The sequence below is a fragment of the Elephas maximus genome, chromosome 4 (assembly GCF_024166365.1).
Source record: "Elephas maximus indicus isolate mEleMax1 chromosome 4, mEleMax1 primary haplotype, whole genome shotgun sequence".
In the NCBI taxonomy this organism is placed as follows: domain Eukaryota; kingdom Metazoa; phylum Chordata; class Mammalia; order Proboscidea; family Elephantidae; genus Elephas; species Elephas maximus.
The window spans coordinates 92267981-92844696 of NC_064822.1; the positions used below are offsets into that span (position 1 = coordinate 92267981).

General features: G+C 37.7%; 2 protein-coding genes, 1 long non-coding RNA gene and 1 pseudogene across 3 annotated transcripts; 2 read left to right on the forward strand and 2 right to left on the reverse strand.

Moving 5' to 3' along the window:
- Positions 1-26581: 26581 nt before the first annotated feature.
- LOC126076290 (uncharacterized) lies at positions 26582-335270 on the forward strand (annotated as a pseudogene).
- LOC126075305 (uncharacterized) lies at positions 273840-306079 on the reverse strand. The gene is made up of 4 exons (XR_007517154.1): positions 305828-306079; positions 290069-290226; positions 287175-287240; positions 273840-274003 (listed from the first exon to the last, which is right to left on the reverse strand). It is a non-coding gene; the product is annotated as an uncharacterized LOC126075305 (long non-coding RNA).
- Positions 306444-322263, forward strand: LOC126075302 (dol-P-Glc:Glc(2)Man(9)GlcNAc(2)-PP-Dol alpha-1,2-glucosyltransferase). The gene is made up of 3 exons (XM_049882812.1): positions 306444-306754; positions 308256-308453; positions 309983-322263. The coding sequence occupies exons 1-3, from the start codon at positions 306572-306574 to the stop codon at positions 311036-311038; spliced, it is 1437 nt and encodes a 478-aa protein (XP_049738769.1). The 5' UTR covers positions 306444-306571; the 3' UTR covers positions 311039-322263.
- A 69498-nt stretch (positions 335271-404768) lies between the features above and the next one.
- On the reverse strand, positions 404769-405297 carry LOC126075304 (60S ribosomal protein L23a-like). The gene has a single exon (XM_049882813.1). It carries the CDS (start codon positions 405288-405290, stop codon positions 404823-404825), a length of 468 nt encoding a protein of 155 aa, XP_049738770.1. The 5' UTR covers positions 405291-405297; the 3' UTR covers positions 404769-404822.
- Positions 405298-576716: the final 171419 nt, after the last annotated feature.

Sequence of the window (576716 nt, forward strand, 5' to 3'; positions counted from 1 at the left end):
GCTTTTCAATTCTGTTAAAATTTGATTTATGTATCTTGCAGCCCTGTCATTGGGTGCATAAATATTTAATATGGTTATGTCTTCCTGATCAATTGTCCCTTTTATCATTATATAGTGTCCTTTATCCTTTGTGGTGGATTTAAGTCTAAAGTCTATTTTGTCAGAAATTAATATTGCTACTCCTCTTCTTTTTTGCTTATTGTTTGCTTCATATACTTTTTTCCATCCTTTGAGTTTTAGTTTGTTTATGTCTCTAAGTCTAAGGTGTGTCTCTTGTAGGCAGCATATAGATGGATCGTGTTTCTTTATCCAGTCCGTGACTCTCTGTCTCTTTATTGGTGCATTTAGTCCATTTACATTCAGGGTAATTATAGATAAATAAGTTTTTAGTGCTGTCATTTTGATGCCTTTTTATGTGTTGTTGACAATTTCATTTTTCCACATACTTTTTTGTGCTGAGGCGTTTTTCTTAGTAAATTGTGAGATCCTCATTTTCATAGTGCTTGACTTTATGTTAGTTGAGTCGTTACGTTTTTCTTGGTTTTTATCTTGAGTTATAGAGTTGTTATACCTTTTTGTGGTTACCTTATTATTTACCCCTATTTTTCTAAGTAAAAACCTAACTTGTATTCTATATCGCCTTGTATCACTCTCCATATGGCAGTTCAATGCCTCCTGTATTTAGTCCCTCTTTTTGATTATTGTGATCTTTTACCTATTGACTTCCATGATTCCCTGTTATGCGTATATTTTTTTTAATTAATCTTAATTTGTTTGTTTTTGTGATTTCCCTATTTGAGTTGATATCAGGACGTTCTGTTTTGTGACCTTGTGTTGTGCTGATATCTGATATTATTGGTTCTCTGACCAAACAATATCCTTTATTATTTCTTGTAGCTTTGGTTTGGTTTTTGCAAATTCTCTAAACTTGTGTTTGTCTGTAAATATCTTAATTTCGCCTTCATATTTCAGAGAGAGTTTTGCTGGATATATGATCCTTGGCTGGCAGTTTTTCTCCTTCAGTGTTCTGTATATGTCGTCCCATTCCCTTCTTGCCTGCATGGTTTCTGCTGAGTAGTCAGAACATATTCTTATTGATTCTCCCTTGAAGGAAACCTTTCTTTTCTCCCTGGCTGCTTTTAAAATTTTCTGTTTATCTTTGGTTTTGGTGAGTTTGATGATAATATGTCTTGGTGTTTTTCTTTTTGTATCAATCTTAAATGGGGTTCGATGAGCATCTTGGATAGATATCCTTTCGTCTTTCATGATGTCAGGGAAGTTTTCTGTCAGGAGTTCTTCAACTATATTCTCTGTGTTTTCTGTCCCCTCTCCCTGTTCTGGGACTCCAATCACCCGCAGGTTATCCTTCTTGATAGAGTCCCACATAATTCTTAGGGTTTCTTCATTTTTTTTAATTCTTTTATCTGATTTTTTTTCAGCTATGTTGGTGTTGATTCCCTGGTCCTCCAGATGTCCCAGTCTACATTCTAATTGCTCGAGTCTGCTCCTCTGACTTCCTATTGCGTTGTCTAATTCTGTTATTTTATTGTTAATCTCTTGGATTTCTACATGCTGTCTCTCTATGGATTCTTGCAACTTATTAATTTTTCCAGTATGTTCTTGAATAATCTTTTTGAGTTCTTCAACAGTTTTATCAGTGTGTTCCTTGGCTTTTTCTGCAGTTATCCTAATTTCATTTGTGATATCATGAAGCATTCTGTAAATTAGTTTTTTATATTCTGTATCTGATAATTCCAAGATTGTATCTTCATTTGGGAAAGATTTTGATTCTTTTGTTTGGGGGATTGGAGAAGCTGTCATGGTCTGCTTCTTTAAGTGGTTTGATATGGATTGTTGTCTCCGGGCCATCACTGGGAAACTAGTTTTTCCAGAAAATCCGCTAAAAAAAAATCCAGTCAGATCCCTATCAGAGTTCTCCCTCTGGCTCAGGCTATTCAGATGTTAATGAAGCCGCCTGGGGAGGGTAGGGGAGGGAACAGAGAGATAGGAGAGTAGCACCTCAGAATATAGCCAGAGTTGCTTGTCTTGCTTGGAATGACTATTACATCTGAGATTCCCGTGGGGCGCGTCGCCTATGTGTGCTGGCTGTGTGGAGATTGCCCCCAGGGGGTCTGGCCCGCTGGAGTCACGGTCAGATCCTCTGCTTCCAGCCCCGCTCCCAGCGTCAAGGCTCCCCTACTGGGACGGTGCACTCTCGACTCCAAAATCAGTCGCTGCCTCCCGGGGACTTCTCATCCCTCCAGCTGCGTGGCCGTGCCATCCCTGAGAGCCAGTTGGGCCTCCTCCCGGGGTTAGTTCAGATGGGTGGAGCAGCTCCCCGTGCTTGTGCCGTGACCGAGTGTCCCGGCTGGGACGCTGTTCTCCCCACTCCAATACCAGTCGCTGCCTCCTGGGGACTTCTCCTACCGGCTGCGTCCCATGCGCCGCCCACGCGACCCGGCTGGTCCCCTTCCCCGGGTTAGTTCAGGGAGGTGGAGCAACTCTCCGTGTTTATGCCGTACCTGCGTCCATTCCAAATCCCTGCGGGATGGTTCCCCGGCTCGGACGCTGCTCTTTCTGCTCCAAGACCAGTCACTGCCTCCCGGGGACTTCTCCTACTGGCTGCGTCCCATGCCGCCCGTGGAACCGGCTGGTCCCCCTCCCGGGGTTAGTTCAGGGGGGTGGAGCAGCTCTCTGTGCTTGTGCCGCACCTGACTGGTACGCTGGCTCCAGGCTCTGGAAACAATCGCTGCTTCCCCGTATTAGTTCGTTCTCCGTCTCTAAATCTGTGTTTGTTGTTCAGGGTTCGTAGATTGTTATGTATGTGATCGATTCACTTGTTTTTCCGTGTCTTTGTTGTAAGAGGGATCCGAGGTAGCGTCTGCCTAGTCTGGCATCTTGGCTCCGCCCCTCTAAATCTATTCTTTATGGTCTCTAAATTCAAGTGGGATATAATCAAGGTCATACTTTGGCTCTTGTGGACATGTTTTAATTTTCTTCAGCTTCAACTTGAACTTGTATATGACCAATTGATGGTCTGTACCATAGTTGGCCCCTGGCCTTGTTCTTTTTTTTAATTTTGTTGTACTTTAGATGAAAGTTTCCAGCTCAAGTTAAGTTCTCATTCAAAATTTATACATATATTGTTTTGGGGACATGGCTTGGAATCCCCATAATGTGACAGCATGCTCCCCCTTTCACCATGTGGTGCAGGACACCCTCTAGTTCTTCTGGGCTCAGGCTGATTGAGGCTCTGGTTCATGTGGTCCTTTTGTCCTTTGGGCTACTATTTTCCTCACTTCTTTGGTTTTCTTCATTCTCTTTTGCTCTGGATAGGATGGGACCAATAGATGTATCTTAGATGACCCCTCACTAGCTTTTAAGACCCCAGACACTACTTACCAAAGTGGGTTGTAGGACATTTTCTTTATGAACTGTGTTATTATGCCAGTTGACCTAGATGTCCCCCAAGACTATGGTCCCCAGTCCCCAGCCTCAGCAATTCGGTCCCTCAAGGTGTTTGGATATGTCTGGGAAACTTCTACGCCTTTGTTTTGGTGAAGTTGTGCTGACTTTGCTTATATTGTGTGCTGTCTTTCCCTTCACCAAAGTTGACACTTGCCTACTATCTAATTAGTCATCCCCCCCCACCCTCATAACCATCAAAGAGTTTTTTTTTTTTTCCCCTGTAGGTAAACCTTCTCTTAAGTTCTTATAATAGTGGTCTCACACAATATTTCTCCTATTGTGACTGACTTAATTCACTCAGCATAATGCTCTCCAGATTCATCCAGGTAGTGAGATTTTTCACAGATTCATCATCGTTCTTTATCACTGTGTACTATTTCATTGTGTGTATTTACCATGGTTTGTTTATCTGTTGGTAGGAATCTAAGTTGTTTCTATCTTTTTGCTATTGTGAATAGTGTTGCAATGAACATGGGTGTGCCTATGTCTATTCATTTGATGGCTCTTATTTCTCTAGGGTATACTCCTAGGAGTGGGATTGCTGGATTGTAAGGTATTTCTATATCTAGCTTTTTAAGGAAGCTCCATATTGTTTTCCAAAGTAGTTGTACTATTTTACATTCCCATTCACGGTGCATAAGGGTTCCAATTTCCCCACAACCTCTCCAACATTTGTTATTTTCAATTTTTTTGATTAGTGCCCCTGTTGTCAGTTTGAGATGGTAGGTATCTCATTTTGTTTTGATTTGTATTTCTCTAATGGCTAATGATCAGAAGCATTTCCTCATGTGTCTCTTAGCTGCCTGAATGCCTTTTTTGGTGAAGTGTCTGTTCTTATCCTTTGCCCATTTGTTAATTGGATTATTTGTCTTTTTGTTATTGAGACATTGAAGTATTTTGTAGATTTTAGAGGTTAGGCCCTTGCTGAATATGTCGTAGGCATAAAATTTTCCCAGTTTTTAGGTTCTTTTTTATTCTTTTGGTGAAGTCTTTTGATGACTGTAAGTGTTTAATTTTTAGGAGCTCCCAGTTATTTAGTTTATCTTCTGGTGTTTGTCCATTTTCAATTATGGTTGTATAGTATTTGTGCCATATATTAGGGCCTGTAGGGTTGTCTGTATTTTTTCTTCTATGATCTCTATTGTTTTAGACTTTATATTTAGGTCTTTGGTCCGTTTTGAGTTAGTTTTTGTATGCAGTATGAGGTATAGATCTTGTTTCATTTTCTTACAGGTGGACATCCTATTATGCCAGTACCGTATGTTAAAGAGACTATCTTTTCCCCATTTAATGGACTTTGGCCCTTTGACAAATACCAGCTGCTCATAGAGAGATGGATTTACCTCTGGGTCCTCAATTCTGTTCCAGTGGTCTATGTGTCTGTTGTTGTACCAGTACCAGAATGTTTTGACTGCTGTGGCTTTACAATAGGTTCTAAGGTCAGGTAGTGCAAAGCCTCCTATTTTATTCTTTAATAATGCTTTCCTTATTTGGGGACTCTTCCCTTTCCATATAAAGTTGGTAATTTGTTTCTCCATCTTGTTAAAAAATGTTTTTGGAATTTAAATTGGGATTGCATTATATCTGTTGATTGATTTGAGTAGTACTGACATTTTCACAATGTTGAGTCTTCCTAGCCATAAGCATGGTATGTTTTTTCCACTTATGTAGGTCTCTTTTGGTTTCTTAAAGTAGTGTTTTGTTTTTGTATAGGTCTTTTATGTCCCTGGTTAGATTTATCGCTAATTATTTTATCTTCATGGGGGCTGTTATAAATGGTAATGGTTGGTGATTTCCTTCTCGAAGATGTCTTTGATGGTGTAGAGGAATCCAACTGATTTTTGTAAGTCAATCTTTTATCCTGCTACTGTGCTGTAATCTTCTGTTAGTTCCAGTAACTTTCTTGTGAAATCTTTGGGGTTTTGTTTGTAAGATCATATCACCTGTGAATAGGGATAATTTTACCTCTTCCTTACCAGTTTGGATGCCCTTTATTTCTTTTTCTTGTCTTATTGCTTTAGCTAGAACTTCTGGGACTATGTTGAGTAAGAGCGGTGATAAATGACATCCTTGTCTGATTCTCATTCTCAAATGGAATGCTTTCAGTCTCTCTCTCTCTGTTTAGAATGATGTTGGCTGTTGGCTTTGTATAAATGTCCTTTATTATGTCGAGGAATTTCTCTCTATACCTATTTGGTTAAGAGCTTTTATCAGGAACAGATGTTGGACATTGTCAAATGCCTTTTCTGTGTCAATTGATATGATCGTGTGATTCTTTTGTTTAATTTACGTGGTAGATTATGTTCATTGCTTTTCTAATATTGAACCATCCCTGCATACCTCGTATGAATCCTGCTTGGTCATAGCATATTATTTTTTTGAAATGCTGTTGAATTCTATTGGCTAGAATTTTGTTGAGAATTTTTACACGTATGTTCATGAGAGATATTAGTCTGTAGTTTTCTTTTTTTGTGGTATCTTTGCCTGGCTTTGGTATCAGTGTTATGTTGGCTTCAGAGAATTAATTTGGGAATATTCCTTCCTTTTTCTATGTTCTGAAATTGTGGTATTGGTGTTAGCTCTTCTCTGAAAGTTTGGTAGAATTCTCCAGTGAAACTGTCTGGGCCAAGGCTTTTTTTTTGTCGGTTGTCAGGTTTTTTTTTTAACCTCTTCTCGCTCTCTTTTTTTTTTTTTTATTGTTGTTATTGGTCAGTTTAGTTTTTCAACCTCAGTTTGTGCTAATTTATGTAGGTAATTGTGTTTCTAGAAATTTCCTCTAGGTTTTCAAATTTATTGGAGTACAATTTTTCATAGTATTCTGTTATGATCCTTTTTATTTCAGTTGGATCTGTTGTGATATCACCCATCTCATTTCTTATTTGGGTTATTTGCTTCCCCTCTTGTTTTTCTTTTGTCAGTTTGGCCAGTGGTTTGTTGATTTTGTTGATGTTTTCAAAGAACTGACTGTTTGTCTTGTTGGTTCTTTCTATTGTTTTTCTGTTCTCTATTTCATTTATTTCTGCTTTAATCTCTATTATTTCCTTTCTTCCGGTGCCTGACAGCTTTTTTGCCATTCTCTATTTGTTCAAGTTGTAAGGTTAATGTTTTGATTTTGGCCCTTTTTTCTTTTTAAATGTGTAGGTTTATTGTTGTAAATTGACCTCTAAGCATTGCTTTTGCTGTGTCCCAAAAGTTTTGGTAAGACGTGTTTTCATTCTCCTTTGTTTCTAGGAATTTTTTGCATTTCCTTTTTTATTTCTTCTATTACCCAGTAGTTTTTAAGCAAGATTTTGTTCAGTTTCCATGTAGGTGATTTTTTTTTCCTTGCTTTTTCTGTTACTTATTTCTACTTTTATGACATTATGATCAGAGAAGATGCTTTGCATTATTTCAGTGTTTTGGATTTTGTTAAGGGTTGTTCTGTGGTGTATAGTCTATTCTGGAGAATGTTCTGTGTACATTGGAAAAGAATGTGTATTTTGCTGTTGTTCAGTGTAGTGTTCTGTATATGTCTGTGAAGTCTTATTGGTTGATTGTGACATTTAGATCTTCTGTATCTTTGTTGAGTTTCTTTCTAGATGTTCTGTCCTTCACCAAAAGTGTTGTGTTGAAGTCTCCTACTGTTATTGTAGAAATGTCTATTTCTCTTTTCAGTGCTGTTAGAGTTTTGTTTATATATTTTGGAGTCCTGTCATGGAGTGTGTGTATATTTATTATGGTTATGTCCTCCTGGTGTATTGACCTTTTAATCATTTTATAGTGTCCTTCCTTAGCCTTTATTGTGGTGTTTGCTTTAAAGTCTGTTTTATTAGAGATTAGTATTTCCATTCCTGTTTTTTTTTTTTTTTTTGACTATTGTTTGCTTGATATATATATTTTTCCATCCTTTTAGTGTGTTTATGTCTTTGTGTCTGAGGTGTGTCTCTCTTGTAGAAAGCATATAAATGGATCCAGTTATTTATTTATAATCTGTTCTGCTACTCTTTGTCTCTTTACTGGAGCATTTAGGCCATTTTCATTCAGTGTAATAATTGATAGGTTTGAGTTTATTGTTGTCATATTGTTGTATTTGTGTGTGTGTGTGTTGTTGACAGTTTCTTTGTTCCACTTAATTTTCTGTGGAAAAAAATGAAGAAACTCTAAGAATTACATGGAATACTATCAAGAGGAAAAACCTACAACTGACCAGAGTGCCAGAACGGGGGGCGGGGAGGGGCAGATAATGGAAAACGTTGTGAGAATTGCTGGAGATTTGCTGGCAGAAAACTTCCTTAACATTGTGAAAGATGAGAAGATATTTATCCAAGAAGATCAATGAACTTCATACAGCATAAACCCCAAAAGACAAAGAAAGAATTCTGAGAGCAGATCTCAGAATTCTTTCTTTGTCTTTGGTTTTGGCAAGTTTGATTACGATGTGTTTTTGTGACTTCCTTTGTAGGTTTTTCCTCTTGATAGTATTCCATGTAATTCTTAGAGTTTCTTCATTTTTTTTAATTCTTTTTTTCTGATTTTTCATCAAACAAGTTGGTGTCAAGGGATTTATCTTCAATCTCACTAATTCTGACCTCCATTGTCTCCATTCTGCTCCTGTGACTTTCGGTTGGGTGATCTAATTCTGAAATTTTGTTGTTAATCTCTTGGATTTTTTTATGGTTTCTAGCAGCCTATTTATTCTGTCATTTTGTTCTTATATTGTTTTCACAAATTCTCCTATTGCTTTGTCTTTGTGATCCTTGGTTTGGCCTGTGTTTTCTCTGATGTCCTTCTTGATCTCATGGAGAGATCTGTATATTAGTCTTTTGAATTCTTTATTGGGTAGTTCCATTGCCTTGTTTTCTTCTAGAAGGTTTTCTGGTTCTTTATTTTGGTTGTTTGTTGGAGCCATCTTGTCCTGCTTCTTTATGTGATTTAATATTGACTGTTGTTTCTGAGACATCAAGACGTTATTGTAATTATTTATTTATTGTATGTTTGTTTACTGTGTCCTCAATTTTTGTTTTGATATATCCAAGTAGGCTGAGCATGTGTGCTACTTTGGTCATTATTCTGACCACGTTGATGCTCTCACCTCCTGTCTCCACGTGGGCAGAGCAGCTACTAGGTATGTGAGCCCTAGAGTCTCTTCACTGTTCTTTTGAGGCTGCCAAGGATGTAGGCAGTGTTTTTGGTGAGGTGATTATTCTGTCCTTCTGGTCACCTGGCTGTGGGTGCAGGGGGTGTTCTCCCTGGTCGTTGGGTTGTGTGTTGTGTGTGCTCAAGTGCTTGCCAGTTGATTGGGGTTCAGATGCCTGGGGCATTAGTTATAGAGTGTGTGATGCAGAGACTGTCACCTGCAATCCTTGGCAGACAGGGTTGCATTGGGGTTTTTGAAGCAGACACAGGTTTCTGTTCCTGGTTGCAGTGTGGGGAGAGGTGGGGGTCAAGGAGGGGTCTGTTGGCTTCCCTGGGTGCCTGGGTGGAGGGTATGCCCCTGTCCACTAGAGTGCATAGTGTGGGGAGAAGGTAGTGCATCTGGTCCTTGGGCACCCAGTGCTGTTGGCTGGAAAGATTGAGGGGGCACCACTGGTTCTCAGGCTCCCATTTTGGACAGCTGGATGGAGTGGGTGGTACTACCAACCCTTAGGCCCCTGGTGTGAGTTGCTGAGGCCCCTTCTTAGATGATGGGGTGGTGTCGAATGCCACAGATCTACAGCTCCCACTGGGCTGCTGCAGGTGAAAATGGGCTTCAGGTGGATGCCCTGCCTGTTTTGTCCTACTGAGGACATGCCGTGCCAAGTCAGCCAAGAAGGCACTGCTGCAGGTGATCAGTGGGGGAAAGGGTGCTGCAAGTCCATGAACCCCGTACGCCAGTGGCTGGGCTATGGGACAGGTGCCTAAGGCCAAGCCAAGAGCTACAGGCTTACTAGGCAGGTGAAGTCAAATGTCACAGTTCTGTAGCTCCCACTTGGCTGCTGTAGGTGACAGTGGGCTTCAGCTGGGAATTCTGCCTGCCTTATGCCAATGTGTAAGTGCTGTGCTGAGTCAGCCACAAAAGGACTGGTGTGAGTGATCGAAAGGGAGTGGAGGTTGCCACAGGCCTATGAACCTCCTGTACCATGGCTGGGTGAAGTGGTGGGCACCTCTGAATCGGGGCTGTGAGTTCCCAGCTTAGGAGGTGTGGTAATGTTGAATGCTGCCAGACTGGTACCAGAGTGGGGAGGGGGATGGGTGAGGGGGAGAATGTGCTTATCTTGTGGGGGGAAGTCTGTGGTAGATGTGGTGGGTTGGGAGCATCCACTTAACTTTAGCAGGTCTAGTGTCATTCTTGTTTGGTTCTGGAGGAGCATGCAGAGTTGATCCTACTTAACGGCACCAGATGGCGTGGGTTTTGGCTTGGGATGCTGCTGCTTGCCTCAGTATGTAAATGCTGTGCAGATTCATCTAGCAGGACGCTGGCAAACTGGCTATCTGTAATTCCCCGTTTCCTCTGTTTTTTAAATTCTCCTTCTACCTGTTGCTGAGTTCGATTCTTTAAATTTGTCTTTCATGCTTTGGGTTCCAAGATTGTCATACATACACCATTCACTCATTTTTTTGAGTCTTTTTTATAAGAGGGATGACACAAACCATCTGACTATTCTGCAGTCTTGGCCCCAATTCCCCTGGCATTGTTCTGACTGATGAGATATTGAGTGTCTCCATCGTCTCTTTCCACAAATGTAGTCAGTTTGATTCCTGTGTTCTACCCAGTGAAATCCACATGTATAGTCACCATTTATGTTGGTGAAAAAATGTATTTCCCATAAATAAGTTCTGGGTCTTGCAAAATTTTATCATGCAATCTCTGGTGTCATTTCTATCACCAAGGGCATATTTTCTGACTACCAATCCTTTCCAACTTTCCCATTCCTATCACCAGTAATTATGGATGCATTTTGATTTCATGTTTGATCAATTTCAGACTGTAGAAGTTGATAAAAATCTTCAATTTCTCCATCTTTGGCCTTAGTAGTTGGTATGTAAATTTGAATAATATTCGTATTAACTGGTTTTCCTTGTAGGTACATGGATATTATCCTATCATTGACAGTGTTGTACTTCAGAATAGATCTTGAAATGTTCTTTTTGGCGATGAAAGTGATGCCATTCCTTTTCAATTTGTCCTATCAGCATAGTGGACCATATGACTGTTTGATTTAAAAGGGGCAATACCAGTCCATTTCAGCTCACTAATAACTAGGATAACCATCTTCAAGTATTCCAGTTCATTTTTTACAATTTCCAGTTTTTCTAGATTCATGCTTCATATATTACACATTCCAATTATTAATGGATGTTTACAGCTGTTTCTTCTCATTTTGAGTCATGTCACATTATTAAATGAAGGTTTTTATAGCTTCACTCTATCAAAGACATTAAGGTCAACTCTAGCTTTGGAAGGCAGCTCTTCCCTAGTTGCACTTTGAGTGCCTGTCAATCTGAGGGGCTCATCTTTCAGTGCTATATCAGACAATGTTCCACTGCTGTCCATAAGGTTTTCAGTGGCCAATATTTTTAGAAGTAGATCTCCAGGTTCTTCTTCCTAGTCTGTTGTAGTTTGGAAGGTCTGCTCAAACCTGTCCACCGTGGGTGGGCCTGCTGTTATTTGAAATACTGGTGGCATAACTTGCAGCATCACAGCAACACACAAGCCACCATAGTATAGCAAATTGAGAGACAAGTGGTGGAGGTCAAGGAATAGCATTTCTTTTTCATAATAAAAAAAAAAGTGAGGCACAGGCAGGTTAACTACTTCATCCAAGCTTCACTCAACCTGGTAGAAACTGAAAATGCTGTTTTTCTAGACTAATCCTCACTCTAGTGTTCTGTCTCTTATGCTCTGTTGCTTCCAAATACAGATTTAGAAACAATGGTTCAGAATTAAACATGAAAAGATCGTGTTTAATTTCACATGCTTCCTGATATTTATTTGTATCAATTTAAACTTCTATTCTTTGATATTAAGTAATTCATAACAATTACAGAGTAATTATGGAACACCAGTTAGGCCTCAGGAGCTCCACAGATTGTAGGCATAGAGATGAGTAAAATATAATCCCCTTTCCACCACGATTCAGAGGAGTAATTAGAAGTGTAGATGGAGATTGCAGTGGGTGAATTGCAGACTGTGAAGTGCCTTGTGCACCGTATTAAGAATTTTAAATTTTATCCTTTAAGTAATTGAGAGTCATCAGAAATCTAAATAAGGAAGAAGACAACAAATTGAGATTTTTATTTCAAAATACAAATCTTCTAGATTTGTAGGGAATAGATTGAAGAAGGAAGAGACTGGTGACAAGGAGATGATAGGAAGCTACTGAGAAAATCAATTGCAGTTGAACAGCACCTGAACATTGGTAGTTGTGGTGGATGGGGACAAGGAGGACTATACGAGGAGATATTCCTTAGAAACAATTTTAGAGGTAGTGCCTGCAGGATTTGGTATTTTGTTTGATGTGCATTTGTGGTGAGAGGTACATTTTAACAAGCCTGTTGTTTTAATTTCTGTGGTTCTTTGCATTTTTTCTATGAACTTTTAAGGGTAGACAGAAAATAGCTTAATCTAGCCAGTGTTCTTCTGCTCTTCATCATCACATTTGTATTTAAGTTTGCCCATTTCCAAAGGACTTGTCTATGCGAATTGTATAAAAAGTGTTTTTTTTTTAACATTGAGTAAAGCAGAAATTGGTGTTAAAAGTGAAAAATAATGGTAGATTTGTCATTTGTCAACATACATATTGGCACCTTTTAGAGATAGTTTTTGGTTATTGCTTTCCCTGTGTCTCTTATACTGATCTACTTTAATAACTTGCTATTACTCTGGCATGAGGTCACAGACACTTCCTGCCTCCTAGATTTTAATCTCTATTAAATTATTTAATTTCAACATGAAATAAATTCCAAAGCTGCAATAAGTACTCATTTTACTATTGGCAGTAATGCTTTATACCATCATAATGACAGAAAGGTAAATTATTAAGGTGTTACGTCCTTGAACCTGTAAACTCAGTAAATAAGAGACATTGTATTTTACCCTCCGCAAAGATAAAACATGGATTACTAATCAAATATTCTTCTGATGAAATCATGGAATAACAATGGTTCTTAAAAAAGGTATAAATGTCCATGTATACCTTTCTTTATGGAACACAATTAATACATCTGAACATACCTACGTCTTAAAGAATCATCCAATATTAAAATATGGCCTCCCAGCTCTGTAAATTGAATGATTGCAAGGTTCAACAGTAACTAAAGAATGGGAGACACCTAAATAAAAAGGAGACTTGCTTTTCACAGATGTGCATGTAAAAAACAGATGTAGGCTGCAAATACCAGGGTAAATTTTAACTTTCAACTTGAAATGGCAAAAGAAAACACCATGAAAAACACTGCCTGGAAATGTAATTAAAGGAAACTTTCTAGGCCATTGAAAGAAATACATACCAGACAATTTATACCTAAACAGTAAGCATTTTACATACTTTTGGTCAAAATGTCATTTCGCCACTCCAATTTGATTGTGTACATAGCCACAAAATCATGACATTTCAAATATATTATTGGTCATATGTCTGTTTTTTCCTGAGGTGCAGAAACATCTGACTATTGGGTAGCTTGGTTAGCGAGCTGAGATATGGAAGCATGCCTGGGAAAATGGATGGTACTGTTCATCAGTTGCAAGCTTCTCCAAAATAATTGTGCCAATGTGTGTAGGGTCTAGCAATGACGATACATTCAGTTTTTGAAAAAAGATGCTAAAACTACTGTGGTATAAAAGAAGTACATGGAAATGGAAATATTTTAAATGGTATATAATAATTTTATCTTAGAATAGTTGTTGTTTGCTGCTCTTGAGATGGTTCCAACTTATAGTGACCCCATGTACCACAGAACAAAACGCTGCCTGGTCCTACATCATGCTCACAATCATTGTTATGCTTGAGCTCATTGTTGCAGCCACTGTGGCAATTCATCTTGATGAGGATCTTCCATTTCCACTGACCCTGTACTTTATCAAGCATGATGTCCTTTTCCAGGGACAGATCCCTCCTGACAACATGTCCAAAGTGTGTAAGATGCAGTCTCTCCCTGCTTGCTTCTAAGGAGCATTCTTCCAAGACAGATTTGTTTGTTCTTTTGGCAGTCCCTGGTATATTCAATATTCTTCATCAACACTGCATTTCAAAGGCGTCAATTCTTCTTTGGTCTTCCTTATTCATTGTCCAGCTTTCACATGCATATCATGTGATTGAAAATACCATGGCTTGGGTCAGGTGCTCCTTGGTCTTCAAGGTGACATCTTTGCTTTCCAACACTTTAAATAGGTCCTTTGCTGCAGATTTGCCTAATGCAATGTGTCATTTGATTTCTTGACTGCTGCTTTGATTTCTTGACTGCTGCTTGGTTGTGGATCCAAGTAAAATGAAATCCTTAACAACTTCAATCTTTTCTCCCTTTATCATGATGTCGCTCATTTGTCCAGTTGTGAGGATTTTTATTTTCTTTATATTGAGGCGTAATCCATACTGAAGGGTATGGTCTTTGATCTTCATCAGTAAGTGCTTCAAGTCCTTGTCATTTTCAGCATGCAAGCTTGTGCCTTCTGCATAACGCAGGTTGTTAATGCACCTTCATCCAATCCTGATGCCCCATTCTTCTTCATGTGGTCCAATTTCTCAGATTATTTGCTCAGCATATAGACTGAATAAATTTAGTGAAAGGATACAACCCTGATGCGCACTTTTCCTGACTTTAAACCACGCAGTAACCCTTTTTTTCTGTCTGAACAACTGCCTCTTGATCTATGCACAGGTTCCTCATGAGCACAATTAACTGCTCTAGAATTCCCATTCTGCGCAATGTTATCCATAGTTTGTTATGATCCACACAGTCAAATGCCTTTGCATAGTCAATAAAACACATCTAAACACCCTTCTGGTATTCTCTGCTTTTAGCCAGGATCCATCTGACATCAGCAACGATATATCCCTGGTTCCATGTCCTCTTCTGAACCCGGCCTGAATTTCTGTCAATACACTGCTGCAGCGGCTTTTGAATGATCTTCAGCAAAATTTTGCCTGCATGTGATATTAATGATATTGTTTCATAATTTCTGCATTGGGTTGGATCACCTTTCTTGGGAATAGGCATAAATGTAGATCTCTTCCAGTTGGTTGGCTGGGTAGTTTTCTTGCAAATTTCTTGGCATAGATGAGTGAACACTTCCAGCACTGCACCCATTTGTTGAAACATCTCACTTGGTATTCCATCAATTCCTGGAGGCTTGTTTTGTGCTTGTGCCTTCAGTGCAGCTTGGACCTCCTCCTTCAGTACCATCGGTTCCTGATCATATGCTACCTCCTGACATGGTAGAAAGTCGACCAATTCTTTTTGGTATAGTGACTCTGTGTATTCCTTCCATCTTCTTTTTTGATGCTTTCTGAGTCATTTAATATTTTCCTCATAGAATCCTTCAGTACAGCAACTCGAAGCTTGAATTTTTTATTCAGTTCTTTCAGCTTGAGAAATGCCGAGTGTGTTCTGCCCTTTTCGTTTTCTATCTCCAGCTCTTTCCACATGTCATTATAATACTTCACTTTGTCTTCTTGAGTCACCCTTTGAATTCTTCTGTTCAGTTCTTTTACTTCATCATTGTTTTTGCTTTAGCTACTTAATGTTCAAGAGTAAGCTTTAGAGTCTCTTCTGGCATCCATTTTAGTCTTCCCTTTCTTTCCTGTTTTTTTAATGACCTCTTGCTTTCTTCATGTATGATGTCCTTGATGTAATTCCACAACTCATCTGGTCTTCAGTCATTAGGGTTCAACACGTCAAATCTATTCTTGAGATGATCTCTAAATTCAGGTGGGATATACTCAAGGTCGTACTTTGACTCTTGTGGACTTGTTCTAATTTTCTTCAGCTTCAACTTTAATCTTAAAATTACATGTTTTAAAATTATTGCTTTCCATGTATATGGTTACAGGGAGCCTGAGAATCTAGTATAGGCTATGGACCTTCTCCATTGGAAAATGCATGAATGTACAACATTTTTTATACAGTTGCAGAGTGTCCATGGTTAAGAATTCTTGTCATTATCATTTGCCAAATGCCAATTGCATGAAAGACATATTTGGATCTAAAAGTATTTTCCAACAAAAATCTCTCTAATTTTTCTCATTATTGAGATATAAGGGCATTCCTATGATAACTTAATATGAAATTAATCAGTTATTTTCCTGTATTATTTGTGTTATTTAACAAGCGAAATATTTTTTCTTAAAAACAAAAAACGTGTGAGAATTGCTGTTAGACATGAAGAACTATCCTGAATACTGTGGAGAAGAGAATCTAGGTATGTATAAAATGCTAGCCATATATAATAATGTTCTATATATGAGTCGAAATCGACTCGATGGCACTGGGTCTGGATTTTATATACAATAATTTCTAATGTCCTTTTGATTAATTTTATTTACAGGCATCAAATGAAAGATAACAGATTGTGTTGAGAATTTTCTCCCTTGTGGTACTTTGAGATTAGTATGCCTTCTTTCAATGATACTTAATCACTTCAAGAACAGGACATCACAAGAGTTACGTTTTCAAAGAAGGTTATTAGATTTTCACCGTAGAAAATTAATTGCAGATATTTACTCAAAGATTACCATTATTTATAACTGGACCGATTTGCTATATAGAAATTGGTAAAATAAATTAATATATGTAGTTTTTTTTGATAAGAAGAGTAGCTAGGGCTACATACATATATTGTCATTGTAGTGTGCATCAACTCAATTCCGATTCATAGCGACCCTGTAGGAGAGTAGAGCTGCCTCACAGGATTTTAATTTTAATCTTTATGGGTGAAATCCTGGCAACATAGTGATTAAGACCTACAGCTGCTAACCAAAAAGATCGGCAGTTTGAATTCACCAGGCACCCCTTGGAAACCCTATGGAAACTGCAATGGGTAATCTTTATGGGAGAAGATTCCCCAGGTCTTTTCTCCTGCGGAGTCACTGGTGAGTTCAAACGGCCTACCTTTTTGTTAGCAGCCAAGGGCTTAACCATTGAACTACCAAGGCACCACACATATATGTATTATTTATGTATGTATACTATATACGTATAAGCAGAAAACCAAACCAGTTGCCGTAGCGTCGATTCCAACTCATAGCCACCCTATAGGACAGAGAACTGCCCCCTGAGGTTTTCTTTCAAAGAGCAGCTGGTGGATTTGACTGCCAACCTTTTGGTTAGCAGCCAAGCTCTTAATCTCTGCATATATATGTGTGTGTGTGTGTGTGTGTGTGTACGTGGTTGAAAGATGTGGCAGTCTGCTTCTGTAAAGATTACAGCCTTAGAAACCCTATGGGGCAGTTCTACTCTGTCTCATAAGGTCACTGTGAGTTTGGACTGACTTGACAGCAACAGGTTTATATGTGTGTGTGTGCATGTGTGTGTATATATGTATATGTATAAGTATATGTATATATACGTATACATACATACATATGTATATAAACATTTATGTAAAATTCCAAAAAATGGAATTGTGATGTCAAAGGGCATGCATATTTTAAGATTCTTGGTATATAGTTACACATGTACTTCCATAATGATTATGATCCACCTATTTATACTACTTTTACCAAGTCTGAGTATTATTCTTTTTAATTATTGCTATTTTTCTAGAGAAAAAATAAAATCTATTAATTTTAATTTACATGTTTAATATTAAATTTTTGTCTTTATTTTTAATAAGTTATTCATTCAGCTTGCTTTATGCATCTTATTAATTTCCTGTTTATTCAAGGATGCTATTGCATGTCAAATATGTGCCCATGTTTAAGCTAAGGATTTCATGGAGATCAAAAAGACATATTTCTTGCACTCATAGAACTTACAATTTCATGTGGGAAACCAGAAAATAGCTTTTGTATTGTGATAAGTGGTATAAAAGAATTATTCTAAGCCGTGATACAAAGATTGGACTTTATTCTAGACAGGCAGTTTAGCATACAGGGTTTTACAAATGGTTTAAACCATGAACCACGGTGACACGTTTACACAATTACAAACACACTCAAGCATGCACGCACACACACACACACAACACCAACACTTATAGTATGTCTCAGGAAGGAGAAGTTCACAGAGGAAAATCTAACAGAACAGCTTGGATAAGAAAATCACTGAAAGATCACATATTGGAAGCCCATGGAAGGGAAACAGCTGTTTCATGCACAGGGCATGATTGGCATGTGACATGATGCTGAGAGATCAAGTAAGATATGATTTGGAAGTATGCTTTGGACTTAGCAGTAAAAAAGTCTTCGGTGACCTGAGAAGAGCAGATATGTTGTAATTGTGGAGACATAGGTCTGTTAGCTTGCTGAGATGAGAAAACAGTGTGACTATTACAGTCATTCTCTTCTTCCTTTCCTTTCCCACTTCACGTGAGATTCGTGAGAAAGTAGAAGGAGATGAGTACGCAGAGCTTCAGATTAGCTGTAGATAAATGGGAGACAAGATGGAGAAAGAAGGATTATTGATTTTGAAATTTAAAATTTTATATCATATACACCTGGTTTTGTTTGTTATTTCTCTTGTACTTTGTATGCCCTAAGTCAAAGAACTTGCAGTCTTGGGCTTTTTCTTGACTCAGGAAAGTTTAATCCAATTTGCTTTTGATTATCATTTTTATGTAGGTTATGTAGGTGACAGGGAGCTACTGAAGTTTTTTTTTTAATAAGAGCAGCTGACTCAATATTATTTTAGAGTAGTTGTTTTTAAGAAACCATAGAAAGTGGATTGGCGGGATAATGTGGGTGGGGAAGAGGTGCTTGGATTTGGAGATAAATAATTAATACTTTGACTGAGATAACTAATGATTAGGATTTCTTTAGAGAACTGTCCTGTGTGTCTTGTGAAAGTCTTGCGGTGCACTTAAGTGATATGGTGGTTAGGCTTTCCTTGAGAAGATACTCATTGTATTTCTTTGTTTTTCTATTTTGACAAAGTAATTTTTGTAAACACTTACCTAATATGTAGAAGTATCATTTATGTTTGATACCATACATAGTTTATTTCATATATTAATAAAATTTTTTTAAGCCTACAAATATGCCCCAACACCGAAATTGGAATATTATGTGGGAATATTGTTGGGAGACATGGGGGGATTGCCTCCCCACATGTTCCACTCTCAGGTCCTGTGTTTATAGCTGTTATGTACATATGAAATTAAGTAAATATTCCAAGCCTTTTGAACTTTTCTCACTATTTTTTTTTTAACTCAATCACTTGGGAAGTATTTGTGAGAGATGAATACAAATTGCCATAAAAGCAGAACCAAGTATAATGATTCTGATAAAAAGCAGTATGCTTTTTTGGAAAATGTACGTTCTGTTAATATAAATAATAACTGATTTTCTGAAGGTTTTCAGATAGCCTCTGGTTCTTAACAAACGTTGAAACTATTTGGCATGTATTTCTTGGGATTAAATTGGATGAACTTCTCTGTGTTTTATCTGATAAACCAGAACTCACATTAGCATAACCTTACACATTTGCTGCCTTCACACACACACACAATCTTGAGATTTGTGTGCTTCCAAAATATCTAAACTGTAAACCCATCTGATGTGTCTTCAACTATTTATAAAAAGTACAAGGCACAGTCCAGCAGGCCAAAGTCAATACATTTCATTTCCTTTTCCTCTTCTTGTCTCCCATATAATCGCTGATAATAACATCATCTTCATGTGAGTTACATAAAACTTGATAGTATATAATTTTGTTATTCAATTACAGTTATATTTCAAAGCTTCTGACCAAGAATATTAAAGAGCTCACTTGTATAAGCTGAGGAAAAAAATGCATAAAATATGTTACTTTTTTTTTCCTTAAGAAATCTGGTAAGACAAAGAATTTCCAATATCTCTCTTCTGACTACAGACTCCCAGAAATATGCACTCACTCTGGCTCCTCTAAGTTTAAACAAAAAACAACATATGTAAAAATTCTAGAAGTCCTTGAAGATGTGGATTTTAGCACTATTTCTATAAATCTATACCACCAAGAAAAAATTGGATAACACTCCTGCAGTGATGGACAAAACCCAGAACAAACAAAACGAACTGGTAGCTATCAAGTCTGTTCTGACTCATGGCGACCTCATGTGTGCCAGAGTAGGCCTGCACTCAGCTGGACTTCCAGTGACTGTGATCCTTCAGAAGTAGATCACCAGGCCTTTCTTCAGAGGCACATCTGGATGGATTTGAACTGCCATTTTTTTTTTTTTACTAGCAAAGCACATAAATCTTTGTCGCACCCAGAGACTACTGATGGGTTAAAAACAAACAAAACCCGTTGCTGTCGAGTCGATTCTGACTCCTAGCGATCCTGTAGAACTGAGTAGAACTGCCCCATATGGTTTCCAAGGAGTGCCTGGTGGATTCCAACTGCCGACCTCTTGTTTAGCAGCTGTAGCTCCTAACCAGTACACCACCAGGCTACCTACTGATGGGTTAAAGGCCCTGGATAGTCTATGATAGAAAATCCTACTATACCCACACGAGCAGGTTTACCCCAACATCTGTATTCATCACTTTACTCCTAATTTTACAGTAGAAGGCAGTTCCGCAATAACTTTATGGATTTTGTTTTCAATTTTGTTACAATTTTATTGAGGTATAATCATATACAATAAACTGCACAGATTTAAATAATACAATCTGGTGGGTTTTGACATATGTATACTCCCTTGAAACTATCATAGCAATCAGATCACTTTTCCTTTGCTCTTTTGTGTCTGTTCCTGCTTCCATCCACTTTGAAGCTGTCACAATAATTTAGTTCGCAGTTATATGGAGTCTAATTTAAACCTTCCCATTTTTGCATGTTGTTGCTTAATACTTCTCTAACGTTTGTTTTGAAAACTTCCTGTATTAGTCAGCTTTCTTAGATTTAACAAGATATTTTCAATTTGCTTAAACCTTATTTCTTTCCCCATCATGCTTTTGTTCTTTTGGGTTTGGAGTACTTCTTGGGGAAGTACAATGCTTTAATGTACCTTAAGTAAAGTCATTTATTCCTTCATAGGATGTTTTTGTTTGCTTTACCGTTAGATAGCTTTTAAGATATGTTTGTCTTTGGCTTTGTTGTTCTGCAGTTATACACACACACACACATATATATATCACACACGCATATATATATCACACCCAGAGATACACACATATATGTCACATACACATATACTTTACACACACATATATATATAACACAAATACACATATATCACACACACACACACACACACAGGGGTGTGTGTGTATGTACAGTCAACCCTCCATATCCACAGATTCTGCATCCATGGATTCAACTAACTGCGCATGGAAAATGTTTGAAACAAACAAACAAATAAAAACCCAAAAGCAAAACTTGAATTTGCTGTGGGCCGAGCACTACGCTGAATCTATGTGAATGAAGTGATGCGTAGGCATACCACGCTATAGCCTTCTGGCATCTCACGGATCCCCAGTCTCTCTCCAGCACTTGTTATTTCAGCATTGTTTGCCTTGCATCTTACTTGTCCTCCACTTGTGCTGTGTGCATCCTTTGTTTCTGTGAAAAAATGGCTCCTAAAAAGCAATGAAGTGATGAAAGCAGTCCTTCAAAGGCTAAGTGTGAGGGGTTGAGGACACTGGGAGGAAGGACTTTAAAGCTAGTAAAGGATGGCTGGCTAGGTACGTAAAGCACTACAGTCTCAAGAACCTCAAAATCACGGGAGAATCAGTATCGGTTCGCGCTGAGACAGCATCACTGTGTGCAGAAGAGCTCAAGAAACTCATAGAAGAGCAAGGCTACCTTCCACAGCAAGTCTTCAATTATGCATAGCATTTACATTATATTAGATATTATAAGTAATCTAGAGATGATTTAAAACATACCAGAGAATGTGTGTAGGATATACGCAAATACTACGCATTTTATATAAGGCATATGAGCATCCGCAGATTTTGGTATCACCAGGTGACCTGGAACCAATCCCCCAAAGGTAGAGGGACAACTGTATGTATTTTTTGTTAGGTGCCATCCAGTCAGTTCCAACTCATAGCAATCCTATCTTATGTACAACAGAACAAAACAGTCCTGCACCATCTTCACAATGGTTGCTATGTTTGAGCCCATTGTTGTAGCCACTGTGTCAATCCAACTTGTTGAGGGTCTTCCTCCTTTTTGTTGACAGTCTACTTTACCAAGCGTGATGTCCTTCTCTAGGAACTGGTCTCTCCTAATAAAATGTCCAAAGTAAGTGAGATGAAGTCTCGCCATCCTTGCTTCTGAAGAGCATTATGATTGCACTTCTTCCAAAATTTGTTCAAGTGTATAAATGTATATATCAGGAACTGGAGTATTTTTTCAATATAAGTAAATATTAATTTTAACAATATGGAAAATAATGTCAACTGTCATCATTTTGAATTATATTTCTGAGTTATTAGATGCATCCACTCCTCACTTATTGACACGGTCAGGTTCTGAAGACTAGGTCACTGTAAAAAAATCAGTGTTATGGAAAGATGAAGGATGATTACATCAGATCACAAAATGGATGATGACTACATCATTACATAACTGCCAAATTATATTATTACATAACTGTCAAATTACATCATTACATAACTGCCAAACCACTGAGAATCATGGCTCAGCCAAGTTGACAGATAACCATTACAGCCAGCATTACTCTAGCCTTGCACCTCGGCATTCATCACTGTCAAAAATATGTCATTAATGTGCAAAATAGTTGCATAGTAGATTTTTTACTATTTTCATAAATGCAAAATGTTGGATAATGAGATAATAGATAAGTGAGGATTAGGTGTATTATTTTTTCTGAAACTTCTGTGAAAGACCTAATTTCATTTTCCATGTATTTTAAATTTCTGTATTTTCCACTTCTATCTCTTTGTACTACATTCACACAAGATCTTTATATTTACCTATCAATACACTAATTTTCTTTTCATACTCATGTTGAATCTATCATTAATTCTATTCTTTCAATAATTATATTTTAATTTCTAGAATTTTTATTTTGTTCTATTTCAAATCCACTTATTCTTTCTCATATAGCCCTTTTATTGACATGATTTTTCTTCCCTCCTTTACCCCTCTTAATACCTGCAAATGTAATACAAAATACTTAAGACGATATAAAATTATGAAGACTAATGCAATGAGGAACTGTTTACCCGTTATCCAGGTTAAGATATAAAACACTAAGCAGACTCCTGTGCACAACTCTTGATTGCAATTCTCACACAGAGATAATTAATATCTGTAATTTGATGATTCAAATTTTCTCATTCATTTCTTTATACCCTTCTTATGGAAATATTTACTTATTTTTGTTTGTAATTTTTTTTCACTTACTGTGTCTTTTTTTGTAAAGGTTTTTTTTTTTTTTTAATTGAACTTTAGATGAAGATTTACAGAACAAACTAGTTTCTCATCAGTTAGTACACACTTTATTGTATCACATTGGTTAACAACCCCATGACATGTCAACACTCTCCATTCTCAAACCTGGGTTCATTATTACCAGCTTTCCTGTTCCCTCCTGACTTCCAGCCCCTACTTCAGAGCTGGTACACTCCTTTAGTCTTGTTTTGTTCCATGGGCCTGTTCAGTCTTTGGCAGAAGGGTGAACCTCAGGAGTGGCCTCATTACTGAGCTGAAACGGTGTTTGGGAGCCATACTCTCAGGGTTTCTCCAGCTCTGTCTGGGACCTTCTATTGTGATTCCTGTCAGAGTGGTCAGTGGTGGTAGCCAGGGACCATCTAGTTGTACTGGACTCAGTCTGGTGGAGACCATGATAGATGTCCATTAGTCCTTTGGACTAATCTTTCCCTTGTGTCTTTAGTTTTCTTCATTCTTCCTTGCTCCTGAAGGGGTGAGACCAGTGGAGTATACTAGATGGCTGCTCACAGGCTTTTAAGACCCCAGATGCTACTCACCAAAGTAGAAAGTAGAACATTTTCTTTATAAATTCTGTTACGCCAATTGAACTAGATGTTCCCTGAGACCATGGTCCCCACAGCCTTCTCCCCAGCAATTCAGTCCCTCAGGGAGTTTGGATGTGTGTATGGAGCTACCATGGCCTTGTCTTGTACAGGTAGTGCTGGCATCACCAGTATTGTGTACTGTCTTACCCTTTACCAAAGTTACCACTTATCTTTTGTCTATTACATGTTTTTCCATCCCTGCCCCTTCCCTCTCTCATAACCATCAAATATTGTTTCTTTTTGCATGTAAAACTTTTCATGAGCTTTTACAGTAGTGGTCTTATGCAATATTTGTCCTTTTGTGATTAACTTGTTTCAGTCAGCATGATGTCCTCCAGATGCATCCATGTTATGAGATGCTTCACAGATTCATCATTGCTCTTTATCGTTGAGTTTATTGCTGTCATTTTGTAGTGCTTTTTTTTTGTGGTGCTAACGTTTTCTTTGTTCCTCTTACTCTCCTGTGCTGAGTTCCTTTTGTTTGTGGATTTCTTTTGTTTTCGTAGATTTTGTTTTTATTGAGACTTTGTTTTTTCTTCTTTCTTTTGATGAGTAGGTTTGTTAACTTTCTTTGTGGTTACCTTGAAATTTACCCTTATCTTCCTAGGTTTGAACCAGTCTATTATTACTTGGTATTGCCTTGCCTTCCTCTCCATCAGGAAGTTCTATACCTGTACCATTTATTCCCTCTTTTATTGTTCTGATGTTGTCATTTACAGATTAACCTATCTGGTTCCCTGTTGCAATTGTTTTGGTTTTGGATAGTCCTTGAGAGTTCATTTCCTAGGTTGGTATCTAGCTGGCACAATCTTGCATCCTTGTTTCAGGCTGTGGTCTGATGTTGTTGTCCTCAGACTGAAGGACTCCTTTTAATAATTCTTGTAAGTTTGGTTTGGTTTTTACGTATTCCCTTAATTTCTGTTTACCTGGAAATGTCCTAATTTCACTATCATATTTGAACAAAAGTTTTGCAGGATATATTATTCTTGGTTGGCAATTTTTTTCTTTCAAGGTTTTATATATGTCATTCCACTGCCTTCTTGCCTGCATGGTTTCTGCCAAATAATCAGAGCTTAGTCTTATTGTTTCTCCTCTATATGTGACTTTTTGTTTTTCTTGAGCTGCTCACAGGATTTTTTCTTTGTCTTTGGTTTTAGCGAGTGTGATTATGATATGCCTTGGTGTTTTTCTTTTGGGGTCTACCCTATACACGGTTTGTTGAGTTTCTTGGATGGTCAGCTTTTTATCATTTATGCTATTAGGGAAGTTTTCTGTCAGCAATGATCCTCTCTGTGTTTTCCGTTTTATCTCCCTGTTTTGGAGCTCGGACCACTCACAAATTTTTCCTTTTGATTGTATTCTACATAATTCTCAGTGTTTCTTCATTCTTTTCTCTGATTTTTCCTCAGAGTTGTATCTAAGTGTTCGTCTTCAATTTCGCTGATTCTGTCTTCCGTCATTTCAAACCTGCTCCTCAGCCCTTCTATGACACTATTTCTGAAATCTTGTTTATCTTTTGGATTTCTAATTGTTGTTTTTGTATGATTTCTAGTTATGAATTTATTTTGGCATTTTGTTCCTGTATTACTTTCCTGAATTGCTCCATTTTTGGTCTGTATTTTCCATAAATTTGACTGCCTTTTCAAAAAATTTGTCTGTATTTTCCTCATTTTTGCCAGCTTTTTGCTTCAACTCTTGGATTGCTCTGAATATTAAGAGATTTGAATTCCCTGTCAAGTAGTTCTAGTGCCTTTTCTTCTACTGGAAAGTCATCTGGTGTTTTATTTTGGATGACTACTGGACCGATCATGTCCTGTTTTTTTTTTTTTTTTAATATGTTTTGATATTATCTGCTGTCTTCGGGACATCCAGTAGTTATTTTCTTCATTTCTTGATTATAGCTTTGTTTCATTCTGCTTTTTTGTTTTATTTGGTTATGTCTTCACAGGCAGGCTGTGTGTTCTTTGTTGTTTGCTCATCTGTAGTCATGATACTTTTCACCTCCTTGCCCAATGGGCAGGGCCAATCATTCAGCTATGGTGCAGCAGGGCAGGTCCAGCTGAAAGGGAGGGGCTGGGATGGGTTGTTTGTGGTAGGTACTAGGGCCAACAGGGTGGGCCAGGAAGCAGTGCTGGGCAGGTTCCAGTAGGCTATGCCTGTGCTGTTTGGAGGTGTGATTTTCAATGCATGGCTCAAGTAGGCAGGAAAGAAGGGGGAGGTTGTGATGTGTGGAGTTAATAGGGGTAAGGGAAAGAGGAGAGGGAGGAGAGAAAGAAACAGGAGCCAAAAACAAACAAGCAAACAAAGAGAAAAAAAAGTGCTAAGGGAGCGTGCTGTTGGAGTGGAGAGATGAGAAACCAAGAAATGGAGAAAAGCAAAAAGGAAAAAGAGAGAAAGAAAGAAAAAAGGAAAAAGAAAAAAACTAGATAAAAATTTGGAATAGAAAAAAAGAAAAGCCCCCAGGAGTCCCAGAATCCCACTGATGGGGCTGCTAAGACCAGGGAAGTGGCTCCCAGGCTGTACAGTATAGCCTGGCTAAAGGGGGTATAGATGTCACACAGCACCAGGTATTCAAGAGACAAGAAAAGATAAGTGTAGAGAGACAAGAACTGAGAAATGAAGACAGACAGAAAGAGAAAAAGAAAAAAAAGAAGTGCCCCCAGGGTTCCCACTTACGTGGCTGCACAGATTGGGGGAGTGGCTCCTAAGCCATGCAGTTCAGCCTAGCTAGAGGGGGCTGCCAAGGTGCAAAAAGAAAACAAAGGAACAAAACAGAACAAAGCAAAGCAAGGGGAAGAAAAGCCCCAGGGGTCCCACCGGTGGGGTGTCACGGGCCTGGGGTGTGGTTTCCCAGTTGAATGTGGCTTCACAGCCTTTCAAGAAGAAGCAAAGATGACGCACGGAGCCAGGTGTTCCAGAGAAGGGAGGGGGAGGTGGTAGGAGTCACAGAAAAAACCAAAAGAGACGGAAAGAATCAGTACCAGCTCAGCGGCCTCGCTAGTGTGGGCAGGATGAATCCAGGCAGCCAGAGGCCAAAGCAGTTGCCTCCCAGCCAAGAGACTGTGGCTGATGGGAAGTAGAGGAGGCCAAAGGGTGGGGGTGGCTAGGAAAGTATACATCGCTTGCTTCGCGGGTCTTTCTCCTGCTGGGAACTTGGAGAAGCTGCTTTCCCATACTCCCTTTTCTCTGATCTCCAACGTGGGTGGAGCCAGGAAGCTCGGAGGTAGAGTAGCAGAGTGAGAATGGAGGGTGGGAAAGCGTGTATTACTGGTTACGGTGTGCGTTGTCTCCTGCTGGGAGTTCTGCCAAGCTGCTTTGCTGTGCTCCCTTTCTGCCAATCCCCAGCTGGGGTCAAAGATGGCAGATCCGTGCTGTGTTAGATGATGGGGCCCTCCGGACATATTTTCATCCTGTCGGTTTCTTATTCCATTTAGTGCTTGGCTGAATTCTCTCTCTCTTCATTTGGCACTTCAGGTCCCAGGAATGACGTTTGTCTGTGTTTTATTTAGTTTTTCAGGTCTTTGCTGTGGTGGGACAGCGTGGTGCTTCTGTCTCTGGTGCCATGTTGGACAGAAGGTCTTTTTGTAATTTTTTTAATGATAGAATTACACTATTAACTTCTGACATTTACATTTTTTCTTTTTTTTATTCAACATAACATTTCTCAGATGCAGGCATGTTGTTTGGCTTAGTTTCAGTTCATTAATTTTCACTTCTGGGTTGTATTCTAATCATGAATATGTATAATTAGCTTATCACTTTTTTTCTAATGAAAATTTAGGCAATGCTGTTATAAGCAATATGGTATATGTCACAATTTACATATGTGCAAAAAATTCTCAGGGTTTTTTACCTGAGTTTAATTACTACATTTTGCCAAAAGATTTACGAAGTATTTATGTTGACTTACAGTAAAACCAGAAGCGCAATAAATTTTCTGTTCCTCCACTTCATTGCCAACACTGGATATTGTAAGACTTAATTTTGCCCAAAAAAAAAAAAAAATAGGGGGCTTAAAATAATACTTCAGTTTGGTTTTAATTTGAAAATATCTTATTACTAATAAGTTTATTTTTTAATATGTTTATGGACTTCACATTTCTTCTTTATAACATTTTCTTTGGTTTTGTTGGGGTTTTGGCTTCCCTTATTGATTTATGTATTTAATTTTATATGGTGAATATTAATTTTTTGAAAGTTGTATTTGTTGTAAATTCTGACTCCCAGACCAGGGCTTATATTTTTCCATTTTATGATGTGTTTTTGCAGAATGGACTTGCTTAATTTTCATGTACTCGAAATTATCTTTTCCTTTATGCTGTGTGTTTTTCGTGTTATTTAATGAGCACTTTCTTTCCTTGAATTTATGAATATGAATATAGTTTCCTATGTGAAGTTCTAAACATTTCCTGGTTTTCTATTTTATATTCAGGTTGTTAAAGCACCTAAAATTGAGTTAATATAGTGTTCTATTTTTTTTAATCTTTTTTCTATGTGGATAACCAATTTTTAACTGTCACTTATTGAAAAGATAATTATTTGGCCACTGATCTATAATAACACATGTAGCATACAAGAACTGTTTATGCATATGTGGTTTTTCTAGGCAAAACACTCTTATATTACAGTGCACCAGAGCTGTCATAACTCTTATATTGCATATCGGGGAAATCAGCTCACTTACTTTTCTAAACTTTAATTTGCATAGCTCTCTTGCTCCTTTATAGTTGTAAACAACTTTTTACAAACAACTTAATTTTTCCAGTCTTTAGTTGAAGTTAAATGTAGAAAAGTATATAAAACATAAATGTGTATCTCAACAGATTATCACAAAATGAACATTTCTAAAACCGTATCTGAGGTCAAGGAATACACTATTTCTAGTACCTCCCAAGCTTCTCCTGCCATTATATCTCCATTTACTGTTGTTGTTGTTGTCGTTTGGTGTTGCCCAGTGGACAATAGAAGGAAGCACTGCCCAGTCCTGCACCATCCTCATAATCATCGCTAAGTTTCAGCGAGCGCATTGTTGCAGCCACTGTGTCAATCCATCTCGTTGAGGGTCTCCCTCTTTTTCATTGACCCTCTACTTTACCAAGCGTGATGTCCTTCTTCAGGGACTGGTTCCTCCTGATAAAATGTCCAAAGTACGTGAGAAGTCTCAACATCCTCACTTCCCAGGAGCACTCTGGTTGTGCTTTTTCCAAGACAGACTTGTTCGTTCTTCTGGCAATCTGTGGTATATCCAATATTCTTCAACAACACCGTAATTCAAAGGCATCAATTATTTTTTGGTATTCCTTATTCATTGCCCATCTTCGCATGTGTATGAGGCAATTGAAAATGCCATGACTTGGTTCAAGCACACCTTAGACCTCAAAGTGACATCTTTGCTTTAGAGCACTTTAAAGAGGTCTTTTGCAGCAGATTTGCCCAATTCAGTACATCGTTTGATTTCTTAAGTGCTGTTTCCATGGGCGTTGATTGTGTATCCTAGTAAAATGAAATCCTTGACAAATCCAATATTTTCTCTCTTTGTGATGATGTTTATTGGTCCAGTTGTGAAAACTTTTCTTTTCTTTATATTGAGGCATAAATGATACTGAAGGCTTAGTTTTTAATCTTCATCAGTGTTTCAAGTCCTCTTCACTTTCGGCAAGAAAGGGTGTGTCATCTGCATATGATAGGTTGTTAGTGAGTGTTCCTTCAATCCTGATGCTACATTCTTCTGCATATAGTCCAGCTTCTTGAATCATCTGCTTAGTATATAGGTTGAATAAGTTTGGTGACAGGATACAAACCTGACACATGCTTTTCCTGATTTTAAACCACACAGTATCTCCTTATTCTGTTCAAAGGACTACCTCTCGGCCTATGTACAAGTTCTGTATGAATATAATTAAGGGTTCTGGAAATCCCATTCTTCCCAGTGTTATCCATAATTTGTTATGATCCACATCGTCAAATGCATTTGCATAGTCAACAAAACACAGGTCAACATCTTCCTGGTATTCTCTGCTTTCAGCCAGGATCCATCTGACGACAGCAATAATATCCCTCATTCCATGTCCTCTTCTGAATCCTACTTGAATTTCTGGTAGTTTCTTGTTGATGTACTGCTGCAACCATTTTTGAATTACCTTCAGCAACACTTTACTTGCATGTGATATTAATTATATTGTTCAGTAATTTCCACATTCTGTTGGGTCACCTTTCTTTGGAATAGGCACAAATATGGATCTCTTGCAGTCATTTGACCAGGTAGCTATCTTACAAATTTCTTGGTGTAGAGGATTGATCACCTCCAGCACTGTGTCCATTTGTTGAAACATCTGAATAGGTATTCTGTCATTTCCTGGTACCTTGTTTTTCATCAATGCTTTCAGTGCAGCCTGTGCTTCTTCCTTCAATACCGTCAGTTCTTGATCATACACTACCTCCTGAAATGTTTGAGCATTGATCATTCCTTTTTGGTACAGTGACTCTGTGTATTCTTTCCATCTTCTTTTGGCACTTCCTGAGTCGTTCAATAATTTGCCCATAGCATCTTTCTGTATTGGAACTTGAGGCTTGAATTTTTTCTTCGGTTCTTTCAGTTTGAGAAATGCTGAGTGTGTTCTTCCCTTTTTGTTTTTCTAACTTCAGATTTTTGCACATTTAGTTATAATACTTTGTCTTCTTGACCTGCCTTTTGAAATCTTTTTAACTCTTTTACTTCATCATAAGCTTTACCTAGTCTACATTCAAGAGCAAGTTTCAGAGTCTCATCTAACCCCTATTTTATCTTTTCTTTCTTTCCTGTCTTTTTCTTTCTTCATGTATGATGCCTTTGATGTTACCCAACAACTCATCTGGTCTTCAGTTATTAGTGTTCAATACATCAAATCTATTCTTGAGATGGTCTCTAAATTCAGGTGGAATATACTCAAAGTTGTGCTTTGATTCTCGTGGACTAGTTTTAATATTCTTCAGCTTCAACTTGAACTTGCATATGAGCAACTGATGGTCTGTTCTCTAGTTGGCCCCTGCCCTTGTTGTGACTGATGATATAGAGCTTCTCTACCATCTCTGTCTTAGTTATCCAGTGCTGCTATAACAGAAATACCACAAGTGGATGACCTTAACAAACAGAAATTTATTCTCTCACGATTTAGGAGGCTAGAAGTCCAAATTCCTTGCACCAGCTCTGGGGGAAGACTTTCTCTTTCTGTCAGCTCTAGGGGAAGGTTCTTCTCATTGATCTTCCCCTAGATCTAGGGGTTTCTCAGCACAGGAACTCCATATCACAAAGGATGTGTTCCGCTCCTTGCTCTTCTTGTTTAGTGATAATGAGATGTCTCTCCTGTCAGGTCACTTCTTTCTTTTATATTTCAAAAGAGTTTGACTCAAGATACAACCTAATCCTGTAGGTTGAGTTCTGCCTCATTAACATAACTGCCTTTAATCCTCCCTCGTTGACATCATAGATGTTAGGATTTACAACACACAGGATAATCACATCAGATGACAAAATGGTGAACAATCACACAATACTGGGAATCATGGCCTAGCTACATTGACATATATTTGTGGGGGACACATTTCAATCGATAACAGTCTCTTTTCACAGATGTAGTCGATTTGATTCCTATGTATTCCATTCAGTGAGGCTCACATGGATAGTTAATGTGTATATTGTTGAAATGAAAAAAGGTATTTCCAATGACTAGATCATTGGTCTTGCAAAATTCTATCGTGCAATCTCTGGTGTTGTTTTTATCACCAAGGTCAAATTTTCCAACTACTGATCCTTTGTCTTTGTTTCCAACTTCACAATCCAATCACCGGTAATTATCAATGCATCTTGATTCCATGTGTGATAGATTTCAGACTGCGGAAGTTGGTTAAAGTCCTCAGTTTCTTTATCTTTGGCATTAGTGGTTGGTATGTCAATTTGAACAATAGTCATATTAACTAGACTTCCTTGTAGGAGTGTGGACATTATCCTATTACTGACAGTGTTGTACTTCAGGATGTTCTTTTTGAAAATGAATGGGATACTGTTCCTCTTCAATTTGTCATTCCTGGCATCATAGACTATATGATTGTCTGATTCAAAATGGCCAATACCAGTTTGTTTCAACTCTCTAATGCCCAGGATGCCTACTTTCAAGCATTCCATTTAATTTTTGACAACTTCCAGTTTTCCTAATTTCACACTTCATACAGTTTATGTTATTAATGAATGTTTACAGCTGTTTCTTCTCATTTCAAATTGTGCCATATCAGCAAATGAAGGTCCCAAAACCTTTACTCCATACATCATTTATGTCAACCCTACTTTGAGAAGGCAGCTCTTCCCCAGTCTCATTTTGATGCCTTCCAACCTGAGGAGCTCATCTTCCAGTAGTATATCAGACAATGTTCTGTTGCTTTCCACAGGGTTTTCATTGGCCAGTTATTTTAGAAGTAGATCATTTTGTCCTTCTTCCTAATCTGTCTTAGTCTGGAACCTGTCCACCATGGGTGACATTGCTGGTGTTTGAAATACCAGTGGCATAGCTTCCAGCATCACAGCAACATGCAAGCCACCACAGTATAACAAAGTGACAGGCAAGTGGTGGCTCCATTTTCTAGAAACCTAATATCTAAGCCTATAGTTTAGTTTTACTAGATGTTGAACTTTATATGAACAAAATCATACAGGACACATTCATTTGTATATAGTTTTTTCCTGTCAAAATTTGTTTACAGGTTTCATCTCTGTTGCTGCAAGTCACTGTCATTCATTTCCATTGCTATGTACAATTCCATTGTAAGAATAACCATAACTCAGTATATATTCTAGTGTTGGTGGACATGTATGTATATATTCTCTAGGCAGTTCTAAGAATGTGTATGTATATTATTTTAGACTTTCTACCTACATTTCATATGTAATCTTATACACACAGTGAGAGAAAGAAAAAGAGAGACACAGAGAATCTATAGCAAACCCTATGCTTAAAGGTGAAAATTTTACAAATTTCCTTTAAAGAGTAGAGAGAAATCAAGAATGTCTTCCATATCACGACTTAGATTCAACATTATCCTAGAGGCCAAGGCTAGTATATCAAAGCAAGGAAAATAACAAAAGACGTAAGATTTGGAAAAGATTTTATCTTAATAATTTTATTTCCTGAAACACCTTCATGAAAGGGAGTTGAAAGACTGATCTCTCAATCTCTGGAAAAAATTGAATAATTCCTGTATTGATTTTCAGCAACATTTGTATAGAGAAACTGTCATAAGTTCAAAGATTTCAACAGTAGGTTATGAATGGGGAAAAAAATATCTGTATGTTAAAATAGTTTCAATGGTTCTGTGTGTGTGTTTACCTCTATCGTGAATTCTTATACAATCGCACATTAAAAACTTATTACGTTTCATTTATGGTTTTTGCATTCTTTCATTTCTTTTTTATTTGAAAATGAGTCCGCTATTTGAACTGTATAGGTTGAAAGTGTTTGAAAGGGACTGAGCTGACAGTTCTTGTTCTTACATTGTTTTGTTATTTTTCTATAAACCTGTCAGGGACAAAATGAAATTTCTGCTTTCAATATGCTCAATTCAACTGTCAGCAGGGAAGTACAAGAAGACTTGGAATCTTTTCACTCTTTAAAAGGAAAAAGAGAGTTAAGGGAGTGAATTTAGATCATGTGTACACTTTTACAAACTGAATTCTTTGAGTAGGTAATTAATTACATAATTCTTTTCAGTAATTATGTGACAGAGACTGGACTTTGTTAGCAGCATTCACAGAGGTCTACAAGGGCTCACACCTAGTGGAGGAGTAGCATTTAAATAAATCCATCATTTATAAGGAGATTTCTGTTATAACAGTTTTGTAAGAAGGACATAACTTTGCGGGTAATGTAGTGTGAATCTGATAATCATTCACAGAAGGTTTCTAATATTTGAAAAATAAGAAATCAAACCAAAATTTGCCTTTCATAGTTTTATTTTCACAGAATGATTGAACCACTCAGTCTTTTTTTCTCCTGTAAAATCACTTTATTCTACAGTCTTGACCTTTCCTGTGTGAATTAATTTTTTTAACTCATTTTACTCAATATTTCAATATTCAGACTGTTGTTCACATTAAGAATGCAGCAATAAACATATTTATTTAATGTATTTGCTTTCTCACCCAAGTATATTAATAGAAAAAATTCCTAGGAGTGCAATCCAAAAACCAAACCCATTGCCATCGAGCTGGTTCTGACTCATAGGTCAAAATCTATGTACCCTTTCAATTTTGATATTGTAACTCAACAGATCATATTCCAATCCCCTCTAATTTGAGATGGCAGTAGCCTCTAGAGCTGAGCATAAAGTTTGTACTGAGTCCTTTCTTTCCACAGAATTCTTTTTTTTTTTTTTCTGCTTTCTTTCCCTCATTTAGCTTCCTCTCTGCTCTTTGGGGTCACCATTTGTATGTCTGGTCAGCCACTCTAATTTTAGTTCTACTAAAATAGAAAATATGTGGTAGCTGGGTGGAACAAATGGTTAAGCACCCAACTACTGGCCAAAAGGTTGGTGGTTTGAATCCACCCAGAGACACTTCAGAAGAAAGCCTGGCGATCTACTTCCAAAGAAAGTCACAGCTTTGAAAACCCTATGGAGCGATTCTACTCTATAACGCATGCGGTTGTCATGAGTCAGAACTGACTTGATGGCAACTAACAACAACAGAGAATATATGGGATGAGAAATGTCCCTTTTCCCATACTGATCCTATTCTCCTTTTTGAAGGTTTATGAGCTATTTTTCTACTTAAATTGTAACATAGGAGAGAGTATGGTTAATTTGATATTCTTAGTTATCCCTGAGTTTTTGTTTAAACAGTCTCTCAGTCCAAAGTTTCACCCACTATTCTACAAAAAAAAAAAAAAAAAAAAAACATTCATACTGTGATGATTGGGGTTGTGTGTCAACTTGGCTGTGCCATGATTCTCAGAGGACTGGCAGAAAAGATGTAGTTTGGCAGTTAAATAATGATGTAATCACCTCCATAATGAGATCTGATATGATGAAATCACTTCCATGATGGGATCTGTTATAAGCAAATCGGTTGAAGGGGCGTTTTCATGGGGGTGTGGCCTGCATCCAATATAGGTGGACTTTCTGGCAAAACAAAATTGCCTTTTGCTCACTCTGGATTCTGCAGCTGGCACCTGTTCATCTGACCTCCAGTTCTTGGGACTTGAGCTAGCAGCTTACCTGTCAAACTTGGGATTCCTCATCCTCCAAAACCTGTTAGCCAGTGGCCTACTGTCTGACTGACCAATTGGGGTCACCATCCCCTTCAGCTACATGAGTCAGGAGAAGCCTCCAGCCTGATCCATGGACTTGGGACTTCCCAGACTCTACAACTGCATGAGCCATTTCCTTGATATAAATCCCCATCTATACATATCTATATGCTTAACTGGTTTTCCTTGTTTAGAGAATCCAGCCTAAGACATTTGGTACTAAGAGTGGTTATAGAAAAACAAAATTATAAGGATGCATTTTCTAAATTGGTTCTCAAGGCTGGTTGGTCTTAAAGATGTTGATGACTCTGCTAACAGTAGTAAAGAGGGTACTGGTAATCTATGGCATGAGGTGGTGCAAAAATGTCACCACCAATAGATCAGTTGTTGGTGAGAGGTGAGGCTCTGAGTGATCATGTTTGATACCTTTCTATGATTTTGTCACAATGAGAAGTATAAAGAAGCTGGTCACTTGATCCTACTTTCATTAGAAAAGTGGTGAAAGAAATAGATGAGCTCAGGGCTTCAGAGTCAAAGCACAAGTGCCACATAAACAACCTCAAAGTTCACACTTGTGGCTTGAAAGAAAGCCTTATTTCTTGTAGTAACAGAGCTGATATTGCCAAAAACCAAACCCAGATTCTTATCATAACACTCACTGAATTACAATGTCAATTGAATTCTCAACATTGAATGGTGTCTGAAGTTAAATTGAGGGCATTGATTGGGAAGAAATTGGATCCTGAAACATGAGATGAGGAAATATGGGCAGATAATCAAGGTGCTGGGGACACTGAGCCCCTGAAATTCACTGAATCACTCCTGCCAACAGAACCAGGCCTCTCACTCTCATCTGAAGAGATTACTACATCTTTGTCTGCTAAACTGCCCTCTCCAGAAAAACCATTAGTCCCAAACCCCAATCTGATGAGATTAACCTGTGTCTGAGGACGCTTTATCTGAATCAGTCCCTGGGGAGCTGTCTGAGACATTGCCTGGGGTAGATGCCTTACAAGACATTGCTGAATGTTCTCAGAACATGCCCACCCTCCACTTTTGCTTCTAGACCTATAACCAAAAGGTGAAGTACAAAGTACAAAGTGTGACCCAGGAGGAGGTATGCTACACTTCAAAAGAATTGTTCCCTTGAGGAAGGACTCCACTATACTGCCAAAAATTGTTTGACTTTTCTAATATGTACAAAACAAGTGGAATGGCTGTTAAGAGTGTAGGATAATGATGCAAGGAACATAAAGATGGATCAGTCTGAGTTTATTGATATGGGTCCACAAAGCACAGATTCTTCATTCAATGTTTCAGTTCAAGGAGGTAGGGAAGGATCTAATAGTTTATTTGATTGGGTTGCTGAAGCATGAACTATGCAGTGGCCTACACTAAATCAAGTTGAAGTAACAGACTTGCCTTAGTATACTGTAGAAGAAGGTATCCAAAGGCTTAGGGAAATTGGCATGTTAGAGTGGATTTATTAGGTTAAACCTACAGACCCAAACATAGAGTGCCCAGAGGACACAGCTTTTACCACAGTGGCAAGGGAACAAATTTGTGAAGGGAGCCCCAGCATCCTTGAAAACTGCTGTGATTGCTATTTTATGTAAGTCAGATTTGACAGCAGGAACTGCCCTAACTGAATTAAGACACCAAACTGTGATGGGGCTGATTGGACCCCTTGGTAGTAGGGACCAAGTGGTAGCACTCAATCAACAAAGATAAAGTTGACGTGGTTACCGTAATGGACAGTGGAATCAAAGCAGTAGTCAGAATAATTCTGACTCATGTGGACTTATGGCATTGGCTACTTAGTCCTGGTGTCCCTAGGAATGAAATAGATAGAAAACCTACTATTTATTTGATCTGTACAAAGAGAAGAATTCTATGTCAAGTGAACAGCAGTCTAACTCGAATCACCAGAACAGAGAGTCATAGTCCCTTGATCAAATCCCAAAGTTGAGCCAGTTTCACCATCCACAACCCCTTGAATGAAGCGGAGCTCAGGTACCCTTAAGGGAGGACTCCACTACCCTGCCAAAAATTTATGTTGTTAATCTTTCTCCCAGCTTTCCCCAAAGGGATCTACAGCCTTTTATGAGAGTGACTGTTTACTGGGGAAAAGGAAATAATCATATATTTTGGGGATTACAGGATACCGATTCAGAGCTGACACTAATTCCAGGAGACCCAAAATGTCACTGTGGCCCACCAGTCAGAGTGGGGGTGTATGGAAGTCAGGTTGTAATGAAGTATTGGCTCAGGTTTGGCTCACAGTGGGTCCAGTGAGTCCCCAAACCCATCCTGTAGTGATATTCCCAGTTCCAGAATAAATAATTGGAATAGATATGCTAAGCAACTGGAAGAACCCCCACATTGGATCCCTGACAAGTGGAGTAAGGGCTGTTATGGTAGGAAAAACCAAGTGAAAGCCATTAGAACTACCCCTACCCAGGGAAATAGTAAACGAAAAGCAATACAGCATTCCTGGAGGGATTCAAGAGATTTCTGCCACCATCAATGACTTGAAGGATGTGTGGGTCATTATTCCCATCACATCCTCATTCACCTCACCTATGTGGCCTGTGCAAAAAACAGATGAATCTTGGAGAATGACAGTGGATTATCGAAAACTTAAGCAGATAGTGACTCCAATTGTAGCTGCTGTTTCAGACTCAGTTTCATTGCTTGAACAAATTAACACATCTCCTGGTACCTGGTATGCAGTTATTGACTTGGTTAATGCCTTTTTATCCACACTTGTTTTGAAGCATCATCAGAAGTAGTTTGCCTTCAGCTGGCAAGGCCAGCAATACACCTTCAGATGACTACCTCAGAAGTATATCAACTCTCAAGCCCTATGTCCTAATTTGCTCCACAGGGACCTTGATCCCTTTTTCCTCCCACAAGATGTCACACTGATCCGTTACATTGATGACAGTATGCTGATTGGACCTAGTAAGGAAGAAGTGTCAATGGCTCTGGACTTATTGGTAAAATATTTGCATGCTAAAAAAAAAAAAAAAAAAAATAGAGGGTGGGAAATTAGTCCCACAAAAATTCAGACACCTTCCATGTCAGTGAAATTTCTAGGGGTGTAGTGGTGTGGGGCATGTAGAGATATTCCTTCTCAAATGATGGAAAGTTATCTGGCCCCTCCCACAACTAAAATTCAGGCACAAGGACTGGTGGACTTCTTTGGATTCTGAAGGCAACATATCCTTCATTTGGGTGTGCTACTCCAGCCTACTCATCAGGTGACTCAAAAAGCTGCTAGTTTTGAGTGGGGTCTAGAATAAGAGAAGGCTCTACAACAGATTCAGGCTGCCGTGCAAGCCGCTCTGCCATTTGGGGTGTATGATTTGGCTGATCTAATGGTGCTTGAAGTGTCAATGGCAGATAGAGATGCTATTTGGAGTCTTTGTCAGGCCCCTATTGGTGAATCACAGTGCAGACTCAGGATTTTGTGGCAAAGCCCTACCAGCTTCTTCAGATAACTGCTCTCCTTGTGAGAAACAGCTTTTGGCTTGTTGCTGGGCCTTAGTAGAGACTGAAATCTTAATCATGGGCCACCAAGTCACTGTGCAGCCTGAGCTGCCCATCATGAACTGAATGTTGTTGTCTGACCCAAAAAGTCACAAAATTGGACATGCACAACAGCACTCTATCATAAAATGGAAATGGTATATACAAGATTGGGCCCAAGCAGGACCTGAAGGCACAAGTAAGTTGCATGAGGAAGTGGCCTAAATGCTCATGGTCTCCACTCCTGTCACATTATCTGCCCTCTCCAAGTCTGCACCTTTGGCCTCATGGGGATTTCCTTATGATTGTCTGAGGAAGAGAAAGCTCATGCCTGGTTTACAGATGGTTCTGTGTAATATGCAGGCACTACAACCCCTTTCTGGAACCTCTGAATGACAGTGATGAAGGGAAAGCCCCCAGTGGGTAGAGCTTGGAACAGTGCACCTGGTTTTCCATGTCTGCTGGAAGGAGAAATGGCCAGATGTGTGATTTTATGCTGATTCATGAGCTGTGGCCAAAGGTTTGGCTGGATGGTCAGGGACTTGGAAAGAACATGATTGGAAAATTGTAACATAGAGGTATGAGGAAGAGGTATGTGGCTAGAACTCACTGAATGGGCCAAAGAAGTGAAGATATTTTTGTCTCATGTGTATGCTCACCAAAGGGTGGCCTCAGCAGAAAAGGATTTTAACAATCAAGTGGATAGGATGATGTGTCCTTTGGAAATCAGTCATCCTCTTTCAGCAGCCACTCCTGTCATTGCCCAATGGGCTCCTGAACAAAGTGGCCATGGTGGCAGGGATGAGGGTTATGCATGGGCTCAGCAATATAGACTTCCACTTACAAAGGCTGACTTGGCTACAGCCACTGCTGAGTGCCCAGTCTGCCAGCAGCAGAGACCAACACTGAGTTCCCAATATGGCACCATTCCTCAAGGTGATCAGCCAGCAACCTGTTGGCAGGTTGATTACATTGGATCACTTCCATCATGGAAAAGGCAATATTTTGTTCGTAGGAATTAGACATGGTGGATACGAGTTTGTCTTTCCTTCACTCAATGCTTCTGCCAAAACTGTGACCTGTAGACTTACAGACTGCCTTATCCACTATCATGGTATGCCACACAGCTTTGCCCTGAATCAAAGGACTCATTTCACAGCAAATGAAGCACGGCAAAAGGCCCGTGCTTACGGAATTCACTGGTCTTACCATGTTACCCATCATCCTGAAGTGGCTGACTTGGTAGAACAATGGAATAGCCATCTAAAGACAGAATTATGGTACAAGCAAGGTGCCCCAGAGTTAGGGCAATGTTATCCAGGAAGCTGTATATGCTCTAAACCAGTGTCCAATATATGGTGCTATTTCTCCCATAGACGGGATTCATGGATTCAGGAATTAAGGGGTGGAAGTGGGAGTGGCACCACTCACTATTACCCCTAGTGACCCACTTGCAAGATTTTTGCTGCTTGTCCCCATCACTCTATGCTCTGCAGGTCTAGCAGTTTTAGTTCCACAGGGAGGAATTCTCCCACCAGGAGACATCACTGATTCCATTGAACTGGAAGTTAAGAATACCACTTGGTCACTCATGCCTCTGAATCAACAGGATCCTCATGCCTCTGAATCAACAGGCAAATAAAGGAGTTACTCTATTGACTGGTGTGATTAGTCCTGATTACCAAGAGGAAATCTGATTGACATTACATAATGGAGGTAAAGAAGAGTATGCCTGGAATACAGGAGATCCCTTAGGATATCAGAACTCTGGTGGCATAGTGGTTAATGTTCAGTTGCTAACAAAAGCTCAGCCGTTCGAATCCACCAGCTGCTCCTTGGAAACCCTATAGGCAGTTCTACCGTGTCCTATAGGGTCACTATCATTTGGAATCTACCTGAAGGCAATGGGTTTTGGTCTCTTAGGACATCTAGTAGTGCTACCATCCCCCATGATTAAAGCCAATGGAAACTGCAACAACCCAATTCCGACATGACTACTAATGGCTCAAATCCTTTAGTAATGAAGGTTTGGGTCACCCCACCAGGAAAAGAACTACAACCAGCTGAGGTGTTGCTGAGGATAAAGGGAATACGGAATGTGTGGTAGAAGAAGGTAGTTCTAAATACCAGCTATGACCACGTGATCAGTTGCAGAAATGAGGACTGTAATTGTTAGGAGTATTTCTTCTCTGTATGTGTGCATCAAATATTTTTGTTTTCTTCACTTATAAAATATAAGATGTAAACAGGGCTAGTGCATTTTTAGTTGTACACGTGTTAGTTGTATCATGTTAGGCACAAATATGACTTTATAATTGTCTTTAGAGATGTGTACTTCTGCCAAGTTGACAAGGTGTGGACTGTGATGGTTAAGACCATGATTCTCAGCGGTTTGGCAGTTATATAATTTGGCAGCTACGTAAAGATGTAATCACCTCCATAATGTGATTTGATATAATGCAATCTCCTGTAGGATGGGATCTGTTATGGGCAGCCAATTGGTTGAAGGGGAGTTTCTGTGCATATATGGCCTGCACCCAATATAGGTGGGCTTTCTGGCTAAGCTCATTGGCTTTTGCTTGCACTGGATCCTGCAGCTGACTCCTGTTCATCTGACCTCCAGTTCTCGGGACTTAAGCTAGCAGCTTACCTGCAGATCTTGATTTCACCAGCCCTTCAGCTACGTGAGTCAGGAGAAGCTTCCAGCCTGACCCAAGGACTTGGGACTTTCCAGCCTCTACAGCTTCATAAGCCATTTCATTGATGTACATATATATATACACATTTATGGAAACCCTGATGGAGTAGTAGTTAAGAACTACAGCTGCTAACCAAAAGGATGGCATTACAAATCCACCAGGTGCTCCTTGGAAACCCTACGGGGCGGCTCTACTCTGTCCTATAGGGTCGCTATGAGTCAGAATCAACTCCACGGCAATGGGATGTATATATTTTTTTTTTTATATATATATATATATATATATATATATATATATATATATATATATATATATATATATATATGCACTTTGCCGTAAGACACATACATACAAGATGAGATACATTTTCTCAGATCTATCTTCTTTCTCCTGCCTCATCATCAAGTCTGAATTATTCATTCTAGAGTATCATCTGTTGTGGTTAGGTGCCGTCCAGTCGGTCCTGATTCATAGCAACCCTATGCACAACAGAACGAAATGCTGCCCGGTCCTGAGCCATCCTTACAATTATTGTTATGCTTGAGCTCATTCTGCAGCCACTGTGTCAGTCCACCTCACTGAGGGCCTTCCTCTTTTCCACTGACCCTGTACTCTGCCAAGCATGATGTCCTTCTCCAGGGACTGATCCCTACTGACAACATGTCCAAAGTATGTAAGATGCAGTCTCGCCATCCTTGCTTCTAAGGAGCATTCTGGTTGCACTTCTTCTAAGACAGATTTGTTTGTTCTTTTGGCAGTCCAAGGTATATTCAATATTCTTCGCCAACACCACAATTCAAAGGCATCAGTTCTTCGGTCTTCCTTATTCATTGTCCAGATTTCACATGCATATGATGTGATTGAAAATACCATATAAGTCTGTGATCAGATATCTTCTATTCTAATTTTATAAATGATTTTGGATTCACTAAAGGGCTGCTGTGAGTGGGAACCGACTCAATGGCACTCAACAATATCAACAATGAGTAGAAATGCCTGGACAGTACAAAGATTTGGTGTTATCTTCTTGGCTATGATTTAAAGCTGTCATTAGAGACAGACACAAGAAACCATGTACTAAGACTTAGCAAAATTGATCTAAAATACAGTTTTGATTATTTTATTAATATTATTTTTACAGTAGCCAAATTTGATACTAGAAACGAATTCTTTCTTAAGGGATTGATATGCTTTCTTTAATACAATAAGAAAACTTGGTTTCCAAAAACCTTAAAGCTGGTTTGTGATCAAAACTGAAGCAGCTTTTGGAGGCGGGGCCAAGATGGTGGACTAGGTGGATGCTACCGCGGATCCCTCTTGCAACAAAGACTCGGAAAAACAAGTGAATCGATCACATACATAAAAATCTACGAACTCTGAACAACAAACACAGACTTAGAGACGGAGAACGAACAAATACGGGCAGACAGCGATCGTTTTCAGAACCAGGAGCCAGCATACCAGGCAGGTGACCTTCGGAGCCTGATCTGGAGCAGAGCCCAGGGGGGTAGACGGCACAGACAAGGGGCCCAGCCCTACCCCCCGAACTCATCCCGGGAGAGAGCCTAGCTGGTTGGCGCAGGCGGCGTAGTGGCGCAGCCGGTGGGAGAAGCACCCGGGAGGCAGTGACTGATCTTGGAGCGGGGAGAACAGCATCCCAGCCGGGGAGCTGTCCCGCTGGGAGTTTGGCGGGAAGCAGGCGTGGCACGAGCGTGGGAATCAGCTATATTTCCCTAAAGCGACCCCGGGGATGGGCCCAGCCATTCGTGTGGGTGACGCCCACCCAGTTCGCGCGAGCGGTGCGGTGCACTGGAGGGACAAGTCCCCGGGAGGCAGTGACTGGTCTCGGAGCGGGAAGAGCAGCGTCCCAGCCGGGGAGCCGTCCCGCCGGGATTTTGGTGGATGCGGGCGGAGCGTGAGCACGGGAATCAGCTCTATATTCTGAGGTGCTACACTCCTAGCTCTCTGATCCCTCCCCCACCCTCCCCAGGCGGCTCCATTAACATCCGAATACCCTGAGCCAGAGGGAGAATTCAGATAGGGATCTGACTGCATTTTTTTTAGCTGATTACCTGGAAAAACTAGTTTCCCAGTGATGGCTCGGAGACAGCAGTCCATATCAAACCACATAAAGAAACAGACCATGACAGCTTCTCCAACCCCCCAAACAAAAGAATCAAAATCTTTTCCAAATAAAGATACAATCCTGGAATTATCAGATACAGAATATAAAAAACTAATTTACAGAATGCTTCAAGACATCACAAATGAAATTAGGCTAACTACAGAAAAAGCCAAGGAACACACAGATAAAGCAGTTGAAGAACTCAAAAAGATTATTCAAGAACATAGTAGAAAAATTAATAAGTTGCAAGAATCCATAGAGGGACAGCATGTAGAAATCCAAAAGATTAACAATAAAATTACAGAATTAGGCAACGCAATAGGAAGTCAGAGGAGCAGACTCGAGCAATTAGAATGCAGACTGGGACATCTGGAGGACCAGGGAATCAACACCAACATAGCTGAAAAAAAATCAGATAAAAGAATTTAAAAAAATGAAGAAACCCTAAGAATCATGTGGGATTCTATCAAGAAGGATAACCTGCGGGTGATTGGAGTCCCAGAACAGGGAGGGGGGACAGAAAACACAGAGAAAATAGTTGAAGAGCTCCTGACACAAAACTTCCCTGACATCATGAAAGACGAAAGGATATCTATCCAAGATGCTCATCGAACCCCATTTAAGATTGATCCAAAAAGAAAAACACCAAGACATATTATCATCAAACTTGCCAAAAACAAAGACACACAAAAAATTTTAAAAGCAGCCAGGGAGAAAAGAAAGGTTTCCTTCAAGGGAGAATCAATAAGAATAAGTTCAGACTACTCAGCAGAAACCATGCAGGCAAGAAGGGAATGGGACGATGTATACAGAGCACTGAAGGAGAAAAACTGCCAACCAAGGATCATATATCCAGCAAAACTCTCTCTGAAATATGAAGGAGAAATTAAGATATTTACAGACAAACACAAGTTTAGAGAATTTGCAAAAACTAAACCAAGACTGCAAGAAATGCTAAAGGAGATTGTTCGGCCTGATGACCAATAATATTAGGTACCAGCACAATACAAGGTCACAAAACAGAACATCCTGATATCAATGCAACTCAAATAGGGAAAGCACAAAAACAAACAAATTAAGATTAATTCTAAAAAATAAATAAATAAAATAATACACATAACAGGGAATCATGGAAACCAATAGATAAATGATCACAATAATCAAAAAGAGGGACTAAATATAGGAGGCATTGAACTGCCAGATGGAGAGTGATACAAGGCGATATAGAACAATACAAGTTAGGTTTTTACTTAGAAAAATAGGGGTAAATAATAAGGTAACCACAAAAAGGAATATCAATTCCATAACTCAAGAAAAAAGCCAAGAAAAACGTAATGACTCAACTAACATAAAGTTAATCATTATGAAAATGAGGATCTCACAATCTACTAAGAAAAACGTCTCAGCACAAAAAAGTATGTGGAAAAATGAAATGGCCAACAACTCACATGAAAAGGCATCAAAATGACAGCACTAAAAACTTATTTATCTATAATTACGCTGAATGTAAATGGACTAAATGCACCAATAAAGAGACAGAGAGTCACAGACTGGATAAAGAAACACGATCCATCTATATGCTGCCTACAAGAGACACACCTTAGACTTAGAGACACAAACAAACTAAATCACAAAGGATGGAAAAAAATATATCAAGCAAATAATAAGCAAAAAAGAAGAGGAGTAGCAATATTAATTTCTGACAAAATAGACTTTAGACTTAAATCCGCCACAAAGGATAAAGAAGGACACTATATAATGATAAAAGGGACAATTGATCAGGAAGACATAACCATATTAAATATTTATGCACCCAATGACAGGGCTGCAAGATACATAAATCAAATTTTAACAGAATTGAAAAGTGAGATAGACACCTCCACATTTATAGTAGGAGACTTCAACACACCACTTTCGGAGAAGGACACGACATCCAGTAAGAAGCTCAACAGAGACACGGAAGACCTACTTACAACAATCAACCAACTTGACCTCATTGACTTATACAGAACTCTCCACCCAACTGCTGCAAAATATACTTTCTTTTCTAGTGCATATGGAACATTCTCTAGAATAGACCACATATTAGGTCATAAAACAAATCTTTGCAGAATCCAAAACATCGAAATATTACAAAGCATCTTCTCAGACCACAAGGCAATGAAACTAGAAATCAATAACAGAAAAACTAGGGAAAAGAAATCAAATACTTGGAAACTGAACAATACCCTCCTGAAAAAAGACTGGGTTATAGAAGACATCAAGGAGGGAACAAGGAAATTCTTAGAAAGCAACGAGAATGAAAATACTTCCTATCAAAACCTCTGGGACACAGCAAAAGCAGTGCTCAGAGGCCAATTTATATCGATAAATGCACACATACAAAAAGAAGAAAGAGCCAAAATCAGAGAACTGTCCCGACAACTTGAACAAATAGAAAGTGAGCAACAAAAGAACACATCAGGCACCAGAAGAAAACAAATAATAAAAATTAGAGCTGAACTAAATGAATTAAGAGAACAGAAAAACAATTGAAAGAATTAACAAAGCCAAAAGCTGGTTCTTTGAAAAAATTAACAAAATTGATAAACCATTGGCTAGACTGACTAAAGAAAAACAGGAAAGGAAACAAAGAACCCAAATAAGAAACGAGAAGGACCACATCACAACAGAGCCAACTGAAATTAAAAGAATCATATCAGATTATTACAAAAAATTGTACTCTAACAAATTTGAAAACCTAGAAGAAATGGATAAATTCTTGGAAAAATACTACCTACCTAAACTAACACATTCAGAAGTAGAACAACTAAACAGACCCATAACAAAAAAAGAGGTTGAAATGGTAATCAAAAAACTTCCAACAAAAAAAAGTCCTGGCCCAGACGGCTTCACTGCAGAGTTCTACCAAACTTTCAGAGAAGAGTTAACACCACTACTACTGAAGGTATTCCAAAGCATAAAAAATGACGGAATACTACCCAACTCATTCTATGAAGCCACCATCTCCCTGATACCAAAACCAGGTAAAGACATTACAAAAAAAGAAAATTATAGACCTATCTCCCTCATGAACACAGATGCAAAAATCCTCAACAAAATTCTAGCCAATAGAATCCAACAACACATCAAAAAAATAATTCACCCTGATCAAGTGGGATTTATACCAGGTATGCAAGGCTGGTTTAATATCAGAAAAACCATTAATGTAATCCATCACATACATAAAACAAAAGATAAAAACCACATGATCTTATCAATAGATGCAGAAAAGGCATCTGACAAAGTCCAACACCCATTTATGATAAAAACTCTTACCAAAATAGGAATTGAAGGAAAATTCCTCAACATAATAAAGCGCATCTATGCAAAGCCAACAGCCAATATCACTCTAAATGGAGAGAACCTGAAAGCATTTCCCTTGAGAACGGGAACCAGACAAGGATGCCCTTTATCACCGCTCTCATTCAACATTGTGCTAGAAGTCCTAGCCAGGGCAATTAGGCTAGACAAAGAAATAAAGGGTATCCAGATTGGCAAGGAGGAAGTAAAGCTATCACTATTTGCGGATGACATGATCGTGTACATGGAAAACCCTAAGGAATCCTCCAGAAAACTACTGAAACTAATAGAAGAGTTTGGAAGAGTCTCTGGTTATAAAATAAACATACAAAAATCACTTGGATTCCTCTACATCAACAAAAAGAACACCTAAGAGGAAATAACCAAATCAATACCATTCACAGTAGCCCCCAAGAAGATAAAATACTTAGGAATAAATCTTACCAAGGATGTAAAAGACCTATACAAAGAAAACTATAGAACTCTGCTACAAGAAATTCAAAAGGACATACTTAAGTGGAAAAACATACCCTGCTCATGGATAGGAAAACTTAACATAGTAAAAATGTCTATTCTACCAAAAGCCATCTATACGTATAACGCACTTCCAATCCAAATACCAATGCCATATTTTAAGGGGATAGAGAAACAAATCACTAATTTCATATGGAAGCGAAAGAACCCCCAGATAAGTAAAGCATTACTGAAAAAGAAGAAGAAAGTGGGAGGCCTCACTCTACCTGATTTCAGAACCTATTATAGAGCTACAGTAGTCAAAACAGCCTGGTACTGGTACAACAACAGGCACATAGACCAATGGAACAGAATTGAGAACCCAGATATAAATCCATCCATGTATGAGCAGCTGATATTTGACAAAGGCCCAGTGTCAGTCAATTGGGGAAATGAGTCTTTTTAACAAATGGTGCCGGCATAACTGGATATCCATTTGCAAAAAAATGAAACAGGACCCATACCTCACACCATGCACAAAAACTAACTCCAGGTGGATCAAAGACCTAAACATAAAGACTAAAACGATAAAGATCATCGAACAAAAAATAGGGACAACCCTAGGAGCCCTAATACAGGGCATAAACAGAATACAAAACATTACCAAAAATGACGAAGAGAAACCAGATAACTGGGAGCTCCTAAAAATCAAACACCTATGCTCATCTAAAGACTTCACCAAAAGAGTAAAAAGACAACCTACAGACTGGGAAAGAATATTCAGCTATGACATCTCAGACCAGCGCCTGATCTCTAAAATCTACATGATTACGTCAAAACTCAACCACAAAAAGACTAACAACCCAATCAAGAAGTGGGCAAAGGTTATGAACACACATTTCACTAAAGAAGATATTCAGGCAGCCAACAGACACATGAGAAAATGCTCCCGATCATTAGCCATTAGAGAAATGCAAATTAAAACTACAATGAAATTCCATCTCACACCAACTAGACTGGCATTAATCCAAAAAACACAAAATAATAAATGTTGGAGAGGCTGCGGTGAGACTGGAACTCTCATACACTGCTGGTGGGATTGTAAAATGGTACAACCACTTTGGAAATCCATCTGGCGTTATCTTAAACAGTTAGAAATAGAACTACCATACATCCCAGAAATCCCACTCCTCGGAATATACCCTAAAGATACAAGAGCCTTCACACAAACAGATACATGCACACCCATGTTTATTGCAGCTCTGTTTACAATAGCAAAAAGCTGGAAGCAACCAAGGTGTCCGTCAACGGATGAATGGGTAAACAAATTGTGGTATATTCACACAATGGAATACTACGCATCGATAAAGAACAGTGACGAATCTCTGAAACATTTCATAACATGGAGGAACCTGGAAGGCATTATGCTGAGCGAAATTAGTCAGAGGCAAAAGGACAAATATTGTATAAGACCACTATTATAAGATCTTGAGAAATAGAAAAAATGGAGAAGAACACATACTTTTGTGTTACAAAGGGGGGAGGGAGGGAAGGAGGGAGAGGGTTTTTTATTGATCAATCAGTAGATAAGAACTGCTTTGGGTGAAGGGAAAGACAACACTCAATACAAGGAAGGTCATTCTAATTGGACTGGACTAAAAGCAAAGAGGTTTCCGGGATAAAATGAAAGCTTCAAAGGTCAGCGGAGCAGGGGCTGGGGTCTGGGGAACTTGGTTTGAGGGGACTTCTAAGTCAATGGGCAAAACAATTCTACTATGAAAACATTCTGCATCCCACTTTGAAATGTGGCGTCTGGGGTCCTAAATGCCAACACGCGGCCATCTAAGATACATCAATTGGTCTCAACCCACCTGGAGCAAAGGCAAAGGAAGAACACCAAGGTCACACGATAACCAAGAACCCAAGAGACAGAAAGGGCCACATGAACCAGAGACCTACATTATCCTGAGACCAGAAGAACTAGTTGGTGCCCGGCCACAATCAATGTCTGCCCTGTCTGGGAGCACAACAGACAACTCCTGAGGGAGCAGGAGACCAATGGGATACAGACCCCAAATTCTCATAAAAAGACCATACTTAATGGTATGACTGCGACTAGAGGAATCCCGGAGACAATGCTCCCCAGACCTTCTGATGGCACAGGACAGGAACCATCCCTGAAGACAACTCATCAGGCATGAAAAGGACTGGTCTGGGGGGGGGAGAGAGATGCTGATGAAGAGTGAGCTAATTAAATCAGGTGGACACTGGAGAGTGTGTTGGCAACTCTTGACTGGAGGGGGGATGGGAAGATAGAGAAAGAGGGAAGACGGCAAAATTGGCACGAAACAAGAGACTAAAAGGGCTGACTCAATAGGGGGAGAGCAAGTGGGAGAAGGGAGTAAGATGTATGTAAACTTACATGTGACAGACTGATTGGAATGGTAAATGTTCACTTGAAGCTTAATAAAAATTAATTAAAAAAAAAAAAAAACTGAAGCAGCTTTTAATAGCCTACGTTCTCTATTAATTCTGTCTGGGCGTTTCCCTGAAAACCTGAACTAATATTGTCCAGACCATTTTCCAAAAAGGCTTATTATGTAGGATCAAGCTTAAAGGAGTGTTTTTCCAACTGAAGATAGTGACATACTGTTAGGTAATAAAATTAATTTAGTGAATCCAAAATCATTTATAAAATTAGAATAGATATCATAAGGTTTTAAATTTTTGTGTGTATGAATATACAAATATCGATGCATGCACACATATAAAGTCTGTACATATGTGTGTGTGTATGTGTACTGAGTCATGAAGTGAAATATATGTCTGTGAGTCATAGGCAAAAAAGTTTGAATATCACCGATTGAAAATGAGTAATGAATTTTCCCTTTCCATCTGATCAAATGATTTAGTCTGATTAATTGTGATTTGATACAATAACCAGAAAATATTGTGACTATATACAATAACCAAGAGATATTTGCTTGCCTGTTTGTAATATGATTTTAAAAAAGGTCCATATCTCTAGATTCTTTTCACTTGTGAGACTCCCAAGTTGAAACAAAGTAAATTTTCCTTTTATCTTGTTGAATTTTGAGTGTCTTACAAAGGGGCGTAAGTTATTTTAAAAGATACTACTTTTATGTTTTTTTTCTTTTATTTTATATTGCTATGCAAATACAATTGAAACAAACACTGATAATATTTATTAATAAGTGATTTAATAACTTTTTTATTGTGCTTTAGGTGAAAGTTTACAGCTCAAGTTAATTTCTCATTCAAAAATTTATACGCGCATTGTTTTGTGACTTTGGTTGCAATCCCCACAATGTGACTGCATGCTCCGCCTTTCCACCCTTTTTTCTCTGTCCCTGTTTGTCCAGTTGCTGTCCCTTCCTGCCTTCTCATCTTGCTTTTGCACAGGAGTTGCCTGTTTGGTCTCCCGTATTTGATTGAACTAAGAAGCACATTCCTTAGGTTTTTGTTTTGTTTTGTTTTTTTAGGCCTGTCTAATCTTTGTCTAAAAAGTGGGCTTTGGGAGTGGTTTCAGTTATGGGTTAGCAGAGTGTCTGGGGGCCATAGTTTTAGGGGTTCCGCCAGTCTCTGTCGGACCAGTAAGTCTGGACATTTTTGTGAATTTGAATTTTGTTCTACATTTTTCTCCTGCTCTGTCTCAGGCTCTCTGTTGTGATCCCTGTCAAAATGCTCATTGGTGGTAGCTATGCACCATCTGGTTCTTCTGGTCTCAGGCTAGTGGAGTCTTGGGCTCGTTTGATCCTTTAGTCCTTTGGGCTAATGTTTTCCTCGTGTCTTTGATTGTCTTCATTATCTTTTGCCGTAGATGGGATGAGACCAATAGGTGTATCTTCCATGGCCCCTTGCAAACTTTTAAGACTCTAGACACTATCACCAAAGTGGGGCGTGGAACATTTTTTTATGAACTATGTTATGCCAATTGAACTAGATGTCCCCTGAGACTGTGGTCCCTGGCTCCCAGCCTCCAGCCCCGGCTACTCAGTCCCTTATAGTGTTTGAATGTGTCTAGGAAACCTCTATGCTTGTGCTTTGGTCAAGTTGTGCTGAGTTCCTCTATATTGTGTGCTGTCTTTCCCTTCACCAAAGTTGAAACTTTTCTACTACCTAGTTAGTGATTTCCCTTCTCCCTCTTTCCCTACCCTCATAACCATCAAAGAATGCTATTTTCTGTGAAAATCTTTTCTTGAATTCTTATGATAGTGGTCTCATACAATATTTGTCCTTTTGTGACTGACTTATTTCACTCAGCATAGTGCCCTCCAGATTTATTCAGGTTGTGAGATGTTTCACAGATTTATCGTTGGTCTTTATTGTTACATAGTATTCTATTGTGTGTATGTACCATAATTTGCTTATCCATTTATCCGTTGATGGGCATTTAGGCTGTTTCTATTTGCTATTGTGAATAGTGCTGCAATGAACATGGGTGTACATGTATCTATATGAAGAAGAACAGGGCATAAGGATTCAAGAAAGATGCATTAACAACCTGTAATATGCAGGTGACACAACTTTGCTTGCTGAAAGTGAAGATGATTTGAAGCACTTGTTGATGAAGATCAAAGACCGCAGCCTTTAGTATGGATTCTACCTCAGTATAAAGAAAACAAATATCCTCTCAACTGGACCAATAAATAACATCATGATAAATGGAGAAAAGATTGATGTTGTCAAGAATTTCATTTTTCTTGGATTCACAATCAATGCCCATGGAAGCAGCAATCAAGAAATGGAACAACACATTGCATTGGGCAAATATGCTGCAAAAGATCTCTTTAAAGTGTTAAAAAGTTTGAGTATTAAGGTGCTCCTGACCTGAGCCATGGTGTTTTCAATTGCCTCATAGGCATGTGAAAGTTGGACAATGAATAAGGTGGACCAAAGAAGAATTGATGCCTTTGAATTACAGTGTTGGCAAAGAATATTGAATATACCATGAACTATCAGAAGAATGAGCAAATCTGTCTTGGAAGAAAAAGAGCCAGAAAGCTCCTTAGAAGCAAAGATGGTGAGACTTCATCTCACATACTTTGGACATGTTATCAGGAGGGACTAGTCCCTGGAGAAGGACATCATGCTAGGTAAAACAGAGGGTCAGCAAAAAAGAGGAAGACCCACAATGAGATGGATTGACACAGTGGCAGCCACAATGTGCTCAAACATAGCAAAGATTGTGAGGATGGTGCAGGACTAGGCATTGTTTTGTTCTGTGGCACATACTGTCACTGTGAGTCAGAATCGACTCAAAGGCACCTAACAACGACAAAGATCATATCATCTGCAAATAGGGATAGTTGTACCTCTTCCTTACCTTTTTCTTGCCTTACTGCTGTAGCCAGGACTTCCAAACACAGTGTTGAATAAGAGTGGTGATAAAGAGCATCCTTGTCTGGTTCCCATTCTCAAAGGGAATGAATGATTTCAGTTTCTCTCCATTTAGAATGTTGGCTGTTGGCTTTGTATAAATGCCTTTTATTATGTCAATTCTATTCCTGTTTTGCTGAAAGTTTATACCAGGAATAGATATTGGACTTTGTCAAATGCCTTTTCTTTGTTGATTGATATTCATATGGTTCTTTTCTTTTGTTTTATTTATGTGATGAATTACATTGATTGATTTTCTAATGTTGAATCATCCCTGCATACCTGGTATGAGTATCACTTGGTCATGGTATATTATTTTTTTAATATGCTATTGAATTTTTGTGTCTGTGTTCATGAGGGATATTGATCTGTAGTTTTCTTTTTTTGTGGTGCCTCTGCCTGGCTTTGGTATCAGGGTTATGCTGGCTTCATAGAATGAGTATTCCTTCCTTTTCTATGCACTGAAATAGTTTGGGTAGTCTTGGCATAGGTCTTCTCTCAAAAATTTTGGTAGAATTCTCCAGTGAAGCCATCTGGGCCAGGACTTTTTTTTTTCTTTATTGGGAGTTATTTGTTTTGCTTTGTTTTGTTTTTTATCTATTCTCTCTCTTTTCTTTTTTTGTTATTTGTTTATTTTTCTACTTCAGTTTGTGTGAGTTTTGGTAGGTAATGTGTTTCTAGAATTTTGTCTATTTCCTCTAGGTTTTCAAATTTATTGAAGTACAATTTTTCCTTTTTATTTTAATTGAATCTGTTGTGATATCACCCAACTCATTTCATATTTGGGTTATTTGCTTCCTCTCTTGTTTTTCTTTTGTCAATTTGGGCAATGGTTTCTTGATTTTATTGATGTTTTCAAAGAACCAACTTTTTGTCTTATTGATTCTATTGATTTTCTGTTCTCTATTTCATTATTTCTGCTCTAATGTTTATAATTTTCTTTCTTCTGGTCCCCGATGGCTTCTTTTGCTGCTCTGTCTCTAGTTGTTTGAGTTGTAGGTTTGATGTTTTGATTTTTGCTCTTCCTTCTTTTAGATGTGTGCATTTATTGCTATAAATTGACCTGTAAGCACTGTTTTTGCTGTGTCCCAAAGGTTTTGATAAGGTGTGCTTTCATTCTTATCTGTTTCTAGGAATTTTTCATTCCCTCTTTGATTTCTTCTATTACTCAGTATTTTTTTACTCAAGGCATTGTTCAGTTTCCATGTAATTGATTTTTTTTTCCCTCTCATTGATTTCTACTTTTATGACATAATGATCAGAGAAGATGCTTTGTATTATTCCAATGTTTTGGATTTTGTTAAGGTTTGCTTTGTGGCCTAAAATGTGGTCTATTCTGGAGAATGTTCCACGTGCATTGGAAAAGAATGTATACGTTGCTACTGTTCGGTGGAGTGTTCTGTATATGTCTGCGAGGTCAAGTTGGTTGATTGTGCCATTTAGATCTTCTGTATCTTTATTGAGTTTCTTTCTAGATGTTTTGTTTTTCACTGAAAGTAGCGTGTTGAAGTCTCTTACTGTTATTGTAGAACTGTCTATTTCTCTTTTCAATGCTGTTAGAGGTTTTTTTTTTTTTTTTTTTAATGTATTTTGGAGCCCTGGTATTAGGTGCCTATATATTTATTATGGTTGTGTCCTCCTGGTGTATTGACTCTATGCATTTTATAGTGTCCTTCCTTATCCTTTATCGTGGCATTTGCTGTAAAGTCCATTTTATCGGAGAATAATATTTCCATTCCTGCTCTTTTTTGACTATTGCTTGCTTGATATATATTTTTTGTCCATCCTTTAAATTTTAGTGTTTATGTCTTTGTGTCTGAGGTGTGTCGCTTATAGATAGAATATAGATGGATCTTTTGGGGTTTTTTTTGTTTTTTTTTTTGGTATATTCTGCCACTGTCTGTCTCCTTACTGGTGCATTTTAAGCCATTTTCATTCAGTGTAATTATTGATAGCTATGAGTTTTACTGCTGTATTTTTTTTTTTTTTTGCGTGTGTGTTGTCGATGGTTTCTTTGTTCTGTTTAATTTTCTGTGCTTAGTTCTTTTTGTTTACGTGTTTATTTTTCATCTCTTTCATTATTGTGGATTCAGTTTTTGCTGAGTCTTTATGTTTTTCTTCTTTTATATTTTGATGGGTAGGTTTGTTAGCTTCCTTTGTGGTTATCTTGAAATTTGCCTTTATTTTTCTAAGTTTAAACCTGTTTTTTATTTCTTGACATTGCCTTTACTTCCTCTGCATATGGAAGTTCTATGACTACACCATTTATTCCCTCTTTTTTATTTGATGTCATTGTTTATATATTGATTTTGCTGGTTCACTATTTTGTCTTTTAGCTTTTATTTTTTTGTGTGTGAATTCCCTATCTGAATTGGTAGCTTGTTGATCTGTCTCGTGTCCTTGTCTTGGATTTTTGTCTGATGTTGGTTTTCTAAGTGGAGAACTCCCTTCAGTATATCTTATAAAATTGTTCTGGTTTCTACAAATTCCCTTAATTTCTGTTCAGCTGGAAATGACCTAATCTCCCTGTCATATTCGAGAGACAATTTTGCGGAATATATAATTCTTGTCCGGCAATTTTTTCCTTCAAGTCTTTATATGTGTCATCCCATTGCCTTCTTGCCTGCATGGCTTCTGCTGAGTAATCTGAGCTTAGTCTTATTGGCTATCCTTTGTAGGTAACTTTTCATTTATCCCTAGCCACTCTCAGAATTCTTTGTCTTTGGTTTTGGCAAGTTTGAATATGATATGTCTTGATGGTTTTCTTTTGTAGGCTATCCTGTATGGAGTTCATCGAGCTTCTTGGATAGACATCTTTTTGTCTTTCATGATATTAGGGAACTTTTCTGCAAGCAAATCTTCAACGATTCTTTCTGTGTTTTCTATTATTCCCCTGTTCTGGTACTCCGATCATTAATAGGTTTTTCCTCTTGATAGTATCCCACATAATTCTTAGGCCTTCTTAATTTTTTCTTCATTCTTTTTTTCTGATTTTTCTTCAAACAAATCAATGTCAAGGGATTTATCTTTAAGCTCACTAATTCTGACTTCTGTTGTCTCAATTCTGCTCCTATGACCTTCTATTGAGTTGTTTAATTCTGAAATTTTATTGTTAATCTTTTGGGTTTCTAGTTGCCATTCCTGTATCATTTCTAGCAGCCTGTACATTCTGTTATTTTGTTCTTGTATTGTTTTCCTGAGTTCTTCTATTGCTTTGTCTGTGTGCTCCTTGGCTTGCTCTGTGTTTTGCCAGATCTCTTGAAGAACTCTGTATATTAGCCTTTTGAATTCTTATCAGGTAGTTCCATTGCCTTATCTTCCTCTGAAAGGTTTTCTGGTTCTTTATTTTGGTTGCTTGCTGGAGCCATCTTGTCTGCTTCTTTATGTGATTTGATATCGACCGTTGTTTCCGAGGCATCAATAAATTATATTTATTTATTATTGTATTTTTGTTTACTGTGCCCTGGATTTTTGTTTTGATCTGTCCAAGTAGTCTGGTCATGTGTGTTATTCTTTTCATAGATGTTGTTGAAGATCTCACCTCCTGTCTCCAGGTGGTCCATGGAGCTACTACGTGTGTGAGCCCAGAAATCTGTTCATTGTTCTTGTGGGGGTGTAGTTATTTGAGGCTCAGGTTCCCAAGCCTTCTGTCAATGAGTGTGTGGTGCAGAGGGTCTCACCTACAGTCCAAGTTTGACAGGGCTGTGTGAGGGTGTTTGAAGTAGGCACGGGTCTCTGGTTGCAGTGGGGGAGTTGTATATAGGGCCAGACAGGGGCCTGTGGGCTGTCCCCAGGTGCCTGGGTGGAGAGCATGCCCTTGTCCATTAGAATGAGTAGTGGGGGAAGTGGATAGCGCAGCAGTTCTTGGGCACCCAGCACCATTGGCTGAAGCGATTTGGAGGCACCACCAATTCTCAGGGACCTGCTTTGGGCAGCTATATGGACTGGGTGGTGCCGCCAGCCCTCAGGCCCCTGGTGCAAGTTGGTGAGGCCTTAGAGGTCAAGGCAGTGTCAAATGTCACAAATATACAACTCCCTTTTTGCTGCTGAAGGTGAAAATGGGCTTCAGGTGAATGCCCTGCCCAAGTGTTGTCTTAATGAGGGCTTGCAGTATTGGATAAGCCTACAAGGCACTGGAGTGTGAGCGAAGGGCGAGGGTGATGGATGCTGCAAGTTTGTGGACCCCCTACACCAGTGGCTGGGCGAAGGAGCTGCAGCCTCTGGACCCAACCATGAGATCCTGGCTTAAGGGGTGTGGTGTTTTGAATGCTGCAGGACTGGTGTCAGAGTGGGGAGGAGGGTTGGTAGACGGAAGGGATTGCTCGTCAGCTGTGGAGCTCTGGTGGGAGAGTGGCACACAATAGGTTGGGAGCTTGCATTTATCTTTTCCAGGTCTGGTGTTGTTCCTGTTTGGTTCTGGAGGTGTGTGCAGTCATTTGCCGCTGCTTGGCTGCACCAGGTGGAGTGGCTTGGGGTGTTGCTATTTGCCTCAGCCTGTAAGTGCTGTGCAGATTCAGCTAGCTGGGTGTCAGTGATCCTGGGATCCATAATTCCCCACATCTGCTGTTTTTGAATTGTCTGTTCTTCCACCTGCCACTGAGTTTGATTCTTTTTGTTTGTCTTTGATGATTAGGGTCCCTGCCCAGTAACCCCAGTGCCATCGAGTCGATTCCGACTCATAACGACCCTAGATTGTCATATATATCCTATTTACTTGTTTTTTCAAGTGTTCATTCTAAGAGGGGCAACAGGAAGCATCTGACCATCCCTCTAATTTGATAAGTTTGAAAGCAGAGCAATAGATGACTTTAACTCCAAGAAAACAAAAGACATATGTTTATTTAGATTTAATTTTCATGTAAACACACTCAAACTCCCTGTAAATTGTAGGCATTTCTAATCCATCTTGTATATTTGCCTTGCCAGCATTTTGTTACTGACTATACCCATTTAAAGGAGTCCTGGTGGTACAGCAGTTAAATTACTTGGCTGCTAACTGAAAGTCAGTAGTTTGAACCTACCAGCCATTTCGTGGGAAAAAGATGTGGCATCTGTTTCCATAGAGATTACAGCCTTGGGAATCCTATGGGACAGTTCTACTGTGTCCTATAGGGTCACTAGGAGTTGGAATCAACAGCAGTGGGTTTGGTTGATTTTGGTTAACACCCATTTAAAAAAAAGTACAATTTTCCTATAAGAACATTATTCTCTTTAAAGAGAAGTAGGCATTAGCATATTATAATCCTTAAACTCGTGGTATTTTATTGCACAACAAGACAAATGTACTTATTTTATGGTTGAGCGAACCCATTAATTAAAATTGTCTTATAAATCCTCAAACTCCTTCCTGCAGAAAACAAAGCATCTGTCTAACTCAGAAACAAGAAACCTGACTCTGAAATATGTATTGCTGTCTAGCTTATTCAATAAGATGAAATGGTTTTTCTCACCTATGGCCTTAATTTAAGTAATATGAATTAGACAAAGAATGTTAATATTTAAATTTTGACCTGAACTTGCTCATCCAATTTCAAACAGACTCTTTATGATAGTAATTACTTTTCAATGTGGGAATGAGGTATTTACTAGCCAAAATCATTTACAAGAAATAAATTACAACTTTGCAAAGAGAGCTCATGGCAAGGCTATTAATCAAGTGGAAACAAAGAATATAGAATCTCACAGAAATTTAACAACTGTGGTTTAGTATGTAAGTCTTAAGTTATAAGAAATACTTCTACCAAGTGTTAATTAGAAAGCAAAACTTTTAACTTCCAAACCCATATACAGAATCAGGTAAACCTGTGGAAGTGATTCTGCTAAAGTTTCACATGCAAGGTAGAAAATACCAGGACTTTGAATCGGTTTGTTCTAGTGCGAAGGCTTGCTGAAAATTAGCATTTTCATCCCAGATACACTGAATCAGAATATATGTTTTAACACGATTTCCAGATGATTCTTACATATAATAAATTTTTAGAACCACTGCTCTACTGGTGGTTCTCAGAGTTGGTCCCTAACCAGCAACATTAACGTCTTCTGGGAACTTGTTAGAAATGCAAGTTTTCAACAGGGGTTCAAACCAGACCAAACTGTTTCAAAGCCCTGGAAAATACTTGATGTGTGAGGTTTGGAGATGGGAACAAGTTAAATATTACAGAATTTTATACCTTGAAGGAAGAGTAAAAGTGTTAAGTAAAGTATTTCTCAACTTTGACTGAATATTATGTTCATATGGATAGAAAGGGAAAAAAAATTCACATGCCATGTTTGGGCTCCTAAAAGTCAATTTAATTGGTCTGAGTTAGGGCTGGGCCTCATCCTTTTAGTGTTAGTTTCTAAAGCTCTCCAGGTGATGCTACGAGCAGCGTGGATGGAACACTGGGTTGACATTTGTGTAAGACAGGAATTTCCAAACCTGTCAGCAGACTGGTGCCTGTGCAAGTTCCAGTTTCAGTTGTGCACCAAAAACAGAAAAATAAAGATGGCGGAACTAGTATTTTAATAAAGCTAATTTCATTCACATTTTGGGTATTATTCTTCCTTTTAGAAGACCTTGGTGATAGTGATATTTTTTGTTGTGTGCCATTGTGTACTTTCCACTTAGCAACTCTATAGGACAAAGGAAAAGTGCCCTATAGGCTATCACCAAGTCGTTTCTCCCATGGAGCCACTGGGTGGGTTCCAAACCTCTGATCTTTTGATTAGGAGCTGTGCCCTTAACCATTGCTCCACCAAGGCTCCTTTGGATGATAGTAGATAACATTTGTTGCTGCTGATTTGTTTGATGTTCATTTTTCCTTGTTGTGCAAAGTAAATCTTTCCAATTGCTCCCCCCACCTTTTTGGAAAAGTAAAAAAATTATGAAATTCAAAATTCTAGGACTCACTGCTCTTATTAAAAACCTTTATTTTATCTATGGCCAAACCGGCACCCAGAGGTAATAAGCACTCAGTTGTTGTTGCTGTTAGGCACCATCAAGTTGGTTCTGGCTCATAGCAATACTACATACAACAGAATGAAACACTGCCCGGTCCTGTGCCATCCTCACAACTCTTGTCATGCTCAAACCCATGGCTGCAGCCACTATCTCAAATCCATTGCATTAAGGATCTTCCTCTTCTCCACTGACCCTCTAATTTACCAACCATAATGTCCTTCTCCAGGGACTGGCCCCTCCTGATGACATATCCAAACTATGTGAGACGAAGTTTCGCCATCCTTGATTCTAAGGAGCATTCTGGCTCTACTTCCTTTTTTTAAGGCAAATCATCACTGTTTATTTTCAACATTTTCTTTTTTTTTTTTTTTTAATTGTACTTTAGGTGAAGGTATACAGAACAAACTAACTTCTCATTAAAAAGTTAGTACACATACAGTTAATTGGGGAAAAGATAGTCTTTTTAACAAATGGTGCTGGCATAACTGGATATCCATTTGCAAAAAAATGAAACAGGACCCATACCTCACACCATGCACAAAAACTAACTCCAAGTGGATCAAAGACCTAAACATAAAGACTAAAACGATAAAGATCATCGAACAAAAAATAGGGACAGCGTTAGGAGCCCTAATACAAGGCATAAACAGAATACAAAACATTACCAAAAATGACGAAGAGAAACCAGATAACTGGGAGCTCCTAAAAATCAAACACCTATGCTCATCTAAAGACTTCACCAAAAGAGTAAAAAGACCACCTAACAGACTGGGAAAGAATTCTCAGCTATGACATCTCCGACCAGCGCCTGATCTCTGAAATCTATATGATTCTGTCAAAACTCAACCACAAAAAGACAAACAACCCAATCAAGAAGTGGGCAAAGGATATGAACACACACTTCACTAAAGAAGATATTCAGGCAGCTAACAGATATATGAGAAAATGCTCTCGATCATTAGCCATTAGAGAAATGCAAATTAAAACTACGATGAGATTCCATCTCACTCCAGCAAGGCTGGCATTAATCCAAAAAACACAAAATAATAAATGTTGGAGAGGCTGCGGAGAGATCGTAACTCTTATACACTGCTGGTGGGAATGTACAATGGGACAACCACCTTGGAAATCTATCTGGCGTTATCTTAAACAGTTAGAACTAGAACTACCATACAACCCAGAAATCCCACTCCTCGGAATATACCCTAGAGAAATAAGAGCCTTCACACAAACAGATATATGCACACCCATGTTTATTGCAGCTCTGTTTACAATAGCAAAAAGCTGGAAGCAACCAAGGTGCCCATCAACAGATGAATGGTTAAATAAATTGTGGTATATTCACACAATGGAATACTACGCATCTATAAAGAACAGTGACGAATCTGTGAAACTTTTCATAACATGGAGGAATCTGGAAGGCATTATGCTGAGTGAAATTAGTCAGAGGCAAAAGAACAAATATTGTATAAGACCATTATTATAAGATCTTGAGAAATAACATAAACTGAGAAGAACACATGCTTTTGTGGTTACAAGGAGGGGAGGGAGGGAGGGTGGGAGAGGGTTTTTTAATGATTAATTAGTAGATAAGAACTGCTTTAGGTGAAGGGAAGGACAATACTCAATACATGGAAGGTCAGCTCAACTGGACTGGACTGGACCAAAAGCAAAGAAGTTTCCAGGATAAACTGAATGCTTCAAAGGTCAGTGGAGCAATGGCAGGGATTTGGGGACCATGGTTTAAGGGGACTTCTAAGTCAATTGGCAAAATAATTCTATTATGAAAACATTCTGCATCCCACTTTGAAATGTGGCGTCTGGCGTCTTAAATGCTAACAAGCGGCCAACTAAGATGCATCAATTGGTCTCAACCCACCTGGATCAAAGGAGAATGAAGAACACCAAGGTCACACGATAACTAAGAGCCCAAGAGACAGAAAGGGCCACATGAACCAGAGACCTACATCATCCTGAGACCAGAAGAACTAGTTGGTGCCCGGCCACAATCGATGACTGCCCTGACAGGGAGCACAACAGAGACCTCCTGAGGGAACAGGAGATAAGTGGGATGCAGACCCCAAATTCTCATAAAAAGACCATACTTAATGGTCTGAATGAAACTAGAGGAATCCCGGCCGTCATGGTCCCCAAACCTTCTGTTGGCACAGGACAGGAACCATTCCCGAAGACAACTCATCAGACATGAAAGGGACTGGACAGTAGGTAGGAGAGAGATGCTGATGAAGAGTGATCTAATTATATCAGGTGGACACTTGAGACTGTGTTGGCATCTCCTGTCTGGAGGGGGATGGGAGGATAGAGAGAGTTGGAAGCTGGCAAAATTGTCACGAAAAGAGAGACTGGAAGGGTTGACTCATTAGGGGGAGAGCAAGTGGGAGTACGGAGTAAGGTGTATATAAACTTAAATGTGACAGTCTGACTTGATTTGTAAACGTTCACTTGAAGCTCAATAAAAGTTAATAATGAAAAAATTAGTATACATATTGTTTTATGACACTGATTAACAACCCCATAATGTGTCAGCACTCTCCCTTCTCTACCTTTGGTTCCCTATTACCAGCTTTCCTGTCCCCTCCTACCTCCTAGTCTTTGCCCCTGGGCTGGTGTGCCCATTTAGTCTTGTTTTGTTTCATGGGCCTGTCTAATCTTTGGATGAAGTGTGAACGTCAGGAGTGACTTCATTACTGAGCTAAAAGTGTGTCCTGAGGTCATACTCTCAGGGCTTCTCAAGTCTCTCTCAGGCCAGTAAGTCTGGTTTTCTTTTTGTGAGTTAGAATTCTGTTCTACACTTTTCTCCAGCTCTGTCCAGGACCCTCTATTACGATCCCTGTCAGAGCAGTCAGTGGTGGTAGCTGGGCACCATCTAGTTGTGCTGGACTCAGTCTGGTACAGAATGGTAGTTGTGGTCCATTAGTCCTTTGGACTAATCTTTCCTGAGTCTTTAGTTTTCTTCACTCTCGCTTGCTCTTAAAGTGGTGAGACCAGTGGAGTATCTTACTGCACTCACAACCTTTTAGGGCCTCAGACAATACTCAACAAAGTAGAATGTAGAACATTTTGTTTATAAAATATATTATGCCTTTTGAGCGAAATGTTCCTTGAGATCATGGTCCCCACAGCCCTCAGTCTAGCAATTCGGTCCCTCAAGGAGGTCGGATCTGTCTGTTGAGCTTCCATGACCTTGCTTTGTACAAGTTGTACTGGCTTCCCCCAGTGTTGTGTACTGTGTTACCCTTCCCCAAAGTTACCCCTTATCTATTGTCTATTTAGTGTTTTTCCATGCTCACTCTCCCCTCCCCTTTTAACCATCAAAGATTGTTTCTTTTTGTGTGTAAGCCTTTTCATGACTTTTTATAGTAATGGTCTCATACAATACTTGTCTTTTTGTGATTGACTTATTTCACTCACCATAATGCCCTTCAGATTCATCCATGTTGTGAAATGCTTCACAGATTCATCATTGTTCTTTATCATTGCTTAGTACTCCGTGGTATGTATGTACCATGGTTTGTTTATCCATTCATCTGCTGATAGACGTCTAAGTTGTTTCCACCTTTTTGCAATTGTGAACAATGCTGCAGTGAACATGAGTGTGCATATGTCTATTTGTATGACGGCTCTTATTTCTCTAGGATATATTCCTAGGCATGGAATTGCTGGATCAGATAGTATTTATATTTCTAGCTTTCCAAGGAAGCACCATATCGTTTTCCAGGATTGTTGTGTCACTTTGCATTCTCAGCAACAGTGGATAAGAGTCTCAGTCTCCCTGCAGCCTCTCCAAAATTTGCTATTTTCTGTTTTTTTGATTCATGCCACTAAGGCCAGGTGAGATGGTATCTCATTATGGTTTTGATTTGCATTTCTCTAATGGCTAGTGATTGCAAGAGTTTTCTCATATGTCTGTTAGCCACTTGAATGTCTTCTTTGGAGAAGCATCTGTTCATTTCCTTTGCGCATTTTTAAATTGGGTTGTTTGTCTTTTTGTCGTAGAGCGTTGGATTTTCCTGTAGATTTTATAGATTAGACCTTTGTTGGATTTGTCATAGCCAAATTTTTTTTTCTCAGTCTGTAGGTTCTCTTTTTATTCTTTTGCTGAAGTATTTTGATATGCATAACTATTTAATTTTTAGAAGATCCCGGTTATCTAGCTTACCTTCTGGAGTTTGTATGTTGTTAGTTATGACTTGTATCATGTTAATGCCGTGTGTTAGGGCCTCTAGTATTGATGCTATTTTTTTCTTCTATGATCTTCATAGTTTTTGGTTTTGTATCTAAGTGTTTGATCCATTTTGAATTAGTTTTTGTGTATGGTGTGAGGTATGGGTCCTGTATCATTTTTTTTTTTTTTTTGGCAGATGGACATCCAGGTTTGCCAGCACCATTTGTTAAAAAGGCCCACTTCTTCCCATCTGATGTATTTTGGGTCCTTGTTGATTATCAGTTGACTGTAGGTGGAGAGATTTAAATCTGGGTTCTCAATTCTGTTCCATTGTTCAATGTATCTGTCATTGTACCAGTACCATGCTGTTTTGACTACTGTAGCTGTATAGCAAGTTCTGAGATCAGGTAGTGCGAGTCTTCTTACTTTATTCTTCTTCTTCAATAGTGCTTTGCTTATCCAGGTCCTCTTCCCTTTCAATAAAAGGTTAATGATTAGTTTTCCCATCTCTTTAAAGGATGTTGGTATTTGGATAGGGATTGCATTGTATTTGTAGATTATTTTGGGTAGAATTGTCATTTTCACAATGTTGAGTCTACCTATCCATGAGCAAGGTATAATTTTCCATTTATGTAGCTCTCTTGCAGTACTGTTTTGTAGTTTTCTTTGTATAGGTCTTTTACATCCCTGGTTAGATTTATTCCTAAGATTTTTTTTTTATGGGCTATTATAAATGTTATTGTTTTTCTGATTTCCCTTTCATCATTCTCTTTATCATTGTATGGGAATCCACCTGGTTTTTGCACGTTTATCTTATAACCTGTTATACTGCTGAATCTTTCTAGTAGTTGTCTCATGGAGTATTCTGGGTTTTTTATGCATAGTGTCATATCATCTGCAAATAAGGACAGTGTTACTTCTTCATTACCAATTTGAATGCCCCTTATTTCTTTTTCTTGCCTTGTTGCTGTAGCTTAGACTTCCAGCACAGTGTTAAGTAGGGGTGGTGATAAAGGGCATCCTTGTCTTGTTCCTGTTCTCAAGGGGGATGTTTCCAGCCTCTTACCATTAAGAATGATGTTGACCATTGGTTTTGTATAGATGCCCTTTATTACGTTGAGAAATTTACCTTTTATACCTATCTTATTGAGAATTTTTTTCAAGAATGAGTGTTGGACTTTGTCAAATGCCTATTCTGTGTTGATTGAGATGATCCCGTGAATTTTTTATTTTCTTTATGTGGTGGATTACGTTGAATGATTTTCTAATGTTGAACCATCCTTGCATACCTGGTATGAATCCTACTTGGTCATGATGTATTATGTTTTTGATATGATACTGAGTTCTATTGACTAGACTTTTGTTGAGAATTTTTGCATCTATATTCATGAGACCTATTGGTCTGTAATTTCCTTTTTTTTTTTTTTTTTGTGATGTCTTTGCCTGGTTTTGGTATCAGGATCATGCTGGCTTCATCGAATGAATTTGGAAATATTGCTTCCTTTTCTATGTTCTGAAATAGTTTGAGTAGTATTGGTGTAAGCTGGTCTCTGAATGTTTTGTAGAATTCTCCAGTGAAGCCATCTGGGGCAGAGCTTTTTTTTTGTTGGGAGTTCTTTAAATTACCTTTTCAATCTCTTCTCTTGTTATGAGTCTGTTCAGATTTTCAACACCATTTTGTGTTCATTTGTGTAGGTAGTGAGTTTCTAGAAGTTTGTCTATTTCCTCTAGGTTTTCAAATTTGTTGGAGTATAGTTTTTCATGATATTCTGCTAGGATCCTTTTATTTCAGTTGGGTCTCTTGTAATGCCCTCCATTTCATTCCTTATTTGGGTTATTTACGTCCTTTCCTGCTTTTCTTTTGTCAACTTGGCCAGTGGTTTGTCAATCTTTCCAAAGAACCAACTTTTGGTTTTGTTGATTCTTTGTATTTTTCTATTCTCTATTTCATTTATTTCTGCTCTGATCTTTATTATCTCCTTTCTTCTGGTGGCTGTGAGCTTCTTTTGCTATTCTCTATCTGTTCAAGTTGTGTAGCTAATGTTTTGATTTTGTCCCTTTCTTCTTTTTTGATGTTTGCTTCTATTGCTATAAATTGACTTCTGAGGGCTGCCATTGCTGTGTTCCAAAGGTTTTGGTGTGATATGTTTTCATTCTTGGTTGATTCTAGGAATTTTTTTATTCCATTTTTGATTCCTTTTATTACCCAATGGTTTTTAAGCAGGGTGTTATTCAGTTTCCATGTAATTGATTTTTTTCCCTTGCTCTTCCTGTTTTTAATTTCTACTTTGATGGCATTGTGAACAGAGAAGATACTTTGTATTATCTCAGAGTTTTGGATTTTTCGATGGTTGCTTTGTGGCCTAAGATGAAGAATATTCCTTGTGCATTGGAAAAGAATATGTACTTTGTAGCTGTTCTGAAGAATATTCCTTGTGCATTGGAAAAGAATATGTACTTTGCAGCTGTTGGGTGGAGTGTTCTGTATATGCCTATGTGTTCAAATCAGCTGATTATGGCCTTTAGATCTCCTGTATCTTTGTATAGTTTCTTTGTAGGTGTTCTGTCTTTTACCAAGAGCGGTGAGTTGAAGTCTCCTAATATTACTGTGGAACTGTCACTTTCTCTTTTCAGTGCTGTTAGAGTTTCTTTTATGTATTTTGGAGCCATGTCTTTGGGTGCGTAGATATTTATTATGATTATATCTTCATGATGGATCATCCCTTTAACCATTATATAATGCCCTTCTATGTCTTTTATGGTGGATTTTGTTTTAAAGTTTGTTTTATCTGAGATTAGTACTGCCAGTGCTGCTCTTTTCTGGTAGTTGTTTGCTTGATATATTTTTTTCCAACCTTTGATTTTTAATAAATTTATGTTTTTGTTTCTGAGGTGTGTCTCCTATAGACAGCATGTTGATGGATCCTGTTTTTTTTTTTTTTTTTTTTAATCCATTCTGCCACCCTCTGTCTCTTTGTAGTACATTTAGGCATTTATGTTGAGTGTACTTATGGATAGGTGTGAGTTTTTTGCTGTCATTTTGTAGAGCTTTTTTTTGTTTTTGTTTTTGTGGTGCTGATGTTTTCTCTGTTCCTCTTACTCTCCTGTGCTGAATTCCTTTTTTTGTGTGTGTGGATTTTTTTTTCCATTTCTTTTGTTTTTGTAGATTTTTTTTTTACTGAGATTTTATGTTTTTCTTTACTTTGATGAGTGGGTTTGTTAACTTTGGTTGTTTCTACCTTGAAATTTACCCTTATCTTCCTAGTTTTGAACCAATCTTTTATTACTTGATATTGTCTTGCCTTCCTCTCTGTTAGAAAGTTCTATACCTACACCATTTATTCACTGTTTTATTGTTCTGATGTTGTTGTCATTTACAAGTTAACCTCACTGGTTCCCTGTTGTAAATCTTTTAGTTTTGAATAGTCCTTGAAAGTTCATTTTCTAGGTTGGTATCTGGCTGGTGTGATCTTGCATCCTAGAGTTAGGCTGTGGTCTGATGTTGTTTGTTCTCAAGCTGAAGGACTCCCTTTAATAATTCTTTCTGCCTTAATTTCTGTTTATCTGAAAATGACCTAATTTCACCACCATATTTGAATGAAAGCTTTACAGAATATATTATTCTTGGTTGACAATTTTTTTCTTTCAAAGTTTTATATATGTCATCCCATTGCCTTCTTGCCAGCATGGTTTCCGCCAAGTAATCAGAGCTTAGTCTTACTGTTTCCCCTCTGTATGTGACTTTTCTTTTTTCTTGAGCTGCTTTCAAGATTCTTTCTTTGTCTTTGGTTTTAGCGAGTGTGATTCTGATATGTCTTGGTGATTTTCTTTTTGGGTCTATTCTATATGAGGTTTGATGAGCTTCTTAGATGGTCAGCTTTTCATCTTTTATGATATTAAGGAAGTTTTCTTTCCGTAATTCTTCAATGATCCTCTCTGAGCTTTCCATTTTCTTCCCCTGTTCTGGAACTCACAACACTTACAAATTTTTGCTTTTGATTGTATCCCACATCCTTTTCAAGTTTTCTTCATTTTTCTTTGTTCTGATTTTTCCTCAAAGTGGTGTACAAGTATTTGTCTTCAATTTCGCTAATCCTGTCTTCCATTGTTCCGACTCTGCTCCTCAAAACTTCTATGACACTGTCCAATTTTGTTGTTTATCTTTTGGATTTCTAACTGTTGTTTTTGTATGATTTCCAGTTGTGAATTTATTTTGACATTTTTTTCCTATTTTATTTCCCTGAATTATTCCATTGTTTTGTCTATATTTTCCATGAATTTGTCTGCCTTTTCCATGATTTTGTCTATTTTTTCCTTATTTTTGTTTGCTTTTTTTGCTTAACTCTTGAGTAGCTCTGAATATTAGAGATTTGAATTCCCTATCAGGTAGTTCCAGTACCTTTTCTTCTACTAGAAATTCATCTGGTGTTTTATTTTGGATGCCTACTGGAACCATCCTGTCCTGTTTTTAAATATGTTTTGATATTGTCTGCTGTCTTTGGGACATTCAGTTATTTTCTTCATTTCTTGATTGTAGATTTGTTTGGTTCACCCTGCTTTTTTGTTTTATTTGGTTATGTCTGAGCAGGCGGGCTGTGCATTCTTTGTTGTTTGCTTGTATGTGGGCATGATACTTTTCACCTCCTTGTCCAATGGGTAGGGCCAGTTGCTCAGCTATGATACAACAGGGTAGATCCAGCTGAAGGGGAGGGGCTGGGATGGGTTGTTTGTGGCATGTACTGGGGGCCACAAGGCAGACCAGCAGTCAGTGCAGGGCAGGTTCCCGTAGTCTCTGCCTATGCTGCTTGTGGGTGCGATGTTCAGTGCAGGGTTCAGATAGACAAGAGGGAGGGGTGAGATTTTGATGTGTGTAATTAAATTGGGTATGGGAGAGAAGAAAAAGAAGAGAGAGAAACAGGAGCCAGAAAAAAAAAAAAATGCTGAAGGAGCCTGCCATTTGAACAGAGAGAAAAGAAATCAAGAAGTGAAAAAAAAAAGGAAAAGAGAAAAAAATAAATAAATGAAAACTAAAAAAAAAAAAAGAAAAAGAAATGCCCCCAGGGTTCTCACTGGCAACCAGACAAGTAATTCCCAGACCTCAGGGCACAGCCTGCCTAGAAGGGTATGGCTGTACTTCTTCCAAGACAAATTTGTTCATTCTTCTGGCAGTCAATGATATATTCAATATTCTTCACCAGCACCATAATTCAAAGGCATCAGTTCTTCTTTGGCCTTCCTTATTCATTGTCCAACTTTTGCACACATGTGTGGCAAATGAAAATGGCTTGCGTTAGGCACACCTTAGTCTTTAAAGTGACATCTTTGCTTTTCAACACTTTAAAGAGGTCTTTTGCAGCAGATTTACCCAATGCAACATGTCATTTGATTTTCTGACTGCTGCTCCCATTGGCGTTGATTGTGGATCCAAGTAAAATGAAACCCTTGACAACATCAATCTTTTCTCCATTTATCATGATTTTGCTTATTGGTCCAGTTGTGAGGATTTCAATTTCTTTAGGTTGAGGTGCAATCCACACTGAAGACTATAGTGTTTGATCTTCATCCATAAGTGTTTTAAGTCCTCTTAACTTTCAGCAAGCAAGGTTTTGTCATCTGCATATCACAGGTTGTTAATGAGTCTTCCTCCATTCCTGATACCATGTGCTTCTTCATATAGCCCAGCTTCTCAGGTTATTTGCTCAGCACACAGTTTGAATAAGTATGGTGAAAGGACACAACCCTAATGCATACCTTTCCTGACTTTAAACCACATAGTATCCCCTTGTTCTGTTCAAATGACTGCCCGTTTGTCTATGTACAGGTTCCTCATGAGCACAATTAATTAACTTTTCTGGAATTCCCATTCTTCACAATGTTATCCATAATTTCTTAAGATCCACACAATAGAATGCCTTTCCTAGGCAATAAAACAGAGGTAAAGCACTCAGTAAGGACCATATATCCAGTTAGACCCAGAGACCTGCTTCCAGTTCTGACTTTTCTGCCAGCCATTTCAGGGTAGCCTTTCATGAGGATCACTTAATTTTTCCTAATGCTTAAGACTAATGATATGTTCCATAGAGTCTGTCTCTGTTTCACACAGTCTGTCTCTTTCTAGAGTTGAGTACAGATGCCAACTAGGCTATTAGCAAAGAGCTTATTCTGTTATTTCAGTTAAAGATCTACTCGGTTTTGACATAAAAGCAGGTTTGTCTGATTTTTGTATTTAGACGGACATAACCAATGAATTAAGTTAAGATAAAAAGAGAGAGGTGACCTAGGAGTCCACTGATGAGATCACTTATCTCTAACAGTAACATGGACTTTCCAATAAAATTGGAATGTCTTAGTATTGCTCTCAAGACTTTTCTCTCCATCATCTCTTATCTCTCTTTTGTGTTCCAAATGACTCCACTGCAGGTAGCTCCATACTCTGCCTGAGATGCCTTCACACAGCTTGTTCTTTCTGTCACTTTCCTTACGCTCCCCACTCTTCATCTTTTGTGTAAACTGTATTTGTCAGAGACTTATTTCTGATTAATTCCATGTCAGGAAGCGTGTTTTTTTTGACTAGTTAGTGTAAGATATCCCTTCTATGGGCTTATAAAGAAATTTCTAATATTCAGTAAAATGTATTGCAACTTAGCCATTTCCCATTCACACTAAAAATACCTTGAAGTCAAACCAAACCCAGTGTCGTCGAGTCAATTCCGACTCATAGTGACCCTATAGGACAGAGTAGAACTGCCCCATGAGTTTCCAAGAAGCGCCTGGCAGATTTGAACTGCTGACCCTTTGGTTAGCAGCTGTAGCACTTAACCACTATGCCACCAGAGTTTTAAGTCAAGGGCTGTCTATATCCCCAGTGTCTAACCAGTATGTTGCACATTTTCCCAGTTTCCATTTAGCAAATATTCCTTAACCAACTAATAGAAGCAGTGAAGAGCTTTTTATAACCTGGCCTTCCCTATATTCAGAAACAAAGTTTCTTAAAAGCTACCTATTTCACACCCATATTCTCTCCATCCTGTGCTGCCTCATTCTCTGGAATTGTTCCCACTTTCCTTCACTCTAAACGTCTAAATCTAACCCATTTATCAAGTTCGACTTTCTCCATCAAGTTATCTTTCAGACAGGTAACTTGTTATTGTTAGCCACCACTGAGTTGGTGCCTGACTCATGGCGACTCCATTCCCAATGGAAGGAAATACTGACCAGTCCTGCACCAGCCTTTGATTGGTTTCGGATCAGACCATTGTGATACATAGGGCTTTCTTTGGCTAGTTTTCTGAAGTAGATCAACAGACCTTTCTTTCTAGTCTGTCTTAGTCTGCAAGCTCCACTGAAACCTGTTTAGCATCATAGCAACATGCAAGCCTCCACTGACAGAAGGATGGTAGCTGCGCTTGATGTGCACTGACTGGTAATTGCCCTGGATTTCCTTCATGGAAGACAAGAATTCTACCACTGAACCACCACTGCCCTCACTCAAGACAGGCTACCCCTGTTAATCTCTCCTATCTCTTGACTCCAGCAACACAGAAGTCACCTTGATTCGTTGGTTATATAACACATAAAGCCTTTCTTTTAACATTTAGCTCTCCTGTGAATATTTTTTCCTTCTTCTTTAATTTGTCTGCTTTTTTTTTTTTTTTTGGATCATGTTCCGTAGTGAGAATTTGGTGAAAGCTGTGAATATGCACTGACATACAAGAGATTCATGGCTCCCTAAAGCCCACCCATGGACTCTCTGAGGTGGTCCAGGCTGAAGACCTGAACAAAATACAAGCTTCTTGAAGAATATATATTTTATTACTAGCCTAGTCCCTCAAAAGTCTTACATCTACTTTTGATGCATATATGTGGAAATTATTAAATGGCCCTTCTCTTTATTAGGTTGGCCACGATTATTATGTAATAGAAAGTGACCAGTGTTCCTTGTCATGAGAGAATTGATGCTATCGTCTCTAAATAACTCACCCATTTGTCTATTCTTTCATTGAACAAAGTTATCTTGAATGTCTACTACGTTCGCAGTCATCCTGTTAGGCAACAGGAATACTGAGAGATTAAGAGGGTATCTGCCTTTAAGGTGTTTCTCATGAAAAGATTGATATTGAAAAACTAGTTGTAATTATGATAACTGCCACCAAAAAGGTAGAAAGGAGGCAGAGAAAATCATGGGAGCATATCACAGTGGAATGAACTTGAAGTTTCTAACCAATAGAATCAGAAAATAAATCTCAAAAGGCAGATATTTACAAGGAAGTTGTCCTAGGGCGGTTTGTTTACACTCTGATTTGTTTAGTTAATTTAGCAGGTGTCCTCAGCAGTATTTCTGGCTTTGAATCTAATTATTCTGAGTATCTCATCATTTTCAGCATAATATTTTCAATTCTTTATTCATCGAGCAGCTAATGAGGTTTTGTTCCTCCATATTGTGAAAATTAAAGTATTCCAAATTGATTTCAGTAATAGTTAAGGTTGTTTTTGTGGTAAGCAACATAAATTGCCTTTGACTAACTTAAGCAAAAGTAACAAACAAAAAATAGGAGACATTTATTCAAATATTTTAGTAAATATTTACCTTGAAGAAATAGAAAAAGAATCCTTCAAGTCTAGGATGGAGTTAACAAAAGATCTTGCAGACAAATGCAAACATGAGCTGGTAGGCACAGGAACAGGGAGGGAGATAGGGATGCAGAAAGTTGGAAGTGAGGAGAAAAGACAGCTGGAAGCCTTTCATGCTGGGATGAGCGTATCTACTCAGTAACTTATCCTGCCTAGAGGAAAACGAAGCTGTGAGCTGCCTCAGGCAATTGTGTTTTAAATTATATTTAAAAATGTATTTCTATGTGGAAAATTTATTAGTAATTACTCCCTATAAGTTAACTTTCAAAACTGATGTTACATATAGTGAAAAACATATTTTCACAAAATAAGAAATAATTAAAACAACAGAAAAAGCTCTGCCTCAAGCTATGATTTTATAATGTCATTTATGCCTGGGGAGTATGAAGAACATTTACTGAATTTTCACACACACACACACACACACACACACACAATAGCTGGATTTCCTGACATCCCTTGAACAGTTGACTATAACCACATAAGCAAATTCTCTTGCCCCATTAATACTGTGCAGAGAAGTAGAGGATTTCTTTTGTCTAAGCCTAAAACAGAATACAGAAATTATGGAACAATATCATTAATATCATATGCAAGTAAAATTTTCTGAAGATCATTCAAAAACAGTTGCAGTAGTACATAGACAGAGAACTTTCAGAAAGTCAAGCTTCAGAAGAGGATGTGGAATAAGGAATATCATTGCTGATGTCAGCTGGATCTTGGCTGAAGTCAGAGAATATCAGAAAGATGTTTACCTGTGTTTTATTGACTACGCAAAGGCATTCAACTGTGTGGATCATAATAAATTATGAATAACACTGAGAAGAATGAGAACTCCAGAACACTTTATTGTGCTCGTAAGGAACTTATATATAGGCCAAGAAGTAGTTGTTTGAACAGAACAAGATTTGCATGGTTTAAAATCAGGAAAGGTGTGTATCAGGATTGTATCTGTATGCTGAGGAAGTAATCCAAAAATCTGGACTATATGAAGAAGAATGTAGCATCAGGATTGGAGGAAGACTCATTAACAACCTGTGATATGCAGATGACCCAACCTTGCTTGCTGAAAGTAGAAAGGACTTAAAGGATTTGCTGATGAAAATAAAAAACTACAGCCTTCAGTATGGATTGCACTTCAACATAAAAAAAAAAAAAAATCCTTACAACTGGTCCAATAAGCAACATCATAATAAATGGAGAAAAGATTGAAGCTGTCAAGGATTTTATTTTACTTGGATCCACAATCAATGTCCATGGAAACAGCAGTCAAGAAATCAAACGATGTATTGCAGTGGGCAAATCTGCTGCAAAAGACCTCTTTAAAATGTTCAAAAGCAAAGATGTCACTTTGAGGACTAAGGTGTGCTTAACCCAAGCCATGGTATTTTCAATCTCCTCATATGCACGGGAAAGCTGGACAATGAATAAGGAAGACCAAAAAAGAATTGATGCCTTTGAATTATGGTGTTGGTCAAGAATATTGAATATACTATCAAAAAAATGAACAAATCTGTCTTGGAAGAAGTACACCCAGAGTGTTCCTTGGTAGCGAGGATAGTGGGACTTGCCTCACATACTTTAGACATGTTATCAGGAGGGACCAGTACCTGGAGAAGGACATCATGGCTGGTAAGGTAGAGGGTCAGCAAAAAAGAGGAAGACCCTCAACAAAGTGGACTGACACAGTAGCTGCAACAATGGACTCAAGTATAGCAACAATTGTGATGATGGTGTAGGACCAGGCAGTTTTGTTCTGTTGTACATACAGTTGTTATGAATCAGAACTGAGTGGAAGGCAACTGACAACAACAAGCCTAAAATATTTTCCTTAAGGACAAAACAAATAAAATTCTATTTAGGCAAGGTGATAAGAAATTCCAGTCCTATATCCTTTTCTAATATTTCACCTCAAAAGAAAATAGAAAACGCAACTAAAGGTACCATTTTACTTTAATGCTTTAGAGGGATAGAGGTAAATAGTTACTTTACTTTTTTTGCTGATTTGCAGAACCAAAGCTATATATGAAAGCCATTTAAAATTCTATGTATAAAGCTGTTAAATGAATTAAAAAACAAAAGCTAAGTATAAAATGTGTTAATGAGAGTTGCTGCTTATAATTAAGGAAGTAACATAAGGAAGTGTTCTGTTTATTAACAAACGCTGATACGTTTATGGACTGTAAATGAAATAAACGCTGCAATTATTTACAATATGTTGATACAGAAATAGGCAGGTAGTTGAATGAAAGAGAATAGCATTAAGAAGCAAAGCCAACCTTATAATGGAATATAAGATAAAAAAGTATTAATTAAACAGGGAGCAGGATGGATTATGCAATATCAAAATACAGGAATATTAATTAGTTATTTGAAAAACAAAGAGTAAATTGTATTCTTTGCAGTATTTCTTACACTAAAATATATTTAGATGGATTGAAATTGAATCTGAGTAAAAGTATTACCACCGTTAGGCATTTTTTTCCCTCCCCTTACTGATTTGAAAGAGAAATTGTACCAGATTAGAACAAAACGATACTTGATCTTGGATTTATTTTGTATGCGTTAAGAGCAATCTGTATAACATTATGTGGTTTGAACCGATGATTTTAAATTGATGACTTTTTTTTAATCTGCCAAGGGGCAGGGAGCCATTCATAGCCTAAATTTTAATAATTTTCAGATTAAGCGAATGTAACAAAGAGGTGGCATATAATCCTCGAGATGGAACTTTCTCCCCTCTGTTTGAAATTACAACATAAAGAAAGTAAAATTGTCCCTTATTTTCTTAATTTCACGAAACTTCGGAACACCTCTCCAGCTTTTTCTTCTCTTCCTGTTTTAAAGTGAATCTAGAGGCAACAAAATGGAACATTTTCAACGTCCTGGGCCAACTGACAGCACCAATATCAACACCTATCCGCTCTTGTACTCAGCAAGTGTTCCCCAGATTTCCCTTTTGCTAAATAATTTTACAGAAGATATTTTCTTTTCGTTCTCTTGTACCTGGATCCTTCCTACGGCATTTCAAAATTCTCAGACTTCTCCTTTCTATAGACTAACCTTTTCACCTTTCTATATTCCCTTCTCTCTAAGAACTGCACTCCTCCCCCAACTCCTTCCTTGGCCCACTCCAGTCTCCTTAAAACTGCCATTATTTTAAAGTCTCATCTCTTGCTAAGGTCAGGCATGACATCAATGTCTCTAATTCAATGAATAATATTTTAGTCTTTATCTTATGACATTTCAGAAGGATTTAGCAGTGTTGGTCACTCTTTTCTTCTTGAGTTGCTATTTTCACTAGATCTCCATAATGATATTCTGTTTTCATTTCATTCCAACTTTTCTTGCTGTAATTTCTCAGTTCTTTTTCTTGACTTACCTATTTTAATCAGTCATTAAAAGTTGAAGTGCTTTAAGTGTTAGATAAACCACAATCTAAACCTTCTTCTTCGGGCATCTCTTGGCTTCAACTACCACATATATGCACTAGTTCTTAAACTTATACCTATACCCCAGATCTTTCTTAGTCTAAACCTCAGACTTGTCTGCTTTACTGCCTGTGTAGATATACCTACAATATTACTAACTGAAGTCACCAACTTCTAATGAAAATACTATCTTCTTCTTGAGAAAAAAAAAAAATAACACTGGCCTGGCACTTATACCTAAGCCATGCTATTCTCCTCTTGGACATAAACAATCTCATAGTACACTAACAATGAACAAGGTTACTCCAAGACCATAATAAAGTGTGACAAAACAAACCAGATGATAATTTTTTTCTAACCACAGACAAAGTGACTGTGTGACCCATAAAATGTCAACATTCGCATTTCCCAGCTAACGTAAATGACTGTTAACTTCTTTACCAATCACAACTTTAGCCTCATTCTACTGTGCTCTCTTTATATTTAAGATTTATTGAAATATGCAATCACAGAATTGTTCCCACTTTCTGAAAATACCCAATCTGAAGTGAACCCCCACTTTCTTGGGCCATCCTCAATAGGACCCAGCCAAAGCCAAGTCCTATCCTGATCCTTTCCTAACATCCTTTTCCTGAGAAATCCCCATTTCCCATCATGTGCATTTTCCTTGACTGCAATGAGTAACAAACCCAACTTGCTCAACTATAGATGTTTTTCTGGTGGTCTTTGGCTGGAGATCTTTAGCACTGACATTCCTAGCCCTGGTTACACAGTGCTTAAGAGCTCGGAAACCCCATAAGGCAATTCCATTCTGTCCTATATGGTCACTATGAGTCAGAATTGACTCGACAACAACTTTTTTTTTTTTTTATTTTAGAAATAGAACAAATTTTTGGTCACTTATGCAAGATAGAAATGTATCATTCATGACCATTCCTTTTCCATCATGCACATATCAAACCTATTAATAGCTTAATAGACAGACTTGGTTGAATCTCTACAGGATTTAGTTTCCTGATATCATGTACTCCATAGAATTTATCTCAATAATAAATAAATATATAAGTGTGCAAATAGATGTTTGATGTCTTGTTTTTGTTGTTGTTATGGTGTGCCACTGAGTAGATTCCAACTCATAGCAACCCTGTGATGCTTTACTCCTACTAAAATACAAGGCCATTGTGGGCAAGAACCATGTGGGCCTTATTCACTGCTGTATCACCAGTGCTCAGAATACCACCTTCCACATAGCAGAATTCTTATGCTGTGCTCTTTGGTTATCTATCTCCTTTGGTGCTTATTGGTTGAACTACACAAGGCTTTAATATAAAACCTGATAATTTGCTACTATTATCTTATTAATTATTGATGCTATATATCAGCCTTTTGTCTCAAATTAATGGTCAGATATGTAAAAGCAGGAACTGTATCTTCAGGCTCCTTCTTCACCCAAGAGTACTTACCAGTGCTAGGCCCAAAGCATACACACAAAAGGTATAAATTGTTTAGGTGATCGTTGAAGCTTATGTAACTATTGAAAATGATTCTGAAGCAATGATTTAATTAACCTAGAGTTATTTTCAACAACATAAATGATGACTATGCACGTGGGCCTCACCAAATGGAATACACAGGAATCAATTTGACTGCATCTTGAAAAAAGACAATGGAGAAGCTTAATATTATCAGTTAGAACAAGGCCAGGGGCCAACTGTGGAACAGACCATCAATTGCTCATATGCAAGTTCAAGCTGAAGCTGAAGAAAATTAGAGTAAGACCATGAGAGCCAAAGTACAACCTTGACTATATCCCACATAAATTTAAAAATGATCTCAAGAATAGGTTTGATGCATTGAATACTAATAAAAGACCAGATTAGTTGTGGAATGACATCAAGGGCATCATACATGAAGAAAGCCAAAGGTCATTAAAAAGACAGGAAAGAAAGAAAAGGCCAAAATGTATGTCAGAAGAGACTCTAAAACTTGCTCTTGAAATTAGAGTAGCTAAGGCGAATGGGAGAAATGATGAAGTACAAGAACTCAACAGAAGATTTCAAATGGCAGCTCAAGAAAACAAAGTGAAGTGTAATGAAATGTGCAAGGACCTGGAGTTATAAAACCAAATGGGAAGAACAAGCTTGGCATTTCTCAAGCTGAAAGAACTGAAGAAAAAAATAAAGCCTTAAGTTGCAATATTGAAGTATTCTACAGGGAAAATATTGAAAGACAGAGGAAGCATCAAAAGAAGATGGAAGGAATACACAGAGTCACCGTACCAAAAAAGAATTGGTCAATGTTCAACCATTTCAGGAGGTAGCATATGATCAGGAACCGAGGGTACTGAACTAAAAGGGATGGTGAAAAATAATGCTCCAGGAATTGATGGAGTACAAATTGATGAGATGTTTCAACAAACAGACACAGCGATGGAGGTGCTCACTCCTCTATCTCAAGAAATTTGGCTGACAGCAACCTGGCCAACCAACCGGAAGATATCCAAATGTGTGCCCATTCCAGAGAACAGTGATCCAACAGAATGCAGAAATTATTGGACAATATCATTAATATCACATGCAAGTAAAGTTTTTCTGAAGATCTTTCAAAAGTGGTTGCAGCAGTACATCAAGGAGAAACTGACCGAAATTCAAGTCAGATTCAGAAGAGGATGTGAAATGAAGGCTATTACTGCTGATGCCAGATGAATCTTGGCTGAAAGTAGAAAATACCAGAAAGATGTTTACCTGTGTTTTACTGACTATGCAAAGGCACTTGACTGTGTGAATCATAAATTATTGATAACATTTTAAAGAACGGGAATGCCAGAACACTTAATTATGCTCATGCAGAACCTGTATACACAGACCAAGAGGCAGTCGTTCAAACAGAACAAGGGGATACTGCGTAGTTTAAAGTCAGGAAAGGTGTGCATCAGGGTTGTATCCTTTCACCATATTTATTCAATCTGTATGCTGAACGTATAATCCAAGAAACTGTACTATATGAAGAAGAATGTGGCATCAGAAATGGACGAAGACTCTGCCATATGCAGATGACACAACCTTGCTTGCAGAAAGTTAAGAGAACTTGAAGCACTTACTGATGAAGATCAAACACTACAGCCTTCAGTATGGGCTACACTTCAACATAAAGAAAACAAAAATCTTTACAATTGGACCAATAAGCAACATCATGATAAATGGAGAAAAGATTGAAGTTGTCAAGGGTTTCATTTTACTTGGATCCACAGTCAAAGTTCATGGAAGCAGCAGTCAAGAAATCAAATAATATATTGCTTTGGGCAAATCTGCTACAAAAGACCTCTTTAAAGTGTTCAAAAGCAAAGACGTCACTTTGAGGACTAAGGTGCACCTGACTCATACTGTGGTATTTTTAATTGTCTCATATGCATGAAATGGTGCACAACGGGTAAGGAAGACTGAAAAAGAATTGATGCCTTTGAATTACCGTGTTGGCAAAGAAGAATGAACAAATCTGTCTTGGAAGAAGGACAGCCAGAATTCTCTTAAGAAGCAAGGGTGGCAAAATTTCGCTGCATGTACTTTGGACATGTCATCAGGAGGAATCAGTCCCTGGAGAGGGACATAATTCTTGGTAAAGTAGAAGGTCAACAGAAAAGAGGAAGACCCTCAGTGAGATGGCTTGACACAGTGTCTGCGATAATGGGCTCAAACATAGCAATGATTGTGCAGATGGTGCAAGACTGGGCAGTGTTTCTTTGTGTTGTACAAAGGGTCACTTTGAGTTCGGACAAAATTGCTGGCATCTAACAAGAGTTATTTAATTAGCATTGTAAGGAATCCTGGAGGCACTTCATAATGCTAAGGAAAACAAGTTCATTTTTGCTATATTTTTTTCTTTTTTTTTTTTTTTAGTATATAACAGTGTCATTTTGATGGAAACTATTCCTAAATTATACTAATAGACTGAATAGTCTGTATTTTCTAAGGATAACTCTTTCACAGCAACCAATTCTTATTTAGTTATTATGTTTTAAGTGAAAGTTTACAATTTGTCAGTCTCTTATACAAAAATTTACACACACCTTGCTATGTAACCCTTGCTGCTCTCTGCCTAATGTGACAGCACACTCCTCCTCTCCACCCTGTATTCCCCATGTCCATTCAACCAGCTCCTGTCTCCCCCACTGCCTTCTCACCTCACCTCCAAATAGGAGCTGTTCAGTTTCATGTGCCCACTTGAGCCAAGAAGCTCACTCCTCACCAGTATCATTTTCTGTCTTATAGTCCAGCCCAATCCCTGTCTGGAGAGTTAGGTTTGGAAATGATTGCAGTCTTGGGCTAACAGAGGGTCCGGGGCCCATGACCTCTGGAATCTCTCCCATCTCAGTCACACCATTAAGTCTGGTCTTTATAGGACAATTTGAGGTCTGCATTCTACTGTTCTCCTGCTCCATCAGGGATTCTCTGTTGTGTTCCCTGTCAGGGCAATCATTGGTGGTAGCCTGGCACAGCAACCAATTCTTACTATTAAGAAATTATTGCTTTCACTCCAAAGGCATCTTTTTGGATAGATTTGACCTTTGTGACCTGGTTCTATTTGGTTCAGAAATATTATGAGTATAGTTTAAAACTAATAAGCCTTAATCTTTATTACATAATTCAAATTTCCTCAAGTTTTTATATGACTCTTCTTTTCATTCCTGAATTCCTAGAATCTTCCCACAAATGCATATTTCTTTTTAGCTATCTAGCAAGAGTAGAAGATAAAAAAACACTTTACATCCCTCTGGGAAGGTTATTTCTCCATATTATCATGTTCTATTCATATTTTCCCTTGAACTTGAGACTGCTGTGTCTAACAGATAATGGTTGTCTCCTCTTAGATTTCCTACATAAGGACATCTGAAATGCAACCAGTATAACACTAAACTCATTGTTTTTTCCCAAATTCATTGCCCTTTCTCTTTTCTTTATCATAAAACATGTATTACTACTGTACATTTAGTTTTCTAATCTTAGGAATATTTAGGTACTCCCCATTAGTATATAATAATGCATATAAATTCCTGATTATTTTTCCTTTTCAATATCTTTCAAATCAACCTTCTCTAACGCTTTTGTCAATGCCCACAATCTCTTGCCTGGACTATTGCATAAGTCTCCTACCATGTCACTGTCTCTAATTTCATAGTACCACTAGAAGGACCTTTTCTTCACAGTCTATTTTCCAGCTACACTAGACTAATTTTAGCTCTTCCAGTTGGTCTTGCTCTTTTGCATATCCAAGTCTTCATATATTTGAATCCTTCTGTCTGGCGGGCTTTTCCTCTTTAACTGTGTGTGTGTGTGTGTGTGTGTGTGTGTGTGTATGGCTTTGCTTTTTTACAGAAAATTAGTATCCATTCTTTAAGACAAAAATCAGGGATCATCTCTTCTCTAAAGCCTTCCTTAACTTAGTGTGCTAAGGTAAAGTACTGTGCTATATCATTGGCAGTACTGCTGAGGAGTTCCAGCACAACATATCTTAACTCCAAAACTGCAGATCTACCACAGTCAGGGAAATTTGTTAGACTTTATAAAATGCTCGTGCCACTCCATGGCATAAATTTCAGTTACTGACCACTGCTCCTGCCCCCAAAAACAAACAAACAAAAGGTATTTTTTCTATCCCCAGTGAGTCTCTTAGAATATTTGGAATGTAACATTTGTAAAATGTTTACATAAGGTAAATTTATTTTGGAATCATAAACTTGAAAAATTGCTTAGTAAATGTTTAATGGATGAATCTAACTTATTCCCCTGGCTGTAGGGAGAAGCATATTTATTAAGACAAAGCATCCTGACTTATAAAAAATTTATATGACAAGACTTACCCCAAATTTTAACTATAGTTTAAAATATTCCACAGCTTTTATAGTTTGCACTTTTTTTTTTCAAAATTAACTAAATATATTTAGTGGAAATTTACTGTTTTCTCATTTTTGTTGTAAACATTTTTTTAAGAATAATATCACAACATATATTTTAAAAGATGGCAAGCATTTTTTCCATTATTCTTCATTGCATCTTCTTGAGCATTTAGCCTTCCCTGCACTAGAAAAAAAAAAAAAACAAATTAATCATTTTGATGTAGACTTTCATTATTGGTGTAATTTTCTTTATTAATATATCACTGGCTGTTTTAAATTTCTCTGTATATCAGTAGACCTCCAGAGTAATGAATGGAATTCAAGATTTTAAAGAAAGTTTGAACCAATTTACATTTTGCCATTCATTATTACACAGTGTCAATCCAAGATATGTTGATATTATAATAAAAATTTTAACTGTATGCACAGAAAAACAGGCAGAGACAGATACATAAGCACATATTAATAGGCACACTTACAGTCAAACTTATTGCAAGTTCTTACTACGTATGGGCTTTGAGCAGCAACTGCCTTTGAAGTTCTGTGTATAGTTGCAGTAATACTAAATCCCAGAAAGGAACGTCAGGAATGTAAAATGATAGTCACTTTGGAAAACAGCTTGACAGTTTCTTAAAAAGTTAAACATAAATCTATGCAACAGCACAGCAACTTCACTCCTAGGAATCTGTTCAAGGGAAACAAAAACATATAAATCCATGTAAATATGAGTCAAGGAATATTCATAGCAGTATTATTCATCGTAGCCCAAATCTAAATGTTTATCAATCAGTGAATGGATAAACAAAATGTGTTTTATTCATACAATGGAATAATATTCAGCAATAAAAAGGAACAAACTACTGATGCATGCTACAGCATTACCCTAAGTAAAAAAAGCCAGGTTCAAAGGCTACATGCTGGGTGAATCAAGTTACATAAAATGTTTAAAAAAAAAAAAAAGGCAAACTTATACAGACAGAGAGCAGATTAGTGGTCGTCTTTGTCTTCAGGCAGGGACGAGGACTAAGGACAGCAGTACCCAAGAGATTTTTGGGGTGATGGACATATTTGAAGACTGGATTGTGCTGGTGGTTATACAACTCAATAAATTTTCTTAAAAATCAATGAGGAGTATACTTCCAATATGGAATTTTGGGGTATGAAAATTATGCCCCAATTAGAAAAGAAGCTTCTAATTATTACAGGTGGGGGCAAAGTCATATGGCACTAATGTAAAACACTTAGGTGTACTGTCTTTTTCCTGAAAGAACTTCTTAAATGATTCTTTGAGAAACCAAAGTTGAGGATTTGCTTGTAGATAAATTACACTTTTATAAATCACATTGACAAGTTTTTAAACCAAAGTCAGTCACTGAAATTACATTAGACTGAATTATGAACAGAAAGCCAAATTATTAATTTCAGGAGGAAATATAATATCCCTATAATGATACCTGGAGCCCTGGTGGCACACTGGTTAAGAGCTTGACTGCTAGCCAAAAGGTCAGCAGTTTGAATCCACCAGCCAATCCTTGGAAATCCTATGGGGCCTTTCTACCCTGTCCTATGGGGTCACTACAAGTTGGAATCGACTTGACAGCAATGGGTTATAATGATAAGTAACTAGGATCCTTTATATTATAAGATAAATTATCTCCCAATTTGTGTTTGCTGGATATTATAATTTATGCAAGTGTATATGGTGTTCAATATAAAATGACAGGTAACATTTTTGATGTTATACTCTGTGGGTGATAAAACTGTTGACTGCATGAAACTCTTTGGCAATTTCCATGGACTAATAAGGAACATCATGATCAATGGAGAAAAGATTGAAGTTGTTAAGGATTTCATTTTACTTGGATCCACAATCAACACCCATGAAAGCAGCAGTCAAGAAATCAAATAAAATATTGCATTGGGCAAATCTTCTGCAAAGGACCTCTTTAAAGTGTTGAAAAGCAAAGATGCCACCTTGAAGACTAAGGTGCGCCTGACTCAAGCTATGGTATTTTCAGTTGCCTCTATGCATGTGAAAGCTGGACGGTAAATAAGGAAGACCAAAGAAGAATCGATGCCTTTGAATTGTGATGTTGGTGAAGAATATTGAATATACCGCGGACTGCCAAAAGAATGAACAAATTTGCCTTGGAAGAAGTGCAACCAGAATACACCTTAGAAACAAGGATGGAAAGACTATGTCTCACATACTTTGGACATGTTATCAGGAGGCACCAGTCCCTGGAGAAGGACATCAAGCTTGGTAAAGTAGAGGGTCAGAGAAAAAGAAGACCCTCAGTGATGGTGGCAACAATGGGCTGAAGTATAACAATGATTGTCAGCATGGCACAGGACTGGGCAGTGTTTTGTTCTGTTGTACATAGAGTTGTTATGAGTCGGAACCAACTTGACAGCACCTAACAACAAACAACAACAGTAGTAAAACTTGCCATCTCTTCAAAGTAGTTTATGGTTTTACACAAAATAATTTCCAATACTGTTGCACTGTATGATCAGTTCATTCAACTACATTTAAAGCATCGAGTCATTTGTGTTTTTCTTCTCATACACTTGGTACACAGGCCTTCTTTTGCTGCTATTTTTCTTAATTATATAAAATAGCTTTTTCCCGTCAATTCTGTTGGTTTTCTCAGATGCAGGTATGTCAACTAGTTGATTGCTAAAGATTATAGAGTTTAGGGCAGCTCAGGATTTGCTGTAAATACATCCCAAAGGATGTGTGTTTGTGTGTCTCCATTTTTCCACTACTTTTAAAATATTGCCTGCAGTGTTAGAAAATGCAAAAGTTGAAAAAACAAACAGATTGCAAAGATCATTTTTTAAATAAATTTCAATGGTGATAACTATATTGCTATAAAATGAGTAGGTGGTGAGAAACAAGTATATATATTACACACACGCACACACACACACACATATATATACATATTCAGCGAGGTACTATTTATCCATGGGACTATTATTATACTTCTTTTTTTTTTCCTCATTCAAAAATTTATACACAAATTATTTCATGACATCAGTTGCAATCCCTGCAATGTATCAGCACTCTTCACCTTTCCCTTTACACACTGGTTTCCCCGTGTCCATTCGCCTGGTTTTCCTGTCCCTTCCTGCCTTCTAGTCTTTGCTTTTCGGCAGGTGTTGCCTTTTTTGGTCTCCTATACCTGATTGAACTAAAAAGCACGTTCCTCATGTTTGTTCTATACGCCTGTCTAATCTTTGGCTGAAAGGTGGACTTCAGGAGTGGCTTCAGTTCTGAGTTAGGGTGTTTGGGGTCCATAATCTTGGGAGTTCCTCCAGTCTCCGTCAGACCAGTAAGTCTGTTTTTTTGTGTGTGTGAATTTTAATTCTGTTCTATCATTTTTTCCCACTCTGGCCAGAACCCTCTATTGTGATCTCTGTCAGAGCCGTAGGTGGTAGTAGCCAGGCACCATCTAATTTTTCTAGGGTTAGGTTTGTGCAGGCTTGGTTCATGTGGTCCATTAGTCCTGCAGAATAATATTTTCTTTGTGTCTTTAGTTTTCTTCATTCTCTTTTGCTCCAAACAAGATGGGACCAATAGATCTATCTGAAACCTATCTAAAACCCTTTGCAGGCTTTTAAGACCTCAGATTCTACTCACCAAAGTAGGATGTAGAATATTTTATCAACTGTGTTATGCGAATGGACCTAGATGTCCCCGAGACCATGGTCTCCAGCCGTCAGCCCCAGTAACTCTGTTCCTCAAGGTATTTGAATGTATCGTTGAAACTTCTATGACTTTGCCTTGGTCAAGTTTTGCTGACTTCCCCTAATTCTGTGTTGTCTTTTCCTTCACCAGAGTTAACACTTGTGTACTCTATAGTTAGTGAATTCAGCTCCCTACCTCTTCCCTCACTAGTAACCATCAAAGATTTTTTTTTTCTGCATGTAAACTTTTTCTTGGGTTTTTATAATAGTGATCTCACACAATATTTGTCCTTTTTTGATTGACTTATTTCACTCAGCATAGCGCTCTCCAGATTCATCCAGGTTGTGAGATATTTTGCAGATTCATCATTGTTCTTTATTGTTGCATAATATTCCATTATGTGTATGTACCATAATTTGTTGATCCATTCATCTGTTGATAGGCATTTAGCTTGTTTCCATCTTTTTGGTGTTGTGAATAGTGCTGCAATGAATGTGAGTGTGCATATGTCTATTTGTGTGATGGCTCTTATTTCTCTAGGATATATTTCTAGGAATGGGATTGCTGGATCGTATGATATTTCTATCTCTAGCTTTTTAAGGAAGCACCATATCTTTTTCCACAGTGGTTGTACCATTTTACATTTTCACCTGCAGTGCATAACAGTTCCAATCTCCCTATAACCTCTCCAAAGTTCGTTATTTTCTGTGTTTTGGATAAGTGCCAGTAGTGTCGGGGTGAGATAGTATTTCCTTGTAGTTTTTATTTGCATTTCTTTATTGGCTAATGATCACATGCATTTCCTCATGTGTCTGTTAGCCACCTGAATGTCTTCTTTGATGAAGTGTCTGTTCATATCTTTTGCCCATTTTTTTAAAAATAATTTTTATTGTGCTTTAAGTGAAAGTTTACAAATCAAGTCAGTCTGTCACACATAAGTTATATACACCTTACTACATACTCTCATTTACTCTCCCCCTAATGAGTCAGCCTGCTCCCTCCCTCCAGTCTCTCCTTTCATGACTGTTTTGCCAGTTTCTAACCCTCTCTACCCTCCCATCTCCCCTCCAGACAGGAGATGCCAACACAGTTTCCAGTGTCCACCTGATACAAGTAGCTCACTCTTCATCAGCACCTCTCTCCAACCCATTGTCCAGTCCCTTCCATATCTGATGAGTTGTCATCGGGAATGGTTCCTGTCCTGGGCCAGCAGAAGGTCTGGGGAGCATTGCCTCCGGGATTCCTCTAGTCACAGTCAGACCATTAAGTATGGTATTTTTATGAGAATTTGGGGTCTGCATCCCACTGATCTCCTGCTCCCTCAGGAGTTCTCTGTTGTGCTCCCTGTCAGGGCAGTCATCGATTGTGGCCGGGCACCAACTAGTTCTTCTGGTCTCAGGATAATGTAGGTCTCTGGTTCATGTGGCCCTTTCTGTCTCTTGGGCTCTTAGTTGTCGTGTGACCTTGGTATTCTTCATTCTCCTTTGCTCGAGGTGGGTTGAGACCAATTGATGCATCTTAGATGGCCGCTTGTTAGCATTTAAGACCCCAGACACCACATTTCAAAGTGGGATGCAGAAAGTTTTCATAATAGAATTTATTTTGCCAATTGACTTAGAAGTCCCCTTAAGCCATAGTCCCCAAACCCCCACCCTTGCTCTGCTGACCTTCGAAGCATTCAGTTTATCCCGGAAACTTCTTTGCTTTTGGTCCAGTCCAGTTGAGCTGACCTTCTGTGTATTGAGTATGTCCTTCCCTTCCCCTAAAGTAGTTCTTATCTACTAACTAATCAGTAAATAACCCTCTCCCACCCTCCCTCCCTCCCCCATCTGGTAACCACAAAAGAATGTGTTCTTCTCAGTTTATACTATTTCTCAAGATCTTATATATATATATATATATATATATATATATATAATAGTGGTCTTATACAATATTTGTCCTTCTGCCTCTGACTAATTTCACTCAGCGTAATGCCTTCCAGGTTCCTCCAAGTTATGAAATGTTTCACAGATTCGTCACTGTTCTTTATCAATGTGTAGTATTCCATTGTGTGAATATACCATAATTTATTTAACCATTCATCCATTGATGGACACCTTGGTTGCTTCCAGCTTTTTGCTATTGTAAACAGAGCTGCAATAAACATGGGTGTGCATATATCTGTTTGTGTGAAGGCTCTTGTATCTCTAGGGTATATTCCGAGGAGTGGGATTTCTGGGTTGTATGGTAGTTCTATTTCTAACTTTTTAAGAAAACGCCAGATAGATTTCCAAAGTGGTTGTACCATTTTACATTCCCACCAGCAGTGTTTAAGAGTTCCAATCTCTGTGCAGCCTCTCCAACATTTATTATTTTGTGTTTTTTGGATTAATGCCAGCCTTGTTGGAGTGAGATGGAATCTCATGGTAGTCTTATTTTGCATTTCTCTAATGGCTAATGATTGAGAGCATTTTCTCATGTGTCTGTTAGCTGCCCGAATATCTTCTTTAGTGAAGTGCATGTTCATATCCTTTGCCCACTTTTTGATTGGGTTGTTTGTCTTTTTTGTAGTTGAGTTTTAACAGAATCATATAGATTTCAGAAATCAGGTGCTTGTTGGAGATGTCATAGCTGAAAATTTTTTCCCAATCTGTAGGTGGTCTTTTTACTCTTTTGGTGAAGTCTTTAGATGAGCATAGGTGTTTGATTTTTAGGAGCTCTCAGTTATCTGGTTTTTCTTCATCATTTTTAGTAATGTTTTGTATTGTTTATGCCTTGTACTAGGGCTCCTAACATTGTCCCTATTTTTTCTTCCATGATCTTTATTTAGTCTTTATGTTTAGATCTTTGATCCACTTGGAGTTAGTTTTTGTGCATGGTTTGAGGTATGGGTCCTGTTTCATTTTTTTGCAAATGGATATCCAGTTATGCCAGCACCATTTGTTAAAAAGACTATCTTTCCCCCAATTAACTGACACTGGGCCTTTGTCAAATATCAGCTGCTCATACGTGGATGGGTTTATATCTGGGTTCTCAATTCTATTCCATTGGTCTATGTGCCTGTTGTTGTACCAGTACCAGGCTGTTTTGACTACTGTGGCTGTATAATATGTTCTAAAATCAGGTAGAGTGAGGCCTCCCACTTTCTTCTTCTTTTTCAGTAATGATTTACTTATCCGGGACCTCTTTCCCTTCCATATGAAGTTGGTGATTTGTTTCTCCATCACATTAAAAAATGTCATTGGGATTTGGATCGGAAGTGCATTGTATGTATAGATGGCTTTTGGTAGAATAGACATTTTTACTATGTTAAGTCTTCCTATCCATGAGCAAGGTATGTTTTTCCACTTATGTAGGTCCCTTCTAGTTTCTTGCACTAGTACTTTGTAGGTATAGGTCTTTTACCTCCTTGGTAAGATTTATTCCTAAGTATTTTATCTTCTTGGGGGCTACTGTGAATGGTATTGATTTGGTGATTTCCTCTTCAATGTTCTTTTTGTTGATGTAGAGGAATCCAAGTGATTTTTGTATGTTTATCTTGTAAACTGAGACTCTGCTGAACTCTTCTATTAGTTTCAGTAGTTTTCTGGAGGATCCCTTAGGGTTTTCTGTGTATAAGATCATGTCATCTGCAAATAGAGATAATTTTACTTCTTCCTTGCCAATCCGGATGCCCTTTATTTCTTTATCTAGCCTAATTGCTCTGGCTAGGACCTCTAGCACAATGTTGAATAAGAGCGGTGATAAAGGGCATCCTTGTCTGGTTCCTGTTCTCAGGGGAAATGCTTTCAGGCTGTCTCTATTTAGAATGATGTTGGCTGTTGGCTTTGTGTAGATGCCCTTTATTATGTTGAGGAATTTTCCTTCAATTCGTATTTTGCTGAGAGTTTTTATCATGAATGGGTGTTGGACTTTTTCAAATGCCTTTTCTGCATCAATTGATAAGATCATGTGGTTTTTGTCTTTTGTTTTATTTATAAGGTGGATTACATTAATGGTTTTTCTAATATTAAACCAACCTTGCATACCTGGTATAAATCCCACTTGATCGTGGTGGATTATTTTTTTGATATGTTGTTGAATTCTATTGGCTAGAATTTTGTTGAGGATTTTTGCTTCTATGTTCATGAGGGATATAGGTCTGTAATTTTCTTTTTTTGTGGTGTCCTTACCTGATTTTGGTATCAGGGATATGGTGGCTTCATAGAATGAACTAGGTAGTATTCCATCCTTTTCTATGCTTTGAAATACCTTTAGTAGTAGTGGTGTTAACTCTTCTCTGAAAGTTTAGTAGAACTCTGTGGTGAAGCCGTCCAGGCCAGGGCATTTTTTTGTTGCAAGTTTTTTGATTACCTTTTCAATCTCTTTTTTTGTTATGGGTCTATTTAGTTGTTCTACTTCTGATTGTGTTAGTTTAGGTAGGTAGTGTTTTTCTAGGAATTCATCCATTTCTTCTTGGTTTGCAAATTTGTTAGAGTACAATTTTTTGTAATAATCTGATATGATTCTTTTAATTTCAGTTGGGTCTGTTGTGATATGGCCCATCTCGTTTCTTATTCAGGTTATTTGTTTCCTTTCCTGTATTTCTTTAGTCAGTCTGGCCAATGGTTTATCAATTTTGTTAATTTTTTCAAAGAACCAACTTTTGGCTTTGTTAATTCTTTCAATTGCTTTTCTGTTCTCTAATTCATTTAGTTCAGCTCTAATTTTTATTATTTGTTTTCTTCTGGTGCCTGATGGATTCTTTTGTTGCTCGCTTTCTATTTGTTCAAGTTGTAGGCACAGTTCTCTGATTTTGGCTCTTTCTTCTTTATGTATGTGTGCATTTATCGATATAAATTCACCTCCGAGCACTGCTTTTGCTGTGTCCCAGAGGTTTTGATAGGAAATGTTTTCATTCTCGTTGCATTCTATAAATTTCTTTATTCCCTCCTTAATATCTTCTATAACCCAGTCTTTTTTCAGGAGGGTATTGTTCAGTTTCTAAGTATTGGATTTCTTTTCCCTGGTTTTCTGTTATTGTATTCCACTTTCATGGCCTTGTGGTCTGAGAAGATGCTTTGTAATATTTCAATGTTTTGGATTCTGCAAAGGTTTGTTTTATGACCTAATATGTGGTCTATTCTAGAGAATGTTCCATGTGCACTAGAAAAAAAAGTATACTTTGCAGCAGTTGGGTGGAGAGTTCTGTATAAGTCTATGAGGTCAAGTTGGTTGATTGTTGTAATTAGGTCTTCCTTGTCTCTATTGAGCTTCCTACTGGAAGTCCTGTCCTTCTCCGAAAGTGGTGTGTTGAAGTCTCCTACTATAATTGTGGAGGTGTCTATTTCACTTTTCAGTTCTGTTAAAGTTTGTTTTATGTATCTTGCAGCCCTGTCATTGGGTTCATAAATATTTAATGTGGTTATATCTTCCTGGTCAATTGTCCCTTTTATCATTATGTAGTGTCCTTCTTTATCCTTTGTGGTGGATTTAACTTTGAAGTCTATTTTGTCAGAAATTAATATTGCAACTCCTGCTCTTTTTTGATTGTTGTTTGCTTGATGTATTTTTTTCCATCCTTTAAGTTTTAGATTGTTTGTGTCTCTAAGTCTAAGGTGTGTCTCTTGTAGGCAGCATATAGACAGATCGTGTTTCTTTATCCAGTCTGAGACTCTCTGTCTCTTTATTGGTGCATTTAGTCCATTTAGATTCAGCATAATTATAGATAAGTATGTGTTTAGTGCTGTCATTTTGATGCCTTTTTTTGTGTGTTTTTGACAATTTCATTTTTCCACTTACTTTTTTGTGCTGAGATGTTTTTCTTTGTAAATTGTATGTTCCTCATTTTCAGAGTAGTTGAATTTATGTTTTTCTTGGTTTTTATTTTGAGTTATGGAATTGTTATACCCCTTTGTGGTTACCTTAATATTTACTCCTATTTTTCTAAGTAAAAACCTAACTTTTATTGTCCTATTTCGCCTTGTTTTCCTCTCCATATGGCAGTTCTATGCCTCCTGTATTTAGTCCCTCTTTTTGATTATTGTGATCTTTTACACAATGATTTCAATGGTTCCCTGTTTTGAGCATTTTCTTCTTAAAATTAATCTTAATTTGTTTTTGTGATTTCCCTATTTGAGTTGATATCAGGATGTTCTGTTCTGTGACTTTTTGTTGTGTTGGTATCTGATATTATTGATTTTCTAATCAATTTCCTTTAGTATTTTTGTAGCTTTTGTTTGGTTTTTGCAAATACTCTAAGCTAGTATTTATCTGTAAATGTTTTAATTTCACCTTAATATTTTTTTTTTTTCATATTTGAGAGAGAGTTTTGCTGGATATATGATCCTTGGCTGGCATTTTTTCTCCTTCAGTGTTCTATATATATCATCCCATTGCCTTCTTGACTGCATGGTTTCTGCTGAGTAGTCTGAACTTATTCTTATTGATTTTCCTTTGTAGGAGACCTTTCTTTTAAAATTTTAAAATTTTCTCTTTATCTTTGGTTTTCACAAGTTTGATGATAATATGTCTTTGTGATTTTCTTTTTGGATCAATCTTATATGGGGTTCGATGAGCATCTTGGATAGACATCTTTTCGTCTTTCATGATGTCAGGGAAGTTTTCTGCCAACAGATCTTCAACTATTTTCTCTGTATTTTCTGTTATCCCTCCCTGTTCTGGGACTCCAGTCACACACAAGTTATTCTTCTTGATAGAGTCCCACATGATTCTTAGGGTTTCTTCATTTTTTTTTTTTTAATTCTTTCATCTGATTTTTCTTCAACTATATTAGTGTCAATTGCTTTATCCTCCACCTCCCCCACTCTGCATTTCAGTTCCTCGATTCTGCTCCTCTGACTTCCTATGAGTTGTCTAATTCTGTAATTTTACTGTTAATCTTTTGGATTTCTGAATGCTGTCTGTCTATGGATTCTTGCAGCTTATTAAATTTTCCACTATGTTCTTGAATAATCTTTTTGATTTCTTCAACTGCTTCATCAGTGTGTTCCTTGGCTTTTTCTGTAGATTGCCTTATTTCATTTTTGAGGTCATCCCTGATGTCTTGAAGCCTTCTGTAAATTAGTTTTTTATATTCTGCATTTCGCAATTCCAGGATTGTGTCTTCATTTGGGAAATATTTTGATTCGTTAATTTGGGGAGTTGTAGAAGCAATCACGGTCTGCTTCTTTATGTGGTTTGATATCGACTGCTGTCTCTGAGCCATCTATAATATTGTAATGATTTGTTTTATATTTGCTCACTGAGTCTTATCTGGTTTTGTTTTCTTTCAATATATGTAGATGGGCTACTAGTTGCGCTGTCTTGATTGTTGTAGCCTTTGAATCACTTATGTCCTCTTACCAGCTGGTTTGGGCTGTTACCAGATATATAAGCCTAAGAGTCTATTCACTATTCTTGAGTAGAATCTGATTTTCAGTAACCAAGTGTGTGGTGTAGACTGTCATCTATTCACTTAGAGGAGTAATGGTGATAGTTGTGTGCACCAGATTCTAGTAGCAGCAGGGGTCACACTCGGGGGGGGGTGGCAGGATGCTGACAGGCTTCCCCCAAGTGCCAGTGAGGTAGGTATGTCTCTATTCCTAAAGCACTTTGGTGGGTGGACTCTGCAGCTGTACCTTAGGCACCCAATGCATGTATCTCTACAGATTGGTAGGTGGCACTATCCTCAGACCCCTATTGCAGAAGGCTAGGTGGTTTGGGTGGAGCTTCAGCCCACCATTCCCTGTTGTGGGTCAGTGAGGGCTCTGTTTAATAGGTAGAGATATCAGACCCGGGAAACTTGTCTTTTCAGTAATCTGCTAAAACAATTGCAGTCAGATCACTATCAGATTTGCCTTTGCATTATAATGGCCACCTTGTTGCCTGTAGGGACGAAAGCCCAAGACTGTGGATCTCATATGCTTGGCTGAAGGTGGTTCTGTATTTTTAGTCCAATTTCAGGAAGTCAGGGAAGGACTTTTGGTCCCTGAGTTTTTTGTAGCTGCTTCTCACAGGGCAGGAGAATGGGCTAGGAAAAGACAAAAAAAAAAACAAAAAAAAAACCCGAAAAACCGCAGAGCACTTCACTCTCTGGCTCAGGAAATTCCAATATTAATGCGGCAGCCTGGAAAGGGGAGGGGAGGGATCAGATAGATAAGAGAGAGTAGCACCCAGGAATATAGACAAAGTTACTTATCTTGCTTGGGATGACTGTTTTATCTGAGATTCCGGAGAGGCGTGTAGCCTGTGTGCGTTGGCTGGGTCGAGATTGCCCCCGAGTGTCAGGCCCACATCCTGTGTTTGTGCAGCCTCAGAAGCTGTGGTCAGTTCCTCCACTTGCAGTCCAATGCCCAGCACCAAGGTTCCCTGGCTGGGACACCACACTCCAGGCTCCAAAACCAGTTGCTGCCTCCCGGTGACTTCTCCTCCTGTCAGCTGTGTCGCTGTGCTGCCTGCGTGCACTGGCTGGGCTTCCCCCAAGGTCACTTCTGGGGGCTAGGGCTGCATCCCGTGTTTGCGCCATCTCAGGATGCTGTGCTCAGCTCCCCTATGCTCAGTCCAAAACCTGGCGCCAAGGTTTTCTGACTGGGACCCTGGCTCTAGGCTCCAAAAACAGTCGCTGCTTCCCCGTAGTTGCTCATTCTCTCATTAGTGTGCAGCCTGCTTGCGCTGGCTGAGTCTCTATGGAGTTTACCCCAGGGGACTAGGGCTTAGGGCTGTGTCCCGTGCCTGCCCCACTTCAGCAAGCTGCAATCAGCCCCGCCACTTGGCACCCGGGTACCGTGAGGGCTCAAGGCTGTGGCGTGGGTCACTGTTTCCAGAAGCGGTCGCTGTTTCCAGAAGCGGTCGCTGCTTCAGGGTGCAGCTTTTTGCTTACCTGTCACTCAGGACAACTGTTTAGATCTGTGTTTCATGGTCAGGGTTCGTAGATTGTCATGTATGTGATCGATTTACTTGTTTTTCTGAGTCTTTGTTGCAAGAGGGATCTGAGGTAGCTTCTACCTAGTCAGCCATCTTGGCCCTCCCTTTGCCCATTTTTAATTGGACTTTATGTCTTTTTGTTGTCGAAGTGTATCTATAGATTTTAGAGATTAGACACTTGTTGGATATGCAGTAGCCAAAATTTCTTTCCAAACCGTAGGTTCTCTTTCTACTCTTTTTGTTGAGCTTAAGTGTTTGATTGTTAGGAGCTCCCAGTTATCTAGTTTATCTTATGATGTTTGTGCACTGTTAGTTATGGTTTGTTTTCTATTTATGCCATGTATGTGGGCCCCTAACATTGTCCCTATTTTTTCTTCCATGATCTTTATCATTTTTGGTTTTATATTTAGGGCTTTGATCCATTTTGAGCTAGATTTTGTGTATGGTGTGAGGTATGGGACCTGTTTCATTTTTTTTTTTTTTTTAAACAAATGGACATCCAGTTTTGCCAGCAAAATTTGTTAAAAAGACTATCTTTTCCCCATTTAATGGACTTTGGCTATTGTCAAAGGTGGATGGATTTATGTCTGGGTTCTTGATCCTGTTTCATTGGTCTGTGTGTCTGTCATTGTACCAGTACCAGGCTGTTTTGACTACCCTGGCTATATAGAGATCTGAGATCAGGTAGTGTGACGCCTCCTAGTTTGTTCTTTTTCTTCGGTAATGCTTTACTTATCCAGGGTCTCTTTCCTTTCCATATAAAGTTGTTAATTAGTTTTTCCATCTCACTAAAGAATGCTATTGGTATTTGGATATGGGATTACATTGTATCTGTATATCGCCTTGGGCAGAGTTGACATTTTCATAATGTTGAGTCTTCCTTTCTGGGAGTATGGCATGTTTTTTTCATTTATGTAGGTATCTTTTGGTTTCTTGCAGTAGTATTTTGTAATTTTCTTTGTATAGGTCTTTTATGTATCTGGTTAGATTTATTCCTAAGTACTTTATATTTTTAGGGGCTATTTTTTTATAATGGTACTGTTTTCCTAGTTTCCTTTTTGATGTTCTCTTTGTTGGTGTATAGGAATCTGACTGATATTTGTATGTCAGTCTTGTATCCGACTATTCTGCTGAATCTTTCTATTAGCTCCAGCAGTTTTCTTGTGGAATCTTTGAGGTTCTCTATGTATAGTATCATATCATCTGCAGATAGAAATAATTTTTTGCTTCTTGTTTTGAAAACAATTATGGCACTATTTTACCACCTATCTTCATTTAGAAAGATACCAACATAAACAAAAGCCAGTGAACCAGTTTGTTAATTCCATTTATTCATTTCTTCATACTGTTTTCCTAATATAATTTATTTTTTGTGTATTATTGTCTAGGAGCTCTGGTGGCACAGTGGTTAAGAACTGTGGCTGCTAGTCAAAAGGTTGGCAGTTCTAATCCACAGCCACTCCTTGGAAACCCTATGGGGAAGTTCTACTTTGTCCTATAGAGTCTCTGTAAGTCAGAATTGACTCAACTTTGATGGTTTATTATTATTTTTTAATCTAGGCATTGCTTTATGGGTACAGAAATAAATAGGATTTCATCCTTCCATCTAGAATCTTACAGTCTGCCAGGGGGAGACAAATGTGTAAACAAATATATGCATTAGTATGTTATAGCATTAGTATGTTATAGACACTATGTGAAACAGTAAAAGAAAAAAAAGAGAAAACCTTACAGAAGATTTCTTTTCTGTATAAGGATAAGGAGAATATGCCTTGTGAGTCTGAGGTACTCATGAAGAATTTGGGAACTAAGTTGGGTCATTAAGCAACCGAATTTGGGTAAGTGAGGAAAGAAAGAATGGCGACTGAAAAATTGAGCTGGAATGTTAGGTAACCAAGTTAAGAAAAGACTTCTATGCCATACTGAAGAATTAAAATTAATCTTGTGGCCTAGGGGAGACAATAATTCATCAAAACATAGAGAGTGACCAAATAATTTAAATATGTCTCAATCAACATCTCCTTTGTCTATAAAATTAGATTATATATCTTCTGTGTACTCAGTTTGTTAAGAATAATCTCCCACTTACTGTACGTGGGTGGTGCAAACGGTTTACACTTGATTACTAGCCTACAGATTGGTGGTTCAACCCCTACAGCAGCTCTGCAGGTGATCTGCTTCTGTAAAGATTACAGCCAAAAAACCCCTATGTAGTAGTTATACTCTGTCACATGTGGGGTTGCCATGAGTCGAATCGACTTGACAGCAGCTGGTTTGGGTTTGAAAAGTGTTCTAAAGTTTTTTCTTTCCTGGGGCACTGTCTGATAAGGTCCCGGAAGAACATGTTTTGTCTTACCACTGTTCTTTTGCCTTAGCTGCCTATGGTCCTCATGCCTTGGGAAGTCAATGCTGACTTCCTTACTCTCCCTCGGCTGGATCTACAGGGCATGATGGGAACTGTGCAGTGACCTTAGCCTAGGGCTGATAGAAGTGCAACGCAGAAAGAAAATTATAACTCTGTTGTACTGAGAGCCTGTAGATTGAAACAAGATACCATAATCCCAACCTCACTCTCTGCCTATTTCCCAACGTGTATCCATGTAGGCAAAGACAGGGTAAACTACCATAAGAAAGGGTGCCTGTAAGCAGCTCCATGCCTCTGAGTTCTGGCTTAATCGATGACCCAGCCCCAGAGAAAAAGCTGGTTTTCTCCCCTCTCAGTCCAAAGTAGACCTCATTTCTTCTCCCAGAATAATATCCTTCCAGGATGATTGATAGTAACATTATCCTTTTCCTTTAGGGGAAATATCCATACTTATCCCTCTTTCACAGATAAAATTATTGTAGTAGAATTAATATACTTCCTACAATCTGACTTATTTTACTATTAGATACATGAAAATCCCCTCCTCTGCACTACCTGGGAAAAATTGCCTCTGAATGGAGGTACCTAGGTTAGGAATACAGATCAGTTTAAGAGCATGGCTGTGCCGGTGGGAGGAAGAAGGGCTAAATCCTTGACTGCACCTCCCTCCAGAGACAAAAATGCACTGGCAGTGCACAAATACGGCCATGGGGAGGACAGCTTCCCCCATAAGACCTGCCAGGCAAAGCCTTGTAATTGCCTGTGATCGGGCCTGAACATTCACACATAGGATTTTGGCCTATAGCTGAACTCTTCACTGAGAAAATAAAGAAAACATAGTGTTTGGGTGGTTAAAACTGATTGCTCATCAAACAAGTTAAAACTTACAGAATATCTTATATCTAAGTGTTTGAGGTGGGAGAAAGATTTGGCAGTCTGCTTTCGTAAAGATTATAGCCTAGGGTGCTCTATGGGGCAGTTCTACTCTGTCCTGTAGGGTTGCTATGAGTCAGAGTCTCTTCAACAGCAATGGTTTTTTTGAGTAAGTGCGTGAGACCACCACCCAGGGACTCATTAATTTAGCTATTTTCACAACTTTGAAATTAAGAGTTAGAACATTTTTTATCACCATGGATAAATAAATTTAGACAAAGGGAGGCTATATTTCTCAAAATGGCCCCTCAACCAGTTAATCAATTGTATATATCTCACTAATTTGAGAATAAGACCCAAATCTTTAGTTATTTGGATTGATATAAACACATAAGTAAACCACCTTGTCAAATTCAACAAATGTCAGGTACTTGTAAGTACAGGTATCCTCAACCATACAAATTAGGTGGGGGCTATGCTTCCTTTTTCAAAACCTTGCACTATCAAGTAGTGTGTAACAATGGAAGCTGATCTTAGAGCAAATTCTGTCCAACACACAGGCACTAAAGTGATCATACAAGCCACTCTTGTAGCATGGGTGACGTCCCACTCTATCCTCAGGCACTCCAACCAGAAATTTGAATGAAAAGTTTACTCTAAGCTACCTTAATATATTGTGGCATCAGGAAGAGCCATATCTTTTTTTTTTTATTAACTTTTATTAAGCTTCAAGTGAACGTTTACAAATCCAATCAGTCTGTCACATAGAAGTTTACATACATCTTACTCCGTACTCCCACTTGCTCTCCCCCTATTGAGTCAACCCTTTCAGTCTCTCCTTTCATGACAATTTTGCCAGCTTCCCTCTCTCTCTATCCTCCCATCCCCCCTCCAGACAAGAGTTGCCAACACAATGCAAGTGTCCACCTGATATAATTAGCTCACTCTTCATCAGCGTCTCTCTCCCACCCGCTGACCAGTCCCTTTCATGTCTGATGAGTTGTCTTCGGGGATGGTTCCTGTCCTGTGCCAACAGAAGGTCTGGGGACCATGGCCGCCGGGATTCCTCTAGTTTCATTCAGACCATTAAGTATGGTCTTTTTATGAGAATTTGGGGTCTGCATCCCACTGATCTCCTGTTCCGTCAGGAGTTCTCTGTTGTGCTCCCTGTCAGGGCAGTCATCGATTGTGGCCGGGCACCAACTAGTTCTTCTGGTCTCAGGATGATGTAGGTCTCTGGTTCATGCGGCCCTTTCTGTCTCTTGGGCTCTTAGTTGTCGTGTGACCTTGGTGTTCTTCATTCTCCTTTGCTCCAGGTGGGTTGAGACCAATTGATGCATCTTAGATGGCCGCTTGTCAGCATTTAAGACCCCAGACGCCACATTTCAAAGTGGGATGCAGAATGTTTTCATAATGGAATTATTTTGCCAATTGACTTAGAAGTCTCCTCAAACCATGTTCCCCAGACCCCCGCCCTTGCTCTGCTGCCCTTTGAAGCATTCATTTTATCCCAGAAACTTCTTTGCTTTTGATCCAGTCCAATTGAGCTGACCTTCCATGTATTGAGTGTTGTCTTTCCCTTCACCTAAAGCAGTTCTTATCTACTGATTAATCAATAAAAAACCCTCTCCCTCCCTCCCTCCCTCCCCCCTTCGTAACCACAAAAGTATGTGTTCTTCTCAGTTTTTACTATTTCTCAAGATCTTATAATAGTGGTCTTATACAATATTTGTCCTTTTGCCTCTGACTAATTTCACTCAGCATAATGCCTTCCAGGTTCCTCCATGTTATGAAATGTTTCACAGATTTGTCACTGTTCTTTATCGATGTGTAGTATTCCATTGTGTAAATATACCACAATTTATTTACCCATTCATCTGTTGATGGGCACCTTGGTTGCTTCCAGCTTTTTGCTATTGTAAACAGAGCTGCAATAAACATGGGTGTGCATATATCTGTTTGTGTGAAGGCTCTTGTATCTCTAGGGTATATTCCGAGGAGTGGGATTTCTGGGTTGTATGGTAGTTCTATTTCTAACTGTTTAAGATAGCGCCAGATAGATTTAGGAAGAGCCATATCTTAATGGGTTCAGATGAAAAAGCTCTCCATGAATGGGAGGGACATGGGACCAAGGGGACTCCCTATTTTGCATGCTTTTCTTAAAAATTAGGCTGCTATGTCTACTCAGTGCTTACATACTTTGCTCAGATAAGAGAGGTGGACCCTGTTCAATCTTTTTACCCAACTACCTATCTTGAACACTACTGATTTTACTAATAAATAATAATTTCTAATATGCCTTCTGTTGAAAAAAAAACAAACTATAGTTTTAGATGATTACATTTAAATGTGTAAATCACTACCTGTGGAAAATACTACATGTCCAAATACTAAAAACATTCCCTCAATCTGAGATTAAACTTAACTTCCATACACGTAAATCATCCTGATTATACTGAAGTCTGTTGAAAGTATATTAGCGCAGAAACAATAAAAGATAATCAAACTGGTCAGTCCTTGTGGCCAATGTAATATACAAAGCTTAGTCACCATGACTGCCTCCTTAGAACTCCAACCAACTGAAAAATCAAAGTGTCTTGATTCCATATGCTAACATGCCATTAGTTCAAGATCATCTACTCTATATCCTAAGCAATGTTTGACCATCTAAGATCATTAACACAGATCTTATATCTTGTTGTTGTTGTTAGGTACTGTCGGGTCACATCCGACTCATAGTGATCCCACGTACAACAGAATGAAACCCTGCCTGGTCGTGCACTGTCCTCATAATCATCACTATGTTTGAGCCCATTGTTGCAGCTAGTGTGTCAATACATCTCGTTGAGGGCGTATGTGTCATACTATCTCTGAAATTGAAAGGTTTATTTTTGGATGTTGTCAAATCATTATACTGCCAGTGATTTCCACAGATTTTTGACAGCACACAGGAAATTGGTCCCACTATTTTTACCTTTCTCTGTCTTCCAAGGAACTAGCATTCCTGTCAATATTATTTCCAAAAATAAATAAGCCCACTCGTTATACCTTAATAACTGTGTTTCACTTCTAATGCCTTCAGACAGCAAAGGTTTAACTGCCTCCTACGTTTTTTAGCAAGATAGTAATGAATACTTCCAGGAAGATCAAGAAAGAGGGAATAAGTTGTCCTGAAATTATTTCAAAGTGCTACTATTTGTGATATAGAGACTAATGCGGTATCATCAAACATATGTAAAATAAAAGATGGGATTTAACTGAAAAAAAGTTTGTACTTCAAAAATTAAGAAATGTCAAAATCTAACATTTATGTACATTAAATTGCATGAAATTTTGTGAGAAAATTATTATTAATCAAACAAAAAAGTACATAACAGATAAGGACAGTGAAAAGTAGTTTTTATTATCTCCAGAAAAATAAATAAAATGAAAATCTTTCCCAAAAGTCATTGTAAATTCACTGTGAATACCAGTTTGTGAATTACCTCTGAGAAAACAAAAATGTACTGTTTTATGTAAATAAAAGCCAAATAGATCAGTGCCAGAAAAAGCCAGACTATATAGTTTTGTAACATTGATAGAAAAGTGTTAATTCCTTTGACAACTTAGCAGAAGGATTGTTGTTGTTAGCTGCTGTTAAGTCAGACCCCAACTCATGGTGACCCCATGCACAACAGAACAAAACATTGCCCAGTCCGGAGCCATTCCCCTGTTCAGTTGTGGATCTCACCATTATGATCTATAGGGTTTTCATTGACTGATTTTCAAAAGTAGATCATCAGGCCTTTCTTCCTAGCCTGCCTTAGTCTGGAAACTCCGCTGAAACCTGTTCGGCATCACAGCAACCTGCAAGTCTCCAATGACAGGCGGGTGGTGGCTACGCATGAGCTACATTGCTGGGAACCAAAGCCGGGTCTCCTGTATGGAAGGTGACGGTCCTACCACTGATAATGGAACCACATTGTACTGGCCATCTTCAGAGCCAGCTTCAACTCCCAGTTCAATCCCAAACTCAAGTATGTTTAGCTTTAGAAAAGTCAGTTAATCTCTCAGACGGACTTGGAGAAGTTTTTCTTTTCTGTTTCAAAAATATAAAATGTCTTCATCTTTAAGGTTATGTTTTGTCTTCTCTGATTTCCATAGCAATTATGCTCATAGGTCTATAGGTTTTAGTTGTACAGCGTTTTACTAACTGGTAAATTTGAAAAATGTAACTAGTTTCTGGTAGCTGAATAATTTTTGTTCTTGTCAGAAAAGCAAGCACATATAGAAAAATTCAGAATACACAGATCAATATTCATTTAGCTCCATCAAGGTCTTTGCTTTTAATAGAAAAGTTGGTATTTAAAAAATTATCAGAAATAAAAAATGTTTTCAGACTCTCAAAAATACAATTATCTGCTATCTAAAGTCCATCAAACCTCACTTGGTAAAGTCATATTTTAGCTTTATTGTTTAATCTATTCTGATATAAAGTTATTCCCCCATTCATCCAGAAAATCACCCTTACGGAATTAAAGTTAATAATAATTAGCATTTTTAAGTACCTATTATATGCCATATTCTATGGCAGATACCTTCCAAAATTTCCTGAGGTAGGAGCGACTACTATACAAATTTTACAGATAAAAAACAGGCTGATATTAATATTCCCAAGGTCATATAGTTGGTAAATGTTAGAACCCAAATCCAATACTGTGTAACTCTCAATCTCATCCATGTAACTGTTGTACTCTGTTGCTTCTCAAGGAAACAAAACAAAGTCCCACATAATAAATTCTTTCTTGACTTTAGCAAGAAGAAAAAAAGTTTACTTCTTCTAAGGGAATTTTATGCTTCCTTAAATAAGAGGATAATAATAACTTGTTTTTAATATTTCATGTGTGCCAGATAGTGTTGTAAGTCATTAACTCATTTAATCTTCATAATTATTTTTTAAGGCACAAATTATCTTCTTTTTATATGTGTGGAAAATGATGTTAAATACTCCAAAACATTCAACATAAAAAAAATGGACTATGACAAAAAAACACTATATGCACAGGCTTATGTCTATAATGTCTAAAATGATATAAAACATTCATCGTAAAGAAAAAAAATGGACCATGACAAAAAAAAAAAAATCACTATATGCACAGTCAAATACCAGCAGGGTTACCCATGGTGGACAGGTTTCAGCAGATCTTCCAAACTAAGATAGACCCAGAAGAAAGGTCTGGAGATCTACTTCTGAAGATTAGCAAATGAAGTTAAGAAGTCTAAGATAACAACATTGTCCCCAGATTATAGAGAAGATACCCCAATTCATCCTTAAATCTTACCTAGTACATTGGAGTCAGGTAGAAAGAGGGCATAAAGTAAAGGAAATAAAGGAAAAGCTATATGTTTTCTGCTCTAGGTATGAATCAGTTGGAACCAACTCAATGACACACAACAACAACAGATATGTATGCATCATGGAGCATTCTGTTGGTTCAACCAGTGGTCCTGGTGTGCACTGGCCATGTTCCTTTTGCTGACTCCCATCCCTACAGACCTCAGTGCTGGCTGATCCCTGCGTATCTGCAATGCCTTCAATTGTGCCCTCTGGCCAAATGGTCCTTTATGTGAAATTTGCCTCATGGCATATTATATCACCACTTTGAACTCCTTGGCAGCCTGTTAATCATAATCTTAATTTTCTTTTCACATAAGAGAAGGTTTGGAAGTGTCAACTTGACTCCGTCCTTCTGACCGTACTGCTCTGCCCTCTTAAATAGTCTGAGCAGCCTTAGGTTGGTGTGATGCCCCCTGTACAGTGGGTTTCTCCTTACCCTGGGTCCAAACAGGAAATGGGAACAAGGTACTCCCTTTATCCACAGTGCTATCTATAAATTTCCTAACACCCCTCTGGCTTTGGCACCCCAGGACCATTGGCTGAGCTGACAGAATGCCAACTGCCAATGGTCACATCATAGGCCAGCAGGGCAAGCCTCAACCAGGCAGATGAAGTACACTGCCTTGGAAAATAGAAGATGCTAGCTAGTACACACTTAAGAATCAGCAATAGGCCAGAGGCCTCCATCCTGCCAGGCACAAGTTTGAGTAGGCATCATACCTCCCCGTATGCCAGAATGTCATTTTAGAGTAAAAGCAGAGGAAAGAAGATGTTCTTAATGTTGTTTGTTTCCTCTTAGTCAGTTGGTTTGAGCTTACAAGAAAAACCATATTAGTGCCAAAATAAAGAAGCTACAAACCTCTGCATATTTTAGTTGTGCTGGGACCAGGTCGTATGTATCTGTTACACAGAAAATGGGATGCCTACAGCACAAAGGCAATAGCATGAATGAGGCTGCACTGTATGAGGCAATAAAACAAAAAGTGAAAAAACTAAAAAGGAAATACTTTGGAACACCAACTTACAAAATATAAGTATACAAAGGGAACTGGAAGAATGGCAGAGTGAGAAGGAAAATGAAGACAAAATGGTTCTCATTCAGGTAGAATTTTCAGAAAGTAAAGAATGTCCTATAGTGTCAAATGCCATAGATAAATCAACTAGCCTTTTAATTTAACAAACGGAATGCCACTAGTAAACTTAGCAAGAAGATTTTCAGAAGAACTGGGAACCAGTGATAAAAGGCAGTTTGCAGATGGTTAAATAGCAAATTGCTTTTGTTATTGTTAGTTGCTGTTGAGTCGATTTCGACTCATGACAATCCCATTTGTGCTGAGTAGAATTGCTCCACAAGGTTTTCAAGGCTGTGACCTCTTTGTAGCAGGTCACCAGACCTGTCTTCTGAGGCCCTTCTGAATGGATTTGAACCACCAACCTTTCAGTTAGTAGTCCACTGCAATGAGAAAGACTCTTTTTTCATGAAATTCAACAAGGAAGAAAATGAGAAAAAGCAGAAGCTTTCAGGGGAAGCAGAAAGGGAGTCAGAGGAGACTGAGAATATGTGACAGAAAAAAAAGAGAATGCAGATGCATTAAGGCTCCAATGGAAGCAGAAAAATTTGGAAACAAAATAACTCTGGGCATATAGAGTGAATGAAGACAAAAACAAGGGCACATGCTGTATGATTCTATTTGTATAAAGTTAAAAAGCAGGCAAAAGATACCTACATGGTGAGAAGTCAGGACGGTGATTACCTTTGGCCGTGGAGCAGTAACTGAAATGGAGCACAAGGGGTTTCTGAAACACTGGTAAGGTTCTGCTTCCTGATCTTTGTGCTGGTAGTACAGAGGTATTCATTTGTGAAACACTGAGCTTTCCTAGTATGGTTTCTATTCTTTTGTGTATGTACATTATACTGCAATTTAAAAAAAACAAAAAAACCTAGGGATTTTTAAAACTATAGTTTTTCTTTTTTTTGCCCAACCTTAAAGATTATATATATGTATATATGTACACACACACACACACACATTCTTTTTTAAGTTTGGGCAAAAATTTAGAGAAAGTCAGAGGTAAATTGGATGCCACCTTGAGGGAGATTTTGCTTATGGCTTTTATTTGTAAAGAATGGAATAAGGCAAGGCCATCTGTTAAAACTTTAGAGGGCAGATGGTATTAGAGATGGAATGCCAGAGTGGAGAAGGGAAAAGTTGCTGAATGGATGAGTAGAAGCTAATAGGTTGCCAGGCAGCAATGAGTTCTCAACTAAAGTGAATTAAAAAAATGGTATCATACATCTTTCCACATGAAATTTGTACACAAAATGAACTCTTTCTATAAAAATTAGAAAACTAAGATCATAAAACAACTTATGTAATTAATAAATATAGTTTGGAATTTGGCTATGAGTTCCTGATGACTAAGTGTATGACCTAAACACTTTCTGGTTTGACCAACCTCCATTCTAAAATTACAGGATGTGGCTGACCGCTCTGAGACATCTCATTAGCATAAACTATCACATGTGGTCCAAGGGGTTCACCACGAATAACACTCCTACCAGTAGGGAAATTCTAAGGGTTTAAAAGTTACCTTCCAGGAACTTGGGACAAAGACCAGACCTCCCTTTGAAGGCCCAGTGCCTTACTATACAAGATTGTCTGGGTAGGCCCAATGTAATAAAACAGCCCTTATAAGTGGGAGATAGGAGGATAGAGTCAGAGAAAGCAAGGTGATGATGAAAGACAAGGTCAGAGTGATCCAGTCATGAGCCAAAGAAATTCAAGCGGCCTCTTGAAACTGGAAAAGGCAGGAAAGAGATTTTCCCCTTGAGTCTTCAGAAACAAATAAACACAGCTGGGCTGGCACCACAGTGGTTAAGAGCTCAGGCTGCTTACCAAAAAGTCAGCAACTCCAATCTACCAGCTGCTCTTTGGAAATCTTGTGGGGCAGCTTTACTCTGTCCTTTAGGGTTGCTATGAGTCAGAATGGACTTAACAGCAGTGGGTTTGGTGTTTTTGGTTGCTGCCAGTACCTTACTTTTAGATTTGAGCCCCATAAGACCCATTTCAGACTTCTGACCTCTAGAACTGTAAGATGATGAATGTGTATTGTTTTTAGTCACTAAGTTTGTGGTAATTTTTTATAGCAGCAATGGAAAACTAATATAAGCAGAAATGGTAAATAAGTAAATCTAGAAGATCATATGGGTTTGATTTTCTCCTCCTGATTTATTTAAAAGATCTATTGATTATCTAAGGAGAGTATTATAACACTCTATTCTGGGGATTATAATATATGTAGATGTAATATATACGAAAATAATAGCACAAAGAAAAGGAAGAGGTAAACGGAACTATAGAGTTGATGTCAAGTAATGCAATAGCAAATCTGAATAGATTGTGATGAGTTAAGGATGTATAGTACAAGTTATAGAACAACAACTCTAAAAATAAAGAGTAGTGTATTAAAGAAAATAAATAAACCTTCTTTTAAGAGGGAGGTAGCCATGATTTACAAAGAGTTATGGCAAAAATGCCAATAGAAGGATTATAATGGGATACTAAAAAATATTTGATTAATCATAAAGAGAGGAGGAAAGGAAAAAATGCTGAACAAAAGCAGCCAGACTCAAAATAATTCACACTCTATAATTGCATTTAAGTTAAATACTAGAACAGAAAGTACTCATCTATGGTTAAAAAAATAGTCATGAAATGTGTTGATTCTTGCAAGAGTGGAGCAAGAGGCAAATTTCTAGGATGATGAAATGCTGTTTTCTAAATGTTTGTAATGAAAGGAGATAAGTCTCTGTAGATAAATTCCAGGATTGTGGTGGGGAAAGTACAAGAATAACTTGGGATGTCTTCTTGTAGCAGAAAGTAAGAAAGTGCTTAAGCAATGATATCTGGAAAAAAAAAAAAGAGAAGCTTTTTGGAAGAGGATCCTACAGTAATACCAATCATATAATGATAGTAATTGATTATAATACATTGAATGAAATAAGTTTCCATGGGTCATGTGGATCATAATAAATAAATGGGGGAGAAGGGAAATCTTTTCTTAAAATACAATGATAATTATAAATATAGAAACATATACAATTTTGCAACAGTAATAACCAAAAAATATGTGTGTGGTTACATAGATAGATACGTCTGCTTATATATGTATAGATAAGCACATATGAATATACAGGTGTGTATGTATAGGACCCGGCAGTGTTTCGTTCTGTTGTGCATAGGATCACTGTGAGTCGGAACCAACTCGAGGGCACCTAACGACAACAATGTATAGGTGTTTCTGTAGGCATATATGTATACATATTTGTGCATGCTGCATATATATTCATATATAAAATAAAGCACATGGGGTACAGTCACGGATACTTCCTGTTGCTGTTGTTGTTAGATGCCGTCAAGTTGGTTCCGACTCACAGCAACCCTATGCACAACAGAACGAAACACTGCCTGGTCCTGAGCCATACTTAACAATGGTTGTTATGCTTGAGCTCATTGTTGCTGCCACTGTGTCAATCCACCTTGCTGAGAGTCTTCCTCTTTTCCGCTGACCCTGTACTGTGCCAAGCATGATGTTCCTCTCCAGGGACTGATCCCTCCTGACACCATGCCCAAAGTATGTAAGACGCAGTCTCGGCATCCTTGCTTCTAAGGAGCATTCTGGTTGTACTTCTTCTAAGACAGATTTATTTGTTCTTTTGGCAGTCCATGGTATTTTCAATATTCTTTGCCAATACCACAATTCAAAGGCATCAATTCTTCTTCGGTCTTCCTTATTCATTGTCCAACTTTCACATGCATATGATGCGATTCAAAATACCATGGCTTGGACACTTCCTAGATATAACCAAACACCTCACAGATTGGGTTGCTGGGATTGAGGGATTAAGACCATAGTCTTACAGAGCAACTCAGTCAATTGGCATAACATAACTCATAATGTTCTATATCCTAGAATGGTGAGTAGCATCTGGGGTCTTAAAAGCTTGCAAGCAGCCATCTGAGATACAACTATTGGTCTCTGCATCCGGAGCAAAATAGAAAGAAGGAAACCAAAGACTCAAATGAGAAACGAGTCTACAGGACTAATAGTCTACATGAATCATGGCCTAACCTACTCTGAGAACAGAAAGACTAGATGGTACCCGGGTACCACTACCAACTCTCCCAACCCAGGGACACAATAGATGATTCTGGACAGAATGGGGAAAAAAAGTTAAAACTCAAATTCCTAAAAATGGCTAGACTTACTGGATAGAGACTAGAGGAACACCCAAGACTATCGCTCTGGGGTACCCTTTAAGCTTGGAACAAACTTTTCCCAGAGGCTACCTATCAGCCAAAAAACAGAGTGGCTCATAAAATAAATAATATCACCCATGAGCTCTGCGCTTCTCTCAACAATCATCTAAATGAGACCTAACAGGTCAGCATTTACCCAAGACCAAAGAGGGGAGAAAAGGAAGCTAGGTTCATGGAAACAGAACAACCAGAATGGAAACAAGGAGAATGTTGACACATTGTGAAAAGTGTAACCAGTGCTGCTGAATGATATCTATAGAAATTGTTAAATGAGAACCTAATTTGCTATGTGAATTTTCTCCAAAATCACAATAAAATATTTTAAAACTTCTAAATATAGAAGAAATGATGGAGTTAGAAAATCATTAATGAGTGCTAAAAATAAGTGAAATTTTGATGAGGGACAGGATATTTACATAGTCTCAAAGTATTTCCCCACAAGATATTTATTAATTAAAAAACAAAAAAGTGTTTAGTGTGGATAAACCTAGTGTATAACACCTTAACCAAGTGATCAAAGTTAACATCATGAATATTAACTGAAAGAAACCTGTGCCATTTAATGTGACGCACTGAAAATGATATGATGTCATTTCTTTGATATTTCCTCCCAAAAGTACATGATCTGAATCTAATCATGTGGAGCGTCAGGCAAATTCAAACTGAGGGACTGTCTACAAAACAACTGGCCTGTACTCTTCAAAAACACCAAGGTTGAGATACACAAATAAAGGCTGAAGAAGTGTTTCAAATTAGAGGAGACTAAAAAAAACATGACAGCTAGATGCAATGCATGAATTTGATTAGATCCTGTATTCAGAAAAGCAGCCATAAACAATTGATGAAATTTGACTATGGAGTGTTGATGAAATAGCATTGTATCAATTTAAATTTCTGCATTTTGAAACTGTAGTGTACTGTCAGAGAAAGTCACTTTTACACATTGAATTATTTAGGGGGAAACAGCATAAACACTCCATATACTATCGAATGCTACAGAAAATAAATACACACACTAGATAAAGTTATAGATGTAGATACAGATATAGATAATAATACAGCCAATGTATCAAAATATACAGTTGGCGAATCTGGTAAATGGTATAATTGAATTTATTTTATAATATGTACTAAAATAAAATGTTCTGAGAATGAAAACAAAATTCCATTAATTTAAAATATATCTACATTCAAATAGTTTATGTAATTTTCACAATCAGTGGGTGCTTGTTGTCCTTAGGTATAATCCAGTCAGTTCCGACTCATAGCTACCCTATGTACAACACAACAAAATACTGCCCAGTCCTGTGCCACCCTCACAACTGCTGTTATGCTTGAGCACATTGTTGCAGCCACTGTGTCAACCCATTTCGTTGAGGGTCTTCCTCTTTATCGATGATCGTCCACTTTACCAAGCATGATGCCCTTCTCCAGGGACTTATCTATCCTGAAAACATGTCCAAAGTATGTGATACAAACTAGCCATCTTTGCTTCTAGAGAGCATTCTGGCTGTACTTCTTTCAAGACAGATATGTTCATTCTTTTGGCAGTCCATGATATATTCAATATTCTTCATCAACACTATAATTCGAAGGTGTCAATTTTTCTTCAGTCTTCTTTATTCATTGTCCAGCTTTCACATGCATATGAAATGATTGAAAATACTATGGCTTGGGTCAGGCACACCTTAGTCTTCAAGGTGACAAATTTGCTTTTTAACATTTTAAAGAGGCCTTTTGCAGCAGGTTTGCCCAATGCAATGCACCCTTTGATTTCTTGACTGCTGCTTCCATGGGTGTTGATTATGGATCCAAGTAAAATGAAATCCTTGACAACCTCAACCTTTTCTCCATTTATCATGATGTTGCTTATTGGTCCAATTGTGAGGATTTTTGTTTATGTTGAGGTGTAATACATATTGAAGGCTGTAGTCTTTGATTTTCATCAGTAAGTGCTGCAAGTCTTCTTCACTTTCAGTAAGAAAGATTGTGTCAACTGCATATTGCAAGTTGTTAATAAGTCTTCTTCCGGTCCTGAGGCCCATTCTTCTTCATATAGTCCATCTTCTCAGATTATTTGCTCAGCATACAGATTGAGTAAGTATGGTGAAACGATCCAACCCTGACACACACCTTTCCTGACTTTAAACCATGTAGTATCTCCTCATTCTGTTTGAATGACTGCCTCTTGATCTATGTACAGGTTCCTCATGAGCACAATTAAGTGTCCTGGAATTCCCATTCTTCTCAATGTTATCCATAATAGTTATGATCCACGCAGTCAAATACCTCTGCATAGTCTCTAAAACATAGGTAAACACCTTTCTGGTATTCTCTGCTTTCAGCCAGGATCCATCTGACATCAGCAATAATATCCCTCATTCCACGTCCTCTTCTGAATCCAGCTTGAATTTCTGACAGTTTCCTGTCCATGTGCTGCTATACCCACTTTTGATTGCTCTTCAGCAAAATTTTACTTGCATGTGATATTAATATTTTTTGATAATTTCCACATTCTGTCAGATCACCTTTCTTTGGCATAGGCATAAATATGGATCTCTTCCAATCAGACAGCCAGGTAGCTGTCTTCCAAATTTCTTGGCATAGATGAGTGAGCACTTCCAGTGCTGCATCCTTTTGTTGAAACATCTCAATTGGTATTCTGTCAATTCCTGAAGACTTGTTTTTCGGCAGTGCCTTCAGTGCAGCTTAGAGTTCTTTCTTCAGGACCATCAGTTCCTGATCATATGCTACGTCTTGAAATGGTTGAACGTCGAACAATTCTTTTTGTTAGAGTGACTTTGTGTATTGCTTCCATCTTCTTTTGATGCTTCCTGCATCGTTTAATATTTTGCCCACAAAAAGTCAAAACCAAACCCATTGCCATGGAGTCCATTCCGTCCCATAGCGACCCTATAGGGCAGAGTAGAACTGCCCCATAGGATTTCCAAGGAGGGGCTGGTGGATTTGAACTGCCAACCTTTTTGTTAGCAGCCAAATCCTTAACCACTGCATCCCATTTTGCCCATAGAATCCTTCAATATTGCAACTCTAGGCTTGATTTTTTTCTTCAGTTCTTTTAGCTTGAGAAATGTCGAGTGTATTCTTCCGTCTTGGTTTTCTAGGTCCAGATCTTTGTACATGTCATTATAGTACATTATTTTGATTTCCTTTGAAATCTTCTGTTTAGCTTTTTGACTTCATCATTTCTTCCATTTGCTTTAGCTACTCGACATTCAAGAGCAAGTTCTAAAGTATCTTCTGGCATCAATTTTAGGCTTTTCTTTCTGTCCTGTCTTTTTAATGACCCCTTGCTTTCTTCATGTTTGATGTCCTTGATGTCATTCCACAACTCAACTGGTCTTTGGACATTAGTGGTCAAAGTGTCAAATCTATTCTTCGGATGGTCTCTAAATTCAGGTAAGATATACTGAAGTTTGTACTTTGGCTCTCTTGGACTTGTTCTAATTTTCTTCAGCTTCAACTTGAACTTGCACAGGAGCAATTGATGGTCTGTTCCGCAGCCGGCCTGTGGCCTTGTTCTGACTGATGATATTGAAGTTTTCCATCATCTCTTTCCACAGAGGTAGTCAATTTGATGCCTGTGTTTTCCATATGGCATGTTCCATGTGTATATTTGCCATTTATGTTGTTTTGGTCTTGCAAAATTCTATCATGCAATCTCCAGCATCGTTTCTGTCACCAAGGCCTTATTTTCCAACTACTGATTCTTCTTTGTTTCCAACTTTTGCATTCCAATTACCAGTAATTATCAAAGTATCCTGATTGCACGTTCAATCAATTTCAGACTGAAGAAGTTGGTAAAAATCTTCAATTTCTTCATCTTTGGCCTCAGTGGTTGGTACATAAATTTGAATAATAATCCTATTAACCGGTTTTCCTTGTAGCTGTATGTCTGTCTTAGTCTAGAAGCTCAGCTGATACCTGTCCACCATGGGTGACCCTGCCTGTATTTGAATATCAGTGGCATAGCTTCCAGCATCACAGCAACACACAAGCCCCCACAGTACAACAAACTCACAGACCCAACTAGTGAATGCTAACCACATGGGAATTCACTACATTTTAATTCTATTTTCATTTAATTTTAAAATATATTTCCCTACTCTTTTATTTTGAAATATTCACATTCTTACAGAGAAGTCACAAGTACAGTAAAAAAAACATTATTTTTTTTCCTGAACAATTTAAGAGTGAATTGCCAGTATAATGCCCTTAATATCTTTGAATTCTATAGTATGTATTTCCTACAAACAAGAACATTCTCCTATATTACAATAGAACCATCAGAATCAGGAAATGAATTTGATATATTATCACAACATAATCATCAAAACCCATTTAAATGTTTCTAATTATACCCACTCTATCTTTTGTAAGCATAAATTCCAGTTCATTGCATTCTGTCAGGTGCATAGGATTTTAATCCTATCCCATTAATGATGATGTTCATACTGGTCACTTGAATAAGGAGGTGTCTACCAGACTTCTCTACCATAAATTTGCTCATTCCTCAGAAATTAGTAAGAATTTTGTGAGGGAAGTACTTTGAAACTAAGTAAATTATGATTACTCATCAGTCTTTCAATTTATTTATTTCTTCATGGTTTCTTATTTTATTCAATATTTTATAATCCATTACTGTCTGTCTTAGTTATCTAGTCCTGCTATAACAGAAATACTAAAAGTGGATGGCTTTAATCAACAGAAATTTATTCTCTCACAGTCTAGGGGGCTAGAAGTCCGAATTCAGGGTGCTAGCGTCTGGGGAAGCCTTTCTCTCTCTGTTGGTTCTAGGGGAAAGGCTTTGTCATCAATCTTCCCCTGGTCTAGGAGCTTTTCAGCACAGGGACCCCAGGTCGAAAGGACATGCTCTGCTCCTGGTTCTGCTTTTTTGGTGGTAGGAGGTCCCCATTTCTCCGCTCACTTCTCTCTTTTATATATCAAAAGAGATTGATTCAAGATACTACCTAATCCTGTAGATTGAGTCCTACCTCATTAAAATAACAGCCTCTGATCCTGCCTCATTATCATCATAGAGGTAAGATTTATAACACACAGGAAAATCATGTCAGATGACAAAATGGTGGACAATCACAAAATACTGGAAATCATGGCCTAGCCAAGTTGACATTTTTAAGGGACACAATTTAATCCAGAACACAATCCTTATGTATTTTGATTCTAAAATTATCCTCAGTTTGGCTAGAGGAGGCCCACTCAAGCTAGCTTCTCTGTCCTTTTGATATAGCCCATAATTCTTTTAGCACTTCCTTACTGTGTGGCACAACAAATTATTTCTGGCTCATTTATACTTTTCTTGCCTCTGTCCCAGAATTGGTCATTTCTTTAGGCAGTACTGCTTCTTTTCTGTGAAGAATGTAAAAAAAAAAAAAAAAGATCTGGATGGTATTGGGGTGTCACTGCTCCAAGCCCTTGCAATGGGTAGAGTTAGGAATTGTATGTATGCATGTGTGTATGAATGTATGTACATATACATACATTTGCATCTATATTGATTTATATGGACATCAAAATTTTTTGAAAACTATGAGTTTACAGTGATACAATTCACTACCACAGACTGCAGGTTTCATTGTTTTCCTCCTTATTCATATCTGAATTCCCTTTTCTGATGTCAGAAATCTTGCTAATATATATTCTTTGTAATAATTATTTTATCAGTTTCCTTTCGTTTACACTCTCTCCCACCTTCATTATCACCATTTGTCTATGTAATGCCTTCCTCATTCCATTTAAGTTTCAACACCTCTGAGGGAACTGTCTGTGCAGATTCCTTCCCCACCATGCCTGGGCTCTGATACCTTGCACTCAGCTACCCTCATGCATGAATTGCCTCTTCACCCTGCTCAGGCTCCACCACCCTGTCCCAGGTTGTGAAGATGTCATACGCACCCTGCTCATTCTGTGAAGCCCCAAGAAAGCTTCATCTCAGAAGATATGCCCTTATAAGCCCACACAGACTTCAATATTCCACCCCAGACTGCCTCTCTGCATGGATTACCATTCTCACCTTGCTTGAATTCTGACACCCCATGCTGAGCCACCCCCATCCATGAACACCTTCTTGTCTCTACTTGGGCTCTGACACCTAACACCAAGCCACTGCTGTCACAGTGACACCCATAACACCCCACTAGGTATAAACTTTCATATTGACTCCCTTTTCAACCTGCCAATTTTCTAACACCTCATTCAGGCCACCCCCATTTGTGGGCATCTTTCTCAAAACTCTGATCTCTGACACCTCACGCTGGGCAGCCATCCTTTGCAGATACTGTATTCATCCTGCTTGGGCTTTGAGATTCCCACTAGCTGTAGTGCCTCAGGACCTGCTGCAGCATTTGAGTCAAGGCCACTCTTTTCCTGGGAAGCCACCAGCAAATAACCAAGCACAGTGACAGCACTAAGGCATGGCCATTTTTGTCCAATCGTGGGACTTGTCTATGGGCAATATTTGAGTCAGATCTCCTCTTGGGTTGGCTGAGACTTCCCCAAATCTACTCCACAGTCAGGTTTTTCCAATCTGATCCTTGTTCCTTCCTCTTCTCCTTCCACGGGTATCAGATTGGTATCAAACTCCAAATGTTTCCCCTGCCATTCCTGTTCCTCTCCTCTTTATCTATGACTAGCAATACCCCCAATAAATTATTTGCACTTTTAACTCTGTTTCCTTGAGGACCCAAACAACATACCTAGGCTAGAGTATGTTGCCCAATTATAGACTTAAACAACTTCTTTTTCTCCTTTCTAAGCTCAAATTTCTTCTCTTGGCATCTTACCATGATCCATGGAAACAAAGACAAGAGAATATTTTCTATCTTCTCTGGAGGAACGGGCCCCAAGCAGCTCACCATGCCTCCATAAAAAGAAACAATAAGAAAGCTCCATCTTGGCTTTCTCCCACACAATAAAATGTTCTGGCCATCTGAAAAAAGGAAGTAGGAGCAAGAACCAGAGTCCCATACGTAACCAAAGAAGACAAAGTGGTCTTGCCCACTAGTAATCTGATTAAATAATTTGCTATTTCTTTTCCCTAGTGTTGGATGCAACAGAAAGATGTATTTTCTCTCAGATAAATCTGCATATTATTTGATTTAGTAAAATCAAGATAGTTGCATTGTCATGAAATTTTGTAACTTTGACTTATTCTTGGTGATTCAATTCTAGCCATTCAAAGAAGCCTAAGACAGACTGAGGTAAACCCTAGCAGTTTTTGTCATGTGCCTACTTTGTAGCTTCAAATGTTTTTAAGTTCTTCAAAATTATTTCTTGCTTGGATGAGAAGCTGATGGCCTAATGCATCCCCAATCACAGATAAGTACATAGATTCTTCTCTGTCTTATTTGAGTAAATATGATATTTGAAAATAATCTTCACCTAAATAATAGCACAGAAAGATTATGACTATAGTGGAGAAATGCAATAGCAGATTTTTATTAAAGTTTAGGTCACACTTCCCAAGACTTCCTCTCTTCAAAGCAGGTCAGGAAAACTTTAGTTCCAAGATTAATTTATTCTTCATCAGAGAAAGGTTATCGGCTGTTTCTGTACCAGAGTTTGTGAATTTGTTGAGAAAATGGACCTTTATCTTCTGCATAGGGCAAGGCAGGAAGTAGGTGCTGAATCATAATGAACAGATTATCTGAAAAAGGAGCCCTGGAGGTTCAGTGGTTAAGAGCTCTGCTGCTAACAGAAAGGTCAGTGGTTTGAACCCACCAGCCGCTCGGTGGAAGAAAGATAAAGCAGTCTGGTTCCGTAAAGATTCTTCCTTGCTGTTGACATCTTGCAGCCATATTATTTACCTAATGATTAATCTTCAGGCTGACTGCGTAGGTTTGACTGCAGCCATTAATTTCCACACAGGTTAAAGTACTGCTCAGTGACAAAGCCCTCAATCTACAGTCCCAGGTGCCTTAAAGTACAGAGACAATCCAGAGATTACAGTCCCTATATCATTTTTTCTGAGGGAACTGTATTCTTTGGATTGTCTCTGTATTTTAAGGGCCTTGGGACTGTAGACTGAGGGCATTGTCACTGAGCAGTACTTTAACATGTTTGGAAATTAGTAGCTGTAGTCGAGTTTACACAGTCAAGTCCAGAGATTAATCATTAGGTGAATAATATGGCTTCAAAATGAAGCACATTCTTGCATAAATAACACTTTCAAACTCTTTAGGATAATACAGCCTGCTTTGTGTAAAGCCTGAATTCAATGTAGCAGAAGCAGAAAAGGACCAACTCCCTAATGCTTTGGGGAGCCATGTGAACAAGCTCCAAAACCAGCTATATGAGTTATGCTGCAGCTGTTGTTGTTGTTGTTATTGTTGAGTGCCATTGAGTCAGTTCGACTCATAGTCACCGTATATGACAGAGTAGAACTGCCCTATAGGGTTTCCTAGGCTATAATCTTTAAAGGAGCAGATCGCTAAGTTTTTTCTCCTGTAGAATGACTGGCAGAGTGCCTGGTGGGTTCGAAGCACCGACCTTTCTTAACCATTGTGCCACCAGGTCTCCTTACTCAACTCAGACTGAAAATAAAATTCACAAGATAAAAAACATTGACCTCTCCCCCTTGTTTCTGTGCATTTTCTTTTCTATTGAGGAAAAGGTTGGGCACTCTTTATATATATAGATTACTTTCAATCTCCTTGTGACAACTTTAGTGCATTAGGCAGGTCCCTTTCAAAGACAAACTATGGGAACCAAGATGAATGCAACTCAAAGGAAAGAAAGATGGCATCTCTTGCAACAAATAATAGGAAATTTAAGCTACAAAGTGACCTCAGGAACCCCAGGAGCTCAAATAATATCATTAGGTCTTTCTCTCTCCTTCCCTTCTGGGTTCTATGCCTTTCTCCATCCCCGAATTTCTCAAATTTATTTCCTTCTAGGTGTTTCCTTCATTCTTTACCACAACATACGGGTTTCCTCCATGTAGTCTGGAGGAAGTAGGATGGAGCTACAGATAGCAGAAGACATGTAACAGCCAAGTTTAGAAGTCCCAGAGGAAAAAAAGCCTCTCTCCCATCCCTAAACAGAAACTCTCAGGAAAGACTTCTGTTTGACTTGATATGCTTCACAAGTTTATTCCTGGATCAGTCACTGTGGACTAAAAAAAGAGAAATCTTTAAATATACAAACCTGGGTCATATACCCATCTGCTGTCATTAAGGAGTCAAAACCTGGCTTGAGGAAGTTTCCCAAAACTAAGGTGTAGGTGTGTTTTATTTCATGCAAAAAATAGAAATACAGATCCCAAAAGTGGTCAGAGGTGAGAAAAAACACTTTTGTATTACTTTGGTATATGCTTGTTTTTGCATAATTCAGAGAAGGGGCAGGGAAAAGCTGATTTTCCTGCTATCTCCAATTATTTGCTTTTTAATTCAAAGTGAAAGTTTATGGCTCATCACTATCCCTTTCCTATCTGCCAAAGACTGTAGCTGATGGATGGTTTAAAAGTTTATGCATTCTTTGGTGTATATATGTAAAACAGTTTGGGGATTTTTCAGACAGAAAGAAGAAAAATTGGAATGAAGAAGCATGGATGTTACGTTTCAGAATTCGTCACAGCTTTGTCCTTCAGGATACAGTGTAAGCCATAGCTCTTCAGACAAGTTTCCCCGATATGGAAATATGAATTAGATCAATTCTGGGTATTTAATTTTTTTTCCAGGTGCTTTGGTGTTAGGGGAATTACCCATTTTGCAACGAATGAAATTTAAATTAGTATTATGAAAAAAAATATGGATTTGTCTTCTTAGCCCCAAATAAAATTCACTGTTATTAATTAGCAATAATAATTAGATCCTATCAGACTCAAAAATGAGGCTGTTGCAACATGGAAAAGAGAATGCGATCACTTACAAGGTTAACAGTAGATTCTATGGAAGCAAAGTAGTTGAAGTGTGATAATAGAAAGAAGGAAAGCTAGGTGAGCCAGTAAAATATTGCTTCATCTGGCATCGATAAAGGGCTTCCGATTGGGCAGTGACAATATAATTAAAGGAAATATTTATATTTTAATATTTAAAGCGGTGTGGGTAAACCAGTTGCCGTCGAGTCGATTCCAACTCATAATGACCTTACATGCATCAAAGTAGAATTGTGCTCCGTAGAGTTTTCAATGGCTCTGATCTTTCAGAGGAAGATTGGCAGGTCTTTCTTCAAGGCACCTCTGGGTGGGTTTGAACCACCAACCTTTTGGTTATACATGAATACTAATTTTATTTTTCTTAATATTGTTATTATTGTGCAAACTATAAAATATACTACATACATTTTTTTGTGTGTTATCTATGTCACACTATTTTGCAAAGTGTATTTCAATTATCAGAAGCTACTTCTCGATCACTCTGAGCTACACCTTTATCGGAAATTTATTCAGAATTCTAGAAATGATCATTTTGGAGTCAATGAAGGAAATAAAAAATTCACAGTGAGGCAATTGGAAAGACTCCATAAAAGAGCATCTTATCTTGTTCTTTAACCTCAATTAATTCTCTTCATTCTCTTCTATCGTATGTAATTATGAAACTATTTCCTGACTTCTCTTGACTCTACACGGGTTTCAGTTCATGACCTAATTGAATCTCTCCTTAACTCTGAAAGGTCAATGAGTGACGTTTGCCTTAATGTATTTTCAGATCATGGTCGTTGGGAAGGCATTTTCTTCAACAAGAGTAGGAAAGGTTTGAAGACTTACTTCCATTATCATTCTAACTGCATGATATTGTATGCATTACTTTTCCAAAGGGAGTGATTTTGAAATCATATTATCTTCAAATCGGAATAAAACAAACAAAAAATCAGTCAGATTCTTTATGTCTTTTTATTGCTCAGTGGAGCTTCTAATTCCAGTAAATATCATGTCTAGTTATGACACCATTGAAACAACATAGGCGCTTGCCTTATCTGGAAAATTTGGAATGCACGAATTTAGCTCATTTTTGCAATCCCAATGACATAAGGAAGACTAGTACAAAGCATACCTTTTCTATAACAATATCAAAAGGTAAGGCAAAAACCTCTGGATAACTTCCCATCTTTCTTAAGTTTCCTAAAACTGCAGCCAAACTTTAGGGTGGTGTCTTTAGGCTGCTTTTTACATGAAATACATAGCCTCAACTCTGTGGGAGAAAGATGTGGCAGTCTGCTTCCATAAATATTACAGCCTTGGAAATCCTATGAGGCAGTTCTACTTTGTCCTAGAGGGTCGCTGTGAGTCAGAGTTGACTCAACGGTAGTGGAGGCAGTGGAGACTCTGGAAACAAATCCAGACTCTTTCCTTTCACTCATTACGCACCAAAATGTATCATCCATAAGTGACTATCATTATGCATACATCTCCTTCCTGAGACAGGTAAAAAAGTAAGTAATGCTCAATGAATCCACAGTATGTTGATTATCTATTTTCTCAGGATCTTGTTTAGTGCTGAAAAAAAGAAAACTCAAGTGTCAATGAATACTTAGGCAACATATTTGCACATTTTATTCTAATAGAAATCTCACCAAACTGTCTTAACGGAATGAAATATTGATGGTTAACTTGTCAAGGGCAGTATCTTATTGATCTTTGCATACAGCACGCTAATTCTATTTCGCTACTCTGTGAATTCTGTGAATGATCAATTCAGTTTACTGAATTTCTTCCCCAAAAGGAAAGAATCCCTAGTTGTAGAATTATGCAGTTGATTCTAATGAGATTGATACTTTCATTTTGGCAATGAAACTTCCCCAGCAAATCTAAAACCATAGTAGGGTGAACACAGGGTCTGCTTAGGACCTGGGGTCCCTGAGTGGTGCAAATAATTGACATACTTGGCTGCTAACTGAAACGTTGGAGGTTTGAGTCCACCCAGAGGTACCCCGGAAGAAAGGCCTGGTGATCTACTTCCAAAAAATCAGTCACTGAAAACACTACAGAGCACAATTATACCTTGACACACATGGGGTTGCCATCAGTTGGATAGCAACTGGTTTTGGGTCTATAAACTTTTCTAGGGAAGTGCTTAATGACTTCACAAAAGGGGCTTGAGTTGGGCACCACTGTCAAAGGTGCTTCTGTTTGGGAAGAAGCCTGCGAGCAGAAGAATGAGTCTCATGGTATTCAAGTATCCAAAGACAGATGGCTGTTGCTTAGAAGTTAGAGATTATGTTATGGAAATTCTCCAGCATATTAAAGAAGGAGAAAAAAAATTAATCCATGCTTCGGCTCCCTTCTTAGCATTGACTTTGCTCTGTTCTTATATTCTCTTATTTTCTGCATAATTGATTCTTGCAATGTGAGCAAGCAAGGGGTTAAAGAACAATCAGTGCTACGTCTGCTGCTGTAACTGTTGGCTCTGTGGACCTGATCTTTACAGGGACTAGAGTGTAGCCAGAAAGCAACTGCCCAAAGGGAAAGGGCAGAGTATTTTGTCACAGGATTTTTTTTCCCTATTGTGGTAAGCATATATACAACAAAGCATTCACTATTTCAACTTTTTTTCTTAACATTTACAATTCAGTGAAATTATTATGTTCATCATGTTGTCAACCATCACCACTATCCATCTCCAAATTTTTCCATCACCTGTAACAGAAGCCTAGTGTCCCCTAAGCAGTGACTACTCCTTCTTTCCCTCCCTTCCATCCCTGGTCACCACTAATAAATGTTGGTATCTATATATTTGCTTAATCTAGATATTTCAAATAAATCATATCATGTATTTGTCATTTTGTGATTGACTTATTTCACTCAGCATAAAATTTTCAAGGTTCATTCATGTCATGGCAGGACTTCATTTCTCTTTATGTTTCAGTGATATTCCATTGCCTGTATGTACCATATTTTGTTTATCCATTCATCTGTCTCAATACACATCAAAGTTCCAACAGTCTTCTTTGCAGAAGTGGAAAAGCCAGTCTTCAAATTTATATGGAACTGCAGGGTCCCAAATAGCCGAAGCAATCCTGAAAAAGAAGAACAGAGTGAAAAGACTCACATTTCCTGTTCTCAAAACACACTATAAAGGTACTGTAATCAAAACAGTCTGGTACTGGTATAATAATAGACATATAGACCAATGGAATAGAATTGAAAGTCCAGAGATACACTTGTACATCTATGTTCAATTGATTTTTGACAAGGGTGCCAAGTTTATTCAATGAGGAAAGAATAGTTTCTTTAATAAATGCTACTGGGACAAATGGATTTCCACATGCAAAAAAAAAAAAAAAATGGAGCTGGACCCATGCCTCCAACAAATGGATTTCCATATGCAAAAAAAAAAATGTAGCTGGACCCATGCCTCCCACCATATTAAAAAATTAACTAAAACTGGATCAAGGACCTAAATGGAAGAACTAAAACCGTAAAACTCTTACAAGAAAACAAGAGTAATGTTGCAAGGACCCAGTTTTTAAGAATGGTTTCTAAGGTATGTAATAGGTTTTTAAGAAAAGTAGACCAGGTATTGAGTATGATAGTCCCCCTTTCACAGCTACATGTTCCGTATACATCTGCACTTTGCTTGAATGCCAGGGCAGCATTATATAAAACCCGTTCCCATCGAATTGATTCCAACTCATAGCAACCCTATAGAACACAGTGAAACTGCCCCATAGGGTTTCCAAGGAGCAGCTGGTAGATTTAAACTGCAGATGTTTTGGTTAGTAGCCTGAGCTCTACGCATCTAGGGCTTCTCCACATTAGATAAAGTAATAATCAATGTGTTTTACTTCTTTTTAGTTTATATATAGCACTCCCTCTTTATTTCCATAAACTGCCCTTCACTGTGCCAATCCCAGAAATACCACCCAAAATGACCTTCTAGACTGGAAGTACCCAACTCTTAAGAGAATTTTTTACAACAGAACCAGAAAATCAAGATCTCCAATGTTTCTTGACTTTTAAGCATTAGGGTAAGGCAGAAAAGATTTTGAAGACTATGCATTGTCCCATCCCCAATTATATGACATCTTTTTGAGGTGAGAAGGAAAGAGCTGGAGATGAGGCAAGGGAGTGAAATGTTGGTAGGATGTAAGAACCTCTGTGCCTCAGTCTCAACAGAGGGGTGGTGATAGCATCCCCAGAAAAGTATGAACATCTGAGAGTGTTGTTGTTGTTAGGTGTCGTTGAGTTGGTTCCAACTCACAGGAACCCTATGTACAACAGAATGAAACACTGCCCCATCGTGTGCCATCCTCATGATTGTTGCTATGCTTGAGCCCTTTGTTGCAGCCACTGTGACAATCCATCTCATTGAGAGTCTTTCTCTTTTTTGATGACCATCTAATTTACCAAGCATTATGTCCTTTTCAAGGGATTGGTCCCTCCTGGTAACATGTTCAAAGTATGTGAGATGAAGCCTTTCCATCCTTACTTCTAAAGAGCATTCTGGCTATACTTCTTCCAAGACAGATATTTGTTCATTCTTTTGGCAGTCCATAGTATATTTAATATTCTTCACCAACACCATAATTCAAAGGCATCAATTCTTCATTCTTCCTTATTCATTGTTCAGTTTCCACATACATATGAGACAATTGAAAACAGCGTGACTTGAGTCAGTCACACTTTAGTCTTTAAAGTGACATCTTTGCTTTTTAACACTTTAAAGAGGTCTTTTGCAGCAGATTTGCCCAACGCAAATGCGTCATTTGACTTCTTGACTGCTGTTTCCATGGCCGTTGATTGTGGATCCAAGTAAATTGAAATCCTTGACAACTTCAATCTGTTCTCCGTTTATCATGATGTTGCTTATTATGGCGAAATGATACAACCCTGATGCACGCCTTTTCTGACTTTAAACCATGCAACATCTCCTTGTTCTGTTGAAATGATTGCCTCTTGATCTATGCACAGGTTCTTCATGAGCACAGTTAAGTGTTCTGGATTTCCCATTCTTCTCAATGTTACCCATAATTTGTTATGATCCACACAGTCGAATGCCTTTACGTAGTCCATAAAACACAGGTAATCATCTTTCTGGTATTCTCTGCTGTCAGCCAGGATCCATCTCACATCAGCAATGATATCCCTCATTTCACATCCTCTTCCGAACCCAGCTTGAATTTCTGGCAATTCCCTGACAGATGTGCTGCTGCAACCACTTTTGAATGATCTTCAGCAAATTTTACTTGCATATGATATTAATGATATTGTTCGATAATTTCTGCATTTGGTTGGATCATGTTCCTTGGAAAAAGGCATCCATATGTATCTCTTCCAGTCATTTGGCCAAGTAGAAGTCTTCCAAATTTCTTGGCATAGATGAGTGAGCACTTCTGGCGCTGCATCCATTTGTTGAAGCACCTCAACTGGTATTTTGTCCATTCCTGGAGCCTTGTTGTTCATCAATGTTTTCAGGGCAGTGTGGACTTCTTTCTTCAGTATAATTGGTTCTTGATCATATGCCACCTCCTGAAATGGCTGAACATTGACCAATTATTTTTGGTATAGTGACTGTGTATTCCTTCCATCTTCTTTTGCAGCTCATAGAATCCTTCACTACTGCAATTCGAGGGTTGAATTTTTTCTTCAGTTTTTTCAGCTTGAGAAATGTCAAGCGTGTTCTTCCCTTTTGGTTTTCTAACTCCAGGTCTTTGCACACGTCATTATAATCCAGCCACTCTTCGGAATCTTCTGTTAAGCTATTTTACTTCATCATTTCTTCCTTTCACTTTAGCTGCTTGATGTTCAAGGCTAACTTTCAGAGTGTCTTCTGACATCCATTTTGATCTTTTCTTTTTCCTGTCTTTTTAATAACCTGTTGCTTTCTTCATGTATGATGTCCTTAATGTCATTCCACAACTCATCTGGTCTTCAGTCATTGGTGTTCAATGCATCAAATCTCTTCTTGACATTGTCTCTAAATTCAGGTGACATATACCCAAGGTCATACTTTGGCTTTCATGGACTTGTTCTAATTTTCTTCAGCTTCAACTTGAACTTGCATAGGAGCAATTGATGGTCTGTTCTGCGGTTGGCCTCTGGCCTTGTGCTGACTGATGATATTGAGCTTTTCCATCGTCTTTTTTCACAGATGTAATTGATCTCATTCCTATGTACTCCATCTGGTGAGGTCCATGTGTATAGATGACATTTATGTTGTTGAAGAAAGGTATTTGCAATGAAGAAGTCGTTGGTCTTGAAAAATTCCATCATGCAATCTCCTGCATCATTTCTATCACCAAGGGCATATTTTGCAACTACTGATTCTTCTTGTTTCCAACTTTCACATTCCAATCGCCAATAATTATCAATGAGTCCTGATTGCATGTTCGATCTATTTCAGACTGAAGAAGTTGGTAAAAATTCTCAATTTCTTCTTTGGCCTTAGTGGCTGGTGCATAAATTTGAATAATATTCATAATAAGTGGTCTTCTTCATAGGCATATGAATATTATTCTATCACTGACAGGGTCATATTTAAGGATAGATCTTGAAATATTCTTTTTGACAATAAATTCAATGCCATTCCTTTTTAAGTTGTCATTCCCAGCATTGTAAACCATATGATTGTCTGATTCAAAATGGACAATATCAGCCCATTTCAGCTCACAATGCCTAGGATATCAATGTTTATGGGTTCCATTTCATTTTTGATGATTTCCAATTTTCCTAGATTCCTATTTTGTACATTTCAAGTTCTGGTTATTAATGGATGTTTATAGCTGTTTCTTCTCATTTTGAGTCTTGCCACATCCATAAAGGAAGGTCCCAAAAGCTTGACTCCATCCACATCGTTAAGGTCAACTCTACTTTGAGGAGGGAGCTCTTCCCAAGTCGTCTTTGAGTGCCTTCCAATCTGAAAGGCTCATCTTCAGACACTGTATTAGACAGCGTTCTCCTGCTATTCATAAGATTTTCACTGGCTAATTTTTTTCAGGAGACTGCCAAATCTTTCTTCCTAGTCTGTCTTAGTCTGGAAACTCAGCCGAAACCCGTCTGCCATGGGTGACCTTGCTGGTATTTGAATACCAGTGGCATAGCTTCTGGAGTCACAGCAACATGTGTCTGTCGATTTGCCATATCTGAGAATATTGGGCACTTTTCTTGAGCTTTTCGTCTGAGACCCAGGAGTTGGAAGCCTTGCAAAAGTTCCCACCCCCATGGGGATGTCTTCCTAGGAAGCCATGGGCAGCCTTACCAAGTCTCTCACACTCTTAAAGTCATTTGGGAGAGCAGCAAAATTTTTCCATGCCCTTGAAAATTTTGTAAAAGTTAGGTGAAAAGATTTGTGGACCCGGAAAAGATTTCAAAAGATGACAGAAGGTAGCTGTTGCAATATGGATTACACAGTCAGAGACCAGGTGGGAACACAGACACCTCTGTGGGTGTTAACAAAGAAAGAGAACCTTGTCCAAGGACCAGATGCTACTGTAAACCTCAACGGTAACAACATAAAAACAAAGAGCCACTGTGAAACAAATACCCTTCTCCCTACCCACACCTATGCTCAGAAGAGTCTCTTAGAACTTAGATAAGACCTAGGGGGTGAAGAAGAAAAAAAGGGTTAATCCTAAACTGATAGATTTAAAAATATATAAATACTGGGTTGTGTTTGGTTCTGTTTTTGCTTCTATATAGACCTTAAAGAGCCCTGGTGGTGCAACAGTTAAGTGCTCAGCTGCCAAACAAAAGCTGGTGGTTCAGACTTACTTATTGGCTTCTCAGAAGAAAGACCTGGTGATCTGCTCCCATAAAGATTACGGTCAAGAAAGCCCTATGAGGCATTACTACTCTGTTATAAGGGGTCGTTATGAGTCAGAAGGAAACCCTGGTAGTGTAGCGGTTAAGTGCTACGGCTGCTAACCAAAAGGTCAGCAGTTCGAATCCACCAGGCAGTCCTTGGAAACCCTATGGGGCAGTTCTACTCTGTCCTCTAGGGTCGCTATGAGTCAGAATTGACTGGACGGCAATGTGTATGAGTCAGAATCGAGTCAACAGCACCCAATAACAGCAACATATAGACCACATTCTCTGGTGACTGTATTTTTACACAAACAACATGTACCTTCTACGTTTGCTAGCCAACTGCTCCCTCCCTGCCAAGAGGTATTTTCACAAGTGCACTATGGTTTTTTTTTTTTTTTTTTTTTTGTTATAGTAACATGAAAATCCTTCATGAGGGGAGGGAGTAGCTGGCAAACAAACACGGAATGTGCACATTATTTGAATAAAAATATGGTAGCCCTTCTGGTTTAAAAAATACATATGCCCTACCTAAAAATTTTTTTCATTGTACTGATGGTGCACAGAAACAAGGGAAATCATCAAGTGCTCCTCCCTCGATGCAGTGTTAGAAATTGAGAATTATGTGTTGCAGAGACTGTGAATCAGGGGAAATTGATATAAAACCAATTTATAAATTTGGTTTATAAATGGAGTATAAGTTGTAAGAAACACTTTGGAAAACAATGGCATTATTATGTAAAGTTGACGATGTGCACATCCTACAACTTAGAGCACTCTCAAGTATACAGCCCTATAGAAACACTCACAGAACACTTACATAATTGTTCTAATTAATTCCAAACTGGTAAAAACCCAAATTTTGATCATTAAGGACACATAATTTATTTTCACACAATAAAATATTATTGTATCGTATTCTGTTTAATAAAAACAGAGGGTCTACAACAAGAACAAATATTTTGCTAACTTTTCAATTGAAATATTAACTACAGAAAAGTACACAAAATATGAATATGTGCTTCAGTGAATTATCATTAAGTGAACTGCCATGTTAAATAACAGAATACTGCTTACACCAGAGTGAACTTGTATATCTTTTCACATGGTTAGCATTATTTTTGTGTCATTTTATATTTTTGTGTGTGTGATTTGTTTATGTTTTTGCTTGTTTTTCTATCAAGTTTCTGATCCCTTTTTTCCCCTAATTTTTTAAGAGTGATTTCATATTAATTCTAATGGCCCTTTATTTATTTTATATGTTGCAATTATTTACTCCCAGTTTGATATTAGTTTTTGACTTTGTGGTGGTGTTTTGGTCATATGAAACAATTTTTTTCTTTTAAGTCTAGAAAAATTAACAAACTATTCTATTTTTAAATATAGATTTTGAGCACTACTTAGACATCCTTCTCTTATGCTTATGTTCTTTTATTTTTTCCCTAGTTCTTATAAGCCTTCATCTTTTTCTGTTTATATCACTAATCAACCTGGAGTTTATTCTTGTGTGGTGTGATGTATGGATCTAATTTTTTGATTTACAAATGGTCATCTTGTTCCAGCACCATTTTTTTTTTAAGTTGAATTTTACCCTAGTGATTTGAAGTACTGGTTTTAACATATACTGTTTGTCTGATCTAGGCTGTCCCTTGTTTTCAACTTGATTGTCTATTCATACATCAATACCAAATATTTTTAATTATAGAAACTTTATAGTCTGTTTCAATATCTGGTAGGGCTGTATCACTTTTCATACTTTTTCATTTTCAGGGTTTCCTAGCAATTCTTGCATGCTTATATTTCTATATAGGTTTTAGTATTAACTGAGCTAACTCTCTAAAAATGTTTACTGATAAAGATGTTTAGTATGATACATTTTTTCTGATTGTTGCTTTTAAAAAATATTTGATTAAACACTCCACCCAACAACAGCACAGTATACATTCTACTACAGTGCACGTGGATCATCCTCCAGGATAGATTACATGTTAGGTCACAAAGAAAGTCTTGATAAATTTAAGAAGATTGAAATCATACAAAGTATTTTCTGTGACCACAATGAAGTGAAGCTAGAAGTCATTAACGAAAAAAAAAAAAAAAAAAGCTGGAAAATACACAAACATATTGAAAATTAAATGACACACTACTAAACTACAAATGGGTCGGGGAGGAAATCAAAAGAGAAATCACAAATTTCCTGGAGTCAAATGAAAATGAAATCACAATGTACCAAAAATTGTGTGATGTAACGAAGGCAGTACTCAGAGGGAAACTGATAGCAATACATGCCTACAAGAGAAGAGAAGGATCTCAAATCAACAGTGTATCTTGACAGCTCCAGAAATGAAAAAGAGAAGAGCAAACTAAGCCTAAAATAACAAAGATCACAGCATAAATAAATAAAATCAAACAGAATAAAATAATAAAGAGAATCAATAGAACCAAAAGGTGGTTCTTTGAAAAGTTAATAAAATTGACAAACCTTTAGCTAAACTGACAAAGAAAAGAAGAAAAAAGATGCAAATAATAGAAATGAAAAGAATTATGGCAGAATATTATGAACAACTTTACAAACTGTACAACTTAGATGAAACAGACAAACTCTTAGAAGCACACAACCTTCCTAAACTGACTCAAGAGGAAACAGAAAGTCTCGACAGACCCATAACAAGTGAAAAGATCAAAATGATGACCAAAAACCTCTTCACAACAACAACAACAAAAGTCCTGGACCAGATAGCTTTACTGGGGAATTCTATAAAACATTTAGAGAAGAATTGACATCGATACTGTTTAAACTCTTCCAAAATATAGAAAAGGAAGGACTACTCCCTAATTCATTGTGTGAAGCAAACATAACCCTGATACCAAAAGCAAAGATACCACAAGGAAAGAAAATGACAGGCTAATATCCTTATGAATATAGATGCAAAAATCCTCACAAAATGCTAGTGAACAGAATCAAAGAGCATATTAAAAGAGTCATACACTATTACCAAGTAGAATTTATTCCAGGAATGCAGGGGTGGTTCAACACTAGAAATTCAATCAACATAATACACCACATCAACAGAACAAAGGAAAAGAACCATGTGATCATTTCTATGGATACGGAAAAAGCATTTGGTAAAATCCAACACCTCTTCTTGATGAAAACCCTGAAGAAGATCAGAATAGAAGAGAAATTCCTTAAATTATTCAGGGCATATATGAAAAGCCAACAGCCAACATTATACTTAATGGAGAAAAACTGAGAGCTTTCCCCTTGAAATCAAGAACAAGACAAGTGTGCCCACTCTACCCACTTCTATTCAATATTGTATTAGAAGTCCTAGCTAGAGAAACAAGACCAAAAAAGAAAGAAAGTATACAGATTGGAATAGAAGTAATAAAACTAGTTCTATTTGCAGATTATATGATATTATATATATAGAAAACCCCCACCCCTCCCCCCAAAAGAAAAGAAAATCTCAAAGTCCACAAGAAAACTTATAGCGCTAATAGAGGAATTTAGCACAGTTGCAGGGTAAAAGGTCAACAAACAAAAATCAGTTGGGTTTCTATACACTGGAAATGAGAAATCTAAAACAGAAATTAGGGAAACAATTCCATTTACAGTAGCATCTAAGAGAATAAAGTACCTAGGAATAAATCTAAGTGGAACACGAAGGACTTAAACAATGAAAATCATAAAATGCCACTGAAAGAGAATAAAGAAGACTTAATAAATGGAAAGATATTCCATGTTCTTGGGTTGGCAGAATTATTATTGTTAAGATGTCAATACTACCCAAAGCTATCTATAGATTCAATGCAATCTCAATCAAAATTCCAACAGTGTTCCTTACAGAAATGGAAAAAACAATCCTCAACTTTATGTGGAATTGCAAGAAGTCCAGAGTAGCTAAAGCAATGTTGAAAGAGAAGAACAAAATAGGAGGGCTCACCTTCCTGATTTTAAAACATATTATACAGCTACAGTAATCAAAACAGTCTGGAACTGGCATAGCAAACATATAGATCAATAGAATAGAATTGAGAGTTCAGAAATAAACCCACACATCTATGGTCAACTGAATTTTTACAAGAGTGTTAAGTCCACTTCATAGGTAAAGAAGAGCCTCTTCAATAAATGGTGTTGGGAAAATTGGATTTCCACATGCAGAAAAATGAAGCAGGATATATGCCTCACACCATAACGCAAAAACAAACTCAAAATGGGTTAAGGACCTGAATATGCAAACTACAACCGTAAAATTCTTAAAAGAAAGTGTAAGGGCAACACTGTTGGGCCTAGCTTTTAACAACAGATTATCTAATATAATAACAAAAACACAATGAAAAAAGACAAAATAAATAAATGGGACCTCATAAAAAGTAAAAACTTTTGTTCATCAAAAGTCTTTGCCAAAAAAGAGAAAAGACAAGCTACCGCCAGGGAGAATATCTTCGGTAAACATATATCTGATAAGAATCCAAAAACTAAACTTATATATAAAACTTCAACTACTTAACAACAAAAATACAGTTAACCCAATCATAAAATGGGCAAAGGACTTGAATAGACATTTCACCAAAGAGGACATTCAAAAGGCCACCAAACACACAAAATGTTGCTAAATGTCATTAGCCATCAGAGAGATACAAATCAAAAGCACAATGAGTTACCGTTTTACTCCCACTAGGATGACTAAGACAAGAAAAACAGAAAATAACAAAAGTTGGTGAGGATGTGGGGAAATTAGAACTCTTATCCATTGCTAGTGGGAATGCAAAATGGTAAAGCTGTTGTGGAAAATAGTGTGACAGTTCCTCAAAAAAACTAAAAATAAAACTACCATAAAAAAAAACTACCATAGGATCCAACAATTCCACTCCTAGGTATACACCTAAAAGACTTGAAAGCAGAGACTCAGAGAGTTGTGCACCAATGTTCACTGCAGTGCTATTCACAATAGCCAAAAGATGGAAACAACCTAAATGCCTATCAACAGATGAATGGATAAACAAAATGTGGTACATACATACAATGGAATACTACTCAGCCAGTAGGAGAAATGAAGTCTTGATACATGTTACAATATGGATGGAGCTTGAAGACATTCCGCTGAATGAAATAAGTCAATCGCAAAAGGACGAAATTGAATGACCTCACTTACATAAAAAGACAAGAAAAGGCAAACGTATAGAGAGCAAAGTTTATTATAAAAATATAGCATTAGAGGTCACCGACGTGGAGGGAGGGAGACTGGTGGTGGCTGTGGCCCTAAAAAGGAACACAAAGGATTCTTATGATGAAATTGTTCTGTATCTCAACTGTGGTGGTGGCTACAGAAATATATATATGTGATAAAGTTATTTTAGTTTCATTATTTTTAAGAACATCGTTGTCGTTAGGTGTCAGTGAGTTGATTAGGACTCATAGTGACCACATGTGACAGAGTAGAATTGCCCCAGAGGGTTTTCCAGGCTGTAATCTTTACGGGAGCAGATTGCCAGGTCTTTGTCCCGCAGAGCCACTGGGTGGAATCAAACCGCCAACCTTTTGTTTGGCAGCTGAGTGCTTAAAAGCTGCTCCTTCAGAACATGTAACATTTATATATTATTCTTCCACTCTTACCAAGTTTTAGTTCTTACAATCAAATATATTAAATGCTTACCATCAATTATTTTGCTGAAGCTTCCCTAGTTGTCTGCTGGATGAAGCTCATCCTTTAGTAAGGATCTCGATAAGGCCTCATAAGTAAAGTATTCCCTGAGTTCATGCATGAGTAAGATTGTTTTTCTATAGCCTTAATATTTGAAATACATCTGGCTAAATATATAATCCTTGATTTCTTTAGTTTCCTGAAATTACAGCTTCATGTTGCCTCATTTCATGTCTGACTTCTTTCACTCAATCTTATATTATTGAGTTTCATCCATATTACTGCAGGTAGTAATTCATTTATACCTCCTTTAAATTTATAAAGGATGTTATACCTCCTTTAAATTTGGGACAATTCACTGGTGAAGTTATTTTGACCAGACTTTTCTTTTTTGGAGAGTGGATGAATTATGTATATATATATATATTTTTTTCTTTTTTTACAAAGAGGGAATACATATTTGTGAAAACATTAATGCCAAAGATCCATCAAGCCATTCATATATGAAAATATGTCTTTTGTGTTATGAAACCACAGTTTGTTGTTGTTTTAGTTTCCCATATGAGCCTACGGAAAAGACATCCACTTTACAATTATCTTCAGTAAAACAAAGGATGGATCTTAAATCTTGGCGAAATGAATTAAGACAACCTAAATCTGTTCATCTGTCCTCAACTGTCTTCTCTTTTGCCAAAACTGGGCCCGTACCCCCCATTTATGACACCAGGCGGGATCAAGTTGACACAGCTGTGCAGTGCTGTGAATAGCAAGAGTCTGCCCGTTGTGCCTGTGGATGCTCATCATTAAAGGGGATCTGTCACTCTCCTGTCCAGGGGTGAGTTCCCTGACAGCCTAGAGGCACAGGGCTTCATAGGGGAAGGGTGGGAAATCCCAGAGATAAGAACATTTCCTTGTCAGCATCTGAGCACTGGCAGCTTCATGGAGAGACCCCGCTCAATTCCTGTGTCAGTGACTTTCTTACAGAAATCCAAAGATGCTTCACCTGAGGGAGCGCTTTCCAGGACAGAGGTCCTGTAAATGTGTCTGCTGCCACAGATGTCATGTGGAAGATCGGATGGAGCCCTGTTTATACATCTCTCTACACTGGAATTGGCCATAAAGGCTACGTGTGTAGGCAAGATGTAACAGAGCTGCTGCTGAAAAAGGACTCAGAAGATGACCGGATTTTTTTTTAATGCAAGTGACAGTTTTCTTATAGTTTAAAGGAATTTGATCAGAGCAGTCAGTAACTGGCCAAGAATTTTATACTACATGTTGTTTTTCTTTTCTGTTTATAAGTCATATATCTTTAGGGTTTTATAAAAGGTAGAAATGTGGTAAAATTCTATATATCAAAATTGCTTTAAACTGATCACAGAAAGTAGGCCTGTACCTTGGGGACAAATGCTATCGAGACTTTTACAGAAATGATTATAGTTCAGCTTCAGATGACCTTTAAAGAGCTCACATTTCCTCTAAAAAATGTCTCACACAGTCGGGCCCCACAATCCCCATTCCTGGCTGTGTGTGTGTTGGTTTTGGTGTCTATATATCAAGGGCGTTTCCTGCTCTATGATGGGCAAATCACGCTATTCTTACTTAGAATTTTTTAAATAACTCTTTAAGAAACTAGAGGTGGTTTATATAGTTTGATTTGAAAGGTATGAATTCAGCATTTATACTGTGCTATGAAGTTGTTTTTTTTTTTATGAAGTTACCCCAGATTCTCTTTATCATATCAGAAGCATTATAAGAAGTTCAATCTGTGTTTTTGGCGTTTTGACAGCAGTCCACCATAATTGGGTGTGGATTGAATGAAAGTAGGCATTAAAGGAGCATTTGATCTATCTCTTTAATACCGTGAAAATAAGACAGCTTTGAATTTACTTAAAAAAATCAAAGCTATAACTGACCTGATTTGAAATTATGCATGTCAACAAGTTTATATGCAGAACCATTTGAAAGCTGAGCCTATTTTAAAGTGTGAAGAAAATTAGTTTTTACATTTGTACAGTATTTAAGATACAAACCTTCCTAAATATGTTTTATTATAATTTCAAAGGAAACCAATTTTAAATTAGATATATTTTCCAGTCTAAAAAATGCATTGTTTTAGGACAAAACCCACCTATCGTGTTTTATCAAGCTCTATTGTATTCAATGTATTTTGGATAAATAGCTGTGGTTTAATTGATCGATTCTCAGCATTTTTTCAGTGCAAAATGCCCCACTCAGAAACTTTGTACATTGCACAGTATGATTTTTAACACACTGGAAGTAGAGGGAAAAGGAAGGAGGCATATCAGGACCTGGAGAGGGGAGGGGAGATATAATGTAGTTTGAAAAAACAAACAAAAAAAAACCTCTTGTTTTTGTTAGTTGCCATTGAGCCAATTCTGACTCATGGTTAGCCTATATGTTACAGAGTAGAAATGCTCTGTAGGGTTTTCTGGGCTGTAATCTTTCTTTTTTATTTTGCTTTAGGTGAAAGTTTACAGCTGAAGTTAGTGTCTCATACAAAAATTTATACACATATTGTTTTGTGACATTAGTTGCAATCCCTACAATATGAAAGCACACGCCCCCTTTCCACCCTGGGTTCCCTATGTCCATTCAACTAGTTCTTGTCCCCTCCTGCCTTTTCATCCTGCCTCTGAACAGGAGCCATCCATTTGGTCTAACTAAGAAGCACATTCCTCACGTGTATTATTTTTTGTTTTATAGTCCTGTCTAATCTTTGTCTGAAGAGTGGGCTTTGGGAATGGTTTCAGTTCTGAGTTAACAGTGCTTCCGGGGGTCATAGTTTCAGGGGTTCTTCCCATCTCTGTCAGATCATTAAGTCTGATCTTTTTACATGAATTTGAGTTCTGCTCCACACTTTTCTCCTGGCCCGTTCTGGACTCTGTTGCGTTCCGTCAGGGCAGTCATTGGTGGTAGCTAGGCACCGTACAGTTCTTCTGGTCTCAGGCTAGTGGAGTCTCTGTGGATGAATTGTATATTTTACTCAGGCAAGTAAAAAAAAAAATAGTAATTTATAGAAGACTATAAAAAATGACACCAATTGTGCAGAGCTCAGTAACAAGCGCAGCAAAGCAATACATACTTTATGGATGCAAATATGTGATTAAAACAATAGCTGTGTTTTCAAAGGAAAATATTTTAAAAAATCAAGATTTTGGTTACTTCGGAGGTGGTGACAAGGGACAAGGAAGGAGTACCCAGGAAGATGCAACACTCTAGGTATTAAATTGTGTAAAAGTTCATTTAATTACTAGTTTTAAAACATATACATGGAGCCCTGGCGGTGCAATGATTAAGTGCTTGGCTGCTAACTGAAAGGTTGAGGTTCAAACCCACCAGTGGCTCTGTGGGAGAAAACACCTGGTGATCTGCTTGCGTAAAGATTACAGCCTAAGAAATCATATGGGGCAGTTCTGCTCTGTCCTATAGGGTTGCTATGTGTCAGAATGGACTCAACTGCACACAACAACAGCTTGCATATATCTTACATATATTTTTGATGTGTCAAATTTACCAGTAAGTAAATATTAGTAAGGAATGTTTGCCTCCTCTTAAATGGCTGAGAATTAAAAAAAAAATTAAAATTATTGATTTCTTCAACAATTGACTAAGTTGATGATTCCAGCCATTGAGTGGAATGAAACCTTGTGGTAGATATTTTGTTCAGGTAAGAAACTTAAAGCATGTTATATTTTTGTACCCTTGAATTTTTTGTCTGGGATTTTCATTGTAAATATTTATCAAATGAATAAAATAGTTAATTAAGTCATGATATGCTAGCAAATTAGGTGAAATCATGGACTTAAAAAACACTTAGAGAACCCCTGACCTGCAGGAGGGGGAGTTTTAATTAACAAGGGGAAAAGGTGAGCACTTTCACTGAAGGGATAGAAATTAATCTCATACAAGTGTGTGAAAGATTTAAAATGCCTTTGCAATGAGTGAAGTAAGGTCTTTAAATATCTAGGGAGAGGAGATTGTCTGACTGTGAAAAAAATTAGAATAATTCTAGGCATAGAAAGTTGCCTAGTGATTTATTAAGCATTTTCTTCTTGATTTAAAAGATCAGCCAAATGCCTAGTGGAACTCAGCCCAGCTTCCTAAAATTGCTAATGGTAGATAACCACCATAAAAGTCAGAATATAGATGTAACGGCATGAAAATAAAGGCTGAAAAATCATTTCTTCACTCACAAATTGAGACAAATGGTAAACATTTTCAGAGATACTACTTACATAAGTACATCTGGACTTGAATGATAAATTGTGTTATTATCACCTACTGGGAGGCAGAGTAATGGTTCTATTGGTATAAATAGCTAAAATACCCCACCAGGTGATAAGCCATTGAAACAAACAACTGCATGGATGACTCATAAGAAGAAAGTATGCAAAACTACAACTAAAATAAACAACTTTCAGGGTTTCATCCATTCACTTCAGGAATCAAAGAACTCCAGTTATAGAACAAGAGATGGCCCCAAGTCTAGACTGATTATGATGGTTCTTTCTACTCTAGTTGCTGTGGTGTCTTTGAGAAAATTGTATCCATTTTTAAATTGCAGTTTATAATTACCTGTAGAAGAGTAGAGAAATTCTGCTCAAATACTGGAGAGGCTTTTTGTAAAGATCTTATATATAATCATTTGAAAGAACCATACGTGATGTATTAAGAATTGTTCACCAAAACTTCTGATAAGCTGTTATTGAATCATGTCTATATAGCATCATACTTTGCCTTAGAGAAACATAAAATATTTTGGGCAAATAATATAGTGTAATTTGGAAACACTTGTCTGTGGTACCAGTTGTTGTCATATCGATTCCAACTCATGGTGACCCCGTGTATGTCAGAGTCAAACTATGCTACGTAGGGTTTTCAGTGATGGATTTTTCTAAATTACTAAGCCTTTCTTTCAAGGTACCTCTGGGTGGACTCAAACCTCAAAACTTTTGGTTAGCAGCTGAGCATGTTAACTGCTTGCACCACCCAGGAGCTCTAAGGGAGCCCAGATCATCCCACAAAAGATGGCAGGGACTCACTTGCAGAGTCTCCTAGGCAATTAAGGGAGACAGGATAAATGTGTTTCTGGATGCCAAAATGATGGGCTCGCTGTCTTCATTGGTAGGGCAGATAAGGTCACTGATAATTATAAACTCTATTCATGGCTCATTTTTATTGAGCCTTATAGGCATGTCTGGTAACTCTTATGCCCCTATCAGTCATCGTTATTCTCTTTACTCTTTGTGGGATTATCACATCTGCCACAAATATTAATGTGCCTAAAGTATAACTTACAATGAGTGCCATGATGCATTTGATGTTTGAGAAATAATGAAATGTCACTTCCATTATAGAACAATGTGGCATTTAATGGAGCTATACAGAGTTATTTGCATTACTATTCTGTGCTAATGATGTTGCTTGCAGTCACGGCTGACAAAAATATCGCCGAATGTTAATTCAGATGAACTTTAAAGGCATCCACAGTGGGGATTGACCTGAAATGGAAGCTTTTGTTCTTTGCCTTGAAATGAGCCAGCCAGTAGAGTTTTGTCCTAATGTCTTGGGGTTCAAAGATGGAAAAGCGTGTAACACGAGAAAGAGAAAGTGCATGGGACACACACATGCACATGCCCAAAGAACTGTGGGCTTATTTCAAAATGAAAACATGGCCATGCTAGGGATGAATTACCCAATGAGCAAGGTTTCAGATGGCATGAAATTGTGCACAACAGATTAGGAAGTAAGCACAATTAAACCCATGCCCCATGCGTACCTTGCTTACTGTAAACTGGTGTTTACCTACCTGTGAATCCTCCCAAGGCCATGACCTTTCTTAGCACAAGTCTATGCCAGTGCAGTGCTGACTGAGATGTTAATTACACTAATCAATAGAATGTATTCATGGGAGCCTGAGCTTTGCTTGTAAGAGTTTTTATTTACAAATAAAACTTCCTAAAAACCTCCTCAAACACCTGTTCCCAGCAGATACCTTTAAATACGAAAGGAGCAGAGATTCCCCAGTGATTCTTGTCTTTTAAAGCCCACAGGATTGGCTAGAAATATTTTCTTTCGTCCTACTCCCACAAATTCGGAAACTATATGCTGTATATTTGATTCAAACTAGCATATAGATGCTCTTGAGTCCAAAAAAAAATAACACATAGTGAAAAGTAGCAAAAGAAAAAAAAAAGAAGAAAAGTGCCTACTTTGCTGCTCCTCAAAAAGGATTTGTTGTAATATTTTTTACACTTGCCTGTGTGAGATTCAGCTTAACTAAAAGGTAGCTGACACCTGCTCCAATTATCCACCTTTAGACAATTTTGACTACGTTCATTGTTCTTTTTAATTCATATAATTGGATTCATAATGTTAATACTATAATCCAATTATAAATATCTCGTTAGTTTTCTATTTCAAAGTTTTCTAGTGATTTAGAAAATAATATTGGAGTCATTATTCCCTGTCCTTGAGCATGGAGAATGTGACCCAACTGGAGTTGGACTCACAAAGACTCACAAGGACACATCATCTGGGCCCTGAGGTATAAAGACAATAGATGAGACAATCTTGGAAATTACCTTTTTGGGAAGAAAAATATCTTTTAGGGAACTTTTTGCAGAAAGCCAATCAAACAGAACACAAAAGCCTTTCTGCTCTTATCTTTTTCTATTAATATTTAGTGAGTAGAAATTTGTTGGATCAATGAAGACCCTCCTGACTGTCCGTTACTAAAAACTATACCAATGATCATTAAGAAAGGCAATGCGAAATGTAAGATCACAGTTTCCAGCCAATCTGTGAAAAGCTGAAGCTTTCGGTGGCTTTGCCCATCATTTCTAACGTTAATATATACTGATAACTCTGTAACCTTCCTTGGGAGGACACGGCTGTGGTAGCATGCTTGTCCGTTTTCCCATTCTTGCTTACTCTGTAATATTTCCTTGGGCTCAGGCAGACATGGCTCTAGCAACATGCTTTTCTGCTTCCCACTTTTGTCTTTTTGAATATACGCTGAATAAAACTTTCTTTTTGCTTTAGTAAACTTTGTGATATCTTTTCCCCACAGCACCAGCCAAAAAAGATATTTGATAATATAACTGAAAATAAATTTTGTAATAGAACGCTTTTGAGTTTTCAATAATTCAATTTCAAATAATATAAAATAATTAATAATAATAATAAAAAGATCCAGAAAGTCAAAATGGTACACTAGGTTAGACATCTGATCCTTGGGCTTTCAGTTTCTGTGCATCTTTAATGCCAATGACCTTTGCTTCTAGCCGGCCTCAGTCTCTGCTCTATGACCACTGAGCTTGACAACAAAAGAAATTGTACTAAATTGAAATCTTGAATTAAAGTATGTCACTCTCTGACTATAATCTCCGACACCTCCAAATTACTTTCTCATGCCTTTGCATTCCAGCTGGTATTTCATCACGTTGTGATGTTCAGTTCACTGATTCCATTATCCATCAATCACCATCCTGACTGCATTTCCCCTTTGATCAGCTTAGACTCCATGTTCCATCATTACAACCAGTCTCTTTAAAACAACACCCCCTCCCTTGCTTCTCTCCACCTCAGCCACATTCTACCCCAGAGGTAACTCATTCACCTTCCTTCTCTTGCATGCATCTAAGCAGCTAAACATTGGTGACGAAAATAACAAATGTGTGTTTACTAATTTAAAAGTAAATTGTATGAAAATGGTAGCACAAATGATGGGAGTGAGGAATCGCAGCATCATATTATTTGAAAGTAAACTCGGATTAATTAAAGATGTATTTTGCAAGCTCTAGGGCAAACACGAGGAAAAGTTTTAAAAAAGAGATGAAAATAAAAGGTCAATGTTAAAAATAAAATGGAATCATAAATATGCTCAATTAAGACAAAAGAAGTCAGAAATAGAGGAAAAAATCAAGAACAAACGGAGCAAATAAAGATAGTTATCAGAATGGTAGATTTCAATCCAAACATACCAATAACATTTAAGGGAAATGGTATAAACACACTAGTTAAGAGGCTATGATTGTCAGACTGGATGAAAAAGCAAGGTCCAAGTATATGCTGTTGATAAGAAACCCACTATAAAGACATACCTAGGTTAAAGTAAAATGATTTAAAAAGATAGGTCATGCAAACCTTTATCGAAAGAGAGCTTAAGTAGCTATATCAATACCAGCTAAAGTAGCTGTCTTAGTTTCCTAGTGCTGCTATAGCACAAATATCACCAGTGGATGGCATTAAAGAAAAGGAATTTGTTTTCTCACAGTTCTGGAGGCTAAAAGTCCAAATCAGGGTCTCTGCCATGTTGATTCCTTCCTTGTCGGTAGCCTGGGCATTTTTGGTTTCATCTGTTTACCCTAGTATATGCTTGCTTCCATATCTACCCTGTTCTTTTTATAAGTCAGAAGTGAGTAGTTTTAAGACACTGATATGATCTTATTAACACAACAAAGAAAACCCTATTCTCAAGCAGGATTACATCCATAGGTTTAGGGGTTAGGATTCCAACACACATTTTGGGGGGACACAATTTGATCCATAACAGTAGCTGTCAACACAAGGAATATTATAAGGGATAAAGAGAAATTATATAATGAGGCAGAGATAAAATTTTCAAGATGGCAGAACAACCTAAATGTGGATGCACCTAAGAATGGAGCTTTAACATGCACGAAACAAACATTGATAGAAATTAAAGGAGAAATAGAAGTAAATACAATTATTCCAGAAAACTTTTAAATTCTTCTTTCTGTAATTCATAGAAATAGTAGACAGAAAATGAGTAAGAAACCTTGAACAACACTATCAACCAACTTGATCTAATTGAAATATATAGAGCATTCCACCCAACAACAGAAGAGTGCACTTTCTTTTCAAGTACATATGGACATTTCCAAAGATAGACCATGTTCTGAGGAATAAAACAAAACTAGCAAATGTAAAAGAATTGAAATGATGCAAAGTAGACCCTACAGGTATTAAAATGATAATAAAGGATACTACAAACAACCCCATGCTAAAATATTCTACAATTTAGATGAACTAGACCAATTCCTTTAAGACACATACTGCAAATACTCACCCAAGTTAAAAATCAACAAGCTAAATAGTTCAGCGTCTACTGGTAGTTAATAACTTCCCACTGAAAAATTCTACCAAAATTTAAGGAAGAAATAATACAAATTCTACACAATCTTTCCCAGAAAATAGAAAAGAAGGAAACACATTCTGCCTCATGTTATGATGTCGGCAATACCCTCATCTGAAAACCATACAAAACATAAGAAAAGTACAACCAATATCCCTTATAATATTATACACAAAAAATCCTGAACAAAGTATTAGCAAATCAAATTCAGCAACATGTTAAAAGAAAACATAAAACAATCAAGCGAGATCTATACAAGTAAATTAAAGGCAGGTACAACATTAAAAATCATTTTATATATTTTACGATACAAAGAAGTAAAACCATATATATGATCATCTCAATAGATACAGCAAAAGTATTTTTTAAAAGCCCAACACCACTTCATGATTTAAAAAAAAAAGAAGTCACAACAAACTAGGAATGTTATGGATTGAATTGTGTCTCCCCAAAATGTATCATAAATCCTAACCCTGTACCTGTGGGTATAATCCCATTTGAGAACAGGATCTTCTTTGTTGTGTTAATGAGGTCATATAAGTGTAGGCTGTGTCTTAAACTAATCACATGTGAGATATGATAAAGCCGATTTAGGCATAGAAGACAGACACAGAGGGAATACTGACAGTACCAGAAGACCACCAAGGCAGACCCAAGAGCTATAAAGATTGCTGGCTAGAGAAGCTGAGACAAGGAGAGTCTTCCCCTAAAGCCACTGCACAATAAAAAGAAACAGACTATTGATTTGTGCAACAAAATAGATGAATCTTATATGTGTTTTGCTCAGTAAAAGAAGTCAGACTCAAAAGGTTACGTATTGACTGATTCAATTTATGTGACATTTTGAAAAATGCAATACCATAGGGCTGGAAAACATAACAGTGGTTGCCAGGAATTGTAGATGGAGGGAGGAGGGGGCTTCAAAGGGGCAGCACAGGGTATATTTGGGGTAATGGAATTTATCTATATCTTGATTGTAGTGTGGTTAAATAACTATGTATTCATCAAAATCCATAAAACTGTCTACCAGATGAGTAAATTTTTCTGTGTGTAAACTACAAAAAAAAAAAAAAAAACAGGATATGAGGGGTACTTCGGATGGAAAGCAGACTGTGACAGAAGAATCTAACCGTGTTTCACCTGTATGGCTTAACGTCATTGAAAAGGGTGAGGAAAAGGATCTGACTTAAGCAACTTTGGGAAAAAAAAAGTGTTTTGACTGATACTTTAAGGCCAAAGACAAAACTTAAAATTGAAACAGTACCAATAAATAAAAAAGAGAGTTCATCCTCCTAGGTTAATTGTACATAAATAAAACATAAAAATGTAAATAATCTTTCTATGATTCTATAAGGAGTCCAGAAACCCTGGTGGCCTAGTGGTTAAGAGCTACATCTGCTAACCAAAAGGTCGATGGTTGGAATCCACCAGGTGCTCCTTGGAAACTCTATAGGGGCAGTTCTACTTTGTCCTAATGGGTCGCTATGAGTCGGTTTTTTGTATAAGGAGTTCTGGTGATGCAATGGTTAAGCACTCAACAGCTAACTAAAAAGTCAATGGTTCAAACCCACCCAACTGCTCTGTGGGAGAAAGACCTGGCAAATTGCTCCTATAAAGATTAGAGCCAAGAAAGCCCTATGGAGCAGTTCTACTCTGTCACATGAGGTTTCTATGAGTCAAAATTGACTTGATGGCTCACGATAACAACATGATTGTATACTTTCCAAGTTAAAACAAGTGTGCATAAGCACAAAAACTAGAACAAAAAGATGTTTACAGGAATCTGGATTCATAGCCCCATTTTTCTTTTCGTCCAAGAAAGCTCTGGACAAGCACTAAGGGTATTGACTCGATATTTGGGAATCCACAGAGACCTTCTGTTTATTTCAGTCTTTCATTAGACCTAGTAGCCAAAGCATAGTCACCTTGTCTTAAAGCTACAACAGAATAACACAATGTGTGAAGACTTCAAATGATTTAGTTTTAAGTTCTTCACTAAACTTGATTATTCTCCATGCTATACGAATACTTCTACTGACAAAAAACATGCTTAGCACTTCTCAGCTTGTCATCTAAACTCCTATGAAATATTGTTGCTTGGTCTTCACAGCTCCGCCTCCGTCACTGCAACACTCTGTACTCAACCACCCTCCTTCCCTTAATTGAAGACAGAGAAGCCTGTAAATGCTTATTTTTTTTTATGGAATTAGCCATACCATGCATAGACTTTCTAGAAACTCTTTTGAATAACTTTGATTTTATTATTTTAATCGATGGTTCATTCTTTTAAAAGAAAAAATTTTCAAAATTTATGATATCACAGACTTGATTTTACCTTTGAAATATAAGTTCTCTCAGAAATTAAATCATTCAGATTGGTAAATTAAATACTATCACCCAGTCCTGCTAACTTATTTAAAAAAAAAAAAGGAGGGGGCAACAAATAGTTCAACTGACTGCAAGTATATGCTTTTGGGTTAGTCCACAACTTCTAATTCCTTTGGAAACAGAGATTTCCTGAGCTCAACAGGAACTCCTATAAAGTGGATGAAAAATTAAGGAATGTTTAGATGCCTTTCTATCATCTAAGCGATTAACCATAAAAAAAATTGGAGTTTGGCCAAAAAAGACTTCATGATATCACTCACCATATATTATCAACTATGCCAGGAATGACAAATTGAAGAGGAATGGCATCGCATTCATAATAAAAAAAAAATTTCAAGAACTAACCTGAAATACAATACTGTCAGTGATAGGGTATTCATATGCCTACAGAGAAGACCAGCCTAATATGACTATAATTCAAATTTATCCACCAACCACTAATTCCAAAGATGAGGAAAATGAAGATTGTTACCAACTTCTGCAGCTTAAAATTGATCAAACACACAATTAAAATGCACAGATGATTACTGGTGATTGGAATGTGAAAGTTGGAAACAAAGAAGAAGGAACAATACTTGGAAAATATGGCCTTGGTGTTAGAAATGATGCTGAGTATCAAATGATAGAATTTTGCCAGACCAACAATTATTCATTGCAAATACCATTTTTCACAACATGAACAGCAACTATAGACGTGGACCTCACCAAATGGAAAATACAGGAATCAAATTGACAACATCTGTAGAAAGAGACAATGGGAAAGCTCAATATTATCAGTCAGAACAAGGCGAGGGGCCAACTTCGGAACAGACCATCAATTGCTCATATGCAAGTTCAAGTTGAAGCTGAAGAAAATTAAAATAAGTCCATGAGAACCAATACACGACTTTGAGTATATCCCATCTGAATTTGGAGAGCATCTCAACAATAGATTTGACACATTGGTCGCTAATGCCTTAAGGCTAGATGAGTTGTGGGATGACATCAAGGACATCATACATGAAGAAAGCAAAACGTCATTAAAAAACGGGAAAGAAACATCAAAGCGATGTCAGAAGACACTTTGAAACTTGCTCTTGAAAGTAGAAAAGCTAAAGTAAATGGGAGAAATGATGAAGTAAAGGAGCTGAACAGAAAATTTCAAAGGGAGGCTTTATTATAATGAAATGTGCTAAGACCTGGAGTTAGAAAACCAAAAGGGAAGAACACGCTCAGCATTTCTCAAGCTAAAAGAACTGAAGAAAAACTTTAAGCCTTGAGTTGCAGTACTGAAGGATTCAATGGGCAAAATACTGAACAAAGCAGGAAGCATCAAAAGAAAACGGAAGGAATACACAGTAACTGAACCAAAAAGACTTGGTCAACATTCAGCTATTTCAGGAGATAGCATATGATCAAGAAACAATGGTATTGAAGGAAGAAGTACAAGCTGCACTGAAGGAACTGGCAAAAAACAAGGCTCCAGAAATTGACGAAGTACCAACAGAGATGTTGCAGCACTGGAGGTGCTCACTTGTCTATACCAAGAAATTTGGAAGACAGCTACCTGGCTAACCAATGGGAAGAGGTCCATATTTGTGCTCATTGCAAAGAAAGGTAGTCCAAAAGAATGCGGAAATTATTGAACCATACCATTAATATCACACGCAAGTAAAATTTTGCTGAAGATCACTCAAAAATGATTGTAGCAGTACACTGACAGGGAACTACCAGAAATTCAAGCCAGACTGAGAAGAGAGCATGGATGTCAGGTGGATCTTGACTGAAAGCAGAGAATACCAGAAAGATATTTACCTGTGTTTTATTGACTATGCAAAGGCTTTAGACTGTGTGAATCATAACAAATTATGGGTAACATTTCGAAGAACGGGAATTCCAGAACAATTAATTGCACTCACGAGGAACTTCTACCTAGACCAACAGCAGTCATTCTAACAGAACGACTGTGTGGTTTAAAATCATATTTATTCAATCTGTATGCTGAGCAAATAATCCAGTAAGCTGGACTATATAAAGAAGAACAGGCATCGGAATTGGTGAAAGGCTCGTTAACTACCTGAGATATGCAGATAACACAACATTCCTTGCTGAAAGCAAAGAGAACTTGAAGCACTTACTGATGAAGATCAAAGACCCCAGCCCCCAGTATGGATTACACCTCAACATAAAGAAAACAAAAATCCTCAGAACTGGACCAATAAGCAACATCATGATAAATGGAGAAATGATTGAAGTTGTCAAGGATTTCATTTTACTTGGATTCATAATCAATGCCCATGGAGGCAACAGCCAAGAAATCAAATGACGTGTTGTGTTGGGCAAATCTGCTGCAAAAGATCTCTTTAAAGTGTTGAAAAGCAAAGATGTGACTTTGAAGATAAGATGTGCCTGAACCAAGCCATCGTATTTTCAATCACCTCATATGCATGTGAAACCTGAACAATGAATAAAGAAGACCAAAGAAGAACTGATGCCTTTGAATTACGGTATCGGTGAAGAATATTGATTATACCATGAACTGCCAGAAGAACAAAGAAGATTGTCTTGGAAGAAGTACAGCCAGAGTGCTCCTTGGAAGCAAAGATAGCTAGGGTTCATCTCTTGTATTCTGGACACGAGAGGAGGGATCAGTCCCTGGAGAGGCACATCATGCTTGGTAAAGTAGAGGGTAAGATAAAGAGAAAGATCCTTGATGAGATGGATTGACGCAATGGCTGCAACAATGGGCTCTAACATAGCAACAATTGTGAGGTTGGAGCAGGACTGGGAGTGTTTCATCATTCTGTTGTACATAGGGTTGCTATGAGTCAGAACCGACTCGATGGCACCTAAGAACAAATCACTCACAACACCCAGTGCCATTGAGTCAGTTCTGACTCATAGCGATCCTATAGACAGAGTAGAACTGCCTCATAGGATTTCCAAGGCTGCAAATCTTTACAGAAGCCAACTGCCATGCCTTTCTCCCATGTAGCAGCTGATGAGTTGGAATCACTGAAATTTTGGTTAGCTGCCAATCACTTTAACCACTGCTCATCAGGGCTCCTCATCATCCACAATGGCAGAGGTATATTGACTATGATATTGAACCAACAATGATGGTGTAATTTGAAGGGTATTATTGAGGATGTTTCTAATGTATGTCTTACCAGCCAACAACATTATCCTGGTAAAGATAAAGCATAGATAGGAACAAAGCCTCAAGGCCCCTTTAAATATAGCCAAATGTGCTGTGAATATGCTCTGATTTTTTTTTTTTCTCTGTATACTTACAGGCATTGTCTTTCTGAAGAGTTATGACCATATGTTATTGACTAAAAGGAGGTCTGGTGATGCAGTAATTAAAGTGCTTGCCTGCTAACCAAAAGGTTGGCTGTTCAAACCCACCAGCAGCTCTGCAGGATAAAGATGCACCAGTCTTCTTTCTTAAAGATTTACAACCTTGGAAACCCTGTAAGACAGTTCTACTCTGTCCTTTAGCATCGCTATTGAGTCAGAATTCAGTTCAACGGCAATGGGTTTATGACTAATTACTGCAAGGGAATGGTATGATACCTTCAGTATTGTTACCAACAGCCTTTCTAAAACACTGCATTTATAAAGCAGCATTTCTAAAACACCTAACTAGCCTCTGCATGATAAGAAGGCTGAAAAAAACCTTATCAGATATTGTTAACAACAGGCCAAAAAAAAACCCCAAACCCATTGCTGTCCAGTCAATTCCGACTCATAGCAACCCTATAAAACAGAGTAGAACTGCCCCATAGGGTTTCCAAGGAGCAGCTGGTGGATTAGAACTGCTGACCTTTTGGTTAGCAGGTGAGATCCTAACTACTTCGCCACCAGGACTCCTAATAACAGACACAGAAGTAAAATTCCAAAATTTTGATCCTTGGATTCATTTTCAGAAATAAAAAGATATGCATTACTTTTTCCTGACTAGTGGATCTTCATTCCATTGAAAATCATGTATCTTAGAATTCTTAGGAATTTTCCAGAAACTAATAACTGTGAAAGTGAACAGCTTCCACCTAAGATGACAGAACAAAAGTGGGCATCTTATACATAAGATGATGGAACAAGATTAATTTTTGATTCTTTACTATATTTTCCCTTTCCTTTTGCTCCACCACTAATCTTTCCGATTACCATACTTTGATACCCTCTATTAACTGACTGGAAACCCTGGTGGCATAGTTGTTAAGTGCTATGGCTGCTAACCAAAGGGTCAGCAGTTCAAATCCACCAGGCGCTCCTTGGAAGCTCTATGAGGCAGTTCTACTCTGTCCTATAGGGTCGCTATGAGTTGGAATCGACTCGACGGCACTGGGTTTGGTTTTTTTGGTTTATTAACTGACTAAAAGTTCTCTCAATCTTTTTTACTTAATCTTGTTACTTCTGATATACACTCAGTTATTTCCTGGCTTAAAACACTTGTCTAATTTCAAAAAGTTAAAATTTTTTACCATGTCCTTCATCTGCACGATCTATCTGACCTTGTTTCACTTTTCCTTTACCCACCAAACTTCAGCCACACTGGCCTCCTTTCAGGTCAACACTCTTAGAAACTTTTCTTACCAAGGACCTTAGTATACATTGCAGCTTCCTGCTGAAATATTACACCAACTCTCAATATTACATTGGCTTCTATGACCACTTTTATTCTTTAGATTTCAACCTAATCACCTCTTAATAGAGGTCTTCTAATGGCAACCTAACCAATTTTTTTCTATCACTAAATACACCATGAGCTGTAATTATCTATTATTTATATATGCTGGGTTTTTTTTTTTTTGGTAGCTTTGTAACACAACCTCCAAATTCTTTGTCACTCCTTCCATCATTGTTTGGGTCTAGTTCCCTCACTTTGAATCTAGGCTCAGTGAGTGCTTGCAGCAAAAGTGACACTGTGCCAGTTTCTAAGCCCAGATTAAGAAACTAGCAGGTTCTACTTCCTGCCTCTTGAGACTCTTTGCTTTTGGAAGCCAGCCACCGTGCTCTACGAAAAGCCAGAACTAGCCTACCTGACAAGGCCGTGTAGAGAATCTATGGTTAGTTTTGCTAACCAAAAGCACAGTTGAAGATCCAGCCAAAGCCGGCACTAACCAGCAAACATGTGATTGAAACAGATCACTAGGCCTTTCTTCCGAGGCACCTCTGGGTAGATTTGAACTGCCAACCTTTCAATTAGTAGCCCAGCACTCAAAAGTTGCTGCCACCCAGGGACTCCCACTGGGTAATTAAGATTTACTAAACAATACTGAACAGAACTTTTTAGGTTGTGAGTATTGTCAGACTGATGATGGATGTAACTTTTTCTGGTAGAATCAACTAATTTATCATTCATTCACCAATTTTTTTTTATTAGTTTCTGTAGTGCACCAAGGTTGTACTTGGTAGTATTCCACAAATGTGTAGTTCCACCCTGAAATACATGAAGTGGCCATGCCTCAGAATTGACTTGATACAACTGTGGTTTGTTTGACTTGGTTTGTTTTAATTATCCAGTACTTAGCTGGGCTTCAAGGAGAAAATTACCCACTGAAAGACAATTCTTTAAAGCACAGGCTTTTTACCTTTACTTTTGGGCAAGTTCTGTTTGTCAGGATTTTTTTTTTTTTTTTTTACTTTTATCTCAGTTATACCAGCTTGATTAATTTGTTCTCAAGCCACAGCTAATTAGTGACAGATTATTAGAAGGGAGGTTAACAGACATTGTTGATTGGCTATACAATAGATTTTAATTTTTCTTCCATTCTAATGAAGGCTCATATTTGTTCAGGTATTTTTGCCTGAAACTGCATTTACTGAGCATCCTCCATTTCTAAGCCTTCCTCTCAGTTAGGTTGGCACCATGTGATTAGCTCCGGAAAATGAAATGTATGTGGAGCCACTGTGCATCCTCACCTCTCTTATCCCTTTTGCAGCAAGGTTGGAAGCCTTACTTTTAGATGTGGCATCATAAGGTAGAGGGAACTGGGTACATGAGCACTGGGTAGAGAATCTCATTCACTGACTGGCATGCAATGTTTTTATCAGAAACATATTTTGTGTTAAGCCACTTAGATTTGGGATTTCTTTGTTACTACTCCATCATAGCCTAACCTATCCTGACTACTATTGAATCACCATAACGCCGTGTGCTCAAGAGATGACTGGCCCAAGCCATATTCCACTGGTTGAATTGTCATTAGTCTTAGTCAGTCATGGCTCTTCCATTCTTGTGCCAATGATTGGCTTATAGGAACAATGAGACAAGGTCAAGCCAATGAGCCTATGCCAAATCTGCTGAATGCTTCCTAGGGAGGAATCTTAATTCTTAAACCTAAAAACAAAGATGAGATCTTTCTTTTTATGACAGTAGAAGTGTTGCATGAGAAAATGATATTTGGAGCTGCTAAAGCCATCTTGTAGCCAGAAGGGGTGCTAGCCAGCACATTGAGAATAGGACAGCAGAAATAACCTTGGCCTTGATGACATTTTTGAGGTGTTAAGTTTATGAATTTTGGAGCTAAACTACCTTTGAAATTCTTGTTCTGTAAAAAATCATGAACCTGTTGATTTATTGATTTTGTGTTCTGGTATTTGCAGTGAAAAAAAGCCAGGAACAGGAAGCTATTAGAGACTGGTATAACAGCCATGGCAAATAATAGCAGATGACAGCTGACATCCTGAGAGCTAGGGGAAAAACAAAATCATATTAATTTGAATGTATGGATGGAACACAGCAGAATTTCTGTCTGTAATAATAATCCTCAGTCATCTAAAAGCAAAACAGAGAAAGAGAGGCAAGCAGAAAGATAAGTAAGCTAAATTCTATTATTTTGTAAGACTACAGAGGATCTTGTTAAACATAGTAAATTTGTGACACATTGAACATATACATTAATATCACTTCTTCCCCAAAGAGTAAAGATGTATTTTTTAAAGGTATGAACCAGAGGGATAAAGAGAATGGAAGAGGAGATGATGTCTTAAAAGTTTTAAAAATTAGAAACCAGATAGACTAACTAATTTAGCAGGCTAGCGAAAACTGGATCTTAATTTATTGGTAGGGAAGAGTCCATATATAATACAATTCACACTGCAGAACTTCCCAAATCCTCAGGAATTGGAAATATAAGGTATATCTAAAAGTAGAAGTGAGGAGGGGTTGAAAGCAAGGAACTGATTTAAAGTCTGGATAAGAAGCTACCCAGTGCTTATATTTTTTCCCTTATTCAAAACCCACTAGCTGACTCTTCATTCCTCACATGGGCCAAAGATGGGAGTTTTGCTCTTTGGAGATATTGAACCTGAGATATTGCATTTGGTGGGCACCAGCCACAGCCTAAGGCAGAGGCAAGGTAGAATAAACAAGGAAATCAAGTGAATGTCTATGATCTGACTGGTAATTTCCCAGTGCAACTTCTACTTTCAGTTCCAGTTCTGGCAAAAAGTCAGCTAACCCCCAGGCAGGAGATTGAAGGAGTCTACTCTGGGAAAACTCACTAGACCAAGAACAAAGACTTGTAGGTACAGACAGCTAGGGATTCTCCAAAGAAACAGTCTAAGCAGATCGCATTTCAGTAAAGGCACTGTCCACTCAAGCATACACATGCACACACACACATACATACAAAGAGACACACAACATCTAATCAGCATTATAGTGGTTCATATTTGTGAACTTGTGAGCAGATAGCCCAGAATTCACAAACTTTTGAGGAAAGCTTCTTGCTTAAGAGCAAAAAACCAAAGTAAACAAACAAAAAAAAAAAAAGAAAAGAAAAGTTCATTTGGAGTCAAGGGAATTTAGGAGAAAATTTCAAAAGAAAGCTATAATTATTATCAATATAAAGATAAAACACTGCATCCATTAAAAAAAAAAACTGTAAAATGACTAAAGGTTTGATAAAATAAGAAGATAGTTCTTGGAAACTAATATAAAGAAGAAATGGAGAAATCACCAAATTGATACCATTTACAATAGCCCCGAAGAAGATAAAATACTTAAGAATAAATCTGACCAGAGATGTAAAAGATCTATACAAAGAAAACTACAAGACATTACTGCAAGAAACCAAAAGGGGCTTACATAAGTGGAAAAACATACCCTGCACATGGATAGGAAGACTTAACATTGTGAAAATGTCTATCCTACCCAAAGCAATCTACAGATGCAATGCAATTCCTATTCAAATCCCAATGACATTTTTTAATGAGATGGAGAAACAAATCACCAACTTCATATGGAAAGGTAAGAGGCTCAGGATGAGTAAAGCATTACTGAAGAAGAAGAACAAAGTGGGAGACCTCACACAACCTGATTTTAGAACCTATTATACCACCACCGTAGTCAAAACAGCCTGGTACTGGTACACCAACAGATACATAGACCAATGGAACAGAATTGAGAATCCAGACTTGAATGTGTCCACCTATGAGCAGCTGATATTTGACAAAGGCCCAGAGTCCGTTAAATGGGGAAAAAACGGTCTCTTTAAGAAATGGTGCTGGCATAACTAGATATCCATCTGCAAAATAATCAGACAAGACCCATACTTCACACCATGCACAAAACTAATTCAAAATGGATCAAAGACCTAAATATAAATCTAAAACAATAAAGACAATGGAAGAAAAAAATAGGGACAATGCTAGAAGCCCTAATACATTCTGGCATAAACAGAATACAAAACTTAACTAACAATGCACAAACACCAAGAGAAAAACTAGATACTGGGAACTTCTAAAAATCAAACACTTATGCTCATCAAAAGACTTCACCAAAAGAGTAAAAAGACAACCTACGGACTGGAAAAAAAAATTTTGGCTATGACATATCCAATCAGGGTCTAATCTCTAAAATCTACAAGATACTGTAAAAATTCAACAACAAAAAGACAAATAACTCAATTAGAAAATGGGCAAAGGATATGAACAGGCACTTCACCAAAGAAGACATTCAGGTGGCTAACAGATACATGAGAAAATGCTCACAGTCATTAGCCATTAGAGAAATGCAAATCAAAACTACCATGATATACCACCTTAACCCAACAAAGCCAGCATTAATCCAAAAAACACAAAATAATAAATGTTGGAGAGGTCGTGAAGAGACTTGGACACCTATACACTGCTGGTGGAACTGTAAAATGGTACAACTACTTTGGAAATCAATTTGGCGCTTCCTTAAAAAGCTAGAAATAGAAGTATCGTGCAATCCAGCAATTCCACTCCTTGGAGTATATCCTAGAGAAATAAGAGCCATCACACAAATAGATATATGCACACCCATGTTCATTGCAGCACTGTTCACAATAGCAAGAAGACGGAAGCAACCTCGGTGCCCATCAATGTACAAATGGATAAACAAATTATGATATAGTCGCACAATGGAATACTACACAACAATAAAGAACAGTGATGAATCCGAGAAACATCTCATTACATGGATGAATCTGGATGGCATTGTGCTGAGTGAAACTGTCATTGTTGTTGTTAGGTGCCATTGAGTCGGTTCTGACTCATAGCAACCCTATGTACCACAGAATGAAACACTGCCTGGTCCTGTGCCATCCTTGCAATTGTTATGCTTGAGCCCATTGTTGCAGCCACTGTGTCAATCCATCTTGTTGAGGGTCTTCCTCTTTTCTTCTAACCCTGTACTTCACCAAGCATGATGTCCTTCTCCAGGGACTCATCCCTCCTGACAACATGTCCAAAGTATGTAAGATGCAGTCTCACCATCCTTGCTTCTAAGGAGCATTCTGGTTGTACTTCTAAGACAGATTTGTTTGTTCTTTCGGCAGTCCATGGTATATTCAATATTCTTCGCCAACACTGCAACTCAAAGGCGTCAATTCTTCTTCGGTCTTCCTTAGTCGTTGTCCAGCTTTCACATGCATCACATGCATATAATGCAATTGAAAATAGCATGGCTTGTGACATCTTTGCTTCTTGACACTTTAAAGAGGTCCTTTGCAGCAGATTTACCCAATGCAATGTGTCTTTTGATTTCTTGACTGCTGCTTCCATGGGTGTTAATTGTGGATCCAACTAAAATGAAATCCTTGACAACGTCAATCTTTTCTCCATTTATCATGATGTTGCTTATTGGTCCAGTTGTGAGGATTTTTGTTTTATGTTGAGGTGCAATCCATACTGAAGGCTGTGGTCTTTCATCTCCATCAGAAAGTGCTTCAAGACCTCTTCACTTTCAGCAAGCAACGTTGTGCCATCTGCATAATGCAGGTTGTTAATGAGTTTTCCTCCAATCCTAATGCCCCATTCTTCTTCATATAGTCCAGCTTCTCATATTATTTGTTCAGCATACAGATTGAATAGGTGTGGTGAAAGGATACAACCCTGATGCACAACTTTCCTGACTTTAAATCGCTCAGTATCCCTTTGTTCTGTTCGAACAATTGCCTCTTAATCTATGTACAGTTTCCTCATGATTACAATTAAATGTTCTGGAATTCCCATACTTGAGAGAAATTAGTCAGTCACAAAAGGACAAATATTGCAGGAAACCACTATTGTAAGAATTTACGAAAAGGTTTAAACACAGAAGAAAACATCGTTTGGTGGTTACAGGAGCAAGGGGAAGTGAGGGAGAGGGGAATTCACTAAGTAGATTACTAGATAGTAGACAAGAATTAGCTTAGGTGAAGGGAAGGACAACACACAATACAGGGGAAGTCAGTACCACTGGACTAAATCAAGAGCTAAGAAGTTTCCTGAACACAACTGAACACTTCAGGGGACAGAGTAGCAGGGCCAGGGACCACAGTTTCAGGTGACATTTAGGTCAATTGGCATAACAAAGTTTACTAAGAAAATGCTCTGCATTCCACTTTGGTGAGTGGCGTCTGGGGTCTTAAAAGTTAGCAAGCGGCCATTCAAAATGCATCAATTGATCCCAACCCACCTGGAGCAAAGGAAAATGAAGAACACCAAAGACACAAGTAAAATATGAGCCCAAGAGACAGAAGGGGCCACATAAACCAGAGACTCCATCAGCATGAGTCTAGAACAACTAGATGGCGCCTGGCTACCACCAGTGACCGCCCTGACAGGGAACACAACAGAGAGTCCCTCAAGGAGCAGGAGAAAGGTGGGGTGCAGAACTTAAATTCCAGTAAAAAGACCAGACTTACTGGTCTGACTGAGACTGAAGAAACCCCAGAACACATGGCTCCCAGACTGTCTGTTAACCAGAACTAAAACCATTCCTGAAGCCAACACTTCAGATTGGACTATAAGACATAAAGTGATACTCATGAAGAGTGTGCTTCTTAGTTCAATCATATACATGAGACCAATTGGCCACCTCCTATCTGGAGGCAAGATGAAAAGGCAGAAAGGGATAGGGGCTGGTTCAATGGATGTGGGGAATCCGGGGTGGAAAGGAGGAGTGTGCTGTCACATTATAGGGATAGCAACTAGGGTCACATAACAATGTGTGTATAAATTTTTGTATGAGATTCTAACTTCAGCTGTAAACTTTCACTTAAAGTACATTAAAAAAAAAAGAAGAAGAAATGCAAAAAACATTTTAATTAAAAAATAAATAAGTAAAAAGCCCTGAAAGATAAAGTTGAGGAAATACAGAAAAAAGAACAAAAAGTCAAACTGAAAGAAAATGGGAGGAAAAAATAAGAAAATGAGAGGACTGGTTTCTAGGAAGTCAAACCACCTTATAGGCATTCCAGAAAGGAGACAATGGATGTTTCTGGAGGAAGGTAGTGAAATTATCAGGATATAATTTCAAGAAAAACCGGGGCCTTTGTGGCATAGTGGTTAAGAGCTTGGCTGCTAACCAAAAGATAGCCAGTTCGAATCCACCAGCCACTCCTTGGAAACACTATGGGGCAGTTCTGCTCTGTCCTATTGTGTTTCTATGAGTTGGAATCAACTTGACAGCAGTGGGTAATTCAAGAAAATTCCCCAGAGCTGAAAGACTTCCATGTTGAAAATGTTCTTTAACTGGGCACTTATTATTAATCAAAGACTGATAAAAAGCTCTGTCACTGTCAAATTTAGAGCTATTGGGACTTTGAAAATCTCTAGAAAACTTCCAGAGGAAAAAAAGCTCTTGTGTAAGAAGCATTAGGGATGACAATGACATCAGAATTCTTAATGGAGACATTGGAACCTAGAAGGGTCATAGAACAAGTTCTTTAAAAACGGAATTCCAACTTAGAGTTCCACACTCAAACTACATTTGACATATGCAAAAACTCAAGAAATTACCTTCCAACTATGCTTTTCAGGAATTTTCCAAAGGATGTGCTCTGACAGAGAGAGGAAAAAAAGGTGTGACATCTGAAAATCAGAGACTTTAGTGCAGGAGTGAAGGGAAGAAATTCTCAAACTGATGGTGGAGGCAGTTCAGTGAGTCCAGATTGAACAGGAGGCTCAACAAAGAAACCAGGAAAAAAAAAAGTATCATTATAATAAATTATACTGAGATTTACAAAAAGGGTGGAGAATTTGAGTCAGAATTAATGAGAGATACATGGAAACCTAAGGGAATGTGAAAAATTGACAATTATTAACTCAATAAAAACATTATGCAAGGAAGGAAATGTAATTAATATATACTACATGGCTCACTTGTGAATGATATTTATGTAGTCATAATAATATAAAAATTGAATATTAATCTAACGAAAGTTATAACAATATTGGAAGAAAAGGGGAGGCTAAAATGGATGCTATTTTGGAAATGTGTAAGAGACATAAATGCCCAATTCCAGGGCAACAAGTTACTAGATGACATCTAGAAACCCTGGTGGTGCAATGGTTAGGTGCTCAGCTGCTAACCAAAAGATCGGCGGTTCAAACTCACCAGCTGCTCTGCAGGAGGAAAAACCTGGCAATGTGCTCTGGTAAAAATTACAGTCCAGGAAACCCCAGGGGGCTGTTCTACTCTATCGCATGTGGTCACTATGAGTCGGAATTGACCCTTCGGCACACAACAAGATGAGATCTAAAAGAGACAAAGCAAAAAATGCTATTAAAAAAAACATACATATATGATTTAGAAATAGGGATGTAAATAAATACTAGCATTGTATTAAAAAAAGGGGGGGCAGAAATAGACAAAAGAAACATTAGACTTTTCAATTCATGGACATATAACTCTAATAAGATTAAATTTATATTTCAAAAGTCAGTCCCTGAAGTTTTTATTCAGCACCACATACCTGAGAGGAAACCTGGTGGCACAGTGGTTAAAGTGGTTGCCTGCTAACCAAAAGGTCAGAGGTTCAAGCCTACCAGCCCCTCTGAGGGAGGAAGACGTGGCAGTCTCCTTCTGTTTAAATTTAAAACCTTGGAGACCTTATGGGACAGTTCTACTCTGTCCCCATAGTGTTGTTATGAGTTGTAATCAACTCGATGGCAGTGGGTTTGGGTATACCTGAGACACATACCTAAGACGTCTCAAGACCCAGAACCAAACAAAAACAAAGGAATGGGTAATTATTTAATAAATTTTTGATTTAACAACTTTATTATTTACAGGGCTAAAAATTTTTTTTTTTAATGAAACATTTATGTTGAGCTATTTAGTACCTCTCAAGAAGGCAAGGTAAGTTTCAGATAAATTTCTTTTTGGTGCTTACAATAATTTATTTTTCTTTTACCAATTATAAATAAAACTCTGTGATTAAACCTATAACAAAGTACTAATTGAAACATCCTTACTTAGAAATAATGCTTTGAGTTTAGAATTACAAAAAGAATCAAATAAAATTGCTAACCATAAGGTAAGTTGTCAGCTGAGAAAGACATTTGAAAGGATGTAATGCTCAATTCCATAAGATTATGGTGTTTTTGAGATATTAATTCATTGTCTATGATGAATTTTTGCTTTCATCTGATCGCTGATTACCATGATCAGGTTTTCAAGTGCACCCAGGGATACTGGACTAGCATAGTGCCCATACTTTATTCCTAAATAGAATGTCTAGCCAAGATTTCTATCTGCTCCTCTCAGATGATAAAGTTCTGACAATGGAGCCCCTGTTAACTCCCTTTTACATTTTTCCTGGAGGCCTAAGGCAGAGCTAAACCTATGTATCCAGGGCTTAATTGTACACTTTCTTGGGTTCCATACTAGCTGTCAGAATAGATTACCACTCCCCAAGATAAAGGTAAATGCTAGCTCACAAAACCACTCTGGTGTAAAGGGAGGAAGTCAGTACAGCATGGAAAGAATTGTTTGATCTTTTCCCTTCTCCCAAAGATCGTTATTCATTAATTTACTTGATAAATAGTTACCACATGCCTACCATGAGCCAGACATTGTGCTGGGCATTGGAGATTCAATGCTGAGCCCAATCCTTGTCTCTGTACTTACAGAGCATAGAGATGAGAGAAAGAATTAGACCATAGTCAAACAATCACACAAATATGTAAAACTCAGGACTATAAGAATGCTGCGAAGGACTGTTCATGCTTCATTTAACCCTTAGCACAAACTCTGTCTCCTTTCTAAGTTAAGAATTTGATAGGGACAACAGAGGATTTGGGGTTGCACATGGAATAGGGTCAGTGAATAAATGCAGATAAATGTGGGAAGCATTAGGGGAAGCAGAGAGAGCAGATGATAGTAAAGAAATATGCCAGTGATACAGGAGACAATTGGTTTTATTAAAAATTGGAAGGAATTTGTATTTCAGTGCAATTACAGATTAGTGGATAGTTTAAGCTAAGATTTTTTAAAAAATCAATTTAACAGGTGATATCATTGTCAAGTGAATCTATCCAACAGGTTCAGGACAGCAGGTTGCTTAGCTTTGAAGAGGCGAGAAAGAGCAAATGAATTTTTGGAGTCAGGTCTGGTAGTTTGTGAACTGAGACACTCTGGTGTTTCCAAAGGAGCCAATTCAGTCCTCTGTGTGAGAATGAATGACTTTCCTAGCCAAACGCTTTAGGCCTCCAATAAGGGAATCTCAAGTAATCATCACAGAGAAAACTCATTGTCTGCTTAGAAATTAAAACTCTGGCTGACAGAGAATGCTCACGGAGAGGAGACTAAAGATAGAGCTGCTTATGCCGACAGTTTAATAAAAACAAACAAATTTGGGGTAAGAATGGATTCAGTTGTTCTCATCCTTAATTCATGCCCTGATTTTAAATTAACTGATTGAAATGCCTATTAAAATTTTATGAATTTGTGTTCCTTTTAAAATTCTCAGACTAATTTTACATTGTGCTGTTTTCTATTCAGTGCAAAGAACACTGTAGGATCTCAGTAAGCTTTTCTTGATCGCCAAGAACATTACATTTGTGTTGCCAATGATTACTGCTTTTTTTATTTTTTGGATTTTGTTTAATAAACTTGAGGGTGTAGCAGGATCATAATGTAACATATAATTCCCGAATTAAAAAGAGGATAAAGAGGAATGAAGAGCATTTGAGATGACAGTCTGGGTAAAAAAATTAAATGTAATTTCTGGATTCAACTGAATGGATCATTTATAGTACTACTAACTTGTTTGTCCTTTCTGCATAATCAAAATAAAAATGTTTATCCATATTTTGGCAAAAAGCATTCAGACATATGTTAGCTGTGACTGGAATGTGTTCACTGTGTAGGCTACAAGTGTAACCCAAAAGTCAACTGAAGCCACCTTGTTCTTTGATATCAAAAATAAAAATCATGATCCCCAACTCACATCCTGTGAGCAATGACATGTCCTCTATAGGATTTCAATGAATCTCAAGGCCTTAACTTTTTCTTAGCTCCTCTTGTTGTGTTTTATCTTCCTCTAAATTCTCAGTCTGTCTTGAACCTCCCATGCTGTTACTGTTCTGCCTTCTCCACACTGACTTAGATGTAGAGTACATATATCTCAGAACTCAAAGAATTCCACCATAACTTAAAGAATATATGCAAAAAGTATATGAAAATTCTGGCTTCATTTTTGGGTTGCTAGAAAAGTGAATGCCCTCATAACTCTTCTCTTTCTCCCATTCCCCACGTTTAGTTCATCGGCAAATCCTACAAGGTTTCCCTACTAAATATATTCATACTTTACCATTTCTAAATACCCCTTCTGCCAGACCCCTGGTTCAGACCCTCCAGCTGGTCCTCCTGCCCTTTCCCTGGTTTTGCTTCAGTATAGTTTGAACCAGTGGTCAGAGTGATCTTGTCTAAATATGACCTGTCACTTTTTGATAACAAAATCCTCCAATGGTTTTCAGCTCACTAAACATAGAAGCCAGCAGCCAGTGAGACTGAATTTTTCATATTAAAAAAGGTAATTTATGCACATACCACATATTACGTAACACTCCCTGTGGTACCTGGGAAATTAACCCATAATTAAACATATGAATATTCACATTCAATGAGGTAATGACTAGAAGAGAATTATGGTTTATTTAAATTCTTCAAATATATAGCTTCAGACTAAATTATATGACTATATAAATATAAGCAAGAAATATTCTTCATAACCGGTTGCTTGAGACTCTTGGAGAGGAGGCTGGATACATTAGTGGTGCTACCACCATCATTGTCAGTTTGGGGTTGGACATCTGCTGATGGGACAACAACAGGGTTGTTAGGTGATAAAACAGCACCAAGAAATGTAGCTTTTAAAAAATAACTCATCCAATCTTATCTGCCTCCCATAAGCTTATGTCTAAGTACTGTTTCTTTATTGAATAAGCAGCCACAATCTCTTGCTCATTAATGCATGTTGTTCAACTCCAGCAACTGAATGATCACATGTTTTCACCACATTTTCTTTACAAGTTTTTTCACCTGGTTGTACAACACTATCACCGTTATCACTAGTACCTTTATGTTGATCTCTGTTTAATATCATGTAAGAAATCTCCTCTGCATTATTAAAACAATGTATATCAGGTGAATTGTCAATGTTTGACTTTTTTTCAATATCAGCCTTCTTTGACTTTATAATTTTTAAACTTTTGCACAAATAATAACATTTGATATTATCTTAGTGACATGAAATTCTTCAGAATTTTCATCAAAAAGTTCATTGTAAAGCATCGATAATCCTACCTAGCATTAGTTATTATTGGTTTATTAATATAGTTCCGAGCTTCAGCAAATGAATAAATGGCACCTTAATAACTGAATTGTTTTAGGAAATCTAAGCTCCCTAAGTCTCCATAAACGGCTAAAAGCATATAGTAGTTTTGTTTTTAAGAAGTATTTATTCTTGGTCTTTATAGAATGTATAATTCCTTGTTGATAAAGATGTACAATTAACATCACATTAGGGGAAAAAACACATTCTGGATATATATTACTTTCCAAAGAAAGTTCAGAGGGGTATGTGTACAGAAGCTGTCCAGGAACAATGAACTTTTACAACATTCAGCTTGCCTGCAGTGCTAAACTAGAGCTTGAGTGATTACTCAACCAGTCAGAAAATATTTCCCTGATTATCTGTGCTTTCTTGTTTGCACAATATCATTGCTTCAAGTCATATATGGGGGGTATAGTTTTCACACCATATTCTTTGGTAAAACATTTCAAACACACTACATGGATATCCTGTAGCAATTTCAATTTCTACGCTATACATAAAGATGTTTCCCTTTCTTTTGTTCACTCTTAGCCATAAGGCAGTTTTAAATAGTTTTAACATCCTTACAGTGCAATCAAAATCACATTTTTTTTTTTTAAGCAGCCAAGTATTCACCAACAGCAAGGGGCATTTGTGATGACAAGAGAGATGAGACACACTTGATAACTCACATCCACTCACGTCACTCTTTGCTTCCAAAAGAGTTTTGATGCCAAATCTTTGAAAAAACTTTCCATTTTCAGAGCTTTTATTATTTTGGAATGGTGGATAGGGACTGTACACATGTATAATGATTTAAAAATATATATTCCTCAAAATATATAAAAAAGTCTCAAAGTAAATAAAAGTCTCAAAATATATAAAGCAAAACTTGATAATAATACACAGAGGCATATTTTTCTATCATAGTGGAAAATTTTAACATATTTATCTGAATTGCAAATAAGTCTAATAAAAATTCAGTAAATATATAAAACCTTTGAATAACATGAGCTTGACCTATCAAATTATATAGAATTCCATATCTAACAATTAAAAAGTACACATTCTTATCAAGCACAAAACCATCTTAAAATAAGCCATAAAGCAATTCTCTGAAATTTCAAAAAAATGTAAATAAATATATATAGCAATTCCCTATACATATTTCTGTAAAGCCTGGTGGCATAGTGGTTAAGTGCTAGGGCTGCTAACCAAAAAGTCAGCAGTTGGAATCCACCAGGCGCTCCTTAGAAATCCTATGGGGCAGTTCTACTCTGTCCTTTAGGGTTGCTATGAGTTTGAATAGACTCGACGGCAAAGGGTTTGGTTTTTGGTTTGGTATGCATATTTCTAAACAAAAAGACAAGAGTGGCTATTTTAACGTAATATATAATAAACTTCAAGGGAAAGAGCATTAATAGAGATAATAGGGATATTGTATAATGAGAAAAGGAACAGTTCATCAGGAAGGTGTAAGAATTATCAATGTGTCCCAAAAAACCCACTGCCGTCAATTCCGACTCATAGCCACCCTATAGGACAGAGTAGAACTGCCCGACAGAGTTTCCAAGGAGCGCCTGGTGGATTCAAACTGCCAACCTCTTATTTAGTGGTCGTAGCACTTAACCACTCTGCTACCAGAGTTTCCTATCAATGTGTATACACATAATAACACATCCTCAAAATATATGAAACAGAAATTAATAGGGTTGAAGGGGAAAATGGACAGTTCTGAAACCACAGTAAGAAATTTTAGCGCCCATCTCTCAGCAATTGATAGAAAAACTAGACAAAAAACAGTAAAAACAGAAGATGGGAAAAACGCCATCAACCACCTTGATCTGATTGACCACTGGAGAACACAACACCCTATAAAAGAATATATTATCATTTCAAGTACACATCGTACGTTCACCAAGATACAACATGTGCTGGGACATAAAACAAATATCAATAAATTTAAAATGACTGAAATCATACAAAGGAGTGTATTCTCTAGTTGCAAGAGAATTAGATTAGAAATCAATAATAACACAACAATAAAAACAACCCAAATGTTAAGAAATTAAACACTTACTGTACAACTTACATATTCCAAGCCTAGGTATTTACCTAAGAGAAACAAAAACATATGTCTGCAGAAAGACTTGTTTGCAAATGTTCATAATGAGTTTATTTATAACAGCCAGAAACTGGGATGGCGCTTACCTAAGAGCTAATCCATGTGACTGGAGGTCTGATTTTCTACATGACTCTTCGCAAACCAAAAGAATGGTTGTTGTTCCATCTATCTTTAGTGATTTGCTGAATTAGGCATAAGAAGAAAAATCTACTACTACCTGTCTCCAAAACAAAAAAAAAAAACAAACCCACTTCCTTAGAGTCGATTCTGACTCATACCGACCCTGTAGGACAGAGTAGAACTCCCCACAGAGTGTCCAGGGAGCATCTGGTGGATTCGAACTGCCAACCTTTTGGTTAGCAGCTGTACGCTCTTAACCACTATGCCACATCACTGATTTCCTAGAATTTCATATGATATTTCTTATCCCCTGGTTTATGCCCGATTTCTATAGGGCCTATTGGAATCACATTTCTACTTGCAACGCCTTTTAAGCTGTCCTTTTAGAGACTATTCTTAGCAGTTAGTGTAGTTTTCCACGTTTCATTTCTGCTTTGTTCTACCATCATGGCAATATCTGTTAGACTGTGAAGGCCATGTTTCAGCAGGGTTTTAGGGGCCTGGTGGGGCAGAGATAAAGTGCTCGGCTGCTAACCAAATTTTTTTTTTTTTTTTTGGTTAGCAGCCGAGCACTTTATTTATTTATTTATTTGGTTAGCAGCCGAGCACTTTATCTCTGCCCAACCAGGCCCCTAAAACCCTGCTGAAACATGGCTAACCAAAGACAGTTCAAATTCACAGGTGTTCCTTGGAAACCCTATGGGCAGTTCTACTCTGCCCTATAGGGTCACTATGGGTTGGAATCCACTCGATGGCAACTGTTTTTTTTTTTTTTTTTTTGCTGTATGAATGCTGAAATGATATGGTGCTTTCTCTACAAAGCCACTAAAATTATTACTCTTTTAAAAGTCTTTCCACAGGGAAGTAGGCTTCCTTTTAGCTCTTGTCATCTTGCAGCTTTATCAGTGGTTCATATTCCAAACACGGTAATTAGCCAGCTTTAATTGCTGCAGGGTTTCATAGAACTGATAAATGAAGGAAAGAAAGGATAAAGGCTAGGGAATTAGCTGGAATAACAAGAGCTATCTAGAAGACTAGAAAAAATCTCTCCATATGAGAAAGAAAAGGGACAAGGAACGCACATCACATATAGGCACTGTGTTGTTGTTAGTTCCTGATGAGTTGATTCCAACTCATGGTGACCCCATGAGTGCAGAGTAGAGCAGTGCTTCACAGGGTTTTCAAGGCTGTGACCTTTCAGAAACAGATCACCAGGCGTGTCTTCTGAGGCACCTCTGGGTGGGTTCAAACTGCCAAACTTTTGGCTAGTAGGAGGGTGCTTAACCATTTGTACCACACATAAACTCCAAAGGCACAATTTTTGTTGTTGTTATTGTTTATTTTTACACATAAAGGGAACATACCAGTAAAAAGAAAAAAAGAGTTGCCGTGAAGCGGGTTCTGACTCATGATGACCCCACGTGTGTCGAAGCAGAACTGTGTTCGGTAGGGTTTTCAGTGGCTGATTTTTTGGAAGTAGGTCCCCAACCTTTCTTCCCAGGTGCCTCTGGGTGGACTCCAACTGCCAACATTTCCGTGAGCAGCTGAACGCATCAACCATTTGTACCACTCAGGGACTGCTGTAGGGAACTTCAGGCGAGTCTCCGAATGTATAATGCTCTGTGAATGTTCTGTTCTGGCAAGAGTTTAATAAAATATGCAAGTCATGCCTCCTGTTCTTTGGTTTTCTACTTTTGTTAGTTTGGACATCAGGTACAGAAAACTGAGTTCATTATATTTCTCAGTCTATGGCACATATTTATCTTTAGTTGGGATGTCACCTCTCTTGCTTGATTGATTGATTTTCTTTCATCTCCATTCCTCATGCCTATTCCTCTCCCCACCTATAGATAACCATTCTATTTTTAAAATATGTGTATTTTTTTGTGTGTTCTTACAAAATGACTATTGCTGTTTTATGTTCACATATCTTTAATTTATTTAAATGATGCTGTTATACATCTCATTCTGTCTCTTAGAAACTGACAATCAGCAGAGATGAGATAACAAGTAGCCCCCAAGGAAGAAAAAGCCCTGGAGGGAATTATTTGATGAATTCCAGCTCCCTTGATGTCTTACTAAGCTTCTTCATAGTTGTGTACTTTGAGATATACCTGTGCCCAATTGTAAGAATCTGTACATTTATCTAACTTAGCTTAAGTAACTTTCTCTTTCTTGCCCCCAAATTAAATCCCAACAAGGAAGGAGAGTATGATTTTGTTAACTTTTATTCTGAGTACATATGCACTGTGGTTATTAAAGTGATAGATAAAAATTGGCTAGCTCTTTGTACTGTGAATATATAGGAAATAATGAGCAGAATGTGAAGGCTACCTGTTCCAATAGATCATTGGACTACCCTGATAAAAAGATGGTCCTCTCAAAAAAGAAAATAACAGAATCTTTAACATACCAACGAACTAAACAGGTCAGTCTTCTCTGGGGAAATCTCAGATGAGGGAAATAATTAATAGCTAACTCTCCACCTACATTCAAAACAGATATCCTTATGGAAACTGCATGTTTGCGGGCATGAAGACCCTCCAAGAAATACCATATACCCAAATATCCCTCCTTAAACTGTCTATAAAACATACATTCTCTCTTATTCTGAGTAAGGATCATCTCCTTAGGGCATACAAAACTTAATTCTTCTCAGGCTTGCAACATGAGGTTATAGCGAAATTGAGATAGAGACATGGAGAGTATCTCAGAGAGCAAAATCAGAAGTTCCCAACTGGAAGATACTATAGTGCAACACCCAGATTCCATATCATGCAATGACTTGCTGCTCCAGCTGCCTACACACAGCCTTCAGCTGCCAGTCTCTGTAGGGATCACCTTGGCTTTAGAAAGCTACCTCACCCAAGGTTAGGCAAACCTCTTCCCAGGGTAGATTACATCCAATGACTGATGGACATGGGACTGTAAAGACCTGGTCATCTCAGTCCAACTCAAGAGAACTCTGAAAGTTCTTTCTAGTTCAAGGACTTCTCATGATTCAGCCAAGGTTCTCGCTGAGCCTACATCACAGCTCAGCTTCTCCCCTACCCAGCCCTGCTTCTTTCCCCTCCTTTTCATAGTTGTTGACCTCAAGGACATCACCAGGAATCTTTCGGTCTTGGGCAGAAACCAGCTTTTTATCAGCATGCTTTGAAAGCAAAAGGCAGTAAGTCAGGCTTTACTGAAATTTACACAGCTCTCTCATGCCTTAGAGCAAGCTAAAATATCAGCTATCCCTAGCCTCACAAGTTAATTTTATGTGTCAACGTGGATAGGCTATGGTGCCCAGGGGTTTGGTCAAACACAATTACAGATGTTGCTATGAAGATATTTACATGTGATTAACATTTAAATCAGTCGACCTTAAGAAAAGCAGATTACCCTCCAGAATGTGGATGGGCCTCATCCAATCAGCTGAAGGCCTTAAGAACAAAAAGTGAAGTTCTCCAAGGGAGGATTCTGTCTCAAGGTTTTAACATAGACAGGAGCTTCCAGCCTGTCACCTGACCTAGGAATTTTAGACACAAGACTGCCAGAGTTTCCAGCCTATTGCCTGACCTACAGATTTTGAACTTACCAGCCCCCATCATTGCATGAAAATGAATTCCCTTAAAATGAATCTCTCTCTCTCTGTGTACACACACACACACACACACACACACACACATCTATATACAATTAAAAAAAAAAGAAGGTTGCCACCTAGTTGATTCCAACTCATGGCAACCCTGTGTGTTGCAGAGTAGGACTGCATTCCATAGGGGTTTCAAGGCTGTGACTTTGCAGAAGCAGATGTCTAGGTCTTTCTTCCAAGGCATCTCTGGGTAAGTCGGAGCCACCAACCTTTTGATTAGTAGCCAAGTGCTTAACTATTTGTGCCACCCAGGGACTTCTGTCTATATACGTACATATAGCTGGTTCTGTTTCTCTGGAGAGCCCTGACTAATAAACAGACTTCAGCCCATTCCAGACTTTGACACTCCCACGTAATTTATTCATATAATTCACATAGTAGAGACCAGAGATCCCAAACTCTGACTCCAAGGGCCAAGGTGGAGAAGCCAATCAGGGTATGAGGGAGTAGATAAGCACATAGCAAAATAAGAGAATATAACCATGTATAAAAATATTCAAATTCAAAACTAAATGCTGTTGACTGGAGATAAATGTCTGCACTGTATATTTGGTTGTCAGATAGCTGCCAGAGAGCAGTCGGCAGCCCCCCAAAATAAGGAAAATGTGTAAAGAAATTGCCCAGTACATCCTTTGCTTTATGAGGCATGTGTTTGTTCAGTGTTTTGACATTTCATAACTGTCAAGAATATTTGATAAGCATGTTGTATTGTTGTTGTTAGGTGTCGTCAAGTCAGTTCCGACTCATAGAGATCCTGTGCACAACAGAACGAAACACTGCCCGGTCCTGAGCCATCCTTACAATCATTGTTATGCTTGAGCTCATTGTTGCAGCCACTGTGTCAATCCACCTCATTGAGGGTCTTCCTCTTTTCTGCTGACCCTGTACTCTGCCAAGCAGGATGTCCTTCTCCAGGGTCTGATCCCTCCTGACAACATGTCCAAAGTATGTAAGATGCAATCTCACCATCCTTGCATCTAAGGAGCATTCTGGTTGTACTTCCTCCCAGACAGATTTGTTTGTTCTTTTGGCAGTCCATGGTATATTCAATATTCTTTGCCAGCACCACGATTCAAAGGCGTCAATTCTTCTTCGGTCTTCCTTATTCATTGTCCAGCTTTCACATGCATATGATGTGATTGAAAATACCATGGCTTGGGTCAGGCGCACCTTAGTTGTCAAGGTGACATCTTTGCTCTTCAACACTGTAAAGAGGTCCTTTGCAGCAGATTTACTCAATGCAATGCATCTTTTGATTTCTTGACTGCTGCTTCCATGACTGTTGATTGTGGATACAAGTAAAATGAAATCCTTAACAACTTCAACCTTTACTCCGTTTATCATGATGTTGCTCATTGGTCCAGTTGTGAGGATTTTTGTTTTCTTTGTGTTGAGGTTCAATCCATACTGAAGGCTGTGGTCTTCGATCTTCATTAGTAAGTGCTTCAAGTCCTCTTCACTTTCAGCAAGCAAGGTTGTGTCATCTGCATAACCCCGGTTGTTAATGAGTCTCCCTCCAATCCTGATGCCCTGTTCTTCTTCATATAGTCCAGCTTCTTGGATTATTTGCTCAGCATACAGATTGAATACATATGGTGAAAGAATACAATCCTGACGCACACCTTTTCTGACTTTAAGCCAATCAGTATCCCCTTGTTCTGTCCGAACGACTGCCTCTTGATCTACGTAAAGGTTCCTCAAGAGCACAATTAAGTGTTCTGGAATTCCCATTCTTCGCAATGTTATCCATAATTTGTTATGATCCACACAGTCGAATGCCTTTGCACAGTCGATAAAACACAGGTAAACATCCTTCTGGTATTCTCTGCTTTCAGCCAGGATCCATCTGACATCAGCAATGATATCCCTGGTTCCTCGTCCTCTTCTGAAACCGGCCTGAATTTCTGGCAGTTCCCTGAAGATATACTTGATAAGCTTCTAACGAGCATCTGGCTGTGCTTCTTCCAAGACAGATTTGTTTGTTCTTCTGGTGGTCCATGGTATATTCTATATTCTTTGTCAACACCGTGGTTTAAAGGCATCAATTCTTCTTTGATCTTCCTTATTCATTGTCCAGCTTTCTCATGCATATGAGGCAATTGAAAATACCATGGCTTGGGCCAGGCACACCTTAACCTTGAAGTGACATCTTTGCATTTCAACACTTTAAAGAGGTCTTTTGCAGCAGATTTGCCCAAGGCAATGTCATTTGATTTCTCATTGCTGCTTTCATTCCCCTGTCTTTCGATACTTTCCCCATAGAACCCTTCAATATTACAACTCAAGGCTTGAATTTTTTCCTTAATTCTTTCAGCTTGAAAAGTGTCAAGCCTGTTCTTTCCTTTTGGTTTTCTAACTCCAGCTCTTTGCACATTTCATTATAATACTTTGTCTTCTCAAGCTGCCCTTTGAAATCTTCTGTTCAGCTCTTTTACTTCATCACTTCTTCCATTTGCGTTAGTTGCTCTATGTTCATGAACAACTTTCAAAGTCTTTTCTGATGTCCATTTCGGTCTTTTCTTTCTTTCTTGTCTTTTTAATGACTTTTTGCTTTCTTCATGTATGATGTCCTGGGTGTCATCCCACGAGTCATCTAATCTTCAGTCATTAATATTCAATGCATCAAATCTATTCCTGAGAGGGTCTCTAAATTCAGGTGGGATATACTCAAGGTTGTAATTTGGCTCTAGTGGACTCGATTTAATTTTTTTCAGTTTCAACTTGAACTTGCATATGAGTATTTGATAGTCAATTCTACAGTCAGTCACAGGTCTTGTTCTGGCTGAGGATCCTGAGCATCTCCATTGTCTCTTTCCACATGTGTAGTCAGTTTTATTCCTGTGTATTCCATCTGGTGAGGTCCATGTGTATAGTCACCATTTATGTTGCTGAAAAAGGTATTTGCAAAGAATAAGTCATTGTGATTCAGGGTTAACTGTGCTGGCAGAACAAAACAGCTGTTAAAAGATTACAATCTAGAAGTTGGGTAAACAGGAACCACACCCTGTCAACATGAGATAAGGTTGAAACAACCCATGAATTACTATCTCCTTCTTAGTATTTTTCTAGTCCCTTCCCCCTTTACAGGCTCCCACATGCACAGAAGAACACAGTGTGACCACTGTTTAACCATCCTTAGCCCTTCAAAGGTAGCAATGTAGTGCCAAAGATCAGTGCACTAGTGCTATATCCCATAATAAGTGATGCCAAGGGCTGCCGAGAGGACTCCATCTTCAATATCAGTGGGTTCCATCTTGGATTCCAGGTGCATGTGCAACCTAATTAACATGCACCACCTTTCAGAGAAGTACCTGCCTTTTGAAAGAAGCCCCCTAAATATTCATTACTCTGTAGTCTCCACTGAACCCATATAAGCCCATCTTTGCTTCCCTTTTCAAGTCAGTCTTTTGGAGAGGCTTAGTCCCCTACTGACTCCTGTTGCTTGACTCAAGCAAAATAAAGCTTACTGAAGATAAATTTTGTCTTTCATGTGTATTCTTACTTGGGGAACGACAAGGACCCTTTGTGTCAGATTGGAGACTAGTAACAATTGGTCTTGCAAAATTCTGTTGCATGATCTCCAGCATCATTTCTATCACCAAGGATGTATTTTCCAACTTCTTTGTTTCCACCTTTTGAATTCCAATCACCAATAATTTTTAATTCCTCTTGATTACATGACTGATCAATTTCAGACTGTAGAAGTTGGTAAAAATCTTCAATTTCTTCATCTTTGGCATTAGTGTTTGGTGTGTACATTTGAGTAATAGTTGTATTAACTCACCTTCATTATCCTGTTACCAATAGTGTTGTACTTCAGGATAAGTCTTGAAATGTTCTTTTCTATGATGAATGTGATGTCATTCCCCTTCAATTTGTCATTTTCAGCACAGTAGATCATATGATTGTCCAATTCAAAATGACAAATATCAGTCTGTTTCAGCTTACTAATTCCCTAGGATATCACTGCTTATGCATTCCATTTCATTTTTGATGACTTCCAATCTTCCTAGACTCATACTTTATACATTCCATATTCTGATTATTGATGGGTGTTTGCAGCTATTTCTTCACATTTTGAGTCATGCCACAACAGCAAATGTAGGTCCCAAAAGCTTTTCTCCTTCCAAATCATTAAGGTCAACTCTACTTTAAGGAGGTAACTCTTCCCCAGCTGTATTTTGAGTACCTTCCAACATGAGCGGCTCATTTTCTGGCACCATATCAGACAATGTTCTGCCTACTCATATGGTTTTCACTGGGCAATTTTTTCAGAAGTACACCTCCACGTCATTCTTCCTAGTTTGTCTTAGTCTGGAAGTTCAGCTGAAACCTGTCCACCACAGGTGACCCTGCTGGTATTTGAAATACTGGTGGCAGGGCTTCCAGCATCACAGCAACACACAAGCCATCATAGAACGATAAACTGACAGACAAGTAGTGGGCTGAAATACCATAGGAGCAGTATTGATGCCATCAATTTAAATTACTAACTGTCCAGGATCTTTTTTCTGAACTCTCTGATCTGCTATTTGGTATACTCAGTATCAATGCTACACTATGATTACAGTGAAACTGCATATGTTTTAAGATTTTTAAGGCAAGTGCCATGGGAAATTTTAGAGTGGAAAAAATACTTGAATGTAGCCCGGGAAGAATACACATAGGATCATTTAGTTCAATTAAGAGAAAAGAAGATACATCCAGACACAGATAATAGATGCCCCCCTCAAAAAACAAACACACTGGAAAACGTACACACACAGGGATATCGGAGGGTGTGACTTGTTCAGAGAATGTCATATATCCCAAAGGTGTAGAATTGTCCTGTTACATAGGATGAGTGGCTTGAGAGTATAATAACCCATGAGGTGAGGTATAGATTATAAAAGACCTCATAATATAGCTTTAGAAAGTTAAACTTAATTATGCATTTAATTTAAAAACTGAAATTTTCAAGTTAATTAGCTACAGAATCAGACATAAACTTAAAAATAAGAAAGTTCTTTACCTCAACCATTATACAACTTGGTGCTTAGTAATTTTAAAACTTATTTTTCTTGACCAATTTCCTTATTAATTTTAATAGTATATTCTTCCACCTTGTTATTAAATGCTTAAAAATAACTTGTGGACATTAGAATCACCTAATCATTCTGTATAATTTTTGACTTAGTGTACTAGTTTCATATGGCTGCTGTCACTAAATACTACAAGGAAGGTGGCTTAAACACCAGATATTTGTCTTATAGTTCTGGAACCTGGGAGTCCAATATCAGAATATCGTTTGTGTTGATTCCTTCTGAGGCTTTGAGGGAAAAAAATCTGTTCCATGCTCCTCTCCTATCTTCAAGTAGCTCCCGGTGTTCCTTGGCTTACAGTTGCAGCATCACTTGGTATCCTTCCTTGGTCTCCTTATCTGTATGTATCGTTTCCTCTTTTATAAGAACAAAAAACAAAAAAAAACCCATTGCCATTGGGTCGATTTTGACTCATAGCAACCCTTAGGACAGAGGAGAACTGCCCCATAGCGCTCCGAGGAGCGGCTGGTGAATTTGAACCACTGACCTTTTGGTTAGCAGACATAGTGCGCTGTAACTCTCAACTATTGCACCACTAACTCCCTGAAAATAAAAAACTGCTCAGAAATATTTTGAAAAATTTTGCGTTACATAGTGTTGGCTGTACACTCTACAGCCATTCTCCCCATGCTCAGAACTTCTTCACTGGTAGAACTTACCTTCCATTATAGCAACTGAAAATATTAGACAATCACCTTTCTAGCTTTCATTGCACTAGGACAAGAGACTGGGACTCAATACTGGCCACTGGGATGAGAGGATAAGTTTGACTCAGCCTCTTGGATTTCTTAAAGGATTTCTTTCTTAATAGAAACAAACACAGAAGGAAAGCTCCCTATGCAACTTGATAGTCTCTCTCTCTCTATAGTTCTACTCTGTCCTATAGGTCACTATGAGTTAGAATCAACTTGACAGCAACAGATTTAGTATTTTTGGTTTAGTATGTTTAAATTTTTCAGGATTACACATTCTCATAATTTTTTAACTAAAAACGTTCTCTAGTAATAACTTGATTATAATAAAAGAAGCTCTCCAGTAAAGCCAAACGGTTTCAACATACTTTAAATAATGTAATAAAATCCTTTCTGAGAACCTGTTTGAGGAAAGCCACACAGTCTGAGATTTCTCATAAGAAAATTTAATGCTGACATAAAGCTGCTGGAGCCAAATAATTATTATCAACACATACAAAACTTGTTATCAAAAGTTGAACAATGGGGACCATAGTCTCGGGGGACATCTAGGTCAATTGGCTTAACACAATTCACAAAGAAAATGTTCTACGTGGTACTTTGGTGAGTATTATCTGGGATCTTAAAAGCTTGGGAGTGGCCATCTGAGATACATCTGTTGTTCCCATCCCATCCAGAGCAAAGGAGAATGAAGAAAACCAAAGACATGAGGAAAATACTAGTCCATAGGACTAAAGGACCACATGAACCAGAATCTCCAGTAGGCTGAGGCCAGAAGAACTAGATGGTCCCCAGCTACCACCAGTGACTGCTCTGACAGGGATCACAACAGACAGTCCCAGATAGAGTGGAAAAATGTTGAACAAAATTCAAATTCTTCCCCCCTCCCCCCCCAAAAGGCTGGACTTTCTACAGGTCTGACAGAGACTGTAAGAATCCCTGAGACTATGGCTCTGAAAACCCTTCTAATTCAGAAATGAAGCCATTCCCAAAGCTCACTTTTCAAAGATTAGACAGCCTATAAAACAAACAATAACACACGTGAGGAACGTACATCTTAAAAAAAAAAAAAATTTTTTTTTTTTTTAGTTCAATCAAATATACAACACCAGATGGGCAATTCCTGCCCCAAAACAAAACAAGAAAGCAGGAAGGACAGGAACTGGACAAATGGGCACTGGGAATCTGGGGTGGAAGGGAGAGTGTGCTGTCACATTGGGGATAGTTACCAATGTCACAAAACAAAATATGTATGGATTTTTTGAATGAGAAACTAACTTGAGCTATACATTTTCACCTAAAGCACAATAAATTTTTTTTTAAAAAAGGGACAAGATGATTAATTTTTATCTTAATATCATTAACAGCAAGGGCCATGTGCTATCCCTGGAGCCAAATTAGGAAACCAAAGCAAAAACTCCTTTATTATGTCTGCTGTTCAAGGATGTGTTTCTTTCAGGTCAATATCCATTGCAGGTAACGTGCTAGCAAAATAAGCAGTGTTGCTAAGCAACAGGAAAAAAATGATGAAAAAAGCCATCTCTTTGAAGCAACAGCTGACAAGAGAGCTGTTGCTAAGTATCGTTTAACATGCATATAAAACTGAACCTTATGATCACCTCCAGTTAAGTGTGGACTGCCGCTCAGCACTGATAAGGCCTTTCAAGTTGAATAAAAGGTTAGGAATGGGATAAAATACAGACTCTTAGAAAATACTATAGATCTCTTTGCCCTAGGTGGTCTGAAGAGGACAGCCAGCTGGTGGGTCCCACATGCTCGTGCATTCTGAGCCTGAAATTGCTAATCAGTTATAATTGGGGTTGTTTGCCAAGGTGGTTTTCCTGCCTATATAGAAATTATACATGCAAGGGTATTAGAAGGCAGGAAAGGAAGTAATATGTGTATACAGGATGCTGTAAATTTAGTGCTACAGCCAGTAATTTATGGTATAACTTTTTCAGTAACTTATGCAAAAAGACTTACCTTGACTCTACTCCACACTATATGAAAAATTAACTTGAAATGGGTCATGGACTTAAGAGTATGATCTAAAACTATAAATCATCTAGAAGGAATCATAGGATCACATATTTGTGATCTTGAGATAGGCAAATTTTCTTAGATAGGAAGCAAAAAACAAAACATAAAAGAAAATAATTGATAAACTGGATTTTATCAAAATTAGAAGAAAGAAACTTCTGCGCTTTGCAAGACACTAGTTGAGAAAATGAAAAGATAAACCACAGATTAGGATGAAGTATTTGCAAAACATGCATCTGATAGAGGACTGGTATTCAGAATAAATAGAGAACTCACAAAACTCAATAATAAACAAACAACCCAATTAAAAAAATAAGCAAAAGATTTTAACAAACACTTCACCAAAGAAGATTAAAACATTTAAATCAGGAAGGCAAATAAGCACATGAAAAGAAGCTCTACATCATTAGTCATAAGGGAAATGCAAATTAAGTCCACAATAATCTTCAACTTCACACATATTACAATGGCTAAACAACACAACAAAACAAAACCTGACATTACCAAGAGCTGCTAAGGATGTAGAGCAACTGGAACTCTCATCCATTGTTAACGGAATTTAAAATGGTGTAGTCAGTTTGGAGTTTCTTTTAAAGTTAAATATACACTTAACAAATGACCCAGCAATCCCACTCCTCTTTTAGGTATTGACTCAAAATAAATAAAACTTGTATGTCTGTACAAGAGCGGGTATGTAAGTATTCATTAGTAGCTTTATTCTTAATACCCCAAACAATCCAAATGTATCAACTGTTAAATGGATAAACAAACTGTGTTAAAACCCTACAATGGAATAAAAAAAACAAATCAAACCCATTGCTGTCGACTGATTCCCATTCACAGCAACCGTATAAGACAGAGTAGAACTGCCCCAGAGGGTTTCCAGGGAATGGCTGGTGGATTTGAACTGCTGACATTTTGATTAGCAGCAAAATGCTTACCCACTGCAGCACCAGAGCTCCAAACAATGGAATGGTACTCAGAAATTAAAAAAGAATGAACTACTAATAAATACAATCACATGAAGAAATTTCAAATATGTTATGGTAAGTGAAAGAAGTTAAAACTCAGAAAGCTACATATTATAGGATTCCTTTTATGCGACAGGTGGGAAAAGTCAAAACTACAGTAACAGAAAGTAAATCAGTGGTTGGTTGCCCAGGGGCTAGGGGTGAGGAAGGGATAGTTTGCAAAGCTGCACAAACAAATTTTTGTAGTGATATAAGTGTTTCTATATATTGAATGGAAACCCTGGTGGCGTAGTGGTTAAGTGCTATGGCTGCTAACCAAAGGGTAGGCAGTTCAAATCCACTAGGCGCTCCTTGGAAACTCTATGGGGCAGTTCTGCTCTGTCCTATAGGGTCGCTATAAGTCGGAATCCACTCGACGGCACTGGGTTATATGTTGAATATGATGGTGATTACTGACTATACATTCTTAAAAATACGTAAAACTCTATACTTTAAAAGGGTGATTTTATTTAATGCAAGGATATTACCCCTCAATAATCCTTACCCCCTAAAATAACAACGACAAAACTCATTTGGAAACACTGGTGGCGCCGTGGTTAAGTGCTACGGATGCTAACCAAAGGGTCGGCAGTTGAAGTCCGCCGGGCGCTTCTTGGAAACTCTACGGGGCAGTTATACTCTGTCCTATAGGGTCGCTATGAGCCGGAATGGACTCCACTGTTTGTTTTTTTTGTTTTTTTTTTTTTTTAACTCAATGTCAAAGGTGGGAAACACATTTAGCCTTCTGCAAGTAAAACTGCAGAATTACATAACAAAGGGCTGGGATGCAGGGAAAAGTGAAGAATTAGGGCCAGTAATTCATTCCCCACACTACTTAAGCCAAACTGGTCATGCACAGTTCTAAAGAGTGTTTTTTGACTAAGGGTTGTCATGGATAATTAGAGCAAGGTAACATCAGCTACTTTCCTAGAACCACACTAGCAAATTATGATGAAAGCTAGTCTCAGATAAAATTTTACCACACATAGTGACATCTATCCAACAAATATTTTTTAGAAGAAGGAAGATAACAGTTTACATAGCTGTTGTTATGTAAAGCTGTTCTGTAAGCCTGATGCTTCCTATCTCTTTTTTTTTTTCCAGCCCTAACCTGATCGGTTTTTTTTTTTTTTGAACCGGATCTTGAGGGTAGTGATAGTTCAGTGGTAGAATTCTTGCCTTCCGTGAAAGAAACCTGGGTTCGAGTCCCAGCCAACGCACCTCATGCACAGCTTCCACCCATCTGTCAATGGAAGTTTGCGTGTTGTTATGATGCTGAACAGGTTTCAGTGGAGCTTCCAGAGTAAGATGGACATGGAAAGCCCTGAGATCTACTTCTGAAAATAAGCAATCCATCATGCGGATCGCTCAGGACTGGGCAGTGTTGCTTTCTATTCTCTTGTGCATGGGGTCCCAGTCTACCAATAACAACAACTTGATCATGCATGAACAGTTTACTTGAGGTAGGTCCAATAATATTTTAAATACAGGATTAATTACCCTTAAAGATGGCTTATAATTATCATCAGCCAGCAAAATCCTTCATGCCAATAAATGACAGAAGATTGTTTAAGAATCAAATCTCAAATATAACTCCCAGGTACACAGGCTACAGAGCTTATTAGATGCATTCAACCTGTTCAATTAATGGTGGAGAGTATGCCTAAAATATTTTAGCTAATCTGCTTATCTTTATTATCACTAATCTCAAAATGAGAGTCTGTTTTCAACATTCATTATGCTAAGTAACAAGCCTCTAATTTTACAAGTGGATTCCTGTATCTAAAATTTAATTGTAGAATGTTTGGTAAGAAATAATGATAAATGAAATAATGATGTACATATATTCCCAAAGTTGTTGCTTCTGAAATAGGGCTTTTCCAGTTACAGATCAGGTAGCAATCCCTGAGATGTGAATCCCTAAATACAGCAATTGACAACACCTTTTTTTAAGGTACAGCTCCACCACCTACTGTCAGTTTTTCATAGTGTGGTGTCTTGCATGTTGCTATGATGCTGGAACCTATGCCACTGGTATTTCAAACACAAGCAGGGTCACCTGTGGTGGACAGTTTCAGCCGATCTTCCAGACTAATATAGTGTAAGATTTACATATGAAAGTTAGTCAATGAAAACCTTATGGATCACAACAGAACATTGTACAACTGACTTGCTTTGCACACATCATCAGGAGCGATCAATTGCTAGAGGAGGACATAATGTTTGGTGAAGTAGAGGACCAGCAAGTGTGTGGGAGACCCTTCATGAGACGGATTGGCACAATAGTTGCAAAGATGGACTCAAACATGCCGAAGAGTGTGAGGATGACCCAGGACTGGGCAAAGTTTCATCTATTGTGCATAAAAAAAGGTCTACATTACTCAGAGTCAACTCGATGGCAGTTTACCTATCTATCTGTCTGTCTATCATCTATCTATCTATCTATCTATCTATCTATCTATCTATCTATCTATCTATCTATCTATCTATCTATCTATCTATCTATCTATCTATCTATCTATCTATCTATCATCTATCTATCTATCTATCTATCTATCTATCTATCATCTATCTATCTATCTATCATCTATCTATCTACCTGTCTGTCTACCTATCTATCTATCTATGACCTAAAGTATGGCTAGCCTGGCTTTAGTAACATGTATAAAATATCACAATGTCTATGCTAGAGGATTTAAAAGCAAGTCACACAGGAGACATATGTGAATGTTTATAGCTGTGTTGTTTAAAAATGCCCAAATGTCCAACAATAAGAGAATAGATAAATGAATTATGCTATGTTCACATAATGGAATATTTCACACCAACAAATACAAATAAAAACATGAATGAACCTCACAGATAGTATGTTGAGTGAAATAAGCCAGATGCAAGAGAGTAATACTATCTGATTCCATTTACATGTTCAATAATGGACAGAATCAATTTGTGACGATAGAAGTCAAATAGTGGTCACCTCTTTTTAGTGGGCTTAATGTGGCAGGATCTGTACAGAGAAATATTCCCAAATCACTACTATACCATTTAGGTTGTTCCTTATTTCATACATATCCATCTATATAAATGAAGGATAAGAACTTTTCTGTTTATAAAGTTGTGGAGGTCTGAAAAAGAAACACCATGTTGAGGCCTCTGTTTGTAAATAAGGAGGAGGAAATTATAACCCTTCATACATTTGGAATTAGAAAACAACAACTGTTTAAATATCAAGTCAAATTTATTGTCATGGGTTCACTAAGCAGAAATTCTGGATTCAGTGTTTTAGCTGAAGGTGTTAGAAAATGTTCTAACAGTTTGCTCAGTTGGTTGACTGAAATGGACTACATGGTGGTTTATATCACTTATTTATCCTTTAACCATTAATTGAAACACTTTAAATTTTATTAGTTTCTTTTGTGGAATTCTTAAATTTTACCCTTCACCTCCTCCTTAATTTTATTTGTCCAGTAAATTTGCCCAAAAACAAATGATAAAAATGAGAAATTTGAAGCAAAGAAAACATAGTCTAAATAATAGTATTAAAAAAAACCTTGCCTTTGAGTCAATTCCAACTCATAGCAACCCTATAGTACAGAGTAAAACTGCCTTATAGTGTTTTCAAGGAGTGGCTGGTGGATTCAAACTGCCGACCTTTTGGTTAGCAGCTGAGTTCTTAACCACTGAGACACCAGGACTAGCAGATTAAAAAAAAAAATTCTTTCCTTTTTCAAAGCACTTTAAAAATATTGACATTCTTTAACATTTATTATCACATTAGAGTCTTACAACATGTCAGTGTCTAAATAGCAAGATGGCAAACTAGTGTTTATTTTATTTTTGGTGAAAATATACACACCAAAACATACAGCCATTCAACATTTTCTACGTGTATAGTTCAATGACATTGGTTTCATATTTTACATTGTGTCAGCATTCTTATTATCTCTATGCATATTGTTTCACCACCATTTAGTTAGACTTTTTGTCCCTTAAACTTCTTCTCTGTGTTTTAGAGTCACCGTTGTCAATTTGATCTTATAAAGATAATCCTTTAAAAGATCACATTGCTTAAGGCAAATATTCTTCACTAGCTGGGCTAAACTGTTGTTTAGAGATGATTTAATGGGATAGTTTTGGTTCAGGACTTACAAATCATCTCAGAGCAATAGGTTTGGGGGTTCCTCCAATCACAGTGGAAACCCTGGTGGCATAGTGGTTAAGTGCTACGGCTGCTAACCGAAATGTTGGCAGTTCAAATCCACCAGGCACTCCTTGGAAACTCGATGGGGCAGTTCTAATCTCTCCTATAGGGTCACTATAAGTTGGAATCGACTCCACGGCAACGGGTTTTTTTTTTTTTTTTGGTTTTCCAGTCACGGTGGTTACAGTAAGTCTGGTTTCTAGAAGAATTTGAAATTCTGTTCCACATTCTTTTTCCCTTTTTATCAGGATCCGTCTATTGGGCCCTTGATCCAAACATTCAGTCATGGTAGCTGGGCTCCATCTTGTTCTTCTAGTCTCATGGCAACGGAAGTAATCAGACCTGCAGTCCATTGCCTTCTCTGTTTCCTGGATCTCATTCTTTCTCTGCTGTACCAGACAAACAGAGAACAATTGCTATGTCTTGAATGGCCACTACCGAGCTGTAAAGACCACGGGCACTACTCACTGAACTAGGAGGTAGAACAGAGACTCTAAAAACAGTATTAGGCCAACTGACGGGACAGACCCTCAAAATCATGACCCTAATATTGCTCATTTTTCTGTATAATTTAGGTAGCTTTCTTTGCAGATTACTTCATGAAATAGGCAGGAACTTATTTTTGTTCTTAATGAATTTTATAAATAATAATTGAGCACATACTGTACGCTAAGCATAAGGGTTACAGAAAATGGGATACCACAGTAGTAGTAACAGAGTGATAAACAAACAAAAAAAAATTCAAATCCATTGTCTTTAAGTTGATTCCAACATAGGTCACTGAATGGACAAAAAGTTTGCTCTTGACTACTAACCTAAAGATTGGTGGTTCGAACCCACCCAGCAGTGCTATGGAAGGAAGACCTAACAGTCTGCTTCCATAAAGATGACAGCCAAGAAAACACTATGGAGCAGTTCTACTCTGTAACAGATGAGGTCGCCATGACTAGAATGATAGGCTCCGGGTATTTCATAGTGGAAGAAAGTGAAGCACACAACTACCAAGGACAATCTAGGATTTGAATTCAGGTACTTTAGCTCCCTGTGTGGCATTTAACCACTGCCTCATACTAAGAGAGGGCAGCAGAATCACCTCATTGCACAACTCCAGGGGGATCATTCACATTGAAGTCTATGTACATGGCGTTTCCAGGAATATATTTTATATTGAACAAAATATATGCTTTGTCATAAGCACCAGTAAAATTAGTGAGAAAATAATGAGAAAAATATAATGATAAGAAAAGCTATTAGCTCAGTGGTATAATTTTCAGTAAGGACAGGATGACTTTCATTGCTAAGAAGAATGATGAAATGATATTGCTCTGGATGGTCCTATTAACTAAAGTAATAAAAGAAATTTTAAGGGAAATATTATTTCAATAGAAAAGGGATATCATTCATAGCTGAATTCAAGTGAAAGAGTGTGCTGCTTCTGTTGAGTAACTAGCTAAAGAAGATAGTTTTAAAGCTCATGGCTTGCCCAAGTTTCATATTTCATTTTATTTCTGATAAATAATTCTTGGAAGACTTCCTTATTTATTTAATATTCACTTTCATTTTATGTTCTGATTCCAAAGTTTATAAAAAGAAGTATTTACCTGAAAAATTGAAATCACATCTAACATCTTCCATTCTGTCTTTAATATGCATAAAGGTGGTCTGATGTGACTCTTGCATGGTTCCAAATGGATGTCAGAAAAACTAACATTAATAAAAAATATATAATGCAAGTCATTTCAATGTCACACATTTTAGTGAATAACATTTAGAGTTTCTTATTACCTTTCCCTAACTCACTAAGCATCATTGGAGGAAGAATTGGAATAGGAACATGAAGGTAAGCATTGGCTTTACACATTGGTATGTGAACTACTGATATCACCCAAACCAAACCTGTTGCCTTCGAGTTCGATTCTGACTCATAGTGACCCTACAGGGCAGAGTAGAACTGCCCCATAGGATTTCCAAGGAGTGGCTGATGGGTTCCACCTTTTTGGTTAACAGCCAAGCTCTTAACCACTGAGCCACTAGAGCTCCTGAACTCTTGATACTACATCTAATTATATCCACATAGAACTTCAGAAAGAAAATAATCAGTCTAGTCCTCAATTTCAAAATTTGTTTCCTTGGAAATATAATTTGTTTTCAAACTCTTCTATATAAAATCTTTACCTTTCAATTTTTCATCTCTAATATAATGACAGTTGTATGTATTATCCACCTACTAAGTGCTTATCGCTATAGGATGAACAGTTTGCATTTTTAGTTCATACAATACTTGCAAAACTCTATGAGGAAGCCACAGTGTTTGTGGTTTTTAGAGCATTTTTCTAAAACACGATCTCATTTGATTCTGACAACAATCTTGTAAAAGAGGCAGAATGATTATTACAACTCTACAAAGGAAATCAAGACCAAAAAGTCAAGTGATTTGTTCCAGGTCACAGTTTATAAGTGACCCAGTTGAGAGTCAAACTAAATCTATTGTCTAAAACAGTTTCACATTAAGAAGCAAGATTGTTTATTTGCAAAACAAAAATCTGAATTACATTATTAAAAAAGCTTTATACTTCTCAACCCACAAGTATATCTTTTACAACATGAGCTTCTTTGCAACAAGCTCTAGTCAAGAGGAAATTGGAACTCTAAAACGAGGTCAGGAGGATACATCCACCGCCTCAGGTTCAAGGACTCTATTCACTTCTCCATGGAATGCTAACTCTTACACTCTGAATTGACGCCACTGTTTCAAATTATTTTTCTCTGACTTTAGGAGGCAATTTTAGCTGAACTTATGCTTTTTAAAATTTAATCTAGTATACTGTTCATCTTTCAAGCATTTTCCTTAAAAATATTACCTATTACTTTTAACTTTTTAAAATGTTACTAAGCTGAATTTATTCTTATTCTATTTTGCTATTCTATTACATTGTTTAACTAATGTTTAATTTGTTTTTTAAATTTTCCAAATGATGATATTTCTATCTTTTATTTATTCTTAGCTTGTACTCCAAATTTTTCTCTTTATCTCATTTTCTAATCATTTTATCTTCTAAATTAAAGTAGTCAAGTGATATACTTTTTTTTAAATAATTTCACTATTAGTTTCTCTAGAGTTTCTTTAAACAAACTTACACATTGTTAAATCTTATTTGTTGATTGTATTTATTTTTAACTTTCATCCATTTATCTTTATTAGCCAGCAGTATGTTCTCTTCACTAATAGCTATTTGGTACTTTCAAATAGTGTGTGGATTTATCCCCTAAGTATGTTGCATCTTACATTTTTAAGGCATTATATCCTCATTAAAACTGGGAAATAGTAAAGATGAAAGGTCATGTCCTGTCCTACAGAATGTTAAGAAACATGTCTTGTTTACTTTTTATGGTGCCATAACCAGAATTAGAAAGCAGGGACTGATAAACTAATATTTAGTAACATTATATAATCTATTTGATCCAAAAGTCAAATTCACCAAGAGCAGAAAATTAAGCCTAGCTCCAACATGAGTTCCAACATGTTGTTGTTAATTGCCATTGAGTCCCGCATAGGAACTTTGCGTTTTCCCAGAGTTCTGGGGAAATTTAGAGTCCTTATGGAAAGATAAATAAAGATAATTTGAATAGGACATGGAATATGTTGTGTATTGTGGGTTTGCCATATATATCCATATCTATCTATTTTTATATAAAATATAAAAAGTTTTCACCACCAAGCAGAGAACTTATAGATATTTGTGGGATAAATTATTTGGCTGATGGGCAGATTTCCAAGCAAGAGGTTTGAGTTCTTTAACCATAGCTCTCCCTGGACACTAGACATTGGTATCTAGGCTGGTAGCTGGCTAAAAAAAATTTTTCACATAGGAATAGGAACCTGTTACTCACTACCAGGTAGGCTCAACTTTATATGTCTGCCAGCATTAGCAACCTATTTATTAAAAAAAAAAATAAGGTCCAGAAATTCATCTTGGAAAATATTCAAAGCATGTGTGAGTTGGGAGCTTTTTAACAATGAAGATTGTAAAGAAAGACTAAATATTAATGAACTCAAACACTGGTTTTATAATGTGTGGTGAGTTTAAGGAGAGAAACAGAAGAGCAGTAGGCATAAATATAGTGATGGCTCTGTGAAGGCTCACCTGTTGTTCTATTCCATAGAATACAAGAAAAATGTGTCTTAAATCAGGCAGGACAAATTTATGTTTAATAGGAGAGACTTATGAAGGAGTGTTTTAGTAACCAATCTGAGTTATAAAACTCCAATCATTCTATTTTTTAAAAAGTCAAAATATGGTGTTTTAAGGATATTAAAAATAATAGTGTCATTTCTTGCCTTCTAAATGGTTAAGAAAAAAATTTACTTTTTTAGATTCCATCCTTATTTGATTGAGAAAGTCAATAACATTGTCTTGTAACACTGCCAAGTATTTATGATAATGTGGCTCAGTAGGGACATGAAGGACAAAGAAAGAAAGAAAGGTCATTAAATGTATCTCCCTTAGAAACTAGAAAAACTTAACAACATCCCTAGCACCGTGGCCAAAAATTTCTCAAAAGGCCTTTTCATGTCACCTAATGTTCTCTGCTGGATTAACTCACCTTCTAGAAACTCTTGTCCCAGGAGTCATGGTAGTATACTTGGTATTGTCTCAGCACCTACTTATCTCCCTCTGTCACTGTGCCAATGGTGACGGTTCCTGCAGGGAAGCTCAGAACATTATACAAGTAAGCATAGGATAAAATGCCTGGAAATCCAGCACACGGATTCATCAGAGCCCCTCCAGTTTTCCCGCCACCCTATTACATCCTCCTTAGGACCCAGAATGGTGAGACTGCTTCTCACTTACTTTGGACATGTTAGCAGGAGGGACCAGTCCCTGGAGAAGGATATCATGCTTGGTAAAGTAGAGGGTCAGTGAAAAAGAGGAAAAAAGAGGAAGACCCTCGACAAGATGGACTGACACAGTGGCTGCCACAATGGGCTCAAACATAGCAAGGATTGTAAGGATGGTGCAGGACTGGGCAGTGTTTTGTTCCATTGTACACAGGGTTGCTATGAGAACCAACTCAATGGCACCTAACAACAACTATTATACATGCTGTTCTACCCTTCCAACATTAATAGGTCAAATCTTTTCTCCTATGCCCAGAGGAGAACTGTTGTTGTTAATTGCTGAGTGGATTCCAACTCATGGCAATTTCATGTGTGTAAAGTAGAACTGCTCCAGAGATTTCAAGGCTGTGTCCTTTCAGAAGCAGATCACCAAGCCTGCCTTCTGAGATTCCTCTGAGTAGGTTCAACCCTCCAACCTTTTGACAAGTAGTTGAGTGATTAACTGTACCACCCAGGAACCCAACAGGAGAACTATGGCTCTCAAAGACAAGTGGCCTTGCTTACATTTTATAGTTAGAAAAGAGGAAATGAAATAAGGGGAACTCATCCCTTTACTGAAATTAATCAGGTGTAGTTTTCTCATTTTGTTCTCATACTCCTCATCCACTCCAAATGCAATCTTAAAAATGTCAAGGTTTTTCACTCTTTAAAGTACATTCATTATACATTCATAGCAAATTAGTTGATTTTCAAATATTTACTAAGCACATGTTATATTTTAATCACTGATCTATATATTTTTAGGATATAAATATGTAAAAGATATAGTCCTAAATGTCAAGATGTCTTCAATATAATGGTAAAATAACATAGATAGGCATGGTTTTTTATTCATATTAAAAATACACCACCAGCATAATGCCCTCCAGATTCATCCATGCTATGAGATGCTTCACAGGTTCATTGTTGTTCTTTATCGTTGCGTAATACTCCATTGGGTGTATGTACCACAGTTCATTTATCCATTCATCTGTTGAGGGGCATCTAGCTTGTTTCCACATTTTTGTTACTGTGAACAAAGCTGCAGTGAACATGGGTGTGCATATGTCTATTTGTGTGACGACTCTTATTTCTCTAGGATATATTCCTAGGAATGGAATTGTGGGTCATATGGCATTTCTATTTCTAGCTTTCTAGGGAAGCGCCATATCAGTTTCCAAAATGGTTGTATCATTTTGCATTCCCACCATGAGTGAAATCAGTCAATCACAAAAGGAAAAGTATTGTATGAGACCACTACTGTAAAAACTCATGAAAAGCTTTAGACACAAAAAGAAATAATCTTTGGTGGTTATGAGGGAAGGGGGTGGTTAGGATGGAAAAATACTAAGTAGACAATAGATAAGTGGTAACTTTGGTGAAGGGTAAGACAGTATGCAATACTGAGGAAGCCAGCACAACTTGTACAAGGTAGGGTCATGGAAGCTCCATAGACAGTCCAAACTCCCCGAGGGACCAAATTGCTGGGCTGAGGGCTGTGGGGACCATGGTCTCGGGGAACGTCTAGCTCAACTGGCATAACATAGTTTATAAAGAAAAAGTTCTACACTCCACTTTGGGGAATAGCATCTGAGGTCTTAAAAGCCTGTGAGTGGCCATCTAGGATACTCCACTGGTCTTACCCCTCCAGGAGCAAGGAAGAATGAAGAAAACTAAAGACACAAGGGAAAGGTTAGTCCAAAGGAATAATGGACCACAACTACCACAGTATCCACCAGACTGAGCCCAGTACAGCTAGATGGTACCCGGCTACCACCACTGACTGCTCTGACAGGAATCGCAGTACAGGGTCCCGGACATACCCAGAAAAACCAGTGCCTTCAAGTCGATTCTGACTCATAATCCCGGACAGGACTGGAGAAAAATGTAGAACAAAATTCTAACTCAAAAAGAAAGACCAGACTTGCTGGGCTGACAGAATCTGGAGAAACTCTGAGGGTATGGCCCCTGGGCACCCTTTCAGCTTAGTAATGAAGTCACTCCTGAGGTTCACCCTTCAGCCAAAGAGTGGACAGGCCCATAAAACAAAATGAAATGAAAAGGGCACACCAGCCCTGGGGTAAGGACTAGAAAGCAGGAGGGAACAGGAAAGCTGGTAATAGAGAACCCAAGGTTGAGAAGGGAGAGTGTTGAGATGTTGTGGGGCTGCCAATCAATGTCATAAAACAATATGTGTACTAACTGTTTAATAAGAAACTATTTTGTTCTGTATACCTTCATCTAAAGTACATTAAGAAAAGAAAGAAAAAAAAATACACCATCAAGTTCCTGGTAAACAGTAGGTGTTCACTAAAATGCTTGTTGACTTGAATAGAAGAGTAAAAATGCTATAAGTTTATATAAGTTGTAGTCCAAGTAAGAAGCAATTGAACTTAATGGTTGAAGTGGAGATGGAAAGTGTGGCATGGATATAAAAAAATTTGCAAATACAGGCTCATCATCCTCAGCGTATAGTAGAAAAATTCAAACCAAAAAACCAAACCTCTTGTCATTGAGTTGATTCTGACTCACAGTAGAAAAATTAATGGGCAAGAAATGAGGACTTGGTTTCAGTCCTCACTTATTATTTTCTACCCATGCGACCTTAGATTCATTGTTTTAAACTATTTTGTCAATGAAACTCTGAAGTTATTTGAAAAAAAAAAAAAGGGCTAAAAGAGTTCCCCTTCATACTGTCATGTGGTTATGAAAATCAAATTAGATAATACACATTGAAAAACTTGTAAACTACTAAATGCTGTATAAGTAAGAACTGAGAACTATTTGTCTAGGTCTGTCCTATAGGATCGCTATGAGTCGGAATTGACTCGATGGCACTGGGTTGGGTATACAAGAGGAAAGGAAGAAAACAAAGAAAATAATTTTGAGAATGATAGAAAATCATCCAAAACAAATTAGGATAATAGGTTTCAGGAAAGGAGGAAAGCTAATGGCAATCTCAAAAAGGGCATGTTTTAGTGTAATCATTTCTTAAATGTTTCAATTAACCTAACACATTAAGGTTTTGACAAATCTATGTTTAGGCTACAATTTTTCTGATTTCTTTTTTATGTCACACTAGGTTACATTTATCTAACCTGAAGTTGAAGAAGAACTAAATTATTCATAACCAAAGAGATTACTAGCACAGCCCAGGTTGAAGGCTGGACACAAGACAGGGCAGAGAATAATATCGAACTCCAGAAATTTCCATTTGTCAATGAATTCGCATTGATAAATCCAGAAAACAGAGAAGAACCCAACCCAAAAGTTACTATTTGTAAGCTAAGGTGATATAATGAAATAATAGTTTACCAAGAAGAGTTGGAAATTTAAAAACAAAATGGTAAGATACAGAAAAGGATTGCGTTAAATTTCATCTTCAGCACATATATGAAATGACCCCATGATAGAAAGTTTTATTTCCATATTTCTTAGAGCCTGGGAAGTCTAAAACATAGATATGTTGACTAAATATGTCCAAAAACCACAATGTTCCTGAATCCAGACATGTTGTTAGATGCCATTGAGTGGATTGAAATGGCAACCCAATGTGACAGAGTAGAACTGCCTCATAGGGTTTTCTTAGATGTAATGTTTATGGAAACAGATTGCCAGGTCTTTCTCCTGCAGAACCATTGTATGGGTTCAAACCACCGATCTTTTGATTAGCAGTCAAACGCTTAACCATTCTGCCACCAGGGCTCCTGAATATAGACTAAAGTCAGCAAACTACTTCCCCTTGTAGGCCATATATAGTCCACCACTGGTTTTTGTAAATAGAGTTTAATGGAGTACAGTCATGCTCATTCATTTACATATTATCTACAGCAGCTTTCATACTACAAAGGCAGAGTTGAGTAGTTGTAACAAGGATGATATAGCCCACAAGGCCTAAAAATATTTATTATTCAGTCTTTCACAGAAATTTAAAAAAAAAATCTGACTTCTGCTCTAGATAATCTGATAACCTTTTAGTGAAGAATGAGTAAAAACAACTAGTATTTATTGAATGTCTACTATGTGTCAGACATTATACCAGGTAGTATACATCTTTAGTTATAGCTATATTTCTTTATTTAATGCTTATAATCATCATGTGAATTAGGAATTATTGTCTTAAATCTATAGATTCAGAAAAGATAAGTAAGTGGCCTAAGATTACATTTCTAGTAAGCAGCCGATTCAGGAATCAAAAACAAGTGATTTTTGTCATTGTTGTTGTTTGTTTGTTGTAATTTTCAAAGCTAATGATCTTGGTACAAAGCTATATTGTCTCCCAGAAATTTATGTTTAATGAAATCCAACTCAATGGGTTGAGTCACATATATAAAAGAAAGGAAAGGGCTTTAGAGAGAACTTATTTAACATAACCAGAAATCGTGTAAGGCCAAAAGAAAAATAGTAATCATCCCTATTTTGACAGGCAATGCTTACCAACCCATGATCAGTTCACTTCATTTATCATTGAGCCAGTGACCAGTAAAGCCCAAACCCTAATCCTAACTAGAAGAAATGGGAAAAAGTTAAAATTACGTTCAGAGCGACATGTTGCTCCCAGTTGCCTCACTGACCTGCAATGCATGCCGTGGACATGAAGGTGAATACAGATAATAACCTCAGGACCTATCTTGGTAAAAGTCAAAACCTGCTCTAAGTCTACTAACCACTCTCATTTTCCAAAACTCTCTTATAAGGCCTCTTTTTCTTTTCTTTCAATTATCCTATTTATTATTTATCCTTCTCCTCTTCCAGGTAACTTAATGCCACTGCATTTTACTCCCAAAGCCCCATTTATTCTCCAATTATAAATATTCAATATAAGCAACCAAGGGACTTTTCTCTCATACAGATTGTGTTATGATTCTTCCTCTTCAAACAATAAATCTCAGTAATCCAACTAATACTCTCTCATAAATGCACACAACTAAACTCACCCAACGTCACAGCTTTTGTCTAAGAATGTGGCCATCGGGGGGAACTAGAAGAATCAAAAGATGAGTTTAGATTCATCAAGAAAAATGATAGCTTTACCAAGAAGAACATGGACTCTATGTTGGGCTTTAAATGACTGAAGTGGGAGATTATTAAGTCTCCTTCAATAATGATTATCTTAATAGTATAGTACCATATTAATTGATGCCAGAAGAAGTTCAAGACTTATTGAAAGGAGATATGAAAATAGGTAAATATATTTTGGGAAAATATTTTTTACTTAGAAGTTTTATATATATATGCAATGATTCTCTTTCCTAGTATTAAAAGTTATTTTATTTTTAAAACCCCCTTTATTTTCTGATTCATCTATAATGAATGTGTAATATTTGAATAATAAAGGAAAAAATGATAGTTTCAAAGTGATTACTATAATTCCACTCTAGCCAAGACAAAGTAACTAGACCTAATGAACCCTCCCATCATCAAAAAATATATGGTATATGAGGTGACTATTTTCAGATGTTGGACATCAGGCAGTGCAGATCTATGTATGACCTCTGAGAGAGTGAAAGAACATAAGATAAGCCCTACAATTGTCACTGTCTTCATGAGGTACTTTTTGAAGTCTTGTGTGAGATGGTGGAATCCAAAAAGAGACCAGCAGATTTGCTAAGAGATCAATCCAAAAGGCTGCTGAGGCAGATAGAATTTGTGGAGCAAATAAGATGGTCAAAAGCCGCTCTAGTAATCTGCATATATATTTATCTTTTTCTTACCTCTGTCCACTTAGAAGGTCTAGAAGCAATGGCATACCTAGGGCCCAGATTTAGTTTCTAAATACCACTTTCCAATAAAAAGGAACCAGGAGTACTTTGAAAGCATGCGGTAGGGAAAATACAAATTGATTCTGAAACATCCTGTTGTAGCAGAAAGTAAAAGGAGTGCTCAAAATTTTTTGAAACCATAGTAAAAGGACACAGGAGTCAGTTGGAAGGAAGTCCCACTGGCCAAATTTTGGAGAATTTTAACATGAAGGTAAATAATGATAAAGATTATAATCCATTGCATAAAATAAGAATTAATAAGTCCATATTTATATAAATAAGGTGAATAAATAAATAACTGGGAGGGAAGGGAAAGCAATTCCTTACAATAGAATGTGTACTAGTGTACACACACGTTTGTTATATATATGTGTATGTAAGTATGCATTAAACAATGAAGTTGTCATATCATCAATGGATGCATTAAACAATGAAGTCATATCATCAATGGATGCATTAAACAATAAAGTTGTCATATCATCAATGGATGCTAAAACTAGTGGGTGAAAATTTGGTTAGAAACAAGGAACTTGCATTATCTCTAAGTACCTTCTCATAAATTACTTTTTACTTATTTAACAAGAAGGGGAAATTTGGAAATTTGCAATAGATTATTCTGGCAGACACTACCTTCACCACATAATCAATGCTAATTCATAAAAACTGGGAGAAACTGACATCATAAGTCTTCTGATATGATGCACAGAGAAGAACACAGCATCACCTCAGTGAGATTTCTGGCAAAAAATAATGCATTATCTGATTCTAAGGAAATATCAGACAATTATGGGGGACATTCTACAAATAACTGGCCTGTATGCTTCAGAAATGTCAAGGTCAAGGAAGACAAAGAAGACTGAGGAACTGTTGTAGATTAAAGGATACTAAAGAGACTTGATAACTAAATGCAACATATGATCTTCAATGAGATTCTGTATCGGAGGAGAATGCTATAAATGACATTATTGGAACAATTGGGAAAGTTTGAATATGGATCAGATAATAGTTTTGCATTGATGTTAAATTTCCTCAGTATGATAATTACATTGTGCTTATGTTAGAGAATGTCCTTTTTCTTAGGAAAAACATAAAAGTATCTAGGGGTAAAATGTGCATAATATAATCAAGTTACTCTTAAAAATCCAGAAAAAAGAATAACATGCAGAGAAACCCTGGTGGCATAGTGGTTAAGTACTATGGCTGCTAACCAAGAGATTGGCTGTTTGAATCCACCAAGCGCTCCTTGGAAACTCTATGGGGCAGTTCTATTCTGTCCTGTAGGGTCGCTATGAGTCAGAATCAACTCAACAGCAGTGGGTTTGGTATGGTTTTGGTTTATATAGAGAACAATAAAGCAGTTGGTATAGTATGTAAACCATTGATGAATCTGGGAATGCCTTGACTATCGTAATTTTCTGTAAGTTGGAAATTATATGAAGATAAAAAAGTGCTTTACTCATTGTGGCTGGTAGAAGTATAAAAAAAACAAACAAAATGTTGTCGTCGAGTCGATTCTGACTCATAGTCACCCTATAGGACAGAGTAGAACAGCCCCATAGGGTTTCCAAGGAGAGGCTGGTGGATTCGAACTGTTGACCTTTTGGTTAGCAACCACTGACCTCTTAACCACTGCACCACCAGGGTTCCAGAATAAGCACATATTAGACATTTCTAAGGTGTCTGTCAAGCTCACAACTTTTTGCTTTTCTCTGGGATCCTGCCCCCAAATACAAAGAGGAGGCTTTCTGGTATCCACGTTTGTCCTGTACAAGACCTCTACCCTGACTATAGCTGGTTGAACCAACTGAAGACACCTGACACAAACTAAGTCACAATGGGTTTTTTTTTTTTGGCCAAGTCTTTTAAAAATAGGACTTAATGATTGCTTTCTGAAAGAATGCATGTCCTCTTGTTCTTACAAGTGGCTTTTCCCAGAGTAATATTTTTTTTCTCTCTCTCTCTTTGTGCCTTACTTATAATTAATTTAACTGACTGGTTAGATGGTGAGACTCTGAAGTTCATTATCCCTCAGTTTTTTTTTTGTTTTGTTTTGAGCGAAATTAAAAACTGTGCACACACGTGGCTTCTCACCCCAGGACCTGAGGGCTTGTCTGTTCTTCCATGCTGTAAGCTTCTTAGGGAGACATTGTCCCTGCGGGGGTGAGACCTGTATCTCTGAGCAGGTTGAATTCAGGAGAAAAAGGAGTACAAGCTCATTTGGCCCTAAATCCAACCCACATTCTCCAATCTAGTCTTACCAGAACTAAAGTTGATATTTTTATCTTCATTGGTCTAATTCCTGCATCTCTAAAATTGGTTCAGATTCCATGGGGGGAAAGGGGTGTGATTAATTATAATCCTCCAACTGCAACAACTGCCAGCCAATCTCTGCAGGGTGGCTGGCAACACAGAGAAAAGCAGCCTGCAGGGAGAGCAATGACACAGACTTCAGAAGAAAAGCATTGATGAAATGCAGAGCTCTAATGGCTTTTTAATTCCTTATTCTAGTTCCTTCTTGAAGCCCTGCTACATTTCTCTCTCCCCTTGGGTCTCAAAAGGCACACATATATCATTATAATAAATCCTCCTCTGGGACTTAAACTAGCATCCAAAGAGTCTGAACTGATTCTAGGCAGATTCTTCCTGCTTGTACAGAAAAGTTTTAGAATTTGTATTTCTGTAAATGTAACAATAGTGGATATTCTAGAAAATCTAGCCTTATCTGCTTTTAAGAGCCATTTAGACTCTAAGACCTTAAAAGGAAAACACCATTTGGGAGCAGGCTGGTTACAGGCTTGTGCCCCAAAGCAGATGTCTGCCTTAGAAGTGAGGAGAAGAAACCAAAGTACCAAGAGAGGAATGCCGCAGACTGGACAACAGCTGCTGAAATCAGGACCTGTCTTTTGTCTTAAGCCCCAGGGTCCTTAGTTCTAAAAGCAGAGGTGGAAGGAATACACTCCAAATCTGTTGTAACCAGCCCTCAGACAATGATGATGTTGGAGGTCATATCAGCAAAGAGATGATAAAATGATTGAAAATTAGTAAGAATGTTAAATGGAAACTTGGTGACATTTAACTACATTTAATGTCCTCTTGAGTGAGTTCTAAGAATGCCTTGGCAGAGTTAAGAGGCTAAAATCTCTTGAGCTGCCTAGGTTAGCAGTTCCAGGTTTTTGAATGAACAGTTTATATTCAGGCCTTTTTTATTATGTTGAAACATACTTCACTCACTCAAAGGTCTCTGTCTAGATCATATCTTCCGGGTTTGCCACATAATAATGTTGTCCATTGACAAAGTTTTTGGAACAGAAGATAAGAGAATATTTTCAATTAACACAAATCTTTCAACTGAAACAAGGTAGGCTGGCAAGAAAGCAAAAATCCTGTCACTCTAACATGAAACAGAAGGTAGATTTAAGAATAAACAGGATTCGAGAATGCAGAAGTGGTTAAACAATGACTCACTGAAGTATTACTGATTAGTTCTTGCTTAATATGATCACAAAGCAGATGGCCCACAGCATTATTTCCCAGGTTAGAGTGCCTGATATTGAGGGTAAACCAAAACCAAACCAAACCTGTTGCCATCAAGTCAATTCCAACTCATAACTGCTCCATAGAGTTTCCAAGGAGCACCTGGTAGATTTGAACCGCCAACCTTTTGGTTAGCAGCCACAGCTCTTAACCACTACACCACCAGGGTTTCCATATTGAGGGTAGAATGGTATATATTTCAGGTTTAACTGAAGATCCTCTCAGTTACTTAAAAAAACCTGCTGCAAAGCTATGCAGAAGTTCTTGCATGTGGCAATGGCAGTAATTGGTGCAATTTTACAATCTCTATAAACATAAAGTTTACTTTCCTAGTTTAAAATTTACATTCCTAGTTTTTAGTTTAAAGTCCACACTCTCAAAGACAAACACATTGTCAAATAGCCAATACTCTTTCAATACAACTATCTTTCCATCTGCTTTCTCCTGGAAGGAAACAAAAGCTGTAAGCCATGGAGGGAACTGCCCTTGACTGCAGTACTATACCACATTCGGCTCATTTACCAGCTGTGCTGGCCCTATTGTAGCTGACATCTGGGAAATTTTTTAAACTTCAAAGAAAATCTTTACAGCACTAAAGCAATCAGAGTGAAGAGAAATTCCACTGTGTATACCTAGAATGTCAATCGGGTACTCGTATAGCCCTAGGGCATTGAGTTTACATGAAGTAAAACCTACAGGCAAACATATTATGCAAGAGACCTCAAAATTTGGGAGAAATACTTGGTTCAAATGATGGTTCCTGGGCTTTTCCTTTATCTTAGCTCTCTCCTCTTGAAGAGAGAATTATACCATTGAACCAGCCCCCTTTCCTCCCTTAAGCCCTACCCTAGAGTAGGCCTGAATTTCTAGGGTGACGGTGAAATCGCTCGGGTCTTTTCATGGATTTCTTTACACCTGAAACCTCAGACCTACGTAAATATAAATGGCACAATGGGTTGTCTCCAAAGCATCAGTACCAAGATAGGGAAGAAAGCCTTCTACTTAAGAATAAAAATTCCCAAGGTAAGCACTCTTGAAGCCATAGTATTTTTTCATCTGTGTGCTGGTTTATTTCAACCTAAAAAGAAAATGTTATTTCTATTCCTATGGGCCATTGGTTGTAACTTGGCCTGAACCTTAACTTGATGCTGGTTAAAGTGTAGCAGAAATGTACGTAGAGAGTAGCACCTTCCTTCTTCCCCTGTACCCGGCTCTCTGGCTATCACTGCAAGGAGATAGATGTCATGCTACTTACCACAGGCTTCAACAGGAAGGAAAGAATGTGTTTAATGAATGTTGGACATAGGCCCAGGCTGCACATATTACCTGTGCAAGCATCAGTCATTTCGTTTCTTCTAGGAAAAGTGAGAAGAAACCTTTAAGAAAACTGGCCTCTTGCCCTCTAACTTAAGTAGAGTGGTGCTTCCTTCCTTCCTTCATCTCAGCCTTTTCACTGCCAAGCCAGGGGGTCCCAATAGTCATCTGAATGAAAACTCCTCCTCCATAAGTCCCTATGTAATTCCCTATTTGATTTACAGGTACGTAGGGTTTATTCGGAGCCTTTTTGGGTTGTGGTACGGTGGTTAAGAGCTTGGCTGCTAATCAAAAAGTCGGCAGTTTGAATGCACCAGCTGCTCCTTGGAAACCCTACGAGGCAGTTCTACTTTGTCCTATACGGTCATTTTGAGTCAGATTTGACTCCACAGCAACTGATTTTGGGGGCTTATTTTAATCTAATCCAGGTATTTATAACAAGAATAGGTCTTCACCAGATGTTTTAAAACAGAACCAATTCTTAGATCCACTTGTTTTTGTCTGAAAGTGGGATAATAAACTGTCTCAGAAGCTTCAAAATATGTTTATCTCAGAATCTGAATTCTGAGTGACATATAGCAAGTTCCACAAAAGTACCCTGTTGACCTTGCGAAAATCTGATTAAAAAAAAAATTTTTTTTCAAGTTAGTTCAGGTGTATTTTAAAATTTAATACACACAGTCAAATGTGATATACGAAATTTAATCTACCAAAAGTTCATTAATGTTAGATAAAGTTACTTTGGTTCTGATTCAGATTAAATCTTTTCTAGTCAACTAAATTGATGCATCTCCTGACACTACAAAATGAGTTAAAAATATTGCTCTTTAAAATTACCTACCTGTGTGATCCAGGTTTTTCTTCATATATGCAAACTGAAGCTGAGGTAACTGTAATTATCCTCATTGCAAATTTTCTGCTCATCCAAACAGTATTACATTAATGAAATATCACCTCTGTGTTCCATATTGTGGTTCTTTATATAAGTATAACCAAAAATCATAAACCCATTGCCATCAAATCGATTCCAACTCACAGCAACCCTACAGGGCGTGTCATGAAATTGAATTATGCCCCCCCCAAAATGTGTGTATCAATTTGGCTGAGCCATGATTCCCCATATTGTGTGATTTCCCTATATGTTGTAATTCCTGCCTGTATGATGTTAGGGACGGAGGATAGACAGCAGTTGTGTTAGTGAGGCAGGACTCAATCTACAAGATTGGATTGTGTCTTGAGGCAATCTCTTGAGATATAAAAGAGAGAAGCAAGCAGAGAGACGGGGGACCTCATACCACCAAGAAAACAGTGCCGGGAGCAGAGCGCATCATTTGGACCCAGCGGCCCTGTGCAGAGTGGCTCCTAGTTTGGGAGAAGACTGATGCGAAGGCTGACAGAGAGAGAAAGTCTTCCCCTGGAGCTGACGCCCTGAATTTGGACTTTTAGCCTACTTTACTGTGAAGGAATAAATTTCTCTTTGTTAAAGCCATCCACTTCTGGTATTCCTGTTATAGTAGCACTAGATGATTAAGACAGGGCAGGATAGAACTGCCCCATAGGGTTTCCAAGGAGCAGCTGGTCGATCCGAACTGCCCACCTTTTGGTTAGAAGCTGAACTCTTAACCACTTCGCCAAGTATAGTGATATAAATACACATCCTAAAAAAGTTTTAAAATGACAAAAATAGTTGTGCTGTTTCAATACCTTTACTTTCAACGTAATTCCATGTGTCTATCTCATTTATTTCCTAAGAAATGTAAGATTCTTGTTCCCATCTTACAGATGGTGGAAATGGCAAAAATTCAGTAATTCATACACTAATAGATTAAAGCCAAAGCATACATTTCCCAATTCCAACCAGAAAGAATATTCTATCTGTCGGAAAAATTGATCTTATTTATTTATTTTTTTTAATAATGAAATTCTCCCAGGGACCCAAAGTTCTGGAAACTAACCGGTTTTTTACCCTCTCAGAGAGCATTACTTACAATAGATTATTTAACGTCTCCATGCCATCTGCAAAAACACCTCTGAAAAAGAGTTCATAAGCCATGTAATCAGTTCTTGGAAAAGAGAAAGGAATGAGTTGAAGAGAAGAAAGAGAGAGTAAGAGAAATGCCTTTATTAAACATTCATTTACCTTATAATAAAATCTTGGTTTACAGAAAAGTATAAGCTTGGGGAATGGAGGTGGGGTGGTACAGAAAAGGGAAAAGGGAGAGGAAGTGCAAAGTAGGATGGTTAATTCAGACATCGCAGCTGCCTGATGAGAAAATAGTGACTTCTTCAATACCACAGAAGAATTGTTAACTTTATCACATTTTTCGCACTAGGCTCTAAGAATGCTAAAGTCTCGAACTGAGAATATCTAAATAGGGAGGGATGAAATTTGATGGTGGATCTAGGAGGAATATTAAAAACTGGAATTCCTGACTCCCAAGTGTTGACTGTATTGTATTGTCTCTATTATCATTGAAGTGCAACCTGAAATATTAACATATATTGGGAAATGATAATCATATTTATTAAATAAGATAATTCTGTTTAACATGTTTTTATTGTGGTGAAAAATAAGAGCAACTTCTAACAATTGGCAGTTAAGATGTTCACCATGAAGGAGAGGCAATCCATGTATTAAGTACACCTAAGAACTGAGTATGGGGGCTACCTATTGCCATTGAGCCGATTCTGCCTCATAAAAAAAAATAGCGATCCTATAAGACAGAGTAGAATTGACCCATAGGGTTTCCAAAGATTGGCTGGTTGATTCAAACTGCCGACCTTTTGGCTTTTGGTTAGTAGCCAAATGCTTAAGCACTGCTCCACCAATATAGGGACTAAGCTTTCATTATTAAAGACGAAGGAACCATGCTTTAAAAACCAAAAAGTATATTTCTTCAAGTTTCTGTAGGGAAAAAAATGGAACCAAAGAAATGTTTAAAAATAATGTAGAATGTGGTTGATCTGAGAGAAACGATGTAATTTATGATAACTAAATTATTTATGATAACTAAATTTATTAGTTTTCAACATAAGAGTGAATACATTACACAGAAACAGACTTATAAATGTAGAAGACAGATTTTATTTTAAAATTTTCATTTACTTTCTGTTGCTTTATTATCCTTTATGTGGTTAATAATTTTTTTTTTTACTGCTGTGAGCTTGTTTTCAAACAACTTACTTTTATTTAATGGTAAAAATATTTGATGTAATCAAAGGAAATATTTCCCGGTATTTCTTAGTTTTCCATTCTCAAAGGCCCATGCCTTAAATTATTTTACTTATTGTACTAAAAATTCAAAACAAAACAGGAATGGATGGTAATTTATTGAGAAGAAAGGTAACTGTCTGCAGAGGAATTACTACTTAACTAGCCCATTGAGAACCCTTCCAGTCTTTCAAGCAGTGATGAAAATAATACAATAAAGATTTTTTTTTTTTTTTAATATTGCCTTCTATTCTTTGGGCTGGAAAATTCCGTAAGGGAAGAAACCATACCTATCTTACCTCCATGATCTAGAATATTACTTTATTAAAAGCACTCATTTAATGAGTGAAACTAATACAAGTATTACATATTTTAACTACTGGCTTACAATTGATCAGTTTCTCAGTACAACTGTCTTATTTTTGGTTATTTCAATAGCCACATAAATGTTTTTCTAGTACACTGGCATCTTGGCTCCTTGAACTCTTCTCCAATTATCTTAAATTCCATCATACATTAGCTACTCACTTCCATAGTCACAGGCTTCAATATGTCATTATCAGTAACTGCAACCATTCCATAATCTCAAGTCTAAATGTCCATTCTTTGACCTTCATGTCCCATCTTTCTCCTATATTATTCACTTCCACTAACACCCCACGTGCTACCATTTTTTAACCTCAGTAACCAGTATACACAATCTACTGATTCCACCACCACTATATTGTCCCTTGGCACACTCCTTTCCTCACTTGACACATCACTCAGCCTAAAATTTATAATCTACCACTATAATAACTCCCTTTTATATCAGCTTAACTCCCTTGCTTTGTTGTATTTACTTGCCCTACCTAGTGAAATCCAGCTCTCTACCTACTCCTACAAAACACAGCTGAACATGGCTGGAGTAAAATATACATTTATACTGAATATTTTCATTCTAAATTCATGGCCACTAACCACAAGTGGACTTTCAATGGCCCTAGCAATCACATTACATTTCCCAGTCTATTCATTCTCCCATTTTGCCAAATCACTGTTTTATGTCTTCTATTTTTTATCTCCTCAAATAGCCAACATCTCCTCCCCATCTTTATTCTCAGCTGATGACCTTGCTTCTTATTGTCGTAAGAAAACAAGAATAAGAAGAGAATTTCACAGCCTTACACACCCACATCTAACTACCTACCAGCATTTGCATCCATGCCTTCGACTTTTCTTCATTTCATAACCAGTTCACACTACACTTGTATACTAGATTTCATCCAAGACCATACACTCACACTTGTTCCTACTAAATCTCCTTTGCTGGATTCTCCTTATCTTCCCAGCTTCTACGAGAACTTCCCAATAGAATTTCCCCATGAAGGAAATGGTCTATATCTGAACTCTCTAATACGGTAGCCACTAACCAGATATGCCTACTGAGCACTTGAAATGTGGCAACTGAAGAACCGAAATTTTAATTTTATTTAATTTAAATGTTCGTTTTAATAGCTATGTCTGTCTCATGGCTTCAAACCATTTCGCAACGGTTCAGTCATGGCTGATGGAAACAAGGCAGGGCTTTGAACATGCTCTAATTGGTTCAGTCATGGCAGATGGAAACAAGGGCAGCATAGGCGTTTCACAGCACCCACATCTCTTGCATGTGAGCTTTTGACCCAAGCAGGAAACAGATGGGTGCCCTGCTTGAAGACGGCCGCCCACCGTGCTACTTTGAATGCGAGTCTCTCTCCACAGTCCTGTCAACAATCCAATCCCCTACATCAAGCTCCTGAGAAGTTTCGGATGCGGGAGCTTGGGTTGTTGGCAGGACTATGGAGAGCGACACATACTCAAAGCTATACTTTAGGCTGCCATCTTTGGGCCGGCACTGCTGCCTGTTTCCTACTTGGGTCAAAAGGCCACATGCAAGAGATTTGGTTGCTGTGCAATGCATACACTGCCCTTGTTTCTGTTGGCCATGACTGAATTGTACAGAACTGCTTTGAAGCCCTGATCTGGTTAGTGCCTATTGTATTGGATAGCACAGCTCTAAACGTTGGATTGCTCCAGTCATTAGACCTTGGAACTTTTCTATCTACACTCAGTCCTTGGAAATATCAACAATTTTCACACATTTTAAATATAGCCTACTTGCTGATGACCTGCAATTTACATCTCCAGCTTGGACCTCTTCTCTGACTTCCAGAACCCTAACTGCTTATTTGCTTTTCCACTTGGGTGTCTAGTAGGCATATTAAATTTAAGCTATCCAAAACTGACCTCCTGGTACTTCTCCAATCCTTCTCCTCCCATTGTCTTCCTCATCTCAATAAATTACAACTAAACCTTTCCAGATGCTTAGGCCAAGAACCTTGAAATTATACTTGACATCCCTCTTATTCTCATACCTAACTTACAAATCATCAGGAAGTCCTTTGGTTCCAGTGAAAAATTAACCAGGATTCTGACACTTTTTACCACTCTTATAACATCTTACCTGGATTATTGCAATCACACTGTAACTGGTTTCTGTTTAAGCCCTTTACCTTCTCTAACCATTTATTCTCAACACAACAGGCAGAGTAATCCTTTTAAAACATAAATCAAATCATATTACTCCTCTGATTAAAATCCACCAATGGCTTTCATAGAACTTATAATAAAAGCCTATTTCCTTCAAATAGTTTTCAAAGATCATATAATCTGATTCTCCTGTTACTTCTCTCTCCTTATTTCTTACTAATATTCTGTTCACTCATATTCCACTTCATTCATACTTCCTTCCTTGGTGTTTTTTGTTTTTGTTTTTAACATTAGGCAATACCTTGCCTTAGGATCTTCACACTTGCTGTTTCCTCCACCTAGAATGATTTCGCACAGTTATCCAAATGGTAAACTCTCACAATCTCTTCAGGTCTTTGAAATGTCAATGAGACATTGTTTGTCCAGCCTATTTAAAATTTCACTACTTCTTTTCCTCTGAACATCTATCCCGTTTATTTTCTCCATAACACTTACCACTACTTATTTGTTTATTGCCCATCTTTCCCCAAGTAAAATAAGCTATATAAGGACAGGGACTTTTGTTTATGTTTCTCATATTACCTAGGTGAGAGCTAGGTACAAGGTAAGCATAGTATTGATATTTACTTAATCAATTATTTATGAATTAAAATAATACCTAACTAAAAAATTGGCATACATATTTAGTAAGGACATGATTGTTGACTAATTAATTTTAGGTAGGAATGATATAATAACTCCAAATAATCATTTCTTCAAGAAGCAGGGCAGTACTTGGAATTATCAAGCATATTAAGTGCAGATAATAAGTTCTCAGGTCAAGTTCTCAGTCAGGTTCACTTCCCCAAATATGGCAATTAGCATTGCTAGATTCTATGAACCAGTGATGAACACAAACCCTAAACAGCTAACCTGAAAATGTAAGCCTTGGTGCCAAAGAAAAGCAGACTCCAGCTGGAGCAGAGGAAATGCAATAGCAGCTCACAGGTAGGTTGGAGGCAATATCATAAAGCGGATTAGACTAGCTCCTTGGAGGAGACTGGGAAGGTTGCCCTGTTTTCCAGATGAAAGGTAGACTTTCAAAGGTAAAAGAGAAGGACAGATCTTAGTGAGTAAGTGGAGCTGTGCCTAGGAAGCCCTGATGAACTAGAGTGTCAGCTCCTGTAGGAGGGAAGACACATCTTGTACCACTTTTGGCCATTTCACTCAGGCAGGAAACTCTGCTCAATGATTCACAGGCTCTTGCCCTATAAACGGACAGAACTGTAGGGGGCTATTTAGTTAAATAACTGAATAGGCTGCCATTTACTCACTATCATTAACTCTTCTGACCTGATATACTTATTGAGCACTTAAAAAAAAAAATTGAGCACTTACTATGTATTAAATTCTTTAACTCTCATAACCATGTTATGAAGTAAATGCTATGAGTAAACAGTGAGTAAACTAGAACAGAGAGTCATTAAGTAACTTGCTCAAGGTCGCATAGCTTGTTAGTGGCAGAATTGGTATTTTGCTGTTTCCAACATTATTAAAAACCATGAGCTAATTCCTACCCTCTAAAAGATGTACTGAGCCAGCTTCAACTTACCTCAGTCGGAATCCTGTAGGCTCGAAGCCATAGGTAACACAGAAACTAGAAGGTATACGGATACTTCCACCCACATCACTGCCAAAGCCTAAGGTAGGGCCTCCTCTAGCAATCGGTGCTCCTTCCCCATTAGAGGAGCCCCCGGGACTTTTCATGGGATCCTGAGGGTGTAGAGTTCTTCCAAAGATCAGGTAGTGACAGAGACGGGAGAAACTCTGAGTATGACCCTTGGACATCCTTTTAGCTCAGTAATGAAGTCACTCCCGAGGTTCACCCTTCAGCCAAATATTAGACAGGCGCATAAAATAAAATGAGACTAAAAGGGCACACCAGCCCTGTGGCAAGGACTAGAAGGCAGGAAGGGACAGGAAAGCTGGTAATAGGGAACCCAAGATCAAGAAAGGAGAGTGCTGACATGCCATGGAGTTGTTAACCAATGTCATAAAACAATATGTGTACTAACTGTTCAATGAGAAGCCAGTCCTGTAAACCTTCATCTAAAGTACAATAAAATAAATAAATAAGTACAAAGATCAGGTTGCTGCTGTCAAAACTGAAAGAGAATAATAGAGGTTTGAAATTAGGTCCACGACAGCTGAAATTTCTTTCTAATACTGTGACATCACTAAATTACCTTACATCTGAGGCTCTTAAACCTACTTACTATTACTCCTCATAGCTGAGATGATTCTTTCAATCTCCCTGAAGAAAACGTTTAGTAAATGTTCTGAAGGATACCAAAGATATTAATATAGAAGTTAAGAGCAAGTTGTTGTCATCCTTAAGGACAGAATAAACTGCCACCCATGAAAATGTCCAAATTATGTAAGTTTCATAAGCCTTGGTACAAAGGAACAAAGGTGGCTAATGAATTGGTTTGTCTGAAGGTATTTATTAGAGGAGTGCTATATCCTAAAAAAAAAAAAAAAAAAATTTTTTTTTTTTTTTAAGACATTACACCTCTGAATGTCTAGTGTGGTGTTACCAACTGTTCTTCTGAGGATCAGTGAACCAAATATTTATTGCCCCATGCCCATTCCATTCAACTCTCCTCTCCTAGGTACTAACAATTGTGGTTCAGATTCTCCCTGTGTCCTTACTGATAAGATTAATGGTAGAAAGTGTAGATGTTTTAAATATCTGCAGTATACACTGGTTTCAGAAACTGCTTTACAGTGCTCTTGACCTAAACTCTGTTACTCTGTCAGCTGGGATTTTCAGAACACTGCTTTTCCTTCCATTAGACTTTGGTCACTTTAAGTATTAGAAACATAGTTGTATACCCAGAGGTAGGTGAAAAGTGGCTACTTGTTGCCAGCTCTATAGGCAGAGACAGAAGAGTCAGGAACTAGACTCAGATCAAAGGAATGCCAATTTCCACCATTGTTGAGAACTTAACTGTGACCCGATCATGGACTGTGGACTATTGGTGTTGACAAATGGAATGGCCCCTTGGCTTTTCACACTTTCACAATCACACAATCATCTTTCATTAGAATTCCAAGAAATTGCCGGTCCACAGCTAGAGATATGATTCTAAAGGTAACACCAGGTCATTAAGTGGTTTTGAAATTTCAATCAGTTACTTCATTGTATAAATTATGACACACTTAAATAATAGAATACTCGGGAGTCATCTTAAAGGGTGAAGTATTTCCAAAAGTATCGATGTGGAAAGGTGTTGTGTAAACAAAACCCCAAACTGAGGCATTTGGCATAACTAAGATGGCTGCCCCAGAACTAAAACTGAAACTCCATTTGAATTAAATTTAGATTTTCTGTTTCTTCTTGAGTCAGTTTTGATAATTTGTGCTTTTTAAACTCTTTTAATCTTTATAAAAAACCCTTAAAAGTACTAATAAGACCATTTTATTACCATTAAACCACTTAAAAGAGATTAAGTTATTTATCTCTAAGGTATTTGTCCCAAGGTCAAATATCTGGAAAATGGTCACTCCAAAGTCCATGGTGCTTTCACCAAGACACACTGACTCTAAGGAGATGGGGCTTTTTTAAGGAAGATGTGACCTTTACATGGACTCTGCTAGAAACAACCCTCTTATGTGAGTGCCTAATCCGTCCATATTTGTTTCTTCAGTAGCTTATATACACTTCCTGGAATCTGAGTTGCTAGCAGTAGGGATGCCAACAAGGCCCAAGCCTGGTTCTCCTTACTTTAACGCCCATTGAGATTTGCTGCCTTAGGAAACCCAGCATGATGGCTCTGCCCCAGCTGTCCTGAAATAACAATTCAGCTTTTTGTGAAAGTTTAACTGCTTGTAACACAGAAAAGAGTGAGGGTCAAGACTTCAGTTTGTACAAGGGATTGTTTAAGATGTTTACCAAAGAATGTTTACACAGCTTGATCCAAGAAGAGTGCCTCAGTCAAACATGTTCCAGGAGGTTAGAAAATAGAATTGATGTTAAAAAGTGTTGATGTTTAACAGCCCCTTTGTAATTTTTTACCATGTACCACCACCCCCTCTCCCCCGCCTTCGTGCCTGCGAGCACACAGCCCTTTGTTTACTCCACCTTGTAAAAACCTTACTGTCCGCCTGCAATGCAGAATACTGTGACATTCTGCTTGGAAGTTACAGTGTCTCCTGATTCTTAAGTCTCTATTCTATAATAAAACTTTTTTACTTGCACTTCTAGCAGAGTGTAAGTCTGATGCTTCACTACGACAGTGTTCACAATAAATTTTAAGTGCAAAATCACAGATTGAAGAATAGCGTATGGAGTATAATAGCATTTATTCATATATATATGTATATAAAAATACATACAAAATCATATAAAGCAAAAGATATCTGGCTATCTTGAAGTGGTAAGTTGGTTATAGAAAAGATTTTAACTTTATACACCTCTATTTGTTTTAAAGAATCCCTGCTTGCTCAGTGGTTAAAACACATGGCTGCTAACCAAAAGGTTGGCAGTTTGAACCCACTAGCCACTCCATGGGAAAAAGACGTGGCAGTCTGCTTCTTTAAAGATTTATAGCCTTGTAAACCCTATGGGGCAGCTCTACTCTTCTCTGTGGTGTTGCTATATGACTCGGAATCGACTCAACAACAGTGGGTGTTTTGTTTGATTTGTTTTAAACTTGACATTTAATATATCAAATTAACAAAAAATATGTATAATCTACAAAATTAATAATGATATGTTCATTTGATGGAAGGGGCAGGAACCTCTAAGGAAGAATGGTGACTCACTTTGTAATCATAGTCTTCCTTCAAGCTGACTAGAACTTCATATAGAAGTCCCTTCTCTTTTTGTTTATGTAGTTCCTTAAGCTGCTGATAACAATCTTGAAAAAAATCCGTTAGTCAGTTCAGCTCTCCATTTACTTTAAGTGCCTTCCCATCAATACCCACAGAAGGAACAAAAATAATAATAATAATAAAACCATCCACGAATAAGAAGGAATCCAAGAGACCATTGCATCTGCAATCTCTCCTCTAGGCTACTGACTCTTTCATTTCCCACAATATAGAGGATATCCAGCAAAACTTTAACCCACCCTCCTCCCCTCCATGGAGCCATTCATCTCTCTAAAGATCTCCATTGCATGTCTTACATTCCAAGATTACTCATTTTAGTTTCCGACATCTACAATTGCTATTTATTTTATAATGAGGCAATTTTCTACTTCCTTATGATATCTATCCATCAGTCCATTTCTAATCAAATGAAATTTTCAAAATGTTAAGAAATAATCCACAGCCTTTCTTGTGCATAACTTTTATTTTGCCTAAGTTCATTTTTAAGGTTAAATCTTTCATGGAAAGTGTTGATTTTCCTTAAATCCCTAAAATTTTCCCTGTAGATATTATGTCAAGCTATTTAATCAGGTTTTCTTTCTTCTGTGAATGATATCTTTATATCAAACATGGAACACAAAACTACTCTAGTAAGATCCAGGTTTGTATATGTAGAGTCTCCAGTATTTGCTAAGGTCTCCTTTCATGTAGACACCCAGGTTTCCCTTGTTAAGGTTTGCTGATCTCAGTTTCACATATACATCCCTCACCTGCTTGCTGTAGGTGTAGAGGACATTTTCTGGGCTCACAGAACCTTCCTCGAGCTACCCACTGAGTTCTACCAATGACAGAGAGAGGATGGACTGGGCCTGGTTATGTGGGTGCTATAGGAAAATGAACCAAATGGGGCAAGACATTGCAGTGGAAACAAGTTCCCAAAAATCAACCATTCATAATCCATCAAATATTAAATCCTTGCTTAATAAATATTAAGTATAAGATACTAAACTAAGTTCTGTGGAAAACACCAAAGATATAGTTCCTTCCCTCAAGGACTTTACAATCTAGTCAAAATATATTACATGCCTAAAATACATTGATATCTGTTTTTCTAAATTAAATAGAAAAAACACGTAATATCTATATAAAAAAAACAGTATGATCAGATCATTATAAACCAAGTAGTGGTCATTCAAAATATCTACCTTAAGAGGGGGTGCGCAGAGGAGAAATTCCAGATGCAGTCACTTTTTGTTATTAGCTTCTTTTGGCCCCCAAATGCTATGTGGAACCCTTTCAGCTGGGCTATATGTAGACAGGAACATTAATACACCCAATGCAGGTGAAATTGCCTCCTTGCACCCTTCTTTCCAGCATCAACCCTGTTCTTCTTCCTCAATATTTTGCCTCATGGAAGGCAGAAAAAGAATCAAGGAATAGCAAACCCAAGAATAACTTGGAAGAGAATGTGTCTTCCCAAGACCTCGCACAAGCTTGCCTGAGGACCATGTAGTCTTTCCAAAGTGAAGAGGGAAAGGAAAAGCCTTAACTTTCTCTAAGATTAGAAGGTACCATTAATATATATATATGTATATATATATATATGCACACACACATATAGACACATATATATATGATTCTTCATCAGAAATGTACATTTTATAGTATTTTGTTAAAATAGATACAATCGACACAAACATGATTAAAAGTAGGTAAAACACATTACATGCCAATTACTAATGGAAAAAATATTATACAGAATCTATCATGCCAATTATAAATGCATTGTAATTGATACTAATAATCAGTGTATGTGTTATGCAACCACTTCATCTGTGTTACTTTGGAGACTTTTATTCATATATTGTTGTTCTCTACTGAGGCAAAGGCCAAAGGAAATTAATAACCTACCCCCGGAGGGATGTAGAATTAATATCAGTGAGTTCGAAGAATTTTCCTATGGAGAAAAATAACTAGTAAGTGATCTTATGAAAAATTAATTATTATGAGGTTTATTTATAAAAGCCATACTCATTGTTAGAGGTGAAATTATCCAAGACTCTTCTTTCCAACTCTGATTCCTGATAGTTACTTTCAGGAATAAATGACAAATTAATGAATAAATGACAAATCAACATTTATTTTTGCAAATGTTCCCCAGTTCCCTCCAAATGCCAAATGTGTATGTGATGAAGTAAATGCGACCGTGGTACCTTTAGAGGGAAGTGAAGTTACAAATAGGTTGTATTTAATTTATACTATTTTGAGAGCCTCAGAAAGACTTTTTGATTCACCAGTGGAACTTTAGACAACTTGTCAATACTTAAATTTCCACAATTTAATATTAATTCTTTGTTTTAAATTGTGCTCCTCTTGTAACATACAAATGCCTTTGAAGATAATGCCTTTAAACTTAATGATTTATATATACCATAGTGTTAACAAGGATAGAAGATCCTTTCCACCAAACAGATTTTTTGTTTGTATTATTGTGCTTTAAGCGAAAGTTTATAAATCGAGTGAGCCTCCCATACAAAAACTTACACACACCTTGATATGTACTTCTAGCTGTTCTCCCCCTAATGAGACAGCACACTCCTCCTTTCCACCCTGTATTCACCATGTCCATTCAACCAGCTCTTGTCACCCTCTGCCTTCTCATCTCACCTCCAGACAGGAGTTGCCCACATAGTCTCATGTGTCTACTTGAGCCAAGAAGCTCACTCCTCATCAGTATCATTTTCTGTCTTATAGTCCAGTCCAACCCCTGTCTGAAGAGTTGGCTTTGGGAATGGTTCCAGAGGGTCGGGGGACGATGACCTCCGGGGTCCCTCTAGTCTCAGTCAGACGATTAAGTCTGGTGTTTTTTACGAGAATTTGAGGTCTGCCTCTCACAGTTCTCCTGCTCCATCAGCGATTCTCTTTTGTGTTCTCTGTCAGGGCAGTCATCTGTGGTAGCTGGGCACCATCTAGTTCTTCTGGTCTCAGGTCGATTTAGCCTCTGGTTTATGTAGCCTTTCTTTCTCTTGGCTTCATATTTACCTCATGTCTTCGGTGTTCTTCATTCTCCTTTGCTTGAGGTGGGTTGAGACCAACTGATGCATCTTAGATGGCTGATTGCTAGCATTTAAGACCCCAGATGCCACTTACCAAAGTGGGATGCAGAACATTTTCTTAATACATTTTGTTATGCCAATTGACCTAGATATCTCCTGAAACTATGTCCCCAGACCCTCATCCCTGCTACTTTGGCCTTTGAAGTGTTTGGTTGTACTCAGGAAACTTCTTTGCTTTTGGTTTAGTCCAGTTGTGCTGACCTCCCCTATATTGTGTGTTGTCTTTCCCTTCACTTAAAATAGTTCTTGTCTACTATCTAATTTTTTTTACTATCTAATTAGTGAATACCCCTCTCCCTCTCTCTCCCACCCTCAAAACCATCAAATAATATTTTATTCTGTGCATAAACTTGTTCTTGAGTTCTTATAATAGTGGTCACACAATATTTGTCTTTTTTGCAGCTGACTGATTTCACTCAGAATAATGCCTTCCAGATTCCTCCATGTTATGAGATGTTTCACGGATTCATTGTTCCTTATTGTTGTGTAGTATTCCATTGTGTGAATATACCATAATTTATTTATCCATTCATCCATTGATGGGCACCTTGGTTGCTTCCATCTTTTTGCTATTGTAAACACTGCTGCAATGAACATGGGTGTGCATCTATCTGTCCATGTAAAGGCTTTTATTTCTCTAGCATATATTCTGAGGAGTGGAATTGCTGGATTGTATGGTAGTTCTATTTCTAGCTTTTTAAGGAAGTGCCAAATCAATTTCCAAAGTGGTTGTACCATTTTACATTCCCACCAACAGTGTATAAGTGTTCCAGTCTCTCCACAACCTCTCCAACATTTATTATTTTGTGTTTTTTTGATTAATGCCAGCCCTCCTGGGATGAGATAGTATCTCATTGTAGTTTTGATTTGCATTTCTCTAATGGCTAATGATTGTGAGCATTTCCTCATGTATCTGTTAGCCACCTGAATGTCTTCTTTGGTGATGTGCCTGTTCATATCCTCTGCCCATTTTTTAATTGGGTTATTTATCCTTTTGTAGTTGAGTTTTTGTAGTATCATGTAGATTTTGGAGATCAGACACTGATTGGATTTGTTGTACCCAAAAACATTTTCCCAGTCTATAGGTAATCTTTTTACTCTTTTGGTGTAGTCTTTGGATGAGCATAAGTGTTTAATTTTTAGGAGCACCCAGTTATCTAGTTTCTCTTCTGGTGTTTGTGAATTGTTTGTAATGTTTTGTATAATGTTTATGCCATGTATTAGGGCTCCTAGGATTGTCCATATTTTTTCTTCCATGATCTTTATTGTTTTAGATTTTATATTTAAGTCTTTGATCCATTTTGAGTTAGTTTTTGTGCATTCCACCAAGTAGATTTTAGGATGAGGAGAGGAAAGAGCATTAATACAGGCCTGGGGGTGATAAATCAGAGAAAGTCAAGGAATAGAATGTTTTAAGGGAAGAAGAAGAAATAAAAGGAGAAGAAAAAGAAGAAGTAGTTGTATTCCAAAATGTTGTTGTTAGTTGCTGTGAAGTTCATTCTGACTTGTGGGGACCCTGTGTGTTACAGAGCAGAATGCCCCATAGGGTTTTCTTGGTTGTAATCTTCATAAACGTGGATCATCAGGCCTTTTCTTCCAATATACTGCTGAGTGAGTCCCGCTCACCAACGTTTAGGTTAGCAGTCCAGCACAAACCATTTGCGCTACCTAGGTACCTCATTAGGAGCCCTGATGACAGTGGCTAAGCACTATAAGCTATATTTATGTCAAATTCCAGGATAATGCTGTTAAAAGATAACAGAATTATCTGGCTGCTCTTCTGTAAACTTTACAAAGACTCAGTAAACATGGTATATTTACCGGGCAAGAAAAATTCTATGTATAACTTTCTTAATCTCTTACATCAAAACTACATAAGAAATATTTTAGAATACAAATAAGTCCTCATAGACATCATTCCTTTCTTTTTTCACTAATGTTTTTACTTCTTAATCTTTATACTTCCTATATAATCTTCTTGCTTCTTAATCTTAATAATTAAATCCATTTCATAAACCAACTCATCATTTCCAAAACTATAGCCTAAAGCCTATAGGGATAGAGTAATTAACTCATGTAATTTCAGTCTGGCTTAACTTTCCCCATTTGTACAATGATCTGCATCATAACTTGCCATATACAAACAATAGCAGGTCTGTATCCTATGTAAGCAAAATTTATTAGCATTTTTTTTTCCTTGGAGAGAAGGGAAAAATGAGAAAGAAGGAATTTCTTAAGATTTTGGGTGCAAAGTAACCTGAGAGGAAATAATCTTTGTTAAGATATTCCTAAAATGTAGAAGTGATTGAAGATTCTCCTCCTTCTCTCTTCTAGTACATAGAAAATGAAGTTAATAAAGATAATAAGGTCTATTTTCTGATGAAGATTCTAGCTCTAGATTCAGACAAATTGAAACTTATAAGGTTGAAGCTTGTCCCTTATAAAATGAATGACTTTGGCAAGTTACTTAGCCTCCCTGAGCCCAGTTTTATCATCTGAAACAAGGGACTTAATTATATTAATATCTGCCTCATAGATTGTGTCAAATTAAATAATCTTATGTAAGGTTTATGGCCCTAAGAGCCACTTTGTGGCAGGAAGAATTCTAAGATGACGCCCAATGACCCTCACACTTGTATAATCTCCTCCACTTGAGTGTGAGCAGAACCTTTGAATATGATGAGATATTACTCCTGTGATTTTATTAAGTTACACAGCAAAAGGAATTTTGCCAATAAAAGTTTACTAACAAGTTGACTTTGAGATAATCAAAAGAGAAACTGTCTGGTTGGACCTAATATAATCATGTAAGCCCTTTAAAACCAGGTCTAGAAGTCAGAGAGAGAAAATCAGAGATTGGAAGTCAGAAACTCTTGATGTCCTGGAACTGCCTATAGGAGCAATGTGGCAAAGAATGTTCCTGCAGAGCTGATAGGTTGCAAGTAAATGGGGACCTCAGTCCTACAACTCCAAGAACTGAATTTTTCTAACAACCTGACTGAATTTGGAAGCGGATTCTTCCCCAGAACCTCTGGATAAGAACTGAGTCCAACTATGTCATGCCCAGACCTCTGAACTACAAAAATGTGAGCTAATATCGATATTGTGTAAACGGCTAAGGTTGGGGTAATTTGTTAAGCAGTATACATATCCAATGTGTGTTCAATTAAAACTAAGCTGCCTCCCAAAAATTATTAATCGTTCGACTGTTTTATTATAGAGTGCCTGGTTCTCAAGGTTAAACTGCAAAAATATCACCTAGGTAATTTGAAAACAATGCAGATTTTAAGTCCATGCCCTCAGAGATGATAATTCAAGAGGCCAAGAGAAGCCTAGAGGAACCTGAAGTTTTCAACCTGGAAGCAAGTGGTAAAGCAATCACTTTCTTGTTTGGTAGCCAAGTGATTGGTTTTTTCTTAAGCGTGAACAGAACTTTCCAGGGATTCCTCTCTGCACTCTAGCTGCATTGGCTGTCTTTCATTTTTTAGAATATGCTAGGTTTCATTCTACCTCAGTTCCTTTCCCCATTCTCTGCCTGGAATAATTTTTCTCCACAATTTTCATTAACTCTATGACCCCTCTGACCATCAAATATATCACCTAGTTGTCTTCTACATATTATTCACTTCTTACGTATCATTTCTCCAGGGAAGCTTTCTGATTCCCCAGACTATATCAGCCTCTCCACTGTTATATGAACTTGAAAACCTCTGTTATCCTTCATTGCTTTACTGTAATTTGCAGCTATACATTTATTATGTAAGTATGTGAATAGTATCTGTTTGTCCCTCAAAATTAAGCCCCATTAGGAAAAGAATTGTATTGATTTCACTCAATTTGTATGCCCAGAAGCTACTGTACTGCCTGACAAAAGTAAGCACTTAACACATATCTGTTGAATGAGTAAATGATTGAATGCAGGGTGTTTGAGCTCACCTGTACCTTTCACTTGAAGTGGTGTACTGCAGCCTTCATCTGCTCCAGCAAACGTTCCCTCTGCTCCTGGGCCATCGCAATCTTCTTCTGAAGTTGTCTCCTGAAAAGCCATCTCCTTAAGAGGATGGCAGCTCCACAGCCACAGAGTAAATCTGTGATGATTTGGCCACGCAGTTCTAGGGTGGGCAAGAGCTGTGACAACCTCTCATGTCCCAACATAGGCTGAATCCCTTGCATGCTTCAAGGAGACACAGGATTTGCCAGAGAAAAGAGCACTGCTGGAAAGACCAACAATGTGATTAGAGGATTGGGACTTTAAGCTTGGTGATACCAGCACAACCTCTGGGGAGATAAAAGAACTGGAAATTGAATGGGCAATTGTCCAATCAGCCATGCTTATGCAACAAGACACCAATAAAAAGCACTGGAAACAAAAAAGAGTGAGTTCCCTGGGTCAGCAATACTTCATGCGGGTGTGGTCACACATCGACCCTGGGAGTGTAATGCAACCCTGAGGACACAGTAGCTTAGTGTTTAGAACCCTGCCAGTTCCAGATTCTGTTTGATGGATCTCTTCTTTTGACTAGATCTGGTATTTATCTTTTTCACTGTAATAAATTTTAATTATAAGTATAGCTCTTTCTTGAATTCTGTGAGACATTCTAGTGTATTATCAAATCTGAGGGATTCCATGGGGACCCCTGAATTTGTACCCAGAAGCTCAGAAGCTCAGACTTCCTGAAGATTCACAAATGTGTTCTGGTGCCTGAAATTTTGGGCATTTTTGAGTGTCTAGAAGGTTGGGCCCTTAAATTTGAGTTTGATTAACTCTGGGTAGAAAAAAAAAAAAAGCCACAGGGCAGCTCGAGAAGACAAAGTATTATAATGAAATGTGCAAAGACCTGGAGATAGAAAACCAAAAGGGAAGAACATGCTCAGCATTTCTTGAGCTGAAAGAATTGAAGAAAAAAATTCAAGCCTTGAGTTGCAATACTAAAGGATTCTACAGGGAAAATATTAAACGTCGCAGGAAGCATCAAAAGAAGATGGAAGGAATACACAGAGTCACTGTACCAAAAAGAATTGATCGATATTCAACCATTTCAGGAGTGGTAGGCAGGCACCATTTAGTTCTTCCAGTCTCAGGCTGAGGTAGTCTCTGGTTTATATGGCCCATTCTGTCTCTTGGGCTCATCTTTACCTTAGGTCTTTGTTGTTGTTCAATCTCTTTTGCTTCTAGTGGTTTAAGACCAATTGATGCATCTTAGATGGTCGCTTGCTAGTTTTTAAGACCCCAGATGCCATTTACCAAAGTGGGAAGCAGAACATGTTCTTAATACATTTTGTAATGCCAAATGACCTAGATGTCCCCTGAAACCATGGTCCTCAAACTCCTGTCCCTGCTGCTCTGGCTTTCGAAGCATTCGGTTGAATTCAGGAAACTACTTTGCTTTTGGTTTAGTTCGGTTATGCTGAGCTTTCCTGTATTGTGCGTTGTTTTTCTCTTCACCTAAAATAGTGCTTGAGGATTGAGCAACTTTTCAAAGTCCCTGTAAGTTGCCTATTCTGTTTCTATCATTTCCATCACCTTTACCATCACTATAACCATGGTAAGTTTTAGAGCCTACAACTCAACTAAAATTTCTTACAAGAATTAGATCTCCATTCATGTATGTGAGTAATATAATAAAATTATAATAATATTTATTTCTCTTTCTCTGCCAAGTCTTAACTAAGCATCACCTTCCTCAATGTCCACTCTCAATCGAAAGCCATAGAGTCTTTCATGCTTTTCACTGTAAAGCATTTCTATCCCATAGTTCTGCTGTTTCCAGTGGAATCTCTAACAAAGGTTACTACATCCTTATAGCTAAAGGGATTAAGGCAACTGTATTTTACTTCTGTTTCTCACCCAGACTCTCTGCTTTGTACAACTCCTGTATTTTGTGGGCCAAGATTTCTAAAACCATACCTGTATTCCCCGCCAATTGCTTTCAATTCCATAAAACTTAAGATATGGCCCTATTATAAATAGTATTCTGTAAATGTTAAAGAGAAACAAATAATCTTTTAAAGGAATTTAAGTAATATAAGGGAACTGATAACATAGTGCCTTGTGCAACATGCTCTTTTAATACTATAACTTGAACCATCACTGATGAAGTATTTTGTCAGTGATAGTGTTCAGGGCACAGAACTAGGTACGGTGAACCCACAGAGGTAAAACCTTGGCCACGCATTCAAGAAGAATGCGTGGCTTAGTTAAGATCCCTCCAGCCCATGCTAAGAAAACTAGTCTGGCTACAAGACTTAAAAGATGGGTATAGGATGACAAGCAAGGCTAGGCCACAGAGAATACAGTTTGACTACAAACTCCCTGGGAGAGATTGGATCCTCCCTAGTCAAAAAGGTGAAGTGTAATGGTGTTTAATTTCTTAGATCCTCCTCCTTCAATTACTGTGTCTTTACACAAATAACATGCCCCTTCTTTGTTTGTTGCTTGGTTATGCACTTCCCCCACAAGGTATTTTCATAAGCATGCTATGCTAATTTTTTTATGGCAACATGTAGAAGAGGATTGAAATGGTGGCATGTGTGTGGGTGCCTCACAGGATGAGGGTGTGGTTGACAAGCAAACACAGAAGGCATGGTTTATTTGCATAAAACTATGTTTAACTAAGATTTTGACTATCAAACAGGTCATTTTAACCTTCTTCTCTCAGGCCCAAAGCCCTCACAAATATCAACAAGTTATAAACATTGCAAACACTGTGTGTGAAAATACAAAGCCAATTTATGTAAATTTGGTGGCATTAATGCTTAAAATCCTATAAAGATGAATGTGCACATTTATGTGCAATACAGGGAATCAAGGCATTTATTTTGTATAAGATTTCTTCACTGTAGGGCTGACTACAGTCTATTTTATATTTCTTATTCTGCCATGTCAAAGTTTTGCATCCAGTACAGTACAATTATCTAGAATCATATTTCGTTAATATTTTCACAGTACTTATGAATGATTTTGAGGGAAAATGCTGCATAAGAAGAAATTTCATTAAAATTATAGATGGTAAAACATATGCTGTCCTGTTCATCCAGCGGAAAAGAATCAGACAGCCAGGTTTTGCTGTGTTTGCTAGCTATGTTCACTCAGACCCTTTTAAAGCCTTTTGTATCCTACAGTTTGCTTAGGGTTTTATATTTTTATAAACACCCAAATTTTTCTTTTGAACAAGCAGTTTGGGGAAACAGTGGTACATTATTTCATTCAAAAGTTCAATCATTCAATAAGCTGAAAAGAAGACCAGGCTCCTTGAACCTGTGCAAGGAAGACCCTTGTGTTTTCTACAAGATACCAGAAAACTAACACAATCTCAACTGATAAATCAGAGCAGCTCTTGGCTTAGCCTACTCTGAGACAGAGGAGTCTGCTCTCCCAGGGTTTTGATTATAAACCTGGATGACAGGCTATTTCTCTGTATTGTAATACGTTAAATAACCATAGAAAATTGTGTGTTGGAGCCACAAGTGTACCTACACTAACTTGTATACCTCACTGAGTCTATATGGCTAAACATGGGTTACAGCTTTAGGAAACAGTGATATAGGGTTTTTATTTTTCACTTCAGTGTAGATAAAGAATTGTGACAGCCTAGCCAGGCCAAAAAAAAGGAGGGGACATTATTTCTTTAAAAATAAGCTTCTTTTTGCCCTTTCAAATTTTATTCTGTCTTTCTATAGACATATCTTTATTAAGATGTCTTCTGAGTACCTACTTTTTGAGAAGTAATTACTGGGGCCTTTTATTTCTAGCCATGGCAAGCAGCAGTGAAAGAAAGTGACAATGGGGCTCTGGCTGGTCTGAATATTGTCTGACGCCAGGGCCCTACAACTCCTAACAAGGCCAGCTGGGTCACAGTGACTGCATGGGCTCCCTGGGGTGATAACACAGTTAAAAAAGTTATTTACAAGGAACAAACATCTTATTATGATGAGAAAACAGAAGCAAGAAAAATGAAGTAAATTTCCCAATCATAGACTCTCAGCCAATTTCTAAAATCCTCTTGTCAAGTTTATAAATGTAAATTGTTCAATGCCTGGTTAAGAGTGGCAAACATAATGCCAATGACCAGAATTGAAGAATCCTTTCTGAAAAAAAGAAAAAGAATAATTTTTATGGTGCCAAGTCAAGGGTATGAAAGCAATTTATTTCTTCTTTGAAAATAGAAGTCCTTTTTAATAAGGTTTCTTCTTCCAGCCATAATTGTTGTTGTGTGCTGTCCAGTTGATTCTGACTCATAGCAACCCTACAGGACAGAGTAGGACAAACTGCACCATAGGATTTCCAAAACTGTACTCCTTACAGAAGCAGGCTGCCACATCTTTCTCCTGTGGAGCAGCTGGTGGCTTGAAACTGCCCACCTTTTGGTTAGCAGCCAAGTACTTTAACCACTGTGCCACCAGGGATCTTAATAATAGAGATCTCTGACTTTGTTAAGTGGTGAGCGTGTGACAATGTGTGTACACACATGTAAATTTTACATTATCTATCGTGTTGGAACTCATTGAGTATGTGGATGTTGGACACAACTTCAACTTCAGGCAGGTACATTTACTTATATTGATTTCATCTATGATACCTCATTTCAGGATATTAGTAAAATAAACTTGTTGTTGTTAAAAAAAAAAAAAAACCCATTTGTTGTTGTTAGTCGCCATCAAATCAATTCTGACTCATGGATACCCTATGCATGCAGAGTAGAACTGCTCCATAGGGTTTTCAAGGCTGTGACCTTTCTGAAGCAGATTTCCAGGTCTGTCTTCTGAGGTGCCTCTAGGTGGGTTCAAACCACCAACCTTTAGTAGTCAAGTGCTTCACCATTTGTACCAAGTTGTAATTTATAATTAATTTCTTTAAACTTTCTTTATAATTAATGATTGTCCTTGAATAAGTAAACCTTAAAACCAGGGGCTGCTTGGCATGATTGAAATGGTTAATCCCAGACCTAAATTGAAATTCTATTTTAATTTAAGCTGCAATTAGGTTTAGTCCTGCCTCTGCCTTCTACAAAACACAAGTTGGCTTCTTTTGGAAGTTTTAATTGCTTGTGACATAAAGAGTGTCAAGATATAGCCTTAGCTTATGTAAATAATCTTTCTATCTTAACTGCTCTCGGTAAATGCCTAGGCCTTAACTCACTCCCTCTTAGCCCTATGGGCGATGTTTACATTGCAAAAGGCTTCAAGTTGGAGTTGATCTAATCTTCCTAAGCAAATGGTCAACTTTTACATTTCAATGAAGGCTAACCCAGCCTACAATCAGTCACTAAACCCCCATATCAGGAATGTTTACACTGCTTGCTTTATAACTATTGCTTTAGTCAATTTGTATCAGGAAATAAGAGATGGATGTTAGGCTAGAAATTGATATTAGAAAAGGTTTGTAACTAGATAACCACTTGTAAATTTTCCTTCCTTCCCCTGTACCCCACTGTCTTAGTTATCTAGTGCTGCTATAACAGAAGTAACACAAGTGGATGGCTTTAACAAACATGTATATTTATTCTCTCACAGTCTAGGAGGCTAAATGTTCAAATTCAGGGTGCCAGCTCCAGGGGAAGGTTTCTTTCTCTGTGGGCTCTGGAGGAATGTCCTTGTCATCAATCTTCCCCTGGGTCTAGGAGTTTCTCAGTGCAGCAACCCTGGGTCCAAAGGACACGCTCTATTCCTGCCTCTTCTTTCTTGGTGGTAGGAAGTCCCTCTCCATTTATCTCTTGTAAGAGGAAAGATGATGCAGGACACGCCCCCAGGGAAAATTCTGAGACCAGTCAAGAAACAGACGGGCCCTGAGCCAAAAGTTGTGCCAGTGAAGGATTTTACAAAACAACTTTAAACAGCAGATTAGTCAAGATTATGAAGCCTCCCCATCCTGTTTCCTTCCAATCTCCCTGCTTGCAGATGTTTTACAGGAAAATCAGCTGAAACCAGACCTCCGCACATGTGGTATGAGGCAATCAGTGAGCCGAAGTTGAATCCAGGCTCTGAAACTCATGTCCAGGAACCAAAAGACTCATGCCAAGGAACAAAAAATCCCAGACTAACCTCATAAGAGACAACCGAGCCATGTCAGAAGCAGGGGTCCATCAGCTATTTCCATGCTAATTCCTAGCCCAGTCCTTCAATAAATACACATGCCACTTCCCAGGAATTTAATGAATATATATGACTTCCCCTTTCAGTCATAGCATAAAACCTCCTCCAGCCCTTTGTTCAGAGAGACAGTGCTCCGAGACCGATCTGCCTGTCTCCTTGCTTCCTGCAAGTAATAAACTATGCCTGCTTTAAAACTGCTTAACTCTTAGTTATTCTTAACAAGAGCACAGGCAATGAACCCATTGCATTTGGTAACACTTCCTTTACATTGGATCAAGGCTGTGACCTGAGTAAGGGTATCGCATCTCACCCTAATCCTCTTTAACATAACTTTTAATCTTGACTCATTAACCACGGGCAAAGATTAGGATTTACAACACATAGTGCAATTACATCAGATCCCATAATGGAAGACAACCACATAATATTGAGAGTCATGGCCTAGCCAAGCTGACACATATTTTGGGGAGACAAATTTCAATCCATGATACCCTCCTTGATGTGAAACCACTTTGCCTTTGTTGCTGTGTTCTCTCTGCAAGCTAGAGCACATACTGTAGCCTCCTGTTTGAGTGTCCTGGTGTCTCTCCATTTTGCAGAATGAATTTGATTGTAAACTCTTGTTTCAATTCCTAGCAGAGTGTTAGTCTAGCGTTTTCCCTAGGTCATCCTAGACTTGGTAATAAAACCTTTGAAAGTTGTATAGCTCTTCTTAAAGTAATGTCTTCCATACTATTGGCCTAAGGTTCATTTGTACCAACTAATTAGGAAAATATATGTATTTTTTTAACTAAAAAGGCATGCAGGTTGAGTGATGGATGTCCACACATGAGTAAAAGCCCAGATTGAAGGCTTGATTGGGTAGTATCTGTTCCACCCATAGACATCTTGGAGGAGGCATGATCTGACAGAGATAGCAATATCAATGTTAAAAAAAAGTGTTAAAGACTAAGGTGTGCCTGACCCAAGCCATGGTGTTTTCGAGCACCTCATATGCACACAAAAGCAGGACAAGGAATAAGGAAGACCGAAAAAGAATTGATGCTTTTGAATTATGGCATTGGTGGAGAATATTGAATATTCTATGGAATTCCAGAAGAAGGAACAAATCTATCTTGGAAGAAGTACAGCCAGAATTCTCCTTAGAAGCAAGGATGGCAAGACTTTGTCTTATGTAATTTGGACATGTTATCAGGAGGGACCATTCCCTGGAGAAGGACATCATGCTTGGTAAAATAGAGGTGAACTGATACAGTGGCTGCATCAGTGGGCTCAAGCATAACAATGATCATGAGAATGGCACAGAACCACGCAGAATTTTGTTCTGTTGCACAGAGAGTCGCTATGAGTTGGAACCAACCTGATGTCACTTATCAACAACAATATATCAATGAGATTGAATTCATACATCAGTCTTAAATTTCTATCTTTTTGAAAATGTTGCAATATTTACTCTTGCAAACAAAAAAAAGACTACTTTATATTTTCATCATGTATCATATTTGTACTAGCCACATTTCAAATAGTCACTTCTTCTTTTCTTTCAGAGATATTAGGACACTATATCGTGATGATATGAAGGATCACGAATTCCCTCCAGTTTCTCCAAATTATGGTATTGTGTTGACTGATTTTCTAGGACAAGAAACATGTGTTGTTTTTCTTTTATAATGTTTTCTTGCTCATAAAACATAGTACATGACTGTGCACTGCACAAATCCTCCAGTGGCAATGACTAATGGGTTCTCATAGAGGTGGAGAAAGTTTAACACAATTTTCTTTTCCTTGGGGACTGAAAAAAGGAAGCAGATGCTCATATACTATGTGAGGGCATAAACACCACCATTTCTGCAGAGAAATAAGAACATTACTAATGAGGGCAATTAACAATGTTTCTACTAAATTTGAGAATATATATAATTTTAGTGATTTTAACAGGTAAATTTGTCATGGAGAATTTTATTGCTAATTCTTTACAAATGCTTTAGCACAGTGGTGTTTTGACTTTATGTCTCCATGTTGTTGATTTTTTTTATTAAGTTAGAAGGACAGGTGAGTAGAAAACATGTTTTGTGTTGATTGAGGAGAGATACTGAGACTGAAACTTAATGCTTTCTCTTTCTCATTACTGTAGTTTAACTAAAACTGATTAGAAACCAAAATATTCCTTCCTTAAAATCTCAGCTCCTGTGTATAACATGAATAAGAACTTTGTAAAATTTGGGGGAAAGTATTTGGGAATATTGCTTAAAAACGTTTGTGGTAGGCAGAATAAAGGCCCCTGAAATATGTCCACATTCTAATCCCTGAGATCTATGAAATTAAATTCATCTCCAAGTAATCTTTTCCAGGCCATGATTAAGATCAAGAAACAATTAGCAGCTACTTTCTTCATAATCAAATATAAACAAGTTCAGTAACGTTTTCTTTGTCCTCAAGTCTTTCCTATACCTGTTTTTAAGGAAATAATAGTTATAATTTTGGTCTTCAAAAAATACAAAATAATAGGTTCAGAAAAAGTAAACTTACATCCTTTGTCATAATATATATTTAGTTTAAGTCAAGTCCTTTCCTGGGAGAGTTCACTATGGGCTTGAAGACCCCTTAGTATTAGAACATATTCAAACATTGTATGAGTCATTGGACTTGACCCTTAAGGTCTCTTCTCAAAATGCAATTCTAAAATTTATGATTCTCTGTAAATACGAATCAAAGCAACAGCACAGAATCAATCTGTTTTTTAAACAAAATATCTAATAATAAATTATAGAAGAAAAGCTTTTGTTACGGATTTAATTGTGCCCCCCCCAAAAGGACCCTAATCCCTGGTACCTGCAAATGTGACATTTCTTGGAAATAGGGTCTTTGAGATGTTTCAATTAGGTTAAAAAAGGTTATATTGGAGTACAGTGGCCTCCTAATCCCAACCTCTCCCTACAGAAGAGGAGAAAGACAGAGATAAACATAGGGGGAAAGACACCTTGTGAAGATGCATCTACTACAAGTCAAGGACTGCCTAGGATTGCTGGGAGCCACCAGAAGCAGGAGAAAGGCATGGAACAGTTCTTCTCTCAGAGCCCTCAGAAGAAATCGATGCAGCCAATATCCTGATATGGACTTCTAATCTTCAAAACTATGAGAAAAAAAACTTCCATTCTTTAAAGTCACCCACTTTTTGATACTTTGTTATGGCAACACTAGGAAACTAAGATAGTTTTATATACTACATTTGAAGATTTGAAGCTAGGCTCAACATCACCTCATTTACTCTGCATGCTTGCAGACTTTTTCAAAGAATAAAATGAAAACAAACAAAAAGAACACATTCAAAATCTGACATAGTAACTGGCTCATAAAAGCCCTTAATTAATTAAAACAAAAACAAAAGTCTGGTTATTCCTTTAATTGTAAAAACATTTTTGTTTCAAAACTATTTGATGAAAAGTTTAAAAAATGCTACAGAATCTTCTTAAAATATAAGAAATGCTGAATATAAATTGTTAATTGCTTCACAATTCAGAGACATTAATATGACTATTTGTCCACTAAACAAAACAAAACAAAACCCAGTACCGTCGAGTCGATTCCGACTCATAGCGACCCTATAGGACAGAGTAGAACTGCCCCATAGATTTTCCAAGGAGCACCTGGCAGATTTGAACTGCTGACCTTTTGGTTAGCAGCCGTAGCAATTAACCACTACGCCACCAGGGTTTCCAAAAAAAAAAAAAAAAACACTGCCAATCCTCTCAGGTATTGCAACTTGCATACCTTTAGGAAAATAAATTATTTAATCAAAGATTGAAACAATCTTATCTGAAATTGTTTCCTGCTCTCAATAAAATCATCTTCACTCTCCTTAAGAAAGCCTATTGATTTTTTAACAACACTAAAAAATACTCTTTATTCCACACCAATAATAATTTAAAAGTATCCAAGGAGTGTTTTATAGACTGATCCATGAAGTACTAGGAGCCTTGGGCTCTTTTGTGAGGGAAGATGTAAAGGGGACAGTAGCGTACAAGTGAAACAGATGGGGCTCTTATACTTGCCATTTTAACCAGAGAGCTTTTTCAAATTAGAGAACTTCATCTCAATTTATATTCATATAGAATATATGAATAAAAACACATTCCAACTATGGCATAGATTGGTGACTGTCACTTGACACATGAATACCCAGATTAAAGACTTAATACCCAGAATAAAGACTTTCTTGCAAATAGGTGTTGTCACATGACAAAGTTCTCACCAAGAGAATGTAAATGGAAGTGGTGTGAAAAATTTCTGAAATATGTTCTTAAAAGAAAGGGATATGCCTCTTCTAACCCAATTTTCTTTATCCCACTGCCTGCAGCACTCTTTTCTTTGAAACTTTGGGAGTTAGTCTGGGACCACAATTACTCTGAGATACCATAACAGACTTGAATAGTCTAAATTCAGACTTTTATGAGAGAAATAAACTTTCATCATGTTTGTTGTTGTTGTTAGGTGCTGTCCAGTTGGTTTGGACTCATGAAGACCCCATATACAGCAGAACAAAACATTGCCCGTTCCTGTGTCATCCTCACGATAGTTGTTATGCTTCAGTGCATTTTTGCAGCCACTGTATCAATCCATCTCGTTAAGGGTCTCCCTCCTTTTTGGTGACACTGTACCTTACCAAGCGTGATGTTCTTCTCCAGGGAGTGATCCCTCCTGATAATATGTTCAAAGTATGTGATATGAAGTCTCGCCATTCTTGCTTCTAATGAATATTCTGGCTATACTTCCTTCAAGACAGATTTGTTTGTCCTTCTGGCAGTTCATGGTATATTCACTATTCATCTCTAATGCCATAATTCAAAAGCATCAATTCTTCTTAGGTCTTCCTTATTCATTGTCCAGCTTTTGCGTGCATAGAAGGTGACTGAAAACACCATGGCTTGGATTAGGCCCACATTAGTCCTTAAAATGGCATTTTGCTTTTCAACACTTGAAAGAGATCTTTTGCAGCAGATTTGCCCAATGTAAAGTGTCACTAGATTTCTTGAGTACTGCTTCCATGGGCATTGATTGTGAATCCAAGTAAAATGAAATCCTTGACAACTTCAATTTTTTCTCCATTTATTATGATGTTGGTTATTGGTCCAGTTGTGAGGATTTTTGTTTTCTTTATGTTGAATAGTAAGCCATACTGAAAGATTTGGTTTTCAATCTTCATCAGTAAGTGCTTCAAGTCCTCTTCACTTTAAGCAAGTAAGGTTACTTCACTTGCATATTGTAGGTTATTAATGAGTCTTCTTCCAACTCTGGTGCCCAGTTCTTCTTCATATAGTCCAGCTTCTCGTATTATTTGCTCAGCATACAGATTGAATAGGTATGGTGAAAGGATACAACCCTGATGCACACCTTTCCTGATTTTAAACCATGAAGTATCCCCTTGTTCTGTACGAACGACTGCCTTTTGGTCTATGTACAAGTTCTTCATTATCACATTTAAGTATTCTGGAATTCCCATTCTTCACAATGTTATCCATAATTTGTTATTATCCACAGAGTTGAATACCTTTATGTAGTCAATAAAACACAGGGAAACATCTTTCTGGTAGTCTCTGCTTTCAGCCAAGATCCATCTGACATCAGCAATGATATTCCTTATTCCATGTCCTCTTCTGAATTAAGCTTAAATTTCTGGCAGTTCCCTGCCAGATGTACTGCTGCAACCACTTTTGAATGATCTTCAGCAAAATTTGTGTGTGATATTAATGATATTGTTCGATAATTTCCACATTCTGTTGTATCTACTTTTTTTGGAATGAGTACAAATATGAATCGCTTCCAGTTGGTTGGCCAGGTAGCTGTCTTCCAAATTTCTTGGTATAAATGAGTAAGTACTTCCAGTGCTGCATCCCTTTGTTGAAACATCTCAGTTGAAATTCCATCAGTTCCTGGAGCCTTGTTTTTTTTGCCAGTGCCTTCAGTGCAGCTTGGACCTCTTTCTTTAGTACCATTGATTCTTGATCATATACCACCTCCTGAAATGGTTGAACGTTGACCAGTTTTTTTTTGGCACAGTGACTCTGTGTATTTCTTCCATCTTTTTTTGATGCTGCCTGAGTCATTTAATAATTTCCCTATAGAACCTTCAGTAATGCAGCTCGAGGCTTGAATTTTTTCTTCAGTTCTTTCAGCTTGAGAAATGCCAAACATATTCTTCCCTGTTGGTTTTCTAGCTACAGGTGTTTGCACATGTCATTGTAATACTTTGTCTTCTCAAGCCACCTTTTGAAATCTTGTGTTGATTTCTTTTATTTCATTGTTTCTTCCTTTTGCTTTAGCTACTGTACACTCGAGTGCAACTTTCAGAGTCTCTTCATACATCCATTTTGGCCTTTTCTTTCTTTCCTATCTTTTAAATGACCTCTTGCTTTTTTCATGTATGATGTCCTTGATGTCATTCCACATCTCGTCTGGTCTTCAGTCGTTAGCGTTCAACGCATCACATCTATTCTTGAAATGGTCTCTAAATTCAAGTGGGATATACTTAAGGTCATGCTTTGGTTCTCATGGACTCATTCTAATTTTCTTAAACTTGAACTTGAACTTGCATTTGATGGTCTGTTCCACAATCGGCCATAGCCTTGTTCTGACTGATGATATTGAGCTTTCCACAGTCTCTTTCCACAGATGTAGTCGATTTGATTTCTGTGTATTCCATCTGGTGAGGTCTATGTGAATAGTCAAGGTTTATGTTGTTGAAAACAAAATATTTGCAATGAAGAAGTTGTTTGTCTTGCAAAATTCTATCATGCAATCTCTGGTGTCATTTCTATCACCAAGGCCATATTTTCCAACTACCGATCCTTCTTTGTTTCCAGCTTTTGCATTCCAATCTCCAGTAATTATCAATGCATACTGGTTGCATGATAGATCAATTTCAGACTGCAGAAGTTGGTAAAAATCCTCAGTTTCTTCATCTTTGGCCTTAGTGGTTGGTGTGTAAATTTGAATTAACTAGTCTTCCTTTTGGGTATATGGCTATTATCCTGTCACTGACAGCACTGTACTTCAGGATAGATTTCAAAATATTCTTTTAGATGATGAATGCAATGTCTTTCCTCTTCAAGTTGCCATTCCTGGCATAGTAGACTATAAGATTGTCTGATGCAAAATGGCCAATACCAGTCCATTTCAGCTCCCTAATGCCTAGGATATCGATGTTATGTGTTCCATAACATTTTTGATGACTCCCAATTTTCCTAGATTCATACTTTGTACATTCCATTTATGATTATTAAAGGATGTTTGCAGCTGTTTCTTCTCATTTTGAGTCATGCCACATCAGCAAATGAAGGTCCCGAAAACTTGACTCCATCCACGTCATTAAGGTTGACTCTACTTTGAAGAGGCAACACTTCCCCAGTCATATTTTGAGTGCCTTCCAATCTGAGGGGCTCACCTTCCAGCACTGTATCAGAGAATACTCTGTTGCTATTCATAAGGTTTTCACTGGCCAATTTTTATAGAACTAGACTGCCTGATCTTCCTTCCTAGTCTCTCTTAGCCTGGAAGCTCCACTGAAACCTGTCGACCAAGGGTGACCTTGCTGGTATTTGAAATACTGATGGTAATGCTTCCAGTATCACAATAACAAGCAAGCCACCACAGTATGACAAAATGACAGACATGTGGTGGCATCATGTTTGAGCCACTGTTAATTTGGGTTTCTGTTATATGCATCTAAACCTATATCAAAATAAAATAGCATCTGATGATATTTTATAATATTGCTGCTAAAGGCTATTAAACTACATTGAATATTCATAACTAGATACACATATTGAATTTTGAAGCTTTTGTGACTTATTTGTTATGGATAGGCAAAGATAGCAGATGTGGAAACAACCTAGATTTCTGCCTCTTCAACAATCATTTTACTGTAAATATAAATAGATGAAAATAATGTGCTTTTCAAAATTTGAGCTATTGTTTCAGCTTACCAAAAAAAAAAAAAAAAGAAAGTATACTCCTTAATGCTATTTTCAATTTAACTACAATCATGACAACACTCAGAGGTAAAAGAAAATCAGCTATCCTAAAAAGAATTCTGAAGAAAAAGTATATTTAAATCCTGAGACTACAATCAATCTTTTAAGTAACAGTAAACAAATGTTTCTAAAAGCTTTTGAAGTGGATAGCATTTTATTCATTCAAGTCAGAAAAACACTATTACCCTTGCAGAATCAGTTAGAATGTGTAGACAATATTAAAGTGAATTTTCTCGCTAGATTAGTCAGTGAGTAGGAATATTCATGATTCACTATCTAAAAGGAAACACACACAAAAATAACTTTAAGAGAAATAAGCTTTTACTAGAAATAAGAATGGAGTGTAAGTGCTGTCATTTAAATAAGAAATATTGAAGACATTTAAAGAAAAAAACACAGGAATATAATAGATTTCTGCACCAGGGACTGAGTACTGATGAGATGTGCCAGAACATGAAAAGAGAGAGCTTTCCAAACATGCCAACAAAGATGTTGTTGTTGTTAGGTGCTGTGGGTTCCGACTCATAGCGACCCTATGCACAACAGAACAAAACACTGCCAATCCTGAGCCACCCTTACAATCGTTGTTATGCTTGAGCTCATTGTTGCAGCCACTGTGTCAATTCACCTTGCTGAGGGTCTTCCTCTTTCTGATAAGCATGATGTCCTTCTCCAGGGACTGATCTCTCCTGATAACATGTCTAAAGTTTGTAAGATGCAGTCTCGCCATCCTTGCTTGCAAGGAGCATTCTGGTTGTACTTCTTCCAAGACAGACCTCTTAGTTGTTTTGGCAGTCCATGGTATATTCAATATTCTTTGCCAACACCACAATTCAAAGGCATCAATTCTTCTTCGGTTTTCCTTAGTCATTGTCCAGCTTTCACATGCATACGATGCGATTAAAAATACCATGGCGTCAGGCATACCTTAGTCTTCAAGGTGACGTCTTTGCTCTTCAACACTTTAAAGAGGTCCTTTGCAGCAGATTTACTCAATGCCATGCGTCTTTTGATTTCTTGACTACTGCTTCCATGGCTGTTGATTGTGGATGCAAGCAAAAGGAAGTCCTTGAAAACGTCAATTTTTTTTTTTTCTACGTTTATCATGGTATTGCTCATTGGTCCAGTTGTGAGGATTTTTGTTTTCTTTATGTTGAGGTGCAATCCATACTGAAGGTTGTGGTCTGTGATCTTCATGAGTAAGTGCTTCAAGTCCGTTTTACTTTCAGCAAGCAAGTTTGTGTCATCTGCATAACGAAGGTTGTTAATGAGTCTTCCTCCAATCCTGATGGCCCGTTTTTCTTCATATAGTCCAGGTTCTCGTATTATTTGCTCAGTATACAGATTGAATAGGTATGGCGAAAGGATACAACCCTGACACACACCTTTCCTGATTTTAAATCAGTCAGAATTCCCTTGTTCTGTCTGAACAACTGTCTCTTGATCTGTGTAAAGGTTCCTCATGACTACAATTACGTGTTCTGGAATTCCCATTCTTAGGAATGTTATCCATAATTTGGTATGATCCACACAGTCTAATGCCTTTGCGTAGTCAATAAAACGTAGGTAAATAGCCTTCCAGTTTTCTCTGCTTTCAGCCAGGATCCATCTGACATCAGCAGTGATATCCCTGGTTCTACGTCCTCTTCTGAAACCGGCCTGAATTTCTGGCAGTTTCCTGTCGATATACTACTACAGCCGTTTTTGAAGGATCTTCAGCAAAATTTTGCTTGTGTGTGATATTAATGATATTGTTCTATAATTTCCACTTTCGGTTGGATCACCTTTCTTGGCAAAAGGCATAAATATGGATCTCTTCCAGTCAGTTGTCCAGGAAGCTGTCTTCCATATTTCTTGGCATAGACGAGTGAGTACCTCCAGCGTTGCATGTGTTTGTTGAAACATCTCAGTTGATATTCCATCAATTCCTGGAGCCTTGTTTTTAGCCAGTGCCTTCAGAGTGGCTTGGACTTCTTCCTTCAGTACCATCGGCTCCTGATCATATGCTACCTCTTGAAATAGTTGAACATCAACTAATTCTTTTTGGTATAATGACTCTGCGTATTCCTTCCACCTTCTTTTGATGTTTCCTGCTTCGTTTAATATTTTCCCCATAGAATCCTTCACTATTGCAACTCGAGGCTTGAATTTTTTCTTCAGTTCTTTCAGCTTGAGAAATGCTGAGCGTGTTCTTCCCTTTTGGTTTTCCATCTCCAGCTCTTTGCACATGCCATTATAACACTTTACTTTGTCTTCTCAAGCCACCCTTTGAAATCTTCTGTTCAGTTCTTTTACTTCATCAACTCTTCCTTCCAGACTAAGACAAAGTGGGAAGAAGGACCTGGCAGTCTACTTCTGAAAAGCATTAGCCAGTGAAAACCTTATGAATAGCAGCAGAACATCGCCAACAAAGATGGACCCCAGTTATCCTAGCAAAAGATCAAAAAAAGCTATAAACAAAGAACTTCAGGAAATGGTTATCCAGAAGACCTAAACTGAGATCAAAATCAAGCTGCCTACTCAAGCAGAGTAGGGTATGTGATCACCAAAAGTCCAGGTGATAGATAGTCATCACAGGTCACTCTAGGTGGCTAATTGTTATCAGAGAGATACAGCAGTGGGTAGTCAGGGAACGTGAATACCACAAATTGAGGTAGATATTCCTAGGCAGATATGAGATACAAGGCAAAAATCATTGTCAATGGGATCACAGAGGAATGAGGCATAGTCTAAGTCATCGTGAACTTGGAGTCCAGGAGAAGAACCAATTTTGCCAAGGCAGTCTCTGTAATACCAAGTTCAAAGATAAACGGCTGCAGCAGTATATCAGAGGCAATATTGCATGTGCAGGGAAAGTAAATCCATGTCTAGAGTAAGTGTCTATCTTAGTAAGAACAAATGCTGCCATGATGGAAGTAATCAACCTGCCACCAAGTTGGTGGCTAATTACCCAGGGGAATGGTGCCATATTGGACACACAGTGTTGGCCTCTGCTACTGGCAGATTGGGCACACAGCAGTGGCTGTAGGCAGGTTGGCCTTGGTGAATGGCAGTCCATGTTACTGACCCTACATATAACTTCCATCCTTGCCACCCTGGCCACTTTGTTCATGAGCCCTTTGGACAATAAGAGAAGTAGCTAGAGAAAGAGGCTGAATGGTATACACAGAATTTGTCATCTTATACATTTGATTATTAATATCCTCATCTTCATGTTTTTTGCCTATTCAAAGAGGCCTATTCACAAACCTCTTCCCCAGACCTTGTTACCTTATATAGCAAAAGAAACTTTGCAGATGTGATTAAATTAAGACTTGTGAGATGGGGGTATTATCCTGGATTGTCGGGTGGGCCTGATGCAATCACGATGTTCTTATAAGAGGAATGCCAGAGAAGTCAGAGTCAGGGAAGAATGCAATGTGATGATAAAAGCAAAAATAAGAGTGACTCTCTTTGAAGATGGAGTAACAGACTATGGGACAAAAAAATGCAAGAAGCTACTAGAAATGAAAATATCAAGGGGACAAATTCTTCCCTCAGAACCTCCAGAAGGATCCAGTTCTACTGACATCTTGACTTATGACTAACGTCTTGGTTATCTAGTGCTTTCTATAATAGAAATGCCTTTAACAAATAAAAACATACTTTCTCACAGTTTAGGAGTCTAGAAGTCAGAATTAAGGGTGTGGGCTCTAGGGGAAGGTTTACTTTCTTTCTGTTGGATCTGGGGGAAGGTCCTTGTCTCTTTGGCCTCTATTTCCTGGTTCGTTGGAGATCTTCTTGTGGCTTGGCATCTGTCTTCCCCCATCTATGCTTCCTTAATTTACTGCCTTTATATTTTGTAAGAAATTGACTCAAGACACACTCTACATGAATCCTGTCTCATTAACATAACAAGAAACCCATTCCCAAATGAGATTATAACCACAAGCACAGAGGTTTGGATTTAAAACACATACTTTGGGGGGACACAGTTCAACACAAGTATCCCATCATATCATCCCAAAAGTCTTAAATCAACTCCAAGTCCAAAATCTCAATTTCTGAACCATCTAAATCAAATGTGAGTGAGATTTTAAATCTGTTTTATCCTGAGGCAAAATTCCTCTACATCTGTGGACCTATGAAATCGAGATTACAAATTATCTGTTTCCAGAGTGCAATGGTAGAACAGTCACAAGGTAGACATTTCCATTACAAATAGGAGAAATTGGAGGGAAAGAAGGGATAATGGGCACCAAGCAAGTCCAAAATCCAGCAGATCAATCTACATTAGCTCTCAAGGACTGAGAGTAATCCTCTGTTCTTTGGGACCATCTGGGCAATGGCACTACCCTTCAGAGTCTGAGTGTTGACCATGCCCTCTGGATTCTGGGTGGAGGCCCCTCAGTCTTGGGCTTCAGTTCTGCCTTCCAGGTCTACTGGGATGGCAACTTTGCTCCCTTGGCTTTGGGTGGCTCCATTCTCCTAGTCCATCTGAGTGGTGATTCTACCCCTAGGTCCCAGCCGGCCCTGTTCTTCTGCCCCTTGGGCATGGAAACACCACATTCTCAGCTTTAAGCAGTGGCCCCATCCCCTAGAACTTGTGAATGGCAGCGTCACACTCTGGAACCAAGTGGGAGAAGATCTGACTCTTTTAAACCTATGAGGCTGTGACTCCACCCTTTGAAACTGGTGCAGTCCTACTTCCTGTGCTCCTTCCAACAGTTCTGCTGATCTCCAAGCTTCTTCAGATATGGGCATTTTCTTTTCTTGGAGGACAACAGATTTAGCTTCTTTGATCTGTTTCCTGCCTGAAGAATTCCAAGAGGCACACAGCTTTCTTTCCTTTTGTTCTTTCTCTGTCTCCTTCAGTCTAAGCTAATGGGTTTTCTGCTGCAGTAGTTGGTTAGATCCATCAGTCACAGGCTTAATGCCTTTAACAAAAGATTGTGTAGCCACATCCTTGGTGAACATTCTAGGACACATGTCTTTAGTTTGTACAACAGAATTTTCCAAATCATTAAGTTCTGTTTTCATTTTGCAGAATTTATTTTTAAGTCCATCTCTTTCCTCTTGCTCACCAGAAGTACATTTAATGTCCACATTTCTAGCACCATTCTGTTGCTGGGGGCCATATGTGTTCTCTAAATGAACAGAGACTTTCTCTATAGGTCTTCTTACTTCCTTCTGAGCCCTCACCAGAAATAATTCTACCAACAGTCTCTTCAAGGCAGTCTAGGCTTTTACTATTATAAATAAATAAATAAATAAATTTTTTTTTTTTTTTTTTATACCATGAAATTCTTCCAGCCTCTACTCATTACCCAATTCTAAAACCACTTCCAACTTTATGTATCTGTTAGAACAGTATTCCCACTTCTCGGTACCAGAGTCTATCTTAGTTATTTAGTGCTGCAATAATAGAAATATCACAAGGGGATGACTTTAAGAAATTTATTTTCTCACAGTTTAGGAGGCTAGAAGTCAGAATTCAGGGTGCAAGTTCTAGGGGAAGGCTAACTCTCTCTGTGTCAGCTCTGGGAGGTCCTTGTATCTTTAGCCTCTGTCTCCTGGTTCCCTGGAGATCTTCATGTGGCTTGGCATCTGTCTTCCCCCATTTCTGGTTTTTTCCTTAATCTGCTCCTTTTATATCTTGTAAGAGATTGACTCAGGATTTACTCTGCACTAATCCTGTCTCATTAGACTAACAAAGAACCCATTACCAAGTAGGATTATAACCATAAGCATAGAGTTTATGATTTACAGCACATATTTTTGAAGGACACAGTTCAATGCATATGAACCAGTGAAACTGATTTTGCACTTCTGACCTCCAATGTCATCGACTGACCTCCAGTGTCTGGAAACTCCAGAAATGTAAGAGAATAAATTTTTGATTTAAGCCACTAAATCTGTGGTAATTTGTTACAGTGGTAACAGGAAACTATTATGCCTGTCAAAACTGATTACATTTAGTTCATATAAAACTTTCTGTTATGGATTGAATTGTGTTCCCCCAAAATATGTGTCAACTTGGCTAGGCCAGTATTGTGTGATTGTTCAACATTTTGTCATCTGATGTGATTTTCCTATGTGGTGTAAATCTTACCTCTATGATGTTAATGAGGCAGGATTACACGCAGTTTTGTTAATGAGGCAGGACTCAGTCTACAAGATTAAATTGTATTTTGCATCAGTCTCTTTTGAGATGCAAAAGCGAGAAGCCAGCTGAGAGACAGGGGGACCTCATTACCACAAAGCAAGAAGAGCCAGGAGCATGCATCCTTTCAACTGGGGTCCCTGCTCTGAGAAGCTCCTAAAGCAGGAAAAGATTGATGACAAGGACTTTACCTCAGAGCCAACTGAGAGAGAAAGCCTCCCGCTAGAGCTGGCATCCTGAATTTGAATTTCTAGCCTCCTAAACTATGAGATTTTTGTTTTGTTTTGTTTTAAACTATGAGAGGGTAAATCTGTTTGTTAAAGCCATCCACTTGCAGTATTTCTGTCATAGCAGCACTAGATAATGAAGACACCCTCTATTTCAAAACACTTTTATCAAATTATGCCACAGAATTTTATCTCTACTCAGGAATTATCTCCTTATCAAATCTATCCTCTCCTTTTACTACCAAACATCTCTTCCAGAAGTCTTTCCTATCTCAGTTAATCCAACTCCATCCTTGCAGTTGCTCAAGCCAGAAACCTTGGCATTATTTTTTATTCCTCTCCTTTTCTCAAAACCACATCTAATGCAGGAGGGAATCTTATCATCGCTACCATATTTCTGGAATTGAACCACTGTTCACCACCACCGTTGCCACCACTCAGGCTCAAGCTATAATCATCTCTCACTTGGTCTGTCATACTATCCTCTTCAAAGGTCTCTCTACTTACGCCCTTTTCCTTGGTGTTGAGCTCTAAACACAGAAGCAAGAATGATCATTTCAAAACATATCACTAGATCATGCCATCGTCTTATTCAATGACCTCCTTGCTTTTAAACAAACCAGAAATGCTCTAGCCTCAGGGTATTTCGTTTTGTCACCCCTTGTATGAGGATGCTTTTGCCAATACATATATCCACATGACTTTCTACCTTATTCTCTTAAAGTCCATACATATTCTCAGTGAGATTTCTGTCACTCTATTTAAAATTATTCCCCCCACATAAACACTCTTCTGCTACAGTATTTTTTATTGCTATCATTTGCTTTTCATTTGTTCTAAATTTCCATCTCTCTGCTTACATTATTCATTTGTTCTTTCATATTGTTGACTTTTTTCATTACAGCCCATAGCATATTAATCTTAGTTACCTTGTATATCTTGTCTGATAATTCCAAAATCTCTGCCTTATCTTAGTCTAGTTTTGTTGCTTGCTTTGTCTCTTCAGACTGTGCTTTTTGACTTTTAGCATGCCTTGTAATTTTTTGTTTAAAATCAAACATGATGTATCAGGTAAAAAGAATGGAGGCTAATTGACCTTTAGTGTAGAGATTTATGTTTATCTGGCTTGGAATTTAGCTGTGCTTACTGTTTGCTGTAGTTATAGGTGTCAGAGGCTAAAAATCCCACTAGTAAACTTGCTTTTGTCTCCCCTGTCTTCTTAGGGTTTCCCTAGAGGCTCCTTCTTATATAGGGTTTGAGTTTTGCAGTTCTTTCAGCCGTAATCCCCTTTATTATACAGGAGCCCTACTAATGTGGTCATAGGTGTAGGGACTTCCTTAAGGCTGGGACCCCAGGAGTTTTTATCTATCAAGCTAGCCCATGGTGTCTCAGTCTTCAGCAACTAGTCACTTACTCTTAAACTTTTCCTATCAGTTGCTGCCTCCATTGGTGGTCTCAGCTACTGGTAAGTTATGATTCTCTGTTTTCACTCCTGTCTCCATTTTTGAAGTGGCAGTTTTCCCTGTGACATCAATTCTCTGATGGAACTAAAAAGATTTGTTGACTTTCAGTTCGTTCAGCTTTTTTCTTGTTGTGAGGGTAGAGTGATGGCTTCCAAATTTTTTGGCTCAGAAACTGAAAGTCCATACAAATGCACTTTATCTCCTTTACATCTTTAATTTTATAGCCTGTAGTAGATTGAATGGTAGCCCCCCAGAAACTTGTGAATGTGGCCTTATTTGGAAAAAGAGTTTTTGCAGATATGATTTAAGTTAAAGATCTTGAAATAAGGTCATCTTGGATTTAGGATGGGCCCTAAATCCAATGACACTGTCCTTATAAGAAAAAGGTAGATGAATACTTGAGACCTAGACATGGGAGAAAACTATCTGAAGATGGAGGCAGAGTTAGAGTTGTGCTGCCACAAGTCAAGGAATACTGGCAGTCACAAGAAGCAGAAAGATGCAAGGGAAGATTCTTCTCTAGAGCATGGCCCTGATGACACCTTGATTGTAGACTTCTGGCCTCTAGGGCTATGAGAAAAAAAAAAAACAAAAAACAACTGTTGTTTTAAGCCACCAAGTTTGTGGTAATTTGTTACGGCAGTCCCAGAGAACTAACACACAACCTTTATCAGCAACTGACACATTATATGTTTTACTGTATTTGTTTTCCACCAGTAGAATGTAAGCTCCAACTGAGCAGTGGTATCTTATTATTATTTTTTTTTTTTTTTGCTAATAGCCATATCCCTAGCACCTAGAACCAATGTCTGGCACATGTTAGGTAACTGATAAATATTGCTGAATATATAAATATGTGATTAGGTTTAAGTAGATGTTATGAAAAATGGGGTAAAAACTAAGTCCAGTATAACTGGATGGTGCCCTGGTACCACCACTGAGCGCTCTGACAAGGATCACAATAGAGGGTCGTGGTCGGAGCTGGAGAAAAATGTAGAACAAAATTCTAACTCAAAAAGAAAGATCAGACTTGCTGGCCTGACAGGGACTGAAAAAACCCTGAGAGTATGGCCCCTGGACACCTTTCAGCTCAGTAATGAAGTCACTCCTGAGGTTCACACTTCAGCCAAAGATTGGACAGACCCATAAAACAAAACAAGACCAAAGAGGCCAACCAGCCCAGGGGCAAGGACTAGAAGGCAGGAGGGAATAGGAAAGCTGGTAATAGGGAACCTGAGGTTGAGTGTTGACATGTTGTGGGGTTGTTAACCAATGTCAAAAAACAATATGTGTACTAAATGCTTAATGAGAAGCTGGTTTGTCCTGAAAATATTCATCAAAAGTACAACAAAAAAAACCTTTTTAAATTTCATTTTTTAAAAAATGGAGTGATTTCCACATTTAGATCTGGGTTAAACAGAGAAAATGGAACACCCCAACATAAAACATGAGTGACATTGAGAGACCCAAGCAAGTGGGAACTTAGATTTAAAAATGACCGGGTAAACAACCTCCTACACCTTCAGAAATCCTAGAGAAGTTATGGAGATGAAGATCTTGCACTGAATTCTGCATTGAACAAACTTTGCCTATACAAACTTTATGTAAACAGCACATTCCCTGGATTGCTGCATTGGGAGTGAGTAAGTCCTAGCTCTACCCATAGGATACCAAAATCTAAACCAAACTCATTGTTGTCATATCAATTCTAACTCATAGTGACCCTACAGGAAAGTGTAGAACAGCCCCATAGAGTTTCTAAGGCTGTAATTTTAATGTAAGCAGATTGCCACATCGTTATCCCGTGGAGCTGGCTGGTGAGTTCAATTCCCAACCTTTTGGTTAGCCGCTGAGCTTTAACCGCTGTGCTACTAGGGCTCCTTTCCCATAGGACATTTAAAAAAAATAAATTTCACTCTTAGCAGTCACAAAAATAGGGGCTTATAAAACCCCCTGCACTGTAGTGCAAGAGAAGAATATCATGGCTGTGATAAGAATACTTAGATTAAAACCTTTCACATGTCCAAAAATAGGCATTACAGGGGGTAACAAAAAGTAATGGCAGGCAGTGCTTTTAAACTACAGCCGATCATAGGGTAATGCCTGAAAAGCCTTAAAATACATTTTCCTACTAATCCAGTAAGTTCATTTTTAGGGAATCATTAAGTATATGCCCAAATACTTAACTGCAAAGACAATTATCAGTGCTATTTGTAGTAGGAGAAAGATGAAAGAAAAAAAAAAAAAAGCTGATTGGAGTTGATTCCAATTCATGGTGACTGCCTGTGTGTCACAGCAGAATTGTGCTCCATTGGGTTTTTGATGGCCGATTTTTTGGAAGTACATAGGCCTATCTTCCAAGGCACCTCTGGGTGGGCTCACAGTGGTTATTTAAATAAGTCTCAATATGTCCATTTGAGGCATCAGAGAATGTTTATTAAAAACTAAAAAGACTCATGATAAATGAAAACCAAGCAGTTTAAAGCCTGATATTCAGTGGCTTTACCTTTTATGTACATAAAATGCATTAAAAACTGAAAGAGTGAATACAGCATAGCAGACTTATGGGCTGTTATATCTTGCATTTGTTTATCTAAATTTTTATAATGAATCTGTAACACTTGAATACTAAATGGAAACAACTAAATGTATCATCAAAATAAATCCAGTTTATAAAATCTCTGTATTTAAAATTTCACACTTAAAGCTTTGAGCGATTTCAGATGCATAGATCGATGCTTTTTTAATTGATAATATCAAAGAAGTAACCAACCCTAGTATCACCAACAGGGCAGAAAATTAGGGTAAATAAAATATAATAGAAAAAAGCAGAATGGGTATGTTGAAAAAAATGAAAAAGGAAAAGCAGGTCAGACTAGATACATTTTCTTCAGTTATGCCTTGGCAAAGAGGTTTCACCAATTTTTAATGAAGAGAATTTAGCCATTAATATCAAATCCCACATACTAATTATATAGCTTGTGGTATATAATTATGTTTAAGTTAGTTGTACAATAACATAGATTTAGTCACTGTTAAATTTGTCCTTTGCTATCTTCATAAAGTCCTTAATTACAGAACCCTTCCTTGTTTGATTTCAGCTAGATAACTAAATCAAATAAACTTTAGTCAATGTGCAATCAAGATTACATTGAATTGTACCATATCCTGCAAATTATAAATGTAAAAAATGTTGAAGTGGCAAATGTTGTGTTTTATATATATATATATATGTACATATACAAATATGTTTTTACATATATAATTGTTTTTATACACACCACAACTTAAAAAAAAAAAAAAAGGTTCTGTTTTCCATAAAGGAAAATTGAGAAATTGAGGTAAGCAGTTTTCCTTACAGAGTATGACCCTATTAAATACGTCTTAACCCAAACTGGGTTTGAAGCCTAATACAAAAACAATTACTCAGACAACTGCAGGGGCATATCAAAGTGGATTATCAGCCAGAAAAGAACCTCAAATTTCCGGAAGATTTTCCTTAAACCTCAAAGCCTCTACTTTCCACTCTCTCTATTGCATGGTAACAGCAACCAAATGGCAAGAAAGCATGCTTCAAAAGAAAATGGAGGCTGATTATTGAGTAAATGTGTTCAGGAGGAAATGCAGTCCTTTCAATGAGAAAATTCCCTGACACATAAACCTAGAAAAGTAGAAGCTTCCTAGTTCTGCCCTATAAGGAATGCAAATCCACCATGTTTTCCTCCATGTGCCCTGCACACAGCAGATCAAGGTCAAGATGTTTCCAGCCACATTAAAAATGATTCTTCTTAGGTATGATGATGTTCTTTTATAAACTGAGATAACTCGTGGCTCATTCCATGCTAAATTGTAGCAATTACTAGTGAATGAGCTGCCTCTCAGGTAGCAATGCTGCCTTCTAAGTCACAAAGTCCCTTAACAGTAAGAAATTAAGTTATTGATGAATGACTCAGGGACTGATAGACCAGAATTATGATTTTTTTATAGGAAGAAAGCTTTTGTTTGACCTCTAAACATTCCATGAACCCATGAATTTACTCCACTTTTAAATAGGGCTGCTGTGCTTCAGTCCTTCGCCGTCAAGAGGGTTCAGCAGGTTTTGTTCCCTCTTGCCTCACCATTCTGTGAATCAGGTCTTTGCTTTAGAGAAAATACACATGTAAGCAGGATTTCTTTTAATACTTAAGCCTACAAGCCTTGTTTAGCTTCCTTAAAAATAAATTGTAAAAAATAAAAATATATATTTTTAAGTTCTTTTAATTTTTATTTTCAATGAATGTTCCATCTTCCCAACATGAATTGGAAAAATTATAAAAGAGAAAAAGGGCCTATATCTTGAAAGGTTCACATTATGGGGATAAAAAAGCTAAGAAGCTCTAAGGACATTTAAGGTTAGGAACACATTTAATCCCTTCTCATTGTGCCACAAAATGTGACTGTACATTTAAGCAGTTACTTTTTAATATTCATCCTTTTAAACTTAAAACCAGATTTCTTAAGAGGAAAGGCTTTGGTTTATTTCTGAATAGAAGGTTATGGGAAATGATGTGCTTTACTAACAATGCTAAAGAAGGGCATACAAAAGTTTTAATTAATTTACTGAATATTAAGCCAGTTAATATTTATTTAATATAATATCTTTCTCTCATAAGAGCAAATTCTTTGCGTTCACTTGCTATACTTGCTACAAGTTTACCCTGTGAAATTAGGTTTGCTGCCAAATTAGAATACAGGGCTGACGATGGAGTTTTTGACCTATCTGGTGATCCAAACACAGAGCAGGTAATTAAGAGCCAGCCAATTAACCACTTGGTTTTATTTTTAACTTTCTCATGTCAGCCATTCCCCTGGTCACTCATCGCCTATGTGTATTGAAACACATTTCCAAGATAACAGAGTATGTTGAAACATTCTGTTGTTCTGAAGATAAGGATAACAGGAGTAGCAAACTTTTAGGATCATTTTAAGGATTTAATAATAAGAAGCATACTAAACATGTGAAACATGTAAAATCTCCTTAAATGTTAGTAATTATTATTATACAGAAGTAAATAAAGAAGAAGAAGGTATAAGATACTGATTGGTGAAGATGAGATGACATTTTTGGTTGTTGTTACTTGCTGTCGAGTTGGCTCCAACTCACAGCAACCCCATGTACAACAGAATGAAACATTGCCTTAACAGGTGAGAGACAAAAAAAAGGACACATGCTCAAATCCATCTTCTCTAGCAGCGAGAATAGGCTGAGAATTTGAAAGGGTAAATTAAACAACGGAAAGATGAAAAAGCAGTTCATTGCAGGTAAGAATACAATGAGAACCAGGCAATTTTAATGTGTTCAAATATCAATGTTCTGATTAATGTTATAATAGAGTGGAGAAAGAATATTTATCTAGCATCCAGAAACATTTATATTCAAAGATATAATGTATATTGGGAGAAGAACTGCAGATTGGTAATTGACAAATGATCCAATTTCTAAAAGCAAGGAAAAAATAATTACTAGAAATGATAGGAGAGGTGTCAATTCTAGAATCAATTATTGATTATTTATTACTATGAGAAAAATGAAGTGAACTTCAGAAAGTATTATTACTTATCCAAAGTGAGTCATAATGAAGTAATATTTTTGATAGTATTACTTTATTCATAGATAAGAGAAATATCTGAGAGAAATTTATCATTACTTCAACAAAATAGTAATTTAAAATGCCATAACTGTCATTGATTTAAAATGATATAAAACCAAACACTAAAGTTGATTATTAATAGCTATGCAGCAAACTTTAGTGAGATATTCATTGGCTTGCTTTAAGATTTCATCTTTGGCCATCTAGCTGTGTAACAGTTTTATAAATACTCTGATAAAGATATTAAATGCATCCTAACATTTACTTAGAGGACAGTAATGGTTCAGTGGTAGAATTCTTGCCTTCCATGTGGGAGGCCTGAATTTGATTCCTGGTCAGTGCACCTCATGCATAACCACCACCACCAGTGGAGACTTGCATGCTGCTATGATACGAACAGGTTTCAATGGAGTTTCCAGATTAAGACAGACTACGAAGAAAGAACTGTGATCTATTTCTGAAAATCAGCCAGTGAAAACCCTATGGATCACAATGGTCCAATCCCCAACTGATCATGGGAATGCCACAGGACCAGGCAAGTTTTTGTTCCATTATGCATGAGGTCACCATGAGGCAGGGCCTGACTCTATGGCAGCTAGCAAAAACATTTATTAAATATAGTTAAAAAATTTTTATTCAATGTCAATGTACAAGTGCCAGGCACTGTCGCACGTGCTGGGGTATGGCAGTGAACAAAACAAAGACCCTCTACCCATGGAGCATACATTCCGTTTGAGAGATACAGACAACAAATAGATAACTAAATTGCATAAAGAATGTCAAATAATAATTTTTAAGGAAAAATTAAGCAGAATAAAGTGATAGAGTGTGATGATGGGAAGGTACAAGTTTATAAGGTGTGATCAAAGATGGAATCTCTGATACGAAGATACTAAGTAGAGCCTGAATGCCACAAAACCAAAGGAATACCTCATAGGTAAAGTTCTAGGTTCCAAATTATCCTGACAGAGTTAAAAACTGTTAAGTATGACTACAGTAGATACATAATACTACATTTAAGTAAATGATGGGAAAATTATGCTTGTTATCAGGTTAGATGATAAAGATATACAGATATTAGTTAACCGCTGGTGTAATATAAATAAATAGCAAAATGTAGATAGTAAAAAAGCTAATACATGAGCTACTTTCCCAACAGAAGAAAGATTTGTCTGATCACAGGAATAAGTATTCCACTGCCCTCCACTCTAAGTAAACCAAATCCGTTTACTAACTTTCTGTTGCTATATTTTTAATGGGACAATAATAACAACATGCTACTTGTCAGGGAACCATTGGACTGTCATGGAAAATGAAAGAATGTAATATATAAATAAATTGGGAGTGTTTAGATAAATAAAGGGGAAGACTATTGATTAATAGTCTTAATAATAACCATTTTAAGTGTTTGGAATACTGTCATTTAGGACTGGATTTACTATTTGTTTCTTCTAAAGGCAAAACTAAGAAGGGTGAATAAAGATTGTAGAGAGTTAGAGGTAGATCTCATCTCAGCATCAGGAAGAAAAATGAGTGAGCTACCTTGTGAGGTAGTGAATTTCGTATCACGAAAGAAATTCACATATAGGACCACAGCATAAAAAATTTTTGGACTGCTTAGAAAGGGAAATCGTCTCCTCTTTATCTTCCAACCTCAAGAAATAGCACTAGATCATAGAAGTTGACCAATCCTGGAGTCAGATGCTTGGGTTAGAATTCCAGCTCTCCTACATATTGCCAAAATAACTTAGGGCAAGCTACTTAATATCTTCATACCACAATTTCCTTATCTGTAAAATGCAAATAAACATACAGGTTGCCAATCCATTCTGAAGAATTATAAAATACCATTTTTTTCAAAACCAAAAACTCTAAGTTTGGAGCAAACTCATCTGGCAACAAGAATAGATCTGAACTGACAGAGGCTATTTGTGGCCTTATTTTCCCACATGGTATTGCAATTGGCTATTAATCAAAAAGCTAGCAGTTGGAACCCACACAGAGTGGCATTGAAAGAAAGGTATGGCGATCTGCTCTGGAAAGGTCACAGCCAGGAAAACCCATTGGCACAGTTCCACTCTAACACACATAAAATCGCCATGAGTAAGAGTTGACTCGATGGCAACTGCTTTTTTTCCCCCATGTGGTGTGAATCTCCCACACATCTCTCAGTTTGTCGTACTGTGGTGGCTTGCGTGTTGCTTTGATGCTGGGAGCTATGCCACCAGTATTCAAATACTAGCAGGGTCACCCATGGTGGACAGGTTTCAGCTGTGCTTCCAGACTAAGGCAGACAAGGGAGAAGGACCTGGCTATCTACATCTGAAAAGAATTAGCTAGTGAAAACCTTATAAATAGCAGCAGAACACTTTCTGGTATAGTGCCAGAAGATGAGCCCTTCAGGTCTAAAGGTACTGAAAAGACAACTGAGGAAGAGCCACCTCCTCAGAGTAAAATCAACCTTAAAGACGAGGATGCAGTCAAGCCTCCGGGACCTTCTTTTGCTAAGTGGCACAACTCAAAATGAGCTGCAAAACAGCTGCAAACATCCATTAATAATCAGAATCTAGAATGTACAAAGTATGAATCTAAGAAAATTGAAAATCATCAAAAATGAAATGGAATGCATAAAGATCTATATCTGTCATGGATTGAATTATGTCCCCCCAAAAATGTGTGTATAAACACACTGATTCCCAGTATTGTGTGGTTGTCCTCCATTTTGTGATTGTAATTTTACATTGAGAGGATTAGGGTGGAATTGTAACAGCACCCTTACTCAGGTCCCCTCCCTGATCCAAGTAAAGGGAGTTTCCTTGGGGTGTGGCCTGTACTACTTTCTCTCTGTCAAGACATAAAAAGAAAGGGAAGCAAGCAGAGTTTGGGACCTCGTACCACCAAGAAAGCAGTACTAGGAGCAGAGTGCATCCTTTGGGCCCAGGGTCCCCGTGCCTGAGAAGCTTCTTGACCATGGGAAGATAGAGGACAAGGACCTTCCCCGAGAGCCAACAGAGAGAGAAAGCCTACCCCTGGAGCTGGCACCCTGAATTTGGACTTTTAGCCTATTTTACTGTGAGGAAATAAATTTCTCTTTGTTAAAGCCATCCACTTGTGGTATTTCTGTTGGGGCAGAAGTAGATGGCTAAGACAATATCCTAGGCATTAGTGAGCTGAAATGGACTGCTATTGGTTATTTTGAAACAGACAATCATATGTTCTACTATGCCAGGATCCACAACTTGAAGAGGAATGGCATTGCATTCATCCTCAAAAAGAACATTTCAATGTCTATCCTGAAGTACAATGCTGTCAGTGATAGGATAATATCCATACACCTACAAGGAAGACCACTTAATAAGACTATTATTCAAATTTATGCACCAACCACTAAGGCCAAAGATGAAGAAATTGAAGATTTTTACCAAATTCTGCAGTCTGAAATTGATGGAACATGCAATCAAGATGCATTGATAATTACTGGTGATTGGAGTGTGAAAGTCGGAAACAAAGAAGAAGGATTGGTAGTTGGAAAATATGGCCTTGGTGATACAAATGATGCTGGAGATCAGATGATAGAATTTTTCAAGACCAACAACTTCACTGCAAATACTTTTTTTGACCAACATAAACAGCGGCTATATACATGGACCTGACCAGATGGAATACACAGGAATCAAATCGACTACATCTGTGGAAAGAAATGATGGAAAAGCTCAGTATCATCAGTCAGAACAAGGCCAGGGGCCAACTGCAGATCAGACCATCAATTACTCAGATGCAAGTTCACGTTGAAACTGAAGAAAATTCGATCAAGTCCACAAGAACCAAACTATGACTTTGAGTACATTCCACCTGAATTTAGAAACCATGTCGAGAATAGATTTGACACGTTGAACCCTAATGACCGAACACCTGATGAATTGTGAAATGACATCAAGGACATCAAACACGAAGAAAGCAAGAGGTCGTTAAAAAACAAGAGAGAAAGAAAAGACCTAAATGGATGTCAGAAGAGACTCTGAAACTTGTTCCTGAATGTCAAGTAGCTAAAGCAAAAGGAAAAAACGATGAAGTAAAAGGGCTGAACAGAAGATTTCAAAGGGGGGCTTCAAAAGACAAAGTAAAGTATTATGATGACATGTGCAAAGACCTGGAGATAGAAAACCAAAAGGGAAGAACATGCTCAGCATTTCTCAAGCTGAGAGAACTGAAGAAAAAATTTAAGATTTGCAATACTGAAGGATTCTACAGGAAAAATATTAAGTGACACAGGCACACCATAAGAAGATGGAAGGAATACACAGTCACTATACTAAAAAAAAATTGGTTGACATTCAACCATTTCAAGAGGTACTATATGATCAGAAACCGATGGTACTGAAGGAAGAGGTCCAAGCTGCACTGAAGGCATTGGAATTGATGGAATACCAATTGAGATGTTTGAACAAGTGGATGCAGCACTGGAAAGACTCACTTGTCTATGCCAAGAAATTTGGAAGACAGCTACCTGGCCAACCGACAGGAAAGAACCAAAAACCAAACCGTTGCCGTTGAGTGGATTCCGACTCATAACGACTCTATAGGACAGAGTAGAACTCCACCACAGAGTTTCCAAGGAGCACTGCCTGTTGGATTTGAACTGTCAACCTTTTGGTTAGCAGCCGTAGTTCTTAACCACTATGATACCAGGGTTAGAAAGGTGATATCTAACAGGAGGCAGAAATTATCAAATGATATCATTAATATCACATGAAGCAAAATTTTGCTGAAGATCATTCAAAAGCAGCTGCAGCAGTATATCGACAGGGACCTACCAGAAATTCAAGCCAGATTTAGAAGAGGACATGGAATCAGGGATATCATTGCTGATGTCAGATGGATCTTGGCTGAAAACAGAGAATACCAGAAAGATCTTTACCTGTGTTTTATTGACTATGCAAAAGCATTCGACTGTATGGACTATAACAAATTATGGATAACACTGCAGAGAATGGGAATTCCAGAACACTTAACTGAGGTCATAAGGAATCTACATGGATCAAGAGGCAGTCATTCCAAAAGAACAAGGGGATATTGCATGGTTTAAAGTCAGGAAAGGTGTGTCAGGGTTGTATCCTTTCACCATACTTATTCAATCTGTGTGGTGAGCAAATAATCTGAGAAGCTGGACTATATGAAGAAGAATTGGGCATCAGAATTGGAGTAAAACTCATTAACAACCTGCATTATGCAGATGACACAACCTTGCTCACTGAAAGTGAAGAAGACTTGAAGAACTTACTGATGAGGATCAAAGACCATAGCTTTCAGTGTGGATTATACCTCAACACAAAAGAAACAAAAATTCTCACCACTGGACCAATAAGCAACATCGTGATGAATGGAGAAAAGACTGAGGTTGTCAAGGATTTCATTTTACTTGAATTCACAATCAGCACCCATGGAAACAGCAGTCAAGAAATCAAAAGAAGCATTGCTTTGAGCAAATCTGCTGCAAAAGGCTTCTTTAAAGTGTTGAAAAGCAAAGATGTCCTTTGAGGACTACGGTAGACCTGACCCAAGCCATGGTGTTTGCAATCACCTCATATGTATTCAAAAGCTGGACAATGAATAAGGAAGACTAAAGAAGAATTGATGCCTTTGTATGGTGGTGTTGGTGAAGAATAATGAACATACCATGGACTGCCAAAAGAACGAACAAATCTGTCTTGGAAGAGGTACAACCAGAATGTTCCTTAGAAGCAAGGATTGTGAGATCACGTCTCACATACTTTGGACATGTTATCAGGAAGGATCAGTCCCTGGAGAAGGACATCATGCTTGGTAAACTGGAGGGTCAGCAAGAGAAAGAGGAAGGTCCTCAACAAGATGGACTGACACAGTGGCTGCAACAATGGGTTCAAGTATAACAATGATTGTGAGGATGGTGCAGGACTGGGCGGTGTTTTGTTCTATTGTTCATGTGGTTGCTATGAGTCAAAAATGACTTGATGGCACCTAACAACGACAACAACATTGATATATGTACTGTATTATCTTTCCGAAATCTGAAAAATTCTAATTTTTGAAACCCATCTGGTTCCAAATATTTCAGAAAAACACACGTTGTACCTATTACTCCATAGGTTTAAGTGATTAATGAAGTAAATACAGCAATGCCTGGCACATACATAGTATATATATATTTTTTTATATTGGGGCCCTGGTGGTACAGTGTTAAGAGCTAAGGCTGCTAAACAAAAAGTCGGCAGTTCGAATACACCAGGCACTCCCTGGAAACCTTCTGGGGCAGTTCTACTCTGTCCTATAGGGTCGCTATGAGTTGGAATTGACTCGATGGTAGTGGGTTTGGTTTGGCTTTTGTTTTACTATCACTACAAAGATACTTTGATTCTCTGAGTACTTATATTCAGAAAGAAGTATCAAAAATGGTCATTATTCCTTTATCACACACACACACACAAAAATGAGAGCATGCACATTGGTACTGTTAAACTGTTGTATAATCAAGAGTTTTCAGTCACTCTCATAAAAAGGTCCAACTTATTTATTAGAAACCTTATAATCCTTATTTTATGATAGTTGAGGAGTGTTAAAGAAAGTTATCTTCATGGAAAATATCTAAGTCATCTTCTGTGCATGGCAGAATTGAAAACTGAGAGAATATACTTAAAATGGTTAAACTTTGAAATATGTTTTTACCCAAGATTAAAAGTAAAACAAGTGATAAAAACTAGTGCATTTCTGTGAAATATGTTGTTGTGTTCTACAATTCTAAGAATTTCAATTCCTAGAGGACATAATTTTTTATACATATAAGAAGGTCATATTAACTTTTAGAATAACTCTTTTCATATTAAGCCTACAACAAGAATCCAGTATTTCAAGTATGACTAGTACTTACAAATCTCTTTCTTGTATAACCCACCGATAGCTATATATTATGCATGTATTTCACCTTTCGCAAGGTACTTTAAACATACTTTTGTGCCCTCCTGTACATTGTAGCCTAGCTGATGTGAAGATGTTACTACTGGCCAAGTGAAAAAGTGAAATTCTAAAAATCAGCCAGCCAGGGATGAGACTGTGGAGTTTAGGGACACAAAGCAAATTCATGACTACCTCCATCACCAAATTATTGCCAAAAGCAATGAAATTCAACTAGCATCATGAAATAATATCGTTTGTAAATCCTGCCTGGTAGGAAGTTGAATATGCTTTCAACAGAAGATAAATGTAGCCTTCCTGCCCTGCATACATACACCCATCCTGTCCCTCAGTCCTTTCTTCTCTATCAAGAGATGGGTCCTGAAGACATGTTTGAGTAAATAGCCTTGCCTCTCTTAGCCACTCTTGGTTCTACCGGGGTAGATGCCTGGCACAAGCTGGAGTAATCGGGCTGTCTTTTCCCAGAAATTTGGAATTTGGAAACAGAAATTCTAGGCCATTCTGTTATTAATTAAATGGAAAGAACATGTAGAAGCCCTGTGTACATAAAAAAACAGCACAATTTCTTAGAGAGATAAGAATGAAGCAGATACTGAAGGAAAGAGAGGAAAAGGACATTTAGCTACGCAGATAAAGGAAGGGAGAGAAAAAGAGAGTTTTGATTCCAGGTCATTTTCCAATTTCTGACTCTTGTCCTTCTGAGGCCTAACTATATTTCTTACCCTTAGGTTCTGTTTGATAGCCTTTGTATCTCCCAATTGAATTCACAGTTTCCATAAAAGCTAGCTTTAGGGGATCTCTGTTACTGCATCCAGACAATCTCTGACTAAGACAGCTATGTCTTAAAGGATAAATAACAACTTGTCAGATATGTAAAGAGACAAGGAAGGACTCTCCAATAAAGGGAAAAATCACCAAAGACATGTAGAATTATCACAAAGAACAGAGTAGCTAAAACATATGATGAGTGGTGGGGATTGTTGAAGTCTTATTTAAAATAGCCTTAGACAAAAGGCTATAATCAGAATAGCTCAGGTCCCCTGCAAGTCAGACTGTGGCCTTAGATAACTTTTCACCTCTTCATCTACTCCTTCCATCTAATAATAATAAGTAGCATTTATTGATTATTTATCTGTGCCAAAGTGCTAACTATTTTATGTGCACTCTTTGATTTCATCCTCGTAGGAGCCCTCAGCTAGGGACTATTATTATCTTCCTGGCATAGATAAGAAAACTGAAGCACAGAGAGATTGAAAAACTTGCCCTATACCTCATACTGAGGAACTAGGAGGGTAGGATCCAAACCCAGATAGTCTAATACAAGAGTCTATACACATTCCTGTTTCTAATACACTTTGCCTGTGCCTCAGCCTTGGGAATGCTCCGAATATATCACTTTTATTTGATGAGGAAATAACCTCTGTTAAGCAACTATTCTTCGCATGAGTGTTATTTTGATGTAACTCAGGAAATGAATGGAATTTCTGGCCACATTAATAAAATTCATCTGTAGTTAGAAGTACTATCAACTGAATCCAATAATATGTCAAACATTGTTCAAACGAAGATGTACTATTCAGAATCTATGCACCAATGCTGTGCCATTCCCATGGCATCTACCATCCTCTTCAGTTAATGTATATAATCATAGTACATAACTCAAGGGTCATGGAAGTCTGCGGGTCATTCAATGTCAAAGGTACAGTCAATGCAGTAGAAATAGCCTGTTACTCAGATCTTGACACAAAGTAAACCTCCTTCAAGGTAATTAGATGAGCAATATGGAAGAATTCATTCTGCCTGTCCAATCAAGACCTGACAAAGTATATTCCTTGGTTACTCACTTGATACTCTAGTTAGTGGGATGCACGTCCATTCACTCAACACTTCTGTACTAATTGTACATTCTGTTATCAGAAACACAATTACCTCAACCTTGTAGAAGGCTCCATTCCATTAAACCGTGGGCCATTGTACTGCCTCCTCTGAGAAAGGCTCAGTGGTGGTCCTCCCAGGTGGAGAAGGCCCAGAAACCTTGATCCCAGTCCCTGTTTTCAATCTCCTTTTGGGTAAAACTCTGCAGAATTCTCCTTTGGCTTCACAGCTCTCTGGGCAGTTTTCCACGTAAGCCCACATCATCCATTCATCTCTGTATCTCTTTCTCTCCAGCTTCTGGAAAGAAAAGTTTCTTGTTTACCTTTTAAAGGAAGTCAGTGGAGGGCTCTCTAGGGGCTTACTCAACTCAAGAGCCAATACAACTGTAGTCTGAAGAAAAGATTTAAAAGTAAAATTTATATATAACTAGATATAAATTCTTTCTCAAGATATTCAGTTTTGGAGACATTTTAATAATCATTGTTTTAGGCAGATTGCCATTCTCTTCTATTATTTTAATTAGTTCCAGACCAGCAAGATAGTCTATTTTAAATAAAGGGATGTCTGAGACACAAAATATTTTATCAACATAAGTTTTATATCTCAATTAAGTATTTTTAATTTTCATCTGGAATTCATGTTTTCCCAGTAGAAATAGTAGAAAATTATTTCTGAAACCCTGTCCTCTGAGAATCATTTTTGAAAAACAAAACACAATTAGCTTATATTACAATTTTATAAATCACAAAGCTCCAAGTACTTTTTAGAATGTTAAATTTCTTATCCTTTAAAATAAATATTTTAACTTTATATAATAAAACAGTTATTCAGTTATTATTAGTGACATGAATATTTAAATTAATTATCATCTTTGTCATTCTGCTTCCTATTAAAAAGTCATTCCTACTGTGGAAACCTGGTGGTGCAGTGGTTAAGAGCTACAGCTGCTAACCAAAAGGTTGGCAGTTTGAATTCACCAGTTGCTCCTTGGAAACCCTATGCGGCAGTTCTACTCTGTCCTACGGGTTGCTATGAACCTGAATCAACTTGACGGCAACAGGTTTTTGGTTCATAGTGTTGTGGACAGAATAATGGCCCACCAAAGATTGATGTTGTTGTTAGCTGCTGTGCACTTGCCTCCCGACTCATGGTGGCGCCATGCACAACTGAACAAAACACTGCCTGGTCTTGAGACATACCCATGATCAGTTGCAGATTGAACCATTGTGATCAATAAGGTTTTCGTTGGCTGTTGTTCAGAAAAATCGCAAGGCCCTTCTTCCCAGTCCACTTTAGCCTGGAACCTCCATCAAAACCTATTCAACAAAGATGGTCATGTCCTAATGTTCAGGACCTGTGAATGGGTATATTACCCATGGGGCTTTGCTATGTGATTAAGGTTCTGAACCTTGAGATTGGGAGATCATGCTTGATTATCTGGGTGAGCCCAATATAATCACATGAGTCCTTCAAAGCAGAGAATCTTTCCTGCCTGGATCAGAAAGAAGAGACAGAAGAAGAATAGATTTAAAGTCTGAGAAGGACTCAACTTGACATTTCTAGCTTTGAATATAAGGAAAGGGGTCAGAAGCCAGAGAATGTGGCTCTAGACACTGGAAGATCCCTCAGCTGACATCCAGCAAGAGAATGATGACCTCAGTTCTACAACCACAAGGAACTGAATTCTGCCAATAACCCAAATGAACAAATGAGAAGAAAAGCTCACCTAGAGCCTCCAGAAAGGAATCAGCCCTGACAACACCCTGATTTTAGCCCAGTGAGACTTGTGCCAGATTTATCACTTACAGAACTGTAAAATAATAAATCTGTGTTATTTTAAGCTGTTAAGTGTGTAGCAATTTGTTACAGCAGCAATAAATAACTAATATATTTGCATCAGTGAAAGTTAAAGAATTTTTCAGCCTTATCCCTTTCCATAACTGAAACTTAGGCATTAATGAAATTTCTAATTGAAAAAGTTACCACTCATTTACTTGGCAGTGGCTCAAAGGCTTCTCTGCATCCTCTACCCTTTGACATTACTCTTTAAGAATCAGGAGGAGAGTTAAGTTACCCTGGTAGTGCAGTGGTTAAGAGTTCGGCTGCTAACCAAAAGGTCGGCAGTTTGAATCCACCGGGCACTCCTTGGCAACACTATGGGGCAGTTCTACTCTGTCCTATTGGGTCACCTTAAGTTGGAATTGACTCAGCGGCAATGGGTAGGGGAACATGAGGAAAATCCCAGGCCAATTCTTTAATTTCCTTTGTGGATTCATTCCTTACTTCATATTTTTTAAAAATATTTGTTGATCATCTTTCGATACGCAGACTGTTCATGTTGGGGATAAAATGAGCAATGAATAAAATAAACTTTTATTCTAGTATATGTGTGTGTGGGTGCATGAGTCATATTTTAAACCAGTAATCTAATAAACCTATAATGTATCAGTAATAAATAAGTGCTATGCTATACCTAAAATGGAAACCATGGTGGCATAGTGGTTAAGTGCTACAGCTGCTAACCAAAAGGTAGGCAGTTCAAATCTACCAGATACTTCTTGGAAACTCTATGGGGCAGTTCTACTCTGTTCTATAGGGTCGCTATGAGTTGGAATGGATTTTTATACCTAAAATGAAGTTCACAAATAAAAATAGCCAGCACACTTAAATTAGGATAACATAAGGCTCCTGGGTTTCACAAATAGTCTGTGCTTGACTACTAACTGGAAGGTTGGAAGCTTGAAACCATCCAGAGGCATCATGGAAGAAAGGCCTGGCAATCTACTTCTGAAAAATAGGCCATTGAAAACCCTATGGAGCACAGATCTACTATGACACATATGGTCAGTGGTCAGTCAGAATCACCTCAAATACAATATGCTTTATAAGGTCTACCCTTTATAATGTCAAAAATTTTGAAATGTTACATAAGAGACTTATTTAGACAGGATGTACACAATTCACACAGGCTACAGATAGAAGAAAATTTTGGCCAAGTAACTGCTGGACCACGTGTTCCAATGATAATGATTGAATGTTTTAACTATTTTACTGCTCTTATTTTTAATATCCTTACTTTTTAATATTAATTAATTGACTTACTAAATATTGTTTGCAAACAACTGTTAGACTATAAGGCCTCCAATAGCTATTTTTGTTGCCTTGGTTTTCAAAGTTTATCCATTTTTTGTTAAGTTGATTTACTTCTTAACTCTGATTGTACGCTGATTAGGAAAAAAATAGACAAGACAGTTAACTAGAAGAAGCCACAGTTTACACATCAGTCAGAGCCCTGGCTGGAAACAGAATGCACACTCACATTGATTATTGAGAAGAGTTTAATGGAGGAAATAATTATAAAGATGTGGTAAGGCTTAAAGGAATCTAACAAGGAATGGTGAAACATCCTGGGGCAAGTAATATGGGATATGTTAACATCACTAGGCCTAAAGAGGCCAAGAGAGTAGCTAGCAAGAATACAGCTGGAAAGAGAACTGTTACTATAGGAGAAGGCCTCTTGCCAAGACCTCTGATCTTGCCAACCCTAGGCCAAGCAAGGAAGGAGTCAGGGGAATAAATACATAGGAATTTTTTTTCCTCCAGCATTCTGGTCTCCTGTTTGTGGCTCGCATTTGCAGAATCCAACCAGAAGACAAGGGTCAAGGGAGCCTTGGTGTTGTAGTCCCTACAGGTCAGTCTCTAGGACGTGGAGCAGGGTGATGAGGGATGGAATGTGTATGGACAAATTACCTGTGTGGTCAGGGAAGGGGGCACACATACCAACTCTGACGAAGACTCTACAAAAGATCTTGAAAATTTAGAACTGAATTTTAAATCAAGAATTTTAGAGGCAGACTGATAGTAGTTCTCATCAATAGGTTAAATACCTGAGGCTGCCAATGTTAAATGAATTCTTCAAGATTAAACAGAATTCACCCTCTAAATACTCTATTTGTCCAGCCTGATTCCCAGCCTTTGCTGATATCTAGGAGAAGAGAAAGAACTTGACCCTCCTGATTGCCTTTCCACTTAGAAATACTGTCAGGCAGGGAGAGAGGTATAAGGAAGTTGATAAAGCAGGCACCCCAGAGTCTTAACATCCTTCCAGATAATATAAGAGAGAGTGAATAAATGAATATGCAGATGTAGGGAGCTCAACTTTTGTTACAATTAATGCATTTACTTTGGAGAATATGTATCCATTTTCAACACTTACCCCACTGTCTGCACTCAAAGACAACTACATCCCTATGAGAAGACATTTTTTCTGTAAGAAGAGAGCAAGATTTGTGAATTGAGGTTTCTCTGTAGCCCACATGCAAACTTCAAGCTGGAAGGCAAGGCCTGGCAGGGACAACTGTGGTTGATTCCCTCTCTGTTGACATCTGAGGTCAAATAGAACCTTGGATTTGGCCAGTAAGAAATCTTACTGTTTAGACCCAACACGCTTTTTTTTTTCCCTTTGGTGGTGGGGGTGGGGGGGTGGGGGGGGTGGGGTGGGGAGGAGTGTAATAAGGGTGGCAATAAAAGAGACCCAAATGTCCACTTTTAGAATCAATTTCCCCTTTTTGTGTGTCTGTGAACAAAAGGCACAGGTAAAGCCCTTATGTTTTTTTTAATGGTATTTATTAATGTATAGCCTTCCAATGGAAATGGAGGTAACAATAAGTGTATTATGTGAAGGTGTTTGGAAGGTGAAAATGGAAATTGAAAGAACACTCACTACTAGGCAGGATCAATGGCTGAGTTAACACTTGACTCATTTTTACAAACACCTAAACAAACCAAGTAAGATTCTGACGTATGCTCTGCTTAAATGACATTGTTTGCTTTAATGGCTAGAACCTTTATAGACGTTATTGCAATAAAACATTTTGATAATGGAAAGTGTCTAACAATGCTGATTGGTGGCCTACCTCCCAGGAAGTGAACATAGAGTAAAGCAAAACTACATAGAAGCTCCAAGAGATTGGATTTTGGTTTGCCCATTTAATAAACCAAGTTCTTAGCCTGGAACATTGCTTCTTATTGCAAACCATCCATTCCTAGTATAAGATAATGATATTCGAATAAAATAAATTTTCATGGATTATCTGTCATCCAAGTGCTGGTTAAGTGCTACAGCTGCTAACCAAAAGGTAGGCAGTTCAAATCCGCCAGGCACTCCTTGGAAACTCTATGGGGCAGTTCAACTATAGGGTCGCTATGAGTTGGAATCGACTCTACGGCGGTGGGTTTTATTTTTTGGTTTTGCTAAGTGCTGGTTTGTAACTAAGTGCTGTTTTACTATAGATGACATTTTTATTTTCTGTCAAAATAAAGCCATTGCTTCAACCCTAAACACATAAATTTTATTTTTTAAATGTTACTACAAACAATGTCATGGTAACCTTATGAGTCCAAGCTGAATCAAATTGGCAATTTTTTAACAAAAAATATCTTTAAATAGAACAGTGATTAAATTTCTTCTTGCATTTCCAATTTTAGGTTATATAATGTACAGTCATCCAGATACAGCTCACTATGACTCAATGGATCTACCTGTATGACACCTCTTTCTGAAAGCACTGTAGAATATCGAGGTCTGTCTGAGAACAGAAAGTTGCTAAATAATAAGAATTATTTTTTTTAGTTGAACATTCAATATGTAGTTTATTTTTTACAACTCTTAACGCTGAAATCTAAAAGAAAGAAAAAGAAAAAAAAAATCTAGTTAGCATTGAATAAGTCCTGAGGATTGTAAAAGGCTCATTGACTTTCTACCCAACATTAAAAGGTACACAGGCTTCTTTAACCACATATTCGTTACTGTTCGAATCAAATCAATTTCAGAGAAATAGAAACCATTCCTGAATTACCATTCTCCTTTGCCACTGTGTTCATTCTATTCATTGCAAGGAAACAAATTTCATTTTGAAAAGTTTTGCATAAGAACCTTGGGCAAACTCTTTTTCATTCCATTATATTTTCTATCCTTACTCTAACAAGCATTTGATTTATTTTGACAGGCAACTCCAGTTATGTAGAGGTGGGGGTAGGGGGGAGAAGAGAAGTAGAATGTTGACACGAGGTAATTGGAGAAGCAATGAGGCAAGACAGCTCTATCAAAAATATCCTCCCCCTCCTACGAAACACACTGATAATATGGCACTACATCTTTGGCCATATAAGAATCAGAGAACCAGAAAATACTGTGTCTGAAGTAAATGATTTAATTATTTTAACTCAATTCCTTTATTAAACAGATGGGGAAACAAAATGTAAGAGACATTAATTACCTGGCTGAAGTCACCCAGCCACACAAAACCAAAAAGCCCACTGCCATCAAGTCGATTCCGACTCATAGAGACCACATAGGGTTTCCAAGGTTATAAATCTTTACAGAAGCAGACTGCCACATCTTTCTCCCTCGGAGGCACTGGTGGTTTCAAACCACTGACAGTTTACCACTGCACCACCAGAACTCCTGCTACACAAAAAAAGTAATAAATACAGAAGTAAAGTCTGTCTTCTAATTTCCATTAAGCTATTTTTAGCATAGATCATCAAAAGATGCTTAGCTTGAGTTAATGATTTTGATTCCCTCTTAAAGTTTCTATATTACCCTTGTCTACCCAGGCACCTACCCAGTTACAATATGATGATGTGTTAATAATTTTCACAGACTTCACTATGACCTGCAAGGAAGATATCTATAGAAAATTCTGTTATCCACACTACTCTGACCTTCATGAAAGGCTTTCAGCCTGAGGTGAAGCCACTGTTGCTAGTCGCCATTGAGTCAGCTCTGACTCATGGTGGCCTTACGTAGAACAACAAAATGCTGAGGTGCCTCTGGGTGAACTCAAACTTCCAACATTTTGGTTCACAGCAAGCACGTTAACCATTTGCACTACCCAGGGACTTCAATTGACTACTATTAAGCAACAAAAAGAATGAACAACAAAATGGATGGATCCAACAACAATAATATTGAGTGAAAGAAGCCACACAAACAGAAGTATACATACTGTATTATTCCACTGATATAAAATTCAAGAAGATGCAAACCAATCTATAGTGACCGCAGAATAGCTGTTGCCCAGAGATGTAAGGGAAGGATGAAGAGGGGAGGGAGGTATCACAAAGGGGCACCGGAAAACATTGTGATGTGATGGATGTGCTCATTATCTTGATTGTGGTGATGGTTCCATGGGTGTTTACAAATATCAAAACTTACCAAATTATACACTTTTTATATGTGAAGCAGTATGTCAATTATAACACAAAAGCTGTCTTTAAAAAGGAAATGAAAAAGACCATAGACTCAGATATGTCCTGGTGAGACAGACGCACTGAACCTTGATCATGAAGTATAGAATACGTTCAGTAGCTATTTTGTAATTGTTATTTCAATGTAGCTTCACACATTTAAATATATTCTGATTTTAGAAAATGCCTTCATTAGACCTCTTTTCTTTCTGTGAAAGATTTTTTTTTTTTTGGAAATAGTTTCTCTTGTTTATACCTAGAAAAAAAAAATACCTAGAAAGGTCAGGCTAAATTAGATTGAAACCAAAGTTTCTGATGTTGACCTTCAAACTCCGAATCTACCAAGTTATAACTGATTTCAGTCACTCTACTGTAAGGGAGTCGCTCATACCATCTTCTGAATCCTACTGAGATGCAAATTAACCAGCTATTTCCAAAAGAGCCAATTACACTTGCTTGTCAACTTCAAGCACTTAATTGACAATTTGTTAGACTGGCCCTTCTTAGACTTGGAGACTAAGAGAAAAGTGTATAAATAACAATAGGGTTTTAAGTTTTTCATATGTTAGAATCAATTAAGACAAATGTCAGAGTACTTAACACTGGACCTTCTGAAATATCTTGAATAGATCTAGTATCAAATCAAATTATTTAATTTGAGAATGAAGAAATGGATACAATACCACTGGGAATTGTATTACTCTGTTTCCAAACTGATCTTGGATTTTTTTCCCTATTGTTCCACCTGCATCTTTCTACAATACAACCCCTGCTGTGGCCACAATCACAGTACAAAACAATATGGACTCTACTTGTCCTCCCAAGGCACAAAAGGTCACATCATGCTGGAGAAGAAAATCTGAAAAACATAAGTTGTTAAATAAAGGGTACAAGGAAAGAGGACCTTTGTATTATTTGCAAGTATATAGATGAAATGTAATATTTATATGTTATATAAGGCATTAATATTTGCAAGCAAACAAGATAAGAGTGTAATAGTCTGCTGATGCATTGCTCAAATAACTTTCAAAAGACAAATTTCTTTGCCTGTATGAAAAGTAGATTGACAGTAAAATCAATGCTTACAATTCCGAATGTCTGTCCATGAGATATTTGTCTCATACTTTATCTAATATTGGAAATCACTGTTTGTTTTTTCTGTCCATGGAGACTTACTTAATACATGTGGTATGTCTCTCAATATTCACATAGATGATGTCTAACAATTTGAGGAGCCTGTTCCTCAAGTTGAATTTACTAGTAGACTATATTTTAACTCAGACCATTTGAAACATGCCATTTAAATCTAGTGAAAAATCATCCAGATAGTTTCACACAATTCAGTAAGAAATAGAGTGAAAGACAAAACTGTATTAAGTAGCTTAGGCTGATAGCAAAATCTGAGGAGTATGAGAATAATGTACCGACTGGTCTGAGATACAACTCCCCCTGCAACAGCATGATGGGTAAGCAAGAAGAATAAAACTTCATAAATATATGATAGACACCCCAGGATATCCTGAGGGACAAGGATGTATATTATAGAGTGGATATCATTCTTAGAGAAAGAAAAGGAAGCGATGAATTCCAAGCTGCCAGCCTGTGACTTACCACTTGGCTGAATTTTCCTTGTTCAGTTAATCCTGTGTGTAGAAGAGATTCAGTAGCCATTCAATGTGATCCTCCATCCCGTCTCTACCACTACCACTACCACCACCACCCACATACACAAACACTGTACTTTAAACACTCAGCTAAGTCCTACTCTAAGCTCTATAATCTGAGTCCTGGTGTAAGAAAGAGAAGAAACCCAATGAAATGTTGATGTTGAGTGGCTGGTTCCAAATACGGCTATAGTTTTCATTCTTGAACAGTATCTCCATGTTGAGCTACCCCCAAGCTGTGATTGATAAGAGTCAAGGGGGTGCTGATAATGTCATTCTGCAAGGACTGTATCTGTCAGCATCAAACTTGGTGAGAATTCTGCCCCTAGATAAATGTACTTCTAGGGGAGGAGAGTGTTGGAGAATACTGTTTGTGGAGAACATTTTATTAAGGTAGTACTGAGTACTCAAGGTTTCTAAAATTGTAGAATTATGTGACAACTCTGAATATATATCTTTACTTTTCTACTACCTAGAACATGTTTCATTTTTCACTATTTCTGACAAACAAGCAATACATATTGAATGAATGAATTGCTCAATAAATGTGGTGCACTGAATCATTTAATTTCTTTCAGTAAGCATTTTTATTGCTATTTATCTTTGTGGATTTCTTCCTCATTGGGCTTTTATAAACTCAGAGAATTTATTGAATTATACAGAAAGCAGGAGAAAGTGTACAATTTGAGAAAAGTGGAGAGTGGGACCTCTATATCTACATAATGACCTCAATCTCAGCCACTTGAGCTCATCTCAAAAGTAAACTAAGTTTATTTAAACTATAGGCCAAAACAGAACTACTGATTTCCCTTTCCTCTGAAATCCGACCCTACTTCTGCCTTGCATTTAGAAAACACATCTACCACCTTTGTTACACCAAAAATCTGAGTTGTTCCAGAATCCTCTCATTCTTAAATCACCCACATTCATTTTATTAGTAAGTCTTGCCAGCTCAACTTCCAAAATATATCTGAAATCAATTCAGTTTACTTCATCTTATTTCTACTACTCTTGCCTAGGCTACCATCATCTATCACAAGTATTACTCTAACAGTTTCCTCTCCTATACCAAATCCATTCTTCATTAAGCCTCCAGGGTGATCTGGCTAAATATAAATCAGGTCACTTCACTCCTCTATTTAAAACTCTCTAGCACGTTTTGGAATAAAATTAAAATTTCTTATTCTCACTTAAAAAGAATGTCATGATCTGACCCCTACCTACCTCCTAGGATTGCCCTTTCCATCATATGCTCCCACCACACTGTTTTATTATTTACTATGCAAGCCTTATTCCTTACTTAAGGTCTGTGTATCACAGTTCTGTATGATTAGAAATATTTTCTACATAATCTTTGCCAGAGTCTGCATGTTATTCAGATTTTAGCTTATGTGTCACCTTCTCAGAGAAATCTTTGCTATCCTAATCTCTAATAGCCTACAAATCACTATCATTTTATTTCAGTTCTCTGCATAGAACTTACAGCTCTCTATTCTTTTTCTTATTTATTTATCTTTATTTTCTGTCTCTTCTTTTTGACTGTACATTCCATGAGAGTATGGATCTTGACTGTCTTGATTAATGCTATGTTGTTAGTTGAGGTTGAATTGGCATCAACTCATGGCAACTTTATGTATAACAGAATGAAACACTGCCCAGTCTGATGTCATCTCCATGATCTTTGATATATTTAAGCCCACTGTTGAGGCTATTGTGTCAATTCATCTTATGTAACCCCAACAATATTGAATTTTACTAGAGCCCTGTGATCCTGGTTATCTCCTATCCTTTAGTGTCCTGGAGAATGGCTGACAAAGAAAGCATTAACATACCCCTCAGTTTGACTAAATTTTAGGAAGGCCTTTTCCTGGATCTAGGCCTCTAACTTCCCTCTCTCCATGGCCCTTACAGACTTCATGTGAAATATGTTAAGTTAACCCTTAACACTAAACTCAGGCCATAACTCCAAGTGATCCACACACCCCATTATTTAACTTCCCCCTAAAGACCTTTGGTACTTCAGTATTTTTCCGGTAGCTCACTTCAGACTTTGGGGTCATGGTGGCACAACAGTTAAGCGCTCAACTGCTAATCGAAATGTTGGCAGTCTGAACATACCCAGTGGCTAATAACCTAGCAATCAGCTTCCATAATGATTACAGCCTAGAAAACCCTTTGGGGCATACTCTGTAGGATGGGTCACTGTGAGTCAGAACTGACTTGATGGCACCTAACAACAATAATAACTTCAAACTTTAAAAACTTTTTCCACCTCTGCTCTAGCTGAGTAAGAGCTCAGGCTTTGTTCTGGTCTTTCTCCTCATTGTAATTGTCTCCCTCTCATTGCAAAGTTCCTTTCTTCCCTTCTAAAAGTTCTTTTCTTTTTTTCCCCCAATAATTCTTCTGAATAAAATTGTCCTGGCCTGTTTTAATATAGTCCAGTACAGGTTTTTATTTTACATCCCAGAGCATAAAACAGTGCAAAGTATAGATTAGTACTTGGTAACTATTTTCTGAATAAATGAATCGTTCAATTGCTCTTCAGAATGATAATGTAGGATTCCTGAAAAAGATGGATCAAAAATCACCCTACCACTTTGTCTCTGTAGCTGCCCTGAAGGTCCCCCAGATCATTTATGCATATGTTTATTTCTTTTTACTCTCGAGTCAATGCTTGGCAACATATAACAAGACTATGTTTGATAATTGACCCTAAGAAGCATCTGGTTAGAATTCACTTTTCTCTGATTCATTCGTTTAGTCACTAATGATTTTGACACCACAAGCAAGAGTCTTAAAGGATGGCAAAAATCAGAAAGTGATCCCTACCATCTTTGAATATTCATGAGTTGCTCATGGAAGTAATGATTAAGCGTTAACACCCACATACATATACTACCATGAAAATAACTTCCTGTATAAAAAATATGGGCAAGAACAGTTAAAATTCCAATGTGGAATACAAAGAGTTGACTATTCTAATTGCCTACATAGTAAAATTGTAGGACAATTTTTCACTATGGTTATTATATTAATAGGCTTCAAGTGAATGAAGGGGAAAAGAAACCCAAAATCTCCCAGTTACACTGAATTCTACAAAGTTGCACAGATTCACCCCTTCAGAAAATTGTAAGGTTATCAACAGATTTTTTTTTTTTTCCCTGGGGATAGAATCATGACAAACTTCAACAATGCAAGAGAAAACAGTCATACTACTCTTTTTAATAATTACTAAGATTATTGCAGAGTATAAGAAGAACTTTGAAGACCAGGGAAGAAGTAACCTTTAATGTATTTGATCAAGAAGAATTGCGGTTATTCAAATTAACAAGATAAATCATTTGAGGAACAGCTGGTGGTTTTTAATTGGTGCTTAGCTTAGAAGTACAAAGTTGAATGGTCCCTTTCCAACTGATAAAATGCTTCCTGCCTCCAATCAATTGGTTCTGCTTTGTCTTAACAAAGAGCATCATGGTGTATTTTACTCCCAACTGAGCCATCAATCACAAATAATAAAAGATTCTAAAATCTTTATTTGTTTTTTGGCCCAAATTATGATCTTAAAGACCTTGCTTTTCAAACAAGTCGGCCATTATTCACTGTTCTGCTGACGTCTTTGGTAATGAATCACTATCCACTTTTGACTTTCCCATTCTATTCTTAGTCACTCTCCGCCTCTACCTTGAAGTGTGACTTCCTTTTTTCTTATTGTCTGTCCCCCTCGCCCACTGGAACAACCTTTCTCTCGCCAGAAAATTCATGTGCTGAGAAGCATTCTTTGTTAATCACACATCTGCCAAGATAAGGATAGTACTCACTGGCAAGAAAGAATTTCAACATGTCAATTTCTTATATGTGTAACAAAAAAATAATTTGTTGTTAATAATAGTATTCATTTATCTTAGCAAAAGGAAGCAGCATAAAATTTATGAATGACACTGTGGTTTTCTCTTCTTCTTTTTTTTTTAACCATTTACCCAGTTAGAAATTGTTCTCCAAAGAGGACTCTTTGGGCTGCAAATATTAATTGGCTTTCCATGAGTAACAGTGAGTATTCAAAGCTACCATGTTTAAGAAAAGAAGTGAGGCAGTTGGACTCCCTACTTCTTAACAATGGTCAGGTCCTATGCTTCTAATTCAAAAGCACTACTTGACAGTAAAGATATTATTTCACAATTGCTCATGGTTGGTGGTGTTTTTCTAACAGAATTAGCTTTTAACCTAAGGGCATCTTATTTCACATGAGCAATGACTCACAAGAATTGGAAACAAAGGCAAAACTGATGAATTTCCTGGATACATATAACTGTTGCTCATATAATTAGAAGTCACTATATACATCATTTTATTTTCAGTTGATATTTCAGTGAGCACTATTGTATAACGTTGGGTGGCAAAAAAAATAAATAAATAAAGTGTGACCCTTAATCATGCTAAGAGTACAGGAAGGGGAAAAACGCAAAGGCTTCAGAGTCCATCAGGGGTTTGATTTAAAATCCAGCTTTGATATACATTAATAACATGACATTTGAAAAATTACATAATCTCTCAGTTACAGTTTTTTCATTAGTAAAACATGGATAATAGTAAGAATGTTAACTCTATTGGGTTCTTAAGAGAATGAAATGAAACAATCTAAATAATCCATTATGGCACTTCACAGAGTTTTTCATATATCAATACAATTTTTGATCATTATTATGGTCTCCAAGAATGCTAACAGTTCATTAGATTATTTTATGCCATAAAAAGGAAACTAAGACATACAGAATTAAATAATTAGTCCAAGCAGAGGTAGTTTTTTACAGTCAAGACTAGAACCCATGTTTCTAAATCCCAGTGCCGCATTTTTTCCATAACTATTACTCCTTCCTTTAAGGTTGTTGGCATTACTTCAGAGATACAATAAAGACAATTTTGCTTTAGAGTTAAAATTGTCAATTAACTCACTAACTACTTCTTATTCCTGGCTTTGGGGAGGGATCATTCTGGGGGAAAAATAACTGTTCATGAATTGGGATAAGGAAGCCTGTATAACATGTTTTGATGGTTAGAAGAACAGTGATATTCTAAAAAATCAAGATGCTTTTACTGGGTTCTGTTTCTTTTCATTTGTTTGGAAAGGAGGACCTGGAAATCAGACATGTTTGAAATTTGTAATTTTGCAGCTTCAAGGATAAGGTTTATAGCTACTACTGATATTACAGGAAGGTAAGAGTAAGAAGGAGTTTTGGAAGAAAGAGCGAGTACAGCTAGTTGGAACTAATGTTATGTGCATTTAATGAATAATACACACAAAACTTAAATACCTAAATGGATGTTTCTGCAATAGGATTCAAGCAAGTGAACTAAACAGTTAATAAATTTGATTGCGGGTGAGTTGATATAAATGGGGCTATCTTAAAGTGAAAGAAAGTAGAAGCAACTCATAAACCACTGATTGTCCTATGAAAAGACATCTTTTTAACCTTTTCCCTCAAAAAAAAAAAAAAAACCAGAGTATTCCTAAGGGAAAGAAATAGCACCTAGATAAGTACAGAGAAATACTCCAAGAATCAAAGGCAAACAGGAAAAATAATGGAGGCAACAGCAGAGAGAGTACCATGAGAAAGCCATTGCAAGCAATACAAAGAGGAAAGTGTTGAATTTAGGGACAGAGAAAAAGGAATCTGAGCAGAGAACAAGAAAAATGAACCACAGAAACGTGGCAGTATAGTGAAGAAGAGAAAGTAAGAACTGTGGAGAAAAAGCAGAAGAAAGGTGATGCTAAAGAGTAAGGACACTGGGTAGAAGGCAACAAAAAAATACCCAGGTCAGAAGTTCATCCACCAATTCTGTTAATTCATATCAAAGCATCTTAACTCTTGAGTCATAATAGTCCTCTTCCCTTTTGCAACTTTTCTGCAAACACCTGGAATACAAGACAGCCATGACCTGTGTGATGGTTAAGGTTGTGTGTCAACTTGGCTGGGCCGTGATTCTCAGTGTTTATACAGGACCACCCCCATGACAGGACCTGCTGTGAGTAGCCAGTCAGTTGAAAGGGAGTTTCCTTGGGTGTGTAGCCTGCTTCCAAATATAAGTGGACATTCTGGCTGTTGCCTGCTCTGGATCCTGCAGCTGGCTCCTGTTCATCTGACCTCTGGTTGTTGAGACTTGAGCTAGCAGCTTACCTGCTGATCTTGAGATTTGTCGATCTTCACAGCCTGTGACCAAGAGCCCTGCTCTCCAACTTGCCAATCTTGGGTTTGCCAGCCCCAGTAGCTATGCAAATCAGGAGAAGCCTCTATTCTGATCCACAGACTTGGCATGTTCCAGCCTCTACAATCGCATGAGCCACTTCCTTGATGTAAATCTCTCTACATATGTATTTATACTTTACTGGTTTTGTTTCTCTAGAGAACCTGGCCTAAGACAACCCGCCTAACACTCTTGTTATGAGGTTACCAAAACAGATAAACTATAGGAAAAAATATAATATTAAGTCAACAAATTTCATGTATATGCTGAAATTCCTAATACCATTAAAGTCCCCCTTACCCACATTTTTGGACATAGTTTAAAAAAAAGCAAAGGGAGAGTTTTCCTGTTTCCACAATGACTGGCTATGCTATTCACATCAGTCAGGCGACTTACAAAATAACAGAGCTCAACAACAACAAAAAAATTAATTTTTTAAATAAAAAAAATCTTCCTTGTGGTGCAATCAATTACTTAATATGGCCCTTCTAGCCAGGCATGGTCTTGTGACTCCCACAAAATGATCAGATGAGACTATGTAAGTAAGATGCTTATAGCTTACCAATGGGATTGGACAGCTTGCTAATGATGCAAATAAAGTGCATGGAACCCTTGTGGGGGTGTGTTATAGATTGAATTGTGCCCTCCAAAAATGCGTGTCAAGTTGGCTAGGCTATGATTCCCAGTATTGTGTGACTGTCTACCATTTTGTGATCTGATGTGATTTTCCTATGTGTTGTAAATCCTATCTCTGTGATGTTAATGAGTCAAGATTAGAGGCACTTATGTTAATGAGGCAGGTCTAGGTTGTATGTTGAGTTAATCTCTTCTGAGATATAAAAGCAAGAATCAAGTAGAGAGGAAAGGGACCTCCTACTACCAAAAAAGCAGAACCAGGAGCACAGCGGTCCTTTGGACCCAGGGTCCCTGCATTGAGAAGCTCCTAGACTTGGGGAAGATTGATGAGAAAGACCTTCCCCTAGAGCCGACAGAGAGAGAAAACCTCCTGGAGCTGGCACCCTGAATTCGGACCTCTAGTTTCCTAAACTGTGAGAGAATAAATTTCTCTTTGTGAAAGCCATCCACTTGTGATATTTTTTGTCATAGTAGTGCTAGATAACTAAGACAGGGTAACCAAAACCCAAACAAAACCCGTTGCCGTCAAGTCGATTCCAACTCATAGTGACCCTATGAGACAGAGTAGAACTGCCCTGTAGAGTTTCCAAGGAGCGCCTGGTGGATTCGAAGTGCCAACCTTCTGATTAGCAGCCGTAGGACTTAACTGCTATTCCAAGACAGGGTAGGACCATGCAAATAGGGTGTATGGAACCCTAACAAGGGGATTGGTCAGTTTTGCCATCCTGCTAAGCTTAGAATAAGCCAATCCAGAGGCAGGAAGAGGGGACCCAACTACCATAAAGAAAGAAGAGTTAGGAGTGGAGCATGTCCTTCAGACCCAGGATCCCTGCACTGAGAACCTCCTAGGCCCAGGAGATAGAGACAGAGAGCCGTAACACCAGAGATGGCGTGAGACGGTGAGAAACAGCAGCAGAGAAATGGCAGCAGCAGAACCAGGAGATAGGTGAAAGACTGCACTGTGGGCTTCCCAGCCCATGTAGCAAAGCAGTTACAGTGATCATGTTGGACATGACAAGAATGACATTTGGACATAAACAGGTTTATCCATATGAGAGACGCCATTTAAAAAAAAAAAAAAGGAATAAATTTGATTATTAAAAAACCATTGCTGTCTATTTCAACTCATAGTGACCCTACAAGACAGAGTAGAACTGCCCTGTAGGGTTTCCACAGAGGGGCTAGTGAATTCAAACTGCCAACCTTTTGGTTAGGAGCTAAGATCTTAACCACTGCATCACCAGCATAGCTTTAAGCATTTAGAGTCCCTCTAAATATACAATGGGCCTCTCACTATATGCAGTGATGGCTCTTTAGAGCAGTGCTTTTATACTTTAGTGTGTATATATGAATTACTTGAGTATCTTGTTAAAATGAGAATTCAATAGGTCTAGGGTGGGGCTTGATAGTCTACATTTGTAAAAAGCTCTAGGTGACTCTGATGCTACTGGTCTTGACCTACACTAGCAAGGATCTAATGCACTGCTTCTCAAACTTTAGTATACATTAGATTCACCTGGACAGCTTCTTAAAACCCAGATCCTGGCATCTACACCCAGAGTTTCTGATTTAATAGTTCTAGGTCGTAGCCTGAGAATTTTCATTACTAAAAAAGTTCCTGATAATGCTGAACTGCTGCAGGTACTAGACTTTGAGATCCACCAATCTGTCGTGTAGGATCTGCAACAAGCAGTAGAAAATGTCAAAGGACACAACATGAAATGTTTCTGTTCATCATCCAAGGCTCAGACCAATCAGGCTGCACCTGAGAAAGCACCACTATTTCTCACTTTGAATATTAGAATATTTTGCTAACTAACCTTCTGGCCTGTAGTCTCACCTTTTTCAAATCCTCCACAGTACTGTCAGAATATTTTCCTAAAAGGCATATGATCCTCTGACCCCCCGGGGACTCGGAAAAAATTGCAAACCCCCTACATGGCATGTTCACCCTTCCATGGTCCTGTCCCTGCTACTTTCTCAGCCTGGGTTCTATGCTTTCCACCAAGCACACAGAGTCAAATTAGTGCCCCGAACACAACACACTACTTCATGCTTTTGTGTCTTGTCCAGGTTGCCTGAAAGGAGCATGATGTTGACTCATGGCTGGTGACAGGGGCCTATCTATGGAAAATACCACCTAGGGCAATTAGCGTCAAATTGCTGAATGATCTCTCACAGTTGACATGGGAACTGTGTGTGATGGCCAATAGAATCTGTTCACTGGTGCCCTGCCTCACGTGGCACCCAGGGCAGCATGTGGCACCCAGGGCACACGATCTATCTGCACCGCCTCCCCCTCCCTAGACAGACCTCTGCATGGCGACCTTGTGTATGTTAGAGTAGAACTGTGCTCCACAGCTTACTCTGTGAACCTTGGGTAAATGGGTTATTGCTCTCCAGAATGTTGTTTTAGGTGCCAGCCCAGTTGGTTCTGACTCATAGCAACCCTGTGTATAGCAGAATGAAACACTGCCAGGTCCTGCACCATCCTCACAATCATTGTTGATATGCTTGAGACCATTGTTTTAGCCACTGTGTCATCCATCTTGTTGAGGGTCTTCCTTCACTAATCAAAAAAGGAGCCCTGGTGACACAGTGGTTAAGTGATCGGCTGCTAAATGAAAGGTCAGTGGTTAGAACCCACCAGCCACTCCATGGGAGAAGGATGTGGCAGTTGGGTTATGTAGAGTCTACAGCCTTGGAAACCCTATAGGGCAGTTCTACTCTGTCCTATAGGGTCACCGTGAGTTGGAATTGACTCAACAGCAATGGGTTGTTTGAATCAGATACAACATCAGAATCACTTAAAAGATTTCTTAGGAAAACCCTGTCTCCAGGTTGCCTCCAACCATAGTCACAAATCCAGGGAGAGGCTATTAGTTCCTTTAATTTTTCTTTTTCTTTCTTCCTAAAAAGCAAAGCATCTGCAGCTATGGCCTCAGCTCTGAACTGACTCTAACAGCTTAGAAGATCCTCAAAACCTGCCAAGGTGGGAAATAAACACATATCCAGTGCCTACTATTGGGCCAGGAATTCTAAATGAATAAACTCTAAAAGAGGACTTCTCAAATTTATATATGCATATTTATCACCCTCAGTCAATATGGGGTAGGTTTGACATTCTGTGCTTCTAATGAGCTCCCAGGTGATGTTCTTAGTACTGACCCACAGACCACACTTTGAGTAGCAAAGTGCAGTCTACTAGACACATTTCCTGCTGAACTGGCATTGTGTTTGAAATCCCCACGGTTACTAGCCCTTTGCAACACCATGTGCAAGAGCTGCTCTGCCGCTGATGCCATATTAAATCATGTTTAGAGACAAATTCCTTTCGTATTCAGGCACTGAGTGGGACTGGTGGAGCCATTAATGAGATATGTGCACTTTGACTAGAGGGAACAAGGTGATAGGCTAGCAAATTTGGCCCTCAGAGATAGCAAAGAGGTTACAGACACCTTACTGATGAAAGAAGGGTGAGGCGCACCAAAGACAAGCACTAATCATAATCATCGTAACAACTAACACTTTTTGAAGATTTGTTATGTGCCCAGGTAAATACTTTGCCTTTGCATGCATTAAATAGTGTACACTCCCAACAACTCTAGCAAGTACAGACTGTTGTTAGCTCCATTTTGATACTGAGGAAACTAATAAGAGAACTTAACTAACATTTCCAAGTTCACTTAGCCTATCTTTCATTACAGAATTGTCTTATTCACCAAATTATATTGCACCAATAAGTAGTGCTTCAGATAACAACCATGTTGTCTATTTTGCAACGTGGCCTAAGATGAGCTCTGACTAAAACTTTACTGTTCCATCCTGAATAGAAAATATTTAGGATGTTAAGATACAATTTTACCAAAGGAAAAAAAAACAAAAAAGCAAAAGTATTGCTTGTCTATTGAAGGTGAGCCACAGGTACAGAATATTGTTTTGCTCCAAGAATGGCTTCCATCCACTGACCTGAGTCTTAAGCCTACCCCTTTTCTGACTCGCTGGCTCATTTCTACCTAGAGCAGATGGGTGAGCTGTTTTTGCCCAAGGGCTAAGATACTTTTATCCCAAGGAAACATGTTGTGCTGGAATGGCATTTTATTTGTACTCAGAGAGGCCTGAGGCAGAGTGTCTTCTTCAGATGGCATGTGGCACTTCTCATTTTAAGTGAAAAAGATGTGATATGATGTTTATGTCCCAATCTGGCAAAGATCACTATAGAGATGAATGTGTTCCAGTCCCTGCTATTTCTACAAAGCACAGGTAGATATGTCCAAATCTTTGTTAAGAGCTTTCAGAAATCTTTCAAGAGAATGAAAGACCAATGGCAGCTTCAGAACCCTGGGGAAAAACAGTATGCTAACCTAGTACTAGTGGCCAGAAGTGTTTTCTAGAGGCATGTCCTGTCCCTTCAGCTACTCAACAAATATTTATCCAGGCTTGAGACTATGCAAGACACTGAATCTGTATCTGCATACTCCTTTACACACATATAATCACAGAGTCTAAATTTTTAACAATGCATGACATATTAAACACTGTTTGTAGTATTTTTTTTTAATAGAAAGGTTTATGCCTATTAAAATCCAGTTCTCCAAGAGGCTACAAGATAAAACCAGGCTTTTCCCATCTGTGTTACAAGGTTCTTCACAATTTGACCCTGGATTAGAACTTATCTCCAGATGTACCTATTAGCCTCTGCTATAGTAGTCCATCAGTACTGAACTATCTGTTGTTCCCCAAGTACTTCAACAGGCAAAGTTATATCTCTGTCCTTTTATGCAACCCATTCCCTCTGCTTGGATGTCTTTCTCCATAATTTCCTCCTATGCATCTGTATGAATGGAATAGTGTTCCCCCAAATATGTGTTAACTTGGGTAGGCCATAATTCCTGGTATTGTGTGGTTGTCCTCTATTTTGCGATCTGATGTAATTTTTCTATGTGTTGTAAATCCTAATCTCTGCCTGAGGTTATGTTAAAGAGGATTAGGGTGGGATGTAACACCCTTACTCAGGTCACAGCCCTGATCCAATGTAAGGGGAGTTTCCCTGGGGTATGGCCTGTATCACCTTTTATTTTACAAGAGATAAAAGCAGAGAGAAGCAAACAGAGAGATAGGGACCTCATACTACCACAAAAGAAGTGCTGAGAGTGGATCATGTTCTTTGAATCCAGGGTCCCAGCTCTGAGAAGTTCCTAGATCAGGAGAAGATTGATGACAAAGATCACCCCCCAGAACTGACAAAGAGAGAAAGTCTTCCCCTGGAACTGACACCCTGAATTGAGACTTCTAGCCTCCTAGACTGTGAGAGAGTAAATTCTGTTTGTTAAAGCCATCCATTTGCGGTATTTATGTTACAGCAGCACTATATAACTAAGACACTGTCCTTCAAAGCCTTGCTCAGATGTTACCTTCTCCAGGCCACCTGCTTCTTTTCTAGAATTAGTCATTCAATATTTACTGATGATGCTATACTTTATATAAGCTTTTATTTCACTTATCACACACTACACTGTAATTATCTGTTCACATGTCTGTCTCCTCTACAACCATGGGTAGCTTTTTTTTCTTTTCACTTTGTAGCTTCAATACCTAATATTCCATTGCTGTCCAGTTGATTACAACTCATAGCAGCCCTATAGGACAGAGTAGAACTGCCCCACAGGGTTTCCAAGGAGCAGCTGGAAGATTCAAACTGCTAACTTTTTTGTTAGCAGCCGTAACTCACTGTAGCTCTTAATCACTGTGCCACCAGGGCCCCATACCTAATGTATTTAAAAAAAAAAAGTTGCCGTCGAGTCCATTCTGACTCGTAACACCCCTACTGGACAGAGTAGAACTGCCCCATAGGGTTTCCAATGAGTGGTGACCTTTTGGTTGACAGTCGAGCTCTTTACCACTGCACCACCAGGGCCCCATGCCTAATATATATAAAAAAAAAACCAAACCCATTGCCATGAAGTCAATTCCAACTCATAGCGACCCTATAGGACAGAGTAGAACCGCCCCACTGAGTTTCCAAGGATGGCCTGGTGGATTTGAACTGCCAACCTTTCCGTTAGCATTTAACCACTACGCAACCAGGATTTCCAGGCCTAATATAGTGCTCGATAAATGCTTGTGAAAATTAAACTGAATTGAAGGATCTAGTGGAAACCGTATCTGAGCCTTTTGGAATTGGAAGAGATTTTAGCAATCAAATAGCCCAGTGTCTAATAATGTTGATAAGAAAGTCAAGACGTGGGGAGGTTTGGTGACTTAATAAAAATCACGTAGCTAGTTAGTGGCATAGTCAGAATTAGAATTCAGTTCTAGGCCATCTCTGTGCTGCCACAAGTAATTACTGAGCATGTAAATATATGCATTGCATTTTCATAAATTTAGTGTGTAATTAATATCTTTTTCATGTAAGTAATGATGGCCAATATTTTTCCCTCTAACAAGAAGATGGTAACATTGATTTTAGTTGTATCCTGAATAAACAGTGACAGAATAACATTATACACAATACCTCCCTCAGCTGAAACTGGCAAAACTCATAAATTCATGCATGTATTCATCATGAGCAATATTTTTCAGCTTTTACACATTGCTGTGTGGTGTCAATTCCATTTAAAATAAGGTGGCAGGGAAACTGCTCACATATTAAATCCTAAATTGTGGAAGTCTAAAGTAATGCCTGAAGTCCCTGGGTGGTGCAATTGGAAGTTCAAATCTACCCAGAGCACCTCTTAAGAAAGGCCTGGCAATATATGTCCAAAAAAACCAGCCACGGGAAATCCTATGGAGCACAATTCTACTTTGACACTACTCATGCAGTTGCCATGAGTCAGATCAACTTGACAGCAACTGGTTACTGGTAAAGTAAAGTCCCATTCATGCTCACTGACCTAGCAAAGGCAGAGCAGGAAGAGGTGGAAGATGCTAAGGGGTCAGAATCGGCAGTTTTCTCTTTTCCTAAAGACCCAGGCAAACAAAAGAAAATAAGGAAAGGAAAGGAGCTGGCAGCACACTTTCATAAGCAGAGGCAACATGGAACAATAATGTGGTACAGTAAGCTGGTAATCAATGGAAAATCAGAAAACTAGTTCCCAACCCTGGAATCTCAACTTATGTGCATAATGTGACTACCCAATGTTCAATTTTTCTCACATATAAAATAGGAAAGTTTGACAATGATAATTCCAAAATGTAGCAGAGTAAAGGTTTGTGCTAAGTGCTTTATGAATATTTTTTCATTTAGAAGTACAACAGCCCCTTGGAAGGTCATATTAATTGTCCCTACTTTACCCATACATATGCTAAGGACATTCTAGAGATAAGATTCAAGCCCAGGTTTGTCTAAGTCAAAAAGCCTACATCCTTAACCATAAAGCTATTAAAAAAAAAAAAAAAACCTGTCGCTGTGGAGTCTATTCCGAGTCGTAGCACCCTATACAACAGAGTAAAACTGCCCCACAAGGTTTCCAAGGAGCGCCTGGTGGATTTGAACTGCTGACCTTTTTTGGTTAGCAGGCATAGCTCTTAACCACTATGCCACCAGGGTTTCCTATAAAGCTATACTATCTCCAAAATTGTGTGATTTAATGAAACTCTGCAATTGACCTGGATATATATTGTTAGTGCACATAACAAAGGTATTCATTAGCATTCTTCTGGGCCAATAGTCACCTAACCTTCCATTCAGTACACCAGGCTTGTACAAATTACAACAGACAAGCATGCCAAGTACGACAGCAATATTTACAGGCCACAGCTCCAATGGACAGTGTCTGACTGGCTCAGAGACAGAGAAGTGAGCTCTCCATCTCTAGCAATCAGTCCTGGACTGTGCAAATGCAGTTTCCAAGTGTCCACTTTACCTTCTATAAATCCCAATTTCTTTTCAAAATTGAAGGCCATTTACACAGTATTATCATCACAAAATTCTAGGATGGATCACAACCGTCTGATCCTGCTGTGCATGCGGTCACCATGAGTCATGGATGGATTTAAGGACAGCTAACACCACTGCCATTACCAAGAGGGAAGGATAAGTACATACATATTTAATCAAATTCTGTCCTCACATACATAAGATGTGGCATTTGAACAGAGAAGTATACAGACAGAAGAGACATTAACAGTAATTGAGCCTAAGCTTTAGACTAAAGGGACAGGCTAAGACTGGCTTGAGCTTCAAATGTTTATACAATAACTGCTTTCTTCTTTTTAAAAAAATCTCCTTTGATCCATTTACTGATATACACGTTTATGTCATAGGTGCAAAAGGAAAGGCAAAGAAAGAGAGAAATTAAAAAAACAACCTGAATTGGGAGCTATGCCTTTTTTCTATTTTTGCCTAGATTTCTGGCTTCTGCGTGAGTTTAGTCAAGCCCTGTCTTCTCTTTGGACCTAATCTGCCTTTATGTAGTGAGAAGTTTGGACTAGATTATTTCTTAAACCTTTTTCATTTGCACCGAAAGTATGTGCTGTATTTACGTGCTAAATAAATGCACTGCTAAGTCTACAATTAATGAGGCTGTGCATGCACAGTGACTTATAGATTCATTCATCCAACAACTATTTCTTGAGAGCCTACTATGTTCCGGAAACTGTTCTACGTGATCCTAATCCATTAGAGAACACAGCAGACAGCTAATGCTTCACTTCATGTGGCTTTGACCTTTATTTTTGAGGGATGCATAGAAGTAAGAATCTATGTGAATTACTTTTGGAAATCAAAATATATCAAGGAAAGGAGAAGCCTCCAAAAGTATCTGAAACATTCTATTTCAGGAAACCTGGTTTTAGGCATAAAAGGAGCTCTGGTGATGCAGCGGTTAAAGCGCTTGGCTGCTAACTGAAAGGTCGGCAGTTCAAACCTGCCAGCTGCTCCTGGGGAGAAAGATGTGGCAGTTTGCTTCTGTAAAGATTAAAAAAATAAAATAAAATAAAACCATTGTCACTGAGTCAATTCTAACTCATAGTGATCCTATTAGGACAGAGTAGAATTGCTCCATACGGTTTCCAAGGAGTGGCTGGTGGATTCAAATTGCCGACCTTTGGGTTAAGCAGCCAAATGCTTAATCACTGCACCACCAGGGCTCCCCATAAAGATTATGGCGTTGGAAACCCTATGGGGCAGTTCTATTCTGTCCTATAGAGTTACTATGAGCCCGAATTGACTAGACAGCAATGGGTTTGGTTTTTGGAGGTGTTTTAGGCATACTGCTCTCCAAACCCTTATCAGTGCCAAGGTAAGAAAGTCATGCTATAAGGTTTATCTTCCCCAGGAACAAGACCTTGTTTTCCAATTTCCCTGTGTCAGTAGCATTTGAGCCAGTCTAACCTGAGCCCTGGTGGCTTCCTTGTGCACTGGCTGGTTCTGGGATCTTCGCTACCAGGCTCGCCTTAGGTCCTTCTATTGTTCAGTGCTATGGCTTCAGTTAAATATTTCTCTGAAATTTTAGCAGTTCTCCCTACCCTCTGGTACCACCATTTCTTATCACAAGAAGAGATCATTCACATCAGTCACTTGATATCACTTAGGAAGGGTACGTTTTATAGGAAAAAAAAAAATCCAATACCTTCTCCAAGGGATCTGCTTTTATTTGATTTACATGGATCAGTTATCAAGAAGAACAGCCAAGATCTTACTCAAACTTAGTGGTAGGCAATATCATGGTGCGAGGATGGCCAGGAGACTGCCACTTCCTGGTTGTGCAAGCTTGGGCAGGGCATTTGACCTCTGAGTCTCAGATTCTAGTGGAAAAATAATAGACAATTCAGTGTTGTTATGAGGATTAAAGGAGATAATACGCAAAACGTAAGTCCTGTTACCAAGCGTTACATAGATGGTACATCTACCATCAATTGTCAGAAAGGACTCTGAAAAATGAAAATTAATAGTTGCAAGTTATTTAAGAAATTGCATATGATGGAGATAAAGTCTACAGAATGAACTGATTGATTCATTAACTTTTAAAATTTATACCTAAGTACCTCTAAGTTCCAGCACAATAAATGCCAGCTACTTTCATTTCCTAACCTTCCCTAATATGTGTCCCAAGGTTCTATAATGAAATCAACTGTTTCTCCCAATGGACAATTATAATTTTCTGTCTTAGAAGCACTCATCTCATTTACCCATTCCCTCACCAATAAATGAACAAAAGCAATCCTAGTGAAGTTAGTTCTGAGAAATGAATGGGTTCAAGCCAAAAATTTACCACTTTGCTCTCTGTATGACTTCAGGAATGTCAATCTTTTTAGGCCCTTTTTTTTTTTTAAGCTGCAAAATGGTAACTTATAGATGTTTTACTAGTCTTTACAGGTTTGATGTAAAGATCAAAAGTCACTCCAGTTTTGTAAATTTGGGTCTTTTATAAATATAAGCGATATTATTAATATCTTGCATAATATATTTGATTATATTAAAATAAAGTAAAAATACCTTTAATTGTATATGTTCACAGTATATAAATCCATGTTTCTTTTCTCTTTTTATAAACAACCCCTTAGAGAAAAATTAAAATTTGGAAGCTGTGAAAAACCAGCCATTCTTTTTCTCATCTGATCCTGAAAAACCAGGAAATAGCACCATCGTGAGGCTACTAAGGTGATCACATCATTCGCTAAACATACTTGGCGGGAAGAAGGTGCCCTCCCATCCAAATAAGATGTGAATTAGCTTTTTTATTTTTTTGCACAGCGCATTATTAAAAACACATAATAATCCACCTCTTCCATTTAGCTTTTTCATATCCACCCTAGCACTTTGTATTTTCTGTTTTGCAAGGTACAGTTGATTCTTTTGTGAAAAATAACAAGCAATTCCTGTGTTGTCATGAGAGAGGAGAATATCAGCAGTGGAAAATTCTGAGAGCACGTCTCTTTAGAATATCCTAGGGTCTCCAGCCACTTTTCCAGACCAAATGGGTCTATTTCATTTTTCTGTTTTCTAATTAGAACGTAAGTGAATGTTGAGCCAGGTTAGAGGATGGAGAAGTTAAACACTTTCAAGGGTATATTCAATCTATAATTAATTAGTCCTTAAACATCCTTTGAAATATAATAAGAGGGAGAACAACATATTCATCACAAACTCTTTCCGAGAGTATCCTAAGTGTGGTTGAAAAGAATGCTCCTTTATTGCCGCTCTAGCAATAGAAGGGAGGGGATAGGGATAGAAGTCTGAATTTGGGGTGTCGGCAGGGCCATGCTTCCTACGAAGGCCCTAGGCAAAGATCCTTTCTTGTCTCAGCTTCTGGTAGCGTCAGGTGTTCCTTGGCTTGCAGCTGCATCTTCACAGGGCTTTTGTCCCCCTCTGTCTCTTCTTTTTTATAAGGGCATTACTCAAATTGGATTAGGACTTACCATACTCTGGTATGACTACATTAACATAACTGGTAATATCTTCAAAGATCCTATTTCCAAAAGAGGTCATGTTCACAAGTACCAAAGCTTAGGACTTCAACATATCTATTTGGGAGACCCAATTCAGTCCATAACACTATTATACTGGACTGTGCAAAATGGAATATTTTTATTACCTTAGGAAGTTCTAGTGGACAGTGCTAGTTTCAAATATAGTTATATTTATCATTTTAGATTATCAATAAAATGAAAACACAAATTTTGAAAGTCTTTAAACAGAGAACTTTGTGTCCTTAGAAGACACCTCGACGGCACTGGTTTGTTTTTTTTTTTTTAAGCACCTTCAAAGATGCCCTTTTAATTAACACTATAGTAGATGATAGGGCATGAGAAAAGGAGTTATTTCTGTCTTGTTAACTGCTTTTTCCTTAGTGTTTAAAAAAAAACCAAAAAAAAAAACAAACCCAGTGCTGTCAAGTCAATTCCGACTCATAGGGACCCTATAGGACAGAGTAGAACTGCCCCATAGTTTCCAGGGAGCATCTGGTGGATTTGAACTGCTGACCTTTTGGTTAGCAGCTGCAGCACTTAACCACTACACCACCAGGGTCTCCTCCTTAGTGTTTAGTGCTTAATAAATACTTGTTGAAAGATTGAACCTCAGGCTTGAAAATCAAGCTGTGTATCTGTTATGCTTTAAAAGTAAGAAGTTCTGTGATGAATGGACTAAACATACTAAGAGAGAGCAGATAGGAGATACAAGTATTTATTTATCAAACTTTACATTAATCCACTTAAAATAATTACTTTTCACATAGCTCATTATTCCACCGCTATGTTAATGCTAAAATTGAAGTTAGAAGGCCTGCCTCTAGAATACTGAGTAAGCTCTCCAAACTCCATTCTCCTTGACATTGTACCTCACCTTAAAAAAGACTACACAAGAAATTGCTATGCAAATTTGAAAGCAAATCAAATTTGAGTAGTTGGTATGATATTAATAATGACCATCCATTATTAGGGTGAGATTACTTTGATTTATTATTCTTACTTAGTGGACACTGTCATGATAATCAACTCCTTGGAATCTAGGACAGCCTCAAAGGTGCCAAATACATGTTTATTATTAATACTGATGCCTTTACATATCTACTAACCTTGCTGTAAAGATTAAATGTGTTTCTGCAAAGTCATATGCAAATCAAAATTTAAAAAACAAAATCTGTTTTAAATAAACTAGGATATTTGCTATGTAAAGGAGCCCTAACTCTTTAGCTATTGTTTTGTTTTCACATAGTGAAATCATTATGTAACTTCAAAACTCAGCCTTATGTTGTTTGTGTTGCAAATTCATGTTTTGGTTTGTTTTAATTTATTCTTAAGGCTGTATTAGGAGCCCTGGTGGTGCAGTGGTTAAGAGCTGCGGCTGCTAATCAAAAGTTTGGCAGTTCAAATCCACCAGCCACTCCTTGGAAATCCTATGGGCAGTTCTACTCTGTCCTATAGGGTCACTATGAGTCGGAATCTGTGAATAGTCTAAACATTTCACCTACTTCTTATTGTATAAGCTTCACCAGTTGGCATTTAAAGATCCTTCTGTAATAGAAGTATCTCTGATAGACTATTTTCTTGCTGGAGAAATGAAATATGCTTCTCAGTGATGAAGTAGATGCATGTTTCCTACTTTACTGAAAATAAAGGTATTTCATTACTTGACTGTTTGATTTTCAAAAATTATAGATTTTATTAGAAGTCCCGTGAATGTGCCTGGTGAAATATCACGGAGCGCCTAATATTTCTCTTGAGAATTCACTAATATAATATATTTGAGTTTCTCTGAATTTGAAGGGAACAGCTTGAAACTCTGTGCTATCAAAACCCAAAAGTAACATCATTTTGCCAGTAACCTACTCTTTCCAGCAGGAAATATAGAGCACAATAATTTAATTCATGCTGGAAAATGATCCTTTCCATTAGCACAGATTTGCTTTAAAATACAGAATAAAGTGTTGACTTAGAAGTAATCTCAGTCCTCATCTTACAAAAGATTCCTATTTAGGGTGCAAGCACTTCTAAAATATATATGAGAAATAGCTGTATTTCACCTAACCACATCAGTTTCAGACAGACACAGTTTGATGTGAATTACCTTAAAAGATCAGTAAAGTGGGCATGAGTGTGGAGAACAAAATTTGGAATATTTAAATATTTTTGACAAGCAAGGACTCTTAATAAGCAAGGACTCTGAAATAATACTGAAGTCCTTGAACAAAGTGATAAACTTAAAGCAGATGGCTAGCTGCCATGGGAATTTAAATGGCCTATGAAAAACATTATTTTTATTTCTATTTCCCTACATCCCTACTTTTTTTTTTTTTGAGGTTTTTACTTTATAGTGTTTTTCTGAAAACAGAACTTAAATAAACTTCTTCAAACCTTTCACCATTTATACATCTTTATATTCTATATTCTCAAATGCTGGTATTTCTAAATGAAATGCTCTCCTTCTGCCCTCACCCACATGCTTTTGCCATCTAACTAACTAATACTGTCTTTATTTATTTTATTTTATTTCAAATCTGAGTATTTTTAGGGTTTTCTCTAACACTAGGAATAAAAAAATCTGGTTTGTGAACATATATACAAACATACATATATATATATATATATACAGTACAAGAGTTTTCTCAGAAAATTGTCAAATGTCTTCATCTTCTGTAGTTAGTATATCAATCATCTAACTGAATGGCTATGTAGCAAAGACTCCCAAAGATTCATATGAGGCATCTTTTTCTTTAACCAAATGCTTCAAATGCATTTTCTGTAGCAATAAAGTAAATAGTTAATATTTGGGCTTTGTGTTTATACTTTTAGTAATTCATTGATTAGGTGAGAAAATACTGCAATTGTTATAGTTTTTCTCTCTTAACAGATCAATCTGCAACTTAGAAGAAGGATGTTGTTGTTGTTAGGTTCTGTCAAGTAGATTCCGACTCATAGTGACCCTACATATAATGGAACGAAACACTGCCTAGTCCTTTTCCATCCTCACAATCGTTGTTATGCTTGAGCCCATTGTGGCAGCCACTGTGTCAATCCATCTCATTGAGGGTCTTCCTCTTTTTCACTGACCCTCTATTTTACCAAACATGATGTCCTTCTCCAGGGACTGGTGTCTCCTGGTCTTCCTGATAAAATGTCCAAAGTAAATGAGACAAAGTCTTGCCATCTTTGCTTTTAAGGAGTATTCTGGCTGTACTTCTTCCATGATCGATTTGTTTGCTCTTCCAGCAGTCCACGGTATAGTCAATATTCTCAGATGACACCGTAATTTAAAGTCATCAGTTCTTCGGTCTTCCTCGTTCATTGTCCAGGTTTCCCATGCATGAGGCAACTGAAAACACCATGGCTTGGGTCAGGCACACCATAGTCCTTAAAGTGACTTATAAGAAGTATATATATATATATATGTATATATGTGTGTGTGTGTGTGTGTATGCATATGTTTTGACTAACAACTTCTTTCAGGCTTGGAACAGCTATTGTTGTTGTTGTTGTTAGGTGTCATTGAGTTGGTTCCTACTCATAGTGACGCTATGTACAACAAAATGAAACACTGTCTGGTCCTGGACTATCATTATAATTGCTGCTATGCTTGAGCCCATCATTGCAGCCACTGTGTCAATCCATCTTGTTGAGTGCCTTCCTCTCTTTCCCTGACCCTCTTCTTTACCAAGCAGTATGTCCTTTTCCAGTAACTGATACCTTCTGATAACATGGCAAAAGTACTTGAGACAAAGTCTCGCCATAATTGCTTCTAAGGAGCATTCTGGCTGTATTTCTTCCAAGATAGATTTGTTTGTTCTTCTGACATATTTAATATTCTTCACCAGCACCATAACTCAAAGGTATCAATTCTTTTTCCATCTTCCTTATTCATTGTCCATCTTTCACATGCATATAATGCAATTGAAAATATCATGGCTTGGGTCAGGTGCACTTTATCCTCAAAATGTCATCTTTGCTTTTAAATACTTTAAAGAGGTTTTATGCAGCACATTTGCCCAATGCAATATGTCATTTTATTTCTTAACTGCTGCTTCCATGGCTGTTGATTGTAGACCCAAGTAAAATGAAATCTTTGACAACTTCAGTCTTCCTCTGTTTATCATGATGCTGCTTATTGGTCCAGTTGTGAGGATTGTACTGTAGGTTGTAATCTTTAATCTTTCTCAGTAAGTGCTTCAAGTCCTCTTCACTTTCAGCAAGCAAGGTTGTGTCATCTGCATATTGCAGGTTGTTAATGAGCCTTCCTCTAATCCTGATGCCATGTTCTTCTTCATATAGTCCAGCTTCTCGGATCATTTGCTCAGCATACATACTGAATAAGTATGGTGAAACGATATGCCCTGATGGATGCCTTTCATGACTTTAAACCACGCAGTATTCCCTTGTTCTGTTTGAAAGACTGCCTCTTGACCTATGTGCAGGCTCCTCATGAGCACAATTAAGTGTTCTGGAATTCCCATTCTCCACAATGTTATTGATGTTTTGTTATGATCCACACAGTTGAATGCCTTTGCATAGTCAATAAAACATAGGTAAACATCTTTCTAGTATTCTCTGCTTTTTGCCAGGATCCATCTGACATCAGCAATGATATCCCCAGTTCCACATCCTCTTCTAAATCTGGCTTAAATTTTTCTCAGTTCCCTATTGACATACTGCTGCAACCACTTTTGAATTATCTTCAGCACAATTTTACTTGTGTGTGATATTAATGATATTATTTGACAATTTTCACAGTCTATTGGATCACCTTCCTTTGGAATGTGCGCAAATACGAATCTCTTTTAGTCAGTTGGCCAGGTAGTTGTCTTCCAAATTTCTTATCACAGACTATAGAACAACTATAGTGTCTAGGAAAATCTTCTAAAAAATGAATAATAGGTATCATGCTACATTTTACTCTTCTCCCAAAGTTCCATTGGTGAGATCATTGGAGTAGTACCTGCCTACAATATTGAAAAAAAAAGAACATGGTAGCAGCCCCAAGAAGACTGATTTTATACCAACTTTAACTCTTCTGCATATAAGTGATTCATTCATATGTACATAGTGTTTAAACTTGCTAAAAGATAAAGGCAGCTATTAGCTGTTGTTGTTGTTAGGTGCCATTGAGTCGGTTCCAACTCATAGTGACCCTATGTAAAACAGTGAAACACTGCCTCGCCCTGTGCCAATCCCCACAAATGTTGCTATATTTGAGCCATTTTGCAGCCACTGTGTCAATCCACCTGACTGAGGGTCTTCCTCTCTTTTGCTGATCCTGTATTTTACCAAGCATGATGTCCTTCTCCAAGGACTGGTCCCTCCTGATAATACGTCCAAAGTACATTAGCCGAAGTCTCGCCATCCTTGCTTCTGAGGAGCATTCTGGCTGTACTTCTTCCAAGACAGATTTGTTTGCTCTTCTGGCAGTCTATGGTATATTCAATATTCTTCACCAAAGCTGTAATTTAAAGGCATCAATTCTTCTTCTAAGCCATTAGTGCCCCCATTTTCACAAATGCGCTTTCAGATTTATCCTTATATTAATAATATTAAGATCTCCCAGAGTTTTAATTATACTTTCCAAACAAGGCAATAAATTTGTGACCATACTTAAAATTGTCATAAATAACTAAAGCTAAAGTGTGTTCCCCCAAATAAATGAATCAAGTAAATTGAATTGCAGTGGCCTTGATTTAGTAACGTGAAATTTTTTAATCATCTACTAATCAAAGAAATATTTTAGTCTTTGATGGGATATCCCTGGGTCCTATTTTATTTCCTTATTTTAATAAGACTATACATTTTTCATAAAATGTTATTTAAAATAGCATTATGATCAACAGATATTTATTAAATATTCCCTGAGAGCAAGACAAGCAAGACTCATTATTCAAACTTTACCAAACTCTCTGTTTTCTAGACTGATTTAGTTACAGATTCTTCGGCAAATGGCATTGCACAGAGTTGGGCTAATTGCTTTATGTTGTTCCCACCTTCCTAGGACCCAATCTGTTCCACATCCATAAGTAGTCCAAAATGACCTTAACCACTTGTCTTAGTTATCTAGTGCTGCTATAACGAAATACCATAAGTGGATGGCTTTAACAAAGAGAAATTTATTTTCTCAAAGTTTAGTAGGCTACAAGTAAAAATTCAGGGTGTCAACTACAGGGTAAGGATTTCTGTCTCTGTCAGCTCTGGAGGAAGGTCCTTCTCATCAATTTTCCCCTGGACTAGGAGCTTCTCAGCACAGGAACACTGGGTCCAAAGGAAATGCTCTGCTCCTGGTACCACTACCTTGGTGGTATGAGGTCCTCACTCTCTGTTCACTTCTTTCCCTTTTATCTCTTGTAAGATAAAAGGTGGTGCAGGCCACACCCCAGGGGAACTGCCTTTACATTGGATCAAGGATGCGACCTTAGTAAGGGTGTTACAATCCCACCCTGATCCTCTTTAACATAATCCAATCTCACTTCATTAACCACAGGCAGAGATTAGGATTTACAACATACAGGAAAATTACAATCACAGAATGGAGGACAACCACACAATACTGGGAATCATGGACTAGCCAAATTGATACACATATCTTTGGGGAACACAATTCAATCCATGACACCATTTTTCTCCCTCTCAAACACATGTAGGCAACATTATATCCTATGATATCATCCAGCTTTCTTTTATTTATTCATTCATCCATTTATTTATTAAATAATTATTAAATAACTATTGAGTGACACTGTACTAGGCTTAGAACATATTACTTGCTACCAAGTGTTTATATGATAAATAATTTTTCACTGATAAATTTTAGCAGCATAATAAATGCACTGTATTAGATTTCTGGCAGTAACAAAAACATCAAACAATATTTATTTCTCACTCACATTGCATGTTGGCATCTGTGAGTGGGCTGCTGTGACTCTTCTCTGTGTGTACTCTTCCAGACTGAGACTTAAACAGTCTTTATTTAGGACCTAACATTTCATGGCAGAGAAAAAAGAGCAGGAACTAATTACGTAGTGGCTTTTAACACTTCTGCTTCAACAGGATAAACTTCAAGACTACTCTAAGTGTTCTGGAATTCCCGTTCTTCGCAATGTTATCCATAATTTGTTATGATCCACACAGTCGAATGCACTTGCAGAGTCAATAAAACACAGGTAAACATCTTTCTGTTATTCTCCACTTTTGGCCAAGATTCATCTGACTTCAGTAATAATATCCTTCATTTCATGTCCTCTTCTGAATCCAACTTGAATTTATGGCAGTTCCCCGTGGATGTTAGGTTGCAACGACTTTTGAATGATCTTCAGCAAAATTTCCCTTGTCTGTGATATTAATGATACTGTTTGATAATTTCCACATTTTGTTGCATCACTTTTCTTTGCAATGGGCACAAATATGGATCTCTTCCAGTCGGTTAGTCAGGCAGCTATTCTCCAAATTTTTGGCAGGGATGAATGAGCACTTCAGTGCTGCATCCGTTTATTGAAACATCTCAGCTGGTATTCTGTCAATTCCTGGAGTCATGTTTTTCACCAATGCCTTCAGTGCAGGTTGGCCTTCTTCCTTCCATGCCATCAGTCCTTGATCATATGCTATCTCCTGAAATGGTTGAATGCCAACCAATTCTTTTTGGTGCAGTGGACCCTGCGTATTCCTTCCAAACTAATTGGTCTAAAAGGAAGGCATGATTTTTCTAGACGGAGAGCACATTAGGATAAGGAAAGGAATCTCCAAAATATGCATATTTCACTATAAACACTAGATGCTCCTGGCCATACTCTAAGAGGAGATATTTAGGCAAATAAGAGTTAAATAGTGCTGCTGGATACCTAAAAAGAATGTGAAGCAGAAATCTGTAGGATAATGCTCGTCTTTTTTTTTTATTCTTCAAATACTCTTTTTGTGAATGATACGAAAAAAAGGTAATTATATATTCAAAACACATTACCATTAAAATTTATTTAAAAAAATGCTAAATAGTTCTGTATAATGTTATAAAACTTTGGGAGTTGGCAGATAGAAACTCATCAGTAACTCTAGGATTTAGCAGGAAAGCTATCCTGGAGGTTAGGGAACAGAAAGATTCACAATTCAAATAAGATGGCCCAATTCACACAGTTTGTTACGCATTTTAAAGCCATGGGAAGCAAGGGAATAGATATGGTGTAGGTTAACAGATTCAGGGTAAAAAGTGAGGTGAAATGACCACCCTGCTTGAATCCTGGGGTAAAAAATACTCATATGTTCTGTGGTTCTATTTGCTACATCAGCCTACCCTACCGATAGCATGATTACAAGAAACAAAATTGAAGCTGAAAAAGAGGGCTTGGCACATGGAAGGTTCCTAAAATCAACACATGCTTGCTCCAGGAGAAAGGCTTGGGGCAAGTATATGTCTGGCAAATAGCCTACATTTCTAGGGCAGAGCATATATGGGATGGAATGAAACTAAATAGCTCAAGGATTCAAGAAGAAATTACAGTAAAGGTCATATTAAATGAGCAATAGTCAAAACAAATTAAGTTGATATTATCATAAGCCATGGCAAAATTTTGCTTTGTATAGTTCCAGTAAACATTGATGTGTGTGTATATAAAGTACATGGCACATAGAAGGTCCTGAAAGAATGTAAATTATTAATAAGTTGATATTTGCATTATTTATAATAATTTCTTTTAATGAAATTCCCTTTAACAATCAATCCCCAGTGGGGGAAAATATTCCTACAAATAAGTAAGTCGGGTTACAAGTCACAATTTTCTTTGAGGCTTTCTTTGTTTCTCAAATGGAAATACCTGAAAATTCATTGATCCAGACAAGTGTCTTCTCTAATGCAGGAATGTTGTTGAAGATTTAATGAATTAATCAATTATTAGTCCTTTAAACTATCTCCCAATGGATTCACTATCTGCCCTGAAATAACACAGTTGTAGAGGTCTGGCTGGAATGGTGGGAAGAATATATGTGCTTCTGGTATTCCAGGTTATAAAAAAAAAAAAAGGTTATAAGTGTAGTTAATCTTAGTTGGGAAACCCTGCTGGCATAGTGGTTAAGTGCTACAGCTGTTAACCAAGAGGTTGGCAGTTTGAATCCACCAGGCGCTCCTTGGAAACTCTATGGGGCAGTTCTACTCTGTCCTATAGGGTCACTATGAGTTGGAATCGACTCGACAGCAGTGGGTTCTGTTTTTTTGTAATCTTAGTTGAAATAATACTGTTGGTATTCATGGAAAGTAAGCTTTTGAATGCTGCCCTGAAAATCTACTTATTATTGATATCACTATTACAAAAAAAAAAAAAAAAAATTGACACCTTAACACGAGCTAATAGTAGGTTAGGGACTACTAGGTAGCCCACAGACAAATCCTGCCTACCACCTGGTTTTGTAAGTAAATTGTTGGAATACAGCCATGCTTTTTCCTTTGTGTATTGTCTATGACTGCTTTTACACTACATCAGCAGAGCTGAGTAGTTGCAACAGCGACCCTACGGCCCACAAAGCTTAAAATATTTACTATCTGGCCCATTACAGAAAATGTTTGTTAGCCTGTCTAATACTAAGAAGTCCCTGGGTGGTGCAAATTGAAGCTGCTAATGGAAAGGTTAGATGTTTGAGTCCACCCCGAAGCACCTCAGAAGAAGGCCTGGTGATCTACTTCTGAAAAATCAGTCACTGAAAACCCCATGGAACTTGGCTCCGTTCTGACTCACATGGGGTCACCATGAGTCAGAATCTACTTGACGGCAAATGGACTTTTCTTTTTGGTTTTATACTAATGGGAAACATAAAAAAAGAAAAGAAAAAATATATATATGACTACAGTAAAAAAAATTAATAGTGAAGTTATGAACAACCAAATTGGGAAACTGATATCCTTCCAAAAAAATGTTCATATTTCCAGAGCTCCTTGCCTAGGTCAGTGGCATTGAATATAAGCTGGTGGCAAAACTGCACAAGCTCTTTTTTTTTTCTTGCCCCAAATATTTGTAATAATTTCATATTCTACCTTAAGGAAATCATATACGACGGACTTGAACATGCCAGGGATGGGGAGGATGATGCAGAAGTGGAAAATATTTTGTGTGTTAAAGTCATCATGAGTTGGCATCTAGTTGACTGCAGCTATCTGTCTATCTAAGGAACACATGTAATATTTATATTAGATTGAGAAGTGTTTATGAACAGGTTAATCTGAATTGAAACATTTTGACCAATCATTTAGCATATTAATGATCTTAATCTGATTCAGCTAGCTAGGTTTGACTAATTAGCACACAAAAAAAACTATATATGGGAGACTTACACTTACACCCATGAAGGATTAACTCATAGAACTGTACACTTAAAATGAGTAAATTTTATCACATATAAATTATATTTCAATATTGTTGATTGCCAGTATGGTTGCTGTTTAAGGTAAATGATTAGTTGCAAGTAGTATAACAGGATGCATGGCCGTAGAGGTTCAGAACTACTGATTCAGTTTTTCTCCACTTCATAAAATATCCTGCCTCAAGAGCTGATTACAAGGCCTGCCAGTTCTACAGTGAGAATGTCATGTGCTTGGGAATAAGACATGCATGAAAGTGTTGAACAAGATACCAGAGGGCAGAGAGAAGATTTCCCAACCTACAAACATTTTATGATTGCTTCTGCCTCCTTGGGGCTGATCATGTTCATTTTCTGAGGAATGTGGTCAGAGATTTTCTTTCACCTGCAATGAACAGAACCATCTGGTAGTGAGTTTGCAGAAGTCGGGGGTCTAGAACCTTCACCAACATTGGAGAAGTACCTGTTATGGAATACTTATATTCGTGAGAAAAAAAATCTGGCACTCACCAAAAGCCCAATTAGTTTAGACTAGTTTGCTAAATAACTTTTCAGACACTCATAGACACTGAATTCTCTAAAATAAAAGAAAGGGCAAGGTTTAGATGGATTGTTGAGCAGCATATTAAAGGATGTTGCCCAAATGGGAACCATGCTTAAATATTTATATTAAATTTCTTAACTTACAATATATTTTAAAAATAAGTCACCTTATGAGTCTTCTGAACATATCACAAACAACTTTTTATTTTAGTTTTGAATTTTTTTTTTAATTTATAAAAAGGTAATAGAGTGTTTCTCAAACTTCTTTTGATAAAGAATCTGTTCTTTTTAAAAAATTTCCAAGCCATCATGGATTGCTAATTTTATAAAATGTAATGAAAATGAGTTACTAGAAAAGTGAAATTAAAGATAAAACAAAGACATATAAGCCCAATTTATTATTATTAGATGCCAGAGACATAAAATTTATCATAGTGCTATAAAAATTTTTTAAACTTATTCTTAATTTCTGTACATAAAAAAATGCATTGCTGTTGAGTTAATTCATACTTTTCTAGTCATAAACCAGTAACAAAAATGGTTCTGGATGGGCACCAGCCCCTAGACCACACTCTTGAGTTTATAAGTTAAAAAAGGGAGGAGGGGGCACTTTTCTTACCCATCTTTTATTACTGTTCAGCAGATTCAGATTGAACTCTCTTAGCTGTTTCTTCTGACATTTACCCTAAAAATGGAAATAACTACAGTAACTAAGACAGTGTGATATTGGAACAATGACAGAAAAGTACAACAATGAAACAGAATAGAGAGTTTAGAAATAGACCCATGAAAATATGGATCATTGATTTCTTGATAAGTGGCACTGCACAGTAGTGACCACAAAGATGGTCTTCAATAAATGTTGCTAGGACAATTGTTTATTTATATGGAAATAAAAAGTTTAAAAAATATTCTGTAAAATGCTATAGAAGAGTACCTTCCTGACATCAGGCTATATAGAAACTTCATAAATTGAACATATTATAAAGGAAATGACTAATAAATCTGAATGCATGAATTTAGTAGTTTTTGCCATTTTTTAAGTAAGAAAAAAAGCCACTGGGAAGATATTTATAAAACATCTAAACAACAAAGCGTTCATTTCAGAAATATAAGAATTTTTATAGAGCAAGAAGTAAAAGACAATAGAAAAACTGGCAAATGACTTGCATAAAAACTTCACAAATGAGAATATTCAGATGGCCAATAAACATATGAAAAGATGCTCAGCTTCATTAATTATCAGGGAAATGCAACCTAAAATACAATGAGATAAATGGGTAAAATTTAAAAACGAACAATACCAAGTGTTTACAAGAACATGAAATAAGGAAAACTCTTGTACACATCTTAAAGAAATGTACAACCATTTTGAAAATACTTTGTCCATACTTAAACCAGCAAACACACAGTCTTACAAGCCAGCAATTACGAATCTAGGAAAATACAGAAGTGTGTGCTTATATGCCCGGATTATATGTATTTTATATGATCTGACACGCGTGCACGCGCGCACACAGACACAAGAAGATTCATAGCAGCGTTGTTTACAGTCTCTGTCTCTTTGCTGAAATTCTCCATCTGCTCGGGCTTTTTGTTCATCTTTTCTACCACACATTAATCATAGTTATTTTAAAGTACCTGTCTGATAGCTCCAACATCTAAGTCATCTCTGTTTTACTAGAAGCTTTATCTCTGGATAATGAGTTATTTGTTGTTTTTCTCTTTTGAAGAGTCTCAAATTTTTGATTGAACAGTGAATATTACATATAAAAGAGCAGTAGACCGTGAGGCACATATTATTTGCACGTGGAAATGAGCATTCCTCTCCTTCTGTAGGGCTATCCTTGTGGGTGGTTGAGTCAATTTAGCTAGAAGTCGATTTGGAAATGGGTTTTGACTCATAGTTGTTCTTGTTATCTTTCGTGTACCACAGGCTTCAAATTCCCCTGGTGGAGGGCAGCCTTTACATTGTGCTAAGTGTTGGGCAACAGATACCAAAGGCTTCCCTCAGTGTTCCTGCATCACCTTCAATTTCAACAGTCCCTATAATCCTGTACCACAGAGGTGAATATCCCTCAGTGCTTTTGCACCTTCCAGCAGGAGACTTCAGTTGCTTGTTACTCCATGCTGAGCTCATAGTGGGAGGTGAGGGGGTGGGTTCCATGCTCCTGGTCCAGCCTTCAGTGCTAGGCAGGCCCTGCATGTCTACCCTGTAGGGGCAGGGCTTTGCATTGTTTCTGTTCTTTTCCTTGGATCCGTGGCAGGTCTAGCGTGAGGGAGAATTGCCTGCCTCTCCGCTGCAGGCTTCTGCTTTGAATTGGTGCAGGATCCTGAGCTCAAAAGTCTTCATCAGAGACAGAGGGGTTTTGTGTCTACTTTTCCAAAAGCAGTGTATCTTTGCTTATGTACCAGGGGCAAGAAAGTTTTCCTACCTTTCCACCAGAGGCAGGTTTTTTACTTCTCTCCCTCCCCCAAATCAATGGGTTTTTGCCTAGACCCCAGCATAGAAACATCTCCTTACCCTCCCTAGAGGGATAAGCCTTTAACTTCACATGACTGAAAAGAACAGGAAAGTATGCAGTGTTTTTGGTCTGTTCTAAAGCAGCAGCCAATATACCTGCACCTCTAAGGCCTGTCTCCAGGCTACCACCTGCCCCCAATATTTCTTACACGATGATATAACTGAATTAAGACATCTCCATCTCCAATACAATGAAAGGATAGCAATGAATGATTGGTTTGAAAATAACAAACTTTAAAAACTACTAAAAAAGCCATCTCAGGTGCAGGCTTACAAAAAACCTAAACCTTCTGCCCTCAAGTCAGTTCCAACTCATAGTGACCCTACAGAACAGAGTAGAACTGCCCCATAGGGTTTCCAAGGAATGCCTGGTAGATTCAAACTGCTAAACTTTTGGTCAAGCAGCCAAATTTTTTTATTTTATTTTTATTGTGCTTTAAGTGAAAGTTTACAAATCAAGTCAGTCTCTCATACAAAAATTTATATACATCTTGCTATATACTCCTAATTGCTCTTCCCCTAATGAGACAGCACTCTCCTTCCCTCCACTCTCTCTTTTCGTGTCCATTCCGCTAGTTTCTGACCCCCTCTGCCCTCTCCCCTCCAGATAGGAGATGCCAACATAGTCTCAAGTGTCTACTTCATCCAAGAAGTTCACTCTTCACCAGCATCTTTTTCTATCCCATTGTCCAGTCTAATCCCTGTCTGAAGAGTTGGTTTTGGGAATGGTTTCTGTCTTGGGCTAACAGAAGGTCTGGGGACCATGACCACTGGGGTCCTTCTAGTCTCAGTCAGACCATTAAGTCTGGTCTTTTTACAATGATTTGGGGTCTGCATCCCACTACTCTCCTGCTCCCTCAGGGGTTCTCCATTGTGTTCCCTGTCAAGGCAGTCATCGGTTGTAGCTGAACACCAACTAGTTCTTATGGTCTCAGGCTGATGTAGTCTCTGGTTTTGTGGCCCTTTCTGTCTGTTGGGCTCATAATTACCTTGTGTCCTTAGTGCTCTTCATTCTCCTTTGCTCCAGGTAGGTTGAGACCAATCGATGCATCTTAGATGGCTGCTTGCGAGCATTTAAGACCCCAGGCGCCACTCTCCGAAGTGGGATGCAAAATGTTTTCTTAAACACGATCCATCTATATGCTGCCTACAAGAGACACACCTTAGACTTAGAGACACAAACAAAAACTCAAAGGATGGAAAAAAGTATATCAAGCAAACAATAAGCAAAAAAGAAGAGGAGTAGCAATATTAATTTCTGACAAAATAGACTTTAGACTTAAATCCACCACAAAGGATAAAGAAGGACACTATATAATGATAAAAGGGACAATTGATCAGGAAGACATAACCATATTAAATATTTATGCACCCAATGACAGGGCTGCAAGATACATAAATCAAATTTTAACAGAATTGAAAAGTGAGATAGATACCTCCACAATTATAGTAGGAGACTTCAACACACCACTTTCAGAGAAGGACAGGACATCTAGTAAGAAGCTCAATAGAGACACGGAAGATCTAATTACAACAATCAACCAACTTGACCTCATTGACTTATACAGACCTCTCCACCCAACTGCTGCAAAGTATACTTTTTTTCCTAGCGCACATGGAACATTCTCTAGAATAGACCACATATTAGGTCATAAAACAAACCTTTGCAGAGTCCAAAACATCGAAATATTACAAAGCATCTTCTCAGACCACAAGGCAATAAAATAAGAGATCAATAACAGAAAAACTAGGGAAAAGAAATCAAATACTTGGAAAATGAACAATACCCTCCTGAAAAAAGACTGGGTTATAGAAGACATCAAGGAGGGAATAAGGAAATTCATAGAAAGCAACAAGAATGAAAATACTTCCTATCAAAACCTCTGGGACACAGCAAAAGCAGTGCTCAGAGGCCAATTTATATCGATAAATGCACACATACAAAAAGAAGAAAGAGCCAAAAGCAGAGAACTGTCCCTACAACTTGAACAAATAGAAAGTGTGCAACAAAAGAACCCATCAGGCACCAGAAGAAAACAAATAATAAAAATTAGAGCTGAACTAAATGAATCAGAGAACAGAAAAACAATTGAAAGAATTAACAAAGCCAAAAGCTGGTTCTTTGAAAAAATTAACAAAATTGATAAACCATTGGCTAGACTGACTAAAGAAATACAGGAAAGGAAACAAATAACCCGAATAAGAAACGAGAAGGACCACATCACAACAGAACCAAATGAAATTAAAAGAATCATTTCAGATTATTATGAAAAATTGTACTCTAACAAATTTGAAAACCTAGAAGAAATGGATGAATTTCTGGAAAAACACTACCTACCTAAACTAACACATTCAGAAGTAGAACAACTAAATAGACCCATAACAAAAAAAGAGATTGAAACGGTAATCAAAAAACTCCCAACAAAAAAAAGCCCTGGCCCGGACGGCTTCACTGCAGAGTTCTACCAAACTTTCAGAGAAGAGTTAACACCACTACTTCTGAAGGTATTCCAAAGCATAGAAAATGACGGAATACTACCCAACTCATTCTATGAAGCCACCATCTCCCTGATACCAAAACCAGGTAAAGACATTACAAAAAAAGAAAATTATAGACCTATATCCCTCATGAACATTGATGCAAAAATCCTCAACAAAATTCTAGCCAATAGAATCCAACAACACATCAAAAAAATAATTCACCATGATCAAGTGGGATTTATACCAGGTATGCAAGGCTGGTTTAATATCAGAAAAACCATTAATGTAATCCACCACATAAATAAAACAAAAGACAAAAACCACACGATCTTATCAATTGATGCAGAAAAGGCATTTGACAAAGTCCAACACCCATTTATGATAAAAACTCTTACCAAAATAGGAATTGAAGGAAAATTCCTCAACATAATAAAGGGCATCTATGCAAAGCCAACAGCCAATATCACTCTAAATGGAGAGAACCTGAAAGCATTTCCCTTGAGAACGGGAACCAGACAAGGATGCCCTTTATCACCGCTCTTATTCAACACCGTGTTGGAAGTCTTAGCCAGGGCAATTAGGCTAGACAAAGAAATAAAAGGTATCCGGATTGGCAAGGAAGAAGTAAAGTTATCACTATTTGCAGATGACATGATTATATACACAGAAAACCCTAAGGAATCCTCCAGAAAACTACTGAAACTAATAGAAGAGTTCGGCAGAGTCTCAGGTTATAAAATAAACATACAAAAATCACTTGGATTCCTCTACATCAACAAAAAGAACACCGAAGAGGAAATAACCAAATCAATACCATTCACAGTAGCCCCCAAGAAGATAAGATACTTAGGAATAAATCTTACCAAGGATGTAAAAGACCTATACAAAGAAAACTACAAAGCTCTACTACAAGAAATTCAAAAGGACATACTTAGGTGGAAAAACATACCTTGCTCATGGATAGGAAGACTTAACATAGTAAAAATGTCTATTCTACCAAAAGCCATCTATACATTTAACGCACTTCCGATCCAAATTCCAATGTCATATTTTAAGGGGATAGAGGAACAAATCACCAATTTCATATGGAAGGGAAAGAAGCCCCAGATAAGCAAAGCACTACTGAAAAAGAAGAAGAAAGTGGGAGGCCTCACTTTACCTGACTTCAGAACCTATTACACAGCCACAGTAGTCAAAACAGCCTGGTACTGGTACAACAACAGGCACATAGACCAATGGAACAGAATTGAGAACCCAGACATAGATCCATCCACGTATGAGCAGCTGATATTTGACAAAGGACCAGCGTCAATTAATTGGGGAAAAGATAGCCTTTTTAACAAATGGTGCTGGCATAACTGGATATCCATTTGCAAAAAAATGAAACAGGACCCATACCTCACACCATGCACAAAAACTAATTCTAAGTGGATCAAAGACCTAAATATAAAGACTAAAACGATAAAGATCATGGAAGAAAAAATTGGGACAACCCTAGGAGCCCTAATACAAGGTATAAACAGAACACAAAATATTACCAAAAATGATGAAGAGAAACCCGATAACTGGGAGCTCCTAAAAATCAAACACCTATGCTCATCTAAAGACTTCTCCAAAAGAGTAAAAAGACCACCTACAGATTGGGAAAGAATTTTCAGCTATGACATCTCCGACCAGCGCCTGATCTCTAAAATCTACATGATTCTGTCAAAACTCAACCACAAAAAGACAAACAACCCAATCAAGAAGTGGGCAAAGGATATGAACACACATTTCACTAAAGAAGATATTCAGGTAGCCAACAGATACATGAGAAAATGCTCTCGATCATTAGCCATTAGAGAAATGCAAATTAAAACTACGATGAGATTCCATCTCACACCAGCAAGGCTGGCATTAATCCAAAAAACACAAAATAATAAATGTTGGAGAGGCTGCGGAGAGATTGGAACTCTCATACACTGCTGGTGGGAATGTAAAATGGTCCAACCACTTTGGAAATCTATCTGGCGTTATCTTAAACAGTTAGAAATAGAACTACCATACAACCCAGAAATCCCACTCCTCGGAATATACCCTAGAGATACAAGAGCCTTCATACAAACAGATATATGCACACCCATGTTTATTGCAGCTCTGTTTACAATAGCAAAAAGTTGGAAGCAACCAAGGTGTCCATCAACGGATGAATGGGTAAATAAATTGTGGTATATTCACACAATGGAATACTACGCATCGATAAAGAACAGTGATGAATCTCTGAAACATTTCATAACATGGAGGAACCTGGAAGGCATTATGCTGAGCAAAAATAGTCAGAGGCAAAAGGACAAATATTGTGTAAGACTACTATTATAAGATCTTGAGAAATAGTAAACCTGAGAAGAACACATACTTTTGTGGTTACGAGGGGGGGAGGGAGGGAGGGTGGGAGAGGGTTTTTTTATTGATTAATCAGTAGATAAGAACTGCTTTAGGTGAAGGGAAAGACAACACTCAATACATGGAAGGTCAGCTCAATTGGACTGGACCAAAAGCAGAGAAGTTTCCGGGATAAAATGAATGCTTCAAAGGTCAGCGGAGCAAGGGCGGGGGTCTGGGGAACATTGTTTGCGGGGACTTCTAAGTCAATTGGCAAAATAATTCTATTATGAAAACATTCTGCATCCCACTTTGAAATGTGGCGTCTGGGGTCTTAAATGCTAACAAGCGGCCATCTAAGATGCATCAATTGGTCTCAACCCACCTGGAGCAAAGGAAAATGAAGAACACCAAGGCCACACGACAACTAAGAGCCCAAGAGACAGAAAGGGCCACATGAACCAGAGACCTACATCATCCTGAGACCAGAAGAACTAGTTGGTGCCCGGCCACAATCGATGACTGCCCTGACAGGGAGCACAGCAGAGGACCCCTGAGGGAGCAGGAGATCAGTGGGATACAGACCCCAAATTCTCATAAAAAGACCAAACTTAATGGTCTGACTGAGACTAGAGGAATCCCAGAGACAATGCTCCCCAGACCTTCTGTTGGCACAGGACAGGAACCATCCCCGAAGACAACTCATCAGACATGAAAGGGACTGGTCAGCGGGTGGGAGAGAGACGCTGATGAAGAGTGAGCTAATTATATCAGGTGGACACTTGAGATTGTGTTGGCAACTCTTGTCTGGAGGGGGGATGGGAGGATAGAGAGAGAGGGAAGCCGGCAAAATTGTCAAGAAAGGAGAGACTGAAAGGGCTGACTCAAGAGGGGGAGAGCAAGTGGGAGTAGGGAGTGAGATGTATGTAAACTTACATGTGACAGACTGATTGGATTTGTAAATGTTCACTTGAAGCTTAATAAAAGTTATTAAAAAAAATGTTTTCTTAATAGATTTTTATTATGCCAGTAGACTTAGATATCCCCTGAAACCATGGTCCCCAAACCCCCACCCCTGCTACCCTGGCCTTCGAAGCATTCAGTTTATTTAGGAAACTTCTTTGCTTTTGGATTAGTCCAGTTGTGCTGACCTCTCCTGTATTGTGTGTTGTCTTTCCCTTAGCCTAAAGTAGTTCTTATCTACTATCTAATTAGTGAATACCCCTCTCCCTCCCCACCCCCCTCATAACTATCAAAGAATATTTTCTTCTCTGTTTAAACTATTTCTTGAGTTCTTATAATAGTGGTCTTATACAATATTTGTCCTTTTACAACTGACTAATTTCACTCAGCATAATGCCTTCCAGATTCCTCCATGTTATGAAATGTTTCACAGATTCATCACTGTTCTTTATTGATGTGTAGTATTCCATTGTGTGAATATACCATAATTTATTTATCCATTCATCCATTGATGGGCACCTTGGTTGCTTCCATCTTTTTACTATTGTAAACAGTGCTGCAATGAACACGGGTGTGCATATATCTGTTCATGTAAAGGCTCTTATTTCTCTAGTATATATTCCAAGGAGTGGGATTGCTGGGTCATTTGCTAGTTCTATTTCTAACTTTGCAAGGAAGTGCCAAATCGATTTCCAAAGTGGTTGTACCATTTTATATTGCTACCAGCAGTGTATAAGGGTTCCAGTCTCTCCACAACCTCTCCAACATTTATTATTTTGTGTTTTTTCGATTAATGCCAGCTTTGTTGGAGTGAGATAGAATTTCATTGTAGTTTTGATTTGCATTTCTATAATGGCTAATGATCGTGAGCATTTCCTCATGTATCTGTCAGCTACCTGAATGTCTTCTTTAGTGAAGTGTCTATTCATATCTTTTGCCCATTTTTTAATTGGGTTATTTGTCTTTTTGTAATTGAGTTTTTGCAGTATCATGTAGATTTTACAGATCATGCGCTGAGCAGAAATGTCATAGCTAAAAACTTTTTCCAAGTCCGTAGGTAACCTTTTTACTCTTTTGGTGAAGTCTTCAGATGAGCATAGGTGTTTGATTTTTAGGAGCTCCCAGTTATCTAGTTTTTCTTCCGCATTGTTAGTAATGTTTTGTATAATGTTTATGCCCTGTATTAGGGCTCCTAACATTGTTCCTATTCTTTCTTCCATGATCTTTATCATTTTAGACTTTATATTTAGGTCTTTGATCCATTTTGAGTTCGTTTTCATACATGGTGTGAGGTATGGGTCCTGTTTCGTTTTTTTTGCAGATGAATATCCAGTTATGCCAGCACCATTTTTTAAAAAGACTGTTTTTTTTTCCCCCCATTTAACTGTTTGGTGGCCTTTGTCAAGATCAACTGCTCATATGTGGATGGATTTAAGTCTCAGTTCTCAATCCTGTTCCATTGGTTTACGTATCTGTTGTTGTACCAGTACCAGGCTGTTTTGACTACTGTAGTGGTATAAAAAAAAAAAGTATAATAGGTTCTAAAATCAGGTAGAGTGAGGCCTCCCACTTTGTTCTTCTTTTTCAGTAATGTTTTACTTATCCAGGACCTGTTTCCCTTCCATATGAAGTTGGTGATTTGTTTCTCCAACTCATTAAAAAATGTCATTGGAATTTGGATCAGAATTGTATTAAATCTATAGACCACTTTTGGTAGAATAGATATTTTTACAATGTTAAGTCTTCCTATCCATGAGCAAGGTATGTTTTTCCACTTATGTAGGTCTCTTTTGGTTTCTTGTAGAAGTGTTTTATAGTTTACTTTGTATAAGTCTTTTACATCCCTAGTAAGATTTATTCCTAAGTATTTTACCTTCTTGGGAGCTACTGTAAATGGTATTGATTTGGTGATTTCCTCTGCAATGTTTTTGTTGGTGTAGAGAAATCCAACTGATTTTTCTTTCTTTATCTTGTATCCTGATACTCCGCTGAACTCTTCTATTAGTTTCAGTTGTTTTCTGGAGGATTCCTTGGGGTTTTCTGTGTATAAGATCATGTCATCTGCAAGTAGAGATAGTTTGACTTCTTCCTTGCCAATCTGGATGCCCTTTATTTCTTTATCTAGCCTACTTGCTCTGGCTAGGACCTCAAGCACAATGTTGAGGAAGAGTGGTGATAAAGGGCATCCTTGTCTGGTTCCCGATCTCAGTGGGAATGCCTTCAGACTCTCTCCATTTAGGACGATGTGGGCTATTGGCTTTGTATAAATGCCCTTTATTATGTTGAGGAATTTTCCTTCTATTCCTATTTTGCTGAGAGTTTTTATCATGAATGGGTGTTGAACTTTGTGAAGTGCCTTTTCTGCATCAATTGATAAAATCATGTGATTCTTGTCTTTTGCTTTATTTATGTGATGGATTACATTAATTGTTTTTTGAGTGTTGAAATATTCCTGCATACCTGGTATAAATCCCACTTGGTCATGGTGAATTTTTTTTTTTTTTAATATGTTGTTGAATTTACTGTCTAGAATTTTGTTGAGGATTTTTGCATCTAAGTTCATGAGGGATATGTTGTTGTTATTAGGTGCCATCGAGTCAGTTCCAACTCATAGCGACCCTATGCACAACAGAACGAAACACTGCCCAGTCCTGCGCCATCCTTACAATCATTGTTATGCTTCAGCTCATTGTTGCAGCCACTGTGTCAATCCACCTTGTTGACAGTCTTCCTCTTTTCCGCCGACCCTGTACTCTGCCAAGCATGATGTCCATCTCCAGGGACTGATCCCTCCTGACAATGTGTCCAAATTATATAAGATGCAGTCTCGCCATCCTTGCCTCTAAGGAGCATTCCGGCCGCACTTCTTCCAAGACAGATTTGTTCGTTCTTTTGGCAGTCCATGGTATATTCAGTATTCTTTGCCAACACCATAATTCAAAGGCATCCATTCTTCTTCGGTCTTCCTTATTCATTGTCCAGCTTTCACATGCATATGATGTGATTGAAAATACCATGGCTTGGATCAGGCACATCTTAGTCTTCAGGGTGACATCTTTGCTCTTCAACACTTTGAAGAGGTCCTTTGCAGCAGATTTGCCCAATGCAATGCATCTTTTGATTTCTTGACTGCTGCTTCCATGGCTATTGATTGTGGATCCAAGTAAAATGAAATCCTTGACAACTTCAATCTTTTCTCCGTTTATCATGATGTTGCTCATTGGTCCAGTTGTGAGGATTTTTGTTTTCATTATGTTGAGGTGTGGTCTTTGATCCATACTGAAGGCTGTGGTCTTTGATCTTCATCAGAAAGTGCTTCAAGTCATCTTCACTTTCAGCATACAAGGTTGTGTCATCTGCATAATGCAGTTTGTTAATCAGTCTTCTTCTAATCCTGATGACCCACCCTTCTTCATATAGCCCAGCTTCTCGTATTATTTGTTCAGCATACAGATTAAATAGGTATGGTGAAAGAATAACACCCTGACGCACACCTTTTCCTGACTTTAAACCAATCAGTATCCCCTTGTTCTGTCCAAACAACTGCCTCTTGATCTACATAAAGGTTCCTCATGAGCACATTTAAGTGTTCTGGAATTCCCATTCTTCACAGTGTTATCCATAGTTTGTTATGATCGATACAGTGGAGTGCCTTTGCATAGTCAATAAAACACAGGTAAACATCCTTGTGGTATTCTCTGCTTTCAGCCAGGATCCATCTGACATCAGCAATGATATCTCTGGTTCCATGTCCTCTTCTGAAACTGGCCTGAATTTCTGGCAGTTCCCTGTCGATATACTGCTGCAGTCGTTTTTGAATGATCTTCAGCAGAATTTTGCTTCTGCGTGATATTAATGATATTGTTCTATAATTTCCACATTTGGTTGGATCACCTTTCTTGGGAATAGGCATAAATATGGATCTCTTCCAGTCAGTTGGCCAGGAAGCTGTCTTCCATACTTTTTGGCATAGACGAATGAGCACCTCCAGCGCTGCATCTGTTTGTTGAAACATCTCAATTGATATTCCATCAACTCCTGGAGCCTTGTTTTTCGCCAATGCCTTCAGAGCAGCTTGGACTTCTTCCTTTAGTACCATTGGTTCCTGATCATATGCCACCTCTTGAAATGGTTGAATATCGACTAATTCTTTTTGGTATAATGACTCTGTGTATTCCTTCCATCTTCTTTTGATGCTTCCTGCATCATTTAATATTTTCCGCATGGAATCCTTCACTATTGCAACTCGAGGCTTGAATTTTTCCTTCAGTTCTTTCAGATTGAGAAACACCGAGCGTGTTCTTCCCTTTTGGTTTTCCATCTCCAGCTCTTTGCACATGTCCTCGTAATACTTTACTTTGTCTTCTCGAGAGGCCCTTTGAAATCTTCTGTTCAGTTCTTTTACTTCATCAATTCTTCCTTTTGCTTTAGCTGCTCAGCGCTCAAAAGCAAGTTTGAGAGCCTCCTCTGACATCCATCTTGGTCTTTTCTTTCTTTTCTGTCTTTTCAGTGACCTCTGGCCTTCTTCATGGATGATGTCCTTGTTGTCATTCCACAACTCCTCTGGTCTTCGGTCACTAGTGTTCAATGCCTCAAATCTATTCTTCAAATGGTCTCTAAATTCAGGTGGGATATACTTAAGGTCATATTTTGTCTCTCGTGGACTTGCTCTGATTTTCTTCAGTTTCAGCTTGAACTTGCATATGAGCAATTGATGGTCTGTTCCACAGTTGGCCCCTGGCCTTGTTCTGACTGATGATATTGAGCTTTTCCATCGTCTCTTTCCACAGATGTAGTCAGTTTGATTTCTGGCACGGTCCATGTATATATTGTCACCATTTATGTTGGTGAAAGAAGGTATTTGCAATGAAGAAGTCATTGGTCTTGCAAAATTCTATCATTCAATCTCTGGCATTGTTTCTATCACCAAGGGCATATTTTTCAACTACTGATCCTTCTTCTTTGTTTCCAACTTTCGCATTCCAATCGCCAGTAATTATCAATGCATCTTAATTGCATGTTCGATCAATTTCAGACTGTAGCAGCTGATAAAAGTCTTCTATTTCTTCATCTTTGGCCCTAGTGGTTGGTGTGTAAATTTGAATAACAGTCGTATTAACTGGTCTTCCTTGTAGGTGTATGGGTATTATCCTAACACTGACAGCGCTGTACTTCAGGATAGATCTTGAAATGTTCTTTTTGATGATGAGTGCAACATTGTTCCTCTTCGAGTTGTCATTCCCAGCATAGTAGACTATGTGATTGTCCAATACAAAATGGCCAATACCAGTCCATTTCAGCTCACTAATGCCTAGGATATCAATGTTTATGCATTCCATGTCATTTTTGACGATTTCCAATTTTCCTATACTCATACCTTGTACATTCCAGGTTCTGATTATTAACGAATGTTTGCAGCTGTTTCTTCTCATTTTGAGTCGTGCGACATCAGCAGATGAAGGTCCCGAAAGCTTTTCTCCATCCACATCATTAAGGTCGACTCTACTTTGAGGAGGTAGCTCTTCCCCAGTCATCTTTTGAGTGCCTTCCAACCTGGGGGGCTCATCTTCCAGCACTATATCAGACAATGTTCCACTGCTATTCATAAGGTTTTCACTGGCTAATGCTTTTCAGAAGTGGACTGCTGGTTCCTTCTTCCTAGTCTGTCTTAGTCTGGAAGCTCAGCTGAAACCTGTCCTCCATGGGTAACCCTGCTGGTATCTGAATACCAGTGGCATAGCTTCCAGCATCACAGAAACACACAAGCCCCCACAGTAGGACAAACTGACAGGCACTTGAGGGATGACGGATATAGGTCTGTAATTTTTTTGTGTGTGTGTGTGGTGTCTTTACCTGGTTTTGGTATCAAGGATGTGCTGGCTTCATAGAATGAGTTTGGGAGTATTCCGTCCACTCCTATGCTCTGAAATACCTTTAGTAGTAGTGGTGTTAACTCTTCTCTGAAAGTTTGGTAAAACTCTGCAATGAAGCCATGGGGGCCAGGGCTTTTTTTTGTTGGAAGTTTTTTGATTACCTTTTCAATCAAGCTGCCAAACTCTTAACCACTATTCCGCAGGACAAAAACATTATTGGAATCAATTTAAGAAAGGTAACAAATCAGTCCTTATTCTGCTAAAGTTGTCAAGCACCCTCTAGCAGAAATTCAAAACAATATAAAACACTTCTAGTACAGACCTATCTCAAATATTGTGGCACAGATGTGTTAGTCATCTGAAACCTGGAAATGACAGGAACTCACATTTTGAAACTAAGTAATAAATGGTGTAGTATTTAATTTTATTTCATTAAATGAATTTAAATACTTTAATATACTTCTTCTCTCATCCAAGAAAGCAGTACAAAACAAAGCAAGAACAAAAGGGAGCCCAAAAGCAGAACAGGGACACACAAGAGCAGGAGCTATCCCTACAATGTCTTTGCTTTGCCTGACAAAAATGAAATCTAAATGAAGGTTTCGATGTGTAAATTTTGTTAATGAAAAATCAGGTTATCTGTGTTCTTTTTTTTCTGTTCTTACTAAGTAAATATTGTATGTATATTTAAATAACAACAACAACATGAGTGGGAATCGACTTGACAGCACACAACCACACACACACACACATACATATAGATATAGACAGATAAAATGTAAGCTCTTGGTTAGGTTATAGGGAGAACTGTATACCATAAATATCTGGCCATGTTTTATGACATTCAAAAACTGTCCACTACATCTCAGGAAGGCCAGTAGGCTGCAGGGTGTGTATATCAGAGGTTTGTATCTCCACAATTGGGTATGTCATGGCATCAATTCAAGGAAGGCCAATTCCTCCTATATCATAGCAACCTCTTGCAGCCTTCTCTCTGGAGATGGTCTCAAATAGATAAATACAGTGTTAACTCAATAATAAAGTGGAAGTTGTTGTTAGGTGCCTTCATGTCAGATCTGACTCATAGTTACCCTGAGTAAAACAGAATGAAATACTGCTCGGTCCTGGGCCATCCTCACAATCATTGTTACGTTTGAGCCCATTCTTGCACCCACTGTCTCAATCCATCTTGTTGAGGGTCTTCCTCTTTTTCGCTGACCCTCTAACTTACCAAGCATGATGTCCTTCTCTAGGGACTGATTCCTCCGGATAACATGTCCAAAGTATATGAGACAAAGGCTCGCCATCCTCATGCTCCTTGGAACATTCTGGTTGTACTTCTTCCAAGACAAATTTGTTTGTTTTTCTTGCAATCTGAGGTATATTCAATATTCTTCGCCAACACCATAATTTATATGAATCAGTTCTCTTTGGTCTTCCTCACTCATTGTCTAGTTTTTGCATGCATATGAGGTGATTGAAAATATCATGGCTTGAGTCAGGTGTACCTTAGTCCTCAAAGTGACATCTTTGCTTTTTAACATTTCAATGTGGTCTTTTGTAGCAGGTTTGCCCAGTGCAATAAGTCATTTGATTTCTTAACTGCTTCCATGGATGTTGATTGTGGATCCAAGTAAAATGAAATCCTTGACAACCTCAATCTTTTCTCCATTTATCGTGATGTTGCTTATTGGTCCAGTTGCAAGGACTGTGTTCTTTATGTTGAGGTATAATCCATACTGAAGGCTGTAGTCTTTGATATTCATCAGTAAGTACTTGAAGTCCTATTCACTTTCAGCAAGCAAGACTGTGTCATCTGCATATGGCAGGCTATTAATGAGGCTTCCTCCAAATCTGATACCGAGTTCTTCTTCATATAGCCTAGTTTCTTGGATTATTTGCTTAGCATACAGATTGAGTAAATACAGTGAAAGGATACAACCCTGACACACACCTTCCCTGATTTTAAACCACACAGTATCCCCTCGATCTATTTGAGCAACTGCCTCTTGGTCTATGTCAGGGTCCTCGTGAGCACAATTAGGTGTTGCGAGGTTCTCATTCTTTGCAATGTTATCCATAATTTGTTTTGATCCACACAGTTGAATGTGTTTGTATAGTCAATAAAACACAGACAAACATCTTTCTGGTATTCTCTACTTTCAGCCAAGATCCATCTGACATTAACAATGATATTACTTGTTCTACAGCCTCTTCTGAATCCAGCTTGAATTTCTGGCAATTTCCTGTCAACGTACTTTTGAAATCATTTTTGAATGATCTTCAGTAAAATTTTACTTGCATGTGATATTAATAATATTGTTTGATAATTTGTGCATCCTGTTAGGTCACCTTTCTTTGGAATGGGCACAAACATGGATTTCTTCCAGTCATTTGGCCAGGTAGCTGTCTTCCAAATTTCTTGGTATAGATGACTAAGCACTTTCAGTGGTGCATCCCATCTGTTTATTGAAACATCTCAACTGGTATTCTGTCAATTCCTGGAGCCTTGTTTTTTTCCCAATGTCTTCAGTGCAGCTTGAACTTCTTCCTTCGGTACCATTGGTTCTTGATCATATGCTACTTCCTGAAATGGTTGAACATCGACCAATTCTTTTTGGTACAGAGACTCTGTGTATTCCTTCCATCTTCTTTTGATGCTTCCTGCATCATTCAATATTTTGACCACAGAATCCTTAAAAATCCCAACTTGAAGCTTGAACTTTTTTCTTCAGTTCTTTCAGTTTGATAAATGTGTAGGGTGTTCTTCCTTTTTGGTTCTCTATCTCTAGGTCTTTGCACATTTCATTATAATACTTTACTTTGTCTTCGGGATCTGCCCTTGGAAACCTTTTTTTTTTTTTTACCTTCAGAATCGACTCGACGGCAGTGGGTTTTGGAAACCCTGGTGGCATAGTGGTTAAGTGCTACAGCTGCCAACCAAAGGGTCGGCAGTTCTAATCTGCCAGGTGCTCCTTGGAAACTCTATGGGGCAGTTCTACTCTGTCCTATAGGGTCGCTATGAGTCAGAATCGACTCAACGGCACTGGGTTTGGTTTGGTTTCTTTTCTTTTTTTTTTTTTCATTTCTTCCATTAGCTTTAACTACTCTACATTCAAGAGCAAATTTCAGTCTCTTCTGACATCGGTCTTTTCTTTCTTTTTTGCCTTTTTAATGACCTTTTGGATTCTTCATGTATGTTGTCCTTGATGTCATCCCATAACTCATCTGGTGTTCGGTCATTTGTGTTCAATGCGTCAAATCCACCCTTAAGATGGCCTCTAAATTCAGGTGGGATATACTCAGGTTCATACTTTAGCTCTCAGGGACTTGTTTTAATTTTCTTAAGATTCAGCGTGAACTTATACATAAGCAATTGATGGTCTGTTCTGCAGTTGGCCCCTAACCTTGTTCTGATATTGAGCTTCTCCATTAGCTTCTTCCACAGATGTGGTCAATTTGATTCCTGTGTTTTACCGCCTGGTGAGGTAAACACTTACAGTCGCTGTTTACGTTGTTTAAAAAAAGGTATTCTCAATGAATAAGTCATCGGTCTTTCAAAATTCTATCATGCTCTGACCTCTGGCATTGTTTGTATCACCAAGGCCATATAAAGTGGGAGATTATGGAAAAAATGAAGTTGATCATCACATCAGAGTGGGATCCTGATATTATTTTATTGCAGTGGTTTAAATATGTTCCCATCCCCACCCCAGCTTCATTCCATACTCGTTTTATCAATGATGAAATGCAGAGACTGAATAGGGAGGCAATAAACTTAGAGAAATTTGCCAAAATTAGTAGAGAATGAATTAGCTGAAGTAATTCCTCTTCCAGATGAAGAGCTGAACTGAGAACCCTGAGGTTTGTGACCATGAACAAATCCTGAAATCTTTCTGATGTTATTCAAGCCAAAGCTAACTCAACTGAGGTTACCTGAGAGATCATTTTCCGGAGAACATTGCCAACTATGCTCTAGTCAAAATTACAAGCATAATTTTTTTTAAATAGTACTTTAGGTGAAGGTTTACAAAACAAACTAGTTTCTCATTAAATGGTTAGTACATGTATTGTTTTATGACATTGCTAACAATGACTTATCAACACTCTCCCTTCTCAATCTTGGGTTCCCTATTACCAGCTTTCCTGTTCCCTCCTGCCTTCTAGTCCTTGCCACTGGGCTGGTGTGCCCCTTTAGTCTCCTTTTGCTTTATGGGCCAGTTCAATCTTTAGCTGAAGGGTGAACCTCAGGAATGACTTCATTACTGAACTGAAAGTGTGTCCAGGGGCCATACTCTTGGGGTTTCTCCAGTCTCTGTCAGGCCAGCAAGCCTGGTCTTTCTTTTTGAGTTGGAATTTTGTTCTACATTTTTCTCCAGCTCTGTCCAGGACCCTCTATCCTGATCTCTGTCAGAGCAGTCGGTGGTGGTAGCCACGCACCATCTAGTTATACTGGACTCAGTCTGGTGGCGGCCATTGTAGATATGGGCCATTAATCCTTTGGACTAATCTTTCCCTCGTTTGTTTAGTTTTCTTCATTCTTCCTTGCTTCCAAAGGAGTGAGGCCAGTGGAGTATCCTAGATGGCCGCTCACAGGCTTCGAAGACCCCAGACGTTGCTCACCAAAGTAGAATATAGAACATTTTCTTTAAAAGCTATGTTATGCCAATTGAGCTAGATGTTCCCCGAGACTGTGGTCTCCATAGCCCAGCAATTCCATACAAGACATAACTTATCTTCAGTATTTTCAAATACATTCTCTCACATCCTGCCTGTCCTCCTCCCCCATTACAGGAACTGTGTAAAATCTGCACAGCCTATAAAAATCTACAAATTTAAGTCCCTACTATATGAAATCCACCTCGGGGACTGCAAACACAGGTGATACACAGTGTAATTCATTAAGATGCTTATGCTTATGACTTAGCAGGAAAGCTAGAACATGGACCCAGTCAATTATACTGGAAGGCTGGCTCTGAAAATATACTCCAATAGAGAGAGAACAACCAAAGGTTACAGGCACAGAACACACTCCCCCCCCCCCTTAAAACATCTCAAATTCTAAAATACCTGCTTTCTCCAACAACCATAGAGTACTGTCATCTGGCTGTCGGAGTGACTGTGAATGCCAATTCAATTAAATCGTCTTCGAGAGTATTGACATTTTGAAGGAGTCGCTTTTAACCTAAAAAATCCTCCACCCGATGAAGTTCATTCAGCAGTAGATATCTCCAGTCCTTCATGTCTTAATCTGAAAATTAATTTCTTTACTTCTAGTCCCCAAAGTTGAGGAAATCAAATGTCCTGGAATTTAGAGGATTAGTAATTCAGATCACTTGGGAGAAAAGAGAAATAACTGGCGGGAAAAAAAACTGCAAACAAATGTGGAGTTTGATTGCAAAAGTGGGGCAATACCGCCACCTTCTGGTAAGGCGTGGGAATGAACAGGAAAAAAGCAGACTGTCCTGCGGCTTAAGAATCTGCTTTCATTTCAATGCTTCCGGCAGCGCAACGCTCGAGCAAGAGACCCGCCTCTCCCTGAGGCACTAACCACTGTGTGCGCCCGGGGCAACGTGATTGACGGCGCAGCAGCCCGGTCAGTTACCTAAACTCGTCACTCCGGAAACAACGATCCTATTTCTCCGGAAGCTCAGGGTCCGCCCTCTCCCAGCATTCTTTGCCTTCCGGCTGTTCTTAGTCCGGTTTGTCCGGTCCCTCCTGACGCGCTTATTTCGATCCGGAGTTTCAAACTCGAGTTTCCAAGCCCGGGAACCCGGCGCAGATTTTCCACGAGTTGGTTTATGGGCCGTAGCCATGGCAGCAGGAATGGCGCAGCTGGAGGGTTACTACTTTTCGGCTGCCCTAAGTTGTACCTTTTTATTATCTTGCCTCCTCTTCTCCGCCTTCAGCCGCGCTCTGCGAGAGCCGTACATGGATGAGATCTTCCACCTGCCACAGGCGCAGCGCTACTGTGAGGGCCGCTTCTCCCTCTCACAGGTGGGATCACCAACCTGTCCCCACCCCACGGCAGGTCAGCGAGGCAGATCTGTACCCAGCGTTGTCATCCATCCTTATCCTTAACTGGTCCCGCCCCACCTCCCAGTCTGGAAACATGAAGGGTGGGGATAATCTTTTGTTCCCGCCTCTGAGATATAGGGAATGTTTGTTGAATGAATGAACAGATCTGCCTCCTGGGAAGGAATGATCGAGGAGAGTAACTAATGGGGCACTGAGTCTCTGTGCCTCTTCTTGATAACAGGATATCAAACCCTGCTGGCTTAGTGGTATGGCTGCTAACCAAAAGGTCGGCGGTTGGAATCCACCAGGCGCTCGGTGGAAACTCTGTGGGGCAGTTCTACTCTGTCCTATAGGGTCGCAATGAGTCGGAATCTACTGCAATGTCTTTTTTTTTTTTTGGCGTTTTATTGCCAGAGTTGGAGGCATTAGGCTGCTCCTAGGAAATATCTCTATGGGGCAGTTCTATAGGGTTGGTATGAGTTGGAATTGACTCGACGGCAACGGGTTTGGTTTTTTTGGTTTAGGAAATATCAGAAAATCTCCCTGTAGTTCATCTGTCTAGCACCTTATTGTGTGTTCTTGGGTTTGGGTGAGGCACGGTAGGGGATCTTCAGCCACCAAGAGATGACAGGTTGCTAATTACATTCCTAGTTGTTTTTAGAAACTTGCTGTTAACTGGATAAACTGTCAACCAATGAAGTGGCATCGTTTTAAACATATGCTTTACTACACAGTTACACACTGCTTGTGGGCCAACTAGGTTAGGAACTATAGCCATAAAAATAAAGTAGGTATATTTTCCCTCCTCTTCTAGTAAGGCAACACATGGTAGTGGTTAGTAATAGGAAGTCTGTAGTCAGGTTTGCTATGAGTCGGAATCCCCTTTGACCACAACAGGTAGTCAAGAGAAAGATGTGATTTTAAATCTTGACCCTCTTATTTACTAGTTATGAGATCTTGAAAATTTTCTGAGTTTCAGGTTATTCGTTTGTATAATGACAGTACTAGTCTACATGGGTTGGTGCAAGATTAAATACGGAGCGTTTTGCACAGTTCCTGGCTCAGTATGTGTTTGCTGTTATTAATGGAACCTGTGGTTGATAACATCTTTATCTAGAAGCCTCATCAGTGTTCTAACCAATGTATCCATGTTTTTTAAAACTGCAGCATTTACTTGTAATTATTAAAATACAGACTCTCCACAGAGTAAGTCTTGGATGATGCAAACTGATTTTAAGTTACCGTTTCCCACTGGTTGCTGATACCTTAAGAATCACAAACTAAGTGTAGGGGCAAAAACCAAGCAGGACTTTTCCTTAGAGGAGGTGTCTGATCTTCCAAGGACTTGTCTGTGTCATAGAGTAACTTCTTAAAATGCCTGATTGTTGTTAATGACAATTTGAGCTTGACATATTTGTGTTTGTAGTCCTGTAGTTATTTTCTCTTGCTTTTATTTCACCGCCATCCTTTCATTTTTAAGTGGGATCCCATGATTACTACACTGCCTGGCTTATACCTGGTGTCAGTTGGAGTGGTCAAACCTGCCCATTGGATCTTTGGATGGTCTGAACATGTAGTCTGCTCCATTGGAATGCTCAGATTTGTTAATCTCCTCTTCAGTGTTGGCAACTTCTATTTACTCTATTTGCTTTTCCGAAAGGTACAACCTAGAAACAAGGTATGTTTTCAAAATAATGTGCTGCAAGTTTATGTACAGTTGAGTCCACAATTAAGATGAATTGGTTTTATGAGATTTAGTGAAAAAAGTCTTTAATACTTAGTAATTGTATATATTTTATAATGATAAAGCAAGTTCTCGCCGCCCTCTGTTTTAGAAGAAATTTGTATTTATATACTTTAAGAACTCTTATTTATTTGTAGGAACCCTGGTGGGGCAGTGGTTAAGAGCTTGGCTGCTAACCAAAGGTCAGCCGTTCAAATCCACCATCCGCTCCTTGCAAATCCTATGGGGAAGTTCTACTCTGTTCTGTTGGGTCGCTATGAGTCGGAATTGACTCGATGGCAACGGGTTTGGTTTTTTTATTTATTTGTAAAATCTGAAGAAGTATTTGTTAGTGAATCAAACAAGTTTAGTATATGTTTATGCAGCTAATTATGTGCTAGGCACAGGGACTAGAGAGATAAATGAGGCACAATGTTTTCCTTGTGGAGCTCATATCTTCAGCTGATTGCACGGGAGGGGAGTGAGTGGTATTGGGTGAAGCTTCACAGAGAAGATGGTACTTGAGTTGAATCTTAATGAATGGATAGGGCTATAGAGCAGAAAGGGAATCCCGGCAGGAGAAACAACATAAAAAGATACAAAGATGTTGAGCAACAAAATGCAGGGAATTATTGATTAGAATTGTAGGATTTGTGAAGTTCAGAGATGTGAGGCTGGAGAAGTAGGGAGGGGCAAAATCATGAATATCCTTATATGTCTGGAGAGGACTTTGGATCTTATAAGTGATGGGGAGCCACTAATTTTAATCAAGGGAATGGCATATTCTGATATGGTGCTTTAGATTAAGTAGAGGATGCAACTCAAGGCTTAATAATGACAACAAGGAGATAACAACACTTTCAAATTCTGAAATAGTCTGTCAGAAAGGCTAAAGAAGTTATTTAACTTTAGAGTGAACTCATTATTTTCAGGAAAATCCCTGTAATTTCATCATGAAATAAGCAGATCATTGGGCATGTAAGTATAAATGCTATGTGCATATTTATATTCTCTCCAGTAGAAAAGTTTGGAAGGGATAGCCCTAAATGAAATTGATGGTAATGGTTGAGTGAATGCTTATTCAAAGTGCTGAGACTTAAGCTTACAGAATGGGAACCACCTGCACCGTGTCCTGTTCATCCTCATATCCGCCCCAGAACTTTGTTCAGTGCCTTGCACACAGTGATTCCTTAACTATTTGTTTAGTGATTCACTATGTTTTAGGCCAGAAATGCTTTGGCACACACATGTATTGTTGTAGTGGCTTCCAAACTGATAGATGTAACTAAAAAGCTACCAGGAAGTGCTGTTATAAATGTATATTGCTGTTTTCGCAAAGCCAGGATAAGATTAATATTAAAGTTTTATTTAAATATGATTCAAGTAGTCTTTTGTTTTTTTAATCTCTTCATTTGTAAAGCAGAAATAACATATTTTCTTTATCATGAATGTAATTTTAACTGTGTTTTTTTTCTGCCTCCTAGGCTGCCTCAAGTATCCAGAGAATTTTGTCAACATTAACACTAGCAGTATTTCCCACACTCTATTTTTTTAATTTCCTTTACTATACAGAAGCAGGATCTATGTTTTTTACTCTTTTTGCCTATTTGATGTGTCTTTATGGGAATCATAAAACTTCAGCCTTGCTTGGATTTTGTGGCTTCATGTTTCGTCAAACAAATATCATCTGGGCTGTCTTCTGTGCAGGAAATGTCATTGCACAAAAATTAACTGAAGCTTGGAAAACTGAGTTACAAAAGAAGAAGGAAGAGAGGCTTCCCTCTATCAAAGGACCCTTTTCAGAATTTAGGAAAATTCTTCAGTTTCTTTTTGCTTATTCCATGTCCTTTAAGAACTTGGGTATGCTTATACTTTTAACTTGGCCCTATATTTTCCTAGTTTTTGTGTTTTGTGCTTTTGTAGTAGTTAATGGTGGAATTGTTATTGGTGATCGGAGTAGTCATGAAGCCTGTCTCCATTTTCCTCAGCTATTCTACTTTTTCTCTTTTACCCTCTTTTTTTCTTTTCCTCACTTACTCTCTCTTAGCAAAATTAAGACTTTTCTTTCCGTAGTGTGGAAACGTAGAATTCAGTTTTTAGCGATTACCTTAGTCTCCTTATTTTTAGTTTGGAAATTCACTTATGCTCATAAATACTTACTAGCAGACAATAGACATTATACATTCTATGTGTGGAAAAGGGTTTTTCAGAGATACGAAATTGTGAAATACTTGTTAGTTCCGGTCTATATATTTGCTGGTTGGAGTATAGCTGAGTCATTGAAATCAAAATCAATTTTCTGGAATTTAATGTTTTTCATATGCTTGTTTATGGTTACAGTTCCTCAGAAATTGCTGGAATTTCGTTACTTTATTTTACCTTATGTTATTTATAGACTTAACATACCTCTGCCACCCACATCCAAACTTGTTTATGAACTGGGATGCTATGCAGTGGTTAATTTCCTAACTTTTTATATCTTCCTGAACAAGACTTTTCAGTGGCCAAATAGTCAAGACATTCAGAGATTTATGTGGTAATATCAGGGATATTTTGAACTCTAAAAACAGACTTAATATTTGGATTATTTCCACAATGAACAACTGAACAGGTAGGAATTATGGAATTTCTTTAGGGCACAATAGTGAGCCTCAGATCAGATTTTTTACCTGTGTGTTAAGCATATGTAACAAATCCAAGGAAGTTAAGTGAAAGAACTGGAAAAATTTTAAGATGTGCTCAAAAAACCTGAATAATGATGGGAAAATAAAATTGTTACAATTATATCTTTCTGCTACTGCTGGCCGCTAAAAAACTTGGAAACTTTTTATATATACAAGTTTAAGGAAACTGAGCATGCTTCTTAGTACTGGAACTTATTCTGTCCAGACAGCAATAGGTGACAAATTATTTAAAAAATATTTACAAATAATCAGGTAATATTCCTGATTGAAATATTGATTAACATTTCAATAAATACATGTAGTTTTTTTTTTTTTTTAAATATCCTGTTCTAGGTGAAACTTCCATAGCAAATTGGATTCCCATTTAACAATTTTTACACAGATTATTCCCTGACGTTGATTATATTTTTTACAACGTGTCAGCATTCTCATTATTTCAATTCTGTTTGTTCTGTTTTCATTAATTTAGCTTCCATGCCCCTCCTTACCTTCTCATCTTTGCTTTAGGTTAAGTATCAACCGTTTGGTCTTTTACAGCTGATAATGTAAGGGGGCACAGTACTTATGGGTTATATTGTTTATTTTATAAGCCAGTCTATTTGGATGAAAGATGACCTTTGGGAGTGGCTTCAGCTCGGAATTCAAAGGGTATCTTAGGTGATAGTCTTGGAGATTCCTCTAGTCTGTATCAGTCTGGTAAGTCTGGACTTTTTTAGGAATTTCAGTTCTGCATTTTTCTAAATATTTAGAGTGTTAATCATAAGGCAGAATAGACTCGCATAGATAGTAAATGTTATAAATTAGAGGCTCATATATGTTTATGTGGGAATTGAGTTGTTGGTAATTGTTTGGAATCTGGACATGGTGAAGCTCTTTCACTAATTTTTAGTATGAAATATATCATAAGGTATATCATAAGATAAATTATGTTGTTGTCATTAGGTGCCCTTGAGTCGGTTCCAACTCATACCAATCCTATGTACAACAGAACGAAACACTGCCCGGTTCTGCGCCATCCTCACAATTGTTAGGCTAAACTATGTTGCTGATGCTGAAATACATTACTATATAGGTTTCCTAGGGCTGTTGAAACAAATTGGGACAAATGTGGTATCTTAAAACAACAAATTTACTTTGTCATAGTACCGGAGGATAGAAGTCCAAAAGCAAGGGTTGGTTCCTTCTGGAGGCTCTGAGGAAGAAATCCATTCTATGCCTCTCTCTCCTAGCTTCTGGTGGCTGTTGGCAAGCCATTGCTTTCCTTGGCTTGTAGACATATCACTGCTATCTCTGCCTCTGTTTTCACATGGCCTTTCTGGGTTTCTGTGTCTATCTTTTCTATCTCTTATAAGGATAGTGTCATTAGATATAGGGCCCATCCTAATCCAGTATGATCTCATCTTGAGATTCTTAATTATATCTGCAAACACCCTTAAAGCCACATTCACAGGTAGACGTATCTTTTCGTGAGACACTATTCAACCCACTACAGTTACCAAAGGCAAGTTTAGGATAAACCTTGTAAGATTTGTAGGAGGTAATTTCTTTGCTGAGATCTTTCAGGTAAAACTGTATCTTTACTGAGAGGTTTAAAAAATGACTTCTTAGATCATATAAATTGTAAACCTCAAAGTAACTGGTTTTGGTTCTATTATTAAAAAAAAAAATTGGAAGGAAGTTTAGACATCATCTAATCTAGTAACATTTTATAGATTAGGGAACAACTTCTTGGGTAGGATTCTTTGTGTTGGTTTTGGGATCCTGTGTTTATTATTTTGAGTCCATAAACGGGGTTGTTGTTCCAATACAGGAAAGTATTATTTGAACATGTTAACTTTGACGTGTAAACTCAAAACTGTGGATGTAATTCATTTTTAATTTACTTATACATTTCTAAACTTTTATTAGAGTTGGCTCTAATTGTGAAGAAGTTACTTTATCCTCACTGTTGGGTGATGTTTTCTCTGGGCTTTAAAGAGTAAGTGGATTTGAAAAGCATTCTGCGTTTGCACATAGGAAATTGTTAGGGGTAACGAATACAGAGTAGTTTTTGTTGTTCTCTGTTCAACACTTAGGAAATAGAGTAGTTATTTGATTCATTAGTTGTAACAATGATTGTAGAATATATGTGTATTTTACCCAGAGTTTTTTTTTTTTTTTTTAATTGGTCAAGAAAGTGTTCTCAATTCATTATGCTTTTACTGTGAATTTATCATAATGGAGATCTTGCCCCAGGAAGTCAAAATTGAAAAAAAAAAAAAAATAGTGTAATTTAGGAAGAAGAGCTCTCTTGTCTGATATTATTAAACCCTGGTGGCATAGTGGTTATGAGCTATGGCTGCTAACCAAAAGGTTGGCAGTTTGAATCTACCAGATGCTCCTTAGAAACCGTATGGGGCATTTTTACTTGGTCCTGTAGTGTCGCTATGAGTCGGAGTTGACTCGATAAATAGCTGCGGGTTTGGTTTGTGTGTGTGTGTGTTTAGAAATGTTTCTGAGAGAAAAAAACTTTTTTATTCTGATCTACTGTGGCAAAAATGAGGAAACCATTCTACCTCATACATTGAAGAAGACTGCTTTTTTTCAGGAGATCACTGTTCAATTCATTTTTAGGTGTTAAGTCTCCTATTTTAAGAGATGTTTTGGAGCAAATCTGAATTTGGAGGAAGGTATATTAATCTTGCATGTTTTCCATGAGGTACATAAGATACAATATTTGGCATTTTAGAAAAGAATGCCATGAATTAAAAGGTGCTTTTTTTTTTTTCCACTAATTCTTATTTTAAAATAGGAATGTTTATCAGTACTTTTAAGATAAATGTTTCAGTTACATTTTCTTAGGCATTTAGAAGATAGCCATTTGCCAGTGATTTTTTCCAAGATATGTAATAAATGAAATGATTATGTAAAAATAAACTAACTGAGATATCTTAGCATACCAGATCATTTTGCCTTTAGTTGTTCAAGATCCTGTACCAAACTCATCGTAGTGTAGTCATTCCACTTGAGAAGACTGGGAGGGCCAGTCATCCCTTGCTCTTCAGAGCTTTGCTTTTAGAAACATCCTAAGTTAGGTTTGTGTTTTGATCATTTGTCACAAGTTGCCATATGGATATTTTTGACATGAATTTTTAAAAAGACATTGAATAAATTTGATTAAAAGCTGATTATTTTTTAAAAAAGTATTGACATGGTTGAATGCCTGTGGAGTTTTGCAGTTATTGGTACTGAAGTATGTCAGGATTATTTTAAAGAGTATTATAAAAAGATTTAGTCCATAATTTATTTTAGATCCAGTAATAAATCTTTTTGAACTGACTGTACCCTATGTGAAATTCCACAGATATAGAATATTTATGTAACATTAGTAAGGTTCCAGTGTTTTGGCACATATTATTCATTTTCTCTTAGTGGATACCCAGAGATCATTTATAGCAGTGTTCCTGAGTTTAAACATACCATGCCATTTTGACAAAAGAACTTATTTTAGCCACTTGGCCTTTTTTTTCTCTTTTTAAAGTTATTTCTAGAATGCACTTCATCTGTCATAAAGAAATAGAAATAGCTTAATGTAAAGACTTAACAGTGTTTCTAATACATACTTAACTACCCCTTGGCTTGACATTTTCTTTATAATTGTCTGAAGAGGGGAGATCCTCAGTTTTTATTTACACACCCTCAATAGTGGACTGTTATTTTGGACTCACTTTTAAGTAAAATATATATTAATACGAAGGAATAAAGTCATGTCTGTTAGTCTATAGAAGCGTGTACTATCTTTGAAGCAATTATAATTTCATTAAAAATGAAACAGAGAGGTGGAGCCAAGATGGCGGAACAGACAGACACTTCCGTCAAGCCCTCTTTACAACAAAGACCCGAAAAAACAAGTGAAATGAGTATATTTGTGACAAGCTGGGAGCCCTGAGCATCAAAGGCAAGCTTAGACAATGAACTGAGGGTCAGGGGGAGGAAGAGGCTGTTCAGAAGTGGAGAGGAGTTACCAGACCTGAATCACGGGGAGCTGTCAGGCACCATTCCTGGAGCTGTGGCAGTGGCGGCGGTGGGTGGTACTAGCGTTTAGCCACAGTTTCCTCAGGGAGAAGCAGCCACGCAGCCCACTCACACCTCCAGAACCTGAGGAGAACGGTACTCCTGGCAAAAGCTAAGTACTTGCGTATATTTTACCGCCCCCCCCACCCCCGAGCCGGCTACAGTGGCTGAATCCCTGGGCCTGAGATAGACTCTGGTGAGCACCTAGAGCCATCCTCCCGACCTTGGGGAAGGAAAAAATGTGCACCTGGGGGGAAAAGATAATTTGCTAGCTCTGTTAACCAGGGGAGCTTAGGACAGAAGCGGCTCTTGTCCAGGCATACACCATCCGTGGACCTTGAGCACCTTTCGCTCCTGCATGGACCTGTGTGGGCCTGTTTCGGGAGAATAGGCTCTTGTTGGCAAACTCCAACCATTTCAGCTGCGCAGTGGAGAGGTGGGTGTTTGATGTTTGACATTGGTTTGCCTGTTAAACAAGGTCCTCACCTTCCCGCAATAGGGACCTAAGGACTGGTAGCTCCACTCAGGTCACCCAGCAGCCCGCAACAGGGGACCAAAGATAACAGGTACCTCCCAGTTCTTACAACCAAAAACTTTGGGTGCCCATGGTCCATCTGCAGAACCCACCCACCAGCACGTTCCAGGAAACGGGGACGCATTTTCCTCAGAGACACTTGGGGGTTGGTTCTCAGCCCCCTGCCTTGTTCAGAGCGTGACCCCGTGCTGCAATCAGATGCCGGTATATACGCCAATCACCCCTGCCCCTCTAAGACTGTAGGACAGAGTCTGTACCACATACTTGATATCAGCTACCTGGAAACCTGAGCTGAATTCATACAAGAAAACTGAATGGACTCATAGACCGATATACCTGGTAACAGTTCTAGCCAGCTGGGGACAGGACACCAGAGCTCCAAAGGCAAAAATAACCAAGCTAGCTCACTCAAGCAACCTATACGGGTATACCAAAACAAAACAAAGCACGTTGCTCTGACAGTAAGAAAGCATAAATAATACAATAACTTATAGATGGCTTGGAGACAACAGTCAATATCAAGTCACGTAAACAGACCACAATCGCCTCAACAGGCTCTCAAAACAAAGAATCCAGGGATCTTCTAGATGAAGGTGCATTCCTGGGATTACCAGAGCCAGAATACAAAAGTTTAATATACAGGAAGGAAATGAGGCAATACGCAGAACAACCCAAGAAACACACAGATAAAGCAACTGAAGAAATTAGATTATTCAGGAACATAGTGAAAAGTTTAATAAGCTGGAAAAATCCATAGACAGCAATCAGAAATTCAGAAGATTAACAATAAAATTACAGAATTAGCTCAATAGAAAGAGCAGAATTGAGCATTTAGAAGCTAGAATTTCTGAACTCAAAGGTAAATCACTTGGCACTAATATATTTGAAGAAAAATCAGATAAAAGAATTCAAAAAAATGAAGAAACCTTAAGAATCATGTGGGAGTCTATCAAGAGAAATAACCTATAAGTGTTTGGAGTACCAGAACAGGGAGGGAAAACAGAAAATACAGAGAAACTTGTTGAAGATTTGTTGGCAGAAAACTTCCCTGATATTGTGAAAGATGAGGAGATATCCATCCAAGATGCTCATTGAACTCCACATAAGGTAGATCTTAAAGTCACTAAGACATATTATAACCAAGCTTGCCAAAACCAAAGATAAGGAGACAATTATAAGAGCAACGAGAGGTAAAAGAAAAGTCACCTACAAAGGAGAGTCAATAAGAATAAGCTCGGACTACTTGGCAGAAACCATGCAGTCAAGAAGGCAGTGGGATGACATATTTTAAAAAAATTGAAGGAAAAAAATTGCCTGCCAAGAAACATATCCATCAAAACTGTCTCTTAAATATGAAGGTGAAATTAAGACATTTCCAGATAAACACAAGTTTAGGGAATTCGTAAAAACCAAACCAAAACTACAAGAAATACTAAAGGGAGTTCTTTGGTTAGAAAATCAATAATATCAGGTTCAAGACCAGAACACTGTGCGGAGCAACCGGAAGTCAACCCAGACGGGGAAATCCAAAAAAAACAAAAAGCAAGATTATAAAAAAAAAAAAAAGCCCAACACAGGGTAATGGCAATGTTATTATATAAAAGGAGACGACATTAAAATAATAAAGAGGGACTAAGAAATGTAATCATATACCTTCCATATGGAGAGAGCGATACGGTGATACAAAGAAACAAAAGTTAGTTTTAAATTTAGAAAAATAGGGGTAAATAATAAGGGAACCACAAAGGAGACAAACTATCCTACTCATCAAAATAAAATGCAAGGAAAAAATACTGACTCAGCAGAAACAAGATCAACAACAACAAATATGAGGAAAGAGCAATATATAAAGAAAATCTACTCAGCACATAAAATCAAGTGGAAAAAAGAAACTGTCAATACAAAAAAAGACATCAAAATGATAGCACTAAATTCATACCTATCCATAATTACCCTGAATGTAAATGGACTAAATGCACCAATAAAGAGACAAAGAGAGGCAGAATGGATTAAAAAACAAGATCCATCTATATGCTGCCTATAAGAGACACACCTTAGACTTAGAGACATGAACAAACTAAAACTCAAAGGCTGGAAAAAAATATCAAGCAAACAACAATCAAAAAAGAGCAGGAGTGGCAATATTAATTTCTGACAAAATAGACTTTAAAGTAAAATCCATCAGAAAGGATAAGGAATGATTAAATGATAAGTGATTAAAGGGACAATACACCAAGAAGATACAACCGTATTAAATATTTATGCACCCAATGACAGGGCTGTAAGATACATAAAACAAACTCTATCACCATTGAAAAGTGAGATAGACAGCTCCACAGTAATAGGAGAATTCAACACACCACGTTTGGTGAAGGACAGGACATCCCGAAAGAAGCTCAATAAAGACACGGAAGATCTAAATGCCAAAATTAAGCAACTTGGCGTTGTAGACATAATACAGAACACTCCACCCAACAGCAACCAACTATACTTTCTTTTCTAGTGCACATGGAACATTCTCTAAAATAGACTACATATTATGTCATAAAGCAAGCCTTAGCAGAATCCAAAACATTGAAACATTACAAAGCATCTTCTCTGATCATAAGGCCATAAAAGTGGAAATCAATAACAGGAAAAGCAGGGAAAAGAAATCAAACACTTGGAAACTGAAGAATACTCTGCTCAAAAAAGACTGGATTATAGAAGACATTAAGGATGGAATAAAGAAACTCATAGAATCCAATGAGAATGAAAACACTTCCTATCAGAACCTTTGGGACACAGCAAAAGCGGTGCTCAGAGGCCAATTTATATCAATAATTGCATACATCCAAAAAGAAGAAAGGGCCAAAAACAAAGGACTATCCCTACAACTTGAACAAATTAGAAAGAGAGCAGCAAAAGAAACCCACAGGCACCAGAAGAAAACAAATAATAAGAATTAGAGCTGAACTAAATGAAATAGAAAACAGAAAAACAATTGAAAGAATTAACAAGACCAAAAGCTGTTTTTTTAAAAAATCTTAACAAAATTGATAAACCACTGGCCAACCTGACAAAAGAAAAACAGGAGAGGAAGCAAATAACCCAAATAAGTAATGAGATGGGTGATATTACGACAGACCCAACTGAAATTAAAAGAATCATATCAGATTACTATGACAAACTATACTCAAATTTGAAAACCTAGAAGAAACGGATGAATTCCTAGAAACACACTACCTACCTAAACTAACACAAACAGAGATAGAACAACTAAATAGGCCCATAACAAAAGAAGAGATTGAAAAGGTAATCAAAAAACTCCCAAGAAAAAAAAAGCCCTGGCCTTGACGGCTTCACTGCAGAGTTCTACCAAACTTTCAGAGAAGAGTTACCACTACTACTAAAGGCATTGCAGAGCATAGAAAAGGACAGAATACTACCAAACTCATTCTATGAAGCCACCATATCCCTGATACCAAAACCAGGTAAAGACACCACAAGAAAAGAAAATTACAGACCTATATCCCTCATGAACGTAGATGCAAAAATCCTCAACAAAATTCTAGCCAGTAGAATTCAACAACATATCAAAAAAATAATTCACCATGACCAAGTGGGATTCATACCAGGTATGCAGGGATGGTTCAACATTAGAAAAACAATGTAACCCACCACATAAATAAAAGACAAGAATCACATGATTTTATCAATCGATGCAGAAAAGGCATTTGACAAAGTTCAGCGCTCATTCATGATAAAAAAATCTCTCATCAAAATAGGAATAGAAGGAAAATTTCTCAACGTAATAAAGGGCATTTATACAAAGTCAACAGCCAACATCACCCTAAATGGAGAGAGCCTGAAGACATTCACATTGAGATCGGGAACCAGACAAGGATGCCCTTTATCACTGCTCTTATTCAATATTGTGCTGGCGGTCCTAGCCAGAGCAATAGGCTAGATGAAGAAATTAAGGGCATCCAGATTGGCAAGGAAGAAGTCAAACTATCTGTATTTGCAGACGACATGATCTTATACACAGAAAACCCTAAGGAATCCTCCAGGAAACTACTGAAACTAAAGAAGAGTTCAGCAGAGTATCAGGATACAAGATAAACGTACAAAAATGAGTTGGATTCCTCTACACCAACAAAAAGAACATTGAAGAGGAAATCACCAAATCAATGCCATTACAGTAGCCCCCAAGAAGATAAAATACTTAGGAATAAATCTTACCAGAGATGTAGACGACTTATACAAAGAAAACTACAGTACACTTCTGCAAGAAACAAGAGACTTACATAAGTGGAAGAACATACCTTGCTTGTGGATAGAAAACTTAACATTATAAAAATGTCCATTCTACCAAAAGCGATCTATACATTTAACGCAATTCTGACCAAAATCCCAAGGACATTCTTTAATGACATGGAGAAACAAATCAGCAACTTCATATGGAAGGGAAAGAGGCCCTGGATAAATAAAGCATTACTGAAAAAGAAGAACAAAGTGGGAGGCCTTACTTTACCTGATTTTTGAACCTATTATACCGCCACAGTAGTCAAATCAGCCTGGTGCTGGTACAACAACAGATACATGGACCAATGGAACAGAATTGAGAATCCAGACATAAATCCATCCACATATGAGCAGTTGACATTTGACAAAGGCCCCAAAACAGTTAAATGGGGAAAAGACAGTCTTTTTATCAAATGGTGCTGGCATAACTGGATATCCGTCTGCAAAAAAATGAAACAAGACCCTCCTTCACTCCATGCACAAAATATAACTCAAAATGGATCAAAGATCTAAATATAAAATCTAAAACAATAAAGATCATGGAAGAAAAAATAGAGACAATGTTAGGAGCCCTAATACATGGCATAAACAGTATACAAAACATTATAAAGAATGTAGAAGAAAAACTAGATAACTGGGAGCTCCTAAAAATCAAACATCTATGCTCATCCAAAGACTTCACCAAAAGAGTAAAAAGACAACCTACAGACTGGGAAAAAGTTTTTAGCTATGACATTTCTGATCAGCACCTGATCTGTAAAATCTGCATGATACTGCAAAAATTCAACTACAAAAAGACAAATAACCCAATTAAAAAATGGGCAAAAGATATGAATAGACACTTCACTAAAGAAGACATTCAGGTAGCTAACAGATACATGAGGAAATGTTCAAAATCATTAGCCATTAGAGAAATGCAGATCAAAACTACAATGAGATTCCATCTTACTCCAAGAAGGCTGGCATTAATCCAAAACACACAAAATAATAAATGTTGGAGAGGCTGTGGAGAGATTGGAACACTTCAACACTGCTGGTGGGAATGAAAAATGGTTCAACCACTTTGGAAATCGATTTGGTGCTTCCTTAAAAAGCTAGAAATAGAACTACCGTAGGATCCAGCAATCCCACTCCTTGGAATATATCCTACAGAAATAAGAACCTTCACATGAACAGATACATGTTTATTGTAGCACTGTTTACAATAGCAAAAAGATGGAAGCAACCAAGGTACCCATCAATGGATGAGTGGATAAATAAATTATGGTGTATTCACACAATGGAATACTATGCATCAATAAAGAACAGTGAGGAATCTGTGAAACATTTCATAACATGGAGGAATCTGGGAGGCATTATGCTGAGTGAAATTAGTCAGTTGCAAAAGGACAAATATTGTATACGACCACTATTATAAGAACTTGAGAAATAGTTTAAACTGAGAAGAAAACATTCTTTTGTGGTTACAAGAAGGGAGAGGGGCATTCACTAATCAGATAATAGATAAAAACTACTTCAGGTGAAGGGAAAGACAGCACACAATACAGGGGAGGTCAGCACAATTGGACTAAACCAAAAGCAAAGTCGTTTCCTGAATAAACTGAATGCTTCAGAGGCCAACATAGCAGGGGCAGGGGTCTGGGGACCATGGTTTCAGGGCACACCTAAGTCAATTGGCATTGTAAAATCTGTTAAGAAAACATTCTGCATCTCACTTTGAAGAGTGGCATCTGGGGTCTTAAACTCTAGCAAGCAGCCATCTAAGATGCATCAATTGGTCTCAACTCACCTGGATCAAAGGAGAATGAAGAACACCAAGGACACAAGGCGATTATGAGCCCAAGAGACAGAAAGGGCCACACAAACCAGAGACTACATCATCCTGAGACCCGAAGAACTAGATGGTGCCCAGCTACAACTGATGACTGCCCTGACAGGGAACACAACAGAGAACCCCTGAAGGAGCAGAAGAGCAGTGGGATGCAGACCCCAAATTCTCATAAGACCAGACTTAATGGTCTGACTGAGACTGGAGGGACCCTGGTGGTCATGGCCCCCAGACCTTCTTTTGGCCCAGGACAGGAACCATTCGTGAAGCCAATTCTTCACACACGGATTGGACTGGACAATGGATTGAAAAGGATGCTGGTGAGGAGTGAGCTTTTTGGATCATGTGGACACTTGAGACTATGTTGGCATCTCCTGCCTGGGGGGGGGGGAGATGAGAGGGTGGAGGGGGTTAGAAGCTGGCGAAATGGACACAAAAAGAGAGAGTGGAGGGAGAGAGCGGGCTGTCTCATTAGGGGAGAGTAATTGGGAGTGTGTAGCAAGGTGTATATGGGTTTTTGTGTGAGAGACTGACTTGATTTGTAAACTTTCACTTAAAGCACAATAAAAATTATTTTTAAAAAATGAAGCAAAGAAATGTCATTCAAATGTGAAGTTTTTTCTAATGGAAATTTAAGTATGACTTACAAATTATGGGCTAGTAGAAAAAACATTGAACTTTAGGAGTTAGGATTTGTATACTTGATTGTGGCTTTGGCATCAATAAGGCATGCAGTTTAATCACCGTTGTGACTCTAGTCAGTGCCTGGCACAGGCCTAACCTTTTCTCAGAAAGAATTCACCCCTTCCCGTATATACATAAAGTTCCTAAGTGTGTCGTAATAAATATTTAATAAATATATGCTGTAAGGAAGTTTTTAGTATATAGTGAAGTGAGCATTCTAGAGAAAAGTAAAAATACCATGTAAGTATAAGCCAATTTTAGGAAATAAATCACAAGCTTTATAGTGAGAGTCATCCTAATCCTTTTCCTTCCTAAATTTTCCAAAATTGTGTTAAAAAGTATTATCTGCTGTAGCGATTGATACTTATACATGTATTGTAAATATACGCTGCTTTATTTTTTTTTTGTTATAGTAGGATGTGATTTCAAAATTATTGCTGTTTATTTAAGGAAAAATAACCTTCAGTCATTAAATTATACTAGTAGAATTCTTGATGGTTATGATTTAAAAGTAAGAGACTTTAATCCAAATATTTTGTATTATTTTAGTTAAATTGAGTTTTACTGCTTTAGGAATAAGTTATCCTTTATTTAGGGTACTTTCATGTATTTAAATGTTGACAACAAGACAAACATTTCCAATCAATTAAAATTTATAGAGTTGAGAAAATTATAACAAAAATAAATAGATTGAGGATATACAGGCCCTGGTGTACAGTGGTTAAGCACTCAGGCTGCTAACCGAAAGGTTGGCAGTTCGAATCCAACAGCCACTCCTTGGAAGCCGTGTGGGGCAGTGCTACTCTGTCCTGGAGGGTCGCTATATGAGTTGAGAGGAACAGGTTTGGGGTACTACCAAACTCGATCCATAACTCTTTGACCATGGCTTGTATGATCAAAAGTAACATTTTTGGACCATTGAATGAGGACGAATGAGGCCCAAATTCACATTTGGAAATGTCGTAAAACATTAATGGTATGTGCGTGGGCGCACAGTGCCAGAACTTTCCTACATAATTTCATCATTTTCGCACATTATATGTGTGCGCGTTATTTGCACGCGCATGCTGTTTGCCAACGGTTAGTTTCAATTTATGAAAAACATACAGTTCTAGTTGTTTAGTCTCTGCAGAGGAATGAACACAGAAGGAAGTAAGTTCCTCCTTTCCTGGAAGAAGGATTCTATTTAATAGCAGGGATGTGTCAGAAGGGATTTAGATAGCAAGTAGGTAGTTCAGGTAAAATGACTTTTTAAGATGTCTTACAACTTTGTGATTTTAAATTTGTCACAGGTAGTATTTTTCATTAATTGGTAAGTCATGAAGCATATTTCTAGTGTGTATCAAAACAAATTTGATACACACAACTCAGTAGAAAGTATTTTAGATATAATGTTTTGGTGTACTGCTAATATTATAGCATTTAATTTCTATGATTTTATCCCTCTTATATTAGAGAAAAGAATGTGTCTGAAAAAGTTTTCCCTCTATTAATATATGAAGTAAGCACTAGATACTTTGTCCACTAGGTGGCGATATTGTGTTACATTTCCAAGTGTTCTTGTATTTAATTTTTTTTTTTTTTACTTCTCTGAATTAAACTATTTGTATAGTTTTGTGTTAGGATTTGAACTACAAAGTAACTTATAGTCAATCAGGTCTTTTCATTATGATGCTATTCAAAATATTTCCTGAACTCTATGAAGCTAAATGTAAAAAAAAAAATCACATGTTGTCTTGTAATCATATATCAGATGATTTAACCTAATATATCTTCACGTATGACATTGTTTATCTCATATGGCATAGTTTGGATGGATCTTTTCCCACAATCAGCGAGTGACGATGATGACAACTTGAAAACTCATGCAGCATTGTATTGGGCACTGTTTTAAGTGCTTCACCCATGTTATCTCATTTACTCCTCATAACAACCTTATGGGGTCAGTACTGGTAATATCTCCACTCTACACATGAGGAAATTAAGTATAGAAAGATTAAATATTTTGCTCAAGATTAGATAGTTATTAAGCAGCTGAGCTGGAATTCAAACCTATGCAGCCAGGCTCCAGAATCTTCTTAACTACTGTTGATTGGGTGGAGGGGGAAAGAGCACAAAGTCTACCTTCAAATTTATAGCCTTTTAGAAAAATAGTCATGAAGAATATGATTATACTGCCTATTTTTATATGTCAGGAAAATGAGGCTTGAGCTGCTTTGGGCTCTTCCAGAGGCAAATAATCTATCTGCCATTCCATCTTCCATTTTCAGTTTTTGTCAAGGTGCCTCAAAGTGGTATGTGCGTATACATATGAATTTAAGGGAGTTAAAAAACAACTCAGGATTGGAGTCTTCAGCCATATTAATTCACATTGAAATAAAGATCTTGGTTTTAATCAAAATGACTCCAGCTACCAAATTAAGTACCCAAACCCAAAAATTGTTTGAAAATCACACTCTTATTTGAAAGCAAATAGGTAGTTAAACATATTTTGTATTTTTTTCCCCTTAATTTTGGCTGCAAGAGCTTAATCTTTAAAAAAAAAAGAAAAGATTTGAATATTTTAAAAGAAATTATGAATAAATGTTATAGAAAGTTTTATATTTTGTTAGATACTGTTTATTTCTCTAAAATGGAGATGTTCATCTGGCTTCTAAAATTATATTGTGGGTTCATATAATTTAAAACTTTTGAGTAAATGTTCTTTGTAAGAATAAAGACAGACTTTCCCCCATTTTAAAAAGTTTGTTCAAATTTGTTTTTATTTTTGTTAATAAGTTCATGTTTTATTTTATCATTTAATTTATTGTGTCTACTTAACACATTTTCTTCTGAACTGGGTGGCCTTTTCTTTCACTAACTGTGTACTACTGGCCATCTTCCCCTTACTATCCACCTAATCCTAAAATAATAGAACTGAAAGGTATTTTTAAGTATCTGTAATGAGTGCCCACCACTACTAGCCTGGGTGTCTATTACAATCTTCCTTTTAATCTCATAACCTGTGAAGTAGCTCTTACCTAATTAAAGAAAGATAAAATTACTTGCCCAAAATTAGTAGGTTGTAAAGTCAGGATTTGTACCCTTCTGTCTTTTTCCACTATATCAAGTGAGTTTTAGAAGAGTATGTTTTGCAGACATCAGTTATGCATAGATTAATACAGACATGTTAGGTGTCCTTGAGTCAGCTCAGACTCACTGTGACCCTATGTATAACAATGAAATGTTGCCTGAGCCTCACAATAGTGAGTATGCAGGAGCCCATTGTTGAAGCCACTGTTTCAGTCCATTTCTTTGAGAGTCTTCTTTTTCACTGACCCTCTAGCAAGCATGATATCCTTCTCCAGGGACTGATCCCTTTTAAAAACATGTCCAAACGAAGAGAGACGAAGTCTCACCATCCTTGCTTCTAAGGAGCGCTCTGGCCAGACTTCCTCCAAGACAGATTTGTTTGTTTTCCTGGCAGTCGATGGTATACTCAGTATTCTTTGCCAACACCATAATTCAAATGCATCAGACATAGGATTATTATTTTGATGTGGGTTGGTGAAAGTGATTCACAGCTTTTGCTAACTCCAAATGAGAAGATTTCAACAACCACCACTTCGAAGGCTAACTTGGAAAGCAGAAGAAATTCAGTCAAGAGTATAATAAGCCTTGGGAGGTTAGAACTATTTGATAAATCACATGTTTGGGAAAAAAATAAGGTATATGGAAGCCTCTGAGAATAAGACAGCTTGGAGGACCATGGGCTGATTATCCTGTTTATGATGTGTCCATATTTATCATAGATTTCTCTCCCCTAATTTTCCTATCTAATTTTCAAAGAGGAAAAGAAACAAGTGTAGAGCTCCTGTTTTTTTAAAACTCACGTTAGAGTTAAGTACATCAGATTAAGAGAGCAATTGTAGAGAAAGAAGACTTGCTGTGGGAAAGAAGCACCTATCTCTGCACTGGTAGGTAGTTGGAATTTCTCACACCTTCACAATTGTGCCTAGTCAATAGAAGAACATAACTTGTGTGTACCTGCTTCAGTGTTTGTGATCTACTCCACTACCAGTAGTGAACTTTCATTTGATTGGGATGTGTTTGAGACTCCTGGTCAGTGATGGATTTCCAAATTTCATACCTCACAGAACCAATAAAAGAGAATTGGCAGGAGGGGAAGTTGATCAGGGAGAAATGGAGTTGTCCAGTAGAGAGACTACGGACCTCATTTTTCCTACTATTCAAGAGCAGACTTGATTTTTGTCAGCCTACATACCAGAGAAAAAAATATGTGAACAGCTACAGTTCACATATGAACAGCTAAGCAACAATGACAAAGAATGTCCTGGATGGGCAAGACAGCTGACCACAAAAACTGTCATGATTAGAGATGAATTTCTAAATACTTGGGGGCTTTATGTCTTACTGATTTCTGATTTAATTTTGTGTGGCCATTTAACATCCTTTAAATTTTTAATATTTTTTAATTTATTGAGCTTATTTTAATGAACATTTCATGAGAACTTGCAAAGGATATGCATTCTGCAGGCAATGAGTGTAGTGTCTTATAAATATCAATTACATCCAGTTTGATAGTGTTCAAATCTAGGGCTTTACTCATTTGTTTTTTGGATAGTTCTTTAATCAATCACTGAAGTATAAAGAAGTATAGTAAAATGTCAAAATATTGTGGATTTGGCTGTTTCTCTGCAGTTTTGCACCATATATTTTACAGTTTTGCTCCATGTATTTTGAAGCTCTGTTATGTACGTATACAGTTATGATTATGTGGGGTTTACATTAACTTTATCCAAAGAATTTGGTCTTTGTCTTTTATTCCTGAAAGATAACCTCTAAAACCTTTGCATTTCTCTGGTAATTATGTGCCTTTGATAAGGCCTGTAGACTACACCTAATCTAACAGGTTATGCCAATGAGGAAATGTTCATTTTTGTCAATGCTAATACTCTGTCTTGAAGTATACTTTGACTAGTAAAATATTGCCACATACAGCTTTCTTGGAAACCCTGGTGGCGTAGTGGTTAAGTGCTACGACTGCTAACCAAAGGTTCGGCAGTTTGAATCCTCCAGGTGCTCCTTGGAAACTCTGTGGGGCAGTTCTACTCTATCCTATAGGGTCGCTATGAGTCGGAATCGACTCAATGGCACTGGGTTCTTTTTTTTTATAGCTTTCTCATGCCTACTGTTTATATGAAATATCTCTTTTTCATTCTTAATACTTTCAACTTACCTGTCTTTATATTTAAAGTAGGTCACTTGTATACAACAAATAGTTGAGCCTTGGTTTGTTGTTTGATCTGAATATCTCTTCCTTTTAAATGGAATTTTTGGCCCATTTATATTTTATGTAATTATTGATATGGCTCGGTGTAAGTCTATCATTTTGCCATTTTTTATTTGTCCCTTTTTTTTTTTTTAGTTTTATAAAATAGCTTTAAAAAAAATAAAATAGCTTTATAGAGGTATAATTACATAAAGTAAATCAGCCACGTTAAGTATGCATTTTGTGAGTTGTCAGAAATGAATGGTTTAACCGCCGTGACAGTCAAGAAATAGAACATTTTTATGAGCCCTGAAATTCCCCTTACGCCCATTTGCAGTCAGACTTCTTCCCCTACCCCTGAACACTGGCAACCACAGATTTGTTTCTGTTACCAGAGTTTTGCATAATTTTATGTAAATGGAATCATATGGTATATAGTTTTTTGGATTTGGTTCTTTTACTTAGCATTATGCTTAACACAATTTGTTCATCAGCTTGTTAACTGGTAGACATTAGGATTCCTTACAGGTTTTGATGTTTATGAATAATGCTGCTATGAATATTAATGTATAAGTTTGTATATTGAGTCATTACTCTTGGATAACTACCCAGGAGTAGGATTGCTGGATCATATGTTTACAAAAAGCTACTGTATTATTTTTTTTTCCAGAATTCTTATCAGCATTGTGTGGAAGTCCCAGTAATTCCACATTCTCAGCAACACTTGATAATAATGTCAATCTTATTAATTTTAGCTGCTTTAGTAAATATGTAGTGGTATCACATTGTGCTTAAATTTGCATTTTCATAATGAAAAATTATGTTGAGCAACTTTTATGTAATTACTGGCCATCTGTATATCTTCTTTTGTGGAGTGTCTTCAAATCTTTTACACATTTTTAAAAATTAGCTTATTTCTCTTATTATTTAGTTGTAAATGTTTTTTTATTCTGAATATATGTCCCTTTTCAGATCTAAAAAGTCCAACTTGATAGTTTTTTCTTTTATATTCTATGCTTTTGATACACTATGTAAGAAGTCTTTGCCAAATCAATGTCTCAAATACTTTATTCCAGAAGTTTTATAATCTTAGTTCTGATGTTCAGGTCTATGATCTATTTTGTGTTAATTTTATATATAATGTGAGGGTTGAAGTTGTTTTTTAACACATGGATATTCAATTATTCACCACTGTTAGTGATTGAATTGTGTCCCCTCAAAAATATGTGTTGAAATCCTAACCCCTATACCTGTAACTGTGATCCTGTTTGGAAATAGGTATTTTTCTTTTGTTATGTTAATGAGGCCACAACAGTGTAGGGTGGATCCTAAACTTAATCACCTATGAGTTATAAAAGGACCGGAATAAATACACAGAAAGAGACAGATACCATGTGAGGTTTGTCTGCAAGCCAAGGAATGCCAAGGAACTCCTGGGGCTACTGACAGGGAAGGAATTGTTACATCTGAGACCATGATTTGGACTTTTAGCCTCCAGAACTATGAAAAAATAAATTTCTGTTCTTTAAAGCCACCTATCAGTGGCATTTGTGTTACAGCAGCACTAGGTAAATAAGACAATCACAAATAATTTTGTTGAAAAGACTATTTTTATCCCATTTAATTCTTTGGCACTTTGGTCAAAAATCAATTTACCATATACATTTGGTTCTATTTCTGAACTCTCCTGAAAAGAATGTAATAATATCTGGGTTGAAAGACCATGTTGATCTCTCTACTTAAAAAAATTAAGATTATTTTAATTTTATTAACAATAAAAATTGAAGTGATAGTAATTCTCTAATGGTAATAACCGTGATGGCAACTTTTAACCCCTTTTTGCTAATCTTGTTTTCAAAATGCTTTGTCTTAAATTTTCCTTAAGGTGGCAATCTTGGACGTATTTTTCAGTTGCTAGTCTGACAGGAACTTAATATTTTATTTTGTCCTTATGTTGTCACAAATATTAATGATTTTTGGATTGTTTTTTAAAAGGCATTCTTTGAATATATTTAGCTTTAAGCAAATATACATGTTTATTTTTGTCGTTGAGCATTTTGAAAGCGTGTAATCAGTGGAACCTTGAATCAGATCATCACAACTGCATCCCTTTCCCCATAATTGAAATATGTGGAAACCTTTGTAATTCCCACTGTTCTTTTCAATTAGAATACCTGTCAAACCTGGACTTTATAAATACAGTTTTAGTTAATGTAGAATTTGTTATGCATAAATAATGAGAAAGGCTTCCCAAAAGCCTCGGTTGATGGGAAATTATTGTTTCCTTTCTATCTGGCCACTAGCAGCCAGTCATTCTCTGACAGCTGTCCTATAGAGCCAGTTACTTGATAAGGAAAGAAAGCAAAATAATTGTAATGCTATGTGAGTGACACAGAAGGTGATTTTTAAAAAATAGTCGTGCATTTTAACTGAAATAAATGCAATTTGGAAGTTTGTATAAGTCTCCAAATGGTTTTGAGTTGTATATTATGTGACTTGCCATCTAGCTTTTGATATGTTTGAATTTTATGTAGCTAGAAAGTTGGCTAGACTGTGCCTGGATTTTTTTCTGTTTTGTAATGTTTGGTATTATAATGGATCTTTATGTTAGGTTTTCCTTCTTTTTACGTAAGTTTTCTGATATTGATCTGGTATAGCTTTCCAGTCTCAAAAGATAATTTCAGTGTGGAAGATCATATGTTTATTAGCAGCCAATCATCAGTTACATGTTTATCATCAAAATGTAAGGGGTGGTATTTTCAGTCACCTCGTATGCATGCGAAAGCTGGACTGTGAATAAGGAAGACTGAAGAAGAATTGATGTTCTTGTGAGGATGGGCAGGACCAGGCAGTGTTTCCTTCTGTTATACATGGGGTTGCTATGAGTAGAACCGACTCCATGGCACCTAACAGCAATACATAAGGGAGAAAAGAATAAAATAAAAATGACCTGGCTTCCTATATTCTACACATTAAATTCAGAAACACTGCCTTTGTCTAAAATCTTAAAGCAGTTGTAAAATATAGAACACTCAATCTGGAATCAGAAAACCTGGATTCAAGTCCTGGTTCCACTGTTAACATGTTGTGTGATCCTAGGTAAGTGACTGTCAAAATTAAAGATAACACATATGGAAATATTTTGATAGCTGTAAGTTACACACAATGTAAGGAAATACGTGCAGTTTATTAAATGTGACTCAGGCTATGTATGAAATAGTTTCATTAATTTTTATCATCTACTGGCTAATGTTAAATATTATTAGATAATCATTGTTTATCATCTACAGGAGTCTTGTGAAAGGATTTTTTATGTTATTTTAAATGGAATTTTTTTGTTAACTTGAAAAGACATGGATGTTGGTAATATTTTCTGTGAATTCTTTTTGTATGCTTGCTAATTATTACAGTTAATGAGCTTGTTATCTCCCCCAAAAATGTAGCAGTGTTTCAATTTGATGTTCTTAAAAAAAAAGTTACATACAGTACGTTATTTAGCATTAGATTTTTTGGGCTTTTTAAGATGCAAGGCAGAGATAATGACAGTCACTGGGAGGAGACAAACACGAGTTAAGAGAGGATATTGTCTCCCCTCTCTATAGTCTGTCATTGTGGTCTCACTGGAATATATAGCAGACCTCATGAGAAATAAGACAACTTGGGATAAAACCTGAGCTCAAAATCTACACCTTCTCTTTGGTCTTCTATCTCCACCCCACCCCCACCAAAACCTACAGTTTCTAATTGGGTCTGTTCACTTGCTCCACTCAATCCAGACAATAGTCAGACTTTTCACTCTGAGCCATACTCAGACTCAATCTTTATTACCCACTGTTATGGATCGAATTCTGTCCCCCAGAAATGTGTGTCAACTTGGCTGTCCCATGATTCTTAGTATTGTGTGTTTGTCCTGTATTTTGTGATCTGATGTGATCATTCTATGTGTTGTGAATTGTACCCTCTATGATGTTAATGAGGCAGGATTAGAGGCAGTTACATTAATGAGGCAGGACACAATCTACAAGATTAGGTTATATTTTGAGTCAGCCTCTTTTGAGATATAAAAGAGAGTAGCAAGCAGAGATGGGAGGGACTTCCTACTTCCAAGAAAGAAGAGCCAGGAACAGAGTTTGTCCTCTAGACCCAGAGTCCCTGTGCTGAGAATCTCCTAGACCAGGGGAAGATTGATGACAAGAATCTTCCCCCAGAACTGACAAGAGAAAACCTTCTCCTGGAGCTGGCCCCCTGAATTTAGAGTTGTAGCCTCCTAGACTATGGCAGAATAAATTTCTGTTTGATAAAGCCATCCACTGTGGTATTGCCGTTATTCCATTGCTAGATAACTAAGACATCCATAAATATTTTCCTTTGACGTAGATGCCACTTTCTAATCCAATCAGTTGTGGTCAACAAAGCAGAGTTGGTTACACTGAAAACAGAAGTCTCATGTGTTAAGTTTATCCAGAAAAAAAATCCTTTTGAACAACTGTCATGATAAAGTGTTAGTAGGATCAGCATTTATGGATTCATCTAATATTGGAATATGCCATTCTCTTTAAAATATCCAGAAGCATTTTAACATAATATAGTTTGTCGTTTTATTTTCCCAATAAAAAATATTTTTATATTATAAAAACATAACGTATCAATCATTATTTGCTAAGCACCCAACGGTTTTCATTTGCTGATAACTGTATGATTTAATATCAGTTGAGAAGATAAGGTATAAGGGGATATATTCAGGAAGCTTTCTGTAAAGTTATTGTTAGTTGCTGTCAATATTACTCTCGTCATAATAGGATATTTTTCTGCATTCAGCCCTCATCACACCATGGAAATTGCCATCTTATCTATATTATTTACTAGACTATAGTCTTCATAAAGTCAGAGATTGTGTCTGTTTTATTCACAAATGCTGGGCACATGATGTTCAGTAAATACAACTTGATGAGTACTTGAATGAATGAGTATGAATAATCATATGCCTAATGAGGGCAAAATAGGAAAACTTTACATTCTTTAAAAAGAGAACTCTAGGCAAATTTAAAATCTAGAGATTTCCTATGGAATTGTAATTTCCAGCTCTTTTATCTGAGATTCAAGTACCTTAATGCACAAATACCAATTAGTTTTCCTAGTATAATGCATCCCTAATTTAAAATTAAAAATAGCATATACAATTTCCTCTAATATAAATTCAATTTATAACAGTTTTTATATTATGGCAAATGTTTTATACAAATGTGAAATATTTACTTAGAAATATATATGTCTTATTTAGGAATATATTAAACATTTTTAAGAAATAAATCAATGTTCTAATATACATATGTATTATAACTATAAAAAAAATCATCTACCTTAAATTTTTGATAATTAGAACTATAATAACTGGTAACCAGTTTGATTATCCATAATGATATAAGGCATTTGACAAACATCACCAGTGAATGTCTGTGTGATACTATTTAAAATGTTCCTGCATGTAAAAGCACATAGACAAATCAAGAGACTGATTTATAGAAAAGAAATTGAGGCCTAAGATAAAAAGAAATTTTTCTTTGCAACATCACCAATTGTAGGGCAGCTCATTTATCTATTGCTGTTCACCCTGGTATGGATTTACCTTCCCTGCGCGCCATGCTTCTTCCAAAACTACCATCCGTGGACTTACAGAATCCCTTATCCACCATCATGGATCCCACACAGCATTGCCTCTGATCAAGGGACTCACTTCACAGCAAACGTAGTACAGCAGTGGGCCGATGCTCATGGAATTCATTGGTCTTACCATGTTTCCCATCATCCTGAAGCAGCTGGCTTAATAGAATGATGGGATGGCCTTCTAAAGACACAATTACGGTGCCAGCTAGGTACCAATATCTTGCAGGAGGCTGTGTATGCTCTAAACCAGAATCCAGTATATGGCGTGGTTTCTCCCATAGCAAAGATTCATGGGTTCAGGAATCAAGGGGTGGAAATGGGAGTGGCATCACTCACTATCACCCGTAGTGACCCACCTGCAAGATTTTTGCTTCCTGTCCCTGTGATCTTATGCTCTGCAGTGCCTGGAGGTCTTAGTTCCAAAGCGAGGAATGCTCCCACCTGGAGACACATCATTGATTCCATTGAACTGGAATCTAAGAATGCTACCTGGCCACTTTGGGCTCCTTATGCCTCTGAATCAACAGGCAAAGAAGGGGGTTTCCATACTGGCTGGCATGATTGATCCAGACTACCAAAAGGAGATCAGATTCATATTACATAATGGAGGTAAAGAGTATGTCTGGAATGCAGGAGACCCCTTAGGGCATCTCGTAGTACTACCATGTCCTGTGATTAAAGTCAAGGGAAAACTATAGCAACCCAGTTCTGACATGACTAATGGCACAGATTAATTGGATGCCCTCCTAAAGACACAATTACGGTGATGAAGGTTTGGGTCACCCCACCAGGCAAAAAACCTAGACCAGCTGAGGTGCTTGCTGAGGGCAAAGGGAATACAGAATGGGTGGTGGAAGAAGATAGTTCTAGATACCAGTTACGGCCAAGTGACCAGTTGCAGAAACGAGAACTTTAATTGTTATGAGTATTTCTGCTTTGTGTGTGTGCATCAGATATTTTTGTTTTCTTATAAGTTGTAAATAGGGCTAGTGCGTTTTTGGTTTACGTGTGTTAGTTGTATCATGTTAGGTACAAGTATAACTTTGTAATTGTGTTTATTCAGAGATTGTGTGTGGTTTGGGATGGTGTACAGATGCCAAGTTGACCAGGGGTGGGTTGTGATAGTTAAAATTGTGTGTCAACTTGGCTAGGCAATGATTCCCAATGTTTTGGCAGTTGTATAATGTGATCACTTCTCGGTTGAAATTTGATATGTGATCACCCCCATGATGGAATCTGCTGAGTGGTACTGAAGGGGGTGGGAACTATGGCGGCTCACCACCACCTCAGCCTTCATCCCTCTGCCTTCTGCTTCCTACTTACTTCCTGCTCACCTTGCAAAGGTTGTCGGCTTGTTCTGGATCCAGCAGCTGTCTTTTGTCTGACCTCTGGTTCTTGGGACTTTAGCTACCAGCTTACCTGTCCATCTTGGGATTCGTCAGTCTTCACAGCCTGTGAGCAAGAGTCCTGCTCCCTGGTGTGCCTATCTTGGGTTCACCAGCCCCTGCAGCTACATGAAACAGGAGAAATCTTGAGGTCTTGACTGCTGAACTTGGGGATTGCTTGACCTTCACAGCCTGTGAGTGGGAGCCCTGCTCTCCAACCTGCTCATCTTGGGTTCACCAGCTCCTGTGGCTCCGTGCATTGGGAAAGGCCTCCATCCGGATCCATGGACATTCCAACCCCTATAATTGGATGAATTGTTTCCTTGTTATAAATCTCTCTACATATATTTATACACTACTGGTTTTTGCTTCTCTAGAGAACCTAGCCTAAGACACACCTCTTTCAAACAGTGTTCTTTGTATTGCAATTATATTGATAAACTCTTCAGGTAGCCAATTCAACAACTATACTCTGAAGATATGCTCAAGTTCTGAGTATGGTTTGATTTGAATATTACATATTTGATGTTACATTGACACTTAAAAAGTCTGCCATCATACCTAAGTATCTTTCTTTCCAAATCTAGGCATGTCAAATAATGTTTAAAATATAATATTTATTTTGTTCTCATTGTTTGCATAATCTTATATTGCTGAAATGTGACGGTGACTTTTGCTGTTATTTCTATTAGTGTTGAGGAAGGAATACCCTCTATCCACATAAGGATATAAGACTTTTATTGGGTGTCATCTTCCCATAGTGGTATTCTGACTCAGAAAAAATATAGTGAACTCAACCATCTGTAGTTGTGCAATATTTGTTATATTATTTACCTTACCAATTAAAATTGGCAATTCTTGGACTTAATGGAGAAGTTTTTGTGCTTTCTGGAAAAGAGTATTTAAGTTGGCATGATTTTACTCATACATGATTTGGCATAATGGGACATATTTCTTCTTGCACAATTTTATAGACATTTACATTCACAATTAATACCTTGTTTTCACTGTTATAGATCACAAGGTAAAGGGAATATCAAAATCATAATCCTATAGGAAAAAAAGGGCTATTATTGTGACCCAACCCAAAACTTAATTAAAAGCAACTATTTTATTACAGATAGCCCCCAACTTTTGACAGGGTTTTGTTTTGAGTTATGAATTGAATGTCTTTTTTTTTTTTAGTTTTCATTATTATTTCCTTTTATTAGCAATATCTTTATAAATCCAATCTGTCAGTGAGTGAACATCTGAGAAGGATAACATCATCAAATTATATGCTGTAACATTATATGTAGTACTTATTACTAAGGATAAACCATACAAAAAAAAAAAGACCAGTCTTAAGCCGTTCATTGTAACTCGAATACATTGGGGACTACCTGTACTTACATCATGATTCTTTGAGCCAGCAATTTGGACTGGGCTCCGTTGGATGATTTTCATTCATACGTCTACGGTCAGATAAACCACTTTTTATGCAAAAGCAAAAGGAAATTGGCTGGTTCTTGACTAGGGTGAAGGGGCTGGCTGGGTCATGCTTCCAGCAGGCATGATGGCATTGTTAGGGTTCCCAATAGCAGGGAGAGACACCAATCTGCAATGTGCACACAGTTTTCAAGTTTCTGCTTGTGTTATATTTCCTATAGTTCCACTGGATAAAGCAAATCACATAGCCAAGCCCAGAATCTGTGTGGGCTGGCACTACCGAAGGGCTTGGATGAAGGAAGGGGAAGAACTTACGGTCATTTTTCAAATCAACCACAGATAGATTTGGGGGAAACTTATTCAGGGACTCCTACTTTCCTGTCTTTTTAAAATGATTATTATGTATAATTGCCATTGATACTAGACACCAAGTTGTTCCTGGGTTAAAAGCAAGTTTTTCTTCTTCCTTATGCTGCCAAATCATTAGTACAGGCAATTTAACTTACCACCATAATATTAATCCATTGCCATCGAGTCAATTCCAACTCATAGCGACCCTGTAGGGCACAGTAGAACTGTCCCATAGGGTTTATAAGGCTGTAAATCTTTATGGAAGCAGAGTGCCACATCTTTCTCCCATGGAGCAGCTGGTGGGTTCAAACTGCTGACCTTTCGGTTGGTAGCAGAGGGCTTAACCACTGTGCCACCAGGGCTCCTTTCATGATGTTAAATACTTTATAATATATGAACTTACTCATCCTCAACTTTTTATTATTGGTTCTTAAACCATTTGTTGGTTCATGGACTGAAAAATCATTGAATATTTGAATGGTTTTATATGACTTTGAATTATTTTTTATTCAAAAATCTTTCAATAAAATCTGAGCCGTAGATCTTGAACTTTGTTTTAAAAGGGTATATTGCAACTATTATCAGAGCTCCAACTCTTCCTCCTAGAACATTCTGGAACATTTTAAATGATTTATTACACTGACTTTCAAGGTAAACAGCTAGTGAGTGTATATGTGTGTGTGCATGGTTGTATACACAAAATAGTCCCCTATGGGTCTATCTTTATTGATATGAATTTGTCTTTGTTCTTAATATTTTGAAGCCCCAATCCTTGAAATTATTTTCAGAGTTCTGAAGTCAGACATTAAAAATAACCATTTGTTTCTTTACCACATAGCCATTGAACTCTCTGCCTATTTCTTTCTCTGTGACTCCTTCTCTTCCTACTTCATTCACTCCATCGTGCTCATCTAACACCATCTTTCTATTCCTGAAGCCATGCCAGAGGATCCTTGGGTAAAGACCTGGTAGAAATGAACTCTTGAGCTATACTGAAGCCCAAGAGCCTGAGGAGCCTTAAGTGAGTTTGTAATCTGTCTGCCTGCCTCATCTAGGTGTAATTAACTTATTCCCATGTCCACTGATGACCTATTAGTAACAGGAAAAAAAAATTAGAAGGTCAAAGAAAGAGCTGCAGGAATAAGCCCTTCTCAGAACCTCAGAGTTAGGACTGACCCTCAGAACTTCCCACCCCAACCCCCACCCCAGTCTTTGTTTCTGGTCTCTATTTCTCTTTGGCTGTTGGTCTATTCTTTCCTACTTCAGCCCCCCCCCACTGCTGATTTCCTCACTCAGTGAAGGAAGAAGAACCAGCAGGATCCCTGTATTTGTATCAGCTAAGAAACCATAGAAGAAGGGAGGATTTCGACTGAGATTTCTTCCATCCGTTACCTTTGATAATTACTCTGGTCTGGAGCTGGAGAAGCTTATTAACATTAAATACAAATTGCTGAATTTTACTTGTGCCAGGTACTATTCTATGAGCTTTCCATGATTAATATAATCCTCATAGGAATTATCTGAGTATGAAGTAGGTATAATTCCATATTATGTGCATTTTATAGACGAAGAAGTTAAAGAACAAAATGATTAAGTTATTTTTCCTGAGTCACACAGCTATTAAGTGGCAGAGCCAGGATTCAATATGGGGAATTATGCTCCATAGGTGACATTCTAGTGAGCCTGTCATGGTTTTGATGTTTTGGGCAAGTAGTGGTTGACACCTTGCCAAATTTCCACACAGACCCCTTCCAGAGAATAGCAATTCATGTTCTACAACAGTTCTATATAACCAACAACTGATTCTCTTTGAAAATGCTGTGAATTTCGAATACATTTATAGGTATATATATTTTTGGCAATGTGTTATTCAAGACTTTTAGAATTGAAAAAAGTTAACCCCAGATTTATTTGGGTAGCTGGGCAATAAAAGAATGAAACAATTTTGACTGGAGAGTAAATGATCATGTAAAGCAAAGACCTGTCAAGAAATCTTATATTAGATTCATTCCACCTTCAATTTGCTGAGTTCTTTTTGAGCTTTGCATTATTTCTTGTTCTTTGTGTGGGCATTAGTTATCAGCTTTATAAGGAATATTGATTTTACTGTAATGTTTGGAAGAAGCACCACAAATACTTTATACTACTGGATATAAACATTCATATACAGTAAAACAACAGGCAGTGTTTCCTTCTGTTGCACATAGGGTCGCTGTTGTCAGAACTGACTTGATGGCACCTACCAACAACAACAAAACAACTTACAGTCATTTATAAATTAAAGTTCACTACTATAGGAATTGACTTGATGGCACCTCCTATCTATCTATACTATAGGTCAAATTTTTTGAATTAGGGAGCAACAGATCTGTAGCTTTTGAAATATGATGTGTGGAACAAGTTTAATTTCAGCAAACAAAGGAGTTTATTTTTCTCTTGACTCCTTTCTACCTTTGATTCTTTATCAACTAATATTCAACTTGTTTGAGCTACACAGAACATGCCAAGCTCCTAATTCTGAAAACTCTTGTTATCAGTGAAGAGGGCGGAAGAAGTTTGTGTGGGTTCACGACTCTTGTCTCACCCACCTTTTGGGCTGTTTCGTCAATTCCAGAAGCAATTCCTTTTTTTTTCTGACCACTGCCCTTAGCAGAAGGGAAAATAAAAACCCTTTTGAAACTAGCCATTGCCCTTAAGACACCATAAAGAAAGACAAGCAAACTCTGACCTTTTTGAGGTGAATTTGTGGTTGAAGCCATTACTTATCTGTAAATTTCAAGGACTTTATTACCCAACTTTATATGAGATGGTGTTAGGAATGCCAGATGGGCTCATGCTCAAAAAAGAACATTTTTTTTTTTTTTTGGAGGGAAGGAACTTAAATAGCCACACTTATAATTACTAGAATTTGCACGAATCAAAGTTAACACAAGATTTCAAAAGACACATTTTTAAGAATATGTCTAGTGGTTCTTACAATACAGAAATGTATACTCTCTCATATGAATGCACTACATGTTCTGAACCATGTTAAATATTGGCTCTATCCTCAGGAAGAGGGAGAAAACTAACATTTACTGAATAACATCTGTGGGCTCGAAATTATCAGCCATTCATTCTTTCCCATTTACTTTTCAGGGCTAGGGATATAGCAGTGAACTAGGTACTAAGATGTCTGATTTCAAGGAGGTTACATTCTAATAGGAGACCCTGGGGGTGCAAATAGTTAACTGGCTTTGCTGTTAACTGAATGTTTTGGTGGTTTGAGTTCACCCAGAGACACCGAGGGAGAAAGGCCTGTGTGATCTACTTCCAAAAATCAGCCATTGAAAACCTTATGGAGCACAGTTCTACTATAACATTCATAGGGTCGCCATGAACTGGAATTGACTGGACAGCAACTGGTTACATTCTAATAGAAGAAACAGACCACAATCAAAGAAACTAGATAATTTCTGGTAATAGTAAGTGTTATGAAGAAAATTTAAGAAGGGCGATGTGATAAAGAGTGGTCAGGAAGAGGACCCTTGAGATTGGTAAAGGCATCTCTGAAAAGAAAATATTTGTGCTGAATCTTAAATATTAAGAAGGAAACAGCTAAGGGAAGTGTTGGGGTAAGAGTATGCCAATAAGAGAGAACAGCAAATATAAAGACCCTGAGACCTTTATACATTGTTATGGATTGAATTGTGTCCCTCCAAGATATGTGTGGTAAATCCTAATCCCTATACTTGTGGATGTAATCCCATTTGGGAACAGAGTTTTCTTTGTTATGTTAATGAGATCATATCGATGTAGGGTATGTTTTAAACCAATCTTTTGAGATATAAAAGGAGCAGTTTAGGCACAGAAGCAAGGATGCACAGATGAGAGAAGACAGATGCCACGCCACATGAAGATCACCAAGGAACCGAGGAAAGAAACTGAAAAGAAGCACGGACCTTCCCCCAGAGCCAACAAAGAGAAAAGCCTTCCCCTAGAATTGGTGCCCTAAATTCGGACTTCTAGCCTCTTGTTGTTAGGTGCCATTGAGTCGATTCCGACCCACAGTGACCTGTGCACAACAGAACATAACACTGCCCAGTCCTGCGCCATCCTTGCAATCATTGTTATGGTTGAGCTCATTGTTGCAGTCACTGTGTCAATCCACCTCATTGAGGGTCTTCCTCTTTTCCACTGACCCTGTACTTTGCCAAGCATGATGTCCTTCTCCAGGGACTGATCCCTCCTGACAACATGTCCAAAGTATGTAAGACACAGTCTTGCTTCTTAACTGTGAGAAAATACATTTCCGTTTGGTAAAGCCACCCATTTGTGGTATTTTTGTTATAACAGCACCAAGAGACATTATTTCCTTTAATTCTCGCTAGGTTCTTGTGTGATAGGTAGTATAAGTCCAATTTTACAGACAGGAAAACTGAGAACCACTGAAGTAACTTGCATAAGGTCACTCAGCCGGTAGGTGGGGTGCCATGGTATGAGCTCAAAGTTGCCACACCACAAAATCCATGCTCATTTTGCTACCCGTTCTGCTTCCAGGGATCTAAAGTACAAATTCAGCACGTGTTACAATAAGGAATTCCAAAGAAAGAGTGTCTCCTGTCCTATCCTGTCCCAAATCTACTAGATGGTCCTGATTCTTCTCTTCATACTCTTGGTCCTCATATACAACAAAAACTTATATCTGTTCATTTATTTATTGATTAATTCAATAGATATTTTTGAGTGTCTACAGTATTTATATTAAAGGTTTGGTATAACCCTTCACAGTTGTGGTAAATGATGTGAACTACTTTTCTTCAAGGAACTGAGAGTACTTTTTAAATACATCATGTGGCAATTCTAGCAGTAAAAAAAAAAGCCTACTGCAAATGTTACATGGAAGGATATAAAACATACAAGAATCTCAAACTCTTTCCCTTCAGTTGGCTGAAAATTGTCTCTAGCGTTTAATATCTGATTCAGCACATGTGGAAGCAAATGAAGTCAACCCCCCCTTTACTCCTTGTTTGGGTATAATGAGAAAGGTATAGTTAGAATCTTTTCACTGATTTGTAAAACAAAACAATAAATGAATCGTGATTTATAAGATATCAAATTATCACTGCACTGTCTCTGAACTCTAAGAAATTCCAAAAGAAAGAATCAAACACCTTCAATTCAGCCTTAGCCAGATCTACTATTTTCAACTCCCCCCTCCGTCCCGCCTTGGTATGGTTTCTGAACTAAGAGCAACATAGGACAATGATACAAGAAAAGTAAAGAAAGTATGTAAACTTATCCATTTCCTTTAATTATGTGAAGACTCTTACTGATGGAAACCTATGGTAATTTAACCAATGCTTGTATTTAGAGTTTTATCATAACTGTTCTCATACTTGGAATCTAAAGAAGTGGAACCACTAATTGATAGTAAGTACTTACTAATTTGCTGAGTGGATAAATGTATGCCCCATATATTACTCTAATTTTTTCATAGTCTTTACTGTCTAACATTACATAATGTTTTCATTTATTATGTGATTTCACGAAGAAGTAAAGGAACTAGAGCATGTAGGCATTTTAAGAATGTTGGCTCTTAGGCAGATAGGATGAGAAACCATTGAAGAGTTTGAAGCAGAAGGGACATGATCTAACCTATCTTTTAACAAAAGAAGTCTGTGTACTCTTTTGAGTATAGATTGAAGGATAGACAATTAGAAGCAAGAGGTAGGGGTCATAGCAATAATATGGGTGAAAGATAAGTGTGCCTTGTTTGGGATGATAGAATGTACCAGGGATTAGCATAGAAGCATCAAGCTGGCAGGAACTTGATTTTTTTCATCATTATATCCCTAGGGCCTAGAGTCTTTTTTGGAATATAGCAGAAGCTCAACAATCCTTGACAAATGAATGGATAGTTGGATAGGGGAGCAATAGTTTGATAGAATGTCCATCTTTCCCCTCTCTATTACTTAGTTTTATGATCCAAGCTACTTCCTTCATCCTCTCATTTTTTAAATTAAAAAGAAACAGAAACAAAGCAACTTAGTTTCTTCTTGAATTAAATTCAACTAGTTTTTTTTTTTTTAAGTACTTTTATGTGATGATTTCTTTAGAATATTAAGGACATCAAATTCCAACAGAATGTTCAAGGCAGTGAGATGAGATTATTGCTTAGGGTCAAGGCTATGTTGCAGTACTACAATTTACTTTAACATTGAAATTGCCACATAGGATTTAATTTCCTCCTCAGAAGGGCAATAACCTTTTCAATAAATCACACTTGGCTTTTTTTGCTTACTATAGATGGGACCATGTGACTATAACATTAAAAACTGTCTAAATGGCAGCTATATTAGAAAAGTTTCAGGACAGGGGCACGAGAGTGTATACTTAGTATGAAGGTTTTTATCTAAGGAAGGGGGGAGATATGAATATACAAACACACATATATAATTATTTGGATCTGCATAAAGAAATACTGAATAGATACAGAAGCAACTAATAAGATTGGTTGTCTATAGAGGGCAGAAGATAAAAACTGGATGGACAGGAGCAAACTTTTTAATAGATGCCTTTTTATATTATATTTATGGTAGATGATGTGAATTATTACATACTTAATGAGTTAGTATATAAATAAATAAGAAAAAAAAAAAAGAAGCTGTGTGGGAGAAAAAAAGAGTTCAGGGAAACTTAAACTGAAACAGGAAATTGCCTTACAAGTGCTTATTTGTCACTCCTCCAGCCTTCCTGTACCTCATTTTGAGCTCAGAATTCCGAGATGATGAGTTCTGTGTATTATTTACCAATGTGTAGACATTGGTAAATAATAACTGATCATGGTTTATTCCTCCTGTTTTCTTAAAGAATAAAGAAGTCTTAGTGAATGGACTCAACGGCACTGGGTACTGGGTAGTCCATGAAGCCATTGATGCTTAAAGGACAAGAAAGGTCAGTTGAAGAAAGTCAATCTGTGAGAATGCCTGGAATTTCTTCAGTCTTCTCATAGACTGGATGTAAAATTCTACTATAAAAAGTGTCCTATTGTATGTCTGCTTTCAAGAAGGGGTTACAAGAATCTGAGTTCTGCTACAGTCCTGACCCAGCCTTATGTGTTGCTCCAAATTCTCCAGTGTATCCAGGCCATAACTAGCACCATCCCTGTTAGCAATCGTTTGAGTGTGAAGCTCCTCATTCCTGCAAGGCTTGGCCTGAAACAACTTGCAGATGCTACAGCTGCTTATGAAATCTCCACACTGTTGGTAACAGCTGTGAAATGTGCCTCTGTTCTCCTCTTTAGGTAAGAAATATCAATCCAAATAACACCTTGCCATTTCATAGAGTTTTATGGTTTTCAAAATGTTTTTCCACCTACTTTATTCATCTTATGGGTTCATAGAACCTGAAAGCTAGAAGAGATCTCAGATGCTATGAACCCAATGTAATGGGTAGAGAAATTGACTCCAAGAGATGATGTACCCACTTTGCCCCAAATCAAATAAGAATTTAGCAACAGGGCTGAAACCAACATCAAGTTTCCTGACTTCTAACCTATTGGTCTTTCTCTTACTATTACATAGCAATCACAGTTGTCTTCTTGGGTCTCCTCCATCTTTTTATTCTTTTTTTTTTTTTTTTTTCCTCAATTCGTCTTCATTTTCTTTATTTTTCTGTTATGCACTCGAGGTGATCTACTTACATCAAAATTTAGTATTTCTATTTCTGTTGATGCTCTCAAAACTCACCTGAAAACTGGTATTTTTTTTCCCACCAATTACATTTTCATCTTTAGATTCCTGGTTTTGCACACTGAAAAATTATGTATAAATAGAAACGCTAATTAAAGTTATTTTCCTTGTCAGTGATATGATTTATATTTGAGTTGTTTCCTATTAGATTTACCACTAGCTGGAATTTTCTAAGCAAGTGTTCCCTTATTCTCTGCCAGTGGGCAGAAACTAATGAAAGCTCTGTCAAAAATCTGGCAAGAAAATGTTTCTTAAAGTGGTAGCTGATGTCAGACACTAGCTACATTAAGAATGTCAGGTTTTCTGCTCCATGGCGTTAAAAAAGAAAAAAGCATTTTAATCTAAATTCAATTTTAGTGAAAAAGAAAACATTATATCCAGGTCAAGTTCCAACTCAGTGAAGTTTGAATCAATTGAGGTATTATATCTTCAAAATTCCGTGTTTGGCATGCTTAACATTCTGAGACATGCTAAAAAAGTTAAAACAGCACTGCACAGAGTTGGAATGATATCACTTTGCAGAGGTAGACATTCTCAAAGGATTCTGAGTCTATTCTGATTGTTTTCTTACTTGACAGTCGTAGCCTCCAATTACCAAAGGACTGCTTAAACAGCATATCCTCTGCTCATTAGAAAGAGAATACTGCAAAATGTTACTTGAGAACATATGGGAACTTGAAGATGCCGTTGTATAAGTTAGATTCTGGGTCTTTTCCTGGCTACCTGAGGTGCAATTAATTACTTCTGTGTGTGGCCTTTCTAGCCATGGTCTTGTAACTCCCATCTAGGTGATTGTGTGATAGGTAATTGTGGCCTGCCAAAGGGATTGGTCAGTTCTGCCTTAAAAATGAGCCAATTCCAGACCAGAGAGGAGGAGCACACCACCACCAAGGAAGGAGTGTCCAGGAGGAGAGACCCAGCAGCAAAGATCTGGCAGCAAGAGATGGCATAGTGGGCTTCCTGGCCCATGGAGAGAGAAAACTGAATGCCTTTGGGCAGAGACTGAGGGCCAGGGAGACTGTGCCTATGAGCACAGCTGGGGAGAGGCTGTCCTGATGGAAGAACTATATCCTGAGTGTTCCTGAGCCTGAATTGTAACTGTAACTTCCCTAATAAACCCCATAATTTATGGTCTGTGAGTTCTGTGTGACCACTGCAGTGAATTATCGAACCCAGCAGAGAAGCAGAGAGTGCTGTGTGAGGGATGGGTGGTGTCAGAATTAGTAAAGATGGCAGAGAAAGGCACCTTCTCTGGCTTCCATCTCATGGGAGTCAGCCTTGTGCTGTTGATCTTGGTTCTCCTTCCCCCTTGTGGGGTTGGAGGAGGTCAGAGACTGACCCCAAGCTGTTTTTACACTCACCCATAAATTTACTCCCAATACTTAAATGTTTTCTTTTTCTAAAATCAGCAGAAAATTTTATCTCAACCTCTAAGTACCTTATGTGTATTCAATGAAACATTTTTCTAGTTAAAAATTTGTGTAAATTAATGCCCAACAAGCACATGAAAAGAAGCTCAACCTTATTAGCTGTGGTCGTTGCTGTTGTGTGCTGTCCAGTGGATTCTGACTCATAGCAACCCTATAGGACAGAGTAGAACTGCCACATAGGCATTAGCCATTAAACCAAACCAAAATGGATTCTGGCTCACAGCAGCCTGTAGCCATTAGGGAGATGCAAATCAAAACCAACCATAATGAAATACCACTTCACTCCCACTAGAATGGCTAAGGTTAAAAAAAAAAAAAGGAAAATTCCAAGTGTTGGCTAGGATATGAAGAGAACAGAACCCTTGTCGATTGCTGGTGGGAATGTGAAATGGTACAGACACTCTGGAAAATGGTATGGCCATTCCTCAAAAAGTTAAATATAAAGCTACCGTATGACAACCAATTCCATTCTTAGGTATATACCCAAGATACTTGAGAGCAGTGACACATACAGACACATGTATACAAGTGTTCATTGCAGCACTATTCACAATAGCCAAAGTGGAAACAACCCAAATGTCTGTCAACATGAATGGATAAACAAAATTTGGTATATACATACAATGGAATATTACTCTGTCATAAAGAGAAAAGAAATCCTGTTACATACCACAACATAGATTAACCTTGAAAACATTATGAGTGAAATCAGTCAATCACAAAAAGACAAATATTGCACGATTTCACGAATTGAAGTACTAAGACAAAGGTATAGAGATTAGAGTTTAATAGTGGTTACTAGGGATGGGAGGGAAGGGAAAACAGGGAATCATTATTTTCATAGCATAGTATTTTTGTTGCTGGGGATGGAAAATTTAGCAATGGATATTGGTGATGGTTGCACAACACAACTGATTGTAACTGGTGTTGTTGAATTGTACACATGAAAAATGTTGAATTAGCAAATGCGTTCTTGATGTCTTTAAAAAACAATAAAAATTGAAAATAATTGTGTAAATTAACTGACATGGGAGATCCTTTCTTTTAAAATTTATTTTCTATTTTATTTTGGTAAAATATATATATATAACAAAAAATGTGCCATTTCAGCCTTTTGTTCATGTACAATTTGGTGACATTAATTATGTTCACCATGTTATACAACCATCAAAACTATCCATTTCAATTTTTTTCCTCACCTTTAACAGAAAGTCTGTGCTTCTTAGGCAATAATGTTCCTTTTCCCCTTTCCACCCACCCCTGGTAACCACTGATAAACTTTGGTCTCTATGCATTTGCGTATGCTAAATGTTTCATATAAGTGGGATCACGCAACATTTGTTTTTTTGTATGTATGACTTATTTCACTCAGCATAATGTTTTTAAGTGAAGCCCTGGTGGCACAGTGGGTAAGAGCTTTGCTGCTAACCAAAAGCTCGAATCCACCAGCTGTTCCTTGGAAATTCTGTGGGGCAGTTCTACTCTGTCCTGTAGTCACTATGAGTCAAAATTGACTCGAGGGCAACGGGTTTGGTTTTTGGTTAATGTTTTCAAGGTTCACCCAAGGTGATATAGCATGTATCAGAACTTTGTTTCTCTTTATTGCTGAATAATGCTCCATGTACGTTCCACGTTTTGTTTATCCATTCATCTTTTAATGGACACTTGGGTTGTTTTCACCTTTTGGCTATTGTGAATAATGATGCAATGAACATTGGTGTACAAGTGCCTGTTTGATCCCCTGCCTTCAAGTCTTTTGGGTATATATCTGGTAGTACAATTGCTGGATCATGTGGTAATTCTGTTTAACTTTTTGAGGAAGTTCCAAAATGCTTTCCATGGTGACTGCCATTTTACATTCCCACAAACAATGGATGAGGATTACAATTTCTCCATAGCCATCTTAGTAGGGGTGAAGTGATATTTCATTTTGGTTTGGGTTTGCATTGCTCTAATGATTAATGAGAAGCTCTGGTGGTGCAGTGGGTAAGAGCTCAGGCTGCTAACCAAAAGATTGGCAGTTTGAATCCACCAGCTACTCCTTGGAAACCCTATGGAGGCAATACTAATCTGTCCTGTAGCGTCACTATGAGTCAGAATCAACTCAACTGCAGCAGGTTTGGTTTGGTTTGGTTTGGTTTAATGACTAACGATGTTGAGCATATTTTCTTGTCCTTTTTGGTCATTGTATATCTTTCTTGGAGAAATGTCTATTCAAATTCTTTGCCCAATTTTTGATTGTGTTGTTTTTCTTTTTGTTGTTGGATTGTAGGAGTTCATTATAGGTTCTGAATATTAAACATTTATCAGATATATGATGCTCAAATATTTTCTCCCATTCTGTTGGTTGTCTCTTCACTTTGTTAATAAAGTCCTTTGATACACAAAATATTTTAATTTTGATGAAGTCTAATTTGTCTATTTTGTCTTTTGTTACTTAAGCCTTGGGTGGCATATCGAAGAATCCATTGTTGAAAACTAAGTCTTGAAGCATTATCCCTATATGTTCAGTTCTAAGAGTTTTGTGGTTTTAGTCCTTAATTTAGATCATTGATCCATTTTGAGTTATTTTTTGTATGTGGTGTGAGGTATAGGTCCATCTTCCACTCCTAGGCATATATCCAACAGAAATACATACATATATTCACCAAAAAGCATGTACATGAAAGTTCATCAGCAGCATTGTATGTTATCACTCCAAACTAGAAACTACCCATTTGCCCACCAACAGTTAAATGGATAAATTGGGGGACATTTTTATTTTATGTAATACCATACAACAATAAGAATGAACCAACTACTGTACTTAGATGTAAATCTCACAAGCATGAAGCTGAGTGGAAAAAGTCAGGTACAAAGAAGTATCATGGATAATTCTATTTATATAAAATGTAAATACAGTTCAAAATATGCTGTTAAAGGTGAGTATAATTGGTGAAGGTAGGGACAGGAACTGGAATCTCCTGAGGTTACAAGGCTTCCTTGATTTGGGAACTGGTCTGGGAAAATTCAGTGAGCTTATTTATACTTCAGAATAAACTTAAAATATGTGTACCTTTTAGCATGTACATTATACTTCAAAGTTTAAAAATGTTTCTGTAAATTTTACCTCTTCAATATTGCTCACCTTTGTTACCTACTTGACATTCTGATATTCTCATGTTTATCTCAGGCCCTTATTACATTAATTGAAACAGTTGTTGTTAGTTTTCTATACCCATCTCCCTTTCAATTAATTTTAATTGCACTTGACAGATGAATTTTTCTAAAGCAGAGCTCCGATTATGCAGCTTCTTATTGGCTATGAAATTAAGTTTAAATTAAGATTTGAAAGGCCCCTATAATTTACTTCTAAAAAGCCTTTCCCCCTCCATCTTGCCTTAAACTGAACAAACAGGGAGATTCATTGTTAATTTAAATATAAGTTTGTGTTCTTCTAGTCTCATGCCACTTCTCTTCTTGAAAAGGTTGTGATGTGATCCTCTCCCCACCCCCACCCCCACCCCCACCCCCCCCGTGCCCCCACTGCCTTAACTGTCTACATTCTTCCAGGCCCAGCTCGAACTTCCCAGTCTCCATCAAGCCACTTGGCAATTTCCTCCTCATCCACTATGGAACGTAGTCGCTCTTTCTTTTAAGATTTCCTTGACAGTTATTATATAGCCCTTCTCACGAATTACATTATCTTTTCCCATGTATTCTATTTTTTGTCTTATCCTTCTTTTAGTCCTAACCTCCAGTGGGAGACCAGGGGTTTAGTCTTACCACCTGCTCTTTTTCCCACCACCTGCCTCATCTAGATCAGGGTTTTACACACAGTAGATAATTGGTAAACATTTTAAAAGTTGGTGGAATCAGAATGACCCAAAAACATTTACTAAAGAATTAAGCTTTTAAATTAAGCTCCTTCAATAACTTGTAATGTCTGTTATTTTATGTTTATTTTTCAACAGTAACTTTGATGAAATAATTGAACTTAACTGGGCAATATGCCATACATTAAAGGTGTTCCTATCTGTATTCTTCAAGAAAACAAAACTGCAGAGAAATGTATTATGGCTCATAATACTGGAGAAAACAGTGAAGTTTCAAAAATAAAAATGTCTGCCCAAGGTAAGGCTATTAAAATTATACTTTTTTTTTTTTTTTACTAATATTATATAAAATCATATAAAAGATATTTGAGGTAAACATGACTTTAAAATGCCTAAACTGAGGCTGCCTCCAAATTACTCTGGATTTTAGCACACTGTTTGTTAGATTGGAGCCCTGGTGGCACAATGGTTAAGAGTTATGGATGCTAACCAAAAGGTTGGCAGTTTGAATCCATCACCCAGCTCCTACTCTGTCTTATAGGGTTGATATGAGTTGGAACTGACTCGACAGCAGTGGGTTTGGTCTTTTTCAGGTTAGTTAGATTATATGCTGTTTGTTTCATCTTGTAGTACTGAATTGATATTTCTGATAATAATGAGTTGGTATTTTTGACAATTTACATGGAAAGTATTTTATCTCATTAAAAAACCAAAACTAATATATGACTAAAATTTTTCCTTTTTGGAGGGTAGAGAGGGTTTTATCCATTTGGACTAGTATTTGAAATGAGCCATGGGTTGACTGGTTTAATGAGGAAAAGACAAACAGAAAACAAAAACTGATATTTTAATGTAGCTTGCTCTTTAGAGATTGAAATGAAAGAATAAGGTGGTTGGGCAGGTTGGGATAGGGTAAATGGAGAAAGAAAAAAAAGGAGATGGGAAGATGATATGGATAGCTAACATTTTCTGAGGGCTTACTTTGAGTCACAGTCTGTGATATCACATCATAGCCTCACAATAACCTGGCGAGATTGGCACTATTTTCAATCCCATTTTATTCATGAGGAAACTGAAGACAAGTTGCATAGCTTGCCCAAGGCCACATAGCTTATAAGTAGCAAAGTTTTAATTCAACTAAGGAAAGTAAGAAAGGACACTTCCTTTCAGAAAAGCACGGGGCAGGCGATAGCATTGGCAGCGGGAGATAGCCAATGGGAATTATTTTTCAAGCCTTGTAGTTGACTAATACTTGTAGCCTACCGAGTCCTTTAACAAATTAGAAAATTTTAAAAAGAGAAACAGAAAAATCATAAGCTAAACATTAAAAAAAAAAACTTCTCAATAGATAAGTGGTAACCGGTGAAAAGTAAGACAGTGCACAATACTGGGGAAGCCAGCACAACTTGACCAAGGCAAGGTCATGTAAGCTGCATAGACACATCCAATATCCTTGAGGGACCAAATCACTGGATTGAGGGCTGGGAACCATGGTCACAGGGAACATCTAGCTCAATTGGCATAACGTAGGTTATAAAGAGAATGGTCTACATCCTACTTTGATGACTAGCATCTGGGGTCTTAAAAGCTTGTGAGCAGCCATCTAAGGATATTCCACTGGTCCCACCCCATCTGGAGCAAGGGATAATGAAGAAAATCAAAGACACAAGGAAAAGAGTAGTTTAAAGGACTAATGGACCACAACTACCACAGCCTCCACCAGGCAGAGTCCAGCACAATTAGATGGTGCCTGTCTACCACCACCCACTGTTCTGACAGGGATCACAATAGAGGGTCCTGGACAGAACTGGAGAAAAATGTAGAACAAAATACAAACTCAAAAAAAGACCAGACTTATTGGTCTGACAGAGAAAGGAGAAACCCAAGAGTATGGCCCCTGGATACCCTTTTGACTCAGTCCTGAAGTCACTCCTGAGGTTCACCCTCCAGTCAAAGATGAAACAGGCCGATAACACAAATAATAATACACTTAGCTCAACCAAGTACCAGACTAATGGGCACACCAGCCCAGAGGCAAGGTCGAGAAGGCAGGAGGAGACAGGAAAGCTGGATGAATGGAAATGGGGAACACAAGATCGAGAATGGGAGAGTGTCAACACGCCACAGGTTTGGCAACCAATGTCACAAAACAGTATGTGTATTAATTGTTTAATGAGAAACTAATTTGTTCTGTAAACCTTCATCTAAAGCACAATTTAAAAAAAAAAAAAAAGATGTATCCTGGAAGACCTGACATCGTTAAAAATGTTGATTTTCATCGAAATTATCCATAGATACAACACAATCCCGATGAAAACAACTCCAGCAGGCACTTTTTTTTGGTAAAAACTGGCAAGTTGATTTCCAAAATTTATATTAAAAAACAAAAACCAGTTGCTATCGAGTTGATTCTGACCCATGGCAACACTGTTTGACATAACAAAATGCCCACATGGGGCTTCAAGGGGGTAGCTGGTAGATTTGAACTGCTGACCTTTTGGTTAGCAGCTAAGCTCTTAACGACTGTGCCACCAGAGCACCACAATTTATTTTGAAATACAAAAAATACAGAAGAGCAAAACAATCTTGAAAAAATAATAGAGATCCTTTTCATGAACTGACTTCAATACTTAATATAAATCTCCAGTATTCAAGACAGCGTGTGATTGGCAAGAGGATAAATAGATCAGTGGAAAAGAATAGAGACTCCAGAAACAAACCCACACTCATAAGGCCAACTGATTGTTAATAAAGATGCCAAAGTGATAAAAAAAAACTCTACATTTCTCTCTAATTAAGTAAGAATTGTAGAGTCTGTCATCCATTTAAAGAACTCTGCAATAAGAATCCTAAGACATAATTTTAGTTTTTACTCTGCCAGTCTCTACATACATATTTTCATGAACTTGAGCAAGGTATTTTGCTATTAGGGGCTTACATTTTCTAATTTATAAAATGGAGATGATATCTACCCTACATACCTTACCTAATTATTTTAAGGATGAATGATGTTATAAATATACACTGTTTTATAGCCTATAAAAAGCTATTCATGTGTACATTATTATACAGTTTGAGAGTGTTATAACATGGTGGTTTTTACGCAATAGAACTGAAAATGGAATGCATTTAAATTCCACAAAAGTGGTGAAAAGGGTAGGAGTCATGTCTCTGACTTTTAAATGTTACTTCAGCAGTCAAACAACTTTGGAAAATTATTATCACTGTGAAACTCAAAATGATGCCAGAACCATGTGATGCCCAAACCTGTCAAATATCAATCCAGAATTTTTTTTAAAAAAGAAAGCAATTTAATATTTGTATTGCTTTCTCTTAAAAAAATCACAGTGGTTACATTCATAGCATACAACTAAACTTCTTGAATTTCTTTCTCTTTCCCTCCCTGATATCTGAAAGACATTTTATTGAAAAACATTCTTTCTTCCTCTACTTCAAGTTTCTGAAAAGGTCTCTCAAACTCAATCCACAAAGTTTCTTTTTCTTCCTTAATTAAGACATCCTGTTAACCCCCCTCACCCGCCCATCTCTTATCTCAATTGTAACCTCTTTCTTTGGTGAGTACAGGCAGTCCCCAGATTAGGAATGACTTCAGTTCCCAAGCCTGTCTTTAAGTCAAAGTTGTACCTAAATCAGAACAGTTAGGTATTGGTCATATCTAGTGTCAGTTAGTCGAAGGTTTGTCTTAGTATATACACCCACTCCTCACTTACTGACATGGTAAGGTTCCAAAGCCCAGGTCATTATGCAAAAACGGAGTTTATTTTTCCTGTTCTCAGACCAACCATTTGTCTGATTTTTTGTTCGTTTAGAAAATATGATCATAGAAATAATAACAGTTAAGCTTTATTGAGGTGCACATCACCATTACAAGTCCAGTTATGGATTATTCCTCTGCAGAGACGGAGGCTTAGAAGAATCAAAGCTGGGTAAAAATTGGCTGTGTGACTGGAGCGCCCATGGCTTAACCACTTCACCTTCCTTCTGTGCTGGGTCAGAGCTCCCCTAGCAGAGCTTCATCTAGGGCTCTACTCTCACCCCTGTAAACTCTGCATTCATGATCCAGGAGTCTGTTCCACACTCTGGGCCTAGCAAGTCACTGAGGGTCGGGGCTTTCAGTGAGGGCTTTAGGAGCCTAGTCGAACAGCAAGCACCACCAAGGAGGAGGCTTCAGCCACAATTCAGCTCACTGTGGGATGTCATTAAACTCAAACGCGTTTCTTCCAAACACCCTCTCTGATGCCTCTTTTTTTCCTCTCTTCCCACCCCACAGCAATTTTAGCTGCAGGACCTCAGGCTATGAATCCAGATCAGGCTTCCTATGGCTCTATGGCTCAATGCTGCCTGTGCACCTGCCCACAGGCCATGGCCACTGAGGAGGCCAGCTCCACAGAGCAGCTGGACGCAGCGCCCCCAGTGGCTAAAGGGGGCAGAGGCCTAGGCAGCTTGGCCCAGCATCCGGAGGAGACTTTCTTCCAGGGAGGAGATTCTCCAATGCCATTGCTGCCATGCCCGCTACCTTGGTGATGTGCAAAATAGCTGGATAATAGATTTTTTATATTGTTGTAAATGTGAAATGTTGGATAATAAGATAGTCGATAAATGTGGAGTAGGTGTAGTACATAGTGTACATTTCTGTGCATAAAAAACATTAAAGAAAAACTTCCAGATGCACTAAAACATCTTTAAAGTGATAATACAGTAGTAATAATAATAATGTTATGATGTGCATTGCAAAGTAGCACCCATTTGTTATTATGAACCATTGTATGTACCTCAATTTTTTAATATAACAGGCTTTACAGGGGTTGGTTTGTAACTATGGGTTGTATGTAAGTTGGACATTCGTAACATAGGGACTGCCTGTAGTTGTGGAGCTCCACTGGAGAACCAAACCAAAACCAAACCCAGGGCCGTCGAGTTGATTCTGACTCATAGCGACACTGTAGGAAGGAGTAGAACTGCCCCCAGAGAGTTTCCAAGGAGTGCCTGGTGGATTCGAACTTAACCACTTAACCACTACACCACCAGGGTCTCCCCATTGGAGAAAGATGTGGCAATTTGCTTCTGCAGAGATTTACAGATCAGCACCTGATCTCTAAAATCTACATTATACTGCAAAAACTCAACTACAAAAAGACAAATAACCCAGGTAAAAAATGGGCAAAAGATATGAATAGACACTTCACTAAAGAAGACATTCAGGTAGCTAACAGATACATGAGCAAATGCTCGTGATCATTAGCTATTAGAGAAATGCAAATCAAAACTACAATGAGATTCCATCTCACCCCAACAAGGCTGGCATTAATCCAAAAAACACAAAATAATAAAAGTTGGAGAGCATGTAGAGAGACTGGAACACTTATACACTGCTGGCGGGAATGTAAAATGCACAACCACTTTGGAAATCAACTTGGTGCTTCCTTAAAAAACTAGAAATAGAACTGCCATATGACCCAGCAATTCCACTCCTTGGAATATACCCTAAAGAAATAAGATCCTTCATATGAACAGATATATGCACACCCATTTTCATTGCAGCACTGTTTACAATAGCAAAAAATGGAAGCAACCAAGGTGCCCATCAAAAAATGAATGGTTAAATAAATTATGGTATATTCACACAATGGAATACTACGTAATGATTAAGAACAACAATGAATCTGTGAAACATTTCATAACATGGAGGAATCTGGAAGGCATTAGGCTGAGTGAAATTAGTCAGTTGCAAAAAGACAAATATTGTATGAAACCACTATTATAAGAAATCTAGATAAAGTTTAAACACTGAAGAAAATATTCTTTGATGGTTATGAGGGTGGGGAGGGAGGGAGGGAGAGGGATATTCACTGACTAGATAGTAGACAAAAACTCTTTTTAGGTGAAGGGAAGGGCAACACATAACACAGGGATAGTCAGTATAACTGGACTAAACCAAAACCAAAGAAGTTTCCTGAATACAACCAAAAGCTTCAAAGGCCAGAGTAGGAGGGACAGGGGGTTGGGGACCAAGGTTTCAGGGAACACCTAGGTCAATTGGCATAACAAAATATATTAAGAAAACGTTCTACATTCCACTTTGATGAGAGGCATCTGGGGTCTTAAACACTAGCAAGTGGCCATCTAAGATGTATAAATTGGTCTCAACCCACCTGGAGCAAAGAAGAATGAAGAACACCAAAGACAGAAGGTAAATATAAGCCCAAGAGACAGAAAGACCCACATAAACCAGAGACTCCATCAGGCTGAGACTGGAAGAACTAGATGATGCCTGGCTACCACCAATTACTGCCCTGACGGAGAACATAGCAGAGAATCCTTGATGGAGCAGGAGAACAGTGGCACGCAGATATTAAATTCTTATAAAAAGACAAGGCTTAATGGTCTGACTGAGACTGGAGGGACCCTGATGGTCGTGGTCCCCAGACTTTTCGATAGCCCAAGACTGAAACCATTCCCAAAACCAACTCTACAGACAGGGATTGGCCTGAACTATAAGATAGACAATGATGCTGGTCAGGAGTGGACTTTGTGGCTCAAGTAGACACACGAGACTATGTGGGTGTCTTCTGTCTGGTGGTGAGATGAGAAGGAAGAGGGGACAGGAGCTTGTTGACTGGACATGGGGAATACAGAGTAGAGAGGAGGAATGTGCTGCCTCATTAAGAGGAGAGCAGCTGGGAGTGCATGGTGGGGTATGTATGGCTTTTTGTATGAGAGACTGACTTGATTTGTAAACTTTCACTTAAAGCACATACACAAAAAAAAGATTTACACCCTTGGAAATCCTATGGGGCTGTTCTCCTCTGTCCTATAGAGTCATTATGGTTGGAATCGACTCGACGGCAGTGGGTTTGGTTTGGTTTGCAAGGTAAATGCCACGAGCCTCTCTTTCAGTTCTTCCTTTCATCCCTGGAGCTGGATAATTAAAACTTAGGGAAGTAGGGTGGAGGGTGGTGGTTCAGTGGCAGAATTCTCGCTTTTCATGTGGGAGACCAGGGTTCCTTTCCCAGTCGTTGCACCTTATGCACAGCCACCACCCATCTGTCCTGGAGGTTTGCAAGTTGTTATAATGCTGTATCAGCAGATCTTCCAGACTAAGACAGACTATGAAGAAAGGCCCGGCGATCTATTTCTGAGAATCAGTCAACAAAAACCCTTTGGAACATAGTGGCCTGCTCTGCAAGGCACAGGACAAGACAATGTTTTGTTTTGTTAAGGAAACTTTTTTTTCTATGTGCCATGAGTCTGGGCTGACTCAGCCAGCACCTAACAACAAACCATACGGGACCCTTTTTATTGAATGCAGAGCAGCAAGCGGCTATGGCTACTAACAGATTAAAATCTTTCTTCTCAACACAACTACTATGTGCAAAGCACTGACTAGATATTAGGGATGTTAAAGAGAAAAAAAAAAAGCTAAAATATAAAATACAATCATAACCCTTCGTCCCATTCTTAAGGAATATCTTCTAAGTAAATTCTACAAGGACTCAGGAGTTATTGCTTTGAGTTCTGCTCTGCCTGTGTTATTTGTTTATGCTTTCTATCACTATTTCATTTTACCAAAGGATTTGGATGCTAAAAAATGTGCTACAGATTATTGTTTTCTAGATAATGACACAAAAAATTGTGATAAAAAGAGATTGGATGTGCATTACTTTAACCATGACTATGGCATTCATAGTCAAAAATAACATTTCAAGATCTGTACAAAGCTGTCAGTGATAGGATAATATCCATATGCCCACAAGAAAGACTAGTTAACACAACTATTATTCAGATTTACCCATCAACCATTAAGGCCAAAGATGGAAAAACCTGAAGATTTTTACAAAGTTTTGCAGTCTGAAATTGATCAAACATGAAATCAAGATGCATTGATAATTACTAGTGATTGGAATTTGAAAGTTGGAAACAAAGAAGAAGGATTGATAGTTGGAAAATATAGCCCTAGTGACAGAAACGATGCTGGAGATTGCATGATAGAATTTTGCAAGACGGAGGACATCCTCACTGCAAATACCTTTTTTCAACAACATAAACAGTGACTATACATGTGGATCTTGCCAGATGGATTACACAGGAATCAAATCGACTGCATTTGTGAAAAGAAATGATGGAAAAGCTCAGCATCACCAACCAGCACAAGGCAAGGGGCCGACTGTGGAACAGACTACCAATTGCTCACATGTAAGTTCAATTTGAAGCTGAGGAAAATCAGAACAAATCCATGAAAGCCAAAGTATGATCTTGAGTATATCCCACCTGAATTTAGAGACCATCTCAAGAATAGATTTGATGTGTTGAACACTAATGACAGAAGACCAGATGAATTGTAGAATGACATCAAGGACATCATACATGAAGAAAGCAAGAAGTCATTAAAAAGGAAAGAAAAGACAAAAATGGATGTCAGAAGAGACTCTGAAGCTTGCTTTTGAATGTTGAGTAGCTAAAGCTAATGGAAGAAATATGAAGTAAAAGAGCTGACTAGAACATTTCAGAGGGTGGCCCAAGAAGACAAGTAAAGTATTATAATGACATGTGCAAAGACCTGGAGTTAGAAAACCAAAAGGGAAGAACACTCTTGGCATTTCAGAAGCTGAAAGAAATGAAGAAAAAATTCAAGCCTCAAGTTGTACTATTGAAGGATTCTATGGGAAAAATATTAGAGCAGGAAGCATAAAAAATAGATGGAAGAAATACAGAGTCACTATACCAAAAAGAATTGGTCGACATTCAGCCATTTAAAGGAGGTAGCACTTGATCAGGAACCAGTGGTACAGAAGGAAAAGGTCCAAGCTGGACTGAAGGCATTGGCAAAAAACAAGGCTCCAGGAATTGATGGAATACCAACTGAGATGTTTCGACAAATGGATGAAGCGTGCTGGAAATGCTCACTCATCTATGCCAAGAAATTTGAAAGACAGCTACCAGACCAACCAAGTGGAAGAGATCTAAATTTATGCCTATTCCAAAGAAAGGTGATCCAACAGAATGCAGAAATTATCGAACAATATCATTAATATCACACATAAGGAAAATTTTGCTGAAAATCACTCGAAAGCAGCTGCAGGAGTACATCAACAGGGATCTGCCGGAAATTCAAGCCAGATTCAGAAGAGGACATGAAACCAGGCACATCATTGCTGATGTCAGATGAATCTTGGCTGAAAGTACAGAATACCAGAAAGTTGTTTACCTGTGTTTTACTGACTATGCTAAAGCACTCAACTGTGTGGGTCATAACAAATTATGGATAATATTGCAAAGAATGGGAATGCCAGAACACTTGATTATGCTCATGAGGAACTTGTTCATAGAAGAAGGGGCAGTTGTTCAAATGGAATAAGGGGATACTGTGTGTTTTAAAGTCAGGAAAGGTGTTTGTCAGGTTTGTATCCTTTCACCATGCCTATTCAATCTGTGTGCTGAGCAAATAATTGAAGAACCTGGACTATATGAAGAAGAACATGGCACCAGGATTGGAGGACTCATTCACAGCCTGTGGTATGCAGATGACACAACCTTGCTTGCTGAAAGTGAAGAGGACTTGAAAGTGAGGAAGATCATAGACTACAGCCTTCAGTATTACACCTCAACATAAAGAAAACAAAAATCCTCACAACTGGACCAATAAGTGACATCATGTTAAACAGAGAAAGATTGAAGGTGGCAAAGATTTCATTTTATTTGGATCAACAAGCAACACCCATGGAAGCAAAAATCAAGAAATCAAAAAACGCATTGCACTGGGCAAATTTGCTGGAAAAGACCTCTTTAAATTGTTGAAAAGCAAAGATGTCACCTTGAAGACTAAGGTGCATCTGAAAAAGCCATGATGTTTTCAATTGCCTCATATGCATGCAAAAGCTGGACTATAAATAAGGAAGACTGAAGAAGAATTGCTGCCTTTGAATTGTGGTGTTAGTGAAGAATGTTGAATATACCATGGACTGCTAAAAGAATGAATGAACCTGTCTTGGAAGAAGTACACCAGAATGCTCCTTAAAAGAAAGAATGGTGAGACTAAGTCTCATATACTACGGACATGTTATCAGGAGTGATCAGTCCCTGCAGAAGGACATCATACTTGGTAAATAGAGAGTCAGTGAAAAAGAGGAAGACCCTCAATGAAATGGATTGACCAAGTACCTGCAATAATGGGCTTAAGCATAACAATGATTGTGAGGATGGTGTAGGACCTGGCAGTGTTTCATTCTGTTGTACATAGCATTGTCATGAGTTGGAACTTACTCAAGGGCGTCTAACAACAACAACAACTAACACAGTTAAAAAGACCTGAAGTGATGAGGCGGAGCCAATATGGCCCTATAGACAGAGGCACCACGCCGTCTCTTCACAGCAAAGACCCAAAAAACTACGTAAAACTGAGAAAAAAACTACGTAAAACTGAGAAAATCATCGATCTTAGAACCTTAAGTGTCAAAGGAAGAGATAAAAAACTCACCCAAGCACTGAATGGAATAAGAAACTGACAGAGAACAGAGAGCTAGGAGAGATATGGAGTGGAGGTCCATTATGAGCTAACGCAGTACGGATTCACTACCTTGGACTCCTGGAAGAGATCAGTGGTCAGGGAGTGTGGAAAGGCAGCTTCATGGAGCTCCCAGCAGGAGACAGAGCACCTGATAACCATCAATACACGTTTTCCCACCCCCTACCCTTCTTACCCATGCTCAGTTCCTACTTCCCAGAGGGCTGCTGTCACTCGGCTGGGAGGCATCAGCTTTATGCTGCTTGGTTTCGCCCTATCCACACCGGCTGCCTCCTTCAGTGCCATTTCTTTGTTGCAGGTGTTGCTTTTTTTGGCTTCTTTTGGTTTTCTTCCCTGTCTCTCACTTCCTCCCCCTCCTTTCTCTCAAACACCTGGATCTGTGTGCCATCTCCACTTCTTCTTGACAGGCTGTGAAGCACCACTCACCTGGGGAACTTCTTCCCGGTCTGTGCTGCTGCAAGTCTCTGATCCCTGGGGACTTTCTTTGCTTGTTTTTTTTTTTTTTTTTCCGTTTTGTTTTTCTTCATTTCTTGGTTTCTTGTCTCTCTCTACTTATTTTCTTTTACTGTCTCCTGAATACCTGGTACTGTATGCCATCTCTGCCCCTTCTAGCCAGGCTGTACTACAAGTCTTGAGAGCCATTTCCCTGGTCTGTGCAGCCTCACTATGGGATCCCTGGGCCCTTTTCTTTTCTTTCTTCTTTCCTTTTTGTTTTTCTTCATTTCTCAGTTTCTCATGTCTCTCTACTTTCCTTCTTCTCCTTTTTCCTGAACATCTTGCACTGTGTGCCATCTCCACTCTTTCTAGATGGGCTGTGCCGCGAGTCCTAGGAGCCACTTCCTTGGTCACTGGTGGGATCCCTGGGGGATTTTCTTTTCATTCTTTCTTTTTTTTTAATTTTTATTATTTTTTTATTTTTATTTTTCCCTCTTTTTTTCCCTTCATTTCTCAATTTTTTGACTCTCCAATCCAATGGCAGGCTCCCTCAGAACTTTTTTTTTTTTTTTGGCTCCTGTTTCTCTCCTCTTTCTCTTCTTTCCCACACTCAGTTTAGCTCCACACATCACAACCTCTCCCCTCCCTCCTGCCTCTCTGCACCATGCACTGAACTTCACACTCCTGAGCAGCACAGGCACATCTACCAGAACCTGTCCTGCACTAACCCCTAGCCCACTTTATTGGCCCCAGTACGTGCCACAAACAACCCATTCCAGCCCCTCCCCTTCTGCTGGACCTGCCCTGCTGTACCATAGCTGAGCAACTGGTCCTGCCCATTGGACAAGGAGGTGAAAATTTCATGCCCAGCGATGAGCAAACAACAAAGAACACACAGTCAGACTGCTCAGACATAACCAAATAAAACAAAAAAGCAGAACAAAACAAACGAATCTACAATTAATAAACAAAGAACATAACTACTGAATGTCCCAAAGACAACAGACAACATGAAAACATATTAAAAAAACAGGACAGGATGGTTTCAGTAGGTGTCCAAAATAAAACACCAGATGATTATACAGTAGAAGAAAAGGCACTGGAACTGCCTGATAGGGAATTCAAATCTCTAATATTCAGAGCTATCCAAGAGTTGAAGAACAGACAAAAATGAGGTAAAAATAGACAAATTCATGGAAAAGGCAGGCAGAGTCATGGAAAAGACAGAAAAAACAATGGAAGAATTCAGGAAAATAATACAGAAAAAAATGACAAAATAGCAACTAGAAATCATACAAAAATAATTAGAAATCCAAAAGATAAACAACAAGATTTCAGAAATGGACAGTGTCATTGAAGGTCTGTGGAGCAGGTTTGAAACAACGGAAAACAGCATCAGCAAAATCGAAGACAAATACTTGGTTTCCACTTTTGTTTGAGGAAAAATCAGAAAAAAGAATGAAGAAACCCTGAGAATTATGTGGGATACAATCAAAAGTAAAAATTTTCGAGTGATCCAAGTTCAAGAATGGGGAGAAAATGGAAAATGTAGAGAGGATCATTGAAAAATTGCTGACAGAAAATTTTCTAATATCATGAAAGATGAAAAGCTGACCATACAAGAAACTCAACAAACGCCATGTAGGATAGACCCCAAAAGCAAATTACCAAGGCATATCTTAATCACACTCACTAAAACCAAAGACAAAGAAACAATCCTGAGAGCAGCTTGAGAAAAATGTACATTGACACTGAAAGTGATTGTCTTCATTTCTCTAAATCCCTAATTTCCTGGTAGAAGGTACTTTTTATTTCTTAAATTATTTTAGGATGAATATCAAAGCATTTTTAATAAACATTTTAAGGTTTTTTTCAAAAATAAATATTACTATTTTATTTAGAGTACCAAATAACTTTTTTGTGTGTGCATGACAGATAAAAATTGCTAATCCAAAAGTTCCTAATGCCTTGAAGGAGTATTTTAGAACCGAGGTAAAACTGAAATCATTTTGATCATTTTTTTTTTTTTAACTTTTGGAAGTATAGAAACTGGGAAGTCAGTTTTACAATGGCTATATCATTAAAAGTGGCATATTAGTATCATTTTGGAGTCAAAACTATATGCTCAAACTAAACTGGAGATGTCAGTGTCTTAACTGAGGTAGGAGGTGGGTGGAGTGGAAGAGAAGAAGGGGGGACCTATGGCAGGACAGGCAAAGCACCTGCCCCAAAGGGGAGGGCAATCTTTAGTCATGATGCAGGGAAACAGCCAGAATCAGGATCTTGGGTGTCTCTGAGTCTGAAAGCATGGTAATGATCAGTATTAATTTTCAGTGAAATGTAAAATGAGATCTGAAGGTTTAGAAAGAGTAAGTCAATTAAAGAGTTAAGTGAGAGGCAGAGCCAACATAGTGCTATAGACAGAAGCATCATGCCTTCCCTCCACAGCAAACACCAAAAAAAAAAAAAAAAAAAAACTAAGTAAAACAGATACAAATGTCAAACCTGGATCCCTAAACATCAAATGAAGAGAAGAAGAACTCAACGGAGCACCAAATGGAACAGGATACTGACAGAGAGCAAGGTGAGATACAGAATAGAGGTCCCCTATCAGATAACGCAGCATGGATTTGCCATCTTGGACTTCTCAACCACTGAGATCAGCAGACAGAGAGTACAGGAAGGCAGCTTTACGGAGCTCCCAGCAGGAGACAGAGCACCCAGTAACCATTGATACACACTTTCTCTCCCCCCACCCTTCTTACCCCTGGTCAGCCTCTGCTGCTTCCAGATGGGCCAAGGTCACTCAGCCAGGGATGCGCCAGCTCCTTTCTGCTTGGTTTTTCCCTGCCCACATCAGCTGGCTCCTTCAGTGCTTTTTTGTTGTTGTTGCTGTTGATGATTTTTCGGCTTCTTTCGGTTTCTTCTCTCTTTCACACCTCCTTACCTTCCTTTCTCCCAAACACTTGGCTCTGTGTGCCATCTCCACTTCTTCTTGACAGACTATGAAGTGCTGCTCAGCTGTGGAACCCCTTCCCCAGTCCTCGCCACCATGCTGATGGGATCCCTGGGGGCATTTTTTTTCTTCTTTTTATTTTTACCTTTTTGTTCATTTCCCGGTTTTTGTCTCTTTCTACTTTTCTTTTTTTCCTGTATGCCATCTCCGCCCCTTCTAAAAGGGCTGTGCAGTGCCTAAAGTCTTGGGATTCACTTCCCTAGTTGGCTGCACTAACCCCATGGGCTCCCATGGGGATTTCTTCTTTTTCTTTGCTCGGTTTCTTGGCTCTCTCCACCATTCTTCCTTTCTCTTCTCCTGAACACCTGGTGACATGTGCCATCTCTGCTCCTTCTAGATGGGCTGTGCAGTGCCACTCGGCTGGGGACCCACTTCATCAGTCTGTACCACCACACCAGTGCGCTCTCTTGGGGGATCTTTTTTCCTCTTCTTTTCTTGATTTCTTGTCTTCCTCTACCTTCCTTCCTTACCTTTCTCCTGAACACCTGGCACTGTGTGCCATCTCTGCTCCTGTGCAGTGCCCTCAGCTGGGGACCTACTTCCATTGGGATCCCTTGGGGGCATTTTTTTCTGTCTTCTTTTTTCCTTGGTTTCTTGTCTCTCTCTACCGCCCTTAATTTCCTTCCTCCCAACCACCTGGAATCCTTTTTTAACTCTCTTTTTCTGTTTCTTCTCCTCAATATATTCTTCCATTACTTTCTCCCAACCACCTAGCCATGTGTGCCTTTCTTCTTCTTCTTTTTTAAATCTAGTTTCTTATCTCTCTCTCCCTTTCTTCATTTTCTTTCTTCCACCCATATAGCTGTGTGTGCCATATCTGTCCCTTCTTGATGTGCTGTGCCTCATCAACTGGCTAGAAAGTCACTGGCACATGACTTTCCTGGGTCTGTGCCACTACAATGGTAGGCTCCCTCAGCAATTTTTTGGCTCCACTTTCTCATCTTTCCCACACCTACTTAGCTCCACACATCACAACTTCCCCCTCCCTCCTGCATATCTGCACCATGCACTGAACATCGTACCTTGGAGCAGCACAGGCATGGTCTGCCAGGACTTGCCTGGCACTGACCCCCAGACCCACCCTGGCGGTCCCAGTATGTGTCACAAACAACCCATTCCAGCCACTCCATTTCTGCTGGAAAGCCCTGCTTTACCATAGCTGAGCAACTGGCCCTGCCCATTGGACAAAGTGGTGAGAAGTACCATGCCCACAGATGAGCAAACAACAAAGAATGACCAGCTTACTCTCTCAGACATAACCAATTAAAACAAAAAAGTAGGATGAAACAAACAAATCTACAATCAGTAAATGAAGAAAATAGCTGCTGAATGTCCTGAAGATAGCAGACAATATCAAAACATATTAAAAAACAAGAAAGCATGGTTCCAGTAGGTGTCCAAAATAAAACACCAGCTTACCTTTCCAGTAGAAGAAAAGGCACTGGAACTACCTGACAGTGAATTCAAATCTCTACTATTCAAAACTACACAAGAGCTAAAGGAAAAACCAGACAAAAATGAGGAAAAAATAGACAAAATCATGGAAAAGACAGACAAAACAATGGAAAATTTCAAGAAAATAATACAGAAAAGAAGTCAAAATAAATTCACAACTAGAAATCATACAAAAACAGCAATTAGAAATCCAAAAGGTAAACAAAAGATTTAAGAAATGGACAGTGTCATAGGAGATCTGAGGAGCAGGTTTGAAACAATGGAAGACAGGATCAGTGGAATTGAAGACAAATACTTGGCTACCACATTGTTTGAGGAAACATCAGAAAAAAAAAAGAATGAAAATGAAGAAAACACTGAGAATTATGTGGGATACAATCAAAAGAAAAATTTGCAAACAATCAGAGTTCCAGAACATGGGGAGAAAACAGAAAACACAGAGAGGATCAATGAAGAACTGCTGACAGAATGCTTCCCTAATATCATGAAAGACGAAAAGCTGACCATACAAGAAGCTCAATAAACCCCATATAGGATAGACCACAAAAGAAAATCACCAAAGCGTATCATAATCACACTTGCTAAAATCAAAGACAAAGAAAGACTCCTGAGAGCAGCTCAAGAAAAACAAAAAGGCTCATACAGAGTGGAGACAATAAGACTAAGCTCTGAGTACTTGGCAGAAACCATGCATGCAAGAAAGCAATGGGATGACATAAATAAAACCTTGAAAGAAAAACAATTGCCAACCAAGAATCATATATCCTGCAAAACTCTCATCCAAATATGATGGTGAAATTAGGACATTTCCAGATAAACAGAAATTAAAACATTATGTAAAAACCAAACCAAACTTACAAGAGTTATTAAAGGGATTCCTTCAGTTTGAGAACAAACAACATCAGACCACACCCTGAATCTAAGATACGAGACTGCATCAGCCAGATACCAACCTAGGTAATGAACTCTCCAGGATTAATCAAAACTAAAAGATTTATAACAGGGAACCAGAGAAGTTAATATGTAAATGAAAACAACGTCAAAACAATAAAAGAAGGAATAAATGGTGTAGGTATAAAACTTTCAAATGGAGAGGAAGGCAAGGCAATACCAAGTAATAAAAGACTGGTTCAAACTTAGGAAGGTAAGGGTAAATTTCAAGGTAACTGCAAAGAAAGTTAACAAACCTACTCATCAAAATAAAGAAGAAAAACATAAAATCTCAGTAAACACAATATGTACAAAAACAAAAGAAATGGAAAAAAAAAATCCACAAACAAAAGGAACTCAGCACAGGAGAGTAAGAGGAACAAAGAAAACATCAGCACTACAAAAAAAGCACTAAAAAGTGACAATAACCTCACACCTATCCATAATTACACTGAATGTAAATGGTCTAAATGCACACATAGACAGAGAATGGCAGAATGGATTTAAAAAACAGGCTTCATCAGTATGCTGTCTACAAGAGGCACACCTTAAAAACAAAGACATAAATTTATTAAAATTCAAAAAATGGAAAAAAAATTTATCAAGCAAACAGCTACCAAAAAAGAGTAGGAGTGGCAATACTAATCTCAGATAAAATAGACTTGAAAACAAAATCCACCAGAAAAGATGAAGAAAGGCATTACATAATGATTAATGGGATGATCCATCATGAAGACATAACCATAATAAATATTTATGCACCAAATGACAGGGTTCCAAAATACAAAAGACTCTAACATTGGCAGTTCCACAATAATAGTAGTAGACTTCAACACACCACTCTTGGTAAAGGACAAAACATCTAGAAAGAAACTCAGCAAAGATACAAAAGATATAAAGACCATAATCAGTCAACTTGACCTCATAGACATATATAGAACACTCCACCCAACAGTAGCAAAGTACGCATTCTTTTCCAATGCACACAGAACATTCTCCAGAATAGACCACATCTTAGGCCACAAAGTAACCCTCAACAAAACCCAAAACATTGAGATAATACAAAGTGTCTTCTCTGATCACAATGTCATCAAAATAGAAATTAACAACAGGAAGAGCAAGGGAAAAAAAAAAATACATGGAAACTGAATAATGCCCTGCTTAAAACCCACTGGGTAATAGAAGAAATCAGAGATGGAATAAAAAAGTTCCTAGAATCAAATGAGAATGAAAACACATCATACCAAAACCTTTGGGACACAGCAAAGCCAGTGTTCCAAGGTCAATTTATAGTAATAAATGCACACATCAAAAAAGAAGAAAGGGACAAAACCAAAACATTAGCTACACGACTCGAATAAATAGAAACAAAAGAGAGAGAGAGAGAGAGAAAAAAAAAAAGCCCACAGTCACCAGAAGAAATAATAAAGATCAGAGCAGAAATAAATGAAATAGAGAATAAAAAACAATAGAATCAACAAAACCAGAGGTTGGTTCTTTGAAAGGATCAACAAAATTGACAAACCACTGGCCAAATTAGCAAAAGAAAAACAAGAGAGGATGCAAATAACCCAAATAAGAAATGAAATGGGAGACATTATAACAGACCCAACTGAAATAAAAAAGATCATAAGCCAGTACTATGAAAACTGTATTGCAATGAATTTAAAATGTAGAGGAAATAGAAAAATTTCTAGAAACATACTACCTACCCAATTTAACAAAAAATGATGTTGAAAATCTGAACAGACCATAACAAGAGAAGAAACTGAAAAGGTAATTAAAAGAAAAAAAAAAAAAAAACTCCCAACAAAAAAAGCCCTGGCCCAGATGGTTTCACTGGAGAATTCTACCAAACATTCAGAGAACTTAAAACAGTACTACTCAAACTATTTCAGAATGTAGAAAAAGAAGGGATGCTTCCGAATACATTTTTTGAAGCCAGCAGAACCCTGATACCAAAACCAGGCAAAGACACCACACAGACACACACACACACAAAAACTACTGACTAATATCTCTTGTGAATATAGATGCAAAAATTCTCAACAAAATTCTAGCCAATAGAATTCAGCATCATATCAAAATAATACACCACGATCTAGTGCAATTCATACCAGGTATGCAAGGGGGGGTCGACATTAGAAAATCAATCATTATAATCTACCACATGAATAAAAGAATCACATGATCATCTCAACTGATGCAGAAAAGGCATTCAGCAAAGTCCAACACACATTCCTGATAAAAACTGTCAATAAAATAGGTATAGAAGGGAAATTCCTCAACATAATAAAGGACATCTATACAAAACCATAGCCAACATCATTCTTAATGGAGAGGGGTTGAAAACATTCCCCCTGAGAACAGAAACAAGACGAGGATGGCCTTTATTCACCACTCCTATTTAACACTGTGCTGAAAGTCCTAGTTAGAGCAATAGGGCAAGAAAAAGAAATAAAGCACATTCAAATTGCTAAGGAAGAAGTAACACTGTCTGTATTTGCAGACAATATGATACTATACATAGAAAGCCCAAAAGACTCCACAAGAAAACTATTGGAACTAATAGATTCAACACAGTAACGGGATACAAGATAAACATACAAAAATCAGTTGGATTCCTGTACACCAATTAAGAGAATGATGAAAAGGAAAGCAATACCACTTATAGTAGCCCCTAAAAAAATAAAATGCTAAGAAATAAACATAACCAGGGATGTAAAAGACCTATACAAAGAAAACTACAAAACACTACTGCAAGAAACCAAAAGAGATCTACATAAACGAAAAAACATACCTTGCTCATGGATAGGTAGATTTAACATTGTGAAAATGTCAATTTTACCCAAAGTGGTCTACAAATACAATGCAATCCCTATCCAAATACCAACAGCATTCTTTATGGAGATGTAAAAATTAATCATTAACTTTATATGGAAAGGTAAGAGGACCTGAGTAAAGCACTATTGAAGAAGAAGAATAAAGGAGGATGACTAGCACTACCTGACCTCAGAACCTACTATACAGCTTCAGTAGTCAAGACAGCCTGGTACTGGTACAATGACAGATACATTGACCAGTGGAACAGAATTGAGAACCCAGATGTAAATCCATCCACCTGATCTTCGACAAGGACCCAAAATCCATCAAATGGGGAAAAGACAGTCTTTTTAACAAATGATGCTGGCAAAATTGGATGTCCCTCTGCAAGAAAATGAAACAGGACCAGTACCTCACACCCTACACAAAAACTAATTCAAATGAATCGAAGACCTAAAATATAAAACCAAAATCTATAAAGATCAGAGAAGAAAAAATATGACCAATGCTAGAGGCCCTAGTACACAGCATTAACAGGATATAAACCACAACTAACAACACACAAGCTTCAGAAGATAAGCTAGATAACTGGGGTCTTCTAAAAATTAAACACTTATGCTCATCAAAAGACTTCACCAAAAGAGTAAAAAGAGAACCTACAGCCAGGAAAAAAAATTTTAGCTATGACAAATCCGACAAACATCTGATCTCTAAAATCTACAGGAAAGTTCAACACCTCTACAACAAAAAGACAAATAATCCAATTAAAAAGTGGGCAAAGGATATGAACAGACACTTCACCAAAGAAGATATTCAAGTGGCTAACAGATACATGAGGAAATGCTCGTGATCAGTAGCCATTAGAGAAATGCAAATCAAAACCATAATGAGATACCTTCTTACCCCAACATTACTGGTACAAATAGAAAAAAAAAAAAAAAACAGATAATAGCAAAGTTGGAGAGGCTGCAGGGAGATTGGAACTCTTATGCGTTGCTGGTGGGAATGCAAAATGGTACAACCATTTTGGAAAATGATATGGCACTTCCTTAAAAAGCTAGAAATAGAAATGCCATATGACACAGCAAACCTTCTCCTGTACTGTCCAGTGCAGTATTGTTCACAATATCAAAAAGATGGAAAAAACCTAGGTGCCCATCAACAGAAGAATGGATAAACAAACTATGGTACATACAAAAGAATACTATGCAATAATAAGAACAATGATGAATGTGTGAAGCATCTCACAACATGGATGAATCTGGAGGGCATTATGCTGAGTGAAATAAGTCAGTTACTAAAGGACAAATATTGTATCAGACTACTACTATAAAAACTTATGAAAAGGTTTGCACACAAAAAGAAACAATCTTTGTTGGTTACGAGGGACAGGAAAGGTGGGGTTGGAAAAACACTAAATAGACAATAGATAAATGATAACTTTGTTGAAGGGTAGGACAGTTCACGATACTGCAGAATCCAGCACAACTTGTCCAAGGCAAGGTCATGTAAGCTCCATAGACAGATCCAAACTCCCTGAGGGACAAAATTACTGGGCTGAGAGCTGTGGAGACCATGGTTTCAGGAACATCTAGCTCAATTTCCATAACATAATTTATAAAGAAAATGTTTTACATTCTACTTTGGTGAGTAGTGTCTGAGGTCTTAAAAGCTTGTGAGTGGCCAACTAATATACTCCACTGGTCTCACCACTTCAGGAGCAAGGAAAAATGAAGAAAACTAAACTAAAGACACAAGGGGAAGATTAGTCCAAAGGGCTAATGGACCAAAACTACCACAGCCTTCACCAGATTGAGGTCAGCACAACCAGATGGTGCCTGGCTACCACCAACACCTGCTCTAACAGGGATCACAATAGAGGGTCCCAGACAGAGCTGGAGAAAAAGGAAGAACAAAATTATGACTTACAAAAAAGGACCAGACTTACTGGCCTGACCAAGACTGGAGAAACCCCAGAAGTATGGCCCCCAGACACCCTTTTAGCTCAGTAATGATGTCACTTCTGGGGTTCATCCTTCATCCAAAGATTACACAGGCCCATAATACAAAATGAGATTAAAGGGGCACACCAGCCCAGGGGCAAGGACTAGAAGGCAGGAGGGGACAGGAAAGCTGGTAATAAGGAACCCAAGGTCGAGAAGGGAGAGTGTTGACTAGCCTTGATGTTGGTAACCAATGTCACAAAATAATATACATGCTACTTGTTTAATGAAAAGCTAGTTTGTTCTGTAAACCTTCATCTAAAGTACAATTAAAAAAAAAAAAAGAGTTAAGTGGAAAACATTCCAGGTGGAATTCAACTTAGAAAATATGTCAGTGTTATAGGAATAATGATCTTTTGTGTAAACGCTTTGGGTACCACTTTAGGTATTTTGATGTTATTTTAAGTTTAAGGAGAAAACATTGGAGTGTTTTAATCTGGAAATTGACATAATTCAATAAAAAATTTCAAAATATTCTTCTGGCTGTTATATGAAGATTATTGGAGTGGCTATAAAATGATACATATAAAGATATTGCCGTAAAACAGGTGAGAGAGCGTGGCAGTTAAGACTGAGTCAGAATAGACTTCGACAGCAGAGGATTTGTTTGTTTTTTAAGCCTGGGCTGGTGTCGAGGGAAATGGACAAGCTCAAGATGTAATTTGAATATAGAATTGCTAGGATTTTGGATTGGATTTGATCTTGAGCAGGAGTAAGCTTAAGGGAGAGAGGTCAAGAATAGGTTTCCTAGTTTGAGCCATTGCTTAAAAGGTAGTGTAGTTATTAAACCTTTATAAGTTAAAATAATGTGTCAAAGATTCTTTAGCGATGAAGGGATGGAAATGGTGCTTGAATCCAGGTCCAGGTCTGTCTGTTGCCAAAGACTACAATTTCAACCTCTTTGTTGCCTTACTCCTTATATTGTAAAAATATTATGCTTAAAAATTTTTAAGCAAAAATGATGTGTGGAGGTTATTTAACTTTACCCTTCGATTTTATAGCTAAGAAAACTGAGGCCAAGGGAAGAAGTGGCAGAGCCTCTCCATTTCAAACAAATAATTTCAGTTTATTTTTGTACAATTAGAGGAACTGCAGTAAGTATTCTACCTACTATCTAAGGAACAGAACAAATTTCTCTGCTGATTAAGGGTGCCCCTTTGAATAGTGAAAATCAAAATCATTAGCATTTTAAATAATGGATTTAGCTAACTTCTCTTCATCTGATGATTTTTGTTTAATGAAATGCTATAAAGGCATAGAACTTTACATGTTTGGTGTTAGCTGAAATCAGCTTTAAATCTTGACTTACATGAGAAAATTTCATTTTAGAACATAATTACTTAGAATAGTCATCACCATGCTTATGCTTTTTTTCTGTTGACTCGACGGCAACGTGTTAGATTTTTTTTAAATCACTCTTCCACCTATCACAAACACCCTTCTTATTTTCAGGATTTCCCTTATCTGTATATGCATAAAACATGTATCCCACCCCAGTGCCATCGAGTCAGTTCCGACTCGTAGCGACCCTATAGGACAGAGTAGAACTGCCCCACAGAGTTTGCAAGGAGCCCCTGGCAGATTCAAACTGCTGACCCTTTGGTTAGCAGCCGTAGCACTTAACCACTACACCACCAGGTTTTCCAAAACACGTATACACACTCACAGACAAACATCTCAAGTAATACATCTTAAAAATGACCGTCAATATCAAAGTCCTATTTGGTACTCTGTAGACCAAGGACAGGATCAGAGCAAATTTTACATGCTGGAAAAGAAGGGGTTGCACTGAAAGGAACCAGGAAGAATGACTACCATCTGCGCCCCTCCTACCACCACTACCTGCATCATTGCCACCACCACTACTACCACCTCCTCACCACCACAAACGCCAGATTTCAGTCTTATATTTCCAGTCTGCGGGTTCTGGTATAAGGCACCATCATAGGATGTGAGACAGAGTATGCAGTGAGTCAGTGGGAAACATCATTCTTACATAATTTCCAAGAAGTAAGTATCTCTAATATTCAAATCTCTTGTAAATAAAATGAGAGAACAGGATGAAATTATTTCTAAAGGATGCAGCACAATGTATTTGAAAGAACTCCACCTTTAAACAGATTTTTTTCAAATCTCAGTCCTGCTAATGAGTAGCTGTGTTACCTATTTAAACTTCTCTGAATGCATTTTATCACCTATACAATTATCTTTGTATTGTTTAAATAATCCTTTGTGAAAGGATTACATTGGATAGTATGCATAAATCACTAGCTACATGATAGATTCTCAATAAATATTCACTCTATCAAAGTTTCCTCAAGCTCTATGACCTTAAATCAGATTTGCATGAACATCGTGTTATGTTCTGAAAAGTAAAAGAAATGAGAGAGGCAGTTCTTTAGTGATGGTGGTGATACAGTTGATTCATTGAGAAAATATTTGTTGAGTGCCAGATATTTTATTTAGCATTAGGATACAAAGATGTCCATTATAAGTCCACACTCTCGAATCCACAGTCTAATTAGAGAGATAAAAACATAACAAATATAAAGCAGTGTGATATGGTCAGTGATCAAGCTCAACATAGGATATTAGAGGCATATCAAGGAGGCATGTAACTCAACCTGGGGTTGATTCCATTCACTTGAATCTCTGAGTATCATCTAATATAGCCACTTCCTCTCTTGGATGCCATTAAGCATTGACAGCCTCTTGCCTAAAGAAATAAGGAACCCAACAATCATTCAAATTTGCTAAGGATGTTCTTGGGATGTTTTGATACTTAGTTCTGTTTGTGGAACCCTTATGTAGAGAATGTCATTATCTGTAATTGTCCAAAACCTTATTTTAACCTTTTAGAAGGACTGTTTAGAGACATTACAACATCACTTTACAAATTCCTTTAACGGATATGTAGGTCCATTGCACCTGGTAAAAAATGGCTTCAATTATCATATTACAATGCAAAGAGGTCTTGTATAGACTGAAGGAAAGTGAGAGAATGTTGGAAGGCTTTGACCTCATGTGATATTAAGAAAAGTTATCCTCATAAAGGTGTAGCACTATGAGTTGTTTAAGCAGTAAGAGGTCCTTCTCTGGGCATCCTTTCATTTTTTTTATTATTATTATTTTTTTTTTCTGACCATTCTGAAGCAATGTATCTCTGAAATAGTAGCTTTCTTTTTTCTTGATCTTCTCCATTCTGGAAAGAAATAAAAGAAAAATATAATTATCTTTTTTCCTAGCATGTACTACAGGATGTGGGGATTGCATTGTACTTTCAGAAAAAAAAAAAAACATTTGGGCTGATTGATTAAGCAAATCAATACCATGAGGTACTTGGGATAGTTAAACTGGAAACCTGAAAGTTATCACTGTCCCGTGGTAAACTAATGAAATATTTGAGTGAATGTGTTCATGTAGAAAAACCTTGTCCTAAAATACTCTGAGAATATTTTTATTTAACGTGACATAAATTTCTTAAGGAGATGAGACTCTCATAACAGAAAAATCTATGAACATGTGTGACAAGAATATATTGGGATTTTTTTGTCATAATAATTTTGAATACACTTAAAAAAAAAAAAACCTGACTTCCTTTTTTTGTGTAAGTGTGTATATGTGCGTCTGTGTGTGTTTAGACACCAGGGAAAACAAAACTTCATCAACTCTTGATTATTGAGCACCAACCACAGGAGATTCACAGTAGAGGGAATTCAATGGGATATGCCCACCAGTAGTGGAGGTTAATTCCTGGTGGGTTGAATTTTGGTATGAAGTGATAAGAAATGCAACCTTAAACTTTCATCATCCAGTAAGTGTGGCTCCTCCACAGCCTTCATAGAAGGTCCATCTCAGCCAATATTAAGCCAGGCCCATGAGGTCATTAAGGACCAGGTGCAGAACAAAGACTCAGAGGGCTTTAATTTCCTTGTAAGCTAAGACCTTACAATTTGTTAAGAGCAGATATAATGATTCATCTCTTAGAACTATTACCTCGTACTTCTCTACCTTGACATCAATTATGCTTACTGTGAAAATGAGAGGAAAATAGTTCCTAGTTTCCAAAAGTATGTGGTAAAGGATGTTAACAGGTCTTATGAAAAAATCATAATCGTAAAAGTTTCGGAAACCCTAAGGTGAACAAAGGTAAGCAAGTTTATTTACTGCAGGAATTTTTCAAGTTTTAAATATGCATAATCAGACTGTAAGGTGGCAAAGAAAATATAGCATTTCTCATAATTAGTTAACTACAAAATCAGTAGCAAAATTAGGGAAATGATTGGTTGGTTCTACAGAGTAACTCATCTTCCATTTCCCTTAAATATACATATATATATATATGTATATATGCTTCTCATATTTAGTTTACTGCAGAATTAGTAGCAAAATTAGGGAAAAATTCATTGGTTCTACAGAGTAATCACCCTTCATTCCCCTGAAAACAAAAAGTACTTTCTTCCTTTCTCCTGGCAAGCAGTTTAAGTGAATATGGCTAAGGGAGGTTTAAATTATTGGGTTCAAGGATGTTTTAAGACCTTTATAGCCTACGTCACTGTTTCTTTTGGAAGTTCCATTCCACATCTTATCAAAACTTTCAATTGTAACCAAATGTTGTATTAAATAAAATGTTTGCTATTGTAAATTTATTTCAAAGGATTTTAGGACATTAACTTCAAAACATAAATAAATAAATAAACAAAGGCAATGGAATGCAAAACCTGAAAATGAAAGTGGCTGATCATAATGGGAGTTGATAATCAGTGGAAAAACTAAAAATAAAAAAGGAGGGGGTGTCAAGCAAACTTGTATTGGCAGTGCTCATTAAAACGCCATTTAGGGAAAAATGTTTTCATCAAGACTTCTTGCTGCACAACTCCAGGAGGCACTGTTTACATAGATGCCCATGTGAATGATACCTAAGACCAAAGAAGAGATTCTGAAACTTGCCCTTGAACAAGGAGTAGCTAAAGTGAAAAGAAGAAAGGATGAAGTAAACAGTTGAACAGAAGATTTCAAAGGGTAGCTCAAGAAGACAAAGTGGAGTATTATAATGAAATGTGCAGACATTGAGTTAGAAAACCAAAAGGGAAGAACATACTCAGTATTTCTCAAGCTGAAATAACTGCAGAAAAAAATTGAACTTCAAGTTGCAATATTGAAAGATTCTATGGAGAAAAACTTGAAAAACTCAGGAAGCATCAAAAGAAGATGCAAGGTACACAGAGTCACTGTACCAAAAAGAAATTATTGATGTCCATCCATTTCGGGAGGTAACATATGATCAAAAACCAATGGTACTAAAGAAGAAATCCAAGCTACATTGAAGGCACTGGCAAAAACAAGTCTCCACAAATTTTCGGAATATGAATTGAGATGTTTCAACAAGTGGATGCAGCATTGGAAATACTTATTTATGCCAAGAAATTTGGAAGACAGCTATCTGGCCAATCGACTGGAAGAAATTCATATACACGCCCATCCCAAAGAAAGGCAATCCAACAGAATGCATAAGTTATTGAATAATATCATTTATACCACACACAAGAAAAATTTTGCTGAAGATCGTTGAAAAGCAGTTGCAGCAGTACCTCAACACGGAACAGTCAGAAATTCAAGCCGGAGTCAGAAGAGGACGTGGAACCAGGAACATCATTGGTGATGTCAAATGGATCTTGGCTGAGAATACCAGAAAACATGTTTACCTATGTTTTATTGACTATGCAAAGGCATTAGACTCTGTGGATCATAACAAACTTTGGATAACATTGGGAAGAGTGGGAATTTAAGAACACTTGATTGTGCTCATGTGGAGCCTGTATATAGACCAAGAGACATTTGCTCCGATGGAACAAGAGAATACTGTGTGGTTTAAAATCAAGAAAAGTGTGTGCCTGGGTTGTCTCCTTTCAACATACTTATTCAGTCTGCAAACTGAGCAAATAATCTGAAAAGCTGGACTATATGAAGAAGAATGTGGCATCAGGATCGGAGAATGATTCATAACAACTTGTGACATGCAGATGACACAACCTTGCTTGCTGAAAGTGAAGAGGACTTGAAGTACTTACTCATGAAGATCAAAGACTATAGCTTTCAGTATGGATTACACCTCAACATAAAGAAAACAAAAATCTTCACAACTGAGCCAATAAGCAAAATCATATTAACAGAAAAAAAAATTGAATTTGTCAAGGATTTCATTTTACTTGGATCCACAATCAACACTCATGGGAGCAGCAGTCAAGAAATCAAACAACATATTATGTTGGGCAAATCTACTTATCTGCTGCAAAAGACCTCTTTAAAGTGTTATGAAGCAAAGATGTCACCTTGAGGAGTAAAGTGCACCTGACTCAAGCCATGGTATTTTCAATACCCTTATATGCACATGAAAGCTGGTCAATGAATAAGGAAGACCAAAGGAAAATTGACGCATTTGAATTATGGTATTGGGGAAGAGTATTGAATATATGATGGACTGCCAGAAGAATGAACAAATCCGTCTTGGAAGAAGTATAGCCAGAATGCTCTTTAGAAGCTAGGATGGTGAGACTTTGTCTCACGTACTTTGGACATGTTATCAGGAGGGACAAGTCCCTGGAGAATGACATCATGCTTGGTGGAGGGTCAGTGACAAAGAGGAAGACCCTCAATGCAACGATGTGCTCAAACATAATAATGAATGTGAGGATGGAGCAGGACTTGGCAGTGTTTCATTCTGTTGTATGTAGGTTTGCTATGAGTCAGAACAGACTTGATGCCGCCTAACAACAACAATATCACTCCTTGGTGCAGGAACTGCCTGTCCTATTTGGTAGGCAGGTGCATCTGTGGAAATGCAGCACTTTCACCTGGGAAAACAGGAGGCCATTAAGCACTGCAATCAAATCACTAGCAACCCCTGCTCTGATTCCAGGATCACTGAGCTATGTTCTGATTATAATTTGACTTCCCATGTAGCTTCCTGCAGAGAATGAATATAATATCCAGAGAAATGAGTATCTCTCCCCCTTGGCAATTATTTTCTTATTGTAAATTAAATCAATACTCTGGTATTATCCATTAGTCCATTGTAAGCTTCATTGCAGTGAATAAACATCCGCTAGTTTGATCTAGTCTAAGAGACAGACAAGATCAAATTTTTAGTTTGTGAATCTGCAGATCAGACAGAACCTGGCCTGGAATGATTGCAAATATAGTACAATTTTGTGACGCTTCCTAAGAACAGCCAGTAGGACTTATCTGTAGTTCAAGTATCTTCACATTCGAACTTAAAATGAGATGCTAGGTGGCAAATTATAGACTACTTTTTACAGGAATCTGAGAAATAAAGACAGTTGGGGGGACAGACAAAATTAATATTGCCTGCACATACAAAGATGCTTACAATTACATCATTTCATATAAATTTCAAAACCTTGCAAGGTTAGTTAACATTATCCCTAGTTAAATGAAGAGGGAACAGGTACTCAGTGTAATTCCTGGTCTGTCTAGGGTCACACAGAAAAACTTGGAGGAAACAGAACTGGATCACAGGATTACTGGTTTTGCATAGCAGGCTTGTACTACAACATCACCTAAGTAAAGTGACTGGATGAAATACAGTATGTCTTACTGGAGAATAGGGAAAAACTGAAAGGAGAGAGAACTGGAGAATATTCACAAAGCTAGGATGTTCAGAGTATTGAAATAATTAGTGAGGATTTAGACTATACTAATGAATAGCAATAAAAGGCAAATACCTTAATTAAAATAATGTCCTCCATCAAGAAGTGTGTGATGACTCATTTTTATTGGTTACAACTTGAAGTTAGATTGTACATTTAGCCACACCTGGGGCATAGCTGGAGTCCCTGGGTGGTACAAGCAGTTAATGCACTCAGCTGTGAATTGAAATATTGGAGGTTTGAGTCCACTCTGAGGTGCCTAGGAAGAAAAGCCTGGTGATTTACTTCTGAAACAATCAGCCGTTGAAAACCCTATGGAGCACAGTTCTACTCTGACACACATGGGGTTGCCATGAGCTGGAGTCAACTGGGTGGCAACTGGATTTTACTGGTGGGCATGTCTAATCCTTCATAAAAAATATTTCACTTGCAGACAATTGGAGACATATGAATACAGGCATACCTCATTTTACTGTGCTTCACTTTATTGTGCTTCGCAGATTTTGAGTTTTTTACAATTTGAAGGTTTGTGGCAACCCTGAGGCAAATGAGTCTATCAGCACCATTTTTCCAACAGCATGTGTTCACTTCATGTCTGTTTCACGTTTTAGTAATTCTCTCAGTATTTCAAACTTTTTCATTATTATTATATCTGTTATGGTGATTTGCGATCAATGATCTGTGATGTTACTATTGTAAGTGTTTCAGGGCGACATGAACTGTGCCCATGTAAGATGGCAAACTTAATAAATGTTGTGCGTGTTCTAACTACTCCATCGACAGGCCCTTTCCCTGTCTCTCTCCCTCCCCTCAGGCCTCCTTATTCCCTAAAACATGACAATATTGAAATCAGGCCAATTAATAACACTACAATGGCCTCTAAGTGTTCAAGTGAAGAATTGTACATTTCTCACTTTAAATCAAAAGCTAGGAATGATTAAGCTCAGTGAAGAAGGCATGTCGAAAGCCAAGATAGGCTGAAAGCTAGGCCTCTTACAACAGTTAGCCAAGTCGTAAATGCAAAGGAGAAGTTCTTGAAGAAAATTAAAAGTGCTGCTCCAGCGAACATATGAATGATAAGAAAGTGAAACAGCCTTATTGCTGATGTGGACAAAGTTTTAGTGGTCTGGATAGAAGATCAAACCAGCCATAACATTCCTTTAAGCCAAAACCTAATCCAGAGCAAGGCCCTAACTCTCTTCAATTCTATAAAGGCTGAGAGAGGTGAGGAAGCTTCAGAAGAAAAGTTTGAAACTAGCAGAGGTTGGCTCATGAAGTTTAAGGAAAGAAGCCATCTCAATAACATAAAAATGCAAGCTGAAGCAGCAAGTGTTGATGTAGAAACTGCAGTAAGGTATCCAATACATCTAGCTAATTGATGGAAGTGGCTACCCTAAACAACAGATTTTCAGTATAGATGAAACAGTCTTACATTGGAAGAAGACGCCATCTAGGACTTTCATAGCTGGAAGGGAGAAGACAATACCTAGCTTCAAAGCTTCAAAGGACAGGCTGACACTCTTGTTAGGGGCTAATGACTTTAAGTTGAAGCCAATGCTCATTTACCATTCTGAAAACACTAGGGCCCTTAAGAATTATGTTAAATCTGCTCTGACTATGCTCTGTAAATGGAACAACGAAACCAGGGTGACAGCACACCTGCTTACAACACGGTTCACTGAATATTTTAAGCCCACTGTTGAGACCTACTGTTCAGAAAAAAAAAAATTCCTTTCAAAATATTACTGCTCATTGACAATGCACCTGGTCACCCAAGAGCTCTGATGGAGATGTACAAGGAGATGAATGTTGTTTTCATGCCTGCCAACACAACATCCATTCTGCAGCCCATGGATCAAAAGGAATTTTGAATTTCAAGTCTTATTATTTACGAAATACATTTCATAATACTATAGCTGCCACAGACAGTGATTTCTCTAATGGATCTCAGAAAAGTAAATTGAAAACCTTCTGGAAAGAATTCACCATTCTAGATGCCATTAAGAATATTTGTGGTTCATGAGAAGAGGTAAAAAATATCAACACTATACAGGCATACCTCAGAGATATTGTGGGTTCAGTTTGGAAGAAGTTGATTCCAACCCTCATGGAGAGCTTTAAGGGGTTCGAGACTTCAGTGAAGGGAGTAACTGCATATGTGGAGAAAATAGCAAGTGAACTAGAATTAGAAATGGAGCCTGAAGATGTGACCAAATTGTTGCTATCTCATGATACAACTTTTTTACAAATTAGGAGTTGCTTCTTACGGTTGAGCAAATAAAATGGCTTCTTGAGATGGAGTCTACTCCTGGTGAAGATGCTGTGAATATTGTTGAAATCATAATAAGGATTTAGGATATTACATAAACTTAGTTGATAAAGCAACAGCAGAGTCTGAGAGGACTGACTTCAATTTCGAAAGAAGTTCTACTGTGGGTAAAATGCTATCAAAAAGTATTGCATGCTACAGAGAGATCTTTTGAGAAAGGAAGAGTCAATTGATGTGGCAAACATAATTGTTGTCTTCGTTCAAGAAATTGCCACAGCCATGCCAACCTTCAGCAACCACCACCCTAATCAGTCAGCAGCCATCAACATCAAGGCAAGAACCTCCACCAGCAAAAAGATTATAACTCGCTGAAGACTCAGATGATGGTTAGCATTTTTTAGCAATAAAGTATTTTTAAATTGAGGTATATAATTTTTAAAATTTTATTGTAGACAATGCTATTTCACACTTAATAGACTACACTATAGTGTAAACATAACTTTTATATGCACTGGGAAACAAAATCTTCATGTGACTCTATTGTGATATTTGTTTTACTGTGGTGGTGTGGTACTGAACATGCAATATCTCTGAGGTCCCAGAAAACCCAGTGCCCTCCAGTTGATTACGACTCATAGCCACCCTATAGGATGGAGTAGAACTGCCCCATAAGGTTTCCAAGGAGTGCCCGGCGGATTTGAACTGCCAACCCTTTGGTTAGCAGCCATAGCACTTAACCCCTACGCCACCAGGGTTTCCTATCTCTGAGGTACGCCTGTGTAAAATAACAAAACTGGGCTTGTGAATAAATGAACTTTGGAGGAGATGCAATTATCCACATAAAAAGGAATAGTCTAACTTGTAAAAAAAAATAGTTTTTAGTAGGTGACTCAGGATATACAAATTAAAAAAAAAAACAGAAAATTTTATACGTTACCCAGTGGACAGCTAGCCAGCTATGTTTCAATTTTAAAGGAAGTATGTGTCATTTTTAGTGTCAGAGGATCAGATACAAAAGACACTACACCAGCTGGGCCTGTATTGCCATCCAATAATCAGAAACTTGGCAAAAGTGTGTTCACACTGATCACAGTGAGCTTGTTTTTGACTAGAAACACCACTTCGGTAGTTTTAATTAGAGACATGTCAAGTATTCCAGTGTTAACAGTGGTGTGGATGAACCAGCAGAGGTTACAGTTTGAAAAATTCTATGAACGTTTACTCCATGTGTGGAAGTCTCTTGGCAACATTTTTGTGAGCTGAAAATAATTCATATTATGTCTGCTGGTCATTAAGTTATGTCCCATTGTGTTAATGCCATGACTAAATAGAAAAACAGATGTGGCAATTAAAAACTAAAAGTGATACCCATTTATTTTTGGCCCAGAGAATTGCTACTCATAGCAACATTTTTTTCCTTCTTAGCCAAAGAGATGGCATGTACAGAGTAACTATTTTCCTGCTGTTTATGAATAGTTCATGAATCATGACCAACATCCAACCACCTGCATATTTCTATTTTTAAACCATTTTAAATATGCTTGTACTCATTTACTAAACTCTGGAAAAGAAAAAAAAAACATAATATGTGTGTTGCCCATGTTTTTCTAGTGATTTTTGGCTAGAAAGCAAAAAGCAGTTAAATAATTAAAATAAAATAACAGCTTTGAACAAACCTTGCTCTCAAAGTGAAATTCATATGCATAGAGATGGAGAGTAAAGAAAAATGACACTACATCACACCTATTGCAAAATCAAACAGGAAATTCCTTCATTTGACAGTAATTGATCAAACTTACTATGGATCTATACAAATCACTTTTCATAAGACCAAATAAAACATTATTTTAACTATACAGCCTGTTGGATTTTTGAAGATTGCTGCAAGGATTTTGAGGATTTTTCAGGAAATTAAACAATAAAATATAGCATCTGTTGTCATGGAATTTATAATCTAGTAAAAGAAATAACACAGTAACATAAGTAACTAATTTATGTTCTGCTGTGTATATTCTCAAAAACAAAAATTAAAAAAATTATATAAATAAAAAATATAATAAGTGTTATGAGAGGTAGGTTAAGATTGCTCTGTGTGGTCATGATAATAAAACTATGAGTAAACATAATCCCTGTGAAAGTCCCATCTGCCTTCTTTGAGGAAATCGGCAAACTGATCCTAAAATTTGTATCAAAATGCAAAGGACCCAAAATCTTGAAAAAGGAGAACAAATTTGAAAGATTCACACTCCTCAATCCCAAAGCTTACTAGAAATCTCACTAATCAAGAAATTGTGGCACTGGTATAAGGAAAGATGCATAGATCAATGGAATAGAATTGAGAGTCCAGAAATAAACCCTCACATTTTTGGTGAATTAATTTTTGACATGGGTGCCAAGATATATCAACTGTGAAAGAAGACTATTTTTAACAAATTGTGTTGGGATAACTGAATATCTATATGGAAATGAACTATGTTGGACCCCTACCTCACATCATATACCAAATTAACTCAAATTTATCAAAGACTCAAGCGTATTAAACTATTAGAAGAAAACATAGACATAAATCTTCATGACCTTGGATTAGGCAATGGTTTGTTAGATATGACACCAAAAGCACAAACAACTAAAAAAAAAAAATTAGACAAATTGGACATAATCAAGATTGTGAAGAGACAATCCATAAAATAGAAGAAAAATTTCTCAAATCATGTTTCTTAGAAGGGACTTGTACCTAGAATGTAAAAAGAACTCTTAGAATTAGTCATGCATTGAATTGTGTCCCCCAAAAACATCTGTCAACTTGGCCAGGTTGTGATTACCAGTATTGTATAATTGCCTACCATTTTATCATCTGATGTGATTTCCCCATGTGTTGTAAATCCTATCGCTGTGATATAATAAAATGGATTAGCAGCAGTTATATTAATGAGGTCTACAAGATTAGATAGTATCTTAAGCCAATCTCTTTCGAGATATAAAGGAGAGAAGTGAGCAGAGAGACATGGGGACCTCATACTACCAAGAAAGCAGTGCCAGGAGAAGATTGTGTCCTTTGCACCCAAGGTTCCTGCACTGGGATGCTCCCAGACCAGTGGAAGACCAATGACAAGGACATTCCTCCAGAGCTAACAGAAAGAGAAAGCCTTCTTCTGGAGCTGGCACCCCGAATTTGGACTTGTAGGCTACTAGACTGTGAGAAAATAAATTTCTCTTTGTTAAAGCCATCCACTTGTGGCATTTCTGTTATATAGCAACACTAGATATCCAACACACAATTCGATAATAAGAAGACAAGTAACTCAATTTAAGAAAAAGAGCAAAGGATCTGAATAGACATTTCTCCAGAGAAGATATATAAATGGTCAGCAAGAAAATGAAAAGATGTTTGACATCAGTTATTAGGAAAATACAAATCAAAACCACAATGAGGTACCACCTCACACCCACTAGGATGACTATAACAAAAAAAGACCGATAATAACAAGTTTTGGCAAGGATGTGAAGAGATTGGAACTCTTATACACTGCTGATGAGAATCTAAAATGGTGCAGCCACATTAAGAAATAATCTGACAGTTCTTCAAAAGATTAAACACAGAATTACCATAACCAAAAAAAAACCCAAACCCAGTGCCGTCAAGTCGATTCTGACTCATAGCGACCCTGTAGGACAGAGTAGCACTGCCCCATAGAGTTTCCAAGGAGCACCTAGTGGATTTGAACTGCTGACTCTTTGGTCAGCAGCTGGTTAGCAGCCATAGCACTTAACCACTACGCCACCAGGGTTCCCAGAATTACCATATGACCCATCAAATCTACTCCTAGGTATCTACTCAGGAGAAATGAAAACATGTTCATGCAAAAACTTGCATACAAATGTTTATAGCAGCATTATTTATATAACCAAAAAGTGAAAATAGCCTAAATCTCCATCAACTGATAAATGGATAGATAAAATGTGTTATATTCGTACAATGGAATATTATTCAGCAATAAAAAGAAATAAGAGATCTGTATGCGGGCCCCGGGGAGTAACAGAGGGAGCAATAAGGGGACTCCGCAACGCCAGACCACCCAGCCTGCGTTTTAGGGTCCCGGCGCCATCCCGCCCCCTTCTCCAAAGGCTGACTCATTATCTCTCCAGTTATCTATCATATACCTACTAAAAAAGCAAAAGCAGGAGGCGGGCCAAGATGGCGGACTAGGTGGACGCTACCGCGGATCCCTCTTGCAACAAAGACTTGGAAAAACAAGTGAATCGATCACATACATAGCAATCTACGAACCCTGAACAACAAACACAGATTTAGAGATGGAGAACGAACAAATACGGGGAGGCAGCGATTGTTTTCAGAGCCTGGAGCCAGCGTACCAGTCAGCAGATATTCTGGAAAAACTAGTTTCCCAGTGATGGCTCAGAGACAGCAGTCCATCAGTCCATTTCAAACCACATAAAGAAGCAGACCATGACAGCTTCTCCAACCCCACAAACAAAAGAATCAAAATCTTTCCCAAATGAAGATACAATCCTGGAATTATCAGATACAGAATATAAAAAACTAATTTACAGAATGCTTCAAGACATCACAAACGAAATAAGGCAAACTGCAGAAAAACCCAAGGAACACACTGATAAACCTGTTGAAGAACTCAAAAAGATTATTAAAGAACATAGTAGAAAAATTAATAAGTTGCAAGAATCCATAGAGAGACAACATGTAGAAATCCAAAAGATTAACAATAAAATTCCAGAATTAGACAACGCAATAGGTAGTCAGAGGAGCAGACCCGAGCAATTAGAATGCAGACTGGGACATCTGGAGGACCAGGGAATCAACACCAACATAGCTGAAAAAAAATCAGATAGAAGAATTAAAAAAAATGAAGAAACCCTAAGAATCATGTGGGACTCTATCAAGAAGGATAACTTGCGGGTGATTGGAGTCCCAGAACAGGGAGGGGGGACAGAAAACACAGAGAAAATAGTTGAAGAACTCCTGACAGAAAACTTCCCTGACATCATGAAAGACGAAAGGATATCTATCCAAGATGCTCATCGAACCCCATTTAAGACTGATCCAAAAAGAAAAACACCAAGACATATTATCACCAAACTCACCAAAACCAAAGATAAACAGAAAATTTTAAAAGCAGCCAGGGAGAAAAGAAAGGTTTCCTTCAAGGGAGAATCAATAAGAATAAGTTCAGACTACTCAGCAGAAACCATACAGGCAAGAAGGGAATGGGATGACATATACAGAGCACTGAAGGAGAAAAACTGCCAGCCAAGGATCATATATCCAGCAAAACTCTCTCTGAAATATGAAGGCGAAATTAAGATATTTACAGATAAACACAAGTTTAGAGAATTTGCAAAAACCAAACCAAAGCTACAAGAAATACTAAAGGATATTGTTTGGTCAGAAAACCAATAATATCAGATACCAGCACAATACAAGGTCACAAAACAGAATGTCCTGATATCAATTCAAATAGGGAAATCACAAAAACAAACAAATTAAGATTAATTAAAAAAATAAAATAAAATAATACACATAACAGGGAATCATGGAAGTCAATAGGTAAAAGATCACAATAATCAAAAAGAGGGACTAAATACAGGAGGCATTGAACTGCCAGATGGAGAGTGATACAAGGTGATATAGAACAATACAAGTTAGGTTTTTACTTAGAAAAATAGGGGTAAATAATAAGGTAACCACAAAAAGGTATAACAACTCCATAACTCAAGATAAAAGCCAAGAAAAACGTAACGACTCAAGTAACATAAAGTCAAACACTATGAAAATGAGGATCTCACAATTTACTAAGAAAAACTTCTCAGCACAAAAAAGTATGTGGAAAAATGAAATTGCCAACAACACACATGAAAAGGCATCAAAATTACAACACTAAAAACTTATTTATCTATAATTACGCTGAATGTAAATGGACTAAACGCAGCAATAAAGAGACAGAGAGTCACAGACTGGATAAAGAAACACAATCCATCTATATGCTGCCTACAAGAGACACACCTTAGACTTAGAGACACAAACAAACTAAAACTCAAAGGATGGAAAAAAGTATATCAAGCAAACAATAAGCAAAAAAGAAGAGGAGTAGCAATATTAATTTCTGACAAAATAGACTTTAGACTTAAATCCACCACAAAGGATAAAGAAGGACACTATATAATGATAAAAGGGACAATTGATCAGGAAGACATAACCATATTAAATATTTATGCACCCAATGACAGGGCTGCAAGATACATAAATCAAATTTTAACAGAACTGAAAAGTGAGATAGACACCTCCACAATTATAGTAGGAGACTTCAACACACCACTTTCGGAGAAGGACAGGACATCCAGTAAGAAGCTCAATAGAGACACGGAAGACCTACTTACAACAATCAACCAACTTGACCTCATTGACTTATACAGAACTCTCCACCCAACTGCTGCAAAGTATACTTTTTTTTCTAGCGCACATGGAACATTCTCTAGAATAGACCACATATTAGGTCATAAAACAAACCTTTGCAGAGTCCAAAACATCGAAATACTACAAAGCATCTTCTCAGACCACAAGGCAATAAAACTAGAAATCAATAACAGAAAAACTAGGGAAAAGAAATCAAATACTTGGAAACTGAACAATACCCTCCTGAAAAAAGACTGGGTTATAGAAGACATCAAGGAGGGAACAAGGAAATTCTTAGAAAGCAACGAGAATGAAAATACTTCCTATCAAAACCTCTGGGACACAGCAAAAGCAGTGCTCAGAGGCCAATTTATATCGATAAATGCACACATAGAAAAAGAAGAAAGAGCCAAAATCAGAGAACTGTCCCTACAACTTGAACAAATAGAAAGTGAGCAACAAAAGAATCCATCAGGCACCAGAAGAAAACAAATAATAAAAATTAGAGCTGAACTAAATGAATTAAGAGAACAGAAAAACAATTGAAAGAATTAACAAAGCCAAAAGCTGGTTCTTCAAAAAAATTAACAAAATTGATAAACCATTGGCTAGACTGACTAAAGAAATACAGGAAAGGAAACAAATAACCCGAATAAGAAACGAGAAGGACCACATCACAACAGAACCAAATGAAATTAAAAGAATCATTTCAGATTACTATGAAAAATTGTACTCTAACCAATTTGAAAACCTAGAAGAAATGGATGAATTCTTGGAAAAACACTACCTACCTAAACTAACACATTCAGAAGTAGAACAACTAAATAGACCCATTACAAAAAAAGAGATTGAAATGATAATCAAAAAACTTCCAACCAAAAAAAAGCCCTGGCCCGGACGGCTTCACTGCAGAGTTCTACCAAACTTTCAGAGAAGAGTTAACACCACTACTACTGAAGGTATTTCAAAGCATAAAAAATGACGGAATACTACCCAACTCATTCTATGAAGCCACCATCTCCCTGATACCAAAACCAGGTAAAGACATTACAAAAAAAGAAAATTATAGACCTATATCCCTCATGAACATAGATGCAAAAATCCTCAACAAAATTCTAGCCAATAGAATCCAACAACACATCAAAAAAATAATTCACCATGATCAAATGGGATTTATACCAGGTATGCAAGGCTGGTTTTATATCAGAAAAACCATTAATGTAATCCATCACATAAATAAAACAAAAGATAAAAACCACATGATCTTATCAATTGATGCAGAAAAGGCATTTGACAAAGTCCAACACCCATTTATGATAAAAACTCTTACCAAAATAGGAATTGAAGGAAAATTCCTCAACATAATAAAGGGCATCTATGCAAAGCCAACAGCCAATATCACTCTAAATGGAGAGAACCTGAAAGCATTTCCCTTGAGAACGGGAACCAGACAAGGATGCCCTTTATCACCGCTCTTATTCAACATCGTACTTGAAGTCCTAGCCAGGGCAATTAGGCTAGACAAAGAAATAAAGGGTATCCGGATTGGCAAGGAGGAAGTAAAGTTATCACTATTTGCAGATGACATGATCTTATACACAGAATACCCTAAGGAATCCTCCAGAAAACTACTGAAACTAATAGAAGAGTTTGGCAGAGTCTCAGGTTATAAAATAAACATACAAAAATCTCTTGGATTCCTCTACATCAACAAAAAGAACACCGAAGAGGAAATAACCAAATCAATACCATTCACAGTAGCCCCCAAGAAGATAAAATACTTAGGAATAAATCTTACCAAGGATGTAAAAGACCTATACAAAGAAAACTACAAAGCTCTACTACAAGAAATTCAAAAGGACATACTTAGGTGGAAAAACATACCTTGCTCATGGATAGGAAGACTTAACATAGTAAAAATGTCTATTCTACCAAAAGCCATCTATACATATAACGCACTTCCGATCCAAATTCCAATGTCATATTTTAAGGGGATAGAGGAACAAATCACCAATTTCATATGGAAGGGAAAGAAGCCCCGGATAAGCAAAGCATTACTGAAAAACAAGAAAGTGGGAGGCCTCACTCTACCTGATTTCAGAACCTATTATACAGCTACAGTAGTCAAAACAGCCTGGTACTGGTACAACAACAGGCACATAGACCAATGGAACAGAATTGAGAACCCAGATATAAATCCATCCACGTATGAGCAGCTGATATTTGACAAAGGCCCAGTGTCAGTTAATTGGGGAAAACATAGTCTTTTTAACAAACGTTGCTGGCATAACTGGATATCTATTTGCAAAAGAATGAAACAGGACCCATACCTCACACCATACACAAAAACTAACTCCAAGTGGATCAAAGACCTAAACATAAAGACTAAAACCATAAAGATCATGGAAGAAAAAATTGGGACAACCCTAGGAGCCCTAATACAAGGCATAAACAGAATACAAAACATCACCAAAAATAATGAAGAGAAACCCGATAACTGGGAGCTCCTAAAAATCAAACACCTATGCTCATCTAAAGACTTCACCAAAAGATTAAAAAGACCACCGACAGACTGGGAAAGAATTTTCAGCTATGACATCTCCGACCAGCACCTGATCTCTAAAATCTACATGATTCAGTCAAAACTCAACCACAAAAAGACAAACAACCCAATCAAGAAGTGGGCAAAGGATATGAACACACACTTCACTAAAGAAGATATTCAGGCAGCCAACAGATACATGAGAAAATGCTCTCAATCATTAGCCATTAGAGAAATGCAAATTAAAACTACGATGAGATTCCATCTCACACCAACAAGGGTGGCATTAATCCAAAAAACACAAAATAGTAAATGTTGGAGAGGCTGCGGAGAGATTGGAACTCTTATACACTGCTGGTGGGAATGTCAAATGGTACAACCACTTTAAAAATCGATCTGGCGTTTTTCTTAAAAAGTTAGAAATAGAACTACCATACAACCCAGAAATCCCACTCCTCGGAATATACCCTAGAGATACAAGAGCCTTCACACAAACAGATATATGCACACCCATGTTTATTGCAGCTCTGTTTACAATAGCAAAAAGCTGGAAGCAACCAAGGTGTCCATCAACGGATGAATGGGTAAATAAATTGTGGTATAGTCACACAATGGAATACTATGCATCGATAGAGAACAGTGACGAATCTCTGAAACATTTCATAACAGGGAGGAACCTGGAAGGCATTATGCTGAGCGAAATTAGAGGCAAAAGAACAAATATTGTATAAGACCACTATTATAAGATCTTGAGAAATAGTAAAAACTGAGAAGAACACATACTTTTGTGGTTACGAAGGGGGGAGGGAGGGAGGGAGGGAGAGGGTTTTTTATTGATTAATCAGTAGATAAGAACTGTTTTGGGTGAAGGGAAAGACAACACTCAATACATGGAAGGTCAGCTCAATTGGACTGGACTGGAGCAAAAGCAAAGAAGTTTCTGGGATAAAATGAATGCTTCAAAGGTCAGCAGAGCAGGGGCGGGGGTCTGGGGAACATGGTTTGAGGGGACTTCTAAGTCAATTGGCAAAATAATTCCATTATGAAAACATTCTGCATCCCACTTCGAAATGTGGCGTCTGGGGTCTTAAATGCTAACAAGCAGCCATCTAAGATGCATCAATTGGTCTCAACCCACCTGGAGCAAAGGAAAATGAAGAACACCAAGGTCACACGACTACTAGGAACCCAAGAGACAGAAAGGGCCACATGAACCAGAGACCTACATCATCCTGAGACCAGAAGAACTAGTTGGTGCCCGGCCACAATCGATGACTGCCCTGACAGGGAGCACAACAGAGAACTCCTGAGGGAACAGGAGATCAGTGGGATGCAGACCCCAAATTCTCATAAAAAGACCATACTTAATGGTCTGACTGAGACTAGAGGAATCCCAGCGGCCATGCTCCCCAGGCCTTCTGTTGGCACAGAACGGGAGCCATCCCCGAAGACAACTCATCAGATATGAAAGGGACTGGTCAGCGGGTGGGAGAGAGACGCTGATGAAGAGTGAGCTAATTATATCAGGTGGACACTTGAGAGTGTGTTGGCAGCTCATGTCTGGAGGGGGGATGGAAGGACAGAGAGAGAGGGAAGCTGGCAAAATTGTCACGAAAGGAGAGACTGAAAGGGCTGACTCAATAGGGGAAGAGCAGGTGGGAGTACGGAGTAAGATGTATGTAAACTTATATGTGACAGACTGATTGGATTTGTAAACGTTCACATGAAGCTTAATAAAAGTTAATTAAAAAAAAAAGCAAAACAAAAAAACAAGAACAACAACAAAAAAAGAAATGAAATACTGATGTATGCTACAATGTGGATGAATGAAAACATTACTCTAATGGAAAGAAACCAGGCAGAAAAGAGCACATAGTGTATGCTTCCATTTATCTGAAATGTCCAGAACAGGCAAATCTGTAGACACATAAAATAGATTAGTGGTAGCCTACAGTGGGGTGGGATGAGGATAGGTGGGGCTTGAGAGTACGTGGAATGTGACTGCTAATGGATATTGGGCTTCTTGTTGGGATGATGAAAATGTTCTAAAATTGGTTTTGATAATGGCTGCTGCTCAACTCTGCGAGTATACTGAAAATCAGTAAAATGTACATTTTAAATGGGTAAATTGTATAGTATGTGAATTATACCCCAATAAGATGCTATTAAAAACAACAAAAAAAAACTATGAGTAAAATAATTCACACTTTCAGGAAAGGTATAATTTCAGTGCTATCAATATGTGTAGGACAAAATGAAACACTTCCAATTCATTTCAAAGCCTTATAATATCACTGACACCAACATCTAATAAAGATTAAACTAAAAAAAAAACAAAGTTGTTGTCCTCAATCAATTCTGACTCACAGCGATCGTATAAGACAGAATAGAACTGCCCCATAAGAGTTTCCAAGGAGTGGCTGGTGGTCTTAAATTGCTGACGCTTTGGTTAGCAGCCGAGCTCTTAACCACTACACTGCCAGGGCTCCAAATAAAGAATTAAAAAACAAACAAAACAAAACAAAAAAACCTATTGCCTTCAAGTCGATTCCGACTCTATGAGTGATGAAATAAAGAATAGATTCTATAAAAAGAAAACATAAACAAACTTACTAATTAGTATACATGCAAAACCTAAATAATTAACAGATTATTCACCACTGATACAGTACACCCAAATAGGAATGATTATTGTAATGCAAAGAAGTTTTAAAATTAGGAGATGCATCTCTATGATTTTCCCCATAAATAGGTAAAGGAAAGAAAAAGAAATATGGTTATCTTCATGTTGTTGTTGTTAGGTGCTGTTGAGTTCTTTCTGACTGATAGTGACCCCAAGTGACAGAGTAGAACTACCCCATAGAGTTTTCTAGGTTGTAATGTTTACAGGAGCAGATTGCCAGGTCTTTTCCCCAGCAGAGCTACTGGGTGGGGGTTTGAACCACTAACCTTTTGGTTAGCAGCCCAGTGCTTAACCATTGCACCATGAGGGTTCCCTGTTAGCTTCATAAAACCTTTTGCCATCGGGTCAATTCTGACTCATAGCAACCCTAAAGGGCAGAGTAGATCTGGCCCACAGAGTTTCCAAAGAGCGGCTGGTGAATTCTAACCACCGACCTTTTGGTTAGCAGCTGAGCTCTTAACCACTGTGGCAATAGGGCTCCTTATCTTCATAACCCATTGCCATTGAGTAGATGCCATAGACCTCCTAAAAAATATTTACCGAAATTCAACATCTATTTCTAGAGAAAAAAAAAAGCCCTTATTAAAATAGAAATATAAAAATAGATCTTGAATATGATAAATCAATAGCCAATTTCATACTTAACAATAAGACACTCCAGATGTTTATATTGAGCTATAATTATCAGAAATTAAAAAATAAAAAATAAAAACTATTGAGTTGACTTTTAAGGTAACAGCACTCTAGAAAACTATGTGGAATCAACTAAAATCATTAGAAATATTAATATGAAGATACTGATTAAAAACTTTGCAAAAATCAGTGACTGAGTTATATATCAACTGTACAAAAAAAATAGCAAGCTAGAAAATACAATGCAAAACAAAATATTCCATTTCGTAGCTGGTGACAACATATAATAAAAAAGTATTTCATTCTTCATCATCACAAAAATATTAAGTATCTAGGAACTAACTAAAAAGAAAGATTTGGAATATATCTGAATAAATTATAAAACTCAATTAGAGTCTTAAAAAGACTTGATTTCCTGAAAAAAAAAAAAGGCTATTGAATTAAAGGTTTCAATTCTTCCCAAATTAATTTGGTAGGTTTAATGCAAATTTTCAACCATGATTTCAATGGCCCTTTTCTTCCAACTTGACAAAGTGATTTTTAAGTTTATCTGGAAGAAAAAATTGGTGATAATATAAAAAAAATTTCTATCAGAAAGGTATATTAAGGAACACAAAAACATAATAAAACATATAGTAAAAATTTTAATGTTTGTAATAATATTTTCCTGCCATAAGAATAGAGAATCATATCAATAAGCCAATTGGAAAGCCTCAAATCAACCCTAGAATGGAAGAGATTTTACATTCTGATTACAACAAATACGACATTTCAAATAAGTGAAGTTAAGAAGTGTAATTTAACAAACAGTACTTGCCAGTTTATATATTAGAAAAAAAAGTCAACATTGTAAGATTTTATGTACTGCTGAGGAAAAAAAAAAGTAGCAAATGAACTAAAACAAAATGCTTATCATGTAGACTCGTATTCTATACCAGAGTAAACTTGGCACGCTGCCTGTTTTTTTTTTCAATAAAGTTTTATTGGAACTCATGTTTCTTCATTTACATATTGTCTATGGCTGCTTTTGCACTATAACAGCAACATTGAGTGGTTGTGAAGGAGCCTGCACGGCCTAAAAAACCTAAAATATTTATTATCTGGCCCTTTGCAGAAATGTTTATCAACTCCTGCTCTATATTTATTGAATGAGCTATTTTAGAGTTATTTAGATAAAAAACCAAAAACCAAACCCACTGCCGTCGAGTTGATTCCAACTCACAGCGACCCTACAGGACAGAGTAGAACTGCCCCATAGAGTTTCCAAGGAGTGTCTGGTGGATTTGAACTGCTGACCTCTTGATTAGCAGCTGTAGCTCTTAACCACTACACCACGAGGGTTTATAGAGGCTTTTAATTACATTATCCTGGTGGTGCAGTGTGTAAGAGCTCAGGCTGCTCCCTGGAAACCCTTTGGGACAGTTCTACTCTGTCTATAGGGTGCTATGAGTCGGAATCGACTTGATGGCAATAGGTTTGGTTTGGGTTTTGGTCGTTCATAAATATATAAATGATGCATATGTGCAGCAAACCTGTTAAGCTGTAAATAAAACTCCTTCCAATTCAAAATCCAGCTCTTCCAGATTACTTTTCCACTCACCATTGTCCATGTCTATTTTTTTTTCATACAATAGTGTCCTCTGCTCCATCTAGAACTTTGCTTATATAGCATTTTTGAAAAGTATGTTCTAACTATTGTTTCCAGTGTTTTCTTCCAAGGCACTGGCACCTGTTCTCAAGTTTGATGTTGATGTTGCCTTGATCTCACCAGGCAGACTTAGGAAGAGACTGTGGCCTGACTGCCAGTGATGGAAAGACTTCTTTGGTTGTAAGAGGGATTCTGATTTCAGAGATGTGAAAATGTGTGTCTTAGAGTTAACGAAATACAGTTGATCATTTTTTCACACCATCATAGAATAAATTCCAGGTGAAATGAAGAGTTAATTGTAAGAAAAAAGACATACAAGGGCCAGAGAAAAACATGGAGAATATGCAATCTGTAAAAGGAATCTCAGGGTGAGAGAGTCTTCTCTAAAAATAATAACTTAAGAAGATACCATAATCTTAAACGCCAGCAAGCAGCCATCTAAGATGCATCAATTGGTCTCAACTCACCTGGATCAAAGGAGAATGAAGAACACCAAGGACACAAGGTGATTACGAGCCCAAGAGACAGAAAGGACCACATGAACCAGAGACTACATCATCCTGAGACCAGAAGAACTAGATGGTGCCCGGCTACAACCGATGACTGCCCTGACAGGGAACACAACAGAGAACCCCTGAGGGAGCAGGAGAGCAGTGGGATAAAAAAACAGACCCCAAATTCTCATAAGACCAGACTTAATGGTCTGACTGAGACTGGAAGGACTCTGGTGGTCATGGTCCCCAGACCTTCTGTTGACCCAGGACAGGAACCATTCCCGAAGCCAACTCATCAGACATGGATTGGACTGGACAATGGGTTGGAGAGGGATGCTGGTGAGGAGTGAGCTTCTTGGATCAGATGGACACTTGAGACTATGTTGGCATCTCCTGCCTGGGGGGGAGATGAGAGGGTGGAGGGGGTTAGAAGGTGGCAAAAAGGACACAAAAAGAGAGTGGAGGGAGAGAGCAGGCTGTCTTATTAGGGGGAGAGTAATTGGGAGTGTGTAGCAAGGTGTATATGGGTTTTTGTGTGATAGACTGACTTGATTTGTATACTTTCACTTAAAGCACAATAAAAATTGTTAAAAAAAAAAAAGAAGATACCATAATGGAAAACATCAATAGACTTACTTGTAATGAGACTTTGGGCATGTACTTAATATCTCTGTGCCTCACTTTCCAAATCTTTAAAATGGATAAAATATAATTTATCTCAAAGGATTGTTTTGAGGTTCAAATGAGTTGATACAGGAAGTAGTTAGAACAATGCTTGGTACACAGTTAAGTGCTATATAAATTTGAGCTCTTATTATTAGACAAACTCAGAAGACTAGTGTTTATAAAATTTTACCTTAAAGATCTCGGTGCTTTATTAATTTTTTTTTCTGGAAGTACATAGTTTTGACTCTGTGCCAAATAAGGACATCCTTACTCTTTGGTTTTACCATATTTTCATTGCAGCGAATTAGACATTGCATGAGTACAAGAGGCATCAACTGGTCAGTGTTTAGCCAAAAAAACAAACCAAACTCATTGCCGTTGAGTTGATACCGACTCATAGCAAACCTATGAGACAGAGTAGAACTGCCCCAGAGGGTTTCCAAGGAGGGACTAGTGGATTCGAACTGCTGACCTCTTGGTTAGCAGCCGAGCTCCTAACCACTGCACCATAAGCTCCATTAACATCTATTCAATTTAAAAAAAAACCCAAATAATTCTTAGGTATTCCTACATTTCCCTTGCTGTTTGCTTGAGTGTGAAAAATTTTAATTTTCTGGATTCCTATTTCTTAGTCACATTAGGAGTGACTGATGGTTTAATGGAAGTGTGTGTCATGTGGTCTATGTGTCTGAGTGCATTTGTGCGCGTGTGGGTACAGGCAGCAGCCTATAACTAAGCTCCTTCTATTTTTTTTTTTCTGTAACTAGAAAGATTGTTTTAATCCCTTTCTCAGACATTTCACAGAGTGAGAGGGCATATAGGTCGTGGTTGTTAATAAAATCCACTCACAACTTTCACGGGGATTAATCGCATTATATTTTATGCAAAGTTCCTATCTAGGCAATCCTATTAGAAGGTAAATAAATCCTCTCTAAACAGATGTGAATCTAAACAAAGGCATGGCATTTGCATATTTTACTCATGCTCCCTCAATGCAAATAAACAACTAAGTTAACTTTGGTGACAGCGTTTCGCAAATCTTACCTTGAAACAGTATTTGTAACATAATATTCTTTATTCCCATAAGTAGGGAAACGTTTACATGTTCTGACATCAAGATAATTTTAGTTCCCATGTAGGGGTTTCTGAAAGAATCTCCCCTGGCATCATGCATTAATTTTAAATTAAAAAAAACCCTAAGTAAAAATAAAAGGCAAATTACCAATTGAGAAAATTATCTAAAATATGCATGACAGATAATGCGTAAACTGAAAGAATGAATGAATGAAGAGTATGTATTTCTTATGATCTGCAGACATATTTGTTTGGATATATGGGGTACTGAAAAGACATAACTGCTTGACTTTGGTAGGAAATGGTTGTTCTGTGAGATGAATAGAATGTTCCCCTACTCTTCACCTAACTCTCATTCATTCTTCATCTCTCACTTTAAATATGGTTTTCCCTGGGAAGCTTCCCCAGACCCTGTAGACTAGCTGTATTTACAGATTACACTGTATTTTTCATATCATAGTCTGTATCATACTTAACTATAATTGTTCACGTGATGATTTGTATCTGGCGCTCTAGAAGATGATCTGTGAGGGCAGGAGACCTCTGTTTTGCTCTCCTTGGTACACCTAGAATCTGCACCTGCTCTTTGGTATCAGTTAAATCCATCAAGTGATAGATTCTATTAATCAGCCATGGCTTTTAAAATAGTTCTTTCTGTGACCAATGGCACGTGATAGAAATATGGCCCAGATTGATCACACGTTTGAAGGATGGCAGAGTTTATCAGATAGCCTATTTTCTGGGAACAGAGCAAAAATGAACTTGCATATTCAAATATCAAATTCAATGTTTTTACCATTGTAGCCAAGCTAAAAGAGATAAACAGTCACAATAAGGTCAGTCTTACTGTGTAGGCAATGTGACGAGGGATACAAGTGGTGACATTTCAAAACAGATTGAACAAAACAGTAGAAAATATCACTGGCTGTGATTCCATCCCAGCAGGAGGATGAACTGAACAACTTAACCGTTATCTTCAGACCACTATACGGTTTAAACAAATCTCTATTATAATACAGTATTTAATTTTTTTCTGCATATCTTATTGTAAAACACTAAAAATGTAGACATAAATAGAACATGAACATCCTTCTTCAGCTTTCTGCGGGCAACCTCGTTACCATCCTTCCCTAAAATAGCTACTGTGAAACATTTGTGTATGTGTGTCTTTAAAGTTGTTTTAAACACACTTGCACATGTGTGGATGTATTTATTTATATATAATGGTTCTTACATTTTTACATAAATGGCATCATACTATACAGTTTGTTTTATAATTTGCTTTTTTCCCTTTTCACGATATGTCATGGAAACATTTTCAGATCACTGATATAGATTTAATGCCTTATTTTATAAACAGTTATCTTTGTATTTTATAGTATGAGAGTGTCCATAACATAACCATGTTTCTATCTTTGGGTTGCTGAAAGATCTTTGAAGTTGCAAAAAATATTAGAGTGAATGTTTTTGATGAACAGGTATTTTTGTGTACAGGAATATATATTTCTTTTAGAAAACAAGGAATGGAACTACAAAGTGAAAGATATGTGTATTTAAATTTTACTGAAATCATTATAAAAGACCTTTCCCGTCCAGAGTTCCACCAATATAACATGGGTTTGCATATTTCTCATCACCTCATCAGTATCGATATTAATAATCTTCTGGAAGAGTTAAAAATTTTATTTATATTTTAATGATCATACCTATTTTTTTTTTTTTTTTACATTTCTTAGCCAGTGGTATTTCTTTTTCTGTGAGTGGCCTATTCAAAACTTTTGCCCATTTTTCTATTGGGTTTTCTTACTGATTTGAATAAGTTCAGGGTATTAGTTATTTGTTATATATATTGCAAATATTTTTTCTCAATTTGCTACCTTTCCATAACTTTGATATGAAGTGTTTTATTAAAGTTATAAATTTTTCCTTTATTGTTCTAATTGGGTTTTACCAAGTCATTCCTCCCAGCAAGACAATAAAATGTTCTATTTTCTCCCAATGATTTCATTTTTCATTGTCACCTATTTTTTTATCACATCTAGATGTTGATTGAAAGATAGAAATTCTTTTCTTATATTCAGTTTACAGAGGAATTCACCCATGCTTTTTTCTAGTAATTGTTAGCATCTTTTTTTTTTTTTTTTACAACATTTAGATTTCTGATATATTTGAAATGTATTCTTACGTATGCAGTGAGGAATGAATCAATTTTATCTTTTTTATTTCACATGGTCATCCAGTTCCCTGACACCATTTATTAAAATTTTATTTAATATTAATTTGAGCTATCACCTTAGTCATAGACTCATATTCTGAATCATATTATATCATGTACTGAGCCTATTTTTAAACTCTTTATTCTAAACTCTCTCATTCATCTATCTATGGGCCATGCAGCAGCACCACACTGTTTTAATTATAGAGACTTCACAGTACATGTTAACATGTGGTAGGGCTAATTTATCTGTCTATAGATTTTTCTTCCCAGTATTTTCTTTGCTAACTGTGCATGTTTATTTTTTCTATACTAAATTCAATATCAGCTTCCTAGCTTTAGGAAAAAAGTGACTTAGTATTTGATAGGGAAAACATCTCTTTCATAGATTAATTTAGGAAAAAATAACCTATTGATAATTTCTGAGATGTCCTGTCTACAAAGAAGCAGTGTCTATTTATTCAAGATATTTTAAACATTTTATTCAAAAAAGTCAGTCAAGTGTTCTGAACATTTTCTTGTTTTACTTATTTTCATGCTATTGTAAATGAAGTTTTCTTCCATTATATATTCCAACTTGTTACTATTTGCAAATATGAAGCTATTGTTTTATGATTGATTCTCTAGGATTTTCCAGATATATCACTGACAAATAGATATAGTTGTTTCCAACTGCTTATTTTTGTTTAATAGCATTGGCTAATTCCTCCAGCAGAATGTGAAATAGTGGCATATGTATTGGACACCTTAAAATGCAATATTTCACTTTAAGTAAGAAAGATGCAGGCTTTGGGTACATGTAATATATGAGTGTATCCTCAACTTTTGAAGATAGCTCTAAAAGCTGAGAAGGCACCCATTCATTGTATTTTCTTGAGAGATACTTTTTCACTATCTACAGAAATAATATGATGAAAACTGAAAAAAAAATTCAAGCTTCGAGTTGCAATATTGAAGGATTCTATGGGGAAGATATTAGATGATGCAGGAAGCATCAAAAGAAGATGGAAGGAATACACAGAGTCACTATACCAAAAAGAATTGGCCGACACTCAACCGTTTTAAGAGGCAGCATATGATCAAGAGCCGATGGTACTGAAGGAAGAGCTCCAAACTACACTAAAGCTATTGGTGAAAAACAAGGCTCTAGGACTTGACTATACACTAATTGAGATGTTTCAAAAAATGGATGCAGCACTGGAAGTGCTCACTTGTCTATACCAAGACATTTGGAAGACAGTTACCTGGCCAACAGATTGGGAGAGTTCTATATTTATGCCTATTCCAAAGAAAGGAGGTCCAACAGAATGCAGAAATTATCAGACAGTATTATTAATATCACATGCAAGTAAAATTTTGCTGAAGATCATTCAAAAGCAGTTGCAGCAGTACATTGACAGGAAACTACCAGAAATTCAAGCAAAATTCAGAAGAGGACGTGGAACCAGGGCTATCATTGCTGATGTCAGATAAATCCTGGCAAAAAGCAGAAAATTTCAGAAAGATGTTTACCTATGTTTTATTGAATATGCAAGTTGTTCGACTGTGTGGATCCTAACAAATTATGGTAACGTTGCAAACAATTATGCTCATGAGGAAACTGTACATAAATCAAGAAGCAGTCATTCGAAGAGAATAAGGGTACCCTGCATGGTTTATAGTCAGGAAAGTTGTGCATCGGGGTTGTAACCTTTCACCACATTTATTTAATCTGTATGTTGAGCAAATAATCTGAGAAGCTGGACTATATAAAGAATAATGGAACAACGGGATTGGAGGAAGACTCATTAACAACCTGTGTTCTGCAGATGACACAATCTTGCTTGCTGAAAGTGAAGAGGACGTGAAGTACTTACTGATGAAGATCAAAGGCCTTCAGTATAGAAAACAAAAATCCTCACAACTGAACCAATAAGCAACATCATAATAAACAGAAAAGATTGAAGTTGTCAAGGATTTCATTTTACTTGGATCCACAATCAATGCTCATGGAAGCAGCAGTTAAGAAATCAAATGACACATTGCATTGGGCAAATCTGCTGCAAAAAACCTCTTTAAAGTGTTAAAAAGCAAAGATGTCACATTGAAGACTAAGATGTAGTTGACCCAAGCCATGGTGTTTTCAATCACCTCATATGCATTAAAAAGCTGGATGATGAATAAGGAAGACCGAAGAAGAATTGACACCTTTGAATTGTGGTGTTGGCGAAGAATATTGAATACACCATGGACTGCCAAAGAACGAACAAATCTGTCTGGTAAGAAGTACAACCAGAATGCTCCTTAGAAGGAGGGATGGCGAGACTACATCTCACATACTTTGGACATATTGTCAGGAGGGATCAATCCCTGGAGAAGGATATCATGCTTGACAAAGTAGAGGGTAAGAGAAAAAGAGGGAGACCCTCAACAAGATGGATTGACACAGTGGCTGCAACAAAGGGCTCAAGCATAACAACAATTGGGAGGATGGCGCAGGACTGGACAGTATTTCATTCTCATGTACATAGGGTAGCTATGAGTAGGAACTGACCCAACGGCACCTAACAACAACGATAACAACAGAAATAATCATAGAAGTTTTCCTCCTTAGATGTGTTGATATGGTGTTATAATGTGTTGAGCAATGGTTAAATTCATGGTCATGAATTGAACTTATTTGAATCCTTAAATTCATTTGATCATACTGTATTATTTACTTAATGCAATATTGAGGTATGCTTGTTAATATTTTATTTATAATTTTTGCCTCAATATTAATAAGCAATATTGATTTGTAAATTATTTTTTACTTCGTATTATCTTTCTTAGGTTTAGGTATCAGCATTGAATTTGCTTCATAAAAATAACTGGAAGGTTTTCTTTTTTTTCTATTCTTTGAAAAAATTTATCAGCATTTGAAATATCTGCCCCGTAAGTGTTAGAATTCACTTTCCAATCCATCTGGACCTATGCTTTTCTCTGAATTGAATCCTTGGTAACATTCTCTGCTTAACAATGTTATTTCCCTCTTATCATTTCTAATTTTGTATATTTGTGCTTTCTCTCTTTTTTTTTTGCCTATTTTGTTGATATTTTTTCCCAGGACCAGAACTTTGATATATTAATTTAACCTACCTCATTAATTCTCTTTTCCATTTCATATTTAATCTTTATTATTTCTTTTCTTGTGTTTTTTTTTTTTGTTTATATTTTTCTTTTACTACTGTTTTGAGTTGGGAATATAATAATTTATTTTTATTCTTTCATTTTACTGATGTAGGTATTTAAGACATAGGGTCCCTGGGTGGTGCACACAGTTAAGTGCTCGATTACTAATCAAAAAATTGACAGTTTGAACCCACCCAGAGTGCATCAGAAGAAAGGTCTGGCAATCTGCTTCCAAAAGATCACAGCCTTGAAAACCCTATGAGGTGCAGTTCTACTCTGCAACACATGTGATTGCTATGAATCAGAATCAACTTGACAGCGACTGCTCTTTTTTTTTTAAAGACATGAATTGCCTCTGATCATTGCTAAAATGTGCCCTAAATTTTTTGTACATACTGTTATTTTGTAATTTCTGATTTTATTTCTCCTTCTACCAGAGAGTTGATATGTTGTTGTTAGGTGCCATCCAGTCGGTTCCGACTCATAGGGAACCTATGCACAACAGAACGAAACACCGCCTGGTCCTGAGCCATCCTTACAATCATTGTTATGCTTGAGCTCACTGTTGCTGCCACTGTGTCAATCCACCTCGTTGAGGGTCTTCCTCTTTTCTGCTGACCCTGTAACTGCCAAGCATGGTATCCTTCTCCAGGGACTGATCCCTCCTGACAACATGTCCAAAGTACATAAGGATGTGGTCTTGCCATCCTTGGTTCTAAGGAGCATTCTGATTGTACTTCTTCCAAGACAGATTTGTTCGTTCTTTTGGCAGTCCATGTTATAGTCAATATTCTTTGCCAACACCACAGTTCAAAGGAGTCAATTCTTCTTTGGTCTTCCCTATTCATTGTCCAGCTTTCACATGCATATGATGTGACTGAAAATACAATGGCTTGGGCCAGGTGCACCTTAGTCTTCAAGGTGACATCTTTGCTCTTCAACACTTTAAAGAGGTCCTTTGCAGCAGATTTACTCAATGCAATGCGTCTTTTGACTTCTTGACTGCTGCTTCCGTGGCTGTTGATCGTGGATACAAGTAAAATGAAATCCTTGACAACTTCAGTCTTTTCTCCATTTATCATGATGTTGCTCATTGGTCCAGTTGTGAGGATTTTTGTTTTCTTTATGTCGAGGCATAATCCATACCGAAGGCTGTGGTCTTTGATTTTCATTAGTAAGTGCTTCAAGTCCTTTTCACTTTCAACAAGCAAAGTTGTGTCATCTGCATAACACGGGTCGTTAATGAGTCTTCCTCCAATCCTGATGCCCCGTTCATCTTCATATAGTCCAGCTTCTCGTATCATTTGCTCAGTATACAGGTTGAATAGGTATGGTGAAAGAATACAACCCTGATGCACACCTTTCCTGACTTTAAACCAATCAGTATCCCCTTGTTCTGTTTGAACAACTGCCTCTTGGTCTATGTAAAGGTTCCTCATGAGCACAATTAAGTGTTCTGGAATTCCCATTTTTCCCAATGTTATCCATAATTTGGATAGAGTTGATATATAAAACCAAAAAGCCAAACCCGTTGCCATCCAGTTGATTCTGACTCATAGTAATCCTACAGGACAGAGTAAAACTGCCCCATAGGGTTTCCAAGGAGTAGCTGGTGGATTCCAACTGCTGACTTTTTGGTTAGCAGCCACGCTCTTAACCACTGCACCACCAGGGCTACAAGTTGATATATATATATCTTAATATATATAAGTATATAATATATGTATATATATCCCATATGTATGTGTATACAAACATACATATGTATGCATATTTTGGGGTAGAAAAGTCTTTTTAATATTTTGTTTCTACTTTTATTGCCTTGTGTTTAGACAGAATTGTTTCCAATATTTCTACTTAATAAAAAATTATTGATAACTCCTTTGTGACCAAATATATGATAATGTTTTGTTAATGGCTCAGTGTGCTTGATAGTAACATATACTCTCTACTGTCACGGTGTGGTTTTTATATATATCCATAAGATGTATGTTATTGGTTATGTTGTTTAAGTCTTCTATATTTTTATTTATTTTTTCCTCAGCATGGCTTGTTTTGTACTAAGAGTAATGTTTTAAAACCTCTTGTTATTAGTATGTTTCTGTAAATTTCTCTTTTCATCTCCCGTGATTTATTTTGTACATAGGAGATTGCTATGTTATTTTGTGCTTAAATATTCATAACTGTTATAACTTCTTTGTGAATTATGACTTTCAGCAATATAAAGTATTCTCTTTTGTCTTATTTAATAGTTTTTGGGCTGAATTCTGTTTTGTCTGAAATCAGAAACACACATTTGGTTATTTTATTGCTTCAATTTACCTGATACATCTTTGTACATACCCTTATTCTTTGCCTTTTAAATCCTGTGTTTTAGGTGTGTGTCTTGAATCAAGAGTTAAGTTTTGCTTTCTGAGCCAATTTGGAAATCTTTACTTTTTTTTTTTTTTTTGTGGTGAAAAAATTTATATTTAGAATTAGCCAGCTGGACTCAGTTTATATGATCCCAATTTTGTTGGCAACATCCAAAGCATCATAGTCAGGAGCCAGTCGAACATATGCCTTCTTCTCTCCATCGGGTCTAATCAAGGTGTTGACCTTGGCCACGTCAATGTCATAGAGCTTCTTCACAGCCCGTTTGATCTGGTGTTTGTTGGCCTTGACATCCACAATGAACACAAGTGTGTTGTTATCTTCTATCTTCTTCATGGCTGACTCAGTGGTCAGAGGGAACTTAATGATGGCATAGTGGTCAAGCTTGTTTCTCCTGGGGGCGCTCTTCGGAGGACATTTGGGCTGCCTTCGCAGCCTCAGTGTCTTGGGCCGCCGGAAGGTGGGTGAAGTGCTGATCTTTTTTTTGTGGCTATGGACGCCTTTCAGCACTGCCTTCTTCGCCTTCAACGCCTTTGCTTTGGCTTCAGTTTTGGGAGGCGCAGGGGCTTCCTTCTTAGCTTTCGGCGCCATCTTCGTAAAAAGGCGGAAATCTTTACTTTTAATAGGCAAGTTAAGGCCATTTATACTTATTGACATTACTGATATAATTGATCTCAATTCCAACATATTGTATTATAATTTCTATATGCTTTATGTTATATTTACCTGGTATGTCTTCCTTACTACTCTTATCTCACATAATTAAGAAGGTTTGTATATTTTGTTCTAGAGATTACCTTTAGTTTTATAGTTTTTACAACACATCAAAACTTCATTTCTTCAGTTTTAAATATTACCCTTTGACTCCTACCTAATACCTACACGACAAACAAATAATTATATTATCTTTCCCTCTTTAACACATGAGAGTTGTTTCCCCTTTCTAACACATAGAGTATATGTATATGCCTCCGCATAGTCAATAAAACATAGGTAAACATATTTCTGGTATTCTCTTTTTTGTCAGGATCCATCTGACATCAGCAACGGTACCTCATATATATATAAAACAAAACCCATTGCCATTGAGTTGTTTCTGACTTATAGCAACCCTTTAAGACAGAGTAGAACTGCCCCATAGAGTTTCTAAGGAGCGCCTGGTGGATTTGAACTGCTGACCTTTTGGTTAGCAGGTGTAGCACTTAACCAGTACACTACCAGGGTTTCCTATATATATATATATATATATATATATATATTATTGCTATAGAGTTGATTCCAACTTGTAGCAACCCTATAGGACAGAGTAGAACTGCCCTATAGGGTTTCTAAGGAGCAGCTGGTGGATTTGAACTGCTGACCTTTTGGTTAGCAGCCAAACGCTTAACCACTGTGCCACCAATTGTGTACATATATATATATATAATATTATATATTTATATATTATACATACATATAATATGTATAATATAATTGAGTCAATCCTGACTCATGGCAACCCCACGTTTCAGAGTAGAATTATGCTTCAAAGGGTTTTTAATGGCTGAGAAGATTCAGAAGTAGATCCCCTTTGTTGTTGCTGTTAGTTGCCATTGACTTAGCTCTGACTCATGGTTGTTGTTGTTATAGTGACCCTATGTACAACAGAAGGAAGTACTGCCTGGTCCTGAGCCATTCTCACAATCATTGTTATGCTCGAGCCTATTGTTGCAGCCACTATTTTAATCCATTTCATTGAGGGTCTTCCTCTTTTTCGCTGATCCTTTTCTTTACCAAGCATGATGTCCTTCTTCAGGAACTGATCCCTCCTGACCCATGGTGGCCTTGTGTATAACAGAATGAAATGTTACTTAGTTCTGCACCACCTCCATGATCATTAGTACGTTTGAGTCCGTTGTTGCAGCTATTATGTCAATACATCTCACTGAGAATTTTTCTTGGTTTTTTTGGACCTCTGCTTTGCCAAACGTGATGTCCTTTTCTAATGATTGGTTTTTTCTGGTAACATGTCCAAAGTGAGTCAAAGTCTTGCCATCCTCATTTCTAAGGACCATCCTGATTATAGTTTTCTAAGACTGATTTTTTCATTCTTTTGGCACATCATGGTATGTTCAATATTCTTTGCCTACACCACAGTTTGAACGCATCAATTCTTCTTCTGCCTTCCTTTTTCATTATTCAATTTTTGCATGCATATGAGGCAATGGAAAAGACCATGGCTTGGGTTAAATATACATTAGGATCAGAGTGACATTTTTGCTTTTTAAAACTTTGAACAGGTGTTTTGCAGCAGATTTGCCCGATTGTTTGATTTCTTGACTGTTGTTTCCATGGATGTTGATTATTGTTGATCCAAGTAGAATGAAATAACTAACAAATTCAATTTCTTCTCCATTTTCCATAATGTTACTTATTGCTTCAGTTGTGAGGATTTTCATTTTTTTATATCATGTGTAATCCATACTGAAGGCTATAGTCTTTGACCTTCATCAGTAAGTGCTTCAAGTCGTCTTCATTTCTGGCAAGTAAAGTTGTGTCATCTCCATATCACCATGAGTCTTCCTCCAATCCTGATGCCACATTCTTCTTCATATAGTCTGGCTTTTTGAATTATTTGTTCAGCATACAGGTTGAACACATAAGGTGAAAGGATACAGCCTGGCCACATGCCTTTTCTAATTTGGAACCATGCAGTATCCCCTTGTACTTTTTGAAGAACTGCCTCTTGATCCATATACAGGTTCCATATGAGCAAATTGGAGGTTTTAAAGTTCCCATTCTTCACTATGTTATCCATAATTTATTATGATCCACATGGATGAATGCTTTCACGTAGTCTATAAAACACAGGTAAACTTCTTTCTGGTATTCTGTTTTTGGCCAAGATCTATCTGACTTCAGCCATGATTTCTTTCATTCCATAGCCTCTTCTGAAACTAGCTTGAACTTCTGACAGTGCCCTGTTGATGTATGGCTGCAATCATTTTTGAATAGTCTTCAAGAAAATTTTGCTAATATTTGATGTTAATAATATTGTTTGATAATTTCCACATTCCATTTGATCACATTTCTTCAGGTGGTTGGTTGGGTAGCTATCTTCCAAATTTCTTGACATAGATGAGTAAATGCTTCCAGTGTTGCATCTGTTTATTGAAGCATTTCAATTGGTGTTTTGTCATTTGCTAGAGCCTTGTTTTTAGCTAACACATTCAGTGTAGCTTGAACTTCTTTCTTCAGTACCAGTAGTTTATTGATCATATGCTACCTCCTGAAATGGCTGAACATCAAGCAGTTCTTTTTGGTACAGTGATTCTATATTTCTTCCACTGTCTTTTGATGCTTTCTGGATCATTCAGTTTTTTTCCATAGAATCTTTTGACATTTCAGCTCAAGGTTTGGATTTTCTCTTCAGTTCTTTCAGCTTGAGAAAGGCTGATCAAGTTCTTCCCCTTTGGTTTTCTAACTCCAAGTCTTTGCACATTCATCATAATACTTTACATTGTCTTCTCAAGCCACCTTCTGAAATCTTCTGTTCAGCTCTTTTACTTCATCTCTTCCATTCTTTAGTTACTCTGCACTTAGAACAAGTTTCAGAATTTTTCTGACATTGATTTTGGTCTTTTCCTTTTTTTCCTGTTATTTAATAACCTTTAACTTTCTTTGTGTATAATATCCTTGAAATCTTTGCACAACTTTTCTGGTTTTTGGTCATTAATGTCCAGTCCATCAAATCTATTCTTGAGATGCTCTCTAAGCTCAGGTGGGATGTATTCAGGATCATTACTTTGACTCTTGTGTTCTTGCTTTTATTTTCTTCAGCTTCAACTTCAGCTTGCACATGAGCAGTTTATGGTTTTGACCGATGATGTTGAGCTTCTTCATCATCTCTTTCTACAGATGTAGTCGAATGGTGCAGCATACCTGGTGATGTCCACGTGTATAATCATCTGTTATGTTTTTAAAAAATGTATTTCCAATGAATAAGTTGTAGGTCTTGTAGAATTCTATCGTGTGATCTCTGGTGTTGTTTCTATCACTAAGGCTATATTTTCCAACAATTGAGCCTTCTTCTTTGTTTCCAACTTTCACATTCCAATCACCAGTAATTATGGATACATCTTGAACTGCATGTTCCATCTATTTGAGACTGTACCAGGTTGTAAAAAAATCATTAATTTTTTTTATCTTTAGAATTCTCAGTTGGTGTGTAAAATTGAATAATAGTCATGTTAACTGGTTTTCCTTGTAGGCATATGGATGTTACTTTATCACTGCCAGTATTGTACTTAAGGATAGGTCTTGAAATATTCTTTTTGACATTAAATACAATGTCGTTCCTCTGCGATTTGTCATTCTCGAGTAGTAGGCTATGTCTGAAATTCAAGATGGCCACTACCAGTCCATTTCAGCTCACTAACACCTAGGATATCAACCTTCCATCATTCCATTTCTTTTTTAATGACTTCCAATTTTCTTTGATTCATATGTTGTACTTTCCACATTCTAATTATTAATTAGTATATTCTGTTGTCATTTCTCATTTTGAGTTATATCACATCAGCAAATAAAGGTCCTGAAGGGGGTTTACTCCATCCATGTCATTAAGGTTGACTCTATTTTGAGAAGGCAGCTCTTCCCCAGTCATATTTTGAGTGCCTTCCTACCTGGGGCATTCATCTCTGGCACCATGTAAGGTAAGAGTCTGTCACATCTTGTGTGTTGCCATGATGCTGGAAGCTACACTACCGATATTTCAAATACCAGTAAGGTTACCCATGGTGGGTAGGTTTTAGTGGAGCTTCCAGACTAAGACAGACTAGGAAGAGAGGTCTGGTGATCTACTTCCAAAAAATCATTCAATGAAAGGTTGATGGACTACAAAAGAATATTGTTTGATATATTGCAGGAATGTGCTCAAAATACATAGTGGCCATGACAATGGACTCAAGTGTACCAACTGTCATGAAGATGGCACAGGACTGGGCAATATTTTGTTCTGTTGTACATGGGGTCACCATGAGTCAGAAGCAATTTGATGGCAACTAAAGACAACAACATGACTTTCAAAATAATATTTTTAATTTCTTTATCTCTAATTACTTCTTTTACTTGGATTTAATATTTTCTCAAATCCTCAGCAAGTGATCAATTATTAATTTAGCTTCTTTTTTGTTAGTTCTTCTTATTTTCTCCAGTATTAGTTCCTTGGCTTATTGAATTTGTGGTTAGTTCTCTTCCTGGGACTCCATTATTTGATGACATTTCCTCCCTCTGCTCACCTGAGTTTTGAGAGTTACTGCTCACAAGACAATAGCTAGTTCTTATTAGAAGATCTTGTCTACAGTAATGGTGGGGAGGGAGTAGGATAGGGTGTGCTGTCAGGAAGGGTTTGCCAGGGCATATGTAGTAGGTTCAAGGAATAGCTCTTCTTTTTCCTCATTTAAATATTGTTAGAAAATGAGCATATACTATATTCTTCTCAAGAGAACATGTGTAAATAGAATTACAAATGAAATTTAAAAAGAAAGGTGGAAGTGGCTTAAAAATAAAAGATGTGAATTTTGTGGATCAATTTTTAAAATAAAAACAATTGACAATTTTTAATATCTGTTACTTACTAAGACAAATGAGGTAATGATATTTACAAGGTTCTTTGGAAGCCACTTTATTACTACCTGAAGTCATTCTTACTAGAGTCAAATGTTCCTCAAAATAATATACGTATATTATACAGAAAATAGAAGCTATCCTCCTCCATTATCATAGTAACTCATGACTATATTATTTTTATGTATGTAACAGACTATCCTTACAATACTGGCAAAAATGTTAATTTTAGAAATTTGTCCCAGAGTAAAAAAAGGATCAGTGCTGCCTCTTATAAGATTGTTTGGCTGATTTCCCTTGTAATTTCGTGTCAATGGTACAGATTAAGGGTTAAGAATATTCTTGGTAACATTATAGATTACAAAACTAACTGGCACACTCAGACACTGAAACCAGAAACTTGATTATAATAAACCATGTTTATATAATGGAACTAACATTTAACTACCAAGCATCCACTCAGCTAATGTGCTACATGGTGTACCTATTACTTTTGCTATTAAGAAGAATCTGTGGAATAAATTTAATAGCCATATGTGGCTAATAAACCAAAAACCAAAAATAGGGTTGCTATGAGTCGGAATCGACTTGACAGCACAGGGTTTGGTTTTGAGGGTTTATGTGGCTGATGACTACTATTAGCACAGGTCTAGAGGGAGTATTTTTTTTTTTTTTTAGTGGGAGTAGAAAGATGATAAGCAATTTAACAACTAAACATATGTTAACTGGTAACAAAAAATAAAACCCACTGATGTTGGGTCAAGATTGACCCCATACGGTTTCCAAGGCTGTAATCTCTAAGGAAGCAGACTGCCACATCTTTCTCTTGCAGAGCGCTGGTGGTTTTGACTGCCAACCTTTTGGTTAGCAGTCTATTGTTTTAACAACTGTACCACCAGGGCTCAGGTGAGAGGTCGGGAGTTATTAGAGGGGGTGTGTGCTATTTTAGTTAAGGTGGTCAGGGTAGCGCTGTTTGATAAGGTGATATTTAAGCAGAAAGCTGAAATAATGAAAATAATATGCCTAACACAGCACACAGAATGTAGTAAATCCCAGATAAATGTTAGTGCTTATTATTAAAGATCTTGTTATTCATTGCACTCTTGAACTATAACACAAAGGCTTCTTTCAGAAGGAAATTTTTCTGCATTTTTAAACAAACAAAGCATACTGTTACTTTAAAATATTAAATTCTAGTCATAACTTCAGAAGAAAGAATGGTCTCCTTGCAGTATCAACAGAGAGAAAATAGCTAGTAACTTGCTATAATAACTCAGTAGCGAACAGAGAACAATTTACTGGTTTCCCAATTTCTTATTAAATGAAAAACAGCGAAGTTCATTCTTAAAGTTTTCTTGCCAAGCCGTCAGCTGTACAACCAGGAAGTTGTTGCTCAGCAACACAGTAAGACTGAGCTTCCGCGATCATTCTTACATAATCCCAAACTGATGTGTTGGATAACAATGCTATTCATGAAAGTAGAGACTTTGGTTTGGCTGAATCAGTGCTAAGTGTTTTCAAAATAGTTCTTAAATAAAAGTTGTAATTTTCTTGCAGTGAAATTTTATGATGACATGGTGTTCCTACTAATACGTTTTATGATTTAAAGTGCACCTTACCTCATGATAGGAAAATTCATTGTGACATTTCTATTGGGAATTAAAAATACTATTTCTAACGAGAGCTTCTCTTTATGATTCTGTCAGGCACTAGAATGAGATGATATCAGTTAATGACTTGAACTTGGGGGACCAGACGTCCTTTGTCCTCACCTAATCTAAGTCTTTGACTAGCTACAGATAGATTTGATCTGAGTTCCATCCAGTGATTGATTTTTGTCACTTATTAATCTTTGCAGGATGATGTTCATGTACTGTATCTGATTAGACTCAAAAACAAAATTTTTTTAAAAAAGTAAAATAGCCATGATAATGTCTTTTTTATATGCCCTTGTATAAAAACCTTGTTTTTATAATGCTGTCTTCTGATTCCTCTCTAGATTGCTCAGTGAGGACAAGGGTTACAATCTTATATTTCTTTTTTTATTTTAACTGCCTGTATGGAGTTGGTGCCCTGGTGGAATCGCGGTTAAGCACTTGGCTGCTGACCAAGAGGTCGGTGGTTCGAAGTCACTGGCCACTCTGCGGAAGAAGTCGTGGCAGTCTGCTTCTGTAAAGATTTATGGCCTTGGAAACCTTGTGGGCCTTTTCTACAGGCTCCCTGTGAGTTGGAATCAACTTAATGGCAGTGGGTTTAGTTTTGGTTTATATGGCATTACTACCAAAACATGATGTCACTGCATATTCCATGAATTGGTTGTTCATCACAGGGCTGTTTTGGCCTTTAAACAATTATTGCCTAAGGTTTCTTTCAAGGCATCTCAGGAGATAAAAAACAGTGTTCTCTTTCCATAATTTTTACTGAGTTAGCAGTGGGTAGTATGACCCGGTGAGATGTAACCAGAGTAATTCATACATTTCTCTATATTGTTAATATGTCTTATAAAATAAAATTCTCTTTTGTACTGCCTCAAGCTTTCTCTCTTTTTATAGAAATAACAGTTATGCGCATGTAGCCTCAGAATAAAACCTATGCTTACCCTGAAAAGAGCAAAGCTTTTACAAGTAATTAATGGGGCCCGTCATCTCTTTCAAACATAGCTGCAAAATGTCTCTTGGTAGACCACGGAAGAGATCTATAAGCAAAGCAACAGAAAAAAAGACAGCCATTCCAGAGCTCACATAAGCCACTAAGGAAATAAGAACAAGATTTAAATGCCTTTGCTGGAGGAAGTAATAAGGAGCAAAAAAGCGAAAGTCAGATGGCCGGAGGAGAGAGGATAATAACAATGATTAAATAAAACTTAGTGGCCACATGCAAAATTGCTGAAATGAAGGCAGAGAAGCATTTAGTATGAAAGCATTTAGGCTTTCATCAACTAGGGGAGCATTAGGAAATAGCTCTCATATGTTTGTAGATCAGTACACTCGATATGTGGAGTTGTTCTAATGATTACGAGATTAAGTTTTCTTCTCTTTTCCCTACTCTCTCTTCTCTCCCCCTCTCTCACTTTCTCCTTCTCTAAGAGGGAAGGAGGCCAAAAAGCTTAGCTAAACCACTTCTTCATTTGGCAGCTTTACCTTCCTCTTTGTTTTTCCTTGAATTCTTTAATTTTAAGGAGACCTGCTCTGATATTTTTTCTTTAACATTTACAACTAATATTTTAAATCTCCTAGCTATCGTGGCTCCTTCTCTGTCCTGGTTTTACCCATTATACTACCTAGACAATGGAGGCTGCCATGTGGGAAGATCTTCAGTTTCCTATATCACTATCTTCAAAAGTATTTTCTTCTACTTTCATCCATCCCTCCCTACTTCTCATCTCAATGGAGAGATAGTCTATCTACTTTTCAAGATAACCCTTTCAATTCAGCTCCTGGACTCATCCCCTTTTATAAACTTAAGGACCTTCTTCATTGTCTATTTTCTTTCTATCTTCTTCCGTACTGATTGTTTTCTTTAACAATAAGTCTCTCCCAATTTAAACAACCACCAAAAATAAAACAAAAATACCTCTCTTCTACTTTCTTCCCACCATCACCCTAGTCTCTTTTATGCTTTTCAGCTAAGTTACTTGATTGTAATAACATGTGATGTTCATTGAGTACTTACTAAAAGCCAGGTGCTGTTCTAAATAGTCTGTATGTGTTGTTGCTGTTACTTGTCATTGAGACAGTTCTGATTTATGGCGACCCTATGTATAACAGAATGAAACTTTGCCTAGCCCTGCATAATTTTAATGATTGTTAGTATGTTTGAGTCCATTGTTGCAGTTATTGTGTCAATCCATCTCATTGAATGTTTCCTTATTTTCATTTGCCCTCTACTTTTTCAGATATGCTATCCTTTTCTAGGGATTGGTCTTTCCTGATAATGTGTTCAAAGTAAACTAGGATGGCAAGACTTTGACTCATTTACTATATGTGTTAAAAACCAGAAAATCAAACCTGTTGCCGTCGAGTCGATTCTGACTCATAACGACCCTATAGGACAGAGTGGAATTGCCCCATAGCATTTCCAAAGAGCACCTGGTAGACGCAAACTGCTGACCTTTTGGTTAGCAACTGTAGCTCTTAACCACTACACCACCAGGGTTTCTACTACATGTGTTAGTACATTTAATTCTCACTACATCCTCATGAGGTAGGTACTTGTGATGACTTTTTAAAGATAAGGAAACTGAAGCATAGAACAATTATGTAACCTGCTCAAAGTCACAGAGCCAGTTAAAGCAGAGTTGAGATACAAACCTAGGCAACAAGCCTTAAAAAAAAAAACCCAAACCAAACCCATTACCGTCAAGTCGATTCCAACTCATAGATTCCAATTCATAGCAACCCTATCAGACAGAGTAGAACTGCCCCCACAGGGTTTCCAAGGAGCACCCGGTAGATACGAACTGCTGACCTTTTCATTAGCAGCTATAGCTCTTAACCGCTATGCCACCAGGGTTTCCAACCTGCCTATAAATCCCGTGTTTTCAACCTTCTACTGTGGCGTAGTGGTTAGGAGCTATAGCTGCTAATGAAAAGGTCAACAGTTCAAATCCACCAGGCGGCGCTGCTTGGAAACGCTATGGGACGGTTCTACTCTGTCCTGTGGGGTCGCTATGACGGCAGTGGGTTTGATTTGGTTTGGTTTAGCTTGCATTTCATGTTTGAAGAAGAAGCTTACATTCACTGTCCACTTCCTTACCTCACACTTAAGCTCTCTACAATCTCCGTTAAAGCTGCTTTTGCCAACCTCTACTTCTTGAAACCGATGGACGCTTTTTAGCCTTATGTGTAGCATTTGACACGTTACTTTCCCTCAATTTTTCATTGCATCCCAACTTCTTTCATTACTCCCCATTCCTTTCCCTCTATAGATGTGGCTTCTTTTTACCCTACATCATCTCGCTGGATAATTTCACTCATTCCCATAGCTTCCCCTACTATAAATAGGCTGATGACTGCCAACTCTAAATTTCCAGCACAGATGTCTTTCCTTAATTCATATGTCTATTTATTAGAGGTCTCTACTTCATTCTTTACAGACACTGAGAATCTTATATTTTCAGAATGAAGCTCAACATCTTTCCCCAGTATGGCCATCTGCCCAGTTTCTCAAGGCAGAAACTTAATTCATTCTACTTTCCTCTTATTATTTTTTTACATCCAATTATTCAGAAAGATCTGTAGCTTACATCTACTTATCTCCTCTTAATGCTATCTTTTCTCTATCCCCCTACAACTCTCTTAATTCAAGGCCTTATAATTCTGCACCCCAGTGTATTGCAATAACCTCTCAACTACTAATCCCCTACCTCCAGTCTCATTTCCTTCTAATCTATTTTACCGCTAGAATGGTTTTTCTAAAATTCATAAAGGTCATATTGCTCCCTTCTTTAAAATCTTTCAAAGCCTTTTTTTTTTTTTCCTCTCTCTCTCTCTCTCTCATCCAGGGCAAAGTCCATTCATATTAGCATGACCTATTAAGGTCCTATTGGATATAACTCTGCTTTTATTAAAGTTCTCTTATGAGGGACCCATCTTACAACCTATTCCCAATTTATATCAACTAATTCACACTTTCTAAACTTACCATGATCATATTTTCTATCATGCCTTTGTTCACACCATTCTCTCTGCCTAGAATATTTAGCAGTAAACTAAATGTTCTTTTTTTCAATATTTCTATTGAAGAACTTGGGCAAATGTTTCCATAATCTGCTACTATCCTTTCTCAAGCTTATTCATCCCACATCAATAATTGAATTATGGATAATTATAAGATCATATTTATCTAGATATACATTTTTTCTTTCTTTTCTACCTGTAAAAATTGTTTTGAAGTATTTTTGTCTATTTGTGAATTTGTTTTCATTTTTTGTGTATAGAGGAGACACTTTATATCTAAGGATCTAAATAGTTTTTACACATTGATTAGTCATAATACCTTTGTAGTATTATGCTCTTTTATGAGGGAAGGGTGAAGACACTTTCTTAAAAAGCCTTATGGAAGTCTAGAACATTTGTAGCTGATGTGCTAAAACTGTATTTTCCAAATTTATCTAGTTAGTCTGTCATCGAAATTGATAGTGCCTCCCATGGCTGGCTGGCTGGGTCATTTGACATAGATAGTACACCTCAAATAGGCCGTATATACAATGGACATTCAGGTTGTGAGCAATGAATGACACATAACACATATGTCTCTCTTGTCGTTCCCACAGGGCCCCTTTGATTCACCAACGTCATCCTGTGCATCCAAAGAACTGAAAGCCAGGGCAATGTAATCTCAATATCTTGCTCCAGATCCCTCACTCTTGGGCAGTAAGCCCTAGAGAAATTACATTTTTAGATGTGTCTGAACACACTGAAACATTGGCGCACAAAACTGATCTTTTTTTTTTCTTCCATAGTTTTAAGATCATGATGAGAAAAGAGAGTGGAAAATAGCTACTTCATAGAAGTATAAGAAAGTTTTTTTTTTAAGTTCATTCTGTGCATAGAAGTATAAAAGAAACATAGAAGCTGACTCTTTTTAGGTAGCCAGTGAAGTGTTCCATTTATCTGGACCGAAAGGAACTAAATTTTAAGCAAATTTCTGTATTCTAGTGATTGTTAATGAGCTTCTATTAATTCTTTTTTTCTCTTCTGATTTTGCTTACTAAATCTAAGTTCTGTTTAGTTACATTCTCTTCTTATTTAGCTATTGTTTTTGAGCTTGGCAATTTGAGAATGCCGTCATGATACAGAAATATATAACACCTTAAGCAGCTTGAATTTTCAGGAGATAGATTTTCTATAGATATTCTGTCTTGTGTTTTTTTAAGACAAAAAATATCTTCTCTCTTTCATCCTACCCTGCAAATCTCCTCCTCCCTCTAGGAATTTATCTAATTTTAGAGTTACTATTTGCTGCCATTGAGTGACTCATGGTAACTCCACACACAAGGAGAAAAATGCTGCCTAGTCCTGCACATCCCTGTGATCAGTTGTGGATTGGACTAGTGTGATCCATAGAGTTTTCGCTGGCTGATTTTCAGAAGTAGATCACTAGGCCTTTTTCCCTCATCCATCTTAGTCTGTTTAGCATCATAGCAACACGCAAGACTCCACTGACAGGTGGTGGCTTCACATGAGGTGCATACGTCTTTGCTTCTGTTTCTCACTACCTTTAATCTGATTATTTTTAGAATGGATAGACAAGGCTGGTGTGTTTGGTGCCTGAAAGTTATTTTCAAAGCCTAATATATTCTTTTATATACAGTCAAAAAGAATACTTCAAGAGCTGTCCTGAAGTACAACACTGTCAACAATAGGATAATAGCCATACGCCTACAAGGAAATCCAGTTAATATGATTATTTTTCAAATTTATGCACAAATCACCAAGGCCAAAGATGAAGAAACTGAAGATTTTTACCAGTTTCTGTGGTCTGAAATTGATCAAACATGCAATCGGGATGCATTGATAATTACTGGTGATTGGAATGTGAAAGTCGGAAACAAAGAAGAAGGATCCTTAGTTGGAAAGTATGGGCTTGGTGATAGAAATGATGCCAGCAATCACATGATAGAATTTTGTAAGACCAATGATTTCTTCATTGCAAATACCTTCTTCACCAACATAAATTGTGATTATTCATGTGGGCCTTGCCAGATGGAGTACACAGGAATCAAATTGACTACATCTGTGGAAAGAGGCAATGGAAAAGCTCAATATCATCAGTCAGAACAAAGGCAGGGGCCGAATGCAGAACAGATCATTAATTGCTCCTATGCAAGTTCAAGTGAAGTGGGAGAAAATTAGAACAACTTCATGAGAGCCAAGGTATGGACTTGAATATGACTCACCTGATTTTAGAGACTATCTCAAGAACAGATCTGATATATTGAACACTAATGGCTGAAGACCAGACAAGTTGTGGAATGACATCAAGGACATCATACATGAAGACTGCAAGAGGTCATTGAAAAAACAGGAAAGAAAGAAAAGATCAAAACGGATGTCAGAAGAGACTTTGAAATTTGCTCTTGAACATCCAGTAGCTAAAGTGAAAGGAAGAAATGATGAAGTAAAAGAGCTGAACAAGAGATTTCAAAAGCTCGAGAAGACAAAGTAAAGTATTATAATGACATGTGCAAACACCTGGAGTTAGAAAACCAAAAGGGAAGTACACACTTAGCATTTCTCAGTCTGAAAGAACTGAAGAAAAAATTCAAGCCTCGAATTGCAATATTGAAGGATCCCACAGGAAAAATATTAAATGACTCAGGAAGCATCAAAAGAAGACAGAAGGGATACACGGAGTCACTATACCAAAAAGAATCGGTCAACATTCAACCATTTCAGGAGGCAGCATAAGATCAGGAACCAATGGTACTGAAGGAAGAAATCCAAGCAGCATTGAAGGCATTGGCGAAAAACACGGCTCCGGACATTTATGGAATACCAACTGAGGTGTTTCAACAAACGGATGCAGCACTGAAGTGCTCACTGGTCTATGAAGTAGAGAAAACATATTTTCTTCAGTGTTTTAGTATTGAAGTAGAGACAATATATCTTCTAATGTTATAGGGTCGCTATGAGTCGGAATCAACTCAAGAGCAACGGGGTTTTTTGTTTTTTTTTTTACTGTATAAGCTAGTCTTTGTAATGTAATTACTTGCTCTGGAATCTGTCCCATGATTGTTCCTTTAAAGAAAAATAAGGTAATGAATGTTTAGTTGCTGATTAAACTATGTTCCTCTCCCAAGGAAAAAAATACACAAAATACACAAAACCAAAGCTTAGACCCATCTTGTGACAGAAACTAGGATGGCATGAAGAGACTTGCAGGACTTCAATAATAGATCACTTTATCATCGTGTCTACCTCTAAGAAAAATCAACATTCCTGAAAACCTCTAAACCCTGACCTTCCCCCTGTGAAATCTCTCCAATTAGTCCTCTAGTTTAGACAGAATTTGAGAGAAATTTAAATCTCTCTGTCTCTTGAATACTGGTATTCAATAAAGCCCTCTTGCTGCTTACCTCCTCCTGTCTCAGTATTGGCTTTGCGGCAGGCGGCTTGAATCCACAATTTGCAGTAACATCTATGCACAGAAATTTGTAAGACAGCTACCTGGCCAACCAACTGGAAGAGATCCATATTCATGCCTATCCCAAAGAAAGGTGACCCAACTGAATGCAGAAATTATTGAACAATATCATTAATATCACACACTAGTAAAATTTTGCTAAAGATTATTCAAAAGCAGCTGCAGCAGTATATCGACATGGAACTGCCAGAAATTCAAGCCAGATATGGAAGAGGATGTAGAACCAGGGATATCATTGGTGATATCAGATGGATCCTGGCTGAAAGCAGAGAATACCAGAAGGATGTTTACCTGTATTTTATTGACTATGCTAAGGCATTCAACTGTGTGGATCATAACAAATTATGGACGACATTGTGAAGAACAGAAATTCCAGAACACTTAATTGTGCTCATGAGGAACATGTACATAGATCAAGAAGTAGTCATTCAAATAGAGCAAAGGAATACTGCGTGGTTTAAAGTCAAGAAAGGTGTGCATCAGGGTTGTATCCTTTCACCATACTTATTCAATCTGTATGCTGAGCAAATAATCTGAGAAGATGGACTATATGAAGAAGAACGGGCCATCAGGATTGGAGGAAGGCTCATTAACAACCTGCTATATGCAGATGGGAAATCCTGGTGGTGTAGTGTTTAAGTGCTATGGCTGCTAACCAAGAGGTTGGCAGTTCAAATCTGCCAGGCATTCCTTGGAAACTCTATGGGCAGTTCTACTCTCTTCTATAGGGTCGCTATGAGTTGGAATCAACTCGACGGCAGTGGGTTTACATGCAGATGATACAACCTTGCTTGCTGAAAGTGAAGAGGACTTGAAGCACTTACTGATGACGATCAAAGAACACAGCCTTCGGAATGGATTACACTTCAACGTAAAGAAAACAAAAACCCTCACAACTGGATCAATAAACAACATCATAATAAAAGAATAAAAGATTGAAATTGTCAAGGATTTCATTTTACTTGGATCCATAATGAACACCCATGGAAGCAGCAGTCAAGAAATCAAAAGACGCATAGCATTTGGCAAATCTGCTGCAGAAGACTTTAAATTGTTAAAATGCAAAGACGTCACCTTAAGACTAAAGTGTGCCTGACCCAAGCCATGGTGTTTTCAATATGAATGAGTTAGGATAATGAATAAGGAAGACCAAAATAATTGACACCTTTGAGTTATCTTGTTGGTGAAGAATATTGAATATACCATGGGTTGCTGAAAGAATGAACAAATCTGTCTCGGAAGAAGTACAACAAGAATGCTCTTTGAAAGCAAGGATGGAGAAACTATGTCTCACATACTTTGGACATATTATCAGAAGAGACTAGTCCCTGGAGAAAGACATCATGCCTGGTAAAGTGGAGGGTTGGCAAAACAGAGGACGGCCCTCAATAAGATGGATTGAAACAATGGCGGCAACAATGTGCTCATGCAGAACAACGATTATGAAGATGGTGCAGGACTGCATAGTGTTTCCTTATGTTGTACATAGAATGACTATGAGTCAGAACTGACTTGAGGGCACCTAATAACAACAACAACATGTTTAGCCAAGTATATGTTTGGCCAGGGCCTTGAAAGCATTTTGGAAATAAAGACAAACCAAATGAGAATAAACCAAAAAATCGAACCTATTGCCGTTGAGTCGATTCTGACTCAGAAAGGCTGTTTATTCACAGCTTGCCAGGGAGATAACCACCCTCACTTGTGTTTGGCAGAGACTCAAAGACAGGCAGAAGATTGGAAACGCTCCAGATATTCTTTGATTGCAAGTTGCTAGCGTTGGAAAACTTGGAGGTAGGTTAACTAGAAGCATAGCATCCTCTCTGATTTTTGGGAAGCATATTTGGCTTTCTTTAGTTGGTCCTGAGTCAGACGTGGGAGCAAATACTGGGGAAGCTGGCAGTCATTGTCCAGCTCCTGACTGTTTTAGGCCAATTGTTGCAAAGGCTTCAGTTTGGCTTCTCTGGCTGGTTGCTGCAAGTTGTGAGTCAGAGTTGTATTGTCACATATGGTCTAGCCATTGTTCATCGTTTATTCAGTCTCTCGGCATTTAATAGAATAGGTTAATAAGTATACACTTCAATGTGTGCTGTGTCTTATCTGAGTCTCCCTACCACACTCTTACCAATTTCTGAAAAAGTAAGGGAAAGAATGAAGTGTTGGTCAATACATAATTCTGAAAAGGAATTTTACAGCGTTTATCTTGACAGCAAAAATGTTCTGTGCTTCATAGGGTGACAATTTTAAATTTTTTATGCTGGGAAAAGAAACAAGAAAGGGCAGACATTCATAGTTCTCCAATTCAAAAATGTGCTTCAACACTGACACCAGGAGGAGGCTGTGATTTGGGGGCTGGAGACTGAGAATATCTGAAAGGCCTAAATCAATAAATGTCAATAGAATAAAGGAATGTGAGGCACGGGGCTATATACCCTTGAGCACACTGGTGAGCACACACACTGGTAGTTAAGACTGCCCACCTGGGCTTCTGAAATGTGCTCTGTGAGATTGGGTGGGTACATAATGACAATGTTGTGAAAGATTCCCTGCTAACCTGGCCTGGTTTTGTTAGGCCAAGATAAGCAGAAGTCTGATGTAAAACTCTCTCCACAAAGAAAAATAAACTTCTTCTTGTAGTTTTGTTTTTTCCAAGTGAAATCTACCCCTTTCCCAACACGCATACCCACGTACGCCCCACTAGCCAAGAAAACAAGGGCAGGAATTGTGCCTCTGTGGCTCCTGAGTTCTGCTTTGCCTGTATTGGGGTCCACCGGGCACAGCGACTGTTTTTGATGTGGCTTCTAGAGAACTGTGATTTCCTCCAGCTCTTCTGAACTAAAATTGACCATTGTTCCTAATTATTGCAATGTAAGAAGCCATGAAGAAACTATTCTGCAAGCAAATATTTCACAAAATGATAAGCTGAAAAAAGAATTGCTTGGTACTGGTATAAAATGCAGTGGTGCTGTTTGGACTTAGCTATTTGTTTTCCTATTTTGGAAAACTTTTCATTTTTAATATGCAGGCAGAGCTACAAAATCCACAGAATAGAGAGGAGGAATTGAATGAATACTGTAATATAGCATATAATTCAAAAGTTATTTTGTGGTTAGCTTTTGAATAAGTTATATACTTTATAGTTTAGCAAACTTTCTGGTATTTTGCTTATCCTGATACAAGAGCAATCAAAAGGGAAGGGACTAAAAATGGGCAACAAAGAGAACCCTCACTAGAATAAAAATGTACACTGGCCTCTTATACTATTTTTCTGTTACCCTTAACAAGAATGGTCTCTCTGCTCTGTGCAAACTGTCTTACTTCTTCTGACCTCACCACACATGCCTTTGTTTATGCTGCTCCTCTTTCCAGGTTCAATTCAAAACCCATCTCTTCCATTACACTCTCTCTTACGGCCACAGCCTCTTTTGACCTTCTACCCCACCTCATTTGTAAATGAAGATATTTTTATGGATATAGCTTTATCCTTCTAACCTGACTTAAATTTTTTGACTATAGGGACTGTTTCTTACACAAAATTTTATTCCCAGTGCCTTGAACATTACCATACCCCAGAAAAATTTTTTGTTTGTTGATTGATAATCTCCCATTGGAAAAACAGCATTCAGTAGCATTTAATTTTTTGGTGCTATAAACGATTTAAGCACAAATAGAGGAAGCCCTGAAATTCTGTTAAATGTCTGCTTAAGTGAAGTGCTTTGCTTAGTGCCAAACAAATGGAATTTTACATATATCCTAGGATTTTTTAACTTCACCTGCTTCTCTTTTTGGAACCTGGAGCTCTTTGAACGAAGAGTAATTTGTGTGTGTGTGTGTGTTTAATGTAAAGGTCAGCTTTGTGTTTCCCCTCGGAATAGTATGGATTTTTGAGAGCCAGATGGACATGTACATAAATCTTGACTTTGCTGCTTGCTAGTAGAGCAATACTTCTCCAAGATTTTTCTTCATTCGCAAGAGAGAATCATGCCTGACTTATAGAGTGAGCATTGGTATTAAACATGCCAGGGTAGGTGTGAGAATGAAATAAAATTATAAAACGGCACCCAAAATATCTGTTATTGTTATTATTGCTATTATTTGTAAATGTTCTTTCTTTATAGTCTCTAAATCTCCTTCCTGAGAAAGTTACACAGACCCTAGTGAAATTAAAAGAATCATAACAGACTATGAAAAATTATACTCCAAAAATTTTGAAAACCTAAAGGAAACGGACAAATTTCTAGAAACACACTACCTACCTAAACTAACACAAACCAAGGTAGAAAAACTAAATAAACCTATAACAAAAGAAGAGATTGAAGAGGTAATTAAAAAACTTCTAACAACAACAACAAAAAAGCCCCAGCCCTGATGGGTTCACTGAAGAATTCTACAAAACACTTTCATAGAAGAGTTAACACCAGAACTAGGAAAGGTATTTCAGAGCATAGAAAAGGAAGGAATACACCCTAACTCATTCCGTGAAGCTAGCATAACCCTGATACCAAAGCTAGGCTAAGATACCACAAAAAAAAAAAAGAAAACTACAGACTAACATCCCTCATGAACATAGATGCAAAAATTTTCAACAAAATTCTAGCCAGTAGAATTCAACAAAATATTAAAAAAATAATACATCATGACCAAGTGGAATTCATACCAGATATGCAGGGATGGTTCAACATTAGAAAATCAATCAACATAATCCACAATATAAATAAAAGAAAAGAACCACAGGATCTTAACAATCAAAGCAGAAAAGGCATTTGACAAAGTCCAACCAACACCCATTCCTGATAAGAACTCTCAGCAAAATAGGAATAGAAGGGAAATTCCTCAACATAACAAAGGGCATTTTTACAAAATCAACACCCAACACTATTCTAAAACAGAGACAGACTGAAAGCATTCCACTTGAGAACTGGAACCAGACAAGAATACTCTTTATTACCACTCTTATTCAACAATGTGCTTGATGTCCTAGCTAGAGAAAAAAGGCAAGAAAATGAAAAAAGAGCAATCAAATTGTTAAAGAAGAGGTAAAACTATTCCTACTCACAGATAATATGATCTTATATACAGAAAACCCCAAAGAATCCACAAGAAAGCTACTGGAACTAACAGAAGATTTCAGCAAAGTAGGAGGATAAAAGATTGATATACAAAAATCAGTTGAATTCCTCCACACCTGCAAAAAGAACTTCAAAAAGGAAATCCAAAGGAATATCATTTATGATAGTCCCCAAGAAGATAAAGTACTTAGGAATAAATCTAACCAGGGAGATAAAATACCTATACAAAGAAAACTACAAAACACTATTGCAAGAGACCTACATAAGTGGAAAAACATAGCATGGTCCTGGATAGGAAGACTTAACATTGTGAAAATGTCATTTCTATCCAAAGCCAACTATAGAAAAAAAAATACAATGCAAATTCCAACAGCATACTTTAATGAGATGCAGAAACAAATCACCGATTTTATTTAGAAAGGGATGAGGCCCTGCATAAGTAAGGCATTATTGAAGAAGAAGAACAAAGTGGTAGGCCTCACACTACCTGATTTTAGAACCTATTGTATAACCATGATAGTCAAAATAGCCTGGTACTAGTACAACAGACTGATAGGCTAATGGAACAGAATTGAGAACCCAGACATAAATTCATCTGTCTGTAAGCAGTTGATATTTGACAAAGGGTTGAAGTCTGTTAAATGGGGAAAAGACAGTCTGTTTAACAAATGGAGCTGACATATATGGATGTCTACCTGAAAAAAAAAAAAAAACAAGATCTATACCTCACACCACACACAACAGCTAACTCAAAATGGAACAAAGCCCTAAATATAAAATCTAAAACTATAAAGACCATGGAAAAAAAAAATAGAGACAACACTAGGGACAGTAATACAGGGCATAAATAGTCTACAAACCATAATTAACAATGTACAAACATCAGAAGGTAAACTAGATAACTGGGATCTCCTAAAAATTAAACACTTATGCTCATCAAAAGACTTCACCAAAAGAGTGAAAAGAGAACCTACAGACTAGAAAAACAATTTTGGCTATGGCATATCCAGCAAGGGTTTAATCTGTAATATCTACAAGATACCACAACACCTCAACAACAAAAAGACAAATGACCCAATTAAAAAATGGGCAATGGTTATGGACAGACACTTCACCAACGAAGACATTCGGGGCTAACAGACACAAGAGAAAATGCTTGTGATTATTAGCCATTACCCAGAACCCTGCCCTGTAGAGTTTCCAAGGAGCGCCTGGCAGATTTGAACTGCCAACCCTTTGGTTAGCAGCCGTAGCACTTAACCACTACGCCACCAGGGTTTCCTATTAGCCATTAAAGAAATAGAAATCAAAACTACAATGAGATCTTATCTCATCCTGACAATACTGGCATTAATCCCAAAAACACAAAATTAATAAATGTTAGAGTGGTTGTGGGGAGATTGGAACTCTTCTTCACTGCTGGTAGGAAAGTAAAATGGTACAACCACTTTGGAAAACAATATGGCACTTCCTTAAAAAGCTACAAATAGGAGTGCCATATGATCAAGCAATTCTACTCCTAGGAATATATCCTAGAGAAATAAGATCCATCACACAAGTGGACATATGCACCCCTGTGTTCATTGCAGCTCTATTCACAATAGCAAAAAAAATGGAAACACCCTAAATATCCATCAATAAATGAATGTTGGTATATACACACAATGGAACACTATGCAATGACAGAGAGAGAACAATGATGAACCCACCTCACAACATAGATGAATCTGGAGGGCATTATGGAGTGAAATAAGTGAATCACAAAAGGACAAATATTGTATAAGGCCACTATTATAAGAACTCAAGAAAAGGTTTAAAACCAAAAAAACCAGACCCATTGCTGTTGAGACGATTCTGACTCATAGTGACCCTATAGGACGGAGTAGAACTGCCCCATAGGGTTTCCGAGGAGCGGTTATTGGATTCCAACTGCTGACCTTTTGGTTAGCAGCCAAGCTCTTACCCATTGTGCCACCAGGTCTGCAAAACAAAAGGTTTACACCCAGAAAATATATATATATATATATATTTTGTGGTTATGAGCGTTACGGGGGAGGTGGAGGGAAAATCACTAACTAGATGGGAGACAAGTGTAAACTTCAGTGAAGGGAAGATCAATGCACAATATACGGGAAGTAAGCACAACTGGACCAAAGCAAAAGTATAGAAGCTTCCTAGACACATCCAACCACTTTGAGGGACTGAGCAGCTAGGTCTAGAGTCAACTGGAATAACATAGTTCATAAAGAAAATATTCTACTCCCCAGTTTGGTGAGTAGTGTCTGGGGTCTTAAAAGCTTGCAAGCAGCCATCTAAAACACATCTGTTGGTCCCATCTGATCCAGATCAAAGGAAAATGAAGAAAACCAAAGACCCGGGAAATATTACCCCAAAGGACTAAAGGACCACATGAACCAGAGGCTCTACCAGCCTGAAACTGGAATTAGATGGTGCCCGGCTACCACCACTGACCGCTCTGACAGGGATCACAACAGAGTTCTATACAGAATGGGAGAAAAATGTAGAACAGAGTTCAAATTCACGAAAAAAGACCAGACTTACTGGTCTGACAGAGACTGCATCTATGGCCCCCAAACACTCTGTTAAACGAGAACTGAAACCATTCCCGGAGCCCACTTTTCAGACAAAGATTAGACAGGCCTATTAAAGAAAAAATAACACACACGAGGAATGTGCTTGTTAGTTCAATCAAATATAGGAAACCAAATGGGCAGTTCCTGTCCAAAAGCAAGATGAGAAGGCAGAAAGGGACAGGAACTGAAGAATGGACACAGGGAACCCGAGGTAGAAAGGGGGAGTGTGCTATCCTATTGTGGCGATTGCAACTTATGTCACAAAACAATATGTGTACAAATTTTTGAATGAGAAATTAATTTGAGCTGTAAATTTTCACCTAAATCAGAATAAAATAAAATAAATTCCACTAAAACTAGTGATAGAAAAGTGGTAAGACAACAACACCCTGTCAAAGGTGGGAAAACTTGCAAGACCCAGTAAAAGAAAGTAGTGTTGTTGAGTTCTGGCTCTCACAGGTTTCACTGTATACAAATTTATGATTAATGAAGTACAGTTGTATTAGATCCATTAAAACTTTTCAGTAATTTTAATGTTTCCTATATTAACAGTTATCCTAAAACAAAAACTGAGTTATCTTCACAAAGAGGAGGGGAGAAACACTGTATTAGCTATCTGGAAGTTGTTTCTGAAGGAAAGGAACACCTATTTTGTTCTCTCTGTGATAATATATATAAAGATGCATAAGATATGGATCTTACCTTAAAGAGATTTTAGTTTACTCTGATACTATTTGAAGAGTTAGATTAAAATAGTTTGGTGAGTGGATCTTTCTAGTGATAATATTGTTAAATCTTCAGAGAAGATTTAAGGTATTAAAGGAGGTGTTTGGAAGAGATAATGGAGAAGATACGTTGCTTATGGGATAGAATAGGAGAACAGAAGCAACAAAAGGAGGAGTTTGCAGTATGGCCTGTCCCCAGTTACTGGTGTGGATAAATTTACAAAACCAGGTCTGACATTGCTGTGGTAAAATACATCAAATTATGAATTAGACTCTCAGAATATTTTATGAAAACAATGGAGTGAACAATTTTACCCAGTGAGTTAATTAAATGAGCTCACTATAAAACAATGGCATATTATGCCTCTACAAATTAGAGCAAAGTCAATTTATATGTGCTAGAAAGCTCTTCAAAATATAATATTCAATGTAAAATCACACTGATGAATGGAATGGATAATGTGACCCCACTTGTATATTAAATAAGTGGTGTAAATATAAATGTGTATAGATAGATGATAAATCAGTAGGTAGATAGGTAGATCAATAGATAGGTAGGTAGGTAGATCAACAGGTAGGTAGATAGATAGATAGATAGATAGATAGATAGGTAGATAGATAGATAGATAGATAGATAGATAGATTAGATAGATAGATAGATAGATAGATAGATAGATAGATAGATAGATAGATAGATAGATAGATTAGATAGATAGATAGATAGATAGATAGATGATAGATAGATAGATAGATAGATAGATAGATAGATAGATAGATAGATAGATAGATAGATAGATAGATAGATAGATAGATAGATAGATAGATAGATAGATAGATAATTTTTTTCTTCTGGAAGAGAATAGAAGTACATATTAACCCTTAAATCAGAAATAAGATTAAAGTTTAGAGTTGGATGGAAGTCTTTACAGAAACTTCTAATAAATAACAGATTTCTTCTTCTCCACAGAGGCCGTTAGTAATTTGAGAAACAAAGTAATGATGGAAGCAAAAAGCCTCACTTTCACCTAGACTAAAGCCAGTATACAGGATGTTGCTGAGTATGTGCCTCAGATAGATCTGTTAACCAAACGGCATGAGCCTGACTTACAGGTCAGTCACAGGCAGCACTGTACTGAAGTGGACCAAAGAAGATTCCATCATCGTTCCTTACCTTCTGCAGGACCAGACACCCAGAGGACTAGAGGATAACTTGTTCCTTGTAGATGGACAGACTCAAAGAGGAATAAGAAAGTAGAATTGAGCCAAATATGCCTATTCATTCTTGTCAGTTTTAGCAATAAGATACATTATCTCCTCAGGGGTAGAGTGAGTAAAGGAGAAAATAGAATCAAGATTTTTTAACTTTATTGTAAAAGTTAACCATCATCGTCGAGTAGATTCTGACTGATAGCTACCCCATGTGAAAGCGTAGAGCTGCCCCATAGAATTTCCAGGGTGGTAATCTTTACAGAAGCAGACTGCCACATCTTTCTCCTGCGGAGCAGCTGGTGGGTTTGAACCACCAATCCTTCTTTTAGCAGCTGAGTGCTTAACTACTGTGCCACCAGGGCTCCTTATAATAAAGTTAGTTAAATATTATTTGAAGTCTATTCTTACTTTGAAATTTTATGACCTTGAGTAAAAATTAGAACTGCCTGAAAATGGAAAAGGCTACCTTATAATTCATTCTTTCATTTAACTGCTATCTACAGAAACCCCTTTAGTTATTGGAGATACAGGGTGCTCCGGCAGCTATGAATAAAATAAGACTGTAGGGGGCAAAAACAGAAATAGAGAGGCAACAGTTGTGGTTTCTATCATTGGAGCTGTCATTGAACTAGCCGTCTAGTGATCCATTGGTAGAAGGATTGGGGAGACGAGGATATCGGAATTGAAAATGATCTGCAAGCTGAAGCTTATGTGGAAGGGAAGCCAAAAAATAAAATATGTAGCCTGGGTTGTGGGGTATAGAAAAAGTAGGATACAGGCTAAGTATGCTGAAGAAAGAGAAGCAATGTACCTTGTACAGTAGTTACTCCTACCCACTGCCATCGAGTCAATATAATTCCAGCTTTGTAATGATTAAACACACATACACACACACTTCCAAGGGCAATACAACATTTTTAGAAAAGCGATTTATGTTTTAAAATGTCAATAAACTAGATTAAATTAAGAGCAGAATTGGAGAAGCCACACGGACCTTCAGCACTTACGGAGTATCTCCCATTGGCTAGAGACTATACTCTCAGGTACAAAAATGAATAGGCAGAATCCCTTCCCTCAGAAAGCTTACAATCTCTTGGATTCTAAAAATATGGTTAAATGAATAACCATATTAAAATGATGTGGTTAATGACTGTATTTAAAATGTAGTGCAACAACCTGTCTACATATTGGTCTTCTCTAGTAAACTGACCCCTTTGAAGGAAGGTCTATGTTATCTTACACTTTATACCCCCAGTGTTTAACAAGTGTCTGGCTTGTAAGAGGGAGTCAATGTTTATTGAGCAAATAGTCCAATGATTAACAGAGGCTCAAACAAAGAGAGTAACTCAGGAGAAAGGGAGAATATATAGAACTGTGGAAAAGAGCAAAGGCTTAAATTAGGTGTGGGTTTTTGATCTCGCTCTTTACAAAAAGATGGGTTTTTGACAGGTAGAGATCCATATGAAAATGAAATGCAATCAAAACATTTGTGAGTATTGGACCTAATCTCTTTCAGTGTTATAGTTCACTATTAATAATGTTGAAATGACAGCAAAGGAGTTGGCAAATGCAATGAAAAGGACAGAAAATGATCAGTGAAAAACCTGCCCTCAACCTCTCACAGAAGACGAGAAAATATGTCTAAGCAGATCCATGGCATGAGAAAGTAATATGAGGTTTTACATTTGAAAACTTTGGGTGCTATTGCCAAAGAGCGATTCAATGAGCAATATTTGTGTGAATAAACATGGTATTCTTCTTAATTTCAAATAATAAAAAATTAACAAACACAAATAATGACCCTATAGGCATTGCAATAATAAATATCTGGTCTAGAAAATTTCCACTTGAGGGTTATATCGGCAATTCGTAGTACAGAAAAAAGTAAAACCTGCATACTACCTTGAGAATATCTGATGATAGGAAGAAGAAATAATAAAGGAAGGTAGGTTCTTACGGAAGAGTAAAGATTATGAGTCCCAAAATGTGTACTGGGTTATTTCCATGGGCCAAGACTAAAGCATCTTTGTGTTTTACTGGGAAAGTAACACCTTCTCCTCTTCTGTTCCTGAAGGGAATATTACATGTAGGAATAAAAATTTCAAAATTTGGCTAATCATTTTTTAGGTTCTAACATAAATATGGACTACACTGGAAAAATCCAAATACCAAAAGAAATCCTATAATCCTGGGTGAAATCAATAGCCCTGTGGTCAATTTATCCAAAATACTCTGGTTACTATTCTTCTTGACTTCTGGAACTCTGGTGTTTTTTTTTTAATGTCCCTTTCATTTCAGCTGCCCAATTTTATGGACTTATCAATGAGTGCCACTTTAAAAATAAACCATAGTTCAAATTCTGACCACAAACTTCTTTTTCCCAGTTCTCTTCTTACTTCACTCAGCTCTACCCACTCTTTTACCTCATGAAGTTCTCTGATTCCCAGTCACTTCACTTTTCTCTCTTGATTCACCTGTGTTCATGTCCTGACTTCAATTCCTATCCATGTAAGCCAAACCAGGCCAACTATACCCCTTACTGGCCCAGGGTCCAATCTAATAACCCACTTGCACATGGGGTCATCATGAGTTGGAGGCCAGCTCGACAGCAGTTAACAACTTTGTTTGATTGAAACCATTCCCAGACAGTTTTCTGAGGTACTTTCTTGTATCTTTCTAAGGTTTTAACACGAATTGTAGAGGTACAGCCTTAGCTTTATCTTTAGACCTCATTTTTCTGACCATGCCTTTGATTTGAAGTTGAAGCTATTTCTTAAGTTTAGCACTGTTTGCAGTCTGCAGGGATTGGGAATTTTCAAAGCTATCAAGTCTTGGCTAATTTTTCTTTAGTAATCTTCCACAGCTTATCTCCTTTCTCAATGTGCTATAAGCAGCAAGAAGAAACATGAGGGGCACTTTCAACTCTCTGCTTGAATATCTTCTTAGCTAGACCATTCATTCCATTCATTAGGTGCTTTTTCTCTTTTCCATATTACAACAGATAAAAATGTTGCTAACTTTCCGTCATTACTTAACAAGGGCCCCTTTTCCACCTATGGGGTAAAGAATTATTTTACCTCAAGTTATTTGCCTTTGTCCTTGGTTCCTGAGAGCTAGTTCTAAACCCTTGGAATCTTCTAATTAATTGAGGTGCCTTTGTTATCTAGACCTCTATTTCATACCTGGTGATTTGTGCTAATGGGTGGCGCTTACCTGACCAGAAAGACCACCTCATGGCCTGATATCTGCTGACCTCAGAGGAGGGAGGGGGCAATCCAATCAGTCATAACTATGTAATGAAGCCAATAAAGGCTCTGGAAAGGGAAGCTCCATGGGCTTCCTGGCTAATGAAAGCCATTGATGTACATGGGAGGGTAGTGTGCCCTTTGGGACACGGACAGTTTGCGCTGGGAATCCTCCCAGACCTCACCCTATGTGTCTTTTCATTTGTATCCTTTTTTGCTGTAATGAAGCTGTAATCATAAGTATAGCAGTTTCTGTGAGTTCTGTGAGTCATTCCAGCAAATTATTGAACACAAAGGAGTAATGGGAACCAGAAGGTCAGAAGTCAGGGAGCCCAATAAGGTTTGTGAGAATGCTTCAGGATTGGGTAGTGGTTCGTTCTGTTGTATATAGGGTTGCTACGAGTTGGAACTGACTCCATGACACCTAAAAACAACAACAGGTATGTGAAACATCACTATAATTCTAAAAGTCAAAACTATACTAAAGTGCACTCAGAGTACACCTTATTGAGCCCTTTTAACCTGTTCCCATGCCCTCATTCTTTTTTTACCCTGTTCTTATTCAGTTCCCAGTCTCAATACTGCTTGGGCTTATCTTTCCTGTATTTCTTTCTACACAAATTAGCAGATACATACATGTATACTTTCTTTTACCCCCTTCCTTCTTACACAAAATGTAGCATACTAGTTTGCAGTTTCCTTTTTTAATTTAAAGATATATCTGTATCAGTTTATCTACTTCATCCTTTCGTTTGTTTCTTTCAGCTGCATAGTACCCTATTTTGTGAATGTGCTATTGTTGTTGTTGGTTGTCGTCGAGTTATAGCGACCCTGTGTATCACGGAATGAAACACTGCCCGGTCCTGTGCCATCCTCACAATCCTTGTTATGCTTGAGCCCATTGTTGCAAACACTGTGTCAATTCACTTCATTGAGGGTCTTCCCTCTCACTGACCTTTTACTTTACCAAGCATGATGTCCTTCTCTGGGGACTGATCCATCCTGACAACATGTCCCAAGTATGTAAGACACAGTCTCGCCATCCTTGCTTCTAAGGGTAATCCGGTTTTACTTCTTCCAAGACAGATTTGTTTGTCCTTTTGGCAGTCCAAGGCACATTCAATATTCTTCACCAACAGCACTGTTCAAAGGTGCCAATTCTTCTTCAGTCTTCCTTATTCATTGTCCACCTTTTGCACGCATATGGGGCTACTGGAAACATCATGGCTTGGGTCAGGAGCACCTTAATCTTTAAGGTGACATCTTTGCTTTTCAACACTTTAAAGAGGTCTTTTGCAGCAGATTTGCCCAATGCAATGTGTCTTTTGATTTCCTGACTACTGCTTCATGGGTGTTGATTGTGGATCCAAGTAAAATGAAATCCTTGACAACTTCAATCTTTTCCCTGTTTATCATGATGTTGCTTATTGGTCCAGTTGTGAGGATTTTTGTTTTATGTTGAGGTGCAATCTATACTGAAGGCTATGGTCTTTGGTCTTCACCAGTAAGTGCTTTGAGTCTTCTTCACTTTCAGTAAGCAAGGTTGTGTCATCTTTGTAACACAGGTTGTTTTGTGAATGTACCATAGTTTATTCAATCAGTCTCCTATGTATGGGTTTTAGGGTGCTCTGTTATTAAAAATTACACATCATGCATCAAAAAAAGATCATATGTATATACATATACTTTTTTTGAAAAAGTATCTTCAAAGTAAATTCTAGGACTGGAATGACTGTGTCAAAAAATAAATATCTCTCCAGAGAAGTTTTACCAGTTTTGCATTCCCATTAGCAGTGTATGAGAGTGCCTACCTCCTCACAGTCTCAGCAACAGAATGTGTTGCCATATGTTTTAATTTTTGCCAAACTGATAGGTAAGAAATGGCATTTCAAGATTGTCTCAATTTGTACTTTTCTAATTTGAGTGAACTTGAACATTTTTTATTTGTTTATTTATCTATCTATTTATACTGTGCTTTAGGTGAAAGTTTACAGCTCAAGTTAATCTCTCATACAAAAATTTATATGCATATTGTTATATGATGGTGGTTGCAATCCCTACAATGTGACAGACCACTCCCCATTTCCACCCCAGGTTTCTGGTGTCCATCTAACCAGCTCCTGTCCCTTTCTACCCTTTCATCCTGCCTCTGGACAGGAGCCTCCCGTTTGGTCTTGTGTATGTGTTTGAACTAAGAAGTACACTCTTCACGAGTATTATGTTTGTTTTATAGTACAGCCTAATCTTTGTCTGAAGAGTGGTCTTCTGGAATGGTTTTAGTTCAGGTTAACAGAGCGTCCAGGGGCTAAGACTTCAGAGGTTCCTTCCATCTCAGTCAAACCATTAAGTCTGGTTTGTCTTACGTGAATTTGAGTTCTGCTCCACACTTTTCTCCGGCTCAGTCTGAGACAGCCTGTTGTGTTCCTTGCCAAGGCGGTCACTGGTGGTAGCCAGGCACCATCTAGTTCTGGTCTCAGGCTGATGGCAGCTCTGGTTATGTGACCCTCTTGTCTCTTGGGCTGATATTTTCCTTGTGTCTTTAGTTTTTCTTGTTTGCTCCAAATGGGTTGGGAAAAAATGATGCATCTTAGATGGCCACTTGCAAGCTTTTAAGACCTCAGACTCCACTCACCCAAGCAGGATGCAGAACATTTTCTTAATAAACTTCGTTACACAAATTGTCGTAGGTGTTCCCGGAAATCATGGCCCTCAGACCCTAGCCCCAGCTACTCTGTCCCTCAAAGTGTTTGGGTGTGTTCAGGGAACATCTTAGCTTTTGCTTTAGTCCAGTTGTGCTGACTTCCCCTGTATTGTGTGTTGTCCTTCCTTTCACCTAAGATGATTCTTGTCTATTGTCTAGTTAGTGAATTCCCCTCTCCAGACTCTCTACCCCCATAACCATCAAAGAATGTTTTCTCCTGTGTTTAAACCTTTTCTTGAGTTCTTATAATAGTGGTCTCATAAAATATTTATCCTTTTGGGGCTGACTAATTTCACTCAGCATTGTCCCCTCCAGATTCGTCTGTGTTTTTATATTTTAAAAATCACTTGTTCATTTGTTCATGTCTTTTTCTAAATTTTCAATCAAGCTTTTGGTCTTACCCCCCCACCTCAATTTTTAAGAGTTCTTTATATATTAGGATCATTAGCAATTTGCCTATGATATATGTTGCAAATATTTTCTCCCAGTTTGTCACTCGTCTTTTGGCTTTTTCAGTGTGAATTATTATTATTATTATTTTGCCCTGCATTTTAAAAAATTCTTATGCAGTCAAACAAATAAATCATTTATCACCTCTGGATTTTGTGCTATAGTTAGTCTTTTCATTAAACTGATATTAAAGTCATTCATCCATGTTTTCTTCTAACGCTCTGATTTTCTTTTTTACATTTAGATCTTGGACCTGTTTGGAATTTATTTTTGTGTGTGGTTTGGGGTATGGAGGATCTAATTTTATTTTTCTCAAAATGGGTACCCACTTGTCCCAGTAACATTTATTTTAAAACTATCTTGTCCCAGCAATTTGAGGAAACAGCATTTAAAAACTTTTTTTTTTTTTTTAATAAAAGTAACTTAAGTGTGTTTTGGAGACTAGAGGATGGCATAATTAAGAATATTATAATAATAGTTATTATTTATTGTATATGTACTATGTCTCAAGCACTGTTTATATTATGGACATTATATCATCCAATCATTACACCAGCCATAATTATTAGTGCATTTTACAGATGAATGGAATGAGGCACAAAACAATTAAATACCATTTCCCAAGGTCTTGGAGTGTATATGTGGTAGAGCCAGAATTTGGATTATGTCTATTTAGACTCAAATATTGCGTTTGGCACCACTATACTATATTTCATGGGACCACAGTGGAAGTATAGCATAAATTAACACTTTTCTAATTTTAAATTGCACATAAATTCCCTGGGTTTATTTTAAAAATGTAGATTCTGGCTCAATAAATATGTTATGGGACCTGAAATTCTGGCTTTCTAATAAACTCCCTGGTTATTGTTATGCTACTGGTCTAGAGCATTAATGACAAGCTACTTGGTCCAAATTGATTTGGGAGGCTAATTAAATAAAAAAGGATTAGTTCTGAAAAGTGGTTAAAATGAAATATAATTAAGAATCTGTATATCATGTGTCAGTTAATTATAAAATATTGATGAGACAGATTCAAGAAGGATGTGCCTTAAATCTTCAGTAAAATGGTTTTGCCACTGGAGAAAGGACTGTTGTTGATGTTAGGCACCTTGGAGTGTATTCCGACTCATAGCAACCCTATATACAGCAGAACAAAACACTGCCTGTTCCTAAGCCATCCTCACATCATTGCTATCTTTGAATCTATTGTCGCACCCACTGTGTCAATTCATTTCTTCAGGGTCTTTCTGATTTTTACAGACCCTCTGCTTTACCAAGCACTTTGTCCTTTTCCAAGCACTTTGTCCTTTTCCAGTCCCTCCTGATAACATGTCCAAACTATGTGAGATGAAGGTTCACCATCCTCCCTTCCAAGGAGCACTCTGGCTGTACTTCTTCCAAGACAGACTTTTTCTTTCTTCTGGCAGTTCGTGGTATATTCAATGTTACTTATCAACACTGTAATACAAAGGTGTCAATTCTTCTTTGGCTTTCCTTATTCATTGTCCAATTTTAGCATGCATATGAGGTGATTGAAAATATTATGGCTGGGCTCAGGCACACTTTAGTCCTCAAAGTGGAGTCTTTGCTTTTCAAAGCTTTAAAGAGGTCTTTTGCAGCAGATTTGCCCAATGCAATGCATCTTTTGATTTCTTGACTGCTGCTTCCATGGGTGTTGATTTTGGATCCAAGTAAAATGAAATCCTTGACAACTTTGATCTTTTCTCCATTTATCATGGTGTTGCTTATTATTAGTCCAGTTGTGATGATTTTTGTTTTCTTTATGTTGAGGTGTAATCCACACTGAAGGCTGTAGTTTTTGATCTTCATCAGTAAGCGCTTCAAGTCCTTTTTAATTTCAGCAAGCGAGGTAGTGTCACCTGCATATTGCAGATTGTTAATGAGACTTGCTCTGATCTTGATGCTGTGTTCTTCTTCATACAGTACATCTTCTTGGGTTATTATGCTCAGTATACAGATTGAATAAGTATAGTAAAAGGATACAACCCTAACGTACAACTTTCCTGATTTTAAACCACACAGTATATCCACTTGATCTATGTACAGGTTCCTCATGAGCATAATTAAGTGTTCTGGAATTCCCATTCTTCCCAAAGTTATCCATAATTTTTTATGATCCACAGTCAAATACCTTTGCATAGTCAATAAAACACAGGGAAACATCTTTTTGGTATTCTCTGCTTTCAGCCAAGATTCTTCTGACATCAGCAATGATATCCTTTGTTCCATGTCCTCTTCTGAATCTGCCTTGAATTTCTGGCAGTTCCCTGGCAATGTACTGCTGCAACCATTTTTGAAAGTTCTGCAGCAAAATTTTACTTGTGTGCGATATTAGTTTTATTGTTACATAATTTCTGCATTCTGTTGGATCTCCTTTCTTTGAAATGGGCACAAATGTGGATCTCTGCCAGTCAGATAACCAGGTAGCTGTCTTTCAAATTTCTTGGCTTAGACAGTGCTGCATGAGTTTGTTGAAACATCTCAGTTGGTATACTGTCAATTCCTGGAGCCTTGTTTTTCACCAGAAACCCTGGTGGTGCAGTGGTTAAAAAGTTACTTCTGCCAACAGAAGGTCAACAGTTTGAATCCACCAGGTGGTTCTTGGAAACTCTATGGGGCAGTTCTACTCTGACCTACCGGTTGCTTGGACCTCTTCATTCATTACCATTTGTTCCTGATCATATGCTACTTCCTGAAATCGTTGAATGTCAACCAATTCTTTTTAGCATAATGACTCTGTGTATTCTTTCCATCTTCCGAAGCTTCCTGCGTTGTTCAATATTTTGCCCATAGTGTCCTTCAATATTGTAATTTGAGGCTTGAATTTTTTCTTCAGTCCTTTCAGCTTGAGAAATGCCTAGTGTGTTTTTCTCTTTCAGTTTTTTGTCTCCAGTTCTTTGTACATTTTATTATAATACTTTACTTTGTCTTCTCTAGCTGCCCCCTTGAAATCTTCTGTTCAACTCTTTTACTTCATTGTTTCTCCATTCTGTTTAGCTACTGCACGTTCAAGAGCAATTTTCAGAGTCTCTTCTGACATCCATTTTGTTCTTTTCTTTGATTCCTGTCTTTTTAATGACATTTTACTTTCTTCATGTATGATGTCCTTGATGTCATCCCATAACCGCACTGTCTTGGTTCATCAGCCTTCAGTGCTTCAAATCTATTCTTTGGATTGTCTCCAGATTCAGATGGGATATGTTCAAGGCCATATTTTGTTTCCTGTGGACTTGTTTTAGTTTTCTTCAGTTTTAACTTAAACTTGTATATGAACAATTGGTGGTCTGTTCTGCAGTCGGCCCCTGGCCTTGTTCTGACTGATGGTATTAAGCTTTTCTATCTTGTCTTTCCACAAATGATTTGATTCCTATATTTTCCATCTGGTGACATCCATGTATATGGTCACTGTCTATGTTGCTGTAAAAAGTATTTCCAATGAATAAATTCTTGGTCTTTCAAAATTCTATCTTCAATTTCCTCATCTTTGGCATTAAGGATTGGTGTATAAATTTGAATAATAGTCATATTAACTGATCTTCTTTGTAGGCTTGTGGATACCATCCTATCACTGACAGTGTTGTACTTCAGGATAGATCTTGGAATGTTCTTTTTTTGATGAATGGAATGCCTTTCCTGGCATAGTAGACCATATGATTGTCTGATTCAAAATGGCCAATACCAGTGCATTTCAGCTCTCTAATGCCTAGGAATTGATGTTTATGTGCCCCTTTTCATTTTTGACTACTTCCAATTTTCCTAAATTCATACTTCATACATTCCATATTCTGATTATTAATGGATGTTTGCAATTGTTTCTTCCCATTTCAAGTTGTGCCACATCAGCAAATGAGGATCCTAAAAGCTTTACCCCATCCATGTTAAGGTTGACTGTACTTTGAAGAGGCAGCTCTTCCTCAGTCATGTTTTGAGTGCCTTCTAACCTGAGCGGCTCATCTTCCAGCACTGTATCAGACAATGTTCAGTTGCTATTCATAAGATTTTCACTTGAAAGTTTTTTTTCAGTAGTAGACTACTAGGTCCTTCTTCATTGTCTTAGTCTGGAAGCTCTCCTGGAACCTCTCCAACATGTGTGACCCTGCCGATATCTGAAATACCAGTAGGACAGCTTCCAGCACCACAGCAACACACAATATCCCACAGTATGACGAACTGACAGAAGCATGGTGGGGAGAAAGGTTTACAGAAGTGAAAAAGAGTGGATTTCATTTCTTTACATAAATAGACAAATAGGTATAGTGTTGGGATAAAGGGTGATTTTTCACTTTCATTTTTACGTTTTTTGCAAAATTTAGAATTATTTCTTAGAAGCCCATGGTCACAGAGGAGATAAACAAAACTTGTAAGATATTAGAAATCTGTAGGGCGGAAAGATATGGTCACAAAATATCTTATGGCCTAAGGTTTAAACTTGTCATTTGGCAGGTTCCAAGGTATAGCAATACTTGTAAAAAAGTGATACATCATGGAGAGAAAGTTGTTGCAATTGTAAAAATTGAGGAATTTTGAGACCAAGGCTTCAAGACCAACGACTTCTTCATTGCAAATACCCTCTTCCACCAACATAAACACTGACTATATACGTGGACCTTGCCAGATGGAATACAGAAGAACCAAATCGACTACATCTGTGGAAAGAGATGAAGGAAAAGCTCAATATCATCCATCAGAAAAAGGCCAGGCTCTGACTGCAGAACAGAACATCAATTGCTTATATGCAAGTTCAAGTTGAAACTGAAGAAAATTAGAACAAGTTGACGAGAGCTAAAGTACGACCATGATATAACCCACCTGAATTTAGAGACCATCTCAAGAATAGATTTGACCTGTTGAACACTGATGACCGAAGACCAGACAAACTGTGGAATGACATCAAGGACATCATAAGAGATCATTAAAAAGACAAGAAAGAAAGAAAACAACAAAATGGATGTCAGAAAAGACTCTGAAACTTGCTTTTGAACTTCCAGTAGCTAAAGAAAAAGGAAGAAACGAGGAAGTAAAAGAGCTGAACAGATTTCAAAGGGCAGCTTGAGAAGACAAAGGAAAGTATTATAATGACATGTGCAAAGAGCTTGAGATAGAAAACCAAAAGGGAAGAGCACGCTCAGCATTCCTCAAGATGAAAGACTGAAGAAAAAATTCAAGCCTTGAGTTGCGATAGTGAAGGACTCTATGGGGAAAATATTAAATGACGCAGGAAGCATCAAAAGAAGATGGAAGGAATACACAGGGTCATTATACCAAAAAAAAATTGGTCAAAGTAAACCATTTCAAGAGGTAACATATGATCAGAAACCAATGGTACTGAAGGAAGAAGTCCAAGCTGCACTGAAGTCATTGGCAAAAAACAAGGCTCCAGGAATTGACGAAATATCAATTGAGATGTTTCAATAAACAGATGCAGTCCTAGGACCTCTCACTTGTCTATGACAAGAAATTTGGAAGACAGCTGCCTGACCAACTGACTGGAAGGAATCCATATTTGTGCCTATTCCCAAGAAAGGTGAGCCAACCAAAAGAGAAAATTATCAAAGAATATCATTAATATCACACACTAGTAAAATTTTGCTGAAGATCATTCAAAAGCAGCTGCAGCAGTATATCAACAGGGAACTGCCAGAAATTCAGGCCAGATTCAGAAGTGGACGTAGAACCAGAGATATCGTTGTTGATGTCATATGGATCGTGGCTGAAAGCAGAGAATACCAGAAGGATGTTTACCTGTGTTTTATTGACTATGCAAAGGCATTCGACTGTGTGGATCATAACAAACTACTAATAACATTGTGAAGAATGGGAATTCCAAAATGCTTAATTGTGCTCATGAAGAACCTGTACGTAGATCAAGAGGCAGTTATTTGAACAGAACAAGGGGATACTGTGTGGTTTAAAGTCAGGAAAGGTGTGCATCATGGTTGTATCCTTTCACCATACTTAATCAATCTGTATGCTGAGCAAATAATCTGAGAAGCTGAACTGTATGAAGAAGAATGGGAGCCAAAATTGGAGGAAGATTCATTAACAACCTGCATTATGCAGATAGCACAACCTTGCTTCCTGAAAGTGAAGAGGACTTGAAGTACTTACTAGTGAAAGATCAAAGACCACAGCCTTAGGTACGGAGTGTACCTCAACATAAGCAGCATCATGATAAACAGAGAAAAGATTGAAATTGTCAAGGATTTCATTTTACTTGGATCCACAGTCAATACCCATGGAAGCAACAGTCAAGAAATCAAAAGACGTATTGCATCGGGCAAATTGGCTGCGAAAGATGTCTTCAAAGTGTTGAAAAGCAAAGATGTCACCTTGGAGATTAAGGCGCACCTGACCCAAGCTGTGGTGTTTTCAATTGCCTTACGTGCAAGTGAAATCTGGACAAAGATTAAGGAGGACTGAGGAAGAATTGATGCCTTTGAATTGTGGTGTTGGTGAAGAATATTGAATATACCATGGAGTGCCAAAAGAATGAACAAATATGTCTTAGAAGAAGTACAACCAGAATGCTCCTTAGAAATAAGGAAGGCGAGACTAGGTCTTACATATTTTGGACATGTTATCAGGAGGGATCACTCCCTGGAGAAGGAAATCATGCTTAGTAAAGTACAGGTTTAGGGAGGAAGATCTTCAGTGAGATGGATTGACACAGTGGCTGCAACACTTGGCTCAACTATGACAAAGATTGTGAGCATGGCGCAAGACCCAGCAGTGTTTCATCCTCTAGTACCTTGGGTCACTATGAATCATAACCCACTCGATGGCACCTAACAACAACAACAATAGCAGCAGGAGCTGTCAGGTCTTCAGCATAAATGTTAAGTCACCAACAAGTAAATACAACAGGTAAAGAAGAGAGCAGTGAGCCAAATGCTGAAGGTTCGGAAAATATGGGAAATGTCATCTTTCAAGTAAATACGTGAAGTTGAGGAAAACAAAGACTACAATAAAAAGAAAAAAAAATTGTAATCTCTACTAGCTTTTTTTGCATCTTTTTTAAAAAGCCAAAATATTAAACAGTATCAAATATAAAATCTTAACAAGTGGCAATATTTGATAACACTAACCCATTCTTTTCGGGACATATTTCCCTAGTCTTTAAATTTTTACTTCTCAATGCATCGCGATGGTGGTAGATTCCATTAAGCTAAATATTTAAGAAGTCAATCAAAAGCCACCTAATACCGCCTTTCAGGCGTTGGGTGTCTCACATATAATACCGATAGGAAGATTCTTTTTTCTTGATAATATGTTTTCCAAACACATGTTTATGAGAGCTCTTCTTTTTTTCACTATTTATGCTAATAGCAAAACCACCAAAGCACCAAATTAGTGTGATAATTGTATGTATCTGACATGTATCTATACCTAATACCCGATCGAGTCTGTAATTACGTACTTAGGTTTTTTGTTTCTTCCAAAATCATGCAATCACTGAAACTGCTACCTTTGACTCCACAGAATGCCTGTGCAACCACACAGAGAAAACGGTCTTCGCTTAGTTACACACAGCCAGTTCTTGATCATTCATGGTGATTGAGGTACAACAGCTTCAATAAATGAAATCATTTTACTGAATAGGTATAACCACTTCTACTCTTATTAATTCTATTAGCTTAGATGCTAGTAGGTGCGAGTAGGTAGCCAATACGCTCATTCAAATTCCATCTCCTTTATTATTTCATTTCCAAATGCTTGCTAATGAACAAACACTAATGAGTAGGGAAGCACACAAAAGGCAGGCAGCAAAAGAAGCAATGGAAGTGGCTAGCCCCCAATGTAGATAAGCAGTTTCTGAATAATCACGAGTTGTGATGGTCCCATTGCTGTAAGAATTAATATGGCCATTACATTCTTGTGCTGGAAAGAAAGGAAGGTCTTGTTTCTCAAACATGTAAATGTGCTGAAAGAAATGTCCTTCCCAATTATTTTGTTTCCATATTCAGGCTGTAACTGAGCATATGTTCTATTTCTAAACGTTTTTATTTTTCTCCAAGATTTTATACATTGTCTCCTTTTTGAGCATTTTACCCTTTTCTTTCATTTTATTAAGTTGATTATGATGGGCACATCCAATTTGTTCCAGTCCTGCCAAACCTGTTTACTGCCCAGAAAAAGGTGAACTATTTAAATGTGCCTGTTCTGATCATTAAGCTTTCAGGAAGAGATGTCACTAGAGCTTCTCTTTTACTCCTCACCAGATTTCCTGAGTGCAACGTGCTGGTGTTTATGTAGAAAGTCCCGCCAATCCTCCTCAATGCTTGCATTAAGATAATAACATGTAACAAGAGCTTTCTACTGAATACAATATAATTTTTGTCCAAATTAATGACAACAGTTTTGTTTTTAATAAACTAATTTCCAGTTAGCAAGATGACATTTGGTATGTGAGGTGGTCATTTATTGTGAAGGCACTGGGACATATTTGATCTCAATATAATCTTTGTTAACCAGAAGTTAGAAAAATGCCTGAGACCACATGACAGAATTTTGCCAAACCAACTAGTTATTCATTACAAATACTTTTCTTCAACAACATAAATGGTGACCATACATGTGGGCTTCACCATATGGAAAACACAGGAATCAAATCAAATACATCTGTGGAAAGACACGATGGAAAAGCTCAATATCATCAGTCAGAACAAGGCCAGGGGCCAACTGTGGAACAGACCATCAATTGCTCATATGCAAATTCAAGCTGAAGCTGAAGAAAATTAAAACAAGTCCACAAGAAACAAAGTATGACCTTGAGCATATCCAATCTGAATTTGGAGACAATCTAAAGAGTACATTTGAAGCATTGAACACTAATGACCAAAGATCAGAAGAGTTGCAGGATGACATCAAGGATGTCATACATGAAGAAAGCAAAAGGTCATTGAAAAGACAGGAAACAAAGAAAAGAACAAAATGGATGTCAGAAGAGACTCTGAAACTTGCTCTTGCACGTAGAGCAGCTAAAGGGAATGGAAGAAATGATGAAGTAATAGAGCTGAACAGAAGATTTCAAAGGGCAGCTTGAGAAGACAAAGTATTATAATGAAATGTACAAAGAACTGCAGTCATAAAACCAAAAGGAAAGAAGACACTTGGAATTTCTCAAGCTGAAAGAACTGAAGAAAAAATTGAAGCCTCCTATTGCAATACTGAAAGATTCTATGGGCAAAATATTGAACAACACAGGAAGCATCAAAAGAAGATGGAAGGAATACACAGAAACATTTTACTAAAATGAATTGGTCAACATTCAACCATTTCAGGAGGTAGCGTATGATAAAGAACCAATTGTACTGAAGGAAGAAGTCCTGTCTGCACTGAAGGCATTGGCAAAAAACAAGGCTCCAGGAACTGACAGAATGCCAATTAACGATGTTTCAACAAATGGATGGAGCACTGGAGGTGCTCACTTGTTTATGCCAAGAAATTTGGAAGTCAGCTACCCGGTCAACTGACTGAAAGAGATTCATATTTGTGCCCATTCCAAAGAAAGGTGATCCAACAGAATGTATACATTATCAAACAATATCATTGATATTACACACAAGTAAAATTTTGCTGAAGATAATTCAAAAATGGTTGTAGCAGTACACTGGCAGGGAGCTGCCAGAAGTTCAGGCCAGATTCAGGAGAGGACATGGAATTAGGGATATTATTGCTTACGTCAGATAGATCCTGGCTGAGTGCTGATAGTACCAAAAAGATGTTTACCTGTGTTTTATTGACTATGCAAAAGCATTCGACTGTGTGGATCCTAACAAATTATGAATAACATTGGGAAGAATGGGAATTCCAGAACACGTAACTGTGCTCACGTGGAACCTATACATAGACCAAATGGCAGTCATTCAAACAATACAAGGGTATATTTCGTGGTTTAAAATCAGGAAAGGAGTGCATCAGGGTTATATCCTTTCACCATAATTATTGAATTTGTATGCTGAGCAAATAATCTGAGAAGGTGGACGATATGATGAAGAACGAAGCATCAAGACTGGTGGAAGGCTCATTAACAACTTGCAATATGACACAACCCTGCTTGCTGAAAGTGAAGAAGACTTGAAGCACTTGCTGATGAAGATGAAAGACTACAGCCTTCAGTATGGATTGCACCTCAACAGAAATAAAACAAAAACCCTTACAAGTGGACCAATATGCAACATCCTGATAAACGGAGAAAATATTCAAGTTGTCAAGGATTTCATTTTACCAGGATCCACAATCAACACTCATGGAAGCAGCAGTCAAGAAATTAAATGATGTACTGCATTGGGCAAATGTGCTGCAAAAGACCTCTTTCGGGTGTTGAAAAGCAGAGATATCACTTTGTGGACAAAAGTGCACCAGACCCAAGCCATGATATTTTCAATCTCTTAATATGCATATGAAAGCTGGACAAGTAGTAAGGAAGACCAAAGAAGGATTGATGCCTTTGAATTATGGCGTTGGCGAAGAATATCAAATATATCATGGACTGCCAAAAGAAGGAACAAGTCTGTCTTAGAGGAAGCACAGCCAGAGTTATCCTTGGATGGGAGGATGGTAAGACTTTGTCTCACGTACTTTGGACATGTTGTCAGGAGGGACTAGCCCCTGGAGAAGGACATCATATATGCTTCAGTGAAAAAGAAGACCCTTGATGAGATGGCTTGAGACAGTGGCTACAACAATGGGCTCAAGCATAGCAAGGATTATGAGGATGGCTCAGGACCAGGCAATGTTCAGTTCTGTTGTACAGAGGGTTGCTATGAGTCATAACTGACTCCAGGACACCTAACAACAACAACAACCCTGTTATCCATTACCAGCAAGTCGATTATGACTCATAGCAACCATATGCGACAGAGTAGAACCGTCACATCTTTATGCTAAGAAGCTGCTCATGGGTTATAACCACCGACTTTTTGATTGCCAGCCGACTGCTTAACCACTGGGAAACTAGGTCTACATTATATTTATATATAGTGAACACTCGTCTTTCCCAGTACACACGCATCACTTTCCTGTTCTCTCTTAAGTTTCATTCTAGTAAACAAGTGTAATAAAAAGTCTAACTCCATATTTTGATGTCTGTTTATAGCTTTTAAGCCCCACACCTCCTTCCCTTTCTGTCCCACATCTGGACAAGCTGATAAAGCCCTTGTGCTCCCTTCTTTGGTGCTGCTGGGAATTTCAAACCATGCAGGGGAATACCACCAACCCACCCTCTAACCACCGTAAAAACTCCAAGCCAGTCTCCTTTCCATGCTTGGGAGGCCTGTGCTGGTCTTTCAGATAGCCTCACTATATGAGTAATAAAACTTTTTAAACTCTTGTGGTGTGAGTGTGGTGTCATCAGGCTTGATGTTTGAACCAAATTTGAGATAGGGGTCCATCTTGTTTCTGAGGAGTGGTCACAACAATAAGGAAATAAACCCTGCTGACCACTGGCTCATTCATGCCTTCACTTGTTCATTCACTTATTCATCTATGTACCACAGAAAGAAACACCACCCAGTCCTGCGCCATCCTTAGAATCGTTGTTATGCTTGAGCCCATTGTTTCAGCCACTGTGCTAATTCATCTCATCGAGGGTCTTCCTCTTTTCCACTGACCCTCTACTTTACCAAGCATGATGTCCTTCTCCAGGGACTGATCCGTCCTGACAATATGTCCAAAGTAGGTAAGATACAGTCTCACTATCCATGCTTCTAAGGAGCATTCTGGTTGTGCTTCTTCCAAGACAGATTTGTTCGTTCTTTTAGCAGTATATTCGATATTCTTCACGAATACCTCAATTCAAAGGCATCAATCCTTCTTTGGTCTTCCTTATTCATTGTTCAGCGTTCACGTGCGTATGATGCGATTGAAAATACCATGGCTTGGGTCAGTCGCACCAAAGTCTTCAAGGTGGACATCTTTGCATTTCAACAATTTCAGGAAGTCCTTTGCAGCAGATTTGCCCAATGCAATGTTTTTTGATTTCTTGACTGATGCTTCCATGGGTGTTGATTGTGGATCTAAGTAAAATGAAATCCTTGACAACTTCAATCTTTTCTCCATTTATAGTGATGTTGTGTATTGGTCCACTTGTGAGGATTTTTGTTTACTTTATGTTGAGGTGTAACCCATACTGAAGACTGTGGTCTTTGATCTTCATCCGTAAGTGCTTCAAGTCCTCTTCACTTTCAGCAAGCAAGGTTGTGTCATCTGCATAACACGGGTTGCTAATGAGTCTTCCTCCAATCCTGGTGCCCTGTCCTCCTTCATATTGTCCAGCTTCTCAGATTACAGATTGAATAGGTATGGTGAAAGGATACAACCTTGATGCACGCCTTTCTTGACTTTAAACCACGCAGTATCTGCTTGTTCTGCCCAAACAACTGCCTCTTCATCTATATACAGGTTCCTTACGAGTACAATTAAGTGTCCTGGAATTCCCATTCTTCACCATGTTATCCATAATTTATTATGATCCATACAGTCGAATGCCTTTGCATAGTCAATAAAACACTGGTAAACAACCTTCTGGTATTCTCTGCTTTCAGCCAGGATCCATCTGACATCAGCAATGATACCCCTGGTTCCACATCCTGTTCTGAAACTGGCCTGAATTTCTGGCAGTTCCCTGTCGATATATTGCTGCAGCCACTTTTGAATGATCTTTGGCAAAATTTTGCTTGCCTGTGATATTAATGATATTGTTCTATAATTTCCACACTCAGTTGGATCACCTTTCTTGGGAATAGGCAGTTGGCCAGGTAGCTGTCTTCCAAATTTCTTGGCATAGGCGAGTGAATCCTTCCATCACTGCATCTGTTTGTTGAAACACCTCGATTGATATTCTGTCAATTCCTGGAGCCTTGTTTTTCACCAATGCCTTCAGTGCAGGTTGGACTTCTTCCTTCAGTACTATTGGTTCCTGATCATATGCTACCTCTGGAAATGGCTGTACATTGACCAATCCCTTATCGTATAATGACTCTCTGTATTCTTCCCATCTTCTTTTGATGCTTCCTACGTTGTTTAATATTTTCCCCATAGAATACTTCACTGCTGCAACTCGAGGTTTGAATTTTTTCTTCAGTTCTTTCAGCTTGAGAAACGCTGAGAGTGTTCTTCCCTTTTGGTTTCCTATCTCCAGCTCTTTGCACATGTCATTATAACACTTTACTTTGCCTTCTTGAGCTGCCCTTTGAAATCTTCTGTTCAGTTCTTTCACTTCATCATTTCTTCCTTTTGCTTTAGCTACTGGACATTCAAGAGCAAGTATCAGAGTCTCTTCTGACATCCATTTTGGTCTTTCTTTCTTGTCTTTTCAGTGACCTCTTTCTTTCTTCATGGATGATGTCCTTGATGTCATTCCACAACTTGTCTGGTCTTCGGTCACTACTGTTCAATGCATCAAATCTGTTCTTCAGATGGTCTCTAAATTCATGTCGGATATACTCAAGGTCATATTTTGGCTTTTGTGAACTTGCTCTGATTTTCTTCAGTTTGAATTTGAACTTAAATATGAGTAATTGATGGTCTGTTCCACAGTCGGCCCCTGGCCTTGTTCTGAATGATGATATTGAGATTTACATATCTCTTTCCACAGATGTAGCTGATTTGATTCCTGGGTATTCCATCTGGTGAGGCCTAGGTGTATTGTCGCTGTTTATGGTGGTGAAAAAAGGTATTTGCAATGAAGAAGTCGTTGGTCTTGCAAAATTCTATCATTTGATCTCCAATGTTGTTTCTATCACCAAGGCCATATTTTCCACTATCTATCTACAAGCAACCCTCCACATATCTGTCAGTTTGTCGTACTGTGGGGGCTTGCATGTTGCCATGATGCTAGAAGCTATGCCACCGGTATTCAGATACCAGCAGGGTCACATGGAGGACAGGTTTCAGCTGAACTTCCGGACTAAGACAGACTAGGAAGAAAGATAGGGCAGTCTACTTCTGAAAAGAATTAGCCAGTTAAAACCTTATGTATAGTAGTGGAACATTGTCTAATGTAGTACTGTAAGATAAGCTCCCCAGGTTGGAAGGCACTCAAGAAACAACTGGGGAAATGTTACCTCCTTGAAGTGAAGTCAACCTTAATGAAGTGGATGGAGTAAAGCTTTCATGACCCTCATTTGCTGATGTGGCACTACTCAAAATGAGAAGAAACAGCTGCAAAAGTCCATTAATAATTGGAAAATGGAATGTACAAAGTACGAATCTAGGAAAATTGGAAGTCATCAAAAATCACATGGAATGCATAAACATTGATATCTTAGGCATTAGTGAGCTGAAATGGACTGGCATTGGCCATTTTCAATCGGACAATCATATAGTCTACTATGTCTAAAATGACAACTTGAAGAGGAATGGTGTTGCATTCATCATCAAAAAAAAAAAAAAATTTCAAGGTCTATCCTTAAGTACAACACTGTCAGTGATAGGATAATATCCACACACCCACAAGGAAGGCCAGTTAATACAACTATTATTCAAATTTACCCACCAACCACTAAGGCCAAAGATGAAGAAATTAAAGATTTTTATCAGCTTCTACAGTCTGAAATTGATTGAATATGCAGTCAGGAAGCATTGATAATTACTGGTGATTGGAAAGCAAAAGTTCAAAACAGAAGAAGGATCAGTAGTTGGAAAACATGGCTTTGGTGATAGAAACAGAACAAACTAGCTTTTCATTAAACAATTAGCACACATATTATTTTGTAACATTGGTTAATAACCCCACAACATGTCAACACCCTCCCTCCTCAACCTTGGGTTACCTATTACCAGCTTTCCTGTCCCCTCCTGCCTTCTAGTTCTTGCCTCTGGGCTGGTGTGCCCTTTTAGTCTTCTTTTGTTTTATGGGCCTGTCTGAACTTTGGCTGAAGGGTGAACCTCAGGAGCGACTTCATTACTGAGCTAAAAGGGTGTCCAGGGGCCATACTCTCGGGGTTTCTCCAGCCTCTGTCAGACCAGTAAGTCTGGGTTTTTTTTTTTTTTTTATGAGTTAGAATTTTATTCTACATTTTTCTCCAGCTGTGTTATGATCCCTGTCAGAGCAGTCAGTGGTGGTAGGCAGGCATCATCTAATTGTGCTGGACTCTGCCTGGTGGAGGCTGTATTACTTGTGGTCCATCAGTTATTTGGACTAATCTTTCCCTTGTGTCTTTGGTTTTCTTCATTCTCCTTTGCTCCAGATGGAGTGAGACCAGCAGAGTATCTTAGATGGCCATTCAGAAGCTTTTAAGAACCCAGACACTACTCACCGAGGTAGAATGTGAATATTTTCTTAATACACTATGTTATGCCAATTGAGCTAGATGTTCTCCAAGACCATGGTCCCCACAGCCCTCAGTCCAGTAATTTGGGCCTTCAGGGAGTTTGGAAGTGCCTGTGGGTATGGCAAATTATTTACCCTTTCTGATTTTAGTCTCCTTCTCTGTAAAATGGGATATAAAAATCACATCTACTTCCAGAGTTGTTACGACCATTAAACAAGATTTTGTGGAAAATGCTCGCAGTCCCTGTAGCTATTACTATATTCACACAGATATCAGTAATTTTTTTTTTTTTTATCAGTAGATACAAACCTGAAAAGTATATACTGAGTTAATTTTTTCAAGACTAAAAATCCAATGCAGTTTATCCAAGATCACACAGCTAGTAAGTTGTGGAATTTAGATTGAAACCTAAATCCGTCTGGTTGCAATATCCATTTCATTCCACTCCATTATGTTCTCAGAAGCTCTCCAAATACAGAAGAATAACTGGTGATTGGGACCATTCAAGAAGTTTTCCATTCATCCTGACTTTAAGAGTGTTATTTTAGATTTGAATCTCTGTTGGTTTGGAAACTTTCCAAAGACTTCTTTAAAAAGAAGAAGGAGCTTCCAAGGGAACAAGCAATGCCTCTCTCTCAGGAAACTGGTACTAAAACACTTATGCTTACTGAACTGCACTGAAGATTTTCTTAAAATTGAGCAGATGAAGAAATTTAGCTATCATGTCATAATAAAAGGCAAAATATATACCCTTTACTACCATCTTGGATCTTTAACAGACCTTTATGGGAAAGGTATGTGTCTGTTGACACCAGAAATGCCACTGTGTAAGACTTTAGTGTTAATGTATTTCATTTTTTTGATTAAAAATTTGTAAACATGCTGCAAAATCTCTAGGTTTAAATGCAGTTAGATGAGTAGTGATCATGGTGTGGTAATGATAAATTGTTTTTATGGGGTGGGTGAATGAATAAACTAGCCAAGATAAGCACCAGTTTCAAATGGAAGGACATATCCATGCCTGATTGTGAAAGTATTTTGTGCTTCTGTCTTTGTGTATTCAAGTGCCTGGACTGTGTGATGTGACTCTCCCTTATCATATCATGTAGAATTCCAAGATTACTTTCATACCCCCAAATGATTTTAAACTAATTTATGTTTCCCTTAAATTTGATGAGACTCTAACGGAGAATTGATTCCCTCTGTCCCTCATGGTGAATAATTCATGGTAAAGGGCAAATGCTTGCTCTAACAAGACTATACATAGATGGCTTCCAAAAGAAGGTTTAAGAGCTTAATATAGCCCTAAAACTGAAGAAATCTTGTGATGCTTCACTGCACCCATGTGACGTTGAGCCAAAAAGGCAGTGCATGTGACCTGAAAGTGCATGAAGCAAACTAGGAAGTCAAATGCAAGTATGTTAATTGGAGGTGATTCTGTGAAGCTCTGATAGAATTTCTTGAATGAGAATTAATTCTTTTTAATTTTAGCAACTTGGTATTTTGTGACTTTTGAGTCACATTTCTGGCAAAATATATTTCGTGTCTAGTTCTTGTAGATGGTTACCATACAAAAATATTGATTGGGTTTATGTAAACTCAGTTAACAAACCCAAGAAAATGTGTTGATTTTAAAAAGGATTGCTTTAGTAAATGATTATAAATGGTTCATTTTTGTATTGGCAACTCAATACATCAATTTGGCAGCTGTCTCAAGAATCCTGGCTTAATAATTAATGTAATGCTGTTTTTCTGGTAATGAAAAATGTACAATATGCCTTCATAAAACTCACTGATTTAGGTCGACGGCACTGGGTATTTCTACCATGATAAATAGTCTCTTTAGACTACTTTCCCTGGCTGGTGTTTCCTGTACCATTTTTTTTTTTTTTTTAATAATTTTTATTGAGCTTTAAGTGAACTTTTACAAATCAAGTCAGTCTGTCACATACAAGCTTATATACACCTTACTCCAAACTCCTACTTACTCTCCCCCTAATGAGTCAGCCCTTCCAGTCTCTCCTTTCGTGACAATTTTGCCAGTTTCTAACCCTCTCTACCCTCCTATTTCCCCTCCAGACAGGAGACGCTAACACAGTCTCAAGTGTCCACCTGATCCAAGCAGCTCACTCTTCATCAGCATCTCTCTCCTACCCATTGTCCAGTCCCTTCCATGTCTGATGAGTTGTCTTTGGGAATGGTTCCTGTCCTGGGCCAATGGGGACCATGACCGCCTGGATTCCTCTAGTCTCAGTCAGACCATTAAGTCCGGTCTTCTTATGAGAATTTGGGGTCTGCATCCCACTGATCTCCTGCTCCTTCAGTGGTTCTCTGTTGTGTTCCCTGTCAGGGCAGTCATTGGTTGTGGCCGGGCACCATCTAGTTCTTCTGGTCTCAGGATGATGTAAGTCTCTAGTTCATGTGGCTCTTTCTGTCTCTTGGGCTCATAGTTATCATGTGACCTTGGTGTTCTTCATCCTCCTTTGATCCAGGTGGGTTGAGACCAATTGATGCATCTTAGATGGCCGCTTGTTAGCATTTAAGACCCCAGATGCCACATTTCAAAGTGGGATGCAGAATGTTTTCATAATAGAATTATTTTGCCAATTGACTTAGAAGTCCCCTTAAGCCATGGTCCCCAAACCCCCACCCTTGCTCCACTGACCTTTGAAGCATTCAGTTTATCCCAGAAACTTCTTTGCTTTTGGTCCAGTCCTGTTGAGCTGACCTTCCGTGTATTAAGTATTGTCCTTCCATTCACCTAAAGTAGTTCTTATCTACTAACTAATCAGTAAATAACCCTCTCCCACCCTCCCTCCTTCCCCCCCTCATAACCACAAAAGTATGTGTTCTTCTCAGTTTATGCTATTTCTCAAGATCTTATAATAGTGGTCTTATACAATATTTGTCCTTTTGCCTCTGACTAATTTCACTCAGCATAATGCCTTCCAGGTTCCTCCATGTTATGAAATGTTTCACAGATTCGTCACTGTTCTTTATCGATGCGTAGTATTCCATTGTGTGAATATACCACAATTTATTTAACCATTCATCCGTTGACAGACACCTTGGTTGCTTCCAGCTTTTTGCTATTGTAAACAGAGCTGCAATAAACATGGGTGTGCATATATCTGTTTGTGTGAAGGCTCTTATTTCTCTAGGGTATATTCCGAGGAGTGGGATTTCTGGGTTGTATGGTTCTGTTTCTAACTGTTTAAGATAACGCCAGATAGATTTCCAAAGTGGTTGTACCATTTTACATTCCCACCAGCAGTGTATAAGAGTTCCAATCTCTCCACAGCCTCTCCAACATTTATTATTTTGTGGTTTTTGGATTAATGCCAGCCTTGTTGGAGTGAGATGGAATCTCATCGTAGTTTTAATTTACATTTCTCTAATGGCTAATGATCGAGAGCATTTTCTCATGTATCTTAGCTGCCTGAATATCTTCTTTAGTGAAGTGTGTGTTCATATCCTTTGCCCACTTCTTGATTGGGTTGTTTGTCTTTTTGTGGTTGAGTTTTGACAGAATCATATAGATTTTAGAGATCAGGAGCTGGTCGGAGATGTCATAGCTGAAAATTCTTTCCCAATCTGGAGGTGGTCTTTTTACTCTTTTGGTGAAGTCTTTAGATGAGCATAGGTGTTTGCTTTTTAGGAGCTCCCAGTTATCGGGTTTCTCTTCGTCATTTTTGGTGATGTTTTGTATTCTGTTTATGCCTTGTATTAGGACTCCTAAGGTTGTCCCTATTTTTTGTTCGATGATCTTTATCGTTTTAGTCTTTATGTTTAGGTCTTTGATCCACTTGGAGTTAGTTCTTGTGCATGGTGTGAGGTATGGGTCCTGTTTCATTTTTTTGCAAATGGATATCCAGTTATGCCAGCACCATTTGTTAAAAAGACTATCTTTTCCCCAATTAACTGACACTGGGCCTTTGTTAAATATCAGCTGCTCGTATGTGGATGGATTTATATCTGGGTTCTCATTTCTGTTCCATTGGTCTATGTGCCTGCTGTTGTACCAGTACCAGGCTGTTTTGACTACTGTGGCTGTATAATAGGTTCTGAAATCAGGTAGAGTGAGGCCTCCCACTTTCTTCTTCTTTTTCAGTAATGCTTTACTTATCCGAGGCTTCTTCTCCTTCCATATGAAGTTGGTGATTTGTTTCTCCATCACATTAAAAAATGTCATTGGAATTTGGATTGGAAGTGCATTGTATGTATAGATGGCTTTTGGTAGAATAGGCATTTTTACAATGTTAAGTCTTCCTATCCATGAGCAAGGTATGTTTTTCCACTTAAGTAGGTCCTTTTTAGTTTCTTGTAGTAGTACTTTGTAGTTTTTTTTATATAGGTCTTTTACATCTTTGGTAAGATTTATTCCTAAGTATTTTATCTTCTTGGGGGCTACTGTGAATGGTATTGATTTGGTTATTTCCTCTTCGATGTTCTTTTTGTTGATGTAGAGGAATCCAAGTGCTTTTTGTATGTTTATCTTATTACCTGAGACTCTGCCAAACTCTTCTATTAGTTTCAGTAGTTTTCTGGAGGACTCCTTAGGGTTTTCTGTGTATAAGATCATGTCGTCTGCAAACAGAGATAATTTTACTTCCTCCTTGCCAATCTGGATGCCCTTTATTTCTTTGTCTAGCCTAATTGCTCTGGCTAGGACCTCTAGCACAATGTTGAATAAGAGCGGTGATAAAGGGCATCATTGTCTCGTTCCCCGTTCTCAAGGGAAATGCTTTCAGGCTCTCTCCATTTACGATGATGTTGGCTGATGGCTTTGTATAGATGCCCTTTATTATGTTGAGGAATTTTCCTTCAATTCCTATTTTGGTGAGAGTTTTTATCATAAATGGGTGTTGGACTTTGCCAAATGCCTTTTCTGCTTCAATTGATAAGATCATGTGGTTTTTGTCTTTTGTTTTATTTATATGGTGGATTACATTAATGGTTTTTCTAATATTAAACCAGCCTTGCATACCTGGTATAAATCCCACTTGGTCGTGGTGGATTATTTTTTTGATATGTTGTTGAATTCTGTTGGCTAGAATTTTGTTGAGGATTTTTGCATCTATTTTCCTGAGGGATATAGGTCTGTAATTTTCTTTTTTTGTGATGTGTTTACCTGGTTTTGGTATAAGGGGTATGGTGGCTTCATAGAATGAGTTAGGTAGTATTCCGTCATTTTTTATGCTTTGAAATACCTTTAGTGGTAGTGGTGTTAACTCTTCTCTGAAAGTTTGGTAGAACTCTGCAGTAAAGCCGTCCTGGCCAAGGCTTTTTTTTTGTTGGGAGTTTTTTGATTACCGTTTGAATCTCTTTTTTTGTTATGGGTCTATTTAGTTGTTCTACTTCTGATTGTGGTAGTTTAGGTCCTGTACCATTTTAAAGAGGATCAAATATTGCATAATGTACCATTTCCAGTTATTATAATTCTAAAGGGCAATGTTACTGGAGAGCTACTGAGTACACATAACTGATATAGAACTTATTATCACCAAGATATTATAACTGGTGTTTTAACACTGCCCACAGCTGTCAACTCAGGGGATGGTAGTATTTTTTCACTTGACCTCCATACCATCTGTGCAAATTGGCCTGCCTGGTGTTTTTCACACCTGCTTTGCTTTAAAAGTTGGTGTGCAGGCAAGGCAGATTTCTCAAGACATGAAGAATATTTTCCAGGTTGTTTTAGATGTTTGTTAAAACAATACAAAAATGAACCCCATGGCAGGAAAGCAGTAATGTGCTATTTCACTTCAGAGGTCATGTGGTGAAATGCAGTGTTTTGAAAATTTAGGTCTGAGGACATGACCTCAATGTCTGAGTGTTCTATACAAGATTTTTCTTCATTTTGATGACAACCTAAAACAAACAAAAACATAGATCAAATGATCAAATGAACACATGATGCAATCTTCCTCTTAAACATAAAAGGCCATGGCACCTCAAAAACAAGAAGGGGAAGAATTTGGTAGAACTCGAACCTGGAGAATTCCTGAAATACCAAAAGTAGATATTATTAAAGACGAAAGTGCCACAATGGGCAAAAAAAAAAAAAAATTACCATAGAAGTGGCAGGAGAAAACCCTGGGAAATCAAAATTTTCACTGATATTCGGCAGTGGAAACACCTAAGACTTTCAAATGTTATGCATCCCACCCTGACACATATCCACCCTTGACTCCAAATGGACCAGGAAGTAAGTGGTTACCTGTCCACACACAGGAGCCATAAATGTGGAATTTTAGGGATAAATGACAGGGTAGAGACCCAGATGCTTGATGATATCAAGGAAGAACATAAAGCTTCAACAATCAGAAGATGAGCCATTGAGGTAAACCACCCGGCAGCATTTTATGCTAATTATTCACTAGCCCTGTAACAGTGCAGAGTACAAGCTAGGCAGGAGATCCTGTGCCTTTACAGAGCAAGCTGCATAAACATAGCAACAATCTAACACATAAAATCAGCTAAAATGATGTGCACATAGCCAACAATCACCAACTATATGAGGAGCACTGAATAAATTAGATTTTAAACTTACCAAACATAAGAATTTACACTTGAGAGTACAGAGTTCATGAAGCAATGAGTATGGATTTATAAGAAGAATACTTTTTTTTTTGGAAAGAACAGGAAGAATTCAAGAAAAAAAAGTTAGGCATATTAAAAAACCAGCTAGAGATTGGGGACATAAATCTATGAATTTTGATGGGTTGAATAGCAAAATTAACATAGATGAATAGCAAATTATTGAGCTGAAATAAGAGAAATATATAAACAATATAAAATAACATGGAATGCAGATATAGAAATTATGGAATTCATGAAATGCGTGTTCCAGATGGTGAAAATAGAGACAATAAAGGGAATCATTACTGTATTAGTTTCCTAGCACTGCTGTAAAAAAGTGCCACAAATTGGGTGGCTCATAAGAAAAGAAATGTATTGTTTCACAGTTCTGCAGGCTAGGAGTCTGAAATCAAGGTGTGGGCAGGCCATGCTTTCTCTGAAGGGTCTAGGGGAAGATTGTTTCTTGTCTCTCCCAGCTTCTGGAAGCCCAGGCATTCTTTGGTTTGCCACTGCAGCATCACATGGGGTTCTTCGCTCTGTGTCTCCTCTTTTTTATAAGGACACCAGCCATATTGGATTGTCGTTGTTGTTGGTTAGTTGCTGTTGAGTGGTTTCTGACTCTTGATGACCCATGTGTGCAGAGTAGAACTGTTCCATAGAGTTTTCAAGGCTGTGACCCACCATTCTCCAGTAGGCCCTTAAGTGGCAAGAAAATCAAGAAAGGCAAAAAAAAAAAAAAAAACATCTAATATAAGACTGGCAAGAAAGTAACAAAAGTATAATTATTTGCAGACAACATGATAATTCCCCTCTGAAACCAAGAGGATCTGCCAACAGCATAATAAAATTAGTAATAGGTGTAGAAAGGTGACTAGACAGAAGATGAATGTACAAAATTAATAGCTTTCCTAAATCCTAGCAGTTTGTCATACTTTGGGGGCTTGCATGTTGCTGAGATGCTGAAAGCTGTGCCACCAGTATTCAGGTACCAGCAGGGCCATCCATGGTGGATAGATTTCAGCTGAGCTTCCAGACTAAGACAGAATAGGAAGAAGGACCTAGCAGCCTACTTCTAAAAAGAATTAGCTGGTGAAAACTTTATGAATAGCAGCAATAATTGATTAGAAAATATTATACAAATGCTTATTCATATTGAAACAAACTTTTAAATTAACCAGAAACAGCCTATAGGTTTGAGAAAATGATAAAACTGTATTGAAAGCGTAAAGGTAGACTTGATTAATGGAGACTTTTATTTTCAAGGGATGGAAGACTCATTTCTTAAAAAGATACTCTCCCCAAATCGAATGATAAATTTTATGAATTAAATACAATCCAATACTATCAGGATCAGTTCCAGATGTCCTTGGATGAACATTGAGTCCTAAAGCATAGGAGAGTAGCACCCTATCAATGAATTCTCCTCTATCCAGCTGCAAGACCCATTCTTACGCATGCTCAGTAGTTCCTGCTGGTATATTATGCCCAGGTCCTACCATTTTTTTGGTTGGCATCTAGACTGTTTTTTCCTAGAGCAGGACTTTTTCTTCTCTGTTGAAAATGTGGTGGCTCCTAACTCTGTTTATGAACCTGAGTGCAATGGTTTTGAGGTGTGAACAGATCTTGATGAGAAGAGGAATCACCTTACAAACCAACTGCTTCAGGAGAGTTCACTGCAGTGCCCAGGCAAAAGGCCAAGAGAATACAGAAAAATCTACAGGTTTATGATACACAGACTTGTCCAGCCAGATGTCCCCAGTCTAGGCCACAGAATCCTTTACTCTTCCTATCAGGTCCCTGACTTTGACAGACCTGTCAGGGGTTCATATTTAGGTGCCTTTTCAGGTATGACACTCTAATGATCAGATACTGGGTCTAATTTTTAGTACAATTTGCCCCGTAACAATAGGAAATGAATATCTCCTCTAAAGCTGCCACAGGAGCCCTCTGGCTTTCAGAGCATGACTTAAGTTGTCAATTAGCTGAACATTATTATGACTTTAGAAGCCACCAAAAGCAGTCACACACCACATCACTATCTGTCATTTCCAGTGCCTGCCCCCCATACTGATCAGGTTTAGCAGTCCCTCGATCTCCCAATTTCTTATCTTCTACATGCACCAGAGGTAAAGCATTTAATGATTTTGATTCTACTACAAATGAAGAGAAATTGTCATCTCATTTGCTACCTGCAATGGAGTCGCAATTGTCTTTAGACAAAGAAGAAATCGGTTTTTAGTATCTCATCCCAGTGATCTGCTTTCTAGGACTACCCTTGAAACCAATATCTTAGCATCAGTTCTCTTGGAAAAACTTGAGGAAAAGTTTATATGTTAACTTTTTATTGGGAGTGAAGTTCCAGATTAACAAGAATGAGAAAAAAAAGGAAAGTGAGGCATAAAAGAAGGGAAAGGAAATATGACACGGTGCATTACTGAGTAAGCCACACCTTTAAGAGAAAATACAGCTGGCTACTCAGCCACACATGAAGTCTCCATAATGGCAAAATGTAGCAGTGTTAAAAACAAAGAGGAATTTGTGTGTAGGCTCCTTCCTTTCTTCTGTTTGTCTTTGGCCAAATTTTGTCCCACAGGACAAAATTCCCCACAATTCTGGGCCATGTTACTTGAAACTTCCAGCCATCTAACAGGAAATCAGATCCTGAAATATTTTCTATACTAATGAGGGAAAATGTTTTCAGTCTTTGTATGTCTGAAAATGTCTGTTTTTCCCTCACTAATTACATACTTTGGCAGGTCACAAAACAATAGGTTTTAAACAGTTTTCTCTTGGAAATTTGCAAGCATTTTCCATGTCTTCGAAAGTTCATTCTTTCTGATTTTTTTTTTTTGTAATTCTGATGTCAGAAATTCTTGGAGGTGTGCTTCCTATTCATTTTTTTTCTTCACTTTGTTGACCTTCACAATCTGATAATACATGCAGTTTTTAGAGCTGGCATACTTGTAATCTACCTGAAGATTTTGAAACAAGTGCAATTTAAGAATCTATGGTCATCAATGGTGCTATTCTCTCCCAAATCCTTACTCTTTGCCTATCAAGCACATGGTAGAATTGAACTTGCTAGTCCTCTGTAGTTGTATTGGGCCATGTGATAACATCCGAGCAATAAATTTTAAGCATAAGTCACATGATTCACTTTGAGGTGGGTAATATTTAATTGCTGGTGTGAGACTCTTTATAGCTCTCTTTCCCTTGCATGTAACATGCAGCGATATTGATGACATATCTTCTCTATTAATGTGGGTTCCTGGGTGAGAACAAAAGGAGCAGAGCCTCAAGTCAACACTTGATAGGCATGTTTCATGAGCAGAACATAAACTTGTTGATAAAAGCAACAAAGATTTCAGCATTGTAATCATGGCATACATTTATCCTGTTCTTACTGATACAGAAATTAATGGCTTCCATGGAAACAAAACTAATAATGTGACATTATTTAGGAGCTGGTTTAAGCAGCAAAAGGGAAACCGTATGTAAAGCTGGAAGAACAATTAATGCTATGCAGTGAGAAAACATTTGGTAAAAATGTTTAAGTTAGATTGGGAGGCAGATAACGTACCCCAAAAGCCTGTAGCTTTAGGAAAAGAGATCAGAAAACAATATTAGTACCATGTGTTAGTTACTGTTGGCTGAACTTGACAAGGCATTTCAAGAGAAGATGAGCTCAGAATAAGTTGGCTGATTTGCAACCAAGAGTGAAAGAGAAAGGAGTCCTGAAATTTGGGGACTTCCAGGTTCAGAAGAGGCAACTGCTTTTTATATCCAACTGGTAAATGATAAATTAAAGGAGGCCACTGATTGACAAGGGCCAATTATTACTCATACTTTCAGCCAAGAGCATAGCAAAGCTGTAATTATGTGCCAATTTTTAAAACCTTGACAGGATTAATATATCTCAAAGGAAATACCTAATTAAAATTGTGGGGCCCAAGAGATCTTTTCAAGTGTAAAAAAGAATGGCTCAGGGAGAAGAAGCTAAGGGTATTGCTCTTCAACTGAAGCCTGACAGGGTCATAGTACCTACAATTAAGTTGAGAGACAGAGAAAAATACGTGATCAAGAAAACATAGAAAAGCAGCAAATGTAAGAAGTATGTCTAAGTAGATATCTTGGTTCAGAAATTGGCTTTTGGAGATAACTGGAAAAAATAGATAAGAATCCAGGAACATTTTTTTTTCAAGAATTTAAAAAAATATTTTTAATTTTGAAAAATTTTAAATATGCAGAAAAGTTGCAAGAAGTATAGTAGTATAACCTTCACCTGTTATTGTTAGGTGCCAGGAAGTCAGTTCTGACTCACAGAGATCCAATGTGCAAATGAACAAAACACTGCCCAGTCCTAAGCCATCCACACAATCATTATACTTGAGCCTATTGTTGCAAAAAAAAAGCCAATGTGTCAATCCATCTCAGTGAGGGTCTTCCTCTTTTTTTGCTGACCCTCTACTTTGCCAAGCATAATATCCTTCTCCCGGGACTGGTCCCTCTTGATAACATGTCCAAAGTATGTGTGACAAAGACTTGCCATTCTTGCTTCTAAGGAACATTTTTGCTGTACTTCCTCCAAGACAGATTTGTTCGTTCTTTTTGCAGTCCATGGCATATTCAATATTCTTCCCCAACACCATAATTCTAAAGCATCAATTCCTTGGTCTTCCTTATTCCTTGTCCAGCTTTCACATGTATATAAGGCAATTGAAAAATACATGGCACACCTTAGTCCTCAAAATGACACCTTTGCTTTTTAACACTTTAAAGAGGTCTTTTGCAGCAGATTTGCCCAATGCAGTATGTTATTTGATTTCTTGACTGCTGCTTCCGTGGGTGTTGATTGTGAATACAAGTAAAATGAAATCCTTTGACAAATTCAATCTTTTCTCTGCTTATCATGATGTTGCTTACTGGTCCAATGTGAAGGTTTTTGTTTTCCTTATGTTGAGGTACAATCAACACTGAAGGCTGTGGTCTTTGATCTTCATCAGTAAGTGCCTCAAGTCCTCTTCGCTTTCAGCAGGCAAGTTTGTGTCACCTGTGTATCGTATGTTGTTAAGGAGTCTTCCACCAATTCTGATGCCAAGTTCTCCTTCATATAGTACAGATTCTCTGATTATTTGCTCAGCATATAAATTGAATAAATATAGTGAAAGAATACAACCCTGATGCACAACTTTCCTGATTTTAAACCATGGGGTATCCCCTTGTGTGTTCAAACAACTGCCACTTGGTCTATATACAGGTTCCTGATGAGCACAATCAAGTGCTCTGAAATTCCCATTCTTTGCAACGTTATTCATAATTTGTTATGATCTGCGGAGTCGAATGCCTTTGTATAGTCAATAAAACACAGGTAAACATCTTTCTGGTATTCTCTGCTTTCAGGCAACATCCATCTGACATCAGCAATGATATCCCTTGTTCCATGTCCTCTTCTGAACCCAGCTAAAATTTCTGGAAGTTCCCTGTTACTGCTGCATCCATTTTTGAATGATCTTCAGCAAAATTTTACTTGCATGTGATATTAATGGTATTGTTTGATAATTTCTGCATTCTGTTGGATCTCCTTTCTTTGTAATGGGCACAAATATGGATCTCTTCCAGTTGGTTGGCCAGGTGGCTGTCTTTCAAATCTGGTGACATAGATGAGCAAGCACGTCCAGCACTGCATCCATTTGTTGAAACATTGCAATGGGTATTCCATCTATTCCTGAGCCTTGTTTTTCACCAATACCTTCAGTACAGCTTGGACTTCCTCCTTCAATATCTTTGATTCTTCATCATATGCATCCTCCATAAATGGATGAATGTTGACCAATTCTTTTTGGTATGGTGGCCCTGTATATTCCTTACACCTTCCTTTGATGTTTCCTGAATCGTTCAGTATTTTCCCCATAGAATCCTTCAATATTGCAACTCAAAGCTTGAATTTTTCTTCAGTTCTTTCAGCTTAAGAAATGCCAAGCATGTTTTTCCCTTTTGGTTTTCTAACTGCAGGTCTTTGCACATTTAAATTATAATATTTTACTTTGTCTTCTCAAGCTGCCCTTGAAATCTGTTCAGCCCTTTTATTTCCTAAATTTCAGACTGCAGAAGTTGGTAAAAACTTTAATTTCTTCATCTTTGGCCTTGATGGTTGCTGTGTAAATTTGAACAATAGTCCTATCAAATGGTCTTCTTTGTATGCCATTTGGTCTCATATGCTTGATTGAACTAAGAAGCACGTTCTTTACGTGTGTTATTTTTTGTTTTACAGGCCTGTCTTATGTTTATAATACCTCTATGTATTACTTTCATCTTCTTTTGATACTTCTTGCATCACTTAATATTTTCCCCCATGGAATCATTCACTATTGCACCTCGAGACTTGAATTTTTCCTTTAGTTCTTTCAGCTTGAGAAATGCTGAACGTATTCTTCCCTTTTGGTTTTCTATCTCCAGGTCTTTACGCATGTCTTTATAATACTTTGTCTTCTCAAGCTGCCCTTTGAAATCTTTTGTTCAGCTCTTTTACTTTTATCATTTCTTCCATTTGTTTTAGCTACTCGACCTTCAAGAGCAAGTTCCAGAGTCTCTTGACATCCTTTTTGGTTTTCTCTTTCTTTCCTGTCTTTTTAGTGACCTTTTGCTTTCTTCATGTATGATGTCCTTGATGTCATTTCACAACTCCTCTTGTCTTCAGTCATTAGTTTTCAACTTGTCAAATCAATTCTTGAGATGGTCTTTAAATTTAGGTGGGATATACTCAAGGTTGTACTTTGGCTCTCATGCACTTGTTCTAATTTTCTTCAGCTTCAGCTTGAACTTGTATATGAGCAATTGATAGTATATTCTGCAGGAGGCCTCTGTCCTCATTCCAAATGATGATCCTGAGCTTTTCCCTTGTCTCTTTCCACATATGTAGTCGATTTGATTCCTGTGTATTCCATCTGGTGAGGTCCACATATATACTCGCCATTTATGTTGTTGAATAATGGTAATTGCAATGAAGAAGCAGTTGGTTTTGCAAAATTCTATCATGCTATCTCTGGCATCGTTTCTATCACCAGGGCCATATTTTCCAACTACCTATTCTTCTTCGTTTCCAACTTTTGCATTTCAGTGCATCCTGATTGCATGGTTGGTCAATTGCAGACTGCAGAAGTTGGTAAAAATCTTCAATTTCTTCATCTTTGGCCATGGTGGTTGCTGTGTAAATTTGAATAACAGACATATCAACTGGTCTTCCTTGTAGGTGTATGGATATCATTCTATCACTGACAGTGTTGTACTTTAGGATAGATCTCGAAATGTTCTTTTTGACCATGAATACAATGCCACTCTTCTTCAAGTTGTCATTCACGGCATAGTAGACCATATGATTGTCCAATTCAAAACGGCCAGTACCAGTCCATTTCAGCTCACTAATGCCTATGATATTGATGTTTATGTGTTCCATTTTATTTTTTTGATGAATTTCCAATTTTCCTAGATTCATACTCCATACATTTCATGTTCCAGTTATTAACGGATATTTACTGCTGTTTCTTCTCATTTTGAGTCATGCCACATCAGCAAATGAAGGTCCCTAAAACTTGATTCCATCCAAGTCATTAAGGTCAACTCTACTTCGAGGAAGCAGCTCTTCCCCAGTAGTCCTTTGAGTGCCGCCCAATCTGAGGGACTTATCTTCTGTCACTATATCAATGTTTCACTGCTATTCATAAAGTTTTCACTGGCTAATTCTTATCAGAAATAGACCATCAGGTCCTTCTTCCTAGTCTGTCTTAGTCTGGAAGCTCAGCTGAAAACTGTCCACCATATGTGACCCTGCTGGTATTTTAATTTTGGCGGCATAGCTTCCAGCATCATGGCAACATGCAAGCCCCCACAGTCGATAAATTGACAAATGCCTGAGTGAAATACTTGTCTACTATTTAGTGATTTCCTCTTCCCGCCCTTCCTCTTCCTTGTAACCATCAATTTTTTTTTCCTGAGTAAAAACCTTTTCTAGGCTTTTTGTAATAGTAGCCTCATACAATGTTTGTCCTTTTGTGATTGACTTATTTCCCCCAGCATAATACCTTCCAGATTCATCCATGTTGTGAGATGTTTCGCGGACTCATCATTGGCTTTTATCGTTGCATAGTATTCCACTGTGCATATGTACCGTAAATTGTTTATTCATCTATCTGTTGATGGGCACTTAGGTTGTTTACATGTTTTTGCTAATGTGAATAATGTTGCAATGAACATGAGTGTACATATGTCTGTTTGTTTAAAGGCTCTTATATTCTTAGGAGTGGGATTGCTAGATCATACTATATTCTATTTCTAGCTTTTTTAAGGAGGTACCATATCGTTTTCCATAGTGATTGTACCATTTTACATTCCCACCAGCAGTGAATAAGAACTCCAATCTCGCCACAACCTCTCCAACATTTGTTTTGTTTTTATTAGTGCCAGTAATGTTGGGATGAGGTGGTATTTCATTGTAGCTTTGATTTGTATTTCGCTAATGGCCAGTGATCACAAGCACATCCTCATGTGGAAGTTAGCTGTCTGAATGTCTTCTTTGGTGAAGTGTTTATTCATATCCTTTGCTCATTTTTTTCATTGGATTATTTGTCTTTTTTTAAATGAGGTTTGAAGTATTCTATAGATTTTAGAGATTAGGCCCTTGTCGGGCATGTTGTAGCCAAAATTTTTTTCCCAGTCTGAAGGTTCTCTTTTTACTCTTTTGGTAAAGTTTTTTGTTGAGCATGAGTGTTTAATTTTTTATGAGCTCCCAGTTATCTAGTGTATTTTCTGTTCTTTGTGCATTGTTAATTATGGTTTGTGTTCTCTTCATGCCATGTATTAGGGCCCCTAGCATTGTCCCTGTTTTTCCTTCTGTGACCTTTATCCTCTTAGGTTTTACATTTAGATCTTTGATCCATTTTAGGTTAGTTTTTGTGTAAAGTGTGAGGTACGGGTCTTGTTTCATTTTTGTACAGATGGACATCCAGTTCTGCCAGCACCATTTTCTAAAGACTCTTTTCTGCATTTAATGGACTTTGGTTTTTTGTCAAAGATCAGCTGACCATAGGTGGATGGATTTACATCTAGGTTCTTGATTCTGTTCTCTTGATCTACTTGTCTGCCATTGTACCAGTACCAGGCTGTTTTGACCACCATGGCCATATAGTAGGTTCTGAGATTAGGTAATATGAAGCCTCCTACTTTGTTCCTTTTCTTCAGTAGTGCTTTGCTTATCTGAGGCCTCTTTCCTTTCCATGTAAAGTTGGTGATTAGTTTTTCTATCTCATTAAATATTGCTATTGGTAATTGGATCAGGATTGCATTACATCTGTAGATCTCTTGGGTATAATTGACATTTTCATCTTCAAAAAGGAAATCAGAAAAATAATACCATTTATAATAGCCTCTAAAAAGATAAAATACTTAGAGTGAATCAAACCAGGGATGTAAAAACCTATGTAAAGAAAACTACAGAAACTATTGCAAGAAACCAAAAGAGACCTAAAGAAATGGAAAAAGATATGTACATGGATAGAAAGACTCAGCATTGCCTTATTGCTCTAGCTAGGATTTCCTAAACACTATTAAATAGCAGTGGTGATAAAGGGCATTCTTGCCTTCTTTCTGTTCTCAGGGAGGATGCTTTTAGCCTCTTTCCGTTGAGAATGATGTTGGCTGATAGTTTTTTGTTTTTTTCTTCATGGCTGTTAGTTTTGTGTAGATGCGGTTTATTACGTTGAGGAATTTCCCTTCAATTTCTATTTTATTGAGAGTTTTTATCAGGGATGGGTGTTGGAGTTTATCAAATGGCTTTTCTACATTAAATAACTCATAGAAGAAACTGGGTGAGGGACATTACAGCACGTCCAACTGAAATAAATAGAATCATAACAGAATACTATGAAAAATTGTATTCCAACAAATTTGAGAACCTGGAGGAAGTGGACATATTTCTAGAAACACTTTACCTACCTAAACTGAAGCAAGCTGAGTTAGAAAATATGAGCAGACCCATAACTGGAGAAGAGATTAAAGAGGTAATAAATAAATTAAAAAAAAAATCCCAACAAAAAAAGGCCTGGTGTGGACAGCTTCACTGGAGAATTCTACCAAACATTCAGAGAAGAGCTCACATAAGCACTACTCAAACTATTTCACAGCATAGAAAAGGAAGGAATACTCTCAAATTCATTCTATGAAGCCAGCATAACCCCTGACACCAAAGCCAGGCAAAGATACTACAAAAAAAGAAAATTACAGACCAATATCTCTCATGAATATAGTTGTAAAAATTCTCAACAAAATTCTGGCCAATAGAATTCAGGATCATATCAAAAAAATAATACACCATGACCAAGTGGGATTTATACCAGGTATGCAAGAATGGTTCATCAGGAAATTGATCAATGTAATCCACCATAAAATAATCACATAATCATCTCAAATGACACAGAGAAGACATTTGATAAAATATAAATAGAAGGGAAATTCCTCAACATGATAAAGGACATCCATACAAAACCAGCTGCCAACATCATCCCCAATGGAGAAAGGCTGAAAGCACTTCCCCAGAGAATGGGAAAAAGCGCTTTATCACTACTGCTATTTAACATCGTGCTAGCTAGAGCAATAAAGCAAGAAAAGAAATAAAGGATATCCAAATTGAAAGGGAAGAAGTAAAACTACCCCTATTCACAGATGATATGATCGTATAAGTAGAGAATCCCAAAGATTCCACAAGAAAACTACTGGAACTAACAGAAAGAATCAGCAGAGTAGCAGGATACAAGATCAACATGCAAAAATTAGTTGGATGCTTATGCACCAACAAAAAGAACTTTGAAAAGGGAATTAGGAAAATGATACTGTTTATGATAGCCCCCAGGTACATTTTTGAAAAAGGTGTACTACCAAAAGTACAAACAACCTGAACCAAAATCATCTGTGACTATCATAAAATGGCTCTTAATATATATGGACAGGGAGCAGGCAGAGTAAAATGTTCAATTCATGAAGAAAGATATTTTTCCCCAATATTCATTTCAGATGTGGCTAAGAAGGATAATGAAAAAGAAACCTCCTAGAAGGGGTATCCAGAAGCCATAGGGAACCACAAATAAGGGGCTACAACTAAGAAGCAGAATCAAGGTCTAATTAAAGAGCATCCTGAATCTCAGGACAGGGGCCCTAACATCACCTTTCCAGCAGGATTTCAGAATTATTAGGGATCTGCCACTTCTCTGTGTCTCTCATTTTTCCCATTTCCTAATTTTCCTAATGAGAGTGTTTATTGTAGTTATTCTGTCCTTTGCCACCATTGCATACTGGGATCTGATAGAGAGACTAATGTGCATCATTCGGATAGCTTAGGCATTGAGTTTGATGCTAAGGCTGGATGGGACCTTTATGTTATCTTCCTCCAGGAATGAGCAGATGTATTTTGCCTAATGGAGGAAAAGTAGCCAAATATTTGGTGACCAGAAGGACTAACTCTGGTAGTATTAGTGCTGCTCACCAATTTTTCCAGCATAATCCTACGTATGAATATTTCATTTCTAGCTTAAATAAAACCAAAGAGTAAAATATCACAGTGAAAACTTTTAAGAAAAGTGAGCACCCAACAATTATTCTATCCTCCAAGCTACTGAACTATACCAGAGCAGAGATACCCAACTCAGATAAGAACCAAGTAAAAAAAATCTTTAGAAAAATTTTTTTTTCTGGGATCATGGACAGTGGCTAAAAGTTTTCATTTCAAAATATTTTTCTGCTAGAACTAAAGGGCATTTAAAAAGGAAGTAGAGAGAGCCAAATTTTCTACACAAGGAAAAATTAAACCAAATAGGGATTCATTGTCAAAAAGAGAGAAAGATGTCAACAAAGTAAATAAGCAGAATACCACAGGTACTTTCATCTGTCAAGAAATTTTAATTTTTGCTACAGGATAGCCACTATGCTACTGACGATATTTGAGAACTACTTGTGCCTATAGGAATATAAAGCATCTAACTGTCGACCATATATTTCTATGTCAGACTCATTTCAAGAGAGATCAGTTAAGTTTTGTTATAAAGGCTTTTGTGAGCCTGAGCCAGGAAATATGTCAGTCTTGCCCAGGTTGACAGAAGAACATGGGCATTTCTTTTTGACAGCAATTAGCAGAACAGAATTAGTCGGCACCAGTGAACTTACAGATAAAAGCTGAAGAGGCTTTTCTCTCAGCACATTCTATGGCAATTACCTTTCTGATTCAAGTCAGCTTTTCTTTGAGTTTGGAGAAGGCAAAATTTCAAGTTCAATGCCAATCCAAGAATAAAAGTGTGAACCTTCTGACATGACTTTAAAACTCTCACTTACATAAAACTGCTTTTTGACCAGTGAATGATTTATAGGTGTGAGTCCATTAGCTAGTTATAAAGCACTAGAGTCAAACACTTGGTAAGTAGGCTGTCCCAGAAAATCTTAAGGAATGGAAACGCTACTGTACCCAGGTAGGGAAAACATGTTCAGAATTCCACTATGATTTTCTGCTGTCTTGTATTTTTAATTATAAATAAAAAAGTAAAAATAGGCTTATAAAAAATTCTCTTTTATTATTTGCAAAATAAACACATTAATGAAATAAATTTTAAGTTCAATTTTATGACTATGCACTAAGAATTTACCATTTATACAAAAGCCAAGATCACCATAAAATTAAAACTAGAACAAACACCCATAACAAACCTAAAGGGAGTTCTATCAATGAGCTTATGCGAAGTTATATTTCAGTAACAAATGGCCCTGAAAACAAAGGTTGATTTCTTATTGATATTATGTGTGAACTTGTTTTGTCCTACAGCTTCTCACTCCTGAACCATACAGATAATGGCTACAAATATAGTTACTGGAGGCAGTCTGCTTGGGTTCAAATTCCAGTTCTACCACTTACTAGCTATATGTACTTGTACAGAATATAGTGTGATGTCAAAATTACTTCTTATTCATTTTAACAAACATTTCTTGTTCTTGGTGGCAAGAAAAAATGGAAATATTTTTTAAAAGCTGGGGCATTCCTACCATACAGGACCTCACAACCTAGGAAAGTGTCAAACAATTACATGGAAAACAGGATGTAAGGTACATAATGATCACTGACATAATAATGGTGTGTGGGATAGGAACCTGGGAAGGATCTGGAAAGACTTCCTGAAGAAGCTGAAATTTGATATAGACTTAAAGGAACACTGGCTCTTCAATAATTTAGAAAATAATTAAACCAAACAGAAGGCATAGTTTGATTCATAAATATATCTTAGTAAACATTCAATAAGTGTTTGCTAACATATGTGAAGCACTCTATTTTATATTGGGCATGACCCTGTGAAGAAGAGTGAAACAATTCCTGCTCTGATGAAGCTACAGCCTAGTTGAGGAATATTAACAAAAGTGTTCTAAGGCTGCTGCCAGGGAAAGTACAAGGCACTGTGGAAATATATGGAAGGGTACCTAAGCCAGAGGTAGAGTTAAGGCCTTCTGGAGGAAGTGATATCTAAGTTATGGCCTGAAACAGGAATAGTAGTTTGGTGAGCCTGACCCAAGCCATGGTCTTTTCAATCACCCCATATGCATGTGAAAGCTGGGCAGTGAAAAGAGAAGACAGAAGGGGAATTGATGCATGAAAATTGTGGTGTTGGTGAAAAATAATGAGAATGAATAAATCAGCCTTAAAAAAAAAAATACAAGCAGAATGCTCCTTAGAAGCAAGAATGGTGAGACTTTGGCTAACTTACTCCAAACACGTAATCAGGAAAGACTAATAGCTAGAAATCGACATTATAGTTGGTAAAGTAGAGGGTCAGAGAAAACAAAGGAAACCATGAGGTGGTTTAGCCATGACAATAGACTCAAGCATACCAATGACCATGAAGATGGCACAGCACCAGGCAACATTTCATTCTGTTGTACATAAGGTTGCCATGAGTTGGAGCTGACTGGACAGTGACCAACGACAACAAAAAGAAGAGAGAAGAGTGTTCCAGGTAGAGAGAATAGAGTGGGGAAAAATTCTGAAGACTAAAGTGAATGTGGCCTATTCACGGAGCTGAAAGTACGTTAGCACAAATAATTTGATGGGAGGGTCAGAGAAGAATCTGGAATGATAAGGAGAAACCACATCATGAAGATCCTCATGAACCATGGTGGGAACATTTGACAATATCCTCAGGATAATGGGGAGCACTGAAGGATTTTAAGCAGGAAAATGATATAAACAGATTTGTATTTTCCTTCCAGTAAGACTGAATTTTATTGGAGGGGGAGGGTAACCAACCTAGGAAGATTAGTTTGTGATCTCTTTCAAGAGCCCACGAAAAGATGTATGGGAAGAAGGAATCAGAATGGAGGTACATAATTTCACCTACCATGGATAAATTAAGAGGACTCAATAACTGACTGGGTATAGTTGTTGAGGAAGAGAAAGGAGTACAGAGGTGGTTCCCAAAAAGCTGCATTTTGGAATCACCTGGGGAGCTTTAAAAATTTCCGTGTCTCTGTTCCACCACCCTAAATACTAATTTCATTAGTATCAGGTGCAGCCTGGGCGTTAGCCAGTGCTGAGAAGCACTGAAACAGCAAACATTACTGAGATTTACAATTGAAGAAACTGTAACAGAAATAAGGAATATAACAGGAAGAGCTATTATCATTTATGGGAATCATAGTGGGCACAGCTGGTTACCTAATGGCATCAATTCTCTCCTTCTCCCAGGAACACCTTAATTTCATATGGGGGTTCATCCCTCCCTCACAAAGCCCATCTCAAACAAGTTCAGCTCATCCTCAGCTCCTGGAATAGGTTCTGATTAGTTTAAGCCAATTTTAGTAATCCCATTTTCCATACCTGGGAGTGGTCAGGAAAGGGCATGTGATCTAATTTCTAGCCAATAAGTTTTAAGCAGAGATTTTCTCATTCAAAAGAGCCTTGCTCTAAAGAATCTTGTTCTAAAAACTTCCTGGTTCTCTTCAGAACAAAAGAAGCCATTTCTCTTTTTCTCCTGTACATGAACAGGGAAGATTATAGTCCTAATTACTACTGACAGCCATTTTGTAAACATTCATTCAACAATATTTAGCTAATATTCAATTATCTACTATTCCCGAGGGACTTTATTGGTATTTGGGATATACTGAGCCCTCATTGCTCAGTGTTAAGAGCTGGGCTGCTAACCAAAAGGTCAGCAGTTTGAATCTACCAGCTGCTACTTGGAAGCCCTATGGGATAGTTCTAGTCTGTCCTACAGGGTCGCTATGAGTTAGAATCAACTCAATGGTAACGGGTTAATCAATACAACAAAAATTCTTACCCTTGTGAAGTTTAAATTCTATTAGAGAAGGTAATAATCTAATAAGATATCATGGGAAAAAAAGGAGAGGAGAGCAAGAATTGAAAGTGCCCAAGGATGCGAGTGGAGACAGGTTGCCTAATTAAATGAAGTGGTCAGAATGAGATTATGAGATTTGTACAAAGACTTGAACAATATCATGGAATTAGCCAAGTAGATGTGTGGGGAAAGAGCATTCCAGGCTGAGAAAACAGTTAAAGGCCCTAAACAAAGGCATGGCATAAAGGTCAGTGTACCTGGAGCAGAGGGACTAAGTGGGGAGAGGAAGTAGAGGCAGAAGATGACAAAGAGGTAAGGGGGGTAGCAGGGCATCATAAAGGCCTGGTGTCCAATGTAAAGTCCGTGGCCTTACTTTTGATTGTCATGAGGAATTTCCAATTTAGGATTAAGTTGGGACTGTGGCCAGCAGAGCAGAGAGGGTAAAAAAAACCCAAAAACCTTGAGTCTTTGATGGCAACATCGAGCTGCTGAATCAGTCAACCAAGCTCGAAGCCTGCTTTCCCACTGGATTACCTGTTTCATGAAGTGATGAGTTTCCTAATTATTTATGCCAGAGTCAAGTTTTTATTATTTGTAGTTGAACCTACCCTAGCTAAAGGATAGTTTAATCTGAATTAAAAAAAAAAAATGAAAACCCATTGCCATTGAGTGGATTCCAACTCATAGCAACCTTAAAGGACAGAGTAGAACTGCCCCATATGATTTCCAAGGAGCGCCTGGTGGATTCAAACTGCCAACTTTTGGTTAGCAGCCGTAGTTCTTAACCACTATGCTAGCATGGTTTCCTAATCTGAATTAGAGAAGCAAAAAAGATTTTGACCAAAAAGTCTTCATTTTTACCAAAAAGCAACAAAATGAAATGGCTTAAGCCACATGAAAAACCATATTAGACATAGGGAAGAACTTTTTTGATTAGTAGAAGCTAGTACAAGAGTATGTGGAATCTTTGCCTGTGAAGAATAATATTATTTTCTTTTTCAATAGAATATATGTTCATTTGCCCAGAGGAAGAAAGTGGAGTCATAGGATAATTTGTGGGGTCCTTCATAATTAAGTTACTTGAAATCTTAATTACAAAGATTAGTAGAAGCAATGAAACCAAGTTAAGAAAAATACATGATCTTCTGAAGTGAAAATTATGTGGATTTCCTCTGGGAAATTCTTAAAATAGGATACGTTTCTCTTTGTAATTCATGACTTATTTATAAATTCTTTCAACAAATATTTGGTGACTATTTAAAATATGCTGGGTACCATGTAGAGGCTCATTTGATGGATTCAATGGTAAGGTGAAAGTCAATATATGCTGCTTGTCAAGTTTGTAGCTATTATTTCATTAATCCTTCATGAATATATTCAAAACACTTATATTCATCTCCAATTATGTAGCTGAGGTGTTTGACTGTTGATGACAGGGAAGAGGCAGAAAGGTGAGGTCAAGGGAAAACTCACCTATTCAGCAATTTTCCATCATATAAAGTGTTTAACATAAAGGTTTAATTAAAAGTTGATGTTAGTAAAAATGCTGATCATTCTTCAATGTGTTCTTGCAGTAAGTAACATCATCATGCATGCTCCTACGGTTACTCTGGGCTTCTCACAAATGTACTGTAGAATGTAGGTCTAGTCCTTTCCAAAAATTAGAAGATAGACTCCATGATTTTAGAGGATCTTTGTGGAATGATTAATCCATAAAACCTGGTGCTCAAAAAGAAAAAAAAAAGTCTTGTGATTTACTGTCCTTGGATGAGACAGGAGTCCCTGGGTGGCACAAACGGCCAAGCACTTGACTACTAGCTGAAAAGTTGTCAGTTCAACCTACCCGAGATGCCTTGGAAGACAGGCCTAGAGATCTGCTTTTGAAAGGTCACAGCCTTGAAAACTCTATGGAGTACTTCTACTCTGTATATATGGTGTCACCATGAGTCAGAATCAACTCAATGGCAAGTAACAAACAACAGACCAGATTTAGTCCCAGCTCTGCAACTTTGAGCATTAGGCAACTCACGCATTCTGAGACTGTATTTTTTCCCATTTAAAAAAATACAGATATAAGTAGGCATTTCAAGAGATTCCTATAAGAACTACATGAGATGATATAATTAAAGATACCATATAAACTGGAAAGGAGTATATGTGCATGTGGTGCTATGGGCCTAGCACATATCTTTTTATTTTGTGTAATTAGTTTATTAAGAATTCTCAACTTAGAGTGTAAACATGAAATTTCTTTAGTTATTGCCAATTTTTTATTTTTTTATAATTTTTATTTTATTTTTTTAAGTGAAAGTTTACAAATCAAGTCAGTCTCTCACACAAAAACCCATATACACCTTGCTACAAACTCCCAGTTTGTTGTTGTTAGGTGCTCTCGAGTCGGTTCCGACTCATAGCGATCCTAGGCACAACGGAATGAAACACTGCCCAGTCCTGAGCCATCCTTACAATCGTTGTTATGCTTCAGCTCATTATTGCAGCCACTGTGTCAATCCACCTCGTTGAGGGTCTTCCTCTTTCCCGCTGACCCTGTACTCTGCCGAGCATGATGTCCTTCTCCAGGGACTGATCCCTCCTGACATCATGTCCAAAGTATGTAAGACGCAGTCTCGCCATCCTTGCTTCTAAGGAGCATTCTGGTTGTACTTCTTCCAAGATAGATTTGTTCGTTCTTTTGGCAGTCCATGGTATATTCAATATTCTCCGCCAACACCACAATTTAGAGGGGCCAACTCTTCTTTGGTCTTCCTTATTCATTGTCCAGCTTTCATATGCATATGATGCAATTGAAAATACCATGGCTTGGATCAGGCGCACTTTAGTTTTCAGGGTGACATCTTTGCTCTTCAACACTTTGAAGAGGTCCTTTGCAGCAGATTTGCCCAATGCAATGTATCTTTTGATTTCTTGACTGCTGCTTCCGTGGCTGTTTATTGTGGATCCAAGTAAAATGAAATCCTTGACAACTTCAATCTTTTCTCCGTTTGTCATGATGTTGCTCGTTGGTCCAGTTGTGAAGATTTTTGTATTTTTTATGTTGAGGTGTAATCCATACTGAAGGCTGTGGTCTTTGATCTTCATTAGTAAGTACTTCAAGTCCTCTTCACTTTCAGCAAGCAAGGTTGTGTCACCTGCATAACTCAGCTTGTTAATGAGTCTTCCTCCAATCTTGATGCCCCCGTTCTTCTTCATATAGTCCAGCTTCTCATATTATTTGTTCAGCATATAGATTAAATAGGTATGGTGAAAGAATACAACCCTGACGCACAACCTTCCTGACTTTAAAACAAGCAGTATCCCCTTGTTCTGTTTGAACAACTGCCTCTTGATCTATGCAGAGGTGCCTCATGAGCATAATTAAGTGTTCTGGAATTCCCATTCTTCGCAGCGTTATCTGTAGTTTGTTATGATCCACACAGTCGAATGCCTTTGCATAGTCAATAAAACACAGGTAAACATCCTTCTGGCATTCTCTGCTTTCAGCCAGGATCCATCTGACATCAGCAATGATATCCCTGGTTCCACATCCTCTTCTGAAACCGGCCTGAATTTCTGGCAGTTCCCTGTCGATAATACTGCTGCAGCCGTTTTTGAATGATCTTCAGCAGAATTTTGCTTGCGTGTGATATTAATGATATTGTTCTGTAATTTCCACATTCAGTTGGATCACCTTTCTTGGGAATAGGCGTAAATATGGATCTCTTCCAATCAGTTGGCCAGGAAGCTGTCTTCCATATTTCTTGGCATAGATGAGTGAACACCTCCAGCGCTGCATCTGTTCATTTAAAACATCTCAATTGATATTCCATCAATTCCTGGAGCCTTGTTTTTCACCAATGCCTTCAGAGCAGCTTGGACTTCTTCCTTCAGTACCATTGGTTCCTGATCATATGCCACCTCTTGAAATGCTTGAATATCGACTAATTCTTTTTGGCATAATGACTCTGGGTATTCCTTCCAACTTCTTTTGATGCTTCCTGCGTCATTTAATATTTTCCCCATGGAATCCTACACTATTGCAACTTGAGGCTTGAATTTTTTCTTCAGTTCTTTCAGCTTGAGAAACGCCAAGCGTGTTCTTCCCTTTTGGTTTTCCATCTCCAGCTTTTTGCACGTGTCAATACTTTACTTTGTCTTCTTGAGAGGTCCTTTGATATCTTCTGTTCGGTTCTTTTACTTCCTCAATTTTTCCTTTTGTTTTAGCTGCTCAACGCTCAAGAGCAAGTTTCAGAGTCTCCTCTGACATCCACCTTGGTCTTTTCTTTCTTTCCTGTCTTTTCAGTGACCTCTGGCTTTCTTCATGGATGATGTCCTTGATGTCATTCCACAACTCGTCTGGTCTGTGGTCACTAGTGTTCAATGTGTCAAATCTATTCTTGAGATGGTCTCTAAATTCAGGTGGGATATACTCAAGGTCATATTTTGGCTCTCATGGACTTGCTCTGATTTTCTTCAGTTTCAGCTTGAACTTGCATATGAGCAATTGATGGTCTGTTCCACAGTCGTCCCCTGGCGTTGTTCTGACTGATGATATTGAACTTTCCCATCGTCTCTTTCCACAGATGTAGTCAATTTGATTTCTGTATGTTCCATCTGGCAAGGTCCATGTGTATATTTGCCATTTATGTTGGTGAAAGAAGGTATTTGCAATGAAGAAGTCGTTGGTCTTGCAAAATTCTATCATTCGATCTCCAGCATTGTTTCTATCCCCAAGGCCATATTTTCCAACTGCTGATCCTTCTTCTTTGTTTCCAACTTTCGCATTCTAATTGCCAGTAATTATCAATGCATCTTGATTGCATGTTTGATCAATTTCAGACTGTAGCAGCTGATAAAAATCTTCTATTGGTGGGTAAATTTGAGTAATAGTTGTATTAACTGGTCTTCCTTGTAGGCGTATGGATATTATCCTATCACTGACAGCATTGTATTTCAGGATAGATCTTGAAACGTTCTTTTTGATGATGAATGCAACACCATTCCTCTTCGAGTTGTCATTCCCAGCATAGTAGACTATATGATTGTCGGATTCAAAATGGCCAATAGCAGTCCATTTCAGCTCACTAATGCCTAGGATATTGATGTTTATGCGTTCCATTTCATTTTTGATGATTCCCAATTTTCCTAGATTCATACTTCGTACATTCTGGGTTCCGATTATTAATGGATGTTTGTAGCTGTTTCTTCTCATTTTGAGTCATGCTGCATCAGCAAATGAAGGTCCCGAAAGCTTTCCTCTATCCACATCATTAAGGTCGACTCTACTTTGAGGAGGCAGCTCTTCCCCAGTCATCTTTTGAGTGCCTTCCAACCTGGGGGGCTCATCTTCCAGCACTATATCAGACAATGTTCCGCTGCTATTCATAAGGTTTTCACTGGTTAATGCTTTTCAGAAGTAGACTGCCGGGTCCTTCTTCCTAGTCTGTCTTAGTCTGGAAGCTCAGCTGAAGCCTGTCCTCCATGGGTGACCCTGCTGGTATCTAAATACCGGTGACATAGCTTCCAGCATCACAGGAACACACAAGCCCCACAGTAGGACAAACTGACAGACATGTGGGGGAGTTTTGTTATAATGTGATATAATGTAAGTCACCTCCATGATGGGATCTGCTGTGAGTAACCAATCAGTTGAAAAGGAGTTTCCTTGGGCGTGTGGTCTGCATCAAATATAAGTGGGCATTCTGGTGAGGCTCAGGGGCTTTTGCTCACTCTAGATCCTGCAGCTGGCTCCTATTGGTCTGAGCGGTTCTTGGGACTTGAGTTAGCAGCTTACCTGCCATCTTGCCTACCCATCTTGGGATTTGGTGGTCTTTGCAGCCTGTGAGCAAGAGCCCTGCCGATCTTGGGTTCACCAGCCCCTGTGGCTACGTGAATCAGAAACCTCCAGCCTGATCTAAGAATTTGGGAAGTTCAAGCCTCTACAACCACATGAGCCAGCTCCTTAATGTAAAGCTTTTTATATAGATATTTATACACTACTGGTTTTACTTCTCTAGAGAACCCAGTAAGTGGTTTTAGCTTAAAATTCTGAAGGTCATACTTGAAGAAATTACATGTAGTCTTCCTACATAAAATTCTGAAAATGTATACTTGCTTTTATAACTGTCTTCTGATTTTATAATTACTTTAACCTTGATGCACAACCCTGACATTGGGCTCTAAATTCGGTGAGTATTGATTGATAAAAGAAAGAATGCTTTCTCAAAGGAGGTTTCCTATGGCTCATTTGACTTGAAGTTGCTAAAATATCCATCTTCCAGCACATAGGAAATCTAAAACAACCATGTTTTTTTTCCCTGGGGATAAATCTTATTGAAATTAACTCTCTTTCTCCTCTCGACAAACTCTTATTATTTGAAGCTTTCAAATATGAAATGTTTTTGGCTTTTTGTTTTATTTCCAACTAATGCCTGCCCCCAGCGGTACCTCATTCATTTTTTTCATTGTTGTTTTATTGATATCTGTAAGAGTTTGAGATTGTGTTGCCCTCTATGCTTCTAGCTTGTCAGGAAGAAGAGGAACTGCTAATGGCTGGCCGGTTAATTAAAATGATACCAAAGAAGGAGTGCCAAATAAGATATCAGCTGGCGAGGATGACTAATGCATGCCCACATTATCATTGCACAAGAACAAAAAAGTCTGTACCGTGAGAGCTGCAATCACTGTGATTGTCTCAGTGCTCCAAAAACTGGAAACAAATGACCCGTTAGGCAGACTTCTGGATTCTGGCCTCCTCAGCTGTCCCTAAATCACTGCTCATTTTAAGAGGAGAGTAAAGAAAATGTTCTCAGTTCCTCATTTGTAAAAGAAAAACACCAGTGCTTTCAGTTTCAGGCATTTGTTTCGGTGCCTTAGCAAATGAATCTCTTGACATTGCTGGTTTAAAAACAAACAACAACAAAGCGTGATCAATACTTAAAGACTAATAGGGTTTTCTTAGCCATTTCTCAGGGTTCAACTATTCTACATAAACACACAGTCTTTATTAAGTCCTCAGCATACAGTTTGAGCCTCTTCTCAACAATTCCAAGGACTCTCTTAACAAGAGCTCAAATGATTTGGTGTACTGGCCTACACTAAAGTAGAATTTACTTTTTTTTTTTTAACAAGAAATGGGTTCCATTTTGTGTTGATTTTAAAAATTTGCTAGAGAAATAAAATGTCTAAGATGCCAAGGACTTCTGGCTAAATAAGTTCAACACTAAGACAGCTCTCACTACCTTTGTTAAGACAGAATTTTCTTTTGTCAAATTATCTTTCCAATATAGTTGGAGGCCACAGAGATTCTCATTAAAAAAAAAAAATTATTACCTGAGATGGGATGATTCAGTCGTATTTAGTTGTGTTTCTAGAACCCTGCGTTCTAATATCAGCTCTGTTTGATGCTGTGCTGAAATTATTATGGACCTCAGTTTCCTCATTTGTAAAGTGAGAAGATGCCATATAGCTCTAGCATTTTGTGGTTTTAAGGTGTAACATTTAACTTGACACACCATGTAACCTAAATTCTGTGTCATGCAGTTCTCCTTCAAGTCCTACTCAACCTTTCTGCTATTGTTTAGGCAATTAGGGCATTCATTAATTTACCAAATTTTTTTTTCTTTTTTTTGTGGAACAGAGCTTTTACAGCGAAAGATATACTGTAATTTATTAATCCTCTTTTTCACGAATGAATTAAACTCCTGAGAAGACATTGTGTGAAGACTTTGGCAAGATACAGACTGGTATTAGATCCCAGGAAGATTTTTAGCAAATTATTAGTAATCACGTATGATATTTCATTTCTTAATTTTTAAACGTGGTAGTCAGCTACTATCTTGGGATTGCTATGATAATTGTATAAAGTCCTTAACCTAAAGCATAAACAATGCAAATAATTGCTGCCATTAATCATCTTTTTTTCTTTATTCCTCATATCTACGTGTATTCCTTGACCACGTCTGGAAAAGCCTGAATTCACCTTACTTGTATAGGTGTAATGTTGTGTACCCATACAACGGAATACGACGTAGTAATAAAAAGTAATGAGCAAATGATATATGCTGCAACATGGGTGAACCTCAAACACAATTTGCTAAGTGAAAGAAACTGACACAAAAGACTACATGGTATATAATTTTCTTTATATGGAATGCCCAGGAAGGTAAATTTATAGAGCCCAGAAGCAGACCAGAAACTGCCTAGTACTGGGGGATAGGAGCGGAGACTGAACTGACTACAAACCGAAGTGTTTAGCATGATGGAAAATTCCGAAACTGGATTGTGATGATGCTTGCACAACTTTATAAAATAACCAAAAACCAGTTACAACTGATGAATTTTATGGTATGTATATTATAATTCAATAAAACTATTAAAAATTATATATGCCCAGACCCAGGAATTCTGTCTATATTTACAGAAATGCAAAAAGACATATACAGATGGATATTCATTTCTGCATTATTCCGAGTTGAAAATAAATATTTGAAATCACCGAAATACCCGTCAGTGGGATCTACTTAATAAGTCATGAAATACTAAGTAGGTATTTTAAAAATGAGGTGTTGAAATGGAAAGTTGTGTAAGATACGCTGTTCAGTAAAGAAAGAAGAATGCAGAACATGTTATGAATAATATACAAAAACAGTATATACACACATACATGTACATGTGTGAGCATGCGCATGTTGGTATATCATTAGAGAGTCTCTAGAAGAATGTATAAAGAATCCATAACGATGTTGTTTCATAAGAAGAGAACTAACTTAAGGGCTTCATTCAAAAGGAGATTTTCTTTTTAAAGCATATCCTGTATATCTTTTGATTTTATATCACATGCATTTAACACATTAGCCTACTTATGAATAAAATTGAAATTAAAAAAAATTGTCTTCCTCTTCTGAGTAGTAAATAGTAGGTCAGTACAGGTCGATGCTACTGTTGATAACAGCTAGAAAATCTAAATAAATTATAAAAATCATATTTTTTAAAAGCACAGAGAGGCATCCGATGTCACAAAACAATTTGAGTATTAGCTCTTCAACAAGAAACTAATTTGCTCTGTAAACTTTCACCTATTTCACACACACACACACACACACACACACACACACACACAAAAAGCACAAAGAGTTGTGGAATCAACAAAGACTTGATGAGCTGAAATTCCAGACGGGAAAACTGTTAAGGGGTTAGCTGAAGTTTTGGGGCATCTCTTTCATTCCTTGAGGATTTTTTCAAATTCTAGGATGGGCTTGGAAATGACGCTGGTAGAAGGAAGCTTTTGGTGAAAAGAAAAATGAAAAAAACCGCAAGCAATGGGACATGACTAGCCTGAGAAAACTGGAGAGTAGAAGAACTTCAAACACACAGCTGGTTTTATCCCCAAGATTTTTTTTTCTCCCCAAGAATTTTCCTGAATTGTGAGACTGTACAAAAGGATAAAGAGACCAATAGATTTTGAAAGGCAGAGTAAAATACCACTCCATCTCACTAACAAAGGCCTGCCAAGAAAGTGTCTTCTGAGATGCTGATAATATTCTGTTTCTTGATTAGAGTGCTTGCTACATGGATATGTTTAGTTCGCCTGAACATTTATTGAGCTATATACATTTTTTTTTTTATACCTTTAATAACATGGAGCCCTGGAGGTACAGAGGTTAAGAGCTTGGCTGGTAATCAAAAGGTCAGCAGTTCGAATTCACCAGCTGCTCCTTAGAAACATCATAGAGCAGTTCTACTCTGTCCTACAGGGAAACTCACTATGAGTTGGAATTGACTTGATGACAATAGTTTTGTCTTTTTTTTTTTTATACCTATAATATGAATTTTCAAAATGCATATAATACTTCAATTAAAAGTTAATAAGTAATTGAAATTTGATGTAAAATATCTGGTCTTACATGTAACAAAGTAATTAATAGATAATTGAAAAGTATGTTTCATAGAAACCCTAACATACCAAACAAAAATATTCAACAATAACAAAATGACAAGAATTAAACTAAAAAGGAACAAATGAAGTCCCTGACAAAGTGTTTGATTTATTTGCAGTAATTCTCAACATCTACCACCTATCTGTTAGTTTGTCATATTGTAGCGGCTTGTGTGTTGCTACCATGCTGGAAGCTATACTACCAGTATATCAAGTACCAGCAAGGTTACCCATGGTGGACATGTTTCAGTGGAACTTCCAGACTGGGAAGAAAGACCTGGCGATTTACTTCTGAAAATTAACCAATGAAAGCCCTATGGATTGCAACAGAATATTGTCCAATACCATTTGGGAAGATGAGCCCCTGGGTTGGAAGGCACTATGTAACAGCCACAAGAATGGACTCAAACATACCAATAGCCATGAAGATGGTGAAGGACTGGACAATGTTTCATTATGTTGTACTTAGTGTCACCATGAATTGTAGCTGACAATGTCAACCAACAATTCTTAACATAAAGCATATCAGATAATTGCAGCTTGAGAGTTTCTTTGACCAGTCATTAAGTCAATACAAAGATATTAGATTGTACATAGTATATCATTCAGAGTCCTCATGGTGTAGCAGCTCAGCTGCTGACCAAAATGTCAGCAGTTCAAATCCACCAGCTGCTCCTTGAAAACTATAGAGCTGTTCTACTCTGTTCTATGGGGCCTCTGTGAGCCAGAATGGACTTGACAGCACCCAACAACAACAGCATATCATTTTGGAGTTTTGCTATATATTATGGCTGGGACTACAAAATGAAGGATCTTCGTATAGGAGAAATCTGAAGAGTAATAATCTTGTTAAAAGAATTGTGACCTATCCAGATTTCATAAATGGGTAGAAAACACAATAATTTAGGCCTTTACATAAAAAAATGAGAAATGCAACTTATTTGGTAAGAATGAACCATACGAAATTGCCAATATTTACTTATTTTTTACCTAGTCATTTTTACCTGGTTCAACCTAGTAGTATCAAAACCTAATATATCTTACAAGGACTCAATTTGCTCATTGAAATCTTCTAATTGCTTTTGTAGTGGGAAAGGCACATAAAATGGATTCCTAGAACCGGATTCATACAATCAGATTATTTTTCTGTGAGAGACCGAAGCATATTACCAGAACATGAGAAAGTTACTCGCTTATTGGAAGGATGTAAGATCTAATCAAGCCCTAGTTGACTAATGTGGTACCTTTCCTTTGTATGTTAGGGTAACTAACCAGTACAAAACTAGCTCTACTTCCAATATTTTAACTTATTAGATCATCATCTCAACTCCAGAAAACTCCTTTGCTCTCATTAAGAAAAATAGATGAGACATATAAGGTCTTAGGATACAACTTCTGATTGTACTTGAGTGAAAGATGATTGCAGTCAAATTCAAGAGGAATTTCAATAAGTTGATGACTTATGTGTTGTTGCACTTTGGTGTTTTGTTGAAGATGTGGAAATATTTATAATTAGTTACTACATTTAGAATAAGGAATCTCCATGTTTCTACCACATGTGGTATGGTATGAACAGTTGCATAGGTTTGGCATCATTGATTTCAATCATTCATTTTCTCATGAAGAGACCAGATTGTTTAAGCCATAGAGAAATAATACCCTTTCAATAATTCAGTTAAATTGTCACTGGAGCTGAACTTGTTATTCTGAGGGGAAATACGGCCTCTGGTTCTTCTGAATTATTCAGTTCGTTTATTTTTTCAGTAATGTTGTCAGCTTTTCCTTAAGGGCTGGTTTATGTGTCAAGAGCTTTACCAAGAATAGAATAGGGAAACCTTCCATAGGGACTTGGCAGGGAGCACCACGGTGTGGGGGAAATGCATGCAGAGCTCAAGACTTAAGGTATGGGCTGTCTTGATACACATCTCCCTTGTTCTTGAGTTTTCTGTTGCCATTTTAAAGTAAAAGAGACAATATCTTAATTTTTTTTAAGTTAGCTACAAGAACATACAGTATAAGGAATAAAAAACAATCTGTTAAGTGGTATAAAGCCCAGTGGCAAAGACTATCATATGGAGGTAAGCAAGTCCCATGGATTGATGTAACAGGAAATGCTTACCAGATGTTCTGCACAGCTATACTCTCAGCATTGGGGTTGGCTTCGGAGGAAGCCCAAAGTGTTGAACCTTGAGTGTTCTGATCAAATGATCACAGTAAGAAAACCATTGACACGTAAACCTTTGGGGAATGCTGCTGGACCCACTTCAACACTTAACGTTTGATGGAGAAATTTCAATCAAGCACAAGCAGATACAGCTGGGCTCTCTTGTCTCTCAGTGGCACAGCCATTATGCCCATTTCTCTTGCCAAAAGAAATTGTCAACGCCTTCTTTGATTAGCCATTGGCTTAGGCTATCTGTATACAAATTTTCTCAATTAGAGTGTATAGTTAAGGGTTTATTAATTTGTAATTCAGTTTAAGTCATATTACAGTAAAAACAACCTTCCTATAAATGAGAAAAAATCACTTTCTTTTCAGAACTATCATTTTAGGTTTTATATTCTAAAATATACAGATATCTGTATGCCTTTTTATCAAGCGATCATAGCCTTAGGCAATAAACATATTTTACATGTTTTCCACTTCTTCTAGCCCAAACTAATCTTGAACCCTCTCACTACAAAGCAAATTTGAGTTTCTCACGTCAGTAGAAAAGAGAACTTTCAGTCACCATAGTCACAACTATTCCTTGTACACACATTGTTTTTCTCAGTTGCCATTGAGTTGACTCCAATTCATGGTGATTCCACATGTGCAGAGTAGAACTGCTCTATAGAGTTTCCAAAGCTGTGAACTTTGGAAGCAGATTGTCAGGCCTATCTTCAAAGGCGCCTCTGGGTGAGTTCAAATCACCGAACTTTCACCTAGTAGTGGAGCACTTAACCATTTGTATCACTCTGCCACCACTGTACACATAGGATTAGAAAATTTTAAGGCAGGCAGGAAAATTATTGGGGGATACTAAATATCCCTTCATTATTTTATTTAGGATAATAGAAGAGTTTTGTTTTGTTTTCTGAGTGCAAACTAGTGCAAACAGAACTGCCTACTAGTTTAATTAATGTTTATAGTTGTCTGAAAGAGAAATGATTAGCTGTTGAAGAGATAAACTAGCCAAGTTAGTAAATGGTCTGAACATCTACAGCAAATTTATTCCAGTCTAAACATCAGTTTACCAAAATGTGTTTTCTACATTGTTACATAAATCAGCTTGTTCTTTTCTCAGAATATTGCCTACATTGAATATACAAAGCTTAAAGTATTTGCTATTTTATCTATTCAATTTTATTTCTCCACTACTTAGCATTGTGGTAAATATTAGTTTCATATGACTTCTGTAACAAATTACCACAAACGGGGTTGGGAGAATACTTACAACAATACAAATTTATTTATTCACAGTTTTGGAGTCCAGAAGTCTAAAAATCAAGTTGCTGGTAAGGCTGTAGTTCCTCTGAAAACTCTATGGTAGAATCCTTCATGTCTTCTTCCAGCTACTGGTGGCTCTAAGTGTTCCTTGGTTTATGGTTGCAGAATTTAAATTTCTGCTTCTCTGTTCACATGGCCTTGTCCTCAGTGTCTGTGTTTTCTCTTCTTCTGTCTCTCATAAGGACACTTGACATAGGATTCAGAGCCCAATGGAGTAATCCAGAATGAGTTCAACTCAAGGTCTTTAACTTAATTACCCTTATCCAAATAAGGCAATGTTCTCAAGGTCTAGGTATTAAAACATCAACATATTTTTCTGGGGACCACTATTTAGCCCTGGTGGAGCAATGGTTAAGAGCTCAGGCTGCTAACCAAAAGGTCGTCAGTTGAAATCCACCAGCTGCTCCCTGGAAACCCTCTGGGGCAAATCTACTCTGTCCTGTAGGGTGGCTGTGAGTTGGAATTGACTCCACAGCAATTTTTTTTTTTGGTTTTATTGAACTATGTACACTTAGAGCTACGAGAAGCTGGAAGAGACAAGAAATAATTCTACCTTAGAGTGTTCAGAGGGAGTGCAACCCTACTTACCTATGTAATGGTTTGTTGTTGTTGTTGTTAGGTGCCGTCGAGTCGGTTCCGACTCATAGCAACCCTATGCACAACAGAACAAAACACTGCCCGGTCCTGCGCCATCCTTACAATTGTTGTTATGCTTCAGCTCACTGTTGCAGCCACTGTGTCAATCCACCTCGTTGAGGGTCTTCCTCTTTTCCGCTGACCCTGTACTCTGCCAAGCATGATGTCCTACTCCAGGGACTGATCCCTCCTGACAACACGTCCAAAGTATGTAAGAGCAGTCTCGCCAGCCTTGCCTCTAAGGAGCATTCTGGCCGCACTTCTTCCCAGACGGATTTGTTCGTTCTTTTGGCAGTCCATGGTATATTCAATATTCTTCGCCAAAACCACAATTCAAAGGTGATGTAACGGTTTAATGACTGGGAATATTTAGGGTTATGTACCAGTCATATCGAGGAGCCCTGGTAGCACAGTTAAAGCAATAGGCTATTAAGCAAAAAGTCGATGGTTCTAACCTACCAGCTGCTCCATGGGAGAAAGATGCGGCAGACTGTTTGCGTAAAGCTTTCAGCCTTGCAAATGCTATGGGGCATTCTTCTCTGTTTTATTGGGTTGCTATGAGTCGTAACTGACTTGATAGCAATGAGTTTATTTTATCAGTCATACAAAGAAAAGGAAAGGAAATTTAAGGAGAAGATGAGAAGATGACAAAACTTGTTAGGCAGCACAGTTCCATGAAGGAAGCATTATTACTCTGGTCATTAAAAAAAAACAACAAAAAAAACCTGTTGCCATCCAGTCGATTCCGATTCATAGTGACCTTATAGGACAGAGTAGAACTGCCCCATAGTGTTTCCAAGGAGTGCCTGGTGCGTTCAAACTGCCCACCTTTTGGTTAGCAGCCATAGGACTTAACTACTACACCACCCTGATCATAAAAGGCATTTATTGGAAATTTAGGATATGCATATTCATATATTAAAAAAAAAGGTGCTATAAATTTAGTATGTCAGGATAGTTCTTGCAGTCAGGAAGAAAGAAAGCTGACAGCCTACAGAACAGAATCTCAGAATGTCACCATTTATTCAGTGTATGACCTTACCAAAAGTTTATTCCTTTGTGTTTTAGTTTTCCTCTTTGATAATCATGAATGCTAATCATTTCTCCTTCGGACAACTATAAACATTAATTAAACTAGTAGGCAGTTCTGTAAGCTCAAATTCATACTGTCTGCATTTGAAGGCTTCCCTTATAGAAATATATTAAAAGTCTGAGAGCCCTGACTTTCTGGAGCCATGGGGACTGGATGAACCCCTGAAACTGTTGCCTTGAGATAATCTTTAAACTTAAACCAAAAAAATCCCCTGAAGTCTATCTATATGGGATCAAGGAAACAAGAACAACTCGAAAGATCAGATAAGAACCTTAGGGAGCAGTGAGTTTATGTTAATGGGGGAGGAACAATTCAGAAAAGGAGGGTATAAATGGATGCACAACTTGAAGAGTATAATCAATGTCACTGAATTGTACATGTAAAATTGTTGATGTATGTTCTGTTGTGTATATTCTGAAAAACAACAAAATTAAAAAAAAAAAAAGATTAAAAAGCTGGGGAAAAAAATACCAGAGATATTAGTCCTTCGGAAGGGGAAGAGGGAACAGCGTTGGGTGCTTGGGGGAAAAAAAAAAAAAGCCTTGAGAGTCTTTTTAGTCAAAACGTTTAATCCCTGACTTTTTAGTCAGCAACTTCAATAATTCAATGTAAATCATTTTGAAGATAAATTATCCGTAATGATATTAACTATAATAAGATATCTGGAGAGTACAAATCAAGTGCTTAAAAATAACATCACCAGAAAACCCACTGCTGTTCAGTTGATTTCCACTCATAGTGACCCCACAGGGTCTCCAGAGCGATAAACCTCTATGGAAGCAGACTGCCACTTCTTTCTCCCGAAGAGCTGGTGGTGGTTTCCAACTGCCCACCTTTCAGTTAGCAGCCAAGAGCTTTAACTGCTGTACCACCAGGGCTTCTTAAAATAACACCAAGTTCACAAATTTCAAAATCTAAACAATGCACAATTGCATGGAAATGCAGAATGCTTTAACTGATCTTGTTTTTTAAAGAACAAATAAGACATCAGTACTGAAGGAAAACATTTGTATAACGTCTGTAAGAAGAAAATATTCATTGGCAAAAGGTAGAGGGAACAGGAACCTTACAGAACCAACGGAAAATAATTTTTCAAAACAAATTAATGATTGCTTTACTTATCTCCTAGGGCTACTGAGAGAAAGGAGATAGTGCATGGAAAAGCTTTGTTTCAAAGATGCCAAATGTGCAGTATTTATAACTGTTTATCTCTATAAAATCTCTTTTATTTTTATGAATCTTTGATGTTCAAAAAAGAAGACTTATTTTTTGAAATTGATAACAGCTCTTGGAAAAAAAATTATATGGTTTGCTCTATTTCTGTGGGCAGGTATTTCTCAACATTTTCCCTTGTTATCCAATATTCACGCACATAAGCCCACACATAGGTAATTTCCATGCTGATTTTAAGGCAATAATGTTTGTGATAGCTATTCTTAGAATAAGAACAAGAAAGAATGCGGAGGGAGTTATCAGTGGAAAGAGGCACTAATAAAGTTAATCATTGTGTGATAAATACACAGAGAGTGCAAAAGCAATGTCAGTTGTTAGTCAACCAAAACGGGAGGCAGCAGATAGCCTTGCTGAGAGAAATGTACAAGGAAGTAGTCAATTTTGGAGAATTTTAGAGACTCTCAGCTCTATAGCCAATTCAAATGCTGAACCAACCTGGGATAGGCCCCAAGAATTTTCTAATATCCATATTTCAAAAAAGTAAAAATAAGCAATATTGCAAAAATAACAGAAATTAAAAGATGATAAGTCATCTTGAAGTCATAAGTCATGTCTTAGTAAAAATAAACTTTTAAATCTAATTTTAATTCTTTAATTTCCTATAATTTTATAACTATAATACAGACAAAAATTTTCACTGTAATTATTTCATTTAGCAATATACTATGAACATGTTTCACTGTGACTGCTTAAGGCTTTATCTTAGCACTTAAGAGCAATACAACATTTCATCAGGTAGATACTGTAATATTTCAGTGTAAATACAAGTAGTTTCCAATTGGTCAATGAGTCATAAACCACTGTATTAGTTTGAAAGAAACATTTGGAGGCCAGTGTCCCAAAACATTATTTATCTATTTACTTTTTTTTTTTTGTTTAGGATTGAGGCTCTTTGAAGCTACTGGCCTCATTTGTGACATAATTCTTCTCTTGAATACATAAAATATTCATTTGTTGATTCATTCAACCCATTTTTATTGAGGCTCTAAAAACTAGTGATGTCCAATCGATTCCAACTCATAGCTACCCTATAGGACAGAGTAGAACTGCCCCATAGGGTTTCCAAGGAGTGAATTCATACTGCTGACCCTTTGGTTAGCAGCTGAGCTCTTAACCCCTGCGCCAGGTAATATTAATTAGAGAAATAATGATGAGAAAGAAATTAAAAGCTGATTACATTCAAGGATCAAATTTCCCAGTAAAAATTAAGAGGGATAATAACTAACTAAATATTATTCTAATTTTAGATAGGCCTAAGTGTTTTGAGGAGCCCTGGTGGTGCAGTGGTTAAGAACTACAGCTGCTAACCAAAAGGTCAGCAGTTCAAATCCACTAGCTGCTTCTTAGAAACCCTATGGGGCAGTTGTACTCTGTCCTATAGAGTCACTATGAGTCAGGATGGACTCGATGCAACAGGTAAGTGTTTTAAAGAAAATAAAATATGGACTTATGATAAAGAGTAATAGAATAATGGGGATGAAATTTAGGTTACATACTGATATGGGGACATTAAAGTATTTCCTTCTTCTAAGAGCAATCTCCTTCCCCCACATTCAATTTTAAAACTAAATATATCACCTGTTTTATTGTATCTTTTTGCTGAGCAGAAGAATAAATCCATTGCCATCGAGTTGATTCTGCATCATAGTGACCCTAAAGGACAGAGTAGAGCTGCCCCATAGGATTTCTAAGGAGTGGGTGGTGGATTTGAATTGCCAACCTTTTGGTTAGCAGCTGAGCTCTTAAACACTGTGTTACAAGGGCAGAAGAATAGTAGGTGTTATATAGTCTAAGCAGCATTATTCATTCAGACATCAAAAGTAAATCAATGTTGATGACTATAGTTCCTTGAGTTGGGATTTGAGGAAATATTTTAAGAATAATAAACCAGCTTTGACATGGATCACAGTAGAGGGTCCCAGACAAAGCTGGAGAAAAATGTAGAACAAAATTCTAACTCACAAAAAAAAGACTGTACTTACTGGTCTGACAGAGACTGGAGAAACCCCAAGAGTACAGCCCCCTGGCCACTTTTTAACTCAGTACTGAAGTCATTCCTGAGGTTCACCCTTCAGCCAAAGATTAGATGGGCCCATAAAACAAAATGAGACTAAATGTGCACACCAGCCCAGGGGCAAGGATGACAAGTCAGGAGGGGACAGGAAAGCTGGTAATGCGGAACCCAAGGTCAAGAAAGGGAGAGTGTTAACATGTCATGGGATTGGCAATCAATGTCATAAAACAAAATGTGCATAAATTGTTTAATGAGAAACTAATTTGCTCTGTAAGCCTTCATCTAAAGTACAATTAACAAAGAAAAACTAATAAATCAGTAATCCCAAAGTACCAGTTGTGACTAAGAAGAAATCTTCCACTTTCTTGTCTCTTACATTATATTAGAAGCTGTTCCTTCAGAGCCGCCAGCTACAGATGGCATGAGCGGAGAATCACTTATTCTTTGAATATATCTTGCCATTACCAAAGTACCATGCCTGTCTGAATCTGAAATTGCTTGAGGTACAGGGTAAGTAGTGACTCTTCTTCACGTTTAAATGATGAGATTATTAAGGAGTTTCATGTCTAAATGGATCTTAATATGAAAATTAGAATTAGATATTCCAGTCCTTTATGACTTGTGATAAGTGCCTTTTCCCATCATGATTTCTCAAATAAAAGTAATTTCATTTCCTATCTTGATAGTATCATTACTGTAAAATCAAATTTGCATTAGATTTTTAACTCCCTAAGACCAACCTTCAGTTTGCATCCTACAACCAAGTACTAACATTTACTCTTAATGCCATTGTGGCCTTTAGGTTATTGTGGTGTATGTCTTTCTCTTTTGAATTTAAATCAACCACATAACCTGTATTTGGAACTGAAAATGAAGTATGGTTTGTTGTTTTCTTTGTTTACTTGGGTTCCAGTTTTCTGTCTAGAAGTTTTTGGGGAATGACAGTGTTATTCTGGTACTGTACAATAAGTAGGAGTTGTGTAACAAAAGGAAATGATTTCACAACATGAAAAGAAGAGGAAAGGGCATGTGTGGCCAGCATGAGTGTCATGGCTACCACTGCTTAGAGTTAGGACTTTTTCATATGAAAATAATAATTATTACCTGAAATAACAAGGCATTTGAGCTCAGTAGGCTCTCAAAAAACAAAAAACCAAATCCATTGCTGTCAAGTCAATTCCAACTCATACAGATCCTATAGGACAGAGTAGAACTTCCCCAAATGGTTTCCAAGACTGTAAATCTTTATGGAAGCAGACTGCCACATCTTTCTCCCGTGGAGTGGCTGGAGGGTTCAAACCATAGCCAAGCCCTTAGCCACTGCACCGTCAGGAGTCCTTATAGGCCCTGCCACTCCCTTGATGCCCTGTGTATGCTTGGGGCAGACCATGCTCCTCACTGAATGTTTCACTCATTTTGTTTTCAATGGCAGAGTATGTCCTTGGGTGCTTAGAACAGGTCCCATGGTTTGTATGGGCTCAGGAGAGAAAGAATCTGAATCGCATTTGTACCTGTGGGACTCAGGATTGTACAAAATGTGAGTCTCCAAAAGAAGCTGGACACCTGAACCTACGAGAAGAAAATAATCACTCTGAATGAACAACAGTGGTCCAAAACATGAAGAAAGATCTGAACAAAGAAGCAATGATTTCAGAAAGTATATCGAGAGGGTGTTCTTGATCAGACAAGTCATCTCTGCTCCCTACCACTCCCCAGCCAGCCTACTGTAGAGAACCTCTGAGAATTTGGAAGGTGAAGGACCCTGGCATTGATGAATGGATGGGGCCACATTGGGCTGGAGCTATAGATCTCTGTTGGAAACACTCCATCAAAACTAACTCACTAAAAGAGAATTCTAGGCTGGATAACCCAGAGATCCTGAAAAATATAAACAGAATGAGAGTAATAAAGAACACACTGCTGGGTATCCAGAGGAACTGGGTAGTGGGTAAGCAGTCAAGCAACCAAGGTCAGCAGAAGAGAAGGGCAACAATAGCAGAGGGACTTCAACTCTCATTGTTTGTGAGACCACCACTCCCACTTGCCCTGTCCCTCCTTCCCACACTTACCTCAGTGATTTCTCTGGAGTGTCTTTATCGGAGACTCTTGAGCTGATAGAGAATTGATTGTGACTAGTAGTGACTCTATAAGACCACATAGAACAGCCTAATAGGGTTTCCAAGGAGCACCTGTAGATTCCAACTGCCAACCTGTTGGTTAGCAGCCAAGGTCTTAACCACTGCACCATCAGGGCTCCTGATAGAGAATAGAAAACATTTTATTACATATATAAACACATCTGGAACTTCTCAGGAATATTAGAGGCAAATCATTCCAGAAAAATATTGAAATTCCTGCTTGTCAAGTTGGGTAAGACAGCTAGCAGTAGATTTGGAATCAAGATATGAGAGATTCCATAAATTATGACATACTTTTAATCTTCATCGATTTGCAAGAGTGGGCATACTCAACCCATATTGAACACTGGTAAGATTACAAAACTTTTGCATCTATTATTACCTTTTCTCTGATAACTCTGTAAACTGGGTAGGGCTGATTTTTTTTTCTCTTTTAATGAAGGAGAAATCAAGGTCCAGAGAGACTGAGTCAAGTTCAGTGTCCGAGATGATACCCCAGGCATGTATTGCTTTAATTGCATATACCATGAATTTTTTTTTTTTTTTTTTGCTTAATTTAGGTGTTTTCCATGTTTGTCTAAATTTCTGCTATTCATATGAATTTATATTGTTTAGTTCTATTTGGAGCCCTGATGGCACAGTGGTTAAGAGCTCGGCTGCTAACCAAAAGGTCAGCAGTTCAAATCCACCAGCCACTCTTTGGAAACCCTATGGGGCAGTTCTACTCTGTCCTATTGGGTCGCTATGAGACAGAACTGACTCAACAGCACCTAATGACAACAACAACAACAACAATCCTGTGTTGGGAGTACCTGAGAGGTGCAAATGGTTAATGCCTTTGGCTGCTAAGAGTAATGTTGGAGGTTTGAGGCCACCTAGAGGCGCCTTGGAAGAAAAGCCTAGTGATCTACTGAAAAATCAGCCATTGAAAACCCTGTGGAGCACAGTTCTATTCTGACACACATGAGGCCTCCATGACCATAGCAACTGGTGATATCCCATAAGATACAAACTGGTAGTTTGTATAGATAGTAGTAATAAAACTCACCACTCCCTCTACCAAAATGACCTGGAATTGATTTTTATCTTTTTTTTTTTGATTGATTTTTTTCTAGGAGCTAAGAGATGCTGAGATTCACAGAATCATATCATAGTTTGTTTTTTTTTTAATTTTAAATGAATATTAGGGATGATCTTTCCTAACCTCTCTGTCAGTGAGGAATCTTTCTGGTGAATACACAACAAGAATCTGGTATCTAATTCAATTGGTTTCTGTTAGTTCCTCTGCCTAGTCTATACAGTAAAATTTTATCCATTTCCAAGGATTTTCTAAAAAGTCAGCACAGACATAAGAAATTCCCTTTTACTTCTGTATGACAAAGGAGGGGAATAAACTACATTTATGGTTGTTGTAGAGAGGGAAAATTAATTAGAATGTTACCTAAGGGGACCAAAAAGTAGGAGACTAACAAATACTGAATACTGGTAGTCCCTGATTTACGATGGGGTTCTGATTCAGCGACTCTGTAGTAAGTTGGTTCTGACATAAGATGAATGCTTCATTTTTTTTTTTAAGCTTTCGTTGTTATCAGTATCTTTATAAATCCAATCTTTATCTGTCTTTGGGGGTTAGCATGAGAATGGTAATATCAGCAAATTGCGTGCTGCAACATTAGTACGTATTACTAACAAGAAGATGAACAAAAAGAAAAAAAAAAAGACAGTCCTAAGTGTGGTTCATTGTAACTCGAATATGCCTCCTGAGTCGAGGGCTACCTGTACTTAGCAAGAAAGAATTAGCTGAAATTAAAATCTCTCAAATAGTTTCCATATCATTTATGGAGAACTCATGCCATCATGAGGTTAGGTGTCTCCAGACCTCTCTTTTGTCCTTTGGCCAGTAAGGGCTGTACTTAGCTCCCATGCAACAGATAATGTTGTTTTTATACTAACCATCAAACTTCTCAGGTCCATTGGGACGATAGTGTCAATTTTTTGCTTCAACACAAAATATTCTGGGTTTTGCCATCCCTACTGAAAAGCTGGAAACCCTGGTGGCTTAGTGGTTAAGTGCTATGGCTGCTAACCAAGAGGTTGGCAGTTCAAATCCACCAGACGCTCCTTGGAAACTCTATGGGGCAGTTCTACTCTGTCCTATAGGGTCACTATGAGTCAGAATTGACTCAACGGCAGTGGGTTTGGTTTTGGTTTACTGAAAAGCTGACATTTATAGAAGTGTTTCTATGTACCAGGCACTATTCCAAACACCTTACTTGGATTATTTCACGAATCACTATAGCTACCTTATGAAATAGACACTGTTACAGATTGAATTGTGTACCCCAAAAATGTGTATCAACTTGGCTAGGCTATGATTCCCAGTGTTATATGGTTGTCCACCATTTTGTGATCTGATGCGATTATTCTGTGTTGTAAATCCTAATCTCTGCCTTCACTCAATGAGGCAAGACTAGGTTATGTTAAAGAGGATTAGGGTGGGATGCAACACTCTTACTCAGGTCACATCCCTGTTCCAACGTAAGGGGAGTTTCCCTGGGGTGTGGCCTGCATTATTTTTTATCTTACAAGAGATAAAAGGAGAGAGAAGTGAGCAAAGAGAGAGGGACCTCATACCAACCAAGAAAGAAATGCTGGGAGTGGAGCTGGTTCTTTGAATCTGAGGTCCCCGCTCTGAGAAGCTGCTAGACCAGGGGAAGATTGATGATAAAGCACTTTCCCCAAGAACTGATGGAGAGAGAGAAAGTCTTCCCTGGGACCTGGAGCCCTGAATTCAGTTTTCTAGCTTCCTAGACTGTGAGAGAATAAATTTCTGTTTGTTAGAGATATACACTTATGGTATTTCTGTTATAGCAGCACTAAATAACTAAGACAGATACTATTAACATCTTTCTCCTATATGTGAAGAAACTAAAGTGCAAAGGGTTTAAATAATTCCCCTAAGGTCACACAGCTGAGAATGGCAGAGCTAGGATTTGAATTCAGGTCATCAAGCTCCTAAATCCACCTTTTTAATCTCTTTACTTTTTACCCTTAAATCCTGGAGACTATTTTTGGATGCAGCTTACTACTGTACTTTTGAGCAATCCAACCATATTTATTCATTCATTTATTCCACATCATTTATTGGGAGTCTGTGGAGAGACAGTCGCAACGCTTGGCCCTATATAAATACAAAGACCTTTCTCTCAATGAGTGCAAGTTTTAGTGAGAAAGGTTTGGATGGAAAGCCGTGATTACCATGCCCTGTAACAAGTACTATAGGCCAGCAGTACCGGTACAGCAACTGTGAAGAACAGGAGGAACATCTAGATTTAAGTAAGTCTCCCTAGTGGAGGGGCATTTGATCTGAGTTTTGAAGGACAGTAAGAGTGAGCTAGGTAAGGAGACTGTGGAGGGAATTCTAGGTAGAGGTAACAACATAAATGAAGGAAAGGAAACATGAAAGAATGGGAAAGTGCAGGGAACTATAGTGTTTGGTTTGGACAACGTAGTAAGACAAAGTAGGCAGGATCAGATAGCCTACAATATAGATAACATTTACTCAGTGATTCCTATATGTCAGGCATTGAGGCAAGGGTTTTGCATTGGTTAACTTATTTAATCCATACAATCTCCAAAGGTAAATACTGTTATTATTTCTATTTTACATACAAGAAAATTGAGGCATAAAGATGTTAAATTGCTTAGCCAAAGTCATACAGTCAGGATTTGAATCAAGGTAGATGGATTCCAGAACCCATGCTCTTAACCTGCACTATGACAAAGTTATAAAGATCTTTGCATACTAGGCCAAGGAGATTGGACTTTCTAGAATGCTTCTGTAGCAGACACACCTAGAGACTGCCATATGGCAAAGCAGATTCTCCTATGTTCATTTCTTTCATGCCTTAGCCTGATTTGTCCAATAATAATAAATACAATTTATTCATGACATTATTTCCCAACTGTTATACTAATCATGTATATTATTCATTTAGTTTGTACCTACAACAATGAGGCAGGTACTGATAAACTAAGTGATATTAGAGAACAACACTGCCTAATATTACATAGCTACTTTTTTACTAGTGTCAAAGTGAAGATTTAAACACTGTTTAGCTGATTATGAAGCATAAACTCTTAATTTCTCTGTTTTATTATTGTTGTTGTTCTTAGGTGCTGTCCAGTCACTTCTGACTCATAGCGACCCTGGGTACAACAGAATGAAACACTGCCTGGTCCTGTGCCATCCTCATGATTGCTGTTGTGCTTGAGTGCATTGTTGTAGCCACTGTGTCAATCCATTTTGTTGAGGATCTTCCTCTTTTTTTGCTGACCCTCTACTTTACCAAGCAGGATGTCCTTCTCCAGGGACTGATCCCTTCTGATAACATGTCCAAAGTATGTGAGATGAAGTCTCGCCATCCTAACTTCTAAGGAGGATTCTGGCTGTACTTCTTCCAAGACAGATTTATTTGTTCTTTTGGCAGTCCATCGTATATTCAGTATTCTTTGCCAACATCATAACTCAAAGGCATCAATTTTTCTTTGGTTTTCCTTATTAATCGTCCAGCTTTTGCATGCATATGAGGCAACTGAAAACACCATGGCTTGGGTCAGGTGCACCTTAGTTCTTAAAGTGACATCTTTGCTTTTTAACACTTTAAAGAAGTCTTTTACAGCGGATTTGCCCAATGCAATGCATCGTTTGGTTTCTTGACTGCCGCTCCCATAAAAAGAATTGCAATTTTCCCATAAACTTGTTTTCAAAAATGTATTTGGGAGTGAAGTTTCAGGAATTAATACGTCCAATTCCAGCACTCAGGTTCCAAGGCGCCATTCAATTGACACTACTCACATAGAGATGCAGAGGGCTAAACTATTAACATGTGATTTGCTATTGTTTAAACATTTATGATCTTGTTTCCAGGCAGCTAGTTCTCATCAATTTATGATGTGATTCCCTTGCAGCTAAGTAAGCTAAGTTGTTTTAAAGTTACCCGAAAAAGTAAACTTCAGAGATTTTATATGTCTTCTTTGGTGAGAATGAAATACTTCTAACCGTTGCATTAGTGAGGAGTAAAGTATTTTTAAATAGCTTATCTGTTTTATCTGTTTATGCTGAAACTTTCAAATATTCTTTGGCATTTTTATTGAGTATGCAGAAGCTGGCACCTTTTGCCTATCAAAACTCTTTGGCATGACAGTCAGTAAACTGTAATAGTGAAGGGAAATCATTCCGAGCTTGAATTTGAGACCCACCACCTACTTGTCTTAGTCCTCTTTACAAAATGGAGATAATAATCAAAATTACCTCATTTGGTAATTGGAAATATTGAATGAAATAATGCATAACTCAAAAAGCAAAAACAGTGGAGTCTGGCACACAGTGAACATTCTAAAAAATGTCCCTACTAACCTCTGTCGTAGAAAACGAAAATCCTCACAACCGGACCAATAAGCAACATCGTGATAAATGGAGAAAAGATTGATGTTGTCAAGGATTTCATTTTACTTGGATCCACAATCAACACCCATGGAAGCAACAGTCAAGAAATCAAAAAACACATTGGATTGGGCAAATGTGCTGCAACGGGCCTCTTTAAAGTGTTGAAAAGCAAAGATGTCACCTTGAAGACTAAGGTGCACCTGACTCAGCCCATGATATTTTCATTCTCATCACATACATGCAAAAGTTGGACAATGAATAAGGAAACCCAAAGAAGAATTTATGTCTATGAACTGTGTTTTAGTGAAGAATATTGAATACACCATGGGCTGCCAAAAGAATGAACAAATCTGTCTTGGAAGAAGTACAACCAGAATGCTCCTTAGAAGCAAGGATGGTGAGACCGTGTCTTAAATAGTTCGGACATGTTTTCAGGAAGGATCAGTCCCTGAAGTAGGCATCATGCTTGGTAAAGTAGAGGGTCGGTGAAAAAGAGGAAGACCCTCAATGAGATGGTCTGACACGGTGGCTGCAACAATGGGCTCAAGCAGAACAACGATTGTGAGCGTGGGGCAGGATTGGGCAGTGTTTCGTTCGGTGGTACATAGGGTCGCTATAAGTCAACAACCTCTGTCATATCTGTTTAGCCTTCTTTCTCATTTTCCCCAAATTGACAATTCCATTCTAGCCTGCTGTATCCTTTGGTTAACAATTGCAGATGTATTTTCAGTCCTGCTCTTTTTCTTCAGTACATATTGATGCTTTCCATGTCTACTATTCTTTTACTAGACCAGTACCGGTTGACCTCGAGTCAATTCCCATTCATGATGACCCCATTTATATTAGAATAGAACTATGCTCCATAAGGGTTTCAAGGGCTAATTTTTTATAAGTGGATCACCAGGACTTTCTTCTGAAGCACCTCTTGGTAGGCTCAAATCTCTAACCTTTCAGTAAGCAGTGGAGTGCATTAACGATTTGCACTACCCAGGGACTCCTCTCCTTATACTAACTCATGATTATTCTACATTTTAAAGTTCAGTTCAAAATCCACTTTTGAAAGCTTTCTTGCTCAATCACTTCCTCATTGGAAACGTGCTCCATATTTAATCCAAAGTACCCAGAAGGATATTAACAGATATATGTTTTATAACTGTTTTTTGAAAGAGCACTAAATTGGAATTGTTCCATCCTTGATCCAACCATGGTTTGATAGTAACTAACTGGGTGAGTCTGGGCAAAATCATTCAATCTAGACCTATTTCCAGAATCTGAAGAATGTAAAAACTGTTTCCTAAGCTTCATTGACTTTGGGAATTGGAGAATAAAACTTATACTGTAGTAATTCCTTCTTCTAAAATACCTGATTCTCAGATTCACCATTTGGAATCTCACTTCCCTACTTCAGTTAGCCCAATCCCATGCCCCTTGGAGAGGACTACCTGGAATATTTAAAGGGAAGAGACGAAAGAGTGGTCTTCCTTATTTAGATTCTAGAACCAGGAAAGGGGCCCCCATGCTAACTTGTGTTTGCTCTTAGCAATATCCTAGGAGCCCAGAAACAAGCAATCTGTTGTGCCTATCTGACATACGTCCTGACTCTGGTTTGGTTTTTTTACGGGACATAAATTAGTCCTTGGAAAAAAATGTAAACAAAAACTTGGTTCTTTCTTTTTCTGACACTCATGGACAAATTGTCTGTGTTTACTTGTTAATATTTGGTGCCCCCAGATAAATAGATTATAATCGATTTAAGCAAAATAGGTCAAGAGCAGAGCCAGAGTTCTTACATCTGAACTTATCATTTAGTGGCTTTACTAGTCTGGGACAAGTTAATTAACCTCTCTTCGCCTTAGTTCTGTGCCTCTAAAGTGGAGATTATGAAAATACATTACAGAGTTATTGTAAGAATTAAATAGGATGATGAATGTATAACAGAAGATACGAAGCACTTAATTATGGAGCCCTGGTGCCACAATGGTTAAGCACTCAACTGGTTACCGAAAGGTTGGTGATTTGAAGCTTCTAGTGTCCTTGTGGGAGAAAAGACCTGGTGATTTGCTCCCATAAAGATTACAGCCTAGGAAACCCTATGGGGCAGTTCTATTCTGTCACATGGGGTCACCAAAAGTCAAAATTGACTCAACGGCACACAGCAACAGCAGTAGTAATAGAATGAATAGTTTTCTTTCACATCCTTCTTCTTAGTTGTCTTCCCCTTCAACAGCGTCCTGCTAGAAACCCTGATCTGCCTCCAATCACCTACTTACTTGGTGATGAAACCTGCACTGCTGGTTTTCACCTTAACCAATGAGGAAACACTGGAAGTATGATAGGAACATTTTATGCACGCCTCAGACAAGCAGATACTCTACTCTCACATCTATTTCCTGCATCTGCCAAGCTGCCCAAGAGAGCTATCTTTTCTGAGTGACCAGAGTCTGCTAGTACACCCAATGTATATTTATATGTATATGCAAGGATTTGTTTAAGGAGTCCCTGGGTGGTGAAAATGGTTAAGTGTTCAACTACTAGCTGAAAGGTTGGTGGTTTGAACCCACCCAGAGGCGCCTCAGAAGACAAACCTGGCAAGCTGCTTCAGAAAGATCACAGCCTTGAAAATCTTACGGAACACAGCTCTACTCTGCACATATGGGGTGGCTATGAGTTGGAATCAACTCCATGGCAACAAACAAGGGCTTGTTTATTTATTTTAGCCAACCAACTAAGTAGTCAGCAAACATAGTCTACTCAGACAGCATAAATATTCAGTGACTGACATTTTAATGTCAGCTGGAAGCAAGAAGAAAACAGATCTTGACAGTGTATGTAAATGCACGAAGTGTTCAAATTCTGACTTGGATGAATATGTAGGGGTTAAATCTATAGCTGAATTCCTTAGCAGACGCAATAGTATAAAAAATAGAAGCTCAAATTGGCCTCCCTCTTAGATGTGGTGAAGAAGTTAGTAAAACGGGATCATGAAACTTGTGGGTTACACCTCACACAAAGTCACTGTGAAGACTAATCGTCCTGACCTCATTTAAGATCAGTTCTCTAAATCTGCACCACCTCTAAAATATTTTCTGGCCTGCAGTGTTTCTATTGGCCCTATCTTATTTATCAGTGTCATTTCTTCTCTTTATCATGCTACCAAAAGAAACAGTAATTAATGTGTAAGTTTAAACCTTATCCACATACCTTTATTCAATCAGAAACTAGCATCAGTTTCTTTTTCAGAACCAAGTGCTGAAAAGAAATCAATATACTTAAAGTTTGTAGAAGAAGGAAGATAAATGTTTTATTAAGACTCTGAAATTGTTTATCAAGAGCACTTGACCTATTTACCAAAAAATACCAAATCCCACATTTAGAAGGAATTTTTTACTCTTGGTTTTCTTATTCTGGCTCTTCTAAGTGCTGAGTCTTTTTTCTTAAATGCACTCTTTATGCCTTTTCTTCCCTGGCAGGAAAGCAATATTGGAAGGTTGGACAGATAGGCTCTGCATTATTCTAAACACCAAATAATCCTAAAGGGAAGCTACTCTTAGATGTTAATGTCTGCTCCCTTTATAGAACCCATAACACTCGATTATGTGTATATAAATATTCTTTGTATTCCCTTTGGAAGAGTAATATTCTTAAGGGCAGGGACCTCACTTAATTCGTCTGTATTTGCTACATTTCAGAACTGAGTAACATACTAACCCCCACCCCCACCCCCCCCAAAAAAAACACTACCATCAGGTCGATTTCAACTCACAGTGACCCTTTAGGACAGAGTAGAGCTGGTTTCCAAGTCTGTAAATCTTCACAGAAGCAGACTGCCACGTCTTTCTCCTGTGGATCGGCTGCTGGGATCGAACTGCCGACCTTTTGGTTAGTAGCTGAATGCTTTAACCACTGTGTCACCAGGGGTCCTTGAATAACATATTACCAAGGTTTAATTTATATTTAATGAGTGATGACACTTTATGGTTTCTTTTGATTGTCATTTTATTGGAATATTGATGTTCTTAGTGCACATGACATTAAATCTTCTGTTATCTTTCTCTTATTCAGAGATGTTTATATTCCTTTGTGCTCTTTAAAACAACCATGCAAAGATAAAAATTTCAAAATATTTCCATACTGTGGAATCCAGAAGCTTTCACTTTCACAGTTCTCAAAATCATGCAACCCTCCACCGATTATGGCTGATTTTATAGGTAGAGGAACTACAATGGCAGCAGGAAATAATATGAATAACTTTCACCAATAATAAACACGTTAGTCTGAGAATGGTTTTCTCTTTTGTGTGGGAATGCTGGATTTCTGGGAAACATCAGAAAGCCAGAGGAGTTTTCACCCATCAGTACTTTAGCACAGACCTCTTTTCTTTGCCTCTGTTGTTTCCCAAATATTTTTATTAATTTTCAGAGAAATAAATGATAATGATTATATTTATAAAACCTTTTCCATCTCAGAAAGTCCCTAGAGTTTTCAAATCAAAAACTTGTATATACCTCATCTACACTTAATCCTTTTTATCCCTCAATTAAAGAGAAAACTAAAGCAATGAATTCTTTTCTGCTCTCGTGCGTTTTGACGTTGGAGGACTGACAACTTTAATCTCGTTCCTCATAAAGCAAGTGCTGGATCTTGCCTGGCACCAAAATAGTCCCAAAGAGCTATAATTAAAATGAAGTGGCCTGTAGTCTGCTTTTCATTACAGCTGGACGAGTCAACTTAACCTTTGCTTTGTGACGGCATGATAGGCAGAACTTACACGGGGTGTCATTATTCCATCCATGTATTTGAATTAATTAGATTTATGTTCTGACTGTCTCTACCATCTGATTAGCTATGCAAATAAAACTGAAATCTAGATGCCAAAAAAATCAGGGCAAGAGGAAGGAAAGGGGGGGGGGAAATCCAGTGTTAAATAACATTATATGTCCTTTCTTTCCTATGACTGCAGAAAAAAAAAATAAACGAATTCACGGTTCTGTCTGAGACTGATAAATAGAACCGACTTCAGCTTAGGGTCATCCAGGCTTGCTATCCAGGTAAGCCAGTATTCTGAATCCTTTGGACATAGAATTTTTTTATGAATTCTGATTATCATACTTATTACAAGGCCATGTTTTTTTTTAAACGCTGGAGTGGAATACCAAACCCGTTGCTGTCAAGTCAATTCCAACTCATATGACTCTATAGGACAGAGTAGAACTGCCCTATAGGTTTTCCAAGGCTGTAATCTTTAAGTAAGCAGACTTCCAGATCTTTCTCCCGTGGAGTGGATGGTGGACTCAAACCATAGATCTCTTGGTTAGTAGCCAAGCGCTTAACCACTGCACCACCATGGACTGCTAAAAGAACAAACAAATCTGTCTTGGAAGAAGTACAACCAGAATGCCCCTAAGAAGTAAGGATGGCAAGTCTTAGTCTCATGTACTTTGGACATATTATCAGGAGAGACCAGTCCCTAGAGAAGGCCATCATGCTTGGTTAGATAGTGGGTCAGCGAAAAAGAGGAAGACCCACAACGAGATGGATTGATACAGTGGCTGCAACAATGGGCTCCAACACAGCAACAATTGTGCGGGTAGCATAGGATCGGGCACTGTTTTGTTCGGTTGTATGTAAGGTTGCTGTGAGTTGGAACCAACTCGATGGCACCTAACAATAACAACAACAGAATGGAATAATTTGAAACACAAAATTATTAAGGTTACAGAGATATAAGAGTATTAAGAGCTCAAGTTCTTTTGAGCTCAGATTAATCATTACACTTGTGGGAAACCCACTTTACCACCACTGGGATTCTAGCATGTTGATGAAGAATCATTTTTCCTTCTCTTCCTAAACATGTCAATAGAAGTCAAAACTCCAGCCGTTTCCTTTAATTACCTGAGCAAATATCTATTATGCAGGTAGTTCACGTTTTAATTTACCCCCTGTTATGACACTAAAATGTCAAGAGAAAAAAAAAATGTGATTCAGAGTATAATACACTGTTTGGAGAAACTGCTTAGGAGGGAGGTCTGCTAATAGACCTATCATTTGGAAACTAGAGATTATTTGGAGTTTTTTCTGTGATTTAATAATCTGTTTCATTTCTACTGCTGACTGAATTTTAGCTGGCTATTGATTTGTGGCTTCTTTTAGTATTTCTCACACTCCAGTTTTGATCCAGCTATTCTTGGTGGAAACATTCTGGTCTGCCCCTAATCGTTTTTGCTAGTTTCAAGGTAGTACTACCTAGCTGAAACCTGCCTGAAATTTCCATACAGCAACGTTATGCTTCGTCTGCAAGTTCCACTGAAACCTGTCCACCATGGATGGCCCTGTTGGCATTTAAAATACTGGCGGCATACCTTCCGGCATCACGGACAAGCACAAGCCACCACGGTATGACAAACTGACAGATGAATGGTGGAGATATATATATATATGTACGTATTTGTCAAGTTGCTCCCAGTATTCCCGTGCAGAATTTTTTAAAAAGCTGCCTTTATCTAGGTGTGGGGAATAAAACTGTGGCTCCATTTGGTGTAAATAATACAATTATAGATTAAAGATAAATATTCCCAAGACACAGGTGAGATGCTAAATGGCCATGCCAGCAATTATGATTGGAAGTTGACATTTGTACCTGGTTATTTGGATCTCCAAACTTTGATTTTTTTTACTTAATGCCACTCTACTCTCAATTTTCTGTCAAAGTGATTAGCTATAGGACTTCCTCCAGCACCAATTTAATCTTGTGGCTCATGTCAGGGCATTCATTTTGAACTGTGTAACCCCGCGTTCTCTCCTAATCCTTCGTGAAGATGACAACTATACTCTGCGTCTGTAGATGAAGCTGCCTATGAGCTATTATCTATTAGGCATCTGCATTTCTTCTCCAAAGTTGATTTTTTTTTTTTTTTTTTTTTTTGCTCTTTCCAGGATGTTTGCCATGACATAAAGCTACTGAATGAAAATTTTGTAGTTCTTTCTCTACTCACAAGCTGAATTTCTAGGTCAGATGGTAGCTTTGCTCTGTCCCAGAAGTTATTAAGGAATCAAATTTCCCACAAGAAAATATCTGACTTGGCCCTAAAGAAACATGCATAGTAAGGCAGATATGAATATAAAAGGCTAATAATTACTGGATTCTTGTTATATGCCAAGCACTATTTTAAGTCTAAGTACTTCACAGGTGCTGGACATTTAATTGTCACAGTAACCATGAGTAGATCCACATGTGCTAAGCGTTTAATTGTCATGATAAACATGAGTAGACTATATATATATACACACACATACACATATATATATATGAGCATACATACATGGTACAGTGGTTAAGCTCTTGGCTGCTAACTGAAAGGTTGGCAGTTCGAACCCACTAACCATTCCTTGGGAAAAAGATGTGGCAATCTGCTTTCTGAAAGATTTACAGCCTTGGAAACCCTATGGGGTAGTTCTTCTCTGTCCTAAAGGGTCGCTATGAGTTGAAATTGACTTCACGGTAATGGATTTATATATACATACCCATTGCCTCCAGTCGATTCCAACTCATCGGAAATCCTGGTAGTTAAGAGCTATGGCTGCTAACCAAAAGACCAGCAGTTCAAATCCACCAGGTGCTCCTTGGAATCTCTAGGGGGCAGTTCTACTCTGTCCTATAGGGTCACTATGAGTCGGAAGTGCCGACAACAGATTTAGTTTTTTGGTTTGATCCAAGCCATGGTATTTTCAATCACGTCATATGCATGCAAAAGCTGGACAATAGAGGAACTTATGCATTTGAATTATGGTGTTGGCAAAGAATATTGACTACACCATGGTCTTCAAAATCTTCTGTTCAGTTCTTTTACTTCATCAATTCTTCCTTTTGCTTTAGCTGCTCGACGGACAAGAGCAAGTTTCAGAGTCTCCTCTGACATCCATCCTGGTCTTTTCTTTCTTTCCTGTCTTTTCAATGACCTCTTGCTTTCTTCACGTATGATGTCCTTGATGTCATTCCACAACTCTCCTGGTCTTCAGTCACTAGTGTACAATGCATCAAATCTATTCTTCAGATGGTCTCTAAATTCAGGTGGGATATACTCAAGGTCGTATTTTGGCTCTCATGGACTTGTTCTGATTTTCTTCAGTTTCAGCTTGAACTTGCATAGGAGCAATTGATGGTCTGTTCCACAGTCAGCCCCTGGCCTTGTTCTGACTGATGATATTGAGCATTTCCATCATCTCTTTCCACAGATGTACTAATTTGATTTCTGTGTGTCCCATCTGGCAAGGTCCATGTGTATAGTTGCCATTTATGTTGGTGAAAGAAGGTATTTGCAATGAAGAAGTCATTGATCTTGCAAAATTCTACCATTCGATCTCCAGCATTGTTTCTATCCCCAAGGCCATATTTTCCAAATACTGATCCTTCTTCTTTGTTTCCAACTTTTGCATTCCAATCTCCAGTAGTTATCAATGCATCTTGATTGCGTATTCTATCAATTTCAGACTGCAGCAGCTGATAAGGTGTGCCTGACCCAAGCCATGGTATTTTCAATCACATCATATGCATGGGAAAGCTGGACAATGAATAAGGAAGACTGAAGAAGAATTGACGCCTTTGAATTGTGGTATTGGCAAAGAATATTGAATGTACCATGGACTGCCAAAAGAACAAACAAATCTGTCTCAGAAGAAGTACAACCAGAATGCTCCTTAGAAGCAAGGGTGACGAGACTGCATCTTATATACTTTGGACATGTTGTCAGGAAGGATCAGTCCCTGGAGAAGGACATCATTCTTGGCAGAGTACAGGGTCAGCAGAAAAGAGGAAGACCCTCAACGAGGTGGATTGACACAGTGGCTGCAACAATGAGCTCAAGCATAACAACGATTGTGGGGATGGCTCAGGACTGGGCAGTGTTTCGTTCTGTTGTGCATAGGGTTGCTATGAGTTGGAACTGACTCGACGGCACCTAACAACAACAACATAGACTTCGAGAAGAACCAACAAACCTGTCTTGGAAAAAGTACTGCTAGAACCCTCCTTAGAAGCAAGAATGGCGAGATTTCCTCTCACATGTTTTGGACATGTTATCAGGAGGGACCAGTCCCTGGAGAAGGACATCATGCTTAGTAGAGGGTCAGAGAAAAAGAGGAAGACTCTCAATGAAATGGACTGACATATTGGCTGCAACAATAAGCTCAAACATAGCAACAACTTTGAGGGTGGCACAGTTCCAGGTAACGTTTTGTTCTGTTGTACATAGGGTCACTATGAGTCGGAATCAACTTGATGGCACCCAGCAACAACCAAAGCCAAAAACCCGTTGCCATCTAGCCAATTCAGACTCATAGTGACCCTATAGGACATAGCAGGATTCACCACAGAGTTTTCAAGGAGCAACTGGTGGATTTGAACTGCTAGCCTTTTGGTTAGCAACCGAACTCTTAACCACTGCATCACCTGGGCTCTGCTATATTCTGCTATATGTATGTGTGTGTATACATACATACATATATAACCAAAACCCACTGCTGTCAAGTCGATTCCAACTCATAGCGACTCTATAGGACAGGGTAGAACTGCCCCATGGAGTCTCAAAGGAGCACCTTGCAGATTAGAAATGCCAACCATAGCACTTAACCTTATATATATAAATACACACATACACATATATATGTGCGTGTGCATGTATCAACTTCATTCTTATAGTTGCTCAGGTCAAAAAACTTGGAGTCATCCTTAATTGTTCTCTTTCTCTCCAAATGCATAAAAAATGCTATTGGCTTTACCTTCACCTACACCCAGAACCTGCCCACTGCTTTCCATCCCCACTGCTATCACCTTAGTCCATGCTATCAGATACCTTGCCTGGACTACTGTTACAGTTTTTTAATGGGTCTCCTTTTTTCTACTCTGAACATTCCCCCACTTGCACCCTCACCTATTTTCAACACCATGATTCTTTAAAAACTTAAATCAGATTTGTCTCTCCTGTGCTCAGTATTCTACGAAGGGTCCTCATTATACCCAGTGTAAACATCCAAGTCTTTACAAAATCCTCTAAGGCCCTACTATTGCCTCTATGTCTCCTGTTAGCTCTCTGACCTCCTCTCCCCTGCTTACTCGGCCCCCCAGCCACTTTTGCCTCCTTGCTATACCACGAACATACTAGACACGTATGACCTTCACTCCAGAGACCCCCCTTCCTGGAACATTCTTCCCCCAAATATCCACTTGTCTAACTACCTGTCTTTTTTAGGTCTATGTTCAAATCTCACTTTCTCAATAAGGCATAGTATGTTCCATTTCTTAATCATCATTTTAATTAGGATTAAAAATAGGGACAGAAAGGTTAAATACCAAGGCTATGACTTGTATCAAAGCAGTTTCATTTTGCAGATTATTCACTTACCTGAGAGACTAGAAGTATGAAAAGTCAAAAGCTTAGCCCTTTATCTATGTCATGAAAATGGATGCAAATTAGGGGCATAAACATACAATTTGGAGCTCTATACGACTGAAGATGTGTAGGGTCTTACGAAGAACTCACCTTCATGTCCTTCGCTTTGCATAGGCCGTTCCTTTATTCAAAACGAGCTATCCTTCTTCCTTCCCATCCTTCATGCTAGGTTCAGCTCAAGTGTGATCTCCTTTGCCAGGCTTTCCATAACCTCACCAGATGCTTGGTCTATTGTCTATGTCCTTTCTGCATAAGTTCATGCTTCAACCATTACATTCACTGAGTTGGACTGTATATCAACTATTTACCTCTTTTTATTCTTTGTTTCTGACTTAAGAGATAGACAATATTAGTTTGAATATTAGATACATGAACAAAGTATTATTCCAAGTGTTCTATGAAGAAATTAATTTTTTACATACCACAAGTTTTCTGCCCTTCAAAAGCAAATATAAGTGAAATGGCATTTTTGTATGCGCATATATGTGTGCAAGCATGTACACACAAAAAAACTTTTATTACTTCAGTTTTAGAGATATGGGGAACTTATTTCTAGCATATCTCACCTACCCCACAAACCATACTATAAGACATTTGGATGTTTAACATGGGTTGTGTCTAACAAGTGAGGCATTTTTTTCTTTTTAAGTGTATTCTGTGGAAAATCATGAATTCTTGTTTAAAAATGGTTTTCAAACATATCTAAAGTTTCTGTTGCTAGGTGCTGCCTTAGTCATCTAGTGCTGCTATAACAGAAATACCATAAGTGGATCGCTTTAACAAAGAGAAGTTTATTTCCTCACAGAAAGGAGGCTAAAAGTCTAAATTCAGGGTGTCAGCTCCACAGGAAAGCTTTCTGTCTGTGGTGCCCTTCTCATCAATCTTCCTATGGACTAAGAGCTTCTCTGAGCAGGGACCCTGGGTCCAAAGGACATGCTCTGCTCCCAGCACTGCTTTCTTGGTGGTATGAGGTCCTCCCACTTGCTCGCTTAACTTTCCTTTTATCTCTTGTAAGATAAAAGGTGGTGCAGGCCACACCCCAGGGAAACCCCCTTTACATTGGATCAGGGATATGAACTTAGTAACGCTGTTACAATCCCACCCTAACCCTCTTTAACATAAAATTGCAATCGCAAAATGGAGGACAAACACGCAATGCCCGGAACCATGACCTAACCAAGTTGATGCATATTTTGGGGGGACACAATTCAATCCATGACAGTTGACATCGAACCAGTTCTGACTCATAGCAAACCCCTGTACAACAGAACAAACACTAACTGGTCCTGCACCGTCCTCACAATCATTGCTATATTTCAGCCCATTGTTGCAGCCATCGTGTCAATCCATCTTTTTGAGGGTCTTCTCTTTTTCGCTGACCCTTACTTTACCAAGCATGATGTCCTTTTCCAGCGACTTGTCCCTCCTGATAATATCCCCAAAGTAAGTGAGACAAAGTCTCATCATTCTTGTTTCTAAGGAGTATTTTGGCTGTACTTCTTCCAAGACAGATTTGTCCCCTCTTCTGGAAGCCCATGGTATATTCTATATTCTTCACTAACACCATAATCCGAAAGCATCAGTTCTTTCTCAGTATTCCTTATTCATTGTCGAGCTTTCGTATGCAGATGAGGCAATTGAAAACAGCATGGCTTGGGTCAGGTGCACCTTATTCTTCAAAGTGACATTCATTTGTTAACACTTGAAAGAGGTCTTTTGCAGCAAATTTGCCCAGTGCAATCTGTCATTTTATTTCTTGACTGCTGCTTCTATTGGGCTTAGTTTTTAGAAGGGCAAATATAAATTCAAAATAAGTAGACTATTTTTAATTAAGCTCATCCTTCATGACCCAAATCTAATATTACACCTTCCACGTAATTTTCCTTAGTCATTATAGCTATATAATTATAGCTTGATCACTTCATATATATTTTTATATCACATAAATATATTTTATGTTTTATTGCAGTTAAATGTTTCACAACATTCATTCTTGTTTCTTTGGTTAAATAGTAAATGGAGGACAGAAACTGCGATTTATTCGTCCTAACACGCACTAAACATGTATTACTTAGAAGGGTACTATGCATATAGTTATCACTTAAAATTCCTGAATGAACATGCCATTGTATTATAAACAAATAGAAGTTTCTTTTCTTTTTGCCCTTTTCCTTCATCTTTTCTTGGCAATTTTCAACATTTTTTAAATTGTGGTAAACATATATGTAACAAATTGTCTTTCCAACATTCTTCATGTGTACAATTCAGTGGCAAATTTAATATTGTATTCCTCATCTTTGTTAGCTGTGAAGAAATAAATGGAAATGTCTGCGGAAGTATCAGAACTTCTGCTCTTGGTCTTCACTGATACTTCACTATTCCTCTCATTCTTAATTTTCTGCAAATGTTAGAAGTGTATACTGTGCTCCCCGCCAAAAAAGGAATTAGGCAGCGATTTTAACATTTTTAGAGTCATAGTCCCCTTTGAGATTTCAGTTAGAACCATAGATCTTCTCAGAAAAATGTACATGGGCAAGTACATGTAAAATGTAGACTATAATATCAGGTGATCATGGGCCTCATAAAGCCCATTCCAGGATTCTCCTAGGTGTCCTTGACTCCCACATTAAGAAGCTCTGTTCTAAGTAATGTAGTTCTATTCATTATTGTAAGGGTCTTTCTTGAGTCTTCTATTAAGACTTGGAAAAAGAGTGATGTTGAGATTTACATCATCCAAAATAACATCCTAAGTTTTCCACATCAAGACTTCTTATGTGAGGTTCTGAACTAGGGAAGCATTATCTCCTGACACTGGAACATGTGTACTACTCAGTAACCCAAGAGTTCTGTATGCTCAGTAAAACGGCCCACTGCTTTCCTGATGGAATCAGCAAAGTAGGTTGCCTGTGATATTTTTAAAATCACGAGGGGAATGTTTCAAGTAATGATCACTGACTACATGTTAAAATGAGTCATGGTGGTGACCTATACCTTGAGCCATACAGACAAACAGCCTTAAGGGAAATCAGAGCTTCTGAAAAGCAGCTTGTACATCCTGATGTTCATCGTGTTTTCGTAATAGAAGTGAGGGGTGAGGAGTGATTAGAAGGACTCCCTGAGCTGCCACACTTACCAGCTGCTTCTGGAGCTCAGTCAGTGGAAGGACTGACTCAGATCCTGCCTGGAAGGGGTGTCACTCTTTCTCATCTGCAGGAACATAACCAAGCCAGCATTCGGGCTGTAAACACCCCTTCTGCGAGATACGTTTCCCACTAACTCCACAGGGGACAAAATAGGAAGAATATGCATTTGTTTTTACTTTTTTTTTTTTCTTTAAACTAACCTTATAAATTCTAACTTTTAGTGGACTTAGAATTTTAAAAACCAAGCCATAAGGTGATAAGAACAACAAATGATGATTTGCCAGGTCTGAGTGCAATTAGGGAAGGGAAGCTCTGTTTCTTGTTTGCATTCATAAATAGCACAGGACTCAGGAGCAACTGAGATTTCTGCTGCAGTCACATAGGAAAATTGTTGCCTTCGAGTTGGTTCTGACTTGTAGTGACCCCACGTATGTCAGAGTAGAACTGTGCTGCACAGGATTCTACGGTTGATTCTTCAGAAGCGGATCAGCAGACCTTTCCTTTGAGGTGTGTCTGTGTGGACTCAAATCTCTGACCTTTCAGTTAGCGGCTGAGTGCATTAATTGTTTGTGCCACCCATGGGCTCCAAACCACAAAATACAGGGTATTAAATACAGACTCTTTTAATGGTACTTGCATTGTAAGGAAAGAACATAGAAAAGTCTCTAAGAGGCCCCTTTTTTATATGAGATGTTAAAAAAGCACACACACACAAAATGATACGGTTCTTTCGTTATACCAAGGGGATGCTCTCATGGACCAAAAAATGCATGGTGCACAATATGGGTAATGATGCCTCGTCTCTCTTGACCATCAAGATTTTATTCCTCTTTCCAGAAGGAAAGGGCTCATTTCATACTTCGGCTGTGCATGAGTGGGGTCTGAGATGCAGTACGTTGAAGGTGCTCTCTGGATGACAATGTATTGATGACATTTTAGACATGTAGGACAAAAATTTAAAAATTCATTCAGTGTTCTAAAGGAGATTTTTTACAGAGAATAAGAATTCTCTTCCAATATTCAGAAATAATTTTGATGCTGCACAAACAATATTTTCCTATGTGACTGCAGCAGAAATCTCAGTTGCTCCTGAGTCCTGTACTATTTATGAATGCAAATAAGAAACAGAGCTTCCCTTCCCTAATTGCACTCAGACCTGGCAAATCGTCAGAATGACAGATTGGGAATGTTCATAGTCAGTAAATTCCTTCGGCAGAGCCAAACACCCTGACACACACAATTAAACCTTCACTTCCACCTCCCATATACACAATCACCATCACTGTCATTTCTACCACCATTGAGAAAATAACTAAGCCTCCCTGGTCTTCTCTCTATACACTTGTCTTTATTCCTTATCTTCATTCTTTCAACAAATATTTGTTAAAGAGTTATGCTTTTAGATTTCAAAATCATATCAGTTTCAGGATATTCCACCTATGACTCTTGGCAAGTAATACAGTTATATACTTCAGAATATTTTCCAGGAGTCTTTGTGAGCTTGGCTTGATGGGAGAAATACTGATTTTGCATCCTAGCTTTACTGACAAAAAGCCAAAAAACCCATTGGCATCAAGTTGTCTTATGACAGAGTAGAACTGCCCCATAGGGTTTACAAGGAGCAGCTGGTGAATTCAAACTACCAGCCTTTTGGTCAGCAGCTGAACTGTTCACCACTGTGCCACTAGGGCTCTGCTTTACTGATCTTGTTGTTGTTATTGTTAGATGCCATTGAGTTGATTCTGACTCATAGTGACCCTATGTACAACAGAACAAAACACTGCCTGGTCCTGCACCATCCCTGCCATCGTTGTTATGCTTGAGCCCATTGTTTCCTCCACTGTGTCAATCCATCTCGTTGAAGGTCTTCCTCTTTTCCGCTGACCCTGTATTTTACCAAACATGATGTCCTTCTCCAGGGACTGATCCTCCTAATATGTCCAAGGTATGTGAGACGTAGTCTTGCCATCCTTGCTTCTAAGGAACATTCTGGTTGTACTTCTTCCAAGACAGATTTGTTCCTTACTTTACTGATTTTGTGCCTTAAAAAAACAGCTTAAGCTTTTTCTTACTTATAAAATGGTAGTGAAAATGTTTGTAATACCTTGCCCACAAAGTTGCTGATGTGATAAAATTAGACAACATATATGAAGATACTTGATAAACAAAAATGCTTTTTAAATAATAATACCATTGTTATTATTTCTATAATTCTTAAAGTCTAACTTCTACTGACAAATCATATTAAAGATTTCATTTACATCTGCTAAACATTTTGAAGTATTTTGTGTTTGCCAAATGGCACAAAAGTTTCTTTTTATTTTCTACTGTGTCTTATCTTCACGTCAGTTAACAGGGGTTAAAGCAACATCATGATAAACAGAGAAAAGATAGAAGTTGTCAAGGATTTCATTTTCCTTGGATACACAACCAACACCCATGGAAGCAGCAGTCAAGAAATCAAATGACACATTGCATTGGACAAATCTGTTGCTAAAGACCTCTTAAAAGTGTTGAAAAGCAGAGATGTCACCTTGAATACTAAGGCACACCTGATCCAAGCCCCAAGCCATGGTGTTTTCAATCACTTCATATGCATGTGAAAGCTAGATGATGAATAAAGGCAGACCAAAGAAAAATTGATGCCTTTGACTTGTGGTGTTGGTGAAGAATATTGAATATACACCATGGACTACCAACAGAACAAACAAATCTGTTCTGGAAGAAGTACAACTAAAATGCTCCTTAGAAGCAAGGATGGCGAGATTGCATCTTACGTACTTTGAACATGCTATCAGGAGGGTTCGGTCTTGGAGAAGGATATCAGGCTTGATAAAGTAGAGGGTCAGTGAAAAAGAGGAAGATCCTCAATGAGACGGATTGACACATGGCTGTAGCGATGGGCTCAGGCACAACACGGATTGTAAGGATGGTGCAGGACCGGGCCGTGTTTCATTCTGTTATGCATAGGGTCACTATGAGTCAGAATCAACTCCATGGCACCTAACAACAACAACAAAGCAGTCTTTGGACAAGTCTGTGGAACAAGTCTGTGGAATATCTGGGATTAGAATAACTCTGTTCTTTATATACAATAATTGTTTACTTTCAATATTTAAAAAAATGATTACTGCATTTCATTAATTAAAATTGTTGTTAGGAGCCACAAGTCTGTTCCAACTCATAGTGACCACCCGTACAACAGAATAAAATACTGCCCAGTACTATGCCATCCTCACAACTCTTGCTAGCCTTGAGCCCTTGTTGCAGCCACTGTGTCAGTCCATCTCATTGAGGGTCTTCTTCTCTTTCGCTGACCCTCTACCTTACTAAGCATGATATCCTTCTCCAGGGATTGGTCCATCCTGATAACATGCCCAAAGAACATGAAATGAAGTCCCATGAATCCTGCCTTCTAAGGATCCTCCTGGCTTGGGCCAGGTGCATCTTAGTCCTCAAAGTGGCATCTTTGGTTTTGAACACTTTAAAGAGGTCTTTTGCAGCAAATTTGCCCAGTGCAATGCATTGTTTGGTTTCTTGATTGCTTCTTCCATGAGCATTGATTGTGAATTCAGGGAAAATGAAATCCTTTACAACTTCAATATTTTCTCCATTTATCATGATGTTGTTTGTTGGTCCAGTTGTGAGAATTTTTGTTTTCTTTGTTGAGGTGTAATCCATATTGAAGGCTGTAGTCTTTTATCTTCATCAATAAGTGCTTCAAGTTCTCTTCACTTTCAGCAAACAAGGTTGTGTCATTGGCATATCACAGATTGTTAATGAGTCTTCTTCCAATCCTGACGTCTCTTTCTTTGTCATATGATCCAGTTTTTTGGATTATTTGCTCAGCATACAGATGGAATAAGTATGGCAAAAAGACACAATCCTGCCACACCCTTTTCTTGATTTTAAACCACACAGTATCTGCTCCCTTATTCTCGTCAAACGACTGCCTCGTGATCTACCTAAACATTTTTAATCAAAATAGGCTATTTAAATTAACACTTTTCTGACCTAGAACCCAGAAATGTTTAAATCTTTGATGGTAATCATCTCTCTTCCTTTATTCCTTTTTCCTGCTGTCAACACTCCAGGCAGAAACTCAGTTAATTATAATAATTGATTAGTAGACATTTGTGCCTCTCTAATTTATGCCTGTTTTATTATCTGTGAACAAAGAATAATACTGACACTTACTTCATAGTTTTGCTGTATTAAATGAAGTCATAGAGGTAAAGTGCTTACACCTCTTTCAGGAACAAGTAAGCACTGATTGAATATTACCACTTTTAATGTTAGTATCATTCACGCATCCAACAAATTGACTTATTACCTACTATGTTTATGTGCCAGGCACTGTTCTAAGAGATTGGAATGTGAAAGTTAATACAACGGGCAAATGCTCCGGCTCTCATGGGCCTTATATTCTTGTTTACAGATATGGGAGGCAGGCAACAATCAATAAGCTAATAAATAAGGGAATATGATTATTGCTACAGGAAAAATGTAGAGAAGAGTGAAGGTAATCAGGGCTACTAAGAATGAAACAGGAATATTTACAATTTTAAAAAATGTAGTTAGGGTAAGCCTCATTGAGAAGATGATATTTGAGGAAGCCTTGGAAGAAATGAGTTACACATGCATATATCTGGCAGAAGAATGTTCCAGGTAGAGGAAATAGCCAGTGCAAAGGCTGTAAGGCAGGAGCATGCCTGTCATGTGTGAGAGCATCTTGTGTGACCACAGCTGAATGAATGGAGGAACAGTGATAGGAGAGGAAGCCAGAGAAACAGTTGGAAGATAGACCACCTACAACCTTGCAAATCACTGGAAGAAACTGGAGGGTTTCAAGAGAAGGAATGACAGCCTCTGGCTTATATTTTTACAAGATCACACTGCCTCCTGTGTTGAGGCTGTCTGTACTCAAGGGAGGTGAGAGCAGAAACAGCAAGATCAGTAGGAAAGTTATTAGAGAGTTCAAGTTGAGAGATGACCAAGGCTTGAATCAAGAAACAGCAGTGGAGGTGGTGATAAACATTTGGTTTGTGGATATATTTTGAAAAAACAGCCAATATAATTAATTGTCTTATGAACCGGACATGAAATGTGAGAGAAGATATCGAATACATTTTGCAATGCCTTAATTCAATTTCTGTGCTAAAGAAAGCACCCAGAAATGATCTAAATGATGTTTGGTTGAGCTACAAAGTTTTCAAAGTTTGTAAAAGAAAGGCAGGAATTAGCTATACAAACCAATATGGGCTCTTTCCAAGTAGCTTCTGTATTGAAAAAGATGACCAAAAAAAAAAAAAAGTTAGATTCTTTTGTAAAGGGTAATGGGGACTATTATCAAGTATTTATTTGGTAGTCCACAATATATAATCATGTTCCTCCCAGAAGAAACAGCAGAAAGTAGATGCAAACCCAAGAGGAAAACAACGAGCGTTATATAGAGGTGAAGTAGTAGAGTTGCTGGTTTAGCGCAGACTGTTAGAACTAGACCACCACGGTATGAATTCTGTTCTGTTACTTACTAGCCTCAGGTTTTTCATGTATAAAATGAGGATGATGATAAGACTGTAATGGAATTTCCAGGGTTGTTGTAAGGATTTGGTGAAAATTTAATTATCATAAGAAAAGAGCTTAGAGCAATGCCTTACCAGTTGGTGTTATTTAAGTGTTAGGTACATATGTTTTGGGGAAGGAGATGGTTCTCTGTTCTCTGTTGACTGTTTATATGTCATTTTACACTTGCGTTACTCAACTAATTTGCAAAACTGTTAGTTTATTAAATGTAGGTGATCAGAGTCTGAGATACTGATTCGTATTCCACAAACACACATGAATTTTTTTAGAAGCCAAAAATTACTTTCTCTGAAATTAATATTGCCATAGGGGACAAATATACACGTGAGTAAGTATAAAACCCTCTTCCAGAACATGCTCTCTGCAGTAGAGGAACAATAACTATCAGAAAGCAAAAGATGGATGACTTGAAGAAATGGTTTCCTGAAGTTGTGGTAATCTGATAGTCACCATTTCCTTTGTAAGACTATTTAAAAAAAAGAAACAAGGATCCTGGCATCAGCCAGTCAACACAGACAAATTCTAGACAGGATGAGAGCACACATAATTAACCTTTTAATCATGATTTCCATTTTCAATACTTCTGGTATATGATGACAGTCCATATCTCTTCATTAATTTCAAAATTCCTTCATTGCTTTAATATGCCTCCAGTGCATGCTGTCATTTCCAGGACTTCAACTTATTTTATATTAATTATACTCAATACATTTAAATTGACAGTTTCCCAATTTCCTAGTAATATGGACATTGCACATTCACCTCGTTAGTAATATATACATAAACCATATTTTACAGTATATTATTTCTTGAAAGATATCTGTGATCAACTGATCAATCTCATGTATGAATGAATTCCAGTTAGCTCTATTTTAAGAAGCTCATTTTCCCAATTGTGTGTATTCAACTCTTACATGGTAGAGGGCTCTATTCGAAGATTGACTCTTTACTTTCAACAATTAGGAGACAAAGGAGAGAAAACAAAAAGGAAAAAAAATATGATGTATAAAGGAGGAATGTATTTCTTCTTGATATAATTACTTAGGAGATAGGATTCAGAAGCATTTGCAACTTGGACCAAGTTTGGAGCTGTCACTACCAAACTCATCAGATTCTCCACGGGAGCCAGATTCCTGAGGTCTGTGATCTCTAGATGACAGCTCAGAGTCTCAGAGTGATCAAAACAGCAGAGTTAGCTTCTTTTAATCATTAATCACTCTTTCTGTAATTTTGTTTTTCTTCTTGTTAGTTTTAAACTCACCCAGACATTTTTGTTTTTCTTTGGAGGGCTCCTAAGCACTTATTTTACTCAATATAATTAAAATTTCATTATGAGATCTGCTGGGTTCACCTGAATTTGGCACTGTTTTGGAAGTTTCAATCATTTTCCTGGGCCAAGAGAAACTCTGTTGAGAAGATAAAATATGGGATTTTAGCAATAACAATGCTGCCTCAGCTTGTATAAGTACCGAATTAGTGTTTGGGAAAAACACATCATTTCCTTCTAATAATATTTTCTGGAGCAGAGATTCTGGCAGATCCAGGTTACTTTTTTAAAGATAAATGTAACACAAAGATACATGCACATATACACATTAATAACATTGTAAGGTGTCATTACCATTAGAGAAAATAAATACCTTAAAGATAGTCGATTACATTTATGTTAGAATAATTTAAATAGTGTTCATTAGATCTTATGTTTTAGTTTCATAAGTCACTTATACACGCAATGTTTGTTATAAAGGCATTGTACTTAAGTTTTTTTTATAAACTGTTGCGGAAATAAAACAATACTGCTGTTATGGATTGAATTTTGTGCCTTCAAAACATGAGTTAGAATCCTATCCCTATGGATGTTACCCCCTTTGGGAATAGGGGTTTCTTGTGCTATATTTTACGTTATGTTATGTTATTATGTTATGTTATTATGTTGTGTTGTGATATGTTGTGTAATGTATTATGTTGTATTGTGTTATGTGTTGTGTTACTTGTTCTGTTATGTGCTGTGTTATGTGATATGTTATGTTATGTTTGTTATGTTTAATATGATATGTTATGATATGTTGTTACGTTTCTCGGAGAATAGGAATTTCTTTGTTATGTTAATGGTGCTCTAGCAATGCAGGGTTTGCTCTAAACCTGATCACTTCTAAGTAATTTAAAGAGCAGCCTAGACACAGAGCCTAGATACAGAGACAAGCAAGCACTAACAGGCCAAAGATTAATGCCACGGGGGGATTGCCAGGAAATCAAGTAATGCCAGGGCTAGAGAAACTGAGACAAGGATTTCCCCCAAGATTGGACACAGAGAGAGCTTCCTCTAGAGCTGGTACTCAGAGTTCAGGCTTCTATCCTCCTAAACTGTGAAAAAACAAATTTCTGTTCTTTAAAGTTGCTTACTTGTAGTATTTCTGTTACCATGGCACTAAGAAACTAAGATATCTGATACAAAACAAAACAAACAAACAAAAATTCTCCATACCAATGCAGAAGAGAGAAAGAACAGAGATTATTACAGGTTATACATGACCAAATTTACATGCATGGAATACAGCATATGAATGACAACTGAACAGAATTTCACACAAATATAAGAGTATAGCAGAGGAAAGAACAAGGAAAGATGTTCTTATCTCTTTGAGAGATAAATGGATGCACCTTGTGATTGTCTCCTGTGTAGGAAATGAGAGACTCTTGAGTTAATTTTGGAAGTATGTGTTTACAGTTCTAAGAGTCAGAGGCCAGGGACTTTTTGTTGTAAAATCAGAAGTTCAGACCACTTAGCAGGCCTGTTATATTGACAAGGAAACAAGCTGAACAGGGAAGGATGGGGAGGTAACTGCCTCCTTTCTCAAGCAAAGAGAATTTCATGGTTTTACCCTAACACTGAGAACAGCAATTTAAATGATACTTATTAAGAATCTGAATACCCAAGAGAGTTGTGTGTAGGGGCGGATTAACCAGTAAGCAAGGGACTCATGGGCTTACCTTAAGCAAGATACAAATGGGCTTACCGGTGTTTATTTACTAATCTGTAGTGCATAATTTAACATGGATTTTACCACATCTTTGATACGGTGAAAAACAGTTGAATGGTTCACTGCAGCTTAGTAAGTAAACATATAAGCTCATGTGTACCTTGCTTATTGGGTAATCCATCTCTGGTTGTGTGTGTGTTTCACTTTTTTTTTTTTTTTTTTTTTGCTGAATTCCTGAATCAAGAGTTATAAGTACAGTTAATTTTAAAGAATTTTAATATTAACTATCAACATATGATTAAAACCCTGTTCATATACATGGAAGTCATCTGTATGGTTATATGAACTATACCAAAAACCAAACCCACTGCTGTCGAGTCAGTCGACTCTGTCTCACAGCGACCTTACCGGACAGAGTAGAACTGCCCCATAGAGTTTCTGAGAAGCACCTTGTGAATTCGAACTGCCGACCTTTTGGTTAGCAGCCTTAGCTCTTAACCACTACACCACCAGGATTTTATACCGCCTATTTTATTAGCGTCAAATAAGAAAATGTATGTGAAACTATTTCATTTATACAAGAATCATTTTAAATAAAAATTCGAAACAAAGGGTTTGACACCTCTCTCCTAAAAAGAGATTTAAAATATTAGAAAGAAGGAGCACAATTATCATGATGTATGTAAGGTATGATATCACTGAATACCTGGGAGATCTAGTGTAGTTTAATAAGATAATGACTGTCACAATATTCAAATTAGGTAACCCTCTTGTTAGTTGAAAATAACCAGTTAGAAATTTTAATGGAAATTTTAAAAAGTGTCATTTACAATAGAAAAAAAAAAAACCTAAACAAATCAGCAAATGTATACTAAAAAATATTTTTCAGTATACCAGAACAAAAAAAATTTTTTTTGATTTTTTCTGGTATACTAAAAAATATACAGGCCATATGAAGAAAACTGGAGCCCTGATGGTGCAGTGGTTAAGAGTTTGGCTGCCAGTGAAACGTTGGCAGTTCAAATCTACCAGCTGATCCTTGGAAACCCTATGGAGAAGTTCTACTGTCCTATAGGGTTGCAAACAATCACAACCAATGGGTTTTGTTTTTTATTTTATTTATGAAGAAAATTATTAAAACAATAAATATTTTAATAAATGGAGAAATATAACTTATCCTTGGCCAGGAAGACTCAACATTATAAAGATATTACTTCCAAAATTAATTTATAATTGAAATGAAATTTAAGTGAAAAATACCCATGTAATTTTTGTTTGACTAGACAGAATGTTTCTACAGTTCACGCAGAGGAATACACTCATGAGAAATCAGCAAATTCTGAAAAAGTGAAGCACTAGTAGTTCCTTCTTTCTCATTTATAAAATATATTGCAAAGTTTTAGTTTACCCAAAAGAGTAAAGATTGTCATCCTTGTGCCTTACATTAAAAAAAAAAAATTGTCGAAATAAGACCAAAGGGTCAACAGCTATTTTAAAGCCTTGATGAGAAGGTTGGGGGGCAGGGTGATTAAGTAAATGGAAGTGACACAACTAAAACAGAAATGAGGAGAAAGTTGACGCAACGTAAGGAATTTAACCAATGTCACTGAACATTATGTCTAGAAACTGCGGAATGGGAGCAGGTTTTACTGTGTATTTTTTCACCAAAAAATAAAAATAAATAAGCAATGGATACAGATTTAAATATAAAAGTTAAAACCAAGATTGTCAGGAAAAAGTATGGTAAGTTTTTAAAATAGAATTTAAATGAAGAGGAACTTTCTAAAATGACCCAGAAAACAAAGGAAATTTGATAGATTTAATTACATAGTAAATAAATTAAATCTCTGTAGGAAAAAGAAATACATCTTTAACAAACTTATAAGACAAATTCCAAACTGGGGAAAAAAATATTTGCAGCACATCTGGCGAAGGATTAGTAACACTAAGATGTACAATGCTCTTATAAATCAATACCCAAACCCAGTGCCGTCAATTTTTTTTTTTTATAAATCAATAGAAAAAAAAAAAGCCCAGAAAGTAAGTGGCCAGTTCACAGGAAATGTGATTTTAAAATTACATGAAAAAATATTCAACTTCACTAATACTAATACAGAGCCCTGGTGGTGTAGTGGTTAAGAGCTATGGTGAGCTTCAGTTGCTAACCAAAAGGTTGGCTGTTCGCATCCACACAGCCGCTCCTTAGAAACTCTATGGGGCAGTTCTACTCTGTCCTATAGGGTCACTATGAGTTGGAATTGACTCGACAGCAAAGGTTTTAATAGTAATAGACAAATGGAATTAATTACAAGATTGATTATTCACTTTCCACGTACCAGGCTAAGAAAAGAGAAAAATATGTATAAACTCCATAAAATAGCAAATTCATCAAACTTTTTACAGTGATTTGGCAATGTTCACCAAAATTTAAATGTGCATACACCATAACTCAGATAATTTTAAGGGGATAATATTCAAGTGATTAAATACAAATAGTAATGGATAGTCATTGTAGAGTTGTTTTTACCAGTAAAATATTGCAAACAAACTTGATGTCCACAAAAATGTTTTAAAAAAAAAAAACTAAATTTTTTTTTGTATTTTAATTTATTTGACTACACGAATTCATCTTGGAATTCTATTAAGCCCATTAAAAATGAAAAAGTGTATCTATACTGCTAATTACATAGAAGTAACTCTATGACAGATATTCAGTTAAAAAAAAGCAGGTAACAAAATAGTATTTATAGAATGACCTCATTTACACAAAATTTTATATGTAAAATGTATGTGTGTTTGAAGAGAGCAATTTGGAAAGGTAGAAGATTTTAATGTTTCTCATTAATGTTGCTATATTTCATTATTATTCTTTTAACACATTACATGAAAAATTAGAAATAATTATTTTAATTTATAAAATAATTTACTAATTTTTAAAGTGTATGTCTAATTGTACACTGTATTGTTCAAAATATGGAGAGTGGGCATTCTTTATGCTACTTGTGGGAATAAAAATTGTTTTAAAATTTCTGGTGCAATATGACAATATTTATCAAAAGCATTTAAAATGCAAATTTCTAACCCAACAATCCCAAATCTAGAAACTTATTTCCTTAATAGCCATGTGAAATAGGTGTTGTCTCTATCATGAATGAGATCCCTGAAACACAGAGATTGGAGCAGTCACTACCCAGACATCCATAGATAATTTGACTCAAAAAATGTTTTTACTGTATTTTAAATTTGAGCCAACATTGAAAATTTGAACATTTCACATAGAAATTTAGTTTCTCCTGAAAATTGAGACAATCTGACACTCTGAGACTAAATATCCCCCATGAAAATGGCCAGCTGGAACTGCCACTTTGAAACAGGGTTTGTGCTACCAGGTCCACCCCAGACCCTGTTGCTTACATACTTAGACTGTTTCATTCATTTATTTACCAATTTGGCCTTTGAATTTGCAATTCCTGGGTGTGGTAGTTCCCTATGGCTGCCATAATGAGTGACCTTAGAGAACAGAAATTTTTTGTCCCACAGTTCTGGAGGCTAGAAGTCCAAATTCATGGTGTCAGCAGCCATGTTCTCCTAGAAGGCTTTAGGAAAAGGTCCCTTCTTGTTTCACTTAGTTCTGGTAGCCCCAGGTGTTCCTTGCTGGCAGCTACAGCATAATTCCATTGTCACGTGGCCATTTTCCATCTGTGTATCTCTCTGTGTCTCTTCTCTTATAGGACACCACTCTGATGCGATTAGGACTCATGTTAACTTAGAATATCTTCAAAGACTTTATTTCCAAACATGGTCAAAAGTACCAGGGGTTAGGACTTCCACCTAAATTTTGAGGGGACACAATTCAATATATCACACTGAGTTATAGTATTTGCTAATCAGCAGAAGAGAAACAATTCAATCCCAGGTCTTCCACCTACAAATCTGAGTTACGCTGCATTTTGACATTGAAGGAGTCTCTTGTTCCACTGTGATCCCAGATCATGGGTCACTGGCTTCTTTAGCAGTTTATTATTTTCCATTGCCTAAACCAGAGATTCACTGTTTAGTTTGGGGCCTGAAGAGGAGAAATGTGTAGACTTAACTGTTTAGTGGAACTTTCAGTTTATGTAACATGTTGCCTCTCTGTTCAGGAAAGTTTCTGGCTCTCACCATCAGATGCTTTTCTAATTACTTTCTTCCAATTCATTACAGTTTTGCTTTGGATGGATACCAGATCTATTAACTCTCAGTTTCATCAGGAACCCCAGAAAAATTTCAGTCCTCCACAGCTTTTCCTGAAGCTATGAGTCTCTTTTTTCTTTCTTTCTTCTTCCAAATAGCGACATAGCCCAATTTATGTTGGAAGTCTGTCAAATTGCATTAAACAGTTCTTGATTGAATTAGCGGTTTCCAAGCCTCTTTCTCACAGCTGTCACGGAGTAGAACTACACAATCTGTTCAGCTGGTTCCAGGGCAGGTGTTTTTGTCTTGACAAAAGCTTTTTCTTTATACCAGCCTGTCTGGAGATTGAAATTTTTCTTAGGAGGATTATGGGAGGAAATCAAGGATAAAAAAAAATTTTTTCCATACCAGCAACTTCACTTTGTGCTTATCAGTTACCCCAACCTTGTGGGTTAACTTCTTAGCCGCTCAGCAAAACTAAAAATAATGCTCCTGAACCACAGGGTGCAAGGGAGAAACTAAGTCTGAACTCTAGAAAATGAGATGCTTTTAAAAAGACCTGAAAAACGTAAACAACAGAAATGTGTAATATATATAACCATCATCGTTGTTGAGTTGAGATTTAAACCTTCCATTTGAGGATGCTCATAAAGACCAATTTATGGTAAAGGATTGGGCTTTAGTGCCAGGGACTGGGGGTTGGGGGAAGTATAAAAAATAAAAACATCTTTTTTTACACATAAGGAAATTTATACCAAAAGAAGTTAAGGACATGCTAATAGACACATAGATGGTTAACGGTAGAACTAGGATAAGAATACTAAACTCTTGTATTTGGGTCATCATGTAAATAATGCAGGTCAGCCATCATCTAAAGCATGAAACTTCTGTCTTCTAAAAGCTTAAAATCAAGGTATGCATAGTGCATAACCAACATGTAAAGACATCAGCCTTCTTCTAGATTGTTATTTGTTAGGTGCCATTGATTAGGCTCCAACTCTTAGCGACCCTATGTACAAGAAAATGAAACACTGCCTGGTCCTGTGCCATCCTCACAATCCTTCCTATGTTTGAGCCCACTGTTGCAACCATTGTGCCAATTAATCTTGTTGAAGGTCTTCCTCTTTTTGCTGACCTTCTACTTTACCAAGCACGATGTCTTTCTCCAGGGACTGGTCCCTCCTGATAACATGTCCAAAGTACATTGGATGAAGTCTTAGCATTCTCTCTTCTAAGGAGCATTCTGGCTGTACTTCTTCCAAGACAGGTTTGTTGGTTCTTCTGACAGTCTACAGTATAGTCAGTATTCTTTGTCAGCAACATAATTCAAATGTATCAGTTTTTCTTTGGTCTTCCTTATTCATTGTCTTCTAGCTTAAAAAACCTTAATGGGAATATGTTCATCAGAATCCCCTGTAGGAAAAGAAGAATGGGAAATTTAAAAGTAAATGAAAAGTCAACAATATCTGAAGGAAGTTTACTAACAATGAAAATTACCATTAATTTGCATTGTGAAAAGATAAGCAAAACAATGCATGCAGCATTTGAGAACTAGAAGTTTCAGTTTGATGAGACTTGGGTGAATTTGAACATGAACTATTGTTATAGCTCAACTTCTGTGGGCTGAAGGGCCTTGGGAGAAGGTACAACTGCGTAGCAGCCAATTCAGTAGGACATTGAACAGATTAAAAGGAAAGAATCCAAGTACAGAGGTTAGATCCAGAAAAGGCAATGGGGTAATACAAAGCTCAAAGATCCTGATGTGAGGTTTTGACAATCATCAATATAAAGACCTCCAATCTGATGAACAAAGACTTTTAGGAAGACATTTTGGGTGCAAATTATCTTCATAATTCAAGAGAATAGGTAATAATGCTAGGAAATCTCCAGTGTGTAGCAGGTCCCCGCCATTTATTTTGGGAGATGTAGGACAGAGTTCAGTTCTGGGGAAAGAAATTTGGCAGGAGCCAGCCAATGGAGAGCTCAGGTCCTAGAGAAGGATTAGGGTACTGGAGAGATGAATTAGAACTCATCCTTTGACCATGTGGATCTGAGTGGAAGATAGAAAAATTCTAAGAATTTAGGTGACAGACTGACAATCTAGTAATGGCTCGCTGGATAAGGAACCAATGATACTGAAGGAAGAAGTCCAAGCTGCGCTGAAGGCATTGGTGAAAAAACAAGGCTTCAGGAATTGATTAATACCAATTGAGATGTTTCAACAAATGGATGCAACACTGGAAGTGCTCACCTGTCTATGCCAAGAAATTTGGAAGACAGCTACCTGGCCAATTGACTGGACAAGTTCCATATTTATGCTTATTCCAAAGAAAGGTGATCTAACTGAATGTGGAAATTATCGAATGATTTTATATGCAAGCAAAATTTTCCTGAAGATCATTCAAAAGCAGCTACAGCAGTATATTGACAGGGAACTTCCAGAAATTCAAGCCGGATTCGGAAGAGGACATAGAACCAGGGATATCATTGCTGATGTCAGATGGGTCCTGGCTGAAAGCAGAGAATACCAGAAAGGTATTTACCTGTGTTTTATTGACTGTGCTAAGGCATTTGACTGTGGGGATCATAACAAATTATGGATAAAGTTGTGCAGAATGGGAATTCCAGAACACTTAATTGTGCTTGTGAGGAATCTGTACCTGGATCAAGAGGCAGTCGTTCAAACAGAACAAGAGGATACTGCATGGTTTAAAGTCAGGAGAGGTGTGCATCAGGGTTGTATCTTTTCCCCATACCTATTCAAACTGTATGCTGAGCAAAATATCCAAGAAGCTGGAGTATATGAAGAAGAATAGGGCATCAAGATTAGAGGAAGACTCATTAACAACTTGTGTTATGCGGATGACACAACTTAGCTTGCTGAAAGTGAAGAGGACCTGAAACACTTACTGATGAAGATCGAAGACCACAGTCTTCAGTACAGATTACACCTCAACATGAAGAAAACAAAAATCTTCACAAGTGGACCAATAAGCAAAATCATGATAAACGGAGAAAAGATTGAAGTTGTCAAGGATTTCATTTTACTTGGATCCATAATCAACACCCATGAATGCAGCAGTCAAGAAGTCAAAAGGCACATTGCATTGAGCAAATCAGCTGCAAAAAAATTTCTTTAAAGTGTTGAAAAGCAAAGGTGTCACCTTGAGAACTAAGGTGCGCCTGACTCAAGCCATGGTGTTTTCAATTGTCTCATCTGCATGTGAAAACCGGACAGTGAATAAGGAGGACTGAAGAAAAATTGACACCTTTGAATAGCGATTTTGGCGAAGAATATTGAATATACCACGGACTGCCAAAAGAATGAACAAATCTGTCTTGGAAGAAATACAACCAGAACACTCCTTGGAGGCAAGGATGCTGAGACTAGGCCTCACATACTTTGGACATGCTTTTTAACTCAGTACTCAAGTCACTTCTCAGATTTACTTTTCAGCCAAGGATTAGATATGCCCATAAAACTAAACAAGACTAAATAGACACAGCAGCCCAAGGGAAAGGACAAGAAGACAGGAATGGACAGGAAAACTGGTGATAGGGAACCCAAGGTCGAGGAGGGGAGAGTATTAACATGCCGTGGGGATGGCGATCAACGTCACAAAACAGTATGTATATTAATTGTTTAAGGAAAAACTAGTTTGCTCTATAAACCTTCATCTAAAGTAAATTACAAAAAAAAAAGTTCGTCTCCATGTATCATCAGTGTCACACTTAGGTAAAGTAAATATGACATTAAGTAGTACCAGAGGCCCTTTTCTCCTCCAAATGCTTGTCTCACTAGCTCCCTAAGGTCCCTTTTATCCCTAAGATAAAAGCTAAGTCTTTAGTTCTACAATAAGCATTAAATTTTAATTGTTAACTATTTAACCTGATAAGGGAAGTGGCCAAGGTAAAATGAAAAGGCATAAACGATTCATTTCTTTCCTTCATGAGGCAAGGTTATGATGAGGAAAAGGAAGGCATAGGGATATCACATACCTGGAAAGGGGCACAATGGCAGGACTCGAACACAAAATGAGAAATGGCATAAAAGGATGTCTGGGAATGCCAGAAAACATTTTGTTTTCTGTATAATTTTGTTGTAAGATATGTATGGTCTTCAGGATTTATAGCTGACAGGGCTTTGTTTAAGATCAATCATCTGTCAGTTTTCCACTTGTTTTAGAGTGTTTTTCTCTTCTAATTAAAAAGAAACTATGGTGGTTACCTGAATCCATACATCCTTTGTTTTTGTTTTTTTTTCTCTTCATCTTGCTTTCTTCCCTCTTAATAGAACATTCTGTTCTTCATGCCAGAGACAAACACGTACAAGTCTGTTTTAGGTGCTAGAATTTCAAGAAATAATATATAATCTCTGAATCAAGAAGTCTAAAAAACATTCATTAATTCAATGCACACGGAGCTTCCCATCAAGATTTTCATCCCTGAGTTTTAAGTATGAATTTCAGACATTTGAGGAAAGCCTCTAACATGAAAGAGACAATAAAACAGTCAGAAACAAACCAACCAACAAACAAAAATTAGAGAACTAAAGAGAATAGCCAACAGAAGAAAGATCCAATATTATAACTAATATCATCAGAGAGATATGCTATTACACTTTATGAAGTTCTTGGGTCAAATTTATAACAGTAAAACAAAAATAATATTCAATAGAATTTTTAGAATATAAAGTTGGGAATAGATATAAAATGTGACAGAAATGAAAATTAGATCATCACCCATGAGGTTGTACATCTGAATAACAGCAATTCTAAAGAGTAAGAAAAATACAGAGTTGGAAATTATAAACGAAATAGCAAAAGATTATTTCCTACAATTGAGGGACATGCATTTCCAGATTTAAAGAACTCACTATATGCTCAAAGGAGAAAAAGACCAATTTCAAGGCATTACATCATGAAATGTCAGAACAAAGAGATTTTTTAAAGCTTCCAGACAGAAAAAAATCAGATCATATAAGGGATAAGGAATAAGAATGAAACCAGTTATTACGACAACTTATTGTAATCGTGAAGGTACTGAGAGTTCTTAGAGACATTGATTTGAAAGCTTAGACATCTGTAACCAGCTAAACTATCAAATAAGTATAAGGGTAGACTAAATATACATTTCAAAGGTACAAGATTTCAAATTTTATCTTCCATTCATGCCTTTTTGTGAAGATAATGGAGTATGGGTCTCCTTAAATCAGAGGTATAAATCAGTAGAAAGCAAGACCCAGAAAAGGGTGGGCTAGTGGAAGAGACAGGTAAAAGGAAATTCGTAGGCGTTCTGCAGAGAAGTCCCATAATGAAAGCAGCAGCTAGAAGGTCATCAGCACAAGTTCAGGAGAAAGATGAAGACCCCCAGAAGAGATGGCTTCATGATAAAAAAATAAAAAAGAATAGTAAAGGAAGGACAAGATCAAGAAGGAAGAGGAGATGGAGTAAAAAGTGAGGGGAATACATAAATAGCACTCTTAGATTATCCGGGAAGTTTAACTAGGTGGAAATTTTAGAATAAAAAGCAAGTAATGAGCTATTGGAGGGTTTAGGAATATTTAGACAGATATTCAAACAAAACTGAGCAAAAGGACAGAAGAAGAAATAAAAAGGAGGAGGAGAAGGAAATAAAAAGACCGAGAAAGAAAAGGAAAAAAAAAAAAGGAAGAGTCAGGAGCTAACTACAAAGTAAACTGAAAAAGGAATACAATTATATTCCACTGCTTAAGTCAGTAATGAACAGTACCTACATAGTCCTAATGAATATAGATTTAATAAAGAATGTGATATTTGGGACAGGCAAATAAAGTATGTGTGAAGAGTTACGCATAAGAGTTAAATCCTCATTTTCCATGGGAAGAAGTTAATAACTATTGTCTAAAGTTGAACGCACAGAGTCACCATACCAAAAAAAATTGGTTGATGTCCAACCATTTCAGCAGGTAGCATATGATCTGGAATGGATGTTACTGAAGAAAGAGGCCCAAATTGCACTGAAGGCATTGACCAAAAAAAAAAAAAAAAGACTCCGGGAATTGACAGAATACCAATTGAGATGTTTCAACAAATAGATGCAGCACTGAAAATGCTCACTCGTCTATGCTGAGAAATTTGGAAGACAGCTACCTGGCCAACCGACTGGAAGAAATCCATATTTATGACCATTTCAAAGAACGGTGACCCAACCTAATGTGGAAATTATCGTACGATATCACACACAAGTGAAATTTTGCCAAAGGTCACTCAAAAACTGTTGCAGCAGGGCATCGACAGGGAACTGCCAGAAATTTAAGCTGTGTTCAGAAGAGGACATGGAACAAGGGATATTATTGCTGATGTCAGAAGGACCCTGGCTGAAAGCAGAGAATATCAGAAAGATGTTTTCCTGTGTTTTCTTGACTATGCAAAGGCATCCCATTGTGTGGATCATAACAAATTATGGATAACATTGTGAAGAATGGGAACTCCAGAACACTTAATTGAGCTCATGAGGAACTTGTACATAGACCAAAAGGCAGTTGTTTGAACAGAACATTGGCATACTGCGTGGTTTAAAGTCAGGAAAGGGTTTGTCAGGGTTATAGTCTTTTGCCAGATGTATTCAGTCTTTATGCAGAGTGAATAATCTGAGAAGCTGGATTATATGAAAGAGAATGAAGCATCAGGTTTGGAGTAAGACTCATTAACAACGTGTGTTATGCAGACGACACAACCTTGCTTGCTGAAAGTGAAGAGGACTTGAAGCACTTACTGATGAAGATCAAAGACCACAGTCTTCAGGATGGGTTACACCTTAACATAAAGAAACCAAAAATCCTCACAACTGGATTAATAGGCAACATCATGATAAATGGAGAAAAGACTGAGTCTGTCAAGGATTTCATTTTGCTTGAATCCACAATCAACATCCATGAAAGCAAAAAGAGGAACCAGACAAAGATGCCCTTTATCACCGCTCTTATTCAACATTGTGCTAGAAGTCCTAGCCAGAGCAATTAGGCTAGACAAAGAAATACAGGGCATCTGGATTGGCAAGGAGGAAGTAAAATTATCTCTATTTGCAGAAGATATGATCTTATACACAGAAAACCCTAAGGAATCCTCCAGAAAACTACTGAAACTAATAGAAGAGTTTGGCAGAGTCTCAGGTTATAAGATAAACATACAAAAATCACTTGGATTCCTCTACATCAACAAAAAGAACATCGAAGAGGAAATCACCAAATCAATACCATTCACAGTAGCCACCAAGAAGATAAAATACTTAGGAATAAATCTTACCAAGGATGTAAAAGACCTATACAAAGAAAACTACAAAGTACTACTACAAGAAACTAAAAAGGACCTACTTAAGTGGAAAAACATACCTTGCTCATGGATAGGAAGACTTAACATAGTAAAAATATCTATTCTACCAAAAGCCATCTATACATACAATGCACTTCCAATCCAAATTCCAATGTCATTTTTTAATGTGATGGAGAAACAAATCACTAACTTCATATGGAAGGGAAAGAAGCCTCGGATAAGCAAAGCATTACTGAAAAAGAAGAAAGTGGGAGGCCTCACTCTACCTGATTTCAGAAGCTATTATACAGCCACAGTAGTCAAAACAGCCTGGTACTGGTACAACAGACACACAGACCAATGGAACAGAATTGAGAAAAAAAAAAAACCCAGATATAAATCCATCCACATATGAGTAGCTGATATTTGACAAAGGCCCAGTGTCAGTTAATTGGGGAAAAGATAGTCTTTTTAACAAATGGTGCTGGCATAACTGGATATCCATTTGCAAAAAAAATGAAACAGGGCCCATACCTCACACCATGCACAAAAACTAACTCCAAGTGGATCAAAGACCTAAACATAAAGACTAAAACGCTAAAGATCATGGAAGAAAAAATAGGGACAACCTTAGGAGCCCTAATACAAGGCATACACAGAATACAAAACATTACCAAAAATGACGAAGAGAAACCAGATAACTGGGAGCTCCTAAAAAGCAAACACCTATGCTCATCAAAAGAGTAAAAAGAGACTTCACCAAAAGAGTAAAAAGACCACCTACAGATTGGGAAAGAATTTTCAACTATGACGTCTCCGACCAGCGCCTGATCTCTAAAATCTATATGATTCTGTCAAAACTCAACCACAAAAAGACAAACAACCCAATCAAAAAGTGGGCAAAGGATATGAACACGCACTTCACTAAAGAAGATATTCAGGCAGCTAACAGATACATGAGAAAATGCTCTCGATCATTAGCCATTAGAGAAATGCAAATTAAAACTACGATGAGATTCCATCTCACTCCAACAAGGCTGGCATTAATCCAAAAAACACAAAATAATAAATGTTGGAGAAGCTGTGGAGAGGTTGGAACTCTTATACACTGCTGGTGGGGATGTAAAATGATACAACCATTTTGGAAATCTATCTGGCGTTATCTTAAACAGAAATAGAACTACCATACAACCCAGAAATCCCACTCCTTGGAATATATCCTAGAGAAATAAGAGCCTTCACACGAACAGATATATGCACACCCATGTTTATTGCAGCTCTGTTTACAATAACAAAAAGCTGGAAGCAACCAAGGTGTCCATCAACGGATGAATGGGTAAATAAATTGTGGTATATTCACACAATGGAATACTACGCATCGATAAAGAACAGTGACGAATCTGTGAAACAGTTCATAACATGGAGGAACCTGGAAGGCATTATGCTGAGTGAAATTAGTCAGAGGCAAAAGGACAAATATTGTATAAGACCACTCTTATAAGATCTTGAGAAATAGCATAAACTGAGAAGAACACATACTTTTGTGGTTACGAGGCGGGGAGGGAGGGAGGGCGGGAGAGGGTTTTTACTGATTAATTAGTAGATAAGAACTGCTTTAGTTAAAGGGAAGGACAATACTCAATACATGGAAGGTCAACTCAACTGGACTGGACCAAAAGCAAAGAAGTTTCCGGGATAAACTGAATGCTTCAAAGGTCAGCGGAGCAAGGGCAGGGGTTTGGGGACCATGGTTTAAGGGGACTTCTGAGTCAATTGGCAAAATAATTCTATTACGAAAACATTCTGCATCCCACCTTGAAATGTGGCATCTGGGATCTTAAATGCTAACAAGCGGCCATCTAAGATGCATCAATTGGTCTCAACCCACCTGGATCAAAGGAGAATGAAGAACACCAAGGTCACACGACTACTAGGAGCCCAAGGGACAGAAAGGGCCACATGAACCAGAGACCTACATCATTCTGAGACCAGAAGAACTAGTTGGTGCCCAGCCACAACAGATGACTGCCCTGACAGGGAGCACAACACAGAACCCCTGAGGGAACAGGAGATCAGTGGGATGCAGACCCCAAATTCTCACAAAAAGACCATACTCAATGGTCTGACTGAGACTAGAGGAATCCCGGTGGTCATGGTCCCCAAACCTTCTGTTGGCCCAGGACAGGAACCATTCCCGAAGACAACCCATCAGACATGAAAGGGACTGGACAGTGGGTAGGAGAGAGATGCTGATGAAGAGTGAGCTATTTGTATCAGGTAGACATTGGAGACTGTGTTGGCATCTCCTGTCTGGAGGGGGAATGGGAGGATAGAGAGACTTGGAAGCTGGCAAAATTGTCATGAAAGGAGAGACTGGAAGGGCTGACTCATTAGGGGGTGAGCAAGTGGGAGTACGGAGTAAGGTGTATATAAACTTTTATGTGACAGTTTGACTTGATTTGTAAACGTTCACTTGACGCTCAATAAAGGTTAATAAAAAAAATATTACCAATCAAAAAAAAAAATGAAAAGACACATTGCACTGGACAGATCTACTGCAAAAGACCTCTTTAAAGTGTTAAAAAGCAAAGATGTTGACTTGAAGACTAAGATACACCTGAGCCAAGCAAAGGTGTTTTCAATCACCTCATATACATGCAAAGCTGGACAATGAATGAGGAAGACCTAAGAAGAAATGTTGCCTTTGAATTACAGTGTTGGAGATGAAGGCTGAATATACCACAAACTGCCAAAAAAACCGAACTACCAAAAGAACGAACAAATTTGTCTTGGAAGAAGTGGAACCAGAATGCTCCTTAGAAGCAAGAATGGCGAGACTACGTCTCACATACTTTGGACATGTTTGGAGGGATCACTTCCTGGAGGAGGACATCATTCTTGGTAAACTAGAGAATCAGCAAAAAAGAGGAAGACCCTCGATGAGATGGATTGACACAGTGGCTGCAACAATGGGCTGAAGCATAACAACAATTGTGAGGATGGGGCAAGACCAGGCAGTGTTTCATTCTGTTGTACACAGGGTGAGAATCGACTCCATGGCACCTAACAGCAACAACAACAAAGTCGAACTATTATGGAAGAACAATTTAAGCATGCTGTTTTAAAATATGGGGGTGAATACTAAAAATACTAGGATGGCTAAAAGAGTGGGAAGCAGTGCCCTCTGTAAGGGAGCATTGTGAAAAAGATTTAAATGGAACAAAACAATTACTAGTTTATTTCAACAAAAACAGTTGACTTTAGTGGAGAGCTATATATTGTTTGGAAGATAACATTTTGGGTTATAAGATTCTATAGGGCTTTGGCCTCTCATTGTCTTTCAGCTATTTTACAACTCTAGAGATAGAAACAATTTGTAGAAAAATATTGTTGTTGTTGATAGGTGTTATTGAATTGGTTCTGACTCATAGCAAGCCTATGTACAACAGAACAAAACACTGCCTGTTCCCATGCCATCCTCATCATCATTGCTATATTTGAGCCTGTTGTTGCAGCCACTGTGTCCATCAATCTGATTGAGGCCTTTCCTCTTTTTCATTGACCTTCTACTTTACTGGAAACACTGGTTGCGTAGTGGATAAGTGCTACAGCTACTAACCAAGAGGTCAGCAGTTCAAATCCGGCAGGTGCTCCTTAGAAACTCTATGGGGCAGTTCTACTCTGTCTTATAGGGTCGCTATGAGTCGGAATTGACTTGACAGCGGTGGGTTTGGTTTCCTACTTTGCCAAGCATGATATCCTTCTCCAGGGATTGGTCCCTCCTGATAACATGTCCAGTGTACCTGAGAAGAAGTCTCACCCTCCTTGAGTCTAAGGAGCATTCTGGCTTCCAAGACAAGTTTATTCGTTCTTCTTCTGGCAGTCCATGATATATTTAATATTCTTCAACAACACCATAATTTAAAGGCACCAATTCTTCTTCAGTCTTTCTTATTTACTGTCCAGCTTTGTTACGCTTATGAGGTGATTGAAAATACGATGGCTTGGGCCAAATGCACCTGAGTCCTTAAGGTAACATCTCTGCTTTTCCACACTTTAAAGAGGTCTTTTGCAGCAAAATGTCCAATGTAATACATTGCTTAATTTTTTGACTGCTGCTTCCATGGGCATGATTGTGGATCCAAGTAAAATAAAACCCTTACAAATTTAACATTTTCTCTTTTTATCATAATACTGTTTATTGATCCAGTTGTGAGGATTTTTGTTTTCTTTATGTTGATGTATAATCCATACTGACGTCTGTGGTTTTTGATCTTCATCAGCAAGTGCTTCAAGTCCTCTTCACTTTCAGCAAGCAAGGCTGTGTCATCTGCATAATGTACATTGTTAATAAGTCTTACTCCAATCCTGATGCTGCATTCTCCTTCATATAATCCAGCTTCCCAGATTATTTGCTCTGAATAAAGACTGAATAAGTATGGCGAAATGCTACAACCCTGACAAACACCTTTCCTGACTTTAAACCACGCAGTATGCCAAAGTTCTGTTCAAACAACTGCCTTTTGGTCTGTGTATAAGTTCCTCATGAGTACAATTAAGTGTTCTGGCATTCCCATTCTTCACGATGGCATCCATAATTTGTTATGATCCACACAATGGAATGCCTTTGCGTAGTCAATAAAGCACAGGAAAACATCTTTTTGGTATTCTCTGCTTTCAGACAAGATTCATCTGACGTCAGGAATGAATTTTCTTGTTCCAGGTCCTTTTCTGAACCCGGTTTGAATTTCTGGCAGTTCCCTGTCAATGTACTGCTGTAATCGTTTTTGAATTATCTTCAGCATAATTTTACTTTCTCTAGATGGACACGGACCAGTAACATGAATTTTGCCTCCAAAAATTGGAGAGTGCCGAGGGACTGAAGAAAGAACCAGGCAACTCCAGGGTGTCAGCAAAGAAGTTCATTAGGGGACTGACATATGAGGTAATCCTGGGTGGCTGCAGGACCAAATGAGATTTCCATGCCCTGCAATGGGGCAGCAGAGGTTTTACAGGGATGGTGGACAATAGTGGCTACAAGCCAGGGGCTTACATAAGAATGGCTCAGCAAACGGTAGTGCACTAGCAGACCACATGAGGGTGCTCATGTTCAGCCTTGAAAAGCGTATTTCCCTTTCAGTCCGCTCCTGGAACCATGTTTTTTTGTCAATGCTTTAAGGGCAGGTTGGACTCCTTTCTTCAGTTCCTTTGGTTCTTGATCATATGCAACCTCCTGAAATGGTTGAACGCCGACCAATTCTTTTTTTTAGTTACCCCGTGTATCCCTTCCATCTTCTTTTGATGCTTCCTGTGTCATCCTGTATTTTACCCACAGAATCCTTCAATATTGCAAGTCGAAGCTTGAATTTTCTCTTCAGTTCTTTCAACTTAAGAAAATATGAGTGTGTTCTTCCCTTTTGGTTTCTTCCTTTCGCTTTAGCTACTCAACGTTCAAAAGCAAGTTTCAGAGTCTCTTATGAAGTCCATTTTGGTCTTTCTTTCCTGTCTTTTTAATGACCTTTTCCTTTCTTCATGTATGATGTTCTTGATGTCATTCCACAGCTTGTCTGGTCTTAGGTCTATTCTTGAAATGGTCTCTAAATTCAGGTGGTATATACTCAAGGTTGTACTTTGGCTCTCACGGATTTATTTTAATTTTCTTCAGCTGCAACTTGAACTTGTATATGAGCAATTGATGGTCTGTTCCACAATCTGCCGCTGGCCTTGTTCTGAATGACGATATTGAGCTTCTCTATTGTCTATTTCCATAAACATAGTCAATTTCATTACTGTGTATTCCATCTGGCAAGGTCCATGTGTGCAGTCACTGTTTATGTTGTTGAAAACTGATAATAATGGAAATAAGTCCTGATAGGCTGATGTGTTTGTCTGGTTTTAAGTTTCTCCTTTGAACTGGTTTTTTCATTAATTGATGTGTTAATTATAGCCTTTGGCAAATGCTCATTTTATATCTGGATGAGAGTTCATGATTTTACTACTTTCAAAAATTATTCTTTACCATCTCTGAAGAGTGACAACTAGTGATGGGCAAGAGTGACACAGACATCTGGTTTTCTTTATAGGCCTTGTGGACTAACTGACCTTCTAAGTACACATTATTTTAAGAAAAATATAAATTAAATGTTTAAAATATTATTTCAGTATCCATCATATAAATTTAAATATTAAAAAATCATGAGACAATTGTGTTAAAATCCTTAACGCTTTTGGAAGACAATATCTTTACATATGGGCAGAAGTATTTAAAGGGACAAAAAGTGAGACAGGATGATAAACTTAATGACATCAGAAGCATGTGGGTATTCAGTGTTTCTTAGGAAAACATCATACATCAGGACACAATGCTTAAACAACCACATCTGAAATTCTGCCAAAGTTAAAACTTTTGAAAGCTCATATATATTTGCCATTTAGTTTGCTCAAAACTAAATAATAACCTCTGAATCAGACTTTTTTTTCCTCATCCTCCTGTAAGAAAACTACCCTTCTCTTTGCTCCAAATCCTCTTTGATGCTTCCTTTCCACTTTGGCTAATGTTTTTTTTCTCCCTGACTCTTAGTTATATCACTTGTGACACAGTATCTCTCTTTGTGAACCTCAGACACTACCTTTTTACTATTCAGTACTCTACTCACAATGTGTGTCCCCAGAAAGCCACCTAGCAATTGTCCAACAAAGGAAACTATGGATGTGAACCAGACGAAATAGCAATCTTACATCTCACTGTAGGATAAAAATACCATCAGGACTGGGTACAAAGTGTATTATCATTTTGTCTAACACGGAATTAAAGGTATCCAGGGCAAGAACTGTGTCTCCTCTGTCAAGGTGTGTATACCACAGGATATGCCAAGAGTACTTGATCAATAATAATTAATCCCATTCACTGCAAAAGTATTGGGCATGTTCTCAGCCAAAGGAAAGAAACAAAGTAGCATGAACTTCAGTCTTAAATAAAGAATATATTTTACAAATACTAGACTTTGGATTACAGTGTTTGGCAAATGCTTGTAACAACAAAAGGGGCCTTAAGCAGTTTTATCTATGTAAAGTAGTTTGTGCTTTAGAGAGCTTAAAAAAAAAAAAAAAGAGTTTGCTTATCTGACAAGTTTGCCAAAGTCCTAGTTAAAAATGCTCATTTCACATTCACTCCCTGTGACATCAAGAGATCCAAATCTTCTTTTTGGTTTCTTTTTCATTCAGTTCTCAGTAGCAGTAATTTCTGAGGTCAGTACTTTCCATTCCAGATAAGCTAGAAAGAGAATTGTTAAGAGAGAGCAGTCTGTGCATGGAAAATTTGTTTATAAATGGAAAATAAAGAACTGCAATGAGAATATTTTAAATGGCAAATGGCTGACCTCAAAGTCTTTTCAAGAGCCTAATGAAAAGCCTAACTAACTTCTCTGTCAATTGCATATCAGATGTATAAAATAAAGCATCTGCAAATGAAGATTCTGGAAAAACAGCTATTATTGCATGAAACACTGAAATGGGGGTGAAAGGCAGTGCTGCCTCAAAGACCAGTCCATCCTAATGTGAAAAGAACAGGATTCCTGCAGTTCAAGTTCTGCTGGCTTTCTTCATGTACAAGAGACCGACTAGCTGAAGTACAAATCTTTTGTAATGTTTTACACCAAAGGAAATACCTTTCATATTGTTTAATTATTCTTTAAGTGCTTATAAATCCACAGAATCTAATAACCTATTTTCAGTTACTAAGTGGGAACCCATGTCATGTTAAGCCATCATAACACCTAGCACAAAGGGTCATTGTGAGAATTAAATGAATTTTAGCGCATGAGAAATGTTTGCACCTAATAAGCATTCCATAAGTTTTAGCCACCATACCAATCATTGTGATTGCCGTTGAGCTAAATTCACTCAATAAACAGTGTAGTAGATTACAGGTTTCATGTCTGGCAGTTGTTGGGTATATAGAAAGTCATATATATAATTATTTAAGTAGAGTCATGTCTTAAGTGATTAAGAAAGCCAATTATGACTTTCTTTAAAAATAAATTTCTGGTGAACTTAAAATATAAATTGGAAGAATATCACAATAAGCAGGACAATATTTAATATAAGTAGAGCATGCGAGCTGGTGAGTAGTAAGACTACAACAGATAATCCTGGAGAGAGAAAGTTCGAAAGAAGAGAAAAGTAGTAAAAAAATAAGGTTATATCTCACAATTAAGCAAATATATGCAACTAAAACAGTGAGTGGACACCTAAAATGACTAAAGTATATCTTAATGATCATTTTCAGGATGGACAAGGGCAAGGGTACAGTCAAATTGGTACAACTGCATTGCTGCAAGAAAAGAGAATTGGCATGACTTTTTAGAAAATAATTTGATAATCCAATGTACTAAGTAATGGCTTTTTTCTTTTCTTTTTTTTTTTCTGTAATGTCTAACTAAGTAATTGCACTATGGAAAATACATGCTAAAGAGAATCATCCAAAAAAACTCCCTGTATGAGTACATGTGCGTGTGTGTACCACTGTTTTTAATGTTCAGGAAGAATGATAGCCAAAAGAAATATCTAACAGGAAATTTATTAGTTAATGCAATATCTACTTAATCCTAGGTTATGTTGTCTTAAAAACAATGATTAAGAAGATTATGTAACACCATGGAAGTATGTTTGTTTTATACCATAAAGGAAAAGATAGGTTACAAAATTGTATTATACTATGATCGGAAATACGGAAAAAATATTTGTGATTAGGCAAAGGCTAAAATTCAATTCCCCAAATGAAATTACTTCACTAGACAGTTGTATTTTTCAAACATTCTGTAGTGTTACTGTTCTACTGGTAGTATTTTTAAAATAATTTTTGGAACATTAAAAAGAATAATTAATATGTAAAGTAGGTAAACACTTCATAATTAAGCCATTTAATAAATTTAGGGTTTTGATTACAAGTTCTCAAAGTAAGACACAATTCTAATAAAAAAATCACTTAGATTTATTGTTAAATACTATTTTAAAGCAACATTTGCTAGCCAATTTTGAGAAATAGGAGCATGTCCAGGTACGGAATGGAGACCTTTGCATTTTAGAGTATTTTGAGATAAATGTGAATTCCCTGACCCACTCAACAGTCTGCTGCTTTCTGATGCTTTTTTTTCATTTCAAAAACATATAATGTAGTCAAAATATCTTGCAGCAAATATCCCCAAACTACTGAGTGTCAGTGAATTTACTCAAGAGAAAGAAATAGACAGTATTACTGATCATTTCCTAGACCTTGCACAAACCGAGGAACGAAAATCTGTGTAAAGATTTGGGTCATATAACAAATGGGTTCAACCTATGTGCTTTGTTGCTAATGCTGATCTGAAAGACTGTGCGGCATTTGGTTGCCCAAGGAAACACAGATTCATTTTGCTGACTGCGTACCCCTATGTCCGATACCAAAACCAAAAAACCAAACCTGTTGCCATTAAGTCAATTCTGACTCATAGCGACCCTGTAGGACAGACTAGAACTGCCCCATAGAGTTTCCAAGGAATGCCTGGTGGATTTGAACTGCTAACCTTTTGGTTAGCAGCTGTAGCACTTAACCACTATGCCAACAGGTATGTCCAATAGCAACCTCAAACCATGTCCAAAGCCTCTCACTCTTCAAAGCTCTCTCATCACAAATTTCTTGTGCTTTTCGAAGCATAGTAAATAACAACTACATTCTTCCACTTCAGGCCCCAAACCCTTGACTATTCTTTTTCTCTCACACTTTACCTAACCATAAACTATTGATGTTCTTGTTATTAAGTGCTGTCCAGTTGATTCCAACTCATAGCGACCCCGTGTGACAGAGTAGAACTGCCCCCGTAGGGTTTTCTTGGATGTAATCTTTACAGGAGCAAATTGCCACATCTTTCTTTCCCAGAACAGCTGGTTGGGTTTGAACCTTTGTATCCAGAACCTAACTTCCACTAACTCCACCAGTATCACTCTGGTTTAAATCACCACCATATTTCACTAACTGGTCTCCCTACTTCCACTACCCCAGTAAATTCTCAGTCCAGGAGGCAGACTAATATTTTTTTCTTTTCTTTTTTTGTTTGAGGAACGACATTGTTTTAGAGAATTTCAAAATTAACAAGAGTAGAGAATGGTTTGATGAACAACCATTTGCCCATCAGGCAGGGACAGCAATCACCAATTATGGCCAATCTTATTTTGTGTATATCCCTACCCACTTCCTTACTTTCTGCACTGTGGATTATTTTATAGCAAATTCCTCACATAATTTAATTTTATCTATAAATATTTCAGCATATCTCTCTAAAGGTTTTGGAGTCTTCTTTTCAAACACAACTATAATACATTGTTGTTGTCGTTGTTACGTGCCGTCAAGTTGGCTCCAACTCATAGCGACCCTATGCACAACAGAAGGAAACACTGCCTGGTCCTGAGCCATCCTTACAATCGTTGTTATGTTTGAGCTCATTGTTGCAGCCACTGTGTCAATCCACCTTGTTGAGGGTCATCCTCTTTTCCGCTGACCCTGTGCTCTGCCAAGCATGATGTCCTTCTTCAGGGACCGATCCCTCCTGACAACATGTCCAAGGTATGTAAGATGCAGTGTCGCCATCCTTGCCTCTAAGTAGCATTCTGGCTGTACTTCCTCCAAGACAGACTTGTTCGTTCTTTTGGCAGTCCATGGTATATTCAATATTCTTCACCAACACCACAATTCAAAGGCATCAATTCTTCTTCGGTCTTCCTTATTCATTGTCCAGCTTTCGCATGCATGTGATGCGATTGCAAACACCATGGCTTGGGTCAGGCACACCTTAGTCTTCAAGGTGACACCTTTGTCTTCAACACTCTAAAGAGGTCCTTTGCAGCAGATTTACTCAATGCAATGCATCTTTTGATTTCTTGACTGCTGCTTCCATGGCTGTTGATTGTGAATCCAAGTAAAATGAAATCCTTGAGAACTTCAATCTTTCCTCCTTTTATCATGATGTTGCCCATTGGTCCAGTTGTGAGGATTTTTGTTTTCTTTATGTTGAGGTGCAATCTATACTGACGGCTGTGGTCTTTGATCTTCATTAGTAAGTGCTTCAAGTCCTCTTCACTTTCAGCAAGCAAGGTTGTGTCATCTGCATATCTCAGGTTGCTAATGAGCCTTCCTCCAATCCTGACACCCTGTTCTTCTTCATATAGTCCAGCTTCTCAGATTAAATATTTGCTCAGCATACAGATTGAATAGGTATGGTGAAAGAATACAATACATAATCACACTTAAAATAGTAACAAAATTTCTTAATATTAAATATCCAGGCAGTATTCAAATTTCCTTAATTGTTATGAATATATATATATATATAAAACAAAAAAACCAAACACACTGCTATTGAGTCAATTCTGACTCATAGTTACTCCGTAGGCAGAGTATAAGTACCCCATAGGGTTTCCAAGGCTGCAAATCTTTACGGAAGCAATCTGCCACATCTTTCTCCTGCAGAACAGCTGCTAGGTTCAAACCACTAGCCTTTTAGTTGGCAGCCAAGTGCTTTAACCACTGTGCAACCAAGGCATATATATAAATATACCCACACACACATATACATGCATATAAAATACATATGTACATGTATTATATATATATACATACATATATAAATTTTTTTTATATAAATACACACATATATACATAAATGTGTGTGTGTGTACATGATGTTCTTATTTGCTGTTGAGTCAGCCCCAACTCAGGATGGCCTTATGTATGTATAACAAAATGAAATGTTGCTCAGTCCATTGTTGCAGCTAATATATATATTTAAGTATATATATTTGCTGTTGTTGGGTGCCATCAAGCAGATTCTGACTCATAGTGGCCCTATGTGACAGAGTTGAACTGCCCTATAGGGTTTTCATGGCTGCAATCTTTACAGAAGCAGACCCCCAGATTTTTTTCCTGAAGAGCCACAGGCGGGCTCGAACTGTCAACCTTATGATTAGAAACTGAATGATTTACCATTGTACCACCAGGGCTCATTTTACCAAAAGCTAGACAGTGTTAAAAGCACTGGACAGGCAGGAGTGGGGGAGGGGGGAACAGAAAAAAATCTGTACTGCGGGATACAGACAACAAAAATAAATAACTAAAATATATTTCAGGAGAGGAAGACCTTAATGTTATGATGACATTTCGCTAAGTCTTGAAAGACAGGGAGAGATTCAGGCAAATATTCAGTGGAAGAAAATCCAAGCAATGGGAAGAGCCGGTGCAATGACTGTGGGGCTGAAGACTGGCTAACATATTTAAGGTACAGCAACAGGCTAGAGTTGCTAAAGCAAAGAGAATATGTGGAAGGGTAATACAAGAGAAAGTGAGCAAGACAATGAGTAAGACTCAAGCCAAGGGGAAGGGTTAGCAGGGAGGGCTATAGATCACGTGATGTATATTGATCATTGTAAGGACTTTGGCTTTGCTCTGAACAACATGGGAAGCTATTAGAGAAGTTTCAGGAAAGGAAAATACTTGGTTTAACTTATTTTTTAAAAGAATCAATCTAGGGAGATAGCAACTACAGCAAGGTGTGTAGTGTGTATGTTTAATCTCCTCAAAACCTCTCCCTTCTCCCCACAACATACACACACAAAGGGACAGAGCACTAGAACAGCAAAACCAAAAACAATAGATAACATCCGCAACAAAACCCTGGGACAAGCTTTCCCTACAAACCCCAATCGTGAGTGAATCCAGAAAAACCACCATGCAGCAATAAGATCTGCATGTTATGAGCAGCTGTTCAGAGAGAAATGAAGGGAAGGCAAAGGATTTACTCAAGACCTTAGAACCAGAAAATCCCCAAATCAACAATATTTTCAGTGGAAAGCTTAGTGGCCAATCTGAGACCAGAATCTGTTATGGGTGGAATTGTATTCCCATCAAAAATGTGTTGAAGTTCTAAACCCTGATACCTGTGAATGTGACCTTATTTGGAAATAGGGTCTTTGTAGATGCAACTGATTAACATGACGTATACTGGAGTAGGGTGAACCCTAATCCAATGTGACTAGTATTCTTATAAAAAGAGACAAGACACAAAGACAGACACACAGGAAGACGGCCATGTGAAGATGGAGGCAGAAATTGGAGTTATGCTACCACAAACCAAGGACCTCCTGGGGCTACCAGAAGCTGGAAGAAGCAAGGAAGACATTTCCTAGAGCCTTCGGAGAAAGCATGACCCTGCTGACACCTTTACTTCAGACTTTTGGCCTCAAGAACTGTGACGGAGTAAATTTATGTTATTTTAAGCCACCTTTGTAGTAATTTGTTAAGGTAGCCCTAGGAAACTAAGACAGTATCCAAGCTGGGAAGTGGCTTTGTTAGGCTCTATTTCATGGAGGAGATCAAGTCTGGGTAAAACTGAAGTTGTCTGGTTCTGAGAATTCTCAAAACTAACCCATTAAATTTCCTTTCTAATAGAATGCCCTGCACTGAGGAGAAACTACAGAGAATCTGCCATTGAGGCAGCCAGAAACAAAGAAAAGGAAAGGCCAGATCAGAGTGCAGGAGAAGACAGAGCTAGAAATCATAGAAGCTTCCAAGATGTTTTCTGAAAATTTTGAGATAATAACCAAAGGGGTATCTCTAGACTGCGAGGTTTAAAATATCTCCTGCCCAGTCTTTCCTTTGAAGATAAAAGGCCATTTCACTTAATCATGGTCAATAGACAAAGATGCTGTAGAATTACACACAAAATTTTAGTCAAAAGGGAAAGAGAGAGAAAGGAAGAGAAATAATACTAAAAATAACATCCGCTTCAGGCAATGAAGTCACATCCCAATTTAGTTGCTTCCAAGGAGAAGAACTAGAAACAAAAACCATTGTGGTAGCTAAGAACACTGCTACTGCCCAGATTATGATTTCTCTACCACTTTTCAAAAGAAAAAAAGGAGCAGGAGTCTTTGGAGAAATGGCTGCTTTCAGGTCTGGAGGAGGAAATATACAAGATGAATCTGGAAATTTGGTAACACTAGAAAAGGGGGGCTTTAAAAACCTACTGAGATAGTCAGTAGTCAGTTTGAAGAGGTTGCTACTGACTAACTAAGGAACAGTTTGAGCATCAATAAACATAAATATGTTACAATTCATGAGTTCATAATGGTTTTAAAAAAAGAAATTGCATTGTTTACTTAGAGGTTGTTAGAATTCAGCTCATTTTTTCTGACCATTTATAAATAAATGAAAAGAATAATGCATTTAATCTAACTTTATTGTACATTTTGAACCTCAGGTTATCCAACAGTTAACGGAGGAAGTTTCTCTTTATAGAAATATTCCAGTTGATAAATGAACAAGGGATAATAGAATTAGAATATGACCATTTTAGAGAGCTTTAATAAAATAAGGATCTTGGCTATAATTATCATTGGCTTCTAATGTCACAGCAAGAGAGACAGCTACATAATTTGTGCCTCCTAGCTAATGGAAGTACACACTATTACCTGTGAAGTAGTCTTGTCAAAATATCAAGGCTTTGTCATTTCAAGCCTCTAGATTTAACTACCAATATAAGAGAAATACTGGGTACAGAAACATGACAAATCATACCAAAAGGATACAAATGGTAAAATCCAGACTGTGGGAAAATCTATAGGCCAATCAATGCAGTTTCTTTAACAAAAATGTAAGAAAAAATAAAAACCGGAACTAAATGCAATAACCAGACGTTGTTTGGATCCTGATTTGAAAAATCCATCCTATTTTTATATGTATTTCTGTGCGTGCATATATGAGGAGTCCCTGGGTGGTGCCACAGTTAAGTGTTTGGCTGCTAACCAAAAGGTTGGTGGTTCAAACTCACACAGTGACTCCATGGGAGAAAGATCTAGCTATCTGCTCTCATAGAGCCCTGGTGGCGCAATGGTTGAGAGCTCAGCTACCAACCAAAAGGTGGGCAGTTTGAATCTAGCAGCTGCTCCTTAAAAACCATATGGGGCAGTTCTACTCTGTCCTGTAGGGTCACTATAAGTCGTAATCAACTCAATGGCAACAGGTCAACAGGTATCTGCTCCTACAGTAAAAGGTCAGCAATTTCTGTAAGACTGAGCTAGGTTCTATCATTTTAATAATTTGTAATCAGTCCCTACCTTTGAGGAACTTCCAAGTTTAGAAAGAAAATCAGATGTGTAAACAAGTAATTACATTAATATGATGAATGGGAAAATTGAGGTAGGTACTAAGTGTCAGAGTAAAAAGCAGTTAATCAGAAACCATTTAATTTCACTTTTACATTTCCAGGTATATTCCCCACTATACTACTTTATATATCCTTTATGGAAACCCTGGTGGGGTAGTGTTAAGTGCTGTGGCTGCTAACCAAAAGGTCAGCAGTTCGAATCCACCAAGCACTCCTTGGAAACTCTATGGGGCAGTTCTACTCTATCCTATAGGGTCACTATGAGTCAAATTGATTCGATGGCAACGGGTTTGGTTTGGCTTTGGTTATTCAAACAAAATGAATGGTATTATTTTTTGGTACATACACAGTAATTTGCAGATTTGTACAGTTTGCTTGAATTTTTCTTCAGTTCTTTCAGCTTGAGAAATCTACCATTCGGCTCTTTTACTTCACCATTTCTTCCATTTGCTTTAGCTATTTCACATTAAAGAATAAGTTTCAGAGTCTCTTTTGACATCCATTTTGGTCTTTTCTTTCCTTCCTGTCTTTTTAATGACCTCTTGCTTTCTTCGTGTTTGATGTCATTCCACAATTTGTCTGGTCTTTGGTCATTAGTGTTCAACACGACAAATGTATTCTGAGATCTGGGATATACTCAATTCAAGCCTTGAGTTGTAATGTTGAAGAATTCTATGGGTAAAATATTAAAAGATTCAGGAAGCTGCAAAAGAAGGTGGAAGGAATACACAGAGTTGCTATACCAACAAGAATTGGTCCATGTTCAACCATTTCAGGAGGCAGTATATGATCTGGAATGGATGGTACTGAAGGAAGAGTTCCAAGCTGCACTGAAGGCATTGGGGAAAAACAAGGCTCCAGGAACTGACGGAATACTAATTGAGATGTCTCAACAAACAGATGCAGTGCTGGACGAGCTCAATAGTCTATGCCAAGAAATTTGGAAGACAGCTACCAGGCCAATCAACTGGAAGAGATCCATATTTATGCCTATTCCAAAGAAAGGTGATCCAACCGAATGTGGGCCTCATTGAACAATATTGTTAATATCACTAAAAAAAGATATTGTTAATATTGCACGCAAGTAAAATTTTGTTGAAAATCATTCAAATGCAGCTGCAGCAATACTTCCACAAGAAACTGCCAAAAATTCAAGCTGGATTCAGAAGAGGATGTGGAACCAGGAATATCATTGCTGATGTCAGCTGGATCCTGGCTGAAAGCACAGAATACCAAAAAGACGTTTACCTGTATTTTATTGACTATGCAAAGACATTCTACTCTGTGGATCAAAACAAATTATGAATAACATTGTGAAGAATGGAAATTCCCAAACACTTAATTGTGCTCATGAGGAATCTGTACATAGATCAAGAGGCAGTTGTTCAAACAGAACAAGAGGATACTGCGTGGTTTAAAGTCAGGAAAGGTGTGCTTCAGGGTTGTATCCTGTCACCGTACTTATTCAATCACTATGCTAAGCAAATAATCCAAGGAGATGGACTCTATGAAGAAGAACACGGCACCAGGATTTGAGGAGGACTCATTAACAACTTGTCATATGCAGGTAGGAATCCTTGGTGGTATAGTAGTTAAGTGCTACGGCTGTTAACCAAAAGGTCGGCAGTTAGAATCCACCACGAGCTCCTTGGAAACTCTGTGGGGCAGTTCTACACTGTCCTATAGGTTTGCTATGAGTCAGAATCGACTCCACAGCAACAGTTTTTTTGTGGGTATATGCAGATGACACAACCTTGCTTGCTGAAAGTGAAGAGGACTTGAAGCACTTACTGATGAAGACCAAAGACCACAGCCTTCAGTCTGGATTACACCTCAACATAAAGAAAACAAAAATCCTCACAGCTGGACCAATAGGCAACATGATAAAGGGAGAAAAGATTGAAGTTGAAGATTTCATTTTACTTGGACCCACAATCAAAACCCATGGAAACAGCAGCCAAGAAATAAAAAGCTGCATTGCACTGGGCAAAATATGCTGCAAAAGACCTCTTTAAAGTGTTAAAAAGCAAAGATGTCACCTTGAAGACTAAGGTGTGCCTGGCCCAAGCCATGGTGTTTTCAATCACCTCATATGCATGTGAAAGCTGGACAATAATAAGGAAGACCAAATTGAAGCCTTTGAATTGTGGTATTGGCAAAGAATATTCAATATACCATGGACTGCCAAAAGGACAAATAAATCTGTCTAGGAAGAAGTACAACCAGAAGGCTCCTCAGAAGCAAAGATGGCGAGACTATGTCTCACATACGTTGAACATGTTATCAGCAGGTGTCAATCCCTGAAGAAGGGCATCATGCTTTTTAAAGTAGAGGATCAGCAAAGGAGAGGAAGACCCTCAATGAGATAGACTGACACAGTGGCTGCAACAATGGGTTCAAGCAAAACAATGATCGTGAAGATAGCACAGGAACAGACAGTGTTTGGTTCTGTTGCACGTAGGGTCGCTATGTGTCAGAACTGACTCGAGGGCATCTAACAACAACATTTGGCTAGTAATCTCCTATTGTCTGAAAGCACCTCTCAACACTTCACAAATTTAAATTTTTCTAGTCATTTAGACCCAGAACAAAAGGTCTCCTGCATACAGTCTTATTTCCCAGCTATAAGTAGCCTCTTCATTATTTGGGCCCTAATAGCACCTTTCTAAACTGTCATTGATTTAATCACTGTTTTTTGGCTTTGTGTGTGTGTGTGTGTGTGTACTCAAGCCAGGGTCTTTTCAATCACTTCATATGCATGCGAAAGCTGGACAATGGAAAAATGAAGACAGACAAAGAAATGATACATTCAAATTGTGGTGTTGATGAAGAATATTGAATATACCACAGACTGCCAAAAGAATGAACAAATCATTCTTAGAAGGAATACAAGCAGAATGCTTCTTAGAAACAAGAATGGCAAGACTTTGACTCACTTATTTTGGACATATCATCAGGAAAGACCAATCACTAGAAAAGGACACCATGGTTGGTAAAGCAGAAAATCAGATGGATTGATAAATAGCAATAACAATGGACTCATACCGATGATCATGAAGACAGTGCAGGATGAGGCAATATTTTCTTCTGTTCTACAGAGCCAACTCCTAGGGCACTAACCACATGTATAGATTTGTAGCTTCTGCTAAGATTGATTAAGGTTTAGTTTTGTGATGGAAGCTAACCTGTTACTCATTAATAGTGACTTAATATGTTAATTCTCCAACAGAGTATTCTGAGATCACTCTCTCCTTTGAAACCCTAATGTACCATGTATATACATCCATCTTACCACTGTTAACATTTTGTTGTATTTATTTGTTTGCATTTCTGACCCACTCTCCATTCTGTAGTTGAATGCAGGCACTTCATATCATATGCTTTCTTATCCTCAATTCCTAGCAAATGTCTGGCATAGAGTAAATGCTTAATAAACGTTTGCAGGTAGAAATTGAAGGAAAAAAAGTGGACAAGGAAAGAAAAGAAAAATTTACCAAAAGCTTTCTCAAAGCAAAATACCGTAATTTTTAAAGAATTTTTTCTAATTACAGATAATTCTAGAGCCTGTTTGACTTGAAGGGATATTTTAGGGCCTTTGTCTTGCCCCAAATCACAGCTTGTGATGATACCCTATGACATGTGCAAGAGAGAGATGCACTGGCCCATTCTGATATTACTCCAGTTGTCCTTACATAGCATAATTGCAGATTTACCAGGCATTTGATAAGCACCTCTCCCATGCTCGTGCACTTAATGTGTTATTCTTCTGGCCACATTTATAAGCAGAATCTAGAAAATCAGACAGTAACTGTATTTCTATCATTTTCAAAAAATTAATTCATTAAAAAAATCTTTGCTCATTTTTTGTTCCTATATAAAGCTGCTTTTAATATTATTTGTTTATCTCTGAGACTTAGAGCTGAATTGTCAATATGAAGTAAGTACCAATGTGACAAATAGTGGAATAGGCTCTTAGCACATAGGTAAATACTCTTAAAACAAAGAAATGCAGTATAGAATCATAAGCAATTATTGTTTCAGGACTTATGGACAATATTTACTCTAGGAACTAAGAATTCTATTCTTAGTATTTCAGACTCATCAGCTCCTCTGAATATTATTAATGCCCATTAGCAAATAATAGTCAACAATCTCCTCTGGAAATCATTTTTTTGAAATCTTAAATCTAGAATTCCTCTAAAAGTCTTAAAAGATTTCAACCATCAATGACCCAGTTCCATTTTGGATGTTTTAATTTTGAGTTCCCTAAGAGGTATAGGGAGACCTGGTGATACAGTTGTTGAGAACTATGGCTAGCTACGGCTCCTAAACAAAAGGTCGGCAGTTCAAATCTACCAGCAGCTCCTTGGAAATCCTATGGACTGTTCTACTCTATCCTGTGTAGTCATTATGACTTGGAATCCACTTGATGACAACAGGTTTAATGGATAAAAGGTATAGAGGTGAATACATCCAGTAGACATATGGGCCTAAGACACAGAAAAGATAATAAGATTGGAGATACAGCTCTAAAAGCTCTAAGGGTTATTAAAATATAGATGCTGCTTGAAACTAAAAGAGAGAATGAAGTTATGTTGTCTGATATACCATGGAATTTGGACAGAGGTGATAATATAGCCGTTGGCTATCCATAAGGCAGCAATAGGTTCAATCTGTGACTGAAAAAATAAGACTGACAGGAAGTGAATGATTAGTCTAGTCAAGAATCAGGAGAATATAGTTTGCGTGAAGGACAGCTTCACTCAATATTTTCCCTACTTTCCTTTGATTTTCTTTCTTCCTTACAGTTGCGCATTTATGTAATATTTTTACTCTATGACACTTCAATTCAAATTTGGCTTTTGACAGCAAAACACAGAGAGTAGTCAGAAGCCCATTATTTATAGTCCTCCGTCTTTGTCAAATACACATTAGAGGGGGAAAAAAAATCTTCACGTTGTTTAAATAATGAAATTTTATTTATGTAATCCCAGCAATTATCCTTTTATCTCATTCCTAATGCATGCCTTAAAACTCTAATCTTTCTTTACAAAATAGTTAATTTAAAAAAGTTTTATTCCAAGGAAAATGAGTAGGAGAAAGAGGAAGGAAAAAAGGAAAGACTGTCTCTTCCCTCATCCCCACCTGTACATGTGGTTCATTCTTCAAGTTCAAATTTACTGTAATGTTCTTTAAAAAAAAAAGGGTCGTTTAAATTCAGACTACAGTAAGAAAGTAATACTTTCTCTGATTAAAGATGAATAAAGAAAGGCTTAAAGGGAAAACCTTTAAAAAAAATCCTTTAAGTAAAACCAACCAAAAAATCTTTTTTTTTTTTTTGGTTGGTTTTACTTAAAGGAGGCTAATTAACCTACTTTTTTTCTTTTACAGCCACAATAGTCAAAAGAGCCAAGTACTGGTACAATGACAGACATATAGACCAATGGAACAGAATCAACCCAACTTAAATCCACCCACCTATAGCGAGCTGATCTTTGACAAAGGACCAAAGTCAGTTAAATGGGGGGAAAAAAGTCTTTTAAACAAACGGTGCTGGCAAAACCGGATGTCCATCTGTAAAAAAATGAAACAGGACCCATAACTTACACCATACATAAAAACTGACTCAAAATGGATCAAAGACCTAAATTTAAAAGCTAAAACAATAAAGATCATGGAAGAAAAAATAGGAACAACACTAGGGGCCCTAATACAAATACAAACCATAACTAAAATTGCACAAACACCAGAATATAAACTAGATAGCTGGGAAATCCTAAAAACTAAATGCTTAGGCTCACCAAAAGACTTCCTGAAAACAGTAAAAAAAAAAACCTAAGACTGGGAAAAAAATTTTTGGTTATGACGTACCTGGCAAGTGTCTACTTTCTAAAATCTATAAAATACTTCAACACCACAACAACAAAAATACAAATAATCCAACTAAAAAATGAGCAAAGGATATGAACAGACACTTCACCAAAGAGGATATTCAGGCAGCTAACAGACACATGAAGAAATGCTCACAATCATTGTGCCGTTAGAGAAATGCAAATCAAATCTCAATGAGATCGTCTTACCCTGACATTACTGGCACTAACAACAATAATAATAAAAAAAAAAACAGAAAAAGACCAATGTTGGAGAGGTTGTGGGGAGACCACAACTCTTATGCACTGCTGGTGGGAATGTAAAATGGTACAACCACTCTGAAAAATGATGTTGTAGTTGTTGTTAGGTGCCTGAGAGTTGAATTCGACTCATAGCAACCCTATGCACAACTGAATGAAACATTGCAGGTCCTGCACAACCTCTCAATCATTGCTATGTTTGAGCCCATTGTTGAAGCCACTGTGTCAATCCATCTCATTGAGGATCTTCCCCTTTTTCACTGACCCTCTACTTTACCAAGCATGATGTACTTCTTCAGGGACTGGTCCCTCCTGATAATATGTCCAAAGCCTGTGAGTCTTTGCATCCTTGTTTCTAATGAGGATTCTGGCTGTACTCCTTCCAGGACAGGTATGTTCTTTCTTCTGGCCAAAGCAAAACCAAAAATGTTGCTGTTGAGTCGATTCTGACTCATAGGACTCTATAGGACAGAGTAGAACTGCCCCATAGAGTTTCCAAGGAGCTCCTGGTGGATTTGAACTGCTGACCTTTTGGTTAGCAGCTATAGTTCTTAACCATTATGCCACCAGAGTTTCCATTCTTCTGGACTGCCTTAGTGGTTGTTGTGTAAATTTTAATAATGTCTTATTAAGTGGTCTTCCTTGTAGGTGTATGGATATTATCCTGTCTATGACGGTGTTATACTTCAGGATAGATCTTGAAATGTTCTTTTTTGAAGATAAACACGATGCCTTTCCTCTTTAATTTGCCATTTCTGGCATAGTACATCATATGATTGTCTGATTCAAAATGACCAATACCAGTCCATTTCAGTTCACTATTGCCTAGGATATTGATGTTTATGCATTCCCTTTCATTTTTGATGATTTCCAATTTTCTTAGATTTATGCTTTGTACATGCCACATTCTAATTATTAATGGATGTTTGCAGCAGTTTCTTTGCATTTTGAGTTGTGCCACATCAGCAAATGAAGATCCCAAAAGCTTGACTCCATCCACATCATTAAGATCAACTCTATTTTGAGGATAAAATGTTCTGCTTCTATTCATAAGGTTCTCACTGGTTAATTCTTTTCAGAAGTAGACTGCCAGGTTTTCCTCCTAGCCTGTCTTAGTCTGGAAGCTCAGCAGAAACCTGTCCACTTAGGGTGACCCTTCTGATTTTTGAAATACCTGTGGCAAAGCTTCCAGTATCAAACAAGCCACCACAGTATGACAAACTCACAAATGGTGGGTGGAAAATGATGTGACACCACCTTAAAAAGCTAAAAATAGAAATATTATAAGATCCAGTAATCCTACACCTGGGAATATATCCTAGAGAAATAAGAGTCGTCACACAAACAGACACATGCACAACCATGTTCACTGAAGCATTATTCGCAATAGCAAAAAGATGGAAACAACATAAGTGCCCATCAAAAGATGACATGGAAAAAACAAATTATAGTACATACACACAATGGAATGCTACACAACAATAAAGAACAATGATGAATTTGTGAAACACCTCACAATATGGATGAACCTGGAGGACATCGTGCTGAGTGAAATAAGTCAATCACAAAAGGACAAATATTGTATGAGACTACTATTATAAAAACTCAGGAAGAGATCTACACACAGAAAGAAACAATCTTTGATGGTTAAGAGGAAGAGGAGGGATGGGGAGGGTTAATTAGTAAGTAATTATTAGATAGTAAACAAGTGTTAAGTGAAAGACAAAACACATTATAGGGGAAGTCAGTACAACTTGACCAGGGCAAAGTCATAGAAGCTTCCTAGACACATCCAAATAACTTGAGGAATGGGGTTACTGATGCTGACGGATGCAGGCCATTGTCTAAGGGGCCATCTAGGTCAATTGCCATAATATAGTTCACAAAGCAAATGTTCTACATCCTACTCTGATGAATAGCATCTGGGATCTTAAAAGCTTGAGTGGCCATCTAAGATACATCTGTTGATCTGATCCCATTCGGAGCAAAGGAGAATGAAGAAAACCAAAGATACAAAGAAAATATTAGTCCAAAGGACTAATGGACCACATGAACCACAGCCTTCACAAACCTGAGCCCAGAAGAACTAGATGGTGCCCAGCCACCACCACCCACTGGCTCTGACAAGGATCACAATAGAGGGTCCAGCACAGAGAGGGAGAAAAATGTAGAACAAAATTCAAATTCACAGAAAAAGACCAGACTTACTGGCCTGACAGAGACTGGTGGAACCCCTGAGACTGTGGCCCCCAGACGTCCTGCTAACCTAGAACTGAAGCCACTCCTGAAGTCCACCTTTCAGCCAAAGATTAGACAGGCCTGTAAAAGAAACAATAACACATGTGAGGAACGTGCTTCTTAGTTCAATTACATGTACAGGACCAAAGGGGCAATACCTGCCCAAAAGCAAAGACAAGAAGGCTGGAAGGGACAAGAAAACTGGATGAATGGACATGTGGAAACCAGGGTGCAAAGGGGGAGAGTGCTGACATACCATGGAGATTGCAACCACTGTCACAAAACAATTTGTGTATAAATTTTTGAATGAGTAACTAATTTGCTCTGTAAGCTTTCACCTAAAGCAGTATTTAAAAAAAAAAAAAAAAAGACTAAAAATAAAGGAGGCTACATTAAAAATGAAATCCCTGGGTAGTGCAAATGGCTAATGAGCTCAGCTGCTAACTGAAAGGTTGGAGGTTCAAGTCCACCTGGAGGTGCCTGAGAAGAAAGGCCTGGTTATCTGCTTCCAAAAAAATTGGCCAATGAAAACACTGTGGAACTCAGTTCTACTCTGATACACGTGGGGTCATCATGAGCCAGAGCTGACTCCATGGCAACTGGAACTGGAAACACTGAAAATATTTTTCATTCACTCAAATAAGAGAAAAAAAAATACACAGGGAAAAGAATAAAAACACTCCTCCTCTCAAGGAGGAAATTATTCCAGTGAGAGCAGCCATGCTGTTGGTAACTTGTTAGATGAGTTTTTAGTTTCTAGCTAATGAGAAGGTCATCCATGAAAACTTCTGGGAACCAGTTGATTTTGCTCAATTCCATCACCACTGGCTCAACCCCTAATCCCATTCAGCCAGCATACTTGTCACGGGGCCCAACAAGAAACCCACAGTGGAGACCAACCATCACGACCAAGAAAACAATGTGGTGGATACACCTGTATGCGCTCTCAGTAGTTCTGTAAACTCACTACATTGCAAAGGAAAGACACCCAATTATTCTCATGAAAAAAATCACTTGCTCTATTGGACAGATTTATGAGAGAGAAAGCATATAGCAACCAGAACTCTCATTCTCAGGCTCAGTATTTACAGTGTCTTCTCAATATTTGAACCTGAACATAGGGCCACTGTGTGAATATAAATTAGCTGTTTCTTTCCCACCATTTGGCTCTAAAGTATTCAGAGCATGAAACATGTTCTTCATTTAAAATGTGTTCAAATCTCATATTGGATAATCCTCCAGAGCCTTGTGTTTTCTTTAATTTATGTTTTTAATATTTTTTATTGCATTTCTACAGCAATGCACTAGTTGAAAACAGGGAAAGCAAATCCCACACATTGCAGCTGACTGTAGGTAAGAGAAACTATTCGGAGCCTAATTTACTAATAAAGCGTAATTATATGAGAAAGATCAGACTTAAACTAAAGAGCTTAGGTAAATAAAGCATTAAAACCAAGTCTCATTCTTCATCTACGAAAATCATAAAAGTTCACTATAATTCTAAAGAATGCATATTTAGTTCGTCGTTGAAACTACAAGTTGAAAATGCAAACTTTATGGAAAAAAAGTCAACTGTATTTTAGACTTGTGTAGACAAAATTGTTAGCTCATCTTTCTTATGACATTATTAAAATAGAGAAAATTATGTCACTCTAAAAGACCTCCATTTAATCGTATCATGTAGGATATGTTCAGCAAAACAGTATAGGCATTGCACATACAGTTCTTAAGTCATAATCTGAAACATTTATTTAGCTCACTTAATACAAATCGTTTGCAAAGTGCCTGGGCAAAAACACTTAACAAATATCATTGCTCCCATTGTTGTTAGGGGCCATCGAGTCAGTTTCAACTCATATAGCAGAAAGAAATGCTGCCTGGTCCTGCGCAATCCTCTCAATCCTTGCTATGCTGGAGCCCATTGTTGCAGCCACTGTGTCAATCCATCTCATTGAGGGTCTTCCTCTTTTTCTCTGACCCTCTATTTAATCAAGCATTATGTCCTTCTCCAGGGACTGATCCCCCTTGATAACATGTCTGAATAACGTGAGCCATAGTCTTACCACCCTTGCTTCTAAGGAGCATTCTGGTGGCACTTCTTCCAAGACAGGTTTGTTTGTTCTTTCGGCTGTCCACAGTATATTCAACATTCCTTGCCAACACCGCAATTCAAAAGCATCAATTCTTTGGTCTTCCTTATTGTCCAGCTTTCGTATGCATATGAGGTGATTGAAAACACCATGGCTTGGGTAAGACGTACCTTAATCTTCAAGGTGACGTCCTGGATTTTTAACACTTTAAAAGTTCTTTTGCAGTAGATTTGCCTAATGCAATGCAACGCGTCTTTTCGTTTCTTGACTGCTACTTCCATGGGCGTTGATTGTGGATTCAAGTGACATGAAATCCATTACAACTTCAGTCTTCTCTCCGTTTATCATGATGTTGCTTATTGGTTCAGTCATGAGGATTTTTGTTTTCTTTGTGTTGAGGCATAATCTATACTGAAGGCTGCAGTCTTTGATCTTCATCAGTAAGTGCTTCAAGTCCTCTTCACTTTCAGCAAGCAAGATTGTGTCGACTGCATAATGAAGGTTGTTAATAATTCTTCCTCCTATCCTGATGCCATGTTCTTCTTCATATAGTCCAGCTTCTTGGATTATTTTCTCAGCATGCAGATTGAATAGATAAGGTGAAAAGATACAACCCTGACGCACACCTTTTCTGACTTTAAACCACTCAGTATGCTCTTGTTCTGTCCAAACAACTGCCTCTTGATCTATGTACAGGTCTCTCATGAGCACAATTAAGTGTTCTGGAATTCCCATTCTTTGCAATGTTATACATAAGTTATTATGATCCACACAGTCAAATGCCTTTGCATAGTCAATAAGACACAGATAAACATCCTTCTGGGATTCTCTGCTTTCAGCCAGGATCCATCTGACATCAGCAATGATGTTCCTGGTTCCACGTCCTCTTCTGAATTGGGCTTGAATTCCTGGCAGTTCCCTGTCGATATACTGCTGCAGCTACTTTTGAGTTATCTTCAGCAAAATTTTACTTGCATGTAATGACATTGTTTGATAATTTCCACATTCATTTGGATCACCTTTCTTTGGAATAGGCATAAATATGGATCTCTTCCAGTTACCTGGGGAGGTAGCTGTCTTCCAAATTTCTTGGCATAAACAATTGAGTGCTTCTAGCACTACATCCATTTGTTGAAACAGCTCAAGTGACATTCCGTCAATTTTTGGCAATGAGCTCTTCCTTCAGTATCATCAGTTCCTGATCATATGCTACCTTCTGAAATGAATGAACGTCAACCAATTTCTCTGGATGCTTCCTGCATCATTTATTACCTTCTTCATGGAATCCTTCAATATTATAACTCGAGGCTTGGTTTTTTTTCCTTCAGTTCTCTCAGCTCGAGAATTGCAGAGCATGTCCTTCCTTTTTGGTTTTCTAACTCCAGGTCTTTGCACATGTTATTATAATACTTGGCTTTGTCTTCTCCACCTGCTCTTTGAAACCTTCTGTTCAGCTCTTTTACTTCATGATTTCTTCTTTTCGTTTTAGCTACTTTACGTTCAAGAGCAAGTTTCGGAGTCTCTTCTGACATCCATTTTGGTCCGTAATTTCTTTCCTCTCTTTTTAGTTACTTCTGCTTTCTTCATGTATGATATCCTTGATGTCATCCCACAACTCGTCTAGTCTTTGGTCATTAGTGCTCAATACATCAAACCTATTCTTTAGATTGTCTCCAAATTCAAGCTCGTATTTTGTTTTTCATGGAGTTGTTTTAATTTTCTTCAGCTTCAGCTTACACTTGCATATGAGCAATTGATGGTCTGTTCTGCAGTCAGCCCTGGCCTTATTCTGACTGATGATATTGAGCTTTTCATTGTCTCTTTCCACAGATGTAGTGGATTTGATTCCTGTGTATCCTATCCAGCGAAGTCCATGTGTATAGTTGCTGTTTAGATTGGTGAAAAATGGTATTTGCAATGAAGAAGTCATCGGTCTTACAAAATTCTATCATGGAATCTCTGGCATTGTTTCTATTACCAAGGCCATATCTTCCAACTGCCAATCCTTGTTTGTTTCCAACTTTTGCATTCCCATCACCAGTTATTATCAATGCATCCTGATTACATGTTCGATCAATTTCAGACTGCAGAAGTTGGTAAAAGTCTTCTTTTTCTTCATGTTTGGAATTAGTGCTTGGTGTGTAAATTTAAATAATAGTCATGTTATCTCGTCTTCCTTGTAGGCGTATGGGTATTATCCTATCACTGAGTACTGGGTGGATAGCATTGTACTTCAGGATAGATCCTAAAATGTTCTTTTTGACGATGAATGGAATGCCATTCCTCTTCAAAGTGTCATTCCTGGAATAGTAGACCATATGATTATCCAATTCAAAATGGCTAATACCAGTCTATTTCAACTCACTAATGCCTACAATATCAATGTTTATGTGTTCTATTTCACTTTTGTTGATTTCTAATTTTCCTAAATTCGTACTTGGTACATTCCATATTCTGACTAATAATGAATATCTGCAGCTACTTCTTATTTTGAGTCATGCCATATCAACAAACGAAGGCCCTGAAAGCTTGACTCCATCCATGTCATTAAGGTGGACTCTACTTTGAGGAAGCAGCTCATCCCCAGTCATATTTTGAGTGCCTTCCAACCTGAGGGGCTGATTTTCCAACACTATATCAGACAATGCTCTGCTGCTATTCATAAGGTTTAACTGGCTAACTCTTTTCAGAAGTAGACAGCTGGGTCCTACTTCCTTGTCATATCATAAAAATACCACACAATAAAATCTGAATAGTCTCATTGCACAAATTCAAACGTGACAGAAATATATAAATTATGGAACTCCTCTATACCTCTCCTCACTTCATCTTTTTTTTTTTAATTGTACTTTACATGAAGGTTTACAGAACAAACTAGCTTCTCATTAAACAATTAGTACACATATTGTTTTATGACATTGGCTAACAACACCACAACATGTCAGCACTCTCCCTTCTCTACCTCGAGTTTCCTGTTACCAGCTTTCCTGTCCCCTCTTGCCTTCTAGTCCTTGCCCCCGGGTTAGTCTCATTTTGTTTTATGGGCCTGTCTAATCTTTCGGTGAAGGGTGAACCTCAGGAGTGACTTTATTACTGAGCTAAAAACATGTCTGGGGGCCATACTCTAGGGGTTTCTTCAGTCTTTATCAGGCCAGTAAGTCTGATCTTTTTTTTTGAGTTAGAATTGTGTTCTACATTTTTCTCCTGCTCTGTCTGGCACCTTCTATTATGATCCCTGTCAGAGCAGCCAGTGGTAGCAGCTGGCACCATCTAGTTGTATCATCTCTTCATTTTAACGTCATTTTGATATTTTCTATTTCTTATCACTGTATATTTTGGAAAATCTCTTTATCTGTATCTTCCAATCCCTAATTTAAATTTGAACTGTGTTCATTATGGTAAGACTTATTTTTAATTTGTTGTTGTTGTTGAGCTGATTTTCGACTACAGTGTCCTCAGTATGACACAGGAGAACTACCCCATTTGGTTTTCTAGGCTGTAATCTTTACAGGAGCAGATCACCAGGTCTTTCTCCCATGGAGATGCTGAGTGGGTTTGAACTGTCAACCTTTTAGTTAGGAGCTGAGCACTTAGCTATTGTGCCACCAGGGAACCTTATTTTTAATTTAGGCAATCATATTTTTACTAACCTTTGCCAGTCATTATGTTTGTTCGTATTTGCCCTACTCTTTCATGTTTTTGCTTTCCTCCAAGTTTGCTATGTGTGTTAGTCAGCGTTCTCTGGAGAAACAGAACCAGTGAGATTATACACCTATTTGTCTGTCTTTTTATGTATATCTATGCATCTTTTTTTTTTTTTTATCTAACCATCCATCCATCTATCTGTCGAGATTTACTTCAAGTAATCGGCTCACACAATTGTGGGTTGCTGACAAGTCCAAAATCTGTAGGTCAGGTGACAGGCTGGAGACTCCTGCATGCTTGCATCCCAAAATCCATAGCTCAGGTGAAGACAAGAAAGAAGAATGAGGCAGTTCTAACAAAATGTCTATTTATTGTCTGGAGACAAAACACACGTAGGAAAAATCCCTTTTTGTCTTAAGGCCTTAAATTGATTAAGGCATACGCACATTATGGAAAGTAATCTGTTTTACTGGAAACCAACTAATTTAATCACATGGAACACTTTACCAGAGCATCTAGTATTTGACCAAACAACTGGGCATCAAAGCCTAGTCAAGTTGACATGTGAAAGTAATCATCACAGTGTATTTACTGTGTGTTTATGTGAACATTTTGTCAATATTTGCATAGATATGATTCCCAAATAAGCCCCTCTTTTAAACAGGAACTGACTGGGGATTCCATACAGAAAGGTTGATCTCGTCAAAAAACAGGATTCCCTCTTCTCTACAGGGGAGCAAAGCAGACAAGCAAGATGAGGACATCCTTCTCTCTGCCTCACTGCAAACATAAGGGAGGCTTTCTTATGGTAACTTTATCTGTTTGTTTTATATTTGTCCTTATTTTCCTTTGTGGCACTCAAAGTTACCTTGGGGTCCCCTCTGCTGTGTTCTGCTTCTTTCTCAGGATGCCCTGCATCCAAATAGAAATTATTTCTTACTTGGCAGGCAGTCAGGTTTAATTTTTTTTTCATTTTAGTTTCTTGTCATGGTATTTATTTATTTATTTTTTTTGTGTACAATTCCTGTGTCCTTGTCTGGGCCAAAGGCTATCTCAACTAGGTATGTTTATGTGTATGTGTATGTATGTGTGTTGGGATGGAGATGATAAAAAGAAGAGCCCCCAAATTGTGTATGTGTTTGTCCTAAATCAATCTTTCATGTATCCTTTTTTAAAAATTACAGGAATGTGAATTCTTCCCCTTAATACAGCTATGTTTATTTTTATATAAAGACAAATTTTTAATTATGTAAGTAATCTCTAAAAATTCTACATAAAATTGACACTCTGAGCATACCTACCTTCTTAAGAGAAAACACCATTGCACACAATCTTAGCATATAAATACTTCCGCCTGAAAAACAAGACAGTAGAGGGAGAGAAAACCACACTAGATTTGCAAAGCTTATATTCCAGTCCAGGCTTTGTCCTTCCTAGTATGGCCTGAGTCAGACTTCAGCTCTCTAGGCCTCGGTTCACCAGTATAAAGAGGGGAGAATAATATCTGTTCTACCCACTATGTGGGGTGGTGCTCAGTATCAGAAATACAGTTGTATATAAGATCACTTTGTAAAGTGTTATGCGTATTTATTCTTTTACTCAAGAAATATTTACTGAGTGCCAATTAATCACCAACTCCTCTTTTGGGTCCAATGTTGAGAGTTTCTAAGGAAGGAGAGATCACTGGAAGCTGGATGATATGCTTTAGAAGAGGTTGGAATTCTGTACTGGAAATCAGAGCCGGAAGACATTTGAATAAGAGATGAGGAATGTGATAGAAATTTCACTTTAGAAACACATTGAGGGCGAATGTCTCTGGGGATTTGGGTGGATTTGGGTGAATTGGGCCATCTGGTTAAAACAAGAACTTCTTCAGTCCAAAACTCTATGTTGGACACGTTTGGCACCCTTTAAATATACTTGAATTTACGTGTTCTTCAAACTACAGAAAAGCAAGCGTGCATGTTATTTTATTAGCTAGCCGCCAGAGCATTAAATCATAGCTATTTGTTTCACTCATTATTTTTCCACTTAGAGACTGACTTCTTAACTTCAGTAAAATGTAAGATACATTTAAACTTAAATTTATTTAATTTCATCATTATATTCTCCATGTGTTTGTGGTCAGGGCTGATAACTTGTTAAATCACACTGCTGCCTCAGTAGCACCTTAACTGTTGGAGCCAGCTAAGCAGGCTGCTATCACACTCAGATTTGGATTCTACCATACCGTCAGTGGGGTAGTAGGTCCCTAGGGAGGACTTCTATCTCCGGAACTAGCCTCCCATTTTATTCTGACAAAACCTAGCACCCATCTGTTTATGCAGTCCTTTGTCTGTTTGTGTGGGAAGGTTGACAGGTCCAGGCCCAGACAAAAGAACTGAGAATGCTTTCTATATTCTCATACATCTTGAAAATCAACAGTTTGAACATTCCAAAATAATGACACAGATAAAATAATTATTTTTTATGAGTTGAAAAATTTAATCATGGGTCAAAACCAAAACACAGAAGTTAAAGATAGATTTTAGTTGCTTTTGAATTTTTAGAATCCTCTAAAAAGAGAGGCAGAATTCAAGGGCTGATGGTGTTTGTAGATGACATTGTATTTGTAAATGAGCATATAACCTTAAAAAATTATTTTGAAACCTCATTTGCCCATGTGGTAGTAACATTCATTTGGATACATATTCCAATTTTCAGTAGGCTTTTTTTTTCTTTATATTTGTTCTTATTCTGTAATCCAAATCTTTTATGGACAGTGGAATTTTTCAGAACAGTCTACCCTCTGCCCTGCTCTAAAAGAACTTGCCCCATTTGTTTTAGGAATGTTTGTGGGGCTTGAAAAAAGGGAGAATAAAAGGATGCAGGAGTCCCTGGGTGGTACAAACAGTTAATGCACTTGGCTACTAACAGAAAACTTGGAAGTTGAGTCCACCCAGAGGTGCTTCGAAGAAAGGCCTGGTGATCTACCTCTGAAAAATCAGCCATTGAGAACTCTATAGAGCACAGTTCTGCCCTGACACACTTGGGATTGACTTGATGGAAACTAGTAAAAAGGATGTAACAAGATTTAAGAGTGGGAGTTGCTGGCCAGACTTAAAAGCAAACTGGGAAAAGTTTCAAACAACTTGCGAGAGTAAGAGTAGGTTAGGGCATGACATTAAGACCAGCTTGGTGACTGTTTGGAAAACTTGAACATCTTGCTTCTCCTTATTCAATAATTCCACAAAATGTTCTAATTAATAGAACCAACTTGGGAAACTAAAAGCCAGATATGGAGTGCTTGCTAAACCAATGCAAGCCATATGATTTGGACTAGTCTAACTTTTTCAGTTTCAGTTTCCTCAACTATAAGTTAAGGGTAATCAACGTCCTACATAGAATTTTTGTACATTAAATGTAGTAGTAGAGAGAGCTTTGTACTTATTACTATATTTTTACGCAAATAATGCACCCCTTCTATATTTGTTTGCTGGTCACTCTCTCCCCCCATGAGGTATTTCCATAAGTCTACTATGCTATTTTTTTTTTCAACAGCAACATGTAAAAAAAAAAAAAATTGGCATAGCAGCACTTATGGAAATATCTTGCAGGGGAAGGGTGAGGCTGGCAAACAAATGTAGAAGGTGCATGTTATTTGCATAAAAAACATGTATACCTGGTACACAGTAAGTGTGCGATAAATGATAGCTGCTATTAGAGCACTGGTAATTTTTTTTAGTTCAGAAGTATGGCCACTTTTGAAAGCAGTGAAACTTTTAGCTCGGTGGTAGGGGGCTGAGAGAATTTATCACGGAATTAGCAATGGACTATTAATTGCTGATTGAGAAAGGCCATTTAACTTCTTTGATCCCTTTTGGTAAACAGAATTTATTATTCTTTCAGAAGATATTTATTCTTTCAGAATATTGGTTGTGATGAATTCCGCAAATACAAATCCTGAAATTACAATGAACCAAAACCTGTATCTGTGTTTGTGAATCCATGAGCTACATCAATGTTTCAATTTGATTATCTGCTCTGTTCTGTATTATATATGCTTCTGCAAGCAGGAGACCCCGGTGGGTAAAATGTCTCTATATTTACAACAAATGTTTAAGCAATAGAAAGGGTTAGATTGAGCAGCTAGAACAAACTTAAGTCTTTAGTAATCTTCAAATACTTAATTCAAAAGCTCGGTCTACCTTCTTTTTGTTTCAATTTCTTACATCTTCATTTCTTTCAAATGGCTTATGCCCATATTTCAACAAGAAGGCATCTTAGATTACAATTCCAAAACCCCAAACCCATTGCTGCTAAGTCAATTTCTACATTTGGCAACCCTATAGGACAGAGTAGAACTGCCCCATAGCATTTTCAAGGCTATAAATCTTTGTAGAAGCAAACTGCCATATGTTTCTCCCGTGGAGTGGCTGGTGGGTTTGAAGAGCTGACCTTTCAGTTAGCTGCCGAGTGTTTTAACCTCTGTGTCACACAATTCCTGGTAACAAATTCCAGTGTTATAATGTATTTCTATGACGTTTTACTAAATGGGTGGGCTGTCACTTTGTTATTTTATATTTTATGTGTTTTACTGACTTTTGTGTTGAACATTTTCTTTCAATTTTAAAAACAAAAAGTGAAGGTGATTTTAGTAACCCAAGACACCAGCAGCGGTTTCTTTAAAAATGTGTATAAAATATTTCCTTTACAATGGTGGAAATAAATCACTTTTCAGTAATGTTAACAAATATGAAATTAATAATTCTGCTTGAACTCATGTACTAAGTGTGTGTGAATATCAGTTTATATGCTTGGTGTGATTTTTGATGGATTTGTTCTGAGCTGTTGTCTCCGTGCTCAATTCTCTCACTCAGTTCTATTTCCTTTTTGACCAACATAGCCAGTTAGTTAATCAGCACATCTTTATTCATAAAGGGAAATCTTTAGCATAAATTGTGGTGCTCAGTAGTCTGCCCTATTAACTCCATTCTTCTTTAAGGCACATCTTTATGGTTGCTCTTGTGAAAAATCCTACTGTGCTTATGGCTTCAGTAAATTGCTGTAGCTAATTTCCCAGAATCCTGTGGAATAAGTACAGAAAAAAGTGGTACCCCTCAGTTTGATATCAGCTTGTTTTTCTAAATCTCTCTAGGCTAATCCCCCTTGTTTTTAGTCATTAAAGAAATTAAGGTAAAGAAAATAGCTACCATGCACAATAATTTCTAAAAATGAAGCTAACTTCCTAGGGCTTTAAAATGTCTTAGCTATATTAAGTTCAATCAATTTGAACAAACAAATCATCAGTACTCTTTTTTATATTGGAATGAATTAATTAATACTTTCACTTGTGCTTCTTACAACCGTGTATTTTCTCTTAGAGCTAGAGTTTATTCTGGTGAAATGCTCAGAGGCTGGTGTGTCCTTTAGAATCACCTCTGGCCTAAACTATGTTCTTCCGCTAGTTCCAGGGTACATTGCACAGTGGCTTCAACTACACCATTTATACCATTAATGTAAATTTATTCCTTGGCTTATTCAGAATTATAAGCACTTATGACCTACTATGTTTGCAGAAAATGGTGTATTCTTCTATTTGAAAGAATAATCAGTAGAGGAAATAGAGCCCCTTCTATAATACAAAATATAGCCCCTCCCCAAAAAGACTATTTGGCTTCAGTTTCCTGCATTGATAAAAAGAGCACCACAAATGAAAGAAATACATTTTTAAATATATAATGTGAAAAATGTCATAGTAAATGAAATAATTTCAGCTAGGTGTGCACATGTATTTTTGGAACTCTCCCTTTCCCTTCATTTTTGTAATTCCCTCTTTGAGTAGCTGACTGAGAATTGAGAAGTTAAAGCAGATACAATGTTGACTTATTGACAGTCAATTAGAAAGCTATTGATAGAAATATACCTGAAAAAAAAATTTTTTTTTTAAATGAGAGGAACTAGGTATAGTGTTTTTCCACAATGAAAGGTATTAAAGGTAGAAGGTTCAGAATCAGGCAGCCTAAGTCCAAATCTTGGATTTTCCATATACTGTTGTGTTGTTAGGTGCCGTCGAGTCGGTTCCAACTCACAGTGACACTAAGCACAATAGAACAAAACACTGCCCGGTCTTGAGCCATCTTTACTATCATTGTTATGCTTGAGCTCATTGTTGCAGCCACTGTGTCAATCCACCTTGTTGAGGGTCTTCCTTTTTTCCACTGACCCTGTACTCTGCCAAGCATGATGTCCTTCTCCAGGGACTGATCCCTCCTGACAACATGTCCAAAGTATACTAAAAAAAAAAAAAAAAGTATACTAGTACTGAATAAATTATATGCCTTATACATAGCAAGCATTAGACTACATTCCTATGAAAACATATTTGGCTTTGATGTAGCCATACTTCCCTGTGGAACAGAAGGTTAGTGCCATACTTGTATACTGGTACAAGTAACTTATTATATCTAAGGAGCACCAAAAAGAGGATCTCTTACCAAGAATAACTTTCCAGTTTGTTTTCCACAGAATATGAGACCTCCCTTTATAGAGTTCATTCCTCTAAGTTGACACACACTATCTATGAGAATTTTTTTTATTAAACTGCAAATTTTCTCTTTGAGACAACGCATATAAGAAAAAATAATTTACCATAAGAGAGAGAGGTGACTGGCACCTGGCTACCCCCTCCAGAAATGAGAAATAGAATAGGTAAATTTGGTGAAGGGAGAATTGGCAACTGAATTGCCAAAATCTTTTCCAAATAGAAGCTTCTAGATTGTTCCAATAAAGTAAAAAAATCAATAAGAATCAAGGACGGCCCAAGATGGTGGCTTAGTCAGGCACACCATACCATTCTTCCATAGCAAAGACCTGAGAAACCAAGTAAAACAAATACAGATGACAATCCTGGAACCCTGAACATCAAATGGAAGGCTACAGAATTAGATGGAGCAACAACTGGAAAAAGAAACTGAATGAAACAGCAAATGAGGAGAGATATGGAGTGGAAGTGCTCTGCCACCTGGACCAGCCCAGCATGGCATCTTGAGACAAAGCCAGCAGTGATCCCAGGTGAGAAGCACAGGAAAGCAGCTTCACAGAATCCCCAAGAGGAGACAGAGAAACAGTGTAGACATACTCTGAGTGAAAAAAGGTGAGCAGAACATAAACCAGATCTAAGAAGGGAAAGTACAGGAAGGAGGGTGAGAGCTCCAAGGATCCTGACATCCACAGAGCACAAAGCAAGCCAGGATCCAGAGACAGGACTACTCACCAGTCGTGGTCCCTGACCATTAGGTTGAGTAGCACACAAGAAGTAATGGATCCACAGAATGTCAACAGGAGGTCCCCCATCTGACCAGACTATGGACAGCACTCCACTTCATTGCACTTGGTCGGGGTCAGGTCCTGATTGCTGGCTGCAGTCAATGGGAAATCCCCAGGAAGCCACATGAAGAGCCCAGAAAAACATACTCCTCCTCCATCTGCCTTCCTGGTGATTAATGGCATGAAAGACCCCCCCACCCTGTCCATCTGGGGACCACATTACAAGCCTATTTTGCCTCCAACCTGCCCTGCCCACCACCCTCCCCCCTACCCCACCAATTTGGTGAGTGGCAGTAGATGCTCCCAAACTGCTGGTTGCCTGCCACATCCTTCTGCCCACTGCCCTATCCACCCAGCAAGCATGAGAGAGAGCTCCTGTCCCCCAGTTGCCCCCAGCACCCCTGCCCACAGCCTTGTCCACCCAGCAAGTGGCAGAGTGTTCCTGTGTCATTGGTCACCTGCCCACTGCCCAGCCCACGTAGTGAGAGCCATCACATGCTCCTGTCCTGCTGGATTGATGACAGGTGGAAGCCTGCACCCTCCCAGTCTGCCCTCAGTTACCGAGCATACCCAGCAAAGAGTAACATGCACTCACCCTGCCCTCCACTGCCCTGCCCACCCAGAGATCAGTAGTGAAGGCTCCTGTGCTGCCAGACAAGCAACCAGCAGAGTATACCCCCCCCACGCGTCCTGATATATCAAAATAAAACAAAAAAATCAGGACAAAACAAACAAACATACCATCAACCAACAAGTACATAAATAAATAAAATAACACCTTAATGCCACAGATACAGTAGACAATAAAAAAATAATATGAAAAAAAAAACAACCAGATAAGATAGTTCAAACAAGTGAGCAAATAAAGTGGCAGAAAAACTTCTTGAAGAAGAAATGATAATAGAACTACTTAACAAAGAATTCAAAAGACTTATTTGTAGAATCCTCAAAGAGATCAAGGAAGACCCAGGCAAAACCCTAGAAAAATTCAGGAAAATAATACAAGAACAAAATGACAAAATAAATAAACAGTTTGAAGCCATACAAAAACAACAGCTAGAAACCCAGAAGGTTAACAATAAGATATCAGAAATAGATAAATCAATGAAAGGGTAGAGAAGTAGAATTGAATCAATGGAAGAAAGGCTCAGTGAAATAGAGGACAAATCCATTGATATCAATCTGGTTGAGGAATAACTGGTAAAAAGAAAGAAGGAAAATAAGGAAAACCTAAGAGTTACGTGGGACACTAGCAAGAGGAAGAATTTACACACAATTTGAATTCCAGAAGGAGAGCGAAAAAAGCACAGAGAGAATTTTTGAAGATTTATTGACAGAAAAGTCCCTAAAATCATGAAAGAGGAAAAGGTTTCTATCCAAGAAGCTCAACAAACCCCAGACAGAGTAGGCCCTAAAAGAAAGTCATCAAGTAATCAAACTTTCCAAAACCAAAGGCAAGGAAAGAATTCTGAGAGCAGTTCATGAAAAACGAAATATTATATATAAAGGGGGTGCCAAAGGTTGGGTTTTAATGAGATTAAATGCTGATTACTCAGCAGATGCCATGCAGGCAAGAAGTTAGTGGAATGACATATATAAAACCCTGAAAGAAAAGAATTGCCAACCAAGAATTATGTGTTCTGCAAAATTGTCTTTCTAATACGATGGTAAAACCAGGACATTCCCTAAACAGAAATTCACAGAATTTGTAAAAACCAGGCTAACCTTACAGGAAACATTAAAGGGAGTCCTTCAGACAGATAACCAACGACATCAGAAAACAACCTGAGATCAAGATACATGACAACACCACCCAGATACCAAACCAGATAAAGAATTCTCAAAAGTAAAATAAACCTGCAAAACTGAAAACAGGGAAACAGATATGTCAATTTTTAAATGATAACAACTTCAAAACGAAAAGGGAGAATTAATGATGTAGTTATAGAACTTCCATATGGAGAGGAAGTCAAGATACAACAGACTGTTTTAAACTTAGAAAGATAAATGTAAATTTCAGAGTGACCACAAAGATAAATAATAAATCTACTCACCAAACTAAGAAGAAGAAAATCAAAAAGACTCGATAAACAGAAAATCAACAACAATGAAGTATCCTTAACCAAAAGAAAGCACAGAAAATTAAGTGGAACAAAGAAACTGTTAAAACCACAAAAAAAGCATATAAAAATGGCAGCAATAAATTCACACCTATCAATAATTGCACAGAATGTATATGGTTTAAACGCACCAGTCAAGAGACAGAGAGTGGCAAAGTGGATTAAAAAACATGACCCATCAATAGATTGCCTAAGACAGACATACCTTACACACAAAGTAGTAAATAGGTTAAAAATCAAAGGAGGAAAAATATATATCAAGTGAACAGTCACCAAAACAGAGGTGGAGTGGCAATGATAATCTCTGATAAAATAGACTTAAGTCAAAACCATTACAAGAGACAAGGAAGGGCATTATATATTGATCAAAGAGTCAATTAACCCAGAGGACATAATCATAACAAAGATTTAAGCACCCAATGACAGAGCTCCAAAATACATAAAACAAACTCTAACTAAATTGAAAAGAGAAATAGATAATTCTACAGTAATAGTAGGAGACTTTAACACACCACTTTCAATGATTAACAGAACTAGAAAGAAACTCAGCAAAGACACAGATTTAAACAACAAATCAACCAACTTGACCTCATAGACATGTACAGAACACACCACCTAACAGCAGCACAGTACACATTCGTTTCCAATACACGTGGATCATTCTCCAGAAGAGGCCATATTTTAGGCCACAAAACAAACCTCAATAAATCAAAAAAAAAAAACCAAAATAATACAAGGCATCTTCTCTGATCACAGCACTGTAAAACTAGAAATCAATAACAGAAGGAACAAGGAAAAAAAATGAATACATGGAAACTGAATAACACCTTATTTACAAATTATTGGGTAACAGAAGAAATTAAAAAATTTTTAGAATCAAATGAGGATGAAAACACAACATACCAAAACCTCTGGGACACAACAAAAACAATGCTCAGAGGAGTATTTATAACAGTAAATGCACACATCAAAAAAGAAGAAAGGGCCAAAATCAATAGCTTAAGCCTACAACTCAAACAAATAGAATAGGAGCAACGAAAGATAGCCACAGTTACCAGAAAAGGAAACAATAAAGATCACCACAGAAATAAATGAAATAGAAAACAGAAAGACAATAGAATCAATAAGACTAGATGTTGGTTCTTTGAGAGCATCAATAAAGCTGACAAATCACTGGTCAAAATGACAAAGGAAAAAAATGAGAAGATGCAAATAACCAAAATAAGAAATGAAGGTTGGCGATCTGACCCACATGGCACCTAAACAGACACATCACGCCATCCCTCTGCAGCAAAGCCCTGAAAAACTAAGTAAAACAGATACAAACATCAATTCTGGAACCCTGAGCATCAAATGAAGGGATAAAGTCCTAGATCAAACATCAAATGGATGAAGAAACTGAAGGAAAACAGAGAATAAGGAGAGCTATGGAGAAGAGGTCCACTGCCAACTAACACAGCATAGTGTTGCCATTTTGGAGCACAGCCAAGAAAGATCCTGGACAGGGAGTATAGAAGGCAAGTTCACAGAGCTCCCAACAGGAGATAGAGCAGCTGGTAGCCAGAGAAACACACTTACTCACCCCTCACCAATCTACCCTTCCCGACAGGCCACGCTGCACCTCTCTGCTAAAGAGCTACTGGCCCAACATCACCTCTGGTCCACCTCGCCCCAACAGGCCACTCCTGCTACACAATTTTTTCTCCCTTTCTTCCTTTTCTTTCTCACTTTTACCTAGCGCCATACACCAGGCTTACCCCTTCATGCTGGACCATGCCATGATGTCTTGGCTAGAAAGCTACCAGCCCACCACCAGCCAGGGTCCACCCTGCACTCCCCAACTGGTGCAGCTGTACCATTTCCTTCTTTTACCTTTTCCTCCCTTTCTTTCTCCCTCCCATCTAGCCCAGTGTGCCACCTGTATACCTTCCCATCAGGCCAGGTTGCACTGCGTTGGATAGAGAGCCATTGGCCTGCCACCACTCTGAGTCTCCCCTGCTACAACCCGCCGGCTCCCACCACGCCATTTTTTTTCTTTTTCCATTTTATCCATTTCTTTCTCCTTCTCACATAACCCTGTACACCTCCTGTACCCCTTTGCGTGTCGGCACCAGCACCACCAAAAAAAAAAAGCACAAAATATGACAGCAATAAACTTATACCTGTGATAATCACACTGAATATATAAACAGCTTAAATGCACCTATAAAGAGATAGAGAGTGGCAGAATGGATAAAAAAGCATGACCCATTAATATCCTGTCTTCAAGACACAAAGTCATAAATATATTAAAAATCAAAGGGTGAAAAAAATTTTATCAAGCAAACAGTAGCCAGAAAAGGGCAGGAGTGGCCATACTAATCTGAGATAAAATAGACTTTAAGGCAAAATCAACTATAAAAGACAAGGAAGGACATTTTATAATGATTAACGAGACAATCCACCAAGAAGACATAACTTAATAAATATCTACACACCCAATGATAGGGCTCCAAAATACATAAACTCTAACAGCACTGAAAAGAGAAACAGAAATTCCAAAACAATAGTAGGAGACCTCAACACACTACTCTCAGTAAGGGACAGAATATCTAGAAAGAAACTTAACAAAGATAAAGAAGATATAAATGCCATAATCAACCAACTGGACCTCATAGACATATACAGAACACTGTGCTCAACAGCAGCGAAGCATACCTTCTTTTCCAATGCACATGGAACATTCTCCTGAATAGGTCTCATTTTAGGCCATGAAGCAATCCTTAGTATGACCCAAAACATCGAAATAATTTAAAGCACTCTCTCTGACCACAATGCCACAAAAGTAGAAATCAACAACAGGAAGAGAAAGGAAAAAAAAGGAAACTGAGTAACACCTTGCTTAAAAACTACTAGGTTATAGAAGAAATCAAAGGGGAAATAAAAAATTCTTAGAATTAAATGAGAATTAAAACACATCACACCAAAACTTTGGGACCCAGCAAAAGCAGTGCACACAGGTCAATTTATAGCAATAAATGCACACATCAAAAAAGAAGAGCCAGTCAAAATAAAAACATTACGCCTACTACTCAAACAAATAGAAAGAGAAGCAAAAGAAGCCCACAGCCACCAGGAGAAAGGAAATAATAAAGATTAGAGATGAGTACTATGAAAAATTGGGAAGTACAAATTTGAGAACCTTAAGGAAATGGACAAATTTCTGGAAACACACTACCAAACTAAACTAACACAAGCTGAGATAGAAAAGCTGAGCAGACCCATAACAAGAGAAGAGATTGATGAGGTAATTAAAAAAAAAAAAAAAAACTCCCAACATAAAAAGCCCTGGCCCGGATGGCTTCCCTGGAGAATGTCACCAAACATTCAGAGAAGAGTTCATACTAGTACTACTCTAATTCACAGCATAGAAAAGCAAGGAATAGTCCCAAATTCATTCTATGAAGTCAGCATAACCCTGATACCAAACCCAGGCAAAGACACCAAAAAAAAAAAAAAAAAAAGAAAGAAAGAAAATTACAGACCAGTATCTCTCATGAATATAGAAGCAAAAATTCTCAATGAAAGTCTAGCCAATAGAATTCAACATCATATCTAAAACAATACATAATGACCAAGTGTGATTCATACTAGGTATGCAAGGATGGTTCAATTTTAGAAAACCAATCAATGTAATCCAACCACATAACTAGAACAAAAGAATCACATGATCATCTCAATCGACACAGAAAAAGCATTTGATAAAGTTTAATACTCAATCCTGATAAAGACTCCCAATAAAATTGGAATAGAAGGGAAACCCTCAACATAATAAAGGCATCTATACAAAGCCAATATCCAACATCATTTTCAATGGAGAGAGGCTTAAAAGATTTCCTCTGAAAGTGGAAACAAGACAAGCCTGATCTTTATCATCATTCATATTTAACATTGTGCTAGAAGTCCTAGCTAAAGCAATAGGACAAGCAAAAGAAATAAAGGACATCCAAATTGGAACAGAAGAAGTGAAACTATCCTTATTCACAGATGATATGATCCCATACATAGAGAACCCCAAAGATTCCACGAGAAAACTATTGGAACTAAAAGAAAGATTCAGCAGAGGGTACAAGAACAACATACAAAAATCAGTGGGATGCCTATACACTAACACAGCGAACTTCAAAAAAGAAATCAGGAAAACAATACCATTTATAATAACCCCTAAAAAGATAAAATACTTAGGAATAAATCTAACCAAAGATGTAAAAGACCTATACAAAGAAAACTAAAAATCACTTTTGAGAGTAACCAAAAGAGACCTAAGTAAGTGGAAAAACATACCATGTTCACAAGTGGGAAGGCTCAGCATTATGAATAAGTCAATTCTACCCAAAGCGATATACAGATAAAATGCAATCTCAATCCAAATACCAACAGCATTTTTTAATGAGATGGAAAAAAATAATCACCAACCATATATGGAAAGGGAAGAGGTCCCGGATAAGCAAACCATTATTGAAGAAAAATAGCAAAGTAGGAGCCTGCACACTACCTGATCTCAGAAACTACTATACTGCCACAGTAGTCAAACCAGCCTCAGACTGGTACAATGACAGACATATAGGCCAGTAGAACAGAATTGAGAATTCAGGTGCAAATCCATTCACCTATGATCAGCTGGGAAACCCTGATGGTGTAGTGGTTAAGAGTTACTACTGTTAATCAAAAGGCTGGCAGTTCGATCCCATCAGATTCTCCTTGTAGACCCTATGGGACAGTTCTACTCCAACCTGTAGGGTTGCTATGAGTTGGAAATGACTCAACAGCACAGGTTTTTTTTTTTTTTTTATGATTAGCTGACCTTTGATAAAGGACCAAAGTTCATTAAATGGGGAAAAGACAGTGTTTTTAACAAATGGTGCTGCCAAAATGGATGTTCATTTTTTAAAAAAATAGAAAAGGACTCATACCTCACACCATTCACAAAAAATACTCAAAATGGGTCAAAGACCTAGACATAAAGCCTAATATGATAAAGATCATGGAAGAAAAAACAGGGACAAAGTTAAAACAACAAACAAACAAACACGATGCTATCGAGTTGATTCCAACTTGCAGCAACCCTATGAAGGGTAGAACTGCCCCACAGGGTTTCCAAGGAGTGTCTGGTGGATTTGAACTGCTGACCTTTTGGTTAGCAGCCATAGCTTTTTTGCCACCAGGGACAAAGTGAAGGGCCCTAATACACAGCATAAATACAATACAAACCAAAACTAAAAATGCACAAACACCAGAAGATAAACTAGATATCTCAGAGCTCGTAAAAATGAAACACAAATGCTCATCAAAAGAGTTTACCAAAAGAGCAAAAAGAGAACCTACAGACTGGGGAAAAAAAATTGACTACAACATATCCAACAAAGGTCTAATGTCTAAAATCTATAGAATACTTCAGAACCTCAACAGCAAAAAGACAAATAATTCAATTAAAAAATGGGCAAATGCTATGAACAGATACTTCACCAAAGAAGATATTCAAGCTGCTAATAGAAACATGAGAAAATGCTCACTATCATTAGCCATTAGAGTAATGCAAATCAAAACTACAATGAGATACTGTCTCACCCAGACATTACTGGCACTAATCAAAAAAGCAGAAAGTAAGAAATGTTGAAGACGTTGTGGGGAGATTGGCAC

Bases quoted from the DNA above. Each gene is read 5' to 3' on its own strand.
- LOC126075302 (XM_049882812.1), top strand. From the start codon at position 306,572: ATGGCAGCAGGAATGGCGCAGCTGGAGGGTTACTACTTTTCGGCTGCC. The intron at 306,755-308,255 runs GTGGGATCACCA...TTCATTTTTAAG, and splicing joins GCCGCTTCTCCCTCTCACAG to TGGGATCCCATGATTACTAC. The intron at 308,454-309,982 runs GTATGTTTTCAA...TCTGCCTCCTAG, and splicing joins AGGTACAACCTAGAAACAAG to GCTGCCTCAAGTATCCAGAG.
- LOC126075304 (XM_049882813.1), bottom strand. From the start codon at position 405,290: ATGGCGCCGAAAGCTAAGAAGGAAGCCCCTGCGCCTCCCAAAACTGAA.